The 527396-nt window shown below is 32.7% G+C and overlaps 53 protein-coding genes, 1 long non-coding RNA gene and 1 other non-coding gene across 101 annotated transcripts; 28 read left to right on the top strand and 27 right to left on the bottom strand.

Moving 5' to 3' along the window:
- The first annotated feature begins 429 nt into the window (after nucleotides 1-429).
- LOC140672364 (uncharacterized) lies at nucleotides 430-3471 on the top strand. The gene is made up of 5 exons (XM_072904459.1): nucleotides 430-671; nucleotides 1300-1729; nucleotides 1806-1973; nucleotides 2054-2244; nucleotides 3073-3471. The coding sequence occupies exons 1-5, from the start codon at nucleotides 587-589 to the stop codon at nucleotides 3243-3245; spliced, it is 1047 nt and encodes a 348-aa protein (XP_072760560.1). The 5' UTR covers nucleotides 430-586; the 3' UTR covers nucleotides 3246-3471.
- A 3418-nt stretch (nucleotides 3472-6889) lies between these two features.
- LOC140672365 (uncharacterized) lies at nucleotides 6890-9925 on the bottom strand. The gene is made up of 5 exons (XM_072904460.1): nucleotides 9799-9925; nucleotides 9110-9274; nucleotides 8151-8327; nucleotides 7757-8059; nucleotides 6890-7397 (listed from the first exon to the last, which is right to left on the bottom strand). The coding sequence occupies exons 1-5, from the start codon at nucleotides 9863-9865 to the stop codon at nucleotides 7294-7296; spliced, it is 816 nt and encodes a 271-aa protein (XP_072760561.1). The 5' UTR covers nucleotides 9866-9925; the 3' UTR covers nucleotides 6890-7293.
- A 1268-nt stretch (nucleotides 9926-11193) lies between these two features.
- LOC140672419 (probable ATP-dependent RNA helicase DDX43) lies at nucleotides 11194-15778 on the top strand. Of its 6 annotated transcripts, none has more exons than XM_072904573.1 (11): nucleotides 11194-11293; nucleotides 12072-12425; nucleotides 12493-12717; nucleotides 12805-13014; nucleotides 13098-13224; nucleotides 13295-13460; nucleotides 13591-13833; nucleotides 13994-14141; nucleotides 14449-14690; nucleotides 14774-14936; nucleotides 15015-15777. In XM_072904573.1, the coding sequence occupies exons 2-11, from the start codon at nucleotides 12114-12116 to the stop codon at nucleotides 15150-15152; spliced, it is 1974 nt and encodes a 657-aa protein (XP_072760674.1). In that variant the 5' UTR covers nucleotides 11194-11293; nucleotides 12072-12113; the 3' UTR covers nucleotides 15153-15777. The 6 variants fall into 6 exon arrangements, with proteins under 6 accessions (XP_072760674.1, XP_072760668.1, XP_072760673.1 ...); XM_072904567.1 differs by lacking the exon at nucleotides 11194-11293 and adding an exon at nucleotides 11303-11380 and having other exon boundaries at nucleotides 15015-15778; XM_072904572.1 differs by lacking the exon at nucleotides 11194-11293 and adding an exon at nucleotides 11379-11395 and having other exon boundaries at nucleotides 15015-15773.
- Nucleotides 15779-16058: 280 nt separating this feature from the next.
- Eco (Establishment of cohesion) lies at nucleotides 16059-19780 on the bottom strand. 3 transcript variants are annotated; one of them, XM_072904565.1, is made up of 6 exons: nucleotides 19563-19780; nucleotides 17580-19271; nucleotides 17094-17319; nucleotides 16827-17000; nucleotides 16555-16760; nucleotides 16061-16489 (listed from the first exon to the last, which is right to left on the bottom strand). In XM_072904565.1, the coding sequence occupies exons 2-6, from the start codon at nucleotides 19247-19249 to the stop codon at nucleotides 16366-16368; spliced, it is 2400 nt and encodes a 799-aa protein (XP_072760666.1). In that variant the 5' UTR covers nucleotides 19250-19271; nucleotides 19563-19780; the 3' UTR covers nucleotides 16061-16365. The 3 variants fall into 3 exon arrangements, with proteins under 3 accessions (XP_072760667.1, XP_072760666.1, XP_072760665.1); XM_072904564.1 differs by having other exon boundaries at nucleotides 16138-16489; nucleotides 19558-19780; XM_072904566.1 differs by lacking the exon at nucleotides 19563-19780 and having other exon boundaries at nucleotides 16059-16489; nucleotides 17580-19264.
- Nucleotides 19781-19991: 211 nt separating this feature from the next.
- On the top strand, nucleotides 19992-25275 carry Tace (ADAM 17-like protease Tace). The gene is made up of 14 exons (XM_072904451.1): nucleotides 19992-20306; nucleotides 20779-20917; nucleotides 21031-21131; nucleotides 21196-21317; nucleotides 21593-21743; nucleotides 21851-22044; nucleotides 22127-22321; nucleotides 22412-22550; nucleotides 22702-22856; nucleotides 23147-23227; nucleotides 23431-23639; nucleotides 23777-24015; nucleotides 24480-24595; nucleotides 24664-25275. The coding sequence occupies exons 1-14, from the start codon at nucleotides 20249-20251 to the stop codon at nucleotides 24961-24963; spliced, it is 2199 nt and encodes a 732-aa protein (XP_072760552.1). The 5' UTR covers nucleotides 19992-20248; the 3' UTR covers nucleotides 24964-25275.
- A 1171-nt stretch (nucleotides 25276-26446) lies between these two features.
- On the top strand, nucleotides 26447-30371 carry Ilers (Isoleucyl-tRNA synthetase). The gene has a single exon (XM_072904450.1). The coding sequence runs from the start codon at nucleotides 26537-26539 to the stop codon at nucleotides 30164-30166; it is 3630 nt and encodes a 1209-aa protein (XP_072760551.1). The 5' UTR covers nucleotides 26447-26536; the 3' UTR covers nucleotides 30167-30371.
- Nucleotides 30372-30890: 519 nt separating this feature from the next.
- LOC140672477 (transmembrane and ubiquitin-like domain-containing protein 1) lies at nucleotides 30891-34442 on the bottom strand. The gene is made up of 4 exons (XM_072904668.1): nucleotides 33915-34442; nucleotides 33284-33611; nucleotides 32897-33203; nucleotides 30891-32630 (listed from the first exon to the last, which is right to left on the bottom strand). The coding sequence occupies exons 2-4, from the start codon at nucleotides 33597-33599 to the stop codon at nucleotides 32174-32176; spliced, it is 1080 nt and encodes a 359-aa protein (XP_072760769.1). The 5' UTR covers nucleotides 33600-33611; nucleotides 33915-34442; the 3' UTR covers nucleotides 30891-32173.
- Nucleotides 34443-35014: 572 nt separating this feature from the next.
- LOC140672465 (ATPase family gene 2 protein homolog A) lies at nucleotides 35015-49573 on the bottom strand. 4 transcript variants are annotated; one of them, XM_072904648.1, is made up of 8 exons: nucleotides 46411-46551; nucleotides 44283-44454; nucleotides 39546-39698; nucleotides 37897-38087; nucleotides 37641-37826; nucleotides 36142-37559; nucleotides 35815-36081; nucleotides 35015-35362 (listed from the first exon to the last, which is right to left on the bottom strand). In XM_072904648.1, exons 4-8 carry the CDS (start codon nucleotides 38084-38086, stop codon nucleotides 35030-35032), a joined length of 2394 nt encoding a protein of 797 aa, XP_072760749.1. In that variant the 5' UTR covers nucleotide 38087; nucleotides 39546-39698; nucleotides 44283-44454; nucleotides 46411-46551; the 3' UTR covers nucleotides 35015-35029. The 4 variants fall into 4 exon arrangements, with proteins under 4 accessions (XP_072760749.1, XP_072760750.1, XP_072760748.1 ...); XM_072904649.1 differs by lacking the exons at nucleotides 44283-44454; nucleotides 46411-46551 and adding an exon at nucleotides 49436-49573; XM_072904647.1 differs by lacking the exons at nucleotides 44283-44454; nucleotides 46411-46551 and adding an exon at nucleotides 41113-41323.
- On the top strand, nucleotides 41331-47905 carry LOC140672480 (uncharacterized). 2 transcript variants are annotated; one of them, XM_072904672.1, is made up of 8 exons: nucleotides 41331-41417; nucleotides 42414-42515; nucleotides 43783-43886; nucleotides 46430-46643; nucleotides 46906-46959; nucleotides 47069-47211; nucleotides 47430-47584; nucleotides 47773-47905. In XM_072904672.1, the coding sequence occupies exons 2-8, from the start codon at nucleotides 42497-42499 to the stop codon at nucleotides 47828-47830; spliced, it is 747 nt and encodes a 248-aa protein (XP_072760773.1). In that variant the 5' UTR covers nucleotides 41331-41417; nucleotides 42414-42496; the 3' UTR covers nucleotides 47831-47905. The 2 variants fall into 2 exon arrangements, with proteins under 2 accessions (XP_072760773.1, XP_072760772.1); XM_072904671.1 differs by lacking the exon at nucleotides 41331-41417 and adding an exon at nucleotides 41602-41735.
- LOC140672467 (bone morphogenetic protein 2) lies at nucleotides 49470-52380 on the top strand. Its single transcript, XM_072904653.1, has 5 exons — nucleotides 49470-49676; nucleotides 50023-50176; nucleotides 50297-50433; nucleotides 50537-50638; nucleotides 51146-52380. Exons 1-5 carry the CDS (start codon nucleotides 49470-49472, stop codon nucleotides 52196-52198), a joined length of 1653 nt encoding a protein of 550 aa, XP_072760754.1. The 3' UTR covers nucleotides 52199-52380.
- Nucleotides 52381-55637: 3257 nt separating this feature from the next.
- LOC140672479 (isthmin) lies at nucleotides 55638-58384 on the top strand. Its single transcript, XM_072904670.1, has 4 exons — nucleotides 55638-55770; nucleotides 57021-57423; nucleotides 57709-58057; nucleotides 58156-58384. The coding sequence occupies exons 1-4, from the start codon at nucleotides 55690-55692 to the stop codon at nucleotides 58253-58255; spliced, it is 933 nt and encodes a 310-aa protein (XP_072760771.1). The 5' UTR covers nucleotides 55638-55689; the 3' UTR covers nucleotides 58256-58384.
- Nucleotides 58385-59401: 1017 nt separating this feature from the next.
- Ift43 (intraflagellar transport 43) lies at nucleotides 59402-60833 on the top strand. Its single transcript, XM_072904676.1, has 6 exons — nucleotides 59402-59536; nucleotides 59679-59860; nucleotides 60020-60052; nucleotides 60119-60159; nucleotides 60351-60423; nucleotides 60596-60833. The coding sequence occupies exons 1-6, from the start codon at nucleotides 59498-59500 to the stop codon at nucleotides 60816-60818; spliced, it is 591 nt and encodes a 196-aa protein (XP_072760777.1). The 5' UTR covers nucleotides 59402-59497; the 3' UTR covers nucleotides 60819-60833.
- A 941-nt stretch (nucleotides 60834-61774) lies between these two features.
- Nucleotides 61775-64805, top strand: Ift57 (intraflagellar transport 57). 2 transcript variants are annotated; one of them, XM_072904665.1, is made up of 9 exons: nucleotides 61775-61910; nucleotides 62228-62499; nucleotides 62664-62860; nucleotides 62939-63220; nucleotides 63300-63468; nucleotides 63568-63676; nucleotides 63780-63976; nucleotides 64097-64241; nucleotides 64322-64805. In XM_072904665.1, exons 3-9 carry the CDS (start codon nucleotides 62703-62705, stop codon nucleotides 64486-64488), a joined length of 1227 nt encoding a protein of 408 aa, XP_072760766.1. In that variant the 5' UTR covers nucleotides 61775-61910; nucleotides 62228-62499; nucleotides 62664-62702; the 3' UTR covers nucleotides 64489-64805. The 2 variants fall into 2 exon arrangements, with proteins under 2 accessions (XP_072760766.1, XP_072760765.1); XM_072904664.1 differs by lacking the exon at nucleotides 61775-61910 and adding an exon at nucleotides 61921-62106.
- A 290-nt stretch (nucleotides 64806-65095) lies between these two features.
- LOC140672470 (protein croquemort) lies at nucleotides 65096-75410 on the top strand. 5 transcript variants are annotated; one of them, XM_072904657.1, is made up of 9 exons: nucleotides 65096-65358; nucleotides 71061-71199; nucleotides 71286-71449; nucleotides 71538-71679; nucleotides 71762-71965; nucleotides 72041-72252; nucleotides 72602-72893; nucleotides 73059-73132; nucleotides 73473-75410. In XM_072904657.1, exons 2-9 carry the CDS (start codon nucleotides 71080-71082, stop codon nucleotides 73738-73740), a joined length of 1476 nt encoding a protein of 491 aa, XP_072760758.1. In that variant the 5' UTR covers nucleotides 65096-65358; nucleotides 71061-71079; the 3' UTR covers nucleotides 73741-75410. The 5 variants fall into 5 exon arrangements, with proteins under 5 accessions (XP_072760758.1, XP_072760762.1, XP_072760757.1 ...); XM_072904661.1 differs by lacking the exon at nucleotides 65096-65358 and adding an exon at nucleotides 68537-68631; XM_072904656.1 differs by lacking the exon at nucleotides 65096-65358 and adding an exon at nucleotides 69855-70069.
- Nucleotides 75411-79811: 4401 nt separating this feature from the next.
- Nucleotides 79812-114085, top strand: LOC140672472 (orexin receptor type 2). 3 transcript variants are annotated; one of them, XR_012047901.1, is made up of 8 exons: nucleotides 79812-80114; nucleotides 84337-85313; nucleotides 104798-104945; nucleotides 105586-105804; nucleotides 107691-107850; nucleotides 109063-109175; nucleotides 110355-110627; nucleotides 113853-113984. XR_012047901.1 is itself a non-coding variant. In XM_072904663.1 (7 exons), the coding sequence occupies exons 2-7, from the start codon at nucleotides 84870-84872 to the stop codon at nucleotides 114083-114085; spliced, it is 1317 nt and encodes a 438-aa protein (XP_072760764.1). In that variant the 5' UTR covers nucleotides 79812-80114; nucleotides 84337-84869. The 3 variants fall into 3 exon arrangements, 1 of the variants encoding a protein (XP_072760764.1); XR_012047902.1 differs by lacking the exon at nucleotides 113853-113984 and adding an exon at nucleotides 111068-111660; XM_072904663.1 differs by lacking the exon at nucleotides 110355-110627 and having other exon boundaries at nucleotides 113853-114085.
- Nucleotides 88377-88515, bottom strand: LOC140672840 (U11 spliceosomal RNA). Its single transcript, XR_012047956.1, has one exon. It is a non-coding gene; the product is annotated as a U11 spliceosomal RNA (small nuclear RNA).
- Nucleotides 114086-115771: 1686 nt separating the features above from the next.
- Nucleotides 115772-121136, bottom strand: Btz (CASC3 exon junction complex subunit). 2 transcript variants are annotated; one of them, XM_072904651.1, is made up of 9 exons: nucleotides 120860-121136; nucleotides 119076-119506; nucleotides 118865-118997; nucleotides 118608-118759; nucleotides 118105-118514; nucleotides 117465-117722; nucleotides 117294-117326; nucleotides 116725-116981; nucleotides 115772-116638 (listed from the first exon to the last, which is right to left on the bottom strand). In XM_072904651.1, the coding sequence occupies exons 1-9, from the start codon at nucleotides 120956-120958 to the stop codon at nucleotides 116021-116023; spliced, it is 2391 nt and encodes a 796-aa protein (XP_072760752.1). In that variant the 5' UTR covers nucleotides 120959-121136; the 3' UTR covers nucleotides 115772-116020. The 2 variants fall into 2 exon arrangements, with proteins under 2 accessions (XP_072760752.1, XP_072760753.1); XM_072904652.1 differs by lacking the exon at nucleotides 117294-117326 and having other exon boundaries at nucleotides 120860-121133.
- Nucleotides 121137-121347: 211 nt separating this feature from the next.
- LOC140672469 (endoplasmic reticulum lectin 1) lies at nucleotides 121348-125060 on the top strand. Of its 2 annotated transcripts, XM_072904654.1 has the most exons (7): nucleotides 121349-122160; nucleotides 122293-122466; nucleotides 122594-123118; nucleotides 123553-123606; nucleotides 124093-124254; nucleotides 124326-124565; nucleotides 124691-125059. In XM_072904654.1, the coding sequence occupies exons 1-7, from the start codon at nucleotides 122023-122025 to the stop codon at nucleotides 124940-124942; spliced, it is 1545 nt and encodes a 514-aa protein (XP_072760755.1). In that variant the 5' UTR covers nucleotides 121349-122022; the 3' UTR covers nucleotides 124943-125059. The 2 variants fall into 2 exon arrangements, with proteins under 2 accessions (XP_072760756.1, XP_072760755.1); XM_072904655.1 differs by lacking the exon at nucleotides 123553-123606 and having other exon boundaries at nucleotides 121348-122160; nucleotides 124691-125060.
- A 404-nt stretch (nucleotides 125061-125464) lies between these two features.
- LOC140672478 (mitochondrial import receptor subunit TOM40 homolog 1) lies at nucleotides 125465-126594 on the bottom strand. The gene has a single exon (XM_072904669.1). The coding sequence runs from the start codon at nucleotides 126440-126442 to the stop codon at nucleotides 125465-125467; it is 978 nt and encodes a 325-aa protein (XP_072760770.1). The 5' UTR covers nucleotides 126443-126594.
- Nucleotides 126286-133980, top strand: LOC140672481 (uncharacterized). Its single transcript, XM_072904673.1, has 6 exons — nucleotides 126286-126407; nucleotides 126653-126852; nucleotides 128046-128132; nucleotides 128688-128894; nucleotides 129088-129261; nucleotides 129505-133980. The coding sequence occupies exons 3-6, from the start codon at nucleotides 128088-128090 to the stop codon at nucleotides 129859-129861; spliced, it is 783 nt and encodes a 260-aa protein (XP_072760774.1). The 5' UTR covers nucleotides 126286-126407; nucleotides 126653-126852; nucleotides 128046-128087; the 3' UTR covers nucleotides 129862-133980.
- Nucleotides 130239-135341, bottom strand: Rab7 (RAS oncogene family member Rab7). 2 transcript variants are annotated; one of them, XM_072904674.1, is made up of 6 exons: nucleotides 135202-135341; nucleotides 133794-133979; nucleotides 133513-133731; nucleotides 133178-133315; nucleotides 132956-133091; nucleotides 130239-131924 (listed from the first exon to the last, which is right to left on the bottom strand). In XM_072904674.1, exons 2-5 carry the CDS (start codon nucleotides 133971-133973, stop codon nucleotides 133005-133007), a joined length of 624 nt encoding a protein of 207 aa, XP_072760775.1. In that variant the 5' UTR covers nucleotides 133974-133979; nucleotides 135202-135341; the 3' UTR covers nucleotides 130239-131924; nucleotides 132956-133004. The 2 variants fall into 2 exon arrangements, with proteins under 2 accessions (XP_072760775.1, XP_072760776.1); XM_072904675.1 differs by lacking the exon at nucleotides 135202-135341 and adding an exon at nucleotides 134584-134721.
- A 2832-nt stretch (nucleotides 135342-138173) lies between these two features.
- LOC140672485 (uncharacterized) lies at nucleotides 138174-144980 on the bottom strand. The gene is made up of 2 exons (XM_072904677.1): nucleotides 144688-144980; nucleotides 138174-139716 (listed from the first exon to the last, which is right to left on the bottom strand). The coding sequence occupies exons 1-2, from the start codon at nucleotides 144809-144811 to the stop codon at nucleotides 139370-139372; spliced, it is 471 nt and encodes a 156-aa protein (XP_072760778.1). The 5' UTR covers nucleotides 144812-144980; the 3' UTR covers nucleotides 138174-139369.
- Nucleotides 144981-147305: 2325 nt separating this feature from the next.
- On the bottom strand, nucleotides 147306-148696 carry Fibroin4 (silk fibroin 4). The gene has a single exon (XM_072904662.1). The coding sequence runs from the start codon at nucleotides 148694-148696 to the stop codon at nucleotides 147365-147367; it is 1332 nt and encodes a 443-aa protein (XP_072760763.1). The 3' UTR covers nucleotides 147306-147364.
- Nucleotides 148697-151076: 2380 nt separating this feature from the next.
- On the bottom strand, nucleotides 151077-152409 carry Fibroin3 (silk fibroin 3). Its single transcript, XM_072904666.1, has one exon. The coding sequence runs from the start codon at nucleotides 152401-152403 to the stop codon at nucleotides 151186-151188; it is 1218 nt and encodes a 405-aa protein (XP_072760767.1). The 5' UTR covers nucleotides 152404-152409; the 3' UTR covers nucleotides 151077-151185.
- A 2402-nt stretch (nucleotides 152410-154811) lies between these two features.
- Nucleotides 154812-163910, bottom strand: LOC140672322 (uncharacterized). Its single transcript, XM_072904371.1, has 2 exons — nucleotides 161957-163910; nucleotides 154812-156121 (listed from the first exon to the last, which is right to left on the bottom strand). Exons 1-2 carry the CDS (start codon nucleotides 163908-163910, stop codon nucleotides 154812-154814), a joined length of 3264 nt encoding a protein of 1087 aa, XP_072760472.1.
- LOC140672476 (uncharacterized) lies at nucleotides 158647-159883 on the bottom strand. Its single transcript, XM_072904667.1, has one exon. It carries the CDS (start codon nucleotides 159835-159837, stop codon nucleotides 158647-158649), a length of 1191 nt encoding a protein of 396 aa, XP_072760768.1. The 5' UTR covers nucleotides 159838-159883.
- Nucleotides 163911-164680: 770 nt separating the features above from the next.
- Nucleotides 164681-166259, bottom strand: LOC140672486 (uncharacterized). 2 transcript variants are annotated; one of them, XR_012047904.1, is made up of 4 exons: nucleotides 166014-166259; nucleotides 165359-165442; nucleotides 165174-165270; nucleotides 164681-164764 (listed from the first exon to the last, which is right to left on the bottom strand). It is a non-coding gene; the product is annotated as an uncharacterized lncRNA (long non-coding RNA). The 2 variants fall into 2 exon arrangements; XR_012047903.1 differs by lacking the exon at nucleotides 164681-164764 and adding an exon at nucleotides 164780-164853.
- Nucleotides 166260-170020: 3761 nt separating this feature from the next.
- Ppp1r15 (Protein phosphatase 1 regulatory subunit 15) lies at nucleotides 170021-176938 on the bottom strand. The gene is made up of 3 exons (XM_072905241.1): nucleotides 176664-176938; nucleotides 173012-175193; nucleotides 170021-171954 (listed from the first exon to the last, which is right to left on the bottom strand). Exons 2-3 carry the CDS (start codon nucleotides 175133-175135, stop codon nucleotides 171742-171744), a joined length of 2337 nt encoding a protein of 778 aa, XP_072761342.1. The 5' UTR covers nucleotides 175136-175193; nucleotides 176664-176938; the 3' UTR covers nucleotides 170021-171741.
- Nucleotides 176939-179339: 2401 nt separating this feature from the next.
- LOC140672810 (sorting and assembly machinery component 50 homolog) lies at nucleotides 179340-182412 on the bottom strand. Its single transcript, XM_072905246.1, has 8 exons — nucleotides 182192-182412; nucleotides 181886-181969; nucleotides 181672-181755; nucleotides 181381-181599; nucleotides 180984-181198; nucleotides 180538-180910; nucleotides 180057-180351; nucleotides 179340-179803 (listed from the first exon to the last, which is right to left on the bottom strand). The coding sequence occupies exons 1-8, from the start codon at nucleotides 182210-182212 to the stop codon at nucleotides 179619-179621; spliced, it is 1476 nt and encodes a 491-aa protein (XP_072761347.1). The 5' UTR covers nucleotides 182213-182412; the 3' UTR covers nucleotides 179340-179618.
- A 336-nt stretch (nucleotides 182413-182748) lies between these two features.
- On the bottom strand, nucleotides 182749-189471 carry LOC140672806 (anoctamin-1-like). 2 transcript variants are annotated; one of them, XM_072905240.1, is made up of 11 exons: nucleotides 188702-188820; nucleotides 188008-188347; nucleotides 187641-187766; nucleotides 187080-187559; nucleotides 186548-186941; nucleotides 186185-186417; nucleotides 185909-186106; nucleotides 185230-185668; nucleotides 184930-185135; nucleotides 184515-184802; nucleotides 182749-184329 (listed from the first exon to the last, which is right to left on the bottom strand). In XM_072905240.1, exons 2-11 carry the CDS (start codon nucleotides 188311-188313, stop codon nucleotides 184006-184008), a joined length of 2994 nt encoding a protein of 997 aa, XP_072761341.1. In that variant the 5' UTR covers nucleotides 188314-188347; nucleotides 188702-188820; the 3' UTR covers nucleotides 182749-184005. The 2 variants fall into 2 exon arrangements, with proteins under 2 accessions (XP_072761341.1, XP_072761340.1); XM_072905239.1 differs by having other exon boundaries at nucleotides 182750-184329; nucleotides 188820-189471.
- A 138-nt stretch (nucleotides 189472-189609) lies between these two features.
- Nucleotides 189610-191376, bottom strand: LOC140672811 (prenylated Rab acceptor protein 1-like). Of its 2 annotated transcripts, none has more exons than XM_072905247.1 (5): nucleotides 191229-191376; nucleotides 190822-191027; nucleotides 190261-190494; nucleotides 189945-190144; nucleotides 189610-189834 (listed from the first exon to the last, which is right to left on the bottom strand). In XM_072905247.1, exons 2-5 carry the CDS (start codon nucleotides 190887-190889, stop codon nucleotides 189728-189730), a joined length of 609 nt encoding a protein of 202 aa, XP_072761348.1. In that variant the 5' UTR covers nucleotides 190890-191027; nucleotides 191229-191376; the 3' UTR covers nucleotides 189610-189727. The 2 variants fall into 2 exon arrangements, with proteins under 2 accessions (XP_072761348.1, XP_072761349.1); XM_072905248.1 differs by having other exon boundaries at nucleotides 190822-190895; nucleotides 191229-191361.
- Nucleotides 191377-191473: 97 nt separating this feature from the next.
- LOC140672809 (wee1-like protein kinase 2) lies at nucleotides 191474-200617 on the top strand. 3 transcript variants are annotated; one of them, XM_072905244.1, is made up of 6 exons: nucleotides 191474-191698; nucleotides 191949-192174; nucleotides 193015-193665; nucleotides 195196-195520; nucleotides 196027-196915; nucleotides 197072-200617. In XM_072905244.1, exons 3-6 carry the CDS (start codon nucleotides 193422-193424, stop codon nucleotides 197354-197356), a joined length of 1743 nt encoding a protein of 580 aa, XP_072761345.1. In that variant the 5' UTR covers nucleotides 191474-191698; nucleotides 191949-192174; nucleotides 193015-193421; the 3' UTR covers nucleotides 197357-200617. The 3 variants fall into 3 exon arrangements, with proteins under 3 accessions (XP_072761345.1, XP_072761343.1, XP_072761344.1); XM_072905242.1 differs by having other exon boundaries at nucleotides 196024-196915; XM_072905243.1 differs by having other exon boundaries at nucleotides 191946-192174; nucleotides 196024-196915.
- Nucleotides 200618-201540: 923 nt separating this feature from the next.
- LOC140672377 (sodium/bile acid cotransporter 7) lies at nucleotides 201541-204581 on the top strand. 6 transcript variants are annotated; one of them, XM_072904493.1, is made up of 7 exons: nucleotides 201541-201799; nucleotides 202454-202522; nucleotides 202647-202803; nucleotides 202948-203174; nucleotides 203315-203458; nucleotides 203702-203948; nucleotides 204024-204580. In XM_072904493.1, the coding sequence occupies exons 3-7, from the start codon at nucleotides 202668-202670 to the stop codon at nucleotides 204266-204268; spliced, it is 999 nt and encodes a 332-aa protein (XP_072760594.1). In that variant the 5' UTR covers nucleotides 201541-201799; nucleotides 202454-202522; nucleotides 202647-202667; the 3' UTR covers nucleotides 204269-204580. The 6 variants fall into 6 exon arrangements, with proteins under 6 accessions (XP_072760594.1, XP_072760593.1, XP_072760591.1 ...); XM_072904492.1 differs by lacking the exon at nucleotides 202454-202522 and adding an exon at nucleotides 202138-202189; XM_072904490.1 differs by lacking the exon at nucleotides 202454-202522 and having other exon boundaries at nucleotides 201541-201682; nucleotides 204024-204581.
- Nucleotides 204582-205360: 779 nt separating this feature from the next.
- Nucleotides 205361-213160, bottom strand: Swm (Zinc finger protein swm). 2 transcript variants are annotated; one of them, XM_072904488.1, is made up of 10 exons: nucleotides 212952-213160; nucleotides 211900-212018; nucleotides 211496-211802; nucleotides 211178-211342; nucleotides 210588-210949; nucleotides 210154-210399; nucleotides 207557-208075; nucleotides 206689-207473; nucleotides 206148-206402; nucleotides 205361-205791 (listed from the first exon to the last, which is right to left on the bottom strand). In XM_072904488.1, the coding sequence occupies exons 1-10, from the start codon at nucleotides 213008-213010 to the stop codon at nucleotides 205699-205701; spliced, it is 2910 nt and encodes a 969-aa protein (XP_072760589.1). In that variant the 5' UTR covers nucleotides 213011-213160; the 3' UTR covers nucleotides 205361-205698. The 2 variants fall into 2 exon arrangements, with proteins under 2 accessions (XP_072760589.1, XP_072760590.1); XM_072904489.1 differs by having other exon boundaries at nucleotides 207557-208063; nucleotides 212952-213159.
- Nucleotides 213161-213534: 374 nt separating this feature from the next.
- Sgt1 (suppressor of G2 allele of skp1) lies at nucleotides 213535-216038 on the top strand. Its single transcript, XM_072904832.1, has 5 exons — nucleotides 213535-213712; nucleotides 213793-213903; nucleotides 214475-214676; nucleotides 215070-215269; nucleotides 215694-216038. Exons 1-5 carry the CDS (start codon nucleotides 213674-213676, stop codon nucleotides 215799-215801), a joined length of 660 nt encoding a protein of 219 aa, XP_072760933.1. The 5' UTR covers nucleotides 213535-213673; the 3' UTR covers nucleotides 215802-216038.
- A 135-nt stretch (nucleotides 216039-216173) lies between these two features.
- LOC140672579 (uncharacterized) lies at nucleotides 216174-218269 on the bottom strand. The gene is made up of 3 exons (XM_072904831.1): nucleotides 218055-218269; nucleotides 217792-217979; nucleotides 216174-217258 (listed from the first exon to the last, which is right to left on the bottom strand). The coding sequence occupies exons 2-3, from the start codon at nucleotides 217969-217971 to the stop codon at nucleotides 216428-216430; spliced, it is 1011 nt and encodes a 336-aa protein (XP_072760932.1). The 5' UTR covers nucleotides 217972-217979; nucleotides 218055-218269; the 3' UTR covers nucleotides 216174-216427.
- A 685-nt stretch (nucleotides 218270-218954) lies between these two features.
- LOC140672655 (uncharacterized) lies at nucleotides 218955-306970 on the top strand. 5 transcript variants are annotated; one of them, XM_072904980.1, is made up of 18 exons: nucleotides 218955-219216; nucleotides 232572-232678; nucleotides 282158-282202; nucleotides 297552-299004; nucleotides 299388-300159; nucleotides 300534-300707; nucleotides 300890-301060; nucleotides 301238-301549; nucleotides 301801-302122; nucleotides 302209-302455; nucleotides 302552-302735; nucleotides 302832-303048; nucleotides 303172-303363; nucleotides 303640-303890; nucleotides 304147-304682; nucleotides 305002-305130; nucleotides 305389-305566; nucleotides 306016-306970. In XM_072904980.1, exons 4-17 carry the CDS (start codon nucleotides 298022-298024, stop codon nucleotides 305558-305560), a joined length of 4662 nt encoding a protein of 1553 aa, XP_072761081.1. In that variant the 5' UTR covers nucleotides 218955-219216; nucleotides 232572-232678; nucleotides 282158-282202; nucleotides 297552-298021; the 3' UTR covers nucleotides 305561-305566; nucleotides 306016-306970. The 5 variants fall into 5 exon arrangements, with proteins under 5 accessions (XP_072761081.1, XP_072761083.1, XP_072761079.1 ...); XM_072904982.1 differs by lacking the exons at nucleotides 218955-219216; nucleotides 232572-232678 and adding an exon at nucleotides 249484-250134 and having other exon boundaries at nucleotides 303640-303881; XM_072904978.1 differs by lacking the exons at nucleotides 218955-219216; nucleotides 232572-232678 and adding an exon at nucleotides 249485-250134.
- LOC140672527 (S1 RNA-binding domain-containing protein 1) lies at nucleotides 219579-223710 on the top strand. Its single transcript, XM_072904753.1, has 3 exons — nucleotides 219579-219772; nucleotides 220165-222089; nucleotides 222359-223710. The coding sequence occupies exons 2-3, from the start codon at nucleotides 220191-220193 to the stop codon at nucleotides 223124-223126; spliced, it is 2667 nt and encodes an 888-aa protein (XP_072760854.1). The 5' UTR covers nucleotides 219579-219772; nucleotides 220165-220190; the 3' UTR covers nucleotides 223127-223710.
- A 651-nt stretch (nucleotides 306971-307621) lies between the features above and the next one.
- LOC140672658 (excitatory amino acid transporter 3) lies at nucleotides 307622-311587 on the top strand. 2 transcript variants are annotated; one of them, XM_072904986.1, is made up of 10 exons: nucleotides 307622-307763; nucleotides 308493-308752; nucleotides 309006-309183; nucleotides 309517-309559; nucleotides 309639-309681; nucleotides 309982-310165; nucleotides 310423-310656; nucleotides 310733-310924; nucleotides 311040-311174; nucleotides 311304-311587. In XM_072904986.1, the coding sequence occupies exons 2-10, from the start codon at nucleotides 308515-308517 to the stop codon at nucleotides 311404-311406; spliced, it is 1350 nt and encodes a 449-aa protein (XP_072761087.1). In that variant the 5' UTR covers nucleotides 307622-307763; nucleotides 308493-308514; the 3' UTR covers nucleotides 311407-311587. The 2 variants fall into 2 exon arrangements, with proteins under 2 accessions (XP_072761087.1, XP_072761088.1); XM_072904987.1 differs by lacking the exon at nucleotides 307622-307763 and having other exon boundaries at nucleotides 308317-308752.
- Nucleotides 311588-311701: 114 nt separating this feature from the next.
- On the bottom strand, nucleotides 311702-318144 carry Aldh (Aldehyde dehydrogenase). The gene is made up of 8 exons (XM_072904985.1): nucleotides 317736-318144; nucleotides 314957-315202; nucleotides 313428-313674; nucleotides 312969-313300; nucleotides 312747-312884; nucleotides 312494-312658; nucleotides 312253-312410; nucleotides 311702-312170 (listed from the first exon to the last, which is right to left on the bottom strand). The coding sequence occupies exons 1-8, from the start codon at nucleotides 317829-317831 to the stop codon at nucleotides 312023-312025; spliced, it is 1530 nt and encodes a 509-aa protein (XP_072761086.1). The 5' UTR covers nucleotides 317832-318144; the 3' UTR covers nucleotides 311702-312022.
- Nucleotides 318145-318314: 170 nt separating this feature from the next.
- Mybbp1a (MYB binding protein 1a) lies at nucleotides 318315-324122 on the bottom strand. Its single transcript, XM_072904984.1, has 10 exons — nucleotides 323915-324122; nucleotides 323580-323777; nucleotides 323083-323481; nucleotides 322396-322979; nucleotides 322160-322272; nucleotides 321555-322078; nucleotides 320738-321427; nucleotides 320425-320673; nucleotides 319912-320348; nucleotides 318315-319389 (listed from the first exon to the last, which is right to left on the bottom strand). Exons 1-10 carry the CDS (start codon nucleotides 324020-324022, stop codon nucleotides 318960-318962), a joined length of 3732 nt encoding a protein of 1243 aa, XP_072761085.1. The 5' UTR covers nucleotides 324023-324122; the 3' UTR covers nucleotides 318315-318959.
- Nucleotides 324123-325148: 1026 nt separating this feature from the next.
- Nucleotides 325149-327750, top strand: Eif4h1 (eukaryotic translation initiation factor 4H1). 3 transcript variants are annotated; one of them, XM_072904817.1, is made up of 5 exons: nucleotides 325149-325306; nucleotides 326293-326460; nucleotides 326552-326781; nucleotides 326988-327218; nucleotides 327335-327750. In XM_072904817.1, the coding sequence occupies exons 1-5, from the start codon at nucleotides 325275-325277 to the stop codon at nucleotides 327475-327477; spliced, it is 804 nt and encodes a 267-aa protein (XP_072760918.1). In that variant the 5' UTR covers nucleotides 325149-325274; the 3' UTR covers nucleotides 327478-327750. The 3 variants fall into 3 exon arrangements, with proteins under 3 accessions (XP_072760918.1, XP_072760916.1, XP_072760917.1); XM_072904815.1 differs by having other exon boundaries at nucleotides 326552-326799; XM_072904816.1 differs by lacking the exon at nucleotides 325149-325306 and adding an exon at nucleotides 325733-325770 and having other exon boundaries at nucleotides 326552-326799.
- A 1240-nt stretch (nucleotides 327751-328990) lies between these two features.
- Nucleotides 328991-332034, top strand: Septin1 (Septin 1). Its single transcript, XM_072904697.1, has 6 exons — nucleotides 328991-329438; nucleotides 329732-329924; nucleotides 330053-330311; nucleotides 330462-330827; nucleotides 330917-331021; nucleotides 331091-332034. Exons 1-6 carry the CDS (start codon nucleotides 329415-329417, stop codon nucleotides 331224-331226), a joined length of 1083 nt encoding a protein of 360 aa, XP_072760798.1. The 5' UTR covers nucleotides 328991-329414; the 3' UTR covers nucleotides 331227-332034.
- A 1313-nt stretch (nucleotides 332035-333347) lies between these two features.
- Nucleotides 333348-334774, bottom strand: LOC140672499 (mitochondrial import inner membrane translocase subunit Tim22). Its single transcript, XM_072904700.1, has 4 exons — nucleotides 334198-334774; nucleotides 333893-334077; nucleotides 333692-333764; nucleotides 333348-333606 (listed from the first exon to the last, which is right to left on the bottom strand). The coding sequence occupies exons 1-4, from the start codon at nucleotides 334439-334441 to the stop codon at nucleotides 333524-333526; spliced, it is 585 nt and encodes a 194-aa protein (XP_072760801.1). The 5' UTR covers nucleotides 334442-334774; the 3' UTR covers nucleotides 333348-333523.
- Nucleotides 334775-335030: 256 nt separating this feature from the next.
- Hacd2 (3-hydroxyacyl-CoA dehydratase 2) lies at nucleotides 335031-337519 on the bottom strand. The gene is made up of 5 exons (XM_072904696.1): nucleotides 337166-337519; nucleotides 336892-337008; nucleotides 336510-336744; nucleotides 336326-336430; nucleotides 335031-336166 (listed from the first exon to the last, which is right to left on the bottom strand). Exons 1-5 carry the CDS (start codon nucleotides 337247-337249, stop codon nucleotides 335601-335603), a joined length of 1107 nt encoding a protein of 368 aa, XP_072760797.1. The 5' UTR covers nucleotides 337250-337519; the 3' UTR covers nucleotides 335031-335600.
- Nucleotides 337520-337786: 267 nt separating this feature from the next.
- LOC140672498 (metaxin-1) lies at nucleotides 337787-342413 on the top strand. 2 transcript variants are annotated; one of them, XM_072904699.1, is made up of 6 exons: nucleotides 337787-338005; nucleotides 339037-339287; nucleotides 339806-339971; nucleotides 340125-340511; nucleotides 341287-341360; nucleotides 342119-342413. In XM_072904699.1, the coding sequence occupies exons 1-5, from the start codon at nucleotides 337919-337921 to the stop codon at nucleotides 341356-341358; spliced, it is 963 nt and encodes a 320-aa protein (XP_072760800.1). In that variant the 5' UTR covers nucleotides 337787-337918; the 3' UTR covers nucleotides 341359-341360; nucleotides 342119-342413. The 2 variants fall into 2 exon arrangements, with proteins under 2 accessions (XP_072760800.1, XP_072760799.1); XM_072904698.1 differs by lacking the exon at nucleotides 341287-341360 and having other exon boundaries at nucleotides 337788-338005.
- A 12-nt stretch (nucleotides 342414-342425) lies between these two features.
- On the bottom strand, nucleotides 342426-345081 carry Vps45 (vacuolar protein sorting 45). Its single transcript, XM_072904695.1, has 8 exons — nucleotides 344759-345081; nucleotides 344426-344624; nucleotides 344149-344298; nucleotides 343685-344064; nucleotides 343245-343517; nucleotides 343011-343175; nucleotides 342710-342939; nucleotides 342426-342624 (listed from the first exon to the last, which is right to left on the bottom strand). Exons 1-8 carry the CDS (start codon nucleotides 344849-344851, stop codon nucleotides 342426-342428), a joined length of 1689 nt encoding a protein of 562 aa, XP_072760796.1. The 5' UTR covers nucleotides 344852-345081.
- Nucleotides 345082-345429: 348 nt separating this feature from the next.
- Nucleotides 345430-350340, top strand: Tfiia-l (transcription factor IIA L). 2 transcript variants are annotated; one of them, XM_072904510.1, is made up of 7 exons: nucleotides 345430-345678; nucleotides 346313-346523; nucleotides 346713-347009; nucleotides 347249-347457; nucleotides 347613-347762; nucleotides 348051-348140; nucleotides 348223-350340. In XM_072904510.1, exons 1-7 carry the CDS (start codon nucleotides 345655-345657, stop codon nucleotides 348328-348330), a joined length of 1089 nt encoding a protein of 362 aa, XP_072760611.1. In that variant the 5' UTR covers nucleotides 345430-345654; the 3' UTR covers nucleotides 348331-350340. The 2 variants fall into 2 exon arrangements, with proteins under 2 accessions (XP_072760611.1, XP_072760610.1); XM_072904509.1 differs by having other exon boundaries at nucleotides 345432-345678; nucleotides 346671-347009.
- Pex13 (peroxisomal biogenesis factor 13) lies at nucleotides 348995-355160 on the bottom strand. 2 transcript variants are annotated; one of them, XM_072904508.1, is made up of 6 exons: nucleotides 354889-355160; nucleotides 354111-354368; nucleotides 352996-353243; nucleotides 352685-352882; nucleotides 351954-352373; nucleotides 348995-349127 (listed from the first exon to the last, which is right to left on the bottom strand). In XM_072904508.1, exons 1-5 carry the CDS (start codon nucleotides 354954-354956, stop codon nucleotides 351961-351963), a joined length of 1185 nt encoding a protein of 394 aa, XP_072760609.1. In that variant the 5' UTR covers nucleotides 354957-355160; the 3' UTR covers nucleotides 348995-349127; nucleotides 351954-351960. The 2 variants fall into 2 exon arrangements, with proteins under 2 accessions (XP_072760609.1, XP_072760608.1); XM_072904507.1 differs by lacking the exon at nucleotides 348995-349127 and having other exon boundaries at nucleotides 350928-352373.
- Nucleotides 355161-355510: 350 nt separating this feature from the next.
- On the top strand, nucleotides 355511-357043 carry LOC140672529 (NADH-cytochrome b5 reductase-like). The gene is made up of 4 exons (XM_072904755.1): nucleotides 355511-355877; nucleotides 356141-356375; nucleotides 356442-356653; nucleotides 356829-357043. Exons 1-4 carry the CDS (start codon nucleotides 355613-355615, stop codon nucleotides 357017-357019), a joined length of 903 nt encoding a protein of 300 aa, XP_072760856.1. The 5' UTR covers nucleotides 355511-355612; the 3' UTR covers nucleotides 357020-357043.
- Fancl (E3 ubiquitin-protein ligase Fancl) lies at nucleotides 355770-359109 on the bottom strand. The gene is made up of 8 exons (XM_072904754.1): nucleotides 358949-359109; nucleotides 358417-358806; nucleotides 358255-358356; nucleotides 357928-358175; nucleotides 357575-357767; nucleotides 357291-357497; nucleotides 357051-357151; nucleotides 355770-356578 (listed from the first exon to the last, which is right to left on the bottom strand). Exons 2-7 carry the CDS (start codon nucleotides 358747-358749, stop codon nucleotides 357053-357055), a joined length of 1182 nt encoding a protein of 393 aa, XP_072760855.1. The 5' UTR covers nucleotides 358750-358806; nucleotides 358949-359109; the 3' UTR covers nucleotides 355770-356578; nucleotides 357051-357052.
- Nucleotides 359110-359331: 222 nt separating this feature from the next.
- Nucleotides 359332-360533, top strand: LOC140672530 (transcription elongation factor 1 homolog). The gene is made up of 2 exons (XM_072904756.1): nucleotides 359332-359733; nucleotides 360026-360533. Exons 1-2 carry the CDS (start codon nucleotides 359618-359620, stop codon nucleotides 360156-360158), a joined length of 249 nt encoding a protein of 82 aa, XP_072760857.1. The 5' UTR covers nucleotides 359332-359617; the 3' UTR covers nucleotides 360159-360533.
- A 504-nt stretch (nucleotides 360534-361037) lies between these two features.
- Nucleotides 361038-378267, top strand: LOC140672233 (uncharacterized). 4 transcript variants are annotated; one of them, XM_072904181.1, is made up of 9 exons: nucleotides 361038-361145; nucleotides 361302-362006; nucleotides 362086-362297; nucleotides 363197-363745; nucleotides 364308-369907; nucleotides 370245-371106; nucleotides 371194-371571; nucleotides 371672-373417; nucleotides 373633-378267. In XM_072904181.1, the coding sequence occupies exons 4-9, from the start codon at nucleotides 363343-363345 to the stop codon at nucleotides 373878-373880; spliced, it is 9237 nt and encodes a 3078-aa protein (XP_072760282.1). In that variant the 5' UTR covers nucleotides 361038-361145; nucleotides 361302-362006; nucleotides 362086-362297; nucleotides 363197-363342; the 3' UTR covers nucleotides 373881-378267. The 4 variants fall into 4 exon arrangements, with proteins under 4 accessions (XP_072760282.1, XP_072760283.1, XP_072760280.1 ...); XM_072904182.1 differs by having other exon boundaries at nucleotides 361302-362297; nucleotides 371672-373414; XM_072904179.1 differs by having other exon boundaries at nucleotides 361302-362297.
- Nucleotides 378268-378796: 529 nt separating this feature from the next.
- Nucleotides 378797-382674, top strand: Glyrs (glycine--tRNA ligase). Of its 2 annotated transcripts, none has more exons than XM_072904808.1 (5): nucleotides 378797-379219; nucleotides 379333-379635; nucleotides 379944-381627; nucleotides 381831-382018; nucleotides 382206-382674. In XM_072904808.1, exons 2-5 carry the CDS (start codon nucleotides 379390-379392, stop codon nucleotides 382314-382316), a joined length of 2229 nt encoding a protein of 742 aa, XP_072760909.1. In that variant the 5' UTR covers nucleotides 378797-379219; nucleotides 379333-379389; the 3' UTR covers nucleotides 382317-382674. The 2 variants fall into 2 exon arrangements, with proteins under 2 accessions (XP_072760909.1, XP_072760908.1); XM_072904807.1 differs by having other exon boundaries at nucleotides 378797-379243.
- Nucleotides 382675-383132: 458 nt separating this feature from the next.
- LOC140672500 (uncharacterized) lies at nucleotides 383133-509267 on the top strand. The gene is made up of 7 exons (XM_072904701.1): nucleotides 383133-383401; nucleotides 384179-384319; nucleotides 384816-384961; nucleotides 439018-439140; nucleotides 452543-454083; nucleotides 454405-455554; nucleotides 506648-509267. Exons 6-7 carry the CDS (start codon nucleotides 455131-455133, stop codon nucleotides 506698-506700), a joined length of 477 nt encoding a protein of 158 aa, XP_072760802.1. The 5' UTR covers nucleotides 383133-383401; nucleotides 384179-384319; nucleotides 384816-384961; nucleotides 439018-439140; nucleotides 452543-454083; nucleotides 454405-455130; the 3' UTR covers nucleotides 506701-509267.
- The last annotated feature ends 18129 nt before the right edge of the window (nucleotides 509268-527396 follow it).

Genomic DNA, 527396 nt, shown 5'->3' with positions numbered 1-527396 from the left:
AAAAAATCTATAAAGCAGCATTAATAATAGTGATGAAAAACAACAAAGAAATGTGAAAAATCTTTTTGCTTTTGAAAAAACGACCCGTGCGCGCGCATTGCATTTAAAATAACTGGAGTTTTTTTTCTTAGCGTTATTTCGACCTAATCTAATTAGCTACAATTATAGCGTTTTCGATTGAATGGATTTTAACCCAATCCGAATTATTTTACTATGAATTCAAGTCTTTTATTGGCAGAGACGATGCAATGACGTCATTATTCGCTCCCGGAGCGATGCAATTGAAGACGCTATTAGAAAACAAGAGTAAGCGAAAGAGAAGATCAGATGGCGTTACTGGGCAACTCGCTTATTTCGCGCATGCGCACTCCATTTTGGCCAACAAAAAATCGAGAGAGTTGCGCTACTGGATATACCATGGCACCATGCTTCAGTAGCGTTCTGAATTCTGAACGCTACTTGTGTTAGTCGACGCTATCCGACAATATTCGATCCGACTGACCACGTGCTCTAGAGTACAGGGCAAGAAAACATATATGTACATTATTACTTATTATTGCAAAATTTTATTGAAATTTTATTGAAAATGAATACGTATTGGAACATGCTTTATTTAGAGCGTCCGCCGTACGCAACTTGGTCCATTAAATCATCAGTTGCGAGGGAAGCAGGTATTAGTCCACTCTATTGTGACTTGTATTTGTGAAACACGTGCGTAGAAACGCGTATAAAAAAAAATGTTAGGAAATGATGTGATTTTAACTAGGGATGTACCGGATATTCAGTCTATGTAGCTATTTTTTACAAAATCTAGAATTAATCTAAATATAGTGTCTATATTTGGCATCTATTCTCATCATATTTGTTTTAAATAGTTTAAATAGTTACGTTAAATGGTTTTCTATTTCACATAATTGACTTAATTTATCAATGTAATTTAAGTCAATTATGTGAAATAGAAAACTGAACATAATTATTATATAATTTTAATTTTAATAAAATATCTTTTGTTTTATTTACTGTAAAACAGTTAATGGTTTTTTTTGCTTTTTTACCGGATAATATATCCGGTTATTCGGCAGTAATAAGTGTTGAATTATCCGGTATCCGGTTATCTGGCACATCCCTAATTTTAACTAAATATATATTTTTGTCTATGTATTATACATAGTTTATTGTTATATGTAAAAATTGGAAATAGTCAAATTATATATTTCTATTCTATATGCAGTCTAGTCTGGTTTTAATAATTTTAGAAATAGATAAATACATAAGTAACTTGTTTATTTTGATTTTTAGGTATAAATGTAGATTTATGTAAATGTGTACTCAATATGGCAATCAATGATTTAGACTCAATGGATATTCTTCATGGAGAGGCTGCAGCCTTAAGTCGCTTAATATATCGAATGAAGAACAAATTTCGTAATGATAAAGGCTTGAAAAGTATGGTTGCATTGAATAAAGCATTGATTAACTATTATAATATGTCTTTGCTGAAGGAATATAAAAAGTTGCGATCTATTATTGAAATGGAAGATGGAATTCACATATTACCCAGTAAACAAATGGTAGACTATGTACTTGTGAGAACACAAGGCTTTGCAAAACTTATGGCTAAAATAGAAAATATAGCAAAATATGCTGCACATTTCTTAAAAGCACGAATAAATTTGGGTCATGCGTGGAGTATTGCTATAATCGCTTATGCTACTGTGAGCAGGATTTGGTATGATTTTTATAAATAACTTGTAAATTCATTGTTTTCCTCATTTATTACGATAATAATATTCATTTCTCTGTAGGTTTTGCTCAAGACATACACTTAAGAAATCTTGTAACTGGTATGATCAGTTGTATATTTGTTCGAAGAACTTTGAGTATGTTGGTCTATCTTGGATTCCAAGAAATCAGAGTTTACCATGTAATTTAAGATTATGGCTCTCTTTAGACTGGCTGAATGAAGATATGAGGTGTGTTTATAATCATCAAATATTTTAATTAAACATATATTTTATAAAATAAAATAAAATAATTAAATCTTATAATTTAGCATATGTGATACACCTGAGCAAAAAGAATCTAAACAATTCATAGTAGAAGTACCTGACATAAATATAAATGAAATAAGTTGCAATACATCTAATCAGTTAAAAATCGATTTCCCAAAACCATCACAAGAAAATGCTTCAATCCATAATGTATTAGGGGATGAATCAGACAATGATATAAATGATATTGGAGGTACGTATTAATTAAATATCAAACTTATCACATATTATGCATCTTTCTATTTTGTGTCTAGTAAAATATGTAGAAGTAAAAGATATAAATAGAGATATAAAGTAATTATCAAAGGTCAAATAGTTTGTCATTTTAAGCAAAGGAAAAAGTTACAGTAATTTTTTAAAAAGAAATATTTTATTTATAGCAGATAAAGTATAACTCCATTTAGATGAAGATAACTCTGTTATATATGTATATATCTTTATCATTATCATCATTCTTATAAATACAATAATACCTGGTAGTAAACTCGGATAATTAACTCTAATAAGTAACTGAGAATTATGTGAGGGTTACATAAAGTATTTTAATATATTATAATATGTTAATTCGTGTCATTTACAAATAATAACTAATATTACTTATAAAGAGAATCATAATTACTCTTTGCTGAAGCTTTGGTAGTTTAGAAATTATCAAAATAACTTTATTGTGTTTTGAACTCTTTATTTCTCTCTTTGCAATCTTCTGTAAATTAAAAAGTTTTGAATTTTATATCATTCCATATATATATATATATATATATATATATATATAGAGAGAGAGAGAGAGAGAGAGAGAGTATATTGTATATTGTATATGAGAGTATACATTGTTAATTGTATCATATTTAGAACATGGTTCTATTAAAGCAACTTCTATTTTGTAGCTTTAAATTATTATTTTCATTTCTTGACTAGATTGAAAATTGCTATCATATAAACAAACAAAGAAAATATAACTACTCTAATAAATATAAATAAAAATCCTATTTTATGATAACATGTTATATTTTTCATTTTGTAGAAGTAATAGCTCGAGAGACTTTTGATGGAAGTCTTCCAAAAGTGCCACCTAATACTGAAATTCCTCTAAGAAAGCGTAAACATGTATACAACGACAATGAAGAGGACACGATAGAGAAACAAAGATATAAATCAAAAAAAGTAAAAAAGGGAATTAAGAAATATCAAAATTGAAAGTCAACCAACCAAAATTGAAATTGATTCAATTCAATTTTTTATATATAAGACTGTTATACGTATGACTCTGTGATATTATATAGATATGTGAATCATACTGTGATGTATGTAAAAAAGTATAAAAAAATTACAAATGTAAACACTGTGATGCATGTAAAAAAGTATAAAAAAATTACAAATGTAAATAATTAAGATTATATTTTTAATAAAACGTTGCTTTATATATTGTGTGTGTATCATCATCTCCTACATTTCTTGAAATAAAGTTAAATTAATCGAGAGTAAGATATGTTCTTGTAGAATTTGATTTTGATTATTATAAAATCGGGCGAGAGATTCTTATATCATATAAAGAATTATATCCGGGTATCTGCTGCTATGCAATACTTTTAATTGCAATTGTGAGTATCGACAAGCGAAAATTATCTTATGAAGAGAAATGCTAAAGGAAAGAAGAGAAGAGCTAAAGAAGAAACCAAAATAATATTATGCAATTCCATTTAAATGGTTCCAAGATAATAACATTGAAGCACGCCAGTAACTAGTTTCTGTTGAGGGTATTTCCGTATTTATATATATATGGTACGATAATTAAACGTCATAGGCCGGGTACAGATGAATCGCGTATCTTCGTGGTCTCATCCAAAATTTCAAACCGAAGAAGTCGGAATGTCTCTTCCGCATGTTGTTGAAGCAGCAAGCGCGAAACTGCCGGGTGCCACAGATATCGGCGCATTCTCGCCCGCACTGATCGCATGAAACGGTTTCGCCAAAGGTCCATAGCGCGCATACTACAAGAGCAGATAAAATTATTAGGGAATGCAAAATTACGAGTATATAAATTCTGTTATATAATATATATATATATATATATATATTTCTTTTCTATACGAAATAATTAATGTTATGTTTTAACAATAAATCAAAACTGATATATTTAAAAAAAAAGTTGTAGCACTCAAATTTTTTAAAATAAATTTCTTTTAAATTATTAATTTTAAATATTAATTTTTAATGTAATTTTTAAATTAATAATCATTTCAAAAAAAATAATAGGTAATCTAAAAAGCGTATAATGACGTTCGGTGCAAAATTATAGAAGAATTATTTTTATCGCATATCGCGGGGGTGGATGAAAAAAAGTTAGGAATAAAGCGCGAAAAGAAATTTAATATAAGTATGTTATAATACGATGCATTTATGGATGTGATGGCGTAGCTATCAATGTTTGGTAATGAATGTCAATCGAGTAATTACAAGTTACCTCGATCGTACTACGCAAATCAATGCATATATTTACGAAACTTTTTTCAACTTTCGCAGTTTTCATTCTGTACTGTCATTATTAGCCGATAATAACTTTAATAGACAATTTTTTTAATCTGATATAAATGTAAGAGAAACATTGATCATAAATTTTATATATGTCGTGTTAAAAAAAGTAACAGTCACAATATATGTATATATTAATACCAAAAGATTTTAAATAAGTCCAAATAAATTAATAAATAAATAAAATAAATTAAACAAATATAATAAAATAAATAGATAAAATAAATTATTTTATATACATTACTTTTTATTATGAGTTGCAAAAAATGAGATATGATTTTATATATTATACTGAAACAAAGAACTATAGTAAATTAAGAAATAATTAAAGTTGTGATTATCAAAAGGTGCCATATTATTTACTTTTTTATTGTTTAATTGTCTAATTTTTTGAAATGTATTTAATAAATATTTTAATAAATATTTAATAAATATTTAATAAATATTTTAATGCCATTTTTACACTATTTTATATCTCATTGACAGTCTAATTTGCACATTATTGGAAAAGGCACAAAATTTGTGCGTCTTGATAATTTGTCGTTAAACAAATTAATTTATAAAATTAATAAAATGATTTAATTCTATAATGTTTGTGTACATATATTCTTAGTGAAATATTACGAATCATAGAGGCATTGAACGATCATAAAACTATATTCTTATAATTAATATAAATTATATATAATATTGTTCTCAACAAAGAAGATCAACGTAAAATCCGACGATACTACTTTGTCTTACTTCTCTCGCTGATAGGACGGTTGATCGGATTATTTCGTAAACACGAAAGATACTATAGACATTGTGATTATCAACTTCATTTAGCATCTCTTTGAAAAATCAGCGATTTTTGTAATTAGTGCACTTTATTGCAACAAATATTGTGCGCAGTATTATATATAATATATTAAAAAGTGTAATGATAAAAATTTATTAAAAAATATGTGAAATAAAAATACACAGAATACACATATTATTATATAGAAATAGTATGAATATCTTATTTCAAAGTTTTTATAAAATATAAGATAAAATATAAAGAACTAACTTAAAGTATCCTCAATTAAAATAAAAAGAAATATTAAATTTCTCTTATAATTTTTGTTTAAAATTTTAAATATTATTTGAAGATTGTAGTAAAGAAAATACATTCATCAAAATTATATCAATATTGTCACAATCTCGTTTATATCTTTGAAATATGAACGATTTGTAACAATATTAAAAATTAAAAAATTATAAACGATATATTTGTAGCATTTGCGCGTATAAAAAACATATTATTATTATAGTGATTAAATTTTAAATAAAATAATAAAAGATGTATAAAAAAAAGTAAAATTTTGCGGTATTTTTAGAAACTTTGAAATATTTGAATAAAGCAATAAAAAAATTATAATAAATAATTAACGTGGGAAATAAAGGAAAAAAAATATTAAAATATATAAAATATTTAACATTAAAATATATGAATATTAGCGTAATTAAAACAATTGTTACCTGCGAGAAAAAGTAGTAGCCAGGGATGATTCATTTTTATGAAGTGTTCGTATTTATAAGAATACGACAGTTGATGAGTTTGGAAGCTTGATGATTTTGAAGATGAACGCTATTTGCAAATAATGAAAATCTATTAATGACAAATATTAACACGCAAAAAATATTTAAAACATTATGACTCTACTAAAACTGTTAATAAAATTTTAATAAGATAAAGAGCATATATGTCTTGGATGATAACGTTGTTTTAATTATAGTGTATAAATGTATACATTTTATTTCTACGATTTTTAAATATGTAATATTTCTTTATTTTTTTTCTCTTCTACTCGTGACATTTCGATATTTCATTGAAACATTAGCACTGTTAGCAAAGATACATTCTTATTAATATGTTATCAATACGTCATAAGTAAAATCTAATATTTATTGTCACATATAAAACATATATAAATAAAGCTATATTATATTAAAATAAAAAAAAATACGTACACATATGGAATCGATTGCTATATAATGTTAAGAATTGTTAAATCTTCAATATTAATTTTCAATTTACATATAATTAAGATGACAAAGTATCAATATCAAAGTAGAAGTAATGTATTGTAAATGGAAAAATTCAAAATAATTTTGATGTATATAATTATATAAAAAAATGATTTGAAAAATATAATTATATTCAAAATTAGAGCATTTTGAAACAAATAAGATATCACTCAATATAATATTACAAATCAATATAAATTATTAAGACGTATTAGAAAAAAGAGAAAGATTCATTATAAATAATTACTTACCCTTTACAGGCGAGTGTCGAGAAACGAATGATAATCTTGAGGAGTACCGCTACTTCTAGATATCATCCCTACCATCCAAGATTACCTCTCTTTCATCCCCACCCTCAATACACGCAATCGCTTTGTCGTTTCAATATAGCAATATTTGCTATACTAAAGAACGTGTTCGAAATTAAATTGCGAATGCTAATCATTAAAATCGTTGAACAATCAAAGTCGCTTGGTAAATAACGTATATAAAAAATGTGTGTTTAGAAAAATAGATTTTTAATATGTATGATCCATTTAAAATATACATATAAGCGTCTTTATTTCATTTCTTTGCATCAAATACTCTTGGTCTCTAAAATAAACATGCATTAAATATCTGGTATTTTCCTAGAGTTAATTGCCGAGTCTACGTTTTAGTTCTACGTCAGTATTAATCTAAGAACGGTAACGTAAAAGATATCGATAAACAACATTGTGGTGTACCTCCCTTGCGAAACATTTGTACGATAGGGTAGCAATTGCGCTGAAACACACAGAAGAAGTATATATTTAATAAATATTCCATTATACTCATGAAAAACATGAAGACCGATTCGTTTAAGATTCCGAGAACTAGAGTACATTTATTATGCACACTCAATTTTCAGTAGATTATCAGAAATCTTATTAAATTTTACAGGCAATATTTGCAATTTCGATAATGTTAGAAAAAAAATGGTTTTTTCAAGAGTTATCCAATTTTGAAAATAGTATATATTTTGACAATATCAAACAAATTCTTGTTCTATTTCTCTTCAATCTTTAATTTGTCGCGTAATAAATTTAAATTATATTGTTCGTCTTAAATGCAATTATCATTCGTCACATTGGAACGATTCGAACTGGGATAGTAGACGATCCGTTCTCGGCGCTTGTATTCCGTATTGGGAATCAACATTTCGCATTCAACGACCGCGGGATCCTGCATGTCCTCGACGATGACATCCAGCGACACCCGAGGATCATCCTTGTACCAGTCTGTCGAAGATTCTGAAGATTCATAATCGCTCTCGCAATCGTTTCTCTCGACTCCTTCGACGTAGAGCTTCAAGGATGGCCGTGGTCGTGCACCCGTCACCACACACGTTAAATTCACATGAGTCTTATTAAAGGGATATGTGCGCACCATCATTTCGCTTTCCGGCACTTAAAAGTAAAAAGAGCAACTATCAATCACAGGAAATTAATTGCCGTGAAATAGAAATAAATTTTAGATTAAATTCTTTTAAAAACTTACCATAGACAATCATTTTCGATGAAGCACTCGCCTCGTATTGAAACGTGCTGATTGTACACATATATTCTCCTGCCATGTCAGTTGTAATAGTCTTCAATCGAATTATAGAATGTGAATACGGGTTTTCAATCGGATATTCCGCGAGACCTTCGATGATTCCGATATCTTGCGGTGGCACTGTCATCATAATACTCATTAGAATATGAATATAGATTGAAAAAATATAATATATATTTTTAGAAAAAAAAATGTTAAATTTTTCTCTATCTCATTATATTAATTATAGCAAAAACTGAATAAAAATTATATTATTTTATTATCTTACATATATATATATATATATATATATATATATATATGTATATATATAAATAATATTATATTATCTTATATATATATAAGATAATAAAATAATATAATTTTTATTTAATTTTTGCTACACACACACACATACACACACACACACACATATATATATATATATATACACTCATACAAACACTTATACATATATACTTGTGTAGACAAAATAGCTATAAATTCGAGTTTAAATCGTGTATAAAAAATCATTTAAAAACAAAAGTTGCAAAAATGTTTAATTTAATAAAATCACAATAAGTGTGCAAGTGTTTCTTTGCGCACAACCAAGCCGTATAAAATTGTACAATTTGTATAATTATTTTATTAATTTTATTAATTGTATAATTATTTTTAATTTTTACTTATCAATCCTCTGTATATACCAATTGTATAAATTTAACCCGTGACATTTGTCGTTCCACGGTCGCGCGCTTCAATGTTTCCGGATATCACGACAGTTCCGATATAACAAAGTTGCCGACGTAAATTTAATAATACGTAAATTTACACACACACACACACACACACACACATTTACACACACAACCAACAGTAAGTTATAATGGGATAAATACGTAGGCGTTAAAAGTATAAATTACTTGGCGGAATCCACTGATAGATCTGATATGCTTCATGAAACCATTTGATTACAAGTCCATTGTCGTCTTTATCAATCTCATAGATGCAAATTAGATCCACCGGTCCGGTGCCGTTACGTACGATGTACGGTACATCCAAAGATTTTATCGAAGTACCATAGACCCCTGTGAAACATTTTTCGAGAAGGTAAAATATAGTTTCGATCATATGGTAAATGCGTCATCGTGATATTCTTGAATGGTAAATTTAAAATAATCATTAAGAATTCTTTAACATTTCTTTAAATCGGCTATTTGAAAAGAAAAGTTTCAACGAGATTTTCAAGCTGTTCGTATGGGTTTTAACAAAATTATTTTTAGAATTAAGATTTTTTTAATCGTACGTAAAAAAATTGCGCTTTAATTTGACACAATAATATGTTGGAAAAAATTCGAAATAATAAAATTTTCGAAAGGATAAGAATTTGAATAAGAATTGATACATTATTATTAGGTATTGGTAAAAATTGAGATTATTCAAAATTGTATTACTAAAAAAGACGTTTGGCTGTCATCTTCGTGTATCGCAAATTATATTCCGATTGATATATCACAACGTTTACGAATCCGAACGAGTTTTTCGCACACTTCTTGGTTGAATTTTCCGATTTCGGAAATCGTAAAAATTTCGCGCGCAAATTCTTACTCACCCGAATAACAGCCGAATATTAAAAGAGCAATTATCGAGGGCGAGACCGTACGTACTATCGACAACATTCTTTCCAAGGTCCCTTTTCACACTGATGCACAATTAAATACGGCTCGACTAACTCATATTAACGTGCAACACCATAGCCGATACGATTCTGCGCAGCGTGTCATGTATATCCCGCCTCTTGTATCCGACACATATCCTCTGCACGGGCGATTGTCACCACGATGTCTTTTGCCATCTCGTAGAATAAATGATTTTGAATAAAAGAATTTTTTTTTATAAATCAATAATTCCACCGAAATATTCTTTTGAAAAAAACTTTCGTAAATTCGGTACAAATTCCCTTTTTTTATGTACTTACCCTCAAACGAACGTTTTTTATATTTGCGTCTATTATTAAGCTGAAAACAATGACAATAGGATATATGTATAATTACAATTTTACAATTCGTGTAATATGTTTAAAAGTGTTGAATTAATTTTTAAAGAAGAGTATATTTTATTTAAAATTTGTACACTTTAACTATATGAATAAAAGATTGAAATATATTAAATGTAAAAAGGAGAATTAATAATGTGGGGTATCCATTTTATGAAAATGAAATTATAGGCACTGCATAAAGGCCTTTGATAGTCGCGATATTACGACTGATTACAGCTACATATGTTGTCGTTTATAATTTCATTTCGTTCATTTATAATCGTATAATGATGGTTTATTGGTTTCTCTCCAATCGTTTTAGATCGATATTACGAACAAGGTCTCGCTATTCGAAAAATCCGCGCGACATAATTTTTGAAAACAACTTAGAAATTTTTGGCACAGTAATTTGACACAATGAACAAACAAATGCGTTTGTTACTTATTATTGTTAGCTTTAAATGTAAATGAAATAATAAATATTTACAGGAATAATATATGTATATTATATCTTATACCTTATATATTTCATGCGTGAAAGTTCACAGAACGCGATAAAATAACGAAGCGAACGAGCAGTATATCTTCTTACGAGAGCCTCGAACATAAAAAATCAATCCAATAATTACGATATTTCGATCGAGAAATCGCGCAATGTTAATTGACCGAAATGTCGCGCGCGTACAATTATACTGTCATAGATACCGTAAAAGACACAAGATAAGAAACTCGAACTGAGTACGAAGTATGTACGATAATGCGACGTCCAATAAAAGTTATTCTACATTAATCGCATCGCAGCGTCGAAAGTCATGTGATCCAATCAGCGTCAAGCTAGCTTGGCGCTAAAATTGTTCTAGTTAGTACTAGAGTCCCTAGAATATATTCTAGGGACTCTAGTTAATGCTAGCGTACACAAGGGAAAATTGTATGAAAAACGGCGGCATGACCTCTCTCTGTATAAAATGATGTAAATCAGAGAGGACGCAGTGTTCAAACATCCCTTACCTTGCCTTTCTCTCCAAATTCAAGAAGTTTGTTTTGGTTTATCGATGAGATTGGATATAACGTATGAGATTTTATATTGAAATAAATGATAGAAGATATTTTTTTCGATTCTTGTCGGTTTAGACGCAGTAGGACAAACCAGAAGAAAGTTGCGTGTTAAAAAGTGTATATTATTGAATATAATAAACAAGTTTGTTTACATTGCTTTTTCTTTCTTTTTTTTTTTTTTGAGTCATTTTATATATTCACGCTTCTCATAGGGCAGGAGAAATATGTATTTCGTTGTCAGCATAGTGTAATTTGATATAGCTAGTTAGCAGACGGCCGTTTAGCCACGCGAAGCGTTCTGTGAAATATTACTTATTACACGTCGATTTATAATAAAATAATTAAAGTTTATAAAAGAGCTTGTACATATTTAAACAAATTTTTTTTTAATACTTATAATAAATGTGTATTATCTATTATATTTGCTTGCATAAAAAACATCTTGTGTGTAAATATATATTTTTGCATACAAGAATTCATCAATAAGAAAACTCAAATTTTTATAAAATATAAGATCTGTTTTATTTTAGTTATAAACATATTTTGAAAAATAAAACAGTTACAAAATTTGAGGATAACTATAAAATTTTAGGGAAAAAAAGCTACATTACTTGTTCTTTCATCTTTATAGTTTACATTCATATAATTCTTATGATATGGATGGCTGTATATTTATAATTTTAATATTTTTTCTCATGTAGAACATATAACTGAAATAAACAGATATTATATTTGTTATATGTTTTATCAATTTCTTATATTAAATATGTTGTAATATTTCTATATTTTAGAAAAATCTAATTATTACAAAAGTTTTTCTATTACCATCAATAATGAGTCGCAGATGGGAAGGTAACAGATCATCAGAAAGATATGATCAAAGTTATCGCAACTGGGAAGGAAACGACAGAAACAGAAGAGACAGTCAGTTTCAGAGATACTATAACAGATCATCTAATGATAACTGGGATAACTCAGATACTCAAACTTACAGTAATAGTTCACGTAAGAGGAGTACTAATAATAATTCAAATGATACAAATGAACTTATTATATATATTGATGCTAACAATGTTGGAAGACTTATTGGAAGGGGTGGTAGCAAAATTAAAGCTCTACAAGATGAAAGCAGTGCTAAAATCAATGTAAGTAACAAAGAATTATATATTGTGTAAAATTTAATTTAACTATGATACTATTGCCTTTATCTAGATTGACAAACAATCAAGTGAAAATGGACAGACTGCTGTGACATTGATTGGTACAGACAAAGCACAACAACGAGCTAAAAGTTTAATAGAGGACCTATTAGTTGACAGAAGTATTTCACACCAAGGTGTAGGATTTGATCAACAGAGAGACCATAATGTTGAACAAAAGGGGAAAGAAGAGATTGATTGGGACAATTTTGATTGGGGCAAAGCCAATGAAGCATATGTACATTTTGCACATTATCATAAACTGAACAGATCAGTTAGTTCACAATATATGACCATATGAGTACATTAATCTTTTTCCGAGCAGGAACACCGTCAAAAGGAAAGATGGGCAAATCTGCCTCCTATTATAAAGAACTTTTACAAAGAGGATCCAGTTGTTGCTAATATGTCAAAAAATAAAGTAGCTGAACTCAGGAAAATAAACAATAATATAACAGTTAAATTTGTTTTCGAAAATGATTCTGACGAGACAAAAATACTAAATCTTGTTGAAACTTTTGAACAAGCATTCCAAGTAATATAATTGAGTATTAGCTAATATAAATATATCTATATTTATACATATTATACATTATACATATTTCATTTATAATATAGAACTATCCAGAAATTCTTGTAGAAATAAGAAAACAGCGATTTGAAAAACCGAGTCCTATACAATCTCAGGCATGGCCTATTCTATTGAGTGGTCAAGATCTCATTGGGATAGCGCAAACTGGAACTGGTTCGATTATTTTTTTTATATGATCCATATTTGTGATTGTGCACATATGTATTGATAATTCTGATTTTAGGGAAAACTCTTGCCTTTTTATTGCCTGCTTTGATTCATGTCGATGGACAAGTAACTCCGCGCGAAGAACGCCCAGGACCAAACGTCCTTGTTATGGCTCCGACGAGAGAATTGGCATTACAAATTGAAAAAGAAGTGGGGAAATATTCTTATCGCGGCATTAAAGCGTGAGTTTATTTTATATAATAAGATTCCGATTTGCACATTTCCACGAATTATTATTTTATATTCAAAATATAATAAACATATATATAAACTTTTGCTTATTACATATTACACGATTGAAAATTATTTCAGGGTGTGCGTGTACGGGGGAGGAAGTCGCAAACAACAAATCGATATTGTAACAAAAGGCGTACAAATAGTAATTGCAACTCCTGGAAGATTAAATGACTTGGTGCAAGCAGGAGTGTTGAATGTATCAGGTGTGACATATCTTATACTTGATGAAGCCGATCGTATGCTGGACATGGGTTTTGAACCACAAATTCGTAAAACTTTGCTGGGTGTACGGCCAGATAGACAAACTGTTATGACGAGGTATATATACTTCTAAACATTTGCATCATTAGAATTATTTTTAAAGAGAAAACAAATTTAAATAACATTAAAATGATTAATATATACTTATTAACATGTAAGTTATATTTAATTGATTCAATAGATATTGATGTGCTATTTTGTTCTGTCCCTTTGTCAGTGCTACATGGCCTCAAGGTGTAAGACGCTTAGCTCAATCGTACATGAAAAATCCGATTCAAGTATGTGTTGGATCACTTGATTTAGCAGCTGTTCATACTGTTACACAGAAGATTTATTTAATCAGTGAAGATGAAAAGTTAGATATGGTTAGTGGCATTTTAAAATGGACAAATTCACTTATTTTCATTGCAACTGTGAATCGCTTCTCCTTTTTTTCTCAGCTTCTATTTCAATGAAATTATAATATACAATTTTTTTTACAAAGTTATATCAGTTTATATCAATACTTTTTTTTATTTTCCAATAAATAAGAACTTTTGGAGCAATATTCTTTCCAAATCAACTATTTCTAAATGCATACAATATTAATACAGAATTAGTTGTAAACTATCTTGGAACAGTCATATTAATTGTATATTATTACAATGTATATATATAATGTATGTTTTGTAGATGCACCAGTTCTTTCATGAGATGGGCTCTCATGATAAAGTGATAGTATTTTTTGGTAAGAAGGCAAAGGTGGATGATATCTCTAGTGATCTAGCTTTGTCAAATATCGATTGTCAGAGCATTCACGGTGATAGAGAGCAAGCCGATAGGGAGCAAGCGTTAGAAGATTTGAAGACTGGAGCAGTTCAGATTCTTTTAGCAACTGATGTGGCTAGTCGAGGAATTGATATTGAAGACATTACGTAATTTCACAAATGAAAAATGTGCTATATTCCTTGCAACGTCACTATACAGCTTTATTATATCAATTTTACTATTATTTTAGACATGTACTTAATTATGACTTCCCAAAGGATATAGAGGAATACGTTCACAGAGTTGGACGTACTGGACGCGCGGGACGAACAGGTGAAAGTATCACTTTCATGACAAGACAAGACTGGCATCATGCTAAAGAACTCATCAACATTCTTGAAGAGGCTAATCAAGTCAGTAGATATATTAAGCCAGCGTTGAATTATTCCAAATTTTTTACAAAGAAATGCAACTCGTATCTTTTATTTCAGGAAGTACCTGAGGAATTATATAAAATGGCTGAAAGATATGATGTGTGGAAGCAGAAAAAAGATTCAGAACGCTCTAGTCTAAGAAATGGTAGAGATGGCAATAGAAATAGACAAGGCTATAATCGTAGCCGATGGTAAAATCTGACTAATTAATGATAACGAATAACGCAACATTTTTTATAAGAGCAAGCTATATACATATATCTAAGAGTATGTATATATATCAAACAATGTAAAGAAGATCCTTGTATCATGTACAGGATAATTATAACCTAATACATTGTTGATATAATATTTTTATTTCATTCATGTAATTTTTCAAGAATAATCTCAAATAATAATAAAATGTTCCTTTTTTATTTCTTATTAATTATCAAAGTTAATTATAGGATTTTATAGGATTTAAAATCTTGTATAGTTTAAGTATTTTCCATAGTATTTTATACTGAACCAGTTTAATTATTTTATACTGAAAATACACTGCATGTTATACAATTGGAATAAAATTAATAATTTTAATTTCAAATTGTTATTATCAATGCAGCAAAACATGTGATCCTCTGCTGTGTGTTTAAAAGTAATCAATACATAGTAAGAAATAGCATATTTCATATTTTGTAAGTTTTTTTTTAGATAATACACATTTGTTTAAATGTGTATCACATAAATTTGTTATTACGAGAAAGCAAAAATTTATGTTATAATAATACATTTCAATTTGATTAAAGAAATTGAGAATTTCATTCAATCAAGTTAATTTAATTTTCTTCACCCGCATACAGATAATTTTAGACAAAACATATTTCTCCAGTTATAACTCACATTGTTAAATAAATTCTTTATCATCTCTTAAGAAAAATATATTAAAATGAATGTGCGTATTTATTTAACAAATTAAAAATGAAACCATATATATTAAATGTATTTAAATGCATTTAAAAAATTAATTCAAAGATATATTTTTGTTATCAACTTCGAAACTAGAAGATCTGCAAAACTTATCAACTTTATATTAAATTCATTTTAACATATGTTACTGTATTAAGAAAAAAAATATATTTCATTAGAATTGTAAGCTAAATAATGTATTTTTTATATTGACAATTCAAAATGAGGAATTATATATTATATCAATAAATTAAAGGGCCATCAATTTTTTTCTATCAATATTTGTAATAAAGTTTTCACGAAAATAGATAACCCTCGAGATAAAATACAATTCTTAAAAATGTGTAATAAAATAATAAATGCTTCACCGGGTATTCTATTAATAACAAGAAAAAAAAAAAGAAAACAATTATTTAGAAAAAAAAACGTTACAAAAATGTAGGAGCCTAAATGAGAAGTAGACTTAGTTGTAAACTTTGAAATTTCGCGTTTTCGTGTACTTCTCAGCGAAGATTTTACCGCTCGGAGTCGGTATCGAAAACGCTATATCGTCCAACGACATTACATACCCATAGAAGAATTTTGATCTGAAACAAGTGAAGTATTGTGATGTTTTTTATTATTGTTATCAATAGCGTAATTAACAACTTACCTCAAAGTATCGACGAGTTTGGTGGCTATACCCTGTTTACGATGACTCATCGCCGTCCAGACGACGTTTATGCCACATTTCGTAGGTGTGCTTTCGGCGGTACAACAGTCCAGTTCAATTAGCTCAGGAATCATGCGATACGCGGTTTCGATAGGTTCCGCTACCAATATTCCGAGAACGTTTTTCTCACGTACGTACAACAAGACCTGCAAGATGTGTACTTCTCTTTTATCGAATTCGATACGATATAAATGATGTACCTTTATGCATACCTTTTTGCCTTGATAATCTGATAAACTCATGTCCGCCAATCCTAAATCTCTATCTACAACAGCCAAAATTTCCGATATTTTCTTCCAATACTGTTTCGGGTCATGTGGCTCGACCAAGATTATTCTGCTTGATGTAAAGGGATCTTCCATTATAACACGTTCGTTCTTCCAGCCCTAAAATATATATAATAGATATATTATTGTATTTCTTTATAACAATATATGATATTGACTATACTAATCTTATAAACATAAAATGTAGTTTACCTGGAATTTTAAAGTCCGTACACTATTGTGATAATTTAAATGAGCGTTTTCATCTTCAGGATTACCCAACTGATATACAACGTTGCATTCCGAACATTGAGTGGCACCGAAAGATTTTTGACCAGCATCTAGTTGATATTGATCTCCTGCACCACCACCTTTTGTAGTTAATTGCCATTGCATATTCTTTTTTGTTAATTTTTCAGTTTTCGCGTTATTTGCTTCTCTAAAAAAGAAATTAAAATATTATATAAAATCTAGTATTGAATTCTTTGTTCTTTATATTTATGTACACATGTGTGACTTAAAATATTTTACTAAAAATATTTTTTATATTAAAGAATTGATATGAATCAATATTTATAAAATAAAATCAATATTAATAAAAATATTATATAATAGAAAATATAATTTTATATAAATTAAATAAGCTATTTTTAATGATAATGAGAAAAATGTGTGATTTACAGACATTGCAAAACATACTCAAAAATATTAGATGCAGAATATCCTTTGTTGAATAATGGAAAATATCTTTTTTCATTTTTGCCAGTTATTGTGGCATCACTATTATTGTCTGTATTGTTAAGTGAAAGATTTTCAAAGTTTGTCAGAGAAGTAACATCTTTGATATTCATGGTTGAAGTCATGTTGCTGAGCTCAGTAGCTGGAGACATAATCGCGTCCTTAACTAGAATCGCTGTTGGTTTTAACGGAGAAATTACGTTTACTGTATTATTAGTCAATGTTTCCATTGTATCATAATCATCGTTCGCCCAATCATCCTCCAATATTTTCAAAAGATTATTAACTTTATTTTGCTCCAATGTAGCTTCAATTTCTGGTTCGTCCACAGTCAGGTCCGTGGTATCCAAACAGTCTGTGGTTTTCACTTGTTGCTTGCGTACATTTGTTGCAGTGAGAACATGCTTCCGATTCATCACTGTAGCTATGTGAATCGGTCTATCGAATCTCTTAGTTTTGAAAAATCGTTTACTATCATCAATTTCTGGTGAAGGGGTTTTTTCCGAAATTGCATTCAGCTGAACTTCATTCACAGGTGGACTTTTATTGGAAGTAGTAGAATCCTGTGGAATATGCTCCTCTTCTTTTTTCAATACCTCTTTCGCTTTAGGCTTCTTTGGCTTTTTGATTCCGTGAAACACGCCAGCATTTATTTTACCAAATTTCTGCTTTTTTAATAACGAACGTCTGCTGTTTATGTTCGCCGGTAAACTTCGTCTTTTTTTAATATCGTCATTGGCAAAATCGAAAGCAAAAGGCCGCACGGTCTTTGTGTTGCTACTATAAAATGTTTTTGTACTTAATGAAATATCCTTCAAGCTACTAGATACGTTTTTCCTCTCCTGAAATAACGCTGCTCTCGCTCTAGGCGCAGAAACATCATCCGCTTTGAATAATTTCGCCGGTTTCACTGCCAATTGATCATGCATACGCCTCTTCAATGTATTTTCCTTTTGTTCAGGTGAGAAACTCTCGCTCATTCCGCTGAAAGACTTTCGTCTATGAAGTCTTGGTAATGGAACTGTCTTACTTATAGAACTCAAGGGTGTTATCTGTCTAGATCCAGGAGTTCTACTCTTTCGAGGTGTTTCCGTGATATCTTGGTTCTGTATTTCTGTGGCAAAATTTCGTTGAGGTGTTTCTGGTACTATTTCATCCATTGTCACACTCATCATTTTTGAGCATTGTGGTGTTGATTCCAATTTGCGTGGAGAAGATGGCAGTGATCTCGAGTTCTTAATTAATTTACATCTTGGTGAATATCTAGCGGCTCTAGTGATTTTTCTGAGTGAGCTAAAGGGTGACATACGATCCTCTTTATTATGTTTTGATGTTAAACGATCCCAGGACATGACTGCATTAGATAAGGATTTTTCAGGTGTTGCAAATGGAGAGATAAATTCTCTCCCTGAGGAACTATCACTAAGACTTGGACTTCGATCGGTAAAAGCCAGTGGTGACATAGGTCCCAAATCTGAGTCTTCTCCTGAAAATGCTTCAACATCCCTGCTACAATTTGAGCCTTGAGAAATTTTTTTCTTGGAAGAATTGCCATTGGATGGTGCAAAGAGACATTTTTGAGCTCGTCGTGGAGTATTAAGTAAATCCCCTTGACCACTATCCATTGACATTGTCAACTAACTTTCTGGTAGTCTAAAAAAAAAAAATTATAACCAATGTTAAAATTAATAAAAATTATAGATTTTACTTGACTTTGATCATAGTAATAAACAATTTTACGATACTGATCGAAATATATGACAGATTTAAAAATAAATTTATTTCGTAATTTAATCTGCTTCTTATAATATACAGTTTTTTCTTTTCATTTATAATATTAAAGCAATATAATATTAAATCATATAAATACGTTAAAGAATCTTAATATGTTTGTATATATGAAAAAAAATCAGCGCAAAACGCAATGCTTTAAACGTACTTAACCTAGATCAAACGGCAAATTTAAAAAAGCGCTTCCGTTCAGTGCATCAAAGATTATTGACGAGTAAATTATCATTTAATGTTACACTCGTTATGCGTTAATAGTTTTCTCAAACACAACAGTATACTTTTCATATAATTCACATTTAGAAACACATAAAAGAAACGCGGGAAACTAGCGAAAAAAATTGAATGCTGTTAGTTGCTGCGCAACTATGAGATTACGCGCGTCATTTCGCGCATGCGCCTCGTGTTGGCTACATGTGGCATGATGCATGATTAACTAGATACGCGCCTAACATTAAATGCTGAATCGTAAGGAGAATTTTCAACTAGCAATCTCATTGGCTCCATTCTGCTAGCTTAATTTTTTAGTGCATTGATTGGTCGAGAACTTCAAGTTGTAAACAGTAAACTAATGATAAGTTGTCATTCATTGTCATTGTCAGTCATATGATGGATAAAAGAAAAAGAAATGTTTACGTACGAGATCGGCTATGATTTAATTTTGCTCTTTTTATTGTTATTATGTCATTTATCGTAAATTCTTTATAGATGAATTGTGTCAAAAATAGTTACAAAATTACGGGAATTAGTGCAAGAAAAAGACATCCTAATATATATACATTATAACCTATATGTATAAGTGTATATAAAAACAAAGTATATTGTTAATTCTGCCATCAGTAATGGATAAGAAAAATACTTTGCTTGTCTATTATATTTTTATTACTCTGCAAAGTATATGTAAGTTACATGTGTCAATTCATATATCTGCTATTTTAACTAGTATGTCACAAATTGATTTATAATTTTAATATGTATAAGATAAACAGCAAATTTTTCATTTAAAAAATTCAAAAGAAAACTAAGGAACAATTTTTTAAAGAAATATCAAGACATTTACAAATGATTGAAAAAAATAAAGTTTTATTCATGAGTTGATAAAATTATATGTAACACCTTTTTATATTACTAAAGGCATTTCAGTATAGATTTTCAGGCTTAATAAAATACTTAATATTGATAAACTTAAAAAGAGTTACAATAAATGATTTTCTCAATATTCTCTGCTATAATAAGAATTCTCTGATAATTTAATCTTATATAAAAATGAGAAATTTTGCATTGTTTTCTATTGGTATTATAAATTTTGTATAATATGCCAGGTTTTTTTTTCATCTAATATTTGATTCTAATATTAATTTTATCTTAACAGATGGGCTTCATAGAAGCTTGAAATACTATGAAACAATTCATAGTACTCATTTTCAACATAGAATTATAAAACGAGGTATATATCACAGTTATAATCCATATAATAAAATAAGTGAAATGGAGTTTTATTCACATGGACGGTAAGATATATTTGTGATTGTTCCTATATTTATATTATTATAAAAAAAATAATCTTGTCATTTTTAATAATCTTTTATATCAATTAATATTTCTTTTCTCTTTTCATTCATAGTCACTTTCGATTAATTTTAACACCCAGAAGAGAAGTTATACATTCCAATTTTAAGGCATATGAGGTCAATGCTGATGGAAAAGAAAAAACTGTACATTTAGGTACAATATATATTTTTAAAAGAAAAAAATCAAATTATTATATTTTTTTAATTTTGTCCCATAGATCATGACAGTTTTTATCATGGCCGAGTATTTGGAGAAATTGAGTCTCATGCTCAAATACATATTGATAATGGCATTCTAACAGGTAGTATAACAACTTTGGATGAAACTTATCATATTGAAGTAAGTATATGTGTTAAATGAAATTTATAGCTAAAAATTTAAGTAATACAATGAAAAATAACGTGTAAAATAAAATTATATAAGAAGAATATGTACACCACTATATATATATATATATATATACACAGAATAAATATAATTTAAGTAATATTAAAAATAAGAATGTATAATATAGCATTGTGTTGTGAATTATATCTTAAATTTTTAGCTACTTTTGACACAAATTGTCAATCAGATTATCAATTAGAATTTAACTTTAAATATATATATTTTAGCCATCTTGGAGACATCTTCCTCATGTAGACAATCAGACAATGATCATTTATAAATCGTCTGATGTTAAACTCAGTTGGGAACATTACAAAGATGGAGAAGGTCATACACATGGAGCTCCAAAGACCTGTGGTTATGTCAAAGAAAACTTAAGTATGGTTTGCTTGCAATATAAATAGTATATATAATTTTTTTTTATGCTTTATAAATTCATCTCTAATTACATGTGACATTAATATTATGCATATTTTCTGTCCTAGATTATACATTAAATGACGAGGACAATTTTGTAGAAGATGATACAAAAAAGGATAACAGTAACAGAGTGAAAAGACAAACAGAAACTTACGATTATACACCGACAAAAACAAGATGTCCATTATTATTAGTTGCTGATTATCGATTTTACCAAGAAATGGGTGCTAGCAGTACAAAAACTACAATTAATTATTTGGTATATCTAACAAGAAGCCTAACTCTAGTATACAGTTCTCCATGTACATACATTGATTTGTAATAATGTTAATTTATTGCAGATAAGTTTGATTGATAGAGTACATAAGATTTACAATGATACTTTATGGATGGAACATAAAGAGGAAGATGGTTTCAAAGGAATGGGTTTTGTTATTAAAAAGATCGTCGTTCATAGTGAACCCACACGAGTGAGAGGTGGCGAAACACATTATAATATGATTCGTGAGAAATGGGATGTCCGTACTTTGCTTGAGGTTATATATATATTAAAAAGTATTCCTTTTATTAAAATTAAATATCGTTTCTTATTACTTATTATTTATTATTATCATGCATTAATGCAGGTGTTCAGTCGAGAATATAGCCATAAAGACTTTTGTTTGGCTCACCTGTTTACCGATCTTAAATTTGAAGGTGGAATTCTTGGTTTGGCTTATGTAGGATCTCCTCGCAGAAATTCAGTGGGTGGTATATGTACACCAGGTATCTATATTTTAAAAAAAGCATATTTTAAATTAAAATTAGTCAAATATTGTATAATAAAACATAATGCGACATTTATGTAATATTATCTTTTTCACAAGACAACATAAATTATTAGCAAATTTATGTATTAAAATGTATTCTCTTACAGAATATTTCAAAAATGGATACACATTATATCTGAACTCAGGTCTAAGTTCTAGTAGAAATCATTATGGACAGAGAGTAATTACAAGAGAAGCCGATTTGGTTACGGCACATGAATTCGGACATAATTGGGGTTCTGAACATGATCCGGATGTTTCGGTAAATAATAGTTCAGATGTTATATATATCACATTTCTTGAGATGTAGAGTTAATGTTTAATAAAATTCAAATAGTAAATGTCAAATTATTAAAAATTATTAAAAAATAAAAAATATAAAAGGAAAATGAAAATATTAATACAAAAATACCTTGAAATCATTTGTTCATTGACTGTTGAATATTCTTGTACCAATATTCACTTTGTCCTGCAACAAATCTTTTATTATTTTATTTTTGTTCTGTTTCTTTGCAAGATCGGCACTTAATCTTTCGACATTATTGATTATAGAGTTGTAGTCCAAGTGCAAGTCAAGGTGGATCTTACTTGATGTATACTTACAGTGTCAGTGGCTATGATGTAAATAATAAGGTAAAGTATATGTATATTCTATTCACACATTTGATTTTCTATCACAACAAGATAAATATTTTAATGCATGTTTCTTGAATAAACTATTAATATAAATTATTTCTTATGCTATAAATTTGCTTTTATATAAATATATATATATATATATATATGTTTAGGCATACGTTTTTATAAATTTTATATAAGTTTTTTCCTATATGCAGAGATTTTCACCATGCAGTTTACGATCTATCAGAAAGGTCTTGCTAGCCAAATCTGGACGTTGTTTCTCAGAGCCAGAAGAATCATTCTGTGGAAATTTGAGAGTCGAAGGCGACGAAGAATGCGATGCAGGTCTCTTGGGAACAGAAGATAATGATCCGTGTTGTGATAAAAATTGCAAACTTCGAAGTAATCAAGGAGCGGTTTGTAGGTAAATTTTGCGTACAATTATATCTCTACATATATTTTCATCTCTATTTCTTCTACGATTTTATGATAAAAATTTTCAAGCTAATTCATAAGCTACTATTCAGTAATATGAAACATTCATTTTATTTCTTTTAATAGTGACAAAAATTCCCCGTGCTGTCAGAGTTGCGGTTATATGACTGCAGGCATGAAATGCCGCGAGGCGCAATACGCCACTTGCGAACAAGAATCGCGTTGCACTGGAGCGTCCAGTGAATGTCCAAGATCCCCGGCCATGAAGGATGGTACTAATTGTCTTGAACGTGGTCAATGCCGTGAAGGCAAATGTGTGCCATACTGCGAGACCCAAAATTTACAAAGTTGCATGTGTGACACAAGTATGTATTTTATTTTAATTTCTGAACATCAAGGAACGATAAGAGAAAGAAAGTTTTATCATGCTTATGTATACTTGTATCATTTTTTCAAATACAAGAAAAAACTAGAATTTTTATATTATATATATTTATAATTTTATAAATTTACAATTTATTTACCGAGAACTTATTGATATGTATAATATAAGACCAATTGCAACTCTTTGATTTTTTGATTTTGTCTGTAGCAATGCTTAGTCTCATTTTTATCAAAATTGAAAAATTTAATGTATTATTTTACGAAGATATTTATAACTGATAAGAAGACAAGTTATGCTTTAGTTGTACTTTAACAAATTGTAAAATTTTTTAAAATTTAAATTTAATTAATGTAATTAAATTAAAATTAGTTATATACATATATTACATAATTAATATATTACAAATATATATGTTAATGATATATATTATTATTTCATTAATAGTTAACGACGCATGTAAAAGATGCTGCAGGCAGAATATGAATGAAACATGCTTTCCGATAGCTCCGCAAGACATTTTACCCGATGGGACACCGTGCATTCAAGGTTTTTGCAATCAGGTAAGGTGGTATTGCAGCACTTTATTTAGTAATAATTTTAATTGACTCTAATATACACATTCGTTTAGGGCATGTGCGAAAAAACAATTCAAGATGTAGTAGAGCGGTTTTGGGACATTATTGAGGACATAAATATCAATAAAGTTATGCGTTTTCTAAAAGATAATATAGTGGGTGCTGTAATAATCATCACTACCATCATATGGATACCAGCAAGCTGCGTTATTAGTTATATCGATCATAGACGTGTCAAAGAGAGCGAAAAAAAATGGCGATGGAAACATACGGACGAACTCATTCATCCGGATGAGCCGAGACAAGTAATTTATATTGGTGGTCAGCGACAAAGAGTACAACACATGCATTAATCCTAAATAATGAATTTAGATTATTCATATTGCATTATGTACTTTGTCATCTAGTCAGAAAAATTCATATAAAGTGATACTGGTTTAAAATAACTAAATATTTTGTGAATATTCTTTTTTTTTCAATGTATGTAACTTTTACTTTAATTGCTGTGAAATTTTGAATGAATTGTATGATTGAAGCAAATGATACATTCCTGTACTGTAGCTTATAAAAGGGAATCAATCAATTTTTTTAAATATTATATATATTAGATATTACATCTCTTTAAAGTGTCATCTTCCAGCTGCCAGTACTTATTACTAATCTACTTAGAGTATTATTGTCATTTTATATTAATATTTTACAGTATTGATAAAAAATTAGGAAAATTTTGCTTTATATAATTTTATATAATACTTTGCATTCATGGAAAAGAATAATACTTTGATATAAAAATATTTAAATAATTAGAATATATATATTTAAATTTTAAATTATAATATCTAAATTGTTATAACATTGTTTTTATTGCTTTTTTAAAATATATTTTAATACATATCTATTAATTGTGATAATAACATCAATTTATTAAAGATATTTCTATATTGTTTTCATTTTTGATACCTAAAGATTTTATAAAAACTGTTTTACGAAAGAAACAATAATATTTAATAATGATAAAGCACATAACTAAAAGATGATAGAAGTTAAATTAAAATAAATTATTAATACTTAATTTCATTCAAATATAGTACTTATTTATGTATTATTAAGAAAATAAATATTGTTTTCCTATTCTCGTGTATTATACATTTATTTCTATCCTATCTCTCTTATCACTAAATCTATTCAAATCGACACTTTTTATTTCAGAAATTCTTGAAGATTGAATTAAATTTATTTTGATTATTACCTCTTACTGAATCATGTTTCTGATCTTGAAATTTTAATCAACTGCTCTCTTCGGCTCGTTTTATATTTTATCGAAACATATTTTTTTAAATATCAGCAGCATGCGTGTTCTCGGAATCTTGTATCCCCGCGCAAAGAAAAGCAGTAAATTCTTCTTCCTTTATGCATTATTTTCGGAAAATTAGAATGTAAATACTTAAAAAATTATATTATTAATATAGATTTGCTATCTTGTTAAGTGATAATTATAATAAATAAGTGAAATTCATATTTATTACATATGTATATTATATATGTATAGCTTGTTTTATATTTTGAGATACGCTCTCTCCGACATATAATCTTAACAAATCAGCCAAGTTAGCACGTGGTCACAATATAAATATACCCTGTGATCTGTGACACTGGACACCTTTGAGAGTACGTACAGAAATTCAACCTGTGAGGTAAAAAGTAACGTTTAGTTAACCAATCAGAATAAAAAGAGCAAAGATTTTCTCGGTCAATCAAATGCTACTTCGCTTCACAGGTAGAATTTTCGAACGCATCCTGACGTGTCGAGATGACGCAATATTTGCGCACGCGTGCAATACTTTGCCTCATGTGGATGGTGGATGTGGAGAGATCTGTTCGCTTCGTTTATTCTTTCTGAAATCGCTGTACGTACTGTTCGTAACAATGTCTGAACTATCTGAAGAAGAGAAGAGAATGGAATTTAATATACCCTTGTGCAGTAAAACCTTATTCAAATCTTATCCAAAAGATTTTGTGATGAGGTTGCCGGAGTCCATCGATTTCGCGAAAGAGGAAGAGAAGATTGAGAAAAGATGGGGACTAACACTCACTGAACAAAGGAGCATGATGATATCACACGGCAGACCTAAGTATTCGTTTTACGATGGACCGCCGTTCGCCACCGGTTTACCTCATTACGGACATATTCTTACCGGCACCATAAAAGACACTGTGACAAGGTATGCGTATCAGTCTGGCTATCACGTGGAACGTCGATTTGGTTGGGATTGCCACGGATTGCCGGTAGAGCATGAGGTAGATAAGGAATATAACATCAAGGGACCTGATGACGTGGCCAAAATGGGCATCGCAGAGTACAACAAGAAGTGTGAACAAATTGTTATGAGATACGAGTGGGAATGGACAAAACTCACCGAACGAATGGGCCGATGGATGGACTTCTGGGACGACTACAAAACCATGTATACGTATTACATGGAGTCTATTTGGTACATCTTCAAGCAGTTATACAATAAAGGTCTCATTTATAAAAGCTTCAAGGTGATGCCTTATTCTACCAGTTGTAATACAGTGCTGTCAAACTTCGAAGCGGGTCAGAATTACAAAGATGTTGTCGATCCATCTGTGGTGGTGGCCTTCCCTTTACTTGATGAACCAGGTGTGTCCCTGCTAGCTTGGACGACCACTCCTTGGACATTGCCTAGTAACTTGACACTATGTGTCAATCCTACTTTAGAATATGTAGAAGTTAAGGATAACGCTTCTGGTAATGTTTATATTATATTAGAGACTCAATTGAAACTTGTTTTCAAATCCCCAAATCTTTATACTATACAAGGTAAGAGAATGGGCGTGGACCTGAAAGGAAAAAAATATGAACCACCATTTCCTTATTTCATACATTATAGAGAGAAGGGTGCTTTCAAAGTATTGAATGATACTTATGTCACAGCAGAGACAGGAACTGGTATCGTTCACCAAGCTCCATACTTTGGTGAGGACGATTATCGATGCTGTCTAGAAGCCGGTATAATAACGAAAGAACAGGAAACCCTATGTCCTGTGGACAGCTGTGGTTGTTTCATAGAGCCAGTTCATGATTTTCTCGGCATGTATATCAAGGATGCAGACAAGGAAATAATCAAGTATCTGAAAGCTAACAAGAAATTAATCGTTAATAGTACAGTAAAACATAGTTATCCATTCTGCTGGAGAACCGACACACCGCTCATTTACAAAGCCGTACCTTCTTGGTTCCTCAGAGTAGAGTCGATCAAGGACCAGCTATTGGCAGCAAACAGCACAACCTTTTGGGTGCCTAATTATGTGAAGGAGAAACGATTCGGCAATTGGCTGCGTGAGGCTCGCGACTGGGCCATCAGTAGAAATCGTTACTGGGGCAACCCTATACCGCTGTGGATCTCCGATGACCAGGAGGAAATTGTGTGCGTAGGCAGCATTCAGGAGCTGGAGCATTTAACAGGTACAAAAATAAATGACAAAATTCATCGACACGACATTGATCATTTGGAAATACCGTCGAAACGTCCCGGGCATCCGCCGTTGCGTCGTATCCCCGAGGTTTTCGACTGCTGGTTCGAGTCCGGTTCCATGCCGTACGCACAGGTGCGTTATCCGCATAAGATGGAAGAGTTTCACGAGCGTTTTCCGGCGGATTTCATCGCCGAAGGAATCGATCAGACGCGCGGCTGGTTCTACACACTTCTGGTGATAGGCACTGCGCTGTTCGGTAAAGCGCCGTACAAGAATGTCATCGTCAATGGTTTGATCCTCGCGTCCGACGGCCAGAAGATGTCAAAACGCAAAAAAAATTATCCCGATCCCAATTACATAATAGATAAATACGGAGCGGATGCCCTAAGACTCTATCTGATCAATTCGCCGGTCGTAAAAGGAGATAATCTACGATTTAAAGAGGAGGGTGTCCGGGATATTATCAAAGAGGTTCTTTTACCCTGGTACAACGCGTTCCGGTTTCTTGTACAGAATATCAGCCAATTCGAAAAAGACACGGGAGAAATATTTGTGTTTGATGAAACAGATCTTATTTACTCCAACAATATAATGGACAGCTGGATTGTATCTTTCACCCAGACCCTATTGGTTTTCGTGGAGAAAGAGATGAAAAAATACAAATTGTACACTGTAGTACCTTACTTAATAAAATATATAGACAATCTTACAAACTGGTACGTAAGAATGAACAGGAAACGTATCAAGAATGAGAACGACCATAAAGATTGTAAAAATGCGTTAAACACTCTATTCCTGGTTATTTATACAATGGTGCGAGTCTATGCACCATTTACGCCGTTTTTAACAGAATATATGTTTATCTGGTTGTCAAAATGGTTCCGTATGAAGAACACTAAGACTAGTGTACATTTTCAAATGATACCACAACCGCGTAAACAACTGATAAACGAGAACATAGAGACGGCTGTGTCACACATGCAGACTGTCATCGAGTTGGCGCGTATCGTGCGAGACAGGAAGACCATACCCACGAAATATCCCTTGCGAGAAATCATAGTGATTCACCAGGATCCCGAGGTATTGGAGAATATTCTTCTGTTAGAAGCATATATACTCGAAGAGCTCAACATCAAAAAATTAACAGTCACTACCGACAAAAAGAAATACGGTGTGACCCTGAGAGCCGAACCGGACCACAAGACTCTCGGTGCTCGTTTGAAAGGGGAATTCAAGCAGATAATGCTGGCCATCAAAGAACTGTCCGACGAACAATTGCAAAAGTTCGTCGCCACGAAGGAGATTGTCGTGCAGGGTCATAAACTTGAAGAGCAAGATTTGCGTTTAATGTTCAACTTTACTGGTCCGGCCGCCAAGGAATTATCGAACCAATACGAAGCTCACAGTGAAGGAAGCATACTAATCCTCCTGGACATCACTAGCAACGAGGAGCTATACAACGAGGGAATAGCGCGAGAAGTGATCAATCGAGTACAGAAGTTGCGGAAGAAGGCTAATCTCATACCATCTGATAAAGCTATCGTGTTTTACGACATCAACGACGTAAATAATACATTAGCCAAGGTAATCGTCAACCACAAGGAATTCATTGAAACCACGACCAAGACTCCATTAAAAAATATTGCGGACTTTTCTCCCGATTACCTTTATATCTTTAGTGAAGTGCAGATAATCAAAGAGGAAACATTGACACTCTTGTTGGCTCAGAAACAAACCGAAATGTCCAGACAGACTATGGAGGTAGACGCCCTTCACATCTTTTTGAAACTCGTCGGCTTACAACCAAGATTCGATGCGGCATTAAACGGTGATACAAGTCCTGTGAAGCTTGGTTTGTTCGGTAAAAAATTCGGTTTCATCACGCAGAAACGCCTAAAAAAGGAGGTTGATTTGATATTCGGCCTTTACGGTTGTTCGTACGACTTGTATCTCAACAATAAGAAATTTACTATAAATTCGCCACAAGATATATTCAATGTAAATGAACAGACTGTGCAAGTCGTGAAGGCAGGAATGGCATTGTCATCTGACAATTGAAATTATCAATTAAAAGGAAGCAAATCTCATAAATACAAGAATCATTTATAATTTGTAAGTTCCTAAAAAAAGAGATAATGTTTTACAATATTATATTTTTAAATTATATGAAAGTTAAGTGAAATGTAAGCTATTCAGGTTTTTCTTTATTAATGAAAGTATTTTCTGTAAAGCATTAGTAAATAATATTTATCTTTTAAATTAATATTACAATGTATTCTTTTCTTTTGTTCATTACATGATAATGATTTAATATTTTATTATTTAATATAATGATATTAAAAGATTTAGACACATAATAATGTGTAAGTCTCCTTCAATAAAAATTATATTTAATACAATCTCTTTCAATAAAAGTTATATTCATATTGGTTATTTTGTAAATTAAAAAAATAAAAAGAATTATAATTAAATATATATTTTGAAGATTAATTTTTTTCTATAAGTTTATTATATTTGTTTTTCTTGTATATATATATTGTATATTTGTGTTTGATCATCATATAAAAACTAATTCGTGATTTATACTTCAATATTACATTGTGTGAAAAAATATTAAGGATAGATGAAAGTTCGATAATATAAATCTTGATACTTAAAAAATAGTATAGCTTTTGGTATTTAAATTTTAAATAAGTTGATATTCTAAAATATAAATTTTCTTCATATTTATTTTTATTTATTTTAGGAAATAAGGAGAGTATATATATATATGTGATAAAAGTATGAAATAAATAGACATTTATTGGCATTTTAAAACAATCATAATATATAATTATTAATTTAACAAATTATATGGTACAGTAAGTCACAGAGACAATAGTATATTTCGTCCATCTTGTATTATATTTGAGTTTTTATCCTTTCACCATAAATATCCATTTAGCTTTTTTAGAAAAAACTCATTTTATTAACGCATGCAATCCTTTCTCACATACGAATTGTATAACATAAGCAAGTATTGCACATTATGCTTTGATATAGACTGTAATAATAATGCAATATTCTCTTTTCCAAATTTATTATCTATGTAGAACCTAAATCATTTTTAGTGGTAACTGGCAACTAATCTTACGCATCATTATACATTACTGTTTAATGATATCCACACAATGCTTGAATGTGTAAAATAATTTCATTAAACTCGGCGAATATAAAAACATTTATGATATATACTTGATACTAATTGTCATTTACATAGCACCAATAATACAACGTACTATTAAAAGTTCAAAGAAAATAATTAACTATATAAATAAATATATTTTTAGAATGTATATTTTTATATAATTATTTTTATATAATTATTTTATATTTCCTCTTTTATATTTAAAGTTAATTAAAATCATATATAATTAAGTTTGAAATAAATAAATTAATAATTTGTCAGTATTTAATGCTTATATTTTCTCACTGAATAATAAGTTATCTTTTCAGAATTATATTTAACAAGGAAAAATATACTCGCATAACTTACTCTATGTAAGATATTTTTCTAATTATTGTATAATACAAACAATTGATATTTTTTGTGGAAAATACTTATATATAATATGTACTTATTATCATTATTGAAAATTTTCCACAAAAAATGTTAAATTAGATTTTTACGCGATAATTTAGCACTTCCTATAATATAAGATACATTATTTTTGTAACTGGTTAAATATAATCTGAAAGAAATTTATTTGAAATAGAAATGTGCATTGCACGTTATATTGTTATGCAATCTCTCTTTAATTAAGCAACTTGTGAACAAATCAAGATTAATGATAATTAAACTTATGAAAATAATAAAAATCAAATTATACAGCAAATTCATCTTTACAATAAATCTGATTTCAAAATTGTTACGCTAAAAGCAAATGCTCAGCGATCGAAATTGCTATTTGATTAATCAAATAATTTCGTTAAAGAGCATATGTATAATATACGTTACTAAAATCATATGTTAAACCATTTGTATTTTAAAGTGCTTTCAATAACATACACAGCATAATCGCCGTTTTATTCGACGTTTCGAATGTTATCTTGATCGGGAAAGAAGTTACTAAATAGGGAGACGGTAAAAATAGCAGTTAGCGCGTAGAGTGCAAGTGTAGTCGTCGCGGTAAAGAGTTGAGCGTAATGATACCGCGAGTACCACGCGAGACCTAGGGCAATCGTCAGAATGCTTACTAGGAGTCGACTCAGATCCCATTCGTTGTGCACTGAACTGAGACCCGTGCCAGTGGGCAGATCCGAGAACGGTTGAGAATTAAAATAGATAGACGACGAATTGTCCAACGCAGACGTCTGAGACGACGGTACGGTAGCTGGCCGCGGTTGATGCACCCAACAGTGGACCACGCAATCGTTGAATAAACCGCATTGCTCAAGGGTTTGAGTGTCGGGCTGCAATACGCGTCCATTGAATACTAATCTTACTGATTTATGCGCTTCCAATTCCATTTGAAAGTGCCTTCTGCAAAATTGGGATTACTGAATTAATTCTTTTGTATACTTTATAATTTTATAAATAATATATAAAAAATATATAAATATTATAATGTACATAAAATAAAAACAATATTATAATAACTATATTATTCACATAATAAAGTATCACAGATTGTTACAACATGCAGCATAATGTAAAATAAAATGTAATTCTTTAATGATAAAGACATAACATATATAAATTTATATATAATGTATATAAATGTATATAAATTTATATTAAGTAATTACCTTTTAAAGTCACCTAGCATTTCTTTAAGACTTCCAGTGACCAGTTTCTGATCATCGTTTATGAATTTTAATTTTATAGTGATCTCATTGCTATCGCTTAGAGTCGAGTTTTCTGGTGTACATTCTGTCGAACTACTGCAAGTGTTTTGGTCTGATGTATTTGTCACATCAGAATTATCGGTTTTAACAGATCTTTGCAACAGCGATGGGTCATCGTTATTGAATGAATCCATAGCTTCGATAAGTACATCTTCTGTTACTATAGGCTCCATCGATCTAGCGACTTCTCGAGAAGTTTCGCTGATATCTATTATCACATAATAATATAAACGAAATTTAATTAACATCTATGCAAAGAAAAAGAAAAGACACGAAAGAAATATTTACCCATGGCAGATGCATTTGGACAGTTTGATTGTATACTATCATTATTTTCCGAAGGAGCTTCATTCGATTCCTCTTCTGTCATTTCTAAATTCGGCGGCCGTCCAACATCTTGGATGCCAACACTACCTGTATTCTGATGATTAGCTCTTATTGTTGCGATACGTGTCGGTGTCCGGTCACGTAATATAAGTACAGTGCGTATCAGTGGCTGATCCGCTATATTCGTCGAGCACCAAGCAAACCATCCAACTAGCAGTATACTCATGACAATGAAAAAGTCTGTGACTTCATCGCCAACTCCCTCAATCAATGACATCTTAAGTTGAATCTGTCGAGATAACAATAATATTAATAATATTGTTTGCATTATGATAATATAATATAAATAGCTATTCATCCACATCTGTCTAAATATTATTTATATTAACTATAACATAATGATATTACTCATTATAAATAAAAGATAAAATTTTGTAATACGTCATTAATATCAAAATTTTAAACCGAGATGACTAAGACTTAGATTCCTTATTAGCATAAAACGGCAATTATTTTGTTATATATCTTATGACGACCTTCTTATCAGAAGCAATTAATAATCATAGAACAAAATAGAAACCATCCAACGTACGTTTAGCAATAAAAATCCGTCAGGTGAGAGGTTATCTCGTTGAAAGATAGGTTTGTCAACACAGAACAATGTTTTCAAGTAGATGCTGCTCCTTTTTTCAAAATAGAGGAACAATATTTCATGACAATGCGATCAGGCGATTCTAAGAGCAAACACGCGATCTAAGGAAAAAAATTACGTCGCGTTAAGTCGTTCGTTAAATCGTCCCTTGGAGCAAATTTGTTCGACACGTTGTTTTAATCGACGAAAGGTCTCTTTCGTTACTAATTGCTTTTAATGTGTGTCGACGTATATCGCGAACGTAATAACAATTGACAAACATCTGGAAATGACACAGATAGTATGTAGTTTGTGACAGATAGAGACTGAACTGGTAAATAATTAATGCGCGATCGTCTTGCTCTCTTTCTCTCTCTTTCTTCCTTGTCATGTGAGACTACCAACTTCGATTATCGCACTTGGATACTTTTGTCCATCGTTAATCTACAATCTACATTATAACAAACACTACATTCTAGAAAGAAATATCCATGATAAAAGTTTACCAACTTTTAATATAAAATTATTTCTGATCTTTATTTTTTTGTCATGGAAGAATTATTTGATCTCTAGATATTCGTTGTTTATTTATATTGCATATAAATTTATTATTGTTTTGATATTGAATTTTTTTTAAGTTGACGTTATTTAAAAAATAAATCTTATTGAACATATATATCTGAGATTACGATTTTCGACGCGTAAATAGTTAAATTTGCATTTTTCTATTTTTTAGTAGTTTCACTCAACTTTTATGCTCATAATCAGCATTATATAATCAATACGCACATTGACTTTCAACAGAGAAATACTAAATTTATCCACTAATTAACATATAACATTCAAAAGATCAAAGGATGCATGTATATATTCAAATATAAAAAATTATAATTGACTTTTCAATTTTAATTCAATATTAATTAGTTTTGATTGAGTTCAACATAGAATTTGTATATATCAATCAAACTGACAATTACCTCATCTTACTTTTTTCAAAGTGTGCAAAAAATGTAGGAAATTTAAAAGTAAAATATTTAAGATCTTTTATGTTGCAATAAAAATACATTTATAAATCTTCATGAAACTTTATTCATATAGTCCTCATAAATCTTGAGAAGGGAAGCGGGTGTTCTAGGAGTAACGGTTTTAAATGCGGCTATGAAATGTTCCTTCTTAACAACAGTGGCATCAAGATTCTCTTCTAATGCTTTCATGGCGGCTTCGTGACATATCGCTTGGATTTCTGCACCGGTGTAACCTTCCGTTAGAGAAACTAGATCTTCGTTATTTACTTCTTCCTTAGCGATAGGCATCTTTTTGAGTTTTATATTGAATATTTCTCGTCTGGTTTCCTCGTCCGGCAATCCGACATATATTATACGGTCTAATCGTCCAGGTCGGAGAAGCGCCTGATAAAATTATCGTTGACGTAATTATTATCACAATCATAATACTACAGATGATAAGAAAGGAAGATAATTTAGAGATAATAATATATTTGACAGTATTGTTATAGTCATAATTTAAATGTAGCCAATATTAGATAAAGAAAAATTTTAGTCAAAGAGAAAGAAATAATTCAAAGATAATAAAATATTTTATATTGAGAATTAGAAAATGGGAGAAATTTTCATGTATATATATATATATATATTGATAAATTAAATGTTCTTTTAAAAAATTGAGACTTATTAATAATTACTATATTTAATTAATAAAAAATTTTGCCTCTTTTTTGCTCTAAAAGAACTTTAAAGAAAGAATTATAACTAAAAAAACTGATTCTTATAATCAATGATATTACTCCAATTATATGCTTTGATTCATAATATAGGGAATGATTAATAATATAGAAAATTACTTTGTCAATTTTATCTGGTCGATTAGTAGCCGCTACTAATGTGACGCTTCCTAGAGTAGTGACACCATCGAGTTCAGTTAATAGTTGAGCCAGTACTCGTTCCTGCACGTTGCTACCGCTACCATTGGAAGAAGAACCTCTCTCACCACCTAATGCATCTATCTCGTCGATAAATATGATAGACGGTGCTACCTGTCTCGCTTTTCGAAATACTTCTCTTACAGCTTTCTCGGACTCGCCGACCCATTTTGAAAATAATTCTGGACCCTACAAACAATTTTATAATACAGTAATGGAAACACAAGTTATTAGCATTAAATAACTTACCTTAATATTGAGGAAATTTACTTTACTCTCGGTAGCAAGAGCTTTCGCGATCATAGTTTTCGAACATCCAGGAGGTCCAAACATTAAAATACCTCTAGGAGGTGTAATACCCATTCTTACAAATGCTTCAGGATGTCTTAGTGGCCATTCGACAGCTTGTTTTAATTTTAGTTTCAAGTCTTTTTGTCCACCGATATCTGACCATCTTACATTTGATACTTCCACCAAAACTTCCTTCATAGCTGATGGTTTTGTTGTAATTAAAGCATAATGAAAATCAGTCATAGTCACTTTGGGTTCATTATCAAACATAGTCTTATCTTTTTGCTGACATTTCACTGCGTTAATTATTGCTTTTGAGCACAAACCATATAAATCTGCACCGACAAAACCATGAGTAACAAATGAGATGTTCTGTATATCTTCATGCAAAAGTGTATTGGGGATCTTTGAAAGTAATTTTATCAGTATTTCTGTACGCATGCTTGGAGTTGGTACATAAATCTCAAATTCCATATCCAACCTGCCAGGTCTTCTCAGAGAACTATCTACGAAATCTAATTTCGTGGTTGTAGCCATTATTAATACATCACTATTGGTACTTTGTAGATCATCGAAAAGCGTTATTAATTGAGCAAGAACTCTCCTCTCATGATCCGTGCTAGAGTTACTTTTTCTGGGACACAAATTGTCTATATCTTCCAATAATATTATACTAGGAATGTTTGACATTGCTTTGCTGAATATCTCTTTGAGTTTATTTTCCGTTTCACCAATAGACTTACTATAGATATCTGAACTGTACACAATAAATGTGTTAACATTACAGTCTGAAATTATAGCATTGGCTATCATGGATTTACCAACACCAGTGGGACCATACAACAATATTCCTTTACTGACACCAAAGTGTTCTATACTTCTGTATTTGCCAATACCTATTGCAACTACATCTCTTATATCAGATATGAGAGTGTTGTATCCTCCGATATCTTCGATTTTATATTTCTTTTTTGGAATAGTATTTCCATCTTCTGCAACATTCACTGTCCATTTTGTTGTGTATAATACTTTGTAAAAAGTTAGTTTTGTTTGATTAGTTGTCAAATTTATGTTTTTAAAAGCTTCTGACAGATCATTTCCATCTAGTGTTTCAGTTTGTTCTTTCTTGGTTCTATCTGTCTTGATTTGAATAATTCTGTATATTATCTTCTTTCCATAGTATGGCACGCTTATTCTATTGCCAACAGCAAATATCTTGTGCTCATTAAAATATTTTAGAATAACATCAAGTTCTGTGCTTACATTAGATATTAAATGTTTTCCCAATTGATTTATTACAATCTCTTTAGCAATATAGATATCAGACTTCAACAAATATACTTTTACTAATCCCACAAGATTATTTAATTCAATAGCTGAAGATAATAATAAAAAATAATAATTTTATTAATTTCTTTAACCTAAACTTAATAAGTAAATAAATTTGACATATTTACCATGTTTCGTTAAAGAGACACTTGTCAAACTTTTCTCATTAGTTGGCCAAGCTGTCTTAACAACTACTTCATCTTTGGTCGCAATAACAACTGGTGATCCAATAGCAATATCGCATAGTTGGAAAGCAGACTGTGATATAAACACCATATCATTAGCATCCCTCTCAGAAATATGTTTGGGTAATTCTACGAGATACATGATTGTGGACTAAAGAAATATACAAACAAAAATTATAATTAAAATTGAACTATGTACCTTGTGATTGAAAAACTTCTATTGAGCTGTATAAAACTCCACCAGAGATGAAAGAATGATTCCAACTTTCCATAGAAGGTGGACAGTTTATTTCGTGCAATAAAATATCTTTCTGCATCAGAGCACATTGACACTTGGTACACTGTTGCCACGATGACGACGGCAAACTCTTTCTTGATTTAGTAGACATTCTGAAAATATAACATCGATTAAAGAACGTTGTGTTTTTACAGTAATTTATTAAACATTTTGTTTAACCAGTTTCTATTAAATTTTGATAAAAACTTTTCGGTGTCTTTCTGAATAAAAATAAATATTTACAAAGTAAAGAGTAAAAATTATCGCTTGAAATTATAAAGAAAATTAAATTTGATTTCCAATAAAACATTCAAAAAATGACAGATATCCTAACCTTCAAAAACCACACTTTTCAACAACTTATAACTATATCTATAATAAATTAAGAGATAATTGTTACTTCTTAATTATTTATTTATATATAAAAAAAGCTGTAAATAGAATATTTTTACTAAAATCTCAAAAGTAGAGAGTTTATTTTAATCCGCTCGTTAAAAAGCACACATTTATTCGTAAGAAGTGTTTCAATTTTGGACTCTTTTATTTTATAAAAGAATCAAGATAAATATATTTAAATATTAATCAGTCAAAAGTGATATATTAATTATAAATTTATATAAATAAAAAAAATTGGCTACACTAACTCTCTCGATTTGTGTATAACCTTCTCTTTGTAATAAAATATAGGTGTGTTCTTGAATTCGATGTTATTTTTGTACTCTATAAATAAGATTTCTGAACACGTCTTAATATGAGTTGTCTTTCGATAAATCGAAATTTATGATCAGTTATTTAATTTTCTATGATTCTATGTAAAGAGAATTCGAAAATATAATTTATGGGTAAATTTAAAAATAATCTCGAAAAAAAAAAAATATATATATATATATATTTTTTTTTAATTATATATATACATCACTTTTCTAATATTTACAAACTCGACGTTTTTTGACTTCTTATTATAATTGATTGATTATATATTTATAAATATTTTCTGCAAATTTATTACTAATTATTCATCTTATATATATAGATATGTAAAAAATACTTGATCAAAGTTTATTTTTGTACAAAAAATATAATCAAAATGATAGACATTTAAAAAACACATATATTAAATATTTCTCTCACAAACTTTATCTATATACTTTTAGCTTAGTATAGCTTTAGATACCATTGTGTTGACTGCCTTTTAATAAACATCAAATTAAATTGAATTTAATCTAAACATTATATGTTTACTTTTATATTTCAATGTAACTGTGAAAAAAATTAAACAATTTTTATTATTTCGAGAAAATAATTGAATTTAACTATAAGCGAATTAAAATACGCATAATAAATATTTCGAGATATTATTTTATGAAAAACTAATCATTTCAATGATTGATATAATTTTATTGTTTAAAAATTTACCAATAAATTTAAAATAATTTTAGCTAGGATAAATTTGAACAGAAAAAAGAATATTAATTTTATAAATCCAACATATTACTTTTATCTTTTTTTAGATGAGTAAGCTTTTTCATTTCGCTTGACAAATGAAGAAATACTATTAATATCGATATTACCTGTAGAAACACAAAAGTGTCTTTTTAGTTAAAGGTGGTTTCTAAAATAAAAATGGTAACGTCACAGTAACTCCAGATCATTGAATTATGTTTAGACGATGTCAACACATCAACATCTGACTCATGCATATTTTCCATCCTTCTGGTTTGATTCTGTAATCATAAATTGAAAAGCTTCGATATTTTCTTATATTGATATTTCTGATTGTTTTTGATTTATACTTTTCTAATTCAAAGTACATCTATGCCATAGCATATGTGAAACACAAAAAATGTCTTATTGCAAATGTAATAAAAAATATTACTTAATTACGGTACTTTTTTACTCCTGTACAACTTTATTACTCCTGCACATTCCATTCCTAACAGTATCAATTTTTAATATAAGGCAAAGAAAGTAGCGTATTTTTTATTTCTATTATCCTCCTTGTTCATTTTTTTATGAATCCTTAAAAGGTTTATCTTAGAATCCCATACAGCACGAATCTTTCAGTTACACTGTAGCTATATTGCAGCAATATTGTAATATTGCTGAAATATAGCTGCAGTGTAACTGAAAGATTCGTGCTGTATGGGATTATAATGAACGCGCATTTTTCTCTTTCCCCTTTATTCATTTGTTATCCGACGAGGCGGATCGCCTATTTCGCATTCCCTTTAATACGCCACTGGATGTTCTGTCAAATAACGTTCCCCCGCAAGTTGAAATTGAGATCCGCGCGCGCGCGGTAATTTATGAGTAATGATAATGACCTCTCGCAGACCTCTCAACGATCTTGGCAGTAACTATGGAGTGTGTTAACGAGCGTGGAGGACGGAGGGAAGAGGAGAAAAAGAGAGAGAGAGAGAGATCTCCCGGTGTAATCAGAGGCGATGATGTTGCAACCGGACGAATCTCCCTTCCTCTTCGTCGTTCTCCGACGACGGTGGTGCGGCAAAAAGTGCAAGAGGTACAAAGGATGGATAGTCTTTTCTTTTTTATCCTCTTTTTGCTTCCTCCTGGATTCCAACAATATTGGAGAGTAGAGGAGGAGATACCACACACAAACGAAATTTTATCTTTTTTTTTTTAAAGAAAAATCGTAAATCTTTTTTTTGACTAGAAAAATCCAAGAAAAGAAAATAAGAAGAAATCCTATTTCATGTCAAATCGTATCAAGTGAGGTATTACGACTTCGAGAAAAATAATCTTATGGATACAGAGACGTTGTTCGACACACACATACATGAAATATCTAACAATTTGTATAATGACAAATCAATTCTCTATTTCATAAGTGTACCAGTTTTATATTCCTAATTCTTTTATTTATGCCAAGTAGATATCTAATAAATAATGAGTAGTAAATGTAGATAGCAAATGCAAATATTAACATTGGCTAATATTAACAAACTGAACTGAAATTTTCGAAGAAACTAATTATCGGATCGGCTAATCGTTCGATAAATACAAATGTCTTCGGGATAACAATAAGAGAGCTAGATTGACTTTCAACGAGCTACTGGCCTACTAAATAAGAAATATGAAAGATAATGTTTTGACGTATATTGACAACGAGAGACTCACTTTTTCGCGAATTCTTGTAATCCAGGGTGAAAACTAAAAAGTTCTCGAGACGACCAATAGAAACAGGTCGGCGGTGGTTGATCGGCGAGAGTTGATGGACGATCTGTCCGTCCGTCCGTCACCCCGAGGCGGACCCCGTTCACCAAACGAGATTAATAGAGATCCGCCGTTGTCAGAGAGCCGGACGTCTCTCAACCGGCCACAGTCAGTCTTCTTGCAGATCGCAAACCGCGTGGGTAGCACTACCCGATTGCGATCGATACTACCTCAATCCCGAGCTATCCGGTTATAATTCGAACTCGCACGTGAGAGTAAAAAGAGAGAGAGAGAGAGAGAGAAACGAAATATCGCGTCAATCTTCTTCTCAATACGTTTCTAGTCATCCGAACTCGTGATGAGATTGTCATAAGAGATCAATTATCGCAGACATCAGTCTTATCGCCGAGTCTCATCCTTTCATCAATATTTTTGGCGTATATCTTCGATGCAGTCGTAATATCCTGGGAATCACGCTTCATTCAATACACACCTTCATTCGCTCGATATCAAAATGCGCATACAAAACACAAGGAGCACACGATGGGCAGTCCTTGCCGTAGTTTGCGTGGCTAATTTACGATTAGGTAACGTCGCAGCGCCTCTCTCCCTCTCCTTCTGTGTTCTACTTTTTCCTTATTTCGTTTTTCCCGCGTCTATACCTATAATATAATGATAAACATTAGATTCTATAGATAATAGATTTTTTTTATCGGTTCTCTTTATTTTTGTAATTCATTCACTTGTACCGTTCTTTAAACAATGATTTAATCAAAATAGCAAAATATCTGTATTAACATGTAAATGTTCAGTATTATTTCCTTTCTTTCCAGATATAGTAATTATAATATACAGCTGCGCTAATTATATTCCGATTAATAGAATTTTGATGATACTAAATCTTGATGCTACTATGCTAGATACGTGAAAAAAAATCTCAATATATATTTTTGTGATAATGGTTTTGTAATGATTGGCAAAGCACCATAAGATTCATTTTTCTCTAATTTATAAAACGGAAAATCAAAGTCATTGAATCACACTTTTTCTGCTTCAAAAATTAATCACAAGATTGTGTGTGTGATTTCAGTCATACATTTAAATCTATTTTCTAAACTACATTTGATTAAAAATCTAAATTCAATTTTTAATTTCATTTAAAATTGATTATTTCGATTCTTCTATCTCTCATCTTCAATCATCGAAAATAAATTTAGGTCTTTAATAAATTTCATCTATGATTATTTTGCGATTTTGTCGTTTAGCTTTCTGTGAAAAGGAATCGGGAAGTGAAAGAAAGCACTCGGAGGAACCGCGACAACACACATGTTGCGCCCTGCACGAAAAGATGATTGATGTCGGATATGGTAAGTGTTGTATAAAATATTAATGATTGCTTGACACTTCTTTAATCCTAGATATTAATTCAATATAAAGAAAAAAGAAACAATATAATATTTGCGTGAAACAAATTTGAAAAAAACCTGCGTCTACTGATACAAGCCATTAATTGTACGATATACTAAAACGACACAATCTTTATCGCAAATACCGAAATAATAATACTTGCTCATACGCCTAATCAATGAACGACGAGACAGGATAAACCATCTGATTTTTGCACGCAGAACAGGTTCGGATGTGCAAGTCGCGCAAAAAATATTAATAATAAAATTCAATATTAAATATGAAAAAAGTGCTTTTTATACTTTGTAAAGTATATAACTTATATTAAATAAATTATATAAAATAAATTAGATTAAATATTTATATTAATTTTTTAAAAGAAGAGCGAAAAATTATAAAATTAATATAAAAAATTAATTCTTTATATTTTACAAATCTATATTCGCATAATTATATATCGTTCTTCTGAATTAGGCAAACTTTGTATTTCTCATCGAGTATGCTTTCGATTCTCACATCGATCTATTAACTTCAATTGAACAACGTGACCTTTGACTGCTTACGAAGAAGATCATCCTGAATGCTTTAATCAAAATTAATATTTCGATTAAAACATCATATGGCTTCAACCGTCCTGGTTAAATCTCAGAAGCCACTTATTTTAAATCATAACTGATTTAACATTTTAACTATCTTAAGGCATATTTTTTTATTAAATCTAATACGATAAATGATGTAAGAGAGCTCACGTGATAATAATATTCTTTCGATCAGATCTTTCGCTAGGTTTTGCGATTCACGGATTATGATATGTCATTCGGTGAGCGAAGATATTTACAACGCGAGTTGGCAGAGGAAAAAAAAAAGGAAAGATGGCAAAGTATCCCTGAGGATACGAGCAAACGTGAATCACGGCGACGACGTGCTCCCGCATTCCCAATCCTACGCGCTCGCGCTAAAAATAGCAGAGGTGTAACAATTTGACTCGCTCACCCACCCTTCAGACGCCATCCCTTCTTAGGACTCGCTCCGTGGCGCCTCTCCTCTATAATTTTTCATACAATCAAATAAATCTACACCCGCGCTGTTTATCCCGAAAAACTGTCCACGATCGATGTCGCAAACACGATGTTTGCTTCATGTTTGCGTTCGAAATATTATAAAGCATTTCGTATATCGCTGTCTCACACGTTACAGCATGGGTAAGATGCAAATGATTTTGTTTAGGAATTTCCGGAGAAGTTATCCAAATTGACGCTGGGCATTGCCGGAAATTATGCCCGCGACACGTGTCCGACGATCCGGGAGATGCGAGTCGTCCAGCAGTGCAGGTAGACTTTTTTTCATATATTATACAATTCACAATTCTCTTTTTTTCTCTTGTTCCAACCATGTGATTCTCACGGGAGATTTAATCTTTCTCCTGGCATAAATATCAAATAATTTGGATAAACCGAAAAAATTAAATATAATACAATCTTGTATCGATCTTGTCGTTATATGATTGAAATCAAGAAAATACAAAAGTTTTACAAAACTTACTATAAAATTTAATAATCGAGGTTTTCAGATACAATTATTTTATTATTATGACATAATAAATTGATCGATTCAAAATCGATAACATTTCGCAAATTGCGCTAATTTAGATTTGATAAAGTTCGCGACAAGCAACAGCAATACGCTTTTTCGTCCTTTGCATGAGAGTAAGAAAAAACATTACTTACATTCTTACATCTCAAAGATCTGCGAGGATGAGTCATGGATCACGCATGGTCACGCAAATTTTGTACTGCATTCCTGCCGAACAATTCGGGGAACACTTGCAGGGTTCAACGTTTGATCGCCGCTCGGTCGTTTGAGAGTCACCGTAGTACAGATATATTTCCATGTTTCATTCTAGAATCATCATTAATTTTAAACTTAATTATTAATTTTAAATTCACTTATGTTTAGAATATTGAATCATGAAATTAAAAAATCTAATTTATGAAATATAATTGAGAAGAATAAATCTATATACTTTTCGTTAATTTTAATGTAATAATAAAAAAATACATTAATAAACGTACATTTCATCAGAAATAATGAGATATGTTATGTAGGTGAGAAAACCACGAAGGACTCAATTGAACGGGCTTACTAACAGATCGTTCGGAAAAAATTAGAAATTCAATTTTGTTTTGTACGATTAAAATGTTTCTACGAGACAATGTACTATTGTCAATGTAATATTGTCTTGCGAATTCGTTAGCAAACGGTCTTTGTTTAAGCAAGGGCTATGCGAAGAGCGAAAGATATTCGGAGGTGCAGATTTACGAGGCGCAGGTAATCACGAATCGGAATGTGGCCCCGCCAGACGTCATACGGTCTTCGCGACTTTTGTGGCGAAATCAATAACCAGCCCCTTTCTTTCCGTATGTGTCTATCTCTATGTCAATAATTTGCATATTGTATCCTTAAAACTTTCTTTAAACGAGGCGGGATACAAAATTCGTTAATGAATATTTTAATACTGCTGCTTTACTTTTAACTTACTATTTTAGACAATTATTTTTTGGTATCTTTTATTTTCAATGATAAAATATATAATACATATAATGATTATTATATTAATTATAATTTAACTTGTATTGCACTTTGAGAAAAAAAAGTTGCAAAATTTGATTCAGTCACTATTACTGAATAAAATTTTATTCATAATGAAATATTACTGAACAAAGAAATTAATTATAAGTGAATAATTTTAATTTTCAAGGATTTTTTTTGTAATTATAAGTTCTTCTAAATAAATTTCTAAATCGTTTAATACTTTTTCTAAAATATGAAATATTATTAATAAATAACTAATAATAATAGAAATAATAAATTTTTTGTACACAATTATTGGTTAAAAAAATGTAAGTAAAATTTCTCCTCGAAAATTTAAAGGCCCGAAATCAGACTATCACACAAGATAACATTAGTTTCGCGCAGACATCAAGTCTTATGGGATGTCCATCATTTACTACTTAGAAAAATTGACAATTATTATTCATAAATATCATGAGTTAATATGAAAGTAGTCTAAAACGATTATGCTGTAATTTCGTTTTACAAAATATCTCTTTCTTTTGGAAAAGTGAAAGAATCTCCTTGTAATAAAGAAAGACCAATATTCGTCCTTCCCGTATATTGCCGGACCTTTGGCTTGTAGGAGAGAAAAAAAAAGAGAAGAGGGCTATTTTTGTCACGTGACGCAATCCGATCGGTGGACACAGAGATACGATTTTACGGCAGCTACGCTACGCGCCTTAATGGCGCGATCGGATGGCGAACTCAGGCCGGCCGAGATGGAGGCGTTGCACGCGAAATGTGCGAAGCGATCGAGTACGATATGTTTTGCGTCCTTCGAAGGTCGTACCGTCGCGGTCACCGCTCCTCCGCGCGGCGCCGGAGTGTCCAGCCACTAAATCTCGGAATTAAATGCGGAATCTCGCGCACAGCCAGCGATCGCGGGAGAAGAGATTTATCGAAATGGCCGATATTATATTCTTGATAACAATATACGAGGATACGTTTGAAACAGCCGCGAATCATTGGCTGTTCAGCAGAGAAAGATGCTTTGCAACTGTTGTAAAATTTGTGATTCTGATTAGTGTATCCTCGTAGATTCAGCCAAAATTAAAAGCATATAGCAATTAAATTCATGATTTTTACAACAGTTGCAAAGTAGGTTTTTTTCTGGTGAACGCATTGCAATTTCTCAATTATTTTTCGTTTGAAAACGTTTGTATCTCCAGTTCGATTACTATACGAAGTTACACAGACAACAGATACGTAATATATTCAATTTTTTTTTTTTACTATTCATACGTATTTTGTTTGCTTCTAGAAATGCTCCTCAGATTCCCGTTGTCGTGCGCAGTCCGCCAAGTTGGAAAGAGTGTCAACGTTGCAGGGTGTTCGCGTCATCGAGGCTATAGACGCCTGCGAGTGTTCGCCGGAAACATCCTGCAAACGAGAATCCTATGTCCATCTCGTGCATTCTGGCACGCCGCATCAGACCGTCGTAGATACCGGGGTTTGCATCGGTCATTGCGGCAAAGGTACATCTTCGAAAATCTGCAATGATCTCCTTATCTTTAAACAGGCATTGCGATTATTTTTACGTAAACATACTAATCAATATTTTGAGAGCGACAGAAATAGATTGCTTTTTCTATATTAATAATATTCTGATATTACAATATCTTTCACAATTCAAAGTAACTAAAAACCTAATTGAGATTAATTTATCCTTACTTTTATTTGGTTTTATTTTCCTTCCAAAAATCCAAAAATTTTTATATTGTATTCACACTTTTCAAGATCTTGGTTGCAAGCCGGTGCGAAATACTACAATCAGCGTCAAAGGACCAAATGGTACGTAAATATTGAGATGGTACACACGAGATTTAAAATTCGTATTCTGAAAAAGAGAGTTAAAAATGTATTGTATGCCATTTAAATTGAATTTTATATCATTTTTAAGGTGATGAAATCTACCAAGTGGTGGTGAAATGCGGCTGCGCTGGTAATTGTCACCGGATGGATCATATGGAGACCGTGTTAGATTACAGTGAAGTAACGATCAAAGAGGGCATAAACACGTCCGCTGTGAGCCCCGTCATCCGAGTAAGAAATGTTTACATTTAGTTATTGGAAAAGTAAGAGGAAAAGAAAAAAAGATAAATGTCATATCATAACAAATTTATCTTTTTAGTTATCATATTGCTCATGTATGTTTCATATCTCTGTTTTTTAAAAAGAGTCGTTCTTATCTATCATACTTCCGTATCACCGATACTTGAATTTTTTGACTGACTTTTGACATGACATTTTGATCATGACAGCAAATAAATGTCGGACAATGCGTCGGAACATGTCCTGGAAACGAGACGGAAACGTGCCTTTTACGTGATAAGAAGGAACCGTACAGATGTCTAGCTGGTTTATATTCGAAACAGCATAGCTGCACACCAGCCACATTCAAAGTGCACGAGTACAGGTAGCATCAATTATGATTTTCTCGATTTATCAGTTCCAAGTATATGTTTCGAAGAATAAGACAATTTTGAACATTTTTCAAATGTTTTATAATCCGAGAATTTTTAATATTTCTCAACTGTTTTAGTCCAACAATTTCGCGTACAAAATAAATATTTAAATACATGTATCATGTTTTGAAATTTTTAGAACCCGACGAGGTGCGAAGAGAGAAATAATTCAGATCACCCAGTGTGCCTGCATCTAGATTGAAATTGCAGCAACGAGTCATCATGCGAATCGAATCAAGGACGAGAAAGAGAGAAAGAGAAATACGACGGTGGTTAGATATACATACTTTGCACACTCATGTTCCTAGGTACATTATGTACTAATCTATCATGACTAAATAAATCAACGATGTTTTCTTCAAGAAGCGAGATTAATATTCTTTTCTCCTTGTTTCATGCTTGTTTCCTAAATCCGAGTATATTTATCGGTGGTAATAAAATAGATTTATAATCTGTATAACATTTTATTTGGATTACGCTCATGCATTAACATGGAAGATCCAATTCTTTCCGTCTGATTCACTCTAATGTCAGCAGGCTATATCGATAGGAATCAAATCCGTTAAAAAAAGAAAAAGAATTAGTAAAAATTCTGCTATAGATGAGTATATAAGAAGTATAGCGAACGTACTATTGTGCGTTTAACAATTTCTCGTTGCGAAATTTGGCATGAGACTACTATCTTCTATGTAGGTGACATGTTTATCGATAAACTGTGCGAAATATTTACATAACGCAATTCATCAACGGTGTGTGTGTGTGTGTGTGTGTGCGTGCAAGGGTGAGAGAAACTAAATATATCACAATAAACCGACGAAATTTTAACAGAATAAATAATAACTTTCGCGAGTTTCGTTAGAAAGCGATAAATATCGTCGATGTTGGACGTCAAATCCACCTAAATATCGCCGCGTGACAAATCACATAACTCGGCACTTACGAATCCGCGGAATTTAGGAAGCGCCCGCTGTTTTTAATAGCCACACACTGTCATCGTCGGAACATGACCTCGTATCTTTCGATTTTTTTTAGACTCTCGCATCTCTTTCATCGATTTCAAACAATTAAGTCACGAACAATGCATCGCACAAAATGTCCTATATATCGTTTCTCTTATGAATCAGTCGGAAAAATCAATCCTTCCTTCCGTAAAAAAGTATCAAAATAACGTGAGAATACAACGCGAATATATATAGAGTTAAAATACTTTTCAATAAGTATATCTCTTATACCGTTAAATTCTTCGCTTTCAAGGGTATTTCATTCGAATATAGATTTATAAGATTCTTTCGACCTACTCGACGTATTCTTCTTCGTATACATTGTGAAAGTTTTAGTCACGCGTTTTATAAACATTTCATGTAGCTTATATACAAATAAATAAATTTGACGTATGCTTTACAAGTCTTATTAGTGGGTTAAAGGATTAATGAACAACGAAAGCGAATGTAGGCAAAGCGGTGATTCGGGGGGTCGGTTGTATCCAATGACAGCAAGAGAGAAGAGCTGCGGGGAGGGAGAGGTGGCGAACGAGTCGCGGGGGAGGTAACTCCCGGAGTAGCATAAAGGTGACTCCACGCAGCCAAGATCTCCCATATGCCACTTAGCTTTTCATTTGGTTCGGTAAAGTCTAGTTCCGACGACTCTATTGCGCGACTCACCTTTTTCTCATCTTGTCGTTCTTGGATAAAGACGATCGGGAAAACCGCTAGTTGACATCTTTCGATTGTAATGAAAGCATAGTCGATACGCGATTGATTTTCGTATGCGATTTCCCAAAAATTGTGTGTCCGAGGTCTTACCTCTTTTTTTCACTCGTGATTATTTATTTCGACGATGATGACGAGAAGCATCTTATCCTGGTTATTAGTGCTATTGTCGGTGCTAATATCTCTGAACGATGTTAATGCATATCCGAAAGAAGACCTCGAGGGCAAAGATAATCACCGGCAAGAATTCGAAGATTTGTCGTGGGCATCCTTCGGCCAGCTACAGGAGAACGATCGCGCACCCCAAAAAGAGGCTCTGAAAAAAATACAAGAGGTTTGTGTAAATGATAAGTCATCATACAATGCTTTTCAACGTATAGTGCTTCAAATACCGTAAATGTTAACACATTAAGTCACACGTACAATGAATAATACGATTAAATTCAAAACTGACACCCGTTTATTCGTATTTGATACTTCGCGGTAAACGCGAGCGTTTATTATATTTAAAGCATCACGTTGCAAAAAATCTTTTTGAGATATCAAATTTTTGAAAACTCTTTGCTTTTACCATTTTCTTCTCGTTGGAAACCAAATGCGATACATTGATACATTTAAATTCATCATTTATCATGATAAATTAGAAGAATAGCCGTTTAAATTTTGCATCAATATTACAGATCTTCGGTATTCGGAATCAGAGTGAGAGTCTGGCCCATCATAAAATACCGCAATTCATGATGGAACTTTACAATACCGTCACCGATTCCAACGAGGACACGCAAGTCCAAAATCCCTACAATGCCAAGGTCGTGCGCAGTTTCATCGAAAACGGTAACTTTTTTAATTAAATTCTTTTTTAAGTATTTTCGAAGTGGGATCTTTCGACGAGTCTCATCGTAAAAAGAGGGTGAGACTAATCGCGATCTAACGAATTTTTCGTATTGTATGTAGACACTTCCCTACCGAACTTCTATTTCTTCAACATCTCGGGTTTAGAGACAAAAGAATCGGTGCTGGAAGCTGAGCTGCATCTCTATCAAAAGAAAATGGAGAATCTTCCTGGAGAATCTTTATATTCTTTTTATCAAGTAAGTGCTTGGTACTATCAGTATCGTCAACATGTCATTCTCTATTTATACTCTTTTTCAACTAAAAAACGTCAAACATTGATTGACATTGATTTATGCGTAGATAAAACTGTATCAAGTCCTGAACGATAATAGCCTAAACACGCCGGATCTTCACAGATTGCTGACTGTTTATTATGTCGATGCGCACGCTTCTGGTTGGAAGGTAAGCATTTTTTTTCATTACTCTTATAATTTCATTAATAATTATTTTTCCTCTCTGATAAATCTTCTATCAATTAATTTATTAACAAAATTTCAGTCAAAAAACTTTCTGTGTTCTTTCTTGTATTATAATTTCTCAGAATTTTTAAGAATATATTTCAAAGTTTTATAATTGTCTTTTTATAAATATTAAATATTATTCGTCAAAATTTTAGTAACGTATGGTACATCTTATGACTATATTGGAAAAAGCTCTCTCAAAAATTATTTTTTCTCTTTTCATTTTAAACATAATTTTCGTAAATGTTTGCCAACATCTACAATTATCGAAAGTAATATTTCGTAAAGTATTTGTTAAAAATTTAGATGTTAATTTATTGTCAACTCACTCTAGGAAAAGTTCAGTAATTTTCGTCATTATTAATTTATCCTTCAAAAAAAACCAAACATGATTATGTTGAATAATATTTAATGCATTATTATTAAATATAGTATGGAATTTGTGTAGGTGTTCAACGTAACACAGGCTGTTCTCGGATGGTTGAGTGGCGAGCCAAATCTGGGCCTCCTGGTGACGGTGTCGAATATGTTCGACAACGAAGAGTTAGAATTTTTTCATAGAAACGATTATCATCATAACAAGCAGCCAATACTGGTACTCTTCGACGACGTTGAAAGCGATCGGTCTAGAAAACTTTCGTATTACGCTTACGAAAATCAGGATGAAGAGGACGATGAAAAGGTAGCGGAAGACAGCGAAAAGGAACAAAAGGAGAAGGAAAAAGAAAACGAGATTAATTTGGAGGACAACAACGCCGAGTACTACACCACATTCAAGAGGCTACGAAAAGACGGTCAGCCCGAGGAAGTTCTGCTGATGCCGAATTTATACAGACGTGAACAAGAATTCTTCCAACGGCAAAAGAGGAGACGCGAAAAGAAGAATGAAAAACGAGGAATGAATGAACCTGCCTTTTACAATTCTCAAGGAACAGGAATATTGACATCAAGAATGATGATGATGACAGGACGTCATCGTCGCGATGTCACGTCACCCAAGAAACGCACCGCCAAAATCGTGTCCAAGAATCACACAAAGAAAGTCCCGAAAGTTTTGACATCGATGGATATTTACGCGAGGACGGAGTTTCGCGAGCGGATAAACCAGAAGATGCGAAATCAATCGATCACAAGACAGCGTCGCTCGGCGGACAATCAAACGATACCGGTGCAATCGAACACTGTCGAGACATGTACAAGACACGAGCTCTACGTCGACTTCCAGGATATCGGATTGTCTTCTATAATCGCGCCGCCCGGCTACGACGCTTATCAGTGCAAGGGTGTGTGTGAGTCACCTATCAGTCAGGATCAACTGCCCACAAATCATGCGACGATACAAGCGATCGTGAATAAGGTGGGCCTGGTGAAGGATGTCGGGAAACCTTGCTGCGTGCCGATCAAGCTGAAAAGTATCAGCATCCTCTTCTTAGATAACGAGAGCAGCGTCGTACTCAAGAATTATGAAGACATGGTCGTGGAACGTTGCGGATGTCGTTAACCAAAATGGCTAACAATAAGATTCACTCGAAAATCCTGAATCGTACGATTAAATGCTGTAAAAGGTATTTAAAGAATTAGAGAAGACCGAACATCGACATACATAGAGAAATTTTTGTAAATGTAAACCTGACAAAATTATATACTATAACCCATAAAATGAACATTCTTTTATATTTCTATAATTGACATAAACTAATGGATTAATCATTTATAATGATTGACTTTTCCTCGTTTTTACTGCAAATAATTATATATATATATATATATATATATATATATATATATATATATATATATATATATACAATCATAATTAATTGTGTAAGTTAAGAGAGTAGTTAGTTATTGTAAATAATCACGCTGTAGACTGATCGTATCGCCTTTCAAAATTCCTATAATTCAATTATTTAAGGAATTTCAGTACATCAAACTCTCTCTCTTTTTGTATTATTCATCATTGTTTTCACGAAGAATTCACCATTACTTCCAGAGGGATTTATTCGAATCCTTAAATCGATATTCTTTAACGCAATTACATTGTACATAAGAACATTCCCAAGTGCATGTATGACACGTGTATTAACGAGTATATATGTGTGTATATCTATATTAATACTACTTAAGTCGTAGCGCCATTAAATTATTATTATGATCGAAGCTAAACGAATAAATTGTGTCCAATTGTATATAACGCGTGTTTTGCCGAACTTATTTATAAACAAGCAAGAGCACAAAAATAAATAAATATTTTATCTGCGTCATTGTGATTCGAAAATTATTGACAAACAAATGCCACCAATCTCTCCTTGTTAAAAAAAATCCCAGAAAAGGAAAAGCGACGTAGGATTTAATTCCGCAAGATGATTGCATCGCATCGTTTTATCGTCCTGTAATACCTTTTTCGCGGTGCAAATGAAAATTTTGGTAACAAAGATGCGATCGAGATGTCTTTTGATTTGTTTTCGTTTCACGAAATCGGGACAAGAATTTACAGAAGCAACTGCATCCGTCGACGACGAGTTTGGCGCCGCCGGGATTGCAGTAATGCAGTCGCGGAATGCAAGATCGTGGCTATCGGTCTTTCCTGGTATCATTACGGACATATATATATCGGCAAAAGCTGTGGCTCGACCATGATCACATCTCAATATTCGGAGAAGAATGTACACGTATTGTGTATTTTAGTAACGTTCTGAAGTCTTTTTTATTAACGTCATACTCGGCCTTGAGGCCTCTCCGAGATTAAGTAAAACAAGACGCCGTCTTGATCTCTCGATTGAATAATCGTCCCGCGGTGATGTCGTGCAATCTCGTAGAATTGAACGAGATTGCGGGTGATTATGTGAATTCATTCGACAAATTTGTTCATTTGTGACTTTATCTCCCGCCTGGCTTGTTTTCCCCCGGGTGACCTCCTTCGTTTTTAGCGCACGTGCCATTGTAACAGGTCTCATTATTCAGTCGTCTAATTTTATATTCATCTACCCCTTCTCTTCTGTTTCTTTTTTGTTAAAACGCGTAGGAGCATCAATCCTCATTATTTTATTCCTTGAAATCATATCGACGAAAAAACTGCATTGCAATCCTTCAGAATCATAATGAAGAAAGATGGTCCAAGAAATGTCCTTTGTCTTTTTTCTCTAATATAACAATTAAATATCTCAATATTATTATATATAAAATTATTATATATAAAAAAGTGATTCATCGCGGAGTTGTAATAATGATATAATAATGCTCGAAAGTATCACCTACTTATTTCGTATTCGATATCGACACATTTATAGCATTACTAATTATGTTTTCCGTTCGATACGCAAACATTGACATAAGGTATCCATATATTTCGTCCCTGTAATAGCGCCGAGCTTACACGCGACACACGAATTTACATATCGTTTCGCACGACACCCGAGATCGTTCGCGTGCCGCTATACTGCATTCCGCTCATGCATCCTGAGGCTATATTTAATCCGCGGTGGGTGTATTTTCGAATCTGCCCGACTAAAAATAGCCGGAACGCGTTTCGCTGCATTCCACCGTTGTTGTATTTAGATCCCCGCGCGTCGAGATATATATATGTGGCAAGAAATCTTATTACCGAAAATCCTTTGGAGAGAGAGAGCGAGAGCGAGGGAGAAAGAGAAAGAGAAAAGACGAATGCGGAAAGATTCGAACGAAGACAAAGAAGAAACGCGGATACAGAAATACGTGTTTTCCATCCTCAGCATTTGATTAGATTAGAATGCTGTCAAACTCGTTTTTTCTTATCATTTGAAACACAAATTTGACTCAGCAAAATATTATATAATATTTATATAAAAAGTTAAGATATTTGTCGAGATCACAAAACTAAATTAATTTCCGAGAAAAAGTCGATCATTCGAGAAAAATAAATTATATCAAACGAAAAGTGAAAAACCTAGCGAACAGAGATATTCTTTAAAGTCACAAAAAATTCTATTCCAAACTTAAAAAAGAACCCATTCTCGATGATAAGGAAAATAATTGGAGGAAGTAAAAGAAAAAGAGATAGTAGGGTAGAAAAGAAAAACAAGTTTCTCTTAAAAAAAAAAAATCAACTACTTTTAAAGAAAATAAAAAATCTTTAAAGAAAAAGAAAGGGAAGTAAAGCGATAAAAAACACATGGCAGAACCGGAAATGGAAACTAAATGGTTTTAGACCGCATGCTGTACAGCTGCGTGCGTTAATGGTGTTTGGTGCGTCCGTACTCTACGATCCATCTCTCTATAATATTTCAAAAAGTTATCTTTTCTCTGACAAAGTTAATTGCGCTAATCGATTGGAGGTACCTTATGTTCGCGAAAGAAGGAAAAGAAGAACGCGGGTCGTGAACCATTCTCTCGCAAGCACGGACGAAACGGACACCGTTAGTGCACACGACTGTACCATAGCGTACAACAACTGATGATGGTGTTCTGTCATCCCGGGCGAACTACCTCTCTCTTTCCCTCTGTCTACCGCTGGCTATTATAGTGAGACAGACTCTTCACCGGTTCACAACTATGCACATAGTGGTAGGCCTTTGAACGGTGCACGCCGCGTGCGCCTACCTTTTCCCCCCTTGGGATCTTCTCTCGACCCTTCAGCCTCTTCGTTCTTTTGCTATATCGTTCGTTTTACATCACGCGTCATCAGTGCTCTCGCCTCCCTACGTCCCGTACGGTGCTCTTCGTATTCGGCGCGCGAGGAATGCGGCGGTAAACAAACGCGGACGTCGACTCCAAAGATCGTCAACAAACTCTGCTCAACAGACGACAATACGAAAAAGAAGGGAAGAACCTTGAATAAAGAGAAAACCTTGATGAAGAGAAAAATAAACAGCAATGACTACATGATTTGTCGTGTATTATTTAATATCGATCTTGTGTTGTGGTATAGCAGTACGAAGTAAATGTCCGGACCGTCGCGTCGAGTGTCTAAGAGTGTCTGCTGTGGTCTTGAGAATCGAATTCCGTATTGACAAAATGAGAGCATTGCCTATAATTTGCCTCATGGCAATTTTTCCCTCGATTTTAGCAATTTCGTACAAAAACAAGAATTATCAAGTAAGTAATTTACTAGTAATTCTGCAGAGATTATCAAGTTAAATGAAATAGAACAAATAAATCGTATCAGCAACGGAAAGCTCTACATTTTATATGTACTTGATTTATTTAAAATCCTTTCTTAATAGATTAAGTCATCATTGCGTAATCTTCTCCAACTTTTGTTCGTCGTATTAACTTTGTCTATTCTCAAAAGTTTTGATTTGATATTTCCGAGTCATATACCTGATAATATCTAGCGATATCTTTTTTCTTTTAAATCTCTAACTGATAGCAATCTTTCGGAGAAAAATTCATCGAAAAAGTTCTCGTTTCCGTTATTTATCGCAAGTATATAGTCTCTCAGACTAGACGATTAGTGTTCTAGATTGTTCGCGATTCATTCCGAGTTTTTTTTTTATCTCTTCTTGACTTTAATAAAGAATTTTCATCGATCTTGAAATTAAGACGTATCAAACTCTCGTTAAAATTCGTTAAAATTCGTTAAAATTCATTAAAATTCATTAAAGTATGCTCTAAAGATTTGTTTTTACTGTCATCTTTTTCCACAAATTTTACTCAACAAATTCGAAAATCCGTCTCGCTACTGGCAGGCGGCTACGCCATTGACGGGAAACGATCTTGCGGCGTGCCGTTTCTCAGAAGTAAACTTCTCTCCCCCGCTCGGGAATCGTCGTCCCTTTTCTTCCCCACCGTCGTTCTATCCATGTGCCAAACGCCGGCGTCTTTGATGTCGTCGCGATCGTGTCAGCCTTTTACGTATCGTATAGTCACGCCGGTCATCGGTCTCTTTTCTTTGATGAATTGCTTCTTGATACGCGGATTCGAACGGATGTATTTCCGATCGAACTACGTCTACACGGCTCGAAGAGAACAAATCTGATAATCTGTATAATATCAGCGATATCTGTTCATGTAATTTAAATGTTCGAAGAACATTTTTCGCGGAAAATTATGAAATCATACAACTTGAAACTTTATGCACGAATAAATAATATTATATATAGATATTATATACAGATATAGAAAAAAAGATATTTTCAGAAAAAATATAATCGTACTCCAAAAATAAACTTTAGATAAGTACATCTACTTTTTATTTTCTTTTGTAATTTCTAACTTTTGTGATTTCTTTTTTTTTGTAATTTTCAGCTCATTGAGCTTGTTTTCTCGATTATACGGCAACATAAATATATCGCAATCGAGCTTTATCACAATTGAATTTAAGGAATTATCCTTTTGTTTTTCAGATAGGAAATTCTATCTATCGCCGAAGCTACAGAGAAGCGAACGTGGAATCAAGTACTTTAACGATAGAAAAAAACAACGAGAAAACTACGTTTATTTCTGAATGGGAAAAAATTGATTTTCCCGAACTTCCGGATATAGATATAATCTTTCGAAATCGGACAACCAGAAGCGAGAATACGGACTTTGATGATACGAACACCGAGTATCTGGATGATGAAGATCTGGACGATGAGGAACATAAAGGTTTAAAAACCCTTCTGACAAAGTTGTTTGAAGCACTACAAAACGATTCCGCGAAGAACGATCGTGACATACTAAAGGAATCGAATTCTATGAGTAACGACGAAGATCGCTGTCAGAAATGGTTGAACAACAGGGAGAGAATTGAACAAGCTTTTCCTGGTAAATGTACATCACATTATCGCAAACTCGCTATATGTAGAGTATTATAGAATTACTATGAAAAATAAAAAAAAAAACAATAAGCTAGCTTTCAAGGAAAAAAAAAAAATTCACTTCTGAAAATTTTGCCAAAAGAAAAAAAATTGTTAGGAATACGATACTATACGATTACAGGATACGATAGTATGAATGTATCTTATTTATATGTATAGGAAATCTAATATCCATAAAAAATAATATAAATTCATAAAAATATCTATGAATACCTATTTGGATATCTCATAGGCTCCATTAATGAACTGCCAGCGTGTCCTTGTCGATATCCCAACGACATCTTTTACGAGGACCTGATCTGGGATAGGAATCGACGGAAGAAATTCCGATGGCGCGATGCAACCAACGATCCGCAGCGACTTGTCTACAAACGCGGTGCCTTTCACTGCGTGCGATCTTTACCAGCACAAGGAAGCGAAAGCATCGGCGCGCAGCACTGTTGCTATGACGAGGAGAGAAGATTGTTGACACGCGGCTCTGGTGCCGGCACACCATACATTGTCAGTCCAGATATGTCGGTTATGCTACATGACAAGATTGACCTGCTACCTTGGCGGCTTTGTAAAGGCGACTTTACCAGGTACGCATTCATGTACATGCGATGTCAGATATTCCCATTCTGTAAATTAGAAAAATATGTATTAATAATATGAATCATATATTTTTGTTATTATATAGATACAATAAAGTGAGAGTACCAAATAACGACAATAACTGCGAAGTAAATCCAGATGACGAAGAATATGAATATCAAGTAGAAAGTGCGAAAAATTATTGAGATACAATATTGTCGTAATCGTACCAAAAAAAACCAATAATCATAAGTAATATTTAAAGTCTGAATTTCATTTTCATTGTTCCTTGTAAACAAAGCAATATAATAAATTTTAGTTTATTTTCTTATTTATTTTCCTATGACTATTGTATATGCAATTTCACATTAACAAATCACATTAAAAAGATCACTTGGAAATACTGTGTGTAAAAATTATTTCTTTTTTATTTCGTACAAAGATAAATGTTAAAAAAATAAGTTAACTGATTAATCAACAAACATAAAAGAAATCGATATTATTACCACGTTATTCCTTTTTTTGTTGTAATATTAGAAAAAATGTAAAAGAAAAGACAAATATGTGCCAACATCACATGGTATTCCCAAGCAGTCACCCATTTAACGGTATGTATTAACTGTGCCTAACATTGTTTGACCAGTGATCGAACGAAAACTTTATATGTGGTATGGAAGTTGGCTTGTATTATCGATCATTATAAAACAATTTTAAGATCTATAGACTTTTTGTTATTTCTTTAAAATGGAATATATTAGTAAACAACGAATAGCAAGTGCAAAGAAATCAAATTCTAACAAACTAGATCAAACATTTTCTTAATAAATATGCTGTGTGTTGTTTATTCACTTAATTTGTGCTTTTCTTAAAATAAACATCGAATAGAGAGAAAGAGAGAGAAAGAGAGAGACAGAGAGAATAGAGAAACTAACCTCTCGTGTACCTGCTAAAGTGGAGATGAATAGAGGGAAAACGAGCCAACAAAAATGTTTTCTCAAACAGCAAACCCGATAGTTTGGTTGTCATATTTATTGGACTGACAATTTGATGGAAACATTCTTGGGAACTTTTCATAAACTTTTCGGAAACAGAGCAGATATGTAGCATAAAACGCGCAGCTAGTAGGGGCCTTCCGCCATATTTGTTTTTACGTAACGCGTACAGAAAGGAGCAAAGATTTCTTTATCCTGATTGGTCAATTAAAAGCTACTCTACTTAACGGATAGTATTTCTGAACGAACCTTACATGAAAATATAGTTCATGAAGTTGTCATGGTTACCGTTTGCTAACATATGGTATAACAGCTGTCACATACTCCTGTCAAATGCATCGTGAAGTCTGATTTGAAGTGCTTCAGAATAGGAATTCTTTCTCTCTCTCTCTCTCTCTTTACTTTGATGTTTGATCTTTTATAATGCATATATAAGAAAAATTACACAGATCTAACATGGATTGGGCTACTGACCTTGAGATCACTTCTAAGAAGGTAATTTCTCTCTATATTTCAATAATATCAATAAAAAAAGTGATTATTAAGAATTTTGATGATTGATAAAATAATTGTGAAGAATCCTGTTACAAGAGAACTACTATGGTTTAAATAAAAAAATTTATTAATCAATTTCCAGTTAATACCTCGCTTAGGTAGACGTGCAGGTCAGAATAATTTGCAGGAAGAGAATAGATCCGATGATGATCCTCTCGAGAGTCCAATTTCTTTGTCATCTGGAAAGTCTGTTGTTATGCAAAGACCAGTAGTTCCACCTCGGTCCAGGAAAACTGGCTGGGGCGATGAACTAAAAAGTGGCAAGTAAGTTTGAATTAGAATAAGAGTCAGTTACAGAAGAGAATTTATCTATATTTAAAACTAGACAATTGTATGGTACAAAGGTTATAATAATAAAGTATGAATAAATTAAATTTATTAATTTTGAGTATGATTAATTCATCAGTCTTTTTCATTGTTTAGACGAGAAAAGATGACATCAAATATTATTGAACAGTGAGTATATAGGACCCATAAGATCAAAAATCAAATTACTGTAGTCATTGACAAACTGTTCCTTAGGGAGCGTTTTCGAGCCGTTGAAAAGGAAGAGCAAGAAGATGGTAAATTGATTTAAAATCAGTTATATTAACAGTATATATTATAATTATAATTAATGTTATTATAATTATAATTAATATATCTATCCATATTGTGAAATTCTAACTATAATATAAAATAATCAGCAAAAGATAATGAAAATTTAGATATTTTTTCTTTACCTCTTCAACATTATTAATCTTCATATTTGTAGATATTCCTGTTATACCAGATTTGGATGAAATTCAGGAAGATAATATTTCGTCCGAGATTGCAAGCGCTCCTACGTGAGTACTATTTATATTCTTATTAAAATTTTTATTAAAATTTTATAATATTACAAAAAATTATTAAAAAATTTATAATATATATAAAACTGAGATTATTTTAATAAAAAAGAGAAAGATTTTTAAGATATATCTTACCAAATTCAACTGCAAACTGGAATGTCATTTCCAGAATCAATGCAAATAGAGTGACTGCATATGAGGAATTGGATACTGATCTGGTGAAAAATGCAGCATTTACATCATTGGATGGTGTCAGCCTTTCTCTTCTCGCAGACAAATTGTACAATGAAAACTTGGTGAAGGAACCCGACGAAGTTTGGAATTGGAATCTTCTTTTTACGCAAATTTCTTCTGAAATTAATAGTGAAACACAGGAAAAAATTAAAACTTAAAATTACAAAAAATTATAAATTACGTGTTTTTTATACTTGAAAGATTAAAAATAAAACTTTTATATATAATAACGAATATTTTGGCTGCATCTTCAAATTGTGTTCTTCACTATATAAAAATCCTACAAAGAATTATCCAACCTTATAATTATAACTTTTCAAATAAAAGTCTATAAAAGTTTTTTTGCAATATTTTTTATTTTTTCAAGACAAAACTTTTATTACTGAACATAAATTTTAGAAAAAAATTAGAAAGAAAGAAAGGAAATATATAAAAATATCATTATAAATAAATGCAAAAACTGGCGTAACATTAGTTGCAATGCCTGTATATGTAAGCGACAAAAAATATACATAAAAAACATATTTTTAAATAAATACAAAAAATGGCGTACCACTATCTGCGGTGCCTGTATATGGAAGCGACAAATTACCTCGTCTGACCTATTCGATTGCCCCCCAATTTGGAAATCGCGGTACTTCGAGGAGCGACGTGAAGACTCGACCGTGCTGGCGTGCAAATCCGAGGTCGTAAACGAGCCACGAAGATGCAAGCGCAATCGGGAGTCTTGATACAGAAGCTACTAGAAGCTTACGACAATGTGATAACACCCACTGAGCAGATCTGCCATAAATTTTTCTATACGTTAGCGATCGATGTTCAGTTGGCAATCACTAGCACACGCTTCCAATAGAGCAGGTTTCAAAATAATATATATACAAATCTGAAGCATGATGTGCACATGCGAGAAACTTGCATGTTCTTGCCATAGCTGTAAGAACTGTATTACAATAAAGTATTACTTCACGTATATCTTTGTAAATCAGTTTATAAAATAATATCTAATATCCTATTGTTATAGTTAATAAGAATTTTATGATTATTCCTTAAAATATTAAACGTCAAAATTGAATCGTTCAAAGTAATAGCCATCTAGTGGTGGATTCTGTCACCTTTCAAATGTAAATAATCATGGTAGCTGGTAGCGTGTAATAATTATGATATAATATCTAGTGCGGTTGTGTGTATAGTTTGTAGTGTACAATAAATTGGTCTCGCATGTAAATGCAAAAAATTGATATAGTGAAAATGTAATTGAAAATATAAAATTTATAGAAGTACAAAAAAAGAAAGTAGAATTAAACAACCTTCTCTCGAAATTATATGTTAATGATAATAAAACTATAACACAGTTTAGTAGTATTATTCACAATTCTAATCTGTCAACTAATCTGAGACTATTTAAAACATTAACCATGCAGGATATAGGATTTTCTTAGTAATCAGGTATTAATTCCTTATTTAATTAATTTGTGACGCCGTTTTATAATACATTCAATATGACTGTGTTCCGATTTTCGGATATTACGGTATTGTAAATCTATAATTTGGGTTGCATTTATTATAGATTTTTAGTACTGGCACTTGGCAGTGACAGCTGGCAGTCAATATCACAAAACCTAACTTAACCTTAACCTATCTTAATCTGGGCTATACGAGCGCATATTCTAACGATTGACGGATTATGTTATGACAATTGATTGAATTTTTTAGCTTTCATGTATATTTGAATTTACGTTGATATTACGATACGTAAATGATATAGTATGTTGGCATTTTATAGTATACCGGAATTTAGAACTAAATGTTAGATTATGCAAAGGAGTTTGCAATTATTTAGTAAGTATATATGTTACGTTTCGTATTAATATATATATGTATATAATATTTATAATTTTAAGTTAAAAAATATATTTATTAATTCTAGAGTACATAAGAATTTTAGTTAAAAATATAATTTAACATCTGAATCTAAAGAGTGTCTAATATTAATCTCTTTACAGACTTAATACATACAAAGTATACATTGAAAATACAGCAATATGTTCAGAGATACGCAAAAAATTATTGTAGAGGATGGGGTTGCCCCATCAGCATCATATGTTATAAATGTGAGAATGGAGGACCTGTTGGAGAAATTAAAGTTATTAAATTATGATGCAGAATTCGTTCAAGAGTTAAGAATAAAACCAATAAACAGGTAAAATATTGATATATTGTAGATGTAATATATTTCGTGTATAATATTTGATGCATTAATTCTTAATATTGTTAACAGACACTACTTTATAATCCCAACAAATCCTGGTGAACAATTTTATACATTTACCTGTCTGGCTGCATGGTTGATTAGAAAGGCTGGAAAAAATTTTGAGATGCCGCAAGAATCAGATGATCCGAATTCAACAATAGCTTTAATCTTGGATTTTCTCAGGGAAATAAATGTACCTATAGAATTTCCACCTAATAAACTTAAACAGGGTATTGGAGAACATGCTGTTTATGTATTGGATAATTTAGCTGACAATGCTTTAAAAGTGGAAAAATTCAAGTGGGAAAAGTAAAGTTTGATTCTTTTAACATAGTTTTGATAAAATTGAATAAGAGAGAAGTTACTAATTTGTAACTAAAAATATTAGGGTAAACATTCCACCTGATGAGCCTACACCGGAACCAGATATTGAAGATGATGAGGCAGAATTAATTTTAGAAAAAGTGGAAGAGGAAATGATGGCTGAGAATGATGATGATGATGAACAAGATATTTTACACATTGATGATATTACGAAATTATATAGTCAAAATATGGTAAGCAAAATTTAATTCTTAAATAGAAAAATTGTAATAATCCTGCTGTATGAAATATTATGTTTATTAATGGTTCATAATGGCTCTTTTATTTTTCAGAGTGAAGCACAAAAACCAGATAATATTTTAGAATCTAATACTAATAGAGATGAGTGGCAATTAGAACTGGAAAAAGTTCTACCTCGTTTAAAAGTGACTGTTAAGACAGGTATTAAATATATCTTTACAGTAGAAAATCGATCACTCATTTAAAGCGTCATTATTAACTGAAAGATAAGTACTATTGTACATTATAATTTATTCATATACAGATTCAAGGGACTGGAGAGCACATCTCGAGCAAATGAAACAATTGCGTGCAAATATCGCGACTGATTTAAGCGGTACAAAGACTAGCTTAAATAAAATTAATACCGATATCGGAAATACATTAGACAAAATCAAAACCAGAGAAACTTATCTTAATAAGCAACTCGAACCATCTTTAACAAAATATCGTTCTTTGCAGGTGAATTTGTTTAATATATATCATTATATTTTTGTATATTACACATATGCTCACATATATTGATATATATATACTAATAACAAGTAATAAATAATATATAAATTATAATAATTAATCTAGGAAGAACTATCCAAAATTAAAGAAAAATATAGAGATGTTAGTGGTGGTGTTACGGAACGAACAAGAGTTCTTAATAAATTAGTGGAAGAGTTAGAACATTTAAAAAGAGAAATGGATGAGAGAGGATCCAGTATGACTGATGGAAGTAAGTAGAAATTTAGATATCACTCGAACATAATCTAAGCATGTATCTTATTGTAATTTTGGTTTAAAATATTCTTGCAGCTCCACTTATTAACATAAAGAAGACAATTACAAAGATGAAGAACGAAATCTCTGAGATGAATATTCGGATCGGCGTATTAGAATATAGCTTAATGTGTGCGAGAGTACGAGATCGAACGCAATTACGAGAGGACATGAATAGTACGAGTACTTCAGTAATAATTTAAATCATATATTTATACTTTTTACTATTTATCTGTTTTATAATCCGTCCAATATGTGATATCAATTGTATAGTTTAGTTTATTTGTATTGTTACCACGGGTCCAATATTACTCTGCCCTTCTAAAAAGTTACAACAATATGTAACTACACAGAACTGAACATATTACATTGATTGCAGTGTAAAGCATATGGATCTTTTGTTATAGCACTTTATATATTTATATTGTAGCTATAGTAATTAATAATCTATACCAAAATCACAGAGTGATTGTAATTACATTTCGTTAAATAAATCGCGTTTTCATCTCGTTATACATAATTCTAGTATAGTTTTAATTCTGTTTTATTTATTTGCAAAATTTCTTGCATGCATTTATTAATACGTTGACTGCTATGCAGAAATTGATTAGTTATTTAGTTAGACCTGTTAGACTATTCAGGCCATTACTTGGAAATGTATTTGGTTTGTACACAATGTCCATTGGAATCGTACAGGTTCAAAAACCGGATTTCACGAATAGGTCACATTGCCTCAGTGTATAGAACAGTGTGATCGAGTGGGCCACATGGCAGTCAAACGTGTTAAAACTTTGCATGTTTTCTCTGCGTGTATTGGTTTTGCAACACTTTTGAAAGTTATCGGTATAATTTCGCGCAGCGATTGCACACGTACGCGAAAATATACATGTGTTACTACACGTTCGAGTCCACGAGGCTTTCTTAAGCGGCGCAGTCGGCACGGGAATTCGCGCGTTACATCTGGTTACGTCGTGGATCGCAGTGCGAGTTGAATACAATTCGTCGGACGATCCGTGCGACGTCAAGTGCAGAAAAATTGCTTTTCAATCGATTTAAGGATTATTCTTAAACAGGTATGTATTAAGGAGAAAAATATGTTTCTTTTTATTATTTTTAATCTTCGCGATTTATTTCGAATTTCTTATCAGATTTTTTATCTCGTTAATATCGATTTTATGTTGGAACAAGATAATTATGAGATAACCATTGTTAAAACTGTATACGCGATCACGACATTGTGATAATGATCATATCGAGAACTTTTAATCATGTCATCGGAGATGTTAAAATTAAAACTCAGTGTCCATTTTACTCCGAACGCTATTTATCAATTCAAAAATACTTTGTCGTTTGCTGAATTAAAAAATTGTTTGAAAATATAATTATACGCTATTTATATCAATGTGAATCATAAAATCTAACGAGACTATGAACGTTTTAAGCGCGAGGATTGCTATTATATGAATATTAATATTATATAATTTATTCGTTTTTATAAAAGAACAGATTTAATCTTTAATTTTGATCTAATCTTTTTTACGAAAAAATACGAGATTACGGAAAAATTCTTCTTTATAATATGTATGAAATTAAATAATTTAAAAATAAATTTGGCTAATTAATTTTACTTATATATTTTCACGATTTCTTATTATTGCTTTATATTTCATTTTTGACATCACAATATTTTGTCTTCGAAACTCTGAAGGAATCGTAAATTTTGAACCATGTTTGTTTATCTATATCTTTGTCACAACAGGATGCGTGATAACTTTCTTTTAAATGTGCGTGAATCACGATGCTACATTGGTACAATTACAGGAAAGATTTTCTCTTCATCTTTAACTTTCACTTTACGGTTTAATAATTTCTCTGCATTTCTCTGTTACGCATACTCATATAGTATGCGAAAAATATTGAGCAATCGCGTTAATATATTGCGATGCGTGCACTAAATTATATAATATCATAAAATTGTAACACAAATAATTAACAGATATATATTTATCCCTAAACTGATGTGATTTGTTATTAAATATAAATATATTTTAAATATATTTTGTCGATATATACATGTTAATAATTATTTTTTTCAAGAAATATAATAATAACCAATTTCGAAAAATTATTTTACGTTACATAAATAAATTACTTGCAATGCATTTGTGTTTTCCAGAGTGAGTAATTAGGAAATATGCAAATGAATTTAAAATGACTACGATAAGATAATATATGTGAACGAAACACAAAAATATCTACAAATTATAGAGTAAAAAAAAAACTCGCAATGATTATGTGTATAATATCAGCATGGCGGCTATAACGAATAGAATATAAATAGAAACAAAGGTATTATAAACATAACGACATAGTGTCACGTTCAAAATCATATATAAAAAGTTACTAGTCTGACTCGTCAATAAAAGTAGCAATAAAAATGGTAGTAAAATACAAGATAAGATTCCTGGTTTAATTTAGCAAGATAAATTTAACAGTTTTAATTTGTTGCCAAATTTGTGTTATTCAAATATAATCAACTTTGTTTTTAAGAAGTCACATACCAACTTGGAGAAAATTTGCGTTTTATTTTATTGCTGCAAATCAAATAAATTTTAACAAAATGTATATTTATATCCTGAGTCATTTAAATTTCTAATTTTTATTTTTTCCAACTAAATACTACCAACAATTCTTAAAGTAGGAACTGTTTTCAGAACTGTGTCATCATGAATAATTATATATCGATTAGACATATCCTAAGGAAAGAATCATACATTGAATCATTTCCATCCAATTAAAGACCTTTGTCGTATGCACTTTTTTTATAAATTTAGAATGATCTGCCAGCAGCATATCTATCATATATCGCTTACGCCTGCGATCACATGAATAAATCTGTGAACTTTGAGCAGCGTGCGATAAGTATGTTTTATATCATAATAATATAATTGTGTAAAAATTTTTTTCCACTTACAATCTCAATATTTGTTTCGTCGAATGATTAGTCATTAATTCATCAGATAATTTAATATTCACAAAGTGCATTTATGCACTTTTCATTTGTCGTTCAATTTATGTTTTTCATTTCAATCTCTCACGTCTTCGATTTATTCTGGAAGTTCATAATTATTGATATGGTTGATCCTATTTTAACGGATAGTGTATCATCTCCTGGTATAAAGTACAGTATAGATTTACGCAGAAAGAAATCTTCATATGTGTACTAGAAGAACAAGACATTGGTATGTCATATCGCACTAATATTTTGCCTCAGCTTGCTGTAAAATCTATAATTTATTCTAATTTATTTTAATTCATGCGCAGGTAACATTTTAAAATTTACTTATTTATTTAGATCTTTATTTCAATATTTTTTGTTCAAAAGCACATGCGCTTTAAAATTCAACCTTTTATTTCTAAAAAGAATTAACGTAAAAAAAATAGGCGAGAACGGATATAATAATGGTTTAAGTAATGTGTTGTATTAAAGATTTAAAAAATTATTATGGACGGAAGGAAAGATTTTCATAAATATAAAATATAATTCTCTTGTGTGGAAGATTTATTTTTGAAGATTATTAAAAACAACATGTGCCTTTTGCGACTTAATTGCACAAGTGTTAGTAGATGATAAATTGTTCTTTTGTGTTTATTTTAAAATAAACTTATTTTATTTTGAGTAATAAACAAAAGATATTTATGAAATAATTTTTTAGATATATCTACCATGTACAAAAATTATTGTTTATCATTTAATACAGAAAAAATTAGATATTTTGTATTGTATATATTGTATTATATAGTATCATTGTAATACTTTAGTTTTCAAGATATATTCTCTTATTTCAAATCGATATCGCCATTCGAATAAATATCTTACATGTTTGCTTTAAATAAATCTTATCTAAATTTGATAAAAATATGAAAGATTGTTTTCTACATTCCAAAATTTATCAAAATGAAGCACTCGAACTCAAATACCATGCCTACTTATTGTGTTAAAGCCTCTGTTGATGCAGAACAGTTACTGCTCTTTAACTCTCGACCCGATTAATTCCAATTTTCAAGTGCTGAAAAAAAGATACATATAAATAATATGCATATTATTTTCGACTTCGTTCTTTAGACATTTTTAATTTTGGTTTTGGGTCTTTTTGTACTGTGTGGGAATGGAACATTGAGAGATTTTCTTCGAGAGAAAAAAACGGCGTTTACTTTCCTCCAATGTGCCTTTAAAAGATCTCAAAATATAAAAAAAAAAGGAAAATGGTTGATACAATCTATCCTTCAATCCCAAATGAGTCCACAACACGCACGTTCGCCACTAATTTACAGACATCTGTGCGGTGAGAATATAATATATTCAGAATATTTCAAAACCACACCGAAAAACGTTTCGAGATTTATCCACCGTTTCATTTAACTATTTTGAATTCTGAATGTTTCCCTCGAACAAAATTGTGAATGTTCATTCTACTTAAAAATCTAAATACATACTTACTTAATCCTGGAAAATTTGGTGGATGAAAGGATTAAAAATTAAATATAATGAGATATAACATTTCTGTCATACAACAAAATAAGACTCTAATTTATATATTTTTGCTTTCTAATATATTTAATGCTTTCTAAATATCATTTAGCAGCTTTTAAATATCACTTAATTTCGTCGACAAAATAATATTCAAATTTTCTAACACATATTATTTTGATAAATCTGTTCTCTATATCTTGCATACTGTATAGAATTGGAACTATTAAATCGTCTTTAGTAAAGTTCTCGCTAAAATACTCGCAAGCGAAGTTATAAATAATCATTTATTTAAAATAATCTTTAGAACGTGCAAGTCATTTGGACATTACGTTTCGTGCGAAGCTTAATTATAATAATAATGCTTTTGCTTATAAAACGTACTGCATAAATAATGCTTTTGCTCATAGAACGTACTGCATCAATAATGTCATATATGTCATTATATATGTAAATTTATTTTTCTACTAAAGCAATTGTTCGATATAGTTTATCTGAAATGACATGTATTATTGTTCGTTATTAAGACATTATTAATACATATAATCGATATAATCATTATAAAAGGACAAAATATAAATTTGAAATAAAAAACCTCGATATTAAAATTTACGATACATTAAAAAATTATATTATATAATAGATTTATATTAAAATTAAATTGCATTTTACTCGCACGTGATTTATTTTCCAAAAGATAACATATGTTTATTTTACAATTAATTTTATTATTATCATACATTACTCATTTACAAAGACAAAATCTTATTAATTTTTAAGCTCTCTATTCTCTCATACAACAAAAATAAGACTCTATAATTTATATATTTTTGCTTTCTGCAGCTTTTAAATATCATTCAATTTCGTCGACAAAATGATATTCAAATTTTTTAACACATATTATTTTGATAAATCTGTTCTCTATATTTTGTATACTGTATAGAATTGAAACTATTAAATCGTCTTTTGTAAAGATCTCGCTAAAACGATACTTTACGTTCCTCTCTCGTGTAAGAAGGGTAACATATATATATATAATGGAACAAAGAAAAATAGATTTTAGTCGTTCACCTATATACGTCTTCCGTCGAGTGTAATGTTTACATTATGAAATTTGAATGTATAGATATAAAAAATTGCAATCCTTCACGATCAATGTGTATTATAAATTTTATCGCGAGCCTTTCAACACAGGATAACTTTCCTTTTAATTACTCAATTGTCAATGCAGCACGAAAAATACGGTAAAACAGGTTAGTGTACGCCCTATATATTCAGCTTTACATAACACCAAACCTCTGATTTTATGAGCATTATTTCTGAGTTTTATAGAATTATATTTAAAAAATTGCATTTGCGTTTATATCTTCCGATTGATATGTGATATGTGATATATGAATTATGATATATGATATTTTAGTATATTCCATAAGCACAAAAACAAAAGCTAATATCAAAGATCGAAAGATTTCGGATTTCTATAGTTAAAATAAGGGTGAATAATCAGGTCATTAAAATGCTTGATTTCTACCTGATTACAACTACCTTAATAATTATGCAAGCATATTACACACAACCATTTCACGAAAGATGTTTACCTTGACCAACTGATACGTGCCATTTCGTCAGACTACTTTTACTGTCAAACACACTTGCTGTTTCATGAATGGTTGGGCACATAACTATTACTCCTCCCTAATTATATAATGTCATGTTCGGTTTGTGAGAAACTTTTCTTTGTCAATTGATAGTAATAATAATTGCTTATAATACATGAAAAACTGATGCAAGTCTAAAACTTAAGTTTGTAGAAGTTTCGAAAATATTTTTGACGAAATGTAATTTGCCCCTTTTCTGTTCATAATAATCACATGCAATTAATCAAGTTAAACTTTCTGAGATGAATTTTTATATAAACTTCTTTATTTTCTTTATATTTATAAAAGACATTTTAAAAATATTATTATCTTATATTATCAATATAATATTTTATCTCTGAGCTTTATTTATATTGTAATTGATATAATTAAAATGTATGTACAAGATGTATTCATCTTATGATCCTGAACAAAATTTCTGTATGTTGCGAATAGTCTAAATGATTTTAATATTTGTCTTTCTTTTACAAAAAATTTGTCAGAATTATTGACTCAATCTTTGTAATATATTACAAAGCAAATGGAAATTCTTATATTCTCACAAAAGTAAAAAGAGAACTAATGATTATTATTTTATGGCTTTCAGACCTATAAATCCAGTAAAAATGGAAAGATCCAATAAGAAAGTTTTAATTATCACAATTGTTGGTATAACAATTACGCTCCTTGGCATAATCACGGGATCACTTTGGACCACTCACATATATAATTGGGCTATCACAAAGGTATGTTGAGGGAGAATAAAAATTTTACCTAATCAAAGCATATGAGTGTTATTATGTTTGATAACCACATATCTTTTTTTACACAGATATTAATATTATCACCCAAATCTGTAAGTTACAATATGTGGGAAAAAACTCCTATACCAATGTACTTTAAATTTTATATGTTCAACTGGACAAATCCACATGAATTTCATGCGTTATCAAGTAACAAACCACATTTTGAACAAATGGGACCTTATGTTTTCCGGTATTATTATTTCCTCAACTTTTTTATAACATTCAATAAATTGAGGTAATATCACATTTATATACATAGATATTTTTTTTCTTTATAGAGAAATTGATTATAAAGTAAATCAAGTATGGAATGACAATGGGACTGTCACATTTCAAAGAAGGAAAGTATGGCTTTTTGAAGAATCATTATCCAATGGAAGTCTGACTGATAAAATAACCAACATAAATCCGATAGCTGCAGTATGACATAATTATTTTCCAGTTATTACATAATTTTTATTGTGTGTTATGTTTTATTGTGTGTTACAATATTCAATTTTAGACAGTCGCATTTTCCGTAAGACATAAACCTATGTTGATACGTAAGATGACCAATGAATTTATGGTTCGTCTAGGAGAAACATTAATATTAACTAAAAGTGTAAATGAACTGTTATTCGAAGGATATAATGATACATTATTGAAAATTGCCAAAAAGATGAATGCGACTGGATTACCTTATACAAAGTTTGGATGGTTCTATGCGGTGAGTATAATAAATTGAATATGCATCAAACAGAATTCGACGTAGTTCTAAACAATGGAAATTTTTTAATTATAGAGAAATGACTCGGCAAGTTATGATGGCACATTTAATATGCTCACTGGATTAACCAATTTATATGACATGGGATTGGTCAAAGAATGGAATTTTAAGAATAGAACAAATCATTACGAGGGTTCGTGCGGTATAATAGATGGAACAAATGGCGATTTTTGGCCACCTTTATTAAATAATAGTACCGTATCTATCTTTATTCCTGATATTTGCACGTAAGTAGCAAAATTATATGTAATATAAATATTTAAGTTATATAATATAAAAATATATCTGAAGTTCTTAAAATAAAAAATTCTAAATTAAATTAAATTGAATTAATTCCTCTTTTTCTTCTTAATTTATTTTATCTTTAGTTTATTCTTAAAAGGATTAATATTGAATTTTGAATAAATTACATATTAACTCTGTTCTACACAAATGTTATTTATACGTGTAAGTTATTTACACACACACGTTTATGTAAATAGTATAAATCAGTGCTAAAAGTTGGATTTCTTTAAAAAAAAATTAAACTATAAAAATAAAAACGTCTGCATATAACAAAATTTGCTTATTGTTTAGATCTGTGAAATTATCATACACAAATATAACAACATTCCAAAGTCTAACTGGAAACGAATATATTGGAGATGACAAAATGTTCGATAATGGCAAAAATGTACCATCAAGACAGTGTTACTGTCCTAATGGAGATTGTGGACCTAGTGGAGCCTTAAATATTTCATCCTGTAAATATGGAGCGCCAGCATTTGTTAGTATGCCACATTTTTATTTAGCAGATCCAAGTTACACAAATAATATATCAGGAATGCTGCCTACCAGAGAACACCAAACGTCAATAATTATAGAACCGGTATGTATCTTATATAAAACATTTTTCTTATCAATTATATATATATATATATATATATATATATATATATATATATATATAATATTGATAAGAAAATAATACATACACACACACGTGTCAGTATGTTGTACTGTATAGCTATTATATGCAAGATAAATTGTAAAGACTACAGGTGTCCCGATGCAAGTTAAGGCGCAGTTGCAACTAAATTTGTTAATAGAACCAGTAAAATATATGAGGTAAGTAATAATACATATATTTAGTGTTACAATAATTTTGTGAATCTAAATTCAGGAATTATTTGAAAGCCGAAAATGAAACGATTGTAAAGCATAAGATATAACATATTTACTTGCATTATTAATTACTAAATAAGCATATGTATAATAAGAAATATCTAAAGCATTAAAATGTTTCCTATTAAAATTGTGTTTTGAGTCATAAAAGAATAGTCTAAATTATTGAAAGACAATAAGAATTAAGAAAAAGAATTAAGAATTATAAAAAATGCTTGAATTACATACAATCTTTCTATGGATAATTTATAAATGATTTATACATTTATTTTCTATTTTCCAGTATGTTTGAAAATATAAACAAGACATACATTCCAATGCTATGGTTTACTCAAGAGGCTAATCTAACTGCCAGTTATGCAAATCAAGTTAAGTTACTTTTGATTCTTCCAACATTGGGTACCGTAACGTGCTTTGGACTAGGCAGTATTGGAGTTTTAATATTCTTTATTGGAGTTTTCATTTACATTCGACAAAAGTGGCGGGGCGAAGATAATCAGGTGTTATTATCAAAAAATAATGGCGATAATAGGAGTAGAAGCGACATGTAGTACTTTGTCTTTTGTGCCATTGATATAGTGATAGGCAGTTTTTACTTCTTTTTTTATTAAATTCTTTACTTCCTTTACGATTACATTCAGGCTTCCTTTCTTAATTTGGAAAATTATTAGAGAACAGAAATAAGACTGCTTCAATGTCTTATAAACATATTTGATGAGAAAAACAATTAATGTACTGTAAGAGTACAAAAGTGCCTACTTTAACTGTTAGTATAGTTATGGATCCAACAAGTAATCAATAATAGGAATAGTTAAAAAAGTCAATATAAGATGTAAATATTAAACTAAAAAAGTGATTTATTTCTACATTTATCAAAATATAAAACGAATATATATTCTATTCAAATGTTAAAACCGTGATATAATATATTTATGCAGCAAAACAATCTTTAAATAGACTAAATTATCTTTTTGACAATGTGTGTAATATGCTAAAAATGCAATAAAAGAAAATGCAATAGTATGGCACTTTATCAAGTATGTATAGTTATATATCATAGAAAAAATAGAACCATTACTTCTAAAGTATTAAAAATTATTAAATAATAAACTAATACAAGTAATAGGCTCAATGTAATCACAATTACTAAGCAGCAAAAAGGCAAATAAGAGCCCAGGTGCGGTTATTAGTGCGCAAATTTAGTTAAAATACGAAATATTCACAAATTATACATTAATACAGGGCCCTTTTGAATCGTTTTTGGTCTATCTTTAGCGAAAATTGTTGAGTCGTTCTTTCAAGTATCTATCTTATTCAATGTTTAATTTTGAAGAATTTTTTAATCTCAGTATAATTGTCTTTTTCCACATAGTAAAAATTATTACTATTCTCTACAAAAGAGGCTAGTTATTTAACAGAAAACTGAGTAATTTTGTCGATATTTAATACTCTATTAATTGCAACATACAAAAAAAATATCAACTAACAACTTCTTTGTTATTTTATTATATTTAATCAATTAATAATAATACAATACTGACAAAGAGATGTTACAATTATATTCTTAAAGACCATTAGAGATCGATATAACGAGCTTTATGTGATTTTGGGTCTAGTCTCTTCATCATTTACTTATGATTGTAGCCTCTTTTTGCGAAATAATTATGGCTTATAATAAAAATAATTGTACAATGTTTAACAATTATTATATATTATTATCTCTCAGAATGCTCGATTTATATTCATATATTATATTCATATGATTAACGTAAAATATATTCAATAAATGCAGAAGTAGTAAAAATCATTTGTAATAAGAATTTTGTTGTATATGTAACTTTAATTAATTTTCAATAATTTTATGTTTTCGCAAATTATTTTAGCTATTGTTTTCTGCTGATTATATATAAAATAACTAAATTGCGATAAAATTATTATTATCAGATATCTGAAGGCTTGGACAATATATTAAAGATGCAAAATTACTAAAGAAAAAGATCTGTTTAGATGGAAGTTTTAAAATTTTGATTTATAAATACAGATCAATGATTCTTTTATGATATTATTTTTGCAGTTTCCTATGCAAGAAAATACATATGTATTGTATTCTTATGTAATCGAACTTTAATATACTTGTAATCCTAAATATCTGTGATATTGTTCAGTGGAGAAAATGTATGTGCCCGGAAATGAAAAAAATATAAAACTGTTTTATCAAAAATATGCATTACATTATTTATTATATTTTCACTTTTAATTACATAAGAAACTTAATTTGTTTTTTAAGTTTTAAGTTTCTTTTTTGTATAAGAGATACATAGATGTTTTAAGTTTACTTTTTCTGCGAAAGTAATATGACAAAGGTATTATACTAAAGTTATGGCAAAAAACATTCTATCCTCATATTATATGAATATTTTTAATAATGAATCAAAATTGTGTTCTTGAAATTACGATATTAATTATATAAGATATATAAAGTATTTGTAATATTGAATCACTTATCTATAATTAGATAATTTTAGATAATTTAACGTTGAAAGTTAGTGGTTTAAATTTGGGACAAATCTCTGTGCGTGCGCTAGATCGTTATTTATATCGACTAGTTTTTTCATTTATTCTTGCTTTGAAAATTTTACGGATCGTTCAATTGAATTTCCATTAACGTATTTTTGATGATGAAACGATTTAATAATATGACCGCGCGAGAAAATATATTGCTTTTATAGTATTATATGGTCAAACAGCACGCGCATTATTTTGGAATCGGTCTTTAATTGTAATTAAATATATATTGGATTCCTTTATTCTTAGGCTCCTAATTGTGTGGGTGTATGTGTGTTTGCACAACCTTTTGCATTTTTTATTATATTTTCCGGATATTATACTTTGCGTTATTATCCTTGTTAGAACAAAAAGTCACGATAACGTCTAAATAATAAGAAAATAATTGAATTATAATCGAAAAGTGAATTTTTATAGTAATTTCTTATTATTTTGATATTACTTTGACGTTATTGTGACTTCTGTTCTACTTGTTCTTGTCTCTAGACATCAATGTCCTTTTCTTGTGTTAAAGCGGGCCAATCATCATGTAACAATGCGCGAATAGTAAAAATGGAAGAAATATTTTGCTTTTATATACACACATATGTGTATTTGAATAAATATGTGTATAAAAAAATCTCTTTTTCTTTCACTTTTATTATTTTGATAATTGACCCGTTATATCATTTCAAATGACACGAACAATCACTGAAATATCGCGAGTTTCTATGCATTAATTATTATTATAGCATATTTTATATTATATATTATTAGTTTATTCATACACATTAAGTTTATATACATATATAAATTATGTCTACAAGTATTGGATCTCAACTAATATGTCATGTCAAAAGTTTTATAACGTTTATATTTTTTAATTTTAACATAAATTGTTATTTAACCAAATAATTAATTTAAATAACATTTTTAAGTTAAAGAAAAAACTGGTAATTACGCAATGCAAAAGAATATGTTTTGATACATGTGTCACAAATTTCTTTTGTGTAGTATTATTAGGCTTTTTATTTTCTTTTCATATTTAGCTAAAGTTAGAAAACTTGTGTTTTATACATATAAATATGTACGTAATATTTGAATCATTGTTAAAATATGTTAAAATATTAAATACATAGCAAATGTATATTTCTCATTAATTTCGATAGAATTGTAATTATTCAATTGAATTCCCAGAAATAAGTTTTTCCGTTTTTTTAAAGCGTATTTTGTATGAATAATATTAAAATTTAATATTTAATATATAATAATTGAATTTTTCTGATCTATCGAAGCTGTTGTAAAAGTATTATCTTTTTGTTATTACTTATGTATGTATTGTATTATTATTAGTAATATATTTTGTTATTATATTCTCGTATACTATTATTAAAATATATTAGCGTTTTTCCGCAAATATTTTATTACGATTGATTATCTCTAAAATGCTTTTTGGCATGAAGCAATGTGAGTAATTGCCTTTTATTGTACTAGTAATATAATCCTTGAAATAATAATTCCATATATTTATTAGAAATTGCTAACACTGGGCTTATTTAAATAAATTGAAAATGATATCGGTCTCTTATTTTTTCATTTGTCATCCTACTTTCGTCGCAAATCGATTCCACTACTAATCGACTTTTCACTTCGATAATAATTTTCCTCAATATTATATTTTGTATTATTAAGAAATGACTGTGATTGTGAGCCTGAATGAAATAAAAATGTTATTTTTGTACATTTCTTTTTTCATTTATCCCTTTCCCTTTCCTCTTCCTTTTCTTTCCGGTCACGCATTCATAGGATAGGAATATAGGTCGTGTAAACCGCACTGAAGAGAATCGTAAAGCATGGAGTTGACGGTGCTGCAAGCTTGACGTAGTACATAGTACATCTCTTTCGTTAGTTAAGTGCATTCGAAGGAAGTCACAAAAAAAAAAAAAGAAAATGTGTTTTTCAAAAGATTAAAGAAGCAATAAAAAAGTCGAGCGTGTGCATAACCGAGCTCATCTGTATTATGTCGGTCTTCTTTTCTCTCTTTTCTCTGAATCCTTTTTTCTATTTTTCTTTCTCGAGAACTTTATCTCTCGTTGATTTGTTACTTGTATTTGTTTCCTTGGTACCATTGGGACATATTATGTCCCTAAAAATAATGCTATACTGAAAAATATTCTCTATGGTACTGGAAAAAATTTGTAAATACTGTATAAATAATTAAAGATGTAAAAATACGTTAATTTTTTTTAATATGTTTAATTTTTTGAAAATTTGATTTTACTTTAATTTATATTTTAAATGTAATTAAACCATTATCTAATATTCTTTTCATGCCATTAAAAAAATTTTGAATACAAGAAAATCGTATTTTTTAAAATGATAATGTGGTAGATAAAAAAAAATATATTATCTTCGATATCGCTCATGTTTAAAATTCTTAAAATAAAAACATTTTTTATTGCTAATAATATAAAAAAATATATCCAAAAAGAAACGACGCGCGTAAAGCACTATTAATTAAGTAATTTCTAAATTTGAAAATCTGTCACGTAGTGGTCACACAATTTGCTCGAGCATACGCTGTTATAATACTGTTATGATACTCTTCTTCGTCTATTCCATAAGGGATAAGATTAATTAACGTTAACGAAGCGGTATTAACGCGTTGCGAAGGTAGGACGACAAGTGGAAAATATGGTTCGCGATAAATCACCGAAGATAAGATAGTGATAATTCAGTGGTTGATGATGAATGAACATGCAAGTAAACATCAAAGGTCGATGAATACCTCGATAGAAAAACCTCACGATTTGTTGAAAAATGATGTTTTTAGTTTCGCAAATATATATCTTAAACGCTCGATATACAATCTTTTAGATATGCAGAGCAATTTGTAACTAAAATATGAAACATGTTTACAGCGAATTTATTCTTTATATTTAAGATAAAAATTCTTTTGTATTGAAACATCAATATTTTTATCACGACAATTCTTATTTATTCAATAATTCTTGAACTCTAAGCGATTGGAAAAAAGATCTTTTAAACTGCAGAAGCAAACAAAAGATGGTATGTTATGTTTCTTAATATTTCAAAATAAATTTATTTTGCAAAAGAATTTTTATCTAAAAAAATATACTTATCCAGATATTTAATATCAAGATAAAAAATTATAATAAATAATAATTTTTTTCTTGACAATTTTTCTAAGAACTTTTATGTCAGATTTAAATATGCTCTTAATGCGTTTTATACAATAGTCACGAATCATCTTATGTAATACCTTTGAAATTAGAGATAAATTGAATGACATAATCACATGTTGGAAAAGTTTTCGCCATCATAAATCATAGTTAAACTTTTAATTATAAGAAATGATTAATTATATATATGTATATATATAGATAATAATTAGAATGGAATATTAAAAACGTAGATATATTTCTGTCTTGTTATCTCAAGGAAGCAAAATGAGAATTTGAATTAATCCTAAGAATACGTATGCAATGGGGACAATTTTCTAGATTATGTCCATATTTTATGTCAAAACAATTTAGGACTCACTTATTCATATGCCTGAATCACTTAGCAAATAGGTAAAAATACATGAAAGTCTCTCTTATAATTACTGTCCGATCTTAATAGTCAAGAATAGATTTTTATAAATGTAGTTTCTAAATAGTTTGATCTAAATTATAAAAATAATTAAAGAATTAATATTTCAATATTTTCTGGCCAATTTGTTTCAACATATTATTATCTTTCGTTATTAAAATGACAAAGATATCGTAAATGCATACAATAACATTTCTTTTTTAAAATATAATAAAAAGGATAAAAGTGTTGCGGGTTACTATTGTTTTTTATCGCGCAGAGATTAATGTTCTTGAAATTGTTCGAGAAATATAATATTTCTCAAAAAAATACTGTTTTCAGGAGCGTTCAGAATTCAGAAATTATTAACAAGAATTTTAAAGATTGAGCAATTGTTACAGCGCGGCGTGCTCGGCGTGCACACCTCTCGGCACTCGGCATCCCTTTAAAACAGCGCACCTCAGTTTCGCAGAGTCCGCCGACGCGTTCGCATCCTTTCACACCAAAGGAGCTCTCTCGGGAAGGAGCTCCCTCGGGAAGGAGCTCGTTGCTTCGACGGGGTGTATTTACTTTTCCGCACACTGTAGAAACTATGGACTTAACGATTCTGAGAAATCGTCGTGATGATTCAATTTGACTTTTCTAAAGTGCTCCGCGGAAGCATGAATCAAAAGAATCGACGTAAACTTTGTGAAATCGCGCAAACTTTGCTTCTCCAAAAACTTCTAAGCTTTGACTTTTCGCTCGGCAGAAGTTTATGCTAACAAATTTTTCGATAAATACACAGGTAATAGTTTTTTTCAGACACGCCTAAGAATTTTTAATGTTTATCCAAAAATTATTTATTTCTGAAAAATTTACAAATTGACTTTAGAATACGTTGTACAATTTAAAAACACTCATATATTTATCAAATTTCAATGAAAGATCATTCTTGTGTCATTCTAAAATTGAGAAATACAATATTAAATTTATTCTGATACTTTTTACGATTTTTATTTCTTATATAAATATTATACTATATAAAAATGATACATTCAGTGACACAAGTAGCTTGGATATATAACAAATATGCATAAAAATTCATTTTTAATAAGATTAACAAATATGGTATTAGGTTTTTTTATTGTGAAATATCTTCTATTCATATATTTATTTGCTTTCATAACTTTTTTATTGTTATTAATAATTTCTAAATACCTTTTCATAAATTAGTATATGACAATTAGAAATTTGCAATCCCAAATAACTAAAATGCTTCAAATGTTAAATTTTATAATCATGTATATGAAAAAAATAATCTTGCGATATGTCTCGGTATAAATTTCTTACGTATATATAAATTTATTATTTCTTATTGTCTTACCTATATTGTAAAACGTGCTAATATATGCAAAAATATCAAAAAATATTTTCAACATAATCCTGTTTAAATATTAAATTATAGTATATAAGTACGTATGTAAAAAAAAAAAAAAAAAAAAAAAAAAAAAAAAAAACAGAATTTAATCTTGTAAAAGTAAGCGGAAATTTTCACTTAAGAAAGATTATTACTGTTATGAATACATCGAGGAAGGACAGTCACGCGACTTTTCACCGCGTAACAAGTTAAATGTGATTGTATCTTTGAGGGTAACTTTAAAGTTTTATTGCGCATTTATACATACATACATACATACATACATACATATATACATACATACATACATACATACATATATATATATATATATATATATATAAATCTTTCAACGAGAGGTAGAGAAAGAGAAAAAAACTTAAATGTGAACATTACATGTATTAGTTTTGGATCGGATTTAATTAGCTGTTTTGACAATTAGCCCGATATCATTAACGATCTCGATACGTGATCGTAATGAAGGAAGGTGCGTTTATGCAAGCAATAAATCAGCATGGAAAAAACTTTATGACGGGACCTGATACTAAAAGTCTACAGCGAGTTTTTATTCGTATGCGGAAATATATTTTTCTGACTTCCCAAATATACGCCCAAGATATCTCACCTCGACTTATTCTCGAATATACAGTCTAGTCAGATGAACGAAACATCGTACAAAAAAAGGGAGAAATTATTAAATGTAAAAGACGTAAGAAATCTAATCTAGTTAATGTAGAAAACAAGAGTTAAATTTTGCGCACGCGATAAATGTAAAATCTTGAAAAGTCCAAAGTTAAAAAAATCTAATAATCAATTTTTCTTTTTTACATACGATTATCTTGTTTTTATTTGTACCGCTGATAACGCGTAATTCCTGCCATGCATGTACTAAAGTTAAATTAATCTTTGTCGGGTACAAAGAAGTGCGGAAATAGTGTCTTATAGCCTGGGCGGTTCAATTTCCTGTAACACTTGAGAGGCGTATCTTTTTGCTTGTACAGTTAATTGCGTGATAATTGCTTTGTAGAAAATAAGAAGAATTAATAAATCGCGTTATATAAAATATTTTTATAAACATGGGAAATATAGAATCTTTGTTGAATTTACAAATTATTTATATAAATTAAAATAAAAACGAATTTAATTTGTATATAAAGTACGAGATCGTCGTTTTGATTATTCTTTACAGAACTATGAAAGTTTTACGAATAAATGTCTTGTTCGTCGTATCACTGATGCCATTAAAAGGAAAAAAAGGACTTTAAGGGGACATTAGCACTTTTTTATTGGTTAGTACTTTCTACAGTTTTAGATAGAAAAAAACCGACAAAGGTTTTTGATAGAGATAGTAATCGTATCGTTGCTCTTTCCATCAAGGATTAAAATCGTAAAAATAAATTATTCTACTGACATAAACTGAATAGTACTTTCTACAGTTTTAAATAAAAAAAAAAAAAAAAAAAAACGACAAAGGTTTTTGATATAGATAGTAATCGTATCGTTGCTCTTTCCATTAAGGATTAAAATTGTAAAAATAAATTATTCTACTAACATAAACTAAAATGAAAGACAAAGATAATGTTGAATATTAAACTAGAAAATATAAAATCTACATAAATTAATTTTTTAATATGATATTTAATATGATATTTTGTGATATTAATTTGCGAATATAAATAATATGATTTTTATTATAATATTATATTGTATAAATGAAAATTAACGTAACTATATTTCTAAGAAAAATCCAAGTTTGAAAAAAATATAAATAACTAGAGTCAAAAGAAGCTTATTAATTCTTACAATTAGTTTTATATACTTTTTGTAATATTGATAGTTTTTGTTAATAAAAATATCAATATTAATAATTTTTATTCTAGAAACCATTAAAAATGAAAGATTTTTCAGAAATTGAATTTAAGAGGAAATAGCAGTTTATTTTATACGAATAGGCGATGCCTGTGTCAAATACATATGTATATTGAATTATATCCATTATAAATAAATGAATTATGATTTATATAAACCATAACTCAGAAAAGTGGAACGAACTATACGCGTACGATTTTTATGATCACATAACTAAATTTTTGTCAACAATTTCGATAAAATAAAAAATAGACCGATCGAGCAGATAATACAAACTTTGTTATCAGACTAACAAATCACCTAAAGGCATGAAATGAGAATATGTAATAATGTCACTAATAATTTACAATAATCTAGAAACGCAATCTTTTTTTTTTAAATTATCTCTTACATCTCTATTTTCTATATACAACGCACATTATTTCATCTCTATAATCTACATCCACAATATAAATCTTCTTTATTAAAGTTAATACAGCTTTGTTGACGAAAACTCATTTGCAAGAATTGACTGGGAGACTTCAGTCTACGTCTCTAATATCATAATTCAATAGTCTGGAATAAATACTACGTCGATCTACTTCATTATATCGTTGAATATTGAACTTCCAGCTGTGCTGTATAAAAAATTCTCTATATAAAAAAATTACCGATAAACAAGATAAAAATACTCTAATTACGAGACCATATCATTTAGAATTTAGTGTATATTAATTAATAAATTACGTTACACGACACTTAATCGCAATGTTATTTTTAAAAGCTTTTAATTTGTTAAAGAAGTCTCATCCCTTGACGAATATATACAGTGTTTGTAGTTCTAAAAGAATTTAATTTAATTTAATTATTAAAAATCAAAAATTCTAAAATTTGATGATTTGTGATGAACGTTACCTTTGACATTCCCGATGATAAAAATTGACTTCATATTTTACGTGGGACAATGACACATATTCGTTTTTCAATTCTAAAATGCATTCTAAAGACACTGATTTATTTGTAACATCACTCTGCGACTGCGACTGCCTCGTCCTCTTGCCTCAAATCAACACTTTACTCGCTGCTTCTCGCGTGCATACAAATCAGCTTAATTAGCCGATAATCGCTCTCTTCTATCATTTGCGAAATTATAAGTCCTTCAATAATATTATATTCGTTTAAATAAATAAGCGGCATATAAATATAGAGCAAAAGCGCATGAAACGAGAAAAGTAAATAATTTTAAAAATATTAATGTTATAAAAAGATGTTTTTAGACAAAAAATTAAACTATTTTTAGGACCGCTTTTTGTGGCGGGTTTACTAAAAAAAAAAATTACATATCTAAAAGATGTGCATGCTCTAAAATGTATTATCTAACATTTTTTTGTCATTAATATCCTAAAATTTGTTCGTGACATTTCACATGTGTTTCATCCTGTAACTTAATTAACAATATATTTTATATATATATATATATATATATATATATATATATATATATGTACATATATACACGTTGAGAGAATTACAAAATAGGAATTTAGCAGAGATGATTCTGGGCTATTCAAAGTCTGTGGATTGCATTCCATAGGATTCGGCATTACTGACATATTATATAATGCTATTTGAAACGATGCAGAAGCTATATCCAAGTTGCGAACTTCAAGAGCACAGCTTGAGAATATTATATCTGACATGCGGATACCGCAACGAGGGATGAATGATTTATTTTTCTAAGATCACGTTCTTTCCTACACAGATACGAAGCTGATTACAATCGCGCATTGAGAAGCGGAGGAATGCATAATTTTTGCTTCAAAGAAATTCTGCATCGGGATCACCTAAATACGGTCACGGCCGTAGAAAGAGGAGAAAAAGGAGAGTCACAAACTTTAAAAGCGTACTGATCGTTGCGGAAACGCCGAGCATCTCCAAGGAACTTTATATCGCGAGTAAATTTATATTTGCAATTTATTTGACAACGTGTGATTTATTCGACTGAAAATCCGCCGCCACATATCATCTGTGAGATGACACCTGTGTCATTTATTTACACAAAACATAACTTGAATAAATGTTTGATTGAACGAGTGATTTATCTATGTACGTGATTTATCTGCTCAAATTCCATCGATCGATGAATGCCTATTGTAATACAATGTGACAGAACGTCATTATTAGAAGCAAATCGCGATTAGTTAAATCATTTACGCGGCATATAATTTCGCGCGCGAACGACGATCTGCAGTATTCTTGATATATCGCGTCAAAGATGCAGTAAAAATTTAAAACATGAATATCGTTGCGTCGATCATCATCGCTTGGTTAGCGTCGATGGGCGACGCGCTCGAGAATGGGGTCGATTACAACTCGTTCACGGACAACGACGAAGATCTCGAGTACATCAACGCGACGAATTGCACGAACGACTACTGCATCCCCGATGAGGATTACATCGGGCTGATGGTGCAACATATATTCCCAAAATTCACTGACTGGGTGCTGATCGCTATGCACAGTGTCGTTTTTGTGGTTGGTCTGATTGGCAACGCGCTCGTCTGCATGGCCGTTTATCGAAATCATTCGATGCGAACGGTGACTAATTATTTTATTGTCAACCTGGCGGTGGCCGATCTCCTCGTTTTGCTCATCTGCCTACCACCGTCAGTTTTATGGGATGTCACGGAGACTTGGTTTCTCGGATTAAAACTCTGCAAGGCCGTGCCTTATCTCCAGGTAAGCATTTATCTTCATAAGAATTACCGAAACATTTACGCTTCTTAATCTTATCTTTCAAATATTGATTTAGAATAGGATCAATAAGAAATAAAGATATATATTGTATTTATTTCGGTAGTATAATGCAACTAATTATTGAACTTTATTTGAAATATCTTCTCGTAATAATATGTTGGATTAGCTCTAATTTTGATTAAATTATTTTAATTTTGCAATAGAAAATTAAAACTTTCCAAAAAGGCATTATTCAAATTATGTTTCGTGATCCATAAAAATATCTTATTTAATGATTTAAAAAGGTTTTGTATTAACTAATAAAGAACGATTTCATGACCGTCTTTTCCCTTAAATTATTTAAGGTCAACTCGTTAACCTCGGTGTATCTGATACATGTTTGCGAGGAAAATTGGAAATGTGTTTAGTTCACAAATGGTTTTTTCCAAATTGCCTTACACGGTTGATAAATAGAGATTATCCCCTTTCAGCAATAAATTTTCTCACAATCTACCTCGGTCTAATCCGAGGTGACTTGTGGATTTAAGATTGTCACAGTTAGAAATAAAACTGCCTGATGAAAATGAGATTGATATACATCAATCGTTCAAATAAATATTAATTAAATACTGCACTTATAAAATTCAACAATCACAAAATTTTAAAAATAATATCATACATAAATTTACATGTTATTTCTATTTTATCATTATTATTATTTGTGGTAATATTTTATTAAATTATAATATAAGCGAATAATTTAATTATTTTTTGTGTGCAAATTTTTTTTTATTTGTGAAAAATTCTGTCGATTTAAATAACTGTTTTACTATACACGTTATAAATATATATATAATTTTTAGCATAAAGAATATATTTTAGCATAAAGAATATCTCTCTCTTTCATCTCGAAAAAGAACGCTTTTATTCCATATCCCACGCCTTCTCAAGTTTTATTCGAAAACTTCCCGATACGGATAACGATAAATGAATTCTCTAACATACATGCATATGGGAGTTCTTTAGAAGAACGATAAAAATTAAAATGAAGAACTGCACGAATCGTGAATTTCAAATTGAAACTTTTACTGTGTATTCATGTAGAAAAAGGAAAATTTATGATTTAATCTTTGTCTATATATTACTCGATGTAGTATCTCAGAATGCACATTTCATGAAGACGTTGATTCGCAATGTACGTGATAAAATTGATATTCAACATCGTAACAAAAATTGATATTCGACATTCGCAAAGACATCCCGACATCACACATATCCCGTTTGCGTTTCTCCCAATTTTTAGAAAATGCTTATGCGGTATTCCCAAATGTATCTTGACCTTCTCAGAATTCACAATCATTGGAAAGGAAGTCAAGTGAAATACATTTTGTAAAACTAGTTTACGCCTCCGTCTCTTATTTTACTCTCACATCGATTGTCATATCTACCACGCAATCCCGGAACGTAAAAACTTTAAAAATTGAAAAATATACGTATATATTAATATAAGATGCAACGTTTGTTTCATAGAAATGTATCAAAGTTTTCCGGTAATTCGAATAATTAAACTAAGTAGCCTTACATCTTTAATTTTTTTAGATTTTTAATTTTATAAATATATTGTAATACATTAAAGATATATATTTTATATTTAATAAATATAAAAGTCCTATATGCATAAATATACGTGTTTTAATATACACTAGGAAATACGTATGAAATACTGTGCGAGCTAGAATTGAGTTACGATTTCTTAAAATTCGATTTTACGTCGAGAATATTTTGGCATTAGCCCTAAACGTGCTTCAAATAGAACACTTTCGCATTTTATTAACATATTAACCCTTTAACAAACTATGTAATGGGATGAAGGTCGAATTACGCTTGCTGCATATATAATTTTAACCTTTACATATCTAGATCTGATGTAAAATTCAACCGCAGTCCCACGAGGAAAAAGATATTCTCATCTAAGGAAAAAGTATTATCATAAAATGCTACTACAACATACCTAGTATAATTATAAAAAAAAAAAATAAAAAATAAAACAAATAGATAAAACATAAGAAAATGAAATAAATAACACATGAATTAATAATTTAGAATAGTAATAGAACTTTGCTTAAAGTCGCATTAGTTCAGTTAATTGGCAATTTAATTAATTGAGAGTTTGGATAATTATTATTATATTCACTTATGATAGACTAAACGCGCAGCTATAAAAACGACACGATGTGAAATTACCTGTACATACTTATGATATATATATGTGGATTTATGCGGCAAACTTTTCCATCAGCACGCAACATCAATAAATCAGTCATGTAATAAAAATCCTTTTCGCTCAGGTACACAGTTAAGTTGATTACTATTCTCGAATTATACTGAGGATTACTCTTTTGAGTGAGTTCCGCTAATGTTTATTTATGTGCACGGTTAAATTCATTTTACCGTCAATATATTGTTTTGCAATGAAATTCTTCATGGACTCAATTAATCAGCTTATTGTCGGATTTTGTTGCTTTGATGCATTTAATACTGTTATAAAATATCATCCAATAATTAAAGCTTTTGGCTTGTCGTTACAATATATACGCAATGATATAAATTGAAACAGTTTAATTGTTTCATTTCTCGTGTAATCTAATAAAATAAGCTTGTAAAACACGCGCAATTTTTTTCTTTTTTTCTGTGTGTAAATAACAAGTATAATATAAGTTTAAAATATAAGGAATACAATATTGAATATATGTATATTAACTAATACAGTTGTACAAAATTAATATTTAAAATTTATACAACATTTTATATATCTTTTTTGATCTTAGCTATATTGTTTGCAAATAATATAAAATGTTCTCTTAGAATAAATTAATGATAATTTTGTGGATTTGGATCTAAAAGAGAGAGAGAAAGAGAGAGAGAAATAAGTCATCAGTTTGACGGATATTAGTTGCTCAAATCAACAACGGATGGGCTAACTGCACTTACGGTTATCTCGTATTTATTTTTCGATACGACAAGTTTAAAGATATAATAAATATTGTGATTATGCAAAGATTAGGTGGAGGCGCCGGTGCTTAATTGGCAGCCAACAGCCTCGCGTTCATAAAAATTATGTACTGGGTATGTCTTGATGGCCATACCCCGCCATGCCGATATTAAACCGTCACGACGTGCTATTGAAGTAGCAAGTACCCTTTTTGCTTGGTCTGCTTCATGTCGCAACCTTTAAACTTGTCGTATCGAAAAATAAATACGAGATAACTGTAAGTGTGGTTAGCCATCTGTTGTTGATTTGAGAAACTAATATCCGTCAAACTGATGACTTATTTCTCTCTCTCTCTCTTTTAGATTCAAATCCACAATTAGAAATATGTTTTTATGTAGACAGTTTAGCTTCTCTATAGTTTAATTAATTTTTAGATATATTAAGATTGTACATATATCAATATATAAATATCTCTAAGTAAAATTTATATCTCTAAAATAAAAAATGTATTATATGTTTATCTCCAATCGTTAATATTTTGGAATAAAATCTTTTTAAAATACAAAAGAGAGAGAGAGAATTATATATATCTGTACATATTGTTAAATCTATTTTCTTTAAAATTAATGACTTGTTAATTTAAATATATCTAAAAATTAATAAATAGGTTTAAAAGATATAACAATAACACGTATTAATAAAGATTATTATAAAAGATGTATGTATAAATATTTTATTTGATATAGTTGTGTAGAGGCATCGATGCTTAATTAGCAATCATAGCTTTACATTCATAAAAATTACATATATCATTGTTATATATACAATAATGTATAATTAATATATATAATCTTTTCAAAGAGTTACATAAAATTAAAAATAAATTTTTATACTATTAAAATATATATGAACACACCATATAAAATTTTTCATATATTAGCTTTATGAATAGTTTCAACCAAGTTTAATTTCGTTCTTTTAAAATAGACACGTGAGAGCTCTTTAGCAATTTCAGTATTCAATATTCACTTCATATGCGCGTAAATGAAAAATTTATAAAATATGTCTGCTACCTTTTCTCAGAAAAAAATTTTACATACCATAATTAAATTTTGATTGAGTTACATACGTCATTCGTATGCAGAATACATATTGATGTCCTCAATCGAATCCCAAAATTGTATTCAATCATAAGGGAAATAGGAGAAATATGTAATGTCCAAACCAAAGCTTTCTATGTAAAGAAAAAAAAATTTGAATATATTATCTTTGAAAATATCATTCTGAAAGAGACTTTAAAAAAAAAGGATTATGAAAAGTTTAATTTTTAATTTTTAATTAAAGCAAATGATATTTTGTGCACAAAATAGTCTATTACTAATAATACTATTAAATAGAGTGTCATATATTAAAACGATTAAATGTGGAAAACGTAAAATAAAATATTTTTATTCAAAATTTTATTTTTAAAAGAATTAAATTTTTAAATTGACGAAAGAAAAAATGCACACAAAGCAAAGAAATGAGGGAGAGAAATTTGATAATACCTTTTCTCTGTTTAATAGTAACAAAAATAAAATTTAACATTTAAAAAGGTAAATATAATTTTATAATAGAGACAAAGAGAAAGATATGTACAATTAACTTTGTCGCAATCTCAAATATTTTCTATTATTTTTTAAAATAGGATGGTAAATTTTTTTATTCATATTTTAATCAATAATCATTATTAAAATACATTGACAGACTGACTTATCACAAAGTAGTTGTAAAAGAGATTATCCAATTTCTTTCTATTGCCTCACTATACATTATAGCTTTCAAGTCACGTACCGCGCAATCTTGTTTCATTTCTTTTTTTTTTTTATTTATTTTCACTCCCCATTGTAACTTCGAAAATATATATATATATAATTGTAGAAAAGAATCAATTTCTAAATTTTCTATTTTTTTTAGTAGTATCTATCTGTATACATATATCTCATATATATTCTTTTTTCTCCCAGGTCAGAAATATGTTTAATTCTCGGTGAGATGATATCAGTTTCATAATTAATCATTAAAGTTAATAGTTGGTATCGATATTATTTTATAATTTATTTTTATAATATATCTAATAGCACTGAAACTGAAAATATATATAATAATCTCCTGAAATTAAAAGTCGAAATGTGAGCACAGAAACGTCATAGAACTCAATGATATAATATTATTTCAATTGATTACTTTGATAAAATACGACGAGAAATCGATGCATGTCGTTTATCTTTTCATCTATGAGCAAGCATAGCACTTTTGCAGATGTTATAAATGATGTATGTTCTACTGCTTATATCGATCCTATACGTAACCTGGAAAGTATGATATCATCTGCTGTTGCATATTCATAATTAGCACGATAGTCCTCCCAAATATGATATAAATGCCTCCCAAATATGATATAAATGCAAATTCATTACATTATAAAATTGATTAATCGGATAAATAAAGTCACTTATATGTTATCGTGAAGGGCATTATTCTCATCAAATTTCTGTATAATAATAATCTTATATAAATCATAATGTAGGAAAATTACTTTTTAATATATATATTTACAATTTCAGTCATTTATTTTCTAAAAATAATTAAATCAATTTAATTGTTATTAAAATAAATCGTAGTTATCAAAGAAATCGTTAATCAAAACAAATTTACAATCAAAATTAAATATATTACAAATAAAATGGCAAAAAAAAACGATTTTTACCCACAAATATATTGTGTATAATATAAATCTGTACAAATTTCTCGATTCATTCAATCATTTGAAATATATGAATTTTTAAAGTTCAATGGAATAATATACATATTCTAAAGGAGAATTAACTCACGGGTATTTTCTAGTATACATTATAGCGCTCAAATTCATTAAAGCATTCATAAAAGAATTCGCGTTATTATTGTGCTTGATTATAAATATTTCGATTAGACGAGTACGTGCTCGTGCAGGTAAATTCTATTTGTCATGATTATTCCGTATCTCCAGAATGCATTACAGCATGTAACAAAGTTTCCACGTGTTCATTGCATTGCATTCCTTAAAACGGCACATTATTCGCAACAGTAATCCGCGACACGCGAAAATGGATTAAATGATTAGAGACACATGTGAGAGAGGATAACGTTCATTCTTCTGTTATTACACAGATTTGAGCATTTTATGCCATCGCGCAATGCGATATATAAACGTCGCATTTTAAACCTGCAGTATCGAAATGAATATCTATCTGTAATTCCTGTTGAAAATTTCTGTATTTTGATATATAAAATATGAATCACAGATTACGCGTTATTATACGACAAGTATCGACAAGAGGTCGATCATCAATATTGTCAGAATTTGTCATGCTCGTGTTGTACAGGCGTACAATACGAAGCAGTTCCGATATTCACGCATCATGTAACGTTACCGAATAAAAATCGCGGGAATAACGCCGCTCGTGAGATTTGGAACAAACGAACTTTATCACCATTATTCCGTCCCATAGATCGAGAATGAAAATACGCGCGTTGGTAGAAAGCCAACCGCGTCATATCGATCTGTCTGTGCGCGCAATTCGAGAGGAAGTAATATAGGCCGACCGTTTTGTAGCTATTTGTGCAAAGATAGTATTGTAATTAATACTATTGAAAATTATATCGGATAATGTAATGCAATTATCAGATACGTATATTAACAAATGCTGATGCCGCAAATACAAAATTAACCATACATCTCTCCTCTAGGTTGAAAGAGAAAAAAATATTACATCCTAATAATACAAATGTAATCGTTTCCAATTTTACTTATTATATCTTAAATAATCCCTCTGACCTAGGAAATTTTTTTTTTCAATTTTCAGTTTGACTTAAATAATTTTTTCTTTAAAAGTTATAAGAAAAGAATTAAAAAAATGTGTGATTTACCTCTCTCGTAGCAAAAGCAATTTTACACTGGCCGGCACCGTCATAATTTAATCGAAGACCTATCGTTTCCACGTGTAGCATAACGTTTCGCGATATGGCTGAAAAAATCGTGTACGTACACGATAGAGTGATCTAGTATTTTATCGTTAAATTTTTTTATCTAGGAATGAAATAATCAGTAAAGCTAATATAATTGTCGATCGTTAATTTATACGATCTTATCTAAATATCTTATCGGATTATTCCATCTTAGAATTCCACGCATTATTTATTATTAGAAAATCATATTGAAATAAAATTCATAAGAGAAATATTTTTTCTATTCCATCTTTCGGTAATTTGTGAATAAAAAATTAAAAAGAAAAATTACAATATATTAAAGTCACGACAACGTGAAAAAAAAGTTTAATGCGGCAGCTTATTCGTGTTGCAAAGTCGTTTGAGTATAGTTTACGACGTTAAGCTAACGTAATATCGACTTATTTTATCATCCATTGTTTTAGGATACCTTATATAATACCAGCGTCCAGAGCAAAGATGCCGTAGTGGTAGTTTATTATATCATTTATATAGCGAGATCGATATTTCAATTGATCTAATAAATAACCTTTCGAACATCGAAAATTAGTCTGATATATCACAAGAAAAATTGAATTTTTCTTTAAATTTGTTGAAAAATTATTAAAAAGGATTATGTGATACTCTTTACGATAAATATTTATGTTTAATTAATTATATTTTCATTAAATAGAAATATTTATTAACTTATATTTGACTGTTCTTCCTAAACTTTTTCATTATTTCCTTATTTGTCCTCATTAAATGTAATTTTCACATCGACAAATATATCGCGTGTGTATTCGCTTTTAAAATTATACGAAAAAAAAGATCATTTCCTTTTGCTAACAAGTTTCGGCGAAATAATGCAAGCCATTAACGCTTTTACGGGCTCTATGCAGCTGCAGCACCAAAGTCGAAAGCGACAGCAAAGGCAATCGCAAACCTGGTCAGCATCGTCGTCCGATAACTTAATCGGAGAACTATCGTTTCCGCGATATAACACGTGTAACGTTTCGCGACACGAATAAAAAGTTCATGACCGTACCCGTGATAGAATAATCTAAAAAATTGAGAGAATGTACATAATATATATTTTTCTCACATGTTTTTATGTAAAATTTGAAGGCAAAAAGTATTTACTTAAAGCACACATATATGTATTTCAGATTAAATTTTTACGGATTTAGACTCTTCCAATTTTTTATTTTTTGTAAAAGATGCTTATTGCTATGATTTATTTATTGCGACTTTATTTCCAATTCAATATATTTTAAAATGGTAAAATTTTTCAGTTATTAAATAATATAAAAGCTGTATTATTCCCATTTCACTATAGAGAGATTTTTCAAATTTATCATTGTTTGCAGTAATAGCGTAAAACTCTTTATATTTATTTACAATGAAACATGTCGCAAAAAATAAAAATATTACATAAAAATTCATAAAATTATATACATATACATGTATATTTTTATACATGGATAGTTTTTTAATTGGTAATTACGCAATATAAAATCTCACTTGTAATCATTAACAGTACTTATAAGATGCTATATTGCAAAGACGCCATTTAAAGACTTTGTTGGAATAATAAAATATGAAAGTATAAACATAAAGAGTTTTACACATGCAAAAGTAGTATAACTAATATCATTTCCATACAAATTTTAATATAAATAACTGTTTTTATATGAGATCATATAATATAAGTTTATTTTTAGCTAAGAACCTCTTTAAAAAAATGTTATAAATGAGATTCATTTTTGTTAACCTAACACCTATCACAAAAGATGAAATTCGGATGGCATAATCAAATGCTAATCTGTTGCTCTAATCTCAAATTTATTACTCCTAATGAACTGGACAAGAGCAAAAAAATATTTTAAAATAGTTAATTGTAACTTTTCAATTTTGGTATTAAAATTTTCTGAATTAAATGTATTCTCAAAATACTATTTTGGAATTTAATACTTGCAAAATAAATTTTCAATTATTTTTTATACTTCCTTTAAAAGAGAAAAAACTTAAGATAAAAAATAATTTAATATGTACTGGTATGCACGATGTGTAGCAAAATTGTAATTACATATAGAACAACTTAAAATATTAATATATTAAATCTAATATAATATAATAATAATATGTACTGATATCAATCATTAATATCGATATCATGTAATGATATATTCCAATTATATAAAGCAAAGTTCAAAATAATTAATATTTCATAAAGTAATTATCGCGTTCATAGTTAATTAGTGCTAACAATAAAATATACCCATATACCCATTAACTCGCTGTTATCCCAGAATTTCTTCTTTTCTCTTGTTTTTTTTTTCTGTTCCTTCATGGCATTTACACAATTCCATCACTCGTGAAAACATCACGTGCATGTACTGATCACTAAATAATCGTTACAATGTGACAATCGCAACACTTTATATAGCATTCTGTTAATCGCACAGATTACGTACTTTACTTCATTCCAAATTGTAATGCGAGATCGTGAAAATTACAATTACACGAAGTTATAATCTATTTGGCAGATAAATATCACCGCCAAACAACAATGTGCAAGCAAATTTGTTATTAATAAGAATATATGCATACATTTTACAAGTAGCAATTTTATTATTTCGCATTTTGCGAAACTGAATAAAACTAAATAAATATGAAATAAAATTAAAATTAAATATAAAAATAAAGATGTTCAGAAATATCGAAGAAAATGTCATCGTTTTATCGCGATAAATTTAGATCATATAATATAAAATACACGCGTTTTAAAATATCGATATGTACAAGCGCTGAATTTATGTGACACACGAGAGAAATACAATTAAAATAATAGCTATATTTATTAATTAAACATCAAGATGATCAAATAAACATGTAAAATTTTGTAAATTCAAAAATGACATCGGCATTTTTATTAATCGGCCTATTTTGCGTGATACTTTTCGATACAATGCGAGTTGTGATTACAAATTAAGATAATAGCACAAATTGATTTTTTGCATTGATTGACAATTTTTGATTGATTACAAGATCGTTTGGTATCTTTTAGTATTTATCCTAATCATACTTTGACATATAATACGACGACACAGAAAGCGTCTAACATGTCACGCTCTGATTCAGTGCATGAATAAGAACAATACGATCCGCACGTAACAATAACATGATACGCCAAACAAAACAAAGGTTAAATATGTATGGTAATCAAGTTTTCACAAAATATGTAACATATTACGAAAGAAAAATTCATTCAGAATGTTATATTTTGTTTCTATTGCTGCACATTGATAAATTGTAAATGTATCATGTTTGTTTTCATAAATGTGTTACAAATATTTTTCTACCTACTTGAATCACTCGATGTGTTTTGTAAATACAGTTTTGAAAATACAGAAAGTATTGTAACTAAATTAAAACTGTGTGTATTTTAAATAATTCATATATTATTTTTTCGCGTTTTCAATCTCAAAATAATAAGCAAATTATAAATTGACGAAAGATTTATAATACGTAATACGTAAAAAATATTTAAATTCTTTTTTTTTGAGCCTTCAAAAAAATAATTATCCTTAAAAAAGTTTGCCGATAAAAAAAGTTAGACGATAATTTCTATAACCTGTCTGCACCGTTTCAATCTTGATTTGAAATGTATAAATGGCAAGGCAACTGATTTGATAAATAGCTGTTATCTCGATATACCCACGTATGTATTACTAATCCTGAAAGTTAATTAATCGCGTGAGTTAATAAGCCCCTATCATTCATAGAAAATGATCGTGCTTGTCATTTCCTAGTATATATTTATCGCGATCGTATTTCGAGAGATACTGTAACGATTCATATCATATATTATAAGTAGTAAAAAAATACTGAAACCTGATTCGACAAATATTTGGAGATTATTCATTCGTGTGATTAATTAACTCCCGAGATTGATCGTTTATAAATGTACCGAGATGATCTATCAAAGCAAATATTTCATACAATTTATATATTTCATAATCAAAGCAACAGCTTACAGAAATTATAAATTATTGTTACATCGCAAACTTTTTTTGTAGACAATCATTATTTCATATAAGTTCGAGAAAATTTAAATATTTTTCATCATGTGCCTTGAATTTTTAATTTTTATTTAAGTGTAATTTACTAATTATTTTCGAACTGAGAAAAGGGAGATGTATAATACATAAATCGTGAGACTGATTCAAATAAAAAAAAGCAATGTATCAATCATTTATAAATAATTCATCTAAACTTACAAAACAAAAGAATTGTTATATCATAATTTTGTCACTCGTGCAGCGAGACTCGAATGAACAGGCAGTCACTTTGTATATTGTTATTAATATTACCTCTCGAAATGTGTAATCACAAGTATTAGGAGATATCAACGCCATTATCCGCAGCGATTATTATACTTATAAGTGATTATCAGTCCGGATGATTAATTAATTATCGCGATTATCGCTTATTTAGTTATTAACTTGCATAGTATCGTGCAACATCAGAACCGATGACAGTTTTGTGTTTCTCAGTCATTAGTAAAGCATCATGAATACAAATTAATCTGACTCGAGTGTCTTTGAGAGGTACTTAATTATTAAATACAATTTCTATCAATCTTATATTTATTAGTCGCGTATTATAAATTTGGCGCTAATGTATAATTTATTGAAACGTGTATTTTATTATTTATTTTTATTCAATTGATATCTATCGTTATAGTCAGCATATTTTTAGATATTCTATGAATATTTAATTTTAACTTGCATATTTATTTATTAGTTTAATTTCGTGTAATCGTGATTTTTGCGATTTTCCGTTGTAATATAAAATAAAATACGCGTCATGTGCGATTAATATCGGAAATACTATGTAAAGTGCCATGCGATTGCCGTATTCTCATGATTAGTACATACGCAATCGTAATTAAACGTGTTTTTGCAAATAAGATGAGAGGATAGGCGTGAAGGAGAAACAAAAAATAAGCAACAAAAGGAGAAAGAAATTCGAGAAGACATCGAGCGATAGCAAGTAATCTCGAAGCAAACACATATTTATAATTATGCTTAATAATTATTTTTTTAAATATTAATTACTCTTTAAACATTGCTTTATGTGATTTAGATTTATTAATATTTTATAAAGCAACACTAAATTCTATGAACATATCATATCGATGAATGTTAAATTATTATTTATCTTAAGTTGAAAAAATAATCAAAAATTGATTTACGAATATTAAATTCAGGACTCATGTATCTTGAGATTAATTTAAAAAAATTTTTAATATCAAAATCAAAAAGAAATTTTTTAATAAAAAAAAGGATAATTATTTAAATGTTTTCACGAATAAACGTACATATACATATCTGTCAATATCACATATACATAATGAATAAAAATAGTCACTAAAATAGAAATGTGTGCTTTTACTAAAAAAATAAATGGCATAACAAAAGAACAACACGTCGTTGCAAACTGTAAATTGTAAAAAAAAATATTGCTTTCAGTTGCATATATTTTAAAAATGTAAAATTTAATTTTGTAAATCTGTACGTATATTTTGCTCTTGTATAAGCTAACCATATGTTTAGCCCATTAATGTAATAAAATTTAAGATTAAAACAAAACAAATTAGCAATAAATTATATTTGATTGTGCCATATATCCGAATTTAACTATAAAGAGATTGCTAAACGAAGATACAAAATTTCTTCCTAATATACTGAAAATAATTATTGGATTATAATTTACTTGAAATATCTTTCTCACAAATAAATTAAATTTCCACATCTCTTTCAAACATATCTTACAATACATTTCAGATCCAAAAATTGTAAGAGTGACAATTATAATGATTAATATATTACATTACTACATCTAATTATTCGATATTGTTATCGAGAAGATTTATTAAATTCTGAGCGAATGTAATATTTGTATCACGACCCTATATGAAATCACACGTTTACATGATATGTATAGGGTCTGCTTTATGAAACAGGATACAATGTGTCATCTGTTTCGACGATCAATAAATCTTACAATGTAGTTGCTCCCTATTGTCCATCTTATTAAGCTCTATTTATTACCTTCATGACAGTGCTATAGATCGTAGCTTTAAAACTTTATATACAAGTAATATCAAATATACAAAAATATATGATATATATACATGTAACATTCTTCACGAAACTCAAGCAGGATGATCATATTAAGATACGAGAAAGAATATAAGATGAGCATATCTTTTCTTGACGACAAAATGACATTAATAAAAGCCTACTTTTCTCATTACTCATGACAAATTGCTCGCAACTTCTTGAGCCTTGAGTTACTCTCTGTAACATTACAACTCAAGCTGTGTGATTTTCATAATATAAATAAGTGCGCAAAATTAGATTTCACATTTTTCAAATACGCAATCGCAAATAAAAGATTTTCTTCCCTTGCAGATATTATTCTTCCGTTATGCCATTCATTTCCAGAAAAGAAAATCAGACATTTTTATTTTAACGACTATTCTCATACATTTCTCCCATATATTTTCTATATGTGACACTGACGGATGTAATACACGTTTTTTCGCACGTGAAAATATATGTACACTTCAATTAAATATTCAAATCATTTGTTGAACTTTTGATATTTAATTTTATTATGCACGAAAATAAATTTAATTAGCATATTGTGTAAACTTTAAATTTGGAAACGCAAAAATATAACGATGGAATGTAGATATATAAAAATTATATAATTGTATGATGAATGTAAAATAACGTTGGTATAATGAGATATGAAATTTAAAAAGAGTGCATACACTTTAGAATAATGCATTTATTGTTAAACCTTGCAGGTTTTTTAATAATGTGTATATATTATTTAATAAAGACGTGCAATATATAATAAATTTTATGTTTTATATAACAAAAGATAATATATGTATATATTAAAACCGTTATAAATAATAAGCCGTTTAATCTCTGTTCGTTACGCTTATACATCACATGAGATAACGATATAAACTGCAATTTTGAAAAATCTGTTCGATATTGTAAAAACCTGTTCGGTTTGTTTCGCATTAAATGTAGGATTAGTTGAAACTGAATAAATTACGGGAAATTAGAAAAATAATAATGGTCACCGCATAAGCTTTTCCGTAATATCTTACGTTATATATATTTACCGTAAATTTAAACCCGTACATAACACACAAACAAAAACGCGTAATGGTTTTGCTAATACGTTTTTTGTTTGTTTGTTGAAGTTTAAGTCAGTACTTAACGTAATGTGTTACGGAAAAGCTTGTGCGGTGACTTTAAGTAGAAACTGTGTAAAAATTTGTGCTAAATCCTACATTATTGGAAATATAAAACTGCGAAAATTGTGTTACTTTCCGCTATGTAGTTTGATTGATCATTTCATTCGGAATAAAAAATCGGTGTTTTGCCAACAAACAGCGTACACACAACATATTGGTTGGTTTTGTGAAGAAAACCATAACTCACAAAACTTTTTTACTTTTTATTTTTTGAGAAAAAAAAAATAAAACAACAAGAAATATATAGTTATATATTTTATATAACTATATTTTATATAACTATATTTTATATGAAAAATGTTATGTTAAAATTGTTTATTGACAAATAATAATTTACTTAAAATGCATTTTTAATAATGCGTAATATTTTGCAAAGAATCAACAAGCTATGAATAATAGCAGTACTCTTTCAAAAATATCTTGTATATATCGCACTGTAGAAAACAACATACATCATTAATCAGTAATAGAAGGAGAAAAGTAGTTACGAGAAATTGAACGAAATGGCAGATTTATCCGAGCAAGAAGGTAATCGAATAAAAAGTACTTCTCGAGATATTATATATCACTGTGTTGACATGTACAAGCGTACAAAACTTCAGCGATTTTATTTGTATAAATAGTTTGATTAATCATCTAAATCGAAATAAAAATGGAACTTATTGCCGATGAATGCACATACGTAAGAAAAGTATATAAAATTACATAAACAATAGAGGTAAAATTACGCAATAGGTAGTAAAAATACATTTCTGTTTTTTATACTTGTTGCTTAATTCTGTAATATTTTTTACAGAAATATATTACGTGAAATATATTGTGTGTCTGACACGCATTTATAAAATGTTAATCCTATAAGAACCTTCAAAATATTAATAAAAGTTAATTGTTTACTAAATCTGAGGCAAAAATATATAATTATAAAAAATATATACATTAAAATATTGATGAGTATTGAGTTACTTAACAATCGAAAATAAAAATGTTTTTTTTATGACTTAAGCTTCAACGATGCAAGATAAAACACTTAAATTTTAATTATCTAATTCTAAGTACAATTTATTTGATCAAGTTTTTTATTCCAAATCATAATTATAACAAGGTATTTGATATTGAAAATTAAGAAGATGAGATAAGTTAAAAATTTGAAATTCAGATTTCGTTAAGAAAATTTTCTACTTCTTACTTAAAATGTTGGTTTAATATATTTTAACGATGCATCTATATTATATGAACAGTAAAGTCCATCTCTGAAAAGCATGTCGAATATGCTTCTAGTAATATTGTGGCACTCAAGATCTATGAATTTCGCCACATCAAAGGATCTAACTAAGGACGTATAATTATTGCTGAAGGGCCAACAGTTCTGTATATCTATAACGAATGGGCAAAATCTTAATTTGATTTTAATGATCTGTAAATGTCGAATAGTAAAAACAGAAGATACTGCTGTGATTTAGTACTGCTAATGTATATTAATTAAGATCAATGATCATTAGAGAGCTGGTACGCGCTTTTTCGCACATGTTATATTATACGGAAATGTCACAAGAAATGTCAGAGAGAAATATGCAAGGATGATCGGAATCGCTATGGAAAAGGTTCAAGTGTTGTTCTCATTATTTTTTTTCTGGTTAATTTCCTTCTTTTCTATCTCTGATATCACAATTGAAGAAACATGTACTTTTAATATGTCGTAAATTTAAAAAAAAAAAGCATATACATATCTAAAAATATTAAATAATTTAATTATAAATTATCAAATGTTAACTCATAACATCACTTATGGAAAACTCGAAAAGGGAAAAGAGGAAATTACCGCGTGCAGATTATTCATATACCCGCTTAGAGCGGATATATTAATCCAATCTCGCAGTTTGAACCCACTTCGAACCGTTAGCGCACTTCCGCGTTGAGATAATTAGATTGCGAAAGCGAGTCAATAGAGGAGACAAGTTGTTGCGTTCGACGCACATTTACTCGTTAAATTATTTTTTAAAATATTTCTTTCAATATTATCATAACATGTATTCCAATATCTTAATATGTTTAAAAAGCTGCTTGATAAAATTATATAAATTATATTTACAAAATAACTATATTTAGAACAAAATGTACGTGATAGACGAAGAGATATAAACAAAAACCAATATGGGATTGAGATGACAAACAAATAAGAGACATTCTTTTAGAAATTAACAAATAAAAGCACTTTCAGAACCACACACCAGATGTTCTTTTATTCGATTTTAATTCGATTAGACTCTTTACTTTTTACTGAAATATAAACTTCGTACAAACGCGGTTTACGTGCCCCACGTTAATTTTAAATTCGGTTTCATAGATTAAAAGAACATCTGATAGTGTTGAATTCTGTATGTTGATCGATAGTTATCAGTCAGGTGATCAATGCGTTCTCATTTGCCAGGCATATAATTATTCGCCGCTTCGATTTGTATGCGAAGTCATTTTTCTTTCGCGACATTTAAATTATAGCTAAGTCGAAGTTCGTGCCGCACAATGTAAACGTCCGCGAATCACTATAACAAGAGCGCGATTTCTCATTAGAAAAAAAAAGGAAAAAAGTAAAAAAATATGTCGCAGTAAACTCGCGGTATACTGCGATATGTTATATCAAAAACGCGAACTCCGATGCGTCGGAAGTGATATTTTACACGCAATATCTCTATCTCTATTTTGCGACGCAATAAATTTTTCAGGAGGATTTCGACGTCCCTCGAACCACTCCGGTTCATTTCGCTCTTAGTTTTGAATGTAATGAAAAAATTATGTCGTAGTCTGTTAATACGTGGCACGTGACACACACGAACAGCTGAGCACGTTTCAAATACCTTAGAGCAATTTCGACTTAAGCGAAAGCTACATTTCATACCTACGTGAAAATTACTTTTGGATTACGCAGAATATTACTAAGAATATGAGAAATTGAACATTAAAATTTTACAATTTCGTACTTAAACCAACTGTATTATGTATTTATTTATCATTATAAAACTCGTAAACAATTTTAACTTTTAACATTTTAATAAAAAAAAAAAAAAAATAAAGGGCACATTTACGTGAAAAAAATACATCTTTAAAATTTTATAATTTATTTTATAAAGTGTGTTCTCTCTCTCTCTCTTTCTCTGTACATGATGTCATTATGTTTTATTAAATATTTCTTTCAAAAATAATATAAATATTTCTTTTCAAAATTTATTTAAACAAAGAATTCGAATTATGTCGATCATCATATAGTCTTCATTTACATAATCACTCAATCAATTAATTTAAAATTTTAGAAATTTTTAATTGTACGCAAAATTTCAAGGAAAATTTGTTGACGATTTTAAGGATAAAGGATTAATCCAGATTGAAGAAATGTGACGCGAGAAATGTCATGTGTACCTATCACATGCCATGTATGCTACTTTCGCTATCGAAAGAATTACGTGTGCTAGCGTGACGGATACAACATCCATGAGCAAGCAGCGAGTGATAACCGCGATTTAATTAAAACGTGCTACATTGCCGTATACATGTAATGCGAACGTTGGCGAAATTGTTTTATGTCAGATACGGGATTAAAAACCGATAGGTAGCTCTTGCTATAATGCACGTATATACGTACTAGTCGGATGAAAAATGTTATAGTTTTCGCTTGTAATTTTTTTTCTTGCATTCGCATATGCGTGCTTATGATTTTCGATCAAGAAAAAATACTGGATTATTTCATATTATATTAATTACATTTGGTAAGACACGCTCTCTTTTTCTCCTTAAATCATTTAAACTTGAATTTTTTTTATATTTATTTATATTTACATTAATCTATTTTTATATTTATATATTTTATATTTTATTTTATATTTATATTTGAAAATTGTTTTTAAACAGAAAGATTTGAAAGAAATCGAAAAACTGTATCGAAGAGAAATGACATAGCAAGACAAACGGAATTGAATTTCAATAATGCATGATTCCCGACATAAAGAAGAAAGCTTATATTGAATTCGAATTCAATAGAGACGAACTCATTCGGATTTGTATTTTCGTTTTAGTTGGAATTCGCTTATCTGACTCTGTGTTATCGCTGCATCTTTAATTTAAGATAACATTGACGTGAAAAAAAATGATTTCCATGAAATTTCCAATTATAAATTAACTTCTTCAATCATTTTTATTACGCTTGAAGATTAATCATTTTAATTTTATTCATGCAATTAGTTTCTCTTCACTACAGATACTTCGTATATATTAATACGCCTTAGATATTAATTATAGTTTCTGAATGTGATTTTCTTGACATTATAATTTTTCCGTACTTAAAAATTCCTTGTTATGTTTCTGATTTAAAAAAGTATTCGTGATTTTACATTATAATTGTATAAGATAAAGAACATATAATATTATGCAATTTGCAATTTCAAACTAGCTTTGAACAATCAATTCAACCGTGTTTCGCAATCACAAACGTAGACAAAGCGGTAACATAACTAGAAACGATCTCTTTGATAAATCAATTGACAGTTTCAGACAGAGAGAAAGAGAGAAAAAGAGAAAAAATTCTTCGTTGCTAAGAAAAAAATGAAATAAAAAGATTAGAGATGTATTGCAACTTGCAAATCTCATTAATCCTTTTCAATCTTGTTTTCAATCTTTTCTCACAGCTCTACTCACTGTTTATATTCTCTCTATCTAATATGTCAAATTAGACTCGAATGGAATATAAATAATGCTTAAATTCGCTTATGTACACATTCATTATTCATTTATATATATATATATATATATATATATATATATATATATATATATATATAAATGAATAAATTATCTCAGAGAGATGTTAAATGTACTACGTGGGAAGATTTGCGACAAATTGGGAATAACAAGCAATTGATGTCGATAACATTTGACAAAGAATTGAAAAGCCAATTAATATAGATTTTTGTTTAATTATAACAATGTGTAATAATTAAAAATAATATTTTTGCTTATATCTTTTTTATCTCATTTCAATTATCAATAATATTTTCGTTGTAATTGGCATTTTGTTTCAAACATGATGCTTTTATGGTAAAATAAAAATGTTGGAATATAATTATTAATTGAATTATTCGGTATTTATTGTTTCAGACAGTATCGGTGAGTGTCAGCGTTTTAACGCTGACTTTCATATCGATTGACCGATGGTATGCCATATGTTTCCCATTGAGATTCAAATCTACGACAGGTCGAGCGAAAACTGCTATCATAGTAATCTGGCTGATAGCGCTACTTTTTGGTAAATATCTATATACAAGTACTTCTACTAGAAACAAGAAATTATTTTAATTATTTATTGATGAATATATCAAACAGGATGCTGGATTATATTTTGTCTTCTTTTTTATAGAACATATCAAATAATGTTACTTTAATTACAATAATTAATAATTATAATATGCAGAATATTTCAGATATGGTGAAAAATAAGTTCGTTATTATTTATTTTATTTGCAAATTATAATTTCCGTCTAAACTTTTCATATCTAAATGATTATCTCAAAATTTATTATTGAGCGAATATATTTCTGCTAAAAAAAGGTGAATTGCAAATTATTATAGGAAACGCCGTGCTTATTTTGCATCAATTCTGAGCTATCTTATATGTTATAGATCTACCAATATATGACCTAACATATTATATTTGGCTTTGTAAAATCTAAATATTGTTCTTTAAATGTTTGAACATTATTTTTAACATCATTTTCTAAATAAGAAAAATGCTTCTTTTATAATCCACTTATATATCTTATATAACAAAAGTACAAGTCAAAAAGTCGATATTTGTCCGAATTAATTTTTTTCTAACGTTTCTCAAAGATTTATTTGCAAATAAAATAAAAATACATATTTATCAATGTCACATGTTTTTCAATCAGATATTCCAGAATTACTGGTGTTGCATATTGTACCGTCAGGCAGTCGAGTGCAGACTATATTATTCACGCAGTGTGTCTGGTCGTGGAGTCAAGAAAGTCAAGCTACCTTCACGATTGTCAAACTGATATTTCTGTACACCTTGCCGTTGCTCTTTATGAGCGTGGCGTATTGGCAGATTGTATGCGTTCTTTGGAAAAGCGATATTCCAGGACACAATTGTAAGCAACAAGTTTTTGTATTTTAACAATTACTCCTATTATCAATTGTCTAATAGTTTGTAAATATATATAATGCATTTTTCTAAATTTCTAAATTATTATAAATTACTTCTTTAAAAAGTTTTACATTTTTATTCAATTAAAAATTCTTGTTATATAAATAGAGAAATGATTTATGGAAATGTTATATAAATAGAGAAATTATTTATATACTTTGTTTTTATTAAAATAGATTCTTTTAATCTTTCCAATTCTATTCAATGATATACTTTTCTATTAAGGATATAAAATGTAATATAAAATTGTTTTATTGTGAAACTTTAGAACGTAAAATATTTTTGGACGATTCGAAAAAATGTCTACGAAAAAAAATTTTTTCTCTTCAAAGAAATAATGCAATAACAAATATTTACACAAGCTATAAAATACACGAATACATAAACATTCATGTAATTCAATTAAAAGTTATGAGATAAGCCCTCTTTTTTTATTTTTTGCAAGAGTCTAATAAAGATATATTTTCCCCCACCACAACGCTCGGTTCAAATTCTGATAGTAAAGTTAGTAGTATAATTTTATAATTAATACTTTATATGAGCCACATAAAGTACATATATTACAGATCTAAAATGTTTTCAATAAAATATTTTAATATAATATAAAATTAAAAATTAAAAATTAAAAATTAAAAATATATAATAGTACTTATATTATGGTAAAATATTTATTTATAATATTAATTTATACAATAGTATAATATATATAAAAATATTAAATACTTGCATAGTTTTCACTTTTATACGTTAAACAAAATAATATTAAAAGAATTAATATTTATCTAATTACTGTGTACAATTTTTTTTACAATTATACAGTAATTATATAACTATTTAATATTTTTATATGTATGTATACTATTATATATAAATATTGTTTATTTTATATAATTCATCGATAGAGTCACACATGATTATATGCATAATTATATATACAGAAATAGGCACCTATAAAATCTAATGTGAAATCATCTATGAAATTAGTTTCATTGAAATTGGATCATTATATCCTGATTATGATATAAGCTGCTTATTATATATGATATAGCCATTTATTATATATTATATAATAAGCGGCTTATAACATAATCGAGATATAATGATTTCAATTGATATAGCTGCGAAATTTAATGTAAGTTTCATTGTATCAAAATACAATATAATTGTAATAATTTGATAAGTAAACAAAAGGTCAAATAGTCAAAATTATACTATCTCTATATTTCACAATTGGCATATAGTATAATATATATAATATTATGTACGAAGAAAAACACCATAAAACAAAATATAGCTTGAATAACAAGAAAAATTTTTAATTAACAAAATAAACTAAAAGAAAATTTGGTTTCTCATAAATTAATAAAACAGAATATATATATATATATATTGTAATATTTTAACTTCAATAAATCATCTATATCAAATTTTTATTTTAGAATATAAATCCGTATAATTCTCAATTTTAAAAATATTATAATTATTGATTTTTTGTAAACAATCCTTTTATTTTTAGAGAAAATATAAAAACTTGATTTTACAATAAATTCCTCAATATTGAAAAGACATTATTTTAAAAATGAACAAAATTTATAAATTTTAATGTTAGGATTAAAGATGATACACAATACATTCTATTTTGTTTCTAATCTGTTAAAATTTTTAAGGCTAAACTTTGCCAAACTTTTAAGATAAACGCAATTCGAATATAATATTTTTCATTGAGATTAAAAAACTATTTCAGAGAAGAAATGACCTTTTAAATGTATATTTTGTTTTAAATTGTTCAAAAATTCAATTAACTGATCTCTTTTTTATTAAATTCTACAGTATCTACTAGAATCTGTCATTCAACTGAGATTCCACTGTCCAGAGGTGGAAATCCAGAAGGACAATTGAGATCTCGCCGGAAGGCAGCAAAAATGTTGGTCGCTGTAGTTATTACATTCGCGATATGTTTCTTCCCAGTGCATTTGCTCTCTATTTTGAGGTACGTTTCGCGATATTTGCAATAAATATTGCATATTTTCTGGTGTATTATAATGTAGGTATTATATTAATGCGTTAGTACGTTGCACACAAATTTCATTAATAAATATCTTATATAGACGTTACTGAAATGTTTATTAATGCGACATGTCAACTATTCAATATTGAAATTTATGTCATATACCGATAAAACAGAACTTTCATTATGTCAAGACTATTTTAACGTATGAGTGACAGTAAGTTTAAGTGCAATATTTTGTCAATACAAATTTTATTAAATTTGATAAAATATCAAATTAAAAATGAGATTACGAAAATACATATTATTATAGAAAAATTCAAAATAAAATCAGAAGCTAATCATAATCGAATTTTGTAAAATTTAAAAATTATTTTGTTTCAAATCCTACGCTAATTGTATAATCTCTTTAATAAAAATAATTCATATAAAAAAATAAATACAAAATATATGTATAGTGACAACTAATTGTAAAAATTTATGGTATTTCCAATTTCTCGGAAACGCAGCTGTTTCAAACTAAATAATTTTTTCCAATATGACACAAATTATTTTTATTCGTATTGCAGTCATTATTTTTTTGTACTTTTAATCACCGATAATTTATATACAAAATATGCTAGATCTGTGACTATATTTTTTATCCATAAATTTTTTACCAATTTAAAATTTTACAGAGAGATTTTATCATTTGCCGTATTTACATTTGTTTCAATCTTATAACTTTATCATTTTTAAATTACAAATATAGTAAAATAAAATCTATTCTCTTCATAAATTGAGTAAGAAATAAACTAAATTGCCAAAAGTTTAGCTTTATTATTAATCGTTTATAATTTAAAGCTACAGCTGCCCAGCTACTTTTTGTTAGTAAGGAAATATCGATTTTAAATTAATCATCTTTTATACACGTATCCACGTTTGATACATAATATAAAAGATAGCCTGCTAGTCTGAGACTTTTTATATAAAGAAAAATGGGAATATTAAATAGATAAAATAAGTTATTTTTATTCTCTTTGAAGATAAGAGAAATCAGAAGTAAAAAATGAATAAAAATATAGACAAATTGCTAATTTAAACTAAGAAATTTTTTACAAAACAACTTTTTTTTTGCGAAAATAAGCATTATTTGAATATAGCTTATTCTGTATTTTATAATAATTAACATATTACAATTTATTGTTTTTTTAGAAGTACCATGGCTTTACCGTCAAATCAATGGACGATCGCCCTTAGTCTAATTGCTCATTGGCTATGCTATTTCAACAGTGCAGTGAATCCTGTCATTTACAACTTTATGAGCGGTAAGATCTCGCGCATATTGATACGATGCTTTAAGCGACGGTAACGTTTTTAATGCATGGTTTAAAATTAATCTCAAATATGGTTGACAAAAAAAATTGACTCCATTTTCGGCAAATTTATTCTGACAATGAATATATCCTGTACGGAATACATAAAGATACGGTAATATTTTCCGATGTTACACAAGATTACCGAACGTATGAAGTGACTTGTATTAAAATGCATGACGCGTCAGAGATAGGCAATGTTCGCTCGAACCGTTGTGTCGGCTGCTGCTTTTTCACCGTGTAAAACTGGTCTATTCTTCACATTTACGAAATTAGCTCTCGTGACAACGGTTGTCAAAAATCTCAATTTATTTTCTCCGCAAAAAGCTTACGATGTTTTTCTAGTTAGACAAACTCACGCGATACGTCACGAACGAAATAAGTAAGTTTTCCAGAAATGCTATGCTGGATATATAAACTGTACTTAATCAATTAAGATTTTGTTCATAATTGAAAAAAATTTCTCGTCTATCGTTTTTTATTGAGAAAACACAAAAAGGGATGGAGAAAGAGATAAAAATGAATGTTATTTTTATGAATTCCTTTATCAAATATTACTTTTTTTTAAGTATATTCTAAATGATGTATTTATTCATAAATAATAGAAAAGAATAGTAATTTTAAAAGTTATTAAGTCTGATAAATTATATTTCTAATTTCGAAGATTAGCGATTTAATTTTAGATAAATTTAATCCTCGTCATTTCAGCTAGTACAGATCTATAAATAAAATAAGTCTTAACCCATACTTCATATACTACGTCCGCAAATCCATTAAATCTGTATGTATTCCCGCGAGAATACATATATACGTACACTTGATTAAAACAATAAATGTTTGTAATTTCATATTTTATATATATATATATATATATATATATATATATATATATATATGTCATTAAATTTTATTACAAATATTTTCGGATTATATTAGAGATTAAGAAATAATAGGAAAGGAGAATATTCCGTGCGAAAGCGGATGTAGATTTAATATAGATCTCAGATGGCGTTTTACGAAGATTAAACGTAAGACACGGAACTGAAGATTAAATGAGGCCACATATGTATATGTCGACCACTAACGAGCCAAATCGAATCATGCGGAATTATTCGATGCTCTACTTTACAGGTAAGTTCCGGCAAGAGTTCCGTTGTAGTTTTCGAGAGTGCGGCTCACCGAGCAAACGGATGATTACGCTACCGTGCAGCGAATACACGAGGAGATGCCGTACGAGCTTGCGAAATCGACCGTTTTGACACGCGGCGAACCGAGTAAAGAAACCGACGAAAATACACCTTGACGCACCTGTACGAATGAGTGTCGTAGCCGAGACGACGTTTGACGGCGGAATGAGAACGGACACGCATTTCGATACTCGTTAAATCGATCATGTGCTTTAGGGTGAGCTATAGTTATTGTCCCCCTTCCTCCTTCAACGTTAAACATGGATGAAATATTATTCGAGGCTTTAGAACATTTTTTTTATATCAAAGATAATTAAGAAATCTTGACATATGAGACCGTAAAAATTGATGCAAACTTGATTGTACAAAATACAAATTTATTTATTAATCCATCGCATTAATTAGAATAATCATCAAATGTTATTTCATAGAATATCATTGCATAAGCTGCATACACGCTGTACGTAACATTACTGTCATGTCAACGTAACGTAACGTGAAATATTTTTACATAGGTTTTAAATGTCGATGATAGTTGAATCAGTATATATTATTCTATTTCAGACTCATAAAAATATTTTAAGTTACGTTGACGTAACGATGATGTCGCATCCAGTTTTATCATTGTTTATTAAATAGAATGTATACTATTTGTAGAACATCTACATACCTGATATATAAATACCTGACTATAATATGTGAATATATGCGATGATCGTACGCTAATCTCATTTTCGCTGTACTTGAATGAGAAAATAGCGACGTAGGTGAGCTATGTGAAGAGGATTGTTTTGATTCCCAGCAGACAAAAGTGAGGTCATTAATGTTGAAATTATAATAACAATGGTTATACGATATTCATTACATTACATTATGATGAACTATTTTATGAGATGCTCGTGATAATTTTTTGTAAGAGCAAAACATTCGCTTTCAGACAAAAAAAAATTCAAAGTAATATGAATGTACTTCGTGATTCGAAATCTATATTCGAGAATCACGATATATCGTTTATTGATATCAAAATATTCGCAGCTGCCAGCTTCGTTTTTTTAACTGCATTTAATATTAAAAGGATGCCGAACTATCGACCGAGTTCTAATCTAACAAAACAATATATATTTGCTTAATATAAAAGTTGCAATTTATACACATAAAATAAAATTTTCCCCTCTCAGAATTGAATGAAAGAATATTTGTGAACTTTTAGGAATGAGCTTAGAAGCCTAGGTAAAAAACATTTTGTTGCAGAAAATGTCGTGCGGCAATAACATTTTCTACAACAAAATGTTTTTTACCTAGGCTTCTAAGCTCATTCCTAAAAGTTCACAAATATTCTTTCATTCAATTCTGAGAGGGGAAAATTTTATTTTATGTGTATAAATTGTAACTTTTATATCAAGCAAATATATATTGTTTTGTTAGGTTCCCAGTAAACACAAAGCAACAGTAATGTAACATCAATATTATAATTTCCCACTCAACAATATAAATGTTATATTGCAATTACATTGTTGAGTGGGAAATTATAATAACATTGATGTTACATTACTATTGCTTTGTGTTTACTGGATTAGAATTCGGTCGGTAGTTTGATAATCCCCTTAATAATAAAATAATTGTATATCTAATTTAGAAGAGGAGAAACAAAGAGAATAAATACAGAAAATGCAACTAAACGCAGAAATACAATTCGAGATACATTTTAATAGAAATAATTGAAATATAAATTATTGCAAATAAATGTAATATAAATATAGATGATGATAATAAAAAACGGTACCTGGTGATGATCGTTCATACTTTTCATAATTCAACGAGAAGGCGATGGATTCGATCAACCACCCGGATACAGACGCGGATGTCATATAAAAGCGACTGTAGACGACGAACATTTTGTGAGATACTCGCGATAATTTCCCGCGCGCGAATTCACTTTAAACAACAAGAATCGCGAAAAAAATATCAAACGATTCAAACGCGAATCGCGCTGGAGACGCTTTTCACGATCCAGGACGATGCGAAATTTCGAGAATCACAATATCGCTTGTATCGATAGTATCAGGAACAATCGAGCTGCCACCTTTAGTTGCATTTCCTATGTGACTCTCCCCCTAGAAAAGGATAGGCGAAGCTTTTCGTTCTCGCCGCTAGGGAAAAACTACCAACAATACCTGCACAATAATTAAGCTGCGTTCGACGACTTGGACGCCATGTTGAGTCCGTAGAATTTGAACGCCGATTTCCTTCTGTTCTATAGGAAAAAAATATAAAGAGAATATGACATGAAATTGTTCCAAAAAATACAATAAACGCGACTATGTAATTACAAAATGGTATACCTGACGACGATCGTTCGTCGATTGCACCTGCCATGCACTTCGACGAGATACATTATGCAACGAGATGGATCTCTCGGTAGATTTCTCGGAAATCTGTAGAAATGCAGATACCGAAACCGCGATATTATAACCGTGCGACTAATAGCGGCTGTACACGATTTATTTACGTCGCGAGCACTTTATGAGACGTTTCCGATTTCCTCGTCCGCGAGAGTCACTTTAAATAGCAACAAAATTGCGAAAAAAATGAGATTTAAACGCGGACTCGCACAACACGTTAACGACACCTTCCGTAGTTCTCACCGTGAAATCAGTTATTTATTTGAATTCTCAAAGTATCAGAACGACGGACCAATCACATTAAATCCGTGCAAATTGCGATTGAGTTTCAAAAAGGTAAAAGCGAGCCAATCACAGTAGTCATTTAATGTAGGAGCGAAATTCAAAATACTTTAATAAATATTAGATATATTCGTCTCTTTTGTTAAAAGCAGAGATTGATTGTAGCAATTTATTTAATGCAATTTTCAATATTGAAATAATATCGAAACGCGAAATAAAATTCAAAATTTGCTTATTTACTAGTATTTATCAATTTTATTAGAATATAAATCGCATAAAATACTTTAAATGTTCGACAAAGTATTTTACAAACAATGCAAAGTTAAATATGTCTAATCTTCGAAGTTAGAAATTGCTTTAAAAGCTCTTTGAATTTTCCTATCCCTCTTTCTATTCGTTTTAATTTTTCTAATAAAATTAAATTATATCTTCAAGATTTATACAATACATGAGTCCTTTATCGCTCTTCTTTTTTACATATTATTTTACGTTTTATATTTTTCGATTACTTGTGCAGTTCTCTATGCTAAAAAAAAATCCATATTTATTTAGCATTAAATATGAATCCATATTTAAAGTGAAAAATTACAAATTACAAAGACTTATTCCAGTTTTACCTTTGGATATACATGCTTCCTATAATTTTTATATCTTTTCTTGCATATTTTATTGCACTTTACGCTATATAGCAATAAATATTCGTTTCGTATAATCGCTAGATATATAAAGATTATATAACGTGTATACGTTTGTTGCAGGAAAATTTCGCAAGGAGTTCAAACGTAATGTTCGATGTTCTCATGACAGTAGAACCTGCGTCCATACACGTGGATACGTCACGGGTATCTCGGATCCTCTTAAACAGAGATCTCGAACATACATAAGATCAGTCAATACGCTGTCCAATAATAATAATAATGTTCAACAAAATACCGAGGTAATACCTCTCAGTGCTCTAATCAATATTCCGCAGAGTGAGAAACAGGAATAAATCTCATGTGTTCTGTTTCTGTATCTCGTACTCCAAAATATACCATGTTCTTTTCAATATAAATATTTTGACTGATTTAAAATCGAGTTTTAGCAGAGAAAATATGAACATTTTTAATATTGTAAAATATTAAAACTTAGAAAAAATAAGATAAGTGATTCTTTTTGTCTTTTCCCTGTGAAAAATCGCTAAATCTGTCAAAAAACAATTGTAATTAAAAGAACATTTGGTAGTTTTAGGATGCTTTGTACAACAATGAAGTATAGTTCCCTAAAATGGATAGCCCAGTATTCTTAAATAAAATCAAATTGTTACTATGTAACTACTATCATATATATAAGTACATCTCTCGTTCAAAAATAGCTTTCTTTTATATATAATTTTGCTGAATTAAAATAAACTATATATATTCAATTGATATATAAAGAGACAATTATATGAATCTGTACAGTATCGTTGAATTTACTGCTTTAAACATTTTACTTTATTATACTGTAGATATAAGTGTAAATGACAATATGCATCACAATTGGAAAGTGCAGACTTGAATGCATGATAGAATTTAAACAAATGTTGTAATGTAAGTATAAAGCGTTATATTCTATCTATTCAGCATAATTTAAAATTTAAACCATTTAATATTTCGTTTTGTGTGTCACTTGTAATATTTATTTTCTATGATACATTTGGACATATCAGAATATATCTACAAAGTTTAATAAAGTGTATGTAATCCTATCTTAAAGTTATTACACATATGGTACTAGTTTAAAAACTGTACAATATGCTAGAGCGAATTACGTGTTCTTTCTTGACTCATTTTAGTTTTAGTTTATCGCGCAAAAGTGTCGTTTTTTATCATATATTCTTATTGAAAAAGTATTATAAAGAATTTTGTTTCTTAAGACTTTGTACAACTTTGCCATTACTCCAATATATAATTATGGCAGGTTAAAAAAAAAATATATAACAAACCAATTATTTCATCATTCTTAATGTGAATTTTCTATTTTTAAAATATACAAAAGTTTAATTATTTTATCTCATTGATTAAGCACTCTTTATTATATTCAATTCAGATCTTAGATTCGTAACTTAAAAATCATAAAAAAAAGAAATTTCTATATTATTTGATGGATTTGTATTCATGACAACTAGTTTGTAAAACTCAAAATGTAAATGTAAATAAAATATTGTAAAGAATCATAACATGGAAAAAGTGATAAGTAGATATTAGATCTATTTTTTTTTAGTTCTTTTCTTTGCATACAAGATAAATATTCCTTCAGCCTTCCATTCCTCAGAAAAAAAAATAAAGACAAGAAAAAAAAAGTGCAGAAATATGTAAAGAAGACAGAGATGGAAAGAACATATCTGTTAAAATAATTGGTGTTATCCCCTGATTGCATACAAAATATTATTTTTCTACATATACAAAGAGATGCACAACTTACATGTTGTTCAATTAAATGTATTTCATTAATATTATAACTACAAACATTTCTGCACTGTAGGTAGTCATAACATTGAAAAAGTATGTATGTATATATGTATGTATAGAATTATTCAGTTTTATATATATCATGTCACAGTCACATGGCTCGCACAGCTGCCGAGTATATTACATGATAATGTCTTTCCTCAGCTTTCGCTAAATAATGACCAGGTATATAGATAGACTTTGCATATGAAAAAATCATCGTTATTTTATATACCAAGCAATAACGTCAGCATTATAACTGCTATTTGAATATTATTAATATAAATACGGATTATTGTTTCCATAAGTTAATAAGAAGCAACGTTCCTCAACTGTATTGTGATCTGCAGAGATAATCTGCAAGGCGACATCCATTTATCCAATTTACGATAAGTCGAAGGAACACGATCGCTATGTGAATGCAAAGCGCAAATAATAATAATAATTACCTCTTTTTAGGCTGCAGCTTTTTCCACAATGGTACTCTCGGAAATCGCGGATTCAATATTACTTAATTCACGTTCAGTCTCAACGACGGCTAACATCGTTGGACTGTCTGCAACCGTATTTTTTTCATTAGAAGTTGTTTCCAACAGTTCTTTGACACTGACGCTATCTTCCAAATTATCTTTTTGAACAAGCGTGTCAACAATGATACGAGTATCGATGTCGGTATTTATTTCTATTTTTTCGTCCGCGTCATTCACTGTTCTGACCATGTCCGAAACTTGATTCTTTTGGGACTCTTGATCCGATGTATATGACTGCTGCTCGACCTGCACACTGTCGAATTGTCCCGGCATTGGTTTTTCATCACTTTCTACTGTGCTACCACTCTTGACTTCTTGTTGTTCAATCTGTTGCATATTACTACCCGATTGATTATTCTGATACTGCTGAGTGCTTCTACCTCTTCCTCTACCGCTCTGCTGATTATCAGGCGGCGGAAGAATGGGTATCGCCGCTTTTGGTCGCCGCATAGGAGCCACTTGTTGTTGTTGTTGCTGTTGTTGCGCAGGACTATAATAAGTACACCCTTGTGGCTGGAACAACTCTTGCGGTGGGCCTTGAGGCTGCAAGTATACAAAATTGAATTATATTTATCTTTTTCTTTTTTACAAAGAGTTCCTATGTTTAATTAAATTTATTGCTCTCTCACCTGCACTGAAGGATTATATCCTTGATAACCTTGAAAGTTTGGTGAAAATGTCGGTCCGTTTGGACCAGGAACGTAATTAATTATACTAGGAGGCGCCGTTTGAGGAGGTATAAATTGGGGTGGTGGTACTAAAAATGCCGGCGGTGCATAACTAGCAGGTTGTCCACCAGGTGGTAGAGAAATAACAGGTTGTCCTGCCATGGGTGCTGGAGCTGGAGTGACTGGAGAAGATTGTTCGAAATGACCTTGTGGATAACCTGAAACATTAAAAGATGAAAAATTAACTGAATCAAATAAAATATTTTATAAAATGAACAAAAATTATATCTTTAATTAGTCAAGAAATTCTTATACATATAATGAGAATTATGTATACACTACTATTGCCATTAAAAAATTTTAAATAGTTAATTTCCATTGCTATATTCTTTTCTAATATGTTGAAATTTTTTAATTGATTTTTATAATTTTTGTTTAAAAAAAGTAACATTAAAAATTTTAAAGATAAAAATATTTGTTTGGAGCTAATAGAATGACTTTTTTTGTATATGTACTCTTTTCTCTCTTACCTTGAGATTCTAAAACAGCTCTTGAATTTCCAGCTAGGTATGCAAAAGTGACATATTTGTATTAAATACATGCTTATATTAAAGACATATAAAATATATTATATTATAATTAAAAATCGACTTGGTAAATCTGAATGCAACTTAAAATAAGATATAAATATATAATATTACCTTGAGGTGGAAAATATCCATGTTGAGTATGTTGAGATGGATAATTCTGTTGCGCGGAAGTTTCTGAAATAGTAGGTCGTTGACGAAGACTGGAGTATCGTTTAGGTCTGTTTCCAGAACTATCTTGCTGCTGTTGTTGTTGTTGTTGTATTGGTTGTTGTTGTGCATGCGTTTGTTGCTGAAGTGACTGTTGCTGCTGTTGCATTCTAGGTGGTACTGTGTTTGATCTATGTTGATTGGAGGATGTAAAAAAGCCTTCTACACAAATTAGAGATAAAGATAATGATTGATCTATAAACAGCAATTATTTAATTAAAATTTCAAAACAATATAACATTTTTGTTGATAAAAAACAAAATTTTTAAAAATTACATTTTAATAGCTACATAGTTTTAAAATAAAATATTAAAATAAAGATTTTGAAAAATATATTAATAATTTAAAAAATAATTTAAAAAATATTAGCAACAGACCACATGTTTTTAATTAATTGATGAAAAATTGTTAATTTTATAGAATTTTCACTTTTTTAGCTTAAAACAATATTTATGCAAATTTTGCTACTAGTCATAATAACTATATATTCAATGAATATATTTCTTAATCTTCTTTAGGCACATTATATTTAACAAAAACTTACTATTATGTCGTACAGGCTGATGATATTGACTGCCATCATTAATATTGACTTGTTTCATATCATGAGCAAGCTGGTGTTCGTCATTATGCTGTCCAGTATTGTTCCGTCTATTTTCAATTGTAACCGAACCAGGGCCACGTCCCTTTGATTTATTCTCAACTATTCTGTTAGTGACCATGTTATTAGCATTGGGCTTGAAACCCCTTCCACGCGTCCTACTCGCGGCCAAGCTTACAGACTCTTGGGGATTCCTCTTGTTACTCTCCCTTGGTGATGTTTTGATATTAGCTGATTTTTCTGCCTCACCACCAGATCCCGCGTTTCTGTTTGTATTTTGATTCTGAACAGTATTCTTGCCATCCTTTTTCCAAGATGTATTGGTAGATTCATCTGACGCCTTATTTTCATTTCTGTAACAATTTTTTAATACAAAGTTTCGTCGATACGATGTTTGTTTTGTAAATATATATAAAAAATATATAGAAATATCACTATATACATACATGGATGTATTAGAAACAGTAGTAGGCTTAGTTTTTGAATTATCCTGCTGCGATTGAAGTGGCGGAAAATTTTGCGTTTTATTCTGTGCCTTGTTCTTGCTACTATACCAAGCTGACGAAATTACAGGTTCCTCTACTTTACTTGGAGCATTCTGTATTAATTTAAAAAATCAAAAAATAATATTTACAATTAATGGGATTTGTAGGAATTAATTTTATAATAAGTAACACATTGTATATATTTTGTGACACTTTACCTTACTATTACCAAGAGCAGGAAAATCTTCACTATTTTTTTGGAAGCGTCTGTTATTTCCTCTCCCAGGAGTAGGAGTTTTTCCATAAGCATCTTCATCTTCCCAATTCCTTGTATATTTGTTAGGCCCACGACTAAAAATATACATAATTAGTAATTTGTAACAAGTTAACATATGCAGAAAGATATATGTTATATACTAATAAATTTACCCATATCTTCTTCTCCTTCTAGCTCTGGGTGGCCCTTCTTCATTTCTAATATCATAACCATATGTTGCTATCAATTCTTCAGGTCTTTTTGGAGCTTGTTCTTCATCATTATATCGATCATGATCCCACCTATCTTCCTTATCCTTCCATACCTTTTTCTCCTTAACTTCTTTTGCACTCGTTTGTGTTTCTGCATTATTATCAGTTACTTCATCAGTTGTACGATCATCGTGCTCGTAAAACGTTCCTCGTTTCGGAATATATTGTGGATTACGTCTATCCTCATCATCGTCTAATTTCTTTTGTGGTTTTTCTTCCTCTTGACCATCTCCACTTTCACGTTGTTCACCACCTTCTTGCGATTCGGCATCAGAATCACTTTCATAAATGTCACATTCTGAATCTTGATGTCCATCAGTCTGTTCACTACTCTGTAGAATAGTCAATGTAACAATAATCAATATAAGTTTTATAAAAATATCTTAATCAAACTATTCAATATCAAAAAATTTCAAACACAAGGGTTTTATAAAAATGTTATTAATAATTTGAAAGATAAATAATCAATACATTATATTCAATGGCTTTTAACATATATTTAACATTAATTATAAATATTATAAACCAACAGTATTTTCATTTTTATACATGCTTTTATATAGTAGATTTTGTTGATTAATCTTTCTATTAATTTATACTATTAAAATATATTCTTTTTTGTTTCTTTACTAAAGACAGAAAAAGTGTTCTTATAAACTTATTGAACAGCTAAAAATAAAGATAATAGAATATCATTTTTATTAGTATCTCAAGTACATATTGTTATATATAACTTGTGTATCAAAATATCAAAGAATATTTTTGTAACTAGCCTATACAATCTGTCTTGACAATAATAATTTTTCGGCAAAGTAAAAGTCAAAATTTTGAAAAATAAAAATTTAACTGCAAGATTCCATTCATTTCTATATTCAATGATAAACATTCTAACTAAACTGAAAAGTAAATATTATTAAAATAAAAATTTGCTTGTGAGATTGGTTAAAAAATTAAAACTTTGTTGTGTCAAAAGGTTTAAAAAAGTCTCAATTTTATATATAATTTTTAATTATACTAATTAGAATCTAAGCTAAGAATGCAAAAGTTTTTTCTAACAATAAGGGAAATAATAATTATAATCTCTTTTAATTTCACTTCTAAGATGTGATGATTAATAAAAATTATATGTGCAAAATACAGTCAAAGAATAACATGTATGCAAACAAGTCAAAAGATAACATTTGATTAAACTGCCTTCAACAAGAAACATTTGTTTTGCTAATAATACATTGATAAAGAATTGATAAAAAGAACTTTAAAAATTTTTAAAACTTTCATAAACACATTTCGAAAATATTTAATAATACATATCAATTTACATTATAAGACCGCGAAGTAATGCATGTCCATTAGGAAAGTACAACTCTTAAACACATCGGTCGATAAATCAGCGATGAAAAAAAAAATGCTTTTACAATAGTATCAGCGACATAAAAAAAAATTGTGATAGTAAAATTTATAACAGTGCCAATCGCAACTGTTCTGCTTAATTTCACGATCTGCTCTCGATTAAGGAATCGCATGATAAAACTTTCGTCGTTTCGTTCGGCAATAACGGTAAAATTCGTAGTGCGTGCAAAACCCATGTGTGACGCACAAATGTCTATTCTTTTTTTTGACGGTTCCTTTGTACCGTGATAAGATTTTTTTTCTCGGGAAATGAAGTTTTTGAGACGACAACTTACCTGGGTCTCCTTTGTCGCGTTCAGCTCCTCGTAGGAGTCCGAGAGATCGTCGGAGCCGCACGATTGATTCGACTTTCGACGTCGCCGTGTGTCCGACATGTTATACTCGGGTCGAAGAATAAACTACGACGTGTGTCTTGTACAGTTTCGTTGTGCCAGCCGTGAAAATTAACAGAACAGAATACCGATCGCTGTTAGATACCTTGCGTGAGCTGTGTCAAGCTGAGTCTCGTCTCTCGTCATGAATTAACGACCGCCTATCGAGAACCTGCAAGAATGACGACTCGACTCCGAATTCTGAATTGATTTCGCAGTGACATCTCGCGGGCAAGGGGCAAAGTTCTAGAAGCAGGTCTGCCAACGTCGAGAAAAATTAATTTTCCGCATGCACGAGGGTTAGATAAGGTTGGGTTGCGCGCGATAGTCGATCAAGATCTCGTTTCTTCCAAAGTACCACGTAACGATCGTTGATTGGTTATACCGGTGTAGCTGTCACACTGTGACATTTCTTGCCTGTGTATGTGTGCTCGCAGCCGAAATATACGAGTTAATAAATTAACATATTTTTATCGTCAGCGTAATGTACGAAGCGTGTCTAAAATCTGGTCCAAATTCATCTATTTGAATTCTATTTTAAAATCATATTGACAAAAAAGATATGTGTATCGAAGCGTCTTTGTACAGGTGTTTCTTTTTCAAACTACGAAGTATGTTAGCGACAAACTTTCAGTCCGAGTAAAGAATCGTAATTAAAGCATAAAAATATAAGCATATAAATATGTTATTTGACATTGCTCGGATGTGACAGCTGATCATATCTGGAATATAAATAAGAGTGACATAATATATATACACATATTCTCCATGATTGATCTATCTCGTATATGTCGTTTTTAATTCAATATTTTCCAAGTAAAATCAGAAATTCCCTGTTTAACAACCAACCTATTCACTTGTACACATACGCAATCGCGCGTTATTAGATATCTAGCAATATACAAATGGGCTTAAGTATAGGGCTTTAATATAACAGTTTTTTTTTTACTCATTTGCACATCTGTTGGTGCCGTTTATCTGTCGACGCAAGTACCCGAAGCATAATTGTCAATTAAACGTAATTGGCACACGACGGAAAACGAAACATGATAAAATAGTTGAGAAAGATGTGGGGCAATTATAGGGGCATTTATAATGTCCTGTGTGTTTTAATCTCTGCTGTTTTCGGACACGATTTTCGACACTTTGACGATACAGTTATATTCAAAATAAATTGGCCCGGAAAAAGTGATACGGAATTATTAGTGAGTATATTCGAGTATTTTTCTATAAATTTGCATATATTTATATTTGCGAGTGATAATTTCGTTATTCGTCTGACGTATATACGTATGACGTGTATTTCCTTATTTAAAATTTTTTTTTTTTTTTTGCAGAAACCTCACCCAGATGTGGAACCATATTTCATAACTACAGCTAATAATGAACAATATAAGTGCATAATCCCAGATGCAACGGAACAGGAACACGAGTATAGTGAATCATATAACGGACCAAATCCGATACAACTTTTGCAACCAATATTTGCTCAAAACAGTTGTTCCTATAGGGTATGTGTTTGTACATTGTTCTTATATAATTCCTTTCTGTTTATTGTCATTTTTATTAATATAATTTATTAATAAACATGTATTGTTATATATTGTGTAATTATCTGAATTTAATTTTGTCAAATAGCTTGAGTCATATTGGACTTACGAATTATGCCATGGTAGATATGTACGGCAATATCATGAAGACAGGGAAGGAAAAAAAATTAAGATGCAAGAGTATTACCTTGGCACTTTGGACAAGGCACAAAAGTTGAAACTCTCAAATTATTATGATGAACAAACAAAGAACCCTAACAGAAAGTTAAATATACCAATTAAAAAAATTGATGGTATTAATATGCCATATGTCGAAATTGAGATGATTGATGGGACAATGTGTGATTTGAATAACAAGCCAAGAATCATCAAGGTGTTATATGTCTGTTATAAACATGGTAAACATGATGTGTATTCACTCAAGGAAACAATGACCTGTGAATATGAAGCGATAGTACTCTCACCGGTACTATGCAGTCATCCAGATTATAAGCCGCAAGACACTGGAGAAAATGAAATCACATGCCAGCCTGTTGGTAATGCACCAAAGAAACCAAAGTCGCTTATGTTAATGGAACTAGAAAGTATAAAAACGCGACATCAACAAACGAGGGTAAATCTGCGATGAATATTTAGCACTTGCAAATTCTTTTCTACTGCTTATTTTGTAGCTTTAAATATTGTTTGATGTATATCTTTTGTTATATGTATTAATAATGATTGTTTTCAATTTTTATTTTAGAATCGAAAAAATATAAAAATATTTTTTATATTGCATACTAAAAAATATTTCAGTGACCTCATATATTTTGAAAACTTAATAGAATAATATAGAAAACTGCTTCTATTACTATACATATGTCTAATCTGTAGATAACTAATATATCTTACAATCAAGGCTTTAATAATTCTTTTAGAAACATAATAGAATTCTATGCAATGGAGTATTTCTCTCTCTTTACTTTTTAATTTTATATACTAAATTTCTTTTTTCTTTTTTCTAGTTTATTTGCTGTTTATTTACTGTCTTAATTATTTGTTGCACAGGATGACAAGCAGCAGAAAGTGTATGCAATCATCCATGTAGATAAGGAGGGCCAGGTCAGAATATTTTGTATATATTGGGAGAAAAGGGAAAGGAGGAATTAATGCTTGTTGATCATTTAGTATCATTAACTTTTGCAAATGATTTCCATTCTGTCCCTTCTTTATCTACATATTTTTGGCATTTTATCCATTGTTACTTCATCAATGTTAAATTTATATTTGTTATCATTTGAAAAGTTGTTACATTATTATGTAGGATATAATTCCTTATCCTTACATTATCAATATTACATATCTGCGCAATAATAGTATATCATTATTATGTTACAAAGTAGCATTAAATGAAATATAACATCAACCTTGTACATACATTTAGAGTAATTCATTATGTATGTTTGCTGCATAATTGTGTGCGTGTGTGTGTACTCACAATAATTATTTGTTTCGTAAGTAAAGAAGATTTAAAAGCTTCTTTATAAATATTAATTATACGACTTTTTTCATATAGAATCATGGAAAATTGTAACAAATTGATTACAGGATGGCGAGCCAAGAGTAAGGGTTGAGATACATCCCCTGGATGTTATGGATAAGAATGGCAATGTTGACGAATCTGTCAATGCAATAACTGATCAGAATATTAGTCCTGCCGAAGTTAGTCCTGTTCAGAGTTTCCTCAGTGGAAAGAATTGCTTGCATGGGGTAAGTATTTATAGTTATTTTTTTCTTTTGTTTTTATTGAATATATTCTGAATATTTTAATATATTAATAGGGTAATGGATGGTGGAAGTATGAATTCTGTTATGGCCGTTCTGTCGTACAATATCATATAGAAAGAGATGGGACAAAAACGATTGTCAATCTCGGTAGATTTGATAAACAAAAGCATTTGGAGTGGATTGCAGCGCATCCACACAAGAAACCCAAACCACTAGAATCAAGAAAACACCTCTCACACTTTTACAGCGATGGAAGTAGCTGTGATAAGACTGGAACTTCTAGGCAAACTGAAGTATGCATTATTGTTATAAAGTTGAAAGATATTTTTAATTTTCTAAACAAAAATATCTTAAGAATATCACACTAATTTGGCAAATAGTTTTATATGTTTTCTTCATTGCTTGTTTTTATTTTAAGGTAAAATTAAAATGTGTGGAGAATCATACTGCTACAAGCCCATCTAGTGTATCATTATTTTTATTGGAACCAAAAACATGTGAATATATTCTAGGAGTTGAATCACCATTAATCTGTGATATCTTAGAATATGCCGATGAAAATGGACTTCTAAGTGAAAAGTTTCAAGCAAATTTCGATAAATTGAAATCTACGACCTTGCACTCGGGGCAAGATAATTTAGACGAGCGAATAGCTAACGGTGATGATTAGAGCAATTAAATTATTTTCTCGATATCGATTAAGTCATCAAAACGTTTGTTAAGTATAAAAATTTACATTATTCTTTATTAAGTATAAAAATTGTAATATATAAAACATTAATATGAGAAATCGAAATTAATTAGATTACATATTTGCATTTGGTGTGATGATAAAAATACTTGCATTCCAAACTATCTAATAATATAAATATTTAATAGTTATGTATAAATATTCTTTTATCATGTAAAGCAAATGCATATCAAAAAGGTTTATTGCGTTTTAACATATGATAAAGTTTATAACGTATGTTTTCAAATATTCAAACAAATTCTTGGAAAATATTTGATTTTTTTTTTTTTTTCCAAATTAAATGTATAAGAGATACGTGTAAATTAATGGTAACTTTCTATTTCGGTTTGTCTTTTCTCTTTCTGAATAATATCGATACAAAATAAAAACTTATAAAAGAGCAATATTTTTGTGAAAATGTTCAGAATTTGCAGTATAAAGTATTCTCGGTTATAAATCGGGCTAGCCAATATTTAGACCGATTCCAACGCGGAACTGTTGCTTCTTGTGATTCAAGAAGCCGCTTATGATTAACGAAGCCTCGGGAATTGGGTATAGTTTCTTTTCGAACACAGCGCCCAGGCTGGTCTCCGAATTGACGAATCCTCGGCAGACAAAGTCCGTATATGGGATGTCGACACGATACACTATCGTGCCGATGGATTCATGAATACGCGTGTTGATCTCGATCTCGACGCCGAGCTGCAGCTGCTCGCTCGCCTTCCGATGGTAGCAGGCGTGGATGCCTGCCTCGCCTAACGTGGCGGATAACGTGGTGGGGCCGGTGCTGTGTCGGAACGCGGCGCACATCACCGTCTGCTGACCGCCCGGTATCAGAGAGCCGCGTAGATAGGCAATCTCTGTGCCAAGGGTGATCCGCGGTGTGACAGCCTGTAGATAATGCAGCACCAACGTGCCGTGCAACTTAGCAAGATCCGGATTCGCCAGAGTCATCGCTATTGTACAATCGTCCGAGCGGTACTCCAGGCCGGAACTAGAGGCCATGTATTTCTTGTCGACGATTTGCGTCGCGAGTTTGAATCTACATCTACAGCCAAGCGTTTGCACGAAACTGGCGCTCATATTACCATTAGGTGTGATCTCGCCCGAGATGACCGGATATTTCTCCGAAAATCCTACCCTCTTGGTACCGACGTAATTCACGCCGAACTTGAGACCATACGGCGTCACAGAACTCAGGGTCATTTTGTACGTCACGTTGAAATGTTTACTCAGGTTCTTCTTCAACAGCAAGTAGGCGCCTTCGAAATTTTGTGGATAAAGCTCCTTGGTTTTTGCGTGAAGATCCTCGAAGCTGCTGGGATTTCCAGGTTTCCTGTCCACCTTCTCGAAGCAGGGAACACATGGCGGATCTTCCCTACTGGTAGGAGTTACAAGGAATTCGGTGCGTTTGTTGATAAGCGCTTGGACACTACCCATGATGGAAATATTAGCTTTCGATGATTAACCGATACGTATCTCAATTAATATTATACAAGCCGCGTATTCGATACGAATCGACCTTCATTCTGTATTTAATTTCATCGTATCGGTGATCTTGACACATTCTTGTCGAAAATTTTATTATAAAATAATTTTAGTGATAAATATAGATAATTTAATAATAGAATTTCTTTTTTTAACTTTCAGAAATAAAATGTGATCTTCAAATACAGAATTATAAATCTTACAAGGAGAATATGCTAAATATTATATATGTGCCTACCTTGTACATTCAAAAATATTAAAACTTATTTGAAAAAAAAAATCTTTCTACGAACGCAAAAAGGAATCTTTAAATTGGAGAGGGTGATATTAGAATCATGTAGGATTATGTACTACATACGTATGTACGTATTTATATAATATTGTATTGAAATATAGTTCTATCACATGTACAATCACATTATCTTCATGATAATAGCAATGTATGAAACAATAGTTGATTTAATCAGTATTTTATTTGGAAGAAGCATAAATTTTGCGAAGCTGGTACTGATAAATGAGTTTTATATACCTATACAATCTCATAAAAAAACAAAATGTATCAATTTAATTTAAAAGATTAGCAAGTTTAATCATGTGTATATATATATATATGTGTGTGTGTGCGCAATTAGTGAAGATTATTATATAGAAGAAATCCATCTACGATAAAAAACGTTACCACATTAGACAAGACTTTGTCATTAACAGATTATTGTGCACTTTGTATTGTTTAACTCAGGAGAGTATAAAGAGATTGCGGTTTTTTTTGGCATGTACAAAAGATATCGTTAGATAGATGTATGTGAGTATTATGTATTTGATCAATCAATGCCTAACATTTTTCTCTAATCTCAGAAAAAAATATTAATTTTTTACGTGATAAGTTTTTTAATAATTATTAATTTTTCTTAATGCGCGCTCCAAATATAACTCATTAAAGTTTTATTTTTTTTTTATCATACCGATTAATATCTGCTTCTTTGTTATAATTTTTTAATATTTTGCCTACATTATTATTTCTAAGAAAATTTTTTTAAAAGGAATAAAAATTCTGATTTATACTTTGGAAGATCAAAGATTCTATAGAAAACAACTAATACGGTAGATTTAGGAAATCGCACACATCTTAATGAATTTCTAAATAAGTTTTATAAACTCGTATTTTTTTAAACTTTCTGATAGTTAATCCTCATAATGTGCGATAAATCAAAATTTCTTTTCTTGAGCAAATGCTTTTTTCTGAGAGCCGAGAAATTTATTTACTTATCTTTTTTAAGGAATAAATATCAAATTTGAAATGTTTTTCTATTGTAGAATTCTTTCGATATATTTTGCATTTTCCAATGATAAACATATGACAAATACTTGATAAATTTTAACAGCATTTAGATATCTAGATTAGATCTTTTTATTTAGGTTGTTTCAGTTAAGTATATATAGCGTTATCACATACATCATCACACTATCAATTATAAGTTGTCGTAATATATAAATGGATAAGAATAACAGTAAAAAGGAATCTTCTTTCTTAATTGTGAACATAAACTTTTTTTAGCTTCAACGTAATTATACTTGTAAGAAATAAGAAGAAGACGAAATGAGGAACGTGATTTGTCTCTTGATATTATTTTCTACAATTTATGTAAGTCGTGCAAATTTAGTAAAATCATATACTTCTCTTGATTGAAAAAAGAAAAAATCTAATTTAATTATTTCAAAATAAAGTATCAATAGAAAAATCATAACAAATTTGCCATGTTTAATTAATCAATTAAAAATTTTTATTATTTAAAAATTATTATTATAAAATGATTTAAAAATAAAGTATACCAATAGAAAAATCATAACAAATTTGCCATGTTTAATTAATCAATTAAAAATCTTTATTATTTTAAAATTATAAAATTATTTTAAAGTAAAGTATATTAATAGAAAAATTATAACAAATTTGCGTTTAATGAACCAATTAAAATCTTCGGAAATCGTGATATATATCGTCAATAGAAATATCACATAAAAATTTTTGTAGCTTTAATCGAACTATTTTATTTATAGAAAATTATTATTTTAATACATATCTTATTTAGATTGAATTGAATTTCTTTATGCAAAATCTTTAGAGAAGCCAAATATTTATTTTTATGTATCATAGTGTATATAATAAAACGAAACTCTTATCTTACATATTTTCTTTAAGACGTCGAAGCAAGATGTGATAGAACCCTTGGGCTATCTCGAACGATTGGTGAACGTCCAAAAAAGATTCACCGAAGCTGTACTTAATGATGTTTTATTTTTCAAAAAGCGAATAAAGCAAAACCTGGAAGTTAGACTCAATGATCTGAAAATTCAGGCTTTGTTTAAAGTTAATAATATTATCAATTCAACGTTCGAGAATATCAATGTAAGTGTACTTTATTTTATTCAAATTTAACGAAAAAAATAAAAAAATGCACATGTGCTAACTATATTATAAAATAAGAAATAATTTGAATTATAATTAAAACATTGAAAAATTTCTTGCATTTATTTTTAGAGTAGATTTTTATGGAAAACATGAAAACAAAAATATATTTGCATATTTATTATCTTCTTAGCTATCTATCGAGAATGGGAAAAAAAAAGGTAAAAAGATAGACGAGTGCTACGATTATGCAAAACATAATTTAGAGACGAAAAAAGATAATACGATTATTGAATTGGAGATGTCCATCCAAAACGGCAATACGACCATGGAAACCCCATTAACGAACCTGGCGAAGAATATTAAAGTAATTGATACTTTAATATATAATTAAATGTACTTCATCGTACATTATATCTCTAGAATTATACTAAAATACTGATTTTTATTAATCCTTATTAATTTCAATGAACTTATATGTTTCATAAAATTTTTAATAACTTCATTACTTGAATATTTTAGACAGAACGTTATTTAGTACGTATAATAATGTTATAATTATAATAAATGTAATAGAAACAATATTATATAATTTGTAATATCTTTTCAGGCAATAAGGACAGTGCTGACCGACTTAAACTTCATCATCCCCAATTGTTACTCTTCGAATTTTATCAAAATGCAGCACTGCGTTATGACAAACCTCTCTTTGATCAGCTCATCGTTGAAGAATATCAAGAATAATGTCATAAACTTGATGAATATTGCGATAACTGTGCGTATGAATATGATTAAAGATGTGACTAGTGTTATGATGAAGCTTGTCGTTGATATTCGCATTTTCAGTACAGATATTATTATTCGTATAAACAGTTGTGTAAGAAATGCATCTGCCGACAATGCTAAATCAACAAATATTCCAAATTCATTGCCATCTATTAATTCATTTTTATCTCGAAATTTTTAAATAAAGTAAGAAAGTTTGTAGTTTAATATAAACTTCTGAGTAATTTTCATTTAAATTTCATTCTTTTAATATATATATATATATATATAATTTTTAATTAAAAGCATTATGCATTCTAAAAATATTTGACATTTAGTTTTTAATTGCAATAGGCTCAATTTTCGAGTAAATTGTTCAAAAATGTAATAAGCACATCACTATGGATGTGCTTATTACATGCCTATTACATATAACTGTATTATGTATTAATTGTTCACTTATAATAATATATTATGCAGAAGCAGTATATTTGTAGTATAGGAATAAGTGGGGACAGTAGCAATCGAATAGTATTAGCAACAATACTGGCAATAGTAACAGCAATAATAACAATAATATTATTTATAATTATATTTATCATTAACATATTTCGATAGAATTATACATATCATTAATTATAATCGCCATGGTCATGATTATCTTTACTTATATACATGTGCATACGAATATATATGCGTAGACCCATAAAAACACACTCGATAGTGCGAATGTTTCATCATCATATATATATATATATATATATATTATATATACATATACAGAGTATCTTAGAAAATTGCACATTTTCTCTTCGATAATAGTATTCCTCGACAAATATGAAACCACTTCTTTTTTAATGAAACTTTGATTGAACTTTATCTTTTGTGTGATACATCTATATTATATTTTCATATCAAACATCTTGACAATTATGCTTCAAAAAAATTTAGAATATTAGATTTTATTTTCGCATTTCTAAAACTTTTAATTCAAATATTAATAGTTCAAGAATGAAAAGCTATTTTGATAGTTGATTTAGTTACCATCATTCTTCTTAGTTTACAGCATACCGTGTATCTATAATCTAGAAAATATGAAATTTATGACGCCCTGCATGTGCATATATATTTCACGCATTAAACGTTTTATTTTTTATTTCATAAGAATGTTATATGTACACAGGGTGGCTCAGAAATGACGGATATTATTAGTAACTCAGTTTGATTATTTCTTAGTGAAAATTTAAGCTCCCAAGCTTAAATCGATTTATTATTTTAAATGTGTAAAGTCAAATTTCGCAGGAAACATTCACGCGATAAATAATTTAACGCGAAACATCATCAAGTAGTTTCAGTCTGCCCATTGATGATTATACAATTATTAATCAAACATAACTTGGAATGGGAGAAGGTATATCAACATGTATAATCTACGAAATATAAATTTTGCAGCTTCTTAATTATAATCCAGAGATTATAAATTATCAAAGATTACAATCGCAACTTGGATGGCAATTACTGATACCGCGATGCATAATACTATCGTGCTATATTACTATACTATGAAAAGTATGCTTACCTTGCTCTATCTATCTATCTATCTTTCTTTCTTTCTTTCTTTCTTTCTTTCTCTCTCTCTCTTTCTAAGAGATTGAAAAACATTTTCAAACATTTAACACATCTTAAATGGGCGTACAATTACTTTTACTACAAAAATCTAAGATACAGCATTATTTAAATATTTCTCCTTGCCTGCATGAATATGTAAAAGCTCACTTCTTTCATGAAAATAAATATCACACGCCATTAGGATTATAATTATTGTTCTAATAAGGACTATATAGGTAGAATTAAAGTATTACAAGAGCGCATACTTATTGATATGGCTATCAGGATATAAAGATTCATATTTATAACGATAAATTGTTCTAAGTAGATTATAAGTTGTCTTATTTACAAAATATAGTCTGCATAGAATTGTTGCTCGATAATTCATACAATTAATGATTAATTCATCGCGCACTGAAATCTCATTGTCTCGCGTATAGTAAAAAATCTTAAAAACCGATGTGCATCGCGGTACAAGGAGAGAAATCTCACATTCAGAAGATGAATATCTGGGACTTTGCGGTAAAATTTAAAAAATACCTTTTTGTAAAAACTATTACAGAAAATACATCCAGCGATGAGAAATTTTTCTAAGTCACGTTTGCAACGAATTTTCTTCTCTTTCTTTTTAAATTGGGATGGCCGATATAAATATCCCTAAAAATGGTTTAAAATAATTATTTATATGAACCAAGTGTAACATATTTAGCATTAACATATGCGCAACAAGTCAAAATTATTATAATTTTATATTTCAATATATATAATAACAGGATTTTCTAAATTTATAATATATAATATATAACAGAATTTTCTAAAAGAAAGTAAAAATTGAGGAGTTCATACACCATGCATTCGCGTGAATTCTAACTCGTTAAGATAACTTTTAGACATATTATAAAGTATCTTAACTTTATTGTAACTTTATCTTATTTTCCTTCTATCTCATACGAATCATTTTTATTCTGACAGCAAATATTCGGTTCTAAGAATAATAAGCTATATACTAGAGCTCTTCTGTAAATGCAATTGTATTTAACAAATCATGAGCAAATTCTTTTATTATAATTTATTAACAGTATCACTAACTGTGTGTGTTCCCGACCTATATATTACCCTCTCTGGTGCAATATATATATATATATATATATATATATATAACGATTCCCTATATATATATATATCGTTTGGAAACCTCGAAATATTGTGAAATTAATTCAACAATAAATCATCAAGATTGAGATAAAAATAGCTCAATTGTTTCGCCACATATTCAATAAGAGAGCATTACAATACTTAAAAACAAGATGCAAATCCTTGATAGGACTTACATATACGACAAGTCCAGCAGGAGTACATAATTCAAGATTGCGATATTATTTTAGGTCAGGAAGTCGGATAAATATATCTTATTCCCATATACATTTACAAAAACAATTTTATACATATATGTATATATCGATAGTTTGTACACATCTTGTTACGTATGAATTTAATTCGTTATTTTTTACCGTGCATGAATGATTTAACAAAATTTCGAGAATATTGAAACATTTCGCGGATAGAGGAAGATTGTAATAACACGTTGAGATGAAGAAATATACTTGTGACTTCCTGCACACATAAAGCTCATCGCAATATATTCTCCGCGTCCTTTCTGCGCAGGTGATGTAAATGTAGAATCTGACCTGTGCATCTTTTTTAGTTATCCAAGAGATATTACTGCTGTGCCAAGACCTAGCAAGCACACGAATCACCTCTGCCGTTGCTTCTTTGGTCGTTGCTCAATTTGATTTGATCCGGGAATTCATTATACAGTTCAACCTAGAATTTACACAATGTAGAGATCAGATTTGCATATATAATGAAATGAGATTTACTTTTTTGCACTGTCTGTTTACTACACTTACTTCACTTTCTTGAGCTAAAGCATTCTTAGCTATCGTTTGGAAAGCCTGTTCGACATTAATAGCCTCTTTTGCACTAGTTTCAAAGTATGGAATATTATTCTTTGATTGACACCACTGTTGTGCTCTCTTGCTTGATACCTATAACACAAAACATAAAAAATGTATGAAATGAAATGAAGAGATCAATGGAAATTGCAATTCTAAAGCTCAAATTACTAAATTAAAATTAGATTATAAATAATATTTATATGTTAGTGTGCATATAAAATTAAATATATAAAAGATTAAATTATTTTATAGATTATTTATTACATTGCACAAACAATTTTACTTACTGCTCTTGATTCAAGGTCTACTTTATTCCCGAGCACGACGAACGGAAAATTATCTGGATCCCGAGGAGAAGCTTGAATTAAAAATTCATCTCTCCATGAATCTAGAGATTTGAAGCTAGTTGGAGCAGATACATCAAATACAAGCACGCAACAATCAGCGCCTCTGTAAAAAGCCACTCCTAATGATTGAAATCTTTCTTGTCCAGCGGTATCCCAGATCTAAGGTAAAGAAAACAGTTTTAGAGATATAAATAGGATTAAAATTAATGTGTACACATTACCTGCATAGTGACTATTCTATCCTCCACCATTACTTCCTTAGTCAAAAAATCTGCTCCTATTGTCGCTTTATATTGATTACTAAACTTCTTATTGACATATTGATTCATCAAAGAAGTTTTTCCAACTCCTGAATCTCCAAGGATAATGACTTTTAGCAACACTTTCTTGCGGGATGCCATTTTTTACTGGAAAGATATAAAATAATGTTAAGAATTAATTCTTATAATAATAAGCATTTTTTAAATTAAAATTATTGTATAATATTAAAATAGAGACACAATTGTGATTAATTCAGATATATAATTTATTTATTATCAAGCTATAGAATAATATATATTTTTAACCCGATATTATAATTCATAATCAAGAGAATAAATTTTTAATATCTATCATCATAAAAATTTATATCAATATAAATTTTGCAAATTTTTATCTATAAAAAGAGAAATATAAAACACTAAAAATTCAAGTATATAATAAATTTCAGCTAATGAGATACAATATATATACCAATCTTTTAATTATGTGTAATATAAATTTTGTCTTTTCATTTTGAAGGTTTTCAAATTGGAATAAATCTAATTTAAATATTTCCAATTTAAATATAATTGTCTTCAGATTAAAAGAGTTACAGTTCCTATACTTTGACTTCTGTCACTTTGTAATAAAGAAAAACTTTAGCTTTTGATTGTTTTTACAAATATCTTGTATAAATCAATAAAATATATAGCTTCCTTTTTTAATTTTATTATTGGCATAATTTTATAACGACAAAGAATATAAACACACCATAAAATACTTTTGAAGTTGTAAATATGTAAAAAACGAATTTTTAATGTATATGTCATATATTTTCTCTATTATTATTTACTTGATGTATCATGCATATCAAAACAATGAACCCAATATACACAACTGCATAAAAAATATCTGATACTGAGCATCTTAAAGAAATGACTGATTGTATGAATCATCTAACAACATGATGAGGAAAGTATATCTCAGAGTAACAATGACGTATGTGTATGTATGTACAACGCATTCGCGAGAAGAAAAAAAAGGCCTGAGTGACTTTCTTTCCAAAGCCTTTTAAGCACGAATTTTTTGGCGGTTAACGTTGAACGACACTTCGGGAAATTCGTGTTTCAGGATTCGTGACGAGTATCGTGATACATATAAGGGGCGAATGACGCGATAAGGATGACGAGCGAAATTATTAGCCGTGGACAGAATCCGTTTAACTGCGCGATGCTCCACGGAAACCTGTCACACGCGAGCGAAAAATAATCCGAGACTCGATTCGACGCGACGATCGCACGACGTGGAATATACGCACGAGACGCACGAGCGTGCGACGCGCGTAATTCGGGGGTCGACGTAAACGTCGGGTATCGCGTCGCGCGTTACCTTGAACTCGGTAGAAAATATCTCGACGTGCAAACGATCTGCGGCTCCAGCACACTTTACACAAAGAAAATGGCGTGTTATGAAATCACGAGTATGACAACGATGTCGTCACCTGTTCTTCGCCTCCCTTATCGACCGAGTGTAATTCGCGTATATCGTATTCGCTTCAGAGGTCGATACAGACGTATCTCGATATATTCACGATCACGGACTGACTGACTTTGAAAGGCTTGTTCTTACGTCGCGTCAGTCGCGAACTGTCAAATATTCGAAACGTGATTGGTCGGAATTGTCGCGCGCGCAGAGACGGGTCGGCCAATCGGAAATCGTAAAGTTTGTATTAGCATCTCACTTCAGCTTGTTTTATCCCTTGTGAAAGATATTCATAATATTGCGCCAACTGTCGGCATCGAGATTTTCTTCAAGTAAGAAGCAACGCGTCTTTTTATTACTACACATCAACTATTTTCGGAAAAGTGGAATCTGTGGACATTGCGAGCTTTCTTGACTACTCGGGTGAGAATCTTCTTTGATATACATTCTAGAAAAATAGAGGGGAGAATAATAAATATTCCAAAATTATATCAATAAATAACAATTGTTAATAGAATAAAAGTTAGCGGTTATACGTATTTTTTTATATTCCATGTAACAGAAATAATTTTTGATCTTATTTTAATATGTAATTTAAACAATCAAAATAATATATATTAATTATTGCTACGAGATGTATATCAGTATGTAAATGCTCCTTTTTATAACAATTCTAATATATTCATTATATACATTTATAACAATTTTCTATGAACAGAGATTTCGAAAGAATATTACTATCAAATTTTTAAAAATTCATTATACTGACGGAAATTGATTTAAAATTGTATGGAAAATATTAGGCTTTAAAACTTGCGTCATTTTAAAAATTCATATTACTTCTTCCAAATCGTATTTTCCTAATTATTGACGGCATGCTTTAATGATTTATTTCTTTCCCTCTAAAAGGCGCGTAATTCAAATCCGAACATAGATCGCGTTACCTCTTATCGACATGTGTGCTCCTAATATCTTGTCAGCCTCTCAGCAGCGCACGCTTTCTCCAATTCTCTCATTGTGTTTCCCGCGCAATCAAACAATTAACCTATCTTCCGTTTGTCATACATCTCATATTATTTTCTATTAAAAGCAATGGAATGTAAGTAGTTCAAAATTTATATTAATCATGTGTCAAAAAGAGAATAATTATATAATAATCGAATGAAATTTATTATGTTGAATGTATTTCTTAGGTTTTAAAACATGATTTTTTTTCAATTCATACTTTACGTTTTTTTGATATAATAATAGAAAGATATTTATTAACTTGTTAACGAATCACAATTTTTTTATGTTTTTATATTTTAAAAGTTAATCAAGGTTCTTGTTCGCGTACATTCTGAATCTTAAGAAAATTTCGTTTTCAATATATTATACTATAATTTTTAATGTAAGTTTTTCACTATCGATTAAAATTGGATGTTAATTATTTATATAAATAGATTACATAAATGGATTACACACATAAAAATATGTATACTCTATATATATATATATATATATATATATATATATATATATATATATAATATAAAATAATTATATATATATTTTTTTTTACATATAAATTTATTACTGACAAATTTATTGCACACGAATTTGTATAAACCTGTTCATTTGTATATTAACATTTATGTTGACATTTCGCTAGCGGCACTGCAATAAAATTTGTATCTTAATCGTTATCCTTGGTATAAAATATTGCACAATTTTAAGATGTAGACAAATTAATTAGTTACTTATTATTCAGATTGCAAACCGTTGCAAATATTATATAGGATGTCGTAAAAATATATATTTTATGAATAGCAACATAAAAAATTGCAACTTTAACTAAAATTGCAATTTTAACTAATATTATTTGAGACTAATATTATTCGAACAATTGAAAGAAAAGTTGTTATAAAAATAGTCATAACCATGTTTTATGTAAATTTAATAGATAATATTTAATTTGTTATCGCGTTCATTATTTCATCTTGAATTACATTGAAATGGGTATTTAATTAATATTGTAGAAATCTGTGTGTATATCTGAATGTCACGATATAATCACGATTCAATATTAAAACATATTTTTATCTTTGTCTCTTATTTATTTAAAATCAAAACTGAAAACTTGAAATGAAGCACAGTAGAAAGAACTCGGAGAGAAAGTAGGTCTTGTGATTTATTTGGGTAGAGACCGAAAATCTTGTTTGCTTCTCGCCTACTTTTACAATGTTAGTCATCACTTACGTTTTCTCGAAATATCGTTGCATAAAACATTTAGGATCAGTGTTTTCCAAATATTGAAACGTTATTAATAAATTTGTAAAGAAAAGAAAAATCAAGCCTTTATTAAAAAAAAAAAGAAATATGTGTGATATTCGATCTCACATAACGTTTAGTCACTATAATATTGTTAATTTTTATGGCATTTAAAATTAAATTTCTTTTTTATATCGAAATTAAATAAAAGCAATATTTAATTTTCAATCTGTCAATTTCTTTCTCAAATTTTTATTATTAAAAAATTTTGTAATCATTGATTTCTTGAATAGTTACATAAATTAATATCCTTTATTTTGAATACACATTGTAAGTGATGCCATATTTATATTGTCCATTTTTTTATTTAGTCATACGTATCACATTCTGATATTTATATTTATATATTTATATAAATCTATCTAAAGATATAAATTATATAATATTTAATTATTGCCGTTCATTTGGGAGCAATTTTTAAAATTTGATTTTGATATATAAATTTTTTTCGACATTATTGTCTGAGTTAAGTATATGATTTGATTTTAATTTTAGATCCAGAAACAAAAAATGGGAAGAGTCGAGGAAGAATCGAGGACGCAGACGAGGAGAAAAGTAAGCAACGCGGATTGAATTAAATAAGTAAGTTAATTTAATCACATATAATTACAATCACACATATTTGCGATACAAATGCCAGACTCTGCTATGAAAATTTATTATATGCCAAGGAAGGTTTAAGTCGACTTAACTAGAGAAGTGCGCCATTACCAATTGAATATTATTAGAAGATATTAAGAAAGTATCTAAACTTTTCGACCATTCTAATTGGTTCGAAATAGTATAACACAAAAGGCAGCATCTCTTTCGGCGAGTTGTTTGGTTGAAAAACTAAACTTGCACCGAATTTCTTTAATAAATTCTGCAGCTATTATTTATTAATCTTCAAATGTCTTTAACTTTCTTTATGATATATTTTTTTATACTTTTATCCATTATTTTTTTCTGATAATTTTCAGAATGTAAATTATCTTTCTAATATACATTTCTCGAAATTATTTTCGGTACTAAATCATATGCTCTAACAAGAGTGAGCAGTTATAGAATGATTGGGAAAAACTAGCGAGCGTATATTCTGACGAGTTAAAGGATTTAAAGTAAGATTACGGGGATGAAATTAGGGAAAACGAGTGCGTCGAAATTTTTTTTTATCGTGCTCGTGGTTTGTAAAGGCGCAATATAAAATTTGTATATAATTAGCTTAATCTGGATCATGTGTACGGAATCGGATCACGTTGGACGGTGAGCGGTATCACGGTATGGCCTCGTCGCGATTGACATAAATGTTGCGCAAGTTCTATCGAACAATTCATCATTAAACAACTGAAGTAGTTAGAGATAATCAAAATATGAAGAGATCTCTATGGTCGTACCTAACACAAAGCGACATTGTTTCATTGCTATTTATGCGACAATTTATATATTTTCTTCGAGAAATACTGCTGACACAACTAATGCACCGGTTGTCAAAACAGTTCGGAATTTCATTTAAATACATCTCATGTATTTATATTTATTATATCTCGATTATACCTCGATGTTACGCTAGCTGTCCGCTATGAAAGGAACCTTTTTATTAAAGAATGTCGGTCTCGGAAAATAAAATTCTCGAATATATATATATGATACGACGCATAATACGCCACGTCAATAAATCGGGCAGTGTTCTTCGACGTTAAGATGAATCCGGGTCCGATTAATCTCATCGAGGAGGCTACACCGCAACCTTCTCCCCGGGGTAGTTTTTTTTTTCGGAGCTACCGACTTAGGCTTTCGGTGCGCCTTCCGGCTGTACGTTTCCGGCTTCCCCTTCCACTTCGGTCGGCGGCGGCAGCGTTGGGATATCCGGATATTCAAGCTTAACGCCGTCCTCGCACTCGAAGACCGGACAACAATCGGGGAAGCTCGCGGTTTTGTTGGTCTTTTCGGAGAGTTTGCACTTGGGGTTGGCCTTAGGTAGCGGGCCACAGTCTTCTACCAACTCGAACAAACGGCCAGAATTGTCATCGGCGGGCACGCAGGTAGAACGGCCACAGAACGGCGACAGTTCCCACGTCTTCGTCGGCTCGATGGTCGCGCACTTGGTCGACGCGAAGCACATGCCGGGGAAATCTGCAACACGTAACGAAATTGTTGTTTCATCAAGATTTATTAATTATTAAAGATTGAATGCAATAGGATAGGATTATATTAACTCTTCTCGTTGAGATTTTATATCGTATGATAAAACGCAAAGAATGCAGCGCGAGATTATTTATATCGTTGAAAGAAAATAATACAGTAAATTTATTTGTCAAAAAATTTGCAGATTTTTTTACGAACCGCGTTGGATTTTCACCGACAAGGATGCATATGGGATGTGAGAGTAAGAGGTCATTCATCGGTGGCGAACGGATGAAAAACGCAGAGATTGCATTTCCTTAATAACGTGCTCGCTCGCGTGCATTATCTCGTTACCTCGTCACGCGCGAAAAGTGTCGTTACTTTCTAATGCGCTGTGTGCACCGGACCTAAGCGGTGTTAATGTTTCGCCAGTGCTATAATATTGCTCGTTAATTGCAGTTTTTAATGACGGGACCGATAAAAGAGCTGACGCGATAGAACAGATGCGATAAAAAATTTTTAATATCACGTTGCACATCACGATGTGCAGTGAAATTAGTGTTCTCGGTGATAACGATCGAAAACTTTTCGTATACTGGATTTCTTCGACGTTTATTTTAATTTCATGATTATTTATTTCAATTTTGTGACGTTTATCTGACGGCTAATCGTCTAATTATCAATTTTAGATTTTTCTTTCTCGATGAAAATAATTTTCATACATATTTGAATATATAATCTTTTCTCATTATACACATGCATATTGTGAGCATTAATAGATCACATATTTTGACCCACAAATATTCTTTTTTTATTCCTTATCTTTTTGTATCAAGTGTGTAATCGAAACTTTTATATATAAAAAAATCTGTTAATGTCTATTAAAGTTATCAACAAATACTTTATCGTAGAATATAAATCGATGTTCGTATATCGACATTATGATCTCTTTATTTCAAACAATACAATATAACGAGAAAACAATACTGCCTGCTGGGTTTAACGACCTATTTTCAAATCAACCCATATAACATATAGCAATACGTTAATGACAGTTGGAAATTTCACTTCCTGGATGTAAAACCGTGCGCGACGACGACGAATGCAACGGATGACGGCATTACGGGGCTAATTTGATTGTAACTTTGGCGACGTAGTAATCTCGATACCCGTCTACGTTGACGACAGTTATTCTTCTCATCGTCGTTATCGTCGTTGGCTTTGATTGTGCTAGAAACTTCAAGGAGAAACACTTTCACTGTCACACGTCGGCTCGGGCGATTGCAGCCTTTTGCGCAACACGACGGCAACAAATGTTGAGAGTCGTTACGATGGATGTCGACTTGTTGGGTTAACGGTTCTCATGTCAGTTTCATCAACCCTTCGAAGTCTCGATGATTCAGAACACTTGTGAAATCATTTTATTCGATAACTCGATAGGATACAGGGAGAAAAAAATATCTTGAAATTTGAAAAGATCTTTTAAAAAAATTCTGATTACAATCCAAATAGAGGCATGAAAAATAAGTTTAAACAAATAATTTGTTAGTGTGTAGTAAAATATAATAAAACACTCGGACAAATTCGATGCAGAAGTTTTGAATGGAAAGTTTATAATTAAATAACTCGGAAAAACCTGTTTTTTATTACAATTTACTTGTGACTCATGCTATAGCAATATTTCTTTTGCTGTCTCATGTTTGTATTCAATATTCATGACGAAGACGGGAGCTAATATTACGCACTTTGCAAAGACGTCAGAGTGTCTAGTCATATATATATAATTCTCTGTTTCGCGAGTGAACGTCTATTTGTGAAATTAAAATAATGACGTGTTTGTTACCATTTTCTCAATGTCATCGATTCACTGACTGGTGCCTCGATACGATCAGCGTTTATGGCACCGCTAATTAACCGCAAATCGTTGCGGTTTGCTTGTTTTACCAGTCAGCATGAAATAGTAAACAAGGATATTTAATGAAGCAAGAGAGCGCAGAGATTTTAATTCTACTAAAAATTGATAAATCAAATTTTTAAAACAAAAATTAAATGTATAAATAATTAAAGCTAATTAATAATTATAGAAGAAAAGCTACTAATGACAATTTTATAATAGACTTTCACCGGAACTTACAAGAAGCGTGACGATTATTAAAACTCGTATGTGGAATTAAAGGTACTTTATCGCATAAATATTATTTTTTTTTAAATCGAAATTATTAATATAAAATTGCAAAAATATCTACATTTTTAAAAATTCGAAGAATCGATATCTTTCGCGAAGATTTCATGTCCAATCTAATTCGATAATCAAAAAGTTAATAGGATAAACGAGAAAAGAAAAACGTTATAATTTATAATCATATTACAGAGAATCACACGAGTCCCGCTTCTTGATAATTTTTTTTCGAAAGTCTCGCGATGCAGGCGAACGTGGCGATCTTTCTCCGATTTTATGGTCTTTGATTCCGCCTGCACTTTCATCGCATGTACCAGTTGTCATTTCTGGCGAATAGACGAGGTTGTTAGTTTTCACGGACGTTTCGCTTTCAAATAGCGTAGATATTTTATGCGATAAACGTACGAAGGAAATGTTACGCGCGGCACAATTTCACTCTCAAGTATAATATAATCCTTTTAACCATTAGCATTCATACGCAAATATATGTATACAAAGAATGTATGAAAGGTTCCATAGTTAACTTTTCATGCTAAAGGTGTGTCGAGATTTACTCGTGTTACATATTCAATACAAAAAATCTTTGCTTCGCGCACATCTACAACCTTTTAAAATTTGATCAAGAGCGAGATCTATCTTTCTCGTAAGTTTCCACACCTAGTATGATGCTGCCTTCGCTACAATTCGAGCAACGAGGTCGCATAATTTTCTCCGTCATCGTGAGTAATTTAATTATTCATGGAAATCCAGGGTCTTTAGTAACAAATAGGAAAGACCGAGGCCAGGTAATTAAAGATCGATTAAAGGAATACGCGTGTACGCGAATATCAAGGATTTTCTCTCTAGGAAGCCCTTAAGTTATTAGTTATTTATCATTGATTTAATGATAATTTCCATTAAATGATAAAATAATATAATAAAAGTTAGTATAATCCTTAATTAATCGCGAGATAATTGAAACGATCTTTTTTTAACGCTACAATTCGACACGCAACGAGAAAGAGAAACGCATTGCTGCGCCCTACAGACCGTATAAAGAAGAAAGTGATATCGAGCAAGGGAGAAAGAACGGGGCAAAACTGGTATTGGCAAGGGGATCATAAGGTGATGCTTATGGTACGAAACTTTCACGCGGTTTCGCGATCTTGGGAGAGTAAGTGCGATTCCTATTTTTCTCGACTTGTCCGTGAGATATATCGCCGCGAATAGCCAATACATCGTGTGAATCAGGAACCGAGATAAAAAAAAGAGCCGAGAGTCACGCGTATCAAAGATATGCATGGATGAATATTAAGGAAACGGTTATTACAAAATAAAAAAAAAGTAATATATACGCCGCAAGGTCAGTGCAAGGGGGAAACGTGTGAAGAATAAGCAAGGATTTATAAGATGTTATCTAGATTGTGGTGATTATTAAATTGTCCGTGATTTTTTGCACCCGGATATCGATATTAAAGATCTTTAGTCTACGTAGAACTAACTTTTTTAATCCGTAACTTATATAAGTAATTTACTTTTTTTTGAACAAAGTCAAATCAGTAGCACAATTGTCTAAAAAAATATGGAAAATTTCAGATAAATTGTAAATTTTATTTTTGGAAATAATTGAACGTAATTTTTTATGCAATATGGAATTAATTACAAGAATCGGATTAGGTTCTACATTAAATATTTAAAATTTTACATTAATTTTATATCGAACTCTTTTAAAGTATTTTTTTCATCTTAAAAAAATAACAGTTTTGAACTAATGAGTTTTAAAAATGATCGATTTAAATATAAATTATACTGTTTTCTCTTTCTTTTGCGCTGTGAATGACATTAGCGATACTTTGGCGATTTGTCACCGGGATTCCGAGTGTTCAACACGCGCAACAAGACATCGTAAGAAAGTTGAATATCTTTCAGAGACCGGTTGAAAATAATGGCGATCGTCCTACTTGCCGGTCATGTATGTACGTACTGTTCTTTGAATTCGGCCAAACAGTTAACAGTGATTCTCAATTGATGTTCCGCAAGAATATTCTTCCTCAAGTATAAACGCATTTAAAAAATTATATTGTTAATTTATTTTACAGAATCTCGCGTTTTATGAACATAATTTTTTAAGTATTTTTTATTATTTTTATATGGGATTAATTTATCCTAAAAACACATTAATAAGTTTAACAAAAATATATTTCATTTTATTTTATTTAATAAATCTTAATTAATTAAATAATAAAATTAACTTGTAAACATTTGTCATATATAAACATACCTGAAACATGTTACATTTGTAAATTATGATTTATTTGTATGGTTTTCCTGTATAAATCAGCAATATATTATTTTTAATTTTCTCACAATAAAACGCGCCGATCTAAACGTAGCACTTGTCTCGGCAACAAATTAACATACTACTCGCACTAATTGTTTGCATATTCAACGCGAATTATACTGTTACAAATATATCATCTTGTACAATTATTGAATAATAATACTGTATTATTTATGTTCAGGCGATAGTAATTAAAATATTTCGCGCTAAAAATATTCTTTTCCGACATAACATCTTTTTTAATTTATTTTTCACTAGACACACAGAGAAAAAAAATTAAAATAATTATATAATTATTATTCTATTAATAATCGAACGCGACTCGTAATTTTTCTGACTAATCTTTCTATCATTTAATCGGCGCTTAATTCAAAGATTTCACACGTAGACGAAATTTAAGATTAATTAAATAGAAATAAATTTAGACGGCTTTCAAAAAGTTTAATTTACAAATGGAAATTAAAAAAAGATATGCACTCACCGCGAAGAACGTCGGCGGGAATCAGTCTGCGGAAGGTTTTCGGTCGTTCTTGATCTATGATCTCCTCGGCAACGACGAGGACGACCGCGGCGCACAGCAAGGCGAACCTGACGACGGGCTTCATGATCTCGAGATTCACGACAGATAGATTCACTGGGGGCCTTTCCTTTAGGCACGGGAGAGAAAGAAAAATTAAGCTTCTTGTTTCGATTAAGACTGGTTGGGCCTGATTCCTGTGACGGCATTTTATACCCGACTATCGGGCGGGGTCCCTGTTATCCCCACCAGATCAACGTAGTCTCTCACCTCTTGAACCACCAGTCACCGAAGAATCGTTCGCGACCGAAGCTTGAGTGGTGTCGGAGATAACCAAGAGTAAACGCGGGGGATTTACACGGTAGATAGGTAGGGATGCATTCTACACAAACGGAACTGAGTGATCGTATTGGAGTCTCGGTGTAAAATTTGCCCGACGAATAGAAGAATTAAAAGTATCTGATGGTTGCTATTAATGTATAAAAAATAAATATATAAAAAGACAAAGAAATGTATATTTCCAAAAAGAATTTTTATGATGGAAAAGTATTTTATTTATTTGTTTTACGAGACATATATATATATAAAGTATGAGATATTATCTCGAATATTTTGCTTCAGTTTACGAGTGAAATGTTGAATATTTTATCTTATTTTAAATTTGCGCTGATACCTTTTATATATTCATTTAGGTCAGTCATCAGTAGCATAGATAATTTATAGATCGATGTAAAAACATGATATAAGCAAGAGTAATTGACAACCATTTATTATCGCGTATCGTAAAATTACTATAAACATGTCTCCGTAAATTAATAAGTTGTCATCAACTTTCATTTCCATTCATTACAAAATCTTGACGTATGTATCTATTAACTCTTTTTCAAAAGAGCGGTGTTAATATGAAGTTTTTATCTATTTTGTCAAAGTTAATACAGAGTTTTGTTTTGATGAAAGCATTAGGTAATTATATGATGTAGAAAAATGTCTTGCTATAAAGACTATAAGAAAAAGAGAGTCACTCTATACAAATGAATAAATAAATATTAATATATATATATATATATATATATATATATATATATATATATATATATATCACATATGTGATCTATAATTATATTATTCAATTATATTAAAAATTAAGACTCGCTGATTTCCACGAGGTAGATTATACTTTAATACATACACTATATATATATATATACATATATGTATATGTTAAGATGCGTGCATACGCGTTGCGGTTCCGTGCGTACTATGTGCAAGAAAATAGTTATCGCGTTAGGATAATAATATAGGGAATTCACATACACTGTTCATTTTCAGCAATTACGAAGACTTAATAATGGCATAATAATCATTAAAATATAAATATATATGACAAAAGACTATTTTCTAATACAAGATTTGGATCTCATTTATACGTTAATGAAGATAAAATCCGTGTATGTTACTAAAAGTGAATCACAAGTTTAATTTTATGGACCATTATGGAATCTTACCGTCTCGTATATTTAAAGAGGACATCTCAGGAATTATAATTGCTAAATAAATTCTACAATTCTAAAAGTTTATAAATTTAATGGAATTCGACATACTCTCTTTCTCTCTGCTTAAAATCGATTTAAATTGAAATTTATTGCAATGAATAATTTACAAAGTGGGTGTAATTATACTATTAATAAATTCAGCCAAAAACTTGTTCTGGCTATGATTTTTTTAAAACACATACATTAAAAATATTTTGATATATTATTTGGATTCTATAATTTATTATAATATTTGCATTCTATAATTTATTATAATAATTTTATCTTTTATATTGATACTTGGATGACCAATGGTGTTCATATCGGCTTCTTGATAGTTGTTTGGGTAACTTATCTGTCAAATTTTTTGTTGGAAACGAATTAGGTAACAATCAATAAATTTTAAAGCGTCATTAATACAGATTTCTCGGGACTTAGAATTAGCATAATAACCATTAGTAAACGAAGCGTTAGGAAAGCTGTGAACAGCTGATTCATTTTAGCGTGAAAGAATTGCTTAAAGGCGCACGACCCATTTGTATAATATAAATCGTATGTTTTGCAAGTAACGTAAGATTACGCGGAAATATTAGGCAATATTGTGTTGCATAATACATTCAAACCGCACGCGGAGAATTATACTCGCGACTGTATAATTTTTTAATTCGAATGTTAATCTTTTTATGGAGGTGTTCTACCTGTATTACCGAATGTCCCGTACAAAAGATTATGTGATATATGCATGCTTTATGCATATAATGCAATATTAATTAATAAAATCTGTGAAAAAATATTAACCATAAATATCTCTGCTTGGCTTCTCAAAAGTATTGCAAGAAACATCTAATAATTAATATTACAAAGGGGATCGTGCATAGAGGAAGGACGTCGAAATGAAAGATTCGGAAATAAGTTTAGCTGCTATAACAATTTAATTCCATTCTTACACAATTTTCTGCCTGACGTAATCGATTTTTTATAATTTTTTTTTTTTTTTGTCAAATCGTGCATGCGTTAATCTTCGTCTCACTAGTCTATTAATATTCGTCGCTTAAAAGGTTCTTCTACGTGTGCATCGGAACGCAATATCGGGGGTGGGTGAAATTGCGTTACTTGTACCACCCTCTCAGCCCCGAGCTACTAGCATCGGCATCGGCTTCAGCCGAGGCGGAGGACGCGGAGATCTGTTTACCATGCTTGCCGCTGATGGTGCCGACGCCCGCGCTGGCGCTGGCGGCTGCCGACGATGTCGCGCTACCACCCTTGTGGAGGATAGGTTCCTTGAGGAGGATAGGTTCTTTGTGGAGAAGAGGTTCCTTGTGAAGGATAGGTTGATGGATTTTGTGATGACCGTGAGGGATCTTGATGGCCTCGATCTCGCTCTTGGTCAGACCCGCGGTAACGCTGACGATCTTGGGCATAGGGCCGGGATCGGTGATCTCGCCCTTCTTGGCCCAGCTGTAAGCGGCGATCTCGGCGGTAGAACCCGCGTCGGTGGCTATCGCCTTGGCCTCGGCAGCACCAGCGGCACCGGAACGCGCGACACCCGCGCGATTGCTCAAGTCAACGCTGGCCTCGGACTCGGCGGAGGCGATGGCACGGGCGTTGGCGGCCACGGCGAGGGCAGCTTCGGCGTTGAGACGCATATTCTGGGCCTTGCGGGTCATCTCGGCGGCTTTGTGTTCGATGGCGACGGAGGCCTCAGCGATGGCCAAGGCAGCGGCGGCTGCCTCCCGGGCGGCGTTCGCCTTCGCTTCGGCTTCAGCGGCGGCGGCGGCCTCGGCTTGGGCGCGTGCGTTGGCCGCGACAGATTCCTCGTTGGCGCGTTCCTCGGCCGCGGCGGCGGCTCTTCCGGCCAGGTCCAGCTCACCGGCGGCTGCCCTCACGGCGGCCACATTCTCCTCGACTATCCTCGCTGCTTTGGCGGTCATAGCTGCCATCTTGACGGCCTCTGCCGCTCGGTTAGCTACCTCTACTTCGGCTTTGGCCGCAGCTTCGACCAGGGCGACCGCATGAGCGGTGCTCTTAGCGGCTAGCTCGCACGATTTCGCGGCGATCGCTGCCTGACCGGCGGCAGCGGCTTGCGCTTCAGCAGCCGCCTGTCCGATGCCGAGTCCACGGGAGAGTGCCTCGGCGGATGCGGACGCGGTGTTACTGATTCCGGTGCCGACCTTCGCTCCTTCGATCGCGATCCCGGCAGGTCTCTTCTTCGGCCCGTGTTGGTCACCGTGATAAGGGATCCAAGAACCGCTTTCACTGCTGGCACTTGCGCTGGCGGACGCGCTGGCGGATGAGTCGGAAACACCGAGCTTGCCACCGGACAACGAGGACGCCTCCGCTTGGGCAGCCGCCGATGCGCTCGCTTCCGATCCGACGAGCTCGCTGGCGCCGACAAGACCCCAGACGAGGAGGGACGTCGCAAGTATCGCTGGAATCTTCATCTTGGAAGCTACTTCGCAGAATTGATGCCGACTGATCGGTCGTCCACCGATTTTATACCGTAGCGTGCCATTTGTGAAAACAGCCTGTTGTGCATCCGCGACTCGTGCACTCCTCTAAATATTATCACAAGACTGTCGCCGAATCCAATCTCTTTATCCCGTCGAACCTGTTTGCTTAAGTGTGTATACGTTTTTTTTCTCCCATTTATATTTTCTTAAATCGGCAACGTGTCGTGCGACCGGAAGAAATTTCGGATTAATATAAGTTGTTAATTTTTGAAAATTTATATTTCACCTAAAGAACTATCTAATTCAACTTTTTATATTTTATTATAAAACCAATTTATTCATCTTTTTTCTGCATTTAACAAAAATCGATATTAGCTCAGATACTGTTTAAAAAATTATATTTTTTATAGAAGGTAATTAGACACGTAGATTCTATCGAATCTGCATGATTTTAAGAGATAATTCTTCAGTTTTTAAAAGATTTTTGTATTTTTCTCAGAAATAACTAATATATACTAATCTGTTTATATGAGTAGAAGATGTTTAAGAGTACATACTATTAGTTCATGATGTTAAAATATTTGCATATTGTTGACATAATCATACGCTCAAATTTAAGTAGAATTAAAAATCTTACAATTTAATTGTGAGCATTATTTATTTATTGACAAACTAAACGAACAAGAGAGACAATCGTTTGTGACAAAATTATATGTAATTTTTTCTTTTATTAACTTTTTATCAGTTATTTTTTAAATATAATAGATTGGTATTTACATTTTTTAATATTTTGTCTTATAATTACATAATAAAAAAAGATATTTACATTTTTATATATTTTATATAGTCTACGTGTACGCAATATCATGTAAAGACTATAGGAGATTATTCCTTTATGTTGAAATGTATTTAAAAAAAATACTTTAAAAAACAGATATGTAAATTCATTGAAACGGAAGCATAGACATAAAGGTAAATTACATATATAATTGTCTATAAAATTATTTAGATTATTTCATTTATTTAAAAATTTATTAAAAGAGATTTCTAAAGAAATAAAAAGATCACTATAATCATCTTTCACTAGAAAAACCTTAAGAAAGATAGAAAGCTATAGAAAACAATAATTTATATTCTTCTCGTAGTCATTTATCTATCAAATTTCCTTTCATTATGATTTAAAATATATTATTAATTTTAAATCTATTTAAAGTATAATAAACATTTTAATTTTTATAAATGATTAATATACATATATTTATGTAGGTATTAAATTGAAATCTTTTTTCTTTAAATATTGTTCTTGCAATTAGATTCAATTTGCATAAATGTTATCGCTTATCAGTTGTTATCTCAAGAACAGACACTGTTATCAATTATCGAGGAAGTTGTAAGATTTAAAAATATACAACAGCTGAAAAACTAAATTAGCAGATATCAATTAAAATATTATTTTAATTTGCCTCGCGGTATTTTATTTGCAGTTATCAGAACGTTACGGGCAAATATTGATCATTCTGAAATCTAATAATGTTTGAAATCTAATAATAAAACACACATTTGAATACACCCGGCGAGTCACAAAATAATATTAAAAAAATATTTATATTTGACATTTTTTAAACGCTCGCGATTATTGGACGGAGAGTTTTATTATTAGCAGTTTTGGATAAATAATTATTATATATTACATAAATATAGATTATTTTATACATATATTTGCATACGTTTATGTATACATCAGACGTAACAGATATAGTTGGTTAGTTAGTTGCAAAAGAAATATTTTCTATTATCCATTTTACTCATTTTTATTTAATATAATTCATACATTTATAATTATTTTTTTATTTTATTCATCTTTTTACATTAAATATTTTGTGAACATTTTAATCAATACCACTGTTTTCAAGAAATCAATTACAATCTGTGAGATTCCTATCCTTTAAAAAATTATTTTCGAAAACTAAACTTTAAAAGATATTTTTTAAATATGTTAAAGGGGCAATTTTTTACATGACAAAATAGAATAAGGTTAATATATATATAAATATATATATATATATATATATATATATAAACATTAGATTTTTCGACAATATAATTCTGAATTCAAAATTTTGTAAGTGAGAAAAATTTATTCGCATAAAAATATATCTCATTGTAATAAATGAAAGCTCTCTATCAAACTTTTTTGAGAGATACATATTTGACTAAAAGTATATTTTTGAAACGTTAAGATTAATGGGTATATAGGATATATGGGTTTTGTGGAAATAAATGTCATTAACTGCTAAGACAATTGACTTTTATTATTACGCTTGGTAGCACATTTCTCCAAATTTTTTTGTTATTTTTTTATTCCTGCCAGTGTGTGTATGTAATTGCGTTCTAACACATACAACGTATTAATTGCTCGAAATTTGTGTCTGTTCCGCGTTAGTGACTAAGAAATTGATGAAACTCTCCATCCAAATCCTCTACCATTTTTTTCCGAGCGAGGATGCCTCGGCGTCGGCACTGGCCGATGCACTGGCGGAAGCCGCGCTTCCGATCTTGTGCAAGGGCAATTGCCAGTCAAGTTCCTTGTGCAAGGGCAAGTGCAGACCCTTCTCGTGATGTAGTTTATGTCCGTTGGCGCGAGCGAGAGCATTGGCCTGTGCAGCACCTTGGGCAGAAGCGCCGGCGTCATTTCCTAATCCAACGACTAATCCATCCCTGAGCGCGTTGATAGCGGACGCCTGTGCAGCGGCGTCAGCCTCGGTTCTGGCGGTGAAGTAATCAGCCCTGGCGGAGGCTGCCTGCTGATCAGCGCTGGCCTTCTGCGCCAACGACGCGGTCAGCTGTGCGTTTGACAAGGTGGCCGTCTGAGCGGACTCTGCCTCCTCGGACGCTGTTCTGGCCTGGGCGGCTGCTTTAGCGTTGGCTTGCGAAGCTGCGTTGGCTTTAGCATGCAGAGCGGACGTGGCAGCGGCGGAGGCAGCTGCCTTGGTAGCGGCTTGGTTGGCTTCCGCGGAGGCTTCCGCGATGCGCTCGAGAGCTGCGAGGATGGCAGCCGCTGCGCGATTGGCATTCTCAGCCTCGCCACTGGTCTTGGTCTGCGCGGAATTGGCTGCTCTGGCATCCTCGTACGTGCGTGCGATCGCGTCTGCTGTAGCCGCGGCTGCTGCTTCGGCTTTCGAGGACGCCTCGGTTAAGGCGGAGAGCGCTTCAGAGGCCGCTCTACCCTTCGCTTGAGCTATCTTCTGCGCTTTTTCCGCGGCCTTAGCAACAGCCAGTGCTTGAGCGGACGCGTGAGCCGCGATCTTGGTCGCCTTGATGTAGTTCGCCGAGAGAACCGCCACAACCTTCTTGATGAGTGCCAGCGTCTCGGCGGTCACGTGCGCGTTTGACTTGGCGTTCTCCAGCGCCCAACTGACCTTTTTCCATCCCAGACCGAGCTTAGGAGCGCCATTGATATCGTCGATCGCGCTCAGCACTACCTTCCTGATGTTGAATTTTGACTTGTCGATTACGATGCCATGATGTTCGCTTTTCAACGGTATCGGTAACGGATGGAAATTCTTCTTGGCATTGGCAACCGCGGTCGCGGACGCGCTCGCAGACGCGGAAGCGTCCGACTCCTTAAGGAGGTGAGGATTCCCGCTGGCCAGTCCCCAGGCGAGGAAGGACGTCACGAGTATCGCTGGAATCTTCATCTTCAACGGAACTTCGTAGATTGGTGCCGGATCAACGTGGTTCGCATGTTATATACCAATACCGTGCGATCGCCGTGCAATTGTGTAAACACGTTGCACCGCAAGCGCGTCTCGCATGTCGAAAATATTGTCTCTCAAATCTTCAAACGTCTTCATTTTATTTTGTGTAGTTTATCAAGCTGCGTCTATTTTGTTTTTTAAAGTGTTTTCACTTGTAATCACTGTCGTGATGAAAGGAATATGTTAATCGACGGGAAAAGTATTGTATTATTTTTCTACGTTTTGATTACACATATTCAAGTCTTTAAACAGTATTCTCATAGATTGTATATTCTTATAGATGTAGATATATTTTGCAGTAATTATTATTGTATCTTAATGTGTGATACAATATAATTTATTACCTCAAAATATACCTACAAAATTTGCAGAAGTAGTAGAAATCAGTACTCTACACTTTGGGACAATATTTGTAAATTTTAATCATAATAATTATATAAAACAGCACGATGATTGTAACAATATCAAACACTAGACTTGTGATTACTTCCTCTTTCTATTATCTTATTGCCTTATAAATTATTGACTTCATTTTTTTGTTAAAAATCTCTGAATATGATTATTAATCTCTGAATATTCCGCAATTAAAACTTTTTCAAAAATTAGAGAGTGTATGATATTTAAAAATTTAACTATTTTATATAATACTGTCATTAAAAAATTCCAAGATTGGTTTTATTCGAAACTTTCTTGTTTATCATCGCAAACACTATTCTATTATTCTAATTCTACTGTATTCAGTGTAGCTATTTTTTATACATAATATAATTTATAATATAAATATTAGTAATTATATCGATGATTCGTATTGGCTATTATCTCTTAATGACATTTCTTAAATTAATAATTTCAAATTTTTTATGCGTTTTTACATAGTTGAAGGAATAGCAGAAAGTTATACATAGAGTTTACAACACAAAAATAAATGTTGACTGAAAGTAAATTTATTTAAATAACTGTAATAATATATTTGCATTCAGGAAAAAATCCATTTTGATCCAAACAATCTATCTATAATTAAAAAACATCCGGTGATTTTTTTAGTTAAATACAAAAAACGCGTAATATAAATAAATTATTTATTATTTATTATTTATTGTAAATTATTTATTATGTTCTAATATACATGTTTATGATTCCTTTTTAGAACATATTTGTAACGAACGTTACGTAGAAGATTTTACAATCAATATTTGCATTTTGCTCCGGTTATCGGACATAAAAATTTAAGTTGATGAATAAAATTCTGAAAAAATAATTGGAAGCAACTGTTAGTAATTTTCTGATGTACAGAATAAGTTTTCATAATACGTATACAGTGGAACAAAGGAATGATATATTCTAAAAATACAGGATTTATATTTATACATGTTTTATTGTTTTGAATATCTTAACTTATTAATTTTAGCAAAAATTTGTTTCCTTTATTAAATATTATTTATATTTTGTACTCACTACGTTTTACAGATAGATTAAGTTTTCAAAATAATTTATCCAAAAAAGATAAATCGTAAAAAGAAAGTTTACGTGTAAATCTTTCATTGATTTAGTATAAGAAAATATAACGCTTGTCGATTATTAAAAATGTAACAAGAATTTAAGCATGAATGAAAAAAAGAACGCTATTACTAAATTTCTTGTCCACATAAATCAAAAATAACTAACAATATCCTAATAATATAAAATATTTTTATTTTATTATCAGTATATTATTATTCTGATATTAATAATAAAATAAGAAAATGCAATTGTATTTATATATTTGAAGCAATACTTGAAAGAAAAATTACACATTAAGGAAAGATAATTTGATTCTTCGTCAATTTCAACCCTTTAGCCATTACTTTACACGTAAATAAAAGAAAATAAAATAATGCAAAACCGTCTTTAATGATTCTTGCAAATGTAATTATGTGTCAGCAAAGAGAAATATTACGTATAATGCTTTATACACTTTTGTTAGTGCTATTATGCTATAAAATGTAATATTACGTATATAATAATCATCGCAATTCGTATAAATATTTAACTATTATTTCATCAATATAAATTTTTCACTTGTCGCTATCAGTCATATATACAATGAATATATTATCGGCTGCAGTGGACATGATAGGGAGTGTGACAGAGAGAAAGATATTTTAAGTTGCTATAACAATTTATTTTTATTCTTACATTTGACGGATTTCAAATCGTTGCTTTTTTTTATTTTTTTTTTTTCAATTCCTGCCAGTAATGCTCGCGTACTGTTAACCTATGGTATTCGCATGATTCAAAATTTCTATGTTGTTGTCCGCCGAGGCGACGATTCTCTCTTAGCAGGGAGCTTGCGCTGAGTTAAATGCCCCCTATGCAGCGCTGGCGCTGCTACCCGCCGACGAGCCCGCTAATGCCTGGGTGATGCTTTCCTTCCGTCCATGATGTCCACCACCCAAGGACACGCTGCTGCTTGCCTCGGCGCTGGCTTCCGCGCTCGACCTGCTACCGTGTCCCTTACCGATCGCAATAGCACTTGCCTTGGCCTGTCCCTTCAAGTTGAGAGGTACCCAGGGATCGCGCTTGAACGCCTCGACCCCGGCTGCCGCTTGGCTAGCTGCCTCGGCATCAGCGGCAGCTACCGCCTCGGCTGCGGCAGTGTTGGTCTCCGATTGAGCCGATGCCGCAGATTCGGATGCGGAAGCTCTCGATTGAATCTGGCTGGCGGCTTGTGCCTGGGACGAGCAGACGGACTGATCGGCGGCGGCGCGGGCTACGGCGGTCTTGGCTTTGGAAATAGCGACCAGGGCTACAGCGCCGGCTTCGGTGATCTCGGACTGAAGCTTAGCGGTTTTTCGTGCCAATTGCATCAATGTCATCGCCGATTTCTTGGCTTTGACAGCAGTGGCGGCGAGTACGGCTGCCTGCTCCGCCAGGACGGCGTTCGCTTTGTTGGCGATGATGGAAGCGGCGTTGGCCCTGGCTTCGCTCTGTGCGGCACCTCGCGCCTCGGCTGCCGACTCCTCGCTGGAGACCTTGGAGGCCTGGGCGGCGGCAGCGGCGCGAGCGGTCGCGGCCACCGTAGCCTCGGCGGCCTTCGCTGCCTTGGTCATGATGATCGTCGCGAGGTACTCGGCCTTGTCGGCCATTTCGGTCACCTCGATCGCGTACTTTATAGCGGCGTTGGCCCTCGCGCCGGCGCTGGCGCTCGTGGAAGCCTGCGCGCTCGCTAGGATCTCGGCGCTGTTCGCGATGACGCCGAGGCCGAGATCCAAGAGCGAGCGCTGCTCGGTGAGGGTGGACACATCGGATATCGCCGACTCGATGACGCCCGCGCCCTTGGCGACGGCCAGTCCGCCGTTGTTGATGCCGACCTTGAGGGCGGGCGCGTTGAGCGATTTCCTGTTGAGTCCCACGATCTTCTTCTCGTTCTTGGACCAAGAGAGCGGCAACGTATGTAATTTGCCGTGCTCGTACCCGTAACCGTGCCCGATGTCGATTGCGGACGCCGACGCCGACGCCGACGCCTGTGCGGACGCTGCCGCGCTGCTGGAATCCAAGACCCCGCCGCTGGCGAGTCCCCAGGAGAGGAGAGACGTCACGAGTATCGCTGGAATCTTCATCTTCGACGGCGCAACTTCGCAGATTGATGCCAGGTAGTGGCGCGTATGCCGATTATATACTGCACCGTCGACAATTGTGAAAACACGCGCGTCTCTGTTTTTCTTTCGCGCGAATCCTCCCCCGCGCTTGTAACACTCCTTAAAATATTGTCTTAAGATGCCGAGGCGCAAAATTGCGCGGATTTGTCGCATGCGGTTTGCTTAGGTGCGCTTCCGTTTATTCGCCGGAAAATATTTGTTGCTTATCCAACAAGTTACCGCTTTACCCCCTCCTATTGACACTTTCTACGAATTTATAATTGTTCGATTTTATACGTAAGAAAATGATATACTTATTTATATGTATACTTTTGTTTCATCAATCTTTAGATCTTGTTATAGATTTTCGTAAGGTTAATACTAGTACAGAAGATATGGACCGACATCCTAATTATTATATTTAATATTAAAGACCAAATATATATATGTGCTTATATATACAATATTTTATTCTATTAGTTCTACACAATACTGTTATGATGTATGTCGCCTCTAATAAATCTATTTAAATTTTATAAAAACTTTATTTGAAATATTTATCATAATACTTTGTTTGAGTTGTTTACAGTTTAATAACTATAATATATATAGATAAAAATTTAAGACGATAACATACTAAATCAAGCGAAAAAAACTCATCTATTAATGTAAATGCATCAACTTTGATATAGACTTAAAGAAAGAGAAAAAGAAAAAAAGGTTATTAAATTTTATTTATATTATTAAACAATTTTTGCTTACTATTTCTGTTAACGTTATTTTTATATAGACTTATTTAAAAATAAAACACGAGAGAGAATACTACAGTGTTTTTAATTTAAAGTTATATTTAAAATAACGTATTATATTAGTGATATCAGTTATTTTTCTTTTCTTTTCGAGTAGATTTAGTGTAACAATTAACAATTCTTAAAATTTAAAGATTTAGCAATATTACAGTTTTATATAAATTTAATAATATTAATATTTTATATAAATTAGTTTTCTTAATTTTTCTTTGTAAAAAGAAATACACGCGAAAGAAAAATGTTCATAAGCAAATTAACAAAATTTCTAATATTTATAGTAAAATTATTTGTCTGTTTAAAAAAGTATTGCAAAACGCATTCCCTGCTGTTTCCTTTGTTTGAATGTAGAATAAATGAATAAATTGAAAAGAAAAGAGAGTAGATAATAAATATAAAAATAAACATGAAAGAAGGCTAATACAAAAAAATACAAAAAGTAGTAAAATAGGATTGTGGGACAGAACTAATAATTTTTTATATTTTATAATTATCTCAATATTGATAGATATTATATTTGGATTATATTTATGTGACCATACTATACGCAGTATAAAATTTTAATCAGTCTACAAAACCATTTAAAAATTCAATCTTTATAAATGTACTTCAAAATTTATGTTACATTATCCCTTTAGCGTTATGAGTTTATTTAAATTTGAAACATACGTTGAAACGTATTAGAAATTTTAAAAATATATACATTAAAAGTGTAATAATACACATATCTCAAAACTATTGTTTTTGAAAATTATACTTACATTTTTTAAATACTTTTATATGTACATTTATTAAATACTTTTCTTTTTTAATTCAATAGCCAAATTAATTTTTTATTAAAAATTTGAACAACATCCTTTCTATAAAGATTTTAACTCTACTTTTACATAATAATATTAATAATTAAAAAGAAATAGTTTTAACTAATTCTTAAAAAAATTCTTAAAAAAATTTTGCCATAATAAACATCATTCAGAATTAGGGAGTATATAAGACTTTGTGTTGTTAACTAACTTATCTAAAAATTAAATTTAAAAAGCTAAGAACTCTCTGTATCTTTAATCATTTTTAAGAGAAAACTTTGCTATATTGATATTATTATTAAGAGAAACTCGATTCGAAATTTCTATCTACATATATTTATCTCAAAATTCCATCATAATTAAAAAAGTGAGCTATGATTTTGCAACAATTTCTTTATAACAAAGATAATAATTCTTTAGTAATAACTATTTAGTAATCTATTTTAGAAAAGCTCTTTTTTTTTAATTGTTAATTAATTGATTTTTTTATACAGATCTAGAGAAAGAAAAAAGTATGGTTTACAGTTAATAAATTCTAAATTCGGTATAATTTTGTTAAATTATCTACAGAGACATGATAAATGGATCTTACGGCGCTTATTTCATCGTGACAAATAAGGGTAGAAATAATTTTCGCATATGTACAGCATTAAAATATGTGGATTTATTCTATTCGATATTATTCTGATTTCAATCTTCGTTTTGACATATAGATGAGTTAGGACAACAAGACTTAAAGAAAAAAACAGTACTTGGATCTCTCTGCTATAACAATATATTTTTATTATTACATTCTCGGATTTCAAATCGCTGTTTTTTTTTTTTTGTTAATTATTTTTTTCAATTTCCTGCCGATGTGTAAATCGTGTTCTAATCTAGGACAATTCGCAGTAGATCGAGACTCGTATTATCCTCCGCTACATAAGAGAATGACTGAAGGAAGAACGTCGGCGCGCCTTACAAAAGGATAGCGCCGGCGCTGCTTTCCGCATCGGCCGAAGCGGACGCGGACGCTTCCGAGATGCCGTGTCCGAGACCCCATTTATTGTGCCCCCATCTGAGATGATGCCCCCTCTTGATGCCGATGGCATGTGCGCTGCTTTCGGCCTCGGCGGTGGCGGTGGCACCCTTGCCGCCGGAGGAACGTGTGCCGGTCGTAATGATCTCGCCATGGGCGCTGTCGAAGGCCGCGCCGATTTCAATGAGCTCTTTCTTGCGGATGCTGGACTTGGAGGCCGCTTTGGCGATGGCGTTGACCTTGACATCGGCCGCTCTAGACTGCGTGTCCTCTTCGGCCACTTCGTTGGCCTCGACCGCTCTGTTCTTGGCCTGCACGAAGTTCCTCTGGGCGGTGATAAGCGCGGCTATCGCCGCTTTAGCCTCGGCCGCGGCGTCCCTTGCCTCGGATTGTTTGCTAGCAGCAACGGCTGCTGCTGCGGCTGCCGCCATCTCAGCCGCTACTGCTCGCTGAGCGGCAGCGTTGGCCTCGCGATTTAAGGCTAACGCCTTCTGCGCTTGTACCGCGGCACTTTCGGAAGACGCTTGCTCGATACGTGCCAATTTGAGAGCTGTCAAGGCGCTACCGGCGGCGGTTTTCAGGGCGGAGGCGGAAGTCTGCGCGGCCTGGAGTGCCTGACCGGCTGATATCTTGGACGTGGCCGCGGCGGCCTCCGCTTCGATCGCGGCTGCACCCAGGGAAGCGGCCGTTTGCTCGACCGCGGCCGTCTTGGCGGCGGCGACCGACTGCGCCTCGGCGGCACCCTGGACCAGAACGGCCGCGTCGTCGGCCAAGGCACGCGCCTTGGCGTTCTTGTCGGCGGACGCGATGAGCAGATGTAATGCCTCTTGCTGCATCTCGGCGGTCGTTCTGCCGGCACGCAGAGCTGCCTTGGCCTCCACCGCGGCTGATGCTACCAACGTTGAGGCCGCGACCGAAGGTCCCAGGCGGCTGAGGATGATGTTGCTACCGGCCTTGGCGGACGCGGCCGCTTTGCCGTGAGAGGAGCTTCCCCAGCCACCCAGGGAATCGGCTGACGCGCTGGCGGATGCGGACGCGGCCGCGGCCGAATCGCCGAGGATGAGCGGCCCGCTGGCGTCGGCGAAACCCCAGAGGAGGAGGGTCGTTGCGATTATCGCTGGGATCTTCATCTTCGACGAGACTTCTTCGCGGATTGATGCCCGATGCTGCCGCGTCCACGATTATATACCGCTCGCAGACAGTTGTCATAACACCGACACTGCCGCGTGAAAAAAATCTCCGAATCGACCGAACTCGAAAATATTTTTTCAGGACGTCGCTCGGGTGCACCAACTCCCTTATTATACCATTTAATCGTCGTTTACTTAAGTGCGTCTATACTCGCGATTGAATTCAATCGTAAGCATTGATCGGTGTTAGCCAGATTATCCATAACTTGAAAGCAACTATAGTCGGAAATGGATATTTTTATGTAGCTTTGTTATATTAAAATTTTCAACATTGTACATTTTTTTGTTTATCTGATTATATAATTGGTATCGGCAATATTAAGACTATTTTTAAATAATCTACAATTTGAAACAGAAATTTTCCCTCCCTCAGATAGAATTCTACCTACATCTTTGTTGATATAAAATAATGGATAAAAAAAAATTTGTTGCTCTATTTAATTATGCTAATATATTAGTTTGTGTACCAATAGAAAAAAAAAACTTTATTGTTACTATGTTTTATTTAAAATTTTTGTCATACTACATTTTAATAAAACAACTCTCTTAGTTTTAATGTTAAACTTTATACAAGTTATAACATCTGATAAATATATACAATTTTAATGCAAAAAGTTAAACGCGCAATCCTTTTAATTAAAAATATTGTACAACTGTCACATTACAATTTTTAATAGCACGCAGTCTTAAATTCTATTTATCTCTTCGATCAATGCAACTATCGGGAAAAATAAATGTAAAAGTACGTATAAGTATTTTCACAACGATAAATATTTTTACACGAGTTTATTTTCACAGTTAGTAAAGACGTTTATTACGAAACGTGTTCAAGTGTTTTCCATATTTCAATAGTAAATAAATCCAATCTACGTTTGCTCAGTAAATATAATTATAAATCCCATTAGTGACTTTTCTTGACATTATTAAATATCACGAATAAGGTGGTCATTTTGAAAAGAATGTAAAATAAAAAGAATATTGTAAAGTTGATTATGAATACTCTATGTTCTCTTATTATATATTTGATGAATCGTTAAAGAAATATATTTCTCTTATATAATTATGAAACATCTTATAAATTATATAATCTTGAAAACAAGAACAAAACATTACGTAAAGAAGATTCAAATTCTAGTAACATTTTAATGATGGCAAAAATGTTAATGTTTTTTGCAAAATACGAGCTGTCGGATATTCGAAAAACTTAAAAATCAATTTTTTCTTTAAAAGAAGATGCAATGCACGTTTAAAAAAATTAATCCTATTAATAACGTTTAAAAAATGTTAGTTAGAGCGATGGAAAGGATATTTAAAAATAATGTGAAATTTCTATAATAAATTTTATTCATTCTATCACTATTACATTCATGTTATTTGTTCGAGTAATAAAATTTTTGTACTTTGAAATATTATTTGAAAATAAAATGCCCTTTAATTGTAAGACAAACATTAACATTTTATTAATGATAATTTTGCTCATTTTTATGTACATATTTATATTGTATATGTTTACATATATCGCACTTAAATATACTATAAATAATTTATTTTTATATAGATTAGTAACTTATATATGATATAATATATTAATTTCATACAATATTTATTTTGCATATTTCTCTTTTTAAAGAAGTTTAATTATATTATTATTTAAGCAAAACTGATCGAATTTAGATGTAAGTAAAAAATGTAATGTGAAATTTCACAAATTAAAGATACAAGGTTTAAATTTTAAAGTTTTTAGAAATAAATTCCTTATTTAAAAAATCTATTAATAAATTCATAAATAACTTAACAATAATTCGGAAAATCAAACAAGATACGAGGAAAAGACTACTCATGGAATTAACGAAAAATAATGTTATCTGCTGTAAAGAACTGTATTTGTAGAATTACATAAATTTTCTTATAATTTTTATTTCTGCCATTAATTTTATTACAATGAGAAAAGTTATAGATTTTATCACATCGTCGTTTCGACCAACTTGATATTACTACGATTAATATTTTGCTTTAATTTGCAGATGTGTGGGCGGCAGTTTTGGCGTGTCGCCCAAACCAAGGACAATTCCATCCCTCAGAGCGTTGACAGGATTCGCTTGCGCCGCAATAGTCGACTCGAAGATTGCAGCTATCGAGTCCAGCTTGGCGGATGCGGAAGCTTGTCTCGTAGCCATTTCTTCCATTTTGCTAGAGAACGTTCTCGCGTATTCTAAAGCGACGGACTGCACGGTAGCCGCCTTGGTGGTGACTCCTTTGACCTGGTCTTCAAACACGGCCAATCCTTGGATTCTCTGATTACTTGCCGCATGTTTGGACAAAGCCGCTTTAGCGGCAGCTATCGCTAGAGCGATTATCTCCTCGGCGCTGTGCGTCTTGATTTTAAGGAACCCGATAGTAGCTTCGCTAGCCGTGGCTGCTTTTACAACCTCAAGGGCATAAGAGGCAGCCATTTTCTGGGTGAGATCCGAGGACTGGGCAATCATCAGGGTCAGCATGAGGGCAGCCTGGACCGCGGAAGTCGCGGCATTCGCTTCGCCGGTGGCGACGGCGGCAGCAGCCGCCGCTTCTTCGGCGATGGATGCCTTGATGGCAGCTTCGTCTTGCGCCGAGGATGCCAGCTTGATCGCCTCCGCCGCGCGCTTCGTGGCCTCGCTCGCTATCGCGATCTTCTTGGCGGATATCTGAGCTTTAGTTACTGCGTTAGCGTACGCTTCAGCCACCGCTTTAGTCAGGGCGGTCATCTTGGCCGCAGCAGCGGCTCTTGCCTTTGACCTGGCATCAGCTTTCGCTTTAGCCTCGGCCCGCGCCGATGCTTCGGCTCGAGCTTCCGCTTTGGCACGTGCCTCCGCCTCCGCTCGGGCGATCGCTTCCGCTCGCGCGGATGCTTCCGCCTGGGCCTTGGCTAGCGCCCGAGCTTCGGCCTCAGCTTGCGCGGACGCGGCAGCTCGTGCTTCTGCTTCGGCTCGTGCTTTAGCTTCGGATCTAGCCTTAGCTTCGGCCTTCGCCTTGGCCTCCGCCTTGGCCGAAGCCTCCGCCTTAGCCTTGGCCTCGGCTCGCGCGAAAGCTTCCGCGCGGGCTTCCGCTTGCGCTCGGGCCTCAGCCTCGGCTTTCGCCTTCGCTTCCGCTCGTGCTTTTCCAGCGGCCGCGGCGTTGGCTTCCGCCTCGGCGCGAGCGGCTGCTTTAGCCTGAACCTTGGCCTCCGCCTGAGCGACCACCGCCGCTTTTGATGCCGCCTTTGCTTGGGCTTCCGCTTTGGCGATAGCCTTCGCTGAAATTTCGACGTTGCTATTCGAGGAAGATGATGCGCTGGCGGACGAGGAGGATTCAGCGTTGGCGGACGAGGAGGATTCAGCGTTGGCGGACGAGGAGGATTCAACGTTGGCGGACGAGGAGGATTCAGCGTTGGCGGACGAGGAGGATTCAGCGTTGGAGTCGGATGTGGCTGTCGAGCTCGAGGATGACGTGGAAGAACTGTCGGACTGCGATGAAGACGAAGATGAAGATGAAGACGTGGAGTAGTTGGTCACGAAGTACTTCCTCTTTGTCGATCCGGAACTTTCCGACTCCGTCGAAGTCGTGGTCTGTACCTTGGACAGGGAATCTGCAATTATTTTCGCCAGAGTTTCCGCGTCCGCGGCAGTTTCGCCGTTTTGCTGCAAGAGTTTCGTTAAGGAGGCTGTTTGCGTGGCCGCGTTGGCATTCGTCGAAGTGTCTCCGTGCTCGATCGCATCCGAAATCACTTGTGCCAGCGCCTGTGCTTGTGCTTGAGATCCTGCTTGAAGTTCCTGGTTACCATTTACTTGACTGTTGGCCAAAGCGTTACTCGAGGAACTGACCAACGAACTTTGTTCCGGCAGCGGATTCCCGATAGCGATACTCGCCGCAGAAGAATCGGCCGAGGCGCCGGCGAGCAATGCCAGCTGGTCTGGACTGAGAACCTGACCACTCGCCAGTCCCCAGATGAGGAAATACACGAGGAATATCTTCATCGTCGATGGAACTTCGTACATTGCCAGCGGCTCGCGCGATTCGTCAATTATATACCATCGTAAACCAGTTGTAAAAACATCCCTGTTGTCTCACGTTATCCCGATGACGCCTCCTGCTTCAAAAATACCAGTCACCGAACGTCTCGCCTTCGGGAGCAATTTCGCTGGTTCGGATTCGTAATTAATTTTAATTGCGATTTACCCTTATAGTATAATTTGATCGGCGCCGAATCTTGTTTTATTCCAAATTAATATTGATTTAAATTAATATAATATATACTTCGTAAGAGGTAGAAATTCAATGATCTGGAAAAAAATTGAAGGATTTATAAAAGTCTGGTTAGGCGATGAAGAATTAATAAAACCTGCATCCTGCACTTGTATTTTCCTTGTATTGTACTTGTTGGCCTTTTGTACGTTGTATGTACGATTCTATGTAGCGAGAATTAACTTATAATAATCGTAAAATCACAATGTTCGTTTGTACACCGTTACTACCCTTTTTGGAAGAGAAGAAACCATATCTCGCAAGTGTCTGTCACCGCGTCGGTTACAGCGATTTACATCCAACGAGAGTTGCGGACGCATTGTGGACTCTGGATTCGGTTCCGAGATGTAATGTCTGGCGAGTTCTGGCACGGATCGCTAAATAAGGCTGCAAACACAACAGGAACGATACCAATAAAGATGTTACCCCACCATTGCGACCCGCAGATCCACGCAATTCTCGCTGCTATCAGGCAGTTCGGACTTTCGTTGCATGCAACTGTACATGATGGCTGTTTATGTATGCGGAATTTTCTTGAAGAATAATTACGGATTTTTGCGTTGCGTTTGTTTTTCTCTGTCGCGGAAATCCCACATTGTTATCTGCACTTTGAAAAAATTCCACGTTTCTTTATCACGTTTTTAATATCTGTTTTTATCCGCCTCCGAAAGTGCGAAAATTTTAAAGATTTGTGTGCTAAAATATTCATACATATATAATACATGATAATATAATTAATATACATATATATGATAAAAAAGAAGAAAAAAGATCTTGAAATCAATTTAAAAAATACGAAAATATGTAAATATGTAAATATATATATATATAATTATATCTCACTACAGTCACACTTAAAATACACATAAGAAATCATTCTCTCTGATTCTCTAAATCGTGCATCAAGATAATTATTGTCGCAACAGCGAGTTTATAGCTAATATATATTTTTCAATTAGTTTAAGGTAGAAATAAATTGAAAGAAAGAGCCGGAAAAAATTTTCCATTTGTCTTACTTATATATGTGCAGCGTCGATTAACTTTGTTGCGGGAGGGGGAAAAATCGTGCATCGTGCAATAACAATTGTGGATTTCATCGTGTTTTTCAAGACTCTGCAAGAATATTTCGTTCCCCCAATAGAAAGTCGATTATAATCATGTTCGGCATTGAAAAATAAGAGATTGCGTTATAAATACTGACCTTGTATCAAGTCTTCGTCTAGATAGAATCGATTTCATCTACAGTTCGTTCATGGAACAATGTTAGTTGCGTAAATCTTACAAACTAAATTTAAAAAATAAAGTAAGACGAACATTTTCATCTCTATATCAGATAGAAACTATAATTGCGTGTTACATGATATATATGAAGGAAAAAATAATTTGTCATAAAAAAACTCTGGTAAATCGTATATCTATACCGGATGCGCGAATGATGTAATCGTTACAAAGCCAGCGAAACTCAATTGGGCCAATAATATTGTATACCGAAATTACGGGACAATGGTCGGTCGCAAACTGAGCACGGCTATGGAGAGTATACATCGATCAACGCCTAATGCTAATTTGAGATGTGGTCAAATTGGTGAAAGTTTGTGTGTTGATTTTCACACGGAAACTGTCGCGCGTGTAAAAAATTTTTTCTGCTATTTATTTATCAAAGTAGAAGAAGAAAGTGATAAGGAAAAAAAATAATCATAGAAAATTGTAAAAAAATGTCTAGTGATATTGATCTTAATGTAAAATCTCTAGGAAAAATAAAAGTACAATTGTGATTTATTATGATTAATTTATGATAAAATTTTCTCTCTTCGTATTATAATTATAGATTCTATAAGTAGAACTTTCTAAATTACCTTCAAATATGATTTTCACCAGTGTAGACATTTAACTCATAGTTCATTTAAAATGATTACACGAGCAAATTGCAGAAAGATACTGTTTCGAGGAGGAAAGTCGAATGCTGTTACTGAACATAATTAATTGGGACTCGGCTTATGTAAGGCTGTCTGTAAGAACTGTATGCGTTATCGCTCGTAATATGAATTATAAGATATGAGGCAGTGGAAAGATACATCGCGAAAGTTTTGCGAATAAGTGAATTATAATATATAGTAATATCTGTTGTATCTCATGTTTATAAAAGAAAGAATAATATATATAATAATATGTAAAATAGTAATTTATTAGACATTTTAATTTTTACTTAAAATATTGTCATTTATATAATTATAGCAATTTTTTCTTTCTGAAAGCACTTTTATATATAATTGAATTAAACATTTTGAAATCATTTGCTCCATTAAACAGAAAAAACAATTTTTCAGGTAGAAGAAAATAATACGATGCAAAAAAGTTTAGTGCTAATTAAGTAATTTGTTGTACTATTGAAAACGAAGAAAGATAACGATATCCCACAAAATATACTTTTGTTACGCTTTCGCTTTCAATAATATTAAATCATATTATTAAATATGCGACAAGAATTACTCGAAGCCGGAATTAAAATTTCAATTTGTTGCCTTGCACGACAATATCTATATCGCATCCACTCGCATGTAATTCGGTCGATTTCAACGTGGAAAGGTGAAAGCAGATCGCATGAAATAAACCACAGAGAAGTCCCGTACAATAAAGACGAAAAAGAAAAAAGCCACGATCTCTCGTGCACGCGCGTGTTCTCCATGTATGACGAATCCGAAATTGAGCTTTGATATCGAATATCTTATTTATGGAGCAGACACTTGAGGAGATTATCGATACAATCAGCTAAAACCATTATCATACAAATTTAATTCTGAAATATTTTTTATAAAGTAAACTGTATAAGAGAATGATGTTAGATGCATTATTAGATGCTGAATACATCGAGGAGAAACTAAACTTAACTATAACATAGCTGTTGTAGACGATGTAGGCGAGAAAGTAACAGTGAACTTTTAAAACTTTCCACGTGAAAGTGCAAGTAAAGATGCTGTTTCTGCAGTGATTATTCAATAAATTAGCCATGTTATATCGTGCCAAATTGTCCGAGATCTTAAAATGTGAATTAATGAATTACTGTCCGTCAGATTCTTCTCTTTTCTTTTTCAAATCACCGTTTCGATTTTATTTTTATTAATAAAATGATTCGACTGATAATTATTTTAAATACAACGATAGTTAAAGTACATATTTTATAATCGAATAATAAAAACTGTAAGAGCAATAGCAGAAATTAATGATGATGATAATAAACACTCAACATTTATTGCACAAATGTATTAATTAGGTAAATTTATCAAAACGATCTCAGAATTCAATGTCACAGACAGTATATTGTACTTTCCTTAAATCTTTATTGTTTTTAAAGACTACTTTAATTTGCACATAATATTGTATAAATGATTATACATACAATTCAGCGGAATGAAGAAAAAAATTCGTGATATATCGTAAACAAATATCAGATAGATTACATTATATGGAAATTGGCTAACAATAAGTCACATGATAATTTCTATAGTTGAAATTGCCGGGATCTACGACGTGCTTCGTCACACACCGCTTTTTCACAATAAATGTGTAAATGTGCTAAGCCGATCCAACGGCGCATAACGCGCTCGTTGCAACAGTCCGCGTTGAAGACCTGTCTGTCTACCCGGCCGGCCCTGTCAATTAAAGCCATGCCCATCCTCTTCCTGTTCGCTTTCTGTTAGCTCGCAATAACTAGACTCTCAATTGCGCGAAACAATCGCATTTTCAGATCGGATCTGTTCGAATGAGAGCAGGGCGTGCCGTTATCGGCAAAGCTCATTAATTAAGCTTTAAACTCACGCACAGCTATCCTAAAATCAATAAATAAATAAATGTTCCTTCAATTATCACAGAACTACTAATTCTAGCGATCTTACGATCAGTGAGCAAGTGTGTAATCATGTAACTTGCCCTTGACATAATTCTGCTCCTATTATTTTCCTATTGTTACGTTATGAGAGATTTCTCAGTGCGCAAGTAGTTATTATAAGTGAATGTGTGGACAAAATGATAGACGATCGCGGGAAAAATTAAATCAATGGATCTGAAAATAGTATTTACAATACAGTATAAAATAATTAATAAATGCATACAAAGAGAGAGAGAGAGAGAGAGAGAGAGAGAAGCATTGTAAAATATTGATGAATAGAAAGAAAAATCATTATATATATATATATATATATATATATATATATATATATATATATAATACATAATATAAATTAATATATATAATACATATATTAAATATAAAATACATAAAAAGCATATAAACACTTATACATAAGTCATATATTTTAATCATACAAGATAATTAAATTATTAATAAAGAAGCATTAAAAATAAATCTTTGATGTATTAGCGATATTTGAGCGAGAATAGTATATAAAAAACTGTATATAAAACAGTATATAAAAAAACTTATTTCAAAAAGTTACAATAAAAAATTACAATATAAAGATTTAGAAATATTCAGAGATTCTAGTAATCTAATTTTGTTCTTATAATAGGTGTCAGTCTTATTAACAATTTAATTTTACGCTCATAAATTCATACTAAAATTCAAATTTTTTTATATTTCAAAAAAATATTTACTTTCAATATTAATAAAATGTTTAATGAATAAACTGATTTTAATTATCGCAAGTGCAAACGAATAAACAGATCGTTCAGTTTACATGTATAATATTTATTCTTTTGACTTGAAACAGAGATTGCATGAATAAACAAGACATACAGGAAATAAACTTTGCTAATGATAACGATACAGAAGAATTGACTGGATATAAAGATTTCTTTCTTTCCGTTTTTCATTTATGCATATGCATCATTTTCATATACATATAGCACATACATGTATGATAATACAAAAATTCGTTTTGATGAAAAAAATCAAAGTTATAGAAATATATGTAATATGTACCCATGTAATTTTCCCATGTTAGGCAAGGAAGCTTTTCATATTTTCGTCTAATAAGAAAATAGATTGACTAAAAATATGGATAACATTCAGACTCTTAATTAGGATAAGACTTATCAAATTATTTGAGGTTTATCTCCAGAAGCGAGAATTGGAATATGTCTTTTGATACCTTTGAAAAATCATCAGAGTTATTAGGCGAATATGTACTGACAGGAGGTAATGTAAACTCAGCGCGGGAACATAATTCGGAAGAGGTGGCCCACACTAAAGCAAGTCGCAAATGGAACTAACTTCACGGTATTAGGAGAACACGATGCAAAAGAAGTGCGAACTTTCAAAGCGGCGCGTATTTTAAAATTTCTAAATCAATATCAATGATGGATCTGTAATAAAAATATCTGTATAAAATTAATATTTTATGCAAAGAAAATTTACAAATGTATAATTAATATATTTGTTCTTACTTATTTATTATTAATAAAACTATTATAAAAATCATTTTTTCTAAAAGGTTTTACAAAACGAAATCTTTAATTTGATTAACATAATTATTATTTCACGGAATAATTAATAGACATAATAGATTATTCAATATTCGAAAATATAGCTGATACGGAATGAAAAAGAGATTGATCAACTATCGCAATACTTTTTATCGTAAGAAGTTGAGAAAGTGTATGCTGCCGACAGGCATTATCAGGCAATTATATTTCGACAAGAGATAAAACGAACTGAAATATATATACACATATATATGTTTGTGTGTTAAACAATGATAAAAATTAAAAGTATAATTAGATAATATATATATACTTGATACAATTATCATATTTAATAATTAATATGTACATAATTTTTTTGATATTCTATTTTTGAGAAAAAAATTCAGAGTAAAAAAAAACAAATGGATATTGATAGATACACTTGTCACGAAAACCCTTTATTCATGATAAAATCGTCTTTCTCTTATACTACATTTATTACACCTAAGATATTAAAGCAAGTGTGCATATGTGTGAAAATGTGTGTATGTTGTATGTATACAATCACAAATAAAAATACCGTAATATTTCTAATAGGCCCTGTCGTTTTAAAATTTGTCCGTCGATAATTTTACACTCGTGACATACAAATTATATACACAAACTTCTGTGTGGCATTATGTATACATTTTTTACATAATATACATTGATTATGGCTCAAAGTGATCTAATTAATGTACTATTATACAAAAAATAATTATATTAATCGAATTTTGTAAATGGTTTTTAAGTCTAAAATATATGCAACATAAATTTCTTCAAGTAACAAGTTTGGTCGATACATTATTCCACTTAAACAACAATTCACACATTATATATAGAATCATCACACATTATATACGGAAATGTATTTCAAAAATTTATGTCTGTAAAATAATAGTCAGTCCTATTCTTTGATTCAGTTATTTCCATAGATTATCGAATGAAAAAAAAAAGAACAGAATATATGATAAAATACAAATCCGAATTATACTTCACACTTGACAAAAGACAATAATCAATAATATTTTGTATTTAAATTTTATGCATGCTTTATTATATACTTATAATTTAACTTATAATTTTCATTAATTTTTTCGCTTTCTTTTAAAATGAATATATTCAATTCTTATATATATGTACGTCGATATTGAAAAAAGAGGAAAACAAAGTTACAAAAAAAGACATGTAACAGAAAATAATTCCAAGTTTGGAAATGTGTGAACATAAATTCTTAAAATACCTTTTTCTATTTGCAATGCAAAATCTTAAGAGTAGATGTTGCATGTTTCACTGTGAATGAAAAAATATGAACATATTTTGGAATTTTTATATTACAGTTATTTTACAATATTTCTACAATGGCAGAGATATATTTTTTTTTTAATTAATATCCTATATAATCTAAAAGAACTTTACTTGAAAACCTTTAGTAACTTGTGTCCATTATATATGTTTTAAATATATTATTGTTGTATCATATTATACTAAATTGTGCTAAAAGTTTAGAGAGGTACCATTATAACTCAAAGACAAAATTCTGGATGTAATCATGACAAAACGTAGTATAACGTCACAAAACGTAGCATTTTAATTGATTAGCAACGTTTGTAGCACATTCTATTTAGTTTTATTTTCAATAAATCTGCTAAAAACTTTTTAGATATACAAAATATTATAAAACTGATATAGAGTATGATTAAAATTGAAATTCAGGAAATATATCATATTGGACACATCATATATCTCAGCCATACACTAAAAACTTCTTTGTTGTAATGTTCACAGCCATTTTCTGTAATTTATTTCTGTAAGATATTAATTTTATTTTTATCCTATATTACTACTTAAATATAAATTATTATCTAATTATATATCATTTCCTATATATTTTAAATTTATTACATCTTGTTTAACAGTTTAAGAGATCGTTTATAGTAGAGTATAGAAAAAATGAGAAAGAAAAGAGATATAAAGAAAAAGATTGTATTATGCACATGTTAAAATATATAAAATTACATATTTAATATCTAATACAATCATTCTCTTTGTGTCTCTCTTCTTTTCTCCTTTTCTTCCTTCTTCCCTATTACAATGATTACTTCATTACTGTTAATTTACAAGTTATTCTTGAAAAGCAAATCGTTCCTGCCAAACTTTAGAGCGATGTTTACTTGTTAAAATTGGATTAAGGACAGCCGCTATAGAATTTATACGGCCTTTAAATCTTTCGTTATCCCGTGCCATTTCTTCCCATTGACCTTTTCGAGCTGCTCGATATGCATAATCCCATGTTACCATGATGTGTACGATTGGAGGAGTCGGAGCAAAGCTCACCTAAAATGGAAATTCAAATTCTAAAATTTCCTGTCAATATACAATTGTACACACACAATTTACATTTAAATTCGATACTAAAGATATATCTTATATATAATATTAATTAAATTTTACATTTATTCAGTTAATTTTTAATTAATTTAATCAAGTTATAATTTTTACATTAATTCTTAAATCTACAATTGTGCAGTTATACTGTTATAACTAAAAAAATAATTAGGAATCTTAAACTATATACATAATGCAATATGCTATCGACAAAATTATTTTAATTTAATTATTAATTGATAAAAATATATATCGCCAGTAACGAAAATAATTCGGAGGGTTTATTATTAAGCGACCGAACTGGCTGAATTAAGCTTTATACTTTTATTTAATGTTTGACAAGCTTAACAAAACGACGACCTTTGGTTTAGATCCTTTTCAAGTCTAAAAATACATAACATATCTAGGTAACATTTTTACGCAAAGATTGACATAAAGTAGTGTTAAAAACTTAAAATGTGATGAAATATGTGAAAGATTTTTTGTGTAGCATTTATAAGTAATATATCCACAATAGAGCAGTTGAAACGTACCTTTCTAGACATTATAAAGTTAAGAAGTTACCCATGCAACGTCACAAATACATGTCAGAACGTCGAATGAAGTTACTTATAAAGCAGTGATAAACAAACACAGGCACCGGGTCAAATTCGTTAAAAATACTTAAAAATATTGTTATAAATCAAGTTCAAATTTTTGGTATCTTTTTTTAAGTTAATTTGATAATAAAAACGTGTCGAAACGTCGTCGTTTTGTTAAGCTTGTCAAACATTTAATAAAAGTATAAAGCTTAATTCAGCCAGTTTGGTCGCTTAATGATTAATTATTAATTTAATTATAATTATTATAATCCTTACAGTTTTAACAGCCTCTATCATATTTAATAATTTCATATTAAATATAAAAAATGTATTATAGACTTTTTTCAATTGCAGTTTGACATTATTTGACACTTCTAATATTACAATTCAAGATATAAATTTGACTATAAAAAACCCCTAATTACCTTCTTTATTTGTGCTATTGATTCCTCGCTGTCTTCATCGTTTTCAATCATTAATTCCTTTTTTATTGCGTTGTCTTGTGTGGGAATGGACGTGCTCGTTTTAATATAGCTAATTTCAGTGGTGCCGTTCTTTTCCAGTTTAGTGTTGAATACTATGCAAAAACTATCTTCGGTATCTTCGGAACTTTGTGAGAATTGAAACGAATTTTCCTGCATATATTTTTCGTTATTATAATCCTTGCAGTCGTCGTTGACGATTATCGTCGAAGACTCAGATACATCATGTTCAATTGAGTCTTCTGATGTTTCTTGCTTTAGTAATTCATCGTCACTACCTTCAAAAACTATAAAACTATCTTCAGAATCGACGGAAGAACTCTCCGACAATAACCGCGGTCGTAACGTATCTTTTTGCGCATTGTACGTGTTACTATCACAATCCTTGTGATAACTGCTATTAATCTTTGTTAAAGGATTAATTACATAATGTACTCTGGTAGGATGTTTCATTGCTTCCTGCTTCTGGGGAGATTCGTCTCCGACGTCTTTGAAAATTATAAAACTATCTTCGGAATTTACCGAACATTCCGACAATAATCGCGGTCGGAATGAATTTCCATGCGGATTTATTTCACCGTTATAATCCTCGATTTCTATCGAAGACTTAAGTAGAGTATAATGCATTCCGGTCGAGTATTCCGCCGCTTCCTGTTTCGATTCATCATCGTTGGCTTCGAAAACTATGAAACTATCTTCAGAATCGACTGAGCTGACCGACAATAATCGTGACTGAGATTGACTTTCCTCTGTATCAGATGTTTTCTTATTACAGTCTTTGTTGTTCTTTGTAAAAGGATCAATTGTCTGTGGCTTTCGTTTCATAGACATTATATCGGAAGAATTAAATATTATAGGCTTAGTCCGCTTTACGAGCAAAGCACCATCTGGAACATCATAACCATCCATGTCATTCAAGTTATCAGATTCGTCATTTAACGAGTGATCATTTTGTATTCCGTAGTATTGCATCTCGTCGTTTCGATAAACTTCGTAGTCTACTTCAATGATCATAGCCAAATCACGCCTGGTACGTTCCTTCCGATGTCTGGTTTGACTCACCCCAGAACGTCTGAGTTGGCATTTTTCTCTACTGCGTCCTCTGCCCATTGCAATGATATTGGCCCTTCTTCGGCAGTGTCGTTTCAATAAATACGACCGGCGCTTGACGGATTTTTCTGATTCCATAGAGTTCGTTCTACAATAAAATCGAGTGGTCAGGCTATTCCAAGCATTTCGACACATGACGGACAAGCGTGCCGATATTGGAACTTTCTTGACGGGTTTTACAAGTTCTTGTACATCGGAATGAGAAACAATAAGAAAAGATTTGGTTTCTTCGTTAACATCAATGTCGTTAGAGGCAGAATTCTTGTTCAAATCTAATGTATCTTTAGCAGTATCTGTGCACTTTTGTAAATCAACTTCTGTAGAACAAAAATTATTCTTTATACTGTTTAACTTTTCGATCTCGCGAACGTTCGACACAGAATGAGATTCCATTGTGCTTTTATCTTTGCACGTGATATTAGAGTCCATCATACTATATATAAGATTTTCTATAGTTATATCTTTGTTGTCCTGTTTTATTTCTTGCTGTTCCATTTCGTTGCCAAAATAACGTTCAAAATCGGTCCAAAATTTCGAACGATTTTTAATAAACGAATCAACTGTAGAGTGCATACTTTCGAAAATAACTTTACTCACGTGGTTCATCATATCAATAGATCTTTCGTCTTGCATGCACGGTTTTTCAATAAACTCGGGCATTACTATTTCATTATTTACGAGCGTTACGGATAGTGGGTTATTCATTTTGGATAAAAAGGTAACTGGTCTTCTTAAAAAATTTCCGCCAATATACTGATTCCACACAGTTTGGAAGAAACTCTTTCTTTGACCTTTCATAGATGTTACATTGTTTTCTCCACGTAAAACGTGGGTTATAGTATTTAGTTTTTCCATTGTGTTTGCATTAGGCTCATAAGAAAAGACTTCTGATGAATGCAAGGCAAATTTGCTAGAGAAGTCTGAACGCAGAGATCCAAGTACCGAAATTCCTGGCATATCCTTATTCAACAGATTGGAATTCCACCACTACTTCTCCGTCTAAAGCCTCTGTATGCTAAAAAAAATATACATTGATTAAAAGAGAGTAAAAGCATGAGTGTCTATTTACAAATAATAATAATAAATAATAATAATAATAAAAACTGATAAAAAATATTTAGTACATTGGCAACTGTTAGCATATGGAATTTTTACAATTTATATGTGTAAACAATAAACATACACTGATAAAGATGTGTACACTTATTATATAATATATAATGATGTGAGGTATCTAAGTCCATAAATTGGGTTACATTATTTATAACAAACAAATTAGAAAACAGGATGCTAAAAGACAAGCATAGAAAACTAAATAAAATAAACTCTCATAATGTTTAGATATATATGTAGATACAATTTTTGATAATGTTATTCTAGTATTAATCATGACTATAGATAAACTATACACTCTTTCATTGAAAGTAAAAAGACAGCTTGAATAATGTAGCAAAAATTAAATCTATATATCTAAACATATCTATTTATGTGTCTAAACATATATTTGTATTGGAGGGGTAATTTTAATATCAAGAAATCATTTAATGCACATTTTAACTATTGTTCATGTTGAGAACAAAAATATTGGAAAAATAATTTTTCAATAAGATAATAATCAAAGTATATTATTTTTCTCTTTTCATTCAATTACTTTATATATAATATTAAACATTCTGAGATAGATATATGAAAAAAATCTGAAATATATCTAGATATATTTTAAAGTTATTCATTTACATCTTCAGATGAACGTAATCCATCCCAGTTCAATTAATCACTATTTTATTATAAATTCAAATTTTTTATAATACAGATACGATTCAAAGACGTCATTAATCAACCTTGGATCGATTAAAACCCGTTCATCCAAAAACACTATAATACTAATTTAAATTGTATCTACAGTGAATTTGATCGATTTAGTATATAGTACACTGATGCATATTAAAAGCTGTTATATACAAATTTTATAATAGTATAAATAATTGATTTATAATAGTATAAATAATTAAAACTTAAAATAATTTAAGATAATTAATATTACGAGTTATTATTGTTATTTATATTGTAAATTATAAAAGTATAAATTTAACAATATAACTAAAACGATAAGATAATTAGTATCACAAATTATTATTTATATAAAATTTATATTAAATAACAATAATAATAGGTCGTCACATTAATTATTTTACTATTTTAATTGTATATGACAGCTTTTAATGTTCATCAGTGCATATCATATGCAATAGTGCGCAGTGTCTTAATGCGCACACGCGCATATACGTATTAATGCATGCATGTACAATCAACTGATTCGTTGTATATCTCCTTATTCGTCTATCTAAAATATGGACCTGTATCTCTATATTTAGTTGTAGTTTTTAAATATCTTTAACTTGTCTCCAGTTATTTAAAAAAATATATCTTTTAAATATTATATATATATATATATACATATGTGTGTATATACGTATACACTTACGGGAAATACAGTGCTCGCAAACGTGACGAGTGTGATCACGCAATAAATATCGTTCGCTACACGACGGTAAATTCCTTGTGAAATCACAATCCTCGGACGTAAATAAAATGTTGTTATTTAAATCCTTATTTGCTGTCGTGATAATTCGTGTTGATTTCGCAGCAGCGTCGAGGATTTCTTTCGTAGACGGATACATTTTTGCAACAGACATATTCACGAGTACTTTAAGCGGCCATCTTCAACTACAGAATGGCCTTCTCACTTTTTTATCGTTCTAGCCAAAGGGCAGCTCGCGCATGCGCGATAGGACGCACTTTAGAAATGCGATCAGGAACCCAGGGATGTAGACAAACAAGAAGCTGTCAGGTGCTTCTGCATCTTCAAGCAGATACACATCCAATCGAGAAAAAAAGGGTATATCGATTAATCATAATTCGGATTTGCCTCTAATATTTTCTCTTTTAAAACTCTACGCATGTAATAGTGTAATATTTGATACAGACTTTAATTTTTAAAAAATTATTTGACGCCCAAAGTGCCTTGTATCTAAGCACGTGTCTGCTAAAGCGATCACGTGATCTGTTAGGCATTAAGGTTAAGCTAGGATCTAAATAGCGTGAAATTCCTTCTAGCTTCTAGAAAGTGTGATTCACACGATTGGTCGAAACTGTTGCACATAACACGATGCGCATGTCGTGTAATATCGTACAAACAATGCGTTTGTAAAACACAATAGAATTTCTGATGAAATCACGAAAACGTAAAATATTTACTGACTAAAATTTATATTTTGATGTTGCAACAAAGACAGATCAGAATTGCTCAATCCTCTGTAATTCGATAATTGATGAAATTATATGTACTAATGAAATTGTTATATATTAATTTTACTGATAACAGAAAATTTTAAAGTAGAAAATGTGCGTGCTGTTTTTCTGCTAATGATTCAATCGCGTTAATTTGCAAGTCAGATTATCGCACACGTATCGGTATCGGCTTGCGGTCGCGAAATATCACAAACGAAACATATGATTCTGATACAAATAATGCATGCGCCAAGTGCATGTGAAAGCCTTAAATTTTTACTGTTGCTATTGTCATATCTTAAAATCGCATCCATTTACCGATATTCGAAAACAGTCCTTACACGAGCCGTTCGCAAATTATATTGCTTACATTGAAATACATTAAATTTTTGTTCTACGATTAATTTAAAATTATTTCGAGCGTAAAGCAAAATTGAATATTTCATTTAATAATAATAATAATAATAATTTAATAGAAGATCTTTGTAATAATATAAAGGGCCGCATAAGAGAATAAATCTCTGTTAAGAAAACAATAAGCCTCAAGCGATATATGTGTTATTGTCTTCTTACAATTTTTACTGTGTATATGTAATAAAATATCCACCGCGAGATGATTATGTATGTTTTAAAGATATAATGCTTACTCTCAATTTACATATTTGTTCGACGGATCACAAACGTTCAATGGATCATATTTAGGTTGAAGAATGCAGCATTCTTTGTGTAATATTCTGTCTTAATCTAAGCTGATAACGTATCTCTTTCGACGATTAAGAAATGGGAAGATTTTATCTGAATCAATAAAAATTTTTAAAAATATAAAATATTTATATCGTTTCTCTTGCCGTCTATTTAAATTATTAAAATAAATAAAAACAATAAGAGATACTTGTGTGTACGTGTATATATTTTTTAGTTATATTATTTGCATTTTAAAATCTGAAACAATAGCGAACTCGATTTTTGTAGAAAAAAAAGTATGCAAAAAACATACACAAAAATTGATAGAAACAATTCTAAATATACTCGCGATAGACTCTGATAGCATGGACTCAAACACAGTCTAAAAGTAACTGGCAGATTTCTCGCGTGTCATCAAAATTACATAGTCAACAATTAATTGATACATATAAGTATGATGAAATATTCGTAGAGATTGTATTATGTGTAAAAGAGACAAGAGATGGAATATTTACATTCGGCATTTGTTACCAAAATATATATTTACATCGAAAAAAGTTTAGTGCTATCCGCACCGAGTTATTTCATCATCCTTCATTATTTCAATGCTTTATACTGATCCTTTGAGTTATTCAAAGTCAAGTTTAATTTTCCTTCTCACTGACTTCTTATTCGTATTCCAGTTTTCTCCATTCCGTCACATTCACGCATATATATTTATTTATTTATTTATTCCTATTAATAATTCTGTTCTTATATTACTTTGAGAAATATTCACAATGTCATAATTGATTGTTAATGAAAATCATGATAATAATTTTAATAAAACATGACATGGTTAAATTAAAAAATAAATAAATTTATAAAAAATCGAAAGTTTAAATATTACAATAAAATACATGTCAAAATAAAATTTCGATCACCTCAAGATTTCTAATTATTTTCTGCGAATTTTTTAAATGTAAAAAATAATTAGAATTCTTTTTCCTTCATTTTTTGTGATAATTCGAAATATATAATACTGCATATTATATAATAGTGATATATGAACATTTTTCATTATATATATAAATCACAACTTTATTATAACAATGTCATATTTATATTATTAAAATAATAAATTGCTTGTTGTCTCTCTATTGTTGATCAATCAATATAAGTTAGTTTTCATATCAAAAACATTAAATTTTTATATTTTTTGGCTATTAATACACAATATATTACAATTTAAATTTTAGCAATATGGATAAATGGATTTCAACTAATCATCCTTCCGTTGGACTCATAAAGATCAACGAAAGTAATGGATACCATTTAACTTTATTACGAATATTTTACATTCCATAAATCTTTCTGTCGAAAGTGAACAGAAATAAATTTACACATATAATCTCCACTACCTTCATTTACAACCAAATCCATCATACAGAGATGACACAATATGTAATAAAAACTATCAAGACGTTCAAAGGTACTGTACACCAATACCAAATTGAAATTGTTGGAGCACATCACTCCTCACGAACAACAATGGTGCAATTAGATTCAATTCTATGCGGGCAACGTTTCCTAATTTCATTGCGATTCCTCCGCCGACGGTACAGCGAACGTTCTCTGTGAAAATCTTCATGTTTTCATTATAGAGGTCTTCTGAAAGTTTACAATATATATAAATATATAATTCAATATATATAAATTAAAAAATATGAAATTTAATGAACTAAAAAATGAGAGGCTAGTAAATATTTTCTAAATAAAATATCGAGACAAATAAAAATACAGATAATTTGAGCATATAATTATGAATAAATTTTCTCTCTTTTTCAAGCATCCCAATGAAAACTTTCGGCTTTTTTCCATAGTGAAAACAAGAGTCAATATATAATTATCAAATCATTCTTACTATATGTAAAAGTGAAGTTGGATAGATTGCCACCATTGACGAAACCGTGTAGCCTAAATAAATTTCCAAAACCATTATGACCAGGTCTGAATGGAAGCGGCGTATATACGTGAAGAGCCGCTGCCCAATACATCTCGCCGCCCACGGAATTTCCGTTGCAACGCGGTCCACATCCTCTCATATCGAATCCCCGTACATTCAGCGGACCACCCAAGAAGAAATGATCAGCGATGCTTATCTTCATATCATTACTGATTGCACTTAACAGTCCGGATTGAAGGCCAAGTTGGAATGTCTATTAAAGATGAAACATTTTTCTAAGAATTAATCGCGCCTCCTTTGTCCCGTTATTTTATATTTTTCTATATATTAATCCTGACATATCTCTACAAGTTTTTGATCATATTGTTTTATAATCGACATAGAATTTCTCAAAGTAACAAATACTCTGTAAGAAATAGTAGGATAAATGAAGACTCACAAGAAACTCGTGCGGTGACCAGTTACTTTGTACAGTAAGTTCGTTCTTTAAGAAACCTATATCACCACCTAATCCAGCCATCTCTGTTGTTAATCGCAAAAGACTCCCAGTAACAGGAAATATAGTCGAGTCTCTTTTATCTATTGTCCAAATATATCTTAATGCAGATTTCAAATTCGGCCCGCATTGTTCCCGAACACGAAAGGCCGCTTGTTTCGAACAAGTTATGTTTCTAAATGCAGCTTCATATTGTATGTTATGTTTAGATGTGCCAGTTTGATTAAGCTCCATATCGAAAAGTAATCCCTTATCATTTTGTTTAAAACCAGACCAAGGGAAATCGTGCGTCGTGCTAAATACAGTACCAGTTAATCTATAAAAGATTAATCCAAATTAATACAAATTTAATTCATAAAAATTATACAGATACAAATGTCCCAACTCACACTGCATTGAATAAGCTCTGAGGAAATGGTTTAATGGCAGATATATTGAAGTTGATCGAACTTTTGTTACCATAAGAATACTCCATTTGAACACGTTCCGCTCTTCCGAACAGATTTGGCGCTCTCGCACCGATAATCAAGGATCCTTCGTTGTTCCCGACCATTGTGCTAATACCACCGACTAAACGTCTCATTTCACGTACCTTAAAAGTTACCTAATGGCAAATACAACCGAATATTATAAATATATATATATTCTCACATGTGATATACATATAATATACAAACTGCATTTCTCAAAATATGTTTGCAATAACAAAATGAGATAACAAAATATATTTAAAGCTGGAAAATTACTTAATGTTTGTTGAATTAATGTGTAATTATAGAGACCCACTTCTACACCATCAGGAGTGGCTTCAGGACCTTGACTGGTGTCAATATAAACTCCGATATGTCTGAAGCATCCCAAAGCATCTAATTTCTCTCGTACTTTGTAAGCGCGTATAATAACATCCTCGAAATTTTTAGCTTTAAACAAGTCCTTCACTTGTGACTTGATTATATCGTCTTTCGTTCGCATAAGTCCATCCACATGTATTTTGTCGACTCGTGCCTGTCATAATAAAAAGCAATTTTTTAAATTCTTGAATTAAAAATTTAGTAATTGTTTAAATAATTTACATACTTTAACTGTCTGTAAGACAATACGTTTTGTTTGTGCAGTTTCTTCTTCCTTATGTATCCGAGATTTGTCATTGAGAAATGTTGGCTGCAAGTAAAGAAAAATAATTTTAACATAATTTTTTATCTAATAGTGTAAAAATTAAAAATGGAAATATTTAGACAAAATTTTAATAAAAATATACTAGATTGTAATTTAATATAAACTGCAAACATACAAAGTTACCCATTGATGATTCATCGTGTTTATTGGCATTATTCTTAGGTGACTGATCTAAGCCTGAAGGATTATGGAGGGGTTCCTGAAAAAAAATATCCGTTCGATATTCACACACATATTCGTTAATGAAATTAGAAACATGTGAATTATGTAAAATTTGCTGTGATATTAATTGTTATTCTCGAAAATTCTGGTGAAAATTTAAGTTATCCATGTCAGTATATTATTAGAGATTACTCATTTCCGAGAATCACATGAGATTTTTAGGTTATGCCGTAACTTCTAATAATAAATATATGCATACCTTTGCGTGAACAGTACCCATTTTATTTCATCGATAAACTTTTTTTTCGTGATTGCCGCGTTAAAATTTCATAATCGATATCATGACGTTTTCGCGATGATAAAATGGAAAGGAAAATTTACAATTTAAATGTTGAATACAAAAAGAAATACATCGAACGTACACATACACAAATCATGCGGCATGAACAGTGCCATCACCAGAGCGACCGCAGCACTATATTAAAATGCAGTACGCAATAATAAATTTGTAGCTCTCGTACACGCTGTGTTTATGATATTTCAGATAAAACAAATGTTTTGTATAAAAGAAAAAATAATTGAAACATTCGACAAAACTATACATAGTATAAAAAAATATGTAGTTAGAAAAAAATCAATATTTCTAAGAAACATAAAATTTATATATAATTTTTATATAATATTAAAAATTATATAATAAAATTTTTATATAAGTTATTTATGTATAAGAATAACTTTTTATTACTTTTTCTTTTATTTAAAATATTTAATTGATAATATATAAATTTAAAGTGTTTATTTTTATAGTATAACAATGCGAGATATTGGAAGATCATTTATCTCATATACAAGATATTTTAAAAGCTAATAAATAATATCATAATAGTGCTTTATATATAATTACTTACTTAAACAAATCTAAAGAGAGATTCTTCTCAAAATATAATTTACATAGTCTTTATCAGAAAAATCCACATTTTTTTATCACGCAAAAATATGTATATGCATGAGTGTATGTGTAGATACACACTCAAATATATATAATTTTGCTTCCACAATCACTTCGCAAAAGCCTTATCAGTTATTAAATATATATAAATTTCTAATACATGTATATAGGATGTCTTCAACATTGTGTGTCCAATGATTTATTTATAATATATAATTTTTTATTATTTAATCATACTTACAATTATAGTCGATAGGACTACATATTGGTTTTATTTTCACCAAAAGTAAATCATTAGAGACATCCTACATAATTCTCTCTCTTTCTCTTTTGTTATACATTGCACATCTAATTTTTTGTTACATACAAAAATAACTGAAAATATTAAAATATAGACTGCAAAAAAGTTGCTGATATAGATATTAAAGATTTAAACTTTCTGTCAATAACAGTAATAGATATATCATGTTGCATAATAATATCGCTCCGAAAAATTCATTTTGATAATTGCAATATCACAATTCTCTCTTCAATAATTCAATCTTAATTCTCTAATAAAGTTTATAAAAAATTTATAAAGACTCTTATCTCCGCCATAAAAAATATAGGACATGCATCTTATATGGCATCTGTTATAATTAGGAAGATAGAGGTATTTAGAATTTGTGTGTGGCTTCCATTAAAAATATACTTTCAAACATTTTTTTTTTTTCGTCAAATTTCAACGAATTATTTCACGACTAGTGAAAATCACGATATTTTTAGCATTTCTTGATGCAAAGAATTTGTCGTTTTTGCATTAACAATATTTTACTTTTAAAACTATTCATATAAAGTAATATTGTAATATAATTATTATAAAAAAATAATTCATATATCTTTTTGTAACAACAAAAAAGAAAATTCTTTAATCTCTTTAGTCTAAAATTTTAAAAAGTGTGTCAAACTCACAATAGTGACTATTTTAATTAATAAAAATTATTTATGTAGAAATAAAGTATAATATATGTCCTATCATTATAATTTGATAAAAACGACATATTTTTTGCACTAATCTAATAGTTCTCAAAAAATTATGCTTATACACCCGCATAGATTCGTATCAATGTGACGAATTTTCTTGGTCAGACTGCAGCAGGGCTAATACGTGGAGTTGTATTAGCCGGGGAGATAGGACTCCCATGGACCTCTAAATCGAGTTCGGAAGTCGATAGACAATCTCTCATAACTCTATTCCATCTGTCGGCACTTTCGTTGGCAACTACGTATGTTTGCGTGATTCTTGGTTCTACAACATCAGTCTCAGGCCTCTCCAGAGCACGTAATGCCTCTTGATGTATAATAATCTCATTTGTGATGTACGCTTCGCGACGTATCTTGTCGCGTAATTTCGGGCTCATATCAGGAATACACCATCGTACAAGAATCATTACGAATGCCACGACGTTCTACAAAATGTACACAAAATATTGCAATAATAATTATTAGTAGTAGGAGCTGCATATAAAATAGCCTAATAAATATGTGCGACTATTTTCTTCATTTACTAAATTAAAGAAGATAGATTGAGATGTGAAATGTGCACAAATAAAAAATTTAAACATTAAAATATATTTAAATAAAAAAACCGTACCTCAAAAACGACGATAAAAGCTAATCTAGCCGCTAGTATATGCCAGAACATAATGGTGTAATTATACTTGTTTGGAGAGTCTGGTGATTCTCTGTAATCTGGATAACGACAAATTTCAACTGGGGTTTGTCCCAACGATGCTATAGGTTGAGTACCATTTTTCAGATCGCTAGTATTAAATTTTGACAGAGAATGGTCCAGAAAACCTTCCAGTGAATAATTATCAGAAACTGTGATGCGATAAACTAGCCTTGGTATAAAGTTTGAAGTAAAAGCTATGATGAATGCCTAAAAAACAGTAGTAATTGTGTGCTATTTAAAAAATAGTTGAGATAATTATAAAATCATTAATTTATGTCTAATACATTTATTAAATTCTATGTCTTTAATTTGTTCAGTAAAAAATTAAACTTACGTTAGTAATAACAGATAATTTGGAAATGGAATCAAGAATGCGATACCATATGCCTATATCTCTCACGCGCTGTCCGACTGGTCTTCTGTACATGATTAACAATTTTTTCGCGTCCAATCTCATCTCGAAAACATTATTCAATAACGCAAAGAACGGCGCCAACGGAAATGCAGCGACAAAGATTGTAACAAATCCATATTGTAGCACTGTAAACAAAATTTTTAGATAAAAAATATCCATATTATTTTAATTATTTTTTTTCAATTTGTTAGTATAATATATATTGTTTCATATACTTACCCATTTCTAAATATTCAGGGAAAAGACTTCTGGGTCCCCATTCAACTAATTTATAATCTCTGATCCATTGCAAATATTTTCTAGACGAGTATCTCATATTCTCATCTTTCATGTTTGATGTTTTCGCACCTACATGGACTTTCAAAGTATTCATCCATTTATAAAATAACGGAAAAAGCATTTCCAAGATAGTGTTCATAGCTTGCTTGCCAATCATGATAATACTCAGTTGGATGCATAATTCCATAAGGCAACCACCTGGTCCACACTCTTCTTGTCGAAAATTAAAGAAACGATTATAATTTCCTGGATAACCAACAAACTTTCCTTTAAAGAAAGCTATATAAAATATAGAAGCATAATAATTTACAAATTCCAATAGATAAATTTTTAGAGTTAAGCTGTCATCAAATTCGGTTTGAGTACGAAGTAGTTCAAGCTGAAAACAGTAATAAAAAATGTAGAATTTTTATTTATAAAAAAGTCTTTATTTTCAAGATTCTAGTCATATTCTTTTTTTGTTTCTTGAATAAGATTTTAATTAAAACTATAATTCATCATTCTATTAAAAATTCTATTAACCAGTATAGAGTGAAAAATAATTTTACTTTAATTATTTTTTTCAGTAATTGATACATTAATAAATGAATAAAATATAGTTTAGAGAATATTTCAGTACCTCTGTCAAATATTCTGCTAGCCAAACATATAACCAATTGAACAAAATGATACAACAGAGATTAATGCTTGCAGCAGTAGCAGTAGTAAACAATATAGCATAACTGGTTACCATAGGATGCCCATAAACACTTAATGCAGTTAAAACAGACATCCTGTATAGGACTACCCCAAGCACAGCAGCCATAGCTACAGCTATCTATAAATATTATAATATACACATAAAAAGTTACTCCACTATTCTTTTTAATATATAATAAAAACAATTTAATATTACCAAAAGTAAAACAACTGAGAAACTGAGAATTGTGGCAGGAAATCTCATCTTCCAATATGGTACTTTTGGCTCTTCTGTATTTGTAATAATATTAATAGATTTTTTCTTAATATGAGCAAGTCGTGCTAAGTACTGTGGTCTAGGATATTCTTCTTGAGCATCTAAACCAGTCAAATCCCATCTGTGGGTTATTTCGGCAGAGTATTTCTTCCATAATTCAAGGAACAATGCGGCTAAAAATAACAATGCTATATTATATAAAGTATAGTTAGAAAATATTAATGAATTTATAATGAAATATATAGCCATATATAATTATTTAGTAACTATTCATTAGAAAGAAAATTAATAATTTTAACATACCCCATAATGACATAAATATAGAAAAAAACACAGTTGAAGGATTGTCAAACAAATAAGTAATTCTCGCGTGTAAACATGTCTCCTTGAGATTCCAGTAGCCACAAAAATGATCACATAATGGACACATTTCAATAGTAGTGTTGCGGTTACAAATATCTTCACTTGGTTCATTGTCATATAACGTAGCACAACTGTATATGAAACATAAGAGACCGACGATACTAGCTGGAATCAGCATATGAGTATAGAATCCCAGCCAAGCAAAGTAAAGTCCAATTTTCACACCAAAGTATTCTTTAATATAATCCAAAGGTTGATAATGAAGACATTTTCTCAAACTAGCCCATTCAGTGTACAAAAGATAGCGCATTGAGTCTGCAGTGTGTAAATTTCCCTGTAAAAGCAATAAAAATATACATATTTAAAATATATTAAATATGAAAGAGAGAGGAAGAAAGATATCTTATATTTCCATAAAATAAATTTCTTTTAATTTACAAATGTCGATTAAAAATTGAAAAATATAACTTGCATCATGAAGCGGGTACGCTGCGACATATGCATGTTCAGATATCAATCTTTCGATGCCAAATGCGAAATCGTCTTCCTTAGTTTCTGTGAATCTAGTTCTATCCAATATAAACTGTACAATACGCGATCGAGTTGCCGATGTGAAAAAATTGGGCGAATTCAGATCAAATAAATATTCTTTATCTCTGCTATACACTGCTGTGAAGTTTTGCTTCATTGTCGGAAAAATAACTGGGTCAACGTAATATTTGCGCATAATTCGTCGAATAAACGAATTGACTTCTTTGATAATAAGATTGTTGCTTGTTCGAGGCATTTGGCAGCCGGGCAGTTCTTTCATCGGCAATCTCAATTTCAATATTTCGGCATATCGTCGTAGAACTTCTTTAGGCGCATGAATTTTTATGAAATGCAAGCCATTTGTTTCTGCCTGTTCATATTCCAGATCCAGCCCTTCTTTTTCCAGATTTATTTCAAATATCTGAAAATATGGTACAAGTTTTCATGAGTAATAAAATCGACGTACATGTTATTTAAATGGTAGTATAGGGTATAAATTTACCCTTCTGCGTTCAACATTGCGATAAGTTTGCGCTTCTCCATTATAGTCATCCCACACAAGTATAAAGTCGATTGAGCGAATTTCATCACGAAAATATAAACTATACTTTGTACCAGAATGAGAAAGCTGAAATAAAATTTATATTTAGAAAAAAAATAACATTTATATTTTTTAAAAAAGTAAAATATATAGTAGTCAAATTCAATCACAACAATCTTTAATTACAATTACAGAATTAGTTATATAAGCAATTTAATAGTATTTGTTAAAATAAGTATTGCCATAAACAATTTGCAATTATACTTCAAATAATAAATCAAAAACAACATCTATAGATAGTAAAATGTAAAAAAAAATTTATTCTTACCAATCTTGAGTCATGTATACTATTTCTTGTGTCTGTACAGCTATTATCTATAACTGTTTCATTTGTATCATTATTTATAGTGGAAGAATCATCTGAAGGTTGATAATTATCCAGAGAAACAGCACTGTGCATACTGTTCATGCTTATTGCGTCTTCGTACAAAGTATTACGAATACTTTGATACAATGTTTGCTCCGAACCTTGATTTAGGCTGTTTTGTACTGATTGATATATACTTAATCCAGGAATACTGCTTGTTCGTCGTTGTATGCATGTAAGAGAAACCTCTTCATCATCTTCTTCCATTTTTCAATGAGAGCTCATTGAGTTTCAAGCATCCCTTTTTTAAACCAAACAACATGTACATCATGCAAACCCGAAAAAAATAGCTTAAAGTTTCAAAGTATTACATAATCAAAAAGCATGACAAGAAATTTCCATCTCACATATATATTAAAGTTAATATTCCAAAATAATGGAATTGCAACAGGTGAAAATTTGTAATCAAAACATTTTCATATTTTTACTGATTTTTACAGTATAATCTTCATTTTTTTCAAATTTTTTATACGGATTTTATATGAATATAATGCGGAAAAAAGTAGGGTCATAAATTATAAATAAATCAGAATACGCTTTTTTGCAGTCGAAAGCTAACCAAAAAAATGCAACATGCTTTAAAAATTATACTCACAAAAAGACAACAACTGCACAAGCTTGCTAAATAGCCCATTGTTTAAAAATATTATGCTCTTTGCTTTTTTTTTTTCTTTATTAACAATGTTATTACAGAGATAGTACCATAGCCTTACCTGATACTTTTGTCGCACCCATTCATCGAATGATTCTGGCACCTTTATTTTTTGGAAGAGCGTTTCGATCGTTTCTCTTTGTCCAATTATTTTTATTATATATATATGACACAATTATATCAGTATTATAAATATAAGTAAATCGGATTTTAGAATTACATATTATTAGTTTTTGCTACGTGACTCGTACTCGTATGTACTCATACTTTGAACCATATTAACATGTTCGATGTCGCGTCACATTCCAGATTATAACTATACGTCACAAGTTTCCTTTTAGAGATTTGTTAGGATCGGTACAGTATCAGTGATCCCAGGAGCGGAAAATATATATGAATATGTCACAAGTTTACTTTAATTCTATTCAATTTCGGCAAATAAAATATATCCTTTTTCTCTTTTTTAATATATAATTTACAAAATGTATTATTTAAAAAATTAATAATTAGCGTGAGCACTCTAATCGTGACTAATTAACAAGTAAATTAGATATCCTACATATATACAATCACAATGAAAATAACTGGCTCTAATCGGAAGTAAAATTTCCGCGGAGATACTATGCTATCAGAGATAAATATTCCATTTAAATTGCTTATTCTCCACTTTGTTTAACTACAATTTTATTTTGTAAATTAAAACTTTATTTAAAATCTATATATAAAGTTTTATTTTTATTAATTTTTATCAGTTTACTAAATTATGTAGTATTTTATATCTCTTACATAACAATTTTTACAAATTTAATAAAAAATGTATTATTAAATTTTATGAGAAAAACAATAACTCCTTTTTTGTGCAATTATAGTATATTCTATTCATCAACTGTGCCTATTACTTTATACATATATTTTTAATATCAATATAGGTAAATTATTTTATTCTTTTTTAATAAAAAATTAATTGTGTCATACTTCTTCCATAACTAATGTATTGAGTTCTTCCTCTGCTTGATACAATATTGTGTCGATATTATAAAAGGCAGCATGCAGTGTTATCAAAAACCAAGAAACTCCTGAAAAAAAATCCATATATATGTATATATTTTTGTGCCTATTCATATATGTTGTTTTTTATTTTATATATATATAAAACTATATTTTAAAGATCTAATCACTGACTTACCAAGTACCCAAAATACATCTGCATGTGCACCAATCAGAAAAAACACAGGCAATGAACAAATTGCAACTAAAGAATATATTTGTACTAATGTCAGTTTGTGATTTAATATTGTTAATTCTTGTTTTGAATGTCGCTGAGAGAGTTTATAACATATTCCAAGGAAGGCAACAACTGTCAGCAATAATAGAGGTGAGGTGATTCTAAAATTATATATTTAATTATAGTGATATCAGGGATATCCATAAATAATTAATAGTTATATACTTATTATATCTCATATTTTTAAAAATTAGTATAAAATGAAAATATCTCTTACAAACAATATATGACTAGTCCAATAAACACAAATAGATAATTGCTCTGGAAATATTCAATATTCTTTACAAGTCGTTTACTCAATCTCGTTATATTAGAAGGTGGTCTGATATTATTTGTGTTTAGAAATAATGACCATGGACGAATATTGGCTTTCCTACGTTCAATCCAATCATGAGCTTGAGGATAACCTATTTGACCAAGTGGTAGTTGAGGTAATTGAAGAAATTCAAATCTATAAAATGATACAAACAAAGAAATTGGTTACAATATATAACAATAAATTGCATCAGACAGCAATGGGCTCTTATTACTTGATTATATATATATATATATATATATATATATATATATATATATATGTTTTGTTTTTGATAGGTTATCTAACATTAAAATCGTAACATAAGCTCGTAATACATTATTTCCATATTACAATTAATAAACATAGTAAGCAAGTAAACAACAATGTTCTGACATGCTACGCTAATGCATACTGTGATATTTGCTTACAGATTAGATTAAATTATATCAAATCAAAAAAGTTGCGTATGGAAATAATTACCCATTCGTAACTTTGCGCTTCTCTGGCGATATTTGTATATCTCCCATCGTAATCTCTACATTCGCCATTATTTCCTATGAAAAATACAGACAATTCTCGTTACTCGTTCGAACACTACTGCGTTTAGAGCCGTCTTCCACTTCTTTAGTCTAGCAATTTTTTCTCTTTATTTACACTCTCTCTTCGCGTCTTGTATTTTCTCTTTTCTACCAAAAAATGTGGATATATATTTTGTTTTAAATACAAATAGAAAGTACAAAAAAATTGCGTGTAGAATGAATAATTTGACCTTTAGCTGGATTGACACTTTCGGCCTTTATCTGTCATTGTCCATTCTCATCAGGCCAAATTATATATCCATTCGCTAAAAGAATTTCTTTATTTATGAAAGCTCGATAAAAACTCACCGAAATAATTCGTAAAAAATATCCAATATCAAACAGAATTTATCTCCGAAAGTCACTATAAAGACAGATCATACATCATACTCGCATCCTGATATTCGATGCGAAATTACCGATTGAAATTTTGTAACTCTCAATACCTGTCGTCGATAATGCAGGCGATAAGTTATCGCCTGCATTGGTAGATGGTAGGTGAGGGATGCACTTCTCGACTATTCCAGAATGATTTTCAAACCGGCCTCCTGAAATTTCAAGGACACGATATCAGCTGTATCGGCGTAAGACGCAAAGGACTTGTAACAGAAATATCGTGTCATCCTTGATCGAGGTCATCTCAGCTCTCGACTACGTGTCAGATCTCTTATTGTCAGATCGTTCATCCCGAGAAAAACGACGCAATTCATGCGTATATATATATAGCGAGGGATGATGAATCAGTCTTTGTGTATCAATTGAAAGCTTGTATATGAAGGGTATGAAAGAAACTATTTAAGTTTTATTATAAAATAAAATACAATTTTTAGAAAACAGATTTATAACAATATGATAATTATTACGTACTCGATTAGAAAGAATAAAAGAGAGATTTTACTGAAATTTAGCAAAAAATAACATTTTCGATGATCTCATGTATTGCACATAACATATATGTAGAAACAAAATTGTATATTAAATCTGTTTATCTTTTTCACATCTTACATTTCTGTTATTTCTACCAAGAAGAAAGAGACACAAAAAGAACGAGAGAGAAAGAGAGAGAGAAAGAGAAGGGACGACAAAAGAGAGATCTCCATCGCTCTCGGTCCTGTCTTCGGCCTTTTTCGACTCGCTTGCACGCTAGCCAGATTGCAGCTGTTCACTGCTCGACGAAAGTTCTTTACGTAGTGTAAAACACGCGTTCTTTGTTCGGGAAAAAAGGAAAATTACTCCCACGCATGAACCGCACGGGGTACGTATATCGGGGTACATACCGTAAATATCCATCATTAGTTTCTTTTTTCTTACCTGGCGAAATTATCCGCCCATCGTAGCCTCAGTCTTATTCTGACTCGAGGCGAACGCAAAGAGATGAAATAGTCTACGGCAGGTGTTCGTTCTTGCCTTAAACAGCTGCTGCGATATACACATATATATATAATATTTATCATCGATGATACTCGGGTAATAATATGTCTATTTCATATATTTTTATCGCTATTGTATCTTCGATAAATCGTATTTAACATATATTTAAAAATATTTATGAAGAATGTACATTTTGTTAACGATTAATAATTAATATATTAGTGGTAAATTATATCGAGTAATTGGCGATGACAAATTAGATTTTATTCTAACTGGAGATCTGGATTTAGATTTGTTTACAAAATATTTCCCAATGCCTGAATGTTTTTTTTTTTCCTTCTATTATATTTTTTTATGTATTAATAGTTTTTATGAATAATATATATCCCATAAAAGCAATTCTATTAATAATACCGCGTACAAAAAATATAAAAAACATGTAAAGGACATTATTGCATAAAAACAAGTGGCATATCTTAATATTATTAGTAATATATCGTAATACAAGAATCGTTTTACGAATAGACAATAATTTAAATACCAAATACTGAACTTTTCGGCAATATTTGGCGCACGTTGTTGCGCATATTCGAGAAACAATGACGGAGAGTTCAAGATGTAGTCTAAAGATACATTATTCGGAATAAATTAAGTGTTAGAGAAACGAAGGACTGTCAGCAAAAAATAATCTCTGTTTATTTTTTTTCCTCAATACTCTCGCCAGGATTTACAAGAAAGTGTGAATTTTCGAAATACACACACACACACACACATATGACCGGTAGCGGCGAAGTAGGAGCAGATGACGGCATCGCATTGTGAGCGGACTGAAAGCCAATGGGCGCACGCGTTACACGGCCGGTAGTTATGTAAGCCGCAAGCTGATTGGTTGCAATGCCATGCTCCACCACCGACCACCGGCGACTATAACGAACGCATGGAGCGTGGTTTCATGGTCGCAGTTTGAATGAGTGCGGTGAGGCTCTCTGACAACGTGGAGTGATCTATTTTATTTTTTTTCTTTTTTTTTTTTTCATTTCCTCGCGACAATCGCGGGTGGCTTTTTTTTTACGGGGGTAGCGTTTCACCGCGCGAGAAACCCCTTCATCGGCGTGTGCGCGATTTTGTGACATGATTCCGCGCGTCGCGATGAAGGCCACGGCCACGCAGAAGCTGCACTACGACGCGTGCAACATGCAGAACGAAGAGCTGAGCTGGAGCTGCCGTCTCGACAATAATTCCGACTGCGATGTCGGCAATTCCTCCACGGACGACTTCGGCACGCCGCCCCCGTTGCAGCCGCGTAAGCTCTTCGAGACGATGGATTGCACTGAGAATCAGTCGACTAATAATAACAGGATTTCTCCTTCGAAAGGTTAGAATTGGTTCCTTCGGGGCTGCCTTAGGCGTCCCTATTCTCTACGTCGCATGTGCAACTTTTTGTGCAATATTATTGTCTGTTATTTGTTTACGAATTAAATTTTCACGTGTGAGTTATATTCTCTGGCTTTACTTTTGTAAAAATTAAAGTTGCAAATTTTTGCATTCTTAATTCACATATTTACTATTTTAATAAAGAAAAGGAAAATAAAGAGACATTTAAATATACATGCTAAAAGTTACACTTTGAATTTTGCATAAAAACAAATTTGTATTATCTACAAGAATTTTTTCCTCTCTATCGATTATAACAATTAATAAATTGTTTTTTAAGATAATCCTATCGTTTGAAATGTGCATTGTGTAGTTGCAGTCTATATCAATTTTATTATTGACAAAAGAATTTTTAATTGTAGAAGATTTTATTCTCTTAAATATTTTTATTTTATATAAATCCATACAACTTTCGTTATTAATATTTTAAATACAATATTGTAGCACTTATTCAAACTTATACGCTTGTATAGTAATATGATAAGACCACATTGCTATTGTGTTTATAATGTTTCTTAGAATCTATACAAAATGTAAACATTTTGTGTTGATATTTATATGTACTGGTAAATTTCAATAAATATATATTAATGTAGTATTTTCTGCGAATTAGGTCTATCTTTATTTTATATCTACTTGAATATAAATGACACAATTCAAGAAATTATAATCAATCCATACTAAAATTTACTTATTAATATATGACCTTTGTAGATATCAACATGAGAGGTTTATATTTTTGCATAGCTTCTGAAGAGTATTGCATGTATAAGAATATCACAATGTATAATGCATGGTGTGAAATAATTGATATCAATACATTTTGACAATATTTTTGCATCATGCATAGTTATTTTTTTATAAGATAATTAATAAGCTTGTCTTTTTTAAAAATAAAATTATACATTCATAAATTAAACATTATTATAATTGTATTTTAAATTAGATCAGAATTGCAACATCAGTAACATAAAATCTGTGTACTGATGATTACACAATTACAAATATATAGGCTTTTTATTAAAAATTTATATTTATATATGTATATGTGTATATATATATATATATATATATATATATATATATATATTTACATATTAATTTAAATATAGCTAACAGAACAAAGTTTTTTATTAATCACTTAAATAATTATGCTTTAAGAAAGAAAAGAAACACTAGATGTAGACTTTGTTAAGATTTTTTATATTCTAAATTGAAAACCTGTATATTTTATCCTATTACCTGTATATTTTGCAACATATAAATGTAATGTATATACATGCATTATATTTTGTTATTGAAGATACATATCACTTGTATATCTATAAGTAAATTATATATTGAATTGCATATTACAAAATAAATAATGTTATTTTGTGAAAATGTAATTCCTAATTTTATATTCATTTGTATATAAAGCATTTTTATGACCTTGAAGATTTATGTTAGATAAATGTTTATGTAATTATAGGTACGCCAGCCATCAAGATTTCTGTTGTTAGAGACGATGGTTCTGAGAAGACATGTAGTCCACCCTACAAATGTGTTAGGGCCTTACGCTTATTTGATTCACCTACTACTCCTAAAACTATGATAGAGAAGAGTACAGTGATGCAGACTCCGTTTCCATCTAAATGTACCAGACTCTTTTCTCTAGATAAACCTAGACCTTCTAAAATAAGTCCTGGTTATCAAAATAAGTCTGACAAACCTGTGGCAAATGTAAATCCATTTACACCTACTGGCATGTTAATAACAGCAAAGAAAAGAAGCAGATCCAAACGTAGTCTTAACGGGTAAGTACTGTGACTGTATATTTTATTTTATTTTTAAATCTTAATGTTATACAATTTTTAATAAAATATATAAAGAATAAAAAAAATATTAACAGAGGCTTTAATAATCCAAATTACAAATTTTTATATTGTCAAGTAGAAACTTAAAGAAATTCTTTTGAATTTTGCATGTAATTATTATTTATTGATTATTTTTTAATTTATTATTTATTAATTATTATTTTTTTCTATATAATTTATAATCTCAATTAATCATAATGTCTGGCAACAAAGTAAAATTAAAAGAATTTGCATTTACTATTCAAAGACTGTGGAATGAATATTCCCATTATATTATATATGATTATGCATCTATGAAGATAAAATTTAAGATTTAGAATATGAGAATATTTTAAAATTTTTGTTATAAAGAAAAATTAATTTAGAATTATGTCTTAAATAAATAAAAATATAACAGTGTATATATATCAGTTCTCTTTTTCTTTTTTTTTTTTTTTGAATAGTAGTAGTGGTAGCTCACCGGACATGCTAAAACCAAAGTTTGATCTAGCCGATTCTGAGGATTCGGACAACGAATACGAGCACGCGACAAAACGTGTGGCACTGCAAGATTCAAATATATCGCGATACCACAAAGAATTTCACGAACTCGGTTTGATTGGAAGCGGCACGTTTGGCTCTGTGTACAAGTGCATTAATCGGCTGGACGGGTGTACATATGCCGTCAAAAGAAGCAGAAAACCGATCGCGGGTTTTGTCAACGAATCTAGCGCACTGAATGAGGTATACGCTCACGCCGTGCTAGGCAAGCATCAACACGTGGTGCGCTACTATTCCGCTTGGGCGGAGGACAGTCATATGATCATCCAGAACGAATACTGCAATGGTGGCAGTCTCGCGGATGCAATCGCTAATCTTCAGAAAGAGAACAAGCAATTTAGCAAGGCGGAGATGCGCCAGCTGCTGCTACATGTAGCCGAGGGCCTAAAGTACATACACAGTATGCAGCTGGTGCATATGGACATTAAACCCGCGAATATATTCATCTCCAGAGAGGGAATATTGCCATCGAGTAATTATGATTCCACCGACGACGGTTTCGACGAGGATGAAGCTGTCGACGAGATCACGTATAAGATTGGCGACCTTGGCCATGTTACTTCCATCAACAATCCGCATGTGGAGGAGGGCGATTGCAGATACTTGCCATTAGAGGTCCTACAGGATGAGTACAGTCACTTACCAAAGGCCGATATCTTCGCTTTAGGATTAACTGTTTACGAAGCGGGTGGCGCTGGATCCATGCCGAAGAACGGGCTCGAATGGCATAGGTTGCGAGAAGGAAATGTACCAGATTTACCACATTATGGACGCGATCTTAACAATTTATTGAAGGTACAATTTTATTTCTAATTTTATCTTTAAAGTTTTATAAATTTAACAGGGTGTATATATGTATATATATATATATATATATATATATATATATATATATATATTGTATTTTTTTCATTTGTTTTATTACTGATTATTGTTTTGCGTTACTTGCAGTTAATGACCCATCCCGATCCGCAGATAAGACCATCGGCAACTTGTTTAACACAGCACAGAGTTTTACTTCCGCTCGGTAATAAAACTAAAGCACAATTGCGGAGGGAATTAAGTTTGGAGAAATTAAAAAATGAGATTTTAACAAAGCGATTAAAAGATGCGGCGATATTTCTGAAGAATATCGCGCCGAATGTTACTGATAAATGCGACAAACAATTGCGACCGATTAATGTGCGACCTCGCGTCATAGGCAAAAAGATAAATCGTAGTAACAGCGCTATATAGTGTTGTTAAATTGTATATGTATGTGCTATAACGGGCAGCACTTGTATATAACAGAAGAGTATCATTACGTAAAGCGTGTGTTTAAATAGTGAAAAATTTTGGCTTCATTGCTCAGCATTACCTATGCACATTTCTTCTCGTTTAATATTGTTACAAACTATGATACTGTCGCAATATTGTAAGTCGTAATTATCAGTGACACTCGAAAATGTCGCGTTTAACGGTTTAGTTATAATCATGTTCATAGTTCCGTTAGATTTTTCTCATGAATGTCGCAAACGTGATATAAACTGCAGTCTTCTTCTCATTGAAATTGTAGTCAGTTGAGTCTTAATTGATTGAAGGCTGATTGAAACTTTTTCCTTGTTAATAATAATAGTTTTATATTCTACATATATATGGTGTACCAATTGTATACTGTCGGCATATACTTTCAGCATTCGACATGTTTCAAAATTATTTAATTTCATTTTGCATGTGCTCAGAGAAAAGAGAAGAAAAAGTGCATTAAAATTTATTCTGAAAAATTAAAAAAAAGCAATAATATCAATTGGTAAATAGCGAGGGAGGTAACAAAGGATATTATTGCTTTTTTGTATTGCCAAAAAAATCTTTATCTATTCTTTATCTTTTTAAGACGTAACTTAAGCATATAAATAGCGCGAAATCTCAGGTTGACAAATATATATTTCTATTACAACACAACATTTTATATAATGTACTGTTTATTACTTACTAACTATAAGTGCCTTTTATTAACATCATTTATAAATGATCTTGCACGCATTATGACATAATTCAAATTATTATTTTGACTGTATAAAATTTATAACATATAGAGAAAAAATATTTCTACATGAATATGATTCATAGTTTTCTATTACAAACAGAAGAGACTAATTATAAAAAGCCATGTAAAATGTATTAGCGAATTATTTGCCGCTATATCGCTATGCTGCTTATACTCTACTATAATACAAAATTAATGTTTGTTTTTATCAGCATTTCAAACGAGATACAATAATTAACTACTTTTACTGATTGCGACTGCAAAATGATTTCATCAAATAATTTTACTTCTATTTGATTCCAAAAAAGTATCTCTAATTCTGCTAGTTGAGTAGAATAATAACTAGTTTATAAGATCACAAACATAACATTTGATACTCTCTAGTATGACGTTTTCATTAATAACAAAAAATACAAAATTGTTTAAATTCTTTGATATTTTTTTAATAAGCTTATCTTTCACAATATAGACTCTCAAAAATTCGTATTTCTGGTCAGATATTAAACATTTTTATCATTAATCATTCATATATACATATATATGTATATATATATGTGTATGTGTGTGTGTGTGTGTGTGTTTGTATATATATGTATACATATACACACACATAAATATATATATATATAATAAACTATGTTTTTTCTTAATTTGTCTAACATTAATAGATAGGTACTATAATTAGTACATATAACTGAAAAAAAAGATAAAAATTTTTTTTTTTTAGTTTTTTTTTTTTTTTATTTTAGTTTTCAGTTTTCAATTGGTATCTATCACAAAATTTTTACAAGTTTTTGAAATGTGCTGTGACACACACATACAGATATTAGATATTATTTACATATAAGTTACATTTCTCTAATTATAAATGAAAAATTACTAGTTTTTATATTTTTACAATCATATTTTGCGCCATTAATTCTTTTATTAAAGTCTTTATTTTGTGATGAGCACAACCACAAATAACAGGCATAATAATTGTTTATGTTGCTCAAGTGATATACTGAAACTCATTTTGCAGAATCACGATTTTCCAAAGAAAATGTTACCTTTACAATTTATTACATATTGATTTGTAAACATTACTTTGTCATTCACTAAGTTATGCTAAGATATGCTGAAGTGTCATTACTTCAAATTTCTTTGCTTTTAACAAAAAGAAATGCGACTTACCGATATCTTTTTTTTTCTTTTTTTTTTGCGAGCATGAAATGATTGATTATACAATTATATATTATACATATATAATTAACTATACGTGAGAGATTTTTTTTAAGAGTGGGATCTTAAAAAGAAATCAAATATTTATTAAGCATAATCATCATTGCTAAGCAATAGAGATCAATACATAACTTTTGCTTTTTAATTGTAAAATTGTAATAAGGTAATAGTATTTGCATCAATGTATATTTTTCTTTCATATTCTTTGCATGCATACCAATTGATAATAAGTGTTTATTAAACTTTAAACTTTTAACTTGTTCTTATAAAACAATACAAATTAATAATATGATGAATGATGAATATGATGTAAATTTATCAATTGATGTAATAGTTTGATTAAATTAATTGATGAGATAATACAAGTTAACTTATTGAAATTTGTATCATTTTATAGTTTAATATTTTCTTATTGTAACATTCTATATAACTTTTACTATAAATTTATTATTTTATGCTCGTAAAAAAAAGATTAAAAGAAAAAAATCCGATAAATCGCATATCTTAAGCTTGTGTCATAAGATCTTGCGAGTTTTATTAATTCTACTGAGCGTACATGCGAATCAATTTTTTTTGTAGTTTATGCACATTACTGGTTATAATGAATAGATCTGACATATTTCACCTATTTTTGTATATTTCTCATTAGTTTATAATACATTTTTCTTTTCTTTTCTTTTTTTCTTTTGACGTGATGACAAGATTCGCTGAATCTTGCTCTCATTTATCGCGTGCGCGGGCGCGAATGTGATTGACACATGTGAGAAGAAACTTTGTGAGAGTAATCGCATTTTAGACAGTTTAATTTTGTGTCTAATTTTATAAGCCGCTATTATAATTATAAAAAATAGTTATGTATAGCGTGTTATGTAAATTATGTATAGCATTATATAAATTATGTATAGTATTATGTCACTTATGTATAACTTTATGTAAAGATATGTGAATATCTTTATAAGAAAGGAAGCAAGTGCCGAAATAGATACGTGCCAAGAATAGGGTGGACCTTAAACTAGATATGTACATGCTCGTTCACCGTGTTTAAATGTAAATTGTTTGATTGATACATTTAATATTATTAATTATATTATTTATATTAATTCTTTGGTTTTTTTGCTCCTGTCAGGTTCACCTTGTGACATCTGATCCTAAGATGGGCATGCGTATAATATCCTTCTAATTATTATTATTATTATTATTATTGTTATTATTATGATAATAAACAGGCTGTTATATTTTTCACTTTTAAAATTTCTATCATGTAATCACAAACCAAGGATAATACTTTGCGCTTTGAAATAATCTAAATATTAATTTGGATAATTTCAATGAGCATTGGCAAAAGTGCTACCTCGAATACAATTATAATTAATGAAATTAATTTGTAGGAATTTATATAAATATCTACAAGTCTTAGTGTGGTTCACTTAATTTCAATATTACATTAGCATATACTGTGATTTTTGAAACTTGTTAATGTTGTATGGTTTGCATTTTTTCACTTGTCGTTGAATTTTCTCGTATTTTTTTCCTTGAACTTGAGATATTTTAAAATTAATTTTAAAAAATTGTATTTTAAAACCACATAACATCTGGTAACTTAGACATAAGTTGTATTATAAAACGTGAAAAAATATATTGTTAAGAAATTCTTTTACAAAATATACTTTGTAACAACATGTACAATTATGGAAAAAGATTCAAAATAAAGTCTTTTCCCAGTGAGAAATATTTTATGTATATATATGTATATCACTTAAAAGATATATTAATTTAATTTATGATTAATTTAATAAATGATTGAGGAAAAGTTCTCTTAAGAGATCTATAAAAAATATTTTTTAAATTTATAAATATATATATATATATATATCTTAAAAAATGTCCTTTTCTTATTCAAATTAGATTTCAATGAAATCTAATTTAATTTTAAAAATTTATAGATTATATTATTAAATAAAGATGCATTTAACAAAATTTTTATAAAGTTAATTGCAAATTAACAACAAAATATTCTTTTAAAATTAAATCTTTGAAAAATTAATAAAATAAACAGAGTTTACAGGAATTTATTTTTTATGTACAATTATATATATGTATAATATTTGAAATTAGATATTAATAGACGTTTTTAATTATGATCATTATTTTTTTAATTGTGATATTTTTCAAAATTTTGTGCCAACCTTATGATTGGTCAACATTATGATGTTATCTCATGTTATCGTTTTACGTACCCATGGAAACATTTCTCGAAAATGACAGAAAGGATTGTAGCTCGTAATGGCTCGTAACGGACAGCGATGTCATTTAGTGTAATTTATTAAATGTGGCAGAAAAATGGAGAAGTTTTTAAATTAAACAAGGAATAATTTAATTCTTGCGAATCGTGTAATACGTACAATCGTCAACTAATAATAACCTTCAACGTCGTAAATAATTTTCTGCATGTTATTGAATTTATAATATGAAAGTTCTTTTATAGAGAGACTAAATTCAAACGTTTGTTTTTCGTGTAGTTTACGATAGTGCCTATCACAATATTCTCTATATTCTATTTTATCGAATAGACAGTAATACATGATATAGCACACACACATATGATGCATGTGTAACAAAATTACATATAATAGTTATTAAATAAATAATAACTTTGTATATAAAAAGAACTCTCTTATTCGATCAGCACCATTTCAATTCCTTAGATTGCAGAAAATATTCCTCATATTACAAATATTTACATAATACTTTTTATATTTATTACTTGCAGATATATTTGCATAATATTTTCATATAGCACAACAATCATATAGATGCGATAGGTAGTTGCACAAAAGTTAACGCTTCTGTTCTTGAGCTTTATAATTTTCATAGAAATATATTTAAATAATTATTTACCATTTTTTTTCATAGTATATATTAGTTTTCTGTTTCAATATAAAATTTAAATAATCAGATATATTTCTCTCAAGGTTGTAAAAGTTTATACTGAAATTATTTCATATAATCATTGCTAGTAATTTAATTTAATTTTAAAACATTTAAGCAATCATATAAATTTTTGATGATGAAACTTTTACGTTTAGATTTTTTTATATAACAACATTTTATACATTTTGTTTCCAAAGACTTAACTTTCACGCATGCTTCTTTAGGTAAGACTATTAAAAATAATAATTATAAACTTTTAAATATATATATTTTATACAAGCAAATAATTTCTCTATGCTACAAAATATATAACATAAAGAATACATATATATATTTTTTTTCATCTAGGTATATTTCAAAAAAATTAAAATGTCTATAGAATCCACTTGTATTAATATAAAACCGAGGAAAAAAACTAAGCTTTTCTATCGATATGGATATGTTCTATTAATGCTTGTATGCATGATATTTGCATCTATTCAACCACAGATTGGTGGAACAAATGGTAAATTGATTTTTCAAGTCAATATTTCAATAAAGAAAAAAAAAACGTGTGTGTGTACATTCAGAAAGAACATTTGTATAATATTTTTACTTATATCAAAAAGTAACAATATTTACTAATATTATATTGCATTTTTTATTACAGGTATAATCAATGGTAATTTTATCATTCGCTATTTTGCTGTGCCTTTGATGTACTTAGAAGCTGGATTATTATGCAATCCTAAATCTCTTTATTCAACATTAAGGGATGGTTATCTTCTGACATTTGTCATGACTTTCATATACATTTTGATGCCCTTTTTAGCACGCATTGGGACATATTTGTTGACCTATGCAAAAGTTAATATATGGTTACTCAAAGGAATGGAGGTAATTAGGGACATTTGTAATTAATTCTTGTTAATACAATGTGTGGTGTGAGTAGATATTATATCAAACTTTTATAACTATATATATGATACACAAATATTATAGCTGTATTTTAATATAATTATTATTACTTCTTTCAGGTGCTTTACTGCATGCCACCACCATTCAGTACAGGACTTGCTTTATGTCGCTTAGCTCAGGCTGATTTGCCTACAAGTGTAATTACTACACTGGTGTCACATTTTGGAGGATTATTTTTATCTCCTATTTTACTATATCTTATGGTAAATATTGTATATGAATGATATTTCTTAAGTTTTCTTATATATTTTTTTTCTTAGAGAGAATATATATATATATATATATATTATATTCAGTATTTTGTGTTATTTATGTTTATTTGGTTTTATATTTATATTTTGTATTAGTTTAGTATATTTCTTAATATACTTCAAGCTAAAATATGTATTAAAAGATTATTTTTTTAAGTAGCTATTCTAAAAAGTTGTATAATTTTTCCATAACAGTTAGGAATGTTTACTCCACCACTGGTTGGAATCAACATCAGGGAAACCATATACAGCACACTTATTCCATTGGGCGTGGGTATCATGCTACGGTCATTTATATTGAAAGATAAATATTTGAATATTAACACAGGATGGTTTTCCCAAGGATTATTATTGGCAATAGCATACCACTGGTTTTGCGATGCTGTTTTAGCAGATGCTTCATCATTACAAGCAGTAGATATATTATTCTGTGTACTTATCAGTAAGTTGTATTTAATTTTTACATTTATGGATAGACTCACTGTTCTATATATTCAGCTACATATGTCTTTTGAAGCATGCGTGGGTCAGCTCCTTCTTAGCAGTTTATGCTGGATCTTGTGCTCTCAATGGTTGCCACGGAATATTTTGTTAGCTGCGCTATTTACCAGCACCCACAAATCCGTTAGTCTTGGCGGTTGGATTTTACGAGGAGCGTACCACGGTTCAATTCATGGACCAGCAGTAAATTTACCATTAACGATATTACCTGTTGCACAATTATTGTTAGGTAGTTTGTTAGCTAGTTGGCTAGCTCCGTAAGAACATATCTAGAGTGATGCTATTTTGCGATGTTTATTTCTCAATTTATAGATATCAATTTATCTTCCAAACTAGTCTCCAAGTGTGATAATAATTTTGATAGTATGGCCTCACACATATGCACTAGAATATTTTATATCCTAAAAATGATATAATGGAGCAGCTCCTAAAAATTATTATAAATAAATTTTAGAAATAATATATTTAAATAGAATAGATAAAAAGGCTATATATACATACATATATATATATATATATATATGAAAAAACATTTACATTGTAAATATAAAATCTGGAAAAAATATGAAAAAAAAATTGAATAAATATTAAATTGCGTATTAATACACTGTGTTTGTAAATGTTTTAAAATACTGTTAATTATATATACTAGGTAAACTCAATGCAAAAAATCTTTCTTACATTTCAAGTAATTTTATTCATTAATTAAATTATCTGAAATAATTGCATTTGGAATGAGCAATTTTTTGTTGAATATGAATATTTATATTATTTACAATATCGTTATTGTGTGTAATTTGATACTTACCTTGAAACTGGATGGAATGGTTTGTGTGTAAGAATTATGTGTTATTGCTTTATAATCTGGAAAGAATTTATGTAAATGATACGCGAAGTATCACATTATGATTTCCAGCAATCTAATTCATTGACATCTTTTAAAAAGAAACAGTAAGAATGATACATTATACTTCGCATTATTACAAGTCTTTGACAAGAACCGTTTTAAATAGATACAATAGAGATAAAAGTCAACAGCCAATCGAGTGAAGTGTTATGACTTATCATTGAATAATACAATATAATCGCGAGTACCTATTTATATCATACAAGTTACAAATATAGTTTCCTCATTCTTCGAGTGAAAAATTCTGAATATCCTCGAAATTACAAGCTCCTACTTATCCTAATGTTTATCTAACGAGCCTTTAAAACAACAAGAGCTAGGAAACGCACAGTTTGAGTTTCTACATATAGAAGGACTTGAAAGTTAGAATAAGTTTCTTTTTTTCCCATATAAAACATAGCGATTTTATTCTACAAATAATGGGGATAAATTTCGATTATTACTCCTGTTTTGGAAAGTTTTGCAGTTTTTCTTTTTCTTTTCTTTTCTTTTCTCTATTTATGACGCGCCATACTCATATGGTTCAATCGTACCATTGTTGGTGCGCATGTATAGTATATTCAATAATATTAACAAATAGTGTAACATTCATGATAACGCTGATGAGCACGATATAATCCGATTTCTTCGTGAAAATCATCATGGCAATGGATGCATCAAACGGCGGTGCAGCAATGTAGGCGTAAGTGCCGGGACGCATACGGCCGGCCCGGATGATCACACTGTCGTTACGTTTGACACCAAGCTCCTGTCACAAGCGACTCCTATCCTGACGCTGACGCTGCTATCGCCGCCAGCTGCGCGACTCCCCATCCTCATCTTCCTCCTCTTCATTTTCATTCTCGTTTTCCTCTAGAAGTAGCGCCTCTGCCGTACCCTGGAAATTTAAATCTTGTTAATACTTTTAGATTAAATTAAAAAATACTGGAGATATTCTATTAGAGCCTACTATTTTCACAGTCATTTGCATCAAGTAAATCTTTCCTATACGAAGAAATAACATATTGATTTTTACATAATTTTGTACAAAGAATTTCTATGAGACAAACAACGTTCTGTCTATTAAATATGATAGTTTCTCACAAAATCTAAATAGAAGCTATAGAAAAGTCTTTGAAGAAAATCCAAAATATCTTGTACAAATATCATATATATCGCAATTTTCCTAAAAATAATCTATATAAATAATACAGATTTAAAAATCGGTATTATAAATGTTATGTTAAAGCTTACTTCCAAGTCGATATCTTCGTCTGTGACAGGTGCAGTCGGTTCAGAACGTGACGACAGTTGTACAGATGCGCTTGAGTTACTACCAGCTCCTCCACGATGTAAATGATGGCCGGAAACCCAAGTTATTGACAATAATCTATCTTGAAAAGTGCGTCCTTTCACCAAAGCAACCTCAGCCTCTTTTCTCGATTTGAAATTGATCACGATTGAAGGAGTTGCATCGTCTACTATTTGATTCACTATTTCACCAAATTGCTAAAACACAAGAGAAATTTGCGAAATTAATTGTACGTATCACACGCTTGAGACACACACGTTACTCAAAACATGTGAAGGTTCAGTTGCAAGTTTATAATTAATATACATAACAAAATTAATTAATATTATATATATTAATATTAAATATTAATATTATACATGCAAATATCTCTTTGTTTCTCATTTTTTTATTAACTATTTTCGAATAACAAAGTGATTACTGCATATATATATATATATATATATAAATTTGTTATTATTCTTATAAATTTATAAATCTTACTTGAAAATGTGCCAAAACCTCCGCCTTTTCTTCAGTTTCATAACCAGAGACTAGAAGACTCGTTGGCCGATGATCTACCGAGACGTGAGCAAAACTTCCTCTGCCACGACCTCTGTAAGATAACGTGTGGGTGCCGCGTGTAACTCGACTAGAGGCTCTCGCACCTCTACCGACAATGGGGTTCGCATTCAAACCTAACGCGGCCGCTTGGGCTCGAAGCTCGTTCAATCTCTTTTGCAATTCACCAGCGTCTTGACCTTCTTGTTGCGCTGTCATTAAATCTAACTCGGCGTCCAGTATCTCCTTCTGAGTCTGCTCTCTAGACTTTACTTGTGATTTATTACCAATTTGACCGTTTGCAGCTAGATCCTTGCGTAGATTATCGACCGATTGCTGCATAGCCTTTATTGTTGGCATAATGGATTCCTTTTGTTCCGGATTCTTTTCGGCTTTGTCAATCAAGATGCGCAATTCAATTAGATGCTTGTCCAATAATTCTTGTTTCCTTTTGCGTAAATCGGCAGTCAATTTGATTGCTTCCTTTCGCTTTTCTTCTTGCTTTTTCTTTAATGTTTCCTTAGCCGCTAATATCTCTTGCGTTTTCTTTATCGCAAGAACTTTGTCTTCTCGAGTAGGAACAACGGCAGCTTTAGGCGAAGTTGGAACTAAGGTCTGCGTAACTTGTTCCTCGGTCGAACGACGCGTGGGAACGTATTCGTTATCTTCAGCCTTTGCCGGTAATGTTACAGCTGCGCCTAATCTCTCTTTCACAGAAGGGCGGCATCCTGGAGACAACAAAATTTATTGTTATATGTCATGTCTATTATATATCATGTCTAGGATGTAAAAATATATAATCATTTCTTACCCGGTGGCACGTTTTCGATAGCTCCACCAGCCGCGTTATTATTATTGACATTATTATGCCAAAATACTTTAATAAATCTATTATTCAACACAGCCTCTGTACTTCTGTAAGCGGCTTTTGCTTCAGATGGCATCATAAAGGTAACCAATGCTGCCTCAGGATCACCACCAAAATTAACTTGAATATTTACAATTTTACCAAATTTGCAAAAATGATTATTTAATTGAGTTATATTGTTTAAGGTTCGTGGAACCTTTTTCAGTTCGAGAGAACAATTAGCCGGATTATGCACTACTCTCTGTTTCGGTCCTAAACGATTAAAGTCAAACGATTGTTTGCGTTTTAGCGGATTACTTTGGGTACGAGTTATTTCTGACGAATTTGTATGAGGAATAACCGGTACACTGATCAGTTCTCTTTGTCCTCTGCCATAAATCCCAGGTGCAGGTTGCGGATGTCTACCCCACGACATATGTGGTTCCATGCTGGGCGCGTCCGGATTATATTCTGCAAAAGCGTCTGACACATTTAACTCATTATATTTCAGAGAATATAGAATATTGCACTTATTATAAACTACAACGTTACAATATAAAATTGTAATGCACCTCTATACAGGGTGTACGAAATGTATCGAAACCCCTTAATATCTCAGAAAATACGAATTTTTGAAAAAAAAAAAATGTTTCATACAAAAGTTGTAAGGTTTTATAAGATGCATTACATGGCAATATTATTATGACCATGATAGAAAAAGTACAAGGTGCATCATTCCGGTGGATGTGCAGTTGTCTAAAAAATAAAGGGGACCAATCAATCAATCAAGGAGTGTCCCAAAGCATAATTCTATATGGCTAACACTGATTCTTTGATCTGTGACCTTCACGTGACCTTGACAATGCTATTCAAATTCATAATAATATCGCCGTGTAATGCGCCTTATAAAATCCTGCAACTTTTGTATGAAACATTTTTTTCGAAAATTTGTTATTTACCGAGATGTTAAGTTTAGATACATTTCGTCCACCCTGCATAATAATATAGTTTATTCTTCAAGCATATAAGCCAAGAAGTGGACTTGGGTTATAGATCTACTCATCCATCCATCCATACTTTCTTCCACTCACATCCAAATAACTCATACCTCCATATCTGTATATACAATAAATAAATATCTAACTAGATACATAAATAATACATAAATAATCTAATTCATAGAGTGCATTACAATCACAATCTCCTTATCACCGATCTTTGTTCTTTCTTACCTCTTTTTCTTTCCATATTCTTTTTAATATTTTACCTTTCTTCTCGTCCAATTCATCACTAAATATTCTTGCTATTCTTTCCTCACTATCTTTGCCTAACTCTTTAAACCATTTATTATTCACCTCTACACATTCCGTTACATAATGTTCTATATTATCCCATCCTATATTACAAAATTTACAAACTTTACATTCATCTCCTAACTCATACTTATTATATTTTTCCATATTTCTGCACCTTATCGAGAACTCTTATTTCCTTACTACACATATACCTACCTAAAATATTCTTCCTTAAATATCTAAGTTTTGTTGTTTCCATTCCTATCTTATTTTCGCATTTTCTATTTGTCTTTGAATGTCTACCTCTCTCTCTTTTACATTACTCTATATATTTAAACTGTCATGCCTCATATCTTCTATTGCCTTCATACCTTTAGTATTATAATAACTTTCCCTTTCTTTACTACAATATATATCTCTTTCTTTATCATGTATTTTTTTTCCACCCAAGATTTCTTGATAAGATAATTATCCCCCTTTTCTTGAACCTTTTAATTGAATTTCATGGCTCTGATACCCCACTTACATTTTAATTTTATCAAACTTAACTCTCTCTGCATTACATATCTTGGTGTACAAAAAGCCAACCTGAAAAGCCACCTAACATAATCCAATATTACCTTTTCTAAGTCCTTCTTTTCTTCCTAGCCCCAAACTTCCACCTCATATGCCATTACACTCTGCACCAAATATTAATATAACATCCATCAGAAGTCCTACTCTCCTAAAAAAACTCCTACAGAAGTCCTACTCCTACAGAAGTCTTCCTTACATATCCTGTAATGCACCTCTATATATTTCCTCTCTTTCTTGTCTAATTTAACAGGTATTTTATACATAAATACAAATATCTTTCAATTTTACCAAAATTTTAAATTAATTGTAATTAAAAATTATCAATATAAAAATTTTTATATTTTTATATTTATGCTTCATCTTAGTATAGATTGTATTTTCTTTCTCTTAATTTTCATTTTCTTCATTTTTACTACATATAATCATACACACAATATGATATATATATAAATGAATATATGCATATGTGTATAAATAATATTTCAGTATTGACAGTACTAGCAATCAATATATCAAAACATGATCATAAAATATATGATATGTATACAATATATATTGACTTATATATATTAGAAAATAATTAGAAAAAATTTATTATATATATATAATAAATATTTTTTTTCTAATTATCATTTTACAATATTACATTAAATAATTGAAATGATATATTTTATGTGTAAAGATACATACCCATATTAGAATGATGATTTCTTAAATGAGGTGGTGGTAAACTGGCAAGAGGAAGATGCGGCGGTGGCGGGTTACCATTAGGACCTTGTGATGGCTCTGGTACTGTAGACACAGGGACTGCTCCTGGAGCTTGAGGGCCATGTGGTGCAAAAGTCAATACTCCGCTTAATCCCACATCTTCTAATACAACTGGGTCAGTTCCATGATCATAAGGACAAAGATCTCCCCTCATGCAATATCCTTTCTCTATATTAAAATGAGAAAAATAACGGATTAATTCGAATATTATTTAAACAAATTATTAATAAAAATTAAGTAATTATTATTATTACTTTTGTAATATCAAGAATCACTAGTTTCCTAATTGGTTTAAGTATTTAAAAGCGTGACAACATATGATAGCTTTCTATTTTTGAATGTGTCGACGTACATACCGTCGAAATCTCTGCAACGTCTTTTTGTTTGTTGTTGAAAAGAACCTGTTTGGTTATTTGGAATATTACTCGCAACAGAGACAACACTTTGTATTGATTGACTAGTTGTAGATAGCCTCATATCTACATCTCCGTGATTACTATCTTGAGTCGGAGTACCACCACCAGGACTTGCCTCGATTCGATCCGTTCTATCTATCTCCATTCTCTCGAAACGATCGATCTTTTTCCGTTCTATTGATCTAGAACGCGATCGAAGCGGAGTTGGAGATCTGTTCCTGAACCTTGCTCGATGGTCACGATTGTCTGGACCGTCGCGTATCCTAGATCGTATCGGTGATGTACTGCGACTTCTAGTACGTCTAAAAAATAAAGTAATAAAGTGAGAATTATTTGAAAACTCTAAGAATCTGTGGATTTAATAATTAACTAAAAAAATATTCTTCAGTAAAATAATCGTTGCATTTAAATATGCATTGTTTAAAACAATTGAAAGATAGAACATAGGAAAAGATTTATTAAACATTTACTTATATTTCTCAATAAAGTATTTAAAGCATCAAGAGTGAATGAAAATTATAAAAACGCACCTGCGATCATGTCTTCTAGTATTAATAGGTGGAGATTCATTTCTCCATGGTCGACTTCTATCTCTTTCTCTGTCGCGCCGAATGTGTTCTCTACTCCTAGATCTGCGTCTGTCCCTTTCCCAGGATCGTGAACGTGATCGTGTTCTTGATCTCATTCTGCCACTTCTACATAGCACACATGATAAAATTAAAATTCCTATATACTAAACTAAATTATATTAAAGCCTATAGTGTAACAAAAAATTCTAGAATTTTTGGTAGCTTTTCTTATCATAATTACATTGCTTTTTTTTCAAGAGATATAAAATTACTAAGTACCTGCTTCGAGAACGTTTCCCTTTCTCTTTATCCTTGTCTGAGTCAGATTTTTTAGTCTCGCGTTTACTAACTACAGCAGGTGCAGACCCATTGATTTGAAGTGGAACAGGTGGATTTGTAATCATAGATACTAGTGGAATTGTTGTCTCTAGGACTTTCTCTGTTGAGGATGGTACAATTGGGGCTGGTGGATTTACACCAGGCGGTGTCCCACCACCACCACCACCTAGATCACTTTTAGAGGGTGGGAGTATATACTCCTGAGTCTCCAATGTTTTAAAGAGTAATTCCACAAAATTTTTGGTTTCTAAAAACAGCAATTCCAACATATTTTGAATATCATAAGGATAACAGATGATTAAATTTCTAATTTACATTATGTTAAATAAAATATATGAACATACCTTGCTGTAGAAATACATCCAATTGCTCAACCATACCACCTCGTAATTCTTCCAAGGTCTTGTCTTTCTTAACCAATGCATAGACATATTTAGCTAGGGCAGCAGGATCTGCATCGCATCTAGTGAAAGAAATTAATAATGTACAAACAAATTTAACATTGTATATTTAATAAACTTTTGAATATTAACTTTTTAATTCAAATATTTTGAATTAATTTAATATAATTTGTATTTTTAATTCAAGTATTTTGAATATTATAAGTCATCATAGCATTGCAACAGAAACAAAATTTAATAAATACTTGATTAAATTTATATTACAGAAACAAAACATGAATTATAATAATTTTATATTCTTAAAAAATACACATGCACTGTTTAGGACAATAATTTAAAAAATCATTTTTTTCAATAACTTTGTAAAATAAATTAAATCTCAGTGAACCCGTGCAAAATTATGATATGTTTATATATAGAGTCTGCTCCTGATCGAGATTGTATGTTGAAATAAAATTTCACAAAAAACACAATAACTATTTAAGACATATTAGCATTTGATAAAAAAACCTCTCAATTATCTTAATCAATGTAGAACATAATAAGCTACAGTCATCACCTGACAGAAATATCAAAATTTTCACTCATGTAATACAATAATAAAACACACATTGTCATTGTATACTATATACTACAAATTAAAAGATAGATCTGCAAAGATTATCGTATTACAGTTTCAAGATCTAGTACTTGTATATAATTGATATAAATAAGTAAAATAAAAGATACACATTACTAGAAGATTATTTAATCGTTAGATTTATAGAGTCTGGACGATGCTCAAGCAGAAGTGAACACGAGTGTTGAGGTGGGTTCGTCCTATTTGTCTTGTTTCAGGTAGGGGGTAATAATCTCTGGTAGCACCCCCATGTAAATACTATGCCACACACGAAGAGCCGTAACCCGTCACATGTACGGCCATTTACAACATCAAACGAATACAGATACACATACGCGTAAGATACTCTCTCTCTCGAGCAAACTGGCCTACTTACAGCGGCTCCAGCACAGCGGTGAGCCACGCCTTGAATTGATCAGGATTGTCGATTATCATTTTCAATGTTTACCGTGTTAAGGGCGCATAGATAACTTCGTAAACGCTCGTCAATTATATGAACTGTAAGGAGCGACAATAAGTACTCTCACTCTAAGTAAAGACGGTCGCCATTCTGGAAATCAGTCGCTGTTAAACATGTATTACATACAACAGTTAGAAGCAACTAGAAGCCGTCCAACGTCCGGGAAACATCGTGAGAAGTGACAGCTGCTGCCCTGCCGTGGATTTAGATTGTGGTTTGATGTCGCTTTCGACCGCCAATAGAAACTCCGGTACATAAATGTCATTCTACATTAGTCGCATCGCCGTGTCGCAAACGTCATAAGCGCCGTGCTATCCAATCAGCGTCAAGCTACCTTGACGCTGATTGGATCACATGACTTGCGATGCTGCATATTTGATGGACTTAGGGCTGATTCTTATGATTTTAAAGTCTCGCGAGAAACGTTTGATTGATCAATCAGGACAAAACGTCGAGCGAACTGTACTTGTACGTTTTTAGCGTCAGTGTCAAGTGTCACAGTTGCAATCCTGGATTCTAGATTGTTTTGCAGCATCTCTCGGTGCGATAGGAAGATTCGAGAAAGATAAAGATTCTATATTTTGCATTATGTTTTATCCTTGCATGGAAAGTGTGTGATTGTAAATAATAAGGATACAATGACTGACAACGTTATCACCAAAATGGAAAATAATGTAGTAAGTTTATACACACAAATAATATCATGTGAATATATAATGTCAAAATATCTAGATACAATAATGTTCCATTTTTGTAGATGCCTGTTCCTAAAATAAAACATGATTGGTATCAAACGGACACCCATATTATTGTGACAATACTTGCAAAAAATACAGAAAATGTGAAAGTTGCATATGAAGAAAATACAGTACGTATTTAGAAGTTTATTTATCTGTTAACGTATCAGGAGTTAACTTATTTATTAAAGTAAATAAAAAATCGGTAAATGTTTACCTTTACCTTCACGCTTCAAGAATAATATTCAGATAAAGCAGAACTCATTTGTTGCTGATTATGTAAAGATAAACATTTACCAAAAAATCTCTTAAACAAAAGCATTATATCTTAAGATGATTTTGTGTATGATTTTGTATTATTTTCCAAGCAATGCTTTGATATCCAGATATTCTTTGATAATACTTAAAATACCTAGATATCTAAGTATTTCCAATTAATTTGAATTATCTTTAATTTCTATATTATAAATTGTACATTTGACAAAAACACTAAATTTTTAATGAATTTTTGAATTAAAATTTACGAGATATTTAAACTGCTCCAAATTTTAAAAAATGACATTTGACTGAAAGTAGCTTATTATATAAATGCATGTATATATATATATAAAACTTTTTAATCCTTTTATTAATATAAAAATATAATTATTATTATTAATAATTATATTATTAAGGATATTATTTTTACAAATTATTTTTCAGCTAAGTGTATCTGCAAAGTTACCATCTGGTAATGAATATAGTTTAGAATTAGATTTGGCTTATCCGATAGTAGTTGAACAATGTACACACAAAGTATGGTCATCTAAAATAGAAATCAAACTGAAAAAACAAGATGATTTTAGATGGACGGTATTAGAGGGAAATCCAGTTGAACAAAATAAAGTAAAACCTATACCAAATGGTAAATATATAAATCTTTCATTATTTCATAAAGAAATATACGAGATAAAATATAAATATAAAATACAAAATTTTATAAAATGAAAATATAATGTCTGCTAATAGGCAATACTTGGTGCCTTATTTAATAATTTATTTTGTACTTTATTATTAATACTAATATTTGTAATGGATTAAAACCTCAAATTTTTGATATATCATTGAAACATTTTCCATATATGATTGATATTTAAAACAATTGTGAAAATATAATAGTAACATAAAAAAAGTCATATAAAATTAATAATTTTTCGAAATATTAATACATATAAGTTTCTAAAAATATTATTATTACACTATAAAACTAATATATATTGATTATATTTTTAATTAAAATATTTTTGTATTATTTAAGAAATACTCCAAGCTAGCCAACAAATATCTAAATATCCAAGTTCCTGTAAAGTACACAGAGATTGGGATAAAGTAGAAAAGGAAATAGAAAAACAAGAAGCAGCTGAACAACCAGAAGGAGATGCAGCAATAAATGCTCTCTTTCAACAAATATATGGTAATGGATCTGACGATGTAAGACGTGCGATGAACAAGTCCTTTGTAAGTAAAATATTCATATTTGATAAATTAAATAGTAACAAGAGAGATACTGTAGCGTGTTCATGATGCACATTGCAGATTTTATGTAAATTTTATTGGTATCTAAAAGAATTTGTCTTCTCCAAATGTAAATCTTTAGTACATGGCACTTCAATTTTGCATAAATAAAATAAATTCTATTTATTTTTAGCTATTTCTATTTGCATACAATAAATGTTATGTTGTATTAAAAATCACTTATTGTATACAGTGACATTTCTAAATTTTTTATTCCAAATATTAAAAATGACATTTCATTGAAACTACCTTAGCATAAATGCATATGCATATAAATTTTCAATAGTTTTAATATAAATATAATAATCTGTCCGATGTAAAAAAAAAAAAAAAAAACATTAAAATATAAAGAAAATATGTCATGTAGTTAGAATCTGGCGGCACTGTTCTGAGCACTAATTGGGAAGAAGTAGGACATGGAACAGTTGACAGAAAACCACCAGATGGAATGGAATGGAAATCTTGGGACTCATAATTTGGGACATCAAATTTATAAACATCATTTTTTCAGTGTTTCTTGCAATAATTGCATTCAATTATCATACATATAATTACTCAATATGATATGTTATTGATAAGAAAGTAGACAACATTGATACTTTGTAATATTTCTCTTTCTATATAATGATATAGTGATTCAATAAAATTAATTTCAGTGTTAATTTATTTTGTATAATTATGAAATATAAAAAATCATTAACATTTACTTATATCATGATTTTTATTATGTTTATTTAAGATTACATTTACAATTTACAGTTATAATTACAGTGTTACAATATTTTTTACAGAAAATTAATGTTTATAAACATATTCTACAATGTGTATCAATTATAAACAATATGAAGCAGTTTGTCTGGCAAATATAAAATATAGTTTTCTTATTTTACAGAAGAAACTTTGTATTTTAATATATATTAAATATTAATATATTTTTGTTCTATATTTTATTTTCAAATTTTATACCATTTATTTATATATACTATCTCTTTCCCCTTTATAAAAATTTAATAAAAAATATATCATTATATATTAGAAAAAAAAGAAAATTTGTATAAATTTAACTGTGTTGAGCAGTTGAATATTTTTGATAAATATTTGTTATTTGTAAAAGATGTACGACCCACATGCATAAATACCTTTTTTAATATAACTTGTTCCTGAAATTAACAAATATGCTGAATACTTGGCAGAAGCCACGAGAATATTAGATGAATTATTGTTCTCCTTTTCTTTGGGTTTTGTTTGGAAATTAGTGTCGTTCTCCTCTTTATTTGCGATTTGTTTGGAAAACTTGGTATCAAATGAAAGCAATATTTTCTTAAGATCAGACAATTCGTTTGTATTTGTTTGATGTAATAATTCATTCCTCTCTTGCACTGTTTTTATGGTATTTCTTACATCTAGTATCCTCCTGTTATTAAGTATAATTGAACCAATTAATGATAAAATTGCTATTATGGCAGATGCAAGGATAGATAAATATTTATATTTTTGTGCATTTAAATTTTGACTGTCGTGATATTCTTTGATAGCAGTAGCTAACTGTGTGAAATTATCTCTTTCTTCTTTCTCTGATAAAGTAAGCTGATTGAGAACTTTATTTTGTTCCTGCAAACACTTATTTTCCATCACTGTTAAATGTACAAATTTGGGATCATCTCGTTTTGTTTGAACTAATTCACCATAGAGTTCTTGTAATTTCTGAGAAATCTCTGTCAGTTCTTTGTTTAATGTTCTTCTATTGTCCTGACATAGGAACAATTTATCTTGAAGGACAATTACTTGTCTTTTAGCTGCTTCAACTGTATTTAATCCTGTTAACTGGTTATACCATTGCCACCATTTAACAATTTTTCCTGGTAATTCTGTGCTTGGCTCTAAGGCCTTGGCATTTAAATCTTGTATAATGATAGCCTTGTCATTAAGTTTCTACAATATAAAAATTAATGATTATATAATTATTGCTCTATATATAGTCTTCCAAAATTATAGATTGTTATTTTCATTACAGATTATCGGTCAATTCAAAATCCTTTCTTTAATAAAAATATTAAAAAACTTTCTTATAATGTTACAGTATATAATTAGTAATAAAACCGTATGAAACAAAAACTTTAAGTAATATAGTTGAATGGTATCAAAATCAGAAGAGTTCTCATAATCTTTAAGAATTTTATTTTATATTGCATAAAATTGTATCCAATTCAAATTCAGACTAAAAAGTTGAACAATTTCTTAAGTAACTTATTAATAAATGTAGCTAAAATTTTATAAAGAAACATAATTCAATGCATAAGAGAGTTATAAATATTCCAAATTAAATCAATGTAAGTCTTAAGACTAAATTGATCGTTATTCAGAATACATTTATCAATATCAAAAAAAAAAAAAAAAAAAAAAAAAAAAAAAAAAATGATAAAAGATCAAAATTTTGGTCTCGATATTATATATTTAATGCTTACTTTTGCAATACTTTCAACGATATTATATTTCTCGGCCTTGACATTTTGTACATTGGAAAACTTGTTCTGCGCTTTTTCTGTGGCATTTTCGATCATTTCTTTTGCGTGATGAAAGACCGCATATTTTTTTATTTGTTTATTTATTATTAGATTAATTAATTGTCGGTAGCGTTCTATCATTTTGTAAACTAGAAAATTGAATAAAACGATATCGAGTCACACATGCTGATGACATACGAGCATAATGAAATAAGAGAGCTAACCTAACCCCAATTCTATTTCTAACCCTAAGTAATTTAATCTGCACTCATAAATATCATCGAGATAATATTAAAAATCTTATATTGAAAATATATATTAATTGCTTAATAAATATTGCAATTAATTCGTTATTAATAAAATATAGAGAATTTTGTTTCTGTTAAAGAATTACTGCGATTGGTCCGTTGCTTCGAGCGCTGTTTTCGAGAATCAAAAAATGTCGCACGAATCTAACTGCCGTGATTGGTTCATTCCGATGCTTCGAGAATGCACTATATTTACTCTTGAAGATTTCAAATAATAGTGAGTTACGAAAGACGCATAGTGACGGATCGATCACAAATCGCTCTGCATTTTTCGCAATTTTTACTGTCTAAGTAAAAGAATAGAATTATAGACAAAAAAAAAAAAAAAAAAAAAAAAAAATTATATCAAAAGCGATCGTCGTAATGTGAATACGTTTGTAGAATTAATATTATACGGACCAATGCTGTAAAGTATTTGATATTCGCCTCTGTAATCGAAATGTCGATCGAAATCATACATCAATATCGCCTGGGGTATATGTTATTTTATATATATATATATATATATATATATTACACTTTTTAGAAAATCTTATTTTAATTATTTCTAATATTATAGTATCACGAATTTTTATTTGTACTTTTTATGCTTATTTTCTTTGCTCAATTTTTTTCTCGCATAATTTTTCCCTAGGGATATATTTACATTCTTAGAGAAAAGTTACTGAATGTAGGATACGCAACCATGCAATTGACACTAAAACACAGTTGGCAGATATATGACGTCGCTTCGATACTATCGAAAAGCGATATTGCGATTCTCGAACTGATTTTGAATCGCGAGTCACACGAAGCTGATCGCGGCCGATCGCGGAGTTGCATTCGTACGTCGTTGCATGTTTGTCGCGATTATTTTTATTTAAAAGTGGAATTTTGTGCGCGAAAAGTTGTGAGTATTCGTTTAGTGTGTTTATCGTAACGCAAACATTGTGTACATTATCATTATTCATCAATATCGATATCGGTAACCGCTTCCTGTGCACTGGAATGAACGGATGAGACTCTTTTCCCACTTCGACACCGTTATTTTCTGATTTTCTCATCGGAATACAGAGGAACCGCAATTGATCATCACCAAGTATGTGCATATCATTTTTTTATAATTAATTGCTCGACGATATATTATTTTTTCTCGTAATAAGTCTATCTTATGTTTTTCATGTGTGCGTAAATACATACATTTATATATACATATGTGTGCATTTGTGTGCGAGCATGTGTGTCTGTATGAAATTATTAATTTTTTATCTGAAAATTATATAAAATATATTTTTGGCAGAATTACTCGCTGCTCTTATTATTATAATTATTCTAATTATTACAGTAAATTAAATTAATATATTAAGTAAAATAATACAATTTATCAAGATTCTTGAATTATTTCTGAACCAGCTCTGCTTGTCAATCATAAAACTTTGTTCAGAATTGTTTCTTTGTAATACATACTATTTTATCGATGTCACGATGATGACGAATATAATACTGAAGATGGCAGAACTGTTGGAGAAACGGAATTTTTAAACGCTGTAGTCTTTACAACTACATCTTAAAGTGCACTGTTTGACTTTTAGGTTATGATTATCATCGATGTCAAGTTTATCTTCACATTTTCGTTTTAATTTACATTAATTTAGGTATAATCCATTTAATTATTATAATATATAATATAATTGAATATTGATTAATTTTATTTTTAATAATTAACTTCATTTTTCTTATCATGTAACAGATGTTCTAAAAAAATATAAAGGAAAGAAATTTTACAATAAAAAATTGTTGGAAAAGATATAACGTGATTTATATATCTACTTTTTTTTATTAGTTATTAATTAGTACTATTATTAATTTGACGTAATAAAAAAAGTTTTGTCGCACTTAAAAAAATAACTATTTTAGTATAAAGAATTTTTGATTGAAATGTAATTTATACAATTTATTTAAAAAATACATCTGTATACATGATACTACCAAGTACATAATACAAATCATAAATGTACGTGTATGAAGAAACTAATTTATTTAACAGATACAAGACATTAACAAGATTTCAAAATGAAAAGAATCTTACGAAGCAAGTGTAATCAGCCAATAATTGAAATATCAGATTCGGATGATGAGGACCATAAAACTAACTATCAACTACTAACAATATCAGAATCTGAAGATGAAGATTATACAATAGAAGAAAGTAAAGCAAAAAAGAAATTGATAAAGAATAAGAAGCAATCAACGAAAGAGATAAAAAATAATAAAAAGAATAATAAACAGAATAAAGTTAAATCTGAAAAAAGAAAAAGTCAAGAAGAAAATTTAGAAATATTTAATAACAAGAAACCGAAACTAGAAGAATCACCATTTGATAATTATGAAAATAATTCAGATGTTGAAGTAGTGCAACAAAATCAGAAAAATTTGATGAAAACTGATATAAAACAAGATATTAAAATTAAAGAAAAATTAAACTCGAGTTTTTTACAATGCACAGAATGGACACCTATTGATTACATAAGTGAAATCAATAAAGTAGATAAAAATATTGTAAAGAATGTAGTAATTCTTCTTCAAATGGAGAACACTATACCTTTTATTGCAAGATATAGAAAACAACAGACTGGATCTATGGAACCTGATCAGTTGAGAGCACTTAAGGAAAGTTTTGAGGAAGCCAATATTATTAAAAACCGTGCTGCAACAATTTTAAAAACCATTGATAAATTAGGAAAATGGTCACCAGAAATTCACTCTACTATCACATCTGCAAAATCTCTTGCTGATCTAGAAGACATTTATGCCTTATATAAGTTATCATCAAAACGGATTCTGGCAGAGAGAGCGAGAGAATTGGGCTTAGAAAATATTAGCAATGCTGTTTTACATGGACGGAAAATAACCCCATTAGTATCTTTGATAAATGAACAAAAGGAAGGTTTGCGAAATGAGCAACAAGTGAAAAATGGTATTGTACATATAATAGCGGATGTTATTGCTAAAGATAAAAAGGTTTTTAATGCAGTGACATCCTTCCGGAAAATATCTGTCTTTTACATACAAACGTCGCAGTGTAAAGTAACAAAAGATTTGAATGAAAATGAACAGAAGTATAAAGATTATTTTAATTTTAGATCAAGAGAGGATGTTATTAAACCACATCACATACTGGCCATTAATCGAGCCGAATCGCAAAAGATTATCAGTGTGAAAATTATAGTTCCAGATACTTTTGAATGTGCATTCAAAGAGTTTTGCCTATCACAATATACACGTCAGCAAAATATGGGAGATATAACAAATTTGCATCAGGATTTACTCAACGATAGTATTGATCATGCTTACAAGAAACTGATTAAACCTCAGGTCATACGTCGAATACGAAGTCAGATGAAGGAAAGAGCGGAAAAGGCATCTATACAAGTTTTTGCGACTAACGTTAAGCACTTGCTGCTCACCCCTCCTGTACGAGGTAAAATTATTCTTGGTATAGATCCGGGTTACTATCACGGGTGTAAACTGGCTGTTATATCAGAACATGGTAACGTTCTTGAGACTACTGTGATACATCCTCATAAAAATAAGGTTTCAATTTCTATTGCGGCTGATAGTTTGGCGAAGTTAGTGAACAAGTATAAATGTACAGTATTAGCTCTGGGAAACGCTACAGCATGCAGGAAAACTGAATTGTTTCTAACAGAAATGATACAATCGAAGATGTTTGGTTCACTGGACGTGACGTACACCATCGTTGACGAATCTGGAGCATCTATTTACAGTTGTAGTTCTGAAGCAAAATCAGAGTTCTCAGATCTAGATCCAAATCTGGTGTCGGCTATCTCGATAGCAAGACGCTTGCAGGATCCACTTGCGGAATTAGTTAAAATAGAACCGAAGCATTTAGGAGTCGGGATGTATCAGCACGATCTTCCTGAAAAACAATTAATGAATACATTGGACGAAGTTAGTATAAAAATTTATTATTTGATAATAATTACATAAATAAATATTAAGATATGAAAAAAATTTTGAATAATATATATATATATATATATATATATATATATATATATATAATATAGGCTATTAGGCAAAATTAAAGCATAATTTTTAATGTTTTTATATGGAGATCCAAAATTGAGCTTTCTTTTAGCGATGATTTTAAAAGAGATTTGAATAAATAATAATGCAATAAGTTCCATTATATTTTTGCTAAGAAAAGATTATTGCAGGTTGTCACAGAAGCTGTGAGTTTTGTAGGAGTCGATGTCAATACAGCATCCCAGTGCCTTTTGCGAAGAGTAGCTGGTCTCACAAATTCTAGAGCTGCAAATATCATAGAATGGCGAATTAAACACGGTGCATTTAGGAATAGAGAACAATTGTTAGACGTAAAGGGTATCGGAAAGAAAACATTCGAACAGTGCGCGGGATTTATAAGAATTAGACCGGAAACTGCAATGATTAGCGAAACCATTACGAAAGGTAAAAAATCGAAGAATGATCTTAATATCTTGGATCAAACGTGGATCCATCCGGAATCGTATGTGATAGCGAATAAATTCCTAAAACACTGCCAATGCAAGTTGGACGATCTTGGTACTTCGGCTTTTATTGAACGGATAAATTCACACGCGAAAGCGGGATGTGCCAAATTAGCTGCTCAATTTGATACCGATGAAACTACCATGGAAATTATAATTAAAGCTTTGACTATGAAAAAGGACGAGGATATACGATTAAAGTCGAATTATCCGCTGTTTCGTGCAGCTGTGCAATCTATCAATGATTTAAGGATCGATACCATATTAACCGGTATCGTGCGAAATGTCACCCATTTTGGAGCCTTTGTAGACGTAGGGGTTGAAAAGGACGGATTAATACATATTAGCCGTATGAAAAATCACACTTTGCATGTAGGCCAACATGTAGAAGTAAACGTAATCAATATCGAAGTAGCATACAACAGGATCGGTCTTGAATTAATAAGGATATTATAAATAATTAAATTATTCTTTTCGGTATTACCATAAAAAGTTTTTCGTTACATTGGTGCAAAAATGTTTATATCAGGATGTGTTTTATTTTTATTTTGTTTACATAGGTCACTTACGTATATGTATAATTTAAAATTATAAAGGAGAAATAATAAAAACTGCCGTATTTTTGCACCAACCTGAATTAATAAGGATATTATAAGTAATTAAATTATTCTGTTCGGAGTTAGCATAAAGAGTTTTTCGCTCGGTTTTTCGTTACATTGGTGCAAAAATATATCAGGATGTGTTTTATTTTTATTTTGTTTACATATATAGGTCACTTACGTATATATGTATAATTGGTGTTAAAATTATAAAGGAGAAATAATAAAAACTGCCGTACTTTTGCACCAACCTAACGTTTGAGTTATCAATATCGCTTAACAAAACCTTTGTAATACAACATGACAAAACGTTTACAATAGTGTCGAACTGTTATATTAGCTATGTGATATTTATATTAAGTGAAAAAAATATTACCATTGCATTGGCGATAAGTATATTTTTGTAAATAATATTTATGTTCCAGATTTATTTAAAAATACATTATATATTAAACTAAATATAAAATAACACTTATATAATTTCTTATATATATATATATATATGTATGTATGTATGTGTGTATGTATGTATGTATGAATGTATGTATTCACGCACATTTCACGCTTTTACTATTTTACAAATGTTTATCTAATATTATTCTTTTTACTTAAATACTTGGGGTTTGCGTTCATCTCTCTTATTCTTGTTGCATTACAACAAGTTTCTCGTGCGGGTAGTTTATCTCAGAAAAATGGATTCCGCTCTCTTTATGTCGTGCAACGCGACCACCTAAAACGAGAGCTCTATATGCGCGGTTGCAGAGAGTTCGCAAAACGAATTCCAGTCACGTGCTAACGTGCCTTTTCCCCTGCTGCTAGCAAAAGTACGGTCGGCAACGATCTACAAGGGAAGTGAGGGGAGGATGTATACTGCATTGGATGCTGCAGGAAGAAGATCGCAATTGCGACAGACCGACAATCGCGGTTGAACCTCTTATTTTTCAACTTGGATTTTCTTCTTTCCCATGTTTTACGAAAGATTAAGATTTGTTAATATTAATCAATTTCTATTTTTATCGACAATAATAAAAATATTATCGCGCTATTAAAATTTTATTTATATATCACTTTGATTTAATATAATATAATCACTATTATACTTGATAAAATATAAATAAAAGATGTATGATTGGAAAATTCAAATTGCAAAATAGAAGTTATTTAAGTTTAAAAATAACTATATATTATTTTTCAATTTTTTTAAAATTAATTTTTTTGAAAGCAAGTTTTATATCAAAAAATTAATATTTAATTAATTTTATATATTTTTTATTTATTTTATTTTATTTTTTTTTTACGTAGAATCACTTTTCTTTATTTGGGCCACCAACAACGGATGAGTCTCGTCCTGCACATATGGTAGAGCGCAATTGGCACGCGGTGGCGATATGACGACGGTTTTATTTCGTTATTGTATTCTCATACCTGATTATTCCCGAAACACACTCCTTCGTTTCGTCTCGCCTGAAAGTTTTAGCATGCAATCTGCGCATTCTATCCCGCTATCGGGAAAGTTCAAGCGCATACCATTCCACTCTGTCCGCTGTTGTCTCGAACCACGAACATTTTGAGAAGTACACTATGTATACGTTCGTGCTTCTTGCGGTAAATCTGTATTTGATGTTATTTCTACAATCGAAGCAAAATTCGTATTCTCTCAATCACGCAATTTCGACATGAATATGTTAATTAATCCTTTCAGGCACGATGTATCAAATGTGATGTATAAAAAGGTGACAAAATTAAAAAGAGAAATTGATATCTTAGTATATTTTTAGAAAGAAGGAGATAGTTTTTTCTTCAAGAATATTTTTAGGTATGATTAAGTCAACTAACATTAATAATGTATGTAGAATTGTAGGAATTATTCTAAATAAAATGATATACAGGCTATTCTAAATTAAAATATTATTGCCTTAAAAATATGCAATCTATGATCTATATGTATTGTAGAGAGATAAAAATATATTTATGTGTGTAATTTATATCATATAAGTAAAGATTCGAATAATGACAAATATTTTTCATTAAATTAAATTAACAAACATTTAATTAATCAATGACTTGATGATTTCATATTACCGAATATTTGTTAATACGTAAAATATTTATCTGGGATAATTAGGGAAATGTTCTAAAATTTTATTAGAATTTAGGGAATTTATGGAAAATTCTCTTTTTCATAATTTTGATTTTATATTATAAATAATTAGTGGTAGATGTGAAACTGGCATCTCACTTTGAAAATTCATTAATTATTGAGAGTTCTGGTTTTATTTTTAATAGTTCTATAGCTCTTGATAGATTAAACAAATAATTTTGAAACAAAAAAAAAATATTTTGGGACAAACCGAAATGCCAAGTTCATGCTGTTTATTTTGACCGCTGATAATTTTTTTAACATTTCTTAGTAAATTTTAAGCGTTTGAATTCTACAATAGTCCTACAAAAAATTCTATATGTAAAAATTGGAATATTAATTAAACAAATTAAATCTGAAATGCCGGATATATAAGTACCGAGATGAAACGTTCATATTTCTGCTCGTCTATAATAAATTAATTGTGTATATGTACAGAAAAGACGTCATGCCTTTACACATGAATTTATATAATACTAATATTAATATATTTATATATTTTGTATATTCATATATAGAAAATATGTATATATATTCCGATATGTACATAAATTCATGTAAAACATTAATGATTTCTGTACATACTAAAGATGATAAATTATGTATTTATTCTATTGTTTGTTACAGTGAAAAAAATAATGTTGAATCAACATCACCGTAGTTGAAATTTATTTTATTAATTCAACAATTTTATTGATCAAATTAATACGCTATGTATTGATGTATTGCCATGAAATTGCTTATCTTATTTAAGTTATTCAGTTTTTTTACTACATTCATAAATCTAGCAGTTGAAACTTAAGAGTCTGTGTTTTTCCTTCCTATAAATGAAGAACATTAGAAAATGTAATAAAAAAATGTTTGTAGAGAAAGTTGTATTAAAAAACCTTGAAAATATTCTCTTTACTTATCTGATAAAATACCTACAAAATCAGGGAAATTTTCAGGCAATTTTTTACAAGATTTGAATAGACACCCTGAACAATGCACACAATTTTTTTTTCAATTGGATAGATCATAATCAAAGGTATAGACAAAATACAAATAACAGCAAAACATGTATTCCGTAGAGAGGATATATAATCCGGAAATATGTATATATATATATATATATATATATATATATGTGTGTGTGTTTGTGTGTGTGTGTGTGTGTATGTTTGACGAAGGATAAACGAAATGTTCACTATACGAAACGAGTTGGAAAACGAGAATCAAATAAAATGTATTGCTCTCTCTCGATTGTATTTTGGATTCGCGTATGAATTGTATTGATAACTCATATAAAAAATAAATTAAAATAATTCTTTATTAGGAATGTACATACGCACAAAATTTCAAAGAATTAAAATAGAAAGTTATAACATGTATCGTGTATTAACCATACATTATATTTTTTTATATTTCTCTAGTAATAATCTTAATAATTTCAATCTCACACAAATATTTGAGATGTGAAAGTGAGAAAGATATTTAATTATATATTTTTGTTATAATTATGATTTCATGAAGATTAATTTGAGTTATGTGTTTTTTTGGAATTATATATTATTATATAATTGTGTGTTTAGAAGACTAAATAAAATATAGGTATTTAAATCAAACCATTTCTATTAAAAAAAATGTAGAGTTCGTTTTTTAAATAAATTTTTCATGATTTTTTAGCAAATTATATCAGAAAAACTTATGATCGCGTATACAATCACATAAGTTAGATTTAACCGATTATCTCCTGGAGAGAGAGATATATCAGCTTGTGTATGAAAATATTATTTATAAAATATATTTATTAAAAATATTATCTATAAAATATAAAATGATAAATTCTTTGTGCAAAAACTTTTCAGTGTTGGTTCATATATTGAATATTGAATATCGATTTAACTTTGAACATATACCAACCTTGGCATTGAATTCTTCGGGTCTTCCGTGTGCTTTTTCCACCGTATCTACCCTTTATTTTCCGGAATACTTTTCATACCCGTCGTTTTTCTCCCTCTTTTCATGCGTTCCATTGTTAGACTAGACGCTTTGAAACTACTTTTCACCCTCAGGGATCTGTCTATTCGCGTAAGCGAGTAATAACCTCGGATATTTTGTTGTTGCTAGGCATCGAAGAGATTTTACTCCAATGTTATCTCTGCGAAAAAAATGTTTAAGCTTTCTATCCTTAATACGATTGTAATTTTTTATTGTCCGTAAATTTTATTCCCCGGCAAATTGCATAAGTGTTCTATATTTAACATTTTGTAATTATAATCTATAAATTATATATTTCTCTCTCTCTCTCTCTCTCTTTCTCTCTCTCTCTCTCTCTCTCTATCTCTATCTCTATCTCTATCTCTGTGTTTTAGAATAAAGATTATTTGAAATTAAATGAGAAAAAGATTATTATTCTTTTACACTTTTCTAAAGCTTGGTTTCCGAAAAGCTCAATCAATTTCAATCATTTGTAACTTTGGAACCATCGGTTTTCGTTAAAAAACGATCAATTTTAAAAATTGATTAAAAACCAGACATAAAAAGCTATAGCCCGTAAATAAATAGCTGCATCTTTATATAAAAAGTTATATGCAATAGCCTGCAAATAAATAGCTGTATCTGATATCTTATGACTTTATACTTATTGTATAATTAGTTGTTACTCTTTGAAAGTGATGACATTATGAGTAATATATGAAACTTAAGCAACACTGTACAAATTGCCTTTCTTGGGTGGCTTTGCCACGCCAGAAGTCGTGGTTCACAAACGCTTTCGTCGTACCGGAAAAGTTTTTTCCGCTTGCTTTCTTTATGGCCTTGCCATTCTGACAGCTTAAGTCCTTTCTTAGCCGAGTTCGCGTAACGCCAACGTATAACGAGATGTAATATTTATATTACTGGAAAAAATATTTTCGCACTGGTATACGACATGCCGTTAGCTTATACTGGGCGATTCTAGAAACTGAGACGGGCTATAACTCTTTTCTTTCTAAAGTGAAGATGAAAGAAAATGACAGAGAAAAATTTTAGCACGGTTTAACGAGCTTTATTCCTTTTGCGATTCACTATTGTTTCCGCGGATGTTGTTTTTCTTAATAAAATCATGTACGATTTTTTTAATACATAATTTAACGCTTCTCATCTTGCGTAAAAGTATTATAACATATTGATACACAAATTGTGTGATACAGTATTATTTGATATAGAAAATGACATTTTATTTTAGACGATTTGTTATTCTATACACTGCTATTTTCATACTCGAGTAAAACGTGTTAATTCTGTTACACTCGTTGTATTCTCGACTGCTTCATTTCCGTGCACTAACATTTTTTGAGTTTTTTCGGAGTGTTCCCGACGAAATCGTCAACCCATCGCCAGGAATACGCCGGAGGTTACTTAATTTCAGTCGCGACTCATAGGGGTGGGTTGATCCAATTATCGTGGTTCACCACGAGCATCAAGGTGACGGTTTCTATTCTCTTTGCGCTCCTTTGTCTCTTGTCAAAAGAGAGAGAATCCCGGTAGTAGTACAGGTGCTCGTAATCATTCTCAAAAGAAGCAAAACCGATTGCTACCGAATGAAAAGGACGGGTCACCTTAAAAGGTTGAAATTGACAAACTCTGACTGGCAAACAGATATCCGTTTCAACGTTCGGTTAACATCTTAATTTTCAATTAGGCTTAATTTATGTGGCAGAGATAGGGGAAGAGGGCAGACTACAGAGAACGATAAAAGCAGATTACAACGAACAATTGAAACGTCTGACGCTTAATAAAATAAAATATTAATATATTAAATATGTTAAATATGTTAATATTAAAATAAATTATAAAAAATGAAATAGATGTTTAATATAATTATACAGTTAAACGAAGAATATAGAAATTAGGAATATATAATATTCTCTTATTTTATTACTTATATAATCTTTAAGAAACATAATTTTGAATACATGTATGAATTTAATATCTGGCTGTTTAATTATACACTGATACTCATATGTTGATTAAAATACAATTATTCTCTAATAATTGTCTGCAGTTAAAAAGCATTACAAGATCCAAATGTTATTTTGGAATATTTGCAATTGTTCTGTTTTATCATTTTCGAGAGATTGATGAAAATTAACAACGATGTGACTGGAATTGCAATAAATATGTATTATCGTGTTAATAAATTTGTGGGTATAATAAATGTCTTTCTAGATAATAAACGCACGCACAGATATTAAAATAGATATAATTAACTATATACTTTCATGTTCAAAATCTTTTCTTCCAAAACCACGCGACTAATAAAAATATTTTATTTCTATATTTTAAAGAATTTATTTTACTTGCAATTAGTATTACGCGATTTATTCAACATTATATGTATGATACGACATGTAGTAGTAACTGATTATATTTCGCAAGCAGATGACTATATAGGCGTCAGCGATGTAACAAGAAGCGTAAAAACATTAACATTCCATCCTAATGGTTCTGATTTCGTCGCAAGTACCATCCGAGGCATAATGCGAGAGTATGCGAGAGAGCCTACGTAAGGGTTGGTTCACGATTCACTCCCTGTATAAGGGCCTCTGTGTACCCTCTCGATCAATATTCTGTCCAGTGACGTAGCAGACGGGTGACTATTTCTTTTTCGTGAAACCATATTGCAGGTTTATTGCTTACTTTTAGAGATATAGTTCTACGATTATTAAGGGTAACATGAGCGCGAAATAACATTTTACTTTGAAAAATTGTCAGTAGATACTGATACAATAGAAACATTAATAGAAAAAAAAAATATATATATATATAATACATAATATATAATGAAACATATCGAAAGAATCTTTAGTCACAAATTCTGGAAATTTGCAATATAAAATATATACTTTATTATTTTTTATTTATAATATTTAAAAATAATATACTTAAAATTTACACTAATGTCAATTAATATATATATATATATATATATATATATATATATATATATATATATGTATATTTCTAAATCTTATAAATAAAAAATGATAAAATATTTTATATCGTAAATTTCCAGAATTTGTGACTAAAGATTTTTTCAATATATTTCATGATATATTATGTATTATATATTATCATATATATGCACTAATAATTTGACCTCAATGATAAGGATGAAAATCTCATTTTATATGTTTATAACCTTTTATTATTTAGAATATCTAAAAAATTAAGAGTAGTTCTTCTTTAATATTTTTAATTTTAATTTATACATGAATGTTTGCAAATAAAATAAAATAAAATAAAAAAGCTTTATCATTAAATAGAAACATAAAAGCGATAGTTATTAAAAATATACTAAAAAATAGTAATAGTAACATATTTTTAATATCTCTATTAACAATTTTTAATAAAAAGAAGAAGACTGAAAGTCGCTGGGTTTTTGGAGAATTTGTAGTGTTTACATTTTACACCATTTGAGTGAGTTCCGATATTTTCAATCGAAATTACATTTGCATAAACCACAGTTGGGTAAATTTACTGCTGCCAGTCAGGATATTTAATTGGAGAACCGTCATGCATTGCAACTGTCAATGGGAAAATTTCTCCCAATAACGCGATTAAATTTCGCGGACAATTACCGTGACGCAAATTGGTGCACGACATATGACTAAACAGGGATTCTTGATGATTACAACTCACAGTATATTACCAAGCACATACCTACACTTTACACTTTTACAAATGTAACGTTGTACAATCATGATTAAAGCAATACATTATTATAATTTTAATAAAATTTCTAACAGCTATTAATTACATTACGGCCGCGTGTAATGTGTTTCAATAACTTTCTAAATTATTTGGTGATAATTTTTAGTAAAATAACTTTATGGTATAATATGAATAAGATTTGAATATTTAAATGTGAGGAATAATATTATATATATATATATATATATATATATATATATATATATATAAATATATGTGGATATATTTTATATATGACATGACAAAATTTAAATTTCAGGGAACATTTTTTCAAGTTATGTTATACGAAAAATTTTCAGAATGTTTGCGGAATGAGCAGCAGATATTTACATGAAACATACATCTCATATAACAAAAAAATTAAAAGTAACAGTTTCGATAAAGTTTTTTTTGTTCATGTATATTGATTTAGTATCGGAGAACTTTGTTATACAAGCACGTTTAAAATAACAATTGTAAAATAAGATAAATCCAAAATTTATATAATACTGTATGCATATTCATAAAAAATCTGCATGTAAATAGCTCATGTATATGGAGAAACATAATAAAAATTTAATTAATATTTAAGCAACGCTGACAAAATCAATACGTTCTTTGGGTACTGGTGCACATGTTATAATGTATTTATAGTACTTCTCTCATTTATAATGCATTTATAGTACTTTTCACATAGTATATCTTTTACTTTCTATAAAGGGATCACAGCAGTAAATACTAGGTTTAACTTTTGTCTAGCTCTTCCTCAGCCAAAGATAGGTAGCCAACTACAACACGTGGTATAGCATTAGTATACAAAGTCTCGTATTGTCCTGTCGTTGTTGTTTGGATTTGTTCCGAAATAACAAGCCAATAATTAATTTTTTTTGTATATTTTTTATGTTGAATTATTTTTATTTAAAATAGTTTATATTATAAAATTTCTATTCAATGGTTCTTGTTTGCTTTTATAACTGTAATATAATATGAATGTGCAAATATCTTTCTTGTATTTAATGTAATTCATAATAAATAATAATAATAATCAATACATCTTTTTAGTAAAAAATAAACATCGCGCTTTAATATTTCAAATTTTTCGTAATGCATATATATTTCTCTAAATTATTTTGTATTTTCTTTCTGTAAAATTATTTTTATTAACAAAATAGTGTTTGTTTTAATAAAAGTTTTTCTTTTAATGGGCAATAGAAATAAATACATACACACGCATACATCATTAATTATTGTACGTTTGATTTTAAAGGTATGCATTAAAATCGCAAACATTTTTCATTTCCCTTTTGATCTTTTCGTAAACAATTATACTCAAATATTGCAGATAGCACATTTCATGTTGAATTTTATAACTAATATTAGTTATTTAAAAAAAATATCATGTAATATAGTAGCTATTATCAATGTCCATGTTTTCAATTTGTTACAGTGTTTTTTTCATTGGACCATTCGACGGCACTTGGATCCTTCAAATATTTCATTGCTTTTATCGCTGAGAGATTAAGAAAGGGTTATTAGATGCATCATAAAATAAAGGTAAGATTAAATTGATAAAAACATTTCATATCCAACAAGAGTTAAAAAATTTAATTATTAAAATTTACGAAAAATTTATAATTGAAAATAAATTATCTTTTTAAAATTATTTAATTTATTAGTATTATCGATTTTTTTAAAAATTATTATACAAATGTTTTTGCCAAAAAGTAATTTTCATATAATTTCCGATTTACAAACTATTACACAACAAATATTAATTGAAAGATTAAAAGTATTTATATCTTATTCTTCTAAAGAAAAGCTTTCTATTTCGCTCCATTGTTTATAATCTGAAAACTATTACGTCCAATTGTTTATAATCTAAAAGTTATGGATTCTCGATATTTTTGTGAAAAATTGTTTTTAATCGAATAATAAAAGTCATAGATAGTAGAACTCATAAAGTTCGGGAAATCCTGTGATAAAATTGATCAATATTGTTGTTTACTGCAACACGTTGATGTTTATTTCGCGCTCATCAAGATTGATTTCGGTCCATATTCTTTATCGGGAGCTTCATCCGTGAAAGACGGTAGCGTGGTAACGACTTTATTAGGGTTATCGACGTGCGCACGTGCCTCACCCTCTGACATTTTAACTCTTGGCATGTTCGTTATGGAAAGTGGGCCGCGCCAGCGGCGGACGCGGCTCAGCTAATTGCTAATTATCTTACGGTTTTAATCAATCAGTCCGAACGACATTGTGCAGTCATAGCAGATGTTGCGCAACCGGTGTAGTCCCTTTGCCGTAATCAGGTCTAGATCATTCGGATAATTGGTCGGTTACGTGATCCCATAGTTACATGCCCGCGTCGATTACTCTCGTCGCACGCTTGTTACAGTATTACGTGAACTTCATTATTCCGCGTTCGTTGTAATTCAGCGGATACGAGGGTGGAATCTGTGTGCGCGAGATCGGTGCGAGAAAGCAGTTTTCGTTGTGTAGGCGTCGCGCGTCTCTCTCTCTCTCTCTCTCTCGGCGACGAAATTGCAGCCTGACGTCCTGGAAGATATATTTCACGCCTTGTTGCGAGTAAGTGGCTTCTTCCACGCAGGATTAATGCCGTAAGGCGCGCTACGTTATGTATAGCGTATAATACTCGCTCTGCTAATTTATTTTTCACAAAATATTATACTGGAGATGCGCGCGCATAAAGTACAACATATTATTATTCAGAGAAAACAAACATCCAAACGGGATGTTGCAAATAAGTTGCAAAAGCATCTCTTAGATATTTTTAACGTTGTTTAAATTTTACTTTCCGTGCTTGTTAAGTGTAAAATACAGAAAAAGAATTTTTTCATTAATTATAACGAATAAGATATTTTTCACTCTCCAAACTTTTTTTTCTAAAGTATGATCATTCTATTCATGCAAATCACATGGCTAAAATGCAGTATATAAAAAGTATTTAAACGATGTCTGAAGGAGATATTTTTTTAAATGTTTTCTTACAATGTTTAAATATTGATGTTGCCTAGAGGTGATGTACAAACGACACGATCGTTGGAGGGATATAAAAATGTGATGGCGCTCATAAATCTGTTACATACTTTCTTCGACTTAAAGATTCGAAAGATTTACATGTAAAAATTTAAAGCACTCTTGAGCCATCTCAGGTAGCACTTTTTCATTTAAATACTTGTGTTAATTACCGAGCTATGAATATATTTTAAAATTTATTGCGAAATAAGCGTTCGACTATATTTTTACCTAATTAATTTTACGAAAAATCTTAATATGAGCGTCCGGGAAAAATATAAGCGTATTAACGGATATATCGAATGTTCGATCTGTTTTAATTGAAAAACTATATTGGTTTAAGTTTCTAAACCGTTATACGACGGAAAGTTATTAATTAATCTACATTCTACACTCGACCGAATTACGATAGTCAGGTACTCATCAGCGATCATGTTAACCTTCTGGCCCGCTTTCGACAATGCAAGAAGCGGAAATTACTCTCCTATATTAGATGATTGATGAGATGATAGCGAGAAACAGAGAAAGAGAAAATTTACTTCCTGAGATTCTTAGCACATTGAGAACGGAAAGAATTCGTGAGTGAAAAGCAAACTTCGCAAGATTATTGTTAGAAGCTAGTCAATGCTGGATTATCTACCGAGTGTACAACATGTAATTACTCGCATCATATAATTAGACAATTAAATTAATTTACTAAAATAATTTTAATTATATTTTTAAATTTTTTAAACATTTGGTGGCTTTGAATAAATACACGCGTAAATCTGAAAAAAGACTTGAGAAATTTAGAGAACTATATATGTATGTACTTTTGAAAATAGGCAATAATAACAGATTTGCATATCAGACAGAGCAATTTATTTTATTCGTGGAACCAATTGTATGCAAATTATGTTTGATCAATCGTGATGATTAATCAGATCTGCAGTATTTAATTATCTTATCAATATTCGTGCGTTATCAGTCTCAATCGCATCATTTCTATGAGCGTATCATCGTATAATTTGACTTTCACAAATAAATTGCTTGCAATTTTACTTTATCAAATTCGATACGCAATAAATCTGTCTAATTTGATATGTTAATTGTGTAGCAATTTATTTGATTTCTTTACCTTAGAGCATCTTTTTTTGAAATTATTTTTCACGTCGAGGATCTTAAAAAAATTTGGATCCGTCATTAATCGCGTGTTCACGGTTTTCTTCCCACGTTTCAATCACGAGAATGAGAGAAAGAGTCCTTACTAATTACCGTGCATAATTCCCGTGGCAAATTATTTTCATTGTTACGTGTATGAAGACCGCAAATATAATATTTTCGCAAATATGCGAGATTGTTGGTTAAACAAAGGCTCGGGTGGTCTATTGTTTGTGATTGCACGGCTTTACGGTTTGATTTCACGCCGTACTCTTCGACGTGTCGCGAGACTCGGTCGCTTGTTATTTTTTTCTGGCTCAATGAATATTCGAATATCTCCGCGAAAGAGGGTTTGTTTCTCCGCAAAAGTGGGATACGCCGGGTCGGGGTGGAATAACCCGTTGGTTGCGAGCTATTTCGTCGACGGGGCGTCTAGACGCCGTGGCGCCTGTTTTCAAGCATCAAATGCTTGCGGAAGTGCGGTCGATGCTTCGAGCTTTCTTGCCTCGAGCTTTTGCCGCAGAAATTTTGCCCGCGTCACACCGTTCGTCGATTTGCGTTGCTCTACTGGCTGCAATTTCTCAGACGGAAAACAGTTTCGCTGCGGAGACTGCGGAAAATTCGACATGGAAAATTTGACGAAAAGAAAAGTAACGCACAGAAAACATGATGGGAATAAAGATATGTCTTTTAATTAAAAGAATATGTTACTGTGTTATAATATAAATCTATATTAAATTCCTAGTGACGTATCTTTGGATTCCACGTGAGTGAGATTACTTGTATTAATTTGAAAGTACGTTTTTTAATATTAAAACACACCCTCCGATGAAATATTTCTGATCTTACTTAGGTGCGATAATAAGGGAAAAAGTTTTCGCGTTAGCGCGATAATCAATTCATTACTGGGGCACCCTTTACGTATGTACTAAAGAACCACCTGGCATCCTAGAGATAACGCGTCTCGTTTTCCTTTTCTTCACATTTCAAGATTTTTTGCCATTATCTTTTATCTTGCAGAATTTCATTTTGCTCGATTAAATCGACTAAAAAAACCGTCGTGCGAGCCGCTACGTACGTGACACTCACGGGACAAGGAGAGGACGGACAATTTCTTTTTTTTTTTTTCTTTTTCTTTTTCTTTTTCTTTTTTTAATCAGACGATGGTTCTCGCGACAGTGGTGCTAAGGGCGCCCATTTACGGATCGATTTTAATCTCTGTAAGAGACTCGAGGGAAACGCGCTTATATTCAGATTGGAATTGTTACGTCGAGTCGTGCGCGCGAGTTGCACGTGCTGCAGTTGAAATGCATTTAATGGGCGACGGCGCTGTGCTTGAAGGCAGGCCGGTTATAACCCAAGTCAAATGTTTTATACCACCATCACCTTCCCGGCGTGCGTGCGCGCGATCGATCAGGCCCGGTTTATGACAGCCGGATCGCCACGGATAATAACTCCAAGTACCCGAGGGCAGCTCATAAGTCGCGCGTTATAAAGCATTTGGAGCATAAAAATTTTCCTGCGATGCTAAATAAACCCGAATAAGATGACGTTATCTAAAATATGAATATAAATAAAATCGAGAGAAAAGAAGGACGAGAAAGAAGAATGAAAATGAAGAGAGATTATTGTCATTCATATAAGTATCATTATTACATATAGATATGCTGATGTCTCATTTTTCTCTCTCTCTCTTTCGCTCTTTCGTAAAAATCTTAATTATTATGAATAAAATTAAAAAAGGAAAAGGGAAAAAGATGAAGATAAAGAGGAATTAATCACTATATGGATATTTATTATTAATACCATGTCTTCTTTCTCGCTCTTTGATGAAAATCATAACTGTCATGAATTCATATGCGTCTAAATCTTTTGGCAACGCTTAACTGCATCGTTTAAAGTTTGCTCGTTCTAAATGAACGTAAAATTCCGCGTCAAAGTAAAACGATCTCCTCGAGAAGAACGTCGCACAGATTAAAGAACATAAAACTTGGCCGAGGTGTAATAAAGCACCTCCTATTCTTTTTTTTTTTTTTTTTTTTTATCTGGAAAGCTCGTCTTACGTCTAACGGGCAGTTTTGCGCCACCGTTGCCGCTCACCGACGTCTCGTTTCTCTCGCCGGCGCTTGAATTACGGCGAGTTTTCCGCCTTACTGTCTATTTACTGCGTGCTCGCGTGCCACAGGTAATACCGTCGGTCGACCATCGGGAAAAACCGCGTGGAAAAGGCTCGCGCAATGAATTTCCGGATACTTTTAGCAGTATTTATGGTGTCCGCTCCGTACAATTTATTTAATTACCGCGCTGGAATCGTAGCACTGCTTTATTACAGTTTATTCCAATTTTCGCACCTCACACAAGCGAAACCGCAATACCGATATCAATTGATCATAGTTACGCAATACAGCATCAATGCTGTTATTGGAATTTTTGACGCTATAATGTAATTGCAGTTTAATCAAAGTTAAAATAAAAAAGAATTTATTTTATTGTGTGATATATATGCGATAAATTGCAATTTAGCAATTATTTTTATAATGTAATATAAAAGTGGAATTTTATATTTATATTTTCTAATTGATTATTGGAGTTAATCTTTTATTGCATAATTATGTTTATCTGATGCTAGTGCCATCAAGTATAAGCACTATTAAACAATATCGATGAGCCAACGTATAATATAGCTATCTTTCACCTTGGTCGATAATGTAACGGTTCTATTCTTCTAAAGTCTTCCTTCATTCGGATCAAGTCATTAAACTGTATGGGCTTTCAACTTCTTTTTTTTTATTTGGATAACATAAAGTGCAACGTGAGTCTTCATTATGTTAGTCAACACCATGGAAGAAAATTTTAGAAAATATTAAGGTGATGACTGTGTATTTATGACAGTGTACTTATGAATTATAATGTCACCTTATACAACAATGGACTTTGAATAGCATTGTTATATATAAAAATTACGTACGACAATCTATAGACTCGGAATAAAAAAAATTGATAGAAGCTGTAAAAACGTTCATTTTACTCGATGCAAAAGTTTACGGACATGACATTAAAATGTAAAACCACATTGTCATCTGGAACGGAAATTCTTGGAAGATAGTTCTCTGAAGAGGACAAATGGCATCATCAAGCGAGATATTTAACAGGTGTAGTTTCGCGATGTGGGAGTTCACGTTTGACCTTAACGTCCACGCATGTTTCAATCGGGAAAAACGTCAATGAGTTATTTATTATTACTATCTTACTATGTAAAGGAATTTAATAAACCGTGCGTGCATGTATCGTGAAATTATTAAAAATGATTTTTCTAGAAAATCAGGCAGTCAATTTGAAAAAAATTCATTTTCACAAGAAATAGTTTTTTTTATTAATTTTATTAACAATTTTGTGATATATTATTAACGATAAGTTTTATTTTTATTTTAAAACATAATTTTTATTTTAGATTAAAAGCATCGTGTATGTACATTTATAAATTTAAAAATACGCTAATTTATTTTAAAAATACTTTTATGGGCTAATAATTTTTATAACTGCACCTGTCAACACACTTGATGATAACATGTAATGCTGATAATACGGGAATAAATAATACGTATAGCGTGCAACAAGATTTTCGCTTTTAAGGACTGACAGTAACAGGAATCCCTTGAATTAGAACTCAGGTTGAAAAGGAAATACCAGAGGTTTTGTCATTTGAACAACGTAAATGTCAGAAAAAAGAAAATAAAAAATGCATACATGTATGTACACTCGGTGCCTCGAATATTTTTACTGTATTTATATATGTATTCATAGATTTAATATTATTAATAAATGTCATGTCTATTTGTATATTGATACTGTTTGTAATTTTTTTTTTCATTCACAGACATAGAGTCGTATAGAATAATAATAAATCACAATTTTAACGTGTATCAAAGACCAATTTATTTTATAATCGTTATAGATTCATTGTGAATAGCTGACATTTGTCAAAAGTAATAAAATTAGTAATATTGATATTTCACGCTATATATATATAACTAAAATATAACTTTTCTATATTAATTTGCTTGATGTAGAACATTAATATTTGATATTTATGTATCATTTAACCTTATGCTCGAGATACGACGTATGCGTATAAATACTATTTATCAATTATTATTTACACACAAATCGGGTTTTACATTGTCCATTTCTTTCCTATACAATCTATCGAGTGTCTAAACATGACGTATTTTTTTTGAAAATGTTGAAATCTGGAAAAGCTTTAATGAAAGCATATATCTCATAAAATTATAATTTTGATATCTTTTGTTGTATAATTTATATCTTAGCGTTCTTTGTTTACAAGAGATTTAACGAAAATATTGATATTTAGGACGCGTGTGTGAGGTTGCCCGCCCTCGCGGATTCCGTGAAACCGAAGACGGGCTAAGAGCTCTCGTCGTAAAGACGGCAGCAAGCCGGGAATATCACGTGCGAAGTTAACATGTCCTCGGGGAGTCGAGGGTGTGTATTCTTTTTCCTGTGTATATATAGTCGACATGTATATACATGTAGTCTACACGCCTTCTCTCCTCTCTTATGAGCTGTGTATATACGACGTATACGATAGTACACACGTGTGTGCACGCTTGTAAGCTCTCGTGAATAGGTGCTGTCGAATTTTTCCCGTTGAAAAATGCCGACATATTTGCAGATACAAGAGATTGCTTCCCTTTTAAAAGTTTGAAATTTCCAGGACAAGATATTAAAGTGCGATTAAATTAATATCTCAAGATGCGTTAATTACAAAATTTCAAGCAAAGATTGTAGAGTTTCGAGAAATATGCTTAATGATTTTGACACTTTGGCTATAAATGTATTTCTGAGAAATATTAATGATAATCTCACACAATTTATTATATAAAAATGTGCTTTTTTAGATAAAATTTGTAGTAAAAATCGAAATATATATATATATATATATATATATATATTTATACAACATACATACACACAGGACGTATGTATACTCCCCAAACATATGTATTTACTTTCATAACGTCATATTAATAGAAATACCGTAAATGTCTCTATACATATGCATGTTATGTTATGTTTATACATGATATAGAGAGTTGCCGTGTATATATTATACTTAAGAGAAACTGGGGTAACACCGAGGTAAGCGGATCAAGACGGGTATTCGCGACAGTTAGGGGAAACCCAATAAAAACATCGGATAAAATTGAGTAGCTAATCCGTATACGTATTTTCGACATAACGTTACACACATAAAATATTGAACTGGTCTTTTATTTGAAAATATGAAAATTTAATTCCATTTTTTATTAATTTAAAATTATGAATCTTTTGTGAGGAATTTTTTAAAAAAAGGGGAAAATATAAGGCAATTCGAAATCTATTATTTAAAATATAATATTATTGAAAATTGAGTCATTTAAAATTTATTTCTACGATTATATGCATAGATAGGAGGAAATTAACACTTTTACAACAATTGGTCGGGCAATTTAAGTCTTTTATATTGAATTTCATTCACTGTCAGAATGACGGCTGAAAATTGAGACTCGAGTTGATTTAACTTCACATAATCACTGTTTATATAGAAGAAACGATCTCATCTCCACGTTAAAGGAAGCATATGATGGTGGTCTCCATTTCGACGGAGATCGAATGTAACCCGATTCGGGTCTCTATCAGAGTAACGAAGCTCTTTCGATTCCGTTCACATCTCTGCCGTGCCCGAGGAGAGTATCCCGTGCTGTGCGCGTTTAGTACATTTTAGTTTGAACGTATACTGAATTCCCGATATACTAAAAAGAGTGGTAACCAACAATGCATACTTCTCGTCCCTTGAAAATAATATTGCCAGCGTGAAGTATTTTCCTAAACGCTAGAGCTTCAGATCAATTGAAGATATATTCCTTGTATTCATCAGAGAATAATCCAGTCACTAATATTTCATTCACGACGCTGTGTGTATACAGAGTGCCTGAATGCTACCAGAAATGACGTTTCATAACGTATAACAAGACCGTTTCCGTGCTCTCGTTCCACGCGTTGCATATTTTCTTTCATTGTCTCTCTCTCTCTCTCTCTCTCTTTTTGTCTCTTGTCTACTGCTAGTCGCTGCGTCATTAAATCTGCGACGCGTCGACTTCTACCACTTTCAAGCCATTTGAGAGATCGCGTATTGTGCATTCCGCCCTGCATGCAGATATGCATGCAGAATTATACCCGGGCTTGCTACCCGACCTTTCTCTCCGCGAGACCCTTTTCAACCCTCTCTCACGTACCTTAGAATGAATGAACGGACTTAGCAACTACTGAGAACGAAAGGCGCACCGCCATCGTAATGCTTGCTGGAGAAATTTGTGGAATATTTCAGAAAAGTTTTTATTAATCTCATTTTATTTCATTTATCATTACTATGAAATATAATATGAAATATAATAATAAAATGATTTTTTTTTTCTTAGAAAATATATAAAGGTGTCAACTGCATTATAATATAATATAAAGATATTCTTATACATTGTAAATGCAAGTAACTGCAGATTCGCGGACTGATTGTAAGAAATGTTGATACAAGTGTCAGATCTATAGCGGTTGTTTTTAATCAACGTTCTGTACTCTTTAATATCACAGTCAGAAAGAATCGTTTGTTTTCAAGTGCTTTAATCAATATCTTCACGTTTTATTTCAATCACATAATAATGAACAAATAGAAAAGAAAAGAATGATAATACAACGATAATAGATTAATATCAAAATGAATCGAGATTTTCTTGAAATATGAAGAATGCAATTTTTTTATGTTTAATATTAAGACACGACATTTATTGACGTTGTAATGTAAATGTTGTTGAGAATTACGTAAAGAAAAACAGCATATGTTTTAATTACTCCGATTTCTTCATCTACATATTTCGTAATTATATCAATATTAAAGCGGCGACACCATGCAATTTGCATTTCCTGGGCATCGCATTAAACAGTTTCCGCGTTTCAATGCAACGCGAGAGGGCCGTCCTTTTCACGAGGAAAATTTATATTTATCCAGACAGAGACGGATACAGAGCTGATGTTGCAATGAAAGAAGTAAGAAAAAAAAAGAGAACCGGCGTTTGTATGCAGTCACTAGGCACTCATTTTCGGACTATTCATACGGTAAAAGAAGGGATAAATTAGACGCGCGCGTTGTTATTTGTCACATTTATCATTTGTACGCGGTGCATCATGTTTCAACAATTCGCAAAACTGCATTGTTGATCCCGATGCAAATATGTACATACCGTGCAACACGGCCGTTCGGGCCGGCCACGCATAAATAAGCGTCGAGAGGCTATTTCTAGATATACGAGAACTCGCGGTACGAGTGCATGCAGTTGCAGCAATGCATATCAAACGTGTTGAATTTTTAGTGTCATATAAAGCTACGCTTTGAATGGAACGATATGCTGTAAAAATAACGGGAAGAAATCTTTTAAACGCCATATGGCACTTTTAAATATCAAATCGTGGATCAAATGGAATTCAATGATCTTTTAACCGATTTACTCAGTTGCTATATATAGTTTAAGCACGGATACAGTTATATGCATGAGAGAGAGAGAGAGAGAGAAAGAAAGAAAAATAAATTATATGACAAAATTTTTATATCTTTTTTTTTTTTTGCTAATATATTTAAATTTTTTTCACAATGCTTTTTCTGTATATTTTAAAGAAATTATGGATTAGATAAAGTCAATTTTTTATTCTTTTAATAAAATTATTTTTGTGATAAAATTACACTTCAAAACCGAATGATCAAATTATATTTTATTGATTTCTGAACAGTTTAATAAAATAGTAATCGGACGACTGATTTTGAAGAAAAACATAAAAATATATAAAAATTGAAAAATATATGATTTTACAAGAGAATATTTCAAAGATTTTAACGTCATTTTTATATATATATATTTAATTATTCTTTTGAAGCATTTATTAGAGACATATGAAAAAAATCATTTTATATAATTTAAAATGTCCAAGAAAAGCGTTATTATGTTTTTTTATAACAAAAAATAAAAAAGATTGCTTCAATCATTTTTAAGTACACCCGTCCTCTTAAAAGTGCACATCACGAAAATAAGACGGTTGCGAATTATTTCGTGTTCCGGACTTTAACTTCATTGGTCCTCTGATTGACCTCCTCGGTTAGTCGTGTGAATGTGTGCCATCAGTGAAATTGTAATACCTCTCGGCGCGTTACCAAGGGATTCGAAATGTTTGAGTTTAATGCGGGAGCTTAAAGCGCACACACGTATGTACATCCATATACCTACACTTATGTCACGGTACATACATACACGTATACATATGGACGTAACGGCAAATACGTAACTCTGTCGACACTACCATCGACACCTTTACGAGCACTACGTGTGCTCGAGCGGCGTGAGATGTTCATCGCCGTACACATATGTACGGCACCTACACCACGACACCCAAGGTCCGAGCTTGATACTCACACATAGGATCGTTTGATTGGGTGTATCGGGAATAAGGTGATAACGATAACGGTTATCGTTATAGCCTATTCAGTATCTTTGACTACGAAGTGTTAAAGTATTTCGAGCGGCCGGGATCTTAGGATCGTTATTGCACCGGGAGAAGTTGCTACTTCTAACACGGTAACACGTGTTAGAATTCGTGATTGTACGGTCCACGAATGCGCCATTCGCCAGCATTCCCACGAAGATAATTTTATTTATACGATCGCCATCGTTAATTTTAATCTTGCACATCCAGTGAATCGGATGTTTCTTTACAACTCGTGTTATAAATGAATAATATTTTATAATAATATTTCAAATGTGGATATCTACAAATAACATATGTTGTAGAAATATAAGAGCGATATATTCGCTGGTGAATATATATATAATTTGTTTTTTTTTATTCTATTTATAATAGAATTAAAATTCTATTAATTCTTAACGTTTAATTGTACGCTCAAGTATGGTTCTCATTCCTGTAATTCTCGTGTTCGAAGTTCAGTATTTTTCGTAAAACAAAAGTCCTCGACCGAGACTTCAACCGAGCGAAATAAACTGACAATTCCGGATTCGTACTTTAGGTTGAGAGGTCGCGTCTCATCCTTTCGCGATTTAGTTGGCTTCACAAAGCTCCGAGACGGGATTTTCTCGTTTTACGAGATACAAGTTTATTTAAGCTAGTTAAGCGATTAGACCGATAAACCTTTTGACGTTTAATTTGAATTCTGATGACTCTTTAACATTGATCCCGTCGATCACGACTCAGACTTTTCGCACATTAAATTTTAATATTTTGATTATTTTTTTATAAACATTAAATGATTCTAAAATCTTTTTATAAAGATTGCATATAAAGTTATTATTGCCAGCATAATGTCGCTAATCTTAATGTGACAAATATCACATACATAATTCGCTCAATTAATTCTACTAATTTACTAATAGTAGAGTTTTAATAAATAATCTTTTAAAATTGTTTTCAATTGCCCAGACGTTTAACTAAATTTATTCAAAGTTATTCAAAGAAATGGTTTTTCCATCATCTTTTAAACACATTTTGAGAAAAATTATATTTGCAGCACTTTTCGCGCATGTAATGAATTTACCGTAACGTAAAACTATTCGTACACGTCCTGAGGTAAGTCTCCAAGGTAACATAAATATTTAACGCCAACAAATGTATTAATGCATTTTTCACATCGTTCATACCTTCACCACCAACAAGATCGTGTTGGCTTTTACATTTTTAAAAAACTTGCTGGAAACAAGCCACCACAGCAACTATTCGCGGTGGAATAGAGAGTCCCGAATCGCGTGCAAATTCCCAGATGATCTTCCACCGGACACTCTCCTCTCGGTATTCGAGCTGGCTCGACTTTACGCCGGCACGAGCCTCTTCTCTTCCTTCGAGGTTCTCGATACAGAACAGCTAGCCTCGTTTGAATCCACCGATGGAGCGTATGTCGTTGCGTTGGCGCTTGCTACGTTCGCGAAAGTCTTCGTCTGCAGCAACATCTACGGAATCGAGTCTCCTTAGAGATTGGCCCGCTTTGTTCGAATGGCCGAGAAACCGCCACTGTCCTCCGCCTTCTTTTCTTTTCGCACAGCATCCCCTCGTCCTCGTCTCTCCTCTTCCATTTGTCTCTTTAAACTGTCTTCCGTTAAAGTCATGACTTGTCCCCGAAGAGATATTGGAATAGTGACGTGGTCTCAAGTCGTCGGGGCGTGATCTACTGTCTCGCCAGTGCTGCATTTAACTACTTGACGCGGTTGTGGCATTCGGACGAAATTCCGGAAGAGAGTTGCACGAAGAAATAAAGATATGTTAACAGTATAGAATTGTGAAAAAAAAAGCAAAAAGTATTCTAAAAATGTCCCAAAGTTATTGTAATTTTATAAATGTTCTTTAAATAATTTTTTGCATTTTAATTTATATATCAGCACTGTTGTATATTATCGTTGTTATTATCAGAGAGTAAAAAGCAACTTCCTTGCTCTTATTGCGAAAAATTATCAAAAAGCAAAGACCTGATAAGCCAAGAATTTATTTTTCGGAAATAGCGCGATAAAAAACTAGTCAACTTGGAGTCAACTAATTGGAAGATCGCAATTCTGTTGCCTCAATTCCATGAGCAACCGAGCGGACAAAAATAAATGTTACGGCAGGAGTTGGGTAAATAGGGTAAAAGTAGCAGAAAGATATTGAACTGGCCAAGCCACTCCGCGAAGCCGAAGTCCGCGGAAATTGCCTGAAATGAAAGAAGGCCAAAGGTATCAAGTTATTTCATACCACATTCAACCTGTCAAATAGTTCAAAAAAATCTCTTTATGGGAGCCGCATATCTCGTGACCCCAAAATGGTAAAAATTGACACACCTAAAGGATCATTTTACTTTTATTTTATTTTAGTTTGATATTTTTTTAAAACGTATATATAAAACGCATTTTATACTAACGTATATCAATCACGGAATATTTCCTTTTGTTCTCTCAGATGAAAACAACGAATATATATATATATATATATATATATATATATATATATATATATATATATTTAGGAAAACTCAATCAAGATAAAAAAATTCTTTTTAATTTTTATATGTATATGCAATGATCTCAAAATTATTAAAAGATAATATTGCTTTACGACATTACAAAAAATTCAGTACATTTTGAGAATAAAAAAAGTTAGTATAATTTTTCCTTTTTATTAAATCAATTTGTATCAAGACAATTAAAGACTATATATTATATATTAATTTATTTCTAAGAGAAGCACGCGTACTCTAGATATATTTTTCACCTCGTGCAATATTGTTGGAAGAGTCTTCGATACAATGTCATTTCTTCCGGCCAGATATTGTTCCGTATTTCTCGCTCGAGAAATTCGATGATTTCAATCCCAGTATGAGTATAGTCCTTTTAAAGAAAATCGGTCAAGCAAAAGTGCCGATATCTCCAATGTCGGCATCAAGTTTCCTTTTGTTTATCTTTTATCTACATTTTTTTATAAAAACATTTCCGTTGCGAACGTGCTCTCCTTCAAGTTAAACGCGATAATCCATACAACGCGCGATGCAAGAATGAGAATATTATCTAAAGACACATGAAATACACGTATTTTGACGAGAAGATGACGTTGAGTAGCATGGCATCAAACTGTTGACAAACTTGAGATAGACATCGCAGTACTATGTCACGTGCGCGTAACATCATTACGTTCTATGCAAAATGTATAACGGTGTATGCAACTAAGACCGCAACGAAATAATGCTAATTTATTCGGTGTGCATATTGGACGGAGAAAGGGAGGAAGAGAGCACGTGTATAACCCGAGTTGTCTTATCCTCTCAAGGATGCGAAATTAGACAATTCCGTATTACGATACGCAATTGCAAGACATTCGATCTCGTTTACGCGATTGTCAGTTTTATTCCAGTAGTTTTTATGTAGATTTAAAATGATTGAAAAACTTATAAATTTTATAAATAAAGTAATAATTTAATAATTTAAATATTTATAAATAATGAATAATTTTAGAAATAATGTTAAATTTATATTAAATTTAGAATTATAAATTTATAATTATTTAAATAAATATGTAAATTATATTTTTAACAATTATTCATGATAATTTAAAAAGGTTTTGAAAACACACAAGCTTTCAGTTGATATATATAGTTGAAAAATGTAACTACTTATTTTCATGATTGCCTCTCTTATTTTATGAGTAGATATATCCGCTCGCGAAGCATGTCGAGGACGTAAAATTAACGTGTGCGAAAAATGCGCGGTTGAAACGGGTTGAAATTCCCTTGAATGATTCAAGGGCAGGTGAGATCTAGTGTCTGTGTGTATATACGCGCTTCACAGTGCGCCCTTATAACGCAACCCATGTATCGTAATTTAAAATAACGTGTGGTTTTATATAAGGGGAATAGAGAGAGAGAGAGAGAGAGAGAGAGAGAGAGAGAGAGAGAGAGAGAGAGAGAGAGAAAAAGAGAAGAGACACGTTGACATTATATTACAAGTAGCAACGTTATTCTGATGCACGACATTCACATGAGCTCTAAAATATACACTTCGTGATACACACGTGCGTCGTCGACGTCGTCGTGGATCCATTTGTGCGAACGTAAATACACGGTTTGCTAGGGTCTTTACGAGATTGCAATCCATTCATGTGTACTCGAATCATAATACACATATATACATTTCACACTTAAATAGCACCGATGCTTCTCCGCTACATTGGTTCATTGCGCATCTCAAATTTTTTTACGTATGAAAAAATTTATAAAAAAATATACTCGTCTCAATATTGTCATTTAATATTTTCGAATAGTTATATAAAATAATTTGGACGGTACATCTGTGCCCGACAAATACATGTAAAGCCACTTCCTTCGCTGATGCTTCACTTCTTCGCTTTTTGTCGATCAGGCTCCGCCTTCAAAGACACTCATACGATCCGAGAGTCGGTTATTATTACTCTCGAGTCATAGGAAATAGAATTGCCAACATCTGTCGCGATTCACATAACATTTCGACATCGTATGTATATAAATATGCGTGTAAAGAAACTATATATATATATTATAATTAATTAAATTTTTTAATTAATTGAAATTGGGTTGTAGATTTTAAAAAAGTGAATTATATGCATTCTTCATTAAAACGGATACGCGTACTATTAAAGCTAGATGCAATCACTGTCACATCAAAGTAACGTCAAATATTCTTATATACGCTTTAAATATCGATGATTTTATCGATGATGATCGAAGGTCTATTGGTTCATTTAAAAGTTATATAAGAATATTTGACGTTACATTGACGTCACGGTAACGTTGTTACATATATGTATAATGTGCATTCTGCATCTTACAATTTAATAAAAATTCGGAAATATTATATCTAAAAATCCTGACATATTGTTATAAAAATCTAATTATTTATTTTATGATCTTATATCCTGAATGTAAACAAAATTACGTAACTTGTCACGTATAAATCTAGATAGAATCCGGTTTTACCCTTCTGCCTAGAACAAGTTTAGAATGATAAAAAAGATTATATGTATATTATTATATACACATATCACGTACAAAACGTGAATGCATCATTATATATAAGTGTTGCATGGAGAAAAGAACGATATAGACACAGGAGGAGGTAAAAGGAGAGATCACGGGGAGGATAGAAGAAGAAAAGCAGAACGGTATATCGCGAGAAGGCGATTACGAGAAGGATCGAAAAGACGTAATACATACAAGAATAAAAAGGAAAAGAGAACAAAAAGAGAAGAAAAAAAGGATAAAAGCTCTTTAACCAGAGTGCTCTAAACGACAGGTGAGTTCTTTGGTAAAGATAGAGAGGCTACGATATCTCGGAAGGAGGAATGAAGGGAGAGAGAGAGAGAGAGAGGGGAGAGAAAGATGGAGAAAGAACGTCGTCTGTAAAGACAGAGAGAGATTAGACAGAGATGACAGTAGGCGACGATGCGCGACGAACGAAGGCACACGAAGACACACGAGCGCGGAGTCAGCGTTCGGCGAGTATCGTGGAAGTGGAAGGGGACGCGCGTCGGCCGAGTGGGAGAGTCGGAGAGGGGGTGGAAAGAGTGGGGGACGAACACGCCGGCGCCTCAGTCGGCTCAGTCGCTCGTCGCTCGGTTCTCGCATTCAGTATCGCGGTGTCCATCGAGGTGCTTGTCTCGCGGCTGACTTCCGACCTCGGAGACAAAAGACTTTTTTTCGCTTTAGCTTGGCCACCTCCTCTCGGCAAGTTCGTACGTAGAAAGAGAGAGAGAGAGAGAAGAAGAATATCATTTCGAACATTGTTCGCGTTCGTCCTTTCTCTCGTTTTCAACGCGATGTCGCGTCGTTTCTACGACGAGCAAGGCTAGCCAACCGCGACTTCGGCGGAAGCCCCGCGACCGGCCGTCTCTCTCTCTTTCTCTCTCTCTCTTCTGTCGCGTTAGACGGAGAGCGACGATATCGAGACGCGACTGTACCTACCAGCTGTGTGACGCGAGTCGAGGCGAGTGTATGCGTGCTGTGTTCTCGATTGTATCTTCTTGTTTTGTGCGCGAGTCCCGAGTTTTGCTTTCGCGCTCGCCGGTTCTCGTTTCTCTCTTGTGTGCACCGATGTTTTCTCTCCCGTGGCCCCGTTAGCGCGAGGGAACAAAGGGAGACAACGAGCGAGACCAAGAGCGGACAAAAGGGAGAAGAGAACTACGTACATAGAGACGTCGTATCGATCGAGAGCTGGAGCTAACTTTACGTGAGTCGATGAGTTTTGTATTACTGCGTATTCGTAATCTTCATCAACGTCTTCTTCTGGTGACGCGGACGAAGGAGAGAAGACGTGGGGGATGTGGATTCTCCATTCTTCTCTCTGTCGTCGGCTCATTACGTCTCATTGTCAGTTCCGTTGACGGGGAATTATTCGAACGGATCTCACATGTGCGTGAAGTAATATAATTTGTGAAATAATCCTCGAGGAAATAACCGACGATCGCAAATGTTAAATCACTTTCGTCCGCGATTGTGTTTACATTCCAAAACCAGCTTTCATGTTTACATTCCAAACTAACTTAAATCACGCAGTTTGTTGCCTGCTTGTTTACTTTTTTATAGGATGACGCGCTGTACGTCTGTGAGATACTACGTTTGAAACACTTGCATCGTAATCGGATAATAGTACTGTCGATATATGCAATATGTCGTACTTATATCTCAATACTTTTATTTCACTTGCTGCTATTTTTAAGAGATAATCGTATCTCCCTCTCAATTAGTACATCTAATTTTATGTTCTTTGTTTCAAATGATAATAATAAATTTCATAAATATTAATACTGACGAAAAAGTGCGTTGATATTTACTGTATATAGATTATAAAACTTCATATATGCATTTTACATAATGGAAATGTATGTATTTGATTAATGAGCTTATTTTGTAATTATTAAATTGATAAATTCTGATTCTATTGTTAATTACGATATAATATTTGATAAAATTTTATTAATCCTCGAGCATTATTTCAATATTAAAAAGATTGTGGGTTAGCAATATTATGAACTATATTATAAATTATATACAGAAATTATTTTCATAATGGAAAAGTTATTACAAAAGAATGTTTTTACATACATATACTATAAAATAATAATGATTATTATAATATCATTACAGTTGTAAGCTCTTCAATTATTATTATAACAACTTATTGAAAAGAAAATCTATATAATATGACATTTGTTTTAATTTAGAAATTTATGTATATTATATCCTCTCTCAACAATGTGTTAAAATTATTTAGAGAACAATTAAGCACATAAATTTTATAACAATTGTATAAAAAATGCATAAGAAATTATGATTCGTTAAAAAGAATTTTGATATTAAATTTCAGTAGTCCGATAATAGATTTGAAGAATATTATATTTTAATTATAATGAGTAACGTTAAGTAGAGGAAATTATTCGAGAATTATTAAGTAAAAAAGAAATGTATGTGACGGGCAGAAATTTCTCATATATTTTATGTTCTTTTTATCGGGTTATTTTTTAACAAGCTTTTTAATTAAAATCTGAAGTTCGATTTTCTCTCGATAAAAATATCGAAACAAAATTTCGATGAAAATCAAACTACGAACGCACATACGAAGTTTGAAATTTTCTCGCAAACACGCTCTCTCTTTCCGTCCGTATTCTCTTTCATATACTATCGCTATTAACGATTATAACATTTGTGCCGGACGAATTTGCACGTGCTCCTCGTTCGCGAAAGCCGTCCGTGATATACATCTTCCAGAGCGATGGAGATTATGCCGCACGACGGGGCGTACCGTCGCTAATTAGACATGCGCCCTCGAACTCACGTCTCTGCATAATATCGCTGTGCTTTTATTGCACGTGAGGTCTAATTAAGGTAGCGAAACAAAAGCCACGGCCGACGGTAATGAAGGGATACTTGCTTAGACATGTTTCGATTCAACCAGCTGGGGAGTTAGCTTTATTCTTTTGATATCCGCAATCGAACTCATTCGTTTGATATCTCACAAGTATCTCTGCAATTCGATATTTCATCAGGTACCGTGCCTTTATAATATCTGCTTGTGTTACAGCTTAACGAATGAAATTGTTAACATTTCTTTTTATTCAGCTTTTGTGCATACGTCGTAGATGCAGTATAGAAAAAAAAAAAAAAAAATTAAAATGTTATATACGTTCAATACTTTACTTTGTCGAGACACTTGTACAGTTTGTCGACAATATTCGACGATGTGAGTACGAGTGATGACATCACTTGTTTGAAGGGTCGATCAATACTTGCGAGTCGCAGGTTAGATGCAACTTTTTATATTGCTTTTCTATTCTTGATCAATTGAGGGAATCAATGTTTTTGACATATCGCATTTAGTACGTTTTCACATATTTGTTTAGCAAAATTCTTTGCAAACTCAAGATGTTGCTAGATAAGAGAATGAATTATTTCAATAACTTCTGTAAATGTTTAACACTGATTATAATCTTTTTTCGATTTATTTTATATAATAGTGCAAAATTTTCTAATATAATTCTTACATTTTTCCGAAAATATTAAAAAGAAAGTTTAAATAGTTTAAATTAATTAACATCTAACAATTGTACGTATAGCTCACTATTTCAAAGGCTTGGTTCAAAATAGAATAGCTTTGTTACGAGTCTTTGCATCACGAATTTTTGCATTTCATATCTGTTGCAGGCAGCGTGAAATTGAAACAAAAGTTCAGTAGAACTAAAAAGTAAAAGCAACGTTACGTTTCCAAAGAGATAAGCGTCAAATAGATGCCATAAAAAAAAAGAAATGTGCCTTTATCAACCCTGATGAATAAAGCTATTTTTACTTATTTACCAAAAAAGTGTTTAAACTTAAAAATTGTAAGCTATTATGTGTTTTGCTGATAACATGTTTTTAACAAAGTAAATATGGAAAATAAACGAATGTGGAGATTAGATTAAAAAGATATTTTTTTTCTTTAACATTTTTCTGATTCATCAAATTGTTGTTTTATATTTATATTTGCAAAGGGATTAAAATAATATGGAATATAAAAAAGGCATTTATCGAAAAATTTGATTCACACGAAAGATTGTCGAAAAAAATTTTTTTTCTTTTAATTTTAGTGTCTTAAATAATATATATTTTAGAATGATATGAAGAAACAATCGGAAACTTATAATTAATGACTGTAGCTCATAATATTGTGAATTTCCGGGAAAGTAGGGCATCATTCTCATCTTTGTTTTTTAAAAAAAGAGAAAGTTATATGAAAAGTGCAAAGTACCACGCATTACTCTTTGCGCAGATGGTACATTCACACAGTATTTCATCTGGGAACGTAACAGACGCATTCAACATTAATTCTCTCAACATTCTCCATTAAACTTGCGAATAGTCCAAGCAAGTTTGTTATCTTAACAGAACTTTTAATGAAATCTTGTAACGTAAAACACATTTATATTCTCGGCAAAATAATCACGTATTGCACGAGGGGAGTGAACACTTAAGGGTATTTTGTGTCGCGAAATATCATGTCGTACGGTAATTCTTACATTATGACATTTTATATAGGTAGAGAATAATGCAATTCGCAATCATCCTCGGTATCTCATCTCGTGCGCTAGAGTTGAAAAATTTGATTGGTTCGATCGGGAGATATCTTTATCGCGCGCCAACCGGCAGGGAAAATTAATCCCGACACTCCAAAAGTTGAATAGCAAGTTTCGAATATAAATCTCCTACTTTTCGCGCACAGTTCTCCCCGTATTTTCGAACGTAGATATAACTTATGGACATTAGTCATTGATATAATCGATCTCGGCGGTGCGGCAACTAATTTCGCGTGACGTACCACGACCGTCTACCGTAACGTAAATTTATCGTTAGCTAATTAGCCATTCCGCCCTTCGTTCTCTCTCTATCTCTCTCTCTCTGCGTTGCACTCGGATAGAGTTTCTGTGTTAATTCGATGCATCGACTGCTCCCCACGAATTTGCCATGGGTCGTATTTCCGGGAGACCGAGAAATATATTTTATAACAATCGTTTCGTAAAAACATGACAAGTGTCAATCGCGGATTTTGATTTTGCCTTAGAAAATTAATATGTAATGTAAAAAGTGGACTTTACTTTAGAGAAATGTGTGTGTTTAATCTAGAATTTACGAGTGTGATATTGCGTTTTCGTCGGTAAATTTTGTAGTTGATGGAAAAAGTTAACGTAACGAGCTTCTCCTCGGGTCCATCCCGAGTTGGGATTTGGCTTTTGTTACAGAAAGCCCTTTATAGCGCCCGCGCGCGGATAGTGTTTCTCAATTCATAATAGTCGGAGGATGTAGCTCCTCGTGTATTCCGCGGTGCTGACCCATACCCTAGGGTGCTACCACTAGAGTTGCAAGACAGGTAGTGACGTCATCGACCCAGCTGCTTCTCTCTTTTGTGCTCGTCTTTCCTCTCTCCAAGACGTTCGCCGCGTCTGCAGCGAGTGTAATAGCTTGAAGTTCGTTAAACGTAATACGCGAAAGTGTACATATTAACCAAATATTATTTCAAGGAAAAGAGAAACGGAGAATCTTTTTTTTTTTTTTATCGTTGAATTTTTAGTTTATATAGAATATTGAAAAGACATAGTAAAAATAATGAAAAATGTGTGACTCTTTTATATATTATGTACTATATTTAGAATTCTCTCTTGTCACATTTTATTTTTTTACTAATATATATTAAATATAGATGAGTACTAATGTATACATACTACTACATTAAAACTATTTATTGTTAGACAAAATCATCGAAACACTTTATCAAAAGAAAGAAACAAAGAATTTTAGACACAAATATACTTAATGCTAAATATAATAAATATATATTATAAAAACTTGAGAACTTTTATATTTATGTTTATAGATATTAATCTTTTCTTATATGCCTTTTTGCAAAAGTAAAAATTGAAACCCTGTCTCTAGTATATTTTAATCAAACATTTAATTGCAAAAATTATAACATATGTAAAAAATATTTTTAGTGGGAGTTTTTTTTATATTAACTCATTTTGTGTGTATGATCATTCAAACTAAAATATATATTTTTTCTAAATTTATTTTGATCCTTTGCAAAACGTGAGCCATCGGTGCCCCATCTGTACAAACCAGTTTCCGAAACTAGATTTTATACTAAACAAGTCTTGTACGCGTGAAAATACGTTTATGCAACAAGGAATATGGGATGGTCGTGAGCGAAATTCACCATGCAACCACCTATTTGTGGCGAGTGGTACGTAACTTTGGTATAACTATTAGCAAGGAAGTATACATAAATTAGATCGCCGTCTCTGAAGTTTAAACATCACCGAAACTTCGTGATTTGCAAACATTTTGAGGCTCTGAAATACTCTCTGTCTCGAAAATTTACGACATCGGTCTTGTAGATTTATGACATGTACATTGAGGTTACCAAAGTTCTCCAGAGAATTAAATTAAAACTCGAAAAAAAAGAGAATTACTTTTAATGGCCGTGCACGTAGATTTGTAGAAGTAATCAAAAAGAAAGATTTGTTGCAAATTAGAGAAGCGGTATCTTTATTAGCATCATCTTTCGACGATGTATAGACAATAGAAAATTAAAAAAGAGATTTATCGAGCACTTATAATGTTAATTTACATTATTATTTGACATCGGCTTTATAATCGACAATCTTAAACACGCAAGAGTGAAATATGCCGAACTGTGTTCCTATACAGAGAGATACTCGTATCGCGCGATACGATTATTAATGCGGCCTCGCTCGCCCTTATCTCAGCAGTGCACTCGCGGTCGTTGCATTCTGTATATTCGTCATTGCACGTTGTACAGGTATAAGTATGAAGATAGTTGTCGCAGTCTTGGCATAGCTTCCTAGCAAATTCCCTTCCGGCGGTAGGTAGGTAGGTAGGTAGGTAGGTAGGTAGGCAGGCAGGCAGGCAGGCAGGCAGCTGCTGCTGCTGCTGCTGCTGGTGCTGCTGGTGGTGCTGCTGCGCAGGGACGTATATAAGGTAGCTCTCTTGACGTCATTGACCCAGCTACTCGTCCCTTATGCACGTCTTTCTGCAAGAGATATCGCGTGTGCCGCGCGTACCGACACGTAAGGCACGATATGCAAATTGCGCGTACGTATGAAGTTATTACCCGTGCACCGAGATTGTCACGCTTTATACCCCACGTGCTATACATATAGCGAAGGGTAGATGCGATATTTCATAGCAAATCTGTAATGCATTTGCTTTTTTTGGCTTAGCATTTTTTATTTTTTTTTTTTTTTTTTATTTTTTCTCATAAATTTCAAAATTATCTCGCGTCTCTGCCACCTTTTTTCGTGACTCCCTGGGATTTCCAAGCAAGACGCGTAACTGCATAAACGCGCAATTTGCAGTCAACACATTAAGCTTGCAGGAAAATTACTCGTATCGATTTATCGAGGCGCAGAGACCGTTTACGATATAATGATTACGGATGGTTCGCGATAAAATGTTTACGATCTTATCGTGTGTCAGAGATCGGCGTGAAAAATAACTGTTGGTTTGGAACCTGTCAATACTAAAAGTTACGTGGCGCGTAGATAAAACGTCAACGTGATATCAGATCTGTTTTATAGAGTAAAGCATTGAACAATTATCGCAATAACTTTCTTAAGCTGGCAGGATCAAATCAGCAAAATCAAATGGGACCTAATGGATTTACTTAATAAATAAGTACTTATTTTGTATTATTTTGTACCATCAAAAATAATTTTATATCCCATGCCAATTCAGAAAAAATCGTGGCGCTGCTAACTTAATATTAAGCTAGCAGGACCAAAAGAAAAAATTAAAAAAATAAATAAAACAAAATAGATACAATTAGTACTGAATTTGTACTAATTTGCACCACCGAAAATAAATTTGTACTCCGTGCAAATTAAAAAAAAAATTGTGGTCCTGCTAACTTAATATTCAACTATCGTAATAAAAATCATTAAAAAATGAAAAATAAAAATTGATCTGATTAATACAGCATTTGTACTAATTTGTACCACCGAATAATAATTGTATCTGTTTTGTTTTATTTATTTTTTAAATTTTTTCTTTTGGTCCTGCTAGCTTAATATTAAGTTAGCAGCGCCACGATTTTTTCTGAATTGGCATGGGGTACAAAATTATTTTTGGTGGTACAAAATTATTTTTGGTGGTACAAAATAGTACAAAATAAGTACTTATTTATTAAGTAAATCCATTAGGTCCCATTTGATTTTGCTGATTTGGTCTGCCAGCTTAAGAGAGCTGATATTCTTACGTGTAGTTTATCATAAGAGTTAATCAATTATGTTAACAATTGCTAATTATAAAGATTATAATTAGCTAATTGTATTTTAAAGAATAATACGGTATATACGAAGTACGCATACATATTTCTTCGAATGTCGCCGTACATATGACAAGAGCAACAGCGCGCTACGTCTGTAAAGGTCGAGCGCCGAACACTGTGTGACGATGTAAGATAACAAATTCCTTATGCCTATAAAATAATATACGTTCCCCACTTGCCTTCCCCCACTATGTCCTATGCCGTGTCTTCTTACGTCACGCATACCAAGGATACAAACAAGGACGCGTCACTATTTTTTACAAAGGATATTCGGCATACCTACGTATATTATTTTATAGGCATGAGGAATTTGTTATTTTACATCGTCACACAGTGTTCGGCGCTCGACCTTTACAGACGTAGCGCGCTGTTGCTCTTGTCATATGTACGGCGACATTCGAAGGAAAGGTATGCGTACTTCGTATACCGTATTATTCTTTAAAATACGATTAGCTAATTATAATCTTTATAATTAGCAATTGTTAACATAATTGATTAACTCTTATGATAAACTATACGTAAGAATATCAGCTCTCTTAAGCTGGCAGGACAAAATCAAATGGGACCTAATGGATTATTTAGTGTACTTATTTTGTACTATTTTGTACCACCAAAAATAATTTTGTACCCCATGTCAATTCAGAAAAAATCGTGGCGCTGCTAATTTAATATTAAGCTAGCAGGACCAAAAGAAAAAAATTAATAAAACAAAACAGATACAATTAGTATTGAATTTGTACAAATTTGTACCACCGAAAATAAATTTGTACTCTGTGCCAATTAAAAAAAATTGTGGTCCTGCTAGCTTAATATTAAGTTAGCAGCGCCACGATTTTTTCTGAATTGGCATGGGGTACAAAATTATTTTCGGTGGTACAAAATAGTACAAAATAAGTACTAAATAATCCATTAGGTCCCATTTGATTTGGTCCTGCCAGCTTAAGAGAGCTATCGCAATATTTATCTTAACTTGCTCGACCAGCAGAAATTTACTCGATATACGTTTTGTGCAGATAATTTACCTTTAATTCGCCGATTATAATATGCGTTTTACATTATTAGAAAGCCATCTTGCTTCTCCCTCGATAACGAAAAATTAACTATCGAATAATACTAGATAAATATATCTTTGCGTTTTATTTATCGTTTTGTTTTTTTTATGGCTACATTAAATTAAACTTAAACTGACCGAAATAATTTTTAACGAAACGCAACACCTTAGTAACGAAATAATACACATTTTCTATTTCATTGATTGCGCTAAAAAAAAATAGTTTTAGCTTAATAGACGTCTTTAGCCATGTTTAACGATCGCGAGGGTATAGGGTACAGTATGGCGGTTTGTTCTATTCGATAGAGAGAATAATATAATGCTTTAGTACGCGAACGAGCAAACGTGCGCGGTATCGGTTCGTGGTTGGACCGCGCCCTGGAATGTGCGCGAATTTAATATTGGCACGCGCTGATATAACGTATGGACTATACATATACACCAGATGGAAGCCTTGCTAAAGCCACTTTGTACCGGCGAATGTGTCAGTTGAAATTATACTGTCGATATGATGCTTCTTTTCAGAACGCGATAGCTCGAGTTTCGTCGCGATTCGCGTCGAATTTTTCTCCACGAATATTTCAACAAGTTAATTTTTAAAAAACCTAACGAAATGTCTAAATAAAATTATGTATTTTGATAATTCGAAAAAATTAAAAGAAAATTATCTCCAAGTATCTTTCTCTATCTTGGAAGAATTTACGCTTGAGAGAAAGTCTACGAAACTTCAAATATGTATCTCTCATATACAGTTACTACGACTTAATTGATTTTCTTCCTTTCGCTCGTCGAATTATAGCTTGATATCGGTAGATTCGAGAATAGAATCGTGCACCTTGCAGATTGCTGGATCGAATTGTATTTTTCCCTAGATTAATGTGGTAATTAAACACGCGCTTGTGTATAGATACTTGAATAGTACACTCGTATCTCATTCTGTAGAGATACATTATTTTTCCAGTATCGCGATATTAGTTTTCCGTACTACTATATCCTCCAATGTGACTACATAAATATCAGGATTTTATTAGAGATATTCTTATATTGATGTCATACACAATATATATATATATATATAAACAACACACACACACACACACACACACACAATCAAATCTAACGGGTATATGTAAATATATATGTTTTTACACAGTTTGTGATAGGGAGAAAATATCTAATCTTTATCATGTCGTTATCTCCTGGTTGTCTTGTTCCCACAAATATTTTTCGCTCAATGTTTTCTCGAAGAACGCGGGGGTCTGTGTCAATTCATTTCCTTGAACAAACATAATAAGAAAAAATTTGTTTTGTTTCATATCTCCTGTATTGCAAACATTGCTACTTCAATTTCGATTTATAAAATTTGCAACGTGATAAACAAGAATAGAATGAGTATAATAATGTTACGCCAGTCATGAAATAAATTTGCCGAGCTTATTTACGCAGCTTCGATTTTTCGGTGCGACGACGCCGAATCCGTAGAATTATTACTTCCATAAAGAGAAGTATCTCAATCGTTATGGCAATTGGTCGTGAATTATTGCGCGAGATGATTCCTCGAGTGTAGGAGTTTTATTATATGGCCGTTCTATGAAAACCGATCCATAAAATATGAATAAAATGATATTCAATAAATCATATGGATGCACATGTGAACGTTCGCGAGGAAACGGCATTGTCGATTCTATATCTTCGAGATATGCGTTTCTTCTAAATTATTCGTTTGGAATTCTTCACCGATATTGATACGATTTTGTAATTTTTCTTTTTCGGAAACTATATGTTTCTCTCTCTCTTTCTCTTTTCCATGAAATTTATTACATATAATCACTAATTTACATTTTTTAGTACTCATTAGTATTCTCGCCATATCAATTTGATATGTTTCCGTAAGATGCATTGCCGAGCTGGCAAAAAGCAAGCGAAGGAGAAAGACAAAGAGCGATAACCGTTTGATTCGTAGAAACGATCGTATTCTTGTGGTCATAAATTTAATCGTTTTAACCATTCACGAGCGATTTTTCTCGCGAAAGGTTCGCTATCTGTCAATCAGCGCACTCGTGTACGAATGCACGCAAAGGCATCAGATAATCGTCAAAGATAATCTAGTTGATCGATGTATCGGCTACATTTAAAAGACTTTCTATTTCTATACTAACAATAATCACATTTACTAATACATATACTTCTATTTGCGTGAATCACATAGCATACTATGCGAATGATTTTATCTCCAGACGTTTAAATTTATCGATATTTTGAGATGTAAATCTCTGCATATAATATTTTAACGAAATTGTTGACAGATATCTTTAATTTTAGAATTATAATAATAATTATAAATTGAAACGGAGAGCATTTTGCAAATTAAATTTAGAATAAATAAAGTGAAATAATTTAATTTTTAAAATATACATGTTTAATATTGAATATTAAAAAATTAGAAAAATTAGAAAAAATTATAATTATAAAACATTCTCACATATATTTATATCCAAGACCCATACGTGTATTTTATAATTAATTTAATATTTTAATTTTACTTTACATTTTTTCTCGTGTCTTTCGCGAGAAAAGATGCAAATGACTATATTACACATAATTCTATTAACTTTATGTTAATTATGATTTAAACTCAAATATGTGCTTCTTTTTTCCGACATCTCCTGCAATTTCTAATCTTAAAACGAGAAAATTGGAAACAAACTCATTACAAATAAACTTATACTTTCTCTCTTTTTCTCTCTCTCTCAAATTCACGTCCCACATTGAATCTTATTTGCAAATATAAATATTGCGTAATTATTTCAGCACAACTTCGCTTTCGCAACTTTTCCATTATGTCCGATGGCAGTTCCGTTATTGTTGCGTACTCTAATGTCGTATCGAATATGAAATAGGCGCGTCCTACACGCCTATATGTACACATTGTATATGCATATCCGTCTATATAGACATGAAAAAGGTTTGGCTTTGTCCATCATTACAAGATTATAAATTGTATTGAAGCAATCGATCGATTAATCGGTCTTTTTTAAAACCTCTTAAGATTGTCTATCAGACAAATTAAAAGAAATATAACTAAAATTAATCGGAAAAATAAGTAAATAGATATTAAAAGAAACATAACCAAAATTCTTGGAAAATAAGAAAATAGAATACTAACAGAGCTAAGCAACTTGCGAAATTAATTTTAGAAATAAATTATTATGTTCACTAAATCTCTAAGCTCTAGCAAACAAAAATGTAGATTATATTACTATTTTTACGAGTGTTGATACTATTTTAAAATGTGGCGCAATTTTCAACGGCAATCTATTTCCGTACTCATGTTTGTATAATTTTTCTCACTTTCTCATAGTTGTTATTTCGCGTAGCAAGCAGATCGCGTTCGTCGAACGATCGTCAATGTCTCTCGAACGTTTCGGCTACTTTATTTGCGTTATATGTGTTTCCAAAGAACAGAAAGAACGGCCATGGTTTTCTACTATCTATATATTTAAACGAGAATCACCCACACACATGGGCTTTAGGAATCAGTATGTCACTTTCGTTGACGGATATCATCGAACCTTTTAGAGCTTTTCGATTAGCTTCCTGACAATCCAAATGTCAATAACCCAGAACGAGAGATTGTTCGATGATAACATAGAATTTTACGTATATAATATCTATTGTAGTATATTATACCATTCAAATATTTACTATTTAAAGTAATATTTAAGCGAGCATATAGATTTTTTGTATCGTCTTTAATTATGTATTTAATCAATTGTTTCTAATATTTTATGAAACATTTTTTTTATAATTATAATTTTTTATAATTTTTCTAATTTTTTAATATTCAATATTAAACATGTATATTTTAAAAATTAAATTATTTTACTTTATTTATTCTAAATTTAATTTGCAAAATGCTCTCCGTTTCAATTTATAATTATTATTATAATTCTAAAATTAAAGATATCTGTCAATAATTTTGTTAAAATGAAAGTCAGTTATATATATATAAAAAATCAATACGAAAGAAGCTGCTCGTTGAATTTAGAATATTAATTAAATTGTGATATCGAGTTTCTGTTCAGTATCAAATCAGTAATTATAAAACAGTAATTATATTCTTCTTATTTTTGTATCGGTGAAAAACATATTCTTGTTCTATAACTGTCTTTTTTCATTAAATGATATTGCTATTAACCACGTTCGAAAGTCAAAACTATACTCGAATATTCAGGATTATAACAGTATACGATTAATATAAGCTGTAACGTGATTAGTTCCTACAGTTGTCAATATTTTGTCAACATGATGGAATCCACCTGTTTCAACATCAATAATTAGCAGAAAGAGTACTATGCATGTATATCTTACTCATTAATGAGATTGTGTTTATTGCCTTGTACGGATGTGAGCTAACATATACGGAGTGCGCATTGTAATGTCGATTGATTGTTTACTAACAAGCAAATATCCATCTGTTCACACGAAACGTGGCTAATTGCAACGCAAATCTAATGTTCTTGTAATCTGCGCGATGAATTGATAACGCATATCTACATTTTCGAAAGAAGACAATTATATAAGGCATCATTTACACAGAAAAAGAGAAAAATAATAGAGAGATCGATTTTTTCCGATAATTTGTCGTCTATTAAATTTAATTAAATTAATTAAATATTAAAACGTACCAAAAGTAGAAATTCTATTTCAATCTAAAATGTTGGGAGGAAATAGGGCTATAAGAGCCGAGCGTTGTAAACTAAATGCACTTGTCTTGTGTAAAAACTCTCTTTAATAACAGTGAACGTTTCGGTGCTTTGGACCTTCAGCATATGAAGGTAAATAACAACGTTCATTATTATTAAAGAGAGTTTTTTTATTTACTGTGCTCGATTCTTATTAGCTCTATTCTATTATTATTAATACATTAGAGTCTTTTCTGTTTTTACTCTATTTCACTCATTTCCTCGTTTTTACTCTATTTCAATTATTCATTTTATATATTTCATTTTTGTACATTTTTTTTAAGAGAAAAAAATGTAATTTTTGAAAACCTATCTTTTCCATATTTTTAGGTGTATAGATTATAATATCATTATTGAAAGCGTTGTTCTTCTTAGAAAAATTTTATTTATAATAATAAATTAATTAGTTACATGGATCAGTGAACCAACGCGAGACGAAACATCGTTCAATCGCCTACGATCATTATATGCATGACTCACGAAACAGTCTTATTAAACGGTGCTTTGTCTTGCATTTGCATATGATAATTGATACGATTTATCGCGAGTTACCCTAACGCGAATGGTTCACGGCACCGAGGTCATGTAATGTGAATAAATTCTTTCTCTTTGTGCGTCTAACTCGTCGTGTATGACATTGAAACGATAAAATGCGATAATATATAGTATACATACGCGTAACGCAAAGAATACGTAAATATCGCCATCAGCGTTTGATTATTATTGTGCGTTTGTATTCCATCGAGCTCAGTATGTTTACGAGTCATTGTGTTTCGCTCCATAGTAAATTATTCGAGCTGTTATACGTCAAACTTTTTTGTCTGCATTTTTTGACTCTTGGATACTATTGTGCAAGGAGTTATTAAGGGATAAAGTACTGAAAAAAATGTGTATAAGTAGAATTTGTAAGTTTAAGAAATATTTTAATAATGTTAGCATTTCTGAAAAATTATTTGTTGGATAAAATTTTCTCCTTAATATCGTGTATGTTAAAACGCACTGCGAGAAATTTGCGCAATAACCAGAAAACTTTTCCACGATTCGAGTCCCACGCTCTTGCTATTCCCTTAATTTATCAATGACGTCAACGTAATTACTCAAATTATGCCGTTCATGTTATAAATTCCGTGCTACTTTAGTCAATTAGGTCAGATTAAATAAAGGTCGTTTTTTGAGACTAGAATTTTGAATTGTAATTTTTTGAAAAAAATTGCCTTTACTCTGAAAATCTGCTACGTATTATATCACAAATATATAACGGTAGAATAATATTTTGATGAGATTATACTTTCAATACAATCTGCTGAATGTAAAATTTTTAGAATGCAATTTCGTAATGGAATCATATTCGATATAAATATAAAGCGCATATAATTCCTTTTACATTTTTCCGAATCTGTCTAGCTTGGTAAGGTAATACATTAACCAGTACCATTATCCAATCTTCATTAAAAACGTATTACAGTAATTACCAAGGATAATTGAATCAAACTAATAAGATAATTATGCACCTATGTACTTGGCTCATATTATAAGAAGGCTCAGTCTGGCTTATTTAACGAGTGCTTTTATATAATTATATTTCTTTCGTTACAGAAGTGCTTATTAGATGTACATGCAGAGAAAGTGTATTAATATATATATGTTAAAATCTATGATTAATGTATGTCGATAAAAGTTTATTGATTTATTAACAGGAATTAGAAAATAAAGAGTAATTAATTTTTAGGATAATAAAATATACGTAAATATATATATTTTACATATATTTAATACAATTTAAAAAATAGCATTAAATATATTTTATATAATTGTAGCAAAACTATAATCGTAACTTTTATTAGTGAATCAGCATAGGTACACGTTGGCATGCAAATTCGAATCATTTTGCATTTTTTATCAAAAAAAAGTTAACAATAATGTTCGATCGATCACACGTACGCATACGTTGATATCGTTGCGCATTTGCCTGGATATTCCGGGCAGATCCATCGGTTGTAAATTTCGACTATGTACATCTCTGTTATTTTCGCGACGTAAGCCGCATAATTCGCAGACAGAACGATGACAGCTGGTACAATGCACATGAATTCGTCCGCATGCCTGAAGACCCGATTGAACATCGATTTGCATCGATGAAAAAAAGAACGATAGAGCCCGAATACACAAATCGTCTGCCAATCGGATTTGACAAAATGCCGCGCTTAAAAATGGCGCAATTAATTCCTCACCGCGATTACGTTGTACAACGAAGTAATTGAATTTTCACACCTTTAATTTCACATCGTGAATTTGATTTCGCGGCAACCAATAATGTCCAAATTAAACGACGATACTAAAATTACATCGCGTTATACTGTTAAGTATACAAGTGGAATCTAATTCCATTTGCACTTTAAACGCGCGCTTGTAACATTGAAAATCCAATTAACATCGATTTGGCGCAATTCAAGGGAGTTTCCGCTAAAACTCTCAAATGTTCTTTCATTACACAAACAAACGTATTTAAGTCAATAATTTATACAAATGGCTATCATGCAAAAGAGTATATACATTTATTTTTACCTAAACTTTTTATTTTCTCGAAACGCATGACAAGTTTGTTATCACCGAGATATCACAAACAGAATCGTTACATGTATCTTATACGAAGTTTTAATTAAACAAAATCAGAATAAAATGCCATTGAAAGAGAAGCAATTTTATCGAAAATCCTTTCTCTTGTGTGGACGGAAACGGAATAATATACGGTTGCCAAGCGCTTCTCTTTGCGCTAGATACGGGTGAAAGCATTGCAAACTAGTCGCCGCCAGGGCTATAATATCGCTTTATTTATCGTGATACATACGCGCGATTGTATCGGTTGCAGCAACCAGTCGTCGTGCAAGGTGCACCTAACGACTGTTTGTTTGGCGAACTACGACAATTTGCTCGCGAGATGAATGGAATCTGCCGATCGGGACCGCGAAGGGAAGTCATATAAGAAATACGAGTGCTTTGGTTGGGCAAGCGGTCATCGAACAATGATACGCTTATAGATATACAAGTTTCTTCACGCCGTTGCTCTCTCAACTTATTGTTAGGTATCGATTATTGGATAACGCTACCTGTCAAAAGAGTACGACACGTGGTTACCGCTTGAGCCCGGCACGTGATGATGACATGATCTCTTTTTTCGCGATTCTCTCGTCGTTTAATTTTATGATCGATCTTATCTCGATTTGCTATCGTGTCGATGATAGACGAGACTCAAAGTATATCTCGCGTATGTTTATTATTATTATTATTATTATTATTATTATGATTATTTTAGGTTTCCAATATACACTTATCGATACGGTTGAAATCGTAGAAATACTTTGCGTATCTCATTATATCTCTCTTATAGAGAAAGCGTACAGTGTAATATTGACAATTGCGGTGAAGTTGTATTAGTATCGAATTCGTGTACTTTTTCCGGGTACTCGATAACGCGCTTCGTCATCTGCATGTAAAAGCGCTCTCTCGCGATAGGTTTATTTAAATCTCAAGTTACGGTACCGCGACCTCAAGGCTCGCGCTCTCTCGCCTCCACATAACCGCGGATTAAAGTCGCAATAAATAACGGCCGAAACTCTCTTGTACGTAAGCAGCGAGACTCGTATAATGCACGCGTAATTTATCCGCGTTGTCAATATTCGGATAATAATAATAGTAGGTCTTAGTGGCGCGCGTCTCTTAAATCGGTATCACTACTTTAGAGAAAAATTTCTTAAATCCTAACGTTGCCGATTGCGCTTTCACGTTACAGATTTCCATGACGTGGAATTTTCTATTCGCGTAATGTTACCCTGCCAGGGAAATGGCGCCTGCATTTTTACGATCTTACATAACGGTTAATGGCTGAATCACTTGGGCTGATTCATCGCAAACTTGACATTTACATCAAATATTCACGACTAAGAGAGAATAAATTTTACGAAAAACGAGTGTTGTATGCAATATTCATTCTACCGTTTCGATAAGCAGTTACTCCGCCTTGCAATGCGCATAAAGTGTCAAAATGGTCTTATTGAGAGGAAGGAAAATATATTATTTCTTTACATGTAAATGTACCAGTGCAGTCTTGAATTAATTACATAATTTATGATTATTATTACATAGTTGTATTAAAAGTTTGTAAAAAGAAGATAAAGCCGAGGTTCTCTCTTGGAATATCTAGAAGAGTATAGCACACTATCGTCGTTTAGGAGCGAAAAACAAAGTTAAATGAAAAGGATAACAAACTAATTAAACTGCTATCCGCCATCAAAGCTTGAAGCACCCGGCGCTGCTTCCGTTTTCCGGTCGCTTCTCGCTCCTCTCTTTCGAAGATTACCGTCCATTTCTATATATATGTGTGTGTGTGTGCAACACACATAGCATGCTTATGTCTAGACGTTGCATCCTCTGTTGTACACACAAAAGCATTGTATATGAAAATATCAGGCGCGTACATATTGTGTATTTCGATATTTATATAAACTAATTTGGATTTTCTACCGAGAGAGAGAGAGAGAGATAGAGAGGTGCTTCTGATTTGTCTACATATTTTACAACAATCTAATTGATAAATTAAAATGGATGAAAAATAAATTTGAATGTGTCAGAGACGCCTCTCGGGCAATATGAATAATATTCAGCCGTTTATCAAGATTCGCAGGTTTAATAACCTGATCGGTTGACGCGAATGTTCATATTAGTGATTCTTGCTGACCGAGCCTCTCTATTTTCCGCAACTTATGCGTATAAGTTTCACCAGGCGGTGTCTGGCGGTAAGGAACGTGACGCGGGACACCTGATCCTCGTAAACTGGTAACCGCAGCTGAAGCAGCGAATTCGAGAAACCCAGTCGTGCGATAAAATTATCGTTCGTGCCACCGCGAAATTCGTACTTTCGCTTCGCGGGGGGGGGAGGGGGTAGGGCAGGGATAAAAAGAGGGGGACCGAACGAACTAAGAGCGCATTTATCTGTAAGGCCACGCCGCCATTCGGGCACCGAGTTTTTCCTCGGATGGACTTTTTATGCGAAACCATTACGGGTCTTTCTGTGTCTCACATATACTTTATTATCTCGACGCGGGCTCTTTTCCGCCGACCATGTTATTCATAAAATTGAGGACTTTTATTCTTCTTTTTCTTTCTACTAGCCACCGATGCTTTTCCACAGTATCATCAATATCCTTTTAGTACGATTACTATTATTATTTTTGTTCTATATTTACTCTTCGTAAATCGATGGAAAAGATGTCGAAGGAACTTTGCACATATAGTTTTATCATCCTGAATTATTAATGCAAATTTTGTTGTCTGGGATAAAATTTGACACAAGAAATGCAACTTTTTTTTTTTTTTTTTTTTTTTTTTTTATTGAGGCGAAATTTTATCGTAGTATATAATTGTTCAACAAAATCATATATAGATTGTTACTTCTTTTCGAAATCTCTAAATCATTGAGTGTACGCATGTGTAACAATGTTCGATTCGGATGGAAATAAACGATGCACTCTTCCATAATCAAAGCGGAATTTTATGCGAGTATAGTAGACTATTATTTAACTTCCTTATGAATAAAAAACGAAAACGAAGAGACGTGCGAGCGAAGGAAGGTAAAATTGAAAATTTACTTGTGCATAGAGAGGAAGGATAACTGAACTCGTTATCGCGAGCTTTTACCGGCATCGCGCCGACGATGACGTTTCACAGATAGAATTACAAAAGCGCGCCCCACTTTACGGATGAATACTCCGTGTAAGTTGCTCCACGTGTATCTACACTGCACTGTCGTTCGGTGACAGATAACGCAACCGCGCGCTTCTCACGGATGCGCGCTTCGTAGTCTCTTTATTATCGTCCATATCGATTCTGTCGATATTACTCGCGATAACGGTGTGTCTGGCGAAGATATTAGATCATCTTCGGTCGATTGCTCACATGGGTCCGGCAAAAATCGATTCGAAAACAACACACGCTATTATTATTTTTTTTTATGCAGTTAAAGGAGTGTTCCGAGTAAGTACAATTGCTTTGTGCTTCGAGCGACATTTATTCGCTGGTCGGGGTGGGTCCTGTAATAATAAACTTCCTCGTCATATAGTGGTGGAATAACTTGAGAGGTCGAGCTTGTCTCAAATCCCACGTGATACTTCTCGCGTCTGCTTCACGATTCTCGGCTAGTGGTAAAAGCGCGACGATGGTCTATCTCGGTCTCTCTCTTTCTCGATATAGAATACAAGTTAGAAACTACGGGCCACAGAGTTAAATCTAACTGGTACGCCTCGGCAACTGTGCACGAGTCATTTATATATGGCAACCATTTATCTAGTACCTAAGTCAAAATTGAACGAGATATACCCACCTGTCTGAATAATATCGTGCAAAATGATGCTTTTAACGGAATTTCTGCAGCTATATTAAACTTGATTATTTATTATCCCGGATTCATAACCCGGTAAAAGATCTTTAGAAATCGATTTGCACGTAGACTAATTAATTTATTTGTACAAAGTGACCCCTTTTCTAAAAAATTGTAAAATATTTTTCAACAGAATCTTATTATGATACAAGGTAGATGTTTAATTGGAGAAAGTTTGAAGAAAGCTTTCAGAACTTGAAAAAAATATCTTGTTATATCTTATGTGCTAAATGTCAATATTCTAAAACTTTCTAAAAATTAAAATAAGATATTTTCTTAAGTGTCATATATTTTTCCTATGATATCTCAAAACAAATAAAACGTTAAAATTATATCTGTTTCTACTATCTCTATTTAATAATTGAAAGAAAAATAAATATTTTAAAAAATAGCATTTCCATTTTCGTAATTACTATTTTTTCTTGGTGTTATAATGACACATGAATGGTTTTTCCATTGAGATAAAGTCGAGTTTCCAAGTCATAATAAAGCAAACGGAAACAGTACATTTGCTAACATGTTCCATTATCCTTACATATAAGAGGAAGGAAACGTCGCTTCCGGCCACAGTCTCTATCCGTTGGAAACCATGAGGTATCTCGTCAAGCATGAATACTCTACTAGGTCCACGAAGCGAAAAGAGAACTAGTATATTGTTGAACTAGCAATTAATAGTGCGTGTACTTGTGCGTTAAAATCTTTAAGAAAATTTTGATATTTTCAAACAAATTTTGATATTTGTAGCACTAATTATTTATAGAGTAATAAATAAATGTATCATACAAATTTTTATTACTCTGCTGCTAAAAATACATATTTTGATAAAGTTTATTGACATCAAGAGCTATGCAGAAAATTGTTTAAAAATCTAAAAAAATTAGTTTACAACATATTCTTCTTTGCGTATTCTTCTAACTTTTAAGAAACAAGCATGGATTTATTGCAAGGTGTTATTGTCGCTTTTGATCGTATATAGCGAATGTAACGTCAACTATAATGCAGCCGTAGCGAATCAGAGGGAATATAGAGAGCAATGCCTTGTGCATCTGCATCGGAACTTATTGTTCCACACGATCGTATATAGTAATACACAATTCGCGCTGAACGAATCTGATTGATATCTATGTTCACTCGCGAGTCTTTTTTATTCTTTTCCATTTTTACGACGAATCAATCGGATACATTCGATTGTAAAATTGGCATGTCAAAATGATTTAGACGCTTTTTTTTTAGATAATTTTTCCAAAAAGTATTGATTATATGCATTCTTAAGTATTGTATTAAGGTATTTTCTAAAATAGTTGTATTAACGAGATTTAATAATTATTTTTGTTATCTTTTCTATTTTTACGTATCGAAAAATTTGTAAATAACTGTGAAATAGAAAAGTGTTTCAATCATTCTGACGTGAACGTCGCGTGACAGGGTGGTGATAGGGTAGTGACAGGGCACTTTAACAACGTAAATGAAAAGCGTTCGACGTCATTTGCGTGTTTTCTGAATGTTACTGGCGGTTTGGAAGCACCTCCAGTTAGAATCTTTGCTAAATCAGGTCGCAGCTTATCGATCGGCGTCGACAAACAGGTCCCACGACGTCAAGTATACTAAACTAAGAAGAGAATATCGATCTGCAGTATCTGCGAGACATTTAGTCACTTCGATTTGGAGAATTATTCGCTGCACGTTGCATGAATATTTCAATGCTGTGTGAATAAAATGCTCATCAGAGAAGAGAATAATTTATCTTCAATAGTTTATCTTTTCACTTTAGTATAAATGTTTGAAATGGGTATCTCTTTAAACGGTAAATATTTTCAAATTCTTTGCATTAATGATAATTCTGCAATTAAATGTATTTTTGTTAAATGATATTTTATATGCTTACTTTTGAACATATATCTTAAAATCATTTTTTAAGATTGTGTGATTTTTCATTTATTGTCAGTTTAATTTTTTACAATCTTTGCAACCTTATAAAAAAAAATACGAGCTGTATATCTACAATTTATATAGTATATCTTTAATATGTAACGGGTTTAAAGCAACAAAAATATATATACCGTGTTATTTTGAAATTGTTGAAAATCCGGGTTAACTTTGGCAGTCTTGGATTTGACCGACGATGTGAGGCGCGTCGTTATATTTTTCCGTCTGTTCGTTACATCGCCTGTGAAGTTTGACTCGATTTTACCCGGCACCAACTTGGCGGCTGCCATATAAAAGACGAAAGTGACTTTAGAACGAGTTTCTTTATGCGTCGATTATACAAATCCCGCGGGGTAGAGAAATATATTTTCCGTCCGAGCTTCTTTTTTCTACTCTCGTTTCACAATGTCCCTGTTCTAACGTCACAAACTTTTATCCAACCGCGCCCCCGGAACTTTCGACTCGACATGAGTGACGTCTCTGTCGACGAAGTTTTATCGACTCTAGGAAGTGAGAGTACTTTCATTGTGTGTGTATTAAATATCATGTCGACGGTTAAGATGTATAGCAGAAGATTAGATAAAAGAGACAAATTTACATGCTTTATTCTTGATGATGAGACTCGGGTGAATCATCCGAAGTAAAAGTATATTGGATGAGTGCATACTTAAATATATCTGCAAAAATATTTTAGAAAACAAATTATGAAATGCATTTCATGAACTTTGTACCACATTCTTGAATTATTACTTATAAAATAATTGAACCATTACTTTAGAATATTTTAATTATTTTATATAATTGTATATAAATTTTTTTTTTTTTAATAAATGTAGGATTTAATGCTGAATTTTATTTTCATCAAAGATTTTTCTGGAAATGTCGCTATGTTACAGTTCTATAGTTTTGAAAGTTTTTCTTTTAGATCTCTAAGTGAGAGATTTCGTTTACTGCCTTTTTTTTGAAATGCAAAATAGGAGCTCAATTTTTAAATAAATTAAATCCATCAAAATCCTCTAGAGTCCACACGTATAAGAAAATTAAAGTTGATTTTTTTACATTCTATATTATTGCAACCTGTTACAAAACATTGAACATTAATATGCATGTCTTAAATTATAATATTATATTCAGTAACCTTGTATATATGTCATCTGCGTACGTTCACTGGAGTCTAGCTATTATTTTAAGAGGTCCGTTAGTGGTTAAAAATACCAGCGAAATTTTGACCGCGCGAGCCTTGTGATATCTCTACTTTATTGCAACGATTATACGTTTAAAACCGCCGCGGCGTGGGAGTAGCGGACAGATCTCGAAATTGCTGCTTTATCTGTAGTACGCTTCAAAGGGCAAAGCCGGATGCATTCCTCTAACTTTGTCCTCCTGTTTTTGCCCGGCAGTCGTACGATCTTTTTGACCCGGTAGAACCTTGACGGTATAGCTAATACCGCTCTGCGCTATCATGCGTTCGGAACTCCGGATGCGGTTTGATTGCATTCTAGCAACGGTATGCAATCGGTATGAACGTTCGTCTGTGAGCTCTCTCGAAAGTAAACGAGGGAAAGATATAATAATTCCGTTGTCGGCGGTGGTCGTGCACCGGCGAATGCCCCCTAATCATAGGTAAATCTCAACACGAACGCTTTTTTTTCAGAAGCGTTCTCTGAAAGGCTCCGTTATTGATGAGTCACGTAGAGGTTTGATTGGATGAATACAGTCCAGTTTGCGAGAGCGAGGTTTATTAGCTCTCGTCACGACTTTATATTTCTCCAGGCTGCGTGATATAATACATATAGTTGCGATATCTTTGTACATTAACGCGAATAATATATCGCTGCGCAATATTGCGTTTGTATAAAATATATATATATATATATATTTTGCGAAAACAGTAAACACACACAAGTTATTTGCCGGGAAACATTTTCCTGTATCTAAAGAGACAGCATTTTTGCTCTTTGAAGCCAATTTGAATACTAGAATTTCTTTACTTTTGTTCGATTTATATTGTTCTTTCCGCTCCCCTGACGTGCAGTCTCACAATATCAAAAATGACGGAAGATACATATAGTAGAAAAGTGCAAGGAAGATATTCTCTTTCAGAATCTTATTACGGCATTCTTCTCGGAAGTGCCTTCCGCATGATCGCATGAATGAATGAGTAATGCATCGTCATGAATTAAACATGTAGGCGCGTGCGCACCGACGTTATGCCCTGGAGTATACAGATACTTAAGGATGTACAACATTTGATACGATCACTCTAAATTAGTCGAGTTTCGAGGAAAGTATGGAAGAAGAAACGCGAATGGACATATTTTATTATATCATTGAGCTTTTTTGTTTTTATTGACTGGATTATTATCGATTGATTATATTTTCTATTATTATATACAATACGTACAAAAATTAATTTGAAAGAATATTTTAATATTACATCATCAAACTTTTTCGTTTTTGTTGACAAAATTATCTCTATTATTATTGAGTTGATTATTATTATTATTATTATTATTATTATTATTATTATTATTATTGTACAATGCATATAAAAATTAGTTAAATTAGAAATTAATCAAAAAGGAAGAATATTTTAACATTCAGAAAAGAGCAATCATTTTGCTAAGAATATTTTGTTCGTAAAAGTTTAAAGAATAATCGCACTATGCATACAAGAGAAAACGCAGATTGACACAAAATCTAATAATAACTATTAATATCCTGACATTTTAATCCGAGGTTTAATTAATACTATAATAATGTAGAATGCGTCGACGTATTAACGACATATGTAAACGACGATAACTGGAAAGAGGTTAATAGCCGACGTCGGTCATTAACTACTACTACTTCTACTTATATTCTCCGGACGAGGCTGGGAGTTGGTCGAACTGTAAGCTGGTCATAGATTTCGAAGACTCGACTTGACGCCTTTCTCTCTTGCCGGGGTTATAATCCGGATATATTTAGTACAGGTCCAAGTCCCCTCGCCTTCAGGTTTTATTGCTCCAGGGAGAGAACGATGAAAAACTAGTCGGCACCGCGTGTGGATTATACATAAAACATCTTCTCGCGCAACCGTTGTGCCATTTATGATGCACTATAAGCGTCGCGTGTTTTCGCGAAGCGGATACACGATGTTGCGTGATTCGTCATGCGCGTTTCCTTATATAAAAATTGGATTCGCGCAAGATTCAATTATATTTCTGTCTCTCGAGAAATCTGTGCTCTCCGTTTATATATCCGTGACATTTCGCTGTCGCACAACCGTCGTGGTTTTAAGTGACACGTGGAGATGTGTGACGTTTTTATCTTCTTGGATGCGCCACGTGTAAAATTGAGAATATCACGAAGACTGTCAAGTAAAATGGAGTATATCGATTGCGAGAGGAGCGAATATCGTGAATACCTCGATCACACTGGTAACCAGCGAGGGTAAATTGCGGAATAACACGAGAGATGGGAGAATGGAGTCTTAACGAGTCGCGAAGCACCTCGTGGGGCTCGTGGCGCTTCCGCGTCGTCGTGGTTGGTTCCGATCGTCGTTCTCCGTCGTGGTTGCTGCTGCTGTTGCTGCCAAGGTCACGTACGCGGTAGTGTGGTGGAGATTAATTATTCGTGGTGTAAACTGTGCGATGTAATACTAGCGTGGAATAAATTAGTCTCGCGCTCGATCGCGGATTAACGGAATGCGAGAGCTCTACCTTCGAAAGAAGATGAATTATCCTCGTATTAATCTCGCGCGCTCGTCAAGCGAGCAACGAGCGTAGGAGAGATGCCGCGAAGAATAGAATACCTTACCTCGCACGTTCAGGTGATTAATTTTCAAATCGGGAATTTTATCCCCGTTGTAAAATGAAATTTTCAAGCTGCAGGACAAGCATGCTGCTTGTATTTATTCTTGTCACCAATTACATTTTATTAACTTTATTAATTGTCACAGAAAAAATGTCTTTAAGATTCTCAATATATCTTTTAATACGTAAAGTGCATTAGCGAATATATATATATATATATATATATATATATATATATATATCAAAGCGAATATGTATCGAGAATAATTTTGATTAAGGAAATTAAAATGATTATATTTTTAAAAATAATAAAGTTTTAAAGGCTCCTATAACAATTAACAAATGTAAATAAAAAGGGGCTTAAGGAGCAATTGTAAATTAAAATTTAAATATAACGGTGAAATTTATTGATACCTAATACGAGAAGTGTTTTAATTTTAATTATTTTTATCAACTCGTAAGTTTGTTACTTCTCTCGTATTATGTATCAATAAATTTCACCGTTACATTTAAATTTTAATTTACAATTGCTCCTTAAGCCCCTTTTTATTTACATTTATTAATTATATTTTTCTTTATTTACACTCGTCAATTTTTTTTTTTTTTTTTTTTTTATTTAATCCTTACTTTACGGCTTAGGATGACTTCCGGTTGGTTACATAATGAACTTAAATTACATTAAATTAGATTAAATTAAATTAAATTACATTACATTCCAATCAGAATTAAAAATTAAAATCGAAATTAAAATTAAAATTAAAATCAAAATTAAAATTTTAAAATTAAAATTAAATTTAAACTAAATCAAATCGAATTACACTCGTCAATATAATATTGAATTGTTTAACACAAGCAATGTATTACATTCAGTTTAGACGCTTTTCTTCGAGCATTATAGATGCAAGATTGTGATATAAATATCGATTATCTATCAATCGGTATTTATTCGTATTATGATAGATTTACATACATGAGAATATATCAAAAGCGGGAAAACTTCTTTAAATAGGTCGCTGACTTTTCTGTTTATACGTCGTTCAGCCTTATTCTCACAGTTAATAAAACGTCACGTACAGAAACAGAATGAAATTCATTTGTAGGCTTGTACGAACCATGAAGTCCGAGACAGACGCCAGAAACGAACTAATTACTCAACAAGTTTTTGTGAACTACGACCGGAAGCGTGGTAATGAACTTTGCGCACGATTTTGTGTAACTCGTGTAGCTCTAACACTTTATGCAGTCCAGCGCGTGCGATATGACTAAGAGGGAGAAAACTTGAAAAAAAAAAAGAGAAAAAAACTTTATGAAAAAAATGAATCTTTTTTTATCGTAAAAAGGAGAATTTTAAATCGCTCTTCCGCAGATTATAATATATATGTATATATATAGTTTGTCGAAAATATAAGAATATTATACGGAGTTAGAGTACGCATTTTTGGTCGGCACTTTATCTCTCTCGACCAGAGAGTGTGATATACATATGTATATCCATACGACACTTCCGCATTTGGAAATGTCGCGCGCCACGTGATAATTTAAGCGCGTATAATGTAACCTCCGAACAATGCGAGGAACTAGCGGCCCATTATAAGCGAGAGGGTATTGTACCGGATGTCTCGAGCTCTCCGATGTCCTCAACGACCGACAGTTGCGCGCTCACGCACTCACGCACTCACGCACGCATCGCGGAAACGTGTGTACACGCTTTTCGCGTGCGACATGCGTCATTATATAGAATCGGCCGTGTACATGTGTGTGTGTCTCGTCGGCTCTTCTTACTGTGCTCCTGTAGCACCATGTGTTTGCAACACGCTCGCTCATGCTCGTATCATAACGATATATAAGCATCGAGGGCTTGGGTTTCATTTCATTATATACAGAATGGAATTGATAGGAAGTCAACAGATAACATATTGGAGGGGTTGTGTGAATTCGAAGTCGGTCTGTTCTCTCTCAATGTGAATCTAAAGAAAGCAAAATAGAGATATTCATAAAATAGATTTCTAGTTATAAATCATTTATTGTAAAAATCTTTTCACAAATTGAACTTTAGAGACGCTACATAAATAATAGGAAATCACTTGTAGTTTGTAAAAGTAATTTTGACGTTTTTATTTCGGAAAGTATCCTGAATTTTGTCGGGATTTTATTAAAGAGAAAAAAATGAATTTTAAAAAGTGAAGCATATATTATCAAGTTTAAAAAAGGCTATTGATTTTTCACATTTATTTCTGTATTATTTTTCTTCATCAGGAAAATAACATTATTATAAATAATATTATTCTACGATGATATCGCTGCGACACGTATTGGACAAACACAAATAACGAGGAATTCTCCCTTCCAGTTTCACTCGTGGAGAGCTGTGAACGCGCATACATTTATGCATTTAAATAACTTATTTCAAAAGTTACACGTGACGCATGCGGGAGATATATCCCGAATCTGTATTCTCATCATGAATGCAAATGTACACATTTTTCCGATTGAATTCGATAACTCCGCATGTTTAATCCAGATTCAACATCGGCGGTTTTAGAGGCGAAATGAACTTTTAGCCATTTTATATCCACGAGAATCGAATCTACCGAAAAACTTTAATCTGGCTTTCAATCAACTAAGCCTGCCGTTGCGGAACATCTCCCGTGAGTAAATCGATAGACGGATGCATGAATGTATCTATAAGGATACTTATAAAATATCGATATTAAATCTGTACGTGCTTGAAATTAAATTTTATGAAAACAATTTTATTAATCTATCGACGAGATTTTCTGCTAGATATATACGGCATATGACTATACGAAAAGATATTAAGTTGTGATTGAAAAATAAATATTCTTAATAGAAAATTAATTATATAGAAAATTAGATATAATTATATATAATTATAAATTTTATATATAATTATAATAAATTATACATAATTGTATATCAAATTTTTTAGCAATGAAATTATTTTGCTCGCGTAAAAGCGAGATTGTTGCGATACTGATTTTTATACTGTCACTTTATAAAATATATATTTTGAAATCAATTTTTCCTCGTTTCTTATTGTTAGATAATCTTCGTACAAGCATGGGAAGCTGCTTTTTTCTATAATATCCGAGTAAATTTTCCGAAATTGTTTCCTTTTTTTTAAAAGCTTCTTAACTTTTCTTTATGCATTCCGGGCTTATGCAGCGGCGCGCTAATTTTCACTGGCGTTCCTTTTACATCGATATTTCTCAACGGTTTACTCTTTGTACCCTACGAAATGAAAGCCACAGCATTACAAGGAGTGTTACAAAGAGAAAACGAGACAGAAAGAGAGAGAGAGAGAGAGAGAGAGAGAGAGAGAGAGAAATGGAAATGGGAGCGAACAGATAATCGAAAGAGAAAGAGAGACCGACTGCCGCGCGCGGACAGAATCTATTTTTTACATTTTAATCCCCAGACCTCTCCTTTTAAAAAGTATCAAGTACTCTAGAACTTTTTTGGCGAAGAATCACAGAAGGAGAGAAAACTCTATCTACTGTATATTGAAATTCTAAAAGTGTGCTAACTTCACAGAGAATAAAGCCGCCTTTGACCATCAATGACGGACTAGGTTGACGAACATCTCGCTCACCGAACGTAATTGCCACTTCGTTTTCGCACTTTATACAGTTCTCGTACCTGACTGCAATTAACAGCGTGATTCCATCGATGTGGGACGAAAATTCAGTTGCCCGGGCAACTGGTAATACGAAAATGCTCGGAATTCTATCGTACTTGAATGTGACTGTGTATGTAGCGTTTTATACCAATCCAAATACTATGGACCATTGCCGGCAGATTCCATTCGCTTCCTGCGTAATTACAATATTTTCGTGGAAATGTTTTAATAACAGATGACATTGATATTCTCGATATCGATTTTAATTAAATAAAACACTGTTACACCGTTTTTCCTTTTTTGCTGCGGCGACGTTTATATCAAACTCACGATAACATAATATGTATTGTTTGCTTTTTTCTCCACTGGAATCAATGTTTAACGAGCTAAATGTTCAACAAATATGTATTGCGTTACGATAATGTCGTGAAAAAAAAATTTTGAGGCAATATTATTCTTTCTGCGATATAAATAATTGATAAAATTACAAATTGCCAAACATTTTTAATTAGCGTAAAATCGATTTCTCGGAAATTTACTCATCACAAATATATTATATTTTTATACTTGATGCAAACGGTATTATCTCCTCGGTCACGAGTAGTGATCTGTACGAAATTAAATTGGCATGAAATACAATTTGTATTTTCGCTAATTAAATCACACCCGTGTGTGGTAAATAGCGCTAAAATTGTAGAGTGGCAAATCACATTTTTATTTAATGCCACGAGCTCGTCGACACTAAATAGCGAATGAATATGTATTAGTATGCAAAATTTCGACGTCATATAACAGCACGACTCAACATAAAACGCTGTAGTCGCGAAAACAACGTTCGATCGATATTGCTTTCCACGCGATTAATTAAATTAAATTATAAAACCCATAAAAAATTTAAAAGTATTTTATTATATTTATTTTTTTTTATTGATTGCTGACAGTAATTTTTAATAGTAAGCTAACATTTATTTCTATTCTCTTCTGTATCTTACCTGACAAACAAAGTCGACGGAGCATATCGAACGCTTCTTTTCTCGAAGGAATTTTTCCATCTAGACATTTTGATAATGATATCTTCATACGACTATAGTTTGCGTAGAGAAATATGAAAGTCCCCAAGGCATCGTGCATAGCTTGCAAAACGACGAGAAATAAAGATGAATTCTGTAATTTAATTCGTCGTTATATCTCATCGATGTATCATAAGCGTTCATAAGTGTGTTAAGGATGTACGATATTTTCCATACTTTATACAAATTTCCAGATACCTCAAAGAAAATTGCACTTTAAGTTAGCACTTTCAACAAGCAAATTTGAACTGATTGAATTAAAATTAATTTCAAAATTAAATAATATCGACGCGCTAGGGGTAAATTCATCGGTCTTTCGCGATGTAAATTAAAGAAAGTTGTTTGACCGTTTGTGCTGAAACTTTTTTTTTCCTCGCCCCCCGATACACGACGGAATGCATTCGTTTGCCAACGTTCAATGAAAAAGCAAATACAGCTGCTGTTTCGCGGAGACTGCGTCGCGCATACGCGAATATACAAAAGACGTGGATACAGCGAACGTGATTTATTCGATGCCGAGCTTATTTTGTATACGCTCTTTATCGCTGTATGCACTTCAGCTCCGCATTATACGTTACGAGTGACAATGTAAAAAGTTAGGTGTACTTTTTATTCGTCTTTTTTCTTCACTGGGGCAGCCTCCATCTAATTGCGTCTATCGACTTCGATCGCCGTGTAATGTGTCATATATTAAAGCAGACAGTATACTGTTCAGCTTTTATTTACTTCACTGTTGAACAAAAAAGTTTTATAAATTGCTAAAGTTATATACTAAATGGCTGTCCCGGCTGTTGCATTAATTCAAGTCTGCTCCAGTCACTTTTTTGTCTTTTTTCACTTCAGATTATATTATTTTGACGAGCAAAATCGACCGAAGGTGTATATTAGTTTGTGGTTTTAAATATTTTGTCCAGTTTATTATATTTAACATTGTACGTTTATAAAAAAATGTAAAAATTTGATACGTCAAAACAATACTATTATTTGTAAAAGACTCTCATCATACGCAGAGCATTTATTACGCACAGTACCTAAAGAGAAATATATGAAACTTAATAAAATCATTCTTTATTAAAATACAACTGACGAAAAGAAATAAAAATATAAAATCAATTAAAAAAGATCAAGGCTCGACAATTAAGAAAAAGTACATATGTTACAGATATTTATCAAAATAATTCAGAGATGAACAATCTTTTATATCTTTGTACATAATCTACGGCTTATTAAGCGTATATTAATTTAAAAACTCTCTGTATAATTATGATATATTATAAATAAAAGAATAAAGCGCATTTATTCTGTTCTGTCAACGACGGAGATGATACGATCTAAAAAAAGAAAAAAAGAAAACGAAGGACGAAATACGCAACAAAATTGATGCTGGGTGTAATGCTGGAGGTAAACCCGAGGTGAATCAACAGAGTAGTGTGCTCGCTCCTTAAGAGGAGCGCATTCGCGAGCTCGAGCCGAGATTTATGCCACGCGCCGGATTTGCGCCTGACGTGGAATTAATCTTTAGTCTCTCGGCCCGCGTTACTTCGCAAAGTGAGAAACCGCTCATTACTGTATCTGGCTTTGTAACTACGGTGTAACCATGGCAGATATAATTCTCGGGGCTGTCCGAGATTGTTACGAGCTAATCGTACGTTCGGTCACCCAAGTGGGATTCGTGGGCTCTCTCTGGGTACAAGTTGGAATTATTATTCAAGGAGAATTAAAGTCTTCTCGTTACGCGATAACGCTTAATTAATCGGTTTGTAAAATAACAAAATTATGTCGTAGATATAATATATAAATATCCATAAATATTTCATTTATATACATATATAAAATATGTGTAAGAATATGCTATACAATATACTTTTATTTCTCTATGAAATATGACACTTATGTGTATAAAGATTTTGATTTTGAGAAATGTGTTGTAATAAATTTAATCAATTTATTCATTCTCTTTACGAATCATGGATAGCGATAAAAGGCTATAAAATTTACAGTAGAGAGGATATTGCAAATCCTATCGGGAAAATGCTCGTCTACAATTTATAGCGTATGCATTAAAAGCGGAGCGTTTCGAATTACGCGATGCAACGTGCATTAATCTATGTCTCTAAGCTCTTTTATACGCATCGTATGTTAATCTTACGAAATAAAGTTAAGATGCATACGAAAATGTATTAAATGGATCGTTCTTTTTTTTTTTTTTTTTCAGGTCACGAACTTCTTGGAAAATTAGTCTACCTCGCCGGACTTGTTGGTAAGTAATTTTTGAAATCCTTTGAGAGTTACGCGCGTTCAACTAGGATAAAACTTATCCAGAATGAATCCCAACGGTAATGTGGGAAATATTTTTTTTTGTTTTATGCGACGCGTCGTTCGCTAATGTGGAAAACTTTGTTACGCCGTCGATGCCTCGTAAAAGAGTTTCGGCTTCTCGCGGGAAATTCGCAGTTCCGTCGTATCAAGCTCTTTTCGCTTGCGATAAAAAGTAATGACGAGAAAAGCCTCATGCGAAATTATTAAGATGTCTACACAATAACAATTTCGAGGTTTAACTCGCCAAGAAAAATTCCACGTAAAGACGTTTCATCGGGAAAATGTTTTTGAAAAAATTTTTAGCAAGTTTGTAGTGTATTTCGTTAATTTTTTTTCATTATTTAATTTTCTGAGATTCCTTCATTTATAAGATGCAGAATAGAGATATATGTATCCGTATTTTAATTGCTTTTCCAATGAATTGGTTCCAACAGTTTAATTATTCTCTTCATCTCTTTTTGTTTCGTTTTTCTCGATTTGCTGCACCTTTATTTGAAATTAATTTATATACGATATCCTTTTATTATCGTGATATTATAGTATTACTTATGCGAGAGGTAGGAGAGGTAAATCAAGTATTTCTTTCTCGTTCGGTGCTCCTCGAAACGCGGATGAGAATCAAATTATTTTTTATCATCGCCATACGCATAAAGTCGCGAACATTGGATCTATAGGTGTCACCTATAGATTTTGAGAGACAACACGTTCAGGGTCAAACTGAGAAAAAAGGATGAAAGGTGGATTTAGGACTTCGAATATTGGCAACGTCGCTCGTACTGAGGGGGGTAGAAGACGGGGAAGGAGACGACGAAGGTACGCGCCTAGAATCGTATCCAAAATTCACGGCACGTGCTTCGAACGTAGCTCCCCCAGGAGAAGTCCTTTACCTGAAGAGGTTACTGCCTATTTTTATGTGTACCTACATAGTTATCGAGAGGGAAAGGGATGTGAAAGCTTGAACCAAAGCTCCGAGGAACCGTCCCAGCTGTCGAGCGGTTTCGAGGGACCGACAATAAAATACTTGAAGTGTATAATTTTTATTTTCTTAGATTATGATAACTATTCGCTATTCTTTAAAAATAATACATTTATTTTTAAAATTGCAATTTTTTAAAAATACATTTGAGTTGATTTTCTTTCTTTCCTTTTTTTTTTTTTTTTTACGAGAATAAACATAATTTTTTTCACGAAAGAAAGATTTTAATTTTACGATGACATATAAAATCATGTTGTTGCTATTAAAGCACTTTTGAGAGGCATATAAAGACGGAAGTCATATGCTAAATGTTAGTCCCAAGTCTTGCGGGTTTTTTTTTTTTTCCGAGGGACATTGCATCAAGCTACTTTGTTGATAATCCTGGTCGAATGCCAAGAGTAGCGCATCTTTCTCTCACGTTTGACCTTTTCTAGCTTGGCATACGACGAAGAAGGATCACGGTGATTTTTACATCGTTCACCGCTTTTATGTAACAACGCCCTGACATTCTCGGATGGTCGGACGACCTCCATACTACAGAGCACATAATGTATACCGCGGAAGCGCCTCTTCGTAACGCTTCAATCAATGAGTGTAAGATGCGATATCAAAGTGAATGAGAGAACAGCGAAAAAAATGCCCGATTCAATTATAATAAAGTTAAGGGTCGACAGTTATGAGACATTTAAATGAATATATTATATTTAAGCATCTCTATCGCTTTCAAAGATGCAAAAATATTGCTATCAGATAGAACCATAATATATAAGTTCACTTTTTTTTAATTGTCAACTCATATTGAACAATTTTATTTTTCATATTTATGATTTTTGATATAAAATTTAAATAAATAATTTAATTTTCCGGTTTATTATTTTTTTCATTACATTATGGTTTTAATAAAAAAAATTATTCCGCGGCGATTTATCGTAAATCATAGAGAGACCGTATAGTGACAGAAGAAAGAAAAGAGGAGGGGGAGAAGAAAACTCATTTGAGAGCGAGATATATGCGAAGACGTCGAAAACCTCTGTTAATTAAGGCTTCTTAATAAACGGGACGGGACAGACGACGCGTGTGTAATTGTGAATTCCCTTGTCGGCGGGGGCTTTGTCTTGAGAAACCAGACTGGATTTTAGGACTTAGGTTTGCCTGTACGCCTACGGACAATGGTAGCCTACTACAATACAACCTTATATAATATTTCCAAGACGCGAATCCCGCCTCTCGATAACATCTACTTCTCCCCCGTTCCTCGTTTGTTTATACTCCTTCCTCTGGTTTTGCTTTCCTTTCTCTCTTTCTTTTCCGTCTGCTCTCTTTTTCTTTCTCTTTCCTTTTTTGATTTCTCTGAGAATTATATTAACGAAGAGATAATGGATCAATAAATTATGTTGTAATCGATTTATTGGGAAACCAATTAATACGGTATATTTTTAATCCATTCTGTATTTTATAGACCCAGTGAATTTCAGAGGCATAGATAACTGAAAGAAATGAACGGAATACATTGTAGACTTATTGACGATTTTCCCGGAAATAATTTCCTGCTAACATGACTTTATTTAGAATTTTAAAAAACCGTTTAGAGTATTTTACGAGAAAATATCTCTCCGAGATTTCCTTCTCGAAAACATTTTCTTGAAAAAGAGAGGTAATTTGTCAATGATATATTTTTATCTACATTTTTTAGTATACTACGTATGGTTCGTTTTAATTTCTAACACACGCAAACATTTGCTATAAAAGGGCGTTGCTGTCAGAAGTAGGTTCGCGATGGAGATACGTAGAATCGGTATATTAATTTAATGAAAATCAGTTTTGTTGGAGGGGCAAAAGACTTTCCTCGCGAGCATATGATTGATGAGGTGTGCTGCTTGAGTGAATTCATTGTGAAAGTAGATTAGCGTTACTGTCGACGAAATATATTACGGCGATGTGTCGCCGGAATAATAAATGTAATTTAATATAGCGCAAAGCTACTATGACTCTCATGTGGGTTGCTATGTTGTCTAGTCGTCGTACATTACACGCGAATGTATACGCCATATTTTTAGAAAAGGAAGGCTAAAATAGGTCAGATGCACATGCAAAGAAATATCGCATGACATGGCACGCAATTAATATCTAAAATAGTAATTAATAATGAAATTAAAAATAATATGTGATATATATAAAAAGTATAAATATGCAATATGAGAGATATTTCTTTTCTGTGTAGATTATATTTATATTGATTGTAAAATACAAAGAGGCCTCTATTTAATTGTTAAGCTTATTTCTTATAAAAATTGACTTAATCGTGGCTAACTGTCATATATCTTAAAGTACAAGAGAATCAACAATAAGAACGGATATATGTGTAAATGCTTGGTAAATTTGTGTACGATAAAGATCGGACAATGGTCGAGAATTGGAATTGTTGATTATCTTTTGGTGTAGTAAATCATGACATGGTATTTCAGAGGAATTTGCATTATTCGCAGATGCGATCTCGCCTCTTAGTCTCTCGGTTATCAAACGATAATATCATCCTATATGGAACGTACACTATCGTAATGGAAGTAGTAAAAAAAAAACAGAGTAGAGACTTCTTTAAGTTTTCGTAAAGTTTTATTTTTGCTTGTGAATTTGTCCCAAACTATTATGTTATATCTTCCAGCAAATTAAGGCGAGTAGCAAAGAAGTCACCCCGTATATACTTACGAGTAATGTAATCGTAAATGTGATCAAGTTTATTCTTTTTTTCTTTTTTTTTTTTTTTTTTTATGTGAGGATACATATTTTCCGTGTAATCCTTTTAAATAATAATTTTATTTTAAGTATAATCCAACGTGCTTAAATATAATACATTGTGGATATATTTTATTCCTGAGAATAGCACGCTAATAATACCTCTCAGACCAGGATCCTCGTTCCATGACGGCTCGATCTTTATCGTACATTCTCGTCGTCGACACTTAGGTCGGGCTATGTGGAAACGCACCCTCAGGATTGCTCTTATCGGCATCTATTTCCGTCGTATGTCGTAGCGACGCCCATTTTCCATCCCTTGCCTTATCTCGCTGGCTCGCGTAAAAACCCTCTTTAGTCCGACACGTTTCTCTTCCTTTTGCGTAACTGGAAACAATACCTTCTAAAAAGGTAACAAACTTTTTAGTGCTTGCAGGAAAGCCTCGAATGATAGAAGAGAATGAGCGCGAGAGTTCCTTCCTATACACTTTCTATTATACTTTATACATAAAGTATTATATATGTTCATCTAACTGGGAGCTTTGTATACTTTTTTAGACATGCTATTTCGCCAAATCATGACATATGAATATACATGTAATGTTGCATATAAATATTGCACAAAGAGACAAAGCGATTTTATTGTTGCACATGTTTCTTTGAGTAATTATTTTTTTTTAGGGACATTGATATATTCTAAACCTATTTCAAGTATGTGAAAAATGCTTTTATATTCTTGTCACAAAGATTATTTAGCGTAATTGTAAATATATTAAAATATCTTTACTTTGAAACAAATGTTTAATTAAAATTGCAAATATATATATATATATATATATATAAAACAATTATTTAAGAAACTTGTAGAGGCTTTATTTGCGTAATAAATGGAGTTTTGTCGAATAAATTAACAAAAGTCTCAAAGAGAATACGATAGCGGCATCGAAGTAAACCTCAAAAGGATAGATCGCGAATTGGTGATTAATAATTAAAAAGTTTCTTAGCAGAACCGAGTGAAATCAACGCTCTCGATAACATCGCGCTGTACAATCTTGATGGTAGCCAACGACGACGGTAGTCTTCCTTTCGCGCGTTGCCAGCCACGTCAGACGAGTTCATTACGGTTGCAATGCGGCTAACAGGATTTTGCTGGTTGTCGTAACGAGCTCTCCCGAGTCGTAATTCAAAAGTTGATTCGAGTAGCTTGCAATTTATTGCTAAGACTTTTCCTCGCCAGAAAGGAGGGAAGGAAGAGGAGAAGATGGACGGGTAGGACGCGGCGACAGGACGAAGAAAGTCATCGTCCCGATAAGGTCGCGAGAAATTGCATTAAACATCATAGGCACGTGCGCGACGAGAAGCGACAAGAAAGGAGTTTCGATTGTCGACATCGACGACCGAAACTCTTCGCCGCAAATTGAAGCACCCAGCAGGTTGTTAATGCAAGCGGACACTCGCCAACGAAATTGCCGACGAGCCTCTCGTGAACTCTCAAATTACGGAGAATTACTGGCTGAAAACTTTAAGTAATGAAATTCTACTCCGTGTAAAGAGTCTGCATTTTTCGTTAGGAATTTTCTCTTCCCTGTCCCGATTGATAAACAAAATTTCGTACAACACGTAAGCATGATCGAGAGAATAACATTGTCAGTTATTCAGTTGTGGGGAGAATGGTAAGGGAAATGTAGGGGAAAAGAGAGAAGAAGGACACGGGGATTCGGTCGATAACGGATTACGAATTGCGTTCGACGGGGATTGGAAGTTACGATCGTACGGCACAATCCTTTCCAAACTTAGCAATCCGCTTAACTTCGCGAGATTCGACTGCGAAACTTATCGGATCGCACGCAGGCCACGCCGCAGCCGTAGATACGACATCGCGGCCGTATATAATCTCAGTCTCGTTCTTGTACTTGAAGTATCGATATATGTATCTATCGCAAATGCAATTTTCACGAGTTTTCAATATAGGTATACGTAACTCTTTCTCTCGACTCGTGGTATCGACATTTCACGCCGGCATTTTTACGCGATATAAGATATTCAATTTTTTATAAAAAAAAAAAAAAAAAAAAAAAACCCAACAAAGTGCTTTTTTATCCACTCATCCGTGTAACATTGAAAATTAGAATCTGCAACGAATCTACGCCCCGGTTATAAATATTTATATAAGAAATTGTGTGTTGCACACACATCGTTAGAATTTCATTAGCAGCATCGTATATACGTGCGGTCGTTCTCCTCGCCGCCCCGTTACATCCTTCATTTCCGGTCCTAGGCGCGTTTCCTGTGCCTGTGGCGGCAGATAACGCGTGCACGCCGTTCCATATATATTTCCGGCATTCGTTCTCCGGCTTTCCGCTCGGAACGAGCTGGAACATCCAAGAGTTACATTTCTATCGCGGGTGTGTACGAGCTCGAATTTCGCTCGATACGTTACACGAGAGGCGACGTAATTAAAATCTTGCGTGAAAGATCACCGCGTGTGACCTTTTTACTTTTTGCGAATAATCATCATTAAATATATTATACAGTCGGTATTTGAAATTTTTTTTTATTAAATGACGAATTGAATACACACAGGTCTGTGAATTTTGGATATAGATTAGAGATTCACGTAGAGCGCAGGGCGATGATTCATAGCGCCTCCAGCTGCTCTGAGTGCGAGTTACCTAACTTCAATTTACGCGAAGAGGGAAAGAGGGCTCCGGGGCAAATCAAATAAGACATCCAAAATAGCCGTGCCCGAACGCGATAACTCGATCCGAAAAGTTTGGCGAAACTATCGTCGTGCGAGAGCGCGCTTTACGGAATATTCGAGTCTGGATGTTGGCTCGCTCGACGCGAGAGCGTACAATCGAAACGGCTTTCGGAGGACCTATTTTTATCACATCCTCTCTTCGTAAACTCTGCTCTCCGCGGAGCTCGCTTGCCCGGCATGTGTTATCTCTCCCGCGTGTTGGACACGTTTCGCGCTTCGGCTCGGCACGTCCGTTGTTCCAATTGTTCGCGGATCTTTCAAGGAGTAAGCGCAAAGGTTGAAGTTGAAGTTGAAGTTCGCTATATCCATTCTCTTGGAAATATCAAGAGAAACGACTGTCGCTCGAGGCGGAGATATAGACACATGCCGTGTACATCGAATAATCAAAGAATAATTAAATGATAAAGTGAAGAAAAAAATATTCAGCCTTGGAACAAAGCAGAACTCTTCTGGTTCATCTCATAGATATATATAATAAAATATTTTTTCTTCGAAAATTATTCTCCTTCAGAATATTTCTTTCTTTTTCTCGATACAAATAATGTTGAGTCTATCTTTATATATATATCTATGGTCCACATTTGACCTATTTTTCTTTCTGAAGTGCGAAAATTTTATTGACATATTTTTCTCCTTTCTAAATATTTCTAAATATTTTGTCAGTTTTCTATTTTTAAATAAATAAATATTTACACAGTCCAAAGAAATTTTTTGATTACAGTCATGTTAATAAGTTGATTTAAACATATATATGAATTTTATATACATAATCTTAAGCGGATTAAGGAAAGAAATGACATACTTTTTGGTTGCCTTTGTTACCGCAGAAAATGTGCGGTTTTGAGATATTCGTTCGTTACTCTTTGGTCAAAGAAACGTTCATTTAAGCGTGGAATTTGCACGGAAATAATGGAGACCATTATTTCTGCGACAATTCTCGAATAATTTAATTTGCGCTCTAACAGTATTCTTCTAACAAAGGAGCTTTCCGGCATAGCAGCTGTTAGAATCGACGGCTTGGGTCGTTTTACGTTGTGCTTTTAATCTTGCTGCAGACACCGTGATAGCCGCGTCTATTGCGCGTTCTATCGGCTCATTTCATTTCCGCTGACATTATGCTAATTAGGTTAATAGCCTTCAAGGGAGAGCGCGCGATTGTGACATCGCGCTCTTGGTTTAATTGGGTGAGATAAAAGCGACAATATGAAAAGCTATGCTTTGAATATTCATATATGAAAGTCTTTATCCGTTCCTATTCCCGACGTATTGCCTTGCAAATTTTACAGAACGCACTTTAGCGTCACGTAGACACGTTAATGTTCAATTAACACCGCTCTCGCTCAAACGGCATGAATTTGAAAAAGAGAACGGTTGATAAGTCAAAGAGGAGGCGAAAAATATACTCGCGTTTTAAAATTCTACAGTCTTACACGTGTGATTTCAATTAGGTGGAACAGGATTAATCACTGTAGGAAATTCGAGAGAAGAGGCTTGAGTAAATATCCCGCCTAATGCGATTCACGCTTTTTCATTTAGTCCGCTTAAATCTGGAGGATTCATTAAGACCGAGCTCGTGATAAACTTTCGACGAAAAAATTTTGGTTTCCCTTCCAATCGCGCGCGTCATTATTTGCAGTGATACAATGTCTCGTTCTTTAAGTCGACGGTGAAATTGTACTCTTTGCAATTTGCATTATCGTGTTATTTTATTGTCTTATGCGGAGCTGTCACGTTTCATCTACATGCTACGCGTGTAAATTTATAGCTAGTTTTTTTTTTTTTTTTTTTTTTTTTTTTATTATTGAAGCAAATATGCGTGAAAGAAATTTTTATTGCCCGAGAGCGAATGCAACAACGAGAAACATTAACTGATGATTGGAAGCTATCGCGGTCAATTAAGTACGTTGTGCATCCAATATTGAACGGCATTTGCGACGTCAAAAGTCACGAGGACAAAACGTGTATTCTGGAACACATGCATTTAAGATTCACGAATATATAATAGTATCATTATATTGCTTAAAATAAAAGCTTATCTTAAAAAATTAAATCTATGAAATAAATTACTTATCTAGGATAAAAATCGAGAGACAACTTTTACCAATTGTTACACATCACATCATCGCAATAACACTGAATAATAAATTTAAAAAAAATATATATATATAAATTGCTTTCCGAAAATCGAAATGATTGTTGATTAGACATCAATTATTAATAGAAATTTAAGTTTTTAAAATATGATAAATGCTCTTATTATTTTCAACGTAGCGCAATAATTACAATAATTTTGGCGTGTATAAATTCGCATGAAAGGGAGAGAGGCCAATAAACGACCCGTTAATTCGGTATAAGTTACCTGTGGCCGATCTCTGCAACCATATGCAGCTATACGCGCGAAAGCGACCATTGAATGCCACTGGAAACCGGTTTAAGCTCACTGTTTGGCACACGATTCATTGCAAAATTTATGCGCCCATCGCGCGGTGTCGACGCGTTTATACTTTATACAAAGGCAGCCTAATTAATTGTCGTAATCAGGCGATATGTACACGAGTATAAAGAATGAATTTGGTGGAATCAAAGGGTTGAGGAGAGAGAGATCGAAAATTAGGGAATGATACAGTAATTGGAAAAGAAGCGCCAATGCGGCCTTTTTCAGATGCGAACTTCATCCTACATATTGAATATACATAGGTACAAAAGTTCGTACAAAACCTTGTGTAAAATAGTTGAAGCAACGGGGGAGTTAAAATGGAAATTATATTACTGTGCAGACCCACATCCATATATTGTAGGTTTGTTCAAAAGCTGTTCTCTGCGTAGGTTTTGAATGGGAAATACAATAGCGTTCTAGTTAGAAAAAAATAAATTTCTCTCGGCGATAGAAGTTTCTGTGTAATATACATAAAAGAGATTCAAAATTAATTATGCGCATTGTATAATGAAGAAATGTGGTAGCATAAAAATTTGAATTTATTTTGCGCGTTGTAAGAGTTTAATAATTACTTTTGATATTTAATCTTTTTTTTTTTTTTTTTTTTTTTTTATAATAATTCAATATAAAATATAATTCACAATGTATTACTCCTTTTACGTAGGGTAGTAATACTCTGTAACACGCAATAATATATACGACGTCTCTTTGCCAATTTTATTTTATTCCATGCTCGAACATAAAGGCGATTTGCCATTTCACGTTCTCGCGTAACGCGAACATAATACTTATGCTCGACGCAAGTATACGTGTTTGTGCTAAATAAGGAGCGAAGTGACGCGTTCGTTTTTCGTTTAGTTATTTTATACAAGTACAAGTGATATGAAAGCAAAATTCAACATTCCTTACTTTTCAAGATTTGTAATCCAGTTGGAGACACATCTTTTATACATGTGCATAGGTTTGAATGTCAATCGTCTGAATTTCTTTAAAAATTTCTTCAAAAATTTAGTTGGAAATTCAATGTGTTAAATAATAGTTTTATACTTTCGCACTTTTTTTTACCGGAAGTGCTATAAAATGATAAAATTCAGTATAAAATTGCGCTCTTATAATCTCCTGCAATGTCTACGTTTTCGCACTAATCGAAATGCAATTGTGATAGAATTGGTTCAGCGAGCACGTACATTGTGACGTGAACGGATTAAGCGACGATCAGCTATTTTGTGGACAAGTTCCTGCACGACTTACGCCATCGGAAAGTTAATTCGCGTCCTCGGAGAGAATCGGCCGGACCCCGTTCACGAACTTGATTTCGGATTCTCGAGAGGGAGAGTAGCTCTCCGGTGGGCATTATAAGAAATCAACGTTTTATTAAAACCACTACATGCACATTAAATTAAAAACGCATCAATCTTGACGCTTTTTAAAAGAAGAAATTTTAAAATGTGTGATTTGATAAAAAAAAATTGCTTTTATTGATAAAAAGAAGAAATAGTAAAAATTAAAAAATAAATATTTAATATTTTTTAAAATTTTGGAAACGCAAATTGTTCAGGTATTTGTGCAAAAAAGGCACGTACCTCAAAATTCAAAACTTCTTGTTTTGAAGGCAAGCATTTTTAAAGTTTTAATTATATATCATTGTGATAATATAAATTTTGCATATTCGTAAAACAGATTTATTAAAAGGGTAACCAAATCAAACTTGGCTGTGATTTGAAATAAAATGCATCGTATTAATCTTCGACAATATTTAACTTTCGTCTGCGGAATTTTTTCACTAGTAATAGTTGTATAAAACGCATTCAAAGGACATCTCTTGGGCCGATTTTATTTGAAGTACAAGACGGCAAACGAAAGAGAGGTCTCTCTTTCTCTCTCTTCATGCAGGAAGAAGTTCTTCCTGTGTCTTTAAACGAGATCTGTGGCATGCATGGCTGCGTAGGTGTTAGCTAGCACGCGTGCAACCCGATGCATAATGTATTCGTGTGCAACGAGTGCGACGAAGTAACGTCGCATGACCGAATTAAAAGAGAGAGATGAATTTGAGACGCCTCGAGGGTTGTTTCTTTATGTCGACCCTTGCGCGTGGATTTCTTCTTTTATCAAGCTCGGTATTAAAAGAATTAAAGCCTCCGACGATCATGGATTGCGTATCATAATTGAGTTATCGCGGACCCTGCGGATATTTGAAAAGTATGATTTTGAAGCTGAAAGATTATTTTCCAAACAAATTACGAAATTGCGAATAAATAAGAAGATTTTATATATTTTTAATTACTTTTATGTTTACAATGTATATATTATATTATTATACTTTTTTTTTTTTACTTTTTTAATGTTTAATATTCAAATTATTCACACAAAGCGGTTGACTAATCTGCTGGTTAGATTAGCTTTAAATCTAGCTTAGCAAACATTTTTTAAATGTACATGTATATTCGTTCTTTTCTACGTTTTCTTTTCGTCCGATTCTATGCTTTTTTTTTTTTTTTTTTTCGTCCGACATGATCTTGGGTTTAGACGAACTTTTGCAATATCAAAGTAGACAGCCTCTTGTATATTCAGACAAACGACGAGATCATTCCACCTTGAGAAAATCACACGCTTTCATCTCCGTTTCTACTTCCATCGCGCAATGAGAAATGAGGGAAACGCGTCACAGCCGCTTGCTATCTACCAAGGAACTAAAATTGCGCCACTATCTTTCGATGTAAGTCATCATACTTTTATATACATATATATATGTATATATACGGGAAATTCAAAGTTTTCCATTTATTTTCGCAAATAGAATATAGCTATAAAATTGAAAAAAATATAAGTTAAAACATACCGATCTTTTCCAATGCAATATTATTAAAGTAAGATATGTTTATATAAACGCACACATATACAAACACATGTATTTGTGATGGCAGATAATATAATAGATACTACCTAACAATGAGAAATAAATCTAAATACGATTTATTCTTCATTTTCTTATTAGCAAAAAATTGATCAGCTTGCAGAAAACTGATGTGATCGTAAGTGACAAATTTTTAAAAGAATAAATTTTATTGAAAAATAGTTTCTTTGCGCTGATTATTCTTATCCAATCTCGCTTGAAAATTATTTCTGTATTTTATCTATATTCCTTATGAAATGAATCGTGCTACCGTTTATTGATGAATACCAGTCGTATTTCGTTTTTGCATGTAAATGGACCCAATGCGCCCATATTCGTTGATTGAATTCGGTTCCTCTGTCGAGGATAAATTTCGCATTCGTCGAGGTCGGCGCAGAGTTCACGGTAGGGAGCGGAAATCGATCAGTTAGGGCGCAAGACGGAATAGGGAGAAAGCATAACGTGAGAAAGGAAACATCGGGTACTGCTCCCCCTCCCTTCCCTTCTTCTCATGCTTACAACCGTGACGCTTCTAACCCTTTTTGTCTAGCATATATGTACATCACACATGTACACACTTGTACGCTTAAAGACAAAATTGAATAAAATTATTCAAATCGTCAGTTCAGATTTTTTAATCTAAAAAAAAAAAAAAAAAAAAAAAAAATGAAAATTTTTGCAAGAAGAGAGATGCAAGCTACACTTTTTAAATCTAATTGTAAGTAACATGCACGAAGATACAAGATTAAAAAAAAATTATACAAATCGATACGTCGTTTTAATTATTTTTTTAAATGAAATATATAATATAATCAAAATTCATACACACAAAGAGAAAAGACTAGAGATCAATGAAAAGTAATTCAAGTATAAATAATGTTTAAAATATAAATTTTACAACAATGACTTTAATATAATTGATCAACACGTTAATAATAATGTATTATACATAACGAATATAATTATGTGAATATATTTGTATTTACAAATTTATAACATATTATACATGAAAATATTAAGACGCGTCTCTTGATATTTTTAAACACATAGTTTATCATTGACCATAATTAAAATCTTATTAATTATCTCTAATTATATTAAACAATTCGGTGGCGAATGATTTCAACATGTTACAACAATTCTTTAAAGAATTGATTGAAATGGTGGAATTTATGTCAGATTCTCGCATCTTATTTCTCATCTTTATATTAATTTGATAGCGATAATTACTAGAAAGAGACGCGATGTCGGCGCCGCATCTTCTTGATTACATTCGGCGACAATCGTGTAACATGATGCGCACGGTGACGATGTCATGTCTGACGATGTCAGCGGTGTCTCCGCATCTAATAATAAACGGGTCGCGGTCATTGTTTAGAATATAGGTCGAATGTTCCGGCATTTACCGAGGCACCAAACGTCAACTTGTATGTAAGCGTGCATTTACCTCGTATATTTACTGCAACAATGTTGCGGTAGCAACAGTTTCCAAGTCTTGCTGCTTCCAAGTCCTGTGGCAAACATCGTCGCGGGTGAACGGACTCGAATGAAGTGACATAGTTATTAACTTCGTGCCTGAACATAAGTTTTGAGACTGCACGGGAAATATGCTCGCCTCGCGGGAAATAAATCAAGATGTAACAACATGAACGGAATGCTCGATGGTATTGTAAACCAGACGCACGATAATGTTTTTTTTTCCTCTTTTAAAACGTCCAGGTACCTCTCGTACTTTTAGTTATAAATGATCGCGAGAGAGAGAGAGAGAGAGAGAGAGAGAGAGAGAGAGAGAAACTTGGTTCCGTAAACTAAGTTTCAGGAAGACGAATGTAGATTCAGGAAAGCATATATTTTCAAGTTGATTTGGAGTGGATTCCGCTTTAACGAAATTTTAATTTAAGACTTACAATTAGTTACACGGCGGTCGTAAATAAACAGCCGTTCAATTAAAAAACAAAGAGAAGAGTATCAGACCGCCCGCGGTCTGATTGCCTTTCGGACGGCAGATAAACGCAAAATTTATCGCGCCAGTTCCGAGTACGAGTTAGATTTGCGGTCCTTCGTCCCTACATTATCGGGTCGACGTGCTGCAACCGAACGATCTTTCGTTACACACATTTCTGATACATACATATATACACCCGCAAACACACACGCATCGCCCGGTGTGACAGTCGGATTTGTAGCTTTCGGTGAAAACCATTTCCACGTTTTTTCTCACAAAACACATTTTCCAACCGCGTTGCAAGAGAGAGAGAGAGAGAGAGAGAGAGAGAGAGAAGGGAAAAAGAAAGAAAGAAAGAAAAAAAGTAGCGAGATGGTCATAGTTGGTCGCGCGTAACGCAATTATACGTCAACGATCCTGGCCTCGTATCCGCGAATATAATCAAATCGTTTCACGATATGCCGTGTAATTCGCATTCATTCGTAATTCATCGAAGCGAGAGAGTATTTCTTGCAAAACTCACATCTCGGAGCGGAAATGACGGTGAGAGAACATCGATGTCACACACATCAGAATTGCCATAACAAGTGTCGTATAACAATTGCAAACTCCCTGTGTATCAAAGATGCAAAATTGCGACATCTTACTGTTCATTGCGCGATATCGTTATTTATCTTCTCTCGCGATAATAAATCCGTAGCATCTGCTGGGACGCGCAGAAGAGATCGTTGAACTTTCCGTATTACGAATATTAATTATCGAATTAATGGACAGCGTACTAATCTATCTTAACTAAACGGAAGACTGGCTTAACTTAATATCGTTTTACCTCAGGCTCTTGGGGAGATTGTACGAAGTTAGGGCGGTAAGGAATGATTAAAGTCTCGGAAGGGGCCATCTAACCGTCGTCTAACGGCCACCAGAACTTATTTAGCATCTAACTCAAAGATTAACACTGAACGAATCAATTAAATGGTTAGTTGGGTCATTTAATTATAAAGAGGATCGAGAAAGCCGAAATTATTTAAACGTTGCATCTGCGGAGAATAATATTGTACATATAGGATATATATTCGAATCGTTTATGTAAATTAAAAGTTTTACAAAATTCAGAGACAGAGATGTTATCACATTATTATCATATATATAATCATATAAATAGATAGATTTAATTTAAAATAATAATAATTGATAAAATAAATATAATAAATAAATAAATGTTAAATATCATGCTGCTTGATTTATGCTCGAATATAAGTTGATTATATAATTATTTTACATTCTTTATACATTTACATTCAGATGTGTTTTGATTCTACTCGAGAGCTCTAGTTTATTAAACATAATAAACGTTTAATAAAGAGGATTTTTTGATTAAATTGTAGTGAGAAATTTTTTCTTTTACATATAATTTATAATATTTTTAAAATTATCTAATTAATAGTCATAACACAATTAAGTAGTAATATCTCACGGTACATCTATACATATATGTATATCTATGAGTTGTTAAAAAACTACAACAATAATTTCTTTTTGTTTCAGATAGCATGCAAGGACGCAAAACTCATTGCTCACCGGTCACAAGGCGATGAGAAGCCTGAATGGAGTCAGAAGAAGCCTCAGAGCCCCCTGGGGCTCCCATCGATGTTCCATTGACAGAACAGCGCAGACGGATCAATCTTGTCATTGCACTTAAGCCGATTTGAATCCGAATCTCTCATTTACACACCGATTACACTACCGACAGATATCCAGATTAACATTTAATTACAATACCGAAGAGAACAATCTAGATCCGAAAGATAGATATCATTCCGAGAAGCGCCGAGTTTAGGCGAGCCGAAACACACGGGATCGATATAGTGAAACTTATGCCAAAGATCTACTCTTATGTCAATTGATTTACGCGAAAGAACCTCGATAAAACCCCATAAATTACGCGCGCTTCAAGGGAGAAAAAAGGACGAATTGATTCGAACAAGAAAATAAAGTATAAACATCAAGATTTCGATATGGCGGCACCGGTAATCGAGAAGAAACGTTTCTTCTGCCGCGAGTGGGCCTTCACGAAGCTGTCGCATTGTCTGGAACAGCGACCGCAATCGAAGACATGCGGTGCTTTGATCGTGGGCGGACCGGGAAGCGGAAAGACGGCGCTGTGCGCCGAATTAGCGTGGCCCTCGACTGGCTCTTCCGCGAGGCATCAGCGATCCTTGAATCGCAGACTGTTGGCCCGACACTTTTGTCAAGCTAGAAGCGAGGCTTCCCTGTCGCCCGCTCAATTCGTGCGATCTATAGTCGCCCAATTGCTCCAGGCCAGCACGGATGGCATTCATCATCGATTGTCGTCTATATCAACCACCTCGCCGACAACATCCGTGACGGCAACCACAACCACGGTCACCACGACTGTGATGCTCACGGCAACAGCGACAACGACGGCAACTACAACGACCGCAACGCCTACGACGGCGATGACGACGGCGACAACGACGACAAACGTCACGGCTGCCGCGGCGCCTCTCACCTCCAGAGAGGCTATCGCGGAGGCCTATGCTGAGAAATTGCGAACTGATCCGGATATATATGCCGCGTTGCAACCGGATGTTTTAGACCGAGATCCGGACGACGCCTTGAAGAAGGCTCTATTATTTCCGTTGTTAGAAGTGGAACCACCGAAGAACTGTCTCTTTCTCTTGGTCGACTCGATTGACGAAGGTCAGACGTTGAATCCACCGCAGACCGGCACCAGAGACTCGCGAAGGGAGAACGATAATAACGTCAGTCGCACGATAGCTGAATTACTGGCTAATCACCACCATCTGTTCCCACAGTGGCTCTTGTTAGTCTGCACAGCTCGACGACAGAGCAAGACTATCTCGCGCATGTTCACCGGCTTTCGCAAGATCTCACTGGACGATCTGAGAAAGTCCCAGGTCGTCAGAGATGTTCAGCAGTATATACTCGCGCGGTTAGATCAGGAGGATGCACTCAGGTAACGACAAGAGTTTCATGTTGTTATACGTCGTCCATCAACTCGGTTATTAACTCATTAGCATGTAATATCGTATTAACTTTATTGACAATTATCTTTTGAGAAAGTTTATTTAAATCTATCGAATGTTATATAATTAATAGGAGTAAATTGTAAATTTACATTTAATGTAATAATGCAATTTTTTCGCTATGTAAATATTGTAAAATTCACATTAAATTTACAAAAAAATAAGATATAAATTTTCATTCGTTCATAATGACAGAAATAATGTAGTGGTATAATTCAATTTGTTAATTACGAAATTCCATGATATTTCGACATCTACATTAAATAATCACACTTTTTTTTTTTACTAATATTTTTATAAATTATTTTCTCAGACAACATATCTCGCGCGACACCGCCGAGATGCTGAACCAGTTGCACATAAAGAGCAACGGTTGTTTTCTGTACCTGGAGAAAGTGCTCGACGGCGTGGCGGAGAATTTTATTGTTCTACGCGAGGTGCGCGAGATTCCGGGAACGCTGAACGGCCTATATCTCTGGCTCTGCCAACGACTCTTCAGTAGGAAGCAATTCAGTAAGGTGCAACCTCTTCTCAACGTCATACTTGCCGCTAAATTACCCATTACCCAGGAAATTCTATACGAGAGTGTAAAGACGGCCTGCGTCGGTATCACCGTGGAGGATTTTAATCGCCGACTTCATCTGCTGCGCCGAGTGATATCGGTTTCGCGTGCTGGTGCATTGATGCTCTTTCATCACAGCTTCGCCGAGTGGTTACTCGATGTCAAACATTGTACACAAAAATATCTCTGTTTGGCCGCCGAGGGCCATGCTATGCTGGCGGCCTATTACACTGTTCGCGGTCCCGAGCTCAATCCTGACGAGATATGCGTGTTGGCTCAACACCTGCAACGCGCGATTACAAGTGTTCCGACTAACACCACTTTAGACGTTCACACACTTCAAGTACTCTGGATGATTGGTAGTAATGCGCCCGTCGAAGACTGTTATTTAGATAGCTCCGAGTGTATTCTCTGGCCCAGGCAGGACGTAAAGCTGTTGAAATTGTTGATCGACGCTGGTGCTAAGCCCTCCGAAAAGATTGTCGATGACGACGCTAGCAAAGATGCCATTTCTTCTAGTCAGGTAATTTTCTTTTTTATTAAAAAGTTTTCATAAAGGTGTGAAAGAAAAAATAGGTGATTTTTCTATCCATTTAATTGAATATATACTCGAAACACTTAACGCACTCAATATTATATTTGACAGCTTATTATAAGTAAAAAGCTATAATCTGATTAAATTGAATTAAAAGTTAAATTTTGCATCTATTGTGTTTTAATTTCTCCGTTTCTCCTTAGTTTTATTTCCAATTTTTTTCCTTTTATTATTAATTTTAATAATAAATAAAAACCGTAAATATATAAATTTATTTTCTGAATCATGAAGCGTATTGATATATTATAGAAAATAATTTAAGACAAATACAATTTCTTTTCTTTCGTGTTTTTTATACAAAGGTTTCGCAAGATGTAAGTCCCATTGATGAATCTCCAAATGAACCGTTGACGGAGCTTCTTGGTGAAAGTGGAGATATCAATCAAACAGATTCTTATGGACGAACAGTGTTGCATACATTAGCTACCGATGGCAATGCATCTCTGCTAGAGTTGGCGCTTGCAGCCTGTCCTCAGGTATGCAAATTCATCACATAAATTAATATAAATTTTAATTATAATTAAACTAGCTATTTGATATAGACAGTTTTTATAGAATGAAGCTGTTCAAATAGTCAAGTTATACTACTTAAGATTTTGCTCAAATAATTTAACATTATTTAAAATACCTAGCATGATAAAGTTTCGATTTTACATAGGCAAAATTGGAAGCGGTCGACCGAAATGGACAGACACCATTAAATTTAGCCGCGAGGCATGGTTACGCGGACGTGGTACGTGTTCTTTTAGCTGCCGGCGCGAGAGCGGATCACGCGGACTGTGATGGCTGGACTGCCCTGAGGGCTGCTGCCTGGGGAGGTCATACTCAGGTAGAGCTAGCTTTAATTGGTAAATTTTTTTTAAAAATGCGCAAATTTCATTAACTCTGCGTTTTACAAAAATGTATCTAAACGATAATTAATTTTTGATCGAATAAGTTAACAAATTAAATTGTAAGCCTTTTCAGTCGAGAGGGGGACGTCTCTCACGAGTTTTCTTTATTTCAGGTGGTTGAAGAACTTCTGAAACACGGGGCTATGGTGGATTGCGCGGATTGGGATCAACGTACCGCACTACGAGCGGCCGCGTGGGGCGGTCACGAAGATATCGTTAAAGCTCTTTTAAAACATGGTGCGGATGTTAATAGAACGGACGATGAAGGTAGAACCGCTCTGATCGCCGCGGCGTATATGGGTCATAGCGAGATCGTGGAACATCTTTTGGATTTCGGAGCTGAAATCGATCACGCCGACAGCGACGGTAGAACCGCGCTCAGTGTCGCTGCGCTTTGCGTTCCTGCCAATCACGGATATGCGAAGGTATGTCTGTTCTGCATTTGAATATTAGTTTAATTAATTAATATTGATACAAGCTTTATATTAAATATTGTGTTATAAATTATATCTATTATTTCGAAGACTTTGGATTGTTTTACATTGAATGGAACAAATTTATCGCTCAGTAGACGTAACAAAATAATTTTAATTGAAAATGTCAAAATGTAACTATGAATGATGATTAACTTTGCATGTATTATAATATTAAATGTCAATTGCACGTTGTGTCGCAGGTTGTCACGATACTTTTAGAACGTGGTGCTACTGTGGATCACGAGGATAAGGATGGTATGACTCCATTATTAGTTGCCGCGTTCGAGGGTCATCGAGACGTGTGCGATTTGCTTCTGGAATTTGATGCGGATATGGATCATTGCGACGTCACCGGGAGAACGCCTTTGTGGGCGGCTGCGAGTATGGGACACGGATCGGTCGTGAAGCTCTTGCTATACTGGGGCTGCTGCGTCGACACTATCGACAACGAAGGCAGAACCGTTCTCAGCGTGGCCGCCGCGCAGGGCGGTACGGACGTTGTGAAGCAATTGCTCGCTAGAGGTAAAATTGATTTAACTAGCGCAAGTGTTACGTTGTACGTGTGATCTGTATAAGTGCATAAAGAGATGTATTGTTCTTGACGTAAGGCTTAGACGAGCAGCACAGAGACAATTCCGGTTGGACCCCTTTACATTACTCGGCCTTTGAGGGTCACATCGACGTCTGCGAAGCATTACTAGAGGCTGGCGCGAAGATCGACGAAACTGACAATGATGGAAAGAGCGCTCTTATGCTCGCTGCGCAGGAAGGACACACGTCGTTGGTAGAAAGATTATTGGAACATCACGGCGCGCCTATAGATCAACACGCCCACGATGGTAAAACTGCTTTGAGGTAATGCAGTAATGCTTTATATAAATAAACAAGATTAAAGTGAAATATAAAATGAGATTAGCGATATTTTTTACATATTGTCTCTCATATTTATAGACTTGCAGCCCTAGAGGGACATTACGACACTGTGAAAATATTATTATCTCGCAATGCTGATGTTAATGCGAAAGATGCTGATGGAAGGAGCACTCTATATATACTTGCATTAGAAAACAGATTAGCCATGGCGAGGTTTCTGCTGGAACATGCGAGTGCCGATATAGAAAGTAGAGATTCAGAAGTAAGTAATTGTCAATTACAGTTGAAAAAACAGCTTAAGAATTATTTTATTGCAGTCACAGAAATTAATAATGATTGATATATTTGTGTTTTACAGGGTAGGACATCATTGCACGTAAGCGCTTGGCAAGGACACGTAGAAATGGTAGCTTTGTTGCTAACGGATGGTGGAGCTAGCGTGAACGCTTGCGACAATGAGAACAGAACCCCACTTCATTCGGCTGCTTGGCAAGGACACGCAGCGATCGTCAGGCTGCTTCTGGAACATGGTGCCACTCCTGATCACACCTGTAATCAAGGTGCAACGGCTCTAGGTATCAGTCATGAATAATCTATAGTTGTATGACTAAAGCAAATAACGACTCTATAAAAAACATTTTTTATTAAACTTTTTCTGTCAGACAACATTTTAACTGATAGGAAAATGCAATTTGTAGGTATTGCCGCTCAGGAAGGACATGAACATTGTGTCCGGGCACTTCTGAATCACGGAGCTGATCCGAATCATTCCGATCACTGTGGACGGAACGCCATTAAAGTAGCCGCTAAAAGTGGTCACGATTCAGTTGTCAGGCTATTAGAAGAACATTCTGCCAATCAACGCAGTTTGAGACCCGGCATCAATGGAGGTTGTATAATTGATGTTCTTTTTATTGATTTGTATGATCAAATTTAGAAAATAAATTTAAGAAAAAAGTAAAGATATCTAATCCGTAACGAGAGATTATGAATTTCAAAGTTATTTATCTAGAATTTTTTTCTTCATCTTTGATATTAAGAAAATATTAACATTTTATTTCTTTTTTAAATATAAATTAATTTATTATTCTTTTTAATATAAAATAATTTATTATCGATTTCTAATGTTGTAATAACATAAGTTAAAAATAAATTATCATTTTTAGGAGGTAGCAGTAGTGCCACTTCTGTAACATCCAATTCGACGGCTGAGACCAAACCTTCGTCGGCAATCTTAAATCCTCTATCTACGCAATACAGTCCAGCGGAATCACCAGATTCCACTAAACGACGTAGTTGCGTATCTCTAGGTAACAATTCGAGCAACAGCAAATCGAGCAGTAACTTAACAGGCAGTACTAAGAGCGATCAGGGAAAATTCAACCAAAACTCGATGGTTAACTGTCAGGTAATTAAAGTACGTGATAAGTATATATACATATATATATATATATATATACACAAATAGAAGAAGCGATTTTGCTATGCTTATAATGTTATTTAGCAATCAAATTAAAAGCTATTGCAAATTTCTGTTTCTATTTTTTATCTATTATCTATTTATCTATAATATTCTAGTATAACATTTTACTTGTGCTTTGCATGTGTCCTTGCTTCAGGGAAATATCACGAGTTTATCGAAAATTTTTAATGTTCAATTTTTATAATTTTAGGCACCATTATCTTTTACGCAACAACTACAACAGTGTTCAAGAGGAGCAAAAAGTCGGCCACTCAGTAAACTATTGTCACCTTTGAAGAGCGAACCACAAAGTCCGATTTACGCTTCACCACCGCATTCTCCATTAAGCGACAGCCTTATTCCGTATTCACCTTCAAATAAGAGTCCACCCAGTGCTCAAACAGCCGCCAATATGATACAGAATCAGCTTGGTGTATCGTTAATGGCGACAAATCCAAACATACCATACAAAACACAGTCAGGATATAATCATGTACCAATGATTTACGAGCCAATCAAGCTCAAAACTGAAATTATCGACAGGAATAACATTAGTAAGCCGTTTGAATTAACAAACGAGATGTTGGGTTTGAGCATTGGGAAGGATAAGGAAAACGGACACGAAGAAAAACGAAATTCAGCAGATACGCATTTTACACGAGACACCCATATGAGAATAATATTGGGAAATAGCGGTGCTGGCGTTGGTAGAAGTGTTAAGCACATTTCCGATCACACACCTGGAAGGTAAGAAGTTGATGTAGCGTAAGCATTTTTCTATGCTTAAAGTCCTAATTGTTTATCACATCACATAATTAACACTATCACAATTATGTTTTTCATCTACAAAATGCACCATGTATTAGAAATCACAAATTTATTTCAAGTATACATATTCACGAGATTCACAGCAATGCAAAATATCATCACAGAAATGTCATGTACATTTATTTTATGTTTTATATGTATGCCTCATCCGAAAGTCACATGCACATAATTTCATCACTTCAATTGAAATTTTATAAAGCATACTTGTCATCTTAATTTTTTCAATGCAATTCTTTAGACTTTGCAGAAATCACAATGGTCGTATAAGGAAGACACACCGCTTCATGAGCGATAGGCTTTCCTTCCTTTTTCAACCCTCTCGAGTGAAAAAAGATAGAATATGTAGTCCAGGAGGACATACGACAATGTTAGACATATATATCATGCTATGTATTAATTGATTACTTTAAATGTAAAGCTGATCAGAAACACAGACATATTAACGATATATATATATATAAAATGAGAGATAACTTTTGTTTCTAAAATCTTAATATACTTAATATATATGATATTTCTTTTAACACATTTAATTTTTCATATCAACTCTTCGACAAAACGAGAAAATATATACATATATGTTATTTGTAAATGTTTTGTAAAGTTTTACTATATTACATTTCAGCGCAGGTAATTTAAAGCCAAAGCGTAATGGTTTGGTATCCAATCCAGCCATGAGATTAGTAGCAGGAGTTAGAAATGGAATTGAGAATGCCACGAATAGAAATAAGCCTATTACAACACGTGTAAATGGATTCCAGTGGAAGGCGGAAGCGCGCAAGGAAACACCATTGTAGGGACAGGTATTGCTTGTTATTTATTCAGCCATTAATAATTTTGTACAATTTGTCATTTTTTTATACAACACTTTGGGAATACTTTGCAATAAGTGCTATAATTTTACTAAAAACAAATGTCTTGATATCACTTCAAGTGTCTAAAAAGTCAAATATAGTTAACACTTTATTATTCATTATTATACTTTATTTATTTGTTATTATAGGAGACATACATATATATTCTGGAATTTTAGAAATTTATTTTATTTTTTTAAAATAAATGAAGAACAGTTATAGCACAAAAAGGATTTTAATTTCTGAGTAACCACATTTATGTTGCCATATTTCATATAATAATTAAAATCAAAATTAGAATTTCTGTATTAATTTAGAGCTATATATATAGAGTATTATTTAAAAATATATTTTTATATTATAAAGATAATAAAATAAATTTTTCCACGTTAATATAGGCTGTACATTACGGATTGTTTCGGCGAAGAGCTAGTAGAAGCCAACATCGTGGATGGCGATCTGTCGCGAATAAAAAGCGAAAGTCAATAAACAAATTTTTCTCGGTTTATTTGAGCAAAATCAAATTACCTCGAATAAGAAGGAAGAGAAAAGTGGAAGAGGAATAAATATTCTGATATAGAATGAAAAATCGAAATCGCGTAGCACACAAAACCAAATATTAATTTGCATAGGAAAAAGTATGTAGACATAGATATGTAAACTCATGAAACATGACTTTGTATAAACATAACGTTAACGAAATTATTTACTGATCTCACTAATATAATACATGCATACACACATACATATATTCACATACATATTGAGTATGTATATGTTTGTATGTAAGAATACTTATTATACAGGATATATCACAAACGCTGCCCAGTCTTTAAACCGAGCTTAGAGAACAAATTACTTCTTCTGTTGTGTAGATCTTTGGTTCGCAGCAGTTGGAAGTAAAAATTTATTAATTTGCTAAAGTTTATTATGGGAGAAATTGAACAGCTTTTGAAAGATATATACTGTATATATACTTATGAAATCATTATTAAATTTTTGAGAAAGAAGAGAGAAAAAGAAATCTTAGCCGTGATGTTAATGCCAGGTTAGATAATAAAGTTTAATGATGAAAATTTCTTCAGAAGACTGGATGCAAACGGAATGCATATGTGATCTTTTAATGGATAATTTTAAACCGAAGAAAATGTATAGATATGTATAAATTATATTAAGAAAAAAAAATTAAAGATGATAGAGTATGATAATATGGACTCATTACAAATACGTAAAGTTATGGCCTGAAAATGAGGAACGTGTGTAAATACAAATCCCTCGTAATGTCTCGTGCAACATATTTATTATACTGTAATAGGTGCGAAATAAATAAAAACTAGGAGATATTAAACGCAATTACGAACGATTTATTTTTTATCGCTTTCTGCATAAATCAATTCTGTCTAATAGTGTTCTATCAAGATATAGTGAGATTTGTGATAATAATGATCCTCACGAGATGCATCTATCTTATACCTTAAAAGAAAAGATGATTAAACATATTATTAAATTGAATGATGAATAATATAAAGATACATCATCGTAAATAAATAATGAGAATAAAACTATCTAATTTTTTTATATCATAATGATAGGGACAAGGCATTTTTTATCTATATGGTTATTTGTTTTGAATTCTTGAGGCTATTTCCTAATTATCCTATTATTATATTTAACATCCTACTTCAATGATCTTTATCCTTGTCTTAGTCCATCATGCACATCTTGGCAAAACACTGATTTCAGCCACTGGCTTAAATTAATATAATGTATATAACACACTAATTTTTGATTGAACGTTTCTGATTTAGGAAAACATGGAATAGTGAAGGAGAATGGTAATTTACGACTGGTATTAAGATAGTATCTGTCCAGTTGTCAAGTAGGTTTGTTAAAATAAGATAAAACATTGAGAAAGAAAAACTCTCTTATCTTAGATAATATATCTTGATAACTCTATCTTTTAAGATAGAGTTTCTTGCACCGCTTAATTTCTTTAAGTCTAATTAAAAGCTTAAAGTTTAAGTCTGCAGCTTAAGTGGTTTTTGTAAATAATTTTGATGTAAATCGAACTTCCTCATGTGATATATCATTTTAATGTACAGCATTGGATAAATAAAACAAAAGTGATATTAAATTCATATACTAGGTAAGTATTTGTAATTAAAATGTACCGATTCTTGACTTTAAATCAATTTAAAAAAAGTACAGCTAACTAGAAACCAATGCTACATACAAATAAGCAAGCATGTTGCTAATTGTAAGTAATATTTAAAATGTAAACAAGAAGATAAGATTATCTTCAGCCTAATTATGTGAATGTTTAATAGTACAAACGGTGTTTATAATCCATCATTTAAAAATATTGATACATAATTTGTGTATATTATGTATAATTGTATACATAATATTTTTAATAATAATTAGTGGCTTTTATTAGAAATATTTATAATTTGTATATTACTATACACTTTCAGATTTCTAAACCATTGTATATATATTTCCATTTAATGTTTTTAAATATTAGTAGATCTTTTTTTGCGTTTAACTCGTATTGTCATCTATTAGCTTTAGTCACAATTGCATCACTAGCTCACATACTTCAATTTCAATTTTACAAAATTTATAATATGTATAAAATGCATACACAAATATTCTGATAGTGAAATAGTATGTGTATAGTTTGTAATTTCTTTTTATAAAAAAGATGCTTTTCATATTTTCTTCTTAATTGTTTTAAATTCTTTAAAAAACTCGTAAAAAAACGTTAAATTATAGGTTGCCTTCGGACTCTTAAATTATAAATTTAATTTTTAATCATTGTTATTGCTATAATTTAATGTTAAATACTGCTATAAATTAATGTTATTGCTAACAGCAAGCTTGTAAAATCAACTACAATGAACAATTTGATGCGCTTCCTGTCAAAACATAAAATAATAATATCGACAGTAGTTGGTGTGACTGCTGGTATAATATGCGGTATGAGTTTTAAACATAGTAGAAAATCGTGGTCTGATCGAGATATTATGTATCTCAAATTTCCTGGAGAGATATTTTTAAGAGTGGTGAACTGTTTAATATTACCGCTTATTACGTCCAGCATTGTAAGTGCTACTTGTAATCTCAGCAAATCTGGTAAGTGTTCATGTTGATCAAATTTTTTAATAAATTATTTATTAATAATTTGAATTATTTATTAAGTTATGTATTTAAATATTTTTCGTACTTTTAAAAAGAAATTAGAGTGATACTTTACACATGTGTAAATATATATATATATATATATATATATATATATATATATATATCATATTTGTATATATTACATTTCACATGAAAAATTTATAAAAAATGTAACAGATAAAATGACTTCTTAACAATTGCATAGGACCGATTGGATTAATGGCTTTGTACTATTATCTAACGACTACTACAATTGGAATAATTTTGTGTGTTATACTTGTTGAAACTATTCGACCAGGAGAATTAATGAAAAGTGAGAATAATACTGTGTCAACGTCCACAAAAACCTTTATGACAATAGACACAATTCTAGATTTATTTCGGTAATTAAATGTATTTAACCGCTAATTAAAATCTCTAAAATTTGAAATTAATATATTCTCGTGAAGGAGTGTATTAATAATTTAAAATTTAAACTATAACATATAATGAGCTAAAATAATTTTTAATTCGTTTTTCTGTATATAAAAGATAAAGAATTGTTTGTTTTTTATTTAAAAAAAAATTCCTTACTTTCCGTGTTCAGAAATATTTTACAGATTAATTAAAAAAGTCTTATTTGTAAAAAATCGCATATATATACATATACATTTCTTTTTTTCATATTATACATATATCATTACTTTTTTCATATTGTACATATCATATTATTACAGTAATTTATTCCCTGAAAATATAGTACTTGCATGTATGTATCAGGTATGTCCCTTTACAATTTCCATTTATAAAAATAATATGTAACCTGCAGTATTTAAAAAAAAATGTAATATTTTTTCAGTATCAAACTGTTCTGGAAAAACCAATCAGTATAAATACATCAGGTACTACATAATGCATTAAACATTGCCTATTTTTATTTTCTTGCATCTTTTTATCTCTCTTTTTTGTTTCTTTAATTAACTTTTATAATCACATTTTTTTTTCAATTAAACTTTACGGTTAAAAAAATTTTTTTAATTTGATGCTCTATAGGCAGTAACTAAGTGACATTAAAATGAATGATAATGAAAATATAATATTATTAATTGTAGCTAAACTGCATATAGTATATAACATTAAAATTATACATATAACATTTTTTGTGTAACAACGACGTATATAATATTTATTTTTGTATACAGTACCAATAGAAGAATGGTCCATAACAAACGAATATGTGGTAGGAACAAATGTCTTGGGTTTAGTATTTCATAGTCTATTACTCGGTGTGGCAATTGCAAATATAGGTACAAAAGGAAAGCCATTATCAGATTTTTTCAGTTGCCTGGCCGACGTTATGATGAAAATTATGAAATGGATAACATTGTACGCATCAGTACATTATATTATTAAATTAGAGAAAATTTATATTTACTCTATTTTCTATTTAATCATTACTTTTGAAACTATTTATATATATATGTAAAATAGCACATTTTTATAGCTAAATATATATAATATATATAATATATATATTTAGCTTTTTTAAATAGCATATTATTTCAATAATAATCTAAAATATATACAATATATTATACATTATAAATTCTGCAGCATGAATAACGATAAAATTTTTCGTTTAGAATAGCACCGATAGGCGTATCGTTTCTTATCACTAGTAGAATTCTAGAAATCGATGATTTTGGTAATATGATAAGCTATTTAGGATTTTATATTTTAACCGTCTTTATTGGTCTAATATTACAAGGTTTTGTAATATTACCCTTCCTTCATTGGATCATCACACGCAAATCACCTTATAAAATTATATCTAAGCTTGGTCCTTCCTTTGCAACAGCCATTGGAACATCATCAAGGTAACATACAAGATAAAAAATTGTCTATATATAAAGACCTAAGAAATCTTTTCTAATTTTATATTATATAATCTAGCACTGCCACAGTTCCATACACAATACGATGCTTAGAAGATTTGGGAATAAATTCTAAAATAACAAAGTTTCTTATACCAATTGGAGCAGCAATAAATATGGACGGAATAGCCTTGTACGAAAGCATTGGAGCGATATTTATTATACAATTACGTGGACTGCAATTTTCATTATTTAAAATAATAATCATCAGGTTTGTGTTAAAAAAATGAACGTAACTGAAGAATGACTAAAGAAATAGTCTCTGCATAAAATTTACAAATTTTATACGTTATAACTTTAAAACTTTGTTATTCTCCCTTTTCAAGTGTTACATGTACAGTATCGTGTGTGGGTGCTGCTGGAATACCTAGCGGTGGTTATATGATGTTAATAATGGTACTAAATTCTATTGGAGTACCTGTCGAAGATGTCACATTAATCATCGCTATTGACTGGTTTGTGTAAGTATATGGTACATTGTTTTTGTTCTTTTTATATAAAAGTAATATATTTTTTCTTTCAAATCAGAGATTAACTCTACAGAAATATAAATTATTTATGAGTAATAAAAAAGAATTATTACTTTTCAGTGATCGTTTTAGAACAACAATCAACATTATAGGCGATGCACTTGGTGCAAGCATTATATCTCGCTTTTGTAAAGATTTATTGTTAGAAAAAGATGAAATATGACCATTAAGAGAGAAAGAGAAAGAGAGAGAACAAATGTTATTTGCAATATGTTTGTACAAATGCATTTTCATAATGAAAGTTGGAATAGATATTATGATATGATATGTAATAGCAAGATTTTCTCAATCAAATTTTTCTTACGAGAGATGCTCAATATAAATATAAATGTAGAAAACTTAAAAAAGAGGAAAAAATAGTCTGCTATAATATATATAATATAGTAATGTAAAATATTTTCACAAATATATATATATATATTTTCACAAATAAGTATAAAAAATTGTGCGATACATTTTTTTTCATATGTCTCCCTACATTAAAAATGATTTAAAGTTAGTTAAATTGATTTACTAAATTTAAGTACAGTTTTATTATTTAAATATAGTTTAAATTACTGTTGTATTATTGTGGAAGTATAATAATTCAATTATTTAAATTGTCATTCTCATAGTTAATAGAATATTTTTTAGAATCTTTTTTAATAATAAACAATAAAAATATAATATAATTTGCGTTAAAAAAATAGTTTAAATCTATTATCAGTCTTAAAATTTACGTAAAAAATGTTTTTTTTTTTTAAGTAAAAAGTTTTTACGCAAAGACATTGGTATAATTTTTACGAATTTTTCTCATTCAATTGAACAATTACACTTTTCACCTCTGTATATGCCTGGAGACCATATTCTCCGAGCTCTCTACCGTGTCCAGACATTTTATAACCACCAAACGGAACTTGAGTAATAATATTATTATATGTGTTGACCCTATACATAAAAATAAACAAAATGATAAGATTAATTTAAAGCCTTTTTTTGCAATTCATTCTTTATATTTCATAGAACTTACCATACGGTACCAGCACGAAGACCCTGTGTTATATAATTTGCTTTGTCGAGATCTTTCGTGAAAACTGCAGCAGCTAATCCGTAATTGGTGTTATTAGCACGTTCAATAACTTCGTCCAAATCGTCGAACTTTAGGATCTGCTGAACTGGTCCAAATATCTATCGACAAAAAGAGCAGCGTGTGAATTTTTTAATGAACATGTTACATCATTTTTTAACAAATATGATTTTAAAATGCTCACTTCTTCCGTAGCTATAGTCATGTTATCTTTAACATCTGCGAATACCGTTGGAGCAATAAAATATCCTTTATTGCCAATACGTTCGCCACCTGTCATTAAAGTAGCACCTTGTTCTTTACCGGATTTTATCATATCCATAATTGTGTTTAATTGCTGCTCGTCAATCTGGTTAAATGATATTAACAATGATATTAATTATTATTATATATAAATTGATTAATATTGCTACATATCTGTACGAATTTGGATGTACCTGTGGACCTTGTTCTATTTTCAAATCAAACGGATCTCCCACAGTCTTAGATTTAGCGCGAAGTGCACTTTTCTCTACAAACTCGTCATAAATATTCGCTTGAACAAAAGTTCTAGATCCTGCGCAACAGCATTGACCCTGACACAAATTTGAGAAAAATAAGTGAAACATCGAAGAAAGAATGGAAAATGGAGCAGAAAATTACATGCCAATATAAATTACCATATTAAAAAATAATCCAAAATGTGCTGTTTCTACTGCGTGATTTAAATCGACATCTTTAAGAATGATATTAGGAGATTTCCCGCCTAACTCTAATGTGGTTCTCTTTAAATTGTTTACAGCATTTTGACTTATCAACTTGCCGACCTCTGTAGACCCCGTAAATGCAATCTTATCAACCTTATTGTGAGCCACTAATGCAGCACCAGTTTTACCATAACCAGGAACAACATTGACTACTCCATCAGGAAATCCAGCTTCTTTAGTCAGTTGTGCTATATAAAGTGCTGTTAATGGAGTCTGTTCTGCAGGTTTTAGAACAATAACGTTTCCTATAAAAATAAAATAATAACTTAAAATTTAATTCTATGGAAAATTTTTTTATGATTTCAATGATATTGCAAACATTTCATTAATTACTAATATAATAAAATATATAATTTATGGATTCATGATCACCTGTAGCTAAAGCTGGTGCTAATTTCCAAGCCATCATCAACATTGGAAAGTTCCATGGAATAATTTGACCACATACTCCTACTGGTTCGTGTCTAGTATATGCAAAGACTTTTCCATCAGCTGGTATAACTTTTCCATGATTTTTGTCGGCCCATCCTGCATAATATCTTAGCACTTGAATACTACTGGGAACATCCACGTAGTATGAAGATGTGTAAGGTTTGCCATTGTCGAAAGTTTCTAGAGACTGAAATAAATAAAAAGATAATAGAAAAATAATGTAATATAATTATATTTTGTATTTAATTAGTATAAGAATTCTTATCTGACTCTTGGAGATTACAAACGATATTTTACTAATCTCGAATATTATCACTGGGATTATATCTTAAAATTGCGAACGACAGTCACATATGTTTCATCCAATTACAGCAATCTTATCACCCTTGTATTAATCTTTCTTGTTTCAAAATAAGTGATTTTAATTTATTAATTTGAATCAATCGTCTTAAAATCGAGGCAACCGAGTTGCAATTTTCCGATTTTTTTTTTCGTCCAAATAGAAACGAAATGGGAAAACAAACAAACTTTTGAGATTTTTAACTTCCAGTTGTAAAATTAAAATTTAGTGATTAAAAAAAGCAGCACAAAAGTAAAAAATCTCATTTTCAATAGAGTTTTATTTTCTAATAAATTTTTAAGTAGAGTTTTATGTCCTAATAAATTTTTATTTTTTGTTAGTTAAAATTAATGTTAGAAAGTGCATTTTTTAATTTGATATTATTTCAAATTATTAATATCGATGCATTTTTTATTTTATATTACATATATTGACCGCATATTTTGTAGTTTTTGTCAAATATTTTTATAAGACAAAATAATTTTCTAATATTTAATTTTTTTGCTTACGCGTCCTATTTTCGGTTAACAGATCAAATCTATTTTTCAAGTTTTAACATAAGATGGAAAAAACTTGAAAATGGTAATCTATGACAGATGCATAGTTTGACTGAGAAATAATACGTAATAGTCGTATTAACGTAATAATCGGTTAATTAAGTAATAACGTAAATTGTAATTGATTGATCATTCAAAACGTCGAAATTGTCAGAAATGTCCTACGACATTTCCGATTCGAAATCTTCCCCTTAAACCTCTGATCCTACAACAAAAATTTGAGAATGGGGATATAATTCCCCTTTCGCGGTCGTAGCATGAGAGAATTTTTTGTCGTAACATAAGAGGGTCGTAAGATAAGAAGTCCGACTGTAAGCGTGAGAGATACGGTTATCTGTCTTATCAACTTAATTATTTCAGAACACGTTCGGATTGTTTGACTTCTGTCAAACGAAAGATACATAGCCCTAAGCAAACACAAGTATTCAATTTAATTTTTCGGGCTTTATTTATTCAAGTTTTTTTGAAAAATTTCCGCGATATTTATTAATATTTGCTAAATTTTCCAATATTCTAATAAATACGAGAAAGAGAATATTATCAAAGTAAAAAATATTGTGTTAATATTTTACCGCAAGATATTTCCGATCACGCTCTATCAAATCTGCTAATTTGTTCAACAGAATTCCTCTTTGAGATGCATCCATAGTCCTCCATGGTGAATTCCTCTTAAAAGCCTTATTAGCAGCCTGTACAGCAAAATCGATGTCCGCGCTGTCGCCTTCTTGTACTTCGGCAATTACTTCACCAGTAGCAGGATTGATGGTGGGAAATGTCTTATTATTTTTAGATTTGTGCCAGTCATTATTGATAAATATCTGTAGCAAAACAAAAAAATAATTTTTTTATGTATTTTGATAAACTTTATATTTTATATTATAAAGCAAGAAATATATATAATTATTTCAGATCAGAGAAAAATATTATCAATCATATAATTAGATTTCTTATAAGAATTATTGGAACACAGAAGTAACAATAACTTTACAATAAGATAAAATAGATTTTATGTTATTCCTTTTTATAAAATATTTTCTGTAATATAAATTGACTAAAAATAACGACTAAATATATGTCTTATATATTACAAAATGCAAATTAAAATTATTATTAATTGCATATGTCGCTTTTGCTCCTAAATATTTTAAAAGAGAATATTCTAAAGAGAATATCTATGCTAGTTTTTTACATATTAAACTTGATTAAATAAATGGTGTGTTAGTTTAATTCATTTTAACGGCATCAAAAACTCGCTACTTACTGTAAAAATAGCCACTAATTAAAATTTCTATAATTAAACAAAGATCTTCCTTAATCAAACTTTATTGCTCGAGAAATGATTAGCTGTCACACTGCTTACTGACAAAAAATAAAATACTTTACATAATATTCACGCATGTATATTGTATCATATTCACGATTAAATTTAAATTCGAGCTCGATGGATATTATGATGTACATAATTATTTTTAATTTAAAGAATAAAAATCCGATTATACTTTACGCATCGATCAAATATTTTTAAATGTGGACCTGCGGATCTGTTGTCGAAAAAGAAGTGTATAATAGATCATCGCTTACATGACGCAAAAATGCATTAATATACATATATAATGAATAATGTAATGTCTGCAAAATATAACATGATTCAGTAGTATTCTTTTTTTATTCAGATTTTGCCATATCCATTTAAAAAAAATGATGAATTTTTAAAATCAGATTTCGATTAGATATGATTACATAAGATTAAGAGATTATCCTAATATTAACATTGTATAAATTCTTGTCATACATATATTATGCTTTACGAACAAAATAGTCATCTTTTCAAAAATACTATAAACCTTAGGAAGATTAATAAATTATATTATTTAAAGAGGAATAGAGATTTACTCCTGTATATTTTTTCTTCTTTTTTATCTACAGTTAACAAAAAATATAAGTTAAAATAAAAAAAAGTATATAGTTTCAAAAATAAAAAATGTGTATTTAAAAATATATATTTCTAGATCATGCACAAGTTAATATACGCCATTGTTATTTAAAAACTGCATTAAAGTTTTATTTTTAAAAAATCATTATGCATTATTGTAGTTAAAGCATTATATATGAATGAATGCAAAATTCTTTCATCTCTTATTTTTAATTCAACTGAGAACAATTTCGCAAAAATAATCGTAAGAACCGTTTATACTTATAATATCATAAATTAAAACGTAAAATGTCTTAAGAGACATATAAAAACACCTATTAAAAATGCATTTCTTTTGACTAATTAATAACTAACTTGACAATTTTACGATATGTTTGCGTATATTTTAACATAATTAATAATGTTTAATGTGTTATTAAAATATATCTTTTATTGAGATTTATAAATTCTACATTTTTTTTATATATTTGTTATGAAAAGGCCGACGCATTTCTCGATAGAATTGTAACAGTATATTTGCCTAATTATAGTTTTTTCTCAAATTTGATACTACTTATAAGTATATATATGCTATTTATACTCGCCTTTAATCTCATCAATTTCGTCTTTTCATTTATAACAAATACATAAAAAAATAGAATTTAATATAAGCTCTTAAAAGATTTAAAAAATTAACTTATAAATTTTTCTCTTATTTGTCAATATATAAAAAGAAATTTAGAATTTATAAATATCAATAAAAATTTTAAAAATTATTTAAAAAATTTATAAAAAATATATCAATAACACACTAAAATATTCTATTAAAATTATTATATACAATTCTCTAATCGTTTATGCGCGATATCATAATTGCTTGTATAAATATAATTATAAATATAAAGTAACAATTTTTTAATACAATCACAAAAAAAAAAAAAAAAAAGAAAAACGAAAACTAAATAATATTCTTCTTTCGAACAAATTTAAATTTTTCAAGATATATGCTATATATATCTTGAGAATGTATAATAAAATAACAAACATAAATGAACGAATAAAGAACAAATATGTTATGCAAATGAATATATTTATAGTATATGAATATATATAGAATATAAATGAATATATATAAAATAATTCATATTTACAATTATTTTTTTGTACAATGAATATCTTTTTATACTTTCTAACCCCTTTCTTGCTTCTAATATTTTCTATTTCAATATAAAAATTTCTCCAGCAAATAATGCACACTCATCTCCAAGTATCTCCAAGCTATATCAGGAACTTAGGTGATAAAAAGTTGCATTGATAAATGATATAATACTTGTTTGTTATTATACATTATGAAGTTATAGAGTATGATTAGTATACTTTTTATATATAATTATATTACATTTTTTATAGTCTTTTTTGTAAATTTCAATTACACTTACACCGGTGTATAAAATCGACGGGTTTATGTCTGGTGTCGGTAAAGCTGCGGTCGAAAAACATCGCAAGTATTGGAATTTTTTCAACACACGTAACATATTGAACAATATTAACTTTCAAAAGAAGTAAAAGAAATTGTGCAAAATATTTACTCGACCTTCTACTAATGATGCCACGGCTCCATATGACGTAACGCCTTCTGCTCTACCTACTTTCTTTGTGAAAGATCTAGTAACTCGGAGATTACACTATTTGTATGCGCGTGCTCAATCTATATCTTCTGGCGTGATTTATATACTAGTGACATTTGTCGACAGCCATAGACTTTATTATAAGCTCTAAGAGTCGTATCGTCCTTATTTACATTGTTGATAAATACTTATCGTTGTTTAATAGATAGATAAAACCTTGGAATTTTCGAAATAGCTAATTTTAATAATTTTAAGATCATTTACATTCGAAAATAATGATGCAATGTTAAAGTCGCATCGTCAGATTACTAAGAATGTAAATATAGAATAAATGAAAGTTATAAAACTAAGTCAATTTGAAGTTGACAAATTATAATTTATACATTTTTTTTCTTGTCTCTCTGTTTCTGTATACAAAATTATATAATAATTATATAAATTACATATAATATTAAAAGAAAAGATGTAAAAATTTGTCATTATAAGATACATAAATTCAAAGTAGATTAATACAAAATATTATGTACATTGTATGCATAACGTGATTAAAGTAATTGAAAGTACACAATATATATAATGTATATTAATAAAAAATCATCTGTGTAACGTAAATGTATAGATTTGATTTTTTCTGACATGATCAGAAACGTCAGGAACACAAAATTGGAAAATCAATTTCTTTAAGACAATAAGTTTTTTTCTTTAGCCGAACTGGTTGACCTAGTTCAGTAAAAAAAGACCAGAACTAATGATAAGAATACAGATAAAAAAAGTTATCAACTTAGTTTTGCTTTACAAATTGAGTATTTAATTTTATGAATCAGTAAAAAAAAAGAATTTTTTTTTTAACCAAAGTTAATCACACGTTTTTATAGAGCAATGATTTTAGCTTTACATATACACAGATTTTTTTTTACATGTAAAAATATTTCGCCAAAATCGAATAAACAGGCGTACTCCACACATTTATGTTAATTTTCATACATTGTCTTATGCACATTATCATTTATTATATTGGCAAATCTATAAGTTATATTAAATATAACTGATACTTTTTTTTCTCTTTTTAGGTTCGCGATTTGCTTCCACTGCCTTGTCATGATTTCTTTTGTTTAATGATTTTGGATTTATGGACTTGTTATGTGAATGCCCATTTGGAAGAACTTCCATCTCATTTATGTCAGTTTCTGGTAAGTTAACAATGCTAAATTTAAACAATTCTATATCTTCTATAGACATTGTTTTTGCGCGTATTTCACGTGCTTCTTTCTTTAATAATTGCTTCTCCTTTTGTTTATTTTTTTTCTTTTTCTTCTTTTGCACATTATTACCGTGTACAGTTTCTTTTTCTTCTTTTGAACCACTAGTTTTTCCATTTTGGGATGTAACATTGCTTTGTTTGCTATTATTTTGTAAAGCAATATCAGTTGAACCATTCAACTGATTATTATTCTTTGTTGATTTCCTGATGACAAAAATTATATTGAACACAAAACAACTTTAAGCTGAATACATAATTAAAAAACGAGAATCTCTAGAAATCATACATCATCTATCAAAAAAAAGGAAACTTATTTTCTGTACAAGTGGCGCTATTTATCTAACTAATATTATACCTTGTAGCACCACTTTTTTAGAGTCTATTTTTTCAACTGTTAGTAGCTGGTTTAAAGTCGAGGTGTATACAGTTAAAATTTGTTACTTTTTGTATCATGTCAATGAAACAAGGAGCAGTAATTTAATTTTATGCTAAATTTCTGTAAGTAAAACATCCACAGAAACATTTAACACTTGAGCCTCATAAAAAAAAGTAACAAGTTTTTTTAACGATTTACACTGATTTTAAATCAGCTACTAACAGCTGGAAAAATACATGCTGAGAGGTAGTGGTACTACAAAATTCTATAGTAGTTAAGCAAATAGCACTGTATTTAAAATTCAGCCTTTTTTCCGGATAAACAGTGTATCTACATTATATTACACTTACATAGCGAGTGGAATTCCTAGCTGTTTTGCTAACTTTTTATATACATTTTTCAGGTCCATGGAAAAAATGCTTTGATTTTCATACATTGCTACGAGTGTCGTTCTCATCGTTTCCCAATTCCACACTTGTGACAAATGATGTGCATAAACAGCATGCAATAATGTCAAAAGAAGACCAATAAATTTCTGTAGGACTTTCTTTTGTACAAGAACATCATTATGTAAAATAAATTGTCCATTATCGCTTACATGCGAATCGCATAACTCTTTGCACATATCTATGGTATTCTTGTAAAGTGTTGCTTCTAATTTTATTCTTACGTCGGCATATTTTGTGTCCATATGCAATAATCGATTATTTCTATATAAAATTATTAATAACTCAAGCGCCTGACTTCTGCGGAAGTATCGAATATTGCTATCAAAAGCAGAGTTTACCTAAATAATCAAATATAAAATATATTATAACGAAAGATATTTCATATCGTCAGAAATATTTCTTTAATGTACATACCAATAAAAGTGCTAGCTGCCAATTATCTTCCCAACACAGTTGTAAAACACTCTTAAATAATATAAGTGAAAGTATGCAATCCCTTTTTCTCATGAATGTAACTAAATTTTTGCTATAAAGTTCTACAACATTTTTGCTAGATAAGTTTGCTTGTTGGATACATTTTACAAGAAAGGTACAGCATTCTGCCAGGTTTTCACTTATTTCTTGACAGATCAAAGCAGAGCGTTCTCCTTTTTCAATTAGAGCCTTAAAAAGAAATTATATTTAATTTTATTAAACTTATTTGTTTATATTTATTACAAATAATTACCTTCAACACTGTAGTTAACAAAGTATCATCAACACCTGTTGTATCTTCAAACTTTTTTATCACTGATAATTTTTTTAAGCAAGTCTGAACTCTATGTTTGAGTGGTTGCTGATGTGGATCTTTTATACAGAATTCTAAAAGAGCGAAAAGTGGCACAATCATATCTAAAGCAACTGCCATAGATGGGCAAGTTCCTAAATAAATATTCAACAAATCTATGACGCGAATTCTGAAATGTGTCAGTGCTTCACTCGTTTTTCCTTGTTTCTTAGAACGAGCTTGACGGTTTTCGCGTAAAAGCTTGAAAGCTGCTGCTAGCGATTCATTTAACCGTTTGCCTTCTTCTTCATCTATTTGATCTACATCAATATCTTCATCATCAGTTTGAGTTGCAGCATCACCTAGAGCTTGACGTACTGCCATTCTCAATTTATCAGTCACCGTTTCATCGTAATCGTCATCGTCATCGTCATCGTCGTCATCATCACCCTCTTCTTCTTCCTCCTCCTCCTCTTCATCATCATCATCATTTTCATTTTTATTAGATTCAAATCTACTTTCTTTTGATGAAACTTCACTATTTAAAACATTTTCTTCCTCTTCATCTGATTCACTTTCTATACCTGAGGAATCTTCACTGTCATTTTGCTTTGTGGTAAGTGTAGTTTGAGTATTTTTTATATCTAGTATCTACAAAAAAAAAGGAAAAAAAACAAACGTTCATTATTATATATATTCACCTTTTTAAATTGTTTATTTCATACATGAACTTAACAAACTGATAATTCTTCTTTTTATTACTTAGGTAACAACTTACAGCCAATATCTGATGAACAGCAGATGGAGTCAAATATGGACAGATATGTGGAAACACACAATCAACCAATGAACGCAATAAATGATTGTTCCTGGATAAAAGGGATAATAAAAGATCTACTATTACTTCAACCCATTGTGGTTCTTCTTGTGCAGATGTTTCATCAAGCTTTTTATGTCCTTTGGGCTTTTTAATTAATCTTTCATAACAACTTTGAAGTTCATTAATTGACATAATTGCCATTTCAGGATCTGAGAATAATTGTAGACTCATGTGTAAATTCATCGTATGAAATATTGGTAAAGCAATTGCATTTTTTGTATTTTTTTCGAGTTTCTCAATTAAATCTATTGCTCTTCCCCATGCATCAGATGCTGCATCACTCAATGGTGATCTTAACTGTATCGCATTGGATTGTAATTTGGAGTTCAATTCATGAACAAGTGAACTTAATAAATTTCGCACATCGTCCAACTTTGGCAATTTATGATCCAAAGCACGATAAAAAGAATTTTTAAATTGCGCTACAAATAATAATTGAATATATTTTAGCACATATATAAGTGATTATTTTTATGTAATAGAAGTAGATAAAAAATACTTACGTGCTAATTCTATTCCAACATTTGACACTTCACACAATCCATAATTAAACAGAAACGTCAATTGTGCAAGCTTCCACTCTTGGTCTAAAAGTGTCTCTCGATGACCTATTAATCTAAACCAGTTAAGAGACATGTTTTTAATGCAATAAATATTATATTTTAAACTATTTGTATTAGTAATAAGTATTAAGTATTGTCATTTTTGTGCTATATAACTATCCGAGGTTTGTATTTACCTTGTCAATAGTTGTGCTGCATAACTTCGCTCAGCATTTGTCCACAATTCCACTTTTACATTTTCTCTTTCTTTAATGGCTTTATTTTCTATAATATCTCTATACAATTGACATAATTTTTTAACACCATCTAATTTCAGATTTGCTGTAATTTTTTGGATTACTTTAATACCCGTTTTCTTTTCTATCATTAGATCACCAGGATGTAATATAAGTTTCTTTAATATATTTAATTGTGTTTTTGTTTTTATATCTTTATCACTTGTAGCAGATATCATTAAATCTAAAACTTTTCTAAACGCTGTTAAAACTTCATCATTATTATTCTTCTTACAGTTAGAAAATCTCTTTAACATATGTTGCAAAAAATTCGGCGATAATAATGATGGAATTACAGTTTTATCTGTAATATTAGAAAGTATCAATCGTAAAATTTCTGTAGCAATATATTCATCGCTCTTTGATGGTTTTGTAAATTTCTGATCAATGGCTTTCCAGAAGTCTGTTATAAGTTCAGTCAATGTTAACTTTTCACAAAATAATTTAAACACTGGATGTTGATAAGAAACAATCCTTGGTAAGGCCTAAATAATAAAAAAAATTATATAAGTATTATATATAGTAATATATAATCTTAAATGTTTTCATCTTTGTTAAAGATTATTCAGATTCTATTTAATGACATACCATTAATAGTTTGACAATATTTTCCATAGACTCTTTAGTGATAATTTGTTTTACACCAAAGTGCTCCTTTAAAAACTTATGATTAAGTAAAGATGGATGTTTGTCTCCAATAATAAGTAGTAGATAAAAAGTATCCAAAGTTTGTTCAGACCATGGCTTGCCAATTTCCTTCTCGACAATTGGCCAAATAACTTTCTTCATAGATTCAACATCAAGTTGAGTAATAAACTCATTAAGAAACATGACAGAGATGAATGATAGATAACTACGTTGTTTGCCAGCATTTAAAAGAATTTCAGTGATCTGTTGTTGTGTCTCAACAGTACTTTGAGTGAGTAACTTGGATCTTATCAATGCACCACATAGTAGTATACGTCCCATGTATATATCAGCATTCTCCTACAAAATATAATATAAATTTATAATATTTTAATGGTAAAAATAATAATACAATATAAAAATTTAAAACAAAAAAATAGAAAGTTATAAAATCATACACTCTTAGAATTTTTGTTGACTGGATGTAATTGAGTATCTGTTATAGATAAAAGTTTTTCTATCGAAGTTTCAGGATGCATCATTAAGAAAACTGTTAATGTGCTGTAAGTCCCCTTTCTTGTAACTATCTGTGAAGATCCTAAACTTCGCACCAGTCTGCTTAGTGCGTACTTTAACTCTTTGTCATCTTGATCCTCCTGTAAAGATAAATCAACGTTACACTTTAACATAATACTTATTAAATACTTGAAAGCTAGATCTTTATTTCTTTTTCACGTTATCAGATATAAGTTAAACTAGCTCAATATACGTGAGGTTATATGAATGATCTTACCGTATTATTTTGACATAAATGATTTAATAACGCGACTCCAGCATTTCGTCTTACATTGTCATTGTTATTTTTCAATTTGTCAAAGTTGTCCAATATAATAGAATTCATCTTGTTAATTTTTTGTCGTTTAGGGTTATCCGATACTATTTTTTCCACATGTGCATGTCGCGCGGCACGTACGGTGAGTACATTACGGTAGTCATCTTGATTTTTACATATATTCAAGACTACGTTGATCAAATGAATGAATTGTGAATATTATTAAATAAAAAAACGACAAAAGAAACAAAAGCGGCAATGATTATAAAAATCATAATATATAATAAAAATTAGAAAAATATTATACGCTCAATCAATTATCTTATTTGAAAGTCACTAACATTACGCGAACATTACATATTATATTACATATATTTTATTACAACAAACATCATGTACATTATTAAATATCAAAAAGTTTGAGATTTAGAATTTATAATTAGAGCATTAGTTTGAAGATTTTGCTGCACAAAAAGATCCTTCGATGGATTTGAACCATAATATAAAACTATATAAAGTAATTGATAATAATGTAATAATGAAAAATATCGAAAATTATAATGAAAAATATTTACAGAAATTACAGAATTGTTTAAGAGAATTATTGGTGGAGCTTTTGCTTTTCAAAAGCAATTTTTTTCGTACTTACCAACTGGATGACTAATGGAAACATTACGTAAAAAAATAAATATACAAGAACTATAATAAATGCATCCGCAGTAGTATATAATCGCTCATTAATATTTAATAGACAATTGATCTATACTTTTATTTATCCAAATTTTAAAAGCTACGCTAATCATAAATAAAAAACTATAATTTACCGAGCGTTCAATGAGCGGTTGTTGTATTAAATTGCATTCTGCATCACTCTATAAATTAAATACATACTCGTTGCGAGAAGAATATATTATATACTGCTAAAAAATAGGATTGGAAAATATAATCTCAATTGAAAATGTCCAAGAAATACAGCACTTTTTATTGGCGCTATCAGTATGCATTTCAGCCAATCACGCGACGAATTTAAAGGAAGCGGTATTTTTACGTAACTTATATTAGCCGCGTGATTGGTGGAATTTTTTATTCGCCGCATACAAATGCATTATATGCGGCGAACAATAAGCGAGTCCGTCTACGTAGACCTAAACTATGGTTTTGTAGGATCTGTCATAATACCGGTTTCGCCGACTGAAATTCGTCTGGTGCACGCGCGTAGGTTCGAAATTTCTCGTCTAATAAATGATCGGCGAGAGCGCCATGATGCGCATACGGTGACTGATTCGACTCACGCGGTCCCGGTCAGTTCCGTGCATTCAATATGGCTGGTCGAGGTGGTTACGACGATTCAAGGCAAGTATCGCCCGTATTTACGGCAGTGTCACGCGAACAAAAATGTCTCGGAGGACGGTGCGCTCGCGACGTGTAAGCGGTGCGTCCAGCCGTCGAAGATGCGCGTGTTTCTCGCGAATATCTCGTAATTTTAAGGTTAAGGTGAGCCGAGATGTACGCGCGAGTGTTTGCGGCGCAACACCTTGCGGGATATCCTCGTCACGCGGCTTTATTTTGGCCGGTGTCGGACCTTGTCGTGAGCACGACGTCTTGGCATTCGCGACAGCTGTTTACGGTGACGGGGACTACGAAGTCGGAAACGGTGCACGTGCGCTGCACGCGTGAGATAATACTTTCGTGCGATAGTAATCGGGCACGATGTGCAACGGCGTTGTGATTCACGAATTTCGGTGAAGCAGTCAAGTGCGAGCGGCAACGAGAGGCTTGATATTTCTCCTTTTAATGAAAAGAGCCTCGTCGCAGTTGTAGATTTTCTTTTAAGAATTACACCCTTATGTACCTTTGTAATTGTAATATTCCGCTTCATACACACTTCTACCTAAATCTAAATGCATATAGCTGACAAAAATGAAACTGTATATACAAAGAATAACGTACCTGTCACGTCCTGAAGCTTTATATATTTTGAATTGTTTCATGGATCTATAGTCATTCATGAATGTTTAGTAAATTGTATGATTTTGTAGAAGCAGTCAGGTATACTCGATATAATGAGAAACTGATTTCGTATTAACATACTGTATTAACAAATTTATTTTGACAAGTTGTACCATTTACATTTATAGTAATAATATTCTATTTTGTTGAGGTTTTTAACTTTTAAAAATTAAATTTTAATGCAACAATGTAAAAAAATAATTGTACTTTGCAGATGTAATGATTTATATATATATATATAATAGAATATATCACAAAATACCTTATAGAATAATTATAAATATAATTGTTCATGAAATATTTTTTTTTTTTTTTTTTTATATGTTTAGAGATTATTCCAGTGGTCACCGCAGCAGAAAACCATTACCGACAGAACCTCCATATACAGCATATGTGGGGAATTTGCCAAATGGAATTGTGCAAGGTGACGTTGACAAAATCTTCGAGAAGCTTAATGTTAAAGTCATTAGACTGGTTAAAGACAGAGATACCGACAAGTGAGTATTAATTGTAGGAAAAAGAAATATATTGGTTGTATTAATATATTTGTTAATTGCATTATTGTTTAATTCTTTATCTTATTTGTAGATTTAAAGGCTTCTGTTATGTCGAGTTTGAAGATTTGGCTGACTTGGAAGCAGCATTGGAAATGGATGGAGCGGTAGAAGTAGATAAATGCTTGATTAAAATTGATGTAGCAGAAGGAAAGAGAAACGATCGAGGTGGTGGCTTCGACAGGAGGGGTCGTGGTGGCAGTGGTGGCAGCGGATTTAAAGGACGAGATTCTGGTCGTAGTGGATACGGCGATGATTTCGATGGTAAATCTACATATTCTAGTAAGTATCATAATATAAATGGTAGTAACAATAAATACATATTGATAACAATTTTACATTATGCAAATTTAATGCTAATGTTTATATTCAAAAAGTTTTCTCTTTTTCTTATACTATTAAACAAAATTTAGTTTGTTTAAATCTTATTCTTGATGATAAAATAATTTTCCATACTTCTATTGATACAGGATATGGCGATAGAGGCCCACATGGAGGTAGTAGGCAAAGTAATGATAGATGGGATTCTAGAAGTAATCGAGGCAACTATGGCCAATTCAATGACGACACAGCTGGCAATCGTGAGTGGTCACGAAGTTCATCTACCAGATCATATAGTAATAAACCTCCATTACGAAGTGGTGCGGCGGATCGGAAACCCTTCCCTGATGAACTTTATCCAAAAGATGCTCCCCCTCCAGGTATGTAGATGTGGCATAATATACGTACAGATGTAACAAAAATTTTACATTATATATGTCTAAATTAAATTTTTATTACATTTGTTATTTTTATTTATATTTAATGATTATTTTAGACACTTCTGGAAGGAAACGTTTGGAGTTGAAACCAAGGACTGTTAAAGAACCTGTGAATGCAATGGCCGAATCGAGTAAAACGAGTTCCATTTATGGAGGTGCAAAACCTCGAGAAGAAAAATTGAAAATGATGGAAAAGTAAAACTAATGATATCATCAATAGTCTCAATTTCCCTAAGGAAAAATTAGGGAAAGAAACATTGTTGACAAAGTTTTAAAATCAATCCAAGATTCCCTTATAGTTTCCTTAAAAATCTAGTGGCGACTCTTCGTACATTACAATCAAATTGCAATGTCCTTTTTTTTAACTCTTACAAGGGGTCACCCGCAGGAAAGGTATGCTCTAGACGATAAATTTATTAAAATTCCTAAGTTCTGCACATTTTTTAATCGAGAATAAACATTTTTCTTCTAATGTCTTTTGTATTTAAATTAACTTCTCGCGATTTAATGAAAATAGAATACTTGTAACTACAATATACATAAAGAGGTGTGTATGCACAATGCATGCTCCAATAGTGATAGTGATTTATATACATAAACGATGATTATTAAGATACTACACAGCTGAGTACATTTTAATACTCGTGTCAATTTAATGTTGGGTTTTGTGTCTGTAATAATATCGAGGGTATGTGTACAAACTATCACAAATATTAAAAAAATGTCACGGCATGTATATTTCACCTTACGCTAGTATTTCTTATCTGTACTTGAGACTAGCCCGCGTACGCGCGTTTAAAGAAGTACAAAAAAAAGTGGCGACCATATACCGGTTTCATTTCCTTCCATAGAATTTTTATGTTTCACCATACGCTGATCATTGTGTGTATCAATCATTAAGAGATCATACATTCGTTATAATATATAATAGTATAGAATTGTTTAATATTATTAAATAATTTTTTTCGACTCGAATGATAGATTGTGAAATATAATACATGCGAGTGATTCAATAAATTTCTACATTCTACTGGGAACGATACAAAGGGAATGCGCCGATTTATTATTATTATTATTATATATTAATAATTATGTAATGAATTAACTGTGCTAATAATGACGTTGAAGAGTTGAATTGCAAAACGTCGTAAAAATAGCAAATAAAACGAGAATTTGAAATAATAATAAATATTATGTAAAACAATGCTTGTATATGATACTATTTCCTGAATAAAGTAGCTGTTTGCCTCGTATCTGTGCAGTGTATTAGAGTAAGTAATGTCAGTTACAATAAAATATACAAATTATGTAATTTGTAATTGTGAATATATATAATGCAATGTGTATTCATATTTTGTAAACTGTATCTCTAAATATATTATAAATTTAGATATATAAAAAGTACTAAATTTTTTTATGTAATTAAATTTTATTTGCTTGATTCAAAAAACATTTATTTTTCACAGATTAACGTTATTAATAAATATATTTATTATAATTTTTATTAAAAATATATTTGTGTGTTAGAAATATGTATATTATAATTAATATTATTTTGATACATTAATAAGTTTTTTTCTCAATATAATGTAAAATTAAATACACTAATATAGCTTTATAATAGATTATAATATTATAAATTAATTTTTGATAAAATTGTATAAAAATTTTTTCGGGCGTATAACGGAATAGCTGTTGGGTTGCCACGCCTTAACTTACTCCAATTCATAATGTCCTCTCCACCCCCTCGCGTCCAGATTTTCCCTGTCTACTAACGTTATATCCTGTGTACAGTACGGTACGATATACTCCGCATCTGCGTCCGTTTCCCAAAATTCGGGAGGAAGTTTTCCATTACTCAACTATATAACGCTTCCAGTAGCTACTTTAGTACGATTATACTTGTAAAAAAAAACGCTACATATCCAACGAAACTTTCGTGCGCGAACAATGTGCCGATCGAAACGGAATAACTTTGACTGAAGTAACCTGTTTTTCGTCTACATAGTACATACTATATTCCTCGTATCGCCTTCTGTCATACTTGACGCGACGCCCATTAGTCTTTAAATCGAGCCGAATTGCTTGCAACCTTGTAGAGAGAAACGCAGGGTGAATTTTTTCAATACATTCGACATGTCGAGCGAAAGCGTAAAAACAGTAAGTGTAAAAGATTTCATGCTGATGACATGTACATCGCTATTATTCATATATGTATTTATTAATATTCTTATTTTTTGATTTTCAAATAGATGGACACACAAATTAAATAGTTTATATTCTTCTAGTACTTATTTACTTTTGACATAAGCATAAATATAAATCGATATTTTATGTTTATTTTTTGCTCTTATATATAAAAAAGAGATTTTAAAGAAAAAAAATACACATACTTATATTTTCCGCTTCGAATATAATTTTAATTCTGAAATATATCTTTCTCTTTTCCCAAGTTTGCAAGTCTTGAGACACCTGGGTATGTGGGATTTGCAAATTTACCTAACCAAGTGCATCGGAAATCTGTGAAAAAAGGTTTCGAGTTTACACTTATGGTTGTTGGAGAATCTGGTCTTGGAAAATCCACTTTGGTAAATAGTTTGTTCCTTACGGATTTGTATCCTGAACGAATAATTCCTGATGCAGTGGGTAAGTGAATTGTTATTCTGATAGCTATAACTCTTTCTGTTAGATCTTAGATAAATAACATTGAAGTCTATAATTTTTTTGTATAGTTGTATATAATTAAGATGTTTATTGCATTTATTATTAAACAGAAAAAACCAATCAAACTGTTAAACTTGATGCTTCAACGGTCGAGATTGAAGAAAGAGGCGTTAAACTTAGGCTAACAGTTGTTGATACACCTGGTTATGGAGATGCAATCGACAACACAGATAGTTTTAGAGCTATCATTCAATACATAGATGATCAATTTGAAAGATTTCTTCGTGACGAAAGTGGCTTAAACAGAAGGAACATTGTAGATAACAGAATACATTGTTGTTTTTACTTTATTTCTCCATTTGGCCATGGGTACGAATTATTATCTTGTATTATCTTAATATTAATTATTTAGAGTTAAAGACAGGCACACTAAAATAATTAAGATTTATTTTTCAATCAACTTAATCTTGATTTATTTTTCATATCATCTAATCTCTTCAATTTTGTATTCGTTTTTAGATTGAAGCCATTGGACATCGAGTTTATGAAGCAACTTCACAACAAAGTTAATATAGTACCTGTAATAGCAAAAGCTGATGTACTTACCAAAAAGGAAGTTTTGCGTCTGAAAAAAAGAGTTATGGAAGAGATTGAAGGCAGTGGAATCAAAATATATCCTTTACCAGACTGTGATAGTGATGAGGATGAGGATTACAAAGAGCAAGTACGTCAATTAAAAGAGGCTGTTCCATTTGCAGTATGTGGTGCAAATAGCTTAATCGAAGTCAAAGGAAAGAGAGTACGAGGTCGAGTGTATTCGTGGGGTGTTGTTGAAGTGGAAAATCCCGATCATTGCGATTTTATCAAATTAAGAACGATGCTGATGTAAGTCGTTTTTTTATTATCTTTTAATATTATAATTGCATAATACTGTGATGTATATATTATTCTAACAATATTCTATCTTTTTTTAGTACACATATGCAAGATTTACAAGAAGTAACACAAGAGGTACATTATGAAAATTATCGTAGCGAGAGATTGGCAAAGGGAGCGCCAGTACCGCCTAGACGTCAAACGTAAGTGCAATATTTTACTTTATCACGATTTTTACGTATGATATTCAAATTCTTTCTCTTTATTTACAGCCTTGCTGAACCTGACAAGAACAGCACAGTGTCAGAAAAGGATCGCATTTTGCAAGAAAAGGAAGCAGAAATACGACATATGCAAGAATTGCTGGCTGTGATGCAAGCACAGATGCAACAACAACAACAACCTTGATCAAATATGCATTTTTGTACTGATATGTGAAGAAAGTGACTTTCCACTGTTAAGAGTGCCAAAAAATTTATAAAACTTTTTTAATAACTTACATAATCAAGGTATTGCTTTGGTATTATTTTTCTAGACTTTATCTCTATAAGAATAGTCGCATTTTGATATACACATTATGCGTTTCATAAATATTTTTAATAAGAATGTGAAAAATAATGGAATCTGTTTTTGATATAACTTTTTGAGAAATGTGTATATTTTAAGAAAGAGTTCTTGATATTTGTTAATTACAATGTCTCATTCAGAACAAATAATTAACAAAATCAATTTATAAAATTGTAACAGTATGAAAGAAATGTTTGCATATATATAATTGGCAGGAAAAATACTTTAATAGTTTATTCTTATCGATTTTTCTTGAAGAACTGCACTATTTATAAAATTGCATTGTGTTTGGAAAAACTGACAATCCATTTTTAAAATTTGTATGCACACAGTTTATTAATTTTTGTTCTTCAATTGGTGGCATTGTTTAAAGTTTTATTCATATCTTAATTTTATGCATATATGTAATAAAGAGATTTAAAACAGATATTTTATTATTTAAAAGAAAAAATAAGTCGAATCAAAATTGCAAGATTATGAATGCAAGTGTCTAAATGTGTCTAATATATAAAACATAGCTAAATTCTAATAATTTTATTTACAATATTTTTTATGTGGAAGGGGGCAGAATTTTGTTATGCTTTAATTGCATATCTTTTATTAAAAGAAAAAATTATATCAAACATGATACACATACAAAACACAGCATATATATATAAAACATAGTCAGAATTTTCTCAGGTAAAAAATAAAAGAGATACGGTGAATCTTTTCTTGCTTACGCTGGGATTTAACTAAGACACTACCGTGTCTATAGACGCCGACTTGGGAAAAATATTGGGGGGACAAGAGGCAAACATTTTAAATGATTACTTTTTTTTATATAATTTTTATAGTACTTAGGAGAACAAAACAAGAAAAAAATGTACATTATGATAGTGAAAAGTTGTATGTAAACAACAAAGATCAGTTTTTATTGCCATAATTAGAAATTATTTTAATTATTATTTGTTAAACAATAAAAAGAAAGATCAAAATTATTTGGAGGGGGGGGGAGGCAAAAAGCTCTGCCTCCAAAGTCGGCGCCTATGACCGTGTCTCTTGATTATGTAATGAAACCAAAAAAAAACAGCATTGTTGAAAGTGCCTTGCAATTTTTGTTATTACCATGATTTAAATATTAACACATACATAAGGAATGAAAATTTTTTTACATATGTAACCTATTTGTTGCAAATCATGGATGATTTGTTATAGATGCTTGCAAAATAAGAAAAAGAAACATTATTTCCATAATTGAGCAATATATTCATACTAAATATTTTATAGGTATATATATCGTGCTAATATTAAATAAGGAATCTCTATTGAGTTGATGCAAGAACTCATGTAACATGGATCTAAGTTTTAAAAGCTTTCAAACACATTTCTGATAAATCACAGAAATATGTTGATATAATATCTCATCTTTTTATTTAGAGAGAGGCAATCTTGTACTGTTTAATTATTAGATTAATTGATATAGAAGTAAAGAAGTACATATGTGCAAAATCACTTTGAGAAAAATCCAAAGTTAATTTTAAATATATTTATATACTTAATCTGTATGTATTTTGTTTCTTGGTTAAATACTTTTAATACTTTTTTAAAATTGTTGTATGAATCATAAAACATACATGAATGATAGAGAAAAAAAAGGTAAATGTATTTCTAGATATTCATCCCATACAGCACAGAAAGGCCAAAAGATATCTAAAAGATAATGAGACGTCTTTTAGTCATCTTTGGAGGACATGTGCTGTCTGGCATATTATCAATATGTCGATAGAAGTAAAAAATATAAATGTTTAAGATGAATGTGAGTAAAGGTTTTGTAATTTTTTATGTGTATCACATATGAGTGTTATGCAAATTGTATTTTATACAATATAAGCAACGAAACATATGAAATGTGATTATATATAAGAAAGAGTTTCATATAATTTTGAGCAAATATTAATATATTAGGTAAATTAATATTAAAACAATTTATTGTATGCTTTTAATCCTTTAATCACATGATACTAGTTTTATGAGCATCTTGACATTTGAAACATCTCCATGTTTTTACAACTTTTGTACAGATGCATACTTATACATACAAACTTTTATATATCTTTTATACAAATATATATTCTAACCAACTTAAATTGTGTAATTTAAGATCTATGCATGTAATAGTCTATCGCTGTTGAAAATGCTGCAAAACCTGCAGCACCAACTATGCCTGCTTTTATACCAGCTGCAAAGAATGAGAAGGAAATTAATTAGCTTAACAATTAAACAGAATACATAAGAAAATAATTTATAACAAATATCATAAATACCCCTTAAGCCAATTAGTCCACCTGTTAAGCCACCTGCATACGTGCCATTTTTCCAATCAGTTTTACCTCTATACTGAAATTAATTAACAATTTTTAGAACACATCAAGATATGCATAACCATATAGGTAAAACAATAAATTATTATATATATAAAAATAAATCCTCTTAACATATATATTACATAGCTAATTGAATATTACTGATTCTATTGTGCATTCAATGGCAGAAAATATACATCCAACAACTGCAAAGTTTTTCGCATAACCAAGTGTTGTACTTTTCATTTCTTTAAATATTTCTCGTGCGCTTTGTTGCTTTTCAACACTTGCCATATTAGGATTTACACTAGAAGAGAATAGTCCAATTGCTGCTCCTAAGCCATAGCCTAGAAAAAATGGATGCTTTAATTAATGAAATATATTTTTGATATTTTATATCATTTAATATCTGTAATTTGTTTCTGTGTTCAATACATTTATATATATATATAGAATAGAATACATACCAATAACACAACTCATGATGCTTTTAAATGCACAACTTTCCATTATACTTTCTATCCTCTTCTCTTCAATAGTTTTTATTTGTACAGGTCCCAACATTCTGGGAATTATGATATTTTCTCTAAAACGTTGTTGATTTCCCACAAGGAATACAGCGATTTTGTCTAACTCAGGGTTACTGGAAAAGACAGTTCTAGTGCTTTCACTCTCTGATGGAACCATCTTTGTCAAATCCACAGGATACATGTTTAATAATTCATTTAAATAATTTTCTTAGATAAAACTATATATCCTGTATTGTGTGTATCACATCACGTATCACATCACATGAGATCCGTATATTTAATGGTTAGAAAATTTATCGTATAATGAATCAAACTTATATGAAAAGTTTTTAACACATAGATATTAAATATTTATTTTACATATCTCGAATAAATCGTATGTGTGGATAAAATCAATCAAATATAAACTATACGAAAAGTCACATGTTTACTAACTAAAGTTGTTTAGGAATTCTGTAACGATCGAACATATCGATATATATTAAATAAGAATATCGATATCGTTTTGTACATACGATAGATATTTGAAAAGGGAATTTTTTATTGCGTGTGCTTATGCTTTTTTTATATATTTTTTTTATAATAGTGGATAAATTTTTATAAGTAGTATAAATTTTATATTTTTTACTGTTAACATGCAATAAGCAATAAACTGTACATCAATTTTATCTTTTCTAAAGGATTTTCCAATAAACCTATGTCAATTATGTATTAAATATTGTAGGTCCAATGAGATTTTAGAATATTTGTATTATTTACATAATTTATTCTATCTCTTCATATACACAATTTGTATTCAAGATATATGCAAAAAATTAATGTCTTAATATTAACTGTGGTACTGCTCTTTTTATTTGAAATATATACATTAAGTAATTAATGGCTCATAAGATAAAATCTTATAGTTTATATGCAGCTAATATGCAAGAATTAATTAACTTCATAGTATGTTTTACCTTTGTGTGCTTAAAATGGTCCAAAGAGAGGACCAAAACGTTCATTATTATTAAAAAACTGTTTTCATATAAGATAAATTGCATTTATTTATTGCGCTCGACTTTTATTAGCCCTATTCCCTCCCGACTTTTTATAATTAATAGAACTTTGTTGCCAAAAGAAATAAATACTCTATGACCAAAAACTATATAAAATACATCTATATAAAATTACAGCATTATTAAGAAAGTTGTATGCATTAAAGTGGAATTACCATTATATGCTTTCCATCTTTCTACTTTTTTATTAATCTTTTATAATAGTAATTACAGATAAAATGAAGAATATGTAGTAAGAATATGGATAAGTTACTTAAAACTGGAAACTATTTGTATTTGTGCAAATTACTTGTATTTTCTCTTAATAACACATTTACCAAGTTTTCTAGAGCGTAATTGATTCATACGAGACATTAATGTATATATTCCAGGCAAGAGCAATATAAGTAAATAAAGTCTCATGACAGACGGGAAGTGAAGAGCGAAATTATAAGTATTCGGTAGGGAAACTGTGAATTTCTGAGTTTCCTCGAAATACGGAATATTCCGCAATATTATGATACCCTCACATACAAAACCTAATGGATATAATGGTATCCACAAGGTGTATCTTAACCATGTCAAAAAGGATATCTCAATATTCAATAACTGTGTAATGTAATATGGATATCTGATTATCTCTATCATGCTCCATATTAGAAACAGATAGAAAATGACTGGTTTAGTTTGCATACGAGGCTCGGCATCAATCATAAAAAACAACATAAATCCTTTACCTCCCACTTGTAGGAAGGATACAAGTGTGCTACTTTTTGTATATCCAAATAAAGGATGCATTACCTCTAAAAATTGTAAAAGTTGTATAAACTTGAGAGGATTACCAACTGCTGTGTATGTTTCTTTCATGAAATCTAAAAACATATATATAATTTGTATTTTTTTATACTATTATAAATTTCAAATGTATACAAAGAGTTCTTGCTAAAAGAGTTCCAATGAAATTTTAAAAGCTTGTTTCTTTCATAGCAAAAGAATAAAAATATTTTAATAAGTATTATATGTAAATATACCTGGCCCATCCCGTGAGTATCGTATACCCATTACAGTAAGTATATAAATAAAGCCAACAAATTGACAGAGATTATATATCACCAAGTATACTTTTTTGAGATCCTCTGAAAAAATATTGTCAGAGATATTAGTGTTACAGTATTATTACAATATATAATTTTGACTTGTAATATATATATACACCTTTCCTATAGCCAAATTCTTCTTTGTGCAGTTTATCATACATGTCAGGATAATCATTACAAATGTCACGCTTTTCATCATCATTATCATCCATATCCTCACTTTTCCATTTATCAAAATCAATCTTAAGCCATGAAGGCTTTTGAGGCTGACTTATTAATCTTGGCCACCAACTACTACATTTCTTTTTCAAAACAAAGTCCACTTGACGATCGATTACTTTATAATTACTCTCCTATAGTATTATATATAAAGCACATTTTTAATTTAATATTTATATTATATAAATATATATTAATGTTATATTAATGTTATATCATATAAATATACAAAAATTAATTTATATATATATATATATATATATAAATTTGTCATTGATTACATTTGGATCAATAGGCGAATGAAGATTCAGATTAAAGCTGTAATTATTCAAACCTCTAGCACCTTGGCCATAGGCTGCAACTTGCAATGCAGTTTCCTTTAGATCAACGTTAAAATCCTGTAATAGGTAAAGCACAAAGAGATAGATTACAGTGATTTTTACTGAAATATTTTTTGAGGAAAAGAGAGAAAGAGAAATATTATATTTATAAAATTAAAAAACATGTTCTGTTTCCTTCTCTCATTTAATATATATATATATATATATGTCGTACTTTTACATCAGTCAGGTCCACTTTTAATGTAATTACATTCTCCGTTTGGGCCCAGTATACAAACGGTGTAAGTGTATTTGACATTTTATCATAACAAAGTGATGCAGAAGACAAGTGTCAATTACTATCACCTTTCTGTTTGCAAATTTTCTCTTTCAAAAAATTTACATTATTCATGATAACATAAACTTATCATTTTTTGTCACTCTCTCTTATTAATTTGTAATCAATTGAATATAAATGTAAAATACTCTTTATACATATTTATATGCATATATACGTATATACATTCACGCGCATACAACTAATCATTACAGGTCATGGACATACTTGACATGAGGGAGGGATGAAAGGAGTGACAGGTGACAGATAAAGTCACTAGTACATAGTGACTTTAGTGACAGGCACATTCTAGAATCACTGTTACCAATGTTGAGAAATGAATTCTCAAGTACATACAATTTAACTATGTCCCCTATGTTTTTCTTCGGATCAAAAAGCGCTATGCACCCAATGACAGATGATGCTCGCGAGTCGCGAGTATTGAGCTTATCCAATAGAACGTAGTTCTTGTCGCGCTCCCTTTGTTTTATTATCGTTCATGTGAATAAGTCTTTATAAAACTAATCTAACCTGCACAATATGCCAGCATCCAGCATGATGCTACGTTGTTTACTAAAAGGTTACACAGTTATATGCTGAGAATTAAATTTAATCCGCGTGATATTTTGCTGGCGATGCAAGTTTTCGGAAATGGCTAATGCCGAAATATTGCAATTGGATATTTGGAAAGGTGACTGGGGTCTCCCGTCAGTCGATGTAGAATGTTTGCAAGTTCTGGTATGTAGGTTATGACACGACACATGTGCTAGCCGATTAATGATCAATTTATGACAATAATTTTTATACAATATAAAAAAAATCATCAAGTACTACAAGCGATGTAAATATCTAGAACGTGTCGAGCCATCAAATGTAGCTGTAGATTTATTTTTCAATTAACAATCGATTTTTTTCTTGATATAGCTTTTCAGTGATTAACAGGCAAAAATAAATGATTTCTAACGAACTAAAAATGTTGAGAGGAAAATTGACATAACAGAATGATTTGATTTTATTTTTACAATTTCAATCATTGATAATTCTTTCAGATAATTTCCAGTAAATTTTAAAATAGAATGTTAATTTGAAACAAACTTAATTATATGGCATATACATAAAGATATGCAATAATAAAAAGTATGATCAGTGATTATTTCTTTTGATATTTCCATCGAAGAAAAATTATCTTCAAATTGAAAATGTCAAAAAGATACATATTAAATTTGAAAGCTATTAAAAAATGTATAGATTATACAGATATATTGGGGTGTTTAAACTTTCGACTAGATGTTATAATGAAGTATAAGCAAGAGAAAAGTTAGTTTATCACAAACTTTTCCACAAGTAACTATTGATGTGCACAATAGTTGGTGTTTAACAATCTTCTGGTCCCAAGTTCTGTACACTGCACATATCCACAACTATATATACTAACACACATACAATTATAACACTGCATAGAAGTTATACTTTCAAATTAAAGTCTAGATTTAAATGTGTATGAGATAACTCTACGAGTTGGAAGCACTTAAAAAAACTTACTTTTCTCTTACTTTTACTTCACTACGTCTGTCTTATTGTATATTACTGTATCTATATGAAATACTAAGTGTTGGCATAATTATCTTCTAATTTTAGCTATCTGAATTATAAAGTATTTACTATCAAATATAATACAATTGCTTTAATATTAAAAACTTATTTACATGTCTTAATGATTAATTAATAACAGAATAACAGCCTTTTCTAATATAGTATGTTATTTATAGGCATATGCTAAATTCAGTGGAGTTCCTTTAAAAATAAATCTAGCAAATAATCCATTTAAAACCCCAAATGGTCGATTACCATTGCTTAGAGCTGGTCTAAATACTTTAGATACAGTTAAAGATATATTGCCATTTTTTAGAGCAGAACATTATAATTCTGACTATATATTAACTGAAAAGCAATGTGCAGATGTCATGGCATATGATGCTCTGCTTAAGGAAAAGTTGTATCCAGCCTTGCAATTTATATGGTATGAGATATATAAAAATGTATATAAATGTACCTAGAATAATATACAATTTGCAATTTCAGATCTTGTCTAGAAAAATTAGTTTTCTGAATGGCATGCAAAGTAAAGCATAAATGCAAATAACTAATTATATTTTAGAATCATATTCTTAATATTTATATGTTACTATTATTTAAAACTAATTGATTAAATAAATTATTTAAATTACTTACTAAACATCTCACAATCAGCATAAATTATATTAAAATGTAAAAATAAATTCAAATTGACTCAAATATAAATTGTGCATTATTCTGGTCAATGCATACATGTTACTCAGTCTTATAATTTTGTAAAAATAACTTGTATAAAAATAACCTATTATAAATATTTTGTAAAAATAACTTAATAGCTTGTTAATATATTAATATATTTTATCATAACTATCTTTTTATGGTATATCCATCTTATCATTTTTTATATTTATTACAGCAAATATATTACAATGCAGAATGTACCGTTATTACAATTATTTTTAGGTGGATAGATAAAAAAAATCTAGATGAATTAATTAGACCATGGTATTGCAAAGCACTGCCCTTTCCATTTAAATTCTATTATCCAGGAAAGTTTGAGCGACAAGCACATACGTTGATGCAAAGTTTATATTCTATGGAAGATAACATAGATGTTATTGAAAATGAGGTATGTATAATATATAAAATAACTTGAAGCTTCTTAAATGTGTTCCTAAATGTTTCTCTAACAAAAAATACTTTTATAGAAAAGCAAAATTATAATTTAAGCAAAAAAAATTTTAATATTTTCTACATTAATTAACAATTTATTTATCAATAGGTATATTCGGAGGCACAAAAATGTTTGACACTATTATCTATGAGACTTGGAGATAGAGAATTTTTTTTTGGACAACAACCTTGTACAATAGATGCCATTGTATATTCATATTTAGCACCGTTACTCAAGGCACCATTACCAAATCCAATTTTACAAAATCATTTGAAGAATTGCACAAATCTAGTGAAATATGTGTCACGTATATCACAAAGATATTTTGAATATGAATATCAGACTTATGAAAAGGATAAAGCTGAAAAAAATGCTGAAAAAGTAGGAGAAGACAATGATTGTGAATTTCCAAATAAGAGGAGGAATCAAATTCTTGCTGCATTTGTTGCTACATTAGCAATGGCAGGATATGCGTTATCTACTGGTATTGTAGACGTAAGTTCTTTTTTCTTTTTTTTTTTTTTTTTTTTTTTTTACAAGAAATTTGATAAAATATATACTATAGCACATATAAATGTCTGTATAGTTTTATACTCTCAGAATTTTTCTTTTTGTTTGTTAAGACTAAACATAGAGAATAATAGACAAAAATAGAAATAGAGAAACAGAGAAAAATAGACAAAGACAAAAATAGAAATTAAGAATTAAAGGTAAGTTTTTTTTTTATAAAAAAAAGGAAATTTGATACAATATATATTACAGCACATATGTCTGTATAGCTTTATATTCTCAGAATCTTTCTTTTTGTTTGTTAAAACTAAGACATAGAGAGTAGTAGATAAAGACAAACAAAAATAGAAACAAAGAATTATTTTTACAAGTATAAAGTTTTGATTAATTGGTTTTTCTATTTTTTATTAAGATATATTTTATATATATATATATATTTTATCAATGAATTATCTACATTGATACAAACCTTATTTATTCATTTGAAAAGTATATTTAGTAAAAATTATCATAAACAAAATATTTATATATCTGATTATTTCTGTGCATTTATTTTAGCATTGGATTGCATTAATATATTTTGTACATAACAAAATGAAATAATATTTAATGAAAAATATATTTAAATATTTTTAATATAAAAAGTGGTATTAAAAGAAATTATATATTAGAAGAAAATATATATTTTTTTATATAGATTTTTCTAAAGATAAAATAATGCAAATATTAACATTGAAGCTACAAACAGCTTTATTTGTAGGTGCTAATATATTTATTAAGAAGCAGAAAATTTATTAAGGTTCCTAAGAAGAAAAGAAGACGAGAGTATTAGCTGTATGTTGATAATATATTTTTATACATGGAAATTAACCAATTAATATCAACTTTTATACATACATAATACATTACTTTATACATTACTTAATATATTATTTTTTACTTTTTATTACATATTTTCACTACATTATTATAAGTTTATTTACTTACACATACATATGTACAGTCAGATATTTATAAGCAGCTTATTTTTATTTAGCTCATGTGTTTGGAAATGGACAAATGATATCTCTATGTAAATAATTATATATAACAATGTAGACACGCACACATACACACACACATATATACACACACACACATAATTATATTTGCAAAGTATTTTAGAGAAGTAAAAAAATCTTTATTAATACATCTAATAAAAATATTCAATTATATTTAATGTACATTAATTCTTTTCTATCACTGTGTGCATCAACGTTAAATAATACAAACGTTGAGAGATTAATAATATTTAAGTAGTAAGCAATTAGGACTGAGTTTTAGAGATGAAGAGAATTTTTTTTTTTTTTTTTTTTTTTATTTAGCTTTAAATAGAGTTTCTTTTAATAAAATTTTTATTTGAAGCTTAATATATATTATCACAAGATACAGAAAAGGATAATTATTATCAAGATAATTAAGAAATTGCTATAAAAAAATTTTTTTTTTAAACTTGTGTAAAAAAAATGTATAGATGAATTTAACAATTAATACATCATACATCTTTTCATGTTCCTTGCCATATTAATAAAAATAATACATGTTTGTTAAAGGTATCAGTAAAGGATGACGAAATCTTAGACATGTCAGAAGAATATATATTGGAGGATGAGAATGATGAATAACAGTTAGCAAAAAGGAAATTATGTTTTTGTGGTAAAAATAAGAAGTGTGTAACTGCAAAAGAAAGAGAGACTCTCTTATCTTACATAATATGTTACAGTGATTTATGTTGGAAATTCTTGGTGTGGAATAATATATTCGTGATAAAGAAAGGAAAAGATATTATATGATGTATAAAGATACCAAAATATAAAATAAATAAATATTTTGGGATATATGATGATATTTCTTTCATCATTAATTTTTTCCAATTTTATATCGCATTAATATGCCACTAGTTGCATGATGTACTTCTTCTGCAAAGCTTTTAAAATTGTGGATGGTGGTACCACCTAGTATAATTTTTATTCCCGGATTTTGCTTATTTAAATTATAAACAGCCAGACTTTCTTCATAAGTAGCACCTCCGATCATGAATACTATTATATCTTGAGGTCTAAGGATGAAATCATATACTAATTTATATTTAATATATGACATATATATTTCCACTTAATAAAGTAATTTAGCAAATAATTTACCTTCGCGACATTGTCATGTTACCAAGATATGGAAATGCTTGTGTGTTTAATTTTCCTTTTATTAAATCCTCTAACGTTTCACTTATTAAAGGGCAATGCTGTGTATATATATTATCTACCCCACTTAATCCTTTAAATAGTTTTTTAGTTATTTTAGCAACTGCTTCTCGATCAAATAAATTACTCTGTCTTGTATTAACACCACTATACTCTAATATATTATATACAAGCTGGAAAAAAATTTGAATATTACGTACGTATATTTTTATGAAAATATCAATCTTATAATAAAAAGAGTTACCTTAATATATTTGTCTGAAACATTTCTCTTTTTAAGTAATTCTACTAAACCATTTATGTCATTACTCGCATATTTCTCATAATGAAGCGCATAAAGCATGACTAGCCGAACGGTATCGATATCTCGTACTTTTTGATTATTGATAAGTGCTTTTATCTTTTGCAGCTATAAATAGAACAATTAATAAATTATATATAAATATAAAAACATGTTATTTAGATATCAATAAATTACCTGGGAAGAATGATCAGTTTGACAACTTAGTTCCTGTTCTAGTTCTGATACTTCTAATAAATTATGTTTTTCGACAAGAGACGAAAGTTCTCCGACTACCGTAACATGTTTCGATACAGTGCCAGAAAGTTTCTTGAAAAGCGGATATGCCTCTACAAAATGCTTCATGTCGGCAATACTCTCAACTTTTTGATGTTTTTTTGCTTTCTTTTGAAACTCGTCCATCAACTCTTTTATCGTTTGCCCAATTTCACCAAAGTTTAGATACAAGTTCTATTCAAGAATATGTTATTTTAACACAAAAAGTAAAATATATCATTATAAAGTAATTATAAAATATCATGCATACAAAATATTTTTATTAATTCATATTACTATTTCTGTTAATAATTTAAATATTAATATATGATCAAAGTACTTTAGAAGAATTATATTCTTACATTTGCATAAAAATCATCATGTTCTGCACTGAGAACAACTTCTTTCAGTTCTTTTGAAATGCCTTTCACATGAGACAAATTAACACGATTATTGTTGATTGTCAATAGTTCGTGTACCATTGCTTGATATGTCCATTGGTTTAGCAAAGGTGTAACAGGATCATCTCTTCTATCGACTATCAGAAGGATAGGATTAGATTCCTGTCTAAATTCAAAAGAACTAGATTCTTTACTGAGCACTTCCCTTATTTTTTCTGCTAATCTCTTTGCCATATTGGAACTATTTTGATATCTAATATATGGACATTTATTTAACGATAATAAAACTGAAGTTATCCCTTGAACAGTTCTATGTAAATGCACTGGATCCCATGTAAGCCCTTGAGAGAGTTATAATTATAAAAAATAATTTTCAATTAACAGTTCATTAATCTATTGCACAAGTTGATGTAAAATTAAATTACCTTCAGAGCAGGCATTTATTCCAAGTGAAAATAAATGTGGATTTATTGCTAAATAATCCGCATAGTATTCATGTACTTCTCTAACTACCTCTCGTTCATCGCTTTCTGCCAAAAGCTTTATATCTGCTTTTGCAATAATGTTACTGAAATCTAGTACAAATAAAAATAAACAATATTAATAATTATTTCTTATTCTATCACGCAATATTTTATTATTTTATGACTTTTTCATAATTAGAAACATAATTCTATATATACTTGTATCCATATTACTTACAAATATAATATATTCCATATTTAGGATATTTAAGCTCTTTACATAGCAGGTCAATATTTTCCTTGGTTGGTCTTACAAATACTATACATGTTAAGTGTTTTAAAGTATCGTTATGTACAGCAGTATCTATTCGTTCGAATAAATATACTTCTTTCATCAATATCTCAGATTGACTATAAAGTAAGCTAACTATACTTGTCTAAAAGTAAAAAAAACGAAATTTTTCAAACTTGTATATTTATTTATATATATATATATATATATATATATATATATATATATATATATATATGTGTATGTAGATGACGACTTATAATATTTTTTTATTCCTACCGTTTGTTTATCCATTAGCAAAATTTTCATACCAGGTCCACTGTCCTCTGTCATTTTCGTTATATAAAATTTCAAAGCGGTAACAACATTCATTTTGATGTCCAGATAAAACGTATCAATTTATATTTTTTATTATGTATATATCTGAATATACATTTATGTTTTATGCTGAATCCATATATTTATTAAATAAGATTTGATAACTTTGATGACAGATGTTTCTGTATACTCAGCTATACAGATATTCGACAAATACCTCCTTTTTTCAACACTGACGCATACATTAACAAATTTTGACAGCAAAGATACGGAGCAGGTCTGTTCGTTTTATTTGCGCTTTTTACACTTGATCTGAATGCACCGTGAAAAAAGTATCGTACACGAAAATGACTCTACGCCAATTTCTGATTGGTGCGTCTAAAAGTATACACCAATCAAAGATCGCACAGAGTAATTTTCGCATGCGATACTTTTTCCACAGTTTCGAGAATAAAGGCCCTGCTTCGTAAATCCTACCCTTGCGATAGAGTAGCGTCCAATCAAAACGAAAGGAGCAAAGATCTCTTTATTCTGATTGGTCGATTCAATACTCTTCTATCTCCCCATAGGATAGGATTTCTGAACGCATCCTTATTGATACTGCATTTCGCGCATCTCGAAAAAACCAGTCTGTCTGACGGTCTGACCTAACACATCGAATTGACCAGTAGCTGTTCGTGGCGAATGATGGCGAAGGGGATGCTGTTGTACGTTGTATGAGTGCGAACGGGTATGAGCGATCAGCGAACGACGATGCAACGGTGCGGCTTCTGAGAAACGGGGGGAATTGTCATTTTAAATCGTCGTTGGGTGTTGCTTCCTCGGTTGAGCGACCGTGTTTCTGATAGTCAGCCACGATGGCCCTCAGCCAGACAAGCGTAGTGAGTAATGAACGAACGAACGTAAATACACGTATGTACACGTAGGTGGAACGACATATGTACTTGACCCTAGCTTTCCTCGAAAGCGAGCGTTTTCGTTTTTCCTTGACATTCGGACGTCGCGCGATATTCGCGTTTAACCGGCTGGTCGACGTCCGTTCATTGATCTCCGGTTGTCGAAAACCAGTCTGGATGTAGATCGACAAACGGATTTTCTAACCTCATACGTGGACATCGCGTATATTGAAAATTGCAAATTAACGGAGAGATAACAATATATATGGATAGACTGTTAAGTATGCAAATATTGTTGCTTTAAGAGGATAGGTTTTCATTTCTATCCTCTATTTAGGATCTAAACATTAAATTTATATTCTTTCCTACGATATTTAAACAATATTAAATGTTTATACATGCGCAATGATTTATTCGAATGTAGGAATTTTTCCGTTAATATATAATTTTCGATGTCAGTCTTGAAAAGAATATATTTGCAAACTCATGCCTATATAACATTGCTATTAATGTAATTAGTAGAAGCTGGTAGAACCAGTATGGAAACTTGTTAGACTTTTTTTTCTATCTGTATCTTTGATATGTTAACTATATTAAAAGAGTAAATCCTGTTTTACAGCTGAAATTATACAATACTGTGATAGAAGATGTAATAACAGGAGTACGGGAATCGTTCATAGACGAAGGAGTAGATGAACAGGTTCTTCAAGAACTTAAACAGATATGGGAAACAAAACTGATGTCCAGTAAGGCTGTAGAATTAAATCCAGATCCACCAGAGCCGCAAGTTCCTCAAATCAACACGCACAAAGCTGTATCTGTCAATAAAGGTATATATATCTGTTAGAAGCTAATAGCAAATGTTAGCAAAGAATTTTTATAATAAAATGCAGTTTAAATTATACAAGGTGCTCCACTGCAATTGGATCAATGTATCCTGTAGACTGTCGTTATATATAAATTTGATGTTGTAACAGCTAATATAGGAAATCATTTTGTACAATCATCTGGAAATGCAGTACCGCAAGCGCAACCTCAACAACAATCGCAACAACCGCAGCAGCAGCAGCAAGCGCAGTCACAGCAGCAGCAACAACCGGTGCAATCACAGCAACACACACATCCTACAGGAACATCGTTACAACAGCAACAGTCGCAGCAGCATTCAACAACGCCAGTGCAACAAGTGGTAACTGCACCAGCTGCAGTACTTGACCGACAAGTGCCCATACAGATCACCCTACCTCCACAAGCTGGCATTCCGGATGGACCACAGCGGATTTTAAGCATACAAGTTCCTGCATCTGCTCTTCAAGGTAATAAATATTCATATTTCAGTTAAAAGTTCATCATTAACAATTATGTGGCAAAAACTAAATTTTAATAATTATTATTACATAATTATTTTATGTATTTTAGTTTATTGTATGTAATTTTTTTATATGAATAAATGTTTTTAATATTACTGAAATTTATTAATATATAAATAATGTAATATGTAAATATAAATATGTTTAATTATGTAAATAAGAGATTTTTTTTTTTTTTTTTCCAGGAAACCAATTACATACGATTTTAACAGGTCCCGTCATTTCTGCAGCTATGGGTCTTCCAGCAAATTTAGCTTCGACTTTGTTGCAACAGCATGTGAATTCTACATTGCAAGGACAAGCAACATTAGCTCCATTGCAAGTAAATCAGCCACTTCAAGTGGTCACCCAAAGTACAAATAGTGTTGTCACACAGAGGCCACCTCAAAATCAAGTAAGATAGTGTAATTGTAGATAATATGATTTGTACAACATAAATATATATATGTGTGTGTGTGTGTGTGTGTGTGTACATACACACACACACACACACAATATAAAATGTGTATTTATGTATATACTACAAATGTAACATGCTTTTTTTTCTAGCAACAAAATAATATAAATCAGATAGATGGAGGAGTAGGTGATTCTACTGATGATGATGATGAAGAGGAAGAAGATGATAATGATGATGACGATGAAGATCTTGATGAAAAAGAAGAGGAAGAAAATGATGAAGCAGCAGCTCGTGAAGAGGTTAATAATAAAATGTGTATATATATATATATATATATATATATTTTTTTTTTTTATTGCTCCCTCTCAAATTACAAATAGTCTCCTGGTTTCACAATTCTCTTGATCTATTAAATATATCCCTTACTAACTGAGAATTCTTCTTCAACTAATGTATGCGTGTTCGCGCCCTTGAATGAACGTATGCACACGTTTAATCGTTCATATATTCGTGGGAGCGTGGGTAAAGAAATTAATGTTTATAAATTTTAATTCTGAGTTATATTGCAAAAAAATTGTTTGTTCTAGGAACCTTTAAATTCCGAAGACGATGTTACAGATGACGATCCTGCTGATCTCTTTGATACAGATAATGTTGTAGTCTGTCAGTATGATAAGGTATAAAAATGTCATGTTTAACAAATATAGGATATTTTCTCATAGAAATAAATAAACTTATATATCATTTTATTGTTTTCAGATTACAAGGAGTCGAAATAAGTGGAAGTTTTATCTCAAGGATGGCATAATGAATCTAAGTGGGAAAGACTATGTATTTCAAAAGGCAAATGGGGATGCTGAATGGTAATTCTAAGTGCGATGTGAATATTGTGTTGCCTACAGGAAGCTCAGGGATGTAAAGGCAACTTGATGATGTGTTCACGTGAATGTTTCATCTTTTGATAAAAGATGATTCTTGTATGGATTATGCAAAGCTGCTGCAACTGGAATGGCAATACAGGGAACAATGGCGAAAGTTATTACATTATCAAAAATATGGCATTATTTAATAGCATCAATGCTAATTTCACAAGTTGACTTAAACTAAATTTCTCAGAAAATGTTTTGTTTCATTCTTTATGAATTTCTCTCTTCTACTTTCTAAATATATATAGCACATTATCAGTCTTGAATATTTTTAAGTAAATATTTTTGTTTCATTTTAATTTTTTACTAAGGAAATTTTGAGATCGAATGTTAAGTGGGTCATAAAAGTTTAATACATTCTTTTATGTAATGCAGATTATGAATACAGTGTAAAAAATTATATTAAAGTCTTCTATTATTAGTCATATGTTACTTTTGCATCAAGATTCCTCCTAAAAAAGAAGAACCATTATACATTAATTTCCCTAGCAAATGAGTAAACTTTATTCAAATGCAAATACATGTACTGTTGATTGAAACACCATATCGATTAGTGGCTTTGAAGTTACATCACAAACAACAACTGTGAAGATAAATTGTGAATTTGTACCATGTATGTATGGATGTATGTATGTATATGTATGTATGTGTGTGTGCATTTTTTGAAATCCTTGATTATAAACTTTTCACATGGAATGAAATATAAAGTTGAAGTAAAATTTATCATCTCTTTGTAATCTGAAAACAAATTATACATGTATATTATATGAGTTAAAAAATTTTAAAAGATTGCAAAACTATGGCTCATATGTGATGCTTTGAAATAATAAATATCATATATATGATTTTTTCATTTATCATATATATGTATATATAATCTTGTAAGCATATTGACAAGATTATTTATCAAATGATTATTATTGATGGAATGAAAAAATGGAGGATAGTTTAGCATTTAAGCAAATTGGGCATACCACTTGAAAAGTTTAAATTATTCTGGAAGCTACAAAGATTTAATTTTAATCAATTTCTTTATTTAATTCGATATTAAAAAGTAATTCCTTAACATTTATATCTAGCATTAATTGTTAGCTCAAATATTAAACTGCAAATATCTGCATTATGTTTTGAGTTATTAAAATATATTTATAACATGTATTTGTCAAATTTAAGTTTAATAGCTTCCAGAAAAATTCAAACTTATCTCCTAATCAATTAAAATTAGATTCGTGACTTAGCAAATTTTATGTTATGTGCATCATAATGTTTAAGTAAAAATCAATATCGCGAATGTTTATAATTATTTTTAAATTATAATTTATAGTGTAGAGATAAAATCTCGTCTTTTTCTTTCGTGTTTTTACAATTAACGTTCAATTAGTTTAACTGAAGAACAATGATATATAAAAAAATTTTTTGACAAATGTGATTACACATATGCCAAAACAATGTGCAATTTTTATATCATATCATTTTGTCGAGTGTTACAAATATTTGACATATTCTAAACTTATTTAAAACTTGGATAATGTATGATATATCTTAAAGAATTGGCCAAATTTTTAATGTTACCAAAAAGAAGTATGTATTTTATGAAGATTTTGGTTAATGGAATCTTATAGAATATAATTATAGATGCTGTCTGTGCATAATATTATTAGCATATAATTGATATCTTTGCATTATATTGTTCGCCGTATGCCTTATATATTTTGAATTTAACTAAATAAAAATTCTTGGAATTTACAGAATAAATGTTTAACAAGAAAACTATTCTTAATGAATAAGTATGTGACATGTGATATGTACATAATGATTGATTGCATTTTAGCTTAAAAACTTTTTGACAATTATAATCTGAATGATGAATATTTAGTAAGTTTGTACTCATACCTTTCATTTTGTCCCATTTCTTGCATTAAATGTAATTAAATTTCAAAATATACACATATCTGTTTGTATGATTGTTTCTAATTGAATAGGATTTATTTTATTTTGCAAATAGTTTCTTTTTCTCCGGTTCTTAAAAATACATTGATAAACAGCCTAACTGTAAAACATGTTTTATATTTAACCATATTTAACTACATTCTTTTATAGATGAATGCAGTGCTTTCTAAATAAAATTATAAATGTAAGTATAATACATAAACTCAGCGAATTTTTCGAACTTAAAATATCAATTTTACATAATATATCTGTTAACATTGTAACAAATAATATAATTTTTAAATCTAACGTGAAGAAACATGCTCGATGTTGAAAGATATCAAGCTAGTCAAATTTTATGAACTCGTACACTCCAATTACATATTATAAGAATGTGTATATATATTAATATATATATATATATATATATATATATATATATATATATACATGTGTGAGTGTATATATATATATGCACATGTGTGGGTGTGTATATATATATATATATATATGCACATGTGTGGGTGTGTGTATATATATATATATATACATGTGTGTGTGTGTATATATATATATTAATATATACACACACACATATATATATATATATATACAATTCCTTTCCCTATTATAAAATGTATGTGCAACTAAAGCTAGTAAGAGTCGCCATAAATTAAAATATTACAAAATAGTACAAAATTCTAATTGCATATATTACAATTAATATCATATCCCAAACAACTGTGTCTTAGAATATTTTGAGCAATTTTTTAAATTTGATAACTCAGAAAATGCACTTTAATTTATTAAAGCAATTTAATCTTCTATTATATTGAAGTCAATATTTAAAAAATTGCACACATGTTTAGGGAGGTATACAATTTTTAAATAGATAATTACTTTAAATCTAGAATTTTTTAAATAAGTTTGTATATATCAAAGCTTGTAAGTTCATTAAAACCCTGTAATTGATAGGTTTTTTATATCAAATATTTTTTACTATATAGAGATTCTTTAATTTTGAGCTATCGTGTATTTAAAATTTTTTTGATATATTGCAATTAACTTTATGTTATTCGACTAATTTTCAAGTATAAAAACATGATTGGCTTGATCTGTACTCAAATATTTTATGATACGACATTGATACCACATAACATAAATATTCACTTATTTACAAAAGGAGCTCAACACAAGCAATTTATGACTCTTCATTTTTTATATTATAAATATTGACTCGTTTATGCTAACATTTGCAATGACTTGTATTTGCCCTTTGCCTTTTTTTAAATTAAATTTTTGATAATATATTATCATAAATTAAAGGTATCAATGCTTTTCTAATCTTTCAAAATGGTATTCTTATTTCACAATAAAACCTTCATAATGACATTACCATTAAAAGTCTCAATAAATGGACTTCTACAATGTTCTTTTCATATTGAAATAGAGCTTATTGCCCTGCAACTATGGCGGTTTTGATACATATTATTTAAGATATATATATATATATATATATATAATTTTTTTTTATCAGTATCTTTTTATAAAGATATAGGCCACCTATATTCTTAAAAATAACAAATTCCCGACTATGAAAACTGATAGAATTATATTAAAGTAAATCTCCAGTACCTTTGAACTAAAGCAAGTCGTTTTTAATATTAGTCTCACAGAAATCAGTACTTTGTTGGCTGGCGCTAGGTTCTAATGTATTTACACACGTCGTTTCTGCCTGTTCATTAGAAGTTGTTACATTTTGCATAGAAGTTGAAAGCATAGACACGGTGGCATTTTCATTACTTTCTGATTCTGATTTTTTCTTCAACTGTCCCACAATAGTTACATAGTTAGCAGGCACTAAACCGACATTCCTATTGTCAGTGGCTATCCACCAACCTGGAATGCTCTTTGACTGCAAGGATCGTGGCGCTAACCATATTTTTTGACCAGCTCTGAGACTCAATTCTTCGTTGGACATTGCTGTGAAATCGTACATTGCAGTCGCCACGCATACAGGATCCTCGTACTTGAACCATTCTTTTGGATTATTAACTGTAAGTTTGCCAATATAATATTTATATATATATATATATATATATGTGTGTATGTGTGTGTGTTTAAAATAAAGAATATTAAAATAAAGTATAAAAATACCAAGAATTGCAAGAGAAAAAAATCTAAAAACGTGAATGTTTAAAATATTTTATATATACAAGTAGAGAAACTTTGATAAATATGATTTTTTTCCAAATGTAAAAGTTTTGCATGAAAGATTAGATAAAAATCGTTATCTGAATCATTAGATTTGAAAAAATATATTTGTTTATAAATTTCATATAGATGCAATGAAAAAATATAATTACCTTTTATTTCATTCTGCCTTATACTATTTGATATCTTGTGAATTAAATATGGAATAGCGACAAATATACCAAGAAATAGAATGTTCATCCATGAAGAAATCGATCCATTCGTCGTTATTGTACGTTCTCCGTTTGTCGTTTGTAAAATTGATTGCTGCCACAAATCTTCAACTGTAACATTTTGCATATTTCGAAGACCTAAAAATAAAAAAATAATTAATTAATTAAAATACCAATTATGTAGATTTTGTGGAAAAACGTAGATTATAAAAGTAAATTATACAAGAGTTTCAACTACATAATAAGCTCACCAAGCATAAATAAAATTTTTCTATAAACCCATTTCATGACTCGGATTAAAGCAAATGTGCTTAATAGTTGCCCAAGTGTCGAACGTAGTCTGCCAATGTTATCTGCCACACTTAAAATTGCTCTGAAGGAATTTGTCAAAGCAAAATATGTTGACTCCAATAACATTGTGATAGATGAAAATGTATGTAGTACTGTTTCCACTACACGAAAAGTCGATCTCGTACTTTCTTCAGCATACTGCTGAAACCTACATATGAAACAATTCTTTTTTAGCTAAAAAAATGTTGCACAAATTTGGAGATATCTTTTCTAAACCAAAATTTAAGGTTCTAATATTCAAGAGGATTATATTGACAATCTAGTTTATTTTATAATATGAGAGGTATTCATTTCACAATCAGTCTATACTTTTCTTCAAATTTTAGTAATATAAACTTGCCACTAGAATTAATCAGTAAATGTTATATTATTCTGTAGAATGACTATACAGGCTATTCCAGATTTTTTCTGCCTGTGTCACTATATTTTATGAGTAGGAATAAGAAAAAAATGTTATATAGTCTTACAAATTCCTTATTAAAAAGTTATAACAAATATGAAATAAAATGATAACAGATTTTTATTTATAATATATATATGAGAATAGTTCAACGATCTATTTGCCTAATCTGTTTATACAATAAAAATCATCTGTGTATTCATACAAAAAGAATCATGGTATTTTGACACAAAGTTGTATACTAATAACAGAAGAGCAATGAGCACATTTGACATTGTTAAGTAGTATATACAATGACCTGTATCCAATCTATTTACATAATTTATGTTTATTGCTCATATGATTCCTTATTATATTTTTAAATTTTTGTTAAACTTTTTAATAAAACATATGTATATTTAGTAAACCTATGTTTATATAACATTTTTTTTCTACTTATAAAACATACTGGCCTAGTTTGACAGAAAAAAACCTGGATCATTCTACATTCATAAAATAATTATTATAATTCTTTAATATTTTTTCAAAATAAAAACTCTTTTGTTTATATTAAATATCTTAATAATTAAGGATACACAAAATATTTATACATATAGTCTTTTTTATAATATATACCTATTTTCCACATCACCACTGTGTCCTCCAAATTGTCCATAACTATTACTAGAATAAGGAATATAATTCCCAAAAGAACCATATCCACCATAACCTCTATAACTACCTCCATATCCATAATTTCCATAACTTCCATAACTTGAGCCATATGGTCTGTAATCATTATATCCTAAATAGTTTTGAACAGGTTGCCGAGGTGGCAATGGAGGTGGAATAGTTGTCCCAATAGTTTGAAAGGGCGAGTATGGTCCTGGCATACTGAATAGATTACAGATTTTTATTGTTATTATTTCTTTTGGTACATTTTTTCCAATTAATTGCTACAATATATGTAATTCAACATTATTAAGATAAAAATCAATTTGTTTGATCAATTTATATTGATCTGGATAAAAAAGAAAATTGTAAAGAAAATATAAATATTATTATATATATTTCAAACATTTGAGTAAAAACAAAAAAAAAATAAACAAATTTAAATGCAGACATTAAAACTAATTAAAAATTCTGTTGGAAATAGTTAAATGTTTGGACTATTAACCTTTTGATTTCTCTATTTGAAAAAAAAAGAATTAAAAAAGAAAAGACTTTAATAGTTAATTATAACAATATCATTAAAAATACCACTGATGACTGGGCGATACAAAACTTATCATATAAGACAGTTGAAAAAATATCCTTTGAAAAATGAGATTCTATAAATATATTATGTTACATATCCAAGAGTTAGTCGATTAATATACATTAATATATAATAAATATCGATGTCAAATCTTACTTGGACGAAATGTTGGAAGAGTTCCTGAGCTGATTGCTGTTGATAACATTACTTCTTCCTGGTGCCATTATTCTAATCTTATGCTTTCCCCAAAATTCTTATATTTAATATATCGATACACATATATATTTAATGACGTGGTATATTTTTTTTCTGATATTGTTCAAAGTTCGCAGTTGACAAGTTTATCAGCAAAACGTATGCGCACATGCACATATTTCATCGCTTGAAAAATACTTGGAGAAATTGGGTGCCTTTTCAAGTCATGATACGTACTTTTTATGCAGACGGTTGTCATAATAAAGGTGCGTTTGGAATTTATTTCCGTAGAGTGAATAGTGTTTAATTGACCAATCAGGACGTTCAGAAAGGTGCAAAGATTTCTTTGTTCCGATTGGTCAATTGAATTCTACCCTCATGGATAGGATTTCTGAACGCATCCTGTTATACAATACCAAACAAGTTAACCAAAAATGTGTTTGTGTAAGAGATCACACGTTTATTGCTGTATTTTTTATTTTAGAGATGTGGATAAAATTAATATTCTTTTTGTATAAAAATCTAATTGTGAATATTCAAACGAAATTGTATTTTGCAATAAGTAATATAACTTAATATATCAGATGTTTTTTTTTATTATTTAATTATATATGATAAAGTTTGATTAAGTTGTTTATACTTTGAAATTAGATATTATATTAATAATTCAATAAATGCACATAGAATGAGTTTGAACAATTGTAATGATGATAACAATGATGATAGACCTAAAACTCCATTGAATGAAGATTGTTGTGGTAGTGGATGTACACCATGCATCTTTGATGTTCATAAAGCATTGCTGAAAGAATGGGAAAGTAGGAAGATACAAAATGTAAAAGTTAAAATAAATAATAATTTATTATCTCCTTTATCTTATAAAGTATTTGTTATCACCGATATAATTGAAACTTCAGAAGATTATTTTTTGGTTCACTTGAAATATCCAGGTATCACTGTCTTATCAAATCAATAATAAAAATATAATAGATTATATAAATGTATCATATAAAAAATAAAAAAATTACTAATATTGTTAAAGTTACTATTATATTATTAAAGTTACTTGTACTATTCAATTGCATGCAAAAAATATATATATATATATATAATTTCAAAAAGACTGTTATCAACACAAATACAAAATTTGTATTTAAAATGCAATCTTTATATTAAATCTAATAATCTGTAACAACTTTTGCTTATTACATAGAGTACAAAATAGAAAATGATGTTAGTTTGCACCTTGAACCTGGACAGCATGTTATCCTACATTCCTGGTGCAAATCTCGTCCATATACACCAATTTCTTGGACATGCAATGGTTTAGTTTTCTTGGTAAAATTATATAAACAAGGTGAATTTAGTTTGCGTCTAAAAAATACATCAATTGGTAGTGCAATTGATATTAGAGGCCCATATGGAGATTTCAAATATAAAAGTAACAGGTGTGTGAAGACTTATGCAGATAATTAAAAAATTATTTCTCACGACTTATTGTATTGTTACGATAGTTTTCGACAGATCGTTATGTTTAGTATCGGTTCGGGAATAGCGGCACTTTATCCCATTGCGAGATCGATCGTTGATGACGAAACGGAATTGACGAGGATATATCTTATCGCAGGATTTCGATCGGTGGCACATATACCTTTAAAAAAAGAATTAAGACATTTAGTGGATTATTGGAATTTCAAATGCACATTACAGCTATCCCAGTTAAATGGTATGTGATTAAAGCACAATATAGCAAGGAAACTCACACGTTATAAGATATATTTTATATTTCCAATATAATATACATTATAAGATATAACTTATAAAAGCAATTAAAAAAAAGCTCTTAATAAAAGTGCTTTTGTTATAAAATAAAAAAATATTTAAAAAAATAATTGTTTCAGACAAGACAGTCAGTCTTCATGGTTTTGACATCAAAGTAGGTCGTTTGAACAAATCACTTGTTACTAATTATCTCCAATGTAACGATACAGAAACAACATTAATTTTAATATGTGGAACTTTAGAATTTAATCTATCCATGAAAGAATGGCTCCATGAAATGAATTATGCACATACATATATATTTGAATAAAATATAAATGCTTTAAGAAAATAATATTTACCTTCATTGTTCAATGGAACAAGAAATCTTTTCCTTGCAATATGGACAGGTGCCATAAATATGACCAAACACTACTTGATTTCCAGTATTTGTTTGTAACCACTATTGTAAAAAAAAAAAATATATATATATATATTTATTGGTATTATTAAAGATTACATAATAACAATATATATACTACAAAAAGAAAACATATTAATGTTATTAATATATATGTTATTAATGCATATGTTTCAATTACCCTCGCTAAACATGCTGAATGAAAGTGTTTTATGCATTTTTCATTATTGCATATCTTATCTGGCAATTCATCTGAGAAACATATACTACATTCACGATTACTGATAATAGTTTTTGTTTCTTCCACACTTTCCTGTTGTTCAGGAAATTCATACATATTTAACAGCATTTTTAAGTTTTCTAAAATACTGCAATCGTGATCCCACTTCTGTAAAATCAATACATAAATTGTTAATAAATTAAATTGCAGTTATATCCTATGTTATATACATATATGAAACATACATTAATATTATTGGAAAAATCATCCTTTTGTCGTTTCACTTCATTGTCACTGCCTGAGAATTTAATTACTGGCAAAGCAGTAGGATTCAATGGATCATCTATTGTAACTGTCACAGATAAAGACTGAGACAAGTGGATACGTCTGTACATGTGACTCTTATTTGGTTTTAATGGATCAATTACCCAGCAATTCCTTAGAAAATTTTATATTAGTATATTCAATGCAAATTAATAATTTGATATAATTTGAAGGAATAGTTAAAAAAACAGCAAAAGTAATTGTTTGTAAAAAACTGTTTCTAGAAGTTAAATATATTCTCTTATAATATATAAATGAGTAAAAAAGTACTCACTCATCAATCTCTTCTAATTGTTCCCATGCTTTTTTCAATACTTCCACTTGCCATTTGAACTTAGTCTTTGCAACACTCAAATTAGTTACATTCTTCTCAAAGCCTTCAAATACTGGATTGTTGGGCAAATCAGAAGCAATAACTTTCCAAGGAAGTTCAGCACTGTTACATCTTTGCAATGTAACAGATACATCTCTGTAGTGTAATTTAATGATATTTAAATTTTTATCACATGATATCGGCATATCCTTTAACAAATATTTCATGTTTAACACTAAAATTATACGAAAATTTACAGAAAAAAAAGAAATATATAAATATACATACAGGTAAATGCTGAAGAGCTGTTTTCAATTCTTGCAAAAAAAATCTTGTAGTATCGAGATTAGATACAAGAATTTTACTATCTATATTGTTCATATATTCTCCCTGTTTGCAAATATATAATCATATTAAATTTGTAAAAGTAAACTAATGTTTTATACTTACAATAAGTGTTTGTAACTGTGTTAAAAATGAAGACACTGTTTGTTCAGTATTAGAGGCAGCCATAATTATTAATTCATTAACTCTTTTATGAAATTCTCTATTCCACAGAGAAGCTATTTGTCTACCAAATCTAACATGTGCACCATTGAATAATGGATAATCAGGCATGATTAATTTTAATCTTATTCTGGGACTTTGGAAATCGTATGCAGCACACAATGAACGGGAGATGATTAAAAAACCATGCCAAGTGGCAGGTGATTCTGATACTAATATCATTTCAGGATGCTGTCCCAAGATTTCTAAATAATTATAACTATCTTTTGTCACCATTGTTAATAATTAATTTTAAAAAACTGTTTTTTTTAGTTATAAAAATACAATCCTTTTCTGAAAAAAAAAAAAATTAATTCATATGTTTATATTTATTCTATAGTAAATGTATTTATCAGTTAGATGATTAGTATTTTATCTGATTAAAATGATTTTTTATTAGAAAAAATATATATAAAAAACATGAAATAAAACTTACTTATGAAGTCACATAATAATGAAGGAATACACTAACTAATGAAATATAATTATAGGAAAAGCCTCACTATTCTTTGTATCTTTATTTTAAAATGTTTAACAAATATTATGAATTGTAATAAATAATTAGAAATTCTTTTAAAATATACATGCTGGCACTAAGTACCGAACAGAAATGATAAGAATATTTCTAAACTTTCTATCAAGATTCTAGAGCCCTTATCCAATAACCAATCAGTACAAACTTATCGCACAATTGTAGTAACACCTTTAGGTCAAGTCAGTTTCGCGCATGCGCGGTGCAGTGACAGCAGTAGTGACACTAATGACAGTGATGTATGTTGTATACACACCATACGAAATACTGAGTTATGTATCAAAATCTGGTAGGGTGGGAGAAGTCAAAATAAACAAAATAGAATAAGAAAGGTGTTGAAGAAATTAATCGTACTTACGAAAGACACACGGGACTCTTTTATAATCCAATAACGAACACTTAAATATTGATATCGCGCTCGAAATTCGTACGCGGAAAAATCAATCTAACCTAACAACGCGGTTCGCGTCCTAAAAAACCTAACCCAATAAAATCAGTACGACGAAAAAATTGTCGACATCGATCAAGTCGGATATTTCGTACGATCGTATAGTTTGGAGCGATTAGGACAAGATGGGTCGACGCAAGAGTAAACGAAAACCACCCAGCAAGAAGAAGGCCATTCAACCATTGGACACACAATTTAATTGCCCATTTTGCAATCATGAGAAATCATGTGAGGTTAAGATGTAAGTATATGAAAAACTCGCGAGTATGTTGAAATTGAACCACACAAATTGCATTTTACAATGGCACTCGATTAAATTTATAGTCGACTAAATTTTCTTGATATTCTCAACTAGCTTACGAAGTAATGTCGATTTAATTCCAAGAGAGAATCATTTATTTTGTCAATTCAATTACATGAAGCTTAGATTGATTCATTAGTAATTTGATAAAGTGATAATAAACTTATCGAATAAATTTAATTTAAATTAATAACTATCTTCTACCAACAAAACATTCGCTCTGTGATTTCAGGGACAAGTCGAGAAGTACTGCCAGGATAACTTGTAGAGTGTGCTTGGAGGACTTTCAAACGACGATAAATTTATTATCGGAACCTTTAGATGTATATAATGATTGGATTGATGCTTGTGAAAATGCAAATTAGAGTTATCAGACATTAGATATTGTATTTATATAAGACTTCTATGTATATGTCAAATGATGAAATTCTTGTCATATTTTTAAGATTTTTACTCGCATACTATCTTTTAATATAAGCTGTGTTTTATAAACAGGGATATATTCTATAACATTAAATATGGCTTTGATTGTAAAACAATGTTTATTCATCATTTATATCTTAAATGCACAATGCGGTTTTAATAAAAGATGCTCTTGTATATGAAAATACAAGATCTGTTATATTTAGCATTTAATGAAAATGTTAGATATGTAATCTTTAAGGCAAAAAGAAGTTTAGATTTTAGAAAATTACATAAAGCTTTATTATCTAAAAAATATAAAATATTTTTGAACACAATTGTATGTATGTGTTAATTATTTTAGTATAAATATCTAATATATTTGTAATATACATACATTATACACATCTTATTTTATATAAGAAAATTGAAAGAGATATACAGATATAAACATATCTTAAATTTTTTTCTTTTTTCTAATTGTCATCATTAGGAGCTTTCAGGATGTTTCATTGAAATCCTTTCTATTTTTAGCAAAATAATTCAAGTTATGTAAAATAAACAATAATAGGACAATGTTTCATTTTTAATAACAATTATGAAATGATTCTAATTAACAGAGAAAAAAAGATCTTTTTTTTTTTTCAATAAGAATCTTTAATATTGTTATAAAAATGTATAACAGAAATAGCGTGCATAAATGTGAATAATCGTTTTAATTAAATATTTAAAAATGCGCGGTTCCAAAGATGGAAAGACCATCGAGAATGTAACAAGAAGAAAGATTAGAAAGTTCCACGCTGTTAGCAATCTTGTCATTTCATGGCAAATAACCATAAATCAATCATGGTCTCGAGCGTAACTTGAGAGGCTGTGGGCTGTATTTGAAAATGTCGTCTAACAATTATAAATCTTCCATTGGCCTTTGGGGCAGCGAAACATATTTCGAGGTATAAAATACATCGACGTAACAAATATATATATATATATATATATATATATATATATATATATATATATTTGTATTTGGCTAACGAGTTAGATAAATCATTCGCACGTTTTCTCACGAAACCGTATGTTAATTGCCCTTCTAATTCCTGGACCAGCGGATTCATTCCCGCGGACTCGCGGACCATCAACCATCATTCGCGCGCTTATTCGTGGCGGATGTGCAACGACGGTGGTGCAGCTAGTTAAGATGGCGTTCACCGAGCGGAGTACGCTGTCTGGCAGGAACGCGTGAGGGTAAGAGAGAGAGAGAGAGAGGAAAAAAATGCCACGGGGTGCCGTCGACGTTTCACGCGGGCTGCTCGCGTGAGGATCAAGCCCTCGGGAGTGGTGTGCGTGATACTCGCTGATACTCGGCATTAACCTAAGTGTGATTGCGCGCGAGGACTGCGGCACCTCACACGGCGTGGTGAGGTGTGATACGACACTACACTACACTATACTACACTACACGACACGACACGACACGACGCGGGGTCCTCACCACCTCCTTCCTCTGCCTGCGAGGCTGGGATGGAAGAGCGACCCGGTTGTACGACCGAGCTCGTGACAAGCGAGGAAACGACGGCGCCGTGACATCGGCTCTGGCTACCGGGGAACACTCGGCGAGTGAGGATCAGACGCGAGCTAGACCGGCCATGGCGTCTGTCGCGCGCGCGTGATTGCTGATCAAGCGGTTGATTGAAGAAGAAATTAAAGCGAGAAAGAGGGTGAGAGGAACGTCGGGACTGCGTCTACGACGAGACCGTGATAGAGAATCGACGGTGGGTGACGCATCGGAGAGACTCGTCGCCTGTGAATACGTAAACAAACATTTTGGCCTATTTTCTTATCTCTCGTTTGTTGCTTTCTTGATTACGTTTGACAGTTTACTCACCGTAGTCACCGTGGCTTATCCTGGACCTGTGCATTATGCGTCTCCGATATTAACGGATATAAACATTCCGTGAGGGAATGGAATGCTTCAATTATATGGTTCACGTGTATGATGTCGCGTTCCTGGATTGACAATGAGTCAGTTGTTCGACGAACTGTGTGGTCAATCAGTTTTTGATAGGAAACTGTGAGAGGATACTCAGTTGAGTGATAAAGTTGTAAGTGCTTATATTATATGCTGTATATTATTCTTGAAACAGGTTTGATTCTGAAAAGATTCTATGAAGTTTACGTTTGGTAAATCTCCCAGTGTTGTCTCTTGGTAGTCCATAGATACCTATATTGCTAATGACATTAAGAATTTTTTCTCATATATAAGTGAATAATATGTTATAAGTTGGCCAAGTATTACACTGAAATGCTCTGATAGATTAGAAATTTTTCTGTGAGATAATTTTAATATCTAACACTGACTAAGCATATTTTAATGGAAATGCTAAAAAAGATACATTTGTGTGAGTGCCGCTGTACACTTTTTAGCTCAGTAATATTTTATTTTACATTATTTTATATTATGAGCTGAGATAGTCTAGAATATTTTTTTAGTTTGTATATACATTTAATTTTGTTTATAAATATAAACAGATTTTTATTGAGAAAAGCGTTATCAAATATATTTAGTCTAGCATTTAATCTACTAAAACCAATTATTCGATAAAATTAAGTTTATTACATGTTTTCATATAAGTTTATTATTATGCATTTTTCAATTATATTATTGAATTATTTACAGATATTAATTCTAATTGTCTATAAATTTTATATTAGAGCTTATATGTAAGATTGTTACATAAAGCTTAGAATACTTAAGAGAATTAGAGAATACACCTTATTTATTTTAAAAACTTTGATCTCATGTAACAATTTTATCTGAATGAATATTTATAAAGAGAGCATTCTTTTTGTTTCATATCACTTTCTATAATATTTGAAATAGTAAAGTCTTTGTGACTAAGAGATTTGATATCTTGTCTCATTGTTAATAGAAATGACTGTTTCTTACTAATACGTCTGATATAAAATAACGGATATTAAAATGATTATATTATTATTACAGGAAAGAGGAAATGTATTAGATGACATGTAATGTTAAAATATTAAGCTTAATAGATGTTAGTGTCATGTTTAAACGTGTGTGAAACATTCCATAATATGATATATATCAATAAGATATACATTGTGACTTAATGGACAGTGCACACCATGTCTAATAGTCTAGACAGCTTTCTAACACGCATCGGGGACGTCACAATCGAACGTGTGACTCCTCGCGGAGGCTCTAAGCCCAGTGAAACGAGTATGATGACAAATGAGACTGCAACCAGTGCAAATATGAATGCGGAGCCGCAGGCAACTAATGACGAAAGTTCGGATGAGTCGAGCGGCGAAACAACAGACGGAGAGCAAGAGAAAAAACTCGAGGCTTTACAATCCGAGGAAATAGAAGAGATACGCTCTGAGGGTTCGGGAGACGATATGGATCTGGACGAAACGATCGACTCACAGATCGGTGTGAGAATAGAGTCAGACAGGCAGCAACATCATCCGTCTCAAGAAGAGGATGACGAGGAACAAGTTAACATTTTGGATACTTTGCCCTTGGAAGGTTAGTCAAGAATGTTGATATTAGCGTATACTTTGTAGTATATACAATTTAAATACATTTAATCTAAAATATTGTTATGATAAAATTTGCTTTATTATTATTATCTACTAAATTATCTTTTATGACAAGTATTTTACTCTATATTTAGTGATTCTAATTAAAATATAATTGTTAATAATTAGTATTGGACTTAATTACTAGAATAAAATAGAATAAAATTTAATTTTAACTTATAAATTTATCTAATTTTATATAATTTTGCCTTATAATTAAGTATCAATTTAGTTAAGTATTAATAGTTTAGTGTGGATAAAAATTGAGTTTCAAAAATGTCTTCTGTATTAATTTTATAAATTATAAAATAGAAATAATTATTTTTTTCTTTCATAATCTTTTTAATATTATAGCTTTTAATGTTTTAGTTTTGTGTGTTTTTTGTATATTATAACAACATGATAGCACAAACAATTTAGTTAATGTATACAATAAATGTTGAAATTATATCTTTCATTTCAGATTATATTACTGTATTCTAATGATTTAATTTTTGTATTATCAAAAGGAGCGCCCATAGAAGGTCAGGAAGTGTCTGAGGCTGATCTATTAGGAAAACCGATATCGAAAGATTCAGAGGATGAGGAGAGTATGGATAACGAAAAGACAGATGGGCAGTCTACAGGGGAGGAAGGTGCTGATAGTAACAAGAGACACAACGATTCCGATCATTCAGATAGCGCGAAGAAAAAAGCAAAGAAGGAAGATAGTAATACGGAAGGTAGCACGTCGGAATGCGAGTTGAAGTCGGAAAAGAAATTGGCCAACATGCGAAGGAATATCCGGGAAGTGATGGATGAGGCGCAACTTGACGAGGCTACGCTCTCCGCTCAGAGACAGGAGATGGAACGTCTCAGGCGAGTGCAGGAACAACAGAGAATCATCCGCGAGGTGCAGCGTCAGATAGCGATCAATCGGGCGCAGAACAACAAGGCGCAGACACGCGTTATCAGCCTTTTACAGGCAAAGCAAAATCAAGCTAGCACTATGATCTCGCAGTCGTCTTCTCCGTCGTCGTCATCATCAACTACGCCATCTACCCAGGTTCGTTTACCGAATACCGTACTTTTGAAAGTGAACTCTGGCTCTGGTACGGGCGTTCAGACTACTCAGACAGCCGGGATGCAAGCGGGACAGATTCAGAGGAGATCGGTGGACAGTGGTATGCGTTGGCAGAAAGGCAGGGGCGGTTACCAAGGAGCACAGACATCCATTTCACGAGTACCGAATCGCTCCGGTGCGCCCAATATGTTGCAGCAAAGGATTCGCATGATGACACCATCCGTGAGTATATCACCAGTAGTTCCTAAAAAGGAACCGATGGACCGTGCGGAATATTATTCTGATTCTGAAATGTCTGATTTGGAAGCTGAGGAGATGATACGTGAAAAGCAAATACACTCAATGCGGAAGACGCCTGGCGTGCCCAAATATCAGAGGCCGCCCAAGGGGAAAGATGTAGTGACGATATCCAGTTCGAGTGATAGTTCAGACGACGATTGTATAGTTTTAAGCGATCCCAGTGGTGAAGAAGAAACTGACAACGAGGACGATCCATCTAATTCCGGCATGCACACCAACGATCGGTACAATGTTCCGGACGAGCACGGGCGGGTATTAATAAACGTTGGACATCCTGAGACCGAACCGGACGTGTTTCTGGCACCGCAAGTAGCCCGCATCATCAAGCCGCACCAGATCGGCGGTATACGATTTCTTTTTGACAACATCATAGAGACTATTGAAAGGTACAAGACCAGTAGCGGTTTCGGCTGTATCCTCGCTCATAGTATGGGCTTGGGCAAGACCCTCCAAATCGCTAGTTTTTGTGACATTTTTTTTCGATGCACCACTGCCAAGACTGTTCTCTGCATTATGCCCATAAATACGCTCCAAAATTGGTTAGCAGAGTTTAACATGTGGCTGCCGTATGAAGACCCTGCTGTTACTGCCGAGAAGCAATCTAAGGCTACGAATGTCAAGATGGAACCCGGAATGGATATGAAGCACGAGATGAAAGAAGAAAGTTGCGGTAATCAAAGTGATATGTCCAACATGTCGCGGCCTATCAGCACGGAATCTGCGCATCGTTTCGATCAAGACACTGCTACCGCATCACAACAACCGATGAATGTCATGCCGGAAAATCCTTACGCGAATCCTCATCATGGTTATGAACCGCGTAACATAATGTCGGGGGTTTATATGCAGCAGGATCCTACTATGATGAATAAGAACATGACTGAGCCGCGTGTGTCGCATATGCCGCCAAACTACCATCAGGGCGAGATACCACAAAATCCATTGTATAACCCGAATCCGAATCCGCTTCCTAATTTCTCTGATCCAATAAAATCCGATCCAGTGAATTGCCACAACATGCCACCCGGACATAATATGACGGGACCAAAACCATTCGGCATTGAACATCAAGCTATTGGCGGCGTTATATATCCCGGTATGGAGAATCGATCTCAGGGTAATTCTATGTATCCTGAAATGGAGACTCGAAACGTTGCGACGATGTATCCGGGCATAGGTGATCATCATTCTGCGCCGATATACCCAAACTACAACAATGCTCCTGACACCTTTGCGAGTTACGGCAATCAGACTAATCAACATGACCTGGAACAGGAACCAAAGAGGGAGACCATGCTTTCAGGAATGCTGTCTCAGAACGTGAAAGTGAACGTGAAGAAGGAACCAGAAGAGACAATTAAGAAAGAAGAGAGTACGAAAGGTACGACAACGAAGGAAGAGTTGGCGGAGGAAAAGAAAGAGACAATTGAGAAGGTGAAAACGCCATACAGCGTGAATACACCCATTGGCATGGAAGTACGCCCGAGACATTTTCGCTTGCATATTCTGAATGATTCGCATAAAACCATGACAGCAAGAGCTAAAGTGATCCAAGAATGGCAATCGACCGGTGGCGTTCTGTTGATAGGCTATGAATTGTACAGACAATTGTCTTTGAAGAAACCGAATAAGGCGAAACGAAAACGCGGTCAACCTTTCAAGGATACCGTGGATGTAGAAGAGGAGGATAAAAACAAAGGTCTGCTGGATGAAATGCACACGGCTCTTGTGAACCCTGGACCAGATTTGGTAATCTGTGATGAAGGTCATCGCATTAAGAACTCGCACGCTAGCATCAGTTTGGCATTGAAGCAGATGCGTACGAAACGCAGGATTGTTCTAACCGGTTATCCGTTACAGAATAATCTCCTGGAATATTGGTGTATGGTGGATTTCGTAAGACCGAATTATCTAGGCACCAAGAGCGAATTTTGTAATATGTTCGAGAGACCGATACAGAATGGCCAATGTATCGATTCCACGCCGCAAGATATACGCTTGATGCGGTATCGCGCACACGTTTTGCATGCTTTATTGGAGGGTTTCGTGCAGAGGAGATCTCACTCGGTGTTGCAGATGTCATTACCGCGTAAAGAAGAATACATTCTTCTTATCAGGATGACACCTTATCAGCGTAAATTATATGATACATTCATGAATCAGGTAGTAAAAACGCGTGCCGTGCCGAATCCGTTGAAAGCTTTTGCTGTGTGTTGCAAGATCTGGAATCATCCAGATATTCTGTACTATTTTCTTCGCAAACGTCAGGCGAATGAAGAAGATGATTTGGACCTGGAGGAGACGATTAATGAGAAATCTACGACGGGTGGCAAAAAATCTAAAGCTCGTCAATCAAAGGGTGAGCCGAAAAAATCTAAGAAAGGCACGACGATAAAGAACAAGCCCGCAGCTAGCGTACAACCGAACGCTTCTTCGTCATCCAGCAATGATAACGCAGAAGCTGAGAATGCACATAATACTCCGAAACAAAGTAATTATACTAATTATCCAATGCCAGTTTCTAACTCGGGATACTCCAACTCTCTGCAGCAAGGATCTTATCCTCCTCACAATTATCAGAACTACCGTCCGAACGATCAAAGTACATACTATAGAAATGATAATAATAATCACAGCGAATATAATCACGGAGAGTTTTATAATAATCAAGGACAACAGAGATATGGTAATAATCAACCATTTCAATCGTACACTCAAACATCGGGTTACAATACGTCACAAGGATACGCCAATCAGTCGCAAAATTACATGCAGTCGAACGAGCAGTCAACGAATCATCCTCAAAGATACGGCGGTGCAACGGCTGGATCTGATTTCAGAGCGGATCAAAATCAAGGAAACAATTACGAAACACCGGGAATGTTTTCGCGGCAAAATTATCCCTATCAGGATCAGCAGCGTAATTATACGCCGAATTTAAATCAAGGGCCTAGCAACTATTCCCAGGTTCCCAATCAGCCCCCTTTTCAGACTCAGATGCCGAGTCAATCTGCTAATATGCCGATGACAGATTACTCGTCATACGCCACGAATCAGAATCAAAATTACACGCCGACACCAGCTCAGACGAATCCGATATATCCGCGAAATGATGCGCAACCATTGCAGAACTCGACAATGAGCTATTCTGTATCACAAGGTCAGCCTCCGACTCAGAATCAAACTCAGACCACCGGCTATCTGCTGCCACCACAGCAGAGTCAGAATTCACCTGGTCAAAATCGAGGCTTTTCGCCGAATCAGCAGAATCAACAGAATATGAACTTGCAGACTCAATCTCATTCATACACCGGCCAACAACCTCAAGCCTCTATGCCTCTTCAAGGTCAGTCGCATGCCTATCCTACGCAGGTGAATCCAACTCCGCCACAAACTCCGCAACATGCATTCAATCAGGCATCAGCTAATTCGATGCCACAGGCTTCGCCTCACGGTTATATACAGCCGAATCAACCGAATCAGGGACCTGTGCCTCAAGGTCCAATGCGCGGCTATACTCCAGCACCACCGGGTCAAATAAATGTGGCGCAAAACCAATCCAATTATCCGGCCAATCAGCCCGCACAAAACATCAACGCGCAGAATCAGGCGCATAGATATCCTCCGGATCAGCAAGGTTCGGCATCGAATCCGCAGAACGCAGTCCACACAGGATACGGGCATCATATGGTGCCTCAAGGCGCAGCGTCCAATCAGTCGACGCCGTATCCCCAACAAAATCAGCAGAGTCAACAGAGTCCGGCGCCGTCGTCTAATCAGACTCATCCTGGTTATTCGTCGAATCATCCTGGCACGATGCCGCAGACTCCCGTTCCTCATCGATATGGCACCGCGCAACAGACGCAAGTCGCTCAGAATCAGACTATGACTCAATATCCATCGAATCAACAACAACAATCCAATCCGTCATTAGGTCCGAACGATCAACTGTACTCCAGGCCCGACGTGGCTGTGGTGTCGCAGCAAACACAAGGTTACGCTCCAACCGCGAGCGAATTTTCAAATGATCGCTCGGGTGGAGGTACTGCTAGCAATTCCGGCAACAATTACACCGCCAATCAACCGCAAACGCAGAACCCTGTTATGCCAAGTTATTCCTCGGATGGCTCGAATCCGGCAACGTCAGTTGGACAGATGAAAAACACAGACGATCCTTATTGGCAACAACGTAATTATTCGCAAACGTTCCGACCAGAGCAACAGTGCAACGATTCATATTACAGAGATCAGATGAATCCGAACGTAAATCGTTATCAGAACAATTACTTTCCCTCGCAAAATTATCCAAATCAATCGTACGATTACGCTAATCACAGTTCGGACATGAACTCGCGACCCGATGAGTCCGCGAAAACTTCTCAGCAGTCTAATACTCATCCTCCACCATGTGATAAAAGTAATAAAGATATGACATCCAGTATCGGCGTGCAAAGTCAACCGATGCATCCGAGTAATTTCACCAGCGCGCTAAATTATACCGCGGACTCGAATCGCCAGAGTTCGGCTGTTCCTGCACCTAGACAGCCGGGACAAGGGATTAATTCAGCGAACAGTCCTCGATTGAACCAGAGCGAATTATTAAAGGAGGATGAGAGAGAGAAAGAAGATCAATTGGAAAAGGATAAGGAAGACAAATCTGAGGATGAAATTCTCACAAAAGACGAGGAAAAAGATTGCAAGAGTTCTCCTATTGGAAAGGAAGATCCTGGAATTCCATATGATTGGGTATGTTACATTGCTAACATATATTTCACTTATTTTAATACATTACAAATTAAAAAAAATTTTATAAAATACAATAATAAAAATATATATAATTTTATATTTTATATACAGAATGTCCGGTAACTAACGAGCCAAACATTCTTAATTAATATTTCAATAATTATTGAGAAAACCGCAAAATGTAAAGGATTTTTCTGTTCAGTCTATCGCGTTCTATCTGTTCACGAGCATTGGCTCGTTAGTTACCAGACACCCTGTATATGTATATAATTTTATTTGATATTATTTCATATCTCTCACAATTAATAATGATATTATAACATCTAATTTGTTACAGGCGACAGAGTTGATGAAGACTTACGTACCTGGATTGATAGATGCATCTGGGAAAATGGTTATCTTTTTTTGCATTCTTGAGGAAGCTATCAAATTAGGAGATCGTGTGCTCGCATTCTCGCAGTCATTGTTTACATTGAATCTCATAGAAGACTTTTTAGCACGAAATAGTTTAAAATATCCAGATGGACAGACTGACGCTTGGATCAAGAACGTGAATTATTATAGATTAGATGGAAGCACCAGCGCTTTAGAACGCGAGAAACTGATCAACGAATTCAACAATAATCCAAAGATTCATCTATTTTTAGTTTCGACACGAGCAGGTTCACTGGGTATTAATCTTGTTGGTGCAAATCGTGCGATCGTATTCGATGCTTCCTGGAACCCGTGCCACGATACACAAGCTGTATGTAGAGTCTACAGATACGGCCAGCAGAAGCCATGTTTCGTTTATCGATTAGTTACCGATAATTGTCTGGAAAGGAAGATCTACGACCGACAGATTAGTAAACAAGGAATGGCAGATCGGGTAGTCGATCAGTGCAATCCCGACGCGCATCTCTCGCTGAAAGAAGCGACGACATTGTCATGGGATTGGGAGGAAGACAGCCAAGTACAAGATTTCTCGCAGACTAAAGACAGCTATACGGACGAAGTTATGCATTGCGTATTAGAACGCCATTCCTCATTGCTAACCAAGCAACCATTTCATCACGAGAGTTTGCTTGTCGATCGGAAAGATAAAAAGCTGAGTCAGGCTGAGAAGCGATTGGCCCGTCGTGGTTACGAGCTTGAGAAGATGGCAGCTAATTGTTCGAGACCAAGTTATAACTACGTTCCAGGAAATACGGCTACGCGAGGTATAATTTATATCTAAAACACACACATATGCAGAGATTTTATTATAAATTAAAAGCTATTTGTATATATGTGATTATTTATTCCAGCAGGTGGATTACAAATTAGGGCGATTCGTAGTGGCGATGGAGGAGGCACCACACCAAAACCAGTTGCTTCTGTCAGACCAATGCAACAGCGAGGCGCTGAAGGATTAGGACCGCGAAATGTAACTGGTAGCAGATGGATTCCAGCAGAGGTGTGGCAAAGGCAAGGAATGAGCGCGCAAGAAATGACACTTCCTTTGGATGTGGTTATCCCGACCAATTCTCCAGACAAAGGAAGTATCGTTTTGAAAGCGGGCCAACGGGTAATGGTGCTGAAGAGTCCGAAAGGCATTTACATGCAGCTCGAATCCGGCAAAATTATAGCGATTCGCACCGCGCTTAAATTGAATCAGCAAAAGCGGGAGGAAGAACCGAAAAAAGGTGAGTTAATGTATTATCGATTATTATTTCTAGTTATTGTATTATATTTAAAAACATTGCATCATTCGAAAATTCATATTTTATATTTTATATTTTACAGGTGTTTCTTCGATGATACAGAGGAATTCTAAACCTGAAGTTGGCTTTCCCTTACGAAATAACTCTGCCATTTCCATAATACCTAAATCATCTTCAAGTAACCAGACTGGTAGTCGACTTCCGAATAAACCATCACCGGGTCCGGGTTATAAGCCATTCGGCGATAAAGAGATTTCGAAGAGACCGAAACCGGTTGCTACAGCGGCTGCTAAACCTTATCTGAGTCAAGTAAACTTGACTAACCAGGTTTCTTTGTCGAGGTTACCTAAAGTGAAACAAGAGCCGGTGGATCATTCCACGCTTGGAGACAATTCCAATTCATCCGACGGTCAACTGAGAACCGAGCAACGAGTCGAAGAAGTTAGATTGGAGGATGTAGTGGCCGAAGTGAGTTCGAACACCGAGTATAGTCCGTCTAATCATACTCGTACCACCAATTCGGATACAGACACATCTTTGCCGAAATCTTCCGAAGAAGGCACTCAGGTTTATACACCCGATACCGTCTCCTTAGCACAAAGCGTACAAACACAGCACGATCAATCTGAATCGGAACTGCCGTCGGCCGTCGACAAACAATGTTCACCACCGGAGAAGGAGCTTTCTAAGCCAGACACATTAACAAACTATGGTCGATCTTTTCACAGTCAGACAGAAAAGCGAGATCCTTCTAGTGACGATATCATCATCGAAGAATCACCGCAGGTGACGCCACAGATCGCGACACAAACGCACGCGACTACTCCTGGATCGATGCCACCATCTCTGTTGACACCATCGCCAGTACCATCGGCCGTGCCGGTACCATCAACCATGCTGCCGAATATCCCGGTAACATCAACCATGTCGATACCATCAAGTATGCCCTCAAATATACCATCGAGTATGCCATCGAATGTGCCATCGAACGTGCCATCGAACGTGCCATCGAGCATATCATCAAGCATGCCGTCAACCATGCCGATCCCATCGAGCATGTCGTCCACTATGCCGATATCATCGAGCATACCGTCGACTATGCCGATACCATCGAGCATGCCGTCAACTATGCCGATACCATCGAGCATGCCGATGCCGTCGATGCCGTCGATGCCGGTACTATCTGTACCTGTAAGGGGTCCGGAAACGCATAAAAGTAGTACTGATTTATCCGCCGTCGCATCGTCGACTGTTTCAGTGTGCACCAGCACTAATATTACCTCTCCGAAAAGCGCCGAGCCGACTCCAAGTATGCGAGATAATGTGATTCAGGGAGATCCAACGACGCCGAATGTACCTCAAGGATACCCTTACGCCCAGTATCCGAGATATTACGACTACAGCGATCCACGATCCCGCTCGCTAACCAATCCTTATGGCACTTACTTCCCCAGTGTTCCACCACACACCGCGAATCCCAGCAGCAGACTGCCAATAGACACGACGAAGCCTCAGCCGGATCTAGGAAAGCCTACGGACGAGAGGAACGTGATGAACGTGCCTACCGCTTACTCTTCTCAAGTACCGAGCATTACTGCCAAAACGCTAACGAGCAACTCCACGACGGAGTCTAAGGGTACAGACACCGCAGCAGCCGTGACCACCACGGTGGCCTCCTCGAGTAGAGACGAGACTGCGCATATTCCTACCGCGTTTAGTCATCCCACTAGCACGCGGTACCCGGGGCCGTATCCACCAGGGCCGTACGATCCATACTCGCAGCATTATCCACCGGCGCCTGGCTCATCCGCAGCGTATCCTCCAGGTGGTGAGAATCTTATATTATTAAGTAAAATAAGACAAAAAGTAAGATTTTTGTCATCTATCTGTCTTAAATATAATATATTTATATAAAATATAAATATATTTTAAATTAGATTTATAATAATATTTTTCTGAACTTTGTAATATTTAAAGAAATACGTCGATGTCTCTTTTTTTGTGCATTTGTTAGTAAAAGTAATAATGGAAATTAATCCGCAGGAGCACCCGGTTATCCAGCATATGGTGGACCGAGCTACAACACGGATTACGCCCGCATGTATTCGGCGTTTCATGGTCCACCACCTCCGACGGATCCCTACATGCACAGAGGATACGCCCCTCCCTCCTCGCATCCCCCTAATTACTACTCGCCGTTCCCGCATCCTCCGCCGCCCTATCCCAACTATTCTTTCTTGCCGTATCCGAATCCCAATATGTCGAGCGAGCCTCAACCACCCGCTCAGTAGGGAAGCAACGCGTCTAAAGGTTATCTTAGGTTAAGAATAATAAAGAGCAAGGAAGTTATCGCAAAACAGCGGCTCCGAAGCTTAATAGACTGAAGCTGTAAAACGCGTCGATGTAAATATTTAGTCACAAATAATGAGATATTAAGAAAAGATGTTTGAAAGAATTGTGGGGATTACTGGAGTAGTTTGCGATATTGATATACAAGATAATTGAACAGGGCGAGCGTAATCGCTCTAATTAACATTGAACCGTGCAATCTGTTAAACTGTTAAGAATATTTTAACTTGGCTGTCAATGGCCGTTTTTGCGATGCGTTCTTTGTTTACTAGTTATTTCACCGAAAAAAAAAATGTACCCGTTGAGTGGTACAAATCACTCCTTTATTTGATCCTCCGGTCTCATAAAGGCGATGTCAAGTAAGATTTTTTACGAATGCTTAGACTATGCGACTTAGATTGCAATATGTTTCAAGCTGTAACCGCGATAAATTGCGTTCCTTGCGATTTTTTCTACTTTTTGTACTTGCATAGCGTCATTTGCCGAATTAGTCTTTTGTCAATAGTCTCTTAATGGAATTGATAAGTTATTGACGGCGTATAACTTTGAGAAGATTGAAGATGTAAATTATAAAGTTTAAAAGGAGAAAAGCGCTGTGTATACTATCATTTAGCTTCACGTGTTAAATTTAGCTATTCATAGCTCATTTTTATATAACTCAAATAATAAAGAGGGGGAGATGGTCATTCTAGCAGAACAAAATTTTCATGACTGATGTCACACGTCCAATTACATAAAACTGAACCTCACAAATTAGAAATGACAACGTAATTAAGAAAAGTTATGAGATTTTGAATTTATATAACTCATTTATATGATATTAATTAATGATGATGTTTTATATTAAGAATAATATATTTAAGAATTAAAAATAGTGTTTTTTTAATTTTTTTTTTCAAGTGACTTTTAGTTTGTTGCTATCTGAGATTTTTAATCTTTAAGAGTGAGATATATAAAAATATACTTCCATGACAAATCCTTGACGATTTTGAAATTAATCGACTGATCCCCCTCAAATGGTACGACAAGAGAGACAATGGATTTGCAAGTTATATGAACACTTAAAACTATATTATAAAATGCAAATATTTGTTGAAATGTTCACATGCATAAAATGTAATTAGAATGTATTTGTCCAGTAAGAGATTTTTTCTATTGTACCATATGATGTACTTTATACGTTGTAGCGATACATTTGATTATTATCGCAATTCTTAGCGATTCAGTGATTTTATCCTAAAATTATTTGTCTAAGATATTTGATTTGTATATAACATGTATTCAGCTTCATTTAGAAAATGATTTTTATTTGAACTATAGCTATAGTTTTTAATATAAAACATTTTTTCAGATTTTTTTTTTCATAAAAGATAATCACTTTTTTATATATAAAAAAAAAAAAATACATTTTCTTAGATTTTTTTAAATGGAATTTTTTGACATCTATTTTTGATATTTTAATTTGAATAATAATTTTTCTTCATAGAGATGATTTCAGGGTAAGAACAATAAATCGCAAAGAATTAAGTTGGTTTGTATTATGCATCACTCTTTTGTAAATCTGATTTTTACAATGCGCATCATCATCTCTTTTCTCGACGAGCGCCGAAATCAATTGCTATTCTCCGTGGTATACGTCACGCTGCGTCTACATGTCATCTCGAATCTTTTTCCATTTACATACATTTACATGCGTAACATAAGTATACATACAGTATTCACCTGAAACATTTAGCAGTCAGTCTACAGCATCCCTAGCAAGTTGTATATGGATTACGTATTATACTATTAATCGTTACGGTTTCCGAAATAGATAATCTTACAGTAGAACGTAGGATTGTTGTTAACTAGAATGTCTCTTACGATTAAAAAGAAAAAAAAGGAATTCACACTATCTCGGACACGTAGGATAAACGTAGGGAGAGCCATGATTTTCAGGAGCGACTCTTCAGAGACTCGGAACTGTGATATTTTATTATAATCTCGTGTCGAATTCGCGCACTGTACGCTCTTATCCGGAATCAAAGTCGCCGACTTTGATTTTGCGAGAATTTCGCGAGCAGGTCCGGAATCTCGGCCCGTCTTCGCGACGCTCGATCGAAATTGTTGCATTTACGTTTAGTGTAAGTTAATCCGGGTGCACGAGATGGCTAATCCATTTTTCCAAGTGGGACACAGAGGCGCGCACGGGTTTATCATGGTGCTCCCTGTAATATATTATATAGACCAGTGGTATTCAACCCTTCCTCCATTGTAATCCTGAAAGCATCTCTTTCGGATCATTGTGCTCTTTGTAAATATGTTTTTCAGAATTTTGTACTTCCGAATATACATATATATACCTTCATTTGTAAGAGATTTTTGTAAAACCATTTTTTTTTTTGGATCTTTCTCTATATGATATATAATGTAATACTTTATATTTTTATTTGAAACCACTTATATATGTGCAATGTTCCTCTATGTTTGATAGGAAGCCAACTTTTCATAAGTTTATACATGTTTCTTTACATCTTCGCGCCTTTATCACAGCTCGTAAGATTTTCTCATAGAATATACGAGAATTGTTTTAACGCTCTTCCGAGAGTACTACGGGTTGAATACCTCTGATTATAGACAAATTATTCTAGCGAGATAAGCGTTCATGCTGGATATATAATTAGTATACTGTGTCTCCGTGGCGGGTCTCGGTGTCGTCTGTTTGCCGTGCAAAGAGACCTCAGCGTCCTCGGCGTTTACTTGGGACGCTTTGCGGCCACACACGTTTCGTAGGTTCTAAGTGTACAGGTGTTACGTTTAGCGCAAGTAAGCTGTGCAATCTTTCGCAAACAGCCGACAGGGAGCCTGTCGTGTAAAATGCGCGAGAACCGCCCGTTCTGAAAGCGTTGCGAAATTCAATAGCGACTTAACAAGATTCACATCCCGCATTTAGTGACCAAATGTGACTGTTGTATTGTTTTATGTAACATAAAAATGTAATGTTACATGCACTCGATGTTACCGTAAGCTGAGAATTATATGACTACATTTAGCGCTAAATGCGGTGGCCCGAATTTCGAATTTTATTTGTACACTTAAGTAATTGCATTTGATGTTATATCATCAAGTCATACAATGTGTGACTTGATATTTTTATAACATTTAAAGATAAATAATGAAAAAAAAAAAGATAAAAGCGAGTGTATGGGCTAATAAATTTGTGATCAAGAATATGCATTTTAGTGAGAGTTTCAAAATTGACTTTCATCGCTCTCAGAACAAGCGGCTCATATATTTGCATAAGAGCAATTATATTTCTTCTCTGTTATAGATTTTTTTTTGCCATTTGCATATCTGTAAATATACATCATTTACATTTCATATTTTATTTATTATTATACATTAGGCATGATCGCTTTTTTTTGATGTCAAAATATTGCTTTTATGTAAAATAAATTGTTTACACCGATGAGAAAAGAAATTGTTTCCATCATACTATTGTTATGTAGAAAGTGAGAGAAAGAGAGAAAGAGATAGAGAGAGAAGAATGAGAGCCTACATATATATATTTGTTTTTTATAACATTCATCTTTGCATCTGTGACCAAAAACAGGAATTAGCTCATATAGGTCCGTATTTTCGCCGCACATTTAACGCTAAACGTGGCCGTCTAATTTTATTAAGAAAAAGTTATTCTTGTCTGATAAATCGCGATAAAACTTAATATGACATATATAAAATTGTTCAGTAGATAATTAAAGATTTCACAATTCTTTATTCTGCTCATGAAAAGTTTCAAAAATTGTAGAAAGAAATAGGCTGTCATATAAAGAATTTTGAAATTAAAATGTAAGATTCGCAAAGATGTTTGGAATTTTCTGGATATATCAAATAAACTATTAGAAATATTGGAAAATGTTCTCTATATGTGCAAAAAAAAACAAAAAAAAAAACATTTTGCAGCTTAATAGATTACGATTACATGTATAAGATCCAATTGTAATAATGATAATGAGATCATCAAAGGCAGCTGCCTTTAGCGTACGGCTAGAATACGCGCCGCAATGTATATGTAAATGCTTCGTAAATGCGTAAGGGATGATTATGTGTCGACTTATTAAGGGATTATACAAGTAAACAGATTCATCTGATTAGTACGAGAGAGATCTGTCTTTCAGTCCGAAATTCTCTGTATCGACGTGGGTAAGATTTTTCGCGATACATATACTTTTCGTCTGTGTATGTACACACGATAGGATGATTAAATACATGTTATAAGAGCTGGGTTTATCGAAAAGTTATAATAAATTTGCCAGCGGAGAGGAATAAATAATACGCTCGTGTGGTCAATCTCTGTTTCTTTTTTTCATAAACTTTACGTTTTCTAATTATAATTTTTCATAAACCGCGCTACCGTGTATATGACATATAAGATGAAATAATTAATAGTTAATGAAATAAAATAAGTATTCAATATATATATATATATATATATTTTATATATATATTTTATATATATTTTATATATTTTTTATATATATATAATATATATATATATATATATATATATATATATATATATATTATATATATCATTTATATATATATATATATATATATATATATATATATATATATAAATAAAGAAAGATCTCTCTCAGTAACATAATTACTATATATATAGTAATTATGTTACTGAGAGAGATCTTTCTTCATTTGAATTATTTTGTAATAAGTTCTTTATTTGAAAAAGAAACGCGCTTTCTCTGGTGCATCAGTAATTAATTCAATATTTTTTAATTTAATTTTTTCTTAAAAAAAAAGAATATATGTAGAAAATTAAATATAGGTAACAATATTGTATTACTGTTTGTTATATCACTGTTAATATTAATTATTTTATTTATTAATTATCTATGCTTTTGTTCGTCAAGTTTTGCCGATAATTAAGAAATAAAATTATTGATAATAATTCTATGAAGTATAATCATCTATGCGGTTGGTATTCATAATTCGTTCATGTATATAATAAATAATTTATAGTAAATATAATCATCTATGGGTGATATTCATAATTCTTATATTTACAATCGCTTTTCATTTAGCTATCTGATTGGTTGAACGAAATCGATTGAAAACATGACCTAAGATGATTTTACATAAGAACGAACCATAAATACCGGCTTATATGTATGCGCTAGAATATTCATTTCTATGACTCATTTTTAGTCCTAGAATGAATAGTAGATATAGATATAGATTTTTGTACATATATTTATTGAAAACTTGATGAAAATAGTAGGTAATTAAATGAAATAGAAAATAGGTAATTAATAAAATCGGTAACGACTGTCAATACAGTACTCGAAAATGTCTTGCATAACCTATTCTAATCTAACCTAACAATCCTAATAGGACGGCATGGCGGATGCGTGAAAGTGCACGGCACATACACATACACTTTCGCGACGAATGCAGCTTCTCAAGCGCAGTTTGTACTGTATCGCCCGTAGAACAGAGGCGTACCACGTTTTCAGCAACTTTCTACTTACCGAGCTACCTGTCAGAAACGTCGTTACCACCGCTAGTTTACTCGATTTCAGCCGGTGGGGCACCAAAAAGGCGAACAAAAAGCTGAAGATTGCCCTCGCGCTCGATATGACGGATCCTAAAGTCGAGGAAGTCCTGGCGCCACTTCGTGCCAATGTCAAAGAGCTAGTGAGTACCATATGGATGCAAAATAGCATTTGGTATTTTTCTTTTCTTTTGAAAGAACCTTATGATATTGTTATTGTCAATTTCTCAGATATTTTGAACAGAATTAATGCTTTGAATGTTGATAGATTTAGAAAATAGATGATCTCTATTTTTAAAAATTATCATTAAATATGCTGTATATCTTTATTTATTTATATTATTTTTATTACATTAATATCTTTATATTATTGTAATTTGAAATTTTTTTTTAGGTAACTTGTAATTATCTTTGTAATTAGTTATTAATTATGACATATTGTTCTTCGCAGGGTGACTCTATACGAAAGCTAAAATCTGACGGTGCTCCAGAATTGGACATCAAAAAAGCTGTGGCAGAATTGAAGTTGCACAAAAAGATATTAGAAGACAAGGAACTGTCTCTAGCTCCTAAACATGTAACATTTAATAGGGCGAGGATGGAGGATCTCTTAAAGCGTAGATTTTATTTAGATCAATCCTTTGCTATTTATGGAGGTATCACTGGTCAGTATGATTTCGGGCCTATGGGTTGCTCATTGAAAACAAACTTGATAAATGCTTGGAGAAATTTCTTTATATTGGAAGAACAGATGCTTGAGGTTGATTGTTCCATTTTGACACCTGAACCGGTATTGAAGGCATCCGGTCACGTGGATCGATTCGCCGATGTGATGGTAAAAGACGTGAAAACCGGCGAGTGCTTTCGATTGGATCACTTAATTAAAGCACATCTGGAGAAACTAATTTGTGATAAGAAAACGGATGAAGGGACACGTGAGGACTGTAGAAAAATTTTGCACACAATCGACGGCATGACGGAGAGCGAAATGACTCATGTTCTATCAAAATATGATATGAAATCACCAATTACTGGTAATGACTTATCAGAACCGATGGAATTCAACCTAATGTTTGGTACTCAAATTGGACCATCTGGTCTCGTCAAGGCTTTCTTAAGACCAGAGACGGCTCAAGGAATCTTCGTGAATTTTAAAAGATTGCTGGCATTCAATCAGGAGCGGTTACCGTTTGCTGCAGCGCAGATTGGTAACGCTTTTAGGAACGAAATTTCGCCACGATCCGGTCTCATACGCGTCCGAGAATTCACCATGGCAGAGATCGAGCACTTCTGCGACCCGAGTGATAAAAGTCATCCCAAATTTGAGACAGTCAAAGAAATAAGCTTGCTGCTGTACTCGGCTTGCAATCAGATGGATGGCTCGAGCGCGCAACACGTCACTATAGGCGAGGCCGTCTCATCTGGCTTGGTAGCTAATGAAACATTAGGTTACTATATAGCTAGGATTTATCAGTTCCTATTGAAGGTTGGCATTGACGCGGATCGCTTACGATTCCGTCAGCACATGAGCACTGAAATGGCACATTATGCCTCTGACTGCTGGGACGCTGAATGTTTAACTTCATACGGATGGATAGAGTGTGTAGGATGTGCTGACCGATCTGCCTATGACTTAAAACAGCATACCGAGGCCACCGGCGTAAAACTAGTAGCGGAAAAGAAACTGCCTGTTCCGAAAACGGTGGATGTTTGTGAGATTGTACCAAACAAGGTACTGATCGGTAAAACTTTTAAGAATCTCGGTAAAACTATTCTAGACATGTTAGCAAAATTAAGTGAAGCTGAGATCGTGGCCCTCGAGAAACATCTTAAAGACAACAGTGAAAAAGAGTTGAAACTAACTGATGGTACTGACGTACGGATCACCAAAGACATGATAGAAGTAAAACGTTATCAAAAGACCGTTCATGTTGAGGAGATTATACCTTCAGTGATCGAGCCTTCCTTCGGCATCGGTCGCATTATGTACGCTTTGTTTGAACATAATTTTAAAACAAGAGTAGACGACGAGAAGAGAACATATTTTGCTCTCCCACCGGTAATAGCGCCGTTGAAGTGTTCAGTGTTGCCACTCAGTGGTAATGACGAATTCGTGCCGTTTGTAAAAAAATTATGTAAGTGAAATACAACACTAATTATTATACTCATCTTTATATTAGAACAAATATATTTTTTTATTTTATCTCTGATTTGATTTTTCATTGAAAGTGTAAATAAAACATGTAATATAATAACTATCTATAAATAGTATAAACACTATAAATACTGTTACTTTATAAATGTATTTAATAATGATGATTATATTAACATTTTACAGCGCAAGAACTTACGAAAGTGGATATCTCACACAAAGTGGACGATTCTTCCGGTAGTATAGGACGTAGATATGCTCGTACTGATGAAATAGCAATACCATTTGGCATTACTATCGATTTTGACACCTTGAAGACACCACACAGTGCAACACTTAGAGATAGAGACAGCATGGGACAAGTGCGGATAAACGTATGTATATATGTATATTTTTTTTTATATAAATAAAGAATTCTACATGTATAAAACTTATATAAATGATATAAATTTTGGATATAGAAACATGATTTGCAAAGAAGAATAATTTAGTAATTGCTAGCGTTAAAATTAATATAAATCAAACAAATTATTATTAATTTAATGAAATGTTTAATTGTAGTTAGATGAATTGCCTGGCGTTGTAAGAGATCTTTCCTCTGGAAGGATTACTTGGGCAGAAGTGGAGATAAAATATCCCAAGTTTGAACAACAAGAATCAACAGAATCATAAAGAATATAGACCTGAGAATAATTTGTTTCTACTATATATAGAAGTGTTTATATAAAAATTGCATCCACACAAAAATCTTTGATATATTCAGCATCTTATCAGTAAATATACTACTAATTTTTGGAAGATTTAGCGTTTAGGTGATTTATTAATCAGGAAATTCATGTTTAATACTCCTTAGATTTTGCAATTTTGTATATACTTTTGTATATGTACACTTATCCAGAAGAAAAATTTAAGAGAATGAAATCTAAGAGAATTGATAACTAATATAAGATTCTGTTAACGATTAATATATGTTAATTACTGCTAATTTTTGTTTCTTAAATTATTAATGTCATGATTAAGTCATCTACATTTGTCGAAAGCATTTATTCGTTTAATAGTTTTTATGAATATTATGTAAAAAAATAAAGATTTCCATCTCTTTTAAAAGATTTTGAAAATATCCCAATGTTCTATCGTGGAATCTTGAAAATATTTATTAATGAAAATAGAAAAAAAACATTATAAACATAAAATTAACAAAACAGATACATATACATATAATCTACTTTAATATTTTAAATATATATATTATAATTTCTTTTAAATTAAATAATATATTTTTAATTATAGATTTAATTATGCAATTTTTACTTTTTTAAATACTTATTTTATTATTATGAGTATATGAATAATATTGTACATGTAAATTAAATATATAAGTCAATCTTGCAAATTGAAAATGATTAAAGATAATTATACAAGATGGATTACTGCATGATATAATACTGTATAGTCTATATAGTGTAACTTATACTACATAAATTATATATAATTATATAATAATCATTATTAAATTAAAGATATACATTTATTTAAAGATGAATAATTATTATATGTAGAAATAAACATAGTTTGTTTTGCCCGCCAAATCGCAAATTAGTTATGTATGCAGGATGCCAATCATGATATTTGATACATTATGTCTCTATGTTGGTAATCATGATACGGCATAGTAGATAGTAGTAGTAGGAGACGCGTTGTGCGCGAAGTGCGAAGAATTGCTCGAGGAAAATCTACGAAAATTTGATCTTAAAAAGGTAATCAAATAATTATTGTGATAAAATTATGATACATTAGGTATAGTCATGAATAGAAATTGATTAATATTTTCCGAATATCATTGATAATTTACGCCCGAAAAATAATTTTATGTATGTAATTTTATGGATGAGAATGCGAGAGGTAAACCGCGAGTAATGGCACAAATAATAAAAGATTGAAATAATCGAGTAATTGTTATAATACAGAAATAAATTTATGATCATTGCATTAAAGATATCTAAATATAATATATAGTTATGATTTCGAAATAAATATGTATGATTTATTTTATTTCATAAAATTACCGACATTTGCATTTGCCAGAAAACGCGGGAATCGATCAGTGTTACGTTACGCTTCATGTTGGTAATTATAATCGGCATAGTGGACGTGTCGTTTAAAAAGAATCTATACGGAAATTCGATCTAAAAAAATAATTGAATAATTATTACGACGGAATTATAATGTTACATATATCGCGAATGGAAACAGATCAGTATTTTTTGAATTCCGTCGATAGTTTATGTGCAGAAAATAATTGTATATGTAATATACGGTTTTTCGGCAGGCACGCGTCGTTAAATTATTAGGTAAGTCGAGTAATGACACAAGTAATAATAACTAATAATTGAGACAATTCAATATAGTCATATTGCAGTAAGAAATAAGTTTATAATCATTGTATTAAAGATAACTAAATCTTTATAATTTATTCATGTTCTCGAAATAAATATATGAGCATTTATTTATCGTGAAGTTATTGACATTTGCAGTAACCAGAGACGCAGTAATCGAGTGTTACGTCACTTGGGATGTATCACGACTTTATGTTGGCAACCATGAATGGCATAGCGGACGCATCGCGGGAAAGTGTTCGGGAAAAATCTATGGACAAAAATTCGATCTAAAAAAAGGTAATCGAATAATTATGGTGGAATTATTATAATGTATTGTGTATTGCGAATAGAAACGAATCAATATTTTCTGAATATCATTGATAGTTGATACATGGGGAAATTTATTAATTTTATACGTATATGTTATTTCATGAGCGGACGCGCATAAAGGTAAAGGTTAAAAGGTAAAGCATAAGTAATAGTAGAAGATAATTTTGAATAATTATACTATTGCAATAAAAAAATACATCTACGATCATCATGTTAGATATTAAATAATATAATTGTATTTAAATAAATATGATTCGTTTTACTTTACAAAGATACTGACATTTGTATTAGCTAGAAAAAACAGGAGTATCAATCAGCGTTCTCGTCGAATTCGATATATCACGATTTTATGTTGATAATTATGACGAGCATTATGATAGACGCGTCGAGTATGAAAAATTTCCGTACTAATTTAGACTGATAGAATAATTATCACAATCGGCTAATCGAATAATTATTACAGGGGACAATGATGTGTTACGCCAGTAGTGATATCGCCAATGGAAATACAACAATATTTTCCAAATATTATCGATGGTTTGAGCGGAGAAACCTTGTCTACGAATTCTGCGGATGGGAGTATCATGCGGACGTCATTCTAAGATTAAGGTAAGTCGAATAACGGCATAATAAAACATAATTAAGATAATTGAATAATCATATACTGTTGCAGAAATATACTTATGATAATTGTATCAAAGATATTTACATATATGTACGAGGTTGCCAGGAACGAAAATCTAATTATCTATTTAGAGTTTGATGGGGGATTAAAAACACTATAACTATATTATATTCGAAATAAGTATCTAATTTATTTATTCTATAAAGCTAATAAGTTTTATTATTAACTAACGTACACGCGGAAATAATTAAATATATAATCTACGTTTGCATTTTATATGAGCACAGTATAATAAACATGTATAAAATTATTTATAAAAAAATTAATGCAAAAATTCGGATTAAAAGAATATTTAAGCAATTATGACGGTGAGATTACATATCGCGAGTGAAGGTTTTAATACTTTTTTTTTAATTTTCGATTAGATTACGCCCAGGAAGTAATTTTGCGCATCGATTTTTGTGAATGGAAAAAATATTGAATGCCATTAAAAAATTGAAATAAGTCAATCTATATAGTCAGCTTTCGTAAAATAAAATATATTTCAAATATTTCTTTACTATATTTTATGAAATAAATGTTGAATAATAATTAAATATGTTGTGATTTGCGAAAGATAAATTGGAATGTCGTTTTATTTAATTCACATTTAGCATTATTTATACGAATGCTTTTTTGCATATCATATATAATTCTGTATCAGAAGATTATTCAATTGTCTTAAGTATACTTATCTTGCACGATCGCGTTTTACATCTTCGCGTATATAATTTTATATGCACGACAACCGTGTCGCATTCTTGTGCATCTCTTGTGCATGTTGGATCGAAAGATTTCGTAGGAGCGTGAAAGCGGAAGAAAGAGAGAGAACGATGAAAAAGAGAGCTCTTCGTGGGTGCGGGTCCAATTATCCACAGTGGCTCTTGAAAACGAAAAAAAAAAACATGTCCTTAGGCGGTAGAAAGGACGAACCTTCGGGATTTTTCTCCTCTTTCTCCTTTTCGACCTGCCAACAACCCTCGCGCGAGAACGTGTCGAATCGATTCTCCTCGACTCGTTTACAAGTTGTTCTGCGAATGGCACTTCGCGAACTGCCGTGCGTTATCCTGCTTATTCGCGAATCCGCGTAGGCGAAACTGAAATGCATCTTGCTTTATTGCGCGACTGTTTTGAATTTAGAGAAACATGTATTTTAATATTTTAATGGTCTTTATAGAACATTTCTTTTTCGAAGCAATTTATGAAATAGTACTATATTTCACGAATATTCAAATTACTTATAAAAATCAAGATTTTTCAATGTGTGAATTTAAATTTCAAGCAGAAACAATGTTTTTTTATTAATAATAATTTTATTAATAACGTTAGTATATAAATAATAAAATAATGCATTTTATTTATGGGGTTAGGTTAATTTTTTCATATTTACTAATTGGATTAGGATAACGAACTTTCAATACAGAAAATTTTATGTATTCTTTTTCTCTAGAAAGATTAAATTTATTATTTAATAATTTACGAATTTAATAACCAAAATATTATTTAAACATATAATATGAAAATTTTAAAAGATGTAACAATAATAATAATGCGAGAGCATTGATAATTACTTAAAAATTGGTTCAATTATTTCATTGATTATTCTAAAATTGATTTATATTCAGAAAAAAAGATTTCTAGAATAACTTGCTTTTATTTCTTAAACCGTGAAAATAAAAAAGACATAGAAAATTAATTTAAATTCGTCGCGATGTCTAAAATATTAGTTTTTTTTTTTATATAAAAATAAATGATTGAGAACTCGTTTGCATAGATTTAATAATTATCGAAATAAACTCCACAAACCGAATTGACTTGTCATTCTTATTCTTGGCATTAGATTACGAAAACTGTTCTGTTTCTGTATCTTTTCCATCCGCTGTCGAGCGATTCTGTTTTGGAATCTATTCATCGGGAATGCAAGCATTTTTTCTTTCTTTCTCTCTCTTCCTTCCGCAGATTCCCTTCCCGTCACTATTTCTTTCTTGCTCCCATTCAGTCACAACCCGTTGATGCGACTCGTTGAATTACGACTTTTGTCGACGCCGACGTTCCCGAAAATAGTCGACCAAGAAGCGCTTCTATTTGCGTCGCGACATTATTACTTTTACACAAGCATCTACAGAGTGTATCGGAACATTTTTTTAATCCAAATCTAGAATATAAATTGAGAAGAATAGTTTCAAAGACATCAATCATTTTCAAAATATTACTATATATATATTTATAAAAGTTAACTATACATACAACATCAATAAATAAATAAAAATATGTAAAGCAGAAAATCAAGAATATTTGATTATATATATAATATTTTAATATTATATACAAACACAATAATAAAGAAATTTTTAAAATGAAATTGATATGACAATAATCAGATCTCTCTTTTGTGTTAAAAATTAAAGATTGAAAAACTCTAATAATCTATGAGTATCCATCAACTTTTTTCTCATCAGAGCCTGCGAATCGATCGCATTAACAGATTCCTAGTTGAAGAAAAGTGCAACAGTTCTGAGACACTCTGTATATATCTTGCGGCTTTATAGCTACCGTCAAAATGCTTATTAGAGCATACCTAAAGAGTACGTATTCGTAACGAAAAATTACTCCAACTGTTATAACTTTCATGAATAGTTCTTAACTCTTGTTTATTTTTTCAGCTTTATTCGCTTTTCAGGCTATAACTACTTGCGCGTAGGTGAATAAAGATCTTCTAGATATTCGCACAAACGGGTTGTTGGCGCGCGAAAAATCCCACGGGCTGTTTCTCGAGTTTTAATTGGTACCGCGTAATGCGTCTGTACGACATATTATGAAGGCGTGTACACATTATTAATTGAATGTTCGTCTACAGGGAGATTCACAGAAAAAAAGAATGTATTCGTTAATTAAGTCGTATCGACTTATTAAATATGATAAACATCCAGTCATCGACATTCTGGTAATTATATCTTGAATCAAATTAATTTATTTTTGCATTTAATTTATCACATTTCTATTTTACTATTATTAAATATTATCCTGTTATTACGTGTATGTTCTTATTTTCTAATGTATATATATATTACTGTTTTTATTAACAAAAAATTTTATGATTTTTGTCACACATAATTTGCATAATATATTTCGAAAGGCACAAGAGGTTTTTCCCGGTGCACCTTATATATATATATATATATCTTTTCAACACAAACACACGCATACATATATGTATATATACGTATATATGTTGAAAAGATCTTTCTTGCACTACATTTGTGCTACCCGAGTTTTAATTGCGTCGCGTAATACATTCATACGACACGTTTCGAGACGTGGTGCACATTAGTATATTCTTAATTGGTCACCTTAAAGCGAAAATTAGTTCACAGTCGAGAAATATTCGTCGTTGAGAAAGATATTTTAAATAATTCTAAGCTGAATGGCACACCTTTTTAATAATACTCTCTTCAACCATTGAGATTATAGTTTATATTCTTAAGGTAAAATAACGTTAATTTACAAATATAATTATACAAAAATATGTAATTATGTATGTACATAAATTAGAACATAATGAGCTCGTTTTAAATTTTTATAAAAGACGTATAAAACGATTTAAAAAAATTCTTTTTATAATAAAGTAAATACTTGCAAGGTATATGAAGCTTTAGAAGATAATTTATGAATACAGCTTTTCTGAAAAAGTGATTATAAAGAAAAATGTATAAAAGGTATAAAACTCACGATCTTGGTTTGCATTTCGTATAAAAATCGCTCAATGTTTCCAACTTCTGCTTTTGGAATACATTTTACAATATGCTTTCTATGCTGGTATACATTTTGAGGAAAAATTTGCCTCGTACCATTCTCATAAGAAAAGCGTATTAAAGACCTTCGCGTGTTCGTCGAAGATGAGTTAGAATATAAAAGAGATAACGATGAAGTAAATTGTATCATGAATGTTTTAAACTTTTACGTTTATAACTTAACGTTTTATTTTATATAAAATTAATTTGCAATATTCATCTTACAGATACATCTAGAATATATAAATCTCTTGCAAAATCAACACATTATTTCTATTCAATAAGGTACGCAAAATATGCGTGTTATAAAAACAAGCACTGAATTTTGTTACGTAAGTAACGCGCTATTAATTGTTGTTTAATTGCGACATTTTTTAAAATAATTATTTCTTTAATGATTATATTCGAATATATAGTATAATTTCATCAAGATTTAGATATATATATATATATATACATAATTTATCCATCATTTTCGGATTAAGAAAATGCGTTGTTACACAAATTGCAGGATATAATTAAAATATAGTAAAAAAACCATGATATTATCCAATCTTTTTAAATAATTTATTTAAAAAACAAAGAATAGATTATTTTTTATAAACAATATGCATTCTCAATAATTTAATGTTTTATTAGTAAGTTTATTAATACTTACTTTAATAATATTTGAAGTCGCCTCAAATTTATTTGTTCACATGATGTATCCATTGTCCAATACTTTTCTCAGCACTTTCCATATTATTACAATGATAATAAAATGTCTGCTAAAAATTTGCATAAATATTCTGCAATCTTACGACTCGGCAAATCGTAACGTCAGTTATATCCGAGCCGCAGCTTTCTCAGCAATTTATCCGTCGCGTAATTACTCTCTCTTTCTTTCCTCTTTGTACTTCTTTCCCCATTTTTTCCTTCAACGGAGACAGAAGGGATTGCATCATTGCGTGCAGAACTTTGTGTAGGATTTTATGTGGTCGCGAAGTGTTTTAAAGTCTCTCGTGTACTATCCGGTTTGTTTCACGTAAAAAAGTATTAATCACCCCGGCTTATTAAGTGCGCGCGTTTTCGCAGGACATTATCCGATAAATTATTACCGAGACATCAAGATTAATTAACAGAGGCGTATCGTTACGCTGATAGAAGCGGATTTAATGTCGTTCGCTTGATAGGAAGAGTAAATAGAGGTTTAACACTCTCTCGCGTGCACGACACAGTTGTGCCTATTTTTTTGGACCAATACTTTTAATAAATTAAAAAAAAAATTTATATTTCTAGCAATATTTCTAGATTACAAGTCACACAAAATACACAGTATACATACATGTAGTATAGTTCTCGTAAGTCAAAGTTGTTTAGCGTAAAGCTATAATAATTAAGAAAGAAACCGGCTTTCTAAATATTCCAGCTTGTTTTGACCGAACCTGTCGGCTTTCAAAGTTAATTGTCGTAATACTTGTTCTTTTTTTTTTTTTTTTTTTTTTTTTAAGAACAGATTGAACGATCTCGATTTTACACGGTCGTTCGAACGAAGTTGGGATGCATTCCAAGGATTTCATCGTTCGATCGCGAGCATGTCGTCGGCATCCGACAGCTTTTCGATCACGCGGTTGTTTTACTTGTGCGCGCGTCCCGGTACGAAACAGAGAGAGAATTTATAGGCGTTAATTAATGTTATTCATTAGGATTCTGGTCGCGCGTCTCGGTAGCCGAATTCGAACTACCGAAGACCGTCGATTAGAATGCTGTAAGATACGCGTTGGTCAGGTAGACCACACAGGACGGACACACACTCGTGTCCCGCGATACTGAAAAATGTCGCCCACACGTTAAGGGACGCGAAAATGACCCGTGAGAATCTAGATTTCGGTGATATCCCACCTTGTTCAAACTGTGATCACAGTGCAAACTCTATTGCAAATTTTTATAAATTTTTATATAAAGGATATAATGGCCAAAAATTCAATAGTTTACGAGATATGTTATACTTTAATCCGACATAATTTTACATAAATTTTTGAATTTGTGGATTATATTCTTATAACTTTTTACAGAATATTGCGATATGAAAATATGATTATATGTTTTCTCTAATCTGTTATTTAATTAACAATAGATAAGAAATTAACATTAAAGATTAAGAAATGTTAGAAATGTAGGCTCGTTTTTTCAACGTGGGTTAACTTTAACCTCGATTTAAACTATATCTACGTCTTTTTCAGATTCAAGAGACAAAGATGTAATTTAAATTGATATTAAAGATTTAAATTGAGATTAAATAATATTTGAAAAACCGGATCTTAGAGAGAGAAAGAGATAGAGTATGTATTAAACCAAAAGTATTACAGGGATTAAAAAGCAAATAATGGAATACGATATAAATAAAGTCAAATTATGAAATGACTATTATGTAATTTATTAAATTTCCACGTCCATTTATTCTATATAATTGCGCCTCCAAAGGGGTTTTTGGTGATATTCGTTACCGTATGTTGTAAACTTTGACCTATATTACATTTTATAATTTGACTATATTTATATTGTATTCCGTTATTCGCTCCTTAAACCCTGTGATACTTATGTTTATAAATATTGTAGCATTTTGTCATATGTATGTATATCAATATTTATATTTATATAAACAATTATATATCTTTTCGCGTGACTTTTCCCTCTTTTTTCTATAAACTAGTTTCTATTTGTATAGTCTTTGTTCAAATTATTCTTCTCTCTTTTATTTAATAATACACAATCGGTGTCACAGAGCGAATATCATGTCTGTACTGAAAAACATTTCTGATTGGCTGTGGGCATATCAAAAGGCTTTAACAAAATAGAGTACAGTATTTGTGGTAAAAATTATGTTCTTGCAGTAAACTACACAAATATATTATTACATAAAAAAAAAACAACATAATTACAATCATCCTAATGTTGTCTTAAAACAAAAAGGGTTTCTTACTGTAACACAAGACCATTAAATTATGATTTAAAATGTAATAGTTGTGCTAAGCTTTTTGCTCCAAGATTATATATTACGTCAGTTATAAAAAATTATTTGAAGAATATACATATATAAAGTTAATAAAGATACATTGGAAAAACTTTATAATTGGATACGAGATTGTAATTATATTAAATTAAATCCGAATAGTACAGTAAGCTGTACTATTTGCAATAACTTTTTTGAAAAAAAATCCTTTAATCTTAATGAAACATTTGGATATTCATCAGAATATTGGTATACTTTTGGAAATTAGATATAAGAAAATGGAAAAAAATTCAATATTATTGTTTTTTAAGCCATTTTTATATACAATAAAATTAATAATAAAATCATAAAATATTTAGATATTTGACATGTGTTCATCATAAATTATAATATTATTTACTTAATTATAATATTATATTAAAATACGATAATATAAATTTACCATTATTATATTTAATAAATTTAATATTTCTGTAATTTATATATACATATATATATAAATTGTAAATAAGTATGAAAATTAAATAATCGGACAAAAATTTCATAGTATATTTAAACGTCGAATTTTTGAAAATATCAAATACTTAAGATTTCAGAGAGATTTGAATAAAAGAAGTGTTTTATTAATAATAACAGTTTGGAGACTTAATTATTATTATCATTAATATTATGTATAAGATTCAAACAAGATTTTATAATATTGATTAATTCAGAAATTTTTATTTTTTTATTCCGTACAAATTATGGAATAAGTCAGCAGCCATCATGTATTTTAATTCTGACAATGAGAGAGTTAATAATATTATTAATGATATTGCTACATCAAATAGTAATTAACAGCCAATTTGAAGCAGCAGTTTTAACATTAATAACCTTAAAGACATTGAGAAGTTTGTAGAGAATATTAAATAGATGAAAGACTTAACATGCTTTTCATGAGTAATTATTTGCTTAGCTTTTTTGATGTAATATTAAGCGAAATTAATTATATTGATTTTTCTGCAAATATATAGCTTGTTAAGCATTTATTAATTAAAAATATAAAATTATTTTTACATTTTTTTTATATTATTTAAAGAACGATAAGTTTAAGGCCCAAATTTCTGTAAAAGAATTGTATGAAATTGGTTTATTTTATTTATTGGTATATTTATATTTCTCAAAAATATCAATAAAAGATAACTTCTTTTATTCACAATTACTATTTGTTATAAAATACTATTGTTTATTAGAAAATATTTGTTGCAAAACAAGGCTTTCTTGTAGAAAAACATTTCATCACAAAATTCCTTGCATTCTATTATATTAGTCCAGATGTGTAAACAGATATTAGATTTTCGCGTTTGTTTCTAATTTGTTGACATATGTTGACTCTATAATGAAAGTAATGTAAAATTAATGTAATATCATAAAAAAGTGACATTATTAAATAAGTATTATATATTGTTTTCGTTTATAGTTTAGTTTAATATTCATTTAATTTATTTATCTTTTTTTCCTTTTTGATTGGATGATGTACGCTTTAGTAGAATTAATTTTTGCTAATTCAAAGTATACGTGATAAACACTACACTTTGCAAAAAAAGTAGTATGAAGTGACACATAGAAGTTAAACATAGAAATATTTGTCATATTTTTTTATCAGAAAACTCACAAAGAGATCGAAAGAGAGAGAGAGAGAGAGAGAGAGAGAGAGAGAGAGAAGAGAAGAAATGAAGAAGAATGAGAGGGAGAGAGAATGGCCAATTTTTTCGATAGAAAACAATTATATAAAATGTAATAAGTTTTTTCTTAATTAATTAGACCTTTTTAAATCAATAAGTACGAGAGCTACTCAAACTATGAGAACACATTTAAATAATAAAATTAATCAAGATATAACAGACAATTTCCATTTTTATCTGTTGGAATATTTTCATAAATTTGATGTGATACATTTTTTTAATAAAGTAATCCTTTTTTCTTAATGAAATATTTAATCATTCAGATTAATGCAACTTGCTATATATATGTTTCTCTCTCGTACTCATTGGAATATACATACATATATATGTATAAATAAAGGATATTGATTTATTTATGCTTATACTTACTAAGAAAATATTTCGATCAACTAATCTTGATCTCGGCTAACTTTTGGCGGAAAAGAATTCGATGTTCGCCCCCGCTCGAATTTCTGTCTTCTCCTCCCTCATAACTTATCGAAAAGTGGGCCTGATGAAGCGGTCTGATTAGGAGGCTTGATTTATCGCTTCTTTATACATATATATATGGCGCTCGCAGCATCGAGTGTCTTCTCTCTTTTCCCCCTCCTTCACTCCCCGTCTTGTTAAAATTTATTCATGATTCGGCAGTGCAGTGAGGCACCCTTACGTCTTCCGGAAGATACGAACTGGTTCGACTGGTCGCGGTCCAAATATTCGGCGGACCCCGGCCTATTTTCCGCGTAACGCGATAGAGACTTAATACTACTTTTGAACCGGTCGCGGGATTTGATTTATTGATCGGCGGTATCGACTTTGTTTAGGTCCGGCTAATTCTTCCGTGTTTCTTTTCGAGCCGTTATCGCGGTGTTCTTTCATTGGTCCGCCGACACGCACAGGCTATTTTACATGTTAAAGACACGAGGAATCAAATCAAACTTATCAATAACTTTAAGGAAAATTGTGATTTCTGATTTATGACGCGTATGAAAATGTATGGAAATCTTATCGCTGGTATTTTATGAAACAAATCTTCTTTTACCTTACAAGACATTCCGCGGACGTGTTACGTTGTAACTTTAACGTTCAGGCTATAAGCTTGTAGGAGATTTAAATTCGGGTAAGCCTCGGCTAAGAAAGGGGGAGAATCCCGTGTACTTCGGAAGAGTGATGCACCATGAAGCGCATCTTTGGTTTTGTAGGCGTATGCCTGTCTTTCTTCGTGCCTTCAACTTGTACAATGGGTTATATGGCATCAGCGACACGAAGAAAGAGGAAGAGAGCGAATCTCGCCCACCTCCGAAACTAATAAGTATTGTCCAGGTGCATTGTTTCAGTGCCCACGTACGACGTGTAATACATTCAGAACGAGTTACACTTTAGATCACTTACATTGTTACTTAGACGATCGGTTCACTTCGTTAAAGCGTACGTGTTCTATAAAAATACGGTAAAACTTCCATTTACTCTTTTAATTCTCGGTATTCGATATAGCTGCAATTAAAAGAGAATCTGGAATTAAAGTTCTAATGAAATTTGAAATTAAGATTATTTTGAAGAAATTAGAATTAACACTATGTAGTATTTTTATATTAGTATAAAATCAAAATTTTTAATAAAAATTTTCAAGGAAAATTTTTATTAATCGCATCCATTCTATTTTAAATATTCATTTATTTGAATATTTATTATTTCTAGAAAATTATGTTTATTTGTCACATAAATTTATGGTACGATATAACTTACAAAATTCGATGAATATTTAATAGTTTGGATATGGTGTAACATTAAATATATATGCTTGCAATACGGACTGTTTTCAATTTCACATCAATTTATGATTGATGCGCTCATAATTCTCGACATAATTTCCGATTCTGTTTTATGAATCTTATTTAAGGCACCTTAACGTGCTTGTTAAGACTAGCTACATCTTTAATTTTTGTTTTGAAAGGAAGCATAAATCAGTTTGGCGAATCGCTAGCATCTTAATAGGACTAGTTATTATTAGTTAATATTTTATGCGATTATTTTTACTGAATAAATTTACCGAATAATTTAGAGAAACTGAAATTATTTATTCATTCATACAGTTGAGAACCTCAATTTATGGTCGTTTTTTACAAAATTATATAATAACATAATAATGGCGAGATATTAAAAATTGTGGATATACATCTATGACATTTAGATAGATTTGTGGATAGATATCTATGACATTTAGTCAACTTACACATGACGTGTGTTAAAAAACGATCTATTAAAATATATTATATATATTATGAGTTACAATACTACTTGGGCTATTCTCGTAGAGGAGACTCTAGTAAGTCGTGTGAACCATCCGTTAGAAGTTAGTCTTATTGTTGACCAGGACCCATATTTCTAGGATTTCCGTCGCACGCTTTCCGCCGATGCCACTATTTACATTACACTCGTAAGCGCCACGTTTCGAGTTTAACCACCACTTCGGGAAATTATATTAACCAAATACTGCGATCGTTATGCGCGCAGGAAATATATTACCTCAGGACCACCTCGGGGGGTCTGCTCAATGGAACGTGGAAAGGGAGGAAACGGTTCTCCTCCCTCGCGTTCCGTTGTTCGCAGGGACCCACCACATCTCGGAATTCTTTACGATTCCTATTCAATCTCTTTATCGCCCCTTTTTGATTCGAGAATTCCACTCTCGGGCCTTATATATATATATATATATATATAAAATATATAATTATGCAACGCATGAGCATTCCTCGAGGGACTGTAAAAAAGAGGATGCACTTGTATACATTTTTTTTTAATTTTCTGGAAAGGACAGGAAAGAGTTCAATATAACTTAACCACTTTTAGAAAAACTTATCAACATTAATCTGAAAGAAAATTAAATTTAAAATAACTTTTAATTAAAAAAAAACACGAGTTATAGATATTAATAAAGATTATAAAATTTTCAAAAATAGTATATTATTAATTAGAATTTTATGAAATGTTAGACGTTATTGCAACGTGATAATGTATATACAATCCAGTAATCGAGTCAAATGACTAACGGAAAGCGTATAGATTCTCATATGGATAATGACTGGAATAATATCATCTGCTCCTTTGTACACGCCTCTCCTCCCAAGGGAAGATGTCACGATGGTTGAATATGAATCATATGAGATATTCAGCATTGTTTTCGCGATAAATTTCGTCGGTGTGTACAAAGTTATCTCGCATAAATTGCATTCTGGTGTCCGATTCGAAACAAGTGGGGCGAAGGGGACGAGCGGTTGCCGGTTCTCCTTCGCCCGTTCCTCTCTCGGGCGCGAAATAAATTGGCCTTTATATTACCGCGTGCCGCGGCATAAATCCCGCGTGCTCATTGTATCGGCCCCCGTGGGTGGACGACGCCGTACACGTGGGCAAAATCCGCTTCCCTCGCGATCGTCGCAAAAGTGGCGCGCGATCGCGCGGGTGCAGGAAACGCGAAAGAAAAGAATGTATTTACCTAAAGCGACAATGATATCCACAGATTGCTGTGTCTGCAAAAATAACTGACCACCTAATTTTTTTATCGATGCCAATACGACAATCGTATATTGATTAAATTTAAATTTGAGATACGGACTGTAAAATAAAATTTCTGTTGAAGAAAGATCACGTGTGTAGTTTTTTTTTTCAGATAAAAGAAATAATTTTTTAAATCTATCATATATCTTTTATATTATTTTAATCTCGTATGTCTGAGATATTTTTACACTTTTTAGCATTTTAAATTTTAGAAAAGTAATGTAATGATATTTATAAATTAAAAGATTACTCATTTATATAAAACAAAAAATATTCTATGCACAAGAAAATAAATACTATCTGCTATCTGTAACTTTTATTTTATATACCAAAAAATATGAGGGAGTTCGTAAAATATCGGAGGTTTCAGCGTACTGCAAATAACGACCCGTATTGTCATCTCCATGTCAGTTTACATCGTCGAAAACTATAGCTCGGCAGTTCAATGCGTGACACACAGGTTAGGTCTGCTGCAGTTGAGCATATAACATCACAGATTTGTGGGTAGGAGATACTCATCTCGTCCCACGTCGTCAGTTTGCTGACGAAAGCTGCAGTAGGGTAAAACGTGCGCACGTGAAACCGATAGAGTAAATCCATTCGCTGATCTGGGAATGTTAAAGTGACTTCCGAGTTCATGCTCGCCTTTAGCCCGATTTTATGCGCAACCGGTGTTGTAGTAAATGGCACTTACGTTTTAAACCGCAATTCCAAGAACTAGTGTAGGAAGACTGTAAAATTGGAACAAGAGAAAGAAAGAGAGAGAGGGAGAGAAAGAAAGAGAGAGAGTTACCAATCAGCAGGTGAATTTCGCACTATTAAAGTTTCGCTTTTTATTTAAAAGAGTAAAATATGCACGTATGTATATATATATATATATATATATATATATATATATAAACTTTCATATCTGCATTATTCTTGAAATTAAAAAAATATAAAAATAAAAGTTATTAAGAATTATTTTTGTTTTGAAAAATTGTTGCAAGAGAAAGTGCATTATCCTTCATTCTCTAATAAAATCTATTTTTAATTATTGTATAACTTTATCGTATAGAGTGCAAAAAATAATTGACCACTTAATTTTTTATCGATGTCAATATATCTCTACATTTACATTTATTCATATTATTTAAATCACCTATATACATATATATTACTTTTCAAGTTGTTAAGACAATTATTTCCTCACAAATCAATTAAATGAAAAAGATCTAAGATCTGTAAATCCGATCGTTGCAAATTGTAATCGCGAGTGCACGAATTGTATATTGTTGAGGAACGACATATGCGGTTTGCAGTAGGTGGTTTGCCAGGTATACGATATACCGGGAAGATGCCGATTTATATTCATCGATAAATTGCGACGCGGCTACGAATAAGGGGAGGTAATTTGCCGAAGAAATGATTCTAGGGGATTATCCGCGTTATTTATTATTTATCAAGATGCACACTTAAGATAAATGACAATAAATAGCACTCTAACCACCATGAAATCTTTAAGTCTCGTCATTACGAATTGTATATTGCATTCCAACAGATTGATTTGTAAATGTACCATTCACGAATATATCCCACCATCACTTTATCTTCTTATATTCGCGTACATACGTAAATGAAATATTGCATTTATTATTTTATTACATTTGATTATTTAAATATTATATTTGATATTAATGTGTCAATATTATATTTGAAAGGTTACATTTAATTATTTAAATACATAAGAATAAAAATAGATATATGTATAAGAATATACATAAATTTATTTAAAAAATTAAAATATTATGATTAAAAGGTATTTTTAAGAAATTGGCCAACTTTAATTACTCTTTCAATTGCTTTGTTTTCTTTGAAATACAAATATAGATTTTTAGAACTTAGATGATTTAAGATTATTTATAGGAGGAAGCACTAATGATTCTTGGAGATTCAACGACTTAATACTAACGATAAAAATAATTATGAATAGATTTTACGACGGAATAAATGTCGGAAGCAGCCGGGCTAAAAATATTCCGGCTACTTCTTCTCGGACAAGTAGGGCACATATAGCGTCGGCGGTCATTGCGAGACGTTTATCGCTCCACGGGTTAATACAAGAGGCTAACGTTAACGAATCGACAGGATTTACGAAACATATGTGGCTTCGCCGGTCCGATCGTATTTCTTCCCTCATGCGACTGAGGGACGCGCACGCGGCCTCCCGAAAGTACCTACCTACCTACCTTCTCGTACTTCGTGATAAATCGCGACCATGTAAGACGATAAATCTCGCTATAGCTCGGCTACTCCGTATTTGTCTCCGGCCTTTTATAGTATATTAATAAGCGATAATATATTAGCATACGGTGATCGGCCTGGAGAAAGAAACTGCTCGTGGAATATTACGTTTAATTTTTCAGTTATACTGTTATTTTACTTGTTAGAGTGTTTCGTTTGCCATCGCTCTCATTATTAATGACGAATTTTATAAGAAACTTGAGATTAATCCTTTTTTGGAGATTTCACCTTCTTGAGAAAGATTAATTGTGATATTAATTATTAAGATTATAAAATAGTTTTTGTTGCTTCCTTTTTTTAATGTACATCCATAATCATGATAAGTATTTATTAATAATATGTTATTTTTTATATATAAAAAGATGAATTTAATACTGGTTCAATGTTGTATTCAAAAATGATTCTTAATGTTGAACTTTCTTTTGACGATCATTTTCTTACAAATTTATAATCAATCATCATCAATCTTTGTATCGGAGTTCTAACCGACATTTGTTAATGACGATGAGAAGTTAAAGGGATCGGGGAATCAGAGGCCACCGACGTGGTACCCAGTTTTCTCATTATCCATTATGCAAGGTCGTTTATTCAATCAATTCTTTAAATATCACAATACGAGATGTAATTCAACATTAGTATTCTCGTTACTCTTTAATATAATAAAATTATTATTTTAATTATTCAATTTATTATTAAGAGTTCACAATTTATTATTAAGAGTTCATAATCTATTATTAAGAGCTTCATTTGACAGACATTTCATTTAAAAATAAATAATAATGATGAAACTAATTTTACAAAAGTTGAGATAAAATGACAGAAGTATAATATACCTAGATATTAGCGTGAAATGTGTCTAGCTACAATTTTCTAATTTTGAGAATTGATAGTTTATACGATAATTTTTCACAAAAACTTTTCGATTGATTTGGACAAAGTTAGCATTGTACTTTACATTTTTCTGAGACACGATGTGCCATTTAATTGCTATCTAAGTATTGTTATATCGAGGGAAGCCTCGAATACAGAAGAGGAAGTTAGCCATTTTACTAGCCGTGGATGTGCATTTACGACAAAGTAATTACGAGTTTCCCCGTCACTCCCTTGCGGTTGTGTTGTGACTGTTTCTTCACCGCAGACGATGTGAGCGATGACAAGGAGTCGCGGGACCCAGTGGGAGGTCTCAACAATGGCCATCCGCCTCCGAGTCGAGTGCGCCGCTACCTGGAGATTCTCGGCTCGTGGCAAAGCTAGTGGTGGCTTGCGAACGCGATTAAACGCGGATAAATTATTTTATGTCACTAGCTAATAATAGACTATTATAAAATTTATATATAGAGCTTTATGGACTCTTTCTGAGTTCGCTGAACTTTATTAATAAAGATTTTTTTAAAAATATTTCTGATCAAGAAAAAGTCTTTTCAAATTATTAAATATATATATATATATATATATATATATATGTGTATCTTTTAATTAGCTTACTTTATTATTTATGAAATCTGTTTTACTAATAATCTCGGCAAAAATACATACTAATAAGTAGTCAGTTTTGCATTTCATTCCAATTAAATTTATCTCATTGAAGAGAGTTTGCCTTTTTATATCTAGTTAAATCACTCACCCCAATAGCGAGAGAAACAGTCAGACACTAACCCCTGGAAAAATCGTTGCTAATTAAGTGTTAAATTGGAATAATTAGATGATATTTTGATTGTTCGCTTCGATATTGGCTCGGGCCTTTTCGTCGGACTCGAACAAAATCTCACTGAACCGCGCACCATCCCGACAGTTGAGCCTCTACTCTGGAAGTGAGACAGACCTCCATACTGATCGTAGGTGGTCCTCGCCGTCGGACGCAACGATTTTAAATTAAAATTAAAGTCAAGCGTTCTTACGGTTCATGTGCTCGACATCGCCGCCACCCGCGTAACAATGTTAATGGCCCTGCGTCACCGAAATTGCGAGTTCTCCCTGTAAGCATATGTTCCTCAGAGTACGAAGCCGCGGGAGCGCGGACATATCATATTATGTCATCGCGAGGTTTTTATCAACACGTTATTTTAATGTCGAATATTATCACTCACGAGAAAGAGTTTATGTAAAAAGAGAAAGTGCCTGATGCTCGGGATATCCTGTATGTCGAGGTTGATGTTTCAATCTTTCAGCAGTCGCGTTGCATATGGGAGATTATAACAGATATACTTAATTTTTATATAATTTATAAAGATTATTTGAGTCACATAACAAGTAAATTTTATACTTATTGTTATTTAGTGCTTACAATTTTTTAAAATATTTTTATCACATGTCAAATTTTCTTTTAGAAATTATATATATTAATAATTTTATAATTATTCAAAAAATGCTCCACGACCTGAAAATATGAAGCCTTGATATGAAAATTAATTTCTTAGATATCAAGGACAAGAGAATTTCAATTTTATACAATCTTCCATTAAATAATATATGAACTTACTTAGGAACTTACGAATTATCGCAAGATTTAAAAGCAGCATCTGCCAATGTATTTAAGAATTACGGAACATTTTTTGCTCGTGATAAAAAGGGCATTTTGATGTTTACACGAATGTACCGTTCTTAAATATATATTTTTCATCATTATTAATGACAGTGTAAAAATAGATTTTTGTGCCGTATTCGTGATGGCCACTGTCATTAACAAATCACCGTCGCTTTACTTTGTATAATTACGCGATTGCATAAGTTGCATAATTTTACATAGAAGTCCGAGACTTGTAACCGAAGGTTGATTTTTGCTCATTGTTTCTCGACATACATATACACACACACACACACACACACACACACACAATGAAAATGAGAGTGCTTTACGAGAGGGCGTGTGTCCTTTTTCGCCGGACTGCGTATAATTGGCTTCGTGTTTTTCGGAGTGTTATAATGCTTGTATGCGCGCTGTAAAGTCATATCACTATTTCATAATTAGCAAGAAAATTATTGTATGTATTTCGTATGCCCGTCACAATTTGTAAAAAACGAGCGACACCGCGTCATTATTATTTCATTAAGTGCAACCGTTGCATGTTTTTTTCGGAACTTGATAATTTTTTGATTGTTTTATATGTTTTGTTATTATCACTTTTAAATGATAAAAGTCTAAGTGATAAAACAATATCGAAGTAAACGATCAAAATTTCATCTTCCAATTCTTCATTTTCTAACTTTGATATGCGGTAATGATATATATATATATATCTCTATATATATATATATATATATATATATATCTCTATATATATATATATATACGATTATTAATCTATTAATCCAACCTTTGATATCAGCTAGCGATATATATACGATTAATCTATTATTATATTAATCATATATATATCGCTAGCGCATATCAAAGTTGGAAAATGAAGAATCAAAACCCAAGAATGTAAAATTGATAATCGAGAAACGAAAATCGAAAAAAAGAATGGAAAAATTGAGAAAAAAATATAGAAATATTCAAAGTAGAAGAATTTAGTAAAGAGTTTTCAATTGAATGAATCAACGCAGCTTAATTTGATATTGAAAAATTGAAGTTTTCTTTCTCATCACGTTGTTACGTACCAATTAAAAAATTAATTGATGTTAGAGCCATTGTGATTGTTCTTGACGGTTGTTTCAGCTATAAGTAATATTCCTTTCCTTTTATCCGGTTATATATTATTTTTGTCCATTATAATTTTATAAACCGTAAACACTTTTGATACGAACATCGAACCTTTATGTTATCGTCAACATCGACCCTCAGCCATGGAATTTGGTTCATATATCAAAGAAATCCGAGGATTCCTAATTGGCAATTAATTTAATAAGCTTGAATAATCATTGACTTGAATTTAACGACAAGGAATACTTATCTTTCGATGAAACAAGCAAACAAAAAATTATAAACGTGATAATTTTGGGCACACTCTGAATTATTTGTTTGTTATCGCATTGAATATATTACAGTATTATAATTTTTAAAATTAAAATTTTGAGAAAAATCAAGATTTAAATTATCAAAATTTAAAATATTTAAAAAATATTTTATATAGTCATATAGTTTTATATATTCCTAGAAAAACTGAACACTCATCTTGTAAAGATTTAAATTATTTATTTTCTGTTATGAAAATCAATAAACAAAACCTAAGCGAAAATAATGAGCAAGAAGTCAGCAAAGGTACGTAATTAATTTCGCGAATTGTCCAAACCCATGTCAATTTCGTATGCGCATAAGTCACGCATTTTACAGATAAGTGCGGGTCCTAATTTTCGTACCACCCTTATCCCGCGCATTCGGTACCGTAAAAATTCCAGTCTAGCTAGCCAGCCTGAAAGAGACTCGCGCGGCCGATGAATTATCTCCTCGGTGGTCTACTGATTTTATTTTGATGAATTTCGAAAGAGGGGTGCCCGCGGCCATGGGGCATTAGTCACGGTATAATTGGCGGTGGGAGGACGATGTGCACGCCAACCTGCCGTCAAAGAATTCCTCAGGAATTTCGCCCGATGAGACGTTATGTACCACGTTCTACGTAATTAATTGATAAGTCGATCATATTGCACACTTAATCGCATAACATTATAAACCTGTGAATTTTATAATTATTTTACTTTATTTCGATTTTGTATCATAAACTTATTTAGTTAATTTATTTTTATTTAAACTTGTACTATTTTTTAATTATATTTTAGTATTCGAGCTAGTATCAAATAAATCTTTGTTTTTGTCATTTTAAATGCTCTAATAATTTAAATGTATGCTCGAAAAAAATGTGGAAAGTGCTTTCTGTTTTTTTATACTTTCAAAGATAGATAAATATAATTTTTAATATACATACGTATATAATACTTGATAAATTTTTTACTTATATGAAACAGTTCATAAATTTAATTTACGCAAACTGATCAAGTTACGATAATTTCGGCGACGCTTTTTGAAGATCTCAAAAAGAAGTTTTTAGGCGGATGATTTGTAAACTGATCCCGGGAGAAGGACGTCGACAATACTTACCGTTGCCAGAATCTTGGGGCGCATATTCCTCGTAAAAACTATACCGATAAAGATCCAGATCCTGTTTCAACCGTTGCCGCGATTTCGGCGAATGTCGAATGGTTTTCAGACCCGTCATATCGTTTCTGCTCATAATTGCGAGAGTGCAATGCGCCAATAAATTTCGTCGTTCTTAATGATCGGGTTGAATTCTAAGAAGAATAAAATTCTTGTGTGTTTGAATAATAAATTGAATGTATACACAGACAGGCATAATGTATACAGTTACAAATAAAACAAATATAAAATTGATGATTAATAAAATATATATAGACAAAAAGTTAGCTATATATAGTATACTAAGCTCTAATTTAGTAGACTTATATATATAGATGCGTTATGAAATTTGAGTATGTTGAGAAAGAGACGTTATTCCACGAGCCGAAGTATAATTTACTGTTATGCTACGCGACGCGACGCGACGCGAGTGTGATGCGTGCGAATTTAATTAGCATATAATTATCAAATGTCGAAGGTATAGGCGTCCCATGTAAAGGTAGGATTCTGGCAGAAATACGATTCCCGGAGGCAATAATCTGTCCTGTAAATCATGTCGTATGACTATCGCGGATTATTCGATCCGCATTCGAGGATAATGCGGAGTACGGTAATGCACATACATACATTACTGCCCTCTCTCTCCTTCCGCTAGATAATTACACGAGACTATTTTCAGATGACGTGGACAAATGATTTTCTGAAATCTCACCGTCTAATTCTTTTAAATTTTATATTATTTTATTCTTTCTTATTTTATATTTAGCTCAATTGTAAATACATATCGCGCAGAAAAAAGAAACGATTTAATTTTGAAGTAGCCATTAAATAGATTATTAAAAAAATATTCGTAATACAATTACTAAAAGTACAATTACTAAAAACAAAAAGGAAATAATTAAGAGCTTAATAATCGCAACGCGATTATTAAATGTATAAATTATTTTATTGATTTTCTTTTTATCAGTTATTAACTTTTGATTGTAGTAAAATAATATATATGTATAATGTATATAGTAAAATAATAATATAAAAGTATAATTATGTGTACGAAAGACCATCGTGCAAAATTACCTTACATTTTCTACATCTACGAGCTGTATTTATTTAAACGCATAAAAATATTTCGATTGTTTTATATATGTTTATATTTTCTCTTGCATTTCCTTTTGCGCCATTCCAAGTTGTTCGACGTAATTTACGCGCCGTCGGAACATTATATGCAAATTCGCATTAATTTCGCGCGAGGAGAAGGAGAAGGAGAAGGAGGCCGGGGGGGGGGGGAAGGGGACACGTCGAAGTGGCGCCACGACATTCCGCGGTCGTCAATTTCATATACGGTCGCCTGGCGTTCCTCCCACGCGTTTCCACGGTTTTCAGTTTTGCACGTGTGTGGCGGTCCTGCCGCGTTCTTTTTCCTCCAAATTCTCTTATATATATATATATATATTTTTTTTTTCCTCCCATTCTTCCGTCCTCTTTTACTTCGTCGTCGCTCTTCGCCTTATCCGAGGTCCTTTAATTCGCACGCGTGGGCGCGCGTTCCGTTCCGTCTTTCTTTATCTCGTTAACCTCGCGCATATCGTCCTCGCTTCTTCTTTTTTTTCTCTCTTTCTATTTTTTTTCTCCGACGACTTCTCTCTCACTTCTCGCTACACGCGCGCCAAAATGCACGCGTGTCTTTAAACGTTATAATCGCGTGGCCCTTTGGAAGCTAATGCATTCGATCGTTGATTTATGCACTATTCGCGTCGAATATATTGGGACTCTCGTCGTGTATGAAATTAATTTCGTACATGCCCGTTGGCCTCGCGGTCGTGTAACTATCAATAATAAAAGGTAAGCTTTACTCCTTGCTTCTCTCTCTAAGCACGGCCTTTCCAATCTTTCACACACCCTTTCTCGCCGCCACTTACTTTATCCCTCTTTCCTCATTGTATCCACGTTTCTCTGTAGCATTTTTTTCCATCCGCGCGCTTGGCTTAATCGGCTAATAGGTGGTTATCCATCTTATCCATCTCTCGCATTCGATATTTATTAAGTTCGTAGACAGAAAAAAAAATGAGTAGAAAAACATGTAAACGACCGTAGGATCGATCGGCGTAATTATATACGGGAGATAATTGTGTGTGTAAAACATAAATTATTATAAAGAATTCAATAGAAGTTAACAAATGTATTTAATCAAACGCACGTAATGTAAGACCGCTAATCGTCAATGCTTCTTGTATTATTAATGAAGTCGTGTTGGAATTATATGCTTTTATATCATTTACTACTTTTAATTTTCTCGATAGAAAAGTTGAGATTTTGTAAAACTTAATAAGAGAGAGAGAGAGAGAAATTGTTGCTTTTTCTTAAATGTATAACAACAGATTTTAATATTTGATATTACTCTCAGAAATGTAGACTTTCATGATTGCTTTCGAAATGAGAGAGCATGTCTCTAGTATTTGCAACTATTAAATCTCATGGCTGCCATTAATTGACATACACTGCGACTAATCGATATGAGTTACGTCAGCCTAGTTATCGACACGGCTCCCGTGAGTCCGCGCGCTAAATTACAGGTGAACCGTTAATTAAATTTTTAAGTGACTCGTCGCCTTATTTTCCCCCTTCTCCCGTGTAATCTCGTGGAACCGCCTTTCTCCTTTACGCTCGCGGCGAACATAATAAAATGCATTCAGGTAGGAAGAGAAAGGCGGAGGTGGGAGCTGCCCGCGGAAGCATCCAAGTTCCAAGGATCCCGATACACATGTCGCGTTATTAATATCGGTTGTGCCGCTTTAGCCGCACGAGATCCTGTCCTCTCTTTCCTTCTCCTTCTTTTCCCTTCTTTCTGTTTTTTTTTTTTTTTTTTTTTTTTTTTTTTTTTTTTTACGCCCTGGAATCTCGTCTCCCGAAGTGTATAATCTCGCGCGCGAAGTTTGGGGACACGACGCCAGCCGGCAATCTGCATACGTTTACGCTCGTACACCCCGATGGACAAAGTCGAGTTTCGCTTAAAAAAGAAAAAAATGTACCACTTTACGTGGAAGGGAGCTTTCACATTACTCGAGCTGTCGTCGAACGCTTATATATATTTTTAAATCTCTAAATACCGATTTATCAGTTCAGGAAAAGATATAGATATAAATTCCCCGTGAGTTGTTTTTAACATGACACGAGGAATTTTTATACCATTCAAATGAATCATGTATGCATGGAAGCTGAAGTATATACATATATATACATATAAATATATAAAATTATAATTCATTATTATATTCTCAGCTTACATTAAATCTTTCTTTTGGAATCCATAAATTAATTCTGACTTACACAAGCATATCTATTAAATTAAAAATCGACCCATAAATTGAATTTAAATATAAATACCTAAAATATCGAGGGTTTTAATCATTTAATTTTTTCTCAATTATGCTTTAATTTTACTTGAAATATATACAGAATTCTGTCACAATGCTGTACGTATACACGAGCGACTGAGACGATTTTGAGGCTCAATAACAGTGGAATGGTGTTTAGTAGAGAAGCATCAGAGTATGTTTTCTCGCGCGATGAGTTAAGCCCGCACAATATGATCCTTTTTGCAAAAATCTTTTTTTATTATGATGTAGATTATTAGGTACGCTTCTTTCCTTAGTATCGATTGCGCCGTAACTAATGATCGTGTCTGGTGTCTCGCGATTCGATCTTGCCCGACGGATTCATGATCGTTGAGATGACTGTCTGATCCTGTAACAGGCTGTGTCTAGCGTTGCGAGATTGTGCGCTTCTCTCACGAGTATCATATCGCACCGCGATTGCTTCGTACGCTCTTGCGCTTCGTATGCGAAGAGTTCGCAGTTTTGCGCAGAATCACTATAGAGTTTTAAATTATAATGAAACATCCTTTGAGAAACGAAAGAAGAAATATCGGTCAGAATTTTAATTCAATTTTATTGAGTTGTTGCGCGTTGTTTAGGAAAAAAGCAAAGTTTAATTCGATTCTTATAGAAGAATAATTATATATTCTATTTTTTATATTAAAATGAAAATTTAGTTTTCAAAAGATAATCACAATTAATGCAAGAATTTTTATTTTGATTTTTAAAAATTCTATTCTATCCACTTGTTTTAAAATTTAATTCAGATGTTTGAAAATGGTGTTATGTCTTTTCTTGTATATGTATATAGAAAGTTAAATATATATGTTCATAAAAACAAGTCATATAAAAATAGAAATAAATGACAATTTTCATGAGTCGGTGAGTTAGTTTGCTAAAAATAAAATTACATCATTCTGTCACAAATAATACACGAGGGGGAAGTATCTAAAATCGACGACACAGATGGTGCATTATTTCTGGCATCTCGCGCATCGAGTCATCTCTAGCAGGCCATCGTATCTCCGACAAAGCGAGTCACGTAGAATGTTTTTCTCATGAGCTCACGAGGACGGGCATCACGGAGACTCGTTTGGGTCGCGTTTGGTAGACTGTACCTCCACCTTCCATATATGTAATGACCGAGGTCCGCGGGAGATGAGAAAGACGAGAGGGACAGAGGCAGATAGAGAGAAAGAGAGACGGACGGAAAGGGAAGGGAGAAAAATGAGAGACGGAGAGATACGGAAATGAAGGGGCGGGAGAAAAGACGAAGTGGGAAGAGTGCTAAGCGAGAGAAATCGAGAGGAGGAAAAGAGAGATGTGCGCGCACGAGTTGATCCGGGGCCCGGGAGTACGGGCCCCACCTAGACGCGTGGGACCGACACCCACGATACCCCGGCATCAACGTACCGACTCTCATCGCGTATACACGCGGCACTTACATACATACATACAACCGACTTTTACGACAGGGGAGACAGCCTGGCGGAGTAATAAGAGGGGCCCTGGCCACGCGCGCCGACCAACCACTCGCGTTCGAGGGTCGATCTTTCTCTGGGCTGAGATCGTTCGTGGACGTTACTGTTTCTCCTCTGATCTTGCCGATGGATTATATGATTTAGAGCCCGTTCTTCATAGTCGAAGAATAATCGCATTTGCGAGAATCGTAGGTACTGTGCTTTGTGAGAGACGAGTAGAAAATGCAGTTTGAAAATTTTTGGATGTGTAAAATCTATAAATATTAAAGTGCTATATTTTAGTAATTTTATACTTAGCTTAATTAAATACTGTGAAAATCTTACACCTACAAATATAGTAGATATACATAAATAAAGTTTTACATATAACAAAAAAATTTGCATTAATTCTTTTATTAAAAACATGATAAAAATACTCTGGAACGACGTGTTGACAAATTTTGTTGAGAAAATAATATTTGCGTCATTATTATTATATAAAATTAAAGTTAGCAATATAATATTTTAATAATATTGTGTGTCTATTGTTTAAAATAGAATTTATTTAATCTCTGTTAAAAGATATATGTTATAGAAATTTTTTTCAATAGACGAATAGAAAATAAATAAGTTTATCGAACTTTCTTGAAACAGTTTTTTATTTACAAGTTTCTCGCTTTCTCTTATAAAGGGTCAAATAAATTCCGTACTGCGCTGCGTGTTACAGTAACACGACATATATTGGACACCGGAGAACTAATTGTTCTCCATCGCGGAGTAGTCTATCCACGATGAGATTATTCTTGATTCATGGACGATTTATTATTCCATCGAAAGCTGATCTCCAACGTTCTACACGTGTTGCCTGTTGCCTTAGCGAGCTTTCTGATAGGGAAGACAGATCGCCTGGTTGGAATTGGACGTGGATCCGTAGGAAAACGAGTAGGAGGTGAGCGATGTTGCACTCTCGTCGGAAAGTAATAAGTGCGCAAAATAACGTCCCTTTCGTGAGAGGTGCAATGAATAATCGCGTTTGAAAGACGCATCGTTTAGTTTTGTATGAAACTGGCGTCTCATTTCATGGAAATTCATTAATTGTTCAAACTTCTGGCTTTATTTTCCATAAAGTAGTTTTAAAGTTCTTGATAGATTAAATAAATAGTTTTAAAGGAAAATCGGAACAAACTGAGACGCCAATTTTCACCCTGTATTTTACTTTGTCAATCAATGATTTTTTTTAGTATTTCAGATATTTTAAGCGCTTCAATAGTTTTTACAAAAAATTTTATATGTAAAAATTATTAGATAGAATAAATTAAATAAATTAGATTGTCCCCCTGAAACATCAAATATAAGTATAAACATCAGGTATAAGTATCGAGATGAAACGTTCGCATCTTCGCTCATTAATAATAAATTGTACATATATACTATAAAGATGATAAATTATGTATTTATTTGTGCATCAAAATATTTGAGTAATTACAATATATTACTTCAATAAAACATAATACTGGTATATAATATTCGTATACTGGAAAAAAATAATGTTGAATCAACAACATTATCGTAGTTGAAATTTATTTTATTAATTCAACAATTTTATTAATCAAATTAATATGCCACATTGATCCATTTTGTTTAATAAATATATTTTAATAGTAATATATATTCATAATTATATTCTAATAATTTTTACGTTTTAGACCTTTTTGTGGAATTATTGTAAAACTTTCAAGCGCTTCAATCTGATAAGAAATGTTAAAAAAAGTCTCGGACAAAGTGAGAACTTGGCATTCCGAGAAATTTTTTTATTTAATTTGAGTCAAAACTATTTATTTCATTTATCAAAAACTCTGGGACTATTAAAAATAAATCAAAGACTCTTAACAATTAATAAGTTTCCATAAGGTAAGACGCCAGCTTTATGCACACCATCGTTTAATTTTAGAAATAGCTCATCATGCACTCTGTTCACGTGGGTGTTACACTGTCAAGGAACATCAGTTGTTTATAGTATTTCATCAAGCATGTTAAAAATAATTTTATAAGAAATTAGAAATGTTAAAAAAATATTAAATGGATTTTACAAATTTATTAAAAAAACATTTGAAGGGAAAATATATTTTTGCTAATTTATCGGATTTATACAATTAATTAAACAATTAACTAAATGATAATTAAATATATTTATGATATTTTTATCAAAAAATCTATTTTCAAATTTCGAATGATAATTTGTTCTTATGATAATGAAATTAAAACATCTAGCTAAATTAAGTATGACAGATTTAGAACATCTTATTTGTAAAAGCTACATTGCACAAAATATATATATGTATATATATATATATATATGCAAGAGAGAGAGAGAGAGAATTTTATTAGATTTCAAAGCTCCTTTATCATGTATAATAATCCATATAATGTTCTCTTAAGAATGTCTTCATAATGATGTCGCGTCGTGCGATGTGAACAAAATATTATGTAATCCATCACAAAGCGCAATTATCCTATTCGATGAACGTGTCGATAAAAACGCAACATTAATCATCGCCTGTTCCACGCATGCGGCCGTGCTCGTAAAGTACCCCGTGTAAGATTTGTTCCTAAACGCGTCAAAGCGATTGATCTTAATCCCATTCTCTGCCGTTCTTATCGAGACTCGAGTATCTCTGAGACGTAAGGAGTGTCTCATAATCATCCGAACAACTAAATCCTTGTAGAGTTAAATTTTATCGTCTGTCCGCGCCGGAATTTATTTTCTTCATTTATCAGAATACAATAATAAAATCTATTAGGTATACGAATATTTTTCGAACCAGAATATATACAATTATTTTGAGAAATATTGAGAATTATTAAACTCGACTTTAAACTGATGTGAACGATGAATTATCGCGAATAATTTTGTTTAATTTAACATAGAATTTAATTTTATTTAATTTTTATTAAGTATGATATTTGATTTTAATTTGTAAAAATTCTAATTTAAAGATTTCTCTTATTGTAAGTTAATCAAATAATCAAGCACTAAAGAATTAATTAATTAATCATTTATTAATTAAATTATGCAAATGCTGTTATAAAAAGTTTTACTAAAATTGTCGCGAGAAAGTACGCCATCGCTCCAGGACACTTTCATATTATTATTATAACGTCTCTTCGTTTTATATTCAAGCCGTAAAATGACATTCTTTTTTAATTTTATAATGCGACTATGAAAAGATTAGGATTATCATTGTGAAAGCGCGCTTAGCTTCAAAGCGAAAACATTTCGTGAGCGTTGCGCGTGTAAGCCAGAAGCCTTGGATAGCGTATCGAACCAACGCTTCACAGCAAAAGAAAGCAAGAAAGTTCTGTCGTCGAACTGACCATAAATCATAATTAAATGTCAAGGAAGTGTCCTGTGGCCAGAGCCTATAACTCGTCTGGGTGACTCCAAAAAGCGGTCGACCTGTTCGCCACACCCCCGCAGTCATGTTTATACTTCATTACTATTCTAAGGCTGCCTCTAAATCACAACCTCAGGCATTTAAACGCCTCACTTTCTCGATTCGCGACTACGCCGCGATCAGCTATTGATTTTATTTTTCGTGATTTGCGCGGGCATGACACGTGCATGTCTATAGTTTGAAAGGAATGCATAATGATATTTGAGAAAGATATCGATATGTGTTTATGTGTGTAGATCTTGATCTACTAATTTTAGAACTAGTAGACTACGTAAAAAATAATGCTAAAATATTAGCAAAGGAAACTTATAAATATAAAAGATTATTAAGTATTATGAATTCGTAATGTTTTTTTAGTTAATTTTATTAATCATTGCTATGTTTTACAATTAAAATATTTCACAATATATAATGCTTAACTTTGATAATAATTTCTCTTTGGCTAATAATTATAATATATATTTGGAGAAGCAATTTTCATTAATTAAATTTTTGACGTGTGTAAAAAATATGAGATAATTTAAAGATGTTTTTAGATTAAAAATCAATTTCCAGAAAAATCTTTACAACTCATTTATTTTGAATATTATTATTATTTTAAAAACCGAATTTAGAAATATCCTCTGTTAAATATGCTGCAATAAATGTACACCGGCATTTCTTAAGGCCGGTTATGTCGGCTCAACAATCGTATGGCTCTGTCAGGACCGAAGGGCCTGATTCACGTCAGTAGATCTCGCGGCTAGATTATTCAAGCAGTTCTCTTCAAACCCGAAGAAGCATCTCGATACTACGTTAGTAAATCTGCCTAATACAAGGGGTGCGGCCCTCGCGGCTATGCAACTAAGGGTCCTTTCACACTGTTACATGTCAGAATAGGCGTTTTATCATGCAGGAACACATAAATCTCGCTGCATTGTCCAGAAAAATTATTCTTGCAAATCAGCTTATCCTCTGTGACAGGCAATTAATTTTTTCTCGATTATCTTACTAAATATGAATTTTATCTACTTAAATCATTCCATTTACATTTTATGAGATCATCAATAAATATTGTGTGCGGACTTTTGAACCGTTAATTCCCTAATACATATGTCTGGAAATATTTTTGACACATTCTCAGACATCTTGTAGACACATGAAGATAGATATAATTATTTCACATTAATTTTTTTTATTGTATTTTCTTTTTCTTGAACTCACTTTTTTTAAATTAGTCATTTCTTTATACTACTAAATATTCTATAATTTCTTTTAAACGACAAATTGCATGAATGAACACGATTAATTATTCAATTTCGAAATAAATTAGGACCCATTAAGGAATTTTATTCAGTTCGCTGCCGACGAAATTCCGCGAAATCTTCTAATGCCATCGATTATCTCTTTTATTCTCTTACTCTTTTGTATTTTTTTCCTTCGTCGTCTTTTTTTGTAGCAACTGTCGACTGGGCAAGATTTCGCTGCGTTTCGTTGCCGAAGATGCGCCTCTCGGTGCATCGGCTCGAATTTCCGGCTCTCCATTGTGCACGTTTCGCACGCCCATCTCGCTTTTGCCTTTGTCTTTGTCCTTCCCCGTCGCCTCCCCCTGTCTTCTCTCACTTTCGAACCAAGGATTCTATAAAGGCTAGATTGTAAGCGAGACGGTTCTCTTGTATCAAGTTGTTCCTCTGAGCGTAGGCGTATCACCGCCTGTTCGTTTGCTTTGGTCCTAGGACGGTGTTGCCTAAAGTGCATTGCAAGCAATCGATGGCTGTTTTTTTGGGATCGCCCTTCATCGTTATATCATCCTTATATCCCAAAAATGACGCCAATCAAATCCTGAAATGTGATGACTTTACGTGAGACGTGAAAAAAAATGTAATATATTTTTCTTACAATTAGAGATTATTAAAATTTATTTTATACCAATTATTTAAAATTTTCTCTATAAATTTTCAAAAAACTTTCTGATAATATGGATGATATAATGAAAAATTTTATACATACATGTTATTCTGTCAAGTTTTATCTTACTATTAGTGAAATGTTTTATTCTTAATAGCTCTTGAGATATCTTATTTCTCTGCACATTGTTCTTTGAAGTATCATCTCATTTTCTATCATATTCATTTCCTTTGTACATAAGCTTTGTTCCATATTTTGAGAGTTTGTAATGCTTTCTTAGTTTACGAGATCTTACAGAATTAAAGAGAAATAAGCTGTTTATGGAAAGGAAGATAATCATTAATATATTATTCTATATATGATATTACGTGCATTTTCTCAAGACACTCTGTTTTGATATATGTATAATCATTCAATATCATATGCTCTTTCTTCAGATTGCTAAATTTTAGGAAGAATATTAGTTTTTATATTTACGAATTTTTATATGACTACACACAGAATAAAATGAATGACTTGAAGAATAACAGCATTTTGGATATTCAGTTTTGATTTGAAAATTGAAATAAAGTTCGTACTGTCAGTTACTTCAATATAAAGTATGTAAAACCATTCTTTCAATTTCCATGAACTGCATCGAAAATCTATATCTGCGGGAAAGCATTACAACTTATTGTTAGAGAAGGCAATAAAACTTGTCGATAGCATACTTTTTTTCTTTCGCTCAGCAGCAGGGTCTGAGATAGAGATGCGATCTTTAAATAAGCTTTTAACGGAATGCGGAAACAGTCGTCAAAAGCAATCGATTATCCGACGATATTTCGGATGCATTCATGTTTTCCTACATGTTTTCCTATTTTTATCGGTTATTTGAGTCCATCGATTTATCTCGATTATTTTCGTTACTTCCCGAGATAGCTACTCGACGCTTCCAACTGAAACAGCCTTAGGCTACCATCTTCCTTGATCTTCTTTTTCCGTTACCTTCTCGATTTATCGGTGGCCTTCGAAGGATTTCATTCGATACTTAAACGTTTACCGTCGTTCCCAAAGTGTCCTAAGGCGCAACGTATTTTCTAAAAATCAATTTCACAGTCGCTTCTGGGCAATCGTTTATGCATCCGACTTCTTTTTCCCAATGGTAAAACGAAGTGAGTCGCTGGCTTTTCGGTTTCGATTTTTGCCCTGTTAGCACGAACAGCCTGTAATCTGCGCGCTCAAAGATGGGTAGGTTTCTCGCGCGATGGCCAATAAATATCGCGCCCACTCTTCTTATTAGCGCGATTCACCATTCCCTCGGCTTCTTCGTCCCGAAGCGAGATTACCACGTTGCCATCTTAACGCCACGAATCGCGAAAGCTATGGAGTGGTACCAGAAAATACTGGAATTCTGCAACATGTTGCTTCTCGAACGCAAACAGGATGTAAGTTGTGGCTATTACCGTGAAATTATTTTCGAGTTAATTATATCTCGCAGATATTTTAGTACACGCGGGTGTAATTATAACACTACATATAATAAAATATCCTCATAACTGAAAGTTCTGTTTACTATTCAAGCTATAGTTATAATTTATTACATACCAATAAAATGTTCTTACGAAAACATTGTATTTAACATTATAAATAATTTTTGAAAAAAATTACATTGCTTTGCTTTACGTTTATTATATATGTAATGAAATTATCAAGAAATCTTGTATTAATATATTGATTATGTATTAATTCCATATTTATTATAATATACATGTATAAAGAAATTATCCAAAAATCTGCCGAATATATGTAGAGAATTATAATTTATTATTACAACTGCTTGATCTCAAAATTAAATTTTAATTTTTTTTTATGAAATACCAAAAAAATTGTTTTAATTTATCGCAAATTTTAATATATTTGTAGAAATTCTAATACATTCGTAGAAACATGTAGATCAAATAAATCCATCTATTTGCAATTAGTGCAATTGCTGATGTCAAGCTTCTTCTACACGTTGTTTATCGCTTTACGCCGGGCTGAGGAAAGATAAGCGTTACTTTGTTAGCGCGTCGGAGCGGATAAATGGTGCTCGTGCGACGAATATCGAACAACTCTCGGAACAGCGTGATGCCGCTGGACCGAGAAGGCGAGAGAAAGAGGGGGGGGGGAGGGAAGCGAATAAATAAAGAGGGGCACGACGTCGTTCGCGATATGATTAATGTGGCCGATCGAGAGAGGAACAGAACCAGTCGGTCCGGAACGAAAGCCGCCTTCGGGTTAACTCTCCAAGGATCGGTGGTTCCACTTCCCCATGGTAGGAGATGGAGGAGCCCATCGATCGGGCGCCATCCAGTCAGCTTCTCGATTCTGCTCGTGAGAAGCGTATCTTGTGCATATCTCGATACATATCTTACGGCACTAATAAGCTTTTTCGATAAAGACACGCCGTCAAGCGTAGAGCGGCATAAAAGTCAGATAAAGACTGGACTTTTATTCGAATAAGCACCTTTTCTGATGGAACAAACACGATGATATTTACTGAAATAAAATTAAAAAAATATTCTAAAAAGCATTTAACGGATATAAATATTTGATATTATTTTATTTAAAAATATTCTTTTTACACGAGAGAGACATCTCTGTATTGTATATAATTAAAAAAAAATATATATATATATATATATATATATATATATATATATATATACTTTCTCAAATAACTTGATAAGTATCGTATTATAAACACCATTTTGTTCTATATTATTCAAAAGATGATAAAAATATCAAACTACTCTCGCGTACTGAACGGCTTCAACTTGTCTTTTTGTCTAGTAAACGATTTATTAAATAATTTTATCCCATCTTCGCCTCGATTCACAATATGCTATGAACCGGTTTCTTTTTCGTATCGGTTTCATCGAAGAGTCAACTTCTTCGAGGCTTCCATATCTCACTGTTCGACGCGTTTGTTGCCAGCCGGCCGGTCTTTATTTTTTTCTCAACGTTTCCATCTCCCATTTTCTTTTCTTCTGGTCCTGATCATTCTTGAGAACCCGATAGTTTGTTCGCGTCATTAGACACTCGCGTGCGGCAATTTGCCACGCCCAGATACAAGAATTCGCACCTCGGATCGCGGTGGACCTCGGGCAAAAAAAAAGAGCACGTACTTACGATGCTCCTTCTTATCAACATTCAAGCAAGAGCATGCCACTTTATTCTCGTCTTGTTCGTGTGCTTCATCGCCTCGCGAATTAATTTGACCCGTGTCACCGATCTGATATCCGCCAATGTAAAATTATGTTAAGTATACGTTGCTTTTTTATCATTTAGACTTATGTCAAGTATGAAGAAATCGCTTTATTAGATTATTTTAACCAAAAATAACGTGTCATTATAAAAATCACACATTATACAAATCACTATCCAATTGTGAACGAAATTTTAATTGTTAAGTCGCTTTGCAGTTTACTCCAAGATGTGTAACAAATAAATGAAATTATAAATTTTATTTTTAATATATTACAAGTTAGAGAATAACAAGGTAATAGGATGATTATTACGAATAACGAATAAAAAAGATTTTCTTCATTAATTTGTTTTTGTTGTTAAAAATATGAAAAAAAATTGAAAATACTTAAAAACTTTTTGTTAATTCAATTATGCATAGAAAACTCGTGGAAAAAATCATGTATGTTTCTTCAGGTGTCATAAATTAATATGATTTATATTCGCGTTTAAGTGTTGTTTGAATAAACAATCATGTTTTTTATGAAAGCTTTGGTCGTTTGAAAATTAGAGAAGGTAATTGGAATGAAAGTTCAGTCATTGTGTAACGCGGTGCTTAAAAACGTATTGAAAGTGTAATAATAATAAACGAGAATTTTCATCAGCTGCTTTTACATGTATACTAGGCACGACATTGAAGCACAAGATATTTCTATATGCCAATCCACATTTAAGTTTTCCACTACTAGTCGCGGTTGATCAACGATTACATTACAATCTCACCAACTCGCTATAATACACTCTTAGCTACTTTTGTTGCGTAAATGCGGAATAATTTTCCACGATTTAATTAGACTTGGAAAAATCGCGATCCGTTCATTTGCGGACGCGGTAATTAAACGTAATGTAAAACGACAAGCGTGGCGAATTTCGCATTTCACGCAAAGTTCTGCCTTGGGCGCGGCGCGTCAAAATGTCACGTTATTATCAATCAGCATGTTGTCCTGTTTATCGACGGGAATAAAGTGTCATAAGGCTTATTCAAATGCAGCACTTTAGCATGCGAGCGAGAGATTCAACGAGGGATGGGTTCGCGTGAAACGCTGCACTCAGCACACCTGTCACTTCGCATTAACGTTCGTATTACGCCGTTCTCGGATCCGCGAGTTTTCGATTCGCGACTCGGACCGCGATCGGACAGGCGGTTAATTCGCCGCGAATGGGCTGATAGAGATGTTTGACAGACCCGCATAATAAATCAGCATCGGGCATCGCAGTGATAACGGAGGGCTCTCCTCGCTCTCTCGTCCTATCCTCGTCGCCCTGTAAAACATCCGTCCGTTCGCGCGCGCGAAACGGGTTTCGATCGTCGGGAAAAATCGGAGAGTCCCTTTTTTTCTGGAGCGAGACGTGATGAGGTCGTCGAAGCCAGAAATAGTCATTGCATGCTTAATTAATCCGTGAGCATTATCTGTCGTGGCTGAGTATCGTCGATAAATCCATTCCGAATATTGCCTTATCGTTGGAATAATTAAATATTAATCATGATTAATTTTTTACAAGTTCCTTTTTTCATCAGTCGAAATTAAAAATAGCTATTTTACACGATGATCTAAAGATACGAAAGAAAAAAGCATGAAAAGGATTTTTACATGACGTTTACTATATAATATATATTGTATATATAATTATTTTCTTTTTTTATTCATATTTTACGTATTCAGCTTTTATAAAGAAGGCGATACTTGTCCCCTTCCGTATGAGAAGTCGTTTGACAAGATAGACGATAGCAGTATAACAGTAAAATGTCGATATCAAACACCGTCGCGAAGAAGTCGTAAAAATCATCGATAAAACACGAAAGAAGCGCAGGAAAGGGAGAAACGTGGGATAAAAGCGCTCCTGGAATACCAATAAGCGAATATTTGTCGAGGACAAATTTGAGAAGATTCCAAATTTTGCGAGGATGTTCCGCCTCCGCTTCGTCTTCGAACGCTTAAGAGTGTATTGGCAAATATTTGCACGTGAAAGCGGTAACGTATTTCAAGCAAACAAAGTATCCCGATGCCGATAACTTGCAGAGAATTAAAAGAAAGGAAAGAAAAAATATATATACTAGTCTCGTTTGTGCAAACGAGATACTTAACAATCATCATTAAAAAATTTGTCAAAAAATTCAATATTATTATTACGAAACGTGTCGATAAATTAATACTTTCACTTTCAGCATCCTTAATTATAAGAAATATTATATATTTCTCTCGTTTGCGTTATATATAATTCTGCAAATGGTATTGTATAATTTTAAAGTTAGTTGCCATTGTCGTATTATTTAATGATTATTGGACAACTAGAGTCATAAATTTTGAATCAATATTGTCCTATTAATTTGTAGAAAGCTATACAGCGTTATATAGCTTATAGTTAGGAGCAAAAAAAGATGTTATGTAATTTAAGATATAACCGTGAAAATTATTTCTCTCGCTTTCTTTGTTCGTGTACTGGATAGTCCAGGATATAAAACTGGCCCACGCAAAAATTCTAATAAAAGTTTCTGGAATATTTGTCCTCGAGTAAAAACGACCCATGAAAAATTCAGATTTCTCTCTTAATAAATAGAGACTCGGTACTGATAGAGTTGAAATAGCGCATATGTTAACTTTCAACAATCGTATGCAAAGTTTCTCTTCGTGCTGCTTGTGTTTTTCATTTACAATTCTCCGCCACTTATACTGTCAGCGAAATTTATCAGTGTGAGTTTGTCATATTCCAATAAAAATTTCTAATTGCTGAAATGTGTGTGTGTGTATGTGTGTGTGTGTGTGTGTGTCAATCGTTGCTGAATAATACTTAATAGTATAAATAGTATATGTTATTTCAGAAAAAAAATATAGAAAATTTTTTTTTTTTTTTTACATTTCGTTAAATATATTTGCAATCTTCCAATGTTTTGTTGAGCAGGTCTTTCTTTTTTGACGAAAAATTCTTTTTTTGAAATAATATCGCAGTTACATTTTTGCACGTCAACACTTTATTTATTATCGCATTTCGTGATCGCGTTCCACGGAATATCCACGTTCACACTTGTTGCACACGGAAGCGATTCGGCTCGATTGAAATATCGCGTTCGGTTTTATGGTGGCGTTAAAATCATGACCAGCCGCGAGTAATTGTACTTAATTGCGTTTCGCTGGATAAATTCCGCGCAGGGGATTCTCACGATTGGGACACCTGTGGCGAGATATCTATAAAGTCCCTCCCGAGTAATACACGATCGTAGAATCTTACATAGTTCAATACCATCTCTACGTTCTTGCCTTTCTTTTTCGAGAAACAGATCTTCACTGTCGTTCCGCCACCTCCCTATCATCCCGGGATTCCTATAGGGAGAGAACGACTATACCACCGATCGTAACAAACGTCCGCGATTAAAGACCGACACGGTGTAGAAACGCGAATAGTGTCACCTGATATTCAATCTCGAATTGGCTCATTCGCGCTTCCTTGCCTTAGGTGTCGTAATCCAGTATGATAAGATCGATAATAGCGACGCGGTTGTATTCCGTTAGTAATGATGGCATGCTCGATCTTATTTTCACGAACAAGTTTTCTTATACGAGAAGAGATCAGAAAAGATATGTTATACACTGTGTTCTAACTTATATTCTGTAGCTAACAGATTTTATAAAATATAGAGATTTATGTTTGTTTTAAGTTACATAATGTAAGTTGTATTCAATTAATCAGAAGATTTCAGCAAATTATATTCTAAGAGAAGTAAACAGAGATAGTAAAATTTACTCCTTTTTCAAATGATTTTAAATGGAAAATTTAAACTTTTACCAAAATTTTTCAAGATAATTGTTAATATATTTGAATTAATTTGAACTAAACTTGGTTAATTTTGGCTCTACTGTGGGAATGGACCTATAAAATTCTTTTCTCCAGTGACAATTTTGGAAACCCACATTTCACAGCTCTGACAGAGAGAGAGGCTTGGCTCTGGTTTTATATAAAAGTCGCCCGAATAAACCGCGTTGTGTTTCACTTCTGTCTCTGATCTCCGCGTGGTAGGTCTACGACGTCTCGTGAACTATTCTGACTTGCGTTTGGCCCATACATAGTCGTAAATTTTTGAGCATGGATGACCGTAGGGTGCTAGATGACTCATTTACGGTCATCACAACGCGCGGTTTATGCGACCATATCTCGCCGGGGACTGGCATACACCACAAATGTGCGTAACCATAAAGTTTTAACCGGGCGGTAGTAACGTGTTTTCTTTTCTTCACGTAATGCTCATATCTCACGAATCTGTTTTGACAACTGTGACGGAGATCGTTATCTGCGATGACTATGTATCTATGATGAATATATGACAGTCGAGTGTACAAAAATGTTCCAACATTATAGGCAATATGTACATACATGAAATATACATACATATACATACATATATATATATATATATATATATATATATATATAATGTATATAGTTACGACTTTTCAATGTATTCTTGATTTTAAGTTTGAGCTAGATGATTCTCTATCGTTATTTTCTATCAAAAATTCTCATCAGTATCACTGTAAACCATTATTATTATCATCTAGTTACAAGTTGTATTGTTATTGAAGCCTGGAAAATAATTTTATAAAATATTTAATAATATGTAACTATGCATTATAATCTTTTCCGACTCTTTTACACAAGACTCTCTCCATTTAATTGTTATTTAACAACATAAAATTCAAGAATTTTTGAAGCACATACTGGCTTAAACTATATTTAGAAAAATTATTTTAAACACTATATATAGAAAGTGTTATATAAATTCACGTGTCGAAAAGCAAAGCATGTTGCTTCAGACACCGTGTAGATGGATAAGTACGACGCACATTGGTGCCATTGCGGAGGCATCGCTGTGCGTGGAAGCCTCGAAGAGAAAGATCCCGAGAGGAGGGTAGACGAGGAAACCCGTTCGGTCGCGTGGCGCACGCCCACGCATTGCGCGTGTGTACGTCGCCTTATATCGCTCCTCTCTCGTGAAATAGTCCTCGCCTTCTTCTTGTGTGTATGACTCTAAACCTTGTTATATTTTTTTAAAAGTACCTATCTAAAACGTGCACGCTAAAGAAAATAGAAATTTCTTTTCTTCAAATAATTTTTTCTTGAATAATTAAATAATATATATATTTATCTATAAATAATCCCTCTCAAATAATCTGAAAATTTCTGAAAATACTCATAGAGATTCGGAGAAGTATGATTTATAAAAATGAATTCTAGAATTCTTTTACATGCAATAAGCATGCACACTTATTAGCATTATGAAAGAGCGATTAACTGAGAAATGATGCGTGGATCGTTTACTTCTCATGTACTTTTGTAACGTTGTGCTTATTTTATTATTCTGCTCGACTCATCTAATATATTGATAAGTAGACAACTACATTTCGCGGAGTTTTATTCATAGCCGAGGCGTAAAGATATATAAGTGACAAACTCTCGCGGTTCTATGCATATTGCATAGATATCTTTATTTGATTCTTCGATACAACTCGATCAGATGATGACGAGTATAGTAATACGAAGATGCAAACCAGATATCACGAGCTATCAAAAATACTTCTGCAATAGCATGTATTATTATATGTACAGTTAATATTAAAATTATAAAATTATATATATGTACATCTACAAAGAATAAAACTTAATTACTTAACATTTAAACTTATTATTCAATTGGCAGGATAGATTAAAAAAAAATAATTTCTTCACGTTCTGTGAGCTTTGTAAATTTTTCGGAGTCTGGCTGCAAAGACGCATAAAATAGCAATGATAGGCCTACTATTCGACTTATACCCTGCTATCTCCATGCTCTATATAGGAAAACGACAGACTATGATCAGCGGAACGGTAATAAAATCAAACGATATACACGATGTACAGTTTATACCGAGACAATCATCTTCACGGTGCTGATATATACCGGTATGCTTTACTACCGTGGTAGCAATATTATAGCTTATAAATTTCTGCCTGCCCATCACTATGTACCCTGGGATATAAATGGAGCACTTAAGCGGAATGTCGTTTGCACGTAATGACGCTTTCAAAGCTTACCTACCGGAACCTAGTTTCTCCGATGTGTCACTTGAAAGTGTTGATTTTCCCACTCTGGTTCGGGCCGAATCTCAGGGAAATTTGCAACTCTTATATAGAGTCTGTCGTGGTCAATGGGGCTACTGAGCATCCTACTCTTCTTCAAGGCATTCATGGAGATACTATCGTAAATAATAAATAAACACGGTTGTATGATGATTACAAAAAATATTCTTCTTTAGATCTATAATATATTTCTATTTTAATGAAAGCAATTTTGTCCCGCTTTAGCATACGAAATTTTTATGAAAATTTCCTTACTCTTAAGGTAAGATTGATGCGACAGCGTTGATTTTACGATTATCTGACAATGAGATGAGACGAGCTTTCATCAAGTGCGCGCACGTTTACGATTTCCGGAAGCAAAGTATTCGAAATAACTCGAAATGGCTTTTCGGGTACGTCGCGAAGGGTGGCACGAGAAAACTGATCACGAAAGCGAAAACTCTACTCTTTCGTGCCTTCGCTATCTCGATCTGAGTCGTAAAAGATTGCGGGAGTTATGTTTATCCCAGTGCATACGTCCAGCACCGAGGTTCTCTCATTGAGAAATTTTCTCTCTTCTATCTCATGCTTTTTTATTTTCTCTTTCAAACCTCTCCACCCACGAGCGATTTACGAGTCGAGTGAAAGACACGTGTCCGCCCGTTTTATACAGCGTTTGGTCGAGTAGGCACGAACATCGTTTTACACACGGAATTTTTTGATCGCCGTGATTTGATAGAGATCCACCGAGGTCCAGGAATACTTATGATGATACGATGTTATCGAAAAAAGTCATAATAAGAAAATTGATTAATTTTGTGAAATACGATTATTCCGTTGTATACAAGGTGTCTGCTTTCATCAACAGATTATTTCATCCATATACTTTTGAAAAATGTATATTTTATTAAAGAGATTATTGTTTTTACATAACTGTCTATATTAATTACATTGATAAGGTAAAAATTAAAATTTTGTTACAGTCAAGTTACTTGCAGTTGAGAAATAAGTTTTTCATTTGTATTTTCTTAAGCTCAATTTAGCGAAGTTATTTATCACGTTAATCTATTAATCTAAATCACTAACAGAACAGAAGGCGTAGCAAAGGAGAAGGAGTGATAAACTGCGTGTCATTCTTCAAACATCAGGTTTTCGTGCTTAAACGTAACGTATAAGAATGTGAATTTATGGATTTACAGATTTATAGATTTAACAAGCTATACATCTGTGTGTACGGACGTAGCAATCTATGAACTTGTAAATCATCCATAGAGCCAGCAATTTACAGATTTATGTATCCAGATCTGGCTGTCTCTATAGAGTATAGATTTATGAATTTACAGATATATCGATCGAATTAGTAACCTGTTGCTTTTATGCATCGATAAAATTTAAATTAAAATTATTAAAGAACATTTTAATCAATTAAATATTAATAATTAAGTAAACTTTAGCCGCAGAAATATATCTGGTTTAAAAAAAAAAAAAGAAAAGTCCCAATTAAAGTAATCCCTCTTTTCTTCTCGTCTACTTATCCCGCTTGTTCATCGTTCGCTCTTGACATTTCATCTCCGTAAATTTCATCGGAGTAGACTGAATTGCGAGGATTCATGACCGATCCAAAAATTATTCGCGGACCTGATCGTATCTGCCGTTCCCGGGAAATTTACGGGGCGATCACGAGCGCGCTCGAGCTTGAATGTCTTCATCGCATGGGAAGCTGTTCTCTGGTTCGCTGCACTTGATCCTCGTAAAACGATGGTACTATTATTCCTGTCGCTTACTTTGATATTTGCTTGAAATCTGAAATAAAGTCTTTTACCTTCATTATTTCAATATAATTACATTCGATAATTTATAACTTGAATATATAATATTGTATTATACATATATTATAATATATTATACATATAATTAAAATTTATAATTACTTAATAAAATTTATAATTCAAGATTTCAACAATCCAATATTTTGATATACTTATAACATATATCAGTAAAGTATTTAAAAATTTGAGTATTAAATATTTCATCTCAAGTATATAATTCAAGCGAATATATAATCTTAATATAATCTTAATATTCCATTATTTTTATGCTTAAAAGTAAATATATACGAAATTTATTCTTAATAAAGATAGAGATCCCTTTATATTCAAGCGTGGGAACAAGCTCTCTAAGTTGCGAGAAGCTGTTTACGTTCTCGGGCGTTTAATTTTATGCTCTCGTAGTGAGCGAGAGAAATTAAGGGCTCCCTCTTGGATACTTTTGCGCGCGCAACGATTGCAATAAATTCAGACGCAGAAGGGCGACTTTCTCCACGGGGGTACGCGTAGGTGGTTGTCGAATATTGCTTCGATACTGGTTTGAAACTTGGTAGGAAGCGTCCGTTTCGAGCGCGCGCATTTCGGGCCTTGATTTAAATTCTCCCATACAATGGCAACGCTCACAATACCATTCTCCTACACCTTGTATTTATGATGCTACGAACACTTGTATCATACGCAAGGGAGACATTTGCATATGTGCATCGCGTAAATACACGTTGCGTTCCGAAAGTTGTAGGACGGACACCGTGAATTAAAAGAACAAACATAAGAGAGAGAGAGAGAGAGAGAGAGAGAGAGAGAGAGAGAGACTCTCGGTTAAACATTTAAAATTAATCCGTTTTATTGTAAAATAATTCTCTTTCAACGCAACGTTGTTAAACATAATACCTAATAAGGTACAAAAGTGAAAAACATGAAAAATAATTGGAGAAATAAAAATTGTACACGGAATACTACAAGAAGCAGGGTGCGATAAGAAAATTATACGCAGATTATTCTGCGGATTTTAAGATTATCTATCTTAAAATTATTCCCGTAACATTTTCGATCCAATCCTCAGTAACTGCTACGCGAAACGACGCAGCTTCCAATTGCGCTTCTCTTATCTCGTCAAAATGTGCTTTTGAATATCTCTTTATCGCACGTGCACTTTATCCCGAATTGAATGAGAAGCTAACCGCATACTGTATCGGTATCAGCATTTCCTTAATATACTTCGCGATACAAATTACTCGTACAACTCCGGGCAAGCGGCCTCGTACAATCTCCGGGGTCCGGACCTCTCCTCGAGGAACGAGTCTCTCCGTTTTCCGACCGTCGCGTCGTGAGCCGCAAATCAGATAATTTCGCGGACCAATTACGTTATCGTACGACGTAGCGCAGGACGAGGGACCAAGGTGAACAGAAAAGGAACGAGGAAGGAACCAGAGCAAAGAGGGTGGGGAGGGAGGGGGAGAGAGAGAAGGGGGAAGCTGAAAACTTCATCGGGATGCGCGAAAAATCAAGCTATATCGGAATAACATGCCCGAAGATAGTCCCGAAGTAATAGAGCCATATACTCTGAGCGGATACATTATCTGATGAGGTTTGCAATCTTCTCCTCTTTACTTTTCCTTCCCCTCAATTATCCGTTATAAATACTTGGCGTGCCGACTCTCGATTCCGCTCGGCGGACCCGATGAGGCCCAGGATTCGCTCAGGACGCATTGTACTCGTCTTTCCACTGCGCGGTCTCGGCGCGCGCAAACGACAAATTATGCACTCGCATTTGCATATTTGATACGTGGCTACAACGTCCGGGAAGAAACGCTCTGGCACTGAGTTACGTTACGGGCCCGGACGCTCTGAACCCCGATCTCCTTCGTCCGTTGTCTCTCTCCTCTCCACGCATTCTCTTGTCTCATTCTTTTTATATTTGTTTTTTCGTATATGACATTAATACAGGGTGTATACTCCCGGGAAAAGCCTGGAAAATCTGGTATTCTCAGGGAATTTTGTTATACCTTGAAAAATCATGGAATTCTCGTGGAATTTCGTTAGGATTCAGGGAATTTAAAAAAATGTCAAAAAAGTACTTATTTTAAAAATTTTCAATATTTTAAGTTTAAAATCTGCTTAAAGTATATGTTTTTTGTTTATGTCAAAAAAATGATACGCTAAAATAAATAAGCTTATTTTAAAATTGCATCTAAAAATATTTTACCTGGAATTTTGAACAAAAATACCTGGAAGATCCTAGAATTCTCAGGGAATTTTTTTTACAAAATTTGAGTATACATCCTGTAATAGTACGTTCTATGATACCGTCTCGTGTGAAATTTTCATTGTACGTTATTCTCTAAAATATTTGTAAGAAAAAATACGTGATTTCATCTAAGAAAAAATTTAGATCATTTCCTGTATATTTATTATATTTTATGAGTATATGTATATGTATTCTCCTCTTCCTCTATGTGTATATATATTTCCATCTTCCTGCACAACTATATATGCATTTATTTTGTCGAGACTTGTTCTCCGGAATAATAAATAAGTTTCTCTTCATCTGTAATAACTGATAATTCTCTTTAGCATCTTTATATTTTATTAGACTTTTCAATTGCCATTCTGCAAAGGAAATTGCGTTCCTATAACAGAACGAATCACGTTTCTCTCTATTCCTTACTCTTCTCTTCTCTCTTGGAGTCTGAGTTCCACGTGCAGTTTTCCAAAGAACTGGCTCGTTACTTGGCGGATGGAAAAATTTGCATCCGCGATCGGCGCGCTCGATTCACGTTCCTAACATTTCAGCGTATATTTTTAGAGAGAACTGAAGTGCGCGTACGTTTGAATCAATTGCTACACTGAAATGATGGAAGCCGAGTCACTTAACGTCTTCCGGCGATAGAGCGTTTGCAATCTCGCGCGTTTTCTATTATATCTCCTTAAGATAATTTATCTCGCGATTAGACAGCGCTTTCACATTAAGATTTTTCCTCTGCCACGATGTTCCCTAGATGCTCGTAAACAGATAGCGAGCAATCTTCGATCGATGTTGTGTGAAATTTGTTGCACAGTATAACGAGACGTAGAATTATCGAGTATAATCAGCTTTAGAATCTCAGTGTCAACAAGTGAGTCGAGCAAAAATAATACGTACTATCATGTGCCCAAGTCTTATAGATTTGGATTAAGCTGCAACTTTTATTTGCCGAAATTTTGCACACTTTGTTTGAGGTCAAAAATACTGTACCTTAAAAAATGATATATTACTTTATAATAAAAAATATATAACATAATATATAATATAATATATGTTATAATTAATATATATAAAATATATTATATTTATTAAAATATATCAGTGATTTTTTATCGGAATTATTTATTAAAGAGACTGTTTGTACATATTTGATTTCTTGTTGCAGTATTTTATGAAGTTAAACAGTACCGCCGGTGTAAACATTGTCAACATAAACTACGGTAAAAACAAAGATATGAACACATTTCAAGGACAGTTTATTGACGACATTTTGTGAGTACGAACCACGCTTTTAATCAGAGCTAGTTTTGTCCCGATCGTCGCATCATGTCAAGATGACGATCAATTAGCGTCGTTTTCCACTTCCCGACACCTACGGCATATCGCGTAACGCAAAACCTAGCACCTCGCCACTTCTTAATCCTCGCCATTTACGAGCGGCGATCGGGTAGTAAAATTAGAATATCGATATGAAATGAAACCTGTAACTCAGTCGGTGATTCGCACTTAGTGCCTTAAGTCACACACTATCTTTAAGACGATCAACGCCGTTTCGCGCAGCTTTCGCAAATGAACTGCGCCTCGGCATCAAGACTATTTGAATACTAATGTGTGTATATGAAATTTAAATCCAGATATATTGATATTTTTAACACATTTATTTCCAGGTTTAAGTATCACTTAATGAGTGTCTACATTTTTACATAATTTGATATTTTCACACATTTTAAAATTCAGTGGCAATATTCCGTCCACGATATATTCTTTAATAAAATGTATCACAAATAATGTTTATTTTTATCTAAAAATGATTATGATTCTGATATTCAAATACAAATAAAAATATTATAAGACGGATTTAAATATCTCTTTAATTAGGTTTCCCATTAGACCCTTGATAAGAAAAGACGCTTCAGGCAATTAAAAAAATCCGGTCGATGAAAGCATGCAATATCTTTAGAACATCTGATGTGGAGCTTTGTACTATAGTGATCAGTTGAGAATTATTTATTTTTATCGTTTGAGCGAAGACAGGAAAATTTGTAAATACGTATGTCGCACGTACACAGGCATTGAAAGTCCTTTCACTCTGCGTATAATCATGGTGATTGTAGTGGCACGCGACATGTACAAATGTTCCCGTCCTCGTGTAAGAAAGCGAAAGTCTCACGGGCCACGAGATCGCCGGAGTAGACACGTCCTTTTTTCACGTATCCGGTGTCACGATCGCGCGCAACGACAGATTGTAAGTACCGGAATTTGCATAAAAATGAAAAGAGTGCTATAAGTTATGGCACGACGACTGGATTAGGTCGTATTTGGAAAATCAGTGACGCTCTCGTAGCGTCCTGAAATTTTAAATGATTCTGGGTGACGTGAAAAGATTGAATATAAGTGTTATAAGAGAATTATCACGTAAAAAAATATTTTATTAACTTTCTATATGTATAAATTTTTTATTTTTAGTTTTTTATTTAATTTTTATTTAGTTCACGTTATTCGTGTGATAAATATATCGCGTATTATATATATATTTTACCGTTTGTTTAATAATTATATAATTATGGGTAAATTATAGGTGAAATTGTTTGTCATTTAATCAGAATTTTTTAAAAATTATTTTTGGAGATTTTGCCTGGGAGGTCTTGTGGTTTTTATATTCGCGACTAATTTTCGATCCTCGGCGAAGGTGATCCTGCGTAACGTTCGACATGTGGGATGTCGAGTTGAGATATGCGCGATTCGCACGCGCTATTGTGTGTCCCAGCTTTCTCCACGCGGCGGGAATACGAGCCGATAAAAAGAACGACTTGTGTACATTCGCATTATCATAATTCACACGCCGGTTATGATGAGACGGGATATTACGTTCGATCGCCGACCGGCGTAAGATGGTTCTCGAGCACCGCAAAGTGCGAATGGTCGAAAAAAAAGGAATCTCCCTTAAAAAGTTATGGTCTACAACAAATCCACAATGAATGTTCCATCGACAAAAGTATTTTTATACGTCAAGAGAAAAAAGGTGGTTATCTAAGGAGATAAGTGAGATAAGATATTGTAAGCAATGTATCTTTTCCTCTTTTATTTTGTTGCGTCCTCCAAATTTGGCCCATTAGATGTACAATTTATAAGTTTCTTGATATTATTACTGTTTTAAGGGTGATCGTAGGTACTTATGTGGCGCCTTCTAAAAGCGATCCGACAACCGCGAATATGAATGTCGCGCGTATCCCGCGTTACGTTCAATTAATCGTGAAACGCTTGGCCGCGTGCCGTGTTATCGTCATTAACGCGATCGATCTTCATTACTTCTAACGAACCGCCGTCGTTGCCGACTCCATTATTGCAACGATCGCTCCTTCGATCGAATCGCACGTTATTAATATCGGCGATACTAAGCGCCGATATATTCGTACTCGTTAATCACGCGAGATTAGGCGCGCGTCCCTGACATATTCCGCGTGCGTGTTGCGCGAACGCGCTCGGGATAAATTCAATCTCGGGAATCCATTAAGTGCAACGCACTCCTTCCTTCTTCTCTTGTCCGAGTCCCGGCGTTACCCCGCGTCGTGCGTGGGTGCCCGGTAATGGGAAGTGCACATAGAAACCGTCCTGCCCATATTTGTCTACCATTCGTCTTTTTCAGTCCCGGTCTCTCTCCTCCGCTTCTTGCTCCGCGTCCGAGCCAGAGACTAAGCGTCAGGAATGCACGCGCGCATACGAACAGGTCGTCTACAGTTGTATAGGGAGTAGGGGAGAATAAAATATGTGTGAGAATCTCGGATAATGGTAGGATTCTTTGAACTTGAATATCCTTGGACACAAATTTCGGAGTCGATCTTATCTCGACGTCAATTTAAAATTGTCATCTAATTTATCTTAAACACTTATCTTAAAATATTTAGGTACGTGAAATTAAATAGAAATTTTTTTTTACATTTTATTATGTAATTTTGCTACATTACTTTCAGATCATTGTTATGTTCCGCTGAGAAAGGAAATAGAAATTCATATAAAAAAGATATACATTTTTAACGATTTTACATTATTTTATTTCTTCTCTCACTCGCTTTAAATATTTTTTCCAAATATTCCGCGGTCTCGGCGGTATTAGCGCTACGGATTCCTGGTGAGTACACACGTGCTCATGCACCGTCCGGACGTGACGAATGGATGGCGGCGATCACGGGCGTCGATAAACATATTAAGCCGCGTTAAGCCTCCCTACGAGCAAACGGGGCAGATCCGAATCGATTTCATCGCGGCCCCGTCAGCATCGAGGTGGACAGGATTTATTTGGATTTTTCGGTTTTAATCTCTGCGTCCGCGGGCCGCAGATACACCGATATAATTTACTTTATATCCGACCACTCTCTGTCGTCGAGCCGATCGTACCCTGTCAAATTAATACTCTCGTAATTCTCCATTCGCTATAAATATCCGCCGCGACGATACGCCGTAGAGAGTCCTGGGAAATCGACGTATCGTATCTCTTCAGCTGCGATATATCGGATTATTAAGCTTGTACGGGACGATCTTTGTCATGGGACTTATCATTTGAACGACTTTATACGCCAGAAGGAATTAAATGAAAAAGGCTCCATATCTCTTCGTTACATGTTTTATTTTACCTTAGATAACTGGAAGAGGAAATCTCTCTTAAAACATTTTAATCATTCAACAAAGTTGACAAGCATGTGTCTGAATTGTTGCAAAGCATAATAATGGTAAGAATAATAATAGAACATACAATAGTGTTTTTCTCGATTCGGTTAGGTTACGAGATTAATAGTTATTTTCGACGTAGAGATTGATAGAGTATTAAGAAATTAGTTGTGTGCAGAGAGGAAAGAATATATTAAACCTCATTAATGATTTATAGTTCTCTCAGCTGTACGCCTGTCAAATCTACTCCACGCAGTGCGACGTGTTATTGCTCATATAGAAACTCTCTTGTTTAACATTTACGTCCGCGATAAATGCAAATTCGCGTTGCATAGAAATCACATATTTTATGCCGAGCGGTTAAAGTGCCGGGCGGTTCTCCTCCGATTGTGCCAATGTTACCTGTTTTAAATTCCTGCATTATTCTCTCACAGAAATAATATCCATTATTAATACCAATATTATAAAACAAGTATTTGCGATAATATTGATATTACTTTAAAAGCAACTAAATGTCACTTTATTTCTCGCAAATAGAAACTTAAAGTCTCCCATGAACAATTTCATAATAAAAAAACAATTTTTTATTGCCCTCTCATTTATTGATACATAAATATTTCGTTTATTAAGAAGCAAAAATAATACGAAACGATGAAAGTGTAGTTTGTTCGGGATTAAACTCAATGTTGAAATAAAAAAAAAGCACTATTCTAGCATAATTAAATTATCTTTTGACAAGAGAATTAAATCGTGATAGTTTAATTACAGATTTAAAAAGTTATCCGGATTTAATCTCGATCATAATTTTCAAGATAGAGGATTTACCAATATTTTGCGAGATTATAAACTGTGTTTCGACCAAGATGAGACCCTGATCCGCACGATGAACGGCGGACGAATTTAAGATCGGCCGTGGAGTGTCACATGGGAGCCACGGCAAATGTTCGTTGGTGAGCTGGTGCTGCTGCTGCTGCTGCTGCAGGCTGCAAGTTACGCCCGCCGTACGTAAACGTTTGCATTTCGAACGTGTACGACGTGGTAGTAAATTTCGCGCTAAGCCGAAGTCGCCCCGAGTGATTTACGCGAGTGCCGAGGGCGGAAGGGTGGTTTTCGGTTTCGGACCGTCGACTTTCGCCGCCTAGGTGTCTTATCTGCGGTAGGTGAATCGGGAAGACACGGTCGTAGGATCAATTTCAGCAACTGGCTACCGAACTTTCTACCATATACTTTATAATTTTTATTACTTGAACATCATTATATATTATTTTTATTTCGTGTCTTGTAATAAAATTATAACAAATGTCATTTAAAAGCATATACACTGACTCGGCAATAATTCTTGGACACTTTCCACAGATATATCTTGAATATTAATTTTACATAAAGACTTGTTTTATTTTTCTATTATAAGACACAGAATTACTTATAGAGTTATCTATTTCAATTATTATATCTAGGCTTTTCCAAGATATAATTTTTTCATGTAAAAAAAAAAAAACAGGGTAACTGCATTATTATTTACGGTAGAAAGTGACGCGTATGGCTGATCTTACACGGCATTTAAGCGATTATTGCCAAATAAAATTCGAGATAACACGAATATAACAGAAAGATCTCTAGAGGCATTCGCTGACTTTTAGAAACATTATATTATCCAGCATTATCGTAGCCATGAATCTTCGGACGCTGATTACTATTATTAAACGTCAAACTTTCTAAATTATTGAGCATCTCGTGAGCCGTGAGCGCCTTTTCCAGGTATTCATGGATGCTCGCGTGAGTGTGCTCACATTCACGAGATTACGACGTTTCCGGTTTGGACCGACACTATCGTAGAGGAAAATTATGGTGATCCCGCTTACCGCGGACCCGCTAAGAATGACATACGACGCTCAGTTTTAATGTCGATATTGTTCTTACGTCTCCATTCACCATTTCGAAAGACAGATTCTCGGCAAGTGACAAGCAAAGGAGACATAAAATTACCATTATTCTATAAGTGCTCATGTGTTCAGACATCTACGGCAGATGCGTGGTTCCAAAACATTCCGTGGAAGCATTAAACTCTGACTATATACTTATTATTTATTGGCGATATATTTTCCCCGCATTATCGAGATTATGAGAATTGACAATAATTTCCCTCGTATTTGGGGATATAAATTCGCTGATAGATTTTACGTTCAAATTTCTCTCCTCGGAGTAAATTAAGTATATAAAGTACTGATTATACAATATACTTTTAAAAATAATGTACCAATCATATTTATCGATAAACTTCTTCCGTGTCCAGATTATCAATTTTATTTGTATTCTTTTTTTAGATTTTGATTTTCAACACCCATTATATTTAAAAATTTATGTTAATAAAAATCCTACAAACATTCTCTCTTTACACTTTTCGATATCGCGCTTTATTCAAGTTTCGATGATATGCGAATAAGAAAAAATAATCGTCAGAGACAAAAGCCGATGGCAGAGAACCGCGATGCGAGGCACACTTGTCCCACGCCACGTTGCTGTAAACATGAGATTTCGCGCTGTCCTCGCGAAATAAACGCACGATGATGCACCCACGCGTGCATCTCGCGCGAGGGTCCCATTGTTACCGAGGCGTCGCGTGCTGCGTGGCAAATGCGCTAGCACCTTCATTCTCCTCCATTACTCACTGGGACTCTCTCTCATAAACGCTGCGCCAAATCGTCTTGTCTCCGGTGCGCCTAATGAGGAAAGAATTTTATCTGGACTTGCAGGCTTTTTTGCATCACTTTTCATGGGAATAAGAGATTTTGAATTTTTAATAATTTTTTTATACATATTTTACTTTTCAAATAGAACTATATATTTTATATACTATATACATATATATATAATATTGTGTACGTAAATTTTTTTTTGACCGGCGTCAATACAAACGATAAGATCTGTGGAGCGATAAACGTTACCGAAATTTAACCGCGGTAGTCGTGGGTTAATGTAAGAGGCGTATACAGGTCATTCTCTCGGTAGATTGCCTCTCTCGTGGGCTCCATTCTCTCTCTTTTTCTCTCTGGCCGCGGAATGCGCGGGATAAGATTTGTTTGCGAGCCATGAGTGTTATACGACTGCCCGCTCGGCTGACATTTTTATGCGCGACCAATCGACTGACAGCAGATGTATTCTACGATGTTTGGCCACGTCGATCATCCATCGGGATCATATATATATATATGATATTTCTCGCGATTGATTTTATTCTATAATACAGAAACGGCCACGCTTGTTTCGCGAATGTGCTGTAAGAAATGTTATGGTGTTGAAGGCAAAGCAAACGACAATTTTAATAATTAAAATTGAAAAGTTTTGAAACCAATTGAAGAAAGTGTGAACGGAACCTTTCCATTAATCTCGAATTGAATTTAATGAAAAGAAATTTTAATCAGAAATTAAAATTTCTTTTCATTGAAATCATTATATTAATATTACAATGAAAGTAGAAGATTTACAAAATTTTCAATATTAAATATAAAATTGAAATTTTTTGACCGACCAGCTCCACTTGAGATTAAACAAAAAATACAATTTGAATGCGTCAATAATAATCAAGCTTACTTGGCAATCACCGTGTCGGCTGCATTGATAACCGACGCGTCTGCTAACGCTGGCGACACTGTGTCGCCCGAATCGCTCGAAAGTGGTCCCGAGAGTGTCCGCGTATCTCCACTTCAGGAATTTAGCTTCTTATGAAAGCGGCTCATTGTTCCTGACAAGTGCGCCGATCAGCAGCGTGCATTGGAAAATAGAGCCATGATCGACGAATCGGTAGCGGTCACGATCTTCGATCGGATCCGCGGACACGCCCGGATTCGTCATCGTCTGAGCATACCGATCCCGAATGTCGTTTTAGCATATGAATGGAAGATTACGCGGGCAAGTCCACATCCTTATTTAATCTCACGATGCATTCGCGTGTCATCTTTTTTGTTACGTATGTTCCTTTATGTATCATGAGGCTTCATGTTGACTTGAGAGTCTTATTTGCCATTGAAAACCTATCAAAGCGATATATGTATATTAAAAATGTTCGACAGGAATCGCTTTGGTAAGTTTTCAATCGCGAATAAGACTCTTAATTCAACATGAAATATATGTTACAGAGACCCGTTCTTGTAGACAAAAGTATAAAATTTGCAGTAAGGTTTGGCTCCAGCCATCCTTCTCACAAAAAAAGAAACTTTAGACATTCTGTCTATGCTATTACTTTTAAGTTTTGCATATGAATTTAAAAAAGATGCAAATGCAAAGTATTAATATAAAATATTTCAGTAAGCTTGTTAAAATTCTTTTTGCCTTCCACTTAGATATAATAAAGAATTCACGTGAGAAATCCCCAAGGGACGTTACGATGTCGTGCTTCTGTCTGCTATAGACCTGATGCGCGCGACTTCCTCTCGTGGTAGCAGACTTAACATCTCTCTGAGTTTCATTTTCTTGCAACAGCAGCAACAACGGCCGGATTTTTCACGACTTACTCTCTCGCTGGTTCCGCGCACGACTGTCATAATTCGCCTGCGAATGAGGCAACTCCGCGGGAAATGGTCCGACAAGTTTGCCCGGGACGAAACGTCAGTATCTCGGGCGTCGCTTTGCGTTATGACATGTTTATTCAATCGCCGTGTACTAAAACTGCAAACTTGGGATCGGCAAGGTTGGCGCTATTACCGGGAGCATTTTCCGGCAAACGCGCCTTTCGAGATGCGTTTTCTCTCTCTCTCTCGGGGTAATAATAATATTGAACAAAAATAACAGCTCTCTTCTCTGGCCTTCGATTGAGTCGCGCGAAGATCGTAATTTTTCCAGCTACTCAGTTCTTAAAAAGTTTTTCACGTCTCTATTTGCGAGAATAAGCTCGCCTGCCATCATGTAATGCCAGTGAACTGACATCTTAACGTTTTTTATGCTCTGTACGTGTGTTATAATATTATAGTAGTACAATTTGCTCTGTATATATCCTTTGAAATGCGACATTTTTTATAAACAGCAATTATATTTAAACAACTTGTATTATTAATAAACTTAAAAAGTTAATAAACTTCAAAATTTATAATAATATAATATATTTTGTAATTTATCTTAATTCAGAAAGTATATTTTTTATAGAGGCAAAGCGTATTGGCTCGTTTTTTGAAGTATATATTGCATTGGGTTTTTGCCTGATGAAACTCTCTCAGTGCACTTTGAGTACACTTTGATGTCGGTGGGAAGACTCACAGTACCTGGAAAATACTTTTATCCTAAAAGGGAAGCCAAGTTCTCAAACAGTTTTTATCATTTTCGATCGATATCGGAAGTGTAATCGCGCTATCGCGTTAATTATGTAGTTTGGAAGTATCGTGAAAATGTTGCGCGATACATTTTATTGTGCTGTGAGTAATTCATTTTAATTTCGGGAATGCCGTGCAAAAGCATTATTAAATCACATTAACGTTGAATTTTTAAGACTTACTTTTACAATATCTCCTCATATTTTATTAAGACATTGCTAGAAAATGTTCCATTGCCTGTTATATATCAATTGGTGAAATTTTTATCTTATGGTAAAAAGCGCCAAAAATATATATAAATAACAGATTTTAATATTAAATATTTTGAATTTTTGTTTTTTTTTTAACTTCTATTTGTTGTAGAGAAGCATGGATACTCTTTTTGTATTTGGCATGTGTTTTCACTTATTTTTAGAAGAAATTTTTCTATGCTATATATGTGTCTTGCATTAGCGGATCCTGATGTCAATAAAGGGGGAATTTGATAAAATTATTTGATTTAATATTAATATACTTTATTTTCACTATTTGATTTCTTATTAAAATTGATCTTTTCCCTTTCGAGGGCGGGGGGGGGGGGGGGAGAGAGGAATTTAGCCCCAAAACTCCCTCCCAGGATCCTCCCGTGGTGTTTTGTATATTGTTTATTCTGCATATATTTTGAAAGTTCAGAACTTAACTTTAGATTCAATCTATCAAATATAATGTTGTTTACTTTATTCCGTTAATTGTGTTCTCTACATAATAAAATCTAAATGTCGAAAATAATTAAAAGCAAATTTTTAACTGAATAAGCTACCGATTAATATTTTATTTATATTATTTGACTTGTATGACATTTTATTGATATTATTCAACCTTTTTGTTCAAATGCAACATAATTATCAGTCGTGTCCCAACAATCTAATTATAACATTATATGTATAACATAGTCAAGCTTGATTAATTTATCTTGAATAGATTTGTGTTTTAAAATAATAGTTTTTTAATTGAACTGACTGTAAACTATCTATGTATAATAATCCGTTCTTTATGTTTAGCCTACTGGTGCAACCGGCCGTAAAACCACAATTCAATATCAGGATACTCGGCTATAATGGAAGAAGATCGGCGTCTTTCTTCGTACATAAAACCGGTCGCATTCCGCTAATTGGCTAAATAGTGTAAGTATACCGACTTATGGGTCGATTTACATTGCCTATAAGAAATTTGTTGCCCCGTCACGGCGGTCGGCTATCGCTTTAATAGAAAATTGCCGCCGCGTTTCTTTAAAGGACGACGCGCTCTCGATCTCTCGCATGAGGAGGATGAAAAGAGAGAGAGAGAGAGAGAGAGAGAGAGAGAGAGAGAGAGAGAGCATCTCGCGCTTCGCTCTCTTCATCTCCGCGACGACTTCGATATTCGCTCAATCATTAAGAGCGAGCGCATTTCCAATCCGCTAACGATCCGACAGCGGTGCCTTTGAAAGACGCCGTGCCACCAACGCGCAGATTATACTCGCTTATTAAGAAACCGAGTCACATCCCGCTCCAACGATTATCTAGTAATACTTTTGCGATAATGTAATTAAGCGTTAACGATCTTGTCCTAATAATGTCGTTACGGTTTTACGCATAATGAATTGCGCGTTACATCCTTTTCGAACCTTGTAACTAGATTCTAATATGACAGACGGTATAAATCATATAATACGGTATTTTATATACAAATATATATGTAATTTTTATGAATAATTTATAATAATAATAATATTATTATTAATTATTACAATATTATTTTTAATATTTTTAATTTTTTAATATTGATATTAATATTTATTATTATATCATGTATATTATCGTGAGCACGACATAAGATTTTTTATTTTACTTTTTGTGAAATGAAATACGTTAATTTTTTTGTTATATAAATTTTATATTTAACAGAAAAAAGATAGGAATATTTTCTCCTAATCTAATTTTAATTTCTGCAAAGATTATAAAGATATATAATTTTATATAAGATTATTTTTTACGAAAATTATTAAATGAAATTTTCTGTCAAAATATAATTTATTTTTATATGTGATTATAGATTTCTATTATGACTATAAATTAAAAAAATGTTTGTAACAATTGGATACATAAAAATGACAGATTCGTTTAAATCGAGACAGCGTTAGATTACTTTCTTGTTCGGGTCCCTTTATCGCAGAGGCGTTTCGCACGGTCCCTTTAAGGCCACATTAATTGCTCGTGAAAACGCCCCCGCGAGCACACCCGAGACCAGGTTTCGCTACAGTTCATTATAGATCTCCGTTGCCCCTCGTCGGGCACAACTCCAGTTGCATCTTCGCTGTGAAAATAAATCCTTCCGTGGTCTCGGCACAGCAGCGGACAAACGCCTTTGCCGCTGTCATCTTGTAGGTCCATGGAAAGGCCCACGCGGAAGTTTAGCGTGTTCCGCTATCTGCCCTTCTTCTTCTTCGATCGTGTCTCTTTTCCATCGCATTATCGCCGCCCATTCGATACGGGCAGCAGATCGATTCTCGCCGACGGTTTCTTTGATGCTTTAATCTTCGACGTGGGATCATATAGAAAGGTTAGCTTGCTTGTTGATTCGAAAATATCTAGGTAAATTGAGACGTATTGGTAGAGAAATTGGAAATAAATCTTCTATGCTTAATTAACCTTTCGGTTAAGCGAGATAATTTATATACTTTATGAAAGATATTTTGTCCTTATGAAGTATAAAACAAAATTTGTCTTTGTATTTTGATTCTATTATATTTTAGAGAATATATTCTTAAAGGAGATTAAATCAAGTATTTTGTTTAGATCTTTTCTAGTATTTTAATAAAAAAATTAATAGAAAATATATAGATTATATTATTCCGTGTATATTTTAGAATAAATACTGTTTAATAAGTAAAGAAAATAATATTAAAAATGTAATAGTTTATAATAATTCAGAGAGAAGAGACGATTTTTGACATTAATCTAAGAAGGAGGAATAAATTTTCAGTGACTGTGCGATGAAGTCACATTAACATAGACAGAAGACCGAAGGCGGAGCCGGTTCCAGTCGTTGCAATGCGAAGAACATTTTCGAATCCTTTGATCCGGCATGGCTTTTTATCGCGGCTCGATCACAATAAATTAATAAACACTTCTTTTTTATGCCGGGCTACAAGGCGAGATGGGCCGGCCACGATATTAGAGAGGTTTATTAATTTATTTTCTCTTTATTAGGCGGCCGCAGTCGCGCCCGTCGGTAATCAGGGATCTGTAATTAGTCGAACATGCTGTCTGTCCATAGCGATTTATGCCGTGCCCCCGGGGGTGAATCCCCCCTCGGCCCTCCGTCTTCTTTCCTTTCACTCCACCGACGCTTCTTCTTCGATTCTCTCACTGGACAATAGCCCGGCACTGCCGTTCCTTTCGTCATCCTCTCGGATCTTCCTTCGAGGAAGGACGAATTCTTTGCCTACCTATCGGCACGAGGCATCCTTGAAACCCGTAATTGTCGGCGAAAACCGCGAGGCATAAATGCCGCACTCGTCTGATCAATCACTTTGTTGTTGTAGTTTCAACGCGTTGCTTGTGGAATATTCTTAACTAATATCTAAATGCGTTTTCGAGCGAGGGAGGGAGGGAGGGAGGGAGGGAGGGCATGCTTCGGGTATTAATTGAAGGTTTCTTACAGAAATGAATATGAGCGTAATTTTGCATTCTATAAGTTAATTATAGAGGTTTGCCCGGTTAAAAGTTTCGCTGTATAATAGTTGTTAAAGAGATGCAAGAACAAACTTCATACTTGATGTTTCTTTTATAATAGGTATATCGAAATTATTTTTAAAAAATATTAATGATAACATAGCGCATAATAATTGAAATGAATATAAATATGATTGTAGAATAGAAGAATAATTAATTTTAAATTCGATTAAATTTGAACAGAAATTATCGGCGAAATTTTCAGAGTAATTTACGTCTTGTTAGTGCACTCGCCTCTGTCTTTTTAATCCTTTAACAAATTGTTTGTTCTCCAGTTTATCCAAACATCTTACGCGATAAAGTAATGAAGCGTAGATCGATAAGAAAATTTTCACGTCGGTTATCGCGCAACGCGCGCGTAATTAAGAATAAAATAAAGATCTCGGTATGTCAATATTTCCCCAAATTGACACGTACGATAGGAAAATTATAGGTACGTTATGTACATATTGACCCCCAAAGTGCATCGGAGGTTTAACGAGCGACGCGTCCTGGCAAACACCAGATAAGAATCTTCCCGCGGCAGCACGTTCTTTCGTTGACTAAGTGGTTCGCAGGAGATGTGAAGGATCTGGTCTCTGTTCGCCGCCTGGCTTGGATTTAAGACCAACGCCTGGTTGTCTGTCAGGGACCACACCTTCTGACCGGCCCCTCGGTTCCATATAAAGTATCTCGCCGAAGTTTCATTATTTTCGCTGAGATTGAAGCACGCGAGGGTGAACGTGTCAAACTGCTTTCGTAGCGAAATATTTATAGCCCGATGTTGTTGTGAGAAAAATCACTTTGCTTTAAAAAAGAAAAAGAGGTCATTTTTATTTCGTACAAATATAAACGTAAATTAGCTGCGGATCTTTTCCGTAGCGAAAAGTTCAAGCGAGTTTGGATAAGTTTTAAATTTCTTCCAAAGATAAAACTAAAGAATTAAACCTTATTGCAACATTGAGAAAATTTAAGTGCATTGCGAAAAAAATATTTCCCATGATCCTACGAGTCGCTTCCTCAAATTAATATATCGTGTGCCGCGCTTAAAAACGTCTGAGCGTAATTGCCTGCAATTTCTCAGCCACTTTGCGACAATGATGTCTCCGAGACAAAGTACTTCACAACACGGCGGTCTACACTATAAAAATGAAATTCCACGCTTTCTCCGTCGGAGGAAGATGTTATGCTTTTTTCTTCCAGCGATAACGGCCGCGCATTTTTCTTCGTGAAACCTTAATTCGGACTTGCGTCCGCGGACCTTCGCCGTTTTGCGTCCCGCGGACGGCTTATCGTCGCAATGACTTATCGCCGGCGAACCAGCCAGCGCGTTTTTGGCGAGTAAGAACGGTGGGGTCCGCGCCCGTAACAACCTAAATTAAGTTCGTGCCTTCGTCTCTCACTCGTATTTCATTTCCGTCGTCCGGCAGCGGTGGCGACGGCGACACGGCGGCAGCGTTCCATGCCCGAGGACGCTCGTTTTCTTGGGTTTAAGATTACCGCACCTCGTGCACCTCGGCAAAGAAACGAGCCTTATACGACGCCGACGCGAACGCGAGAAATCACCGTCTTCCCTCCTCTCTTATCGCGATTTGCATTCGAGAGGCAACCGATGTGCGGCAAAATATGGCGATTGTAAGTTTGACAGCTGTAACTGTACAAATTAATTAATATTAAATTTCACTACATTATCAGAGACCTGATTTCTCGCAATCTCTAGAAATTTAACGGGGGGTTTCAAAGTTGTTTAATACTTGAAATTAATCGGTTGAATCTACGAAAGTGCGTGTAATAAAATTAATATCTTGATAGCCCAATATTTAGCCTTTACAAGATAATGACTGTGTTTTGCATTTATTTATAATTATTATCATTCAAGCCTATCTTTCCTGACCGTTCAAACTCGCTGTATTATTAATTCGTACTGCGTAAACGTCAAGTATATCTTGGTCGAGATTGAATCGTCTTTTTTGTGACGTGAGGTGACTTTTATCGCGCCTATCGTTTCGCGAATTAACCGTGCACGAGCTGATTGAACGGTTCTTACAATCAGCGTCGCATGCCTTTCTGCCAATTGAGCGCGTGTTTCTTCGTCGTATTTACGATTGTCGGGACTCATAAAACGGGGATCCAGCTGCGATAAGACACGCCGTACGACAATCCCGTTCTGCGCCGCCCGATAAGAATGTCATAGACGTTTAGCGGGTAAATGGCTGTAGATTGAATCGTCAGGCGGATAATTTTGGTTTGGATCGGAGATCGAGGCTGATAAATGATTCATGCGCCCCGTGGGAAGGATGGGCAATGGGATGGCGCAGCGAATGCTTTTGTATCCATTTGCCTTGTTTCCTAGTACACGATTCGTACGAGTCTCTATGTTAGTATCACAATGACATCATATTGATTAAACGTCCTATCACAAATCGCAATATTGACAAGAATGAAGGTATCTTGAAGGTAAAATAGTGAAATCTCTCAACAACGTCATTTTTTATAAACGCATATTGTGTGTAAAAAAACTTAACGATCTATCGATCTGTGAACATAGTATACAGAACTGTAGGCTTGCCAATGTACAAATTCATGGATCTATAAAGAATTCTGCATAGGCTTAAAATGAAGCAATCGATTGATTTATGAATCTATAAATTTATGGATTTATTGAGTCATCAATCTGTAATTTTATGAATTCATAGATCTATAAACGCATAAGCGCGATTGATGCATCTATAAATCTATAAATACAGAAAATGTGTGAAAAATCAATGGTATGATAATGCCCGGATAATCTATTCTGCGTGTAATATTAAGATGCATAAGACAAATGAGATTAATATAATTAATCATATAAGAGTGAATGAAAAGTCGTTCTTCTTAGCTTATTTCTTTCTTGTTGGAGGAAAGAAATTATTCTAAAATCACTTTTGTAATAAAAGTAATACGTGCTGCACGTAAGATAGCTCTTATCAACGGTGTCGTTTACCCTCGCGCTTTCGCGCCCGCGTCCGCGGCAAAAGGAGCGCATCAAAGTCAAGGCATATCTTCCGAAATCTCATCGCAGACCACGCGGTTTTACCTCACGTCGCGTTTGCGTCACATCCTCCGTGAAATGGCCGTGCGTAAAGTCTCAAGGACCGCACACACGTTGTGCTTGTCGAGAAAGACGTCGAGAGGGCACACGTGTGTGTCTCGGAGAGTTCTTTTCATGTCTCTCTCTTTCTCTCTCTCTCTCTCTCTCTCATCTCGCGCCGCGGGAGAAGCATTATTATCCTCTCGATAACGGTGAACACTTGCGGCAAGGACCTGTAAGAATGGAGGGAACACCAACGCCATAGAGAGTTTGCAGACTTAATTTAGGTTATTACGACGTACGGAACCTCGAATCGGGCGCTATAAGTCATTTCCGACGATAGGCCTGGCGTAAGTATTCGCGCGCGGCCTGCTTTCTCTCTTTCTCTCTTTCTTCTTCCGCATTAATCCTGGTTAAGAAAGTTTTAAGGTGCGCATAAATTTTTTAAAGGGCTCGTTAAGCCGGACCACTTTGCGATCTCTCGCTGTAAATAATAACCTTCACATGAGGTTTTAATCCAAGGTTGAGTGTACAATTACTTTCTATGTATTTAAAATACCACGTCGAGTTTCGCAAAGTTGTACTCTCATTTGTCTATATAATCTTGAAATAATCTTTACAAACGTCTCCTTACTTTATTAGCAGTTCCCGTGAAAGCAAGTTAAATCTTGATCTACGCACGTGAGCAGATTTATCTCATTGTCAGCCAGATAACCGTACGAAATATTCGCGTATTTCGCGATACAAAGTATCGCGTCGTCGCAACTTTACTTCGAGCACTCGGCGTATCATGCTATTTCGGTATCGCTAAGTTCACAATATAAGACGGACGATCGTTTCGGTTGACGTCTATCGAGCGTTTGGGTAAATTCCGACGATCACGGAGACCAGCAGTATTGCAAATATAGTCGCGTGTTACGCTCCGTGCGGATTCTGTTAGCGCAGGATGATATCGCGAGAGGCTATCGGTTCTGCGATGTCTGATAATTCGCGAATGTCTGGTACAACCGTAAGCGACTCGTTAAATCGCCAATCCGGGTGTCATTATAACGCTCGTAACGCTTCATGTCGTTGATAAGCCTCTATTTACATGTCCTTGTATCTACCGACGAGCGATTAAGTGGAGCATGAGATGAGGATTTAACAGAATTCTAGATTTTGTACGATGTAGTTTCCAAGAAGAAATTATTAACCCTTATTCCGTAACTGGTGGGTTATTTATGTCTGTTATTTTTCTAACAACACGTCAATTTCTCGAAAAAACAAGTAATCATAAAATAATATATTTAAGTAAATTATTTTTCAAATTTATTATTTTAGTCTTTATTTAGAATCTTCAAAGAAGGTATATACATTTTATCAGATTTTTTAAAAACATTTTTACATATTAATAAACTTATCGAAAATACGCTGACCCACCTGTACAGTCAGAAGGTGCGAAAAATACGGAGTAAGGATTAAATACATACATATTGAATTGAATTTTCGATAACGCACTTATCTAACATTTATTTGCTTCTTTTCGCATAATTTCGCAATATCTTTGCACCGTTCTACTTGGAGGCTATTACTTGGTTTTCCTGGGTACGGCTTATTTTCTTGCTTGAAGCAAATTAAACAGTACGCATTTACTGCAGGCGACAAAGCCTTGTAATACCGTGAGTTCGGCGAAACGAATTCGATCCTCCGCGCACAAGAGTAACATCGTGTTACGCGTCATTCTTGCGGGATCGCGTTCGGTTACCGGAGGCGATTTCTATCCTCGCACCCGAGACACGACGGTGGACTCGAGGTGAACGAAGATGACGACGACGATGACGATGACGACGACGAAGAGAAAGAAGAAGAAGAAGAAAAAAAAAAGGAAAAGCAGGCGGTTATACGCGGCGAGCGACGCGAGCGTATAAGCATAGCCGGCATGAAATACGATGAGAGAGTGCCTCGGGTGCGAGACTTATGCTAAGTACACGCGCACACATACGCACAGACACGCACACACGCTTATCGTGCGTGCATTTTATGTTCGCGTCCGTCCGGTCCTCCGTCTCTTCGTGCCTTCATCTTCGTGAACGCCGCGCGCTCGCGGCTCCCGTCCTCTCTACCTGCCTGCGTGCGCGCGCGCGCGCACGCACGCACGCACGCATTCTTTATATGGGCCTGCGTCGGGGCCCCGGTGAAGCGCGGTAGTACTCGGGGGCATCCGCGACGACACATCGCCGATGTCGCCGCATCGGTTAGGAATGTTCGGCCATCTTTCTCACCGCGCATCGATTTATCGTGCACGCACGTCGATTAACGGCGAATCCTGCTGTCAGATTATGTGCTTTAGAAGCTGAGAAAATGACGAGATTATTTTCATCGCTCAATTTCGTTCGACTCGGTAGTGAGAAGGAGTTGGCGTATCCTTTGATTATTAATTTTGATATTTCTTTTTTTTTTTTTTCTTTTTTTTTTTGAAAAAAATGGACTTGTACATTACATATGGTCAAATATATAATCTTATATCCCTTTTTTTCTGGAGAGCACGACGAGAAATGGTCATTCGATTCATCCCGCGTAATATTAAGCAGAAAAATTGATCTGAAGAAAAGTTGCGATACTGCATGCGATCATTAACACAAGAAGCTATATTTCGCACGAATCTTTATTTTTCTTATTTCTCCGAGAATGTATGATCAATTCGATCAACATGGTCCATTTCGAAGGAAAGTGGCGGCGGCGGCTTGGTATCGGTCGACAATGACATTATTCAAACGGGCCTGACAGACGTATAAAGAGTTAACGACGCCGGCATTACGACGTATGTGCACGCGAGCATTTGTAAGATCTCGTGGAATGATGGGGGAGGAGAGGCCTCGGGGGGGAAGAGGGGCCCGCGAGACCCAGAGGCGACGGTCACCATAACTCATCTTCATCGAGCCGTCAACAGGTCGGTTTCCTGTACGATCCGTGTTTATTCTGCAGGATCTTGAACGACTTCTCATGCTCATAACTTATCACTCAAGCAATTTTGGATTGAAAATATCGTAGGCAGACACATGCGTTCATTTCTTGAAAAAAAAAAAAGAAACTTTTAAAGATCGTTACCTAGATTTTTTCAAGATCAAATTCTTGTTGTAAAAAGGCATCATTATTAAAATATAATAATTTTGTAAAAATTATACCTTAAGGAAAATATTTAATAATAGCATTGCAGAAATGGTTGACCAAGATTAATGTATTATAGAAGAAGGAATGACATTACTTTCTCTGGACCAGTTTAATCATTTAATCTTGCGAGTTGTTTGACTCGCGGTCAGAACGATCGTCCTTGTCGTCACGTGTTCGACAAAGATACAGACATACACGAAAGAAAAAACAGGATTCTGAGGTGGAGCCGCGTTTTTTTTTTTTTCATTACAAGTTTGCCGCGACGAGGCCGTCCGAAACAAAATAGCGCATTAGCGTTCCTTATGCATGTATTGTTAACGAGCCATGCAAATCGAGCCATTCGTTAGTTGGGGAATCGTCGGTAGCTCTCGCCTCGTCTTTCTATCGCCATGTTTCCGTTCGACCGGCGCGATTTGTCTAGTTGTGAGTATGCAAACATCGCGCGCTGGCTGAAGACGATTTATTTAATGACGCTCTAGTCAGCGGTGTCGTATCATCGTGAATCTGTGCAATCTTCTTGACAATACTTAATTGCGCCATTTTAACAGCATGAATAATTTTTGCGAACGCCGCGAAAATATGATCGTATATTAAATATGAAATTTTTAGGATAAAGACACTGAAATGAAATAAGAACTTTGTTAGGAGAAGTAATCAGAAAAGTTGTATTAAAATAAATTTTTACGAATTTTTAAACATCAGTGAAATGTAGAATATTATTAATTGAAATCGGTAATAATCGTGAGATGAAACTGTGTCAACTCTCTCTCTTTTCTCTCTTTTTCTTCAATTAATGCGTGATATTGCGAGATTCGACAGGTCGCCGCTATCTCTTTATTTGCAGACGGCGGCTATAATTTCATATTAATTTCGTCAACTTGTTACCGTATTAAATTATAAAAATCTACACTTTTTATATAGAATTTTTCTCAAAGATATATTCATTATATTTACAAGATATATAAAACGTTTATAGACACCATCGTCCAGGAACAGTACGATCTTACGATAAAACTAGAATATACGTGCCTCGTTTCGGTGTTACGCGCGATATTTCGCAGTCTTACGCATATCGAGAATCGGTGCGTACGTAAGATACGAGGGGTCGTATAACTCGGATATCACGCCTTCTCCCGCTCGGGATACGATCTGCGAACGCGGTGAGGACGATGCAAGGACACGTGATTCCCGGCAATATATATCGAGTGAAAGCGTGGGCATCTCGGGACGACCGACTCGCCTCGCTCATCGTTCGGGTCGCGCATGCTATGGGGACTTAATGCCCCCATGGAAGCGTCCTCCATGTCGCGAAAACGATCGCGTGCCAGTAGATGGATTCGGAGCATCCAGTCGGAGAAGAGAGAAAGAGATCTCGTTTAGTCATACGGCACGAGTGTTGCCACGGCGCATTCATTATCGTCGGCCGAGTGTATTATATGCGAGCCATCGGTGACAATACGCCATGGCAAAACGTATGGCCGGAATTCCCATTGCTAAACGTGTCGCACCTCGGCGACGATGTGCTAATTTTGCGTACAACCATGTCTTGGCTAATATTGTGCGCTCTCATAGAAGATGCAGATGCATTAATCTTGCGCGATCTCTTGAGTTGAAATGAATTCGATATGGTAGTTTAGGACGTATGCTTTGAAATTCTTGATTTATATACGAGACATTGCAGAATTTTATACATATACATACATATACATACATATACATATATATGTATATATTCTGTGATATCCCTTTTTTACATTAATATGCTAATTTAACGAAAGTAAAGCTTTTCCTATTCACATACAATACTTGAAAAAAAAACAAATTATTTTTTTAAATTATTATTTATATATGTATGCAGGCTGTCCGGTAATTGGTGAAAAACCTGCTAATGGCAGATTCTTGAGATCATTTGGAGGCGATTTTTCCTCAGTGAAAATGTCGAGGCATCAATGATTTCCGAGTTACAAGCGCTTTTCGCAAACTAAACTTTTTGAAATTAAAAAGTTGCCAAAACTTAGATAGAGTTTACTTTGATAGAATTTTAATTTAAGACTTAATTACAAAGATATGTAATGATAAAAAATGGAAATTTGCAAAAAATGATGACGTCTCTCGATATTTTCGCTGAGGAAAAATCGACTCCAAATGATCTCAAGAATCTGCCATTAATAGGTTTTTCATCAATTACCGGACACCCTGTGTGTTTATATATATATACAATATAATATAAATAATAAAAATAATATAATAAATTACTGATGAAATGCTTGTTTGTAAAAATAATATAATATAAATTATAATTTTTTAAATATGTTTTTTGAGAAATATGTATACATGAATAATGAAAGCCTCTCTCTCACGTTAATTTAGTATTAATCAAAAAGACATCGCAGGCTTTTATATTTTATATACAGTTTGATTACAAATTTTTAAACTTGTTTTCAGCTTGCATTTATACACATACAGATTAGGCGCAGATTTGTATCGCGATTAGCGAGCAATAAAATTTTCGTATTTCGTTATCATATAATACTAATTAATTCATGTCTGTACCATAAATTATTGCCTTAACCACGTAACTTGTTATTATTGAACCTATTGAGTCGAGGCAAGCACAATTTTGAAAACTTATGTAGGATGCCAACGGTATAATTATTTGACGCTATAATGGATATTACAGGTCAGTATCTTGTAACTCTTTACAAGATTGTGATATATTACTTTATGAATTGAGATATTATTCTGTATTCACATCTCGCATTTAACGCTAAGCGTGGGTGTTGTGATTCTGGCTTTTATGAAGATCACGTTCAATGTTATCATAGACTGAGAATCGCACAATCCCATTTAACGCTACATGTGTTATACAGTATATTATGCAGTACAAGATATTAACATATATTGCTCGAGAGAAGCAATCCTCGTAGAATTCAATATGCAACAAATCTTTCCAATGCTAATTCTAACTCGTAGAAAAACGATCGAATGATGTAACGTTATTCAAGTATAAAATTATGTTACAGATGATAATTTTCTCTGTTACTTGAGCAAGAAAATTAATCATTCAAGGGCAATCAATTTCATATTTTTATACATGATAATAGAAATCATATTTATTAAAATATTCTAGCTTTCTAAATTAATATAATATTGTATATATATTATATCTCTAGCAAATTTCCGTTGGAACAGCCTGTATTTTTGTTTCTCCTTATCTTAAAAAGCGTAGGCAAATCTCTAGGACTTCTATCATAAGAATCGTTTCTGCGAACGTTCGAAACTCGAGACCCTACGTCTGCTTGATGTGTTGCGAAAGACAAGAATCTCGCTGAATCCACACCCAGTTCGCAAAGGTGCATATAACATCGCGACACACGAATATCCGTGAAAATTATGATGTATCATAACTGACGACACCGTACGTCACGCTGCAGCCAATAGTCATGCTGTGTCGAAACTATCATCGTAAAATAAGAGAGAAGCGCGCCTTGTCTTCCACCTACGAAGTCCTTGTCGAAGTCGAGCCATTAACTTTTTTCACGGGCTCGTTAGGCCGGATTCTCACCGTTTTGTGGGTGATACTTCGAGGAGAGGAGCCGTTGTAACGCTCGGCATTATCGATCGCCATCAATTACAAACCATCCGAGATCGTCCGGGATCGTTAAGTTGGTGTCGATTAGATCATTTAATTCTCGCCGCTTTCTCGCGCGATCATGTCGATCGGCACGTTCGTAAATTGATAGTGTTAAAAATATCGCAGACGCCAAATTAGACACTAAGTTTTTGCAGCACATTTCATTAGCTAAATCACAATCATTAAAATATCCCGTGAAATTAAATGATGAAAGTTTTATGTTTCATCTATTTGTATATTTAACTTGTAAATTCAAAATTGATTAAAAAAATTAATATAAAAAAATTAGATATGTAAAAGAATATATTAGGTGTTCTTTTATATATTAATTATTTAAAATTTACTTTTTTCAGAATGAATTCTGAATAGGAAGGAAAAGTAGCATTTATTTATTAAATTATTTATCAAGATTCTCCGTGTATTCATAAAGTTTTAGAAATTTTTGAATTTTTAATTTGGAAATTTTAATTAATACATTTCAAAAATCATGTTAATATTATTCTTAATATATATTTCTTCCTTAGTTAATATTAAAAAAATTTTAATATTATTCTCTTAAAATTAAAAATTGAAAATTTTGTCACCACACGATCATTTCACGGGAACTTTTGCAGGCGTCAATCAGCCGCGAGTTTCCCCTCTCCCCCCTTTTCATGCGATAATTCCGCGCGCGTGTGGCGCGTGCAAGCGGATTCGGTAACGATACAAATGTGTCGCGTATGTATTTTCGAGGTGCGTACGCGCGTACCTGCGTGCCTGTGCGCGCGTGCACCTTTTCGCTCACTCACTGCCATTCCCGGGTAAGATTTCTCTCCCCTCCGTCCCTCGCTCTCACGACGCGCACGCACACGCATGCACGGACGCGTGTACCGTCGTCACGGACACGCCAGCACTCACACGTCCGCACGCCCTCCTCATCTCTCTCTCCCTCTCGGTCCACCGCGTTCTCTAAGGCGACTTACGCCTACACGTTGTAGTTGCAGCATCCACACTTAGCCCTCCTCAGTCCAGCGCGTGCCTCCACGCGACCAACCACCACTGCTCGACCATTGCTCTCTCATTCTCGCGCGGTGGCAAATCTTAACGCATGTCCGCCTGACAAGTTCGCGCTGACAGTGTTTTTGGCAACGTTTGCTAGATCGTGCGAGTGATGAAATGATCCATCCCAGTGTCTTGTGCGTAGAGTGTTCTCTTTCGTGAAGAGAAAATTAAAGGAAATGTGTTGGATAGCTGTTGTGACAAATATTATCGATGCTTTCTAACGGCATAATTGGATAAGTGTTGGTGAAACTGAGTAAGAAAGCCTCGGTACCTTTTTTTAACATTGATATGCAAAATGTATTACGGTGACAAATTAGCTAATTAAAATTTGTTAGAAGCTGGGTGACAGCTTAACATTCTTCAACTTCTCTTTGAGCAGTTGAATTTTTCTCTGCAAAACGAGAATTAAAATAAACGTGTTTCTGATATCGCAGTGACAGTATATCAGTTTTGCATAATTAAGCTTTACTTAAGAAGGACACGAACGCTATTAATGTTCTCCGATAGTGCGGAATAATTTAATGAATATTCACAACTGCTATCTTTGAAATTTTTTTGCCCTTTGGAGTGCAAACGCATCATGATCGCGTAATTGTTAAGGTATTCAATGAAAGCCAGCTAAATTGAATGCATTAATTAGATAAGTCATCGTTAAAATAGGTGATTGAGTTGGTGTTTACGAAATTCATGCGCCTTACGTTATCGATATTCAAAATGACTCGATCAAGCTTCGCGATAATCTCATATTTTTTCAGTGAATTTCTCGAAGATGTAACATATGTTTAGCGCGTAGAAATATTTTATGTATAATGAATTTTAGTGTAAAAATAGGTTGCTTTTTAGAAATTTAAGTCGCATCTTTCCGATGGCATATAGTGGCGCGAACGAGCGATCAGACTCTTGATTTTAAAAACAAACAGACTGATTAGGGAGAAATCATATTCGATCATTCGGAGGTTCGATCGGAACCAGTTGATGATCGTGGATAGAGCGCGCAGTTTCATTGACGACCGCATTCGGCATCTGGTCGGCAGATTTATATAACAAACTTATATAGTAGTTAATTAAGTTATTTTTATTTAAGAATTAATATTGAAAAAAAGTTTAAACATTATAAATTAAAAAAAAAATGAATAAAAATAAAAAATGTGATGAATCTAAATCTGAATTTAAATATGAGATTAATATATTTGAAACAACTAGTGATACTACTAGTTCTTTTAGATTTAGTGATTCCAATATAATACCTGAAATACTCGGAATTACACGAAAATCAACGCATAATACTCCAACATTTGATACAAGTTCAAGACTAGCTCCTGTTGGTATAATTTGAACTCGTGAGAAGTAACCTCATTCGTAAAATTTTAGTGATTCTAATGTGTAACATCTGGAACAATTACTCGAAAGTCAACGCATAATACTCCAACATCTGATACAAGTTCAAGATTAGCTCCAGCTGGTATAAATTGGACCTGTAAGAAGTAATTTCATTCGTAAAATTTTTAGTTAATATTAAATACATCACGTAATGCAGCTAATAAAATGTATACGTAACTCAGCACAATAATATAGTTTAATATTTTAATAATTTATAATATTTTTACATGTTAATTGTATTTATATAAAATTTAGTTATTTCCGAAAAGTGTTTAAATTTAAGCAATGCTTTGAATTCTAAAAATAAATTGTTATTATATGCATTATGAAATTCATAAATATATTATTTATTTCAAATATTTTTTTGTTGAATGTTATATGTGCATACAAATAATATATATGATTTATGTCTCATGAGGGCGACGATAAAACATTGCGAAAGAAGGCGGATGGCAGTTTATCGATTCGTCGATCGACCGGGAAACGTCGCGCTTGTTCTTCACGAGAGGCTGGCACGCGGATTGGAAATCGGCGAGCGTGGGTCGACAAGCGGCGCCAACCTGTTGCTCAAGATCGGACTCGTTTCCATTTAGAGGACTCCGGGTGTCCAGCCTGCGCCGTCGGCACCGTGGGACCCGTTCTTGATTCGGAGAGCCAGGAATTAATCAACCGAATCGGCGAACATTCGAGTGCCTGACTTCTGATTAACGTCCGAGAGCGTGTCTTTATCGAAGACGTTGCGGGATCGAGGAGCCAGCGATGGATCCTGGCTACTTTTGATTAAAAGCGCGTTCTTGTCGAAGAGCTTGTTGACGATAACACAAGTCTCCAAGATATGTCCTTGTCTTGACGCTAAGAATTAATCAACTCGTGATTAAACAGACTTTATCAAATAAGAACTCTTATTTATAAGTTCGACGAAAAGTTTTCGAGATAAATCGAGGAATTAATGACAAAAATGAGTTTGTTTTAATCTTAATGTCGGATCTACACAAAATAAAAGGAGGAAAATAATCGTGTCAAATAGCGTAATTTTCCACGAAAAATTTCACCGAGTAGACGCGGAAAATCCGCAAGACAGACCGTGCGATTCATATCGAGGATCAAGACCGATGTGACGACGAGGTGAAGTGAACATCTCAAGATGCCTAGTTACTCGGTAATTAGTTTTATGGTCCTCTGGGCCAGCCTGTCGTTGGCGAGCCTCTCGACGAGGGAGCTTCTGGAGTGTCGAGCGAACTTGACGGCGGCCATCAAGAACGACACGACGTTCCTGGGCAAGGTACGTCAGTCGGACTACATCTTCACGGGGAAGATCAAGGAGCTGCGGCAGGAGGGGCAGCTACTGCATGCGCGCGTCAAGCGGGCAATCAAGGGTGCGTTGAACGCCACCGTCGATCTCGTCGTGAACGACACCTGCGGCAACTACATCAGACGTGGCTACACCGGCATCTTCATGGCACGTCGTGGCGCCGGCGACGCGCGATACATCGGAAAAATCGTCATGCACTTTGGCCCGGTACCGCTTACACTCGCCAATCTCGACAGATTGAACGCCGCCGTTAAAGGTGAGTCCATGTGAATGTTTTTCGTAGAAAAATGTAGCGCAATTTTAATCTCGTATTATTTAGAAGAATTTATTTTTATTAAGCTTGCAGAATTATAATATTTTGAGAATTTCACGCATTGTTTAGAGATTTCTATATTTTTTTACTCTTCGTATAAGTTAGAAGGAAAGAAGGGAATTTATATTCACGATGAATCTTTTTTTTTTGCATATTATGCAGTATTCTCTTACAAGAATCATGCGTGAGCGTGTTGACACGCAATGCATTGTCGGCACGTGGGTGGATAAAACACGTCAGACGGTTAGCATTCAAGGTCTACTGGACAATCGTCTTGACCAAAGCGCAAGGAAATCTAGAAAACAGTTGAAAGGTCTTTTTATAAGCGTGAATTAATATCCAGGCCTATAAAATAAGTTAAAATTAACATGTGATATTTTAACTATATTTGATTCACATCAATTTAAATTCTATAACACATAACTATTGTATAATCGACAATATATCTCATAATAATATTAGCGATAAAAGATCATTTACCCTGCGTATTTCTTCGTTTAGTTTAGAAATTACTTATCGTTAAAAATTGCTTTCAAGTTTTATGAGCCGTTTGATTTTATATGCAAAGGTTAAGACCTCGATGAAAAAGCGCGGCTCGCGAGAAAATTTGATTTATGCCTCGAGAATTATTAAATCGCCGTCGTTTCGCAGCCACGCACGCAGGCCATGCCCCTTTTCATCGCGTTAATTGCGCTAAATAAAGCGACGCACATTATAAATAAGTTACGACTATAATTTAATTCCTTTACGATCCAGGAGAACGCTTAATTCCTCCCCCGGGGCCAATGATACCGTTCCAGCGTGATGTACTTCGTCGGTCGCCGGGATTGTTTCGTGGACTATTAAAGATATTAATGTAGGAATTATAAGACTGGCTTCTCGAGGCAATATCGCTTTGCCTAAAGTAACAGGGGGAGCCGTGATTTATTTAATAAGCGGAGATTAAGTGAGGTCTCTCCTCTTTTTCTCTTTTTATCTCCTGTTGCTCAGATCCCCTCGTCTTTTTGTCCGAGATCGGTTTACGGTTTAACGTCGCGCGACGATGTCAACGACGCGATATGACGACGTTGATGAATAAAAGTCCCGTGCCGAGGCCCCCGCGGCTAATCGTTTAATCTCAATAACTCACAATGCCGCCTGAACCGACAAGACTATCGCGTCGCTTTTCTCGAGAGATTCCTGCTCCTTTTTCCCGGTCATTTGCAAGTCGATCGGCACCGTAAAGTGTCGTCGATCTTTGACGGAAGCTGTCGTATATAATTAGAAGTTTTTCCGGCGATGCCCGCGGGGCACGATTCGAGTTAACGAGGAGTTTAGTTTGCCATCTCGAGTGCCGAGCGTCAATCAGAGGCTGCGGAAGCGCCCGTGTTTTGCAATGCGTAATGAAAGAGTGGAGCCGCTGAGAAAATCGCCATTCTCGTTTATGCAAAGCGCGCAAGATTGATTATGCTTTCCGCGATCTAATGCAACGTCTATAGGATATTTATTTTCGTGGGAAATAAGAGTAGAATGAGACTTTTTCCTCTGAATTTCATTTTTTTGACATTTTTTCTACCAAATAATTTGATAAAATTAATCTTGAAATTTTTATTAAAAATTGGGGTCTGCGAAAAAATTCTCGTGCGTAAAAGACGATATAAAAATTAAAAGATATATTGTTGACTCGAATCTTGCGAAAGATGCGTACTACCCTTCTTTCTCCGTCAGCCTTATCGTTCAACCTCGGTTCGATCCCGATTTACGTGGTTCATTGGACGTCAATTTTCTAAAATTGACAAAATTGCCGTTACCTGCTGAATAGTTTTATCGCGATGAGGATTTATTTGCAGTGCGATTCGCACACAAATTTCATGTGGGAGGAATTATGATACCCTCGAGCACACGTGCGCGCTTCTTCAACGCTATCAATCTTTTCCTGGTAACGTAATTTCCTGGTACGTAATTTTCGCAGAAGCTCCGCGCGTTACGTACCGAGAAAGATAATGCTCTTGTTCTCTGATTAAGTTGCAGTCCTTTTTTATCAACGAGATAGCGTACTTCTGGCGATAGCTCGAAGCTACTGTCATTGTGGTTCGCCACAGATTGCAACATTATGAATGGAGAAACTTGTATACGTTATATATATATATATATATATATATATTATAAATAAATGTAGAGATCTCAACATATATTAATTTCGAAGCATCTTCTTTTTGAATATTGATTAAGAAAATTAAAATTATTATTGTATACATATTTATTTACTCTTCAAGGATACAAGCCAAGAAGGGGACTTGGTTTACAAAAGACAGTCTATTCATCCATCCAGCCATCTTTAAATTCAGTTAGAATTAAATACCACATACCTCCTATCTCTACCAAAACACTAAATAAGTAAATAGTTTAGCTAGCTAGATATATAAATAAATAAATAATCTAATGTAATCTATATATATATATATATATATTCATAGAGCAAATCACAATCTCAATCACAATCTCCTTGTCACCGTCCTTTTCTCTTTCTTAATTTTTTTAATATTTTACCTTTCTTCTCATCCAATTCATCACTAAATACTCTTGCTATTTTATCATCATTATCTTCACCTAATTCTTCGAACCATTTATTCGCCTCTACAAATTCCATCACATAATGTTCTTTAAAATTTACAGACTTTACTCTCATCACCTAAACCAATACTTATTATATTCTTGCAAATTTCCGCACCTTAATTAAAATTCTTATTTATATTTGTGAGCTCTTTGACTTTTCGCGCACAAAAGTACTTTTAATTTATGGAAAGTAGATATCGCGCGCGCGTCCACACCATCGCGGTACCGAATACCGTAATTATAATGGCTGGCAGAGCTGCACCTGGTCGCCTACGTTCGCGTTTTGTACCGTCCCGTGTCTCTCACTTGACGTTCCCGTTCTCGTTGTGGCAGCAGGACGCGGTGCGCGACGCGGCGTTTTCTCCGCACCGCGGATCCTGAGACCCGATTCAAACTTCGCGCACGAATCGCCTCTCTCAGGGGGATAAGCATAATACGGTGTCGGCCCACGCGTCCTGCCAGTCTGCGCAGCCAACACAGGCACGCCCAGTCACATAACTGTCCAGGTGTGCCTGATTTCGAGGACTTCTCTCTCCCCTGCAGCTTGCCAAAGATAGACGAATTAAAAGCTATTGAGGCGAGGAGTTACCTTGCGAAACGATAAGTCTTCTGAATTTCTCATGTAATTCGTTTTACACTGACATGAATATTAATTCAAAGTTTTCCAGTTGAGACATGTTGACACTCTGTATTAATCACCGCAATCATATTGCATTGAAAGAAATTACATATAATTTTTTTTAGAATTTCATAGAGTTTAGATATGTAGATGTAGAATGTATCGAGCTCTAAGGAATATGCACAAAATAAATGCGGTAAATGAATAACAAAAAAAACACACAGAAAGGTGTTTTCATTTATCTGTACTAAAAATTACGATAAAAACAATATGACCTGCATATTTAATATTTTATTACGACATTGATTATATAAACAAAGCTAGATATATAATATATTTTAAACATCTAATAATGAATAATGTGCTTAAAGTAAAATATTATCAAAAACAATTTTTTATAAAAAATTCTCTCAATTCCAATAAAATTCCCTGAGAATCCCACGTTTTCCATGTTTTTTCAGGAGATAAACACTTTGATAACGAAATGCATAGAATCTTGTGTAGAATACGATTTATCGTCCGTGCGTAGGGTGTTCCGGGAGAGAGCGAGGAAGAGAAACCCCATTAATTTTTCATTGTACGTGCCACGTGGCCGAAAAAAGTCGATAATAGATCTCCGATTGAGCCCATTGCGCGACCATTGTTACGATCCGATGCGGCACCGGTCGGCATCGATTTCAAAACAGTAATTATCCGCGCCCACGCGCCGACGAGTATGAAATGAGCCGCGTGCCCCGCGATCACGATCGTCACGATCGACGATATCTCGCGATCAATGATATCTCGAGCTGCGGTAGATTGTAATAGAGATCGAGGAGACGGTCGGAAGTATAACGGTGGCTGCAAATCGCCCATCAGGGTCGCGCGCTCTCTCGATTCGCCTTAATACGTTGGTAGGTGCAGCGTGAAATTAACGATACTTATGCTTCATTAATTAGAATCGCGCATAATTCATGGCCGATCGCGCGTTCTTAAGATTCCTCGCGGCGGGATAGCTGTTGATCATCCGCTCGATTATAGATTCGACCTTTGCTATAGTATTTTACGGATTTTAAATTCTTGCTATTCATTTTTTGCGCGGTAAAATTAATAATATAATCCATTATAGGGAGAGCTGTCTTATCTCTTGATAAGTTTTCTAATGTACGGCGCATGTCGTGTTTATCATGGAGAACATCGGTGTCTCTGGGGAAACAGTAAATGAAAAGCAGAAAGAGACGTGAAAGAGATCGATAAGTCACGCTTCATTAATTTCCCTCGCGTTATAATTTGTAGTCAATGGAGAACGCGTTTTTAAGATACTCGGAATTATAGTTAGAACACGTATATCGCGCAGCACACGATGGCAGTTACCGATCATAATTTTAGCACGTTTGAGCCATTAATAATTCATCAGCGAACTCCGGATTACGGGTAAAATTAAAAAAAAAAAAAAAAAAAAAAAAAAAAAACAGATTGGCAGAGCGCGTAGATCAGATTAAGTGGAAACCGGAACACGTTTTCTATAGCGCCGCGACGAATAAAAGTCGATATACGGCGACGTTCTAATTTAGCTCGAATTATTAGACAGTGGCCTGTGTAGACAGGTTCTGAGGCTTTCGTGAGCTAATTTATTGTCGAGTCAACAATACCAACGGTTGTAATTAGTCGCGTGTCGAAGCCTGGTATAGTTATCGACCATAATTTCAGTCATTAATAATTCATTCGGCGACGCCATTCGCGGTGGCCAATAACGCGAGAAGCTGCGTTTACAGCTCGGCACGCATGATGAAATTGGATAAAAACGAGATGATGTCCCCAGATGATTCTAAACCGAGTCGAGATGAATAGCGAATCAGCAAAGACGAAATCAGTGCGTGGATTGACATTCCAATTTAGCGCAAATAATGAGATGGTGATTTGTGCGTTGTAAAACGTGAACAGCCACCGGTAATTATGTAAATGAATTGCCATTGATTTATTCGTAAGATATTCATTAATTATTTCTATCAAACTCTCTCTCTCTCTCTCACACACACACACACACACACACACACACACACATATATATATATATATAACATCTCTTTAAATAAAACTGACTGTATAACGGGAATTGTATTTAGAAAAATATCAAGTACATGCATAAATTCCGAGGAGAATGTTGGAAATTGTGATTTCTACTTGCACATGTAATCTTTACGATTGATATAAGTGCTTTTATCCAATCAGGCCGTTGAATATCATACATTCATATTCGCCTACGTATAACTATCAGTTTCTACGTTTCATTTCTCGCGGTTTTCTTCAGACACGAATCACAGATGTTCTAGAACATAAGACCCTACTATCTTTGATTTAATCTTGATGCGAGAATATACTACGTGTATGACACGTGTCATTTATCCTTGCGAGCCTCTCTGAATTGCTTTAACACATTTAGTCTATACATTTGATACTGATTTGACTGTCGTAAAAAATTGCACGATAAACTGTTGCGGAATTTCGTACTCTTTTCCGACACACAGATAAAAGTAACATATTATACAATACGGCTCACTTTTCCGCTGTATTTGTCAAAATTTCTCAATTTTAAATTGTAATTCTTTTAAACTTTAAATGTCAAAAGTTTGAGATCATCGATATATTTAAATAACATGTGCAAAATTCCGAAAAATGTTCTGATTTACCATCTCGTTTTTAATATCACTCGTTCTATCTTTTCTTTTATAAACGCATGGTTGCGTGAAACATATCTCATTCGCGACGGAGCAAAGTATCTAGGACCGGTCTTGCCACTGTCACGGTATCCGCATTTATCGGTAATTGCGATTTATAACGGCAGCCCTTGGTGCGTGCGTCATTTGTCGCCTCTCGATTGGCGAATCCGGTACGGCGATGCGCGACATCAAAGGCGCCTTGCTAATCTAATAATCGAGTAATACCCTCACGGTGAAAGCAAACGTATTTCGTTCGCGTGCACCTCGGCGAAACGGAAAGCATAAATATTGTGATTCACGAGTCGAAGGGTGCAATATCCACGACGATTAGTGAACATGATCTCGAAAATATCGCGCCATGATTATATGAATACAGCAACATATGTTTTATTTCATAAAAAAGCATGCGTACAATATTTATCGGCATACGATGTTGAATTTTAAACATGATAATTGAGATTTCAAATTTTTTATCAACTCCTTTCGTTCCGTAACTTGAAATTAGTTACACATTCGATCAGGTGAATATATTAAATGGCAATACTTTCGATTCATATCTAATCTCTTCGGTTAATCCGCTTGTCTAATCATAATCTTTCTACCAGTAGTCTAGTAGTCTACCTTTACCAATCTCTATCAGTAGTCTGCGTCTACTGCAGCGCAGCACGAATCGTATCGCGAATTATTACTCATCGACGATAATCCCCGTATCTAATGCTTTCTTCAAGTACATATGAATCCAAGCATCGAGCGTCATGTGTATAATACACCTACAATATTTCACCATGTGGGTGGGATTAAATTCCTTCCTCATCTCGGCGATATAAATTTGTCGGTCGATTCTCAATTTCGAATCGCGCGTCGTCTCGGAGGTCGCCGATTAGGATTTACAATGTACAATATATATACTTTATTTATATGTGCATTTGCGTCATCTGTCACCGGGGTACAACGCGAAGACCCGAGCGGCTTATTTGCCGCGGAGGCCGATTCCGAGGGGATTAGCCGGATTGTTGCCCTCACGGTTGTTGCAGCGGAGCTTTACCATCGCCGGCTTCCCCGGTACTCGTGTTGCTTTTGCTCGGATGGCTGGTGGTAGGCGGCTGATTGCGCGGCCGTGAGAGTAGCCTGCATTATGCACGCTTTGTAAACTGAGCCGCTGAAAAATTAGTCGCGCGCGCAAAGTGCGCCGGGTAACTCAATACAGAAGAGACAAAACAGTCTAAAGTTTCGATACACATACAATGTCCACACATTTATTTTTACCAATCTATTACTTCAACAATTTGGAATTGATTTTTCTTGGAAGGAAAATATTGGAAAGTTTACAGACTTTCGAGATAGAAGGAAATTTTGTTAGAGACTTAAATGCGAATATATATATATATATATATATATATATATATGTGTGTGTAACAATTATTTTAATGAATATGAAAAATATCTATAAAAAGTTATTTATACAAATTTAAATAAAAGTATGAGAAAGAGAGATTTTTTTTCCTGATTTAATTATTCCTTAAATTTTGATGTGCTTTTTGAGCTGAATATCGTATAGGATTAAAATTGTATAAAGATTTTATATTCATTTAATATAAATAATTAATAATATGAGATAGATAATAATGAGAAAGACGGAAGTTAAAAAAGGACTAGTCGAATGTAATTTCTAGCTAAATAAAAATCGATTTGTCGGTTATGGAGTAAGCAATTGCGTGCAGTACTTCATTACAACGACTCGTGTGTAGCTATTATCTCTCCCTCATTAGCGAATGAGTAGGTGTAAAGTCCATGTGGAGTTTATGAGTACTATCGCTTTACTGCTAGCGAGAAGTATTATTTAATCGTCATGCAGATCGTAAATTGTTCCTTGTTTCTTCTACATAAATTCGTAAGAGAGAGAGAGAGAGAGAGAGATGCCAGTTTATAATTATCTGAAAATTAATTCCCATCCTAGATTTAATCCTGTCATATTGTCGTTCTTGCGTAATTCGGTCACTCTATTTCGGATCCACACTCGCTCGGTTATTTTCACAAACGCTTCGCACCACGATACTCTCGCTTTTCGTTTTGACTTGCTAGAATAAAAAAAAAGACGAAAGAAGACGCGCTTCCGCATGTTAGAGTCACGATCGTCCCCATCTTCTCAGTCAATAAAAGCTTTTAACGTCCTGGCCATAATTCGAGGCTGCGGAATAGGAAAGATGTCTCCGAAAATTCCGCGTTTACGTCAATATTGTTCCAGATAACCTTGTTATAAGTGCAATGTTGAATATCTGGATGCAGCTACTTATGTGTAAAAATATCTAGTTTGAAAGAGAAAGAATTGTGAAAAATATATTTTTTTAAGAAAATCTAATTTAGACTACGTTGAATTTTTTTCAATGTTTTTTTTATACATATTTATGTATACACTTTTTTTTTACTGCCTTTAACTAAAAATTATAGTATGAGAAAGAGAGATCTTTTTTTCATGATTTAATTATTCCTTATAAATTCTGATTGTGAGCTTTTTGAGCTGAACAAATCTTGTGACACGAATATATCTTATACATTTATAAACATTTGAATTTATTAAATTATATGACAATTACGCAGCACATATTTTCTTTTTAAAAATCTACAATAACGTTGATATATGTATGTTATATTATAGGTGATTGTTCGATGAATACAATGATCCTATCGTATATACTAGAATAAATTATGCTTAGCATGTCTTAGAAATACATTTGGCTTTCATAATAAATATTAGAGATTATGATAGGTTTTGTGACATATATTTAAGAAGTATATAATACTTTCACACGAACGAACAGCTTTATTATTAAATCATAACTGCGTCTTACATATGCGGAAAATGTTCTTTCACGTTGTTCAAAATTTACCGAATCGCCCGAGGGGCCACAGACCCAATCTTCTCCAATTTGTTTGGGCCCATGGAGAACGCGGACCAGAGTTAATTTCTTCGGGCGACTGAACCGCGTGTGGCGATGCCTCCGCCCTCAAATCGGCTTTAATTAAAAGATTTCGCTCCGTAGAATTTTCCCACGAACGTATGCTTCACCGCTCTTCGAAGGTAGGCAATAGCTCTTCGTCCGAAAAAGGCCCTTCAACCTTTAATGTCCTTGGTCATGTTTGCTCTGTGATAAGATTTATTTTTGAGGACAAGTATGTATAAGAATCTAACGCTACATAATAATAGTACAATAAAATATTATATAGCTATTTGTATAAAAAATGATTATCTTATTATGTTTATGTAATTGCATAGTATTGCATGTGTAATATTTTTTTTGTAAAAATATGATAATTTTTTTAAGATGACATTCAAAAGGTTTTAAATGGCCAGTTTAAAGATGCAGTTTTTTCTTAGAAAGAGTCAAACGATACCGACTTGCAGGACTCGATCACTCGTGTATCGCTCGAAATAGAAGGGCGATTCGGCCGACTGTGTTTTGATTCGATCTCGACGTGGCGTGGCATCGAGAGGATACCAGTTCGCTTTCTCCGCTGTGTGTAAGACCGGGCCATTAATTTGAGCGCGTGTCACGATATTTACGGGGGTGCGCGCCGACTCGTCAGGCCTCTCTCGTCCTCATCCTTTACCGGCCTCCTCCTCGTCAATTAGTCTTTCAACGTGGCTCAACTCGCGCGAGAGCACGGTGTCTTCCTCTTCCTTTTTCTTTCTTCCGTTTCTTTCGCTCGACGACGGTCTTTGCTTGTTCTATAGCGACAGTTTCGATGCCTTTATGTTTGAGCTATCGAATAACACGGGGCGCGTTTAAAAATAAAATCATTGGGAAATTATTTTTGAGTCATAAATTTGTTCTTATTAAAGTAAAAATACTAATTAATTTATGAGTTAAAGATTTACTCTAGAATAAAATAAAATTTCAAAATCATAAATATCTTATATCTTATATGAAGCTAACTTTTATATAGTAACTGTACCGTGATTTTAAAATCTACAGTTAACTGTAGAACACAAAAATTTATGAAAATAAATTTTTATTTTAACTCATTAATTTTAATTATTAACTATTATTATTTTAATTATACTAAAAGTACTTTGTGCAACGTCAAACTCAATCTCAAATTGAATCTTGAAATGTATTAAGTTTATTAATTTTTGAAATTATCTATTTTTAAGTCATATATTTCTGAATACTTGACTATTTATTTTTAAACATGTTTTTATAAGTAAATATATTTTTTAAACTTTTGGTTGCGTACAAATTGAGATATTTTTTTTTTGTTTTGCGTATTTTTTACCTTGGTAAGACTTATTAATTTTTAAAATAACTGTGATTCAGAATTTCTCTTTAAGATATTTATAAACAATAAATAGTATTATCCAGGATTTACATTATTGACATTTGGGTAAAGATTCCGTCATAGATAAGTGAAGGTACAGTGTAGGTGGTACACGCTTTGACAGCCATCACTATTCTCACCTTGCCCAGCATCCGCTTTCATTTCGAGCAGCGCGCGTTTTATTTCGAGTGAGGGCTTTTATCTGACTTGCTGGTTCACCATGACTCTAGAGACCTCTCTTTCTCTCTCTCTCTCTCTCTCTCTTTTTCTTTCTCTCTTCATGATTTTTCCAGTCACTTCTAGAAGTTCGAGCTACCGATTTTCGACGTCGGTAATAGGTTCGGGTCTGCACGTACCTTCGACCCTTTTTCGTTCTCGCGTTCGTGCGAGGTCAAGGAGCCGCAATTTCGTCCACTCTCTTGGGATGCTCATAAAGACGTTATTGCTATTATTACTATTACTGCCGTCGTTATCGCCGTTATTGTCTTGCTTCGAACGCGTGCTACACGAAAAGTCGTGCTAGAGGGTCGGCGGCATTTCCGACATTTGTATATGTCTAAATATACTAGGTGTGTCAGAAATTATATATTTACTTTCTACGTTATAGATTTTTTAATGCCATTAGAGATGATTTTTACTTGACAAAATTTTGAGTAGTATTGCTATTAATCGCTAATTTTAAATTGCCATTTAATATTCTGATAACTTTTTTAAATTCTGTATTTTCTATTTTAAAAATGATGTAAATTTTTGAAATTAAAATATCTTAATATTGATTTGTATCTTTATTTCATTATTTAATTAATTACTATGTTTCAGATGTGACATTTGTAAAAATATATTTCGAAGTAAATACATATATAAATTTTGAGAGACCTTGTATAATATTATCGTGTGTCTATCTAGTTTCATGGGATCCCTTTTAAGTATAGCTAGCCATGAGATCTAATTTATTTCTCGGTAGGCTTGAATATCACGATCGAGCGCGCGATACTCGTTGGAATAATATATCTCGGGATTAGTATGTCCATCGTAAATTGGAGCATCCGTTATTTCAGATAACTGACTTATTCTTCAATCCAGCAGTAGCGATTTAGGATCTCGCACACCGTTATTAATTTGATTGATTCACATAGAGAATTGATTAACATAGAAATAGAGATTGAAAATTATTATCCAAAGGTATTCGCATCCGTCAGAAATGGAAGAACAAAAGTCTGAAAACTAATAATTCAAGGCGTACTTTCACTATTTCTTTTAAAGAGTGCGTAGATATTTTTTTATTTATCCGTAAGAATCCGTATTCAAAGGGAGAAGAGGATGAGGAATCGTAGGCATCTATAATCGTGCGGGATACAAGTTTCCTCAAGGGCCTTTAATCCTCGCTGGTCGAACCGATTAAATCATCTTCATATTGAATGAGTAGGCTGACCTTCCTATCTGCCGATCGGAATTTCCGGCTTGCGGCTTACGGACAACGCGGCAATTAGACAGATCGGAATTTCCTTTTCGCCGCGCACGTTGTTAAGGATGCCGCCATCGCCGGCGGAGATTGGGCGGTCGGGATGGCTTTAAAGATGATTTTTGATGAATTTAGTCGGATTTAATTAGGAAGCGCGCATGCTCGCGCGCTTGTTTTCGTGGCCCGTTACTCAAGGTGGCTTTGTGTCCGCGTCCGAAGACGTTAAGAAGCGAGTTTTGCATGGCCGCGGGACAAAGCCATAAAATACCGAGCGTAACAGCTTTCAATTACGGGTCCCCGTATGCGCGCACATGAACGTAGTCTCCGTCACCGTTAAGGGAAAAAACGAACACTAATCGTGGAATTCCCTCGGTTGCCCTTCAAATTGTTTCTTCTCGTGTGTTATTTGGGTCTTGTTATAAAGAACTGAAAATTGCGCACGAATGCATTCGGGCTGATGTAAGGGATGTCGGAGACATTTTTCTCTCAAGTTCAAGATAGAATTACATCATATTAACTGTATCAGAAAAAAAAAATATCTTTAAAAAATGCAAAATATTAAAATATTGATTAGAAAACAGGATATTTTATATCTTTATTGGAAGAAATTTAACTAACATGAAAATAAATTAATAATTCTGGAGAAAATGTGACCTAATTATAAAAATGAGAATATCTCTTATATTCGTTTCATGTTTGTTTTTAAGCATTAATCACATGGACTATTTTTCTTTCAAGATGTCGAAATATTTTCTTACTTCCAAGAACAAGTTTTCTCGTAATTATTAGTTCGCTATCCTTTTCTACATTGCAATTAGAAAATTTCGCACCGTTGATCAAATATAATTCCGCTTTGTGTGTCTGATAACGGTCGCAATGATCGTCATGGCATTTTATTCGGCTCCGAGCCGCAATCAAATTTTTCCACGAATGCTCGGCTTTTAATTAAATTCCTAAATAGATGAAAATCAATAGTGTTAAAGTTTAGACTTTAATATTTTTAGCAAAAAACTTACAAAATTTTTAAAATAAAATTAAAAAATATAGATTATAAATTATATAAAAAATAACTTATATTATCTTAATACAAATTCTTTTTAAACTAAAAATGTTGCATTAGAACTTATATAAACAATGATATATATTTAGAAAAGTAAATATAATAATTTTATAAGTAATATATTGAATTTATTAAAATACGTATGAGAAATTTATTATTTATAGATCTGTGTGATCTTTCTTATTCGAATTTATTTAAAAAATTGTATATAGAAGAGGATATACGAGTATTTCTCGCATTCTCTTATTTCATCTCGAATCTTCTATTGATGTAAATTTTATAACACCCCATATGATTGTGTCATTCCATAATGACATGGTAATTGGCGATTTGTCAACCCGCGGACAAGCTTCAGAATTGCTTACCGTGTTAACCGCTTGGCCGAGACACGACGCAAATTTACCGACAATCTTTGGAGCATTTCGATGATGAAGAAACGTTTGATGAGGACAAAATGAGAGAACGATGTGAAAAAGGAAAAGAGGACAAGGAGGAAAGAGAAGGGACCACGTGTGTTTTTACGCGATATGTGTGCAACGCGAAACCTGATTCGTCTTCTCTTTCAGAACGTCATAATTATGCTATAATTGCGCCTTGGTTCGTTATTTGAAGATGGGATATGAGGTTACACATGTGAAATTATAATGTATCCTTCCATAGAAATTATCTGGCAATTTCTCAATTATCTGGCTCTCTCGGTGACAACAGGCGTGGTTTGAAATTCCATGATATAGAAGGAGAAAAAATATAGAAAAAAAAATATATAAATTGAGAGATCTGGTGTTTCATTCTCTTTTTTAGTTTTTTACACCGAGATATCTTCCACAAATCAATAAAATTTGATAAAATTATCTTTCCATTCAATGTAATTGCTGTTTCGAACCCATATGAAAAAAAGAATCCAAATCATGCGTGTAGTTATGTAAATGATTCTTCGTGGGATCAACGATTCATCGCCTACATGTGATCGATCAATTGAGCCGTAAAAAAAATCTTCCGAACAAAAACGCGCACCGATTCATTCTATTCCCGCATTTGTCCTCGACACGTGTCGCTCTTCTCTTCCACGCAGAGAACGAAATGGTGGGTGGAATGTCGTTACACGCGTGTCTGTTCTTCCTGTAGAGGCTGAGAGAGAACGCGCGTTGAGTGGGTGGAATGTTTCGAATGCACCCAACTCTCTCCTTTTCGGCATCTAACACCGCGTCTCCGGTAAAACCAGTTTTTGTTTTTCGGAGAAAATTAAAATTCCTGTCTCTTTTTCTCTCCCTTTCTATACTTTTTTTTCTTTAAAAAAAAAACTGACTAAAGATAAAAGCAACAGTTTTCATATCTCGTATAATCAAAATATTATAACATATCTTTTGTTCTTTTTTTTGTTGCGGAAAAATTTACTATATAAAAGAGACACTTACGTAGTCTTCTTATAATCTTTAATTTTGTAAATTCTGATTAAAAAGTTTATCAATTTTTCTCGTGCAAAGCAAATTAATTAAAGACTAAATTTTATTAAATTGTTACAATTTCGAATAGTTAAATTGTTAATTGTAATTATAAAACTTTTGATTTCTCAACATTTATTTTTACTAAAGAATTAGTTAAATATTTGATGAGAAACTTTATTTTCGTACAAACATAAATTAAATCATCATACTTATCACGAAAAATATATCCCGCATATTTTTTTTTTTTTACTCATTATTTGTAGCAGTTAATATAATATTATTTTTTTCTCAGAATAAGTCAGAGATACGTTCAGTAGCATGAGAAACCTGTATTATGTAAGAAATATCTAACATAATGAATACTAATCTAATGAATATTTCGTTATTCTTGCATATACTATAAAAATCTATGGCTTAGAATGCATTTATTTCGACTTGTGCAGTGTTCACTGCAGGTTATAAATTCCTCTAATGTGTGCTGGTTCCTCCATAAAGTTCTAAATTGCCTCGTGAGTATTGCGGATTCTATATTAAAAGCACGTTTCTCGAAAGTAACGCGAGCTCGATCGCCGCTATTCGTTTCCTTTGCATTCGAAATGTGATAAATGTATATGCCTAGTCGTATTTGCAAATGAGTACAATCAAACGGCGATTAAATGATTAAGTAGCCGGTTGATAAGGGACTCTGTTCACGGATTACTTATATTGCTTGATAAGCTAATCGATTTCTTTAGGCGCTCTGACTGTTGGAAATTTTACGAGCGATATCGCGCAAAGATAAAAGCTCGATGATTTCTTCAGAGACAGATTTTTAAAAAATCGTAAATAAAAAAATTAAATTCCTTTATTTTTATGTAAAATTGGAGTGTTACTCGGAAAAAATTTTGTTAAATGCTTATAAAAATTGAAGAATTTATTCAAATATTTAATATATTCTCAATATGTATTTAATAGATTCAAATATTTTATTAGAGAAGAGAAATAAAAAACTATATTTTTTGCATCACTTTTAAATGAAGAGAATATATTTTTAACGAGAGAAGAGATTCATATAACATATAACACATGTTAGATGTAATGTCACTTTTAGTTATAATTTGGAAAGTTTTACGTATCATTGTTTTTTCAAGATAAATCGTGTTCGTTAACGTATGTCTTTCAATTTTTATTATGTCACACATTATTCAAAAATGTATGCCGAGTATACAGGCCGGTGGGACAATGTTCTTACAAGTAACATTTGCGCTAGAGCCGTTAGTCCTCAAACGTTCTTACCTTCTCATTTTTTTCCTCGCTTAAGAGGCTTCTTCACGACGTAAGTGTGTTGCGTCTAATGTTGCGTGCATATTTGGTGTCACACACACATGCGAGTTTGAGACGAAAAGATATCTACCATTGGAAATATATAATCACTCAATCAATCAATAAGAATCAATGTAAAAACGTTTGTAGTACAGTATTGTACATGTTTATTGTACAAACATTGTTGTCGGATTATATCTATCTCTAGATTGAGTACCTTTTAGACGAGTAAAGATTGTATTCAAGAGATTTTCGTCCTAAAATAATACTTAAATTCTTTTCAATTTATAGCAAAAATAATAACATTTGAAATAGTCATTAGAAAAATTGCAGCTTATATTTTCCCAGTAATATTTTCCCAATGTAAGAATTAATTTTATTCGTATTATATTCGTAATTATATTTGTACGAGATGAAAAACTGCCGTAAATGTTGATATTTAATTAAATTAATTACTTCTTATATAGAATATTTATTTATAAAATAATATGCAATTTTGAAAGATTATATGATTGGCTATTTGTTTTATTTGCAAATGTTTACACGTAAATATTTAAATTTTTAAAAATTATTTTAGCTAATTATCATCTTCGTTGTTTAATTACTACATTATAACGATTATAGACTATTTTTAAAAAAATGTAGAAACATTATTTCTACATTTAAGCATTGAATATAAAAAATTAATATTCTTAATATATTTTTTATTATAAAATTATTAAAAATATAAGATTACTTTATTTATCATAAAAATGATTTAAATTATTAAATTAATATAATTTGATTACATCAATTATACCCAAATTTTTTTGTTAAATAAAAAATTACTATATATCATTAGAATAATATACTTGTAATATATTAATTTTTATTCTTTTTATTGTCAAATAAGAATACTTTAATATTCAATGAAACACAATTTGATCGACAAATTTTAGCACAATTGAATCTCGTACTCGTATAGGGTGTTCCGCATATCATTAATATTTGATCACAATAGATCCATTGTATACTAACAATAAGACACGCAATTATAACTTACGATCGGCGGTAGACCGTTAAAAATCATCTAACTTCGATGGAGGGGGGGAGGGATGAGGACCGATGGACACGAAAGAGTGACTCGCGCTTGAATCCTCATTCTGGGTGTGTGTACGCGGCTCCGTAAATAATTTATGAAATATAAATCCAAGAGAAACCAACCCTCGCAACAAATTTGACCACACCCCACCACGCCCCCTCGCGTGGTGCCTTCGGTCCTTTTCACCCTTCATCTCTTTTTCCTTGACCCCTCGTAATTCCCCGCATTCGTGTCGGTAAAATGATGCGTCTTCCTCTGTTTTTTCCCCTCTTTTTGCCGCGGTTTCTTTCGTTCCGAGTCCTTTGTCTCTCCGTCTCGGTTTGTCCGTCTGTCTTTCGTCTTGGTGTTCCTTTGCGGGTTTGTATGCCAGAAGAGCTATTAAAACGGTAGAGCCAAAGCGACCATGGAAGGCCACGAGACGAATGATGTCGGAAAGAGGACGACGGGGAGGATAACTGACTCATTTGTTTGGTGAATCGACTTTCGAGTCTCGCGGCGTTAGTCTCATCCACGTGTCCATCCATTGCTACGTTGTCCTAATTGCACGCCCATCTGTCATTTCGTCTACATTTTAGCCGCGAAAATTTGCCATTTAAATAATTTCACGATTGATCACGGACTTTTAATTTTATCTCTTTTTTACTCTTTTTTATTTTTTCTGCAAGCATATTTTTTAAATCATTGATTCATTTTATTCTTTATGTTTGTAAAATTAAGTACGTATCTGAAAAATTTCGTATCCAAAGAAATTTTCGACAATATGCATGTAAAATTCTTATTATAATTGCATTTGTAATTATAGTTTTTTTCTCATATTGTTACTGCTTAAAAATGAACTTTGATGATAAAATATTTCGATAACAATTTAACATACTTTTGCAGATTTATGAGATTTATCATCTGCGAACGTGAATCTAAATAATAAAAATCTAAAGTCGGCCGCCATTTAAGTTTAGTATTAATAACTGATGATTTCAAATTCATAATCATTTTTTGCGGTTGGCAAGGACCAACCCTGGGTGGCGATGCCTTCTTCGTAGGAATGGTCATTAATTATTATGACCGACAGGAGGGGAGAGATGACGCGGGAGTCGAAGTGGGCGAGGACGACGTGTAGGAAGGTCGAGCGAAAACAAATAGAAATGTAAAATTAATGCGTGAACTAACATGCCTACTCGGAATTAGGCGAGAACAAACATTCGGCCGACATTTCGCATCATGATTTTGCAATTCTACAAAATATTTGAGATATCCTGAAGAATCTTTTTTGATCGATCCATAAAATCTAACGGGATGAATTTAAATGCTCGCGGAAAATCTATAGCCTTAACGTAAGATTATTTTTCCGGCCGTCATGAAAAAACTGTCGCATAATGTCTTCTTGTTTTTTCGCGTTTAGTATATGATTTCATCGGTGATATCATCCCCGCATTTAGAAATGATGAGATCACATATGCAAATGTACATACAATATATATATTTTTTATTTTCTCCTTTTCGTAAAACAAGTTTCCGTGCTTTCAGAGATTATACAAAACGCGTTTATTTTTTTTTATTTATTTTTTGTCAAGCACAATATTAGGAAAAATTGTGACCGACATAATTTTTTAATAATTTTATAACGCTCGCATTATCGTGTTTATTTTGTACGTTTATTTGATGCAACCATATTACTATACATTCACTTGAACCATATCATTTTAGTCCGCCCCTTTTTGGCGGCGGAAACCCTCCGAGTAAACATGTCCACAATGGATCGTGTCTTAAGTGACGCGCGAGCCAGAGGCCACTATTTTGACAGACGAAATTACATAGTCCGCAACCATAATCAAATTCAATCGTGTCTCTATCGTTATGTCTAATGGCGGTCTACCCGGTCTGTGTACTCATCGACACGGAGATAGGGTTTCTCCAGGTTTGCGTGGGAGGGTCATCGTCTTTTGTTTTCTCTTTTTTTTTCGGACCATAGAATGTCACGGACTATTACGTGAATTTACCGTAAATTTCGTATTAGGGTCTCTTACCCTTCGTTCTATCACATGGGTCGCGATATAATCGAACGTTAGGACGTCGATGCCACTAGGTGGTCTCGCACCGCGATATAAATTTTATCCCACCGATTTTATCAATGGCCACCATAAAAAAAGCCTCGAATGCGTTCCGCTTTGATTACTTGACGTATTCCTTTTTCACGGTTGCATGGAACCCTTCATTTTAAAGTTGAGTTTATTTTGAAATTACTTGCCTAAACTGCTTTCTGTCACATAGCAAATACAAAATCATCTTGTAACTAAAATCGTTCTATTGCTTGAATGCTTTAAGAAATTTTATAGCAAATATTTTAGACAAAAAATGCCAACAATTTTTATTTTTATCGGTTTCCGAAATTTGCAATCGAATGGTCAAAATTCAAAATGTGCATACGCGTAAATAATTGGATTGATTTACATACTAGATTAATAAAGTATATTTTGCGTGGTCGTCGAGATTTCTGACGAGACATTACGCGATAAAAAAAAGCACGCGCTTTGGAGACTGCTCGATGATGATAACGCAGAGTCGATCAGATTGTCGCTGCAACCGGAATGCATATATCGCGGTCGTTCTCTTTGTGAGTTTAGATAGAGTGTTGGCAGAGCTGGCGAGAAGTGGAACGTCCGGTATCTCAATTGGCTGACAAACTGACGGATCGACAGGTGAATATACAGAGAGACTACAAATATATAGCCCCATACGAAATTATCGACGGATCTGACGTTCACGGTGGCCGGTATCGTTGAGGACCATCAATGGAGATGAAGAAAGGAAAGGGGATTATCTTCCCTTTTATAAAGAGATCAGATGGAACCATTTGGTCGAAGCGAATTACGAACAGTTTACTTTTTTCCACTGATACTTTTTAGTCTTGTTTAGTCGATCCGGATTTGACAGCAAGCGATTTATTTATAATGGCAACTCAGTAGTCGTTATTGCTACGTCAAATCGCGATTAATTTATAAATGACATAAGAACTGTCAATACAAATCAATCATGTTATCACGTTTGCTCTTGATTTATTTTATTATTAATTCCAACTGCGGTTAAGTTTTATCTGTTCCGATTGAGTTAACTCAATTTGGATTCTTGTGTTTTTAAATATATATTTAATTTTATTAGATAATTAAATATATATATATATATATATATATATATAATGAAATAAATTTATACGTGTTTTTTTTTTAAATGTTATATGCGATTATTTATAATTATAATAAAATTAATATTAATAAAATTACTTTATATATTTTACTATAATAAAAAAAATGTTAATCTGCACAAAATTTTAATTGAATATTTTGATCGATTATCAATTATTTTCTTAGACAATAAGGATTATTTTTAAAAATGTGTCCGCAGTCTAGTCATTGCTATTCTAATCTTATCTCATGTTATACTTAATGAATTATCGCGTGGACATATTTGCGTTTTGTTGGCTTTATTAAGGAAAGGCGAGAGAAGTAATTCATGTTGTAAGGGAAGAAAAGTAATCGATAAATGACTGGCATAAAAATCGCGAAGATATGTTCTGAGATTGGAGGGGAGATCCTCGAGGGGAAAACACGATCGCTTTTAGTCTTATCGTTCCGACAGTCCTAATAGGACGCGAGAGATGTGCGTTTACCGCATTCAACGCCCGAAACTTTAAGAGATAAGCCAGATAAACAGACGGGAAACGAGGTTCGTGCTGAACACGAAAGTTTGAATAATTATCATGCGACGAGAACGCAATCGCGTAGCTGGAAACGTGTAATACGCACTCGGAGCGGTATTTGATGGATGAATCTAGATATCCTTCCCGTATACGTATAGCGTATGAACATTAACATAAACATTACTTAACATTATCACGTCCATAAAATTAAAGAGAGATTTACGCCTCATTACTTTATACAAGCTCACTTAGAATACGTCGGCGGATCGTTCGATCGCGGTTTGCGGAAAATCCGAGATCCCGGGAAGATCGCTTCGGGCTAACATTGGTTAACGCCAATCTCGATTAGCGCAATCTCCTCTATTCTAATTAGCGGGAGCTTAAATCTAAATGCTGGCGAGTCGATAATCCCTAAATTAATTTGACCGCACGGCCGACAGCTTGGTTGTAAAATCTATATCGCGCACGGAAACGTAATCGCGAAGCGGACGGAGATTTAATTAACTCCAACTAATCGCCGCCGATGCGCGATGCACAACCTTATCCGATATGTGATGAGACGCGATCGAGAATTCCTCGCGTGATAACGAACCGCTTTTCGAGGCCGTGAGCGGGACACCGTCAAGGACGAGCGAGAGGTCCTTTACACGAGCACGAAACGGGACAATTCGCCCCGTATGCAAATGCAATTTCGTTCGCGCGCGTCCGTTATGATCGGCAATATTTCGGGTGTAAGAAATGGGAGGCAATCTATATGTAAGTAAGGCCTCGGACCGACACGTATCCCTCTCGAGGCCGGTCGGTCGGTCTTTCCGCCCGGGGGAAAAGGTGTCCGGGGCCCGAGAGGGCTGGGGGGGAGGCAGGGGCAGGACGAGAGGAGTCCCTCTGCGAGCGAGATAGCATCTTGAGAGGGATCGGTAGCCGCGGAAGCAGGAGCATAGATCATGCTAATGGTATTCCGCCGATATACTACGATGCGTGCTCTTCGCATCGGAGCACTCAGTCTCGATCATTATCGATGGATGATATCGGAGTATTGCAATGTCCGGCGGATACGGCGCGCGTTTCGCGCTACTTTGCTCTCGCGCCATAAATCCCTACGCGTATGACGATAATTGAGACGTGGAAAAGCCGGGCAGATTAAACGTCGGAATAAATATCCTCGGCGTGAATCGGCGAGATCCTATAACAAGCAGATATGATTATCAATCCCCTGTCGCATTCGAATCGACAATCAAACTTAACAGACTTATCAGGAGTTATACTATATACATAGTTCTGTGCGAGCTCCGCTGCTGTCTCAATAGCGGTCAATATCTTGATACGACTACGCTTATTTATTTTATTCTATGAATTTATAAAACTTTGCGGATCTAGCAATTTATTATTAAATGTGAGTACCAATCTGAGATATTTTTTATCATAGTAATAATATTCTTTGTTTTTAGACTATTATAAATCTTTATATCGAACTCATGCAAAAATAATAAATTATTTTTAATTTTTTTTTTTTATTTTTGGACGAATAATGTAATTTAATTCTTAATTTTTTATATCCTAATTTATATTATTATTTCTAATAGACGATCTCAATAAAGATTGAGACGAAAATACTTGAATAAGAAATATGCAGAAATAGTCACGAATAGAGTGTTTAATATTTCATTACAATTATATTATTATAATTATATTTTTTCGCGTTTCTTGTAAAAACACAGGCATTAATTTTTAATATTTATAAATTTTAATATTAAATTGACGTTTATAATATTTCTAATATAAATTTTAATATTTATATTATAGTTCTCGATGTAGTTTGTTTAAATTCAATCAGATCACATATCGAATAAAGTATAACTCTTTAACTGTTTCTTTGTTCACCCGTAAGAGGATAATATCTCTGTCGGATCAGGCGAGCCGCTGTCTTACATACGATTGTACACCGACCATGTGTTACAACTGTCACTCAATTTAAATCTCCAATCTTTAACGGATGTCAAAAGATCTGATTTCGACACGCGTAGTAGAACTAAAAAGTAGCATAAATAATCAACCATTATGATTCATTAAAAGAATTGTCATTTTTTTTAAATTAATATTTTTATCATTTGATCGAAAACGAGAGAGAAAGAGAAGAAAAAGAGAGAGAGAGAGGGAGAAGGAACTTAGAGATAGCAAAAAAATCTTTTTTATGCTAAAGTACAGTTTTTCATTGTTAATGCCTCTCGGTGATGGCATTGCCGATCATTTGTTAGGCTCAGATCATTAGGTTCGGGTCTTCGGCAGGCGTCGAAAGGATCAGAACGTTCAACATCAACGCGCTTGGCAGGAGACGAGCTTTCTCCGATGAGTCTCTCGTGCGAGACAAGGTTCGACGAGGATGTAGTATCTTGTGGTAGGCCGTAACAAATCTCGAAACAAACAGACGCTATGGCAGATTCGCCATTTAAAATCACAGCATGAACGACCCGTTGACCCGGGGCCCGGGGCCCGGGCTTTAATTTGGAAATATGTTGACCGATTATGGCGCCCAGAGGGGGGTGGCTGTGCGCCATTCAACGCCTCCCCTTTCGCCCTCGACTCTCTCTGCGGTCTTTGCCGGCGAGGTAATTTATGCACCCGTGGATTTCGGCCTTTAAACGCCAGCTTAATAATAGACTTAAATGGCTTGTTAACCTTAATTAGCCGTAAATCAGCCGCGACTCCCTTCGTAAACCCTCTCTCCTCCCCCCTCCCTTTCGTCCCGTCTTCTCTGTCGCGTAGATTAACAACCGCGCGTAGAATCGCCATCAATAATACTTCGTAAGCCGCGAAACAATGCTCTGTACGGGGGGATATGCGATTTGATTTATGTGCGGAGGCAAGAAACCGGGATTCTGCCGACATCGCGTTTGTCCGTCGCGCGGCAAAAGTAGCCGCCCTGTTATAAAGAAGCCGCTGCTGCTTTTCGCTGTCGGCGTGGACGCGTTATCGTGGGATTTATAAGGTTCCTGATTACACTTTCTCGATAAAAAAAAAAAAACGTGGAGATTTGTTGCGCGATTATTATTTAGTAGAGAGCGTGAACCGAATATATATCATCTGCTTTGTATATAATAACTAAAATTAATTCCAAACAGACAATTGTGCATGGAAACATTCAATTAAAAGTCATTTCATATTCATTTAGAAAATTATGGTATTCAGTTAGAGACGCTAAAAATTAAGTTTATATCACTAAAAAAATGAAAATTGATAGAATGTCTATATCAGTTACTGTTTCTTGTGTAATCAAGTTCAGTCATTTTCAACAGGCTCTCTTGATCTCTGTAAAGAGCAATTGGAGCAAGAAATGGAAAAAGCATATTACGAAATATATAGGTATATGAACTATGAGATTAATTGCTGCAACAAAACAGCAACAAAACATTACTCGGATAATATCAAATTTATCATAGACACAATCCAGCACGTTTATGCGCGGAATAGCACAGAGAGGCGACAGAGAGCAGGTTCTTTTTCTTCCTTATTTCGACACGATTATGACGGAATCTGGCACCAGAACTCGAACGATCCTGCCCGACCAGAAAGCGCAACACAATTATGGGTCGATGGCCGTATTATTCATGTCGTGTCTCACCGTGTCGCGGACCTGTAGTTAACTTATCTCATCTACATAACCACGTCCCCACCGCGCGCGTCCTCCACTTGAGTCGACCGAAAAATACGTCTCCGCGGTTGTCAGCCCCCTTGCGCCCCGCGAGAATGCAAATGCGTCGGAAATTAAAGATTCCGTGTCGGACACCGAACGAGCAAGCATGTATTAGTAAATATTGTCATTGCATGGCGGCTCGATAAGTCTCAATAATTCGTGCGTGCAGAAACTTTTTTTCTCTCCTTTATTACATTAAAATTTTAATTGCGTCAAAATTTAAATATGTGGGTTTGATTAATACTAGGAAAGTATATATACGTAAAATTTAATTATTTTACAGTTATAAGAATCCTAGACGTTTCGTAGGATTGAGAGAACTAACTTCTACTTAGATTACAGCAGAAATGCGAACCGTTGCTCGCTGAATGACGTTTACGTTACGACGTTGGTTAAGTGGCTTGACCCCATCGTCGTTGACTGGTCTCTCGGGGAAATCGAATCGCATGCAATCGATGCTAAACTTGATGCAAGTAGTTTATGCATAATTGACAATTCCCAGGTTAAGGCTAATTTCGCTTTATAATTAAATCATGCGAATATAATATGTATATATATATATTCAAACATCAATTATAAGAACGTTTAAAGTCAGAAAAGGCAAAACTGTGGAATAGATGAAATTTTTGCAGGCGAAACATCGATTCCGAATTAATAAAAAATTCTGTAGATAAAAGGGAAACGTTTCTCGAAATATTCCGTGTGGTACATTACTTGTGTAACCTCCCCGTTAGATCGCCAACGTCACGATAAATTCGTCCCGCTGGAAAAACCTATCGCCGCGCGATATCACGCCGAGCCATAAATGCCCGGTGAAGGCCCGTTGGATGAAAAACCGATGGCGCCAGGCAGCCGTTGTACAGGTTGTACAACCATCGTGTGTGCCGCGTGTGGCGCAACGTGTTGCCGAGCATGGAGACTTTTACGTGGAGCTCCTTGATTACATATTCGCCCGCGGTGCGTTATTACACGCTTTCAGGTTCGCATAAAAGCGCGCGATCAGCGCGCGTAACTGCGCCTTTAAATATGTGTTGCGTTTGCCTAAGTAGCCAAAAAAATGGCAAAGGAAATTGCGTTAAAAGCGAACGATGTTATCTCGATTTTTTTTTAATATCTTGTATATTTTCTGATGAAATTATAGATTGACCTTGTTGAGGAGAATTTTAATTTCATGAATAACATATATTAGCCCTGTTATATCTTTTTAATATGTTCGGCTTTAGATATAGTACGAAAGAGAAATATTGTGAAAAAAATAATAAATAAACTCGTGAGTTACATAATTTATTGCTTTTACGAGATTTAGTAATATTTTATATTTATCTAAATAGATCTGGCAGCAGAAAAATTTATAAACTAAATATGAGTATTTTTTTTCTGTAAAATATCATCGAAAGTAAAATTGGTCCTTCAACTCCGTTGGTGTAATAAAAAACATTACTTGTACTTGAGGTAAAGAGAGCGGTGCTTTGTCATAATTGCATCGTGTGTAATCACCGTGAAATGCCCGTAAGAAAGTACAATTATACCGCTCGCGTTAAACTACCGTGAGATTCATTTTGTAGCTTCCAATTTCTACGAAAATTTACGAGCGACGTTTAGCTGAGACGCGTGCGCTTGAACATTCATCCTTGTCTGGAATATCAAAAAATTCAGTTCCTTTTATCTCGTGGTTTTATAATACATTATATATTATATTTAATTTAATTTTTTTTAATCAAAATTTCCGTCATTCATTCATTCATATATCTTTTATCTTATCAATTTATATTACAAGATCGCGACATGTTATCATCTGCAATTCGATTCGGAATAGAATGAGTATCCGGAGTAGAAATAAAACCTCTCTGATTGAAGCACCGCGAATCGTCAATTAATCCAATCAGCTTCTCTAATGCTAACAGAGACGAACGTTAATTTGCAAAAGATATATCTAGTATCTCGTAAACACTTCTTGCGAGGATGAAAGCCGCATCGCGCGTATAAACCGCGTATCGACTCGTGGCATCCCATCCCTGCGATGGTGTACGATGATTGTCAGCGTGTAATGTCGGCAATTAGGCGAAGCAGAGAGAGATATTGGTCGAAAAAGTGCTCTAACACGACCGTTTGCTAATTACCGGCTGCTCTTTATCCCCGAAGGTTTCTCTTCAAACGGACGGCGGCTTCCGGCGATAGTGAGCCTTGCACGACGAAGTGCAATAATCGCGATTGGTAGAGATTCCTACGCCTTGTTTCGCGGCTTATTTTCAGACCTTTATCTAGAAGAATTAGACGGCGAACGAAGTGACGTGCGCAAGCGATAGTTCTACTTATTAAGCGCGATCAATGTGTTCAGTGTCATGTGAATTAAAACCCTGCTCGAAGATAAAGTGACACATGGAAAATAAGAATTTCTTGACGCAAAAGTAGCTATTTGTTTTTAATCCTTCTTTCTCGGGAATATTATATATCAGATTATTCATCAGCTTCAGATTTTTGAATTTTATTATTGATTGTCCAGCATTGACAGATTATACATATAAAAATAAAGTATATTTAATAAACAGTGAGAGCGTCCCCGACAAACGTCGCGTTTGCTCGTAATAGTTGGTTGCATGAGCAGTCGTAAGTTGCCAGTGCGAATTGCTCCCGAGTGAATTGCGCAAAACGGCTCTTGCGATTAGTCCATTTCGATATTGGACAGCTTATTACTCCTCCATTTACCTCGCACCGGTTCACAATTAGCGTTGCGGCTGCATTTAGCTCTGGCGACCGCCGTTGCCGTCGCGGGAAAAGTCCGTCGATACGGTTGTCTGGCTAATTAATTACCGGCTTATCTTCGTCCCGCAGGTATGTCGTCTCTCCCTCTCTCGTTTCGCTTCTATCACCTATCTACCTACCTGAACGAAACATAATGACGCGAGCATTTCTAATAGACAGCCGCGATCACGCGATTGATATAGGTACTAGTAGAAATTATCTCTATAAACGGTCAGTTCTCTATAAACTTTCTTCATCTCTATCAGTTGCTAATAGCTTAAATTTATTTATTATTTTTAATTTTTTTAAAGTTAGGTCATCCAGATTTTTTTGCTTGTTATATGCATATTCAATTTTTATAATATATTTTGACAGTATATTTTTTTATAAAAAAATGTGTCATGTTATTTCATCAAAAGATAGGGTTGTAAAATCTTTACATTTTTGAAATTGTTAAATTGCTTCATACGTAATAGTTGCAAAAGTATTTTGTCAATGAAATTTTAATTATTTATTAACAAAAATGTTTCTTTGTCAAAATTTCTGACATTTCTTTTGCAAGATCATTAATGCACACAAAAATAAACGATCAAACTGAGAATGTTTTCGAACATTTAAACGCCATATAAATTGTAGTGAGAACATAACGAATATCACATATAAATCATAGTGAGCATATAACGAATATCACATATATCGCAAGAATATTCATAAGCTATCCGCGAATAATTGAGGCAATTAAAAGCTGGCTTGTTACGTTCCTATAAAGTTAGCGAAGATATCATGCTATTCACGAGGGTTAATAAAGTGCTCGCGAGAAGCAATAACGACTTAATCGCTGATTTACAGGCAAATTTTGCGTAACGTGGTGCGATATAGCGGGCGATAAAATGAATCGCACGTAAAAAGGAAGAAGCAAATCGCGAACAGGATAACTCGACGCCCTGGTATTTCTTAATTCGACGAATCGTCAACGGCAGTCAGTCCGGAACCTGCTGAGAATCGCTCTTAAAAATTCCCACCGGTGATTACGGCCTTCTTATCGCGCGCGATCAGTCCGCATTCCGCAGGACGGATCGGTGACGTTGTAATCGCTGAGATAAGCATGAAATTCGGCTGTGAATGCAATCGTTTTGCAATTATTAAACGTTTTATTTTAAGCTCGATTCACAGCAAGATATTTTCCAAAATATGTACAATAATTAAGGATGAAATCTTCTATTTTATCTTTGAAAAAAATGCTCTTCACGATAATGCATTCAACGAATTATATATAAAATTATAAAATTCTTTTACGACACACACAACAATTAAATTCGTATTTTTCAGAAAATGTATTTTTATCATTCTAAGATAGTAGAGAAAGTTGAAATATGTATTCGATTTTTTACGAGAATTTGCAAGATGAAAATAGAAAGATACAAGTTTCAAGAGCATTATTATTAATATCGATGCGCAACTTTGTTTGCTTGTCAAGTCAATATCAATGAATTCCGCGAAGCGTGTTCGTAGTAATCTTGAACGGTGGAAGCGTTGCGATAGGCTGGATGGCAATACGGCGATGCGATGGCCTCTATGTAAATGAGAAGTTGTAATTAACCGAGGTGACGGGCGAGAGAAAGATGCCGGGAAAGGGGGCCGGTTCCTGCTCTGAAGAGGAGAACGTTCCTCGTCGAAGAGCGCTCTGGATTTTTCGGCCTCTCGTCGATGCGCGCGGTTAATGCGCTTCGAAGGCCTACAGGGTGGCGTTTCATTTTCGCATTAATGCCACTCCACTCCTCGTTACTTGTAGTAAGAAACGTGCGGCACAGGCAGGAAAAAGGCGGGACAGACGAGGACTTTCTGAATTCGTTAAAAAGTATCTGCTAAGAAATTCCGCTAGGAAATTAACATATGCAAATATACATAAATATTCTATGTTTCGTCACAAAGGAAAGGGGAAGGGAGTTCCTAGAAATTAACTTGTCGGTAAAATAGCCCAAAGTAAGAAAGGCTAAAGTTTAGCTACGTACGTAAAAAACATTTGTGTGGGATATTTTTTCGATAATATTATCGAGTATTATTTTGTGGTAAAAGTTATAAAAAGAATTAAAAGTTTACAAATTTTCATTTTTTCTTGCAATAAATTTTGAACAGATTTTTATTGTGTGCGACATTATTTGGAAAATAAAAAAGAAATTCTTATATCAGTTCCCTGTATAAAAAAAAAAAAAAAAAAGAATTAGGAATTTGTAAGAATTCTTATTTTTTCTTACGATAAATTTTGAATAGATTTTATTGTAAAATATAAAAGAAATTCTCCATATTGGTTCCCTGTTTTCCGCATGCAACTCTAACTTCTTCTTAAGTTCTCGTCATACGATTTTCACAGTGTAAATCCGGGTGTAAATGGCTCTGCATCTTCACACGCGTGTATCTGGCTGCGAGCGCACGGCCGAGTTACACGGGCGAAGATGCGCGGATGGTCGCGTGTAATTAAGATCTGACTTGTCAGAGACCCGCGGCTCTTTCTTGCCCGACCCTCCGCTCCACGCATGGGCTGGCACGCAACTACGCGCCATCCTTTCACGTTCCACGCGTGCCTCTCTCGGCTGTATCCGCAGTGCACCACGCTCTTTACCCGCCATTACGTTCTACGACGTTGTTTCATCACTCTTGAACACGGGCGTCGCGAGAGGGATGCGAGTTGCACTCGCGACTGACACTCGCACCCTCTGAGATTTCGAGATGGTGTACATTTTTTGGATTTCCGATGTTTGAGAATTTTTCCTTTGGATATTTACTATTTTAAATGTTATTTTAATTTGTGTTATAAATTTTAATATAATTTTTTAATGTAATGCAAATTAAAAAATATATGCTTCAATTACATATATGTTTTCTATAAGTTGGATGAATTATGGTTTTTCAATAATATTGTGTACCAAGTACAAATTATTTTTTATAATCTTTAAATTAATATTATTAAAAATTATATGTATATACATATATAAAAATATTTTTAAAGATACAAAGTAATATCACTCATTAAAAAATTATTGATCTAGAAAAATTGTTTGATCTATTTTTGCAAATTACATTATTTTATTTATATAAGAAATTAATATCAGCTGTAGAAAGTATAATTTAAACCTTTCTCTCTTTCTTTCCTCTTGGTGGTGCTTAATGAATACGAGCCGCTGCCTCCTCGGTTCACGTATCCGCAATGCAGATTGCTCCGTGTCAAGTCATGTCGCGTCATCGCATGTTGTCTCGCCCGTTATGACGTGGACAAACGCGGCTTGACGTTATACAGGATATTTACGAAGTCCTTATCTCTTTGGTTGAAGTCATTACAAATTCGGATAAATGACACGACAACACGGGCATGTCATTTATCTGAAGCTGCATTTTTAACTTTAACAGGCTTTTACACACATCATCACATGGTTTAAAGATGACAGAACTGCACATTCTTAAAACAAATTGGCTTATATTATTTTATTATATTATTTCTAATTATCTACATTTCATAATTATTTATATACTCTTTATTATACAATATCATCTTCTTTAATGTTTTAATATTTTTCATTTTACGTTCATATAGGAACTTCAATCATTAATAATACAATATATATGTATAATAATATATCAATGTAATAGCTTATTTATCCTTGTAATATAAATATCATATTTATCACATTAATATGACGAATCATAAACCTTTGATATTAAATCTGCGATCTGAATCTGAACTGTATAAACAGCCTGCATTAGTCGAGTCTATTCTTCCTTGAATGCTAATTGAACCTTCATTATTATTAAATGTATGCGATCTTGTAGCTCTGTCTTCTGTAGCGTTGACCTCCACCTTTAACTTCTGCCACCTGGATATCCATTGTCACTCTTATCACCTTCGGATAGACATCGCGATTTCGTTCGAATTTTCTGCATATATATCTCCTATCATGTGGCCACTTTCCCCACCCATTGATTACGTCGGCCTACCACACGATGGCGATTACCACTTTTTACCACGATTCGCCGCTCTCCCAACTTCCATCTGTATCAGATATCTGTGTGTAAGCAGATACCTGAATGCGCGCGCGAAGCATTCCCGCTTCGACCACGAGCCATTCTAATCGACCTACGACGTTTCGTCGAACGACGTATTCGGAATTCCAACGAGTTCTCTGCAGCTAATCGCTGGAACACGCGCTATGAGCGTTTCTACTACGTCGCGAATGATCCGCATCCGCTTCTCTCGCTCCACATTGGAATACATTTAACCCAGTTTAAGCTCATGCTAATACGGTGCGTATGTGTGTGAATGGCCCTGTACCGCTAAGAATTACATTAGTGCTTTACACATTGCGGATTTTAACGCGTGTAACATTTTTCATATTGACGATAGATGCAACTTTCATAACGTATAACGTATCATAGAACTAACGGAATTTATGGAATTCCTCCTTTACGTACACTTGGGAAGAGAAGGAAAACCCGAAAGGGATCCTATCCTACGCCTCGGACTTTTCTGAAGTAGACTATCATTTCGTGACCGAGTGCTTGTTTACTTAGTTACTCGAGAGGCACGTCCGCGTGGTTAAACACTCGAGCAACGGCCGGGCATTAATGCAGGCTGTATTGTCAGATGGAAATGACAAGACGCGCCGTGTCCGACGCCTCACAATGCTAACGCGCTCGGCTCACTCGCAATGTTGGAGAACAGAGTGGAATTCCACTTCCATCAAATTTCTTCCTACGCGCCGTCGACCACGTGGTTTCCCTCAAACAACACAAATCACAGCTGATCGTTTCAGGTTTCTAGTCTCGGACTGGATTCGCGATTGATAGCTCCTCGCGAATGTTGACAAGCGCTAACAAATATAGTACGGGTGCTTTAAATTATGTCACTGATAATCGACACGATCATTAGCGAGCACGAGTAATCTGAATAAAAGAGAGAATTAACCATAAACTTTATTGCAGAGTTTTTTTAATTTGATTTGTCAGAAAGATCTTCGAGGTACAATAGCATTCTTAAAAATATAATTTGCTGTATTATTAGAATAATGATCCGTCCACAGCATGTAGAAGATGATTGAAATATAATTAGAATTGTTAGAACTCCTTTGACAGTGTTATCTTCCGCACGCATAATCACATGTAGGCGCGATAGTTTCGTGTATACACTAGACCGGCTGGAAATTATTTAGAATGATAACTCTGATTTGTATATATAATTGAATGCGGTGCGTCGCAATTATCGCGCGGCGGGATTAGGCGAAGGACTTGGCATTTCAATCTTCAACCTGCGACAATGACTTCGCAGCTTACGACTTCCCGGTCGCGCTGCCCGGTCGAGGAGCTCTCCCGCTACGAACGAGATTCTCGGTAGCCCGAAGTGGTTGAGAGCAAAAAGAGCCTCAAGATCAACAATAAGAAAGAGAGCGAAACGCGTCGGAGTACGCATGTCAAGCTTCAACCGGTAACATCCATTTTTCAAACTTGCTTATTCTGGTGACTTTACAACTTGTCATAATCATGTTTACAAATTCTGTAATTTTGCAATTGCGTTTACCTCCCCCAAAACTGCTGCGTAATTTTAATTATTATGTATTTGTATCATCTATTGTGTTCTTTTGTTTTCTCTTATAATATATTAATTATATTTATAAAAGTTTTATTCTTATCTTATTATTTAAACAAAGTGATGATTATGTCTTTATTACAAAAAAAAAAAAAAAAAAAAAAGATTGACAGTAGATTCATTATAATTTTGGCAAAATTGATACATCCCGCTTATAGATGATAATGTAGTATTATATATTAATATTAATGCATAGTATTAGATTTGTTATATATATATGTTAATGTAATATATATTGGATTACACGAATGTTTCGAAAATTTGAAGAGGATCGATTTAAGGTGAGAAAAACATAACATCGTCGCGCACGAGCAATTTACCTTCCCCAAAACTGCTGCGTAATTTTAATTATTATGTATTTGTATCATCTATTGTGTTATAATATATTAATTATATTTATAAAAGTTTTATTCTTATCTTATTATTTAAACAAAGTGATGATTATGTCTTTATTACAAAAAAAAAAAAAAAAAAAAAAAAAGATTGACAGTAGATTCATTATAATTTTGGCAAAATTGATACATCCCGCTTATAGATGATAATGTAATATTATATATTAATATTAATGCATAGTATTAGATTTGTTATATATATATGTTAATGTAATATATATTGGATTACACGAATGTTTCGAAAATTTGAAGAGGATCGATTTACGGTGAGAAAAACATAACATCGTCGCGCACGAGCAATGAAACAGGTTTCCGTGTGTCATAAAAATATACGTAGGGTGCAGAACGGACCCTTACATTGGGCCAAGTCGTGACTAATGGCGGTCCGCGGGTCACTTTCATCCTTTTACGGCGGAAAGCCAGAGTAAAAAATCGTGTACCCGACGGGGATTAAAGGTCCTTACGTGTCCTAATAGCCCTTAATTGAAAGGCCCCACCGACGACGAGTGAGGACGATTTTTACTTTCGACATCTTTATGCGGCGTAACGTGCGAAGTCGTCTCCCGCGGCGTTGTTTTTGCCGCGGTATGTATAAAATTAGGAATCGAGGAGAGAAAAAAAAAGAGCGCATTATTACGCATAATGATCGACGTAATGGCCGTGATTAAAGCTGTTCGGGCGTGCTGAGAAATCTCTGCGGCTAATCCGATATTCACTTGTCGTCTTCGGTAACTTCATCTCTTAATCGTTCACCTTGGCGTTAGCCCGCCAAATGCTATTAACTATGTTGCCTCGGCCGCCTGGATGGCGGCCAACAGCAATAGGAAATGCATTCGAAACCATTACGAAGGTAAACCGCGTTTAATCAACGTCGCGGTGCGCTTTGGACCATAAAATCAAAATAATCTTTTGGTCAAAGATTAATTTATATTTTTGCTAAAATTGTTAGAAAAAATATTGCCTAGAAATTATCTTTTTTAAAACTGCAAAATTCTCAAATTTGACGAAAATCTGAAACAGTATACATATATTATATATAACAACAAGACTCCGTGAATTGCATTTTAAATTGAATCGTGCGGCGGGGAGATTAAGTGCTTTGCGGTCGAAAGTACTGTAGACATTTGATTTAAAATATTAACGCCTAAAGCCGAAAACCTTGTCGGGTTTCTACCTACAATCTCATCCGCAAGCGGACGATATTATGAAACAAAGCAAGACAGCACTCTTCGAGAATAAGTCCACTAAAAAAGGTGTGAGAGAAATCGGAAGGACAAGAGAACGTGAGATTTTGTCTAAGTAGCGATAATATCGACTTTCAACGGGCGTTTCTGCGTAACGGTCGGTGAGCACGATATCCAAGCATTCATTAGCAGCCTCTAATCAGTGGCGGACTTCCATATATTGACGCCTTAGGCGCCTTTAATAAACAAGATTCTTTAATAAAGTAGTCATTTTCCAATCGCACATATACTTATTTTTTATTTGCGTACGCGCAGATATATTTTATCATTCATCTTGTCAAAGCAACGACAGTCATAAATATTGTTTTCAACAAATTTTTAAAGAATTCCCAAAGATTCTTATATTGAAATTATTCGATATAAATTAATCCGTTATTTCAGTCGAAATGATATTTTTTTTTTTAAATGATTCTTAGACAGATTATGTTTATTCATGAGAGGGTAGCAAAGTGCAGCAAACCTTAATCCATCACTGCCTCCGATACCTTCATTAGATGTGAATTCCAGAAACAGTTGGTCACATGTGTGCCAAGTTGACTCATCGACACGCACAGCATCGGCTCTCGCCTACATTCGAAAGTGCTTTTGAATAATCTCGAGAGTCGGCGCGAAGTGGCCTAGGCGGAGACGCCGCATGATTTTTCGGCACACATTAGCGACCGGTAGGCGTAATCGCGCGTTAAGTGCGTCGAATTTAAGAGAGCTCGGCGATAAAAGCAGCCGTTTTCTTCACTAACCGCGCACCGCAATCCCGCAATTTCGTCCGACGGCTCTTTACGACCCGTTAGTCGCCGAAACATTTTAAACGCAACGATCTTTTCACTTCTCCTAAATATAGAATATTTCAGAACAGCAATACATTTTCGAAAGCAATTAAAAAAGATGGTCAATTAAATTGATTTTGAGTTTCTCGGAGCTCGATCGAACGGCAAACGAGAACGTGCTATAGGAAAAGAAATAATTTGTTCTGCAGTTAATTCTCATTGATATTTATTAATTGCAATAATATTTGATTTTAAATATTTAACACTAGAGATAAGGAGCTTGAAAATCTCAGAGATACGAAGGTATAATATTCTATTTTTCAATTATTTACGCTTGACTAAAAGTATCTGCAATACCGCTCAGTTCTTTTCAGTTTCGTTCGTATATATTCTTCTTGCCTTCGTGCATCTAAAAAAATCGCGCATAACTTTGCTGTAACTGATATTACCTCGCAGTTTGCGCGAACATATCTCGTCACGCTTGTCAAGTATGCTAAAGGATCGCTTCCTGCATCTCCTTAGATTTCCTCCGCCTATGAAATTTGCACCGGCATTTGTGCAGGTGCGTCGCTCTGTCGGCAAAATGATGACGCCTTTCCCGACAATATTATTCAGCCGACAAAAGCGGGAATAGCACGGTGCGCTGATATGTTATTATTGCTTCCATTAGTCGTTAATATATGCAAAATATCGTTATTATAATCGGCGAGGCTTGCGTCACGTGAGATGCAGCCGCGATATTATATAGGCTCACGGAATATGCAGGTCCGGCTCTAAATTTCCTGCCACATCCCAAATAGAACAATTCTTAATTTTTCAGATTTTTTTTTCTCTACATTTGTCGGTTAATAAAAATAAAGAAAAGAAAGAAAAAGAGCAAGCCATACTGACAATAAAAAAAAAAAAAAAAAAAATATCGTTTCCAAGTAGAATATTCATTTTACTTTGACGTGATTTGTTTCAATTTTATTGAAAATGATGAGAAATAAGAAAGTAGACAAATGATTATACTTATGCGATAAGGGCTAACAGAAGGGTATGTCGAAAAAAATTAATGCTCTTTCGTCGCCTCTTTAGATTATGCATCGCGATGCTGAGGCCGCGCCGGTTTGATCTGGAGCCGCCGGTCCTGATCGACGATCGTATGAATTCGCCTTAACGATATGAATCTGCGGTTAAAATACCGCAGCGTTGATATCGGCGGTCACGTCAGTCCTGATCGAGTTAAGCATCGTCTTTCCTTAATTATTTCATGCGGCCGCTTATCTGCAAGTGGCTCGTCGCCGGGGCAATTTAACGGCCCCGCGCTCGTATTATCTCGTATCTCTCGCGCATGCTTTTCGAGAGCGCGCCGCCGCCGATTTAAATCCCTCTCGACGACTCGATCGTGCACGCGGGCACGAACGGGCACGAACGGGCACCCGTAATCTGCGAATATATTTCATGAGCTGCATATACGCGAGCGGGTTACTCAAATGGGATTATCCCCTTTCACGACCCGGCGAGACGAGATTTTAATTAAGCCATGACACTTGGTGCTAACGCGCCGTCGTAATAATTTGTTCTTATCCGCGCATTGCGGGTGGTGCGCCTTCCTGAAAGTCAATATTTCGTTCTTACAACGAGAAACGTTTTTTTTTTTTTTTTTTAATAGAGATCCGTATTTATTGGGGCTGAAAAAAGCCGGATGATTATCAAGATTTGGCAATCGAATGTCTCATCCGGTCATTGGCAAGATTGTCTTCCTGCGGAAAATAGAATATGTTATATGAGTGTGTGGATTAAAAAATCTTTGTGTTTACAGAAATTTTATAATAATTATTATACATTTAATAATATTTAATAGTATAAATTTAATTATAAAAAAATATTTACGGCGTCAGGTTTGTGTCTTCCCACGTGTGGCTCTGTAGAAATAAATATCTTTCTTCCTCTCTTCGCACTTACGTACGTATTGTCACGATGCTGTACAATGAGGTCATATTCTTTCGCAATTGAATCCGTTCTTTGCTTTAACATCCTTGCTTTTCCATCGCCGATGAGTCATATTACATGCCTGCGAAGAATAAAACGCACATGTTATCTCTTAAGCAAATAATTATTAAACCGTACAGTATTATTTAATAATAGTAACTTGTGTGTTTTTTTTTTTTGAAGATTTAAAATTTAATTTCTGCATAAGAAGCTTTTGTACGCAAAGATAAATTTTAATTGGTTTATAAATTTATAAAATCTTAATTTTATCATTGGTCATTAAAATTTTATGTCTAATATAGATATGTATCATTAAGAACACTTTATGTGTTAATAGATTAAATACTTCATGAATTAATAGATACAATATAATTCTCACTTAAAATTGATTTTCAATAAATAACTGTTTGAAATTGTCCAACAGCAATTAAATTTTACATTATCAAATTAATTGCAGGAGATATTTTTACAACTGACAAGTTGCAAGGAATAATTACAACGAAACAATTTTTTACTTTACATTGCATACTCTTTATTGTAGCTCGACAATAATAATTATCATAAACGATGCATTGACAAGAGAACACTTGCTCTCGAGATACTCGAAGCTTTCTTCGCAAATTTTATTGCTCACTGTGCGTGTACCGTGTGCGCGTACACGCGTGTAAATTTCGCCCACACGCCGTTCAATGTAAAGAAAACGCGTTCTCTCCGTGAACTTCCCTCGTCGCCGCTTTGAGATCTTACGATCATCGCGGTAGGTAATTAGAAGCGCGTGTTGCAGTGATTTAGCATAATGAGAAACGTAATAATTACATTCCCCGGACAAGTTCCGCACGGTATTACCGTCGATTAACGTAAATCTGCGAAAAGATATAAGAATCAATTACAGAATGGAAGCCACACAGAGCGCGATGAAATACATTGAAGTACTGATGCTTGTTTTCGTGAACTACGATCGCTAAAGAAATATTAAATGTTCTTCTGACATCACACTTTGGTTCTCGATATATAAATATTATAAAATCAAAATATGCTATTTTAAACAAAAAGCAAAGCTTTTTGAACTTTTGTAACAAGGGAGTATTTATTTTTTAAATTAATTTTTTTTTCAAAAATTATATAAGATATATTAATTAAAAAAAAAGATTTATTTTTTACATAAAACTTAATATTTTATTGGTATATTTATCGCGAATATATATTTAAAAATTATTTGAATCTGATGACGAACATAATAAAGTCGGCGTGATTGTATCGAGGGTATTATTTATTTTATCAACGTCGCTGGGAATTTATCGATTATGTCAGAACTTTCATGAGAAAGAAAAAAAATCTCAGCTTGACGGCTATATGACATTTTCTCGGCGCACACTGTTTAAATATTCGCGAAACTTCGGCGATAGATCAATCTGACGGATGACGTCGATGAAAGGGTGCGTTATAAGAAACCCTGAAGTCACGCGGAGTGCCTTAACTTTTCACGCTCGTCACTTCCGGACAAACTCAGCTAGCCGCTTCTCTTTTTCGGTCTCTTCTTGTTCGAGTTTCTTTCCAGCTTCTTCAGTCGTTACCCGTTCTCGTTACAGAGTCTAATCTAAATGGAAACTGAGATAAAACTTAAACTCTTTCAACAGACAAGAAATTTCGTTCTCATTTATTAGAAATTTTACTTTTGTGGTTTTGGAACGTTCAGAAAACAAATTTTAATATTTTTGTATATATTTTTATATATAAAAGAATCTCGACAATTTCGGATGATACTTATATATACATATAAAAGAATAATATTGCTAATAATAAATTTGTCGTTTAAATAAAAATATAAATAAAATGACATTCTCTTCAAAATGAGAGTATTAATTCTTCAAAGTCACGAGGTGCAACAGCACACGTCGAATACTTAATATACATATAATAAATATACATTTATGAGTGTAAAATATATGAAGAGACAATTATTCTCATCAACACCTTTTTATCCTCAAGAATTCTAAAAAGTATTTATTTTAGATTCGAGATGTTTCATCATTAGTCCTTCTTTTGGCTCGCTGCAGGCGCCGGGAGGCGACGGTGTACTTTATCACAGGAGTTGCACATCGGAGCACCCTCGCGTGCGCACGCGTGCAATACGTAGTTTCAGGCGGTGTTGGCCGTAACTGGCTATATACGGCGGCCCATAAAACGTGCCAAGTAATAATCGGTGGAATCTTTAGAACCGCGGTGCCTTATTGGCTCCGTGCGCGCCGCGTTCTGCTTGTGCCCGTAGATGGTTCACCGGACGCGTTTATTGCATTCGGCGTGACCTTTTTTATCGATAACAATCGATTTTTTTTTTTCTTGTCCTGGAAAACTCCCACTAATTCTAGACTTTGTTAGAAAAAGACAAGAAAGTTAAACTGATTGTGAGAACGGTTTACGATAGCACAGTATGTGAGCGAGACATTATCTAATCTTAAATTAACTGCGCGCATGCAGGATTTAATTTTACAATCATTATTAATGCGCCGTTAATTTTATGATGTCTGTACAAAGTAGGCTAATCATTAATTTCTGGCACATGTCACCTCCGTGAATTTCATTGCGTCGATTAAAATAGGCACAGTCGAATATAATTATAATTCCTCGATAGATTCACTTGTAGAATTTTTATCTTCGCGACTCGAAGCGAAGATCTCGGTTTCGAAGTTAAAGAGAAATAAATAATGTAAGATTGATGCGATGGATGTGTTGTGAAGGGAATCATCAAGGAGGGAGGGAGGAGGGGGGGGGGAGGAAGAGCCGCAGGGCGGCGAGACAGAAAGTTTGCCGATTACATGGCGCGCCCTCGCAAATCACGGCGTCGTATGCATTGCAATGAGAAGCGGCCGGTCCGGCTACCATAACTTCGATTAGTTAAGACGCGGCTTCGGCAACGTAATGCATGCATGCATGCGCCGCGCGCGACGTACGTTGCATCCCGCATCGGCGCGGCGCATATTTTACGAGGCCGAGGGCTGCTCTTGCACGTGTGTAACTCGATCGTCGGAGATGGTTGGCGCGGATACGCGAACGCTAATTATTTGTAACTCGAAAAGGCGAGCGTTTAATTGTTTATTAAATGCTTGGCCAACGTAACGATTTACCGTCGAGTTATTTAAGACCGCTGTACGAGCGTTATTATTAACCGGTCGTAAAATTATCCGTTTTCCTTAATACACGTCAAATAGAATTTAGCATAGTCATTCTCGTCCAGTCATGGCGCGATCTTCATTTAACGTATGAAAAGAAAAAATAATATATATATTTATATATATATATATATATATATATATAAATAATGTATAAACTAAATTAAAAAAAAAAGTATTATAGTAGGAATAAAATTCAGATTTATAGTTATATATTCAATGAATCAGATTTTAAAAATAAATGTAAATTATAGGAATTATTATGAAAGAAAACCAGTTTAATTCTATAATTAAAATGTGCAATTTTCGGAGGGAATGTGAGGGAATTGGCAGAGATTGTCAGTCACTTATTCATGCAAATTGCGATAGATGTGCTGTTATTTGTATTTTGACAGGATGATGATCGGGTCGGGACGACGATAGGTGGCTAATTTTGCGAGGAGTGACCAGATGAGGGAGGGGCGGATTTCGGGACATTTTTTAAAGGACCTTATGAGGCCTCCCGCGCGCTCTCTCATCTTTCGTTGCGGCTCAGCCGCCTGTCTTGCCGCTTTTAATGTTTCGTAATTGCTTTCCGTTTGCGGCCTGCGGTGAGATATTTCATGCAGCACTAAAAGGGAAGTCACAGTGGTTGGCTCGTCTACCGCAATGATCATTGGAGAAAGAGAGAGAGGGAGAGAGAGGGAGAGAGAGAGAGAGAGAGAGAGAGAGTAGCAAAAGTATCAAATAATTTTGTACTCGAATCTTGACGCGTCAATCTCTCGCCGTAAATATAGCTCGTGTGAAATTTCATTTTATTTCCAGATATATTAGAATTCTGTGATTAATTTATCGACTGCAATTAAGAGTGACATGCACAGATATTGGAGTGACAAGTAATTACATATATATGTCATCAGTGTCAAATATTTTATTTATATACATTTCTTCTTGATTTCCAAATATATCAGTTTATGAAGTTCAGTAAGAAATGCGATTAATTTAATACTCTTTAATTTTTAAAAACTTCTTTATTTTATTATATTATATTACCTTTATTTTAAAAAGTCAGTAATTATATTTTTTTTAAGATTTCACACCGATATTACTTATTATTACTTATTATTTTGCTTAAATAATGAGCGACATGTCATTTGGAAAGTAAAATATACTAATCATTTCTGTTCTTTCACTTTGAAAGTACAGAATTATTTTTAACCGAACATATAGGTATATCCTGGTAGCTTTTTAATACAAGTAATCAAACACAAGTTACACGTATTAACAATAAATTATCTCGTTCGTTGCAATAAATTACAGACGCGCGACATCTACCATATCGACACTTTGGAATAACCAATATCGTTCTGTCGCTCGAAGGTGAAAGGATAAATCTTTTATATATCGCATGTCTCTCTTCTCTTTCTACTTGTACGAAGAGACACGACTTTGCTTGTTTTTACTTTAACATTTTGAATTATCTGCGATATAGCGTGACTTTCGGTATCGGCCGTTATTGCATTCGTGCTTCGCATCAAATACTTTTATTCCTGTTAATAACAAATTGTCCCTTTCGTATTATAAATTACGCTTTATCAGAACCTCCCCGCGTTTCGTTGGTCGATACCGGCCGTTTATCAGAATATTACGAATTGATTTTACATGTCTGCTTACTATCGCAAGTCGCAAGTCCGAGGAACGACGCGGAGGAAGATAGAAAGTTCTCAACGTAGGGATAAGAGTCCTATGGTATGTTCTTCCGGTATAGCGTTCCCTCTCGGGGTTCGACTTTGAATACGCCAGCCCTTCTCCCTCGGTGCGATCCAAGACCGGCTTATGAGAACGGCGTGGTCGTTGTCGAATTGTCTCGTCCGAGATAAAAAGTTGATATGTCGCCGGGGAGTTACAGATAAAAGGAGCCGGAACATGGCGGCGGAGCGCGGTTCATGTACAGCGCGAGCCTTAAATTGGTTTTACAAATTTATCGCCTCCTGCCCCGGCACCCTCGCGGAACCGCAGGAAAAGGTTCGTCCGGTTTCCTAGAAAAGGGTAATTCCCGTCTTACCGTCCGCTATCGAGATACGAATGGAAAAATTTACGACACGATCACCCACCGATATCCATACGCGTGGAAAAAGATTCGATCGTGGTTATTTTACATAGGATCCATCTATTATCTTGGTGATTATGATAATGCTGATTCGTGCTCCGTAGTTGTATAGTGTTTGAAAGTATATAAAAAAATTGTCAGTAATGTTTTTACTTAAGATTTTTGAGATCATTAACATTTTCTTCTGTTATAGAAAAAAATTAAATACAATAGTTTTTTTACAATATTTTTAATATCTATAGGATATAATAATTGATAAGTTAATATTAATAATAATCTAATTTAAAAAATTTTTTACTATTAATCTGAAAAGTAGAAATAATTTAAATCATTTCATGCACATCGTTTGTATTGAATTTATTAATTAAATCATACACATTTATAATTCCCAAAGTTTCTGTATTATTATTTATTGTAATTTTTATAGACCTAACTACTTATAGCGCGGATTCCATTAAATATAGGAAGTATAACTATTAATATTAATGAACAACAAATATAATATATAATAAAATAAATATTAACACACTTAACACATAATTTAAAACAACTCAAATATTACTTACAAATGGAATTGTCGTTTTTGAAATCTCTCTTTGTTATAAAATAAAAATTATTGTTATAATAATAAATATAAAATTATAAAACTTATCAACAAGTAATTAAGAAAATATAGCGAGGAAAAACCAGTTAAGTATTAAAGTTTATTATCTTTTATATTTTATAAAATATAAAAGAATAAAATATATTCAGAGATTTTAATTAGGTGTTGTCCCAACACCTAATTAAAAAGTCACCGTAGGAATTAGATTGTTGACAACTCTGATCTTAGATAATTCTTTCTGATTCTCTCAAGCTGCAAAAAGAAACCGGCACAAGTTTTTTTTAAAAAAGAAAACCCAAGGATATCTCAAAGAATTCATGACATAAATATCGTCCACGCCCAGACTAAGTTCGCAGCCTTGCCCGCGGACACGACATTCTTTCTTTTTTCTCTCTCTCTCTCTCTCTCTCTCCTTCTCTTCCATAAAAGATCCTGTCTCCCACCGTTGTCGTTGATCTCGTTATGCTATCTTTTTGCTAAGTTATTCTGCGACCACGAATATATAATTGACAATGAGTCATTCCCACATGATTTCATTGAAAATTGCGTGATTTCAATATATAACTTATGTAAAATTCAAGATTATATTTAAAAGAAATATCAAATATAAAATATGTTTTATATATAATATATTATTGCATGTTTTAAAATATGCAATAACATAACAGCTACAGAAATTAATAACAGAAAGATATATTTCTATCTCCGTTTAATGATCTTTTAAATATCTGGCAATATCAACTTTCCATAGTAAAATAAGTCGGACGAGACAAAAGCAAAAATACCTATTTGCTGTCTAATTATAAATAAATAAGAGAGCGAAGAGTGAAATCAGACTGCGCGGGCAATTCCATGCATCAGAGTGCAAAAGGAATATCGTCCGAAGGGTGGGGAGGAAAGAGAGACAGCCGAAAGAATTCAACATAAATATTGTCCACGCCCAAACCCATGGCATGGATCCCGCAGCCTTGCCCAGCAGAACGCGTCTCCTACCATCGCGTGGCCCTCTTTCCTCAAGCGAGAAGACTCGTCCACCACTACGACCATCAACCGCCACCACTACCAGCAACCGTGTCACTGAGATCCTCGTATCACCTTCACCGAGAGAGTCGACCGTCGCCACCACCACTGTTAATCGGGAGCGATCGTCATCGCCACCATCGCGCGATCGCCATCGCGGCGAAAACTAATAAAACGAGCGGAGAGAACGGTCTACGAATGCAGCGGGAGAAAAAGGATTCTGCGAGAGGCGGGGAAAGGAAGAACAGGATGAAGAACGCTCGTGACTCGGAGCGTTCCTTCCGTTGGTCCTATTGAGGAACGAAGGTGAATTTACAGCTCGGGTGGGAAGGGTGAAAATTTACTGCCCGCGTCTCGACGTGGACGGTCATCGTCTCGATGGTTCACGGGTGTACCGGGCGAGGCGGTAAAATTCCGCCGAAAATCGAATAATGACAGCCCGGGGTTCGATGGACACGAGAGGGGTAGCCTGGCAGCGCAGTCGTAGCGCGTGTATTAAGTGAATAAATAATCAACCCTTTGGATGGGACAGGCAAACTTCTCGTCGCGCCCGTGGGAAATTTATTTAAATTTTTACTGCCCTATAAATAAGACCGGCATTGTGCAACGTGGTTGCCGAACAGACGCGATCTCGCGTCAATCCCGGGATTATAGCGAGCTCGAATGGCGAGGCTGGAGATTGTGTGCTGGATCTTAAAGAGAGACGTCCGATGCGGATGCTCTCGTGTAAGAGTATGAGTTTAGAAAGCTGCTTTTCAATGAGCCAATTGTGTGATTAAACTATAAAACGGTTCGCTTCTTTCTTTACAATATAGCTTCTACTCATTTGTCAGTGGAAAAATTGTTTTAAAGTTTTGAATATCTTGTTTAAGTCTTTTCTTACTTCAGTAATTTTACATTTTTTTTCTCTTTTCACGTTTTTTTTCTCTATGAAAATTCAAAGCCACCAAGAGGTATATTTTCAAAGTTTTAACTTACAAACTTTCGAATCTTTCGTAACGCGTTTACGTAATAGAATATATATATGTGGAATACATGTTGGTTAATTAATTATGTAAGTTAAATACTTCGTTAAATTGCAACGCAAGGAAAAGCAGTTTCCACGGAGACAGTGTTGTTTTTTTTAAAGATATTTGTATAACAAAATAAAATTTATTTTAAAAATATATTGAGATACACCGTAATAAGAAAAAAAAAAAAATCATCAAACATAATTTTGTTTACATAACACAAATATATTGAAGAAAAATTGTGAGGGACTAAGAAATTTTTCCATCGTGCGATTTTGCTAATCCTCTTCTATTTAAAACTTTGGATAATTAGATTCGTGATTGCTTTCGTGATTCACCGTATTATCCGTATTATCCCTCGACCTCGATCGAACCGAGAGATCAATATCGAACGCTCACGTGGGATACAAGACAGAGAAATATTGATTACCTAATTGGGTAAAAGCCGAGCGGGATCGCGCGACGACGTCCCGGAGATCTTAACGATCGACTCGCTAACGAGATAGGCTAGTTCTAGGTAGCGACGCGTTAACGACAAGGCCCCTCTCGGTCCGAAATATTTTATATCCGAGGGGTCCGCGGCCGCCGGATACGCCATTAATTTCCGAGGCACACCGTCGTTTCGCGCCTAATAAATGTTTGCCACGGAAAGAAGGTGATCGTCAACCTGAATAGCCACCGATTCGATAATTTATTATTTTATTCGCCGTAAATAAACGCATCAGCGCACTTTACATCCTGTAGCGGACTCGTTTGTGCAGCTCGATCAAATGATCATGATATAAATAAAAACATAGAATTGAGGATCAAGTAGAGCGATACCGAATGGCAAATTTCGTGAATTCTTGTTTTAAGATATTTTTTTGACGGAGCAAATATAATAAAACAATCCATGAATTTTATTTATTTATTTTTATTTTTATGCATGTGCAACATGAGACTTTTTAATATGAAATAATATACATTATATTATTATAACATTATATAGTATTATAATTCACGCGACAGAGTAATAAAAGTAAAAATCACAATTATCGCAAATTGTATAACGATAAGATCTTTTTATTTATAAGAAAGTAACATAATTATAAAATGTACTAGATAAATGTAAAACTAATTACGAAATGATTAATGGATTATGGATAAGATTAGGTTAAACTAAACAATTATTAATAATAATATATAGTTGAAATGACAATCAAAAGTGCTAATAATATGCGTGTTGGAATATTTTTAGCAATACATTAAATTCTCGGCAAACCGAGTATTAAAGAAAAACAGGCTTAGCGAAAAATTTCGAATCGATGTAAGGTTTCTTCGATTGAAAAGTATTCATTCTCACAAAAAATAATACAAAACGCGAGACGCGGGAACATTCGATTTTATCGCCGATAAAGATTCCCGCGTTTCAATGTGTGAGATGCGATTGTTTAATTTTAGGTTCGGATGTTTGGTCGAAGAAATAAATTACACCTCATCGACACGGCGGTAAAACTTCACTTCTCTCTGTCCTTTATTACAGGATATTTTTATGCGTGATATTTTACATCGTGCGAATCATTAAAATCTTATGAATTGATAAACTTGAAATAAAATGTTATAAAGTAAAATTGCATAATATATTTAGTGTATCTGTATAAGAAATTTATTACAATTAAACCTATAATAATTTTTTTTGTCTAACTGATTTAACAAAACTATAACAATATAATTGCTATAATTAAATTTAAAATTATAGAGCGAGGAGGTTCTTTATTTTGGTTTTCTATATCATTTATTGTTGATGTATTCTATTGAATACGTTTATCGATCGAGGATCATTTCTTGCAACAGTACGGCAATAAATGCATATACGCATGCATGCAAGATGCAGAAAAACAGGTTATCGTTGTATGAGAGCGCGTTGAACTCGATTAACGTCGGACTGCCAGTAAATGTTAGTTCTACCCACTGCTCGCAATGCAGTCTTCTGCAGGCGGTAATGCAGCTGGCCGCTTTGCCTCCAGTTGAGTATAAGGGAACTTTAAAGAAATATTTATAAATACATATAGAATTCATTTATTTAGAATAGAAATAAACTGACAACGCGTAACTGATGAAATAAAACGTATAAAAAGTTATACTGAAACGTTTATGAAATTTAATTAAAACATTTGTACACAGATTGTATTCTATGTGTCTGTTTCTCAATCAAAAAAACTTTTAAGTAAATTAATCATACATATGTCGCTGATAATAATATTTGAAAATTATTGTTTTCAATAAATAATAAACTTATTTTTCACTTTTATTAAATAAAAACTTTTTTCATATATGTAGATATATGTATTTTATGTAATTATGGTTGTGTTTTTATAAATAGAGAAGAAATGATGAAACTGATGAAAATATCAACAAGCAAATATAAGCAATAATATGTAAATGCCACTTTCGGTTATTAATCACCCCTAGATGATCAATATTTTATGATGTGCATTAATTCGCACATTATATATTTAATATTCCAAAGCGTTATTCGATTTCCGATTTAATAGAACGTTCTACAAAGTGCTTATCAACTATTACACTCACCAACATTTGGAGAATTATCAAATAACACTTATACGATAAACGTTCGTTTTCCACAAACCCGATTTAACCATCTATATAGGTGATGAGAGCGTCAGGTAGCACGATTTTATGGCACGTGACGATAGCGACGGCAATCGTAATATCGCGTAATGAAATCCTAACTGCGTTAGAAGATGAAAACGATTCCGGCAGCCTCGAGGTACAGAGTCGTTTACGCTCAGGTAACGATTACGCTTTATACAATTTTTCTTCCTCGTTGTAACACCTTCTATTCCCTCACCTTCAGCTTCCTATGCATACGTCCGCAATCTTTTTCGCTAGTACTTACATTCCGCGAAACAGTATTTTTCCTTGTTGAGAGATTTTAAAATAACGCGAATTAATTATTATGGCTTTTCGTCTTAATTTTTTACATCCTTTTATGCCCGATATTCATGTCTGTTTTTATATTTAAGATTATTAAGTAAAGTCTTAAGATTCTATTCGGCTTAAGATGATCTTAAATATAAGAACAGACTATGAATATCTGACTATGTATTCTCTTTATAATTATTTTAGCATTTTTTGTCTGATATAAATTTATTCTTGAAAAATCGAGTATATTAAATCGTAGAGAGAAATCGTATTTATTTCTAGTAAGAGCTTTTAAACATTTATCCTAATCATTCATTAGCAAAAATTTCGGGCAATTAGTTATTTTTAAATTTGTCTATTTTATATTCTTTAAGTGTCTGCGTTTTATTTTTACCTAACCCAGAATACTTGTTATAAATTTATAATTATATTTAAGTTTATCTGAGAGAGAAAATAGAAATCCTCGCGAGAAATAATTAAATTCTATACGACGGTGAGGAAAACGCGAGGAGCGCACCAAGTTCATAGCAAGAAGGAAGGAAGGAAGGATACGATGTCCTGCGCAGGATCATCGATCACGTCACAAAGGGAACTACAGAACCCCTTCTGGTTTCATCTACCACTCTCTCGCTCATTGTCAGACAATTTCTCGAGTCTCGTGGCGGCCACAGAAAGGCATATTGAAATGGATGGCTAGACAGTGACGAGTCATTTGGATTCCCTTAACAGCTGAACCATGCTTTCTTCCAATTTTAATCCGTCCCGTCTGATTTGATCAAAGCGAAAGATTTCTTTTTAAAGCTGTCACGTATTTTACTATAAATAGCATCTTAATAAGAATAGAAATTTGTGAGATGAATTTTGTAACATTATATAAACTTGCATATGATGGTTCATATAAGTATAAAATTGATAAAGAGATCGCGTGCGATTTACTCTAAATTTACCGTCTGTTGTAGACAAATTTTCATTAAGTAAAGGTTCTAAATTTATCGAAGAGGCTATAGAATCGAAGAGACATCCATTAGTGAAGAAACCACCCCGCGTATTTCTTTTTTTTTACGCGTCTTTTCTTCCTTCGTGTCTCCTTTCTGCCGGCGCGAAGGACGTCGAGAAGGGGTCGCGTGATGGCATCTTTCGTGCTCGGTAAATAAATTATCCCCGTCTTATCAGGAGTAATAGGGGTGCGCACGACACAGATTGGTTGACGTCGGGCACGCGAATTAAAAGTTACTGTCGCGCGGTTCGCGTTACTGGCGATGAGAGACGCCACGAAAAGACGGTGGTGACGCCGAGGGTCGTAATGTCTACGCACGTCTCATGTATTTACGGTAACGAGTCGAGAAGTCTAACGAGTGTTTCCACACGAGTTCATGTAACTTCCTTGCTATATTCGAGATTTCGCAGCTTGTCAGATTCGCCGCATCGATTACATCCATCGCGCTATTTCCTGAAAATACGTTATTCCTTCATGTTACGTGTAGCATACGATGCTTCATATCCGAGGTTATATAACGAGAACGTGGATTCTTTGAATAATTTAAAATTGCTTTTTAACAATTAACAGTGAATCTTTAAATTATTCAAGAATCTGTTTAAATATATTTGAGATTTTTGACAGATGCTGATAGATAGGATCAAAATATCTCTGAAAATATGTATTTTATAGAAATTCAATTAACGTTCTCTTCATATAAAACTAACACATCGAAATAGACAGAAATATATAATAAAATTTTAATTAATTAAAAATAAAATTTTAATACATTATGATGATCTATTCATTATATTTTCATATCTAATCTCAAGATAATATTATATAAATATTAGATAAATCAGTTGCAACTTTTTTTAAGTCTCAAATAAACACTCGACAACACGTTGTGAAATCTCTCGGATTTAAGAGAGAAATCGACGCGATTATTTTTCAAATTCGCGCGTCGCCATTTTGCTTTATTCGCCAGATATATTTTAGCGGTTCCAAACGATACAGCAAGTTCGTCGGCACGTATCTCACACCGGGATGGCGCGAACGACATCGAGATTCTGCGAGCAGGGAGAATGCTGCAGACCGAGCAACGAAACTTTTCGTGCCTCCTCTCGTTCTTCGTGCAACTCATCCCTCGCACCCTCCTTCGTCATTTTCCTCGTCGGATCTCGAGGATCCGGGGCGAAGTTTCGTCGACCTTTTTTCCTCGCGCCGATTTCTAGAGATCTCTCGCCCGCTTCATCTTCCCCCGTTGTCGGACGAGGACGAGCACATCTGCGGAAGAACTTTGGAGAAACGTCAGCCGAAAAAAGTATCATCCACACTCGCCTCAATTGATTGATACGATTTTATTGGCCCCCGCTGAGATTTATCGACGCCGTCATCGTTTTATATATGATTGATATGTATACATGCTTCTTCGCGCATTTACTGATGACGTTAGGCACTTATATATTTATTCATTCTCATTCTAATTCTTTTGTTGATTTTTTATAACTTATGACAAAGTTATGTACAATCATGAGAAAAACTTATTTATCCGAGCTAAAGTTTAAAAGACATAAAAGATATAAATAAGAAAATAAATGTGAAAAATTTAAACAAGAAATGTATGTAGGAGAAAAAACATGAATATTGAAAAGAGTTTTAATTTCAACACTCACATTTCAATACTTTGCGAGAGATTGTCATTATCGCGTGATAAGCCCGAATCTGTTATATCTCCTTGGATCGTAACTTTCGAGTATCTTCGCAGTCAGAAATTACATTTTAATCACGACGCAAACGAGGCGATATTACTTTTATTTGCTTCTCGTTAAAAATGTTTCAGACAGAGATTGAAGAACGCAAAAAAAAAAAAAAAACTCCGCCGAGTACCTGTTTACTTTGCGAAACAGCGGAACGCCAGAAGTTTTATATGCTTAAATTGTTATCCGAGATCTTGTAGTCAAGACAGTGAATTATGTAAAGTAAAATCGAAATATGCATAGGTATAAATATGTAAACATGTGGCTAATGTTAACGTGAAAGGAGGCAAACGATATATCGAATAATATATCTAAACTATGAGGATGATAATTACACATGGTGCAAGAAACAAGTGTAGTACAAGTAACGAGAAAATAATTAACGCGGGGAAAAAATTACAGAAAACATTATTAATGAAATATGAAAAATATACACATAATGCGATGAAAGATATTAAATCTACTCAAATAAGCTTGCAATTAATGTGAAATAATACGCGAAATATATTTTCATGAATATGTACAATATTTGCATAAACATGAAAATAAATGACGCAAGAAAATTTTATACCAAATCTGAAAATAAATGCCAGCATATATGCGATTAAATCATGGTATAATTAATGTACGATGTAATGAGAAACATCTGAATTGCATGCCTTATAATTATACGGAGGCTTACTGTTGACATATGTATATACTATATATAATATACAAGAGAATATTATACTAAATCTGTTTCTTTTTTTTTTTTTGTATGTTGCAGGTGAGTCGCTGAAACAATCGTATTTGTCATCCGCGAATTTTTTCCGGCACTAATGGAAACCCTTGCGGTAAGACCGCTCCTTGATTTACGAGCCCGGGATATGAATGTGCAGGTGGAGGTTCGGTAAAGGTGTCGGGACTGAGTTATTATCTGAAAAATATGTTTTCGCGGAAACTTCGGATTAAATTGACAAAGAGCCCAAGTTTTCAACGTTACGAATTGCGCTCCAAAGACGTGATTTATACCGGCATTACGGGCGGTTTTTAAGAGCGGCTTCGACGTCTTTGAGAATTTCTGAATTTCTTTGATCGATATTCGGAAATAAAAATTACGCTTTCACCTCCACCTGTGTACGTATATGTATTACGTAAACGTTATATCTGTTTGTAAGGTGCACGAACTATTTTCTTTTACGTTCACTTAATGCAATTTATTACAGGTTAAAAAGATTAACGATTGTGATTAAACGTTGACTTTATTTTAATGCATTTGCATGTATATGATGACCATGAGAGATTATCACTTAGTTTTTTTTTTTTTTTTTTTTTTTTTTATAAGATTCGCTCTATCTCTCTCTTCGAAAGCACGTAAATATACATATATCACACTCTTCAGGAATTCTCTCTAGGAGTAGATATTTGTGTCTACATTCCCCTTACATTATTCGAAAGCACGTATTCTCATTGCAAAGAGGAAGGGGAAGGGATTACTCGTCGCGCGCGTACCTTCTTACCGTCTAATTGATCTTCGCCTCTTAATTGCAATTAACCTCGAACCTCGAACGTAATTATAACGGAATTAAATTAAAATGCTTTGAAGGATGAGCGCGCGAACGCTAGTAATGAGAGCGGATAAAGAAAAGTTATCTTTTCATCTTGAAATTAAATCGCAAAAATTTCCTGCTTTTCTTGTCTTAGACTTTCCGCGACTGCGGAAAAAAGTGCACGTCCCTCAGATAAGTTTGTTTCATCGGGAAGAAAGTTTTGCAAACGGGGATTAATGAGGAATTATATTAGGATTGTTGAAGATTATTTTTCTTTCGATGAGCAGACGTAATTTGCAAGAGAAAATATTTTGCGAAAAATACTATTGATTCTTTTCAAATTTGATAATTATTTTTATTAAACACGATGTTACTCACATATTAATATTTTTTTTTTAACTCTCGGTATATACTATTCTAATTTATATTATATATTCTAGCATTCGCTAGCAACGCAGTTTACTAGTAATAAAAGCAATGATCGCCAGTAGCTATTAGTTAGAGGTCGACAAGAACGAGAAGGATGCAAAGGCGTATCTAGCAGACTCCGGGAAACTTTTGGCGGAACTGTAGGATTCTAACCTGGTTCAGTTAATAGCAGCGTGGTTTCGTGTAGTTTAACCCAGCCTAACTTATCCCTTAGATTAGTTCAACGGTCCGTATACTTGTTCACTGGCCCCACCTCTACCAGCTCTCTACTAAATGCTATCTATAATCATGTAGCTCTGGTACTTGTGCCCTATACAAGACGTGTCTACAAATAGCTGTTCGTAAAACTCGATCTCTCTTTAAACAATGTATATACACTTTAAAACTGTCACGTGTAATTTCTTAACAAAGATGTAATAATAAAAGTTGACATCTACGATGTAGTTTTTATTTATTTGGCATCTACTGTAAATTTTCTTGAATCGCATTTTATAACTGAAATAATTTAGAAAACCATTATTCTAAAAAAAGGAGCAAAAAAATATTACATATGCAGGTGTAAGATATTTATTTCTTTTTTTCCTCCTAAATCATAGATTTATTGTGATCGAATGACTAGTAATCATTGGTTGACAGAATTTGGGTACCAAATCTTATGTATTTGGAATTGATGATATATGACGAACGTACTTGATCCTAATTCTCGGCGTCATTAACTTCCAATCATACTCGCGTTAGTATTTACCGATTTCCGAGGTCCGTCTCACCCTTCGGCAGATACATACATAACGCCCCTTTGATGGGCGTAGTATCTGTAGCGCATCCCGCTGTGAGCTACTGATGTGTACTTAAGGAATCGACGCCAAATATAATTACCGGTTTCGTCCGTTTGCTTCAGGCAAACACACCCCCTCCCCAAGCTAATACAGTCAAACACATCGCTACCGCTCCTCCTCCCTCCGATCACCCTCAAACCTCTGCCTGCAGCATCAGGCAATATGTCCGGTCTAAATTGGACCATTGTTCACTACTCATATTTACAGTTCAAAATAATAGCGTAACAACTGGTGATATCAATAAATAGTATTATATTACATTACAAGCAAAGCTATCGTAGCTAACGGACGATACGAGAACGTAATTTTTTTTTTTACTCTATCAATGTAAATAGTAATGTTATTTCCGCAAAAGGTACATACATTATTATTTAGAAATCTTAAACTATTTTATGAGCATAGTTGAGCATCATCAATTATTATATCATAAAGTCACAATTAAAGTTACAAGCTAATCTTGCATTTTTTTGTAATCGCACATAACCGTGGCGCGAAGAATCATAATCGTCTGTTTTTCCAATGATTAATAATAATAGCATACAGTTGCATCTTGAGAGTATGATAACTTTCTCCGCGAATAAAGTTACCCCGGAGTCACTTTTTCACTCGCACACGCTTGCTGCTCGACTTCTAAAAAAATCATGTCAGCATCATGTCCCTTCGTGTCTCTACACACGCTTATTAAATTCTTGCAAGTTTTTATTCTCTTGATGAAATCTTGTACTTTTTGTCATTGTATGTACAAGCGAAGGAATGGCGTTTGATAGGCATGCTTGTTCTTTGCAGTCTCCTCTAGACTGTGCTTTATCTTTCATCATGAAGAAACTCAGACGCGGTGGAAGAATCATTATTCTAATTAAAAAAACTCATAATTCAGAAACTAAGGTCTTACGAGAGGTAGAAAAGATTACCTTTTTACCGGCTTCGCCTGAAGAATTGCACGAGAGATGTAAATTTCGTGATATTAGATTGTTCTCCAAGTCACGAGCTCTTATCACAATGCAATTAATCTATATTAGAGCTGCCCGTACATGTAGACCGCTCAGTAATTATAAATTACAGATAAATCTAGAGTTTGTGTGTGCACGTGTTTCGAGAATAAAATACGATTGTCTGAATGTATAGGATTATGTATTTGTTGCGCGAGGAGGGCTCGCGAATTTCCAAAATTGGAATAATCTACCAACGCCTAATTATAATCAGGTTTCGATTGTCGCGAGGTCTGCAACGTGTTAAAGCTAAGAGGTGCTTAGAAATTTGTACAAGATATTCCCACCAGACGCCATTATTCCAGTCACACATACCAGTCGCCGGTGCGTTTCCACCACCAACATTTTCCATTCCTCCGCGCCTAACACCCTGTCTCTCTCTCTCTCTCTCTCTCTCTCTCTCTCTCTCTCTCTCTCTCTATGCGCGCCTCTCTGCGTTCGCGGCGGTATTTTCAGCACGTGCTTGACTTAAGCGCAATTTAATGTGGTTTAAGTTCGCGCAAAGGTGGGAGAGGAGGGCTTGGCGACGGAAACAAGTTGCCGCGCCTAATCAAGCCTCGCTTTAACCCCGCCAGGACCATCGTCGTTCCCGAGAGACGTTGCGAACTACTTGTCCAACTAATAATCGTAGAGGATTCCCAAACTGAAACTTCCGCTGCGTGGAGCGATGTGTCTGTAGACTTCTCGGGCGTGTTTAGCACTAACGGGTGGCCCGGAATCCCAATCGAACGTGCGCGAACGCGAAGGAGGCTCCCCCGATAAGACGTGCAGAATGCTGCACGTCGTAAGTTTAACCAAATGGAAGCATGTCTGTGATTTAAATTAAAAGATTGCATTTTTTTTTCTTTCTGAAGTATCACCCGATATCGGCTTATTATTCATCGGTAATTGAATTTAATGTTTAATTGTATGTACACATAATAACGCGTTTACAGAAGAAAGCTATTTAATTTATTTAATAATATTTATTTAATATTTATTTAATAATATTAAATTGTATAATCGCATTACGTTTTAATATTTCGCGATTTTATTTTACTATCTGTTATATTCTGCATTATGTGCATATTTTCTATTACATATTCATGACTTTGGTTTTTTGATTTTAATTATACAATGATTGTTTGTTTATAAAATTTGATTGCGTTTTAAACCACTGCAGAAAGCCGCTTCATCAAGCATATAATTTTTCTACTATATTATTTTACAATAATGATATTGTTTTAATTGGAAGAAAATGGTAATTAATTGGAAAAAATTGAGAACAAATACATAAATGTAATATGATTTATCTTATTGTTAATGTAAAGTTTGTTTGTCATTTTTTATATCAGAGTTTCTAGAATTTCACAATAAATGATCATTTAACTTAACATATTTATTGTTATATCTTTAAAAAGGAGTAAAAAAACTAGAATTATATAAAATAAAAAGTTTTTTTTTTTTATGAATAGAATTAATTATTCTTAGGAAAAGATTTTTTTAAAGAAAATCGATTTCGTTATTTCTAGTCATAACAACTATTGCAACTGATTCCATTCAGAAAGAAGAAAAATAAAATCTCCACTTTTGTGATATCTGCGACCAATACTTTTTACGTTACATTTCCGTTGCAACATCGTGTACGTATGTGCGTGTTTGGTGTGTGTGATGTCGTGTATGAAGCTCTATAATAACTTTATTAAAGCAGTGATCCGATATCACACTCAGGAAATAACGATGTTATCTCCGTACATTCGACGTAATCATGCGGGTCGTGGGAGTCTGATAAAGCAATCGCTGATTAGGAAGTGAGGAAGGAATGATTCCTCTCTGTATATTTGATTCACATCGAATAGAAGGAAATCCTGACAAATTTATTCCTATTTCGCTGTCGCTTTCCGGACGCGTATATCGATTTCTAGTCTCGTCTGTTAAATCGGGTTTGATACGGTATTGTTCTCTCGCTCGCCTTGCATTTTGTTCACGCGACTTAGACTTTTTCGGATAAACTGATAAAATCAAATCAAATACAATCTTAGATCCTTAGACAACGAATCTCGACAATGGCAAACGCTCTTCGTGCTCCTGTATTTTTTATCAGTGACTTCGTTGATTAAAATGGCGCAAAAGTGAAAAGTATTCATAGTATTCGCGCCGAAAATAATGTGGAAACTATTGCGTAAAACGGTCTATATCACGATAAAATTCTCTCGCACAGGCGTCGACAAATTTTCACGGTTTTCGTTCTACGTGGACTTGAATTTTTGGCAGATCGTGCGCATATCGAGTATCACGTATATGAATTTGTGTACGTGTGAGATGCAGACGATGAAGAAAGTTGCACGAAGGTCCTTGAAATTTCCAGTAGCGCAGATCTTGTCCAGGAGCTTTGAATAATGTAGCAGGTTAGTCAGATTTTATCTCGTATCGCATTATTTGCTGTATTAGGGCTACACGACACTTAAGAGAACACGTAAGATTTCTGTTTACAAATAATTTATATAAATATTTAACATTACGCTATTTAATTTGAATTCAGAGAAGAAATATCCGAATGTATATATGTATCGATCGAAATCTCAATATGTCACATTTTTCTCTCAATCTCATCGTTATTCCGCTATTTTTTAATCGACGCACGTATTCGCCGTCTTCGTTTCGAACGCGTACGACCGGCCCCCCAACTATACTGACAAATTTATTCTCACTTCATGCCTGTTTCCTGATAAATATCGATTCCCGAGGGTGGCGGCGGTAGGCAGGCTTCGGCCTCGATATAATCGCGTTACTCCGGAAGCCGCCACGTCGCGTGCCTGCCGTTCTTATTTGTCTTGTCTCTCTTTTTCTCTCTCTCTCTCTCTCTCTCTCTCTCTCTCTCTCTCTTTCTTGCTTTCGCTCTGCGCTTGCAAAAGGGAGCATTTCAGGCGAAAAGGGAGAACTGAATATCCCCGTTAAAGCCGAATTTATACGGTTCTCTCCTGATGATCGGAATAAAATGCATCAAATAAATGTACCGGATAGACGAGTTTTTATTTAAACATGTCAATAGAAATCTATTGATTTCAAACGTAAATTGATTTGATTTCTGCAAGCATTTATGATTGTTTAAAAAATGACAAAGGAAATGATAGCTGACTGAATTCATTTAAATATCTTCAATTTTAATCATTTCACTTTGGATGATTTATCGTAAAACGACTGTTTGACATAAGTAAAAATGCAAAATAATTTTTTTTCCATCACAATTATTTTTATAGCAAAATTATATACGTCGTTTTCTCTCTCGCTTTAGATAACTCACTCGGAATGATCATCCAGAGTAAACCGTGTAAATTCGGCTTAACGGACAGTTCGAGGGAAGACGGGAAGGTACGAATGTGCACGTGAAATACATCGCAGGGGCAAAAGCGGGAACGATGGAATTTGATATCCGTGCACAGGGTCGGGAAAATAAAGTGGAAAAATTCCATCTGGTCAGACGCACCGGGTTCGCTCTCTGGAAGAGCGAAAGAGGGATGACAAAGTAGAAGAAGAGAGAAAAGAGAGATGAGATATAAAGGGAAAGGTGACTCACAGTCGGTACATCCAATACACCGTCTTGATTCGTACGCGAATATGAAAGGGCACACGATTTACAGCGAATGCACGAGATGTATGACGTCCTTCGACTAGACTGTCGAATCGAGTGTTTCGAATAGCAGAACAAACGGATGGCGACAAAAAGAGGAACTTTGATTTTCATTATGAAACTGTAAAAAGATATAAAAAGTACAAAAGTGCAAAGTGAAAAAAAAAGAGAATGTTAAAAAGACGACTTCTGGGACACGAGAACACGACGTCGGGCGGAGGATGAGGAACAGTAGAAAAAAGTAACGCGGGTCGGGCGAGCTTAAAAGAATCGCGCGTCGCATCGTCGTCGAAAATGTTATTTTAAAACTTAAAAATTTATGAATTTTATAATATAAATGTATAAAAGCACGCACACATATACATGATACGCATATTTATTAGGATGTTGAAGAACTTCGAGGGTATATTTCATTTTATGATTTAATTTTCAAGATATTTATTTAATACATATATAATCAAATCTGTCAAATTTTGATAAGTCATTTTTTATTTACTTGCTGCTACGAAAGAAGTCACTTCAATTTCCTCGGGGGAATCTATCTAGCGAGCGACTTTCAAAATACGTTCCACATTCGCTTGCGAAATGCGCGTCGTGGGAATTGGCTTTATTCGACATTTCGGTGAATTACGCAGCGTTTTCACCGAAGGTCATACATTTCGTGCGTTTTCGACGCCGATGACGCGACAGCGCGGTTCCTGAAGCTCGCCCGACCCACGCTGCCTTTTTCCACTGCCCTCTCATCCTCCGCGCGGAGTCGTGCTCTCGTGTCTCAGGAGGCGGCGAGTTTCGCGACAGTAAAAAGCGCTAAACGACGAGGCAGGCTGGCTCGGTCCAGACGAGTAGACGAGTCAGGTCGCCGTAGTTGTCGTGGTGGTCGTAGTGGTCGTTGTCGTCGTTGTCGTCGTTCTCATCTCGTCGCGTTGTCGTCGTTTTCCTTTCTACCTCTCTTTCTCTCTTTCCCGTTGCTTGTCGCTTTTCCTCGGAGCGAAATTAAAAACATTTACTTCCGTGAAAGAAATACGAAGCCGTGGACGAACCTCTCATAAGCCGAAACATATTTTGCGGAGGGCGGGGGGGGGGAGGGAGGGAGGGAGGGAGCAGAGGGAAGGAGTTTGCAGAACCGGAGACCGGAAAACTGAGTAAAAAGCTCGCCAAAGCAGAAAGAGACTGGCATTCTGGGATGAGTGGAACCTCTCATGTCTCCGCGTCTGGGATGTACGCGCGGCCCGTGCCGTCCACCACGAGAACAAAAAGAAAGTCCGTCAAGATGAAGAGAGAACGAGGAAGCGAGAGGCGACTCGCGGAAATTAATTCGCGATGTTTCTCGTTCCGCTATAAGCTACAACATCGCGGCGGAATATTGCGCGAGTTACTGTGTCATCATGGATTTTCAACTTATCGGTATAAAGCTGTATACTCGTCACATATTATGTCAGTACTCGACAATTGTGTTGTCGAGTAACAGAATTAAATTACCGTGAAATGAATTAAAAATTACAATTTTTCAGAAAAGGCGAGAAAGACGAAAATTTCACATTGACTCAAATCCTAGATGTATAACGAATGTGGATCGCATAAATTGATATTAATTTTCATATTATTCCATACATATTAATTAGCAACAAAGTTATAGCATAATTAACACAAATTTAGCAAAGAATATTTATTAACATTTATTATAAGCTCTCCAGAAACGTCAGTCTGGCTTAAGGGGTGGTTTGCTTGTCGTTCTCCTGGAGGAGGGAGGGGGGAAAGACGGGAAGGGGCCGTAAGTAGATTACGCAACTGTGTAATTGAATGGCCACTCTAAATGCTCCGACCGCTAATTAAGAAAACGATATCGATCGATTATCTGGCTTGGCATCGATGCACGCTAACCTACCAGCATCCTCCATAATCCGCTGATATAATCCGTAACGATACACGGTCGCGCGGGATCGAAGGTGGTGTAGTCCCCCTTTATTGCCCTTTCCCCTCTCTTCACTCGCGATCCTCTCCCCTTCTAAGTCTGTTATCAGCGAACTCCAGCCTCATCGCGGGCTGGTGCACGGCTAACTGCCGATTATTGCCGGCGGCATAACCTTCGATTAAAATCAACCCCTCGGCCCATTTAACGGTCTCGTTAGATTGTCCAATCAAGGAGAGGGCGTGACTCGCCTTCTTTTCCAAGGACAACGACTACTTGCGGTTCGACTACGGGCTCCGCGGCTGAATGTTGATTAAACGCCGATAATGAGGAAGATTCAGACGCGATTTTCATTCCTTTAAATTTCCTCGGAAACGAAAGTAGATCTACGTTTTTCACATCTTAATAACGTTCTCGAAGCAGAGTAATATGTTAATTTCAGTAATATTTCAATCATCTTTTAAAATAATTTTTTCTAAGTTTTCTCAATTAATTATTCCGTATTTTGTTTACTATAATTATTATTAATATAATTAATCTGTTTAGAATTTAATGACAAATATTCTGGGCATTTTTATGGTTTCATTAATTTAATTAGGATATTTATCTGTGTGAGGACGTCGAAGATAAATTTAGCTGAATATAATTTTAAAGGCTTTTCTTCCGAAATATGTTGGGGTAATATATTTGTTTACGCACGTCAAAATGCGTGGCGTGCGATTTACGACGTGATGAAATGCCATCAATCCACAGTGATTATCGAGGCATGCGATTGTGCAAGATGAAAAGGCGCTCCCGTACAACCATCGACGAGGTTTGTTTAGTGACGTTTATCGACACTATGGCAATCATCGAGATCGAGTTTAATTGTCTTTGGCCAATTATTCAATTATATTCTTTTCGGTGTGTATCCTCGGTGCGTCTCGTGATAATGGTACATTTTCGTTTTTACTGCATCGATTGTATATCCAAACTCAATTATCTTGTCTATTATTGCAACATTGAGATCATTCAACACTCTTAAGCAAGTTAAATCAGCTATAACACAATTTTATTCTAACGCTCTCGAATTAAAATTTAATGTAATGTTCTTTAATTATTAATACCAATTTTTAAACCACAGTATAAAAATATTGTTAGATTTAATTCTACTTTTCATGCAATGTCTGCTCGATTAATAATTTAAGGAATTTTTTTCCAAGAATTTTTTTACAAGAATTTCGAATGTAGCACAACGTATCACAAGGATTCATTCACAAAGATTGAAAGAGTCTAGTTGGTGAACACTGTTTCTTGATATTTTCCTTCTTCCAGCCTTTTTCGCGTTCTGGGTGATGAACGACCGACGAGCCTTCGCGGTTTATGCAGCGGTTGAAACCCTGCTGAAATATTGAGGCGTTAAGCCGGGCGTTTAGCATTTTTCCGGGAGGACTATGCCGCCCAGGCGGATTTCAGACTGCGGGCGGACTGACGGGCTTCCGAGGGATTTGCGAGACGGGTGATAAATATTAAAATAACAATTTGAATTCAACTTTCTGGTTCAACCCGCGGTCGAGTACCACGAAAGAGGTTGGGTGCGATACGTAGGATAGGAAAACGCGATTTCCGAAAGGGAGAAGGGTATCCATGCTTTAAATTTATGCAATAATCGTCTTACTTAGTCCGGATTTTAGCATATTTTCTCGCGTTTCGTAATGATAAGGGGTAAAACTCGGCGGTAGTGAATTGATAGAATATTCGCATAGCATCGAACATTTAAAAGAATCAGACTTTTCCGTACAAGAAAAGAAAATTCCTTAAATTATTGATCGAACAGACATTGCACGAAAAGTAGCATTAAAGAGAAAATCGAAAAATATTTCTTTTTAAATACAAATGAGATTGTTAAAAGTGGTGTTAATGCGGTGATAAACTGTGGTATTAATAATGAAAGAACAGTACATTAAATTATAATTCGAGAATGTTAGACTGAAATTGTGTTATATAGTTAATTTAACTTGCTTAAGAGTGTTGAATGAATGATCCGTCGACGAGCAGAAGCAATTTTAGACACGACAAGTAGTCTGTGAATTTAAAAAGATGGGAAAAAGCATTTAAAGGCTAGCGAAAAAATTTATTCGCGCGATGGGATATAGATAAGGTTCTGGAAACATTTCTATTTTCACGGAGCTCGAGAACTATCGGCAAAACTATCGCGGTCAATTGACGCGCATATAGAAAGTCTCGCGTTATTGTCGACGGGGATTCATCATCCGCGCGAGAAGGAGGAGCACGAAATTAAAGCGGGTCGTCTCACCTCACCTCGTCCGAACGATCGTGTCGCGATCAATAGTAATGGCACCGCCAGTATATACGCGATCCCGCGCTATCAAGCGTCGGCCAATAACACTATCAGACCGGCCGTAATAATTGATAATGCACTTTGTGTGCCCGGGAAGCGGGGTAACTTTCTATAAAGACACCGACGCTGCGCTCGTACATAAGGAATGGCAGACGAGGCGAGCACGCGCGCGCGCGCGCGCGCGCGCAGGTCAGTGCACCTGCCTGCTCGAAACTGCAGTTCCGCGGAATCGATCAGAGGCCGCCCGCCACGTGCAAAGACTCGACGTTGCATAGTTCCACATTCGATAGCACGCATACCGCCTCCTCTTTTTTTTTCTCTACCGCCTGCTTCAATGGGCATCTACAGGCGCATTCTTGCATTTTACGCGGACGGCAGTTAGTCGATCGCTTTGACTTCGCGGCGGGTTGTAAACAGGCCATTATGAGCTAACTTCCGGAACAATGCGATATAGGGCGCAAAAGCAACCGAATGCTTCCGGTAACAACGCACGAAGTCGGGCAAAATCGACGGCGATGGGAATATGAACGGTTTGTGGATTCATTCGAATGCTATCACGTCGCGTTGACGTTTCGCGCACGCGCTATACCTGACATACCGATGCGATGAAAAAGCGTATTTTTACTTTGACCTACCTGCACTTATATCGTCGATAATTTATATTGACTTTCAGTGATGTCCGATTTGAAAGTTAAGTTAATAATAAGTTTTTTTCTTTTTTCTTATTGTTAGTTCAGCAAAGTTGCTCTATAAGTGAGTTGGAAGAGAAAGTTAGTTCAACTATAAAATATACTGCATATAATTTTGATATGAGGGGGAGGGGAGGGGAGGGCAACATTTGAATACTGCGTCGTAAAGTTTGACGCAACCGGATATAATAGGAAGTAACGCGGTTATATAAAGGGAGAATATTCAAATCTCATAAATTTTAATATCGAATAATATATATATTTTTTTTATCAAAAATTGCAATCTTTCTTTTTTACAAACGAAATGTTTTAAAGGAATATATATTTTTCTAATGGAAGAAACGAACATTATCAAGCTGATCAATGATTCATTCCCATCGTCCTTCTGCGTAATCTGCTGCAATTTAGCGGAGATCACGAGTACTTTAATTAATCCCAGAAATCAGCATAATTTCACATTCGCAATTACATCCTTCAAATCGAAATATTCCCACGAGACTATGCTCGATACACTAATTGATAAGTACTTGTTATAAATATCACATTATCACATTAGAGTGATCTCTTTAATTATAATTTACCTCTAGATTGATATCTCGGCAATTATATCAGTCGTCGAGAATGGTAATATTAATCCCTTTGTTTGTTCAAAATACGTCATCATTGATCATACTGTTGATTCATGAGATTATCTTTCCATTAATCATCGGTGCCATTGACTCGATCATGGACGCCAAAACCATAAATTTCACAGAAAACGTCATGTAGAAAAGTTTACCTCCTCATAAGAGAGAAGTTAAATCGTGGGATGACGCGACATAAAATTTCCACGGCACAATTTCGCTAATTATTTCGTATTACGCGTGACGTATCCGTGCAAAAACAACCGTTCTAATGATGGCACGGCCACCGGAAGAAAAGGGCGGATGTACCCGCACACAGAGCCAAGGGGGAGGTCGCGGGGAGGGGGGGGGGCGGACGAAGGGACGAATTGTGTTGGTCTACGGACTCGCGACAAAGGCTAATTGCGACGCGCGGGCGAACCGCGTCGCAAACGGGAACAAGCCCATATTACGTCGGAACACACAGCCGTCTCCGCCCTCGCCCTTTCCGGTTCTTGCCTCCTTCCGCCGGCTTACTCTCTCGCGAAACGACCGAGACGACATCGGATCGCGAGGGTGCGTCGCGTCGTTGAGGTCAACGGGGCGGCGATGGTTCACCGCGGTCCATCGGCTCTCGTAGCCGTCCTGGGGATCTCGTGTGCTATCCTCGGCGAGTATCAACGCGCGATCCTGTACTGACAATGAGTAAATCTCCGAGGCTGACAGACCGCAACGCACACAATACCTTCGGCGTCCGATATTCGTGCGATTCCCTTTAGTGTGACTTTAATCGCGTTAACCCTTAACCTTCGATCGGTCTGATCACCGTCGGATACGTACACATGCATGTTACTGAATAATCGTTTTCTCTCTCTCTCTCTCTCTCTCTCTCTATCTTTCTCGATTAACGATCATCGATGAACTGAAGCCTCATCTTCCGTACAATTGCTGATTGAGATTGCAGAGGACAAGATGAAGCGTATTCCGCAACCAAGTTCGGTTTCCTAGAATTAATAGAGTAAGCGCAGATGATCTCGTAAATGAGAAGTTTAGCAATAAATTTTGATTGTTGTTAGATTACATTATATTTACACGTATGAAGCTTTGGTAAAATTCGATTTAATTAAAAGACATTTACGAAATTTGTCGAAATATAAAATAAATAATTTTTTTATTATAATAATTTAAAATCTATCCATTTATTATTAAATGTGTAATAAATATTGTCAGGAGAGTACTTAGAATTTAGATAGAATTTAATTTATATTAGATAGATATAATAATTAATTAATTAATTAGGTAGGTAATTAATTATTTAGATCTAATTAATTAGATAATTAATTCGATATATAATTTATTTTAGATAGATATAATAATTAATGAAATATATTAAATAAATTAGATAGAATGTAATTCATATGCATACATTTTTCTTCAAGTTTTTGTTATACTTTTTTTATTATAATATGATGTACTTATTATCTAAATATTTAGCTTACTCGAATTTATTCGTCTGAGAAATTATTCGTAACATCTTATTTTTTATTTCAATAATCATAAAAAATTGTCCAAATAAAAATTACTCCGGCAACATTTATTAAGTAATGTTGTAACATCTCTAATCGCAGAGGTGTTACTTCGCGAAACAATAAGGAGCAGAGATATACATTTATAGATATACGTAAATGAGAATGCTTGTTCGCAATCGTCTTTGCGGATTTAAAGTGATACTTAGTGTAAATTTTTCCGCTCTCTGATTGCAACACTGCAACTATTTATCTCTCCGGACGTTGAGGAAACGTTTTGAGGAAATCTCCGCCGGGCTTTCGAGTTTCGCGACGATTACGGATTGCCCTCCGGTAATTGAATGGATAATTGAAACGATCCTTATCAAGACCACGCGGCTCTTATGGAGCACGGTCACGGCAAACGCAAACTCGTTCAACTACAGCTTGCTTCCTTCCCGGTGCCTCTCCTCCACCTGTTTGGATGTGCTAAGAGCGTTCTTTCCGGCGCGGCAAACTAACCAGCAATTTTAATCATTTAAATATTGATTAAAAAATCCCTTTTTTGCCTCAAAAACAAGATATAGTGATTTTGATGTCGTTCTCGATCAAACGGCATCTTTCGCAGTTGAAAAATTCAACTTTTACTTACAATAAGTATCTCGTGAACGTTTCTTCATAATTTTTATGTACTAAATATCTATAATTATATATCTTATATTTATAGGAAAAAAAAAAAAATACATTTTGTGATCGGTAAGCTATAAATTTTATAAAATAATATTATTGCCCGAACGTAATATATTTTGATGCAGTTATATAATATTATTAAGAATAAGTAACGTTAAATTAAAATAATGAATTGTAGTACTAATCGCGACGGATTTTATTTTGTACAATGGAAGTACAAAATAAAGTTTTATATGCGGTTATATGTGGCGTATTCAATTTTATATTGTCTGTACAATTCAATCAATTAATACAATTATATATCATTTATATGCTTCAGCAGCACCTAGATTTTGTTTGGCATCGCAATCTCTTCTTCGTTCTAAAGCCAAATAGAAATATCGACATGCATGAAAGCACCAATATATAAATACCTACATAAGCTATCGCGCACAAAAGGCACCCTCTTCGAAATTGAATTCCTTTTACTCCCAGCTTGCTCGCGTGTCCGTATCGGCCATCTTTGAATTCCGTGATATTTCATAGTATAGCAATATCCTGTTAACATGACGAGCTGAATTGTGAATCAACATAACTCACTATGAATGAGCGTAAAAACTGTCGCGAGTTTATATTTTTATACGTCTAAAATATATGAGAAATACAAATAAGTTTAGCAAGTTACTTAATGATTTAAAAATATTACATTTTTATGTGAAATTAAACAAAAGTAACGCGATAAAATAATTCAATTAGAAAATCAGTTAAGCCAATAATTTTTTAAGGATATATTAACAAGCTTTTTAACAGAATATTTTCTACTTCTTTAATCTTACGTGTATCTTACGTGTTTATTTGGAAACAATAAGGATGTACAGAATGTTAATACGATAAGAAATATAGAGAAATATGTTGATTACAATAATAATAATGAGAGACAAGTCGCGCAAAATTTTAAATCGCGAATTATTCCCCTGTATATACAACAGTATTTTAGCCATTCGGCGCGTGCGAGGGCCATTTGTCAGTCCCGTGGAGCATTCTATACCTTTCGAATATTGATTTTCGATTTCGCCTCCTCATTGCAGCAGCGGCGACGGCGACGGCGACGGCGACGGCGGCGGCGGGAGCGGGCTGTAAATTTCTCGGAGCACACGTCGACCGGTCCTCTCACGCGCGGGCGATACGACAACGTCTCCGCGAATCTCCGGCCGTATAATTTCCTCCCCATTGTTAAACTTTCGTACCGGACGGCCATTTTGCCGAAACCGTCTGACTTTTCTTACAACCCGCCTTGCCGTCTTTCAGACTATCCGCGCCGACGACGGAACTACTACGGAAAAGGCGTAATGTAAATGGGTCACTTGGCATGCAAGGCGAGGATAGTTGCGCCGCTGGAATTCCGTATGGATTAAGTGACCCTGCATGCATAAGATCGCACGGAGTCGTGCACGAGGTGTCTTGGAAGAGGAGACAGTTTGAGAAATAGATACTATGTAAATTGACGAAAAGTACGTTTGATGAAGCTTGATTGAGCTTTTTGTATATTTGTAGCTTTTTAATAGGAGACGAGTCTGGAAAAAAATATGGCTAATAATTTCCAACATTTGTTTATATTATGACAACAAACATTTGTCCTATTCAAATAATTCTTTATTTATTTCATCATAATTTATTATGTTATTATTTTTATTCTGCAATTAATTGTTTCTTATATAGAATTTTCTTTTTTAATTATTATAAGAAATATCGAAAATAAATTGTATGCAAACGTATATACATCATTTATATTCAAAATGTTACATATGAATCATATAGGTTTTCCGTAGATTGCGCGCAAGATTGTTCGAGCAAAAAAGAAAAATTTCCGGCGTAAAACTTTGGCAGATCGGGAAATTCGAGAAACGTTCGTTCCACGGGAGATGTTGTCGGATCGTTGCTAAAATTTAAATTGAAACTGATATAAATTCGTTTTCTCCGATTTAACTTTTATCGCCCTGCATCTATGAAAAATGAATATTATGAAGCTTAGGTTACGCGGGCGATTTCTTTTTGTCATATTCTTTATTTTTTTTGCCGCTCTCGCGATAATTATTGCAAACATCTCGGTACGTGCTTTGGTTGTTATCTTTAATTTTCCTTCGTTACCATTTCTTCTGGTCTATCTTAGCGCTTTGGTACTCAGCGGTAATAATTCAGCTTCGTAATCCGTTCGCGAGAGAAATTGCCATAAAGCAAACAAAATAATTCATCAACGTCGGGTGGAATAAATTTCTTTCTACTATACTTTATGACATAAAGAGACAGAGATTAAGATATTTAATGTTTGTTTTTGGTTATTTATTTCTGCAATATTTAACATTACAAATAAAATACATAATTATGATAAATGATGATCTTTGTACTTTTGTTAAGAGATTGGCCCAGCACTTAAAAAAATGCAATTAGAATTTAATTTAAAGAAAAAAATCTACTTATTCTGTATTTAATTAAAAGAGGTCCGGCGATGTTTTATATTAATTAAAAATTGTATCGTAAAATTATGCAACTTTTGCAATTTCATAAAACGCGAGAACGCTTTAAATAAATAACTAAATACATTCTTTTGCTTTTCTCTGCTGACGATGCAGATAACAAACAAACAACAAGTTTATCAAATATAAAAAAAGTCATGTAGACGTGAGAAGTTTGCGTTTCGAGTCGATATGTATCGCCTGTATTGTTGGTAAGAAGGCAACAATACTATATGTTCTAATTTTTACTATAATATTTTCTCCATGTAAAAATTTTTATCATATTATTTCGTCGTGGAAGAAAAATTGGGTGTATGAAGCTGGATTTCATTTTGTGAAAACTCTTATTAATTAATTATTAATATTAAATTTAATAGTTCTAGGTAGATTAAATAATAAATAGTTTTACCTAGTATTTACGTAAAAAAAAAACATGTAATGATTACCCCTGATAACATGAAATAAAAAACAGTTATTTGCAAATAAAAAAAATATCTCGCGTGCAGAAAATATCGCGGGCGTCTCTGCCATTCAGATATAATATTATCCGCATAAAATTCCGATCCCGCTGTCTCTCGTAGCTGCGTAAAAAGATAAACGCCGTCTGGCTGAAGCCGGCACTTTCGGGCGTCGCGACGCGGCTAAGCTTCGTCAAGTTCTTCCAGAGGTTCACGTCCGCGCCCCCTTTTTATTCTTCTCCCTTGGATCCCCTTTTTTCACGCGGTTGCGCGCCCAATCCCTCCGCCGCGCCGGAGAGAGCGAGCCTGGGAAGGAAGCGACAACAGCGAGATGACAACGCAATTTCGCGGACGTAACAGGCGAGAAGGAATAAAGAGATTGTCTTTCGCGTTGGTGCTTAAAAATTTGCACTTTTATGCCTCGCGGAATAAAACTACCCAGCGCGAGCTTTACGTTTCCCCAGACGCAAATACGGTTGTGTGCGTCGTCGGCGTACAGTTTGGTTTACGTACAGCGCCGTATTTATGGCCGCACGGGCCCCAAGCATGGAGAATTATTTTGGGGAACCCTTCTATGGTATGCAAATCAACCTGAAAGGGTATAAATATAAACCTTTCTCTATATAGGAGAATAAAAATTTTACATAAACATCAAAAAATAATATTTTGATATTTATCAAGGGTTTTTTTACTTTACGTTTTATTTAATAACTTCTTTCTTTAAGATAAAAAGAATTTAATACGTAAGTTTTTATTTCACATTTTATTTTGTCTTATATTTCTTATTATTAATAATACACTTTCAATAAAATATATTATTATTAATAATATATTTAAATTAGTGATAGAGAAAAATTTTGTATTAGTGCTCTCGCGCGATTTTACAAATTTCTGCTCTCTTGTATTCTAATAATTTTTATAATTTTAAATATTTTGGCAGAATTTCTCAAATTTATTTATACTATAGTATCTTTAATCGATTTTCATACTAGTGTATTTTATAAAATCGGCTGTTCAGATTAAACTGTTATATATGGCTTATATGGCGATTAGCGTATAGACATCGCGATTTATTGGTTGTGATATTGAAGAGCTGCAAAGTGTTGAATGAACCATTAAACGTTCGCGTCTCATTTTACCATTATCCTATTGCAACCGCGCGTAAATAATATTAATAAACGTCATAAAATATATGGTATCGCATAAATTCAAGTTGAATTACGGTGAACATTTTGTATCATAAATTATCACTGCAATTTTTTATAATAAAAACTTGTAATTATGTGCATGTAAAATATTATCATGTACGATATTTATTATATAGTCAGAATTGTTTTTTTTCCCTCGCAAGTGTTTAATCTGCAATTTATTAACAAACACAATTTATATGTACTTTGAATATCTGTTATCTGTTTTATAGTAGAATAATTAGATTTATAAAAAAAGTAAAATAGAGATATATCAAAGTTTTCACTTGATGTTTACCAAAGAAAAAACAGATCTCTAATATTCCCTAAAAATTGCACGGGAATAATAAAAGAAATGCATTATAATGCGAAATAAATCTTAATTTCTATGACGGGATATAATATTTTGCTTTTATCGCCTTATCTCTGAAATATGAAACTTCAATTTATATCTTTTCACGGTATCCTCGTTCCACTGAATAGCAATGTATACACACACACATATATATATATCTCGACGTTTCGCCTCTTATGAGAGCACAAAAAAATATTTCTGTTTACTCACGACGTGTTTGTGTTACACCTCGAATCTATTCCCCTATTTTGTGCCGCGCTACGAACCGCAAAATAGATGAACGAAAGATCGGAGCAAAGGGTAAAAGCGTATATATAACACACACGAGTGTATAGAGCCGGCCGTATACACGCGTATATACATTCTCTTTGGTGCGGTGCTTTGAAACGCATCGGTTTTGCCAAGGGGAGCATATTTCGTACATGCTGACTCGTGCACTTGCCTGTTTATCCTGCGCCTCCACACCCTGGGGGTGGTCTCGGCGCATAGACTGGCAGGCCTGACATTCGACTTTCCCGAGCCGAGCCGAGGCGAGCCTTCTATCTTTCTCTCTCTCTCTCTCTCTCTCTCTTCGTTTCTCTTTTTCGCTTTTTCGGAGATCGCAAAATCGACGACAAGATGAGGATGCGCGCACGAAAATGGTTTTGTTTGAGCAACGAGTTACTTTTCTTACTTGGCGGCTTCCCATTGAGATGCTGATGAAATCTGACGATCCGCAAAGTCTCAGTCTCTCTCTCTCTCTCTCTCTCTCTCTCTCATTCTTTTTCTCTCTCGGTCTCCCTTCCTGGGACTGTTATTCTCAACGGCAATGTCGACGTCGCGACGCTACTTTCGCAGCTTTTAACTGCGGATCGCGCTGCGAGCCGATGCCTCACAATCGCAAACTTTACAGTTCTAATTGTACCTCGGTTCGCATTGTATCTTTGTCGAACAGGCGTACGCTGAATTTAAATTAATAAACTTTTAATCGCGTCGCGCGTTACTCGTAAATATGCATGTCGGAAAATTATGAATGTATTAAGCGAAACAATGGGAATGCAATGAAAATATGTCAGAGTATGCGTTATATGCAGCATCGAGATTTAGACACATAAATTCTACGAGCAATAATAAATACAATTATATATTCATAAATATAATTATTATATTTTAAAAAACATCTGTATATATATATATATATATATATATATTTAGAAAATATATTTTATAATAGCATTTCGTCTTCCCGCTAATTTTGTGCATAATCTTCTTTAAAATTAAAAATTTTGAATGATATTTTAACAAACGATGTTTCTTTCTCCTGTAACTGCAAGTATCAAGAATTTCCATGAATATCCATGAAATTATGAAGTCCATTTCATTCATCCGTCGCGTTTATTATCAGCGTGATAACGAGCGGAATTGTCTTACTGTCGACAAGTTTCAGGTCGAGATATCCAGAAGACGACGATATCTCCACGGGTGGTTTAGAAGTAGATAATAATCACTGGCAGCCACACAATCTCAGTATAAAGTCGACAGTAACCCGAGCCTGCAATCGTTTTCCCAATTATGAATCTTTTAAATTGTCCCTTTATATGTATTATAATTCTCATTTGCACGCACGTGGCTTCTTAATAGCGTGAACGAACGTACATTTCCAAACGCCGTCTGAAATTATGCACTGTAATCATCGACGATATCTCGATGACACTTCCGTTCATGCAAATACACCGCTGATTTGAATTGGGTTGTTAACGGGCTTAAATATTCTTCCGCGTAAGTCTCGACAGTTTGATTAATTGAAGTTGAATAATTAATCTTGGGTTAGCTTATTAATCACCAAAGAGACACGTTACTTCACAAACGTCATTGTACACTTGGATTCATTTTTCTCTGCTTCTATTTTGTATAA

This window comes from Anoplolepis gracilipes, chromosome 13, assembly GCF_047496725.1.
Source record: "Anoplolepis gracilipes chromosome 13, ASM4749672v1, whole genome shotgun sequence".
Classification (NCBI taxonomy): Eukaryota; Metazoa; Arthropoda; class Insecta; order Hymenoptera; family Formicidae; genus Anoplolepis; species Anoplolepis gracilipes.
Note: the sequence above shows the minus strand (reverse complement) of the source record. Positions and strands in the feature narration are given on the sequence as shown.

Bases quoted from the DNA above. Each gene is read 5' to 3' on its own strand.
- Ift43 (XM_072904676.1), top strand. From the start codon at position 59,498: ATGGATTGGGCTACTGACCTTGAGATCACTTCTAAGAAG. The intron at 59,537-59,678 runs GTAATTTCTCTC...ATCAATTTCCAG, and splicing joins TTGAGATCACTTCTAAGAAG to TTAATACCTCGCTTAGGTAG. The intron at 60,424-60,595 runs GTGAGTACTATT...TGTCATTTCCAG, and splicing joins GAGATTGCAAGCGCTCCTAC to AATCAATGCAAATAGAGTGA.
- LOC140672472 (XM_072904663.1), top strand. From the start codon at position 84,870: ATGAATATCGTTGCGTCGATCATCATCGCTTGGTTAGCGTCGATGGGC. The intron at 104,946-105,585 runs GTAAATATCTAT...TTTTTCAATCAG, and splicing joins GCTGATAGCGCTACTTTTTG to ATATTCCAGAATTACTGGTG. The intron at 107,851-109,062 runs GTACGTTTCGCG...TTGTTTTTTTAG, and splicing joins CATTTGCTCTCTATTTTGAG to AAGTACCATGGCTTTACCGT.
- Aldh (XM_072904985.1), bottom strand. From the start codon at position 317,831: ATGTTACGTGTGTTGAAAAAATTCCAATACTTGCGATGTTTTTCGACC. The intron at 312,411-312,493 runs GTGAGCATTTTA...TTTTGTCGATAG, and splicing joins TGACTATAGCTACGGAAGAA to ATATTTGGACCAGTTCAGCA. The intron at 312,171-312,252 runs GTAAGTTCTATG...TTTTATGTATAG, and splicing joins CTTCGTGCTGGTACCGTATG to GGTCAACACATATAATAATA.
- Eco (XM_072904565.1), bottom strand. From the start codon at position 19,249: ATGTCAATGGATAGTGGTCAAGGGGATTTACTTAATACTCCACGACGA. The intron at 17,001-17,093 runs GTAAACTACATT...TATATATTTTAG, and splicing joins TACGGACTTTAAAATTCCAG to GGCTGGAAGAACGAACGTGT. The intron at 16,490-16,554 runs GTAAGTTGTTAA...CACTTGTTTCAG, and splicing joins AAACTCGTCGATACTTTGAG to ATCAAAATTCTTCTATGGGT.
- LOC140672480 (XM_072904671.1), top strand. From the start codon at position 41,663: ATGCGCATACAAAACACAAGGAGCACACGATGGGCAGTCCTTGCCGTA. The intron at 43,887-46,429 runs GTAGACTTTTTT...GTTTGCTTCTAG, and splicing joins CGAGTCGTCCAGCAGTGCAG to AAATGCTCCTCAGATTCCCG. The intron at 47,585-47,772 runs GTAGCATCAATT...TGAAATTTTTAG, and splicing joins TTCAAAGTGCACGAGTACAG to AACCCGACGAGGTGCGAAGA.
- LOC140672476 (XM_072904667.1), bottom strand. From the start codon at position 159,837: ATGAAGATCCCAGCGATAATCGCAACGACCCTCCTCCTCTGGGGTTTC.
- LOC140672810 (XM_072905246.1), bottom strand. From the start codon at position 182,212: ATGGGTACTGTTCACGCAAAG. The intron at 180,911-180,983 runs GTGAGTTGGGAC...AATCTTTTATAG, and splicing joins CAGAGCTTATTCAATGCAGT to ATTAACTGGTACTGTATTTA. The intron at 179,804-180,056 runs GTAAGAATGATT...GTAAACTTTCAG, and splicing joins CAACTTCACTTTTACATATA to AAGACCTCTATAATGAAAAC.
- LOC140672470 (XM_072904661.1), top strand. From the start codon at position 68,552: ATGGTTGATACAATCTATCCTTCAATCCCAAATGAGTCCACAACACGC. The intron at 71,450-71,537 runs GTATTATTATTT...TTTTCTTTATAG, and splicing joins ATGGGACCTTATGTTTTCCG to AGAAATTGATTATAAAGTAA. The intron at 71,966-72,040 runs GTGAGTATAATA...TTTTAATTATAG, and splicing joins AGTTTGGATGGTTCTATGCG to AGAAATGACTCGGCAAGTTA.
- LOC140672365 (XM_072904460.1), bottom strand. From the start codon at position 9,865: ATGTTGTCGATAGTACGTACGGTCTCGCCCTCGATAATTGCTCTTTTA. The intron at 8,328-9,109 runs GTAATTTATACT...TTATGATGACAG, and splicing joins CTATCAGTGGATTCCGCCAA to TGCCACCGCAAGATATCGGA. The intron at 7,398-7,756 runs GTTCGAATCGTT...TGTGTGTTTCAG, and splicing joins ACGGATCGTCTACTATCCCA to CGCAATTGCTACCCTATCGT.
- Septin1 (XM_072904697.1), top strand. From the start codon at position 329,415: ATGTCGAGCGAAAGCGTAAAAACA. The intron at 329,439-329,731 runs GTAAGTGTAAAA...TCTTTTCCCAAG, and splicing joins CGAGCGAAAGCGTAAAAACA to TTTGCAAGTCTTGAGACACC. The intron at 330,828-330,916 runs GTAAGTCGTTTT...ATCTTTTTTTAG, and splicing joins AAATTAAGAACGATGCTGAT to TACACATATGCAAGATTTAC.
- LOC140672499 (XM_072904700.1), bottom strand. From the start codon at position 334,441: ATGTATCCTGTGGATTTGACAAAGATGGTTCCATCAGAGAGTGAAAGC. The intron at 334,078-334,197 runs GTATGTATTCTA...CATTTTTTCTAG, and splicing joins CATCATGAGTTGTGTTATTG to GCTATGGCTTAGGAGCAGCA. The intron at 333,765-333,892 runs GTAATATTCAAT...AATTAATTTCAG, and splicing joins TTGAATGCACAATAGAATCA to TATAGAGGTAAAACTGATTG.
- Ppp1r15 (XM_072905241.1), bottom strand. From the start codon at position 175,135: ATGCCAGGAATTTCGGTACTTGGATCTCTGCGTTCAGACTTCTCTAGC. The intron at 171,955-173,011 runs GTAATTAGGGGT...TTTCCATTTTAG, and splicing joins CAATAGCACAAATAAAGAAG to GTGAGCTTTGCTCCGACTCC.
- LOC140672485 (XM_072904677.1), bottom strand. From the start codon at position 144,811: ATGAAGCCCGTCGTCAGGTTCGCCTTGCTGTGCGCCGCGGTCGTCCTC. The intron at 139,717-144,687 runs GTGAGTGCATAT...TACGTGTTGCAG, and splicing joins TCCCGCCGACGTTCTTCGCG to ATTTCCCCGGCATGTGCTTC.
- Btz (XM_072904651.1), bottom strand. From the start codon at position 120,958: ATGTCGGACACACGGCGACGTCGAAAGTCGAATCAATCGTGCGGCTCC. The intron at 117,723-118,104 runs GTAAGTTTTTGT...TAATTTGTGTAG, and splicing joins TCAGCCTGTACGACATAATA to AAGGCTTTTTTACATCCTCC. The intron at 116,982-117,293 runs GTAAGAGAGAAA...TTAATGTTTCAG, and splicing joins AGCTGTTTTAGAATCTCAAG to GTTATCCACAAGGTCATTTC.
- LOC140672364 (XM_072904459.1), top strand. From the start codon at position 587: ATGAATACGTATTGGAACATGCTTTATTTAGAGCGTCCGCCGTACGCA. The intron at 1,730-1,805 runs GTATGATTTTTA...ATTTCTCTGTAG, and splicing joins GCTACTGTGAGCAGGATTTG to GTTTTGCTCAAGACATACAC. The intron at 2,245-3,072 runs GTACGTATTAAT...TTCATTTTGTAG, and splicing joins TGATATAAATGATATTGGAG to AAGTAATAGCTCGAGAGACT.
- LOC140672322 (XM_072904371.1), bottom strand. From the start codon at position 163,910: ATGTACGAAGTTCCATCGACGATGAAGATATTCCTCGTGTATTTCCTC. The intron at 156,122-161,956 runs GTTTGGGCGACA...TCGACGGTGCAG, and splicing joins GAGGGATGGAATTGTCCTTG to TATATAATCGGCATACGCGC.
- Fibroin4 (XM_072904662.1), bottom strand. From the start codon at position 148,696: ATGAAGATTCCAGCGATACTTGCGACGTCCCTCCTCGTCTGGGGTCTT.
- LOC140672529 (XM_072904755.1), top strand. From the start codon at position 355,613: ATGAGTTTGAACAATTGTAATGATGATAACAATGATGATAGACCTAAA. The intron at 355,878-356,140 runs GTATCACTGTCT...CTTATTACATAG, and splicing joins GGTTCACTTGAAATATCCAG to AGTACAAAATAGAAAATGAT. The intron at 356,654-356,828 runs GTATGTGATTAA...TAATTGTTTCAG, and splicing joins ACAGCTATCCCAGTTAAATG to ACAAGACAGTCAGTCTTCAT.
- LOC140672500 (XM_072904701.1), top strand. From the start codon at position 455,131: ATGCCTAGTTACTCGGTAATTAGTTTTATGGTCCTCTGGGCCAGCCTG. The intron at 455,555-506,647 runs GTGAGTCCATGT...TGTATGTTGCAG, and splicing joins ATTGAACGCCGCCGTTAAAG to GTGAGTCGCTGAAACAATCG.
- LOC140672477 (XM_072904668.1), bottom strand. From the start codon at position 33,599: ATGTCATTGATTGAGGGAGTTGGCGATGAAGTCACAGACTTTTTCATT. The intron at 33,204-33,283 runs GTAAATATTTCT...ATGTGATAATAG, and splicing joins TCCAAATGCATCTGCCATGG to ATATCAGCGAAACTTCTCGA. The intron at 32,631-32,896 runs GTAATTACTTAA...CCAATTTTGCAG, and splicing joins ATGCTAGGTGACTTTAAAAG to AAGGCACTTTCAAATGGAAT.
- Fancl (XM_072904754.1), bottom strand. From the start codon at position 358,749: ATGGTGACAAAAGATAGTTATAATTATTTAGAAATCTTGGGACAGCAT. The intron at 358,176-358,254 runs GTATGTATATTT...TATTTGTTAAAG, and splicing joins CAGCTCTTCAGCATTTACCT to GATATGCCGATATCATGTGA. The intron at 357,152-357,290 runs GTAATTGAAACA...TTTTTACAATAG, and splicing joins ATTCAGCATGTTTAGCGAGG to TGGTTACAAACAAATACTGG.
- Swm (XM_072904488.1), bottom strand. From the start codon at position 213,010: ATGATAATCGACAATCCTGATCAATTCAAGGCGTGGCTCACCGCTGTG. The intron at 210,400-210,587 runs GTATGTACGTCG...ATTTTAATATAG, and splicing joins ACGTTGCAGAGATTTCGACG to AGAAAGGATATTGCATGAGG. The intron at 207,474-207,556 runs GTAAGAAATGAT...TGTTGTCTCCAG, and splicing joins TATCGAAAACGTGCCACCGG to GATGCCGCCCTTCTGTGAAA.
- Vps45 (XM_072904695.1), bottom strand. From the start codon at position 344,851: ATGAATGTTGTTACCGCTTTGAAATTTTATATAACGAAAATGACAGAG. The intron at 343,518-343,684 runs GTAAGAATATAA...ATTCTTGAATAG, and splicing joins ATGATGATTTTTATGCAAAT to AACTTGTATCTAAACTTTGG. The intron at 342,625-342,709 runs GTAAATTATTTG...TTTCATCCTTAG, and splicing joins AACATGACAATGTCGCGAAG to ACCTCAAGATATAATAGTAT.
- Mybbp1a (XM_072904984.1), bottom strand. From the start codon at position 324,022: ATGAATTCTATTATATTGGACAACTTTGACAAATTGAAAAATAACAAT. The intron at 320,349-320,424 runs GTATGTACATTA...TTGATTATTTAG, and splicing joins GGCAGCTAGCACTTTTATTG to GTAAACTCTGCTTTTGATAG. The intron at 319,390-319,911 runs GTAAGTGTAATA...TTTTGTCATCAG, and splicing joins CTAGGAATTCCACTCGCTAT to GAAATCAACAAAGAATAATA.
- LOC140672479 (XM_072904670.1), top strand. From the start codon at position 55,690: ATGAGAGCATTGCCTATAATTTGCCTCATGGCAATTTTTCCCTCGATT. The intron at 57,424-57,708 runs GTAAATGTACAT...GATATCTCATAG, and splicing joins AATTGAACAAGCTTTTCCTG to GCTCCATTAATGAACTGCCA. The intron at 58,058-58,155 runs GTACGCATTCAT...GTTATTATATAG, and splicing joins TGTAAAGGCGACTTTACCAG to ATACAATAAAGTGAGAGTAC.
- Fibroin3 (XM_072904666.1), bottom strand. From the start codon at position 152,403: ATGAAGATTCCAGCGATACTCGTGACGTCCTTCCTCGCCTGGGGACTG.
- Ilers (XM_072904450.1), top strand. From the start codon at position 26,537: ATGTCTGAACTATCTGAAGAAGAGAAGAGAATGGAATTTAATATACCC.
- LOC140672419 (XM_072904567.1), top strand. From the start codon at position 11,318: ATGATAGAAGATATTTTTTTCGATTCTTGTCGGTTTAGACGCAGTAGG. The intron at 13,015-13,097 runs GTAATATAATTG...TTTATAATATAG, and splicing joins CTTTTGAACAAGCATTCCAA to AACTATCCAGAAATTCTTGT. The intron at 14,937-15,014 runs GTCAGTAGATAT...CTTTTATTTCAG, and splicing joins TTCTTGAAGAGGCTAATCAA to GAAGTACCTGAGGAATTATA.
- LOC140672478 (XM_072904669.1), bottom strand. From the start codon at position 126,442: ATGGGTAGTGTCCAAGCGCTTATCAACAAACGCACCGAATTCCTTGTA.
- LOC140672467 (XM_072904653.1), top strand. From the start codon at position 49,470: ATGATGACGAGAAGCATCTTATCCTGGTTATTAGTGCTATTGTCGGTG. The intron at 49,677-50,022 runs GTTTGTGTAAAT...TCAATATTACAG, and splicing joins CTCTGAAAAAAATACAAGAG to ATCTTCGGTATTCGGAATCA. The intron at 50,639-51,145 runs GTAAGCATTTTT...GAATTTGTGTAG, and splicing joins CGCACGCTTCTGGTTGGAAG to GTGTTCAACGTAACACAGGC.
- LOC140672377 (XM_072904490.1), top strand. The intron at 203,175-203,314 runs GTAATTAGGGAC...TACTTCTTTCAG, and splicing joins GGTTACTCAAAGGAATGGAG to GTGCTTTACTGCATGCCACC. The intron at 203,949-204,023 runs GTAAGTTGTATT...TGTCTTTTGAAG, and splicing joins ATTATTCTGTGTACTTATCA to CATGCGTGGGTCAGCTCCTT.
- LOC140672806 (XM_072905239.1), bottom strand. From the start codon at position 188,313: ATGGAAGAAGATGATGAAGAGGTTTCTCTTACATGCATACAACGACGA. The intron at 187,767-188,007 runs GTAAGAATAAAT...ATTTTATTTCAG, and splicing joins GTATACATGACTCAAGATTG to CTTTCTCATTCTGGTACAAA. The intron at 185,669-185,908 runs GTACTGAAATAT...TACTGTTTTCAG, and splicing joins TAGCAGAATATTTGACAGAG to CTTGAACTACTTCGTACTCA.
- LOC140672465 (XM_072904649.1), bottom strand. From the start codon at position 38,086: ATGTCTACTAAATCAAGAAAGAGTTTGCCGTCGTCATCGTGGCAACAG. The intron at 37,827-37,896 runs GTACATAGTTCA...TGTATCTCGTAG, and splicing joins AGAAGTTTTTCAATCACAAG to AATTACCCAAACATATTTCT. The intron at 35,363-35,814 runs GTAATTTTCTAT...TAATTTTATCAG, and splicing joins GACCAGATAAAATTGACAAA to GCGCTTCTCCGACCTGGACG.
- Rab7 (XM_072904674.1), bottom strand. From the start codon at position 133,973: ATGGCATCCCGCAAGAAAGTGTTGCTAAAAGTCATTATCCTTGGAGAT. The intron at 133,732-133,793 runs GTAATGTGTACA...TCTTTACCTTAG, and splicing joins ATAGAATAGTCACTATGCAG to ATCTGGGATACCGCTGGACA. The intron at 133,092-133,177 runs GTAAGTGTAGTA...TGTAAATTCTAG, and splicing joins CTTTAGCTCAAGAAAGTGAA to GTTGAACTGTATAATGAATT.
- LOC140672811 (XM_072905247.1), bottom strand. From the start codon at position 190,889: ATGGCGAATGTAGAGATTACGATGGGAGATATACAAATATCGCCAGAG. The intron at 190,495-190,821 runs GTAATTATTTCC...ATCATTTTATAG, and splicing joins AAGCGCAAAGTTACGAATGG to ATTTGAATTTCTTCAATTAC. The intron at 190,145-190,260 runs GTAAGAGATATT...ATATAATTTTAG, and splicing joins GGACTAGTCATATATTGTTT to AATCACCTCACCTCTATTAT.
- LOC140672469 (XM_072904654.1), top strand. From the start codon at position 122,023: ATGTGGGGCAATTATAGGGGCATTTATAATGTCCTGTGTGTTTTAATC. The intron at 122,467-122,593 runs GTATGTGTTTGT...TTTGTCAAATAG, and splicing joins AAAACAGTTGTTCCTATAGG to CTTGAGTCATATTGGACTTA. The intron at 124,566-124,690 runs GTATGCATTATT...TTTTATTTTAAG, and splicing joins GAACTTCTAGGCAAACTGAA to GTAAAATTAAAATGTGTGGA.
- LOC140672233 (XM_072904181.1), top strand. From the start codon at position 363,343: ATGTCTAATAGTCTAGACAGCTTTCTAACACGCATCGGGGACGTCACA. The intron at 369,908-370,244 runs GTATGTTACATT...AATTTGTTACAG, and splicing joins CTGGAATTCCATATGATTGG to GCGACAGAGTTGATGAAGAC. The intron at 371,572-371,671 runs GTGAGTTAATGT...TATATTTTACAG, and splicing joins GGAGGAAGAACCGAAAAAAG to GTGTTTCTTCGATGATACAG.
- LOC140672530 (XM_072904756.1), top strand. From the start codon at position 359,618: ATGGGTCGACGCAAGAGTAAACGAAAACCACCCAGCAAGAAGAAGGCC. The intron at 359,734-360,025 runs GTAAGTATATGA...CTGTGATTTCAG, and splicing joins AAATCATGTGAGGTTAAGAT to GGACAAGTCGAGAAGTACTG.
- LOC140672809 (XM_072905242.1), top strand. From the start codon at position 193,422: ATGATTCCGCGCGTCGCGATGAAGGCCACGGCCACGCAGAAGCTGCAC. The intron at 193,666-195,195 runs GTTAGAATTGGT...ATGTAATTATAG, and splicing joins CAGGATTTCTCCTTCGAAAG to GTACGCCAGCCATCAAGATT. The intron at 195,521-196,023 runs GTAAGTACTGTG...TTTTTTGAATAG, and splicing joins TCCAAACGTAGTCTTAACGG to TAGTAGTGGTAGCTCACCGG.
- Tfiia-l (XM_072904509.1), top strand. From the start codon at position 345,655: ATGGCCCTCAGCCAGACAAGCGTA. The intron at 345,679-346,312 runs GTGAGTAATGAA...CCTGTTTTACAG, and splicing joins CCCTCAGCCAGACAAGCGTA to CTGAAATTATACAATACTGT. The intron at 347,010-347,248 runs GTAATAAATATT...TTTTTTTTCCAG, and splicing joins TCCTGCATCTGCTCTTCAAG to GAAACCAATTACATACGATT.
- Glyrs (XM_072904808.1), top strand. From the start codon at position 379,390: ATGCAGCTTCTCAAGCGCAGTTTGTACTGTATCGCCCGTAGAACAGAG. The intron at 379,636-379,943 runs GTGAGTACCATA...TGTTCTTCGCAG, and splicing joins GTGCCAATGTCAAAGAGCTA to GGTGACTCTATACGAAAGCT. The intron at 381,628-381,830 runs GTAAGTGAAATA...AACATTTTACAG, and splicing joins GCCGTTTGTAAAAAAATTAT to CGCAAGAACTTACGAAAGTG.
- LOC140672658 (XM_072904986.1), top strand. From the start codon at position 308,515: ATGAACAATTTGATGCGCTTCCTGTCAAAACATAAAATAATAATATCG. The intron at 310,166-310,422 runs GTACGCATCAGT...TTTTTCGTTTAG, and splicing joins ATTATGAAATGGATAACATT to AATAGCACCGATAGGCGTAT. The intron at 311,175-311,303 runs GTAAGTATATGG...ATTACTTTTCAG, and splicing joins ATCGCTATTGACTGGTTTGT to TGATCGTTTTAGAACAACAA.
- Pex13 (XM_072904508.1), bottom strand. From the start codon at position 354,956: ATGGCACCAGGAAGAAGTAATGTTATCAACAGCAATCAGCTCAGGAAC. The intron at 354,369-354,888 runs GTAAGATTTGAC...TAATCTATTCAG, and splicing joins TCTTCCAACATTTCGTCCAA to TATGCCAGGACCATACTCGC. The intron at 352,883-352,995 runs GTGAGCTTATTA...TTTTATTTTTAG, and splicing joins AAAAATTTTATTTATGCTTG to GTCTTCGAAATATGCAAAAT.
- LOC140672481 (XM_072904673.1), top strand. From the start codon at position 128,088: ATGAGGAACGTGATTTGTCTCTTGATATTATTTTCTACAATTTAT. The intron at 128,133-128,687 runs GTAAGTCGTGCA...ATTTTCTTTAAG, and splicing joins TATTATTTTCTACAATTTAT to ACGTCGAAGCAAGATGTGAT. The intron at 128,895-129,087 runs GTAAGTGTACTT...TTATCTTCTTAG, and splicing joins CAACGTTCGAGAATATCAAT to CTATCTATCGAGAATGGGAA.
- Ift57 (XM_072904665.1), top strand. From the start codon at position 62,703: ATGTTCAGAGATACGCAAAAAATTATTGTAGAGGATGGGGTTGCCCCA. The intron at 63,469-63,567 runs GTAAGCAAAATT...TTTATTTTTCAG, and splicing joins AATTATATAGTCAAAATATG to AGTGAAGCACAAAAACCAGA. The intron at 64,242-64,321 runs GTAAGTAGAAAT...ATATTCTTGCAG, and splicing joins ATCCAGTATGACTGATGGAA to CTCCACTTATTAACATAAAG.
- LOC140672498 (XM_072904699.1), top strand. From the start codon at position 337,919: ATGGCTAATGCCGAAATATTGCAATTGGATATTTGGAAAGGTGACTGG. The intron at 338,006-339,036 runs GTATGTAGGTTA...TGTTATTTATAG, and splicing joins TAGAATGTTTGCAAGTTCTG to GCATATGCTAAATTCAGTGG. The intron at 339,972-340,124 runs GTATGTATAATA...ATTTATCAATAG, and splicing joins TAGATGTTATTGAAAATGAG to GTATATTCGGAGGCACAAAA.
- Eif4h1 (XM_072904815.1), top strand. From the start codon at position 325,275: ATGGCTGGTCGAGGTGGTTACGACGATTCAAG. The intron at 326,461-326,551 runs GTGAGTATTAAT...TCTTATTTGTAG, and splicing joins AAAGACAGAGATACCGACAA to ATTTAAAGGCTTCTGTTATG. The intron at 326,800-326,987 runs GTAAGTATCATA...CTATTGATACAG, and splicing joins TGGTAAATCTACATATTCTA to GATATGGCGATAGAGGCCCA.
- Hacd2 (XM_072904696.1), bottom strand. From the start codon at position 337,249: ATGTCAAATACACTTACACCGTTTGTATACTGGGCCCAAACGGAGAAT. The intron at 336,745-336,891 runs GTAATCAATGAC...ATAATACTATAG, and splicing joins ATTCGCCTATTGATCCAAAT to GAGAGTAATTATAAAGTAAT. The intron at 336,167-336,325 runs GTATATTTACAT...ATATGTTTTTAG, and splicing joins ATACTCACGGGATGGGCCAG to ATTTCATGAAAGAAACATAC.
- LOC140672579 (XM_072904831.1), bottom strand. From the start codon at position 217,971: ATGATAGAACGCTACCGACAATTAATTAATCTAATAATAAATAAACAA. The intron at 217,259-217,791 runs GTAAGCATTAAA...TTTATATTGTAG, and splicing joins TCGTTGAAAGTATTGCAAAA to AAACTTAATGACAAGGCTAT.
- LOC140672527 (XM_072904753.1), top strand. From the start codon at position 220,191: ATGAAAAGAATCTTACGAAGCAAGTGTAATCAGCCAATAATTGAAATA. The intron at 222,090-222,358 runs GTTAGTATAAAA...AGATTATTGCAG, and splicing joins TAATGAATACATTGGACGAA to GTTGTCACAGAAGCTGTGAG.
- Tace (XM_072904451.1), top strand. From the start codon at position 20,249: ATGGATAAGAAAAATACTTTGCTTGTCTATTATATTTTTATTACTCTG. The intron at 21,318-21,592 runs GTAAGTATATGT...TATATATTTTAG, and splicing joins ATGAAACTTATCATATTGAA to CCATCTTGGAGACATCTTCC. The intron at 22,322-22,411 runs GTTATATATATA...GCATTAATGCAG, and splicing joins ATGTCCGTACTTTGCTTGAG to GTGTTCAGTCGAGAATATAG.
- Sgt1 (XM_072904832.1), top strand. From the start codon at position 213,674: ATGACTGACAACGTTATCACCAAAATGGAAAATAATGTA. The intron at 213,713-213,792 runs GTAAGTTTATAC...CCATTTTTGTAG, and splicing joins CCAAAATGGAAAATAATGTA to ATGCCTGTTCCTAAAATAAA. The intron at 214,677-215,069 runs GTAAATATATAA...GTATTATTTAAG, and splicing joins AGTAAAACCTATACCAAATG to AAATACTCCAAGCTAGCCAA.
- LOC140672655 (XM_072904980.1), top strand. From the start codon at position 298,022: ATGGCGGCACCGGTAATCGAGAAGAAACGTTTCTTCTGCCGCGAGTGG. The intron at 299,005-299,387 runs GTAACGACAAGA...TTATTTTCTCAG, and splicing joins GATCAGGAGGATGCACTCAG to ACAACATATCTCGCGCGACA. The intron at 304,683-305,001 runs GTAAGAAGTTGA...GCAATTCTTTAG, and splicing joins TCCGATCACACACCTGGAAG to ACTTTGCAGAAATCACAATG.